The sequence below is a fragment of the Sus scrofa genome, chromosome 9 (genome assembly GCF_054392235.1).
Source record: "Sus scrofa isolate SSC_HxYL_T2T_F1_AM1 chromosome 9, Sscrofa_HxYL_maternal_Yorkshire_Landrace_v2.0, whole genome shotgun sequence".
NCBI lineage: Eukaryota > Metazoa > Chordata > Mammalia > Artiodactyla > Suidae > Sus > Sus scrofa.
The window spans coordinates 2,930,063-3,492,858 of record NC_139391.1 but is presented as its reverse complement, the minus strand read 5'-3'; the positions used below and the strand labels follow the sequence as shown (position 1 = coordinate 3,492,858).

General features: G+C 49.4%; 19 protein-coding genes, 4 long non-coding RNA genes, 1 other non-coding gene and 3 pseudogenes across 52 annotated transcripts; 10 read left to right on the top strand and 17 right to left on the bottom strand.

Moving 5' to 3' along the window:
* Positions 1 to 26,280: 26,280 nt before the first annotated feature.
* Positions 26,281 to 27,911, bottom strand: CAVIN3 (caveolae associated protein 3). Its single transcript, XM_003357139.5, has 2 exons — positions 27,473 to 27,911; positions 26,281 to 26,912 (listed from the first exon to the last, which is right to left on the bottom strand). The coding sequence occupies exons 1-2, from the start codon at positions 27,854 to 27,856 to the stop codon at positions 26,508 to 26,510; spliced, it is 789 nt and encodes a 262-aa protein (XP_003357187.1). The 5' UTR covers positions 27,857 to 27,911; the 3' UTR covers positions 26,281 to 26,507.
* A 35,132-nt stretch (positions 27,912 to 63,043) lies between these two features.
* On the bottom strand, positions 63,044 to 64,839 carry LOC146399662 (uncharacterized). The gene is made up of 3 exons (XR_014814516.1): positions 64,567 to 64,839; positions 63,638 to 63,831; positions 63,044 to 63,540 (listed from the first exon to the last, which is right to left on the bottom strand). It is a non-coding gene; the product is annotated as an uncharacterized LOC146399662 (long non-coding RNA).
* Positions 64,840 to 79,528: 14,689 nt separating this feature from the next.
* On the top strand, positions 79,529 to 83,833 carry SMPD1 (sphingomyelin phosphodiesterase 1). The gene is made up of 6 exons (XM_021062347.2): positions 79,529 to 79,893; positions 80,824 to 81,596; positions 82,113 to 82,284; positions 82,535 to 82,611; positions 82,788 to 82,933; positions 83,079 to 83,833. Exons 1-6 carry the CDS (start codon positions 79,594 to 79,596, stop codon positions 83,486 to 83,488), a joined length of 1,878 nt encoding a protein of 625 aa, XP_020918006.2. The 5' UTR covers positions 79,529 to 79,593; the 3' UTR covers positions 83,489 to 83,833.
* A 272-nt stretch (positions 83,834 to 84,105) lies between these two features.
* On the bottom strand, positions 84,106 to 105,362 carry APBB1 (amyloid beta precursor protein binding family B member 1). 7 transcript variants are annotated; one of them, XM_021062342.2, is made up of 15 exons: positions 104,868 to 105,037; positions 97,275 to 97,396; positions 96,206 to 96,937; positions 90,527 to 90,708; positions 90,373 to 90,429; positions 90,205 to 90,290; positions 90,026 to 90,089; positions 89,449 to 89,598; positions 89,004 to 89,131; positions 88,495 to 88,609; positions 88,270 to 88,354; positions 87,493 to 87,576; positions 85,051 to 85,166; positions 84,754 to 84,930; positions 84,106 to 84,673 (listed from the first exon to the last, which is right to left on the bottom strand). In XM_021062342.2, the coding sequence occupies exons 2-15, from the start codon at positions 97,309 to 97,311 to the stop codon at positions 84,506 to 84,508; spliced, it is 2,181 nt and encodes a 726-aa protein (XP_020918001.1). In that variant the 5' UTR covers positions 97,312 to 97,396; positions 104,868 to 105,037; the 3' UTR covers positions 84,106 to 84,505. The 7 variants fall into 7 exon arrangements, 4 of the variants coding, with proteins under 4 accessions (XP_020918001.1, XP_084830999.1, XP_020918004.1 ...); XR_014814451.1 differs by lacking the exon at positions 97,275 to 97,396 and having other exon boundaries at positions 88,495 to 88,901; XR_014814450.1 differs by lacking the exons at positions 97,275 to 97,396; positions 104,868 to 105,037 and adding an exon at positions 104,492 to 104,588 and having other exon boundaries at positions 88,495 to 88,901.
* On the top strand, positions 103,958 to 122,988 carry LOC146399661 (uncharacterized). 3 transcript variants are annotated; one of them, XM_084974942.1, is made up of 2 exons: positions 103,958 to 105,227; positions 122,190 to 122,988. In XM_084974942.1, the coding sequence occupies exons 1-2, from the start codon at positions 104,112 to 104,114 to the stop codon at positions 122,202 to 122,204; spliced, it is 1,131 nt and encodes a 376-aa protein (XP_084831068.1). In that variant the 5' UTR covers positions 103,958 to 104,111; the 3' UTR covers positions 122,205 to 122,988. The 3 variants fall into 3 exon arrangements, with proteins under 3 accessions (XP_084831068.1, XP_084831069.1, XP_084831067.1); XM_084974943.1 differs by lacking the exon at positions 122,190 to 122,988 and adding an exon at positions 110,701 to 111,378; XM_084974941.1 differs by lacking the exon at positions 122,190 to 122,988 and adding an exon at positions 108,382 to 109,601.
* On the bottom strand, positions 110,993 to 119,783 carry HPX (hemopexin). The gene is given in 10 exon segments (NM_213953.2): positions 110,993 to 111,382; positions 111,502 to 111,664; positions 111,741 to 111,871; positions 115,927 to 116,034; positions 116,281 to 116,493; positions 117,071 to 117,221; positions 118,742 to 118,863; positions 119,301 to 119,372; positions 119,459 to 119,523; positions 119,674 to 119,783. Coding segments are annotated over 10 exon segments (1,380 nt in total). The 5' UTR covers positions 119,757 to 119,783; the 3' UTR covers positions 110,993 to 111,110.
* A 3,233-nt stretch (positions 122,989 to 126,221) lies between the features above and the next one.
* Positions 126,222 to 151,120, bottom strand: TRIM3 (tripartite motif containing 3). 2 transcript variants are annotated; one of them, XM_021062339.2, is made up of 12 exons: positions 151,030 to 151,120; positions 142,424 to 142,588; positions 135,451 to 135,682; positions 135,102 to 135,253; positions 134,738 to 134,918; positions 133,710 to 134,442; positions 133,487 to 133,590; positions 128,620 to 128,787; positions 128,264 to 128,432; positions 127,945 to 128,015; positions 126,880 to 127,020; positions 126,222 to 126,787 (listed from the first exon to the last, which is right to left on the bottom strand). In XM_021062339.2, the coding sequence occupies exons 2-12, from the start codon at positions 142,552 to 142,554 to the stop codon at positions 126,635 to 126,637; spliced, it is 2,235 nt and encodes a 744-aa protein (XP_020917998.2). In that variant the 5' UTR covers positions 142,555 to 142,588; positions 151,030 to 151,120; the 3' UTR covers positions 126,222 to 126,634. The 2 variants fall into 2 exon arrangements, with proteins under 2 accessions (XP_020917998.2, XP_084830997.1); XM_084974871.1 differs by having other exon boundaries at positions 135,456 to 135,682.
* A 2,050-nt stretch (positions 151,121 to 153,170) lies between these two features.
* ARFIP2 (ARF interacting protein 2) lies at positions 153,171 to 158,046 on the bottom strand. 3 transcript variants are annotated; one of them, XR_014814469.1, is made up of 9 exons: positions 157,926 to 158,046; positions 156,996 to 157,136; positions 156,644 to 156,740; positions 155,806 to 155,924; positions 155,401 to 155,622; positions 155,234 to 155,307; positions 154,704 to 154,861; positions 154,398 to 154,572; positions 153,171 to 153,934 (listed from the first exon to the last, which is right to left on the bottom strand). XR_014814469.1 is itself a non-coding variant. In XM_003357136.5 (8 exons), exons 2-8 carry the CDS (start codon positions 157,092 to 157,094, stop codon positions 153,779 to 153,781), a joined length of 1,026 nt encoding a protein of 341 aa, XP_003357184.3. In that variant the 5' UTR covers positions 157,095 to 157,136; positions 157,926 to 158,046; the 3' UTR covers positions 153,171 to 153,778. The 3 variants fall into 3 exon arrangements, 1 of the variants encoding a protein (XP_003357184.3); XR_014814468.1 differs by having other exon boundaries at positions 155,234 to 155,622; XM_003357136.5 differs by lacking the exon at positions 155,234 to 155,307.
* Positions 158,047 to 158,201: 155 nt separating this feature from the next.
* Positions 158,202 to 162,693, top strand: TIMM10B (translocase of inner mitochondrial membrane 10B). The gene is made up of 3 exons (XM_003357135.5): positions 158,202 to 158,261; positions 158,463 to 158,558; positions 158,755 to 162,693. Exons 1-3 carry the CDS (start codon positions 158,223 to 158,225, stop codon positions 158,929 to 158,931), a joined length of 312 nt encoding a protein of 103 aa, XP_003357183.1. The 5' UTR covers positions 158,202 to 158,222; the 3' UTR covers positions 158,932 to 162,693.
* Positions 162,694 to 168,329: 5,636 nt separating this feature from the next.
* On the top strand, positions 168,330 to 234,470 carry DNHD1 (dynein heavy chain domain 1). Its single transcript, XM_084974816.1, has 45 exons — positions 168,330 to 168,578; positions 168,963 to 169,017; positions 169,148 to 169,224; positions 169,472 to 170,285; positions 172,837 to 173,010; positions 177,366 to 177,569; positions 177,650 to 177,760; positions 179,136 to 179,292; positions 185,052 to 185,306; positions 185,396 to 185,533; positions 185,664 to 185,715; positions 187,716 to 187,981; positions 188,072 to 188,315; positions 192,912 to 193,069; positions 193,438 to 193,563; positions 193,651 to 193,927; positions 197,489 to 197,616; positions 197,709 to 197,907; positions 198,260 to 198,354; positions 198,868 to 199,072; positions 200,329 to 200,454; positions 200,753 to 200,850; positions 200,939 to 203,825; positions 203,981 to 204,158; positions 204,319 to 204,511; positions 204,739 to 205,024; positions 215,528 to 217,133; positions 217,335 to 217,543; positions 217,737 to 217,941; positions 218,020 to 218,122; positions 221,167 to 221,316; positions 221,499 to 221,681; positions 221,790 to 222,221; positions 222,398 to 222,851; positions 225,132 to 225,422; positions 225,543 to 225,698; positions 225,854 to 226,032; positions 226,170 to 227,132; positions 227,330 to 227,516; positions 227,694 to 227,816; positions 227,906 to 228,107; positions 228,804 to 228,895; positions 229,052 to 229,171; positions 229,370 to 230,145; positions 230,292 to 234,470. The coding sequence occupies exons 1-45, from the start codon at positions 168,467 to 168,469 to the stop codon at positions 230,640 to 230,642; spliced, it is 14,397 nt and encodes a 4,798-aa protein (XP_084830942.1). The 5' UTR covers positions 168,330 to 168,466; the 3' UTR covers positions 230,643 to 234,470.
* Positions 234,471 to 237,410: 2,940 nt separating this feature from the next.
* LOC146399660 (uncharacterized) lies at positions 237,411 to 243,846 on the top strand. The gene is made up of 2 exons (XR_014814510.1): positions 237,411 to 237,514; positions 238,320 to 243,846. It is a non-coding gene; the product is annotated as an uncharacterized LOC146399660 (long non-coding RNA).
* A 3,167-nt stretch (positions 243,847 to 247,013) lies between these two features.
* On the bottom strand, positions 247,014 to 255,951 carry RRP8 (ribosomal RNA processing 8). The gene is made up of 7 exons (XM_003357134.5): positions 255,747 to 255,951; positions 253,573 to 253,939; positions 252,643 to 253,102; positions 252,428 to 252,557; positions 252,194 to 252,300; positions 252,017 to 252,113; positions 247,014 to 251,793 (listed from the first exon to the last, which is right to left on the bottom strand). The coding sequence occupies exons 1-7, from the start codon at positions 255,843 to 255,845 to the stop codon at positions 251,674 to 251,676; spliced, it is 1,380 nt and encodes a 459-aa protein (XP_003357182.3). The 5' UTR covers positions 255,846 to 255,951; the 3' UTR covers positions 247,014 to 251,673.
* A 141-nt stretch (positions 255,952 to 256,092) lies between these two features.
* ILK (integrin linked kinase) lies at positions 256,093 to 262,504 on the top strand. Of its 3 annotated transcripts, none has more exons than XM_003357131.5 (13): positions 256,093 to 256,156; positions 256,615 to 256,714; positions 259,716 to 259,881; positions 260,060 to 260,155; positions 260,336 to 260,432; positions 260,531 to 260,614; positions 260,714 to 260,799; positions 260,920 to 261,029; positions 261,138 to 261,265; positions 261,356 to 261,477; positions 261,580 to 261,679; positions 261,787 to 261,917; positions 262,099 to 262,504. In XM_003357131.5, exons 2-13 carry the CDS (start codon positions 256,626 to 256,628, stop codon positions 262,246 to 262,248), a joined length of 1,359 nt encoding a protein of 452 aa, XP_003357179.1. In that variant the 5' UTR covers positions 256,093 to 256,156; positions 256,615 to 256,625; the 3' UTR covers positions 262,249 to 262,504. The 3 variants fall into 3 exon arrangements, with proteins under 3 accessions (XP_003357179.1, XP_005656653.1, XP_005656654.1); XM_005656596.4 differs by having other exon boundaries at positions 256,493 to 256,714; XM_005656597.4 differs by having other exon boundaries at positions 256,490 to 256,714.
* On the bottom strand, positions 262,475 to 263,904 carry TAF10 (TATA-box binding protein associated factor 10). The gene is made up of 5 exons (XM_021062337.2): positions 263,646 to 263,904; positions 263,350 to 263,504; positions 263,043 to 263,107; positions 262,832 to 262,946; positions 262,475 to 262,645 (listed from the first exon to the last, which is right to left on the bottom strand). The coding sequence occupies exons 1-5, from the start codon at positions 263,875 to 263,877 to the stop codon at positions 262,556 to 262,558; spliced, it is 657 nt and encodes a 218-aa protein (XP_020917996.2). The 5' UTR covers positions 263,878 to 263,904; the 3' UTR covers positions 262,475 to 262,555.
* An 840-nt stretch (positions 263,905 to 264,744) lies between these two features.
* Positions 264,745 to 272,514, bottom strand: TPP1 (tripeptidyl peptidase 1). 2 transcript variants are annotated; one of them, XM_003357132.5, is made up of 13 exons: positions 272,469 to 272,514; positions 272,301 to 272,372; positions 271,905 to 272,044; positions 270,506 to 270,656; positions 270,207 to 270,334; positions 269,589 to 269,767; positions 269,222 to 269,420; positions 268,899 to 269,087; positions 268,591 to 268,660; positions 267,783 to 267,903; positions 267,541 to 267,699; positions 267,244 to 267,369; positions 264,745 to 267,112 (listed from the first exon to the last, which is right to left on the bottom strand). In XM_003357132.5, exons 1-13 carry the CDS (start codon positions 272,510 to 272,512, stop codon positions 266,972 to 266,974), a joined length of 1,719 nt encoding a protein of 572 aa, XP_003357180.1. In that variant the 5' UTR covers positions 272,513 to 272,514; the 3' UTR covers positions 264,745 to 266,971. The 2 variants fall into 2 exon arrangements, with proteins under 2 accessions (XP_003357180.1, XP_013844908.1); XM_013989454.3 differs by lacking the exon at positions 271,905 to 272,044.
* Positions 272,515 to 273,332: 818 nt separating this feature from the next.
* On the bottom strand, positions 273,333 to 309,546 carry DCHS1 (dachsous cadherin-related 1). Of its 4 annotated transcripts, none has more exons than XM_084974819.1 (21): positions 309,388 to 309,546; positions 292,928 to 294,838; positions 286,459 to 286,647; positions 286,134 to 286,365; positions 285,778 to 286,014; positions 284,429 to 285,454; positions 284,017 to 284,210; positions 283,705 to 283,801; positions 283,448 to 283,605; positions 282,396 to 283,260; positions 282,059 to 282,298; positions 281,844 to 281,969; positions 281,053 to 281,262; positions 278,653 to 279,531; positions 278,417 to 278,530; positions 278,032 to 278,243; positions 277,789 to 277,943; positions 277,556 to 277,686; positions 277,156 to 277,439; positions 276,719 to 276,857; positions 273,333 to 276,404 (listed from the first exon to the last, which is right to left on the bottom strand). In XM_084974819.1, exons 2-21 carry the CDS (start codon positions 294,716 to 294,718, stop codon positions 273,793 to 273,795), a joined length of 9,891 nt encoding a protein of 3,296 aa, XP_084830945.1. In that variant the 5' UTR covers positions 294,719 to 294,838; positions 309,388 to 309,546; the 3' UTR covers positions 273,333 to 273,792. The 4 variants fall into 4 exon arrangements, with proteins under 4 accessions (XP_084830945.1, XP_020917992.2, XP_084830943.1 ...); XM_021062333.2 differs by lacking the exon at positions 309,388 to 309,546 and adding an exon at positions 308,393 to 308,671; XM_084974817.1 differs by lacking the exon at positions 309,388 to 309,546 and adding an exon at positions 297,738 to 297,873.
* Positions 308,845 to 327,987, top strand: LOC106507820 (uncharacterized). Of its 3 annotated transcripts, none has more exons than XR_014814505.1 (4): positions 308,845 to 309,560; positions 311,161 to 311,322; positions 318,604 to 318,738; positions 325,233 to 327,987. It is a non-coding gene; the product is annotated as an uncharacterized LOC106507820 (long non-coding RNA). The 3 variants fall into 3 exon arrangements; XR_014814507.1 differs by having other exon boundaries at positions 309,527 to 309,860; XR_014814506.1 differs by lacking the exon at positions 318,604 to 318,738.
* Positions 327,988 to 330,582: 2,595 nt separating this feature from the next.
* Positions 330,583 to 332,460, bottom strand: MRPL17 (mitochondrial ribosomal protein L17). The gene is made up of 3 exons (NM_001244380.1): positions 332,257 to 332,460; positions 331,907 to 331,975; positions 330,583 to 331,125 (listed from the first exon to the last, which is right to left on the bottom strand). The coding sequence occupies exons 1-3, from the start codon at positions 332,428 to 332,430 to the stop codon at positions 330,859 to 330,861; spliced, it is 510 nt and encodes a 169-aa protein (NP_001231309.1). The 5' UTR covers positions 332,431 to 332,460; the 3' UTR covers positions 330,583 to 330,858.
* Positions 332,461 to 332,570: 110 nt separating this feature from the next.
* LOC146399656 (uncharacterized) lies at positions 332,571 to 518,651 on the top strand. Of its 2 annotated transcripts, none has more exons than XR_014814503.1 (3): positions 332,571 to 332,746; positions 468,688 to 468,788; positions 517,541 to 518,651. It is a non-coding gene; the product is annotated as an uncharacterized LOC146399656 (long non-coding RNA). The 2 variants fall into 2 exon arrangements; XR_014814504.1 differs by lacking the exon at positions 517,541 to 518,651 and adding an exon at positions 470,964 to 471,669 and having other exon boundaries at positions 468,688 to 470,672.
* On the bottom strand, positions 338,222 to 389,735 carry LOC110255361 (interferon-induced very large GTPase 1). Of its 6 annotated transcripts, none has more exons than XM_021062330.2 (4): positions 389,430 to 389,735; positions 372,091 to 372,147; positions 359,408 to 359,639; positions 338,222 to 347,303 (listed from the first exon to the last, which is right to left on the bottom strand). In XM_021062330.2, the coding sequence occupies exon 4, from the start codon at positions 346,851 to 346,853 to the stop codon at positions 342,033 to 342,035; it is 4,821 nt and encodes a 1,606-aa protein (XP_020917989.2). In that variant the 5' UTR covers positions 346,854 to 347,303; positions 359,408 to 359,639; positions 372,091 to 372,147; positions 389,430 to 389,735; the 3' UTR covers positions 338,222 to 342,032. The 6 variants fall into 6 exon arrangements, with proteins under 6 accessions (XP_020917989.2, XP_084830946.1, XP_020917986.2 ...); XM_084974820.1 differs by having other exon boundaries at positions 359,413 to 359,639; positions 389,430 to 389,724; XM_021062327.2 differs by lacking the exon at positions 359,408 to 359,639 and having other exon boundaries at positions 389,430 to 389,724.
* Positions 362,689 to 363,497, bottom strand: LOC110255362 (cellular tumor antigen p53 pseudogene; annotated as a pseudogene).
* LOC110255360 (interferon-induced very large GTPase 1) lies at positions 427,226 to 476,979 on the bottom strand. Of its 4 annotated transcripts, none has more exons than XM_021062326.2 (3): positions 476,829 to 476,979; positions 468,694 to 468,781; positions 427,226 to 436,323 (listed from the first exon to the last, which is right to left on the bottom strand). In XM_021062326.2, the coding sequence occupies exon 3, from the start codon at positions 436,319 to 436,321 to the stop codon at positions 429,032 to 429,034; it is 7,290 nt and encodes a 2,429-aa protein (XP_020917985.2). In that variant the 5' UTR covers positions 436,322 to 436,323; positions 468,694 to 468,781; positions 476,829 to 476,979; the 3' UTR covers positions 427,226 to 429,031. The 4 variants fall into 4 exon arrangements, with proteins under 4 accessions (XP_020917985.2, XP_020917984.2, XP_020917982.2 ...); XM_021062325.2 differs by having other exon boundaries at positions 468,709 to 468,781; XM_021062323.2 differs by having other exon boundaries at positions 468,694 to 468,778.
* On the bottom strand, positions 499,463 to 499,569 carry LOC146399659 (U6 spliceosomal RNA). The gene has a single exon (XR_014816925.1). It is a non-coding gene; the product is annotated as a U6 spliceosomal RNA (small nuclear RNA).
* On the bottom strand, positions 503,793 to 506,087 carry LOC146399658 (interferon-induced very large GTPase 1-like; annotated as a pseudogene).
* LOC146399657 (interferon-induced very large GTPase 1-like) lies at positions 506,341 to 516,808 on the bottom strand (annotated as a pseudogene).
* A 15,351-nt stretch (positions 518,652 to 534,002) lies between the features above and the next one.
* LOC100738683 (olfactory receptor 2D3-like) lies at positions 534,003 to 543,201 on the top strand. Its single transcript, XM_021062322.2, has 2 exons — positions 534,003 to 534,420; positions 538,495 to 543,201. The coding sequence occupies exon 2, from the start codon at positions 539,506 to 539,508 to the stop codon at positions 540,427 to 540,429; it is 924 nt and encodes a 307-aa protein (XP_020917981.1). The 5' UTR covers positions 534,003 to 534,420; positions 538,495 to 539,505; the 3' UTR covers positions 540,430 to 543,201.
* An 11,181-nt stretch (positions 543,202 to 554,382) lies between these two features.
* Positions 554,383 to 556,459, top strand: LOC100738640 (olfactory receptor 2AG2-like). The gene has a single exon (XM_084978177.1). It carries the CDS (start codon positions 554,600 to 554,602, stop codon positions 555,542 to 555,544), a length of 945 nt encoding a protein of 314 aa, XP_084834303.1. The 5' UTR covers positions 554,383 to 554,599; the 3' UTR covers positions 555,545 to 556,459.
* The last annotated feature ends 6,337 nt before the right edge of the window (positions 556,460 to 562,796 follow it).

Sequence of the window (562,796 nt, the reverse complement as noted above, 5' to 3'; positions counted from 1 at the left end):
GATTGAAATCGGCCAAAGATTCAATCAATCTTGTCTACGTAATGAAGCCTCCATAAAATCCCAAAAGGAGAAGTTCCTGCTGTGGTTCAGTGGAGACGAACCCAACTACGATCCATGAGGATGCAGGTTCAGGGATCCCTGACCTCTCTCAGTGAGTTAAGGATCCAGAGCTGCCATGAACCGTTGGTGTAGGTTGCAGACAAGGCTCGGATCCCATGTTGCTGTGGCTCTGGTGTGGGCCAGTGGCTACAACTCCAATTGGACCTGTAGCCCGGGAACCGCCGTATGCCAAGGGTGTGGCCCTAAAAAATAAAAAAGACAAAAAAAAAAAAAAAGGGCAGGGATTGAGGAGTTTCCAGGTTGGTGACCACATGAATATCTGGGGAGAGTGGCTCACGCAGAGAGGGCATAAAAGCTCTGTGCCCCTTCCCGCATACCTTGCCCTCTGCATCTCTTCCATCGAGCAGGTGGGAGGGAAGGAAGGCCAGCGGAAAAGGCAGGGACGACAACAGCCCCCCATCTGAGGGCAAAGTTTCGTTGCTGGGATAGAACGCCTGGAGGCAGCGCCATCCTGGCAAAGGCAGTCCTTGGCACAGGTCTAAACCATGGTTTCCCGGCTGCTCCCAATTCTCTCAACCTCGCTCACTCTCCCTCAATCTCAGGGGGCACTTGCTCAGCCAGGTGCTAACACCAGGCACAAAGCTTAGCACCTCAGCCCCGAAAGGTAGCCTCATCTTGAGAAAGGAAATGGTTAACCCATGAGGCCCCTCATCTTAGGCACTTTGTCTAAACCCAACTGGCACATTGTCCTAATCAAATGAAGGGCTTGTCTTATCAAATTAAGTTCTTGTCTTAATCAAACAGTTTCCGGCTCCAGAACATTCACTTGACAGATAAGCAGTGAGAGATAAGATATGCACGGGCTCTTGAGGAATGTACGTTTATCTGAACAATAAGGCTGGTGAGAGTGCATTTTCCAGGGCAAAACAAATGGGCTTTGAGCAACAGGGACAGCCGGAACACAAGACACTCAGCCAGAATGCGAGATCCATCTGTGTGTCAAGGAGCCAGGCCGTGACACTGCATGTGGACTCAGAAAGGCAGCTGGAGAGGGCCCACCTTTGCAGACAGGAGCAGAGCCTTCCAGGGGGAACTCAGTTTGTGGGCAGGGGAAAAAAAATCCCTCTCTTGCCTCAAACCAGAGGTAACCCCAGATCCTTTTTGACCAATAAAATAAGAATATAATTTTTGTTATTGTGATACCCAGGCTCCAAGGGGACCCCCGATGATACTCGTCTCCTGTATTCATGACCCTATGTGGGCACGTCCCGCTTTAAGTAGGGGCTGACGTGTGTGAGCCACAAAACACCACAACGTTTAAAGACGGCGGGATCCCACCCTGCACTCCCCCAGCTTCGCCTTGCTCGCCTTACCTTAATCCCAGCCCTGCGGAGGTCTGTCTTTAACATCCTGACGCTTTTGTTAATCACAGACTTTTTTGCAATAATTTTAATTGTTTTAATATTGCGCTAAAATGCTTTTTTTATCTTGATCACTAAATTTTTTTGGCCGCACTTGCGGCACACAGAAGTTGCCAGGCCAGGGATCCAACCCAAGCCACAGTAGTGACCTGAGCCACCGCGGTGACAACGCGGAATCCTTAACGTGCTAAGCCATCAAGGAACTTCAACCACTAAATTCTGTGATGCTCCTTTAAATTTTGCCCCCAAAACAAGAAAGCACCTCACTTTACCTTGGCCCTAACATACCCTAAAAGCTTTCTGAGAAAGAATGCATGGAAAGTAAATTTTTGATAACTTTAAGTCTGTATATGTCTAAAGCTACCCTTATACTAGAACCGGAAATTTTTTTACCAATGTTTAAAGTTGTGTGTGTGTGTTTGTTTTTTTGCTGTGGGGGTTTTTGTTTGGGGGATTTTTTTTTTTTTTTTTTTTTTTTTGCTGCACCTGTAACATACAGAAGTTCCCAGGCCAGGAACTGAACCAGAGCCACAGCAATAACGACGCCGCAGCTTTAACCCACTGCGCCACAAGAGAACTCCGAAGGTATCCCTTGAACACCAAAGTCAGTTTACTTCTGATCCTTTGTTTTATGCGGTGGCTGCCAGTTTTGGAATTTTGTTGGTTGTCCGGGTCGATCCTATTTGCAGTAAGACAGGATTCAGTTTAACAGTGGAGGACTAACAGCTGACTGGAAAATCTTTTTTTTTTTTTTTTGCTTTTTGGGGCTGCTCTCATGGCACATGGAGGTTCCCAGGCTAGGGGTGGGAGCGGAGCTACAGCTGCCAGCCACAGCCACAGCCAGATCTGAGCTTTGTCTGCAACCTACACCACAGCTCACAGCAATGCCTGATCTTTAACCCACTGAGTGAGGGAGGCCAGGAATCGAACCCACAACCTCATGGTTCCTAGTCGGATTTGTTTCCACTGCGCCATGACAGGAACTCCCTGATTGGAATTCAGAGAGTGGAGGGAGCTTGTCCGCTGGGAGCTTCAAGGTAGGGTGACCTGGTTAGGCTGTTTGCTGCCAAACTCCAGGGACAAGGACCTTGAGTTCTTTCCTTGTCGGCTGGTGAGACGTTCTAGAGAACTTCTCCAGTGTCCTAAATAGAAAATAAATAAAAGCCAGGGCCTGGCATTTGGGGAGCAAGTGGGAGAAGGCCTCGGGTGGGGAGCTGACACAGCATGCAGTGTGCACACGTGCACTTAAGCTTCCGGTTGTTTAACAGCCTCCCTGACTGTAAATTAGTCTGGAGGAGTCTCTCTTTTACCTTCTTCGGACAAATTTGCCCCCAGTGAGCAGAGTAACAGAGAGTCAGGAAAGGGACCTAGAAATCTCTTTCTCAACAGCTTCCCATCAGTCTTATTTCCCTTCCACCCTCCTTCCAGAGATAAGCCTGACCACCAGTTCCCAGGCCTTCTGAGGGTTCTTCCACCAGTTCTGAGGGTACTGCCATCCCATCATGCAGCTCCCTGCCTACCCTAAAGGGTTAGCTTTCTGCGGACGTGGGTCTGCTAAGTCAGTAGACACCTGTCCACCTATGACCCAGCTTCCAAAATTTTGTCACTGCCTCTTTCTCTCATCATCTCTAAGAATTTAAAAAGAAATCCCTTTTGGAGTTCCCATCATGGTGCAGGGGAAACAAATCCCACTAGGAACCATGAGGTTGCCTTGGGCTGTGGTATGGGTTGCAGATGCGGCTCAAATCCTGCATTGCTGTGGCTGTGGTGTAGGCCGGCAGCCATAGCCCCAATATAATCCCTAACCTGAGAACCTCCATATGCCGCAGGTGCGGCCCTAAAAAAAAAAAAAAAAGAAATCCCTTTAAACTCAGTTAAGGGATCAGGGCATTCCTCCACCTGGAGCCAGAGGGGCAAGAGAGCATAAGAGAAGGGGGCAGGTTGTACATTTTGTCCTCCCTTTCACCCATATTGCAAATAATGCTTTGGGAATCCCTTTACTGTCCTTTGAGTGGGGCTTAAAAAGAGAGCAAATTTTATGCCTGTGTTCAAAGTGTCACCTTTCCTGGAATGGAACCTAGCCTCCCCCCCCCCACTCCCCACCCCCGCTTGGTTTTTCTACTGAATTATCCAGGGTCTGATACGTTGCTTGGGGAGGAAAATTTTGGCCTGTAAGGGAGCAAATCCGGTTGGCACTTGTGGAAATACAATTTCATTACCAGCATATTCAGTGCATTCCTTGAATAATCACTTTAAGTATAACAATAATAATTTGACAATTATAAAGACAAGTCACAAATCAGTTATTTTCGAGAGAGAGCAGGCCAAGGAGGACGCGCCCGCCACCGGGTTCTGGGCCCCTGCCTTCGGTTTTGCCTTTGCCAACTTGCCTCCCAGTAAGTCGTCCCAAGGGCAGGGCCTGAAGGAGAGACGGACCCAAGCCGGTTCTGGAGGCCACCTCAACACGTGAGGTGTGCCCGAGGGGGTGGTTCAGTGCCGGGCCTGCCACGCCCACCCCGCGAAGCTCTGAGTTCCCGGTTGGGACAGACCTGAAGGTCACCTCTCTTGGGCCACCCCGGGGAAACTGGATCTGTGAGCTTCCCACGCCGCCCTCCCCAAGACCCGCCCTCACGTGGTGGAAGGGCCAGGGAGCTTCCTTGGGCTTCTTTTATAAAGGCACTGCTCCCACAATGAGGCTCTGCTTAGGTGCTCTAATCACCCCCAAAGGTCTCACCACCTAAAACCATCATCTTGGGGGTTAGGCTTCAGCAGATGAGTTTGGGGGGAACACGAACAACCAGACCAGACCAGAGCCGTAAAGGACTCCCCGCTTAGGGGTGTCAGGTTCGCTCCGGAGAAAAACCATGGCTCCTTTGTTCAGGGGGGAGGCGGGGTGACGGCCTTCTCTCTAGTCTCTAGACCGCCTTGCCTGCTCCCCTGTTGTCTTAGCCGGGGTTTACCCTTTCTTCTGGTTGGTGTGCAGGACCCATATAACGTAGGTGTGGCTTCATCTACCGATGCTGAACCCAAGGGAGGGTCCGGGGACTTTGGAATGATGAGGCGGAGCCACTACCCGACGGTCTGGGGGAGAGCCTCCCAGGCAGATGGACTAGGGAGGGAGGACTCTAGGGCAGGAACAAGCTTGGTGAGTCCAGGAGACAGAGGTGCCACGAGGCTGGGCAAAGTGGCATGAAAGGACGGTAGAGAGAAAGGCAGGGAGGGGTCCAGCCACAACTGGGGGGTGGGGCCGGGGGGGTACTTGCAGGCTAGGGGTAACATCTGAGCGGGGCTGGGCTGCCCCAAGAGACAGGAATGTTCCCTTAGAGGCCTGAATTTAATGCTGCTGAACTGCAGAGACGGTGAAACAAACCTCGGCTAACCTGGCGGAGCCTCCTGCACGAGGTGACCTGGCACACACTGGAGGAAACGCAAAGACCAATTGTTTGCAACACCGAGTGCCAGCGACCTAAAGAACTCACCAAGAGACACACCAACCTCTCGAACCCAGAAAATAAGAAGTATTTGAGAGGGTCTTTGGACCACAAACCCCATCTCCAAGCTGCAGACTATCTGAAGTGGCTTCCCTCTTAAGTGATGCCTGTGGGGCTTCCACCTCTGAGGATGGAGATGCACCTTCCCTCTGCCCTCTCTGCAGAAAAACGGGAGGGACACCCTTCGTAATGCTGATGACAGCACAAGGCAGTTTATTACTCACTAGCTCAGGGCCTGTCCTCTAAAAATGTACGGCTAAGGGCTCCCATCATGGCGCGGGGAAGCGAATCCAACTAGAAACCATGAGGTTGCGGGTTCGATCCCTGGCCTCGCTCAGTGGGTGAAGGATCCAGCGTTGCCGTGAGCTGCAGTGTAGGTCGCAGACGCAGCTCAGATCTGGCGTTGATGTGGCTCTGGTGTAGCTGGCAGCTGCAGTTCTGTTTGGACCCCTAGCCTGGAAACCTCCACATGCCACGGGTGTGGCCCTAAAAAGACAAAAAAAAAAAAAAAAGTTTAAAATGTACAGCTAAATTATATAAGGTTTTAACTGGCTGTCTGATGGTAGGTATGCTGGCAATGGAACCGTAATGGTACCACTGAAATGTGAAAAATTCTAGAGCACGACACCACCCAGTGGATTTCAGGGTCCTGTGAGCTTCTCTTCAACCCTAGCTTTACTTATCTCACTTGGGAGAACATGACGACATAAAAATCTCAAATGTTTGTTGTTTCAAGGGCTTATCTTTCAATTATTTATCCCTTCAGTCTGGGGTGTCTGTACTGTTGCCACCTGACACTAAACCGCTATCATCTTTCACTTGGCTTCTTGTGATAACGAACTAATTTATCTTGCTGCTTCCACGCTTGTGTCCTTACAAACTGTTCCTCAAACAGCCATCTGAGTCTTTGAAGCACTGAATCAGGCCTTCTTTTTCCTGGGAATGGCGGGCAAGTTTATTTGGATCAACCCTCTGGCTGAAAACAACTTGAAAGAGAAAAATTGGACAAAATCCAAGAAACAGTTTGTTAAGGTCAATGAAGAGATGATTTTAAAAAATAAAAATAAAAAGGAATAACGTGCCATCATGGGACGGGGACAATTCAAAGGAGTAAGAAGGCCTGGGAGCCACTTTTGCCCTGAAGGTCCTTGCATATTCCCCAAATGAGGATAAATTGACGGTGTCATGGATCCAGTGTACAGAAAATCAAATCCAGGGGCTGGCAAAGGAGGGAGTTTTCTAGGAAACTCTGGTGAATGGGCTCTAAGTGGTCTCCCAGCCCTGCCCCCCAAGTGTCGGGGAGGGACCTACATGACTTTAGTTTAACCAAGAGAATCTGTCAAAGTGATGGGTGTCCCTCTGAAGATGGCTGTGTTATCAGAGCCTGAGTCTTGTGAGTGGACACATGGCGAGGCAGCTTCCAGCAAGAAAGTAAAGCCACAGATTCGAGAAACCCTGTGAATCCCAGTAAACACAAAAGCATCAACACCTAGAGGCATCATAATGCAACTACAGGAAACCAAAGAAAAATGGCAGCTAATTGTTCGCTTCCTGACGGTTGATCTCAAGTCTTGTTCTCCTCCTTTCCATGCCGTGGGCCACATTCGGAACAGAGCCTTGTAGGTTGTTGCTGCATAATGTTTGGATTTATTAATATTGACCACATCAAGAGCAAAAAATAAATAAAACCAAAGACAAAGAGAAAAGCTGACACACTAGAGGAAAGAACAAGTTGTGTTTAAGAAAGGTACATGGTACATGGCAGACACAACAAATATGTGTTAAATGAATAAGCGATCACGCTTAGCAGCTCCGTGATGCGTGTCCCCTTGACCCGTGTGAAACGCAGTCTCCTAACCTGTAAAACGTAGATAAGGAAACCTGCTTTAGAGGGAAAATCATCACCATTAAGTTCACAGTGAATTATACATATGACACGACTCCTCATCTAATCAGGCTTTCCTGTCCCAGGCTGATTCTCTCCCAAATTTGGGTTTCAGTCTGTTCTTTGCAGAGTTACCCTCCAATCTAGCTCTCCAGTCCAGGCTGTCTTGCCAGTTTCAAACATCTACCATGACATGCTTCTCTATCTAATCCACATTTTTCCTTCTTTCCCCTTTAAACAGCTGGAGAAAAACAAGTCCTATTGCAGTAACACCTGTTCAACCACAGGGGAAAAAAATACGTGAATGAGCAAACACCTATCTTCGGGTGCACCTGCTAATTCCCTGACCTAAATCACACCCCATGGTTTTTTCTGAATTTCTGTCATGATAAGAATTACCAGGGACCGTTGTTAGCATTACAAGTTTTGGTTCTCTTTGCCTGAACAATGCGACAGTGTAAGGTTTCAGGTAAAATCCAGACGTCTGACTTTTTAACCAGCCCCCCTGGTGACTCTCACCCTCGTGGAATAGTGAGACTATGTCTAAGAGGTGAGGAGTACGGTTCTGGCCAAGCCACTGAGGAATGTGAGTGAACAAATGTTTGCTGCCATAAGAAAGGAGAGGGGACAGGACATACAAGAAGCTGCATCTGTGACGGTGGATGCAACGTGGCCCACGTCTGGACGCGGTCCGCCACTTTTGGAAGACAGGGGTGTCCGTAAAACACCTTTAGGCAAGCAGACGGTCCTCCATGGATGCGTGGTGGACTCTGTAAAGCTTCTGATTGCGGGGACCTGGGAAAGCTTTGTGAAGGAAGGACCTTCCTCCCCCCCTCCTCCCCCCTCCTCCTCCTCTTCCTCCCCCTCCTCCTCCTCTAACCTCCTCCCCTCCCTCCCCCTCCTCCTCGCACCTGACTCCAGCCACAGTAGCCTTTGAACGTCTCTGGCCTGGGCCCCACACCAGATGCTTCGGTCCCCTCCGTCGGAAGGGCACGGACCTGGCAGAGCCCCTTCTCGCCAGCTTTGCGGTGAGGAGGCGCCCAGCCTCCTGCAAGGGGAGGAGGCGTGAGGGAAAATGCCGCTGGGTTTCAACTGCTTTTTCCAGAGTCTCGTCTCCGATTCCTCTGCCTCAAACCGTGAGGGACGGAGGGGCGTCACAGAATTAGGAGTCACAGAATTATCTCCCACTGGCTCCTCCTTTGCAGGTCCTAAGAAGGTGGTCTCGAAACCCACTTTGAAGGAAGGGAACTTGGCCACCGACAGACGTTTCTGGTTTTGCTGTGCTTGTGGGCCTCGGCCTCGTCGAAGGCAGAGCGAGCCCAGGACAGCATCGTGTCCTGCCTCCCAGCCCCGCTCTGCTCCCACGCGGTTTCATTCTAGAGCCTTCGGGGGGGAGCATCTCCATCTTTTTATGGGAACTGTTTCAGACGTCTGAGGGGCCGACGGCCTTCTTCTTTCCTTTCTGTCCTTGTTAACAATTTCTTACGGTATATTTTTGTGCAGGTGTCTTTTTCCCCTCTTTTTAACCATTTAGAAGTGAGATTGGGCAGTTCACCCCGAATGAGTCAAAAAGCGTTTTTACGGAGAAGTAGGGGAAGCCTGTTGTTTTTCTTGTTGAGATCAGTTTAAGGCAAATGCTTTTAGATTTCTGGATGTTTTTACTTTGGAAACTCAAGTTAGGGAGGTTTTAAACGAATTAGAGTTTAAAAAAAAAAATTTTTTTTTTAATCTTTAGCTTTTCACACCAGTGTTTCAGAAACATGAGAAGCTTACTTTTTTTCCCCCACTGTGTGTGGCCGGGGTGGTGATATTGCGAGTGCTTAGGTGGGAGGGGCTGGCAGGATTGGATGAAAGGCCTGGGATGGGGAAGGGTTGTAAACATAATCCCAGAGCAGTGACGGGAGCCTGGGAGTGACTGGATTACAGGCAGGTTAAGTAGGACCGTGTCGTCCCAGCTTAGGAGTGACGTCTGCTCTCAACCTTAATGATGACCTTTGGGGAAATACATGGAGGTTCAATAACACGATGCACTGTCTAGAGTACATGCGACCCATGACCTGCCTCTGATTCTCTAGGCGCTGTCTTACGACTGAGAAGCCACAGACCGTAGCAAATGCAAAACTCTCCCTCCTGCCAAAGCCCACCCCACAAAAACTGCCTGGGCTCCACCGGCACATGCATCCGAATATTCCTAATCTGCAAATGCGTCTGTTCTTTGACTTCTCATTCATGAGTTATACAAAATCTTTGACACGTTGACGTGTGTGTTGGAATCATACTTTTTTAATTTTGCAGGTGGCCTTTTAACCGTTGGGGAGGTTCCTCCACCAAGACGCCCAGTGCGTTCCTTGGAAAGAGCCAGCTGACCTCTCGTGGGCGGCTGAAGCCTAAGCTCATCTGCCCTTGGCTCCCAGAGGCAAATGCACAGTGACAAGGCACGTGCCTCTTTTTCTAATTCTCATTTTCCTCTCTACTAATTTTGTGCTTTGGTTTTGATGTCCGCTTGGGTGCAAACAGAGCCAAACCCATCAGTGGCAGCAGTGAATTTGTTTTTTCAGGTCTGACCAGTTAGTGATCTCTGTAAATGGAACAGTGGATTATAGAGATCTATTCTCTGTTGAGTGGGAGACGATGGAGAATCTGGATTGTTAGTCCTGTGTTTGTTTGTCTATTTTGTCAGGGCTGCAGCTCCTATTCAACCCCTAGCCTGGGAACCTCCGTATGCCACAGGTGCAGCCCTAAAAAGACACACATACCATAAAAAAGATAAAAGAAAAGAAAAGATGCTCACTCCGCCTTCCCTAGGTTAAATTTGTGTAAGTAAGCTATTAATGCTGTAAATATGTTAGAACCTGAATGATTCGTGAGAAATCCCTGGAGATTTGTCCGTGTTTCTATTTATCTGCATCCCAATGATGCTTTGCTTGATGTGAAGCAACCACAGTGTAGGGTCACCAGTGACCATTTTAGCTACTATTTAAAATGTTCACTTGCCTGGAATCTTCTTTAATTTGCATCTTCTAGTTTCATGTGGAGATAAACATCAACCTTATCTATAGAATTTTATTAAAATACAAATGTTTAGGGCCTGCTTCAAATCTCTTTCCTTGATATTTTTGATACATTCTTGCTATATTCTTTTATATACATTATGTATATAAAATATATAACCTATATTATGGCTCAGAAATTGTGCATATCCCAAGAATTTTTCCTCTGTAGCAAATACGTTCATCCCTGTTTATAAATCGGATGTGATATTCAGTATCTTCTTTGAAAACAGCCTTAATCGTTACATGCACAGACATGTCGTCAAAGCTTTTATGCGTTTGTTTCTTTCTTTGGATTCGCTTCATTTTGCAGGAAACAGAAACAAGCAAATGTCCTTGTCAGTTGCATCATGTTTGATATGAACCCTCTTCCGTAAGCACTGTAGGCATTTTACGTCTCTGGCACGTGCAGATAGTTTTTGTTTGCCTTGGAAGCTCCCCAGGAGGCTCTGCAATCAGCCTCAGGCCAGATCACATCATGCAAGGTCCCCAGAGCCCAAGAAAAAGGACCGTACCAGGTCCTGCCAACTGCTGACCCTTCAACAGAGAGGCCTTGGGTATAGGCTTCTGCTGCCATCACTTAGACAGCTTTAAGGTCCTACTGTTGGGCTCAGTCAGGATTTCCAGAACTCTTTTCAGTCAAGGAGCACACGGTGCTCTGTAACCCAAGGTACGGCGGAGCAAGAATTGATGACACAGGCTGGATAAACTAATGAGAGATGATTGTAGCTATTTGTTTGGAATATTATTGTTGCTGCTTTAATGTCCTGTTTTCTGGGTATATAAGAAAGCCCTGGACTTCCCGTCGTGGCACAGTGGTTAACGAATCCCACTAGGAATGATGAGGTTGCAGGTTCAATCCCTGGCATTGCTCAGTGGGTTAAGGATCTGGCGTTGCCATGAGCTGTGGTGTAGGCCGGTGGCTACAGCTCCGATTAGACCCCTAGCCTGGGAACCTCCAGGAGCAGCCCTAGAAAAGGCAAAAAGACAAACCAAAAAAAGCCCTTTTTCTTTCATATTAACTAATATATAACCTATAACAATTTAGTGGATTCTGATTTTTAAACGGAAATGAAACTTTTTTTCCTTTTTTTTTTTTTTTTTTTTTTTTTTGCTTTTTAGGGCAGTCCCTGTGGCATACGGAAGTTCCCAGGCTAAGGGTAAAATCAGGGCTACAGCTGCTGGTCTACGCCACAGCCACAGCAACGCCAGGTCCTTAACCCAGTGATGGAGGCCGGTGATTCAACCCACACCCTCGTGGATACTACTTGGGTTTATTCCTGCTGAGTCATGTTGGGAACTCCCTGAATTGAAACATTTTTAGATAATGCTTTATTCTTCCTGCTTGCTTTGACCCTCCCTTCCAAATTTAGAAACTTTTATTAAATACCCTTACTGTGAAATGGTCATATGGTTTAGCAGCATAGTTATTTGTATAGATTCAATAAGAATACACCCTCCTTTTACTAAATAAAACTGGGAAAGATGGTTCTGTAACCTAGGCCTTGTCTGGAATGTCATATTTGAAAATGATGTGTTTTTAATTAGGTATGACCAACCACTGTGGGTTTTTTTCCCAAAAAACTGCTCTAAAATGTTATTGCCTTCAAAGGTTCACCCCCAATTACGAGCATGAAGTGGCCGTTTACACCTTGTCCTTGTCCTTCGTGAAACGGCTCTCCCTGCAGAAGATGTTTGTAGGTAACACGGCCCATGGGTTCCTCATTTCCTTTACTTCAGACACAAAATTCAGAATCAGCTGTTTCCCATCTCAGTTCTTCTGCAATGCTCCGACCCGCCTCCGTGTGGCTTACACAGGGAACAAAATACTGGCATAAAAAATGCGTTTTTGGAGTTCTCATTGTGTCTCCGTGGAAACAAACCCGACGAGTATCCCTGAAGAGGCAGGTTCCATCCCTGGCCTTGCTCAGTGGGTTAAGGATCCGGCATTGCCGTGGGCTGTGGGGTAGGTTGCAGACGCGGCTCCGATCCAGCATTGCTGTGGCTATGGTGTAGGCCGGCAGCTACAGCTCCAATTAGACCCCTAGCCTGGGAACCTCCATATGCTGCAGGTGCAGCCCTAAAAAGACCCCCCCCAAAAAATGCTTTCTTATGTTTTAATTGGTCTGTCAATTTCGAAGCATAGATGTTCGAAGCGGTGATCTTACTCTCGTCTCCTTGAATATCCTTCATTACCGACAGAGACTTTGGTCCTTTAATTGGTGCTGTTTTGCATCCAAGTGGCCGCAATGCGGTCGAACTGCTTTTCTGGTGTGACATCCTCCACCAGTTAGAAGCTGTGCGGTATGAATAAGGTCTCCCCGTAGGAAAATGTCTTCATATGAGTGGACGATACCTTTCCTAGGTCTAAATAAAAATCCCCCCCATCTCTGCACAACACATCCCAGACCGGAGAGGCCAGATCAGGAGAATGGTGATTTGTGATACCACGGGAAGACCCATTCTGTCAAATACATGTCTAGCGTGACACCAAAAGTCTCCTTGATATGAAGGAAAAGTGTAAAGAGACTGCCCCAAAGAATACGTCAAGCGTTCCAAAATATTTCGGCATCCTGCTGCAGTCTACACAGAAAAAGGCCAACAGGTATGGCTTATTCATGAGATTTCCAAAGGCAGTGAAGGCACTTGCCTCTTCCAAAATGAAAGCTGCCACAATGAAAGACATCCCTTGGACAGAACCAGCATCAGGTCTGTAACATGAAGATGCTCCCGAGATGCTGGATTATACACATGGAGCATCCCTCTGAAAGATGGAGAGATGGAAAGATACAGGATATGTCCAGCTTCATTGCAGACCAGCCTCTGGACCATCAACAGGTACACATGCTGCCTCCTAGACAATGATAGGTTTAGGAGTTCTCTGGTGGGCCAGCAGTTGAGGATCTGGACCTTGCTGTGACACAGGTTCAATCCCTGGCTGGGAACTTCTACGAGCTGCAGGCATAGCCCCCCCCCCAAAAAAAAAGGAGAGAGAGAGAATGCTGTGTTTAGAGAGGACGTATTTCACTGAAGCTCGCCCACCCCTTCGTTCCTCTGGGGACAAACACTGCCTCAAGGTAGGAAGGGACATTCGCTCTGCTTACTACAGCTGGACTCCAAGCTTTAGAAAGGGCAATCCCTGCACCTCAATTCTCCAACCTTTTTCCTGTTATGAATTATTTCCCAGTCGGGCATATTTCACTGGTCCAAATTATCATTGCATTTGCCATATTTCTTCTTAATTTTTTTTTGGTATTTTTGTCTTTTAGGGCCATATGCGAGGCATACGGAGGTTCCCAAGCTAGGGGTCCAAACAGAACTGTAGCTCATTCATATGTCACAGGTGTGGCCCTAAAAAGAGCTAAAAAAAAAGTAGTGAGCAGTACCCTGTGACTTACCCGAAAGATCTCAGCTTCTGGCAGCTTTTTGAGATGCTTAAAGAATCCAGAAAGTGGCTGATTACAGGCTCAACAGCCTCTGGCCCTAGGCCACATGTTAGCTCTCTCGCCTCCCTCCACCCTGGACCACTGAAGTCCACAGGATGTGTTTGGTTTCATTACCTGACCAGAAAAATGGATCATTTGTCCTCCGTCCACCCCCATTCTTTCTAGCAGTCCCTGCGAATGTCGGCACCACGGCTGCAGCAAGCTTTGAGCTGCTCCAGGGCATTGGAAAGTGCGCTGGGTAAGTTCCAGGTCAGCTGCCGTCCCCACCAGGAGAGCAGAGGGTTGTTGGACCTTTTTCTGACCCGCCAGAGCTGAATGTAATATGCAGCATTCATCTACTTTAGGTGTCATTTACAAATCTCTGGGGACCCCTTCGGCCATCTTCCGGGCTGCTAACCAAAAACAAAAGTCAGAAACAGTCACCGGTCTCAATATGATCCGAAAGCCTTTTCCAGTGCGTGTCGCTTCCAGAAACACACCTGCCTCCAGACATCATTCTTCGGGGTCCCGGGTCCCTCTGAGCTGAAGCCCTCTGTGTTCCCGCCCCTGGGTCCTGGCTGCACTGGACACTCTGGCACAATGGACAGTGACCTGGCTGCTGTGGCAGAGTGGCCAGGTGGCCTTGACACAGCAGCTCAGGTGGTGGATGGCATGAGTCTCAGATGGGCACTGCGTGGCCGTCTTGTCTTCCTCGTCCCCAGCGGAGATGCCTGTCTTTTCGTTCTGTCTGCTCAGCCGTGTCCCCCAGTTTGTAGATACTCTGTGCAGCCTGAGTATTGACGCCTGGCAAGCCGGTACTTGGGCTCCAAGGCATCACCGTCCACCCCCAGCAGGTCACCTCTTCATTCAGCTTGGGCTCCCGGGGAGTAACTCAGACACCTGCAGCTTTATTTTCCTCCCCGTGCTGATGAGATGAGATGAGCCTGCCTGGCTGGGAGGGAGGAGCCCTGCGTTCTTAAAGCTTGTCAGGGGAGGAAGGACTGCTGGGGACACTGGGATTCTAACCAGAGAAGACCTGTCTTCTGCCCTGTTGTGGCCTCTCAGCACAATCTGAAAGTACCCGATTTGGATGCAGGAAAAATAAATTTCCAGCCTCAAGACACCCTTCCCTATAAATCAGATGAGGCACTCTTACTAAGCCGAGTCTCAGCTCTTCTCTGAATTCTTCACCTGTCAGCGTAGACTTGGCTCAATCTCCTACCTTGACGTTATACCCATACAGCTCATTCTCATTTCTGACAGCTTTTATTTTCTCGAATCTATGTTTCACTGTCATTTAACTTTTTTAATTCACTTTTTTCTATTCACAAAAGCAGTATGTACTCATTGCAAAAATTCCTTGACTTGGAAACTAAGGAAAAAAGTATAAAGAAGCAGCTAATGTGACCTGTCCTGGTGTCACTGGCAGCATTTCAGCCTAGTCCTTTTCCTCTTATGCGCATTTTATTCTCAAACGTAGCTGGGATCATGCTGTGCAAATAGTATATTTTCTGCTATTTTTAACCACTATAATTTGAGAATTTTCTTCTATAATTAAAATTACATAATCAATTTTGATAGCTGCATGAAATTCCACAATTGTAAATGTTAGTTTTTGCATTGTGTATATATATATATATATGCTGATTGCTTAACTCTTTATGATAAAAATTTCCTGCACTATACATATACCTCTAGTCGCAAGAGAAAAAGGGGGAAAAAGCCAAAATGTATTCAAAGAAAAAAGTATATAATTCTTAATTCAAGATTTCTGCTTATACTTCTGCTATATATATATGCGTGTGTATATATATATATATACAGTTTGATTTAAAAGGATAAAATTTGGAGTTCCCATTGTGGCACAGTGCTAACAAACCCAACTAGTATCCATGAGGATGCAGGTTCTATCCCTGACCTCACTCAGTGGGTTAAGGATCTGGCATTGCCATGAGCTGTGGTGTAGGGCACAGACTTGGCTCAGATCTGGTGTGGCTATGGCTGTGGTGTAGGCTTGCAGCTGTAGCGCCAATTCGACCCCTAGCCTGGGAACTTCCATATGCCTCGGGTACAGCCCTAAAAAAGCAAAAAAAAAAAAAAAAATTAAATTAAAATTAAAATGTAAAATTTGAGATATTGTCATTGTGGTGCAGTGGATTAAGGATCCAGTTGTCACTGCAGCAGCTCAGATCATTGCTGTGGCACAGGTTCAATCCCTGGCCAGGGAAACTTTACATGCCCCAGGCATGGCCAAAAAAAAAAAAGAAAGAAATATAAAAATTTGTTTGGACAATGATTTTGTGAAGTATTTATGTATGTTTAAGAGAAAGAAATAGAGAGCTATTTAACTTGTAGCCTAAGGGCTTGGAGTCAGGTAGAGTTTTCCCTTATTAACAAAATGAATACATATTCATAAGTGTAAATAAGGAGAAGTACAGAAATTTAAATGTGCGGTGTCTCTTTCCTTCCACTGCCAACAGGCAAATCATTCCCACGGCGTATAGCTTACACCCCTGAAGCACTTCTGTTGTTTAGTGGAATTACACAACTCTTATTGTGCTACTTTTGCTAAGTTAACATTAATGACACTTTTTCCCAAATTTACATATTTGATATTTCACATAGTTTTATTTTTATTTCTTATTACGTTAAGTGGAACTTCCAGAACACGGAATAAAAGCAATCCGAGTGGACTTCTTTGTCTAGACCCTCAAAGGGCCCTTGCATTAGCGCGCTCCGTGCAGGTCACCTGTTCACTGCGTGGAAAGGAAACTGCACTGGAAGTAGGACGGGTTCTCACTCCTCCACAAATGATCTCACGCCTGTCACGGTTTTCACTATAGCCTCTGTTGAGTCCAAACCATTATCCAGAGATCGGCAAGCTCTCGGTGCCAAAAAACCTGTTCTCCCATGAGATTGCAGGTAGTGACGTGATGTTTTACGGATTTTTCCATTTGGGATTTTTTCCTTTTGCTAATGGTACCTCTGTTTTCTGACCCCTTAGCGGGACCCTAAGTACATCAACTGCCTGAGATCCATATACTATCCTGCAAGTTGTAAAGGCAAGGTCTATCAAATCAAAGAAATAATAATTCCAACTTTAAGTAAAATGTCCCTCCATGTGTCAATTTCAAATGGAGAGGACCTGAAATCATGAAGAATCTTGACTAAGCAAAGGAAGGCGAAGAAAAATCAGCGGAGGTGAAAGGGGTAACGTTGGCGACTGGAGACAAATGAGGACGTTGAAGTCGGAAACACTGAGACCCCGGCTGCTTGGAAATGGATGCTTTCAGCTCTGAATTATTCCGTTTGAAATGTGTGTGGTCGCTCTCTCTGCCCATCGAGAAGAGGAATGTCTCCCAGGAGTAGGGGCTGTGAGAGGGTGTTCCGATCTTGAAATGATGTGGCAACATTTCCAAAATATGTTCGCTTAAATAGAGGCCTTCCAAATAGTTCATTGGAAATATAAAATTTCCATTCATAAATATGAGATACTCCTTTTTGGAAGGTTTTTTTTTTGCTTTTTTAGGGCTGCACCCGAGGCATGTTGAAGTTCCCAGGCTAGGGGCCGATCTGAGCTATAGCCGCCGGCCTATGCCACAGCCGCAGCAAGGCCAGATCCAAGCTGTGTCTGTGCCCTACACTGTAGCTCACGCCAATGCTTGATCCTTCACCCGCTGAGCAAGACCGGGGATCGAACCCAAAACCTCATGGTTCTTTCCACTGTGCCACAACGGGAACTCCTTGAAAGTTATTTCTTGATCCGAATGAACGAGTGAGAAGTTAAGAAATTGTCAGTTTTACCGGTTCTGGTGAAATGTGTGATTTGTCTGTGAAAACATTTTTTTTTTTTTTTTTTTTTTTTTTTTTTACCATCAGCTTTGTGTATTCCAAAACAGCGTATGGTCCTCAAGTGTCCTGAAGCAGGATGGACTCCACTCTGGGCAAGTAAAATGCGATCACATGTTAAATCCTATCTAAAGTCAGGCCTTTTTTTTTTTTTCCCCAGAACAGTTTTTTCATGAATTTTCTCTCTCAGGGATAAGCATGATCTTTTTTTAAGTTTGTTTATTTATTTATTAATTTATTTGCTTTAACTTTTTTTTTTTAGGGCCACACCCCTCACAGCATATGGAGGTTCCCAGGCTAGGAGTCGAATTGGACCTATAGCCACTGGCCTACGCCACAGCCACAGCAATACCAGACCTGATCTGAGCTGTGTCTGTGACCATCACCACAGCTCACAGCAACACTGGATCCTTAACCCACTGAGCAAGGCCAGGGATCGAACCGGCAACCTCGTGGTTCCTAGTTGGATTCGTTTCCGCGCTGCTCCACGACGGGAACTCCAGGGATAAGTATGATCTTAATGGACCAAATCAAACAACATACCATGGAGAAAAATAAAGATACTTCAAATGAAATATACTTAATTATCGAGAAGTTTCTCCCACATATAAATTCTAGCGGGAGAGACATGGATGGATGGAGTCTTTGAGCCAGTTAAAATTTTTACCTGGAAACAGCTGCTTCAGAGCAGGAAGGAGAGAGAATGTACCACAATTCCCACTTCAGTAAAATTCCTATACTAGGTTTCTTGAATCAGGTTGTACAATTCTAAGTTTGGTAACTTTTATTCTAAAAGTTTTATTTTAAATCCAAAAGTATCCACAAATATATAAGATGTCTTATCTCTCTGCATTTGGGTGTTTCCTTATCTAATGTTGCTAATTGAAATAGAAAACTGGGAGTTCCCTTGTGGTGTATCAGGTTAAGGATCTGGCATTGTCTCTGCAGTAGCTCGGGTCACTGCTGAAGCCTGAGTTCGATCCCTGGCCCCAGAACTTCCATATGCTGCAGGTGTGGCCAAAAAGAAATGTGTTTATTGGTGAGATAAGTCATTTATGAGCCTTAATTCTTTTCTAAAAAAATATTTCTGAACACACCTGCAATATGCAGAAGTACCCAGGCCAGGGATGGAACCTGCCCAAGCCACAGATGTGACAACACCAGATCCTTAACCCACTAGGCTAGCAGGTTCTTAAATTCTTAATTCTTAAAGATGGCCGCATGTTTTATTTCTGTCGTAATCCAGAAAATTATTACAGAAAATTCATTTGGGGATATAGACAGGGCACGCAGAGGGTCACTTAGAGTAAAACTGAAATGACTGAAATTTCTTACGACTAAAAGCTAAATGTTCTTTATCTGCTTTTAGATTTAAAAATTGGAACGTCTGGCTTGCTGTTTGGAGAACTAAATGTAAACAATAACATGAGCTAAAACTGAAATGCCTTTTGTGAATTGATTTTGTGAAAATTAGCTGGACTTACATTGTGCTGCCCGAACTTGCTCATTGACGTTCTCAGAAATGTCCTTTCCTTCTCTAATGATTTTCGGGTGATTGTGTTGTGTTTTAATGTGTTATATTAATTTAGTTGTAACTTGACATTCCTAACTGGTTTCTGGCAATTAATACGTGTGTGTGTGCATGTGTGTAGTCACACATATGCAGACAGGTGTGTATATGAGTCTGTGTGTGTAGACAGAGAGAGGTCTCTGAGGCTTCCCCTAGAAACTGGAATTCAATTAAAGTAAAACTTAAAATGCTTTCAAACCTGCGTGTGTGTGAAAAAAGTAAGCGGGGATCAAGTTATGACTCTAAGGAAAAGTTAAATCTGTACTTGAATCCCCCCAACTTATAAAGCTTGGAGAATCTTAGATAAAACTTCATTAATGAGAGCTCGTCTGTCTTAGCTATGAGTTGCCATCCTCTATTAACTGGAAGAGACGCCCTATGAGGAACTAAATGGTCTGGCTTTATGAGCCCCAGTGTGCCCCAGATGCGGTTTTTTTGTTTGCTGAGTTTGGGGGGAGGGGGTTGTGCTTTTTTTTTTTTTTTTTTTTTGTCTTTTTAGGACTGCATCTGAGACATATGGAGGTTCCCAGGCTAGGGGTCCAATCCGAGCCACAGCTGCTGGCCTGCACCGCAGCCACAGCAACAAGGGATCCAAGCCATATCTGCAACTTACACTACAGCTCACAGCACCGCCGGATCCTTAACCCACCGAGCAAGGACAGGGATCGAACCTGAGTCCTCATGGATACTAGTTGGGTTTGTTAACCACGGAGCCACGACGGGAACGTTGAAGTTATATTTTACTTTAAGTTTCAGAGGCATTTGTGCTACATTCAGACGATTCTAACGCCCGTTGGGATCTGCAGTCTGAAAAATCCATTTTAAGTTTCTTAAACCATGGCCGGGGGGGAGGAAAATGATGCATATTTGTTACACGATGCCCCATGTTTGTGCTGCCTGTGTATTTTTCTTCGTATCTTCTCTTGGAAGACATCCTAAAGCAGGAAAGAGAAACATCATGCAAACCCCGCTCGTGGTGGCTGGAACCAGGAAACATCTAAAAGCCCAAACCGTAAATAGGAAATGTGCTGATACAGAAGATCAGAGCCGGGCTGATCACAGCTGTGAATCACAGAGACTCCTGCACAGAGCTGGCTGAGCAAACAGTCCGTCAGCACATCCAGCCCGGGGAAGCGCAGAAGAAACAATAATTTAATTTGTAGCGATGTGATCGGAGTCCATGGGAGGCCCGCCTAAGCTTCCCTAAAACTAGTTTGAAGCTGATGCATGGAGGACTTGCAGAGCTGACCAAGAAATCAGACCACCCTTCCAGAGTGTAAGCTTTCCTTTCAAATCCCCCTTATGGCCCCAAATTTATTAGTTATTTGCGGGAGAAGAATTCACAAGGGTCATTCATAAAGAATCTGCAGGGCTTGGTGACTCATTGGATGTAGGGATTGGAGTGGGATCACGGTCGGGCCTTTGATTATAACGCTTTCTAAGCTGATTAACAGAGGAGAATCGTGCCTTTGAGCAAAGATGAGCATAGCTGGAGTTCCCGTTGTGGCTCAGCAGGTTAAGAACCCGACTAGCACCCATGAGGACGCAGGTTCAGTCTTTGGCCTCGCTCAGTGAGTCGGGGATCCGGTGTTGCTGTGGGCTGTGGTGTAGGCCAGCAGCTATAGCTCCGATTCCACCCCTAGCCTGGGAACTTCCATATGCCGCAGGTGTGGCCCTAAAAAAAAAAAAAAAGAGAGATGAGCATAGCTGTGGATGTGTCGATTTAGTGTGCCAATCAGACACCCAAAGGACTGTATTTTTAAATTGTATACCAGGTCATTCTGAAAAGTCACTCGGCTTGAGAAACTTAGATTTACAAAGTCTACACCAGGATAGAAACTCCGTAGCAGAGGGAATCATGTTGGCCGGAAGGGGATTTCTCCTCGGGAGATTGCTGCCCCCCTTCTGGCTCAGGGACCCCCCTTCTGTGCTCCTACCCCTAGAGCACCTTGCATTTCTCTCGGCATAGCACTTATTTCAAACTTTATTCTAATTTCCAGTTTAATGTATGTTGCATGAGGACTCCCCCGTCTGTGAACCTACCCTAGCACAAGAAATATTAAGTGAACGAGTACGTGGAAAATCTTATTTTATCCTCGTGATAGACCTGTCAGAAAAAGAATTATCCTTCACCGTGATAAAGTTCCGCTCTTTGACTGCAGGGCTCATGCATTTTGCATGTATTTTGCCACCTCCCTGTTTTAAATGGATATGAATGAACGAAAACGACTCGCCAAAGAATGGCCAAGATTCAAAGGAATCTATCACAAGGAGAGGCTGAATGAAGCAGCAAACTTTGGCCCAAGGAAGAAGGGTGGAAGGATCCCACATAAGTCGGTCCGATGTGCTAGAGTAGGATGCCAGGGAGTGCCCATCACAGAAATAACGGAATTTGGGTTACAGATGTTGCCCAAGTGAGGCCGACTGCCACATACGGGAAATCATAAAGACATGGAGGATTTTTTTATATATTATTTACTCTTTCTTTTTTTTTTTTTTTTTTTTTTTGCTTTTTAGGGTCACACTCGTGGCATATGGAGGTTCCCAGGCTAGGGGTCTAATTGGAGCTGTAGCCGCCGGCCTACACCACAGCCACAGCAACCCGGGATCCAAGCCAAGTCTGCGACCTACACCACAGTTCATGGCAACACCGGATCCTTAACCCACTGAGCGAGGCCAGGGATCAAACTCACGTCCTCGACGATACTAACTGGTTCCTTACCACTGACTCCTGACAGGAACGTTTTCAAATACTTCTCTGAAGTTTATTTACAGAATATGGAGCAGAGACTGGTGCCTGGGAAGCACTACGTGCACTTGCTATTATTATTATTGCTGTTATTATTATCACCATGTTACTGGTACAGTCGTTGTTAACACCGCCTGAGCCTTTGCCTCTGCTGTTCTCTTTACTCAGAATGCCCTTCCTTCTCCCCGATAACTCCCGCTCATCGTTCAGGCTTGGCCCAGGCATTGCATAAAGACATACTGTGATCTCAGAATAAAGTTACCTCTCCATTAAAGTTGTCCAAAAATTGAGTTGCCTTGGAGTTCCCTTGTGGCTCAGCGAGTTAAGGATCCAGGGTTTTCATTGCAGTGGCTCAGGTCGCTGCTGTGGCATGGGTTCAAACCCCGGCCCAAGACCTTCCACATGCTGTGGGCGAGGCAAAAAAAAACGGGTTGCCTAGGAGGCAGTGGGCTCCTGGTCGCTGGGCTTCTTCAAGTGCAAGCCAGCTAAGGAGAGGCGGCACGACGGTACAGGAGGTTTAAGTGCTGGAAATGCAGGTGGATTCAGTGGCTTCTGAGTTCCCCTCAATGCTGAAGTTATACGCTGTTAACTCTCAATAAAGGAACTTCACTTTTTCTTTGTCTTTTTAGGGCTGCACCTGCGGCATATGGAGGTTCCCAGGCTAAGGGTTGAATCAGAGCTGTAGCTGCCAGCCTACGCCACAGCCACAGCAACGCCAGATCCTGAGCGAGGCCAGGGATTGAACCTGTGTCCTCAGGGATGCTAGTCAGATTCGTTTCCGCTGAGCCCCGCACAAGGGGAGCTCCTCAATAAAGGAAAATCTTTTGGTCTCCCGTACTTAACGGAGGAAGACGTTTGCTACCAGGAATGTAGGCAGTACGTCACTCACGTAGGAGGAGAATCACAGCGGATCCTGCGTTATCTCCATCCTGTTTCCACTCTTCTGTTTGCTTGCACTTTAACATCTAACTTTGGCTTTCTTGCAGGAGGGGAGAATGGTCTGTCTAGCTACCTGCGGTATTCTAGTTCGCTTACCAGTTAGACTTCTCAGGGAAATGAATGCATTCAGCACTCAAGTGAATCAGTGTTTTCTGAGTTTGTTAATACCAATGAATCCCTCTCAGCCTGCTCGTGCTGGAACACATGATAGATTCGCGCTTCTAGCTTTAAGGACTGAGAACAAGTCTGTGAATTTTGGTGATTCACCCATGTGCCTCCCCCCTGATTAAAGCAGCCACTTAAATGCCACCTATGCTGGATGGCAAGTGGTACCCTGTGTCCGTGTCTCCATGCCCCTTAGGTTACAGTAATATAATTAGTAATAATGTAACCATGGCGAATGTAACATCACAGAGAAATATTAAGAAAGGAAGTCACTTCTGTTTGAACTCGATTTTTATTATTTGCTGTGGGAGAGGCATCAGAAAGGAATAAAAGTAACATCCCCCCCCCCACCACCACCACCAAAGTTAGCCAAGCCTCTGGGTTTCTAGAGGTCCGAGTCCAGGGTCCCCGAGTCTTCACTCGCTTCCCAAGGAGCTATCCAGACATTGTACGTGAGAAACGTGGACTGGGGCTCTTCATTCTGTGTGTGAGATGAGAGGGATACATTGGATTTCCAAGGATTTGGAAATGGCACAAGAATTTATTTTTCTTTGGAGCTAGAAAACTGAGCCTATTCAGACCAGCCCCTTGGGGTTGGCAGAACCTTGAAAGGAGTGGCGGCTGGGAAGCTGATACAGTCCGGACACTAAGGCTTGGAAGCCTTCAGGAGGAGCCCTGAATTTCTCCAGAGGAAACAGAGCTACTGCAGAGCCGCCCTCCAGGAAAGGAATCCTGGTTGGGGCACAGACCCTAACAGGCAGCCCTCTGCCTGTGAGATGAGGCATCGAGCCGGACGCTGGTGCCCACAGCGGCCTCTCGTGGTCATAAGGAGCAATAGCAGCCAAGATATGCAGGCGGAGAGACAGGGAGACTCGGTATAGCCGCAAACATCCAAGGAAGCGGGGGCGGTGCCCTAAAGTGACTAATAACAGACTTTTTCCAGCAATCGTAGCAGGTAGGGGCTTGGCCTCTTGAAACTGAATCCACGAAGATTCTTTTAAAACATCACCGCTGACTCCAGCCCCACGTTGAATGCCGACGTCCTCATCGAAAGTATTCCTCCTCCTCCATCGCCATGTGTACCCCTACTGTTTTCTTTTCTGCAGCGCCTGTCACCAGAAAGCCCTTCTCACTTATACCTTTACTTTCATCTGGCTTATAAGTTTACTAGTTCATCGCCTGTCTCCCCCTAGGAGAACTTATCTCCCAAAGACAAGGATCTTGCCACTCTATCTCCAGCTCTTAAAATAGTGCCTGGCTGAAGCTCAGAGTTCAGTAAATATTTGTCGAAGGAGTGGACGAATGAATTATGTACCTGAAACAAACTATGTTCCAGGAACTATGCTGGGCGCTTCCATCATTTAATCCTCATATCAGCTGGGTAGGGGCTATCATTAGCCCTTTTAGTTTTTTTATTTATTATTTTTAAGGGCCGCATGCACCCATGGCATATGGAAGTTCCCAGAGCTAGCGGGGAGCTAGGGGTTGAATCGGAACTGCAGCTGCCAGCCTACACCAGAGCCACAGCAACAGCAGATCCATGCTTCATCCGCGACCTACACGGCAGCTTGTAGCAACGCCAGATCCTTAACCCACTGAGTGAAGCCAGGGATAGAACCTGCATCCTCACAGATACTAGGCAGGTTCATAACCCGCTGAGCCACAGTGGGAACTCCTAGCATTATCCCTTTCACAGCTAAGGGAACTGAGAACTCAAGCCGCTGAGCTCTAGCGCCTCTCGCCATTCCTGTCTCATCCCACTGTCTCCCTTTTCCAAGAACTTCCCTACTTTTCCTCCTTCAGTTTAGGCTCTATCCCTTCCCTCTTTTCTCTTGAAATACCCTGTGTAACCATCACTGCGCTTAGATCAGTCGTTATATGCGTGCGTCTCCCTGAGCTCTGAGGTCCTTGGTGGCCCCAAGATGAACCACAGGGCCTGGGGCACAGTAGGTACTCAAAATGATTTCATCCAATGACTGAAAGAATGGGTGGACGCCCACGCTCCCGTCCCCAGCCAACCCCCTCCCGCCTCTCCCTTCTGTGATGCTCTTGCTCCACGAGGGCCTACTGTGCCCCAGGCGTAGCATCAAGTATGGAAAAATACAGAAATGAATAAAACCGTCATTACTGCAAAGGAGCCACAGTCTCGAGGAGGTGGGGGTGGGGGCCAGGGAGTATTTACAAACAATCACCCTCAGTGCAGTCATTGCTGGAGTGTGAGAGCGGTGCTCTGGGAGCAAAGAAGAGAAGCAGCTGGCCCTAAAACAGGGGAACCTGGCAGAGTTTTGTGGGACAGTGAAGAGAGCGAGAGCACAGAGCTCATGGTGTTTCAGGAGAAGGAGGCCACGTGGCAAGAGGTAAGGCGGCAAAAACAGGCAGGTACCAGCTCACGAAGGGCCTCGAAGGGAACCTGCAAGAGCTTAGACTTTATATGAAGGTGATGGGGAGCCATCAAAAGGTCTAGATCAGGAGGGTGGTGTGATCAGATTGGCAGTTCAAATGATGGTCGGATGAAAGAAAGAGGCCGAAATAGAGCTGTGTCAATGGGTATTAAGAAAAGAGAACAGGAGTTCCCGGCATGGCGCAGTGATTAACGAATCTGACTAGGAACCATGAGGTTGCGGGTTCAGTCCCTGCCCTTGCTCAGGGGGTTAACGATCCGGCGCGTTGCCGTGAGCTGTGGTGTAGGTTGCAGACGCGGCTCGGATCCTGCGTTGCTGTGGCTCTGGCATAGGCTGGAAGCTACAGCTCCGATTCAACCCCTAGCCTGGGAACCTCCATATGCCGCGGGAGCGGCCCAAAGAAATAGCAAAAAGACAAAAAAAAAAGAAAAAGAAAAGAAAAGAGAACAGGGGTTCCCGTCGTGGCTCAGTGGTTAACAAACCCGACGAGTGTCCGTGAGGACACAGGGTCGATCTCTGCTCTCACATAGTGGGTTAAGGATCTGGCGTTGCCGTGCGCTGTGGGGTAGGTCACAGAGGAGGCTCGGATCCTGCGTCGCTGTGGCTGTGGTGTAGGCCAGATAGGATAACTGTTTCCATGTGGCAGGGGAGGAAGGGAGGAGGAGGAGCTGGTGAAGAGGCCCAGGTTTCTCTACGGATGATGGTACCATACTCCCTAGTAAAGGAGACACAGGCGGAGAGCGGTTTTGTGTGATACACGGGAAGTGCGCTCGAAATAGCTGTTGAATTGAAATTGAACTTCGTTAAAAGACAGAAGATAGGTGGCCTCCTTTGCACACATGGAGTTGGGATTCCTTTTCAAACACAGCTCAAGACAGCGGTCTAGGGTGCCTGTGGCCGACAGCAGAGCCCTGGGAGTGAATGCTAATGAAGGGATATTAGGGTAAGAAGGCTAAGAACAGAATCCCGGAACACCCAGCGTTTAAGAGGCAGTAGGGAGACTAAGAAGAAAACCACAAGTTGGCATGATTGGGCATCCAGCGAGGGACTGCATTAGATGCCAGAGAAAAAACGGCGGCTGCCTGTCCCTACAAGGAAATCGCTGAATGAGCAAGGGGCCAGGAGGGTATTTCTTTGTGCCGCTGGAGTAGAGCCCCACTCAGAGGAAACTGGGGGAATCTACAGTGATGTCTGAAGGCGAAGCCACATTCCAGGTTCCAGCATCTGTCTTATTGCCCGAATTGCCTTCCCCACCGCTTCACACGGAGTCCACGTTAGGTGACACTATTTTATTGATGGTGAAGGCAAGCAGGTGCCGGTGTGAGTGGCTGCTCTTTCAGAGGACAAGGGGGTGCCGGGCTGAAGAAGCTGGGAAGGGAGGGCTCGCCCTGGGCTGTGGGTGCAGGATTCACTCCTTATTTGGGTGAGAATGCTGCATTCTGAGAGGAGATTTATTTTGGGACTGGGCACAGGCACCGGGGGAGGAAGACAGCACCAGCCGTCAGGCCGCACTCTCTATTTGGAGCACGGCCGCCGCTTCCGCTGCCTCGGGTCTCCCGGGAGCTTCCTCGGGGTCCTGGGGAGGTTCTGGCTCCAGCTTGGACTCCAGCGCAGGCTCGGCCTGGGGCTGGCCCTCGGCGCTCCGCCCAGGACCCAGGCGAGGCGGCTTCACAGGCGTGGCTGTGGGCGCTGCAGGGCCTTTCCGGCCGGAAAGGGCCCTTCGCAGGCTCTGGACCTTCTGCAAGCCGGTGCGCCGCAGCCGCCGCGCCCTGGACTCCACGGGCTCCTCGTCCGAGCTCTCCCCCACTTCGGCCTCCAGCTGCTCCGGGCCGGGTTCGGCCTGGTCTCCCGGGCCTAAGGGCTCCGGCGCTTTCTGGAAGGCGCTGGCTGGGATTTCAGCCTCCTCCTGCAAGTGATGGACACAGCACTGGCCCGGCCGCCCCTCTCCCGCCCCGGCCTGAGCCTGGTTCCCCCATCACCGCCGGGGGACCCGCCCCACCCGTAGCCTCCGCAGCGCAGATGGGAAAGACCAGGCGGGCGTGGGAAAGGAGGGAGCAGGGCCGAGGGAGGGAGGGCGGACTGCCCACGTTTGCGGGACCTGGTTAGGGGCGTGAGACAGGACGCTGGCCGCAGGGGCCAGAGCGGGACGAGGCGGCGACCTGCCGCGGGATGCCCTTCCATCACCGTTACTCTGATGAAGGGCTGGGCTGGGACTTGGAGCAGCCTCTGCGGACGTGGCCAGCGCCACATCAGGGCGGCTGTGATTGGCCAGGCTGGCCTCAGGGGCGTGAGGGAGGCTGGGGCTGGGCCGTCAGGAGTGGGTGAGGCTCTGCAAGTGGGTTCCAACAGGCGGGGGACGGGTGGGGTCCGGAATGTGGGTGTGGCGGGCGGGCGGGAGCGGGAGCCCCAGACGGCGGCCCGCAGGCGGGAAGCGGCCCCAGATCGGGGACGCCTGCGGTCACTGACCTTGAAGAGCAGAACGTGGAGCTTCCCGCGCGCCACCAGCAGCCCGTGGTTGGCCTCCAGCCGCTGGACCTGGGCGGCGCGGCGCACGGCGCGCTCCTGGGCGGCATCGGCGTGCGAGCCCACGCGCTCGGCCTTGGCCAGCAGCTGCGCCAGCGTGTTGCTCGTCGTGTCGTGGCTGCGGCTCAGCGCGCCCAGGCCGCTCTGGATGCGGCGCACGGAGCCCGCCAGGCCGCCCTGCCTCTGCGCCAGGCCCCCCTGCCGCTCGCGAAGCGCCTCCAGCATGCTGGCCAGCTTCTCCAGCAGGGTCACCACGGTGACCGCGTGCACCGGGCCCCCCGCCGGCGCTCCGGGCACCGGCCCCGGCTCCAGCGCGCTCTCCCCCATGATCCCCGACCGCCCGGCCCGGCCCGGCTCGCCCCGAAGCCGCCGGCTGCGCTCTGGGCTGGGGCCGCCTTCCGGGCTCCTCCCCAGCTCGGGCCGTGACTCAGGCGGGCGGAGTTGGCCTTCCCCGGGGTGGCGGGAGGCGGGGACGGGACCGAGGGAGGGCGGGATGTCGGCGGGGGGGGTCCTTCGGCTGCGCCCCCCCTCCTGCCGCCCGGCCCCGGGGACCCGGGGGCGAGCAGGTTGGCTCGGACTCCGAATCCGCCCCACCCCGCCCGGCCAACTCTCTCTCTCCCTCCGAGTTCCCCTCCTCCACGCCAATTCCCTGGTGTACTTCTTTCTGGAAAGTACTCTCCCCACGGCAAAGGGCGAGCCACGGAAAGTTTTGCTGTGCGCATCAAGCGGGCAGAGAAACCAAGTTCGCAAAGCAAAGGCGTAACCAAGGGGCACCCTCCCGAGCCGCCTGCGGTCGGCCTCCCACGCTTCGAAGGGTGGTACTTGCAGCCCTAGGCTGGGCGCGTGGACGGGGAGACTCTTGGGTGTTCCGCTACAGACCTAAGGCTGTTTAGACCCGAGCCCTCCCTTAGTGACCCAGGAGGCCGCGCAGTGTGGACAGAGGAGGGGCGGAGGGGGCGGGGAGGCATCCTTTGGCATCCTTGGTATCACCAGGGTTTGGCCACAGGCCTCATTTCCTGCTTCTCTAGATCCTGCTGGTAGGTATCGTCCTCCTGTTTTCTTTCTCCTAGTTGTCTCCCCTGCCTTTCTTTGAGCCCATGAGGGCTTGGCTCCTGCACCCCAAGCCTGGAGGGCAGACAGGACCCCTCTTCCTGTGAAAGCCTTAAAAGGGGTAAATAGGCGCGGGTATGCCTTTGTTCTCCTGGAGGTTGGTTATGGCTCTCGCCTGACGATTTTTAAATTTTTCTGGAAATAGGTGAGACTACCTGCTGACCATGAGCTGTGGAGGTCACAGACGTGACTCAGATCTGGTATGGCTGTGGCTGTGGCTGTGGCTGTGGCTCTGGCAGGCAGCTCCAGCTCCAGTTTGACCCCTAGCCTGGGAACTTCCACATGCTGCACCTGCAGCCCTAATCACTCACACACACACACACACACACACACACACACACACACACACACAGGATCTGGCTTTGCTTCAGCTGTGGCACAGGCATGAGTTCAATCCCTGGCCTGGGAACTTCCATATGCTGCAAGTGCAGCCAAAAAAAAAAAAAAAATTAAGCCCACTTCTAGAACAGGTTAGGGTCAACTTCCCAGGAGCATATGTGTGTATTATGGGCATAAAGGTAGATATTTATGTAAAAAGTCTGAGTACTGTCAGGGATGGATAGGCCATCAAAAATACCTGCTACAGGACGCCTATGAAAAAATCACTTGCTTTGAAGAATGGTACTAAAGTCTGGTTGGAGTTCCCGTTGTGGCTCAGTGGTAGTGAATCCGACTAGTATCCATGGGGATGAGGGTTCCACCCCGGGCCTCGCTCTTTGGGTTAAGGATCCGGCATCACCATGAGCTGTGGTGTAGGTCGCAGACGCGGCTCAGACCTGGCGTGGCTGTGGCTGTGGTGTAGGCCGGCAGCTGCAGCTCCGATTCACCCCTAGCCTGGGACCTTCCATATGCTTCAGGTGAGACCCTAAAAAGCAGGGGTTGGAGAGAGTCCAGTGCATTTGAAACAAGTATTAGGACAGATAATTTTGTAAAGACTGCTAACCCCTCTCTGGTGGCCTAGAACAAGGAGGACCTTACAGCAAGAAAGCCGTCAATAATTCTGCAGGTCTCCCCAGACCGCCAGTGCAAAAGCCAGAGAAACTAGCTGATCCTGGAAAATAGAAGCCCATGCGGTGCATAAGAATAACTTGGGGCAACCCAGAGGAATGCTTGGAGCCAACCAAGCCCAGACCGACGGAGATTATAGTAGTGTGACCTTGATCACAGAGCGTCCAAGAAAGAGCTGTGTTGCAGGTTCCAGTAAGGATACGAAGAAAGAGGGGTACACCCTGCTCTCGTTTAAGGAATGGATCAGGGCTCTGTTCCTTCAAACACCTTGGTGTGGGTCTGAAAAAAATGGAAATCAATTACCGGGGGGGTTTGTGTCCCCTTAAAAATACAGATTCAAATCCTAACCTTTATTACCTGTGCCTCTGTTCTTACATGGAAACAGGGTCTTTGCAGATGTGATCAAGTTGAAGTGCAAGAGTAGGGGGGCCCTTAAACCAGCACGATTGGTATCCTTATAAGACGAGGACAACAATGACGCAGGGTCACCACCATGTGACAGTGGGGGCAGGAATGGAGTTATGCTGCCAAAAGCCCTGGAATGTCTGAGGTGACCAGGAGCTGAAAGAGGCCAAGAAGCCTTGGAGGGAGACTGGCCCTACCAACACCTTGAGTTCAGCTTCTAGTCTCTAGAACTATGAGGGAATAGAATTCTGTTGTTTCAAGCCACCGTTTGTGGTCATTTGTTTTGATAAACCTGGGAAATGAAAATACCCATTAATTAATCAGTATCACAGAGTCCCCTTACCCAGGCAGGCACCCCATAAATGGCCTCTCCAGGGAATTCTCTGGAAGCATGAAATTCTCTGTAGGAAAAGTTAATAGACATTGGGGGCTCCTTATAGAACATAGACCAGTGGTAGTTGCACAGATATGATGGGTCTTGCAAAAATTAGGGGACTGCTAGGGTGTTTGAGCTAACAAAGGCTTTTAAAAAATTGAGACACAGGTGGAGTTCCCTGGTGGCTCAGCAGGTTAAGGATACAGCACTTGTCACTGCTGTGGTGTGGGTTCCATCCCTGGCCTGGGAACTTCCATGTGCCACGAGTGTGGTGGAAAAAAATTAAGACAAAGGTCTTGTCCACTCTGCTTCTCCAGGGTTCCTTTTATACATTGGCTTGTCTCCTTCCTATAACAAAGCATACTATGAGGAAGGGTTGGGTTTATTTAAAAAAAAAAAAAAAAAAAAAAAGGGCACCATTACATCTCTCATAAGGGCTGCACCTGCCTGGAGTGTATCTTTGTAACAAAGATTGACCCAGAGGTGGCCCCTGCCTCTGCCTGGATCAGAGACAGTTGGGCGCTCCCTTTAAGTGAGAGGAGGGCCAAGGATATTTCTGAAGGATCAGGTTACAGCGCCTTCAATGGTCTCCTGCTGAAACCCTGTTTTCTTTCTTCCCTCGGTGGGTGGCCCCGGTGCCCCAGTAGATGATGCTGCAAAGCTGCCCTGAAGCAGAAGAGGCAGCGGCACTGCAGACCTTAACATTGGACCTTAAATCAGACGTAAGGGAGGCGGTCGGGGGCCCGGGGGATCCAGCAGACAGGAGTATCCTGGAGAAGTCATACTTAAGCCCCAGACAAATAGTGAATCGTGTGATTCCTCCCATGGCCACGAAGAACAGCTAATGGGGTGGGGGGGGGAGATTTAGAGTCCACGCATGCTCCACCTTGGAACTCTGAGACACTCTGTATCATGGCTCATCCAAGAGGCCAGGTACCCTGGGTAGGGTTCAGAGGCACCTCCGTGGCTGACCCTGGCCCAGTTTCAAGTCAGCTCTACCCTTGGGCCCTGCAAGAAAGACGAGACTTGAGATGGCTGTGATTTCTGTCTCTCCCACCAAGATGATTTAGGGAGCGGTGGCGAGATGGCAGGTCCTCCAAGGAAAAATGCTGCAGAAGCACTTAGGATTCTCAGCTAAGGCCGTGCTGTCAGCAGCTGAGAATTATTCTGCTTCCGAAAGAGAATTGCTGGCTTGTGAGCAGATGCTAGTGGGAGAGCCACCAGCGATGGCTAGATTGTTTCGTTCATTGGAACTCAGCTCACATGGCAATGCAGCTAACAGACTTTGATTATGCCATGGGAGGGGAAAAAAAAAAAACTAAGAAAGGATGAGCGAAGGCTGTGTGAGTTAATTGCGCAAGAAGCACACTGGATCCTGAGCCGCATTTCCAGCTGCCAGACAAACAGGGCCATCTTCCAGGGACGTCACCTTTGAATCAAAAGGAACAACGTGCATAGCGGTTTGTATCTCAGAGGCAACAGGAACTACCGTGCAGAACAGGGAACTATATTCAATATCTTATAATAACTTATCATGGAAAATCACCTGAAAAAATATATATAACTGAATCACTTTGCTGTACACCTAAAACTAACACAGTGTTGTAAATCAACTAGACTTCAATTTTTTAAAAAAAGGAACAACGTGCGTACAGGCAGAGCCACCACTGGACAGGGCGCCAGCCTTAGTGGACAGTCAGCGCCTTCCACCCTTTGTCACAGGCATCCTATGTACGGAAGGGGTCAGGCCACTGCACACAATGTAGGAGCTCGGTGCCGAGGGCACTGGGACGAGCTGTGAGTTGGAGCAACAGGAAATGAGACTCTGAACTGACTCCAGAAATCAAAATAACCACATGGATGGAAGATGCTCGTTATGCTCTGGTGTGTTGTGGCCAAGAGGTTTGGGGATGGCTTTTACGACAAGAAGCAGGCATAGCACTCCCTCAAACCACTATTTTTTATGTCTCGTATTTTAATGGCTTGAATGGTGTCCCCAAAAAAGATAGGTCCCAGTCCTAACCCCCAGTACCTGTGAATGTGAACTTGTTTGAAAATAGGGTCTTTTCAGGTATAATTAAGGATATTGAGATGAGATCAACCTAGATTTAGGGCAGATCTTAAATCCAGTGACTGGTACCCTTATAAGAAGAGGAGAAAGAAGCAGTTCCCATTGTGGCGCAGTGGTTACCGAATCCGACTAGGAACCATGAGGTTGCAGGTTCCATCCCTGCCCTTGCTCAGTGGGTTAACAATCCGGCGTTGCCGTGAGCTGTGGTGTAGGTCGCAGACTCAGCTCAGATCCCCCGTTGCTGTGGCTCTGGCGTAGGCTGGCAGCTGCAGCTCCAATTAGACCCCTAGCCTGGGAACCTCCATATGCCACGGGAGCAGCCCAAGAAATGACAAAAAAAAAAAAAAAAAAAAAAAAAAAAAAAGAGAGAGAGGGGAGTTCCTGTCATGGCGCAGTGGTTAATGAATACGAATAGGAACCATGAGGTTGTGGGTTTGATCCCTGGCCTTGCTCAGTGGGTTAAGGATCCGACATTGCCGTGAGCTGTGGTGTAGGCCAGCAGCTACATCTCTGATTCGACCCCTAGCCTGGGAACTTCCTTATGCCACAGGCGCGGCCATTATAAAAAAAAAAAAGAAAGAAAGAAAAAGAAGGAGGAGGAGGGGTTCCCACTGCAGCACAGTGAGTTAAGAATCCAACTGCAGTGGCTCAGGTTGCCACTGCAGGACAAACAGAGAACAAACAGAGAACAGCCCTGAACCCGGGAACATGAAAGCCTGCAGCAGCCACCAGAGGCGGAAGAGGCCTCAAGTGGTTTTCACTTTCCAGAACATTGATGGAGCACATTTCCGTTGTTCTGAGCCACTAAATGTGTGATAGTTTGTTAGCGGCACCCCTCGGCCCTAGGAAGTCATTACACCCGTGAACACCTGCCAGAAAGACTCGGAGCACGAAAACCCAGCTCCCTCAACCACGTAGACCAAACAAGAGGCCGTGGATGGACTCAGAGCCTCCTGCAGCTGAGACAAGGTCACGGAGCCCAGGACGGTGGAGCAGGTCCTTGCGGCCGGAGCCGAGGGCCGGGATGGGGGAGTTGAGCTCCTGCAAAAATGTCCTGGGACATTCGAAAGGCAAGACGCCTGGCAGTGACTGAATAGGCTCTATTGAGCCTCCTTCTGTGATGTGAGGGATTCCCTGGGCTCTGACGGAGGCGGTGGCTTCCCTGGATTTGAGCTTGCTTTCCTTGGCAAAGGACCCCGAAGCCACCATCAAAGCTGCTGCAGACCTGGGCTCTGAGCTCATGTGGAATCTCAGTGACAACCTCCAATCCAGGAACTTGCTTTACCTCCCACGTGACAAAGGCCAGGGCGCATCACAGGGACTGGCTGCCCTCCCTCTCACAGGCAGCCCTGAAGGCTGAGAGCTAGAACGGGGCACTGAGGACAGGCTTGGCCAGCGTGCCACCGGCCGCAATGCCAGCCTGCGGGTGACTTACAGGAATTGCGTATAATTGGACTCCCACAGCTCTGCCTCTAGGTCTGGGTCCAAGGAAGGAGGAGTCCGTAGGAGCCACCCAGTATCTGCCACAACCAACAAAAAATTCGACTCCTAAAACTTAGCACTGAATTAGTTGGATGGTGTTTACCTATGAGGTTTTGTCTTGTTTTGTTTTGTTTTTTGTCTTTTTAGGTCCACACCCACAGCATATGGAGGTTCCCAGGCTAGGGGTTGGATGGGAGCGACAGCTGCCTACACCACAGCCACAGCAACACCAAATCCGAGCTGAGTCTGTGACCTACACCACAGCTCACGGCAATGCCGGCTCCTTAACCCACAGAGCAGAGCCAGGGATCAAACCTGCGTCCTCATGGATACTAATCAGATTCCTTTCCCCTGAGCCATGACTGGAACTCCCAACTTATGAGATTTTGTCCGAAGAATAACTATCATTTGTTTGGTGTCAAAAGAAAAGAGAGTAAGGAGTTCCCTGGTGGCCTAGGAGGTTAAGGATCCAGTATTTTCACTGCTGTGGCTCTGATCAGTGCTGTGACACAGGTTCAATCCCGGGCCCGGGAACTTCTGCATGCCATGGTCACAGCCGGAAAAAAAAAAAAAGAGAGAGAGAGAGAAAGAGTTGCTAATCAATTCAGCTAGGGAAGGGGAAGAAGCGAGCCTACCCTGGGCAGAGGATAGTACTGGCTCATCGGTCCAACCCCACTTTAAGGCAAATGGCATGTTTAGCCATATTGCACAACACAAAGGACCCTTTGAATATTTCTTATCCTATGTAGAGTCAGTAGATCTTAGATGCAGAAGACAAAGCTCTCAGAACCAGATCACATGTATCATAATTCCTTCTCGAAGCCAGTCTGGTGTGAGGGGATAATTAAGAGGCTTTGAAAAGGGAAAAGAATGCTTTATTAGATCTGCAAGCTTACCCACTTCATCCCACAGTGAGAATGACCCTGAGACTGGGACCCCAGCTTTTTGGCCTGAGACCCCATCCAGTTGGGTGTGACAGTATCACCGTGATCCCACAGCGTTCCCTGGAGGTAACAGACTGTGGGAGAGCAACCTACCACCCTCTCCTCAACTTGCTGGCTTGAGGGAACTGCAGCCTAACCACGACTTCTCCTTCTCGCAGGGAGCTGGATGGAGGAACGCTGAACTGGCCAGGCAGAGCATACGCCTTCGATATTTGTTCTGTCACCAGGTTGCGTCTAAACCACACAGTGAATGGGCCAGAGAGTGATGAGCAAGGCACTCCTGCCCCATAAGAGGAGAGGAGCGCTCCGGATCTGCCCTAGGAGAGGAAACCAGGCAGCAGGCATAGGTGGTGGCGTCCAGCCCCCAGCTAAGCCGATTCAGGGAAAGGGCAGTTTGCTCAGGAGAGGGCAGTTTGCTCAGGAAGCTAATGTAGGAGCAGAGCATGTAGCAGGGGCTGGGGCTGGCCTGCTGATGTGGGCTAAAGATCTATATCAGTGGAGTTCTCATCGTGGCTCAGGGGTTAATGAATCTGCCTAGGAACAATGAGGTTGTGGGTTCGATCCCTGGCCTTGCTCCGTGGGTTAAAAGATCCGGCATTGCCGTGAGCTGTGGTGTAGGAATGGGACCCCAGCTTTTTGGCCTGAAACACCATCTAGTTAGGTGTGGCAGTATCTGGCGTTGCTGTGGCTGTGGGGTAGGCCGGCAGCTGCAGCTCTGATTGGACCCCTAGCCTGGGAACCTCCGTATGCCGAGAGTTTGGCCCTAAAAAAAAGAAAGAGAGAGCGAGAGAGAGAGAGAGAGAGACAGAGAGAAAGAAAAAAGAGAGAGAATAAATCAGAAAGAGAATAAAGATAGATATTTACCTATTTATCCCCGCAGCTGGCAAATGTATACAGGACACTAAGGAGACCACGTAGTTACATGGTTGCAATGGGAATGGAAAATCTATGAGGACAGAAAAAAATGCAAATGCTGCACTTATGAAGGCTGTAAAATTCCAATGCGAATCCTCACAGGAAGAATGGAAATTGCTCTTCGCATTGGCGTGAGGCGCTGGAGTAGCCTCAGGAAATCAGATTAGGCACCACGTGGAAAAGCCGGGTAGAAGCAGTGCGACCCAAACCCGCTCTCCTAAACGTGTTCTGGATTCCTCTAGCTCCGCACCGTCCAATATAATAGCCGCTAGCCACATGCGCCTGTTCAAAATTTGCATGCTTAATTAAAAATGAAGTAAATGAGCTCCCGTTGTGGCTCAGCAGGTTAAGAGCCTGACATAGTATCTGTGAGGACGCGAATTCAATCCCTGGCCCCACCCAGTGGGTTAAGGATCCAGCATTGCTGTGAGCTGTGGTGTACGTCGAACGTGAGGCTTGCATCTGGCGTTGCTGTGGCTGTGGCGTACATCAGCGGCTACAACTCCAGTTCACCCCCTGGCCTGGGAACCTCCATATGCTGCAGCTGTGGCCCTAAAAAAAAAAAAAAAAAAAAAGATAGATAAGGATACAAAAGAATTGTTTCTGAAATGGTCCATCCACCAGGACCAGGACCAGCACTCTCAGACATATACACCTTGCAACGTGGTTTACCTTGATTATGGGAATTATTGTGATTGATTTCATCCTTTGGGGGAAGGATGACAAAAGCTGTGTCTGCCGAAGCAACAAGATGCCCTTCCGGCCGCATGGTGAAGACAGTCAGGCTGCTCCCTATGAGCTTTGTCCTGGGAAGAGGATGGGAGGGCTGGGAGAAAGATGACTGTGTTTAGTTTGCAGCAAAAAATGGAAACATAGAGCTCCCTTGCGGCGCCGTGGGCGAAGGATCCAGCGTTGCCACTGCAGTGGTTTGGGTCGCTGCTGTGGCGTGGCTTTAATCCCTGACCAGGAACTTCCACATGCTGCAGGTGCAGCCAAAAAAAAAAAAGAGGGGGTGGAAAGTACAGCTGGTCTTTAGTTTGTTTGTCCTCTAGACACATCTCATGTTACCTGAGCTTTTTCAACCAGTAAAACACGGCAGGTTTTACCAGGTAAATGAACCCAAACCTTCCAGCCAGAAGAGTTTGAACCCCTAATGAATTCGCTAGAATGGCACCGTCGTTTTCATGAGCCTTTCTCACCAGGCGTGGCAGAATGAGAAGTCATGATGGGTCCCTCACACTCTACCCACATTCCTCCAGCCTCGATTAGAGTGGATTCCACTCCAGCATCTTTTTTTTGCCACCAACAGAAGCCCACTCAAGCTGGCTAACCCTCATCACCAAACTCCTCGTCCCAGGATGAGGCAGTCTTCACCGCGAGGCACCAGGCAGGGGTGCTGGGAGCAGCACCCGCATTGGCTTGAGGGTCTACGGCTGGCAAACCTACCTGGCAGAATCCATTTCTTGTCCAGACAAGGATCGGTTGGTGGCAAGGAACAGAGACTACCTCGGTTCACTTGAATGAGGGTAGGTTTATTGGAAAAGAATTTGCAGTTCCTCCAGCCCCCAAAGCAGGTTGTTGAGACAATTTATTGAGTCTGGAGCCCTTCCTGAATTAACAAAAGGGAGGAGCCATTAAAGGATAATATCGCTTATTTATTATTTCAATAGCTTCTCAGGCAGAACAGGAAAGAAACCAGACCTCTTCCCTGGGCACAGTAATGGGGCCCACTAACTCTGGCAGAAAAGCGAGACGCCTTCTAATTGAGCAAATGCATCATGTTTCAATGTGGATTTAGACTGTACGCTCTAAAAATTAATGTCTGTTCCTGGGAGTGGTGGATGAGCTAGAATAACAATTCTATTAATCAAATGAGCTGATGTGATTCCCACTCACACATAGGAGAAAATTGAAAAGGAAATCCAGCCGGGAGCTTCTAAATTCACAGCTAACAGAGACCCGGAGGCTCTTTGTCTTCCTCCACCCACCCCCCTCCCTGCTCCTATACACACAATTCCGCAAGACGCGGTGACCACAGGCATCATTTTGAACAGGCTCACATTCTGGGGACCTGCTTCAAATTGGCACACTCAGGCTTGAGACTTTGGGACAGGATAAGAGTGGTGAACTTGGGGCGTTCTGCTGTGGCACTCTGAGTGAGGATCTGGCATTGTCACTGCCGTGGCTGCAGTTACAGCTGTGGCGCAGGTTCATTCTGTCCCTGGCCCTGGACCGGCCACATGCCGGGGGCGTGGCCAGAAAAGAAAAAAAAAAAGTGGTGAACTTGGAAAGATAGAGGGACAGGCTGGGACCTGGGACCCGGGACCCTTCGTTGCAGTGCTTGTACCTGGACAAACAAACGCCTCCTCCAGCCACAGAGAAACTGTAAGGGACTAAAAATTGCTGCATGCACCTGTGCATGGGGGCAGATTATGAAAAGACAATACAAAAAGGCCACCGCTCAACTCAAGTGCCACCTCTGAGGTGCCGGGAGCAGAAGCAGGGCCCTTCCAGGATCCCTGCACATGGCACCACCAAGGGGATGAGCGGACCACCTAAGACCCCCCTCCCACCTGACCCACCCATCCACCCGACCCCCAACCCCATTTAAAGAACCACCCCCCCACCCCCAGGGAGTGAGCAAGGGCACCCGTTTCTTGTTCTCACTCCTTCCTGCTGCAGAGGAGCCCCAGTAAAGCCTTGCCTGAAATCCTTGTCTGGCCTCTTACTGTATCTCTTGATTAAAGACTCCAAGGACCTGAGTCGGCGACCCAAGAAGTGAGAGTCGCGCCCTCACCGGTGTTAGGTGCGGAAGGCGGTGATTTTGAGGGGAGCAAATTTAAAAAGAGTCTCGGGGAGTCGGAAAGGTTTACATCCAACAGCCCAGGAGCTCACGAGGCTCTGGATCTGCAAGGGCCCCTCCCCCTGGAGAAGCAAAGAGCAGGTCCTGGTTAAGGGTGTTTCATCCTTCCCTCGGTGACATCCTTCTCCCTTCTGAACCCGCTTCAACTCCTCCGTGACGAAACCTGCAGGTCCCCTTAGGCTGTCGGTAACTCGGGGGAGGGGGCGGTAAGGGAAAGAGTGACCCACCAACCTTTGATTTGTGGGGGGAGACCTTGAGTGGGCTGTAACGTGGAGGTCCCGGGGGCGACAGGCCAAGCCGACAGCAGCGAGAAAATATCCATGATGACAGGGGAGCACTGCGGAGGGGACAGATCTGAGGGCCCGTAAGGCTGCAGCTTTGGGACCCTCGTATAGAAGCCGAGGATGCTGCCCTGTGAGAGGAGGGGAGACGGGGCTGGGCGTTCAGCGCGTCCAGAACTCACCTGGTTACCATTCGTTCCAAACCCCCGTTTCAAGTCCAAAGTTGTAAACACTCGCCCCTCAGGGCTCCCACACCCCCTCTGGCTGCCTCGATGCTTTCCCGTGAACCTGGGTGCCAAGCACAGCCCCTTCCTTCATCCGGTTTCACTAAGAAAACCTGGGGTCTCCGGCAGTTAAGGATCCAGCATTGTCACTGAAGTGGCTTGGGGACCTGCTGTGATGCGGGTTTGATCCCTGGGTTGGGAACTCCCACATGCCCCAGGTGTGGCCAAAAAGCAAACAAACAAAAACCACAACTTCTGGCACACAAAAAAGGTGAATTACAACTTTCTCTCTCTCTCTCTCTCTCTCTCTTTTTTTTTTTTTTTTTTTTGGCTGCACCCATGGTGATGGGTAGTTCCTGGGCCAAGGATCAAACCCTCACTACAGCTGTAACCAGAGCCACAGCAGTGACAACACCAGATCCTTAACCCTCTGAGCTAGAGGGGAACTCCTGGTACCCCCTTTCAGAGCAGTTCGAGCTGGCTGCATCTCCTTTCTTCTTTGTGTTTGTCTGTTTCAGTCTTTCCAGCAGGAGAGGAGGTTAGCACCTCCACGGCTCCCTTTCTTGGATAAAGCCCTTTCAAAACAACCTGACTTTGGATCATATTTGGGGCAGCCTGTCTACGCTGGTGACTAATACAACAGATACCTAACTCTTCTGCACTCCCTGTGTCTAGAAGGCTCACACACAGGGTCTCTTTTCTCTGTGGTTGAAGGCTTGCTACGTACGGCTGCTCCTGTTTGCCAAGGCACTGCGACCCGCCAGCATCTCCGTGGCCCCCACATGGCCCGATGTCGGGAGCCATAAGGCTGCTCCAGTAAGGAAAGCAAAGCCACAGTCGGCACCTGCGTGAGGCTTGTCTGGTTAGCAGAGCTACAGACAAGCTGAAGAAAGAAGAAGGATTGCAGAGCAATCCCTTGAAAGACATCGGCTCCAGGAAAATAAAAATGATATCCCCTAAAAAATATGTTAATCTATTTTTCTGTGTTTATCCTTCTTTTTCTATCTCCTATTCACAGCTTTCGTAATTACAGCTAAAGATTTTCCCTGGGTACGTAAAACACTTGAACCAAAACAGAGTGAAGTTATTTAAACAATGTAATGGGAAAAGCCTTTGTTTTGGAGTAACAATTTATGGCACCTATTTTGTGAGAGTACACAGGGGAAACTTATGATTTCAATCCCTCTACTTAAAAAGAAGTTTGGGGCTGGGAAAAATGTTGTTTGGCTTATAAATTGCTATTTTCTATAATAGATATATTTTTTATCAAATAACAGTGTCACCTGTAACTTTCATCCCTTGTGGGGGCATTTGTTAATTTTTGGGCATAATACTCCTTTCTATTGAAATTGGTGGTTTGGAACTTACGTAAATCAGCACAATAGGTTAAATGCTTAGCTTGCTGGGGCCAAATAAATCGTAGTTTTAAGGATGTCATGAGCCCAAGGCTTTCATGCGTTTTTGTTAACTACATACGCCTTTAGTTAAAGAATGTTAGGTATCATAGTTTATTACTTATCAAAGCTTTGTTCTTAATATAGAATAGAATAGCTACTGTTGTTGACCTTTTGAGAAAAATACAGTGTGAAACTTTAAGTTTGTAATCTTGAAGGAAAATCTGAAGTTGAAAGGAACATGTTTTAACTAACCTTTTTTTTTTTGTATCTCAGGTGGAGGGAACAGAAAGGGCTTTAAATCAAATGTTAATGTCAAATCTTACACGAAACCTGATTGTGATAGGGTATAAAAACTGATGCTTTTCATTTAATAAATTGGGTCATCTGCAGCAGGCAGCTGAGGAGTTGGCTCCAATTCTTTCCGTGCCGTTTGTGGCCCGTCCTCTCCTTCGGCACTCCCTGGCTGCTGGGGCTGGACCTCGGCAGCCCGAGCACATAGGTTAAGTCTAATACCCGAGTAGTTCAAGGATGAGCTGCAGCGCAGTCCACCCAAGGCTTTCACTGTTGCCGCGGCTGCGCCTTTTCGGAGGGCAGTGTGGCCGCAGCCCACACGTGCTCCATCCTGTGCAGCGGGCATCTGCTGAGGCCAGTGGCAGCTGCGTCACTGCCCCCCACACCAACTGCTGCCCTGAGGAAGCGAATTGAGGCTGGGACCTGAAGGATGAGAAGGAGCAGCTCAGCCTGCAGGGTGGGAGGGAGGAGCCGATGCCGCAGCTGGGCCGGTGTGTGAGGCTCTCTGGGTGGGGTCCAGAGGAGCCATTTGCCACGTGACACGGGCACAGAGGCAGGAAAAGGATGCCTTGGGGGGGCTGCACGCAGCCCTGCCCCCTGGATCTCAAGAACAGGGTAGGGCCAGGCTGAGGGCAGCAGGACGGCATGGCCAAGAACGTGGGGCCCGGCTGTGAAGTGCACAGGCCTTGGTTTCACTTATTCACAGTCAGGGGCAGGATTTTCTGAAGCTCAGACTGGTGGCCGTGGGGAGGGTGATCTGGGAGAGATAAAGCTGAGGACTGGATCCAGGGAGGAAAGAGAACTTGCTGTGTGGGCTTTGGCCGGTCGCATAGCCTCCCTCAGCTCCAATTTCTTCGTCTGTTGTGAGGAGGGAGATAAACTTTCATCAGTGTTAATGCTTAGTAAATGTTACCATTTCTCATTTTCCTAAATTCTTCAGTTCACATCTACTTTGTAAAAAAAAAAAAAAAAGAAAGAAAGAAAGAAAAAATCCTACTTCTCCTCCTTCCTACATACAAATCTGTTTCTCCCGCCTCTCTCCCTTTTTTGCTTCACTGCCATAAATTCTACTTCAGCTGCCTGACTGGGTTCTTGCGTGCAGTCTGTGCCTCCTCAGATCCAGTCTGCATCTTGGCTACCAGAGTAATTCAACAGAAACCTGAATGCTTCGTCTGCCTGCTTGAAGACCCTGCCGATTCTCCATCCACGAGAGGACCGTGCACTGATCCCTGAATATGGGTCACGGGTTCCCAACCATCTTCCCCACATGCACCTGGCACGGCTTCCCCGCCCTGCGCCCTACTCCCTAGATGTCGGGGGCTGCAGGAAGCCCCTCGGACTTGGCCTCTTCCACTCACCCTCCGTCTTTACTCAAGCTTTGCCTCCCTCCCAGACACCCTTCTTCATTTGGGCCACACAAACAAAATCCCAGGGCACGCTTTCAGACTCAGTTTTGGCGTCACCTCTTCTTCCCCCGGGGCCACAGCCTCCCCCAAACTCTTTGCATTCCTTCCCCGACTGGCACGGCACTACGTACACCCCTGAGTTGCAGCTCTCGTCACACTTAGATTAAGTTTTTTTTCTAGGGCTGCACCCGCCACATATGGACGTTCCCCAGCGAGGGGTCAAACTGGAACTGCACCTGCCAGCCCACACCACAGCCACAGCAGCACCAGACGCAAGCTGCGTCTGCAAACCACACCACAGCTCACAGCCACACCGGATCCTTCACCCACGGAGCGAGGCCAGGGATTGAACCCGCATCCTCATAGTCCCGATCCTAGTCAGGTTCTTAACCCACTGAGCCCCAACAGGAACTCCAGACATATTAATTTAATGTTTATGTTCACTTTTCAACTCCAAGCCTGGGGGTGGGGGACTTCTCAACAACAGTGGACTTTGTTTAATCACCCTTGTACCCTCAGTGCCTGGCACAAATTTTGTAAGTGCTGGACTTAACACTTGCTGAGCAAATGAATGTATGAATGCATCAAACATAAAAAGTCGCTCTGCATTTGGAACCTGCTGACAGGATTCAGCGTCTAGGTGGCCTGTGTTTAGGGGCTCTCCTTTGGCCATCAGAGCCTGGTTTCTCCTCGCCTCCAGGGAGTCTTGAGGGCCGAGAAACCAACTAATTTCTTCTCTCTCTCAGGTGTCACCTGCTGCACCTGGACCCCACCTTGGGACCCAAACCAGAAGACCCTCCTGGTGCGAGGCTGCAGTGCCATCTACTGGTGACTAGAAGACCTGCAGGTCAGGCCGAAGGAGGAAGGGAAAGACGGAATTAAGGCCACTAAATCTGGCCATGGAACCACAGCTATTGGACCCACTCTGGGCAGCTTTCCCACCCATGTGAGCCCCGACTCGGGGGAGGGAGCCTCTTATGTCGACTTCCCATTGACCAAAACCCTCAGGCACGTCTCATTGGTCAGAGCCCTGCCTTCAAACCTCAAAGGTGGGGCCCCTACGCCAAGTTCCCTCAGAAGCTAGTGAGCCTAATGCTGGAAACCAACCCCCTGCTGGGTCCTCTCAGGGAGGAGAGCCTCTCACTGAGGACCCGTTGACCACACTCCAGAGTGTGTGACAAGGAGTTCCCTCTGTGGCTCAGCAGTAATGAGCCTGACCAGTATCCATGAGGATGCGGATTCGATCCCTGGCTCTGCTCAGTGGGTCAGGGATCCGGCATTGTCTGTGGGTTGTGGTGTAGGTCACAGATGTGGCTCAGATCCCAAGTTGCTGTGGCTGTGGCTGGGGTGTAGGCCGGCAGCTACTGCTCCAATTAGACCCCTAACCTGGGATTAGCAATGAGATCCTGCTGTGTAGCACTGGGAGCTCTGTCTAGTCACTTATGATGGAGCATGATAATGAGAGAAAAAAGAATGCATACATGTAAGTGTAACTGGGTCATCATGCTGTACAGTAGAAAAAAATTGTATTGAGAAATAACAATTAAAAAGAATTTTTTAAAAGTATCTAATTGTAAAAAGAACCCTAACCTGGGAACTTCCAGGTGCTCCGGGTGTGGCCCTAAAAAAGAATGTGACCAGAGCCTCTCCTGCAGGCTTTGGTGACCAGATGCCTCAGCCAGGCCCCTCAGTAAGCAGGCCAGTGACTCAGATGCCTCAGGTCCTCGGTGACCAGAGCCCACCCTCAGCCCCACCAGTGACAGGGACCCTCGCGGAGGTCCCCCAGTCATCAGAGCTTAGCAGCGGGGGCCCCCCTCGCGTCTCTCCATTTCTCACTCAGCTCTCACCCGGCCCCTCCCTCAGACCCCTTGTTGGGGACAGAGTCCTCAACAGGCCGAGAAGAAAGAGCTTAGGGCATGACTAAAGCAGAAAGGCCACCAGAAAGTGAAAAAAGTTTCTTTTAAAGCATTCAGTATTTGAGGGAAAGCATCAATGTGCCCATCAGGGGTGCATGTGAACGGAGTCGGCCTTCTTGGCACTTATTTTACGGTTTAACTCTTTTTCCTTTGAATCACGAGAGACCAGCCATCACCTTCAGCATGTTTAGACCGCTGGCGTGCTTGATCCAGCCCCATTCCCGCAGGGGCACGGGGCCACCCCTCGGGCCCTGTGACCGAAGGGCCTGATTAAGGTCTAGTGAGCGTAACAAGAGCTCAGCGGGTCCCTTTGGATCCCCGTCTGCCTCCTGCTTCCCTCTGGTCCCTGGAGAAGCGGCCGGAGCCTCTTGCGTCCAGGGCTTCTGCCTCCTGGCTTGTCCTCTGGGCCCCTTGCCCAGACAGGGCCCAGCTGTGCCCCGTCTCGCGAGGAGGCGTGGGCCGCTGGGCTGATTGGCACCGTCCCAGGGATTGTCCCCCCAAAGGCCAGCTCTGGCCACCCCCGCCCCAGCCCTGGGAACCATTAGTGAGACTCCTCTTTGAAATGTTGCTGCTGTGCATTAATCCACACGGACAGGGCGACAAACAAACCAATTTCCACTTGACCATTGCCCTCCTCTGAGACCATAGCGCCGCGTCCCCAGTAAACTCTGCGGGAAATTGGGCCAAAGGCAGGACATGGTGATTCCGATTCTCAGCCCGTGCCCGGGGCTCCCAGCGCCACGGGTGTCTCCATTTGGGCCCAATAGGCTCCCTTGGCCTGGGCCGCCCTGCCTCCGGGGCCTTATCAGCATAACCACCTGCTCGTGGCCTCCAGCTGCCCCCAGGCCTGTTTTTCCCTTTCACAGTGAGAACTTGCAGCCTTTGAGGCTTTCTTTCAGAAAAACAAAACCAGGCCCTGCTTTTCAAAGCCGTCACGGGTCTGTCCCCCGCTTCCTCTTTTCCTTCATTCGCTCATGCCACACCTCTTTATGGAGCTCTGCGAAGTGTTGGGCCCTGAGCCGGATGTGGAGGATGCAGCAGTGAACAAAACAGACTCTCTGGGAGCTCCCGTGGCTCAGTGGTTAACGAATCCGACTAGGAACCATGAGGTTGCGGGTTCGATCCCTGGCCTCACTCAGTGGGTTAAGGATCCGGCGTTGCCGAGAGCTGTGGTGTAGGTTGCAGACGCGGCTCGGATCCCGCGTTGCTGTGGCTCTGGCTTAGGCCGGCGGCTACACCTCTGATTCGACCCCTAACCTGGGAACCTCCATATGCCGCAGAAGCGGCCCTAGAAATGGCAAAAAGACAAAAATAAAAAAAATAATAAAACAGACTCTCTGACCTTGTGGAATTTACCTCCGAACAGCAGATACAGATGTTAGACAAACGATGTGTTCACTTATTTCATAAAAATTGCCGCCCATGCTGCAAAGGAGATGAGCCTTCCATGTATCTAGGCCTGTGCTACATACTTTGGGTGAAATAATAGGAGAAAAGGCATCAGTATACTGTCAAAAACTCAGAACCTAAGTGGCAAGCCAACTTAGAATTCCAGCTGGAAACAAACAACAAAACAAAACAAAACGAAACAACCTCCTGAGGGGAGGGGAAGAGAAGAAAAGTGGGAAGAGAAAGTTGGAGAAATCTTTTTTTTTTTCTTTCTCAAGACCTCGGCATGTGGAAGGTCCCAGGCCAGGGATCAAATCTGGGTCACTTCGACTCAGCCTCTGTGGTGACAATGCTGAATCCTTAACCCACTGAGCCTCGTGAGAACGCCAAGAGAAATCTCTCATGCTAAATAAAGTTCTTGAGGAGTTCCCGCTATGGCTGAGTGGGTTAAGAACCCAACTAGTATCCACGAGGATGCGGGTTCGATACCCAGCCTCAGTCAGTGGGTTAAGGATCCAGCGCTGCCATGAGGTGTGGGGGTAGGTCATGGATGTGGCTCGGATCTGGCGTTGCTGTGGCTGTGGCGGAGGCCGGCAGCTGCAGCTCCAAGTCAACCCCTAGCCCGGGAACTTCCATGTGCCGAGGGTGCTGCTTAAAAAGCAAAAAATAAAATAAAAATTAAAAAATAAGGATAAATAAAGTTCTTGAGAATATCTCAAAGATTCCTGATGACTTGAAAAGATGAAGCCTGGGTAAAGAGCCTAGGACACACAGCCAAGATGTCAGGACTCAGATGAAAGATTAGCACAAAAGGCCAGACAAGGAAGCACACTCAGCTTAGAAAATATAGAAAATATAGCAGCCAAGGGCTGCCTGTGGGCGCCGGCAGGAGAAACGGGAATTAAAGGAGGGCAGGATTTCTTAGCATCAGAGCAAGAGGCAGACAGGTTTTGCAGCAAAATGGGTTCATTCACACATTTATTCAGTCATCGTCCACCGATCAGTGTCCGGCGCTCTGCTGGACACAAGGGGTGTGGCAGCTAACACGATCACTTAACTGGGAGAATACACATACGACAAAACACATGCCACAGTTGCTCTAAAAATACAGGCACAAGATGCTCCTGCTGTGATGCAGTGTGTTAAGAATCCAACTACAGGAGTTCCCGTCGTGGCGCAGTGAAAACGAATCTGACTAGGAACCATGAGGTTGCGGGTTCCATCCCTGCCCTTGCTCCGTGAGTTAAGGATCCAGCGTTGCCCTGAGCTGTGGTGTAGGTCGAAGACGCGTCTCGGATCCCGCATTGCTGTGGCTCTGGCGTAGGCTGGCAGCTACAGCTCCGATTCGATCCCTAGCCTGGGAACCTCCATATGCCATGGGAGCGGCCCAAGAAATGGCAAAAAAAAAAAAAAAAAAAAAGACAAAAGAATCCAACTACAGGAGTTCCCGTTGTGGCACAGTAAAAACGAATCTGACTAGGAACCATGAGGTTGCAGGTTTGATTCCTGGCCTCGCTCAGCAGGTTAAAGATCTGGCCTTGCCGTGAGCTGTGGTGTAGGTCGCAGACAAGTCTCAGATCTGGCATTGCTGTGGCTCTGGCTTAGGCTGCCGGCTACAGCTCCAGTTGGACCCCTAGCCTGGGAACCTCCATATGCCGCAGGTACAGTCCTTAAAAGATTAAAAAAAAAAAAAAAATAGAATCCAGCTGAAGTGGCCCAGGTTGTTGCAGAGGCGCGGGTTCCGTCCCTGGCCCAGTGTCACGGCTGCAGCTTGGATTCAATTCCTGGCCCAGGGACTTCTGTATGTCAAAGGTTCAGCCATAAGAAAATAATGATGACAATAAAAAATAAAAATACAAGCCTGGGACTTAGTGGCAACCCATTGCTAAGGTTATCCCTATAAAAATGTCGCCCTCACTAAATTGGGAGAGGACCAAGTGGCATCATAGCCGGTACCCAGGCATGGCTTCTCCAAAGCCTCTGCTACGTGCACAGCAGACAAGAGTGGGCGCCTCTCGCTAACACACCCACAGCCGTGCCAATTTTAAGTCATCATCTCGCATTGAGATGTAATGTTTATTTTTACTATTGCCTTTCATTTCCTGCAAAAATCCTTCCCGGGTTTAGATAAAATTGGCTTTAACCTTTGAGTGCGTATGAATATGGATGCTCTCCACGGCGTGGGAGGTGGAAGAAAGATTGAGAATGGCTGTTGTCGCAGCCGAAGATGAGTCACGTTTCTTTAGACCAGAAAAGGGGCTGAGCGGGAGCCCAAGGGGAGAAGCTGCAAGGATGAGCCTGAGCTTCCGCCTGGACGCAACAATGGTGCCAGGAGACCTGTCCCCTGGGCAGGTAATGGACATACCCAGGTCTGGTCAGATCTGGAACTTGGAGAGGAAGCCAGTCCACACGCCCGGAAAGCCTAGCCGGGGGGCGGGCTCTCCTTACCGAGGAATCTGTAAGCTGTGCTTGGAAATTTGACTATTGGTGAACGATTTATAGTTTCTAGTTTTTCTTCCTCTCAGTTCTTTGGAAAAACTTTCAGAAAGGCCAGCTACAGGGATACTTTCTCTGATGGTTATGTATTGCTTAATTTTTTTTAATATGTATTAAAAGTCATAGAAGAGGAGTTCCCACTGTGGTGCAGTGGGTTAAGAATCCAACTGCAGCAACACAGGTCGCTGTGGAGGTTCAGGTTTAATCCCCAGCCCGGCACAGTGGGTTGAAGGATGCAGCACTGACGCAGTTGTGCAGGCCAGCAGCTGAGGCTCGGATTCAGCCCCGGGCCCAGGAACCTCCATATGCTGCAGGCATGGTCATAAAATCAAAAAAAAAAGTCATAGAAAAAGACTCAAAACTGAAAACGGCAGCTTGAATCGTGTTCAGAGGAATTCAAGAAAGTTTCATTCACATTCTCAGGAGAATTATAAAAACGCAGTAGCTGAACCTCAGTTAGGTACTGGGGGCAAAAGGGGGCAGGCGGCTGGTTTCGAAGTCAGAAACCTCCAAAGTTGCTGGCATGGGGAAAGCTCCCGAAGCCCACCACCCCGGATTTCTCCTTGCATGACCTCCCTCTGCTAGGCCTCCCTGAGGTCCAGGGCAGTTTGTTCCCTGAGTGAGGTCCTTTCTGTTACAGATGAATGGTGGTGGCCAGACAGACACTAAGAAGGGTGTCCAGCTCTAGGGGACACCAGTCAGAGGGCAGCCAGGAGAAACTGGTGAGCAGGATGTGGCATCTCTTCCCTCTGCCTCTGTAAAGTTGGCATTATCTTTATTTTATTTGTTTGTCTTTTTAGGGCCGCATCCGCAGCCTATGGAGTTTCCCAGGCTTGGGTCAGACCAGAGCTGCAGCTGCCGGCCCACACCACAGCCACAGCAGCACCAGATCCAAGCAGTGTCTGCGACTTACACCACAGCTCACCGCAACGCCAGATCCTTAACCCACTGAGCAGGGCCTGGGATCGAACCCGCATCCTCCTGGATACTAGTCAGTTTCATTACCGCTGAGACACCGCAGGACCTCCGAGTTATCTTTACTTAGTAAGATTAAGCACCATCCCCTGTCTTTCCTATTTTGAAACCATCTGGTCAAATACTCAACTACTTATTCACTGAGACTTCTGTGTATTCTTTTAAAATCAATTTAAGGGAGTTCCCGTCATGGTGCAGTGGAAATGAATAAATGAATCCGACCAGGAATCATGACGTTGCAGGTTCAATCCCTGGCCTCGCTCAGTGGGTTAAGGATCCAGCGTTGCTGTGAACTGTGGTGTAGGTCACAGACACAGCTCGGATCTGGTGTTGCTGTGGCTGTGGTGTAGACCAGCAGCTGTAGCTCCGATTGACCCCTAGCCTGGGAACCTCCATGTGCTGCAGGTGTGGCCCTAAAAAGAAAAGTAAATAATTTAAATAATAATAATAAATAAAATCAATTTATGAAAGTTCTTGCTGCGGTTGATTGTGAATATGTCCCTAATTTGTCTGCCTTTTTATTTGGATTACTTTGTTTTAACATGCAAAAGTAAAATATTTCTGCGGTCCAGTCAGTTAACCTTTCCCTTTGTGTCCACTTCTACTGCTTCTGAGGTGGAAAATTCCTTCCTTCCAGAGATGTGATAAATAGGTTACTGTTTCCGAGGGTTTTAAAGCTCTTTAGTCCATCTGGAAAGTTCTTGCTCTGCAGTGTGAGGAAGAGATGTAGCTTGTTTTTCTCGGGTGCGAGCCAGTTTGCCCAGATCACGTCTGAAATAAATTTCTTCCATTACCAATGACTTCTGATTCCACTTTCATGGTATATTGGAGTCATATCTCTCAGAGCCACCTTTTTCCAGGCAACCTATTCAGTTCCAAGCAATGATTTTTTTTTTTTTCTTTTCTTTTCTTTTTTTTTTTTTTTTTGTCTTTTCTAGGTCCGCTCCTGCGGTACATGGAGGTTCCCAGGCTAGGGGTTGAATCGGAGGCGTAATCCCCGGCCTACACCAGAGCTACAGCAACATGGGATCCGAGCCACGTCTGCAACCTACTCCCCAGCTCACAGCTACACGGGATCCTTAACCCACTGAGCGAGGCCAGGGATCGAACCCACAACCTCATGGTTCCTAGTCGGATTCGTTAACCACTGAGCCAGGATGGGAACTCCCAAGCAATGATTATTTTGACACTTGCCTGTACATTCCGTATGACTCTCGGCTAACTATACTTGAAATTGTTTAAAGGAAGAAATTACATATTTTCCCCCCAATTATTCATTCAAGAAATATTTATAAATGTCAACTAGGGACCAGGCACTTGGTGGTGCTAGAAATAGAGTGGAGAATAAGACAGGCTCAATTTCCTGCCCTTCCTTAGGATCAAATAAGCCTTGACCACCGAGAGCGGGAGGTGGTGAGCGGCGACCTGCGCATCCTGGAAGGGACGGAGGGAGGGTCCCGCCTGACTGACGGAGGAGCGGGTGCAGGTGCAAAGAGGAGCAGCCTGGAGACTCTGGATGCGGCGGGACTGGGCCGTCGGGCCACCCCTGCTGGAACCTTGAGGCCAGCTTCCTAGAGGAAAAGAAAGAGGTGAAGGTGGGGGCCTGGTGATTCCCGCCGGCAGGGCTGTCCTGAGCCGGAGAGGGAGCTCCCGCTCTGGGCCGGGAGTCAGGACAACGCTTCCATAGGATTCTCCTTTCATTCCCAGGATCCTCCTTGAGGTTGTGCCACAAGGCACGAGTGGGTTTACCCCACGGCCTGTACCCGGGGCAGGGGGCAAGGTCTGGAGCGCCTACACCCCCCACCTGTGGGGTCCTGAGTCCCAACCCGGGCAAATGAAGGGAGGCCCTGGAGCTCGGGTTGCCCTCTCCTTCCTCGGGGGCAGTCCCACCGTCCCTGAAGCTTGTGCGTCCTGGGGTCCTCTCCCGCGACCCTAGTCCTGAGTCTTCCTAGGACTCTGCCAACTCGCCAGAGTCCTCAGACTGCCAAGGGCCCGGGGCAGGCCTTGGAATCTCCCAGCTCACGCTCTCCATTGTCTTTCAAAGCCCCAAATCTACCACCCAGGCATCCGTGTAGCCCAACCAGCTCATCAGTGGTCAGCAGGACCTGCGGCTTGTGCCGACATCCCCTCAGAAGTCCAGCGCGGTGCTCACCAACACAGCATCACGGCTTTACTGCAGTGTTTGGGGGTTTCTTTCCCAAAGCTTCCCACTCCCATTTTGTCCCACTCGGGTCACGCCCAAGGCCCGCCCGTCCGGCTACCCCCTTTCCTGCCCCCGTACCTGCGTTCTAGTCGTTCAAGCCACCTGCCTCCGCCCTTCTCACCCCCTGGCGCATCACAATAAATAGGGCAACTATTCCTTATTCCAGTGCCAGTTGCCAGGCCACAGACTGTTACCGGTCCACGATGAGACAAATTCAGAGATTAAGAGTTAAGTGCTGGAGGTCCCTTTGTGGCACAGAGGAAACAAATCCGACTAGGAACCACAAGTTTGCGGGTGTGATCCCTGGCCTCGCTCAGTGGGTTAAGGATCCGGCCTTACAGTGAGGTGTGGTGTAGGCTGCAGATGCAGCTTGGATCCTGCATTGCTGTGGCTGTGGTGTAGGCCGGCAGCTGTAGCTATGATTTGATTCCTAGCCTGGGAAGCTCCATATGCTGAGGGTGCAGCCCTAAAAAGCAAATAAATAAATAAATAAATATAAACTTTAAAAATTAAAGCAAGAGTTCCATCGTGGCTCAGTGGTTAACGAATCCGCCTAGGAACCATGAGGTTGCAGGTTCTATCCCTGGCCTCGCTCAGTGGGTTAAGGATCCGGCATTGCCCTGAGCTGTGGTGCAGGTTGAAGATGTGACTCGGATCCCGTGTTGCTGTGGCTCTGGCGTAGGCCAGCGGCTACAGCTCTGATTAGACCCCTAGCCTGGGAACCTCCATATGCCGCGGGTGCAGCCCTAGAAAAGACAAAAAGACACATAATAATAATAATAATTTTAAAAGTAGCAATTCTCACTTAAAATAAAACATTTTTTTAAAAAAGAGTTAAGTTCTTGGAAATTTCCACAGCATGTGGAAGGTCCCAGGCCAGGGATTGAAGCAGAGCCACAGCAGCAACTAGAGCCTCTGCAGTGACAACACCAGACCCTTAACCTCCTGCACCACAAGGGGACTCCCATAAACGTTGACATCAGTTTGACAGAATAATTATATGTCATCTGAACCTAATAATAAAAAGTGCACTCAATTCAGGAGCTCCCTGGCGGTCAAGTGGTTGGGACTCAGTGCTTTCACCACTGCAGCCCAGGTTCAATCCTGGCCTGAGACTGAGATCCCACATCAAGCTGCTCCGCACCGTGGCCAACAAGAACAGCAACAAGAGAGCCCTCAGTTCTGTGTGGTACCCTGAGCTGGATCCTGAAACAGAAAGAGAACATTGGCGGGAAAATTGCAAAACTCCAGAGTCCAAAGTCTGGTCAATGGTACAACGCTAACCTGTTAGTTTTGACAAATACCCGGCGAGGCCTATCCCACGACTCCCTCTACTCTCTTCGCCACTTCTCCGTAAATCTACCATTATTCCAAAATAAAACTTCCATTTTGTTTAAACATGGGCTTGCATGGTGAATGGCTTTTTTTAGTTTCATTTTTCTAGCACTTTAATAGCACTTTACAAAAGTGTTAGTCGGCAGGGGATCCAGAAGGGAAATTTTAAACAAGGAAACGGGGAGTTCCCTTGCCACACAGCGGGTGAAGGATGGCGTCACTGCAGCGGCCCGGGTCGTGGTTGTGGCGCAGGCCCCATCCTTGGCCTGGGCCCGTCCACATTCTGTGGGTGTGGCCGAAAAACCCGAAACTGGTCTTTCGCCACAGAGAGCTGGCGACACCCTGCCTTATACACTGCCCTCCGCAGCACTCGTCACCAGGATGGATACGGATGCTGATGGTGAATTCCTGTTGATGACGGCCAAAGTCACAGAAGCAGGTTTTGAGACCAGTCCCTGCACCCCGCAAAAAGTCACAGCCCAGGGCCCTGTCATTACACACATCCGGGCACATTTCAGGGTTTGGTCATGCATCCAGCACGTCACAGCCTCGCTGTCACATCACAGATACTCTCACAGCTCAGGGCCAAGCGTGGGTGTGACAAGGCCCTGGAAGTGCCCACATATAAACTCTGACAGTTCAGGCCCTGGGTTGTTCTGTGTACAAAAGGGTGACAGGTTCCTGGGATGTGCCGTTAGCTGTGACATGGCAGAGCCCCACTCTGTGGCATATCTGGGATATGACAAGGTCCTGGAAAGTGAGTACACGGCTCTCACCACGACAAGGTACAGACCCTAACTCTGTCTGGGCTTCAGGACACCCCTGGGAAACTGGCTCTCTCATTCCCAGTGCATCCGGGTTTATCCTGGCTCTGTGGATCCAGGGCAGCTGAACCAATCCAGAGGGGCAGGTGCCTCTGGGTATATGAAGCCAGACTGGGAGCGGAGTTTGTTCCGAGCTCCAGAACTATTTTTTTCCCCCCACATCAGTACCCATGGCACATGGAGGTCCCCAGGCTAGGGATGGAATCGGAGCTACCGCTGCCAGCCTGTGCCACAGACACAGCAACGTGAGATTGGAGCCTCATCTGTGACCCTACACCACAGCTCACAGCAGTGCGGGATCCTTAACCCACGGATCGAGGCCAGGGATCAAACCCGTGTCCTTACAGGCACTATGCCAGGTTCATTACCTGCTGGGCCACAGCAGGAACTCCCGAGCCCCAGAACTATCCATCAAAGTCCATCCTGGCTCCTGGGCTATGAAACGGACCCAGGACTCCTAACCCACAGCACAGATTTCTCTGCTTCCAAGCGTCGTGCCTGGGGCCATCACCCCAGGGAGTTTGGTCGGAACTCATCTAGCTCCCCTGTCCCCTGTCTTGCAGGTCCCAAAGTCTGAGCAGGGAGTCTGAGCAGGTCTCAGCCGAGATCTTCCACCCCAGGGACTGCCTGCCTCTGGCCGCACCCCCACCTGAGCCAAGGCCACTTGCGAAGCCACAGTGCCATCTGCTGGCCATTATGAGCCATGCCGCTCAGGCCTGAAACGTGCTGGACAGATGAGGGCAAGAGAGCCCTCCCCTCCGCTTAGGCTTCATAGCGTAGCCTCCCCTGGAGCCCCAGTGGTCAGGGCCCCCCACTCAGACTGCAGTGATCAGAAGCCCCTCGTGTAAGTCTTTAGTAGCCGTAGTCCCCGGGGTAGGTCCCCAGGGATCAGGCCTCTCACTCAGCAGCCCCATCCCATCCTGCAGGGACCAGAGCCTCTTTCTCAGGCCCCGTGATGACCAGAAACCTTCACTTTGGCTTCAATGGCCAGAACCCCTCACCCAAGCCCCACGGGGACGAGGGCCTCCCCCTCAGGCCACTCAGTGACCAGAACTCATGACTCCCAGGGACCAGGGCTCTTCCAGGGTAACCTGGGTCGCCTCATTCAGGACCCTCTGCCCCTCATAACTAGAGACCCTCATTCAGAGCTCCGTGGGCCTAGGGAGGGGCATGGGGTGGGGGTGGGGGCTTGGCCTCCCAAGAGCCGAGTGGTCCCATCTGGCTCCCCATCCAGCTTCCCCTCCCCCAGTCTCCAGAGAGGCCTCCGGTCACCAGGGCTTCCCATCTTGTTTGCCTTTGCTCCCGGCTCCCTGCTTCAGACATGGCCACAGCTGTGCCTGGGTCTCACGAGGAGAGTGGGCTCTGCTGAGGGAACTGATCCCGTCCCAGCAGCCCTGGCCCCAGAAGACCAGATTCCAGCCACAGCAGGGCAGCCCACCCACCACCCCCAGGGCTCAGACCCCCTGGCCCTCCAACACCCCAACTGTCACTTCACCCCTCTTCCCCTCTGTCCCATCACCGTCCTGTCACACAAAGCCCTTCAGACTCACTATCCCACGAGGCCTGACCCCACCCCAGGCCTACTTCCCGGGCCCTTTTCAGATTCTTGAACAGCAAAGCCATAGAAATGAATAGGGCTTCCATTAGGCTTTTAGGCAAACAAAGCTTTTGTTAAAGAGACAGCTTGCGGAGTTCCCATTGTGGCTCAGTGGGTTAGGAACCTGACTAGTATCCATGAGGACACAGGTTTGGTCCCCGGCCTCACTCAGTGGGTTGAGAATCCGGCACTGCCGTGACCTGAGGCGTAGGTCGCAGACTCGACTCAGATCTGGGGTAGCTGCAGCGGTGGTGTAGGCCGGCACCTGCAGCTCCAACCCTTAGTCTGGGAACCTCCACATGCTGTAGGTGCGGCCCTAAAAGGGGAAAAAAGAGAGCGAGAAAGAGAGAACTTAGCTCCCCAGGTAGAAGAGGCAGGTTGCTTTTACAAAAGGGAGGGTTTATCACTGATAATTTCCAGAAGTCAGCAAACTTCTTTGATGGGCAGCAAGTGGCTCCACAGTGGCTGTCAGGGTTAGGGCGAGCTTCTGCAAGGGGGAAGACATGTAAGAGACTGTCCTGCAAGAAAGCACAGGCCCAGATAAGGTTCAAATGGACAGCTGAGCTTCTGGTCTTGAGGCATCTAGGTACATGCAGATAAGGCGAGCCTGGGTTTTGTCCCTGGGACTCAGGCCCCTTTGATCTTTTGCTTGAAAGGCCTGTTTTCCCCCAAGCTGTTCCCCACCCCCACCCGCATCTGTGCTCCTGACTGCCCTTCTCGCCAGGGCAGACTCCACCCCCCTCCCTTCCTTGCAGATCCCAGCTCATTTCAGGCCCTTCCCCCCTCTGTCCTCGAGCCACTTCTATTTATCCAAATAAGCATTAGATGAGTTTCTACATAGAATCGCGTAAAGGCAGGGGGGGTCGGGGGGCTGAGATCTGAAGATGTTTTCCAAAGGGCCCAAGCATAGGAAGGGATTTGAAGAAGGAACTGCATGACACCGGGCGGGGGAGGGGGCGCCTGAGAACTTGGCACCCTTGCAGCCAAGCTCTAAGGGAGGAGGGAGACTTGGAGGGAGTGGCTGTGGGAAACCGACCTCCTCGAGGGTGGGGGCAGGAGCGGAAGGAGACACCAGTTAGGATAACATGAAGCCATCGAAGCAAAAGATGATCGTGGCTTCTGCTAAGAGTGGCGGCAGAGGTACCGAGGATAGATTTTGGAGCAGATAGAGACGTGACTCGGCGATGAATAAAATTTTGAGATAAACAGAGTTGCAGAGCCAGAAATGACTCAAATTTCTGTGCCAATCATGTAGGTTGAGCCACCTCCTCCCCAGACTGGAAGGCCTGGAGCCCTGCCAAATTCAGGAAGAAAATTAGAGGTTCCATTTGGGGCAGAGTTAAGCTAGAGATGCCTGAGCCAGGGCTGGAAGCTGGAGATAGGAATCTGAAATCATCAGCATAGAAGCTGTGGGCTGGGCTGAGCTCAGGGGCCCTCAGAGGGTGCAGGGGTGCTTGGTTCCCACCCAGCCAACCCAAAAAGGTCCCAAAATAGGCAGCAGATCTTCCTGATTGCTTTGTGGACAGCTGGATTCCCCTTATCTCTCTTTTTTTTTTTTCTTAATCAAGTGTGAATCTCCTCATTCGACTACATCCCTTAAACTTTTATAATCAAGACCCTCGTCCCAACACCACGATCGAGCCCGAGCCACAGCCGCGACAGCGCCCCCTGGGGGATCCCTGCTTTGGAGTGCCTTCTGCAAAGTTTGGGGTCTCCCCTGGTGCCTGGGACCGGCCAGGGCCAGCCGTGCTGCCCCGACGGGTCACCCCAAATCTGTGTTGGGATCGGTGGGTGCCACAGTCCCTATTTTCTCCCTTCAGAAGAAAGAAAGCACAGGATTTTTCTAAAATGAATCTTGGAGATGGGAAGACATTTCTAGGAATGTCACAAAACATAGACCCCATAAAAGAAAATAACAAAATAATCAACCACGTAAAAGAGAAATTCTGTATCGCTGAATCCACCATAAGCAAAAGAGAAAAGGCCAAAAATCCAACTGGAAAAAAACTCAAAAAAAACCTCTTACTAGTGACAAAGGCTTCATTTCTCCACCTAGAAGAAAATCCTAGGAATTAATAATAATACTAACGGAATAGTAGTAACAATCCAACAGAAAAACGGGCAAAGGAAAGTGTTCAGATAAAAGAATATAGGGACGTGGAGTTCCCGTCGTGGTGCGGCAGAAACGAATGCGACCAGAAACCACGAGGTTGCCAGTTCGATCCCTGGCCTCGCTCAACAGGTTAAGGATCCAGCACTACTGTGAGCTGTGCTGTAGGTGGCAGACGCAGCTCAGATCTGGCGTTGCCGTGGCTGTGGTGCAGGCCAGCAGCTGCAGCTCCAATTCAACCCCTAGCCTGGGAACCTCCATATGCCGCGGGTGTGGCCTTAAAAAAAAAACAACAAATAAAACCCACTTCCAAGCCTGGAAACTTGGCATGATCCCTTCCCCCACCCCTGCCACCTCTCTGCTCTGCCCCCTTGTGAGGTCTGGATTTCAGCATCCAGGGCAACTTCAGGGGTCCCGCGTTGACTAGGACGGAAGCTTTATCTGCCTGGGTTCCCCTCACCTCTCTCAGCACAGACGCGAGCCCACAGTAAACCTGTATCTTGCTAAGTGGCTGATATTTTGAGATTGTTTCTTAAAGCAGCCAGTGTTACCCATCATGTACAAGAATGGAAACAGAGTGATAAAAGTCCCTCATTACTAAGCATGGCTTCTGGGCTGTCCACAGCACTATTTTTACCTTTACTCAAATCTCCGCCTTCCCATCCACCGGATCTTCATTTTTTTTTTTTTTTTTCTTTTGATGGCCACGCTGCGGTATGGGGAAGTGCTCGGGCTAGGGGAGGAATCAGAGCTTCAGCTGCTGGCCTGCACCACAGCCACAGCCACTCCAAATCCAAGCCGCATCTGGGACCTACGCTGCGGCTTGTGGCAACGCCAGATCTTTCACCCGCTGAGCAGGGGGCCAGGGATCCAACCCGCGTCCTCATGGATACTCGTCAGGTTCTTAAGCTGCCGAGCCGCAGCGGGACCTCCACACTCTCCATTTACGTCTTCCTACTGCAGTGACAGAAATCCGCCTGCCCGGGCACAGAAAGCCAAAGTGCCATCCTTAAGCTAAGGCATCCTCAGCCTGTGTGCACATTTCCAGCTGTCTTCTTCCCCAGGCAAGGAGCAGACAAAAGACCTTTTTGGTTGGTTGCTGTAAAGTTAGTCCCAACGTTATAGGTAGGCTCCTAGTGTCACAGGCGTTCCCCACCTCTGCCATGTTGTCGTGTCCCCGAGGCACGCTATCTGAGAGGGTCCCGGGGCATCCTGATACCTTCGGCCACTTCCTAAATTGGAAGAGATCTGAACACCTCACAGCCTGTGTGGCTGGCCGGATTTTCACCATGGAATGCAGACAGAGGCAAGGCAATGCTGAGTGCGGCCAGGGTTTGGACAACCTGGAAGCAAGTCCCAAGCCTTGATTCCACTGCTCACTGGCTGTGTGTCTCTGGTCACGTCATTAATATCGCTAAGTCTGTTTCCTGAGAACTCGGGATACTAACAGGCCCTGTCTCAGGGTCATGCCGAGATACTTTGATTACAATTTCTGGTTCTGAAAGAACCCTGAAAGGGTTCCTTCCCCCATTCTCAGCTGCTAAGATACTAGAGCCCAGCTGAATTTGTAAAATCTGATTCTGGAACCCTCTCGACTGCAGAGGTTAAATCTCCGACTGCAGCAAATGAAAATTAGAACTCCACCATTTTGCCGCTAAAGAAATGGTGAGAGGGACAAACTGGATTTCAACAGAAAGAATACCACAGGCCTGGCTAGTTCTGGAAGGTCACCTGCTCTGTCCACACGGCACAGCTGCCCGGAGCTGGGAAAGCCGCCAGCTCACGGGTCAGGTGGGACCTACAGGCCATTGGCCACAGCGCCCCCCAAGTATCTTGGAGCGACTCATGTGTTAAAGTGTCTGCTTTAACACAAGAGAGCTAAGACAGAAAGCCTGCGTTTGGCTGAGCTCTGCAGGCAGGGAAAAAGCAAAAGAAAGTCCATTACGGGCTACTGAGACCTCTCAAAGTCACAAGGAGGAAGAGATGAGAGCTATTTTTTTTAAAGAAAGAACTAAAAAGGAAGGGAACTTGCAGAGAAGAATATACCACCTTCTTGGCTTAGCTTCAAGAAGGGTGAGAAAGATAAGGGAAATACCAAGACGCAGAGGTGGGAGCCAGGCAGGCAGAAGCCCCTGTGGCGGGGCGTGTGGTTCTGTGAGTTTGTGGATTTTCTTGTACTTTTAGGTGATGGGGGCTGAAATCAGCTGACTTGCTCAAGAGGAAGTGCCCGCCCCACCCCCGCGAGGCAAAACGCAAGTGTATTTACTGCGCTGCTTTTGTTAGAGTTGTGTGGTCTCGGGGGAAATAGCATCAAGCCAGGGAAGCCCTCCTAAAGGAGGGCAAGTCAGGGGACTGGGCATCCAAATAAGATCCAGAGGTCTGGGTTCTACTCGAAGCTGGGGGCAGAACCAGGATCTTGTCTTTCCGCCCAGGCGATGTTCTTGCACCTTGAAGCCTCTGCTGGGCTTGCAAGCAGCTCGTACAACCCAAGTCTTCCTGTTACTGGGCAAAGTTTGTGTGCCCAACACACAGTGAGGCAAGTAAAAGTTGATTTTTGAGTCTGGGGCAGAGAAAGTTGACTGCAGGACCAAGCGAGGAGAACGGGTGGCCCTTGTTCAAAACTTTCAGTTTCCTGATGGTTTGGGGGAAAAGGCAAAATTTGGGATGAGAGCTAGCTGCGGGGCGTGTGTCTTCCTTCTGAGTGGTTGGGGGTGGGGGGACAGGGCAGTGCTCCAGGAATCTTGTGCTCAGTTTCAAGTAGCCCTTCTCCACCTGAGAGGAAGCCTTAATTCTACAAAAGAGGTCAAAGGCACTGTCATGTGTATCCCTTGAAGAGGAACCAGGACCCTGCCCAAGGCTGCGCTGCTGTCTCTTGGCAGCTCCTCCTGCGTCTCTGTGTCTCCTTTTTCCCTGATCAGCCACCCTCTGAATCTCAGGGAAGATCGAAGAGGCGGATGCCAGTGAGAAACAGGGGACGTGGAAAGGATGTGTCCCCAGAAGCCCCACAGGGTCCTGCTGCACCTCCACGCCTCCGGTAAAGTCAGGGACCAGGTGGCGGTCACACATCCCCTTGTATTTATAGCACTTCCTGCCCAGCCTGGCTTCCGGTGCCCTTCCAGGAAAGCAGAGTTGTGAGGCATCGGGGCGCCGTGAGTGAAGGATCAGACAAAGGGGGAAAGGACAAAAGCCAAAACGGAGAGGACAGAGAAGCAGAGAGAAGAGAGTGCTTCGAGACAGAGGAGGAGCCAAAGCGTCCAATTCGGCCAGCCGATCCCGGGGAGAAAGCCTGTAACGAGAGCCAGAGCAGGGACAAGGCCAGATCCTTAACCCACTGAGCCACGTGGGAACTCCAAACCCACTGTTTACAATTAAAATCATACACCTGCTCTCAGGACGGACTGCCGTTCCGGCTCTTTATGTCTCCGTGCAGAAGGAATTCAGCAAGAGGCAAAGGGGTAGGAAAGAAGCAGATTTATTGAGAGAGCCGGACAACGTGTGAGCCGTGGCAAAAGGCGAGAGGGCAGGCCTGGGAGAGTGTGGGCTACTTCAGACGGGGAGAGGCTCCAAAATACGGGGTGGTGAGTTTTTACGGGTGGGGTAATTTCCTAGGCTAATGAGTGGGAAGATTATTCCAATTATTGTGGAGAAGGAGTGGGGACTTCCAGGAATGGGACCATCACCCAATTTTGGCCTTTTATGGCCAACCTCGGAACTGTGATGGCACCTGGGGGTGTGTCACCTACGTACTAATGTGTCACTCTGAGCGTGGAATAGGATTCAAGGTCCACTGGGAGACAAGCCTTCCGCCGTCTTGGGCCTGATTAAGTTCTAACCGGTTTTTGTCCTATCCTCAACAGCTTCTATGTCACTCTTTTTTTTTTTTTTTTTTTTTTTTTTTCCTTTTTAGGGCCACACTCATATGGAGGTTCCCAGGCTAGGGGTCGAATCAGAGCTGCAGCGGCCAGCCTACACCACAGCCACCGCAGCAGCAGATCTGAGCCATGTCTGCCACCTACACCACAGCTCACCGCAACGCCAGCTCCCGTCGACGAAAAACATACAGCCCGAGAGCGGAGAGTTAAGTTTTATTTGGGGAGGAATGAGGACTTCAACCCAGAAGACAGCATCTCAGAGAAGCCTGAGAGAGAAATTGCTCCGAGGCCCGGAAACTAGGATGTAGGAATTTTTGCAACCAAAGGGAGGTGGTAGGAACAAAAGAGGTACAGATAACTGGTTTACAGAAGAAGATTTGCAGAAAACTAGTTTCTGTGAGACGAGGTACAGGTCTGGGCTTTCTGGAATCTCTGCTTTGATAGGCAGCGCAGCTGGGGGCCGTGGCTTTGTTTCCGTCCTGAGCGCCCTCAGGGCTCCCTGGCCCACCCTTGGGAGTGGCTGTTCTCCCAGGTGAATCCACTTAACAGCCTAGGGGGCAGTGTCCATCTGAAATACTGCCCCAAAGAGGAAAGGGAGGAATATCAGGATATAAGTCATAGAGGGGGAGGGGGAGGGGCCCGCAGCCAGGCACACGGTTTTTCTAGAAGTTTCCTGCTGGTCTCGTGAAGGCTACCCCTAGTCCGAGACATCAGTCATCACTGAAGGGTTTTAGCGTTTTTCTAGATATGAGGAGATGCCAGAAGTGGGCTCCTAAAATCTCCTAAAAATACCTGACTATCTGAAGACCTGTTCTTCCAGTTTCCCCAGAGCACCGAGGCCTCCCTGCTGGTCCCCACCCTGAGCTCTGCCCACAGGGTGCTGCGGGTGGGCAGCCGCCGTGGCTCGTGCTCTTTGCCTGGCAAAGCAATAAAGCTATTGTTTTCTCCCTTACCCATAACTCTCGTCTCTGCAGTTCAGTTTGGCACCGGCAGACAGAGGCTGAATTCCAGCAACAGCACTCGCCATCGGCCTCTGCGTGGAGTAGAACACGAGCCCCTGTGGCAGCCGACCCACAGCACCCCCACCCCCACCCCCACCCCAGTGGCGCTCAGGGTGGGGACCAGGAGGGAGGCCGTCTGTGCTCTGGGGAAACTGGGAGAACAGGTCTTGGGATAGTCAGATATTTTGGGGAGATTTTATGAGTCCACTTCTTGCATCTCCTCATATCTAGAAAAACACTAAAATCATCCCATAGAAACTGGTTTTCTGCAAATCTTTTTCTGTACATCTGGTTCTCCGGACAGCTTTTGTTCCTACTACTTTTCTTTGGTTGCAAGACTCATATATCCTAGCACCCCCACCTCTCCGCCTCCTCAGAGCGGTTTCTCAGGGGTACCTGAGATGCTGTCTCCCAGGCCTAAATCCTAATTTCCTCTCGTCTTTCGGGTGATGCATTTCTTCAGTCGACAGGGGGAAGGGGAGATTGCCGGCTGTGGGGGAACTAGTTCATCCTGGCGCACTGACTGCCAGAGAACCCAGCAGCAGGCGCTGCCCTGCTGGCCCCTTCAGCTAAGTGCCTTGGGGCGGGGGGCAGAGGTCTTCCCTTTGTTAAAACTTCAAAGCGGAGACTTTCAGATCTAAAGATCAAAACAACCAGTGGCTGGGAAGCAGGGTTAGGATCCAAGATTAAAAGGGGAGAGCAGTCAGGTCAGTGGCTGTAGGTGATGCAGGGTTGTCGGCAGGAGATATACAGAGAGCAAGCAAACAGCCACCTTGCTGGTGACCCGATTACACAGTCCGAGATCAAGTTCTGTCCGGAGAGGAGACTGTGCTTTGTCTTGTCTCGGTTTGCATCATTTTAATTTTTTTAGGCATCATTTTAACTTTAATTTTTTTTTTTTTTTTTTGGCCTCACCCACAGCATGTGGAAGTTCCCAGGCCAAGGATCGAACCTGAGTCACAGCAGTGACAATGGCAGATCCTTAACTGCTGGACCACCAGGGAACTCCACAACACTTTAATTTTTTTCTTTTTTTTTTTTTTTAATTTTAGGGCTGCACCTGTGGCATATAGAAGTTCCTAGGCTAGGAGTCAAATCCAGAGCCAAGCTGCTGGCCCGGCCTCTGCCACAGCCAGAGCAACTCACTGAGCAAGGCCAGGGATTGAACCCGCATCCTCACAGAGACTGTGTCGGGTTCTTAACCCACTGAGCCACAGTGGGAACTCCAACATCATTTTAATTTTCGAAGATGGAGTGTCAGTTGGGTTTGGGGGTGGAGAAGAGGGTGAAGAGGTCCGAGAGAGAAGACAGTGGCTGAGCTGTCACTGTCCTCCAGCAGTTCCTCTCGCCTCTTCTGTGGGAGTCGCATCTGTGAGTGGAGGAGAGGGAGAGCAATAAAACCAAAGTCCTGGCCTTTGGTGGAAGGAGAGACACTTCCTCTGTTCAGAACCAGGCTCTGCCCCTTGTCTGCTGGGTGATCTTAGGCAAGTTCCTTCACCTCTGCAACTGAGTTTCATCATCTGCAAAGCAGCAGAAGAGGAGATGCACATAGCACGGTGCTGAATATATATGTGCTGTGGGAGTTCCCGCTGTGGTTCAGTGGGTTAAGATACCCACCTCATCTCCATGAGGACACACCTCCATCCCTGGCCTGGCTCACTGGGTTAAGGATCCAGCATCGCTGCGAGCTGCTGCAGCAGAGGTTGCAGATGTGGCTTGGATCTGTGTTGCTGTGGCTGTGGCGCAGGCCAGCAGCTATAGCTCCGATTCAACTCCTAGCCTGGGAACCTCTATATGCTGCAGGTACGGCCCTAAAAAGACAAAAAACAAAAAACCCGAAGTCAGTGGAGTCCAGGGGTGTCTCAGCTTTTTTTCCAACCACAGCTTCACACATGCTGCAGTAAATGCCCCTTTCCCACCCCTCGTCTCATGATGTCTCAAGCAGATCTCGCAGCTTTCTGGTGACTTTCCCATGGACAGTCTCACATTGGTAATTAGCACGAAATTCACTTCGATGTATTAAGGTGATTCCGTGTTGCCTACATCAAAATTTTAACCACGTCCAATTCAGAATGTCCCCCATTAACCTTGCACCTCCAGCTCAGGCCAGTTCTGTGGCCGCTTGGAGTGATGAAAGCAGACAAGAAAGATAGCTCTTTTGTTCTCCAAACACGTCCTTTATCTCCCCCAACTGGCTCCTCCGGTGTCCCCACGGCATGTCTGGACACGCGAAAGCATGGGAGCAGCACCAGCCTGTTGGAACTGGGCTCTTTCCCGCCTCTGCAGAGCTGTCGGAACCTGGCGCTCTCCTGGGGACATTTGTGGATTTCAGAGGCCCCGGAGCGCTGCTCACCTGCAGGGTTCTCTGACCTGGGGGTGGGGGGGAAGTGGGCGGGAAGCTATGCTCCTCCCAGATGATCCCCTGAGACCTCCTCCCTCAGGCGTCTTCACCTCCTACAGTCCCTTCTCTTTTTTCTTCAACAGCTGCACCCTGGCGTATGGAAGTTCCCATCTCAGCCACAACTGCGGCAATGTGGATCCTTTACCCCACTGCGCCCCGGCAGGAACTCCCTCTACCGTCTTTCAACGCCAGTAGCAAGCAGCCACTGGGACAAGGCGCCTTCCCACGTGGTTGTCTTCCTCAGCATCCACCTGTCGTTGCCGCCTCGAGCACGAGCACGCAGCCTACCCTCTGCTGTCTTCTCTCCTTGCTCTTAATGTCAGGGGCGGCCCTGGCCAGCAGCCCATTCGAAAATTACAAGGCAGAAAGAAGGGAGCAGACTCTAGGTCACAAAACAAGCTCTTCCAAGAACTCCCTGACCATGCTTGGCTCTGGCAGCTCCCCGGGGACTGCGCTGGGTGTGTGTTTCTGCATCTCGCCCAAGCCTTTCTCCCCAGGAACCTTCCCAGGTTCCCAATCACTCTGAGCGGTTTTCTTGGAAGACGAGCCCCAACCCCAACCCAGTACACACATGTACACAAACAACACTTAGAAATACTTAAAAACCCATGGGGCTTGACCCTGATGCTTTAACTTTCATAGAACTTTAGATTGATTTTATAAAGACTGAAGGGAGATGTTAGGGTGAGGGACAAAGGGTCTGTTCAGCCAAAGTTTAAATAATCTTTTGGGTATGAGGGCTGTCTTAGAGATGTTGCCAAAATATTGAAATATCAGAAGTCCCATGCAGCTTTCTGTTGTACACACACACACACACACACACACACACAATTACGGCAGAAACATTCTACAAACACACACACAGTCAGAGAGCCATGGTTCTCTCCAGAGAAAGACTCAGGAGTTTGGGGCAGGAAATAAGTTTTTCTATTTAAAATATACTCCTGAAAGTGCTTGAAAACTTTTCTTTTTTTTTTTTTTTTTTTTTTTTTTTTTTTTTTTTTTGGCCATGCCTGTGGCACATGGAAGTTCTCAGGCCAAGGATCAAACTTGCACCATAGCTGTAACCACAGGAACAGCAATAGCAATGCTGGATCCTTCACCCACTGAGCCATTAATCTTGTTAAAATCGACTTGTCTGAGACGTTGCTTCAACAAAACCATTGCTTGGCTTAGTGTGAGTGACTCCACTCACTTTTTGGTTCCATCAGTGTGGGGAGCACACCCCAGCAGGGTGTTTCAGACACGTCTTGGAAGCGGGAGAGGGAATAAGCAAGATCTCGACGGTTTTAAAGGTCAGTTTCCTTAACATTGAGATGGTAACAGACACACATGTTAAAACAAAAACAGAGAGGGTTAAATTCTAACTTTCTAGAAGGGGCTGTTATTCAGATCGATCTGATGAAGCATCAAAAGTCTTTTCCATATAGTCTATCCAGGTCGTTCGACTTTCTTATCGGTGCAACAGTGTAAGATTTCCTCTTTTCTCAGGGTTTGTTTTGTTTTGTTTTGTTTGTCTTTCTGCCTTTTCTAGGGCCGCACGCGAGGCATATGGAGGTTCCCAGGCTAGGGGTCGAATCGGAGCTGTAGCCACTGGCCTATGCCAAAGCCACAGCAACTCGGGATCCGAGCTGCGCCTGCAACCTACACCACAGCTCACGGCAACGCCGGATCATTAACCCACTGAGCAAGGCCAGGGATCAAACCCGCAACCTCGTGGTTCTTAGTCGGATTCGTTAACCCCTGTGCCATGATGGGAACTCCCTTTTCTCAGGTTTTAGATCAATTTTTTTTCTGTTTCTAACTCCTGGATTCCTAGTCTTTCTTTTTCAGTTTGTTTGTTTGTTTTTAGGGTGATAAGTGAAAGTTCCCAGGCTAGGGGTTAAGCTGCATCTGCGACCTGCACCACAGCTCATGGCAACGTCAGATCCATAACCCACTGGGTGAGGCCGGGGACTGAACCTGCATCCTCCTGGATACTAGACAGGTTTGTTTCTGCTGAGCCATGACAGGAGCTCCTCTTTTTCAGTTTTACTGAGATACAGCTGGCATATATCACTGTGTAATTTAAGGTAGACACAGCACCACGACTTGACTCACATACGCTGTAAAACAATCACCACAGTACGTTTAGTTAACACCCATCATCTCGTATAGACACCAAAAAAGAAAACAAATAGGTTTTTCCGCCTGCAGTGAGAGCTCTTAGGATGGCCCCCTAACACCTCCCAAGTGCACCACGCAGCGGCGGGCACTGGAGTCAGGGTCTTGCCCAGGAGAGCCCGGGACCTGCCCCCCTTCTGACCGCCGTCTGTCCCTTGGGCCCTGGACCCCCAGTCTTATGGGTCAATAGCCCGCTTGTATTTCCTTATAACCTGTGTCGTTCCTCCAGTCTCTCTCCAGTCAACACCCTCCTCCCGACCCCGCCTCAGGGCCCCTCCTTTCTGAGAAATATATCCACAGTGGCCAGGAAGTGGGACAAAGTGTGAAACAGAGGTCCTCCCCCGCCCCCCGCCTTTGTTCTAGCAGCGCAGACATCCGGTAACGGGGGACTTGTCTCGGGTGGGGTCCCTGAGGGGTGTGTTGTGGGCAGAGTGGGGGGGGGGGTACCTGGGGGGGGATCCTGAGCGGAGGCGCGAAGGATCAAATGATACCCGACCAGGAAGGGGGCAGCGCAGACCGGGGCCTTCTTTCCCACCCGACGGAGGGCAGGGACTCAGAAACCGCTTCACTCTCCCTCCTCCTCCTACGCCACCCGCAACCTCCGAGGAAGCTCCGTCTCTTTCCTCCGTCCAGGCCCGCGCTTCCGCGTGGGCTCCGTCGGCCTGTCTCCCCAGCCAGAGGCCCTGGGGCTTTACGCTGAGGGTATTCACTTTCCCCTTCTTGCTTTCCTTATGGATCCGAGGTGGCCTCCGGGAAGGCCTCAGAAGCCCTCTCCCCACGATTCCCACTCGGTTCCTTAGAGGCTGCTTTCCCAATAGCTCTTCTGGAGTTCCCTCTGCGGAGCGCCCCACGTGAACCCCACTTTTCAAAAGTCACCATCTCTAACCTCACCCATCACAATTCTTTCTTTTTTTGTTCTTTTCCTTTGTTTTTGTTTTTGGCTTTTTAGGGCTGCACCTGTGGCAAATGGAAGTTCCCAGGCAAGGGGTCAAATCGGAGGTGCCGCTGCCAGCCTACACCACAGCCACAGCCACGGCCACACGGGATCTGAGCTGCCTCTGAGGCCTACACCACAGCTCATTGCAACCCAGGATCCTTAACCCACTGAGCAGGGCCAGGGATGGAACCCTCATCCTCATGGGTTCTGGTTGGATTCTTAACCCGCCGAGCCACAGCGGAAGTCTGACCCATCACCGTTCTTTACCAGATGGTCCCCCGGCTCTTCCTCTCTGCAGCTCCATACTCCAATCGAAAAATCCTTTGGAGCTCCCTGGTGGCTCAGCTGGTTAAGGATCTGGCATTGTCAGTGCAGAGGCTTGGGTTGCTGCTGTGGCACCGGTTAAATCCCTGGCCCAGAAGCTTCTACATGCCATGGGCGTGGCCAAAAAAAAAAAAAAAAAATTATGACTCAGTTGTCCAGATGGTAAGTAAGCTCTTCAAGATCTGATCCGTACCCCCAACCCTCACTAGCCTCTCCTCTCAAAACTACCCTTCCTCTAAACTTTAGAAAATTTCCCTTTACTGCAGAGTATTTCATACCTTTGGACCTCTTTTCTTTTCTTTTTTTCTTTTGCTTTTTGCTGCTGAACTGGCAGCAGATGGAGGTTCCCAGGCTCAGGGTCAAATTGGATCTGTAGCTGGCAGCCTACACCACAGCCACAGTAAGGCAGGATCCAAGCCGCATCCGCAACCTACACTACAGCTCGCGGCAACATCAGATCCTTAACCCTCTGAGTGAGGCCAGGGATCCAACCCACAACATCATGGCTCCTAGTCAGATTCGTTTCCGTTGCGCCACCATGGCAACTCCCTGGACCTTTTGTTATACTCTCATTTCTAAGTTATTTAACCATTCTTGGAAGTTCCCTTGCGGCAAAGCAGGTTAAGGATCCCGGCGTTGCCACAACGACGGCAACCTCTGTGGAGGTTTAACCCCTGGCCCAGGAACTTTCACCTGCCACAGAGGCAGCCAAAAACAAAAAGAAAAGCAATATATATATATATATTCTTATAGAGACATTTCCAGGCACTGGTGAGTACTGGAGAAAAAACAGGAGAGTCAAAGCAGACATGGTCTGTCCTCGTGAAGTTTCCCGTGTCCTGCAGAAGGCAGACGTGCATCAAACAAGCACAGAAATCAGGGCGGAAGTACAAGATCCATGAGGGAAGAGGAAGAAGACGAAAAGAAAGAGGGGGAGAGAGAAGGAAAAGAGAAAAAATACAGGGGCCAGCAAAAGCACCCCCTGGGAAACCACGATGGAGCTAAAGAGCGAATCGAAGTTAATTAGGGGGGGCGGAAAGCTGCCTTTAGTCGGAGGACCAGCAGGTGCAGAGGACTCTGGGAGCATCCGAATGGGCACTGAAAGAAGGGCAGTGCGTCCCCAGCACTGAGAAGAAAGGAACAGCCACCTCCTGATTCTGTTCTCTGGGTAAAGACTAATTCATTTTTCTTCCTTTCTCTTTTCTTTGTTCTTTTTACAGCTGCATCTGTGGCATATGGGAGTTCCCGGACCAGGGGTTGAATCAGAGTTGCAGCTGCAGCCTGTGCCACAGCTTGGCTCAATGCCAGATCCTTAACCCACAGAGAGAGGCCAGAGATCAAACCCGCGGCCTCATGGAGGCAAGTCAGGTTCTTCACACTCTGAGCCACAACAGGAACTCCGCTCAGTCATATTTCAAGAGTGGCCTCCTCTGGAAATAAAACATGTCTTATCCTCATCAACCCTAACGCCTAATCAGCAGGAATCCACCCCGCCTTCCTTTGACTCTGCAGGACCAACGAGCAGCATCCAAAGACCCTTAGTGCAGGTCTGTGCTGTCTTGCCCCTTTCTTCCCAGGCCCCAGAGTGGTCTGGGGGACGTGCTGGTGTCCTAGTCGTCTGTTTGTCTCATGGTCCCTGGCACAACACGGGGCACACAGCAGATTTCCGAGAGTGCTTGTCACCTGCATTGCCAGGTGGCTGGAATAATGAAGGAATAAAATTTATAGCAAGTACCCCATTCCCGTGAGGATTCAAACTAAACTCTTCAGCGTGATCCTCCCAGTGGCGCTGGTGCCAGCCTCTCCAGCCTCAGCTCTGGGCACTCTCCAACCCCAGACCCCTCTCGGGGCTCCTCTAAGCTTTGTTCCGGAACCTGCCCCCGCTCCCCACCTGAGCTTTCCTGTGCCGGGGCCTCTGTCCTCCTAGACCCAGGCACACACATCGCCTCCTCTGGACGCCTCCACCAGGGCCGTCCGCTTCAGTGGCCCTCCTCCTCTCCGACTCCTCACACTCGGAAGCTCTCATCGGACTGATTAGAGTTGCTCCGTTGCCAGCACAGACTGGCCCTCCGTATCCGCCAATCTGGCATTTCCGAATTCAACCTGCTGAGGTGGTTGGTTAATCCACAGATGTCAAACCCGCAGACGCAGAGGGCTGACTGCCTCACTGTAGGATGCATTTTATATCAGGGACGTGGACATCCCTGGATTTTGGCATCCACCAGGCTCCTGGAAGCAATCCCCACAGATCCCAGCAGATCACTGTATAACGACATATAGAAATCTCTAGTTACATTTCTTTAGGCGCAGAATTTCTCCCTCTCCTTTCACAAGAGAATTTGTTTGTATTGAATGACTCCTTTGATAAGAAGTTGAGGGCTGGGAAGACTGAGGCCCCAAAGGCTGCCTGAATAACAATAGATGACTAAACAGTAGGGCTTTTTCTAGGGAGGCTGAATTCAAAGAGGGTTTTGTTTTGACAAATCAGAGTGCGTGTGTGTGTGTGTGTGTGTGTGTGTGTGTGTGTGTGTGTGTTCTGAGTGAATGAATGTATGATTGCCTGGCAATAAAAGGAGCTAAGTTACTGTATGTTACATAAACCCTCCCTACATCTGGCATCTGGGCGGGGCCGGGGGGGTCAGATTTTTCAAAGTTTCCCATATTCTTTCCCTTGGCTTCACTTCACTGCAGCCAGAGGCAGACACTCTGTATTGGTCTGTGTCCTTTTTTTTTTTTTTTTTTTGAAGGTTATATGGAAGTATGCAATGCAGCGCTCATTTCTGCTGTATAGCCAAGTAATTGCTATACAGGTGCACACATCCATTCTTTTCCAGATTCTTTTCCCTTGTAGGTTATCATAGAATACCGAGTCGAGTTCCCTGTGACACGGCAGGTCCCCGTTGACCGGCCCTTCTGCATATAACAGTGGGCGTATGCCCGTCCCAACCCCCCAAGCCGCTCCCCTCCCCACATACTCTTGATCTCACTGAATCGTCACCGCAACCTTGTATCATGAGCCCACGTCACACAGGACGAAACTGAAGTTGGGAAAGTGACACGCTTTTCAGGGTCACACAAGCAGCGAGTGGCAGAGCCAGGATTCTGACCCGGGATCCTGATTCGAAAGCCCACCCCTCAGCCCTTGCCTGGCCATGGAAGGTTCTGTACACACTGTGTTCGAACTGCTGGTCGGAAGACGCGCTCGCTTCGGGTCTCTGCCCTTAAACTCGTGGATTTCTAGCTCCTGGAACTCCCGACAAATTCCACAAGAGGGAGACCATTCCCCGTCCCTTCTTGGCTGCTGACTGAATCACAGATTTAATTTGCAGTTTCACAGGCAGCCCAAGGGTGGACGGGTTACCTGTGTAGAATTTGAACAGGTTTCCTGACACAGTAGAGCACAGGGGTCCCACATGGGGTCAAATGAGCCCAAATTAAGTAGGAAGCTCACGGTCCCCACCAGGCAGCCCACCCCCTCTGCCAATCAACGCGCCGAGAGTCTGGAACCCAATCTGTGATGGTGGCGGGGCCTGTGTGAGCCTTGGATCCTTAAACATGGAGCTTCCTTTCCCGTCTTCAAGTTCGCCTCCTTGTCCAGGAGCCTGGGAGCCTCCACCATAGGCTGCAGAGGCTCTAGAACCTAGAGAAGATCATGGATAAAGTCGTCCTTACCACTCCCTCTGCCAGCCCTGCAGGGCCCGCTCACAGTGGCTCTCAGGCCACAGGCGATCCCTGATGTATCTGTGTCTTTTCCCAAGACAGATGGGAAAAAGAGTGCAGTGGACGGAGTTCCTGTTGCGGCTCAAAGGTTAAGAACCAAACTGATATCCATGAGGTTGCAGGCTCGATCCCTGGTCTCTCTCAACGGGTTAAGGGTCCAGCATTGCTGTGAGCTGTGATGTAGGTTGCAGATGGGGCTCAGATCTGGCGCTGCTGTGGCTGTGGTGTAGGTCGGCAGCTGCAGCTCTGATTCAACCCCTAACCTGGGAACCTCCATATGCCACAGGTACAGCCCCAAGGAGAACAAAAACATGAAGGCAGTGGATGCCGTGATGTAGCGCCCAGGCTCCCGTTCAGGAATGAAGACTCATTCCTCCAGCAGCTGGAACGTGCCCTGGAGGAGGAGCTCCCAGAGGACCCCCCACCTAGGACAGCCACCTCGCTGTCTGGAGCAGCCCTCAGCCTACAACTGATCTGCTTTGGAGACGGAAAGAGGCCCAGCCCCCTTGCCTCAGCTTGGAACCATTCCATGGAGGAGGCATCTAGGCTCACCCTCTGCCCAACCCCACTTTCTTCTTTCTGCCACAAGTGGTGATCCTGGGACCACTCCTCATACACCTGCTCCAAGCTCATCTCCATCTTAGGGCCTGCTTCTTGGGTGACCCAACCCCTAACACTTGGTACCAGGAGTCTGAGAAAACAGGTGCTGGGATGAGATTCGGGAGCTCAGAAGGTGGGCACTGAGAGTGGATACATGAGGCTGGAAAACCCACCAACTAACTCTGTTCCTTGGGGCAGCCCAGAGGAGACACAATTTAGCAAAGCAGCAAGGCATGCACGGTGAGAAGGCCACCTGCCTCACACAGAAGCTCCACGATGGCTCTCTGATACAAGCCGAGAAATGCCATGCCCGAGCTGGGCACACGGATAGCAATGGAAATAACAGCACGTCCCCCCAACACCCAAATAGAGACTGGGTGACAGCATTTCACCATCAGTGGCCCAGGAGCACCGGCTCCCCTTTACGAAGGCTGGCCCGGCTTTTGCCGCTGTAGACCACAAAGTGCTATAGCAGTCAAAGCCAAGGTGGCATTCCCAGTAAGGTGCCCTTCCTGAGGTGCCCAGCCAGGCTTCTGGTGGTGAGTTGACTGCACTGGGCTGACTCCACTCTAGTAGAAGGTGAAGCAGTCTGCTTTAGCAGGAATAAATTCACATCTCAGGTATGGGTTTGCCTTTTTGCCCCCTGGGGCTCAGTCCTCACCCCTCTCCAAAGGGTGACAACTGGCATGGGATCCAGTCGCATCAGACCAAAGACTGGCTCTTTGACAAAGATGAACAGTGGACAGTGACTGCAGAGTCTGTCGATTACACTGTGTATATCACATTACCCAGAAATGCCAGCCCAACACAGAAACAGAACGAGCTGCTGGAGGCACAGTGGGAGCATAAACTTGGAATTGATGCCTGCAGAGGGAGGACAGAAGGCTGACTTCCAGCACGCAGTGTCCGCTTTAAAATAGCCACCTGGAGTCCCTGTTGTGGCTCAGTGGTTAACGAATCTGAGTAGGAACCACGAGGTTGCGGGTTCGATTCCTGGCCTCGCTCAGTGGGTTAAGTATCCAATATTGCTGTGAGCTGTGGTGTAGGTCACAGATGGGTCTCAAATCTTTCGTGGCTGTGGCTGTGGTGTAGGCCGGCAGTTGTAGCTGTGATTCAACCCCTAGCCTTGGAACCTCCATATGCCGCAGGTGTGGCCCTAAAAAGACAAAAAAAAAAAAAAAAAAAAAAAAAAAAAGCCACCTTCGGGAATTCCCGTTGTGGCTCAGCGGTAATGAATTCGGCTAGTATCCATGAGAACTGGGTTCGATCCCTGGCCTCGTTCAGTGGGCCAAGGATCTGGCATTACGTGAGCTGTGGTGTAGGTTGCAGACACAGCTTGGATCCCTTGTTGCTGTGGCTGTGGGGTAGGCTGGCAGCTGTAGCTCGGATTCGACCCCTAGCCTGGGAACCTCCATACGCCACAGGTGTGGCCCTTAAAAGAAAAAAGCAAGAAACAAAACACCTTCACATGGCACCACAGAGCGTGCACGTCAGTCTAGAAACGGTGCCGCCCTGCTCACCATCACGCCCGTGATCCACTTGGGGAATTTGCTTTTTGATTTTTTTTTTTTTTTTTTTTTTTTTGCTTTTTGCTTTTCAAGGCTGCACCTGCAGCACATGGAAGTTCCCAGGAAGGGCTCAAATTGGAGCTACAGCTGCCAGCCTACACCACAGCCACAGCAACACGGATCCTGAACCCACTGAGCGAGGCCAGGGATCAAACCCATCTTCATGGATAGTAGTCAGGTTTGTTAGCGCTGAGCCACGACGGGAACTCCCACACTTGGGGAATTGGTACTTCCCGCCCCTACAACTCCGGGCTCTGCGTGTTCAGAGGTCCTGGTTCCCAAACAGAAAATGTGTCCAACAGGGCAAAGAATATGGCTGCTGCCCAGGACTTGGGGCTCCTCGAGCGAAGGGACCAGGAGGCAAGGGGAGGCCTGGCATCTGGACCACAGCATAAAACCCGACCCCAGTGAGGGCAGGCAGGATGGCTGGTACACAAACGAGACACAGGGGAAGGGGTCTGGCCCCATCTGGTCCACGCGGGAGCCTCTTGATACCCCCCTGCTCTGCTCTATGTTGTTGGGGATGCCAAGCGCAGCAGCTGTGACTTAAGCCCAGCAGGTACCAGGGCTGAGAGCCCTGAAGCGAAAAGTCTGATCACACCAACAGGGAAGATACTGAACTCAGCAGAGGCGCTAAAGGGGAAGGAAATCCAGACCGCAGAGGAGAGGAAAGGGATGAGTCGTCAGTTGCTGTCCTAAGATTAGCTGCTGGGATTCCCCAAATGAACCGAGTCCCTCGCCCTATTTCAGGACAAGTCTGAAACGTCACCTCAGCTTCAAAACTCCCACAGGACCCCCTGAGGTCTCTACAGAGACGGCACGGCCACGGCACAGCTCAACTTGTCCCTCTGCTCAGTCCCGCTATCTTCCCTTTCCTTCCACAGCTGCAGATTCCAAGAGCACCTCCTAGTCAATCTCTTGCACGCTAATCTCTTTTTCGGAACCTGATTCGTGGACAACAATGTCTTCCAGCTATCCACGAGGATAAGTCATGGAGCCACCCAGAGCCACGCTGACGTGAAAAGATGACTGGACAAACCCCTAAAAAGGAGGGGCGGGATCAAGAATGATGCTACTGGAGTTCACCGGTAGCTCAGCGGGTTAAGGATCCAGCATTGTCATTGCTGTGGCTCTCATTACGGCTGTGGCATGGGTTCGAGCCCTGGCCCAGGAACTTCTGCTATCCATGGGCAAGGACAAAAAAAAAATGATATTAAGGATATAAGTGAAGGATGAGGCTGTTGCCTGGAGTCTGTGAGTTAAGTTTAACTGGGGACCTTACTGAGGACCATAGCCCAGGACACAGGCTCTCGGAGAGATCTGGGGAACTGTGAAGAGTCGGGGGGTGGGAGCTGGACATATAGATGAGGTTTCTGCTGGGAAAACAAACAAACAAACATACAGTCGCTAGTCAAACGATTACTGCTAATCACAAAGAACAGGTGGCTCCAGTTGTCTTAGTGCTTCCATGTACGGAGAGATGCAAGTCTGGGCTTGCTGAAGTCATCCTTCTGTTACCTGTCTTAACTACCTAGGCAGCTGCAAGGCCTGACCCTTGTAGATTTGGAATCATAGGCAACATTTTTGTTTACAAGACCTTGGAAGATAAAGTTTTGGAGAACAGAGAGAACATGGCTCTTGATGGTTACCGGTGTCCTACCTAAGGCAGGACAGGGACCCAGAGCGGTAACTGTTAAGGAGAAATGAGGCTACTTGAAATCCCTTTCTTGGTAACCACCCAAAGAATTTCCACCCTGTTGAGGAGAACCCCTTGATGCTCCCATCCGTGTCTCCTCCTTCTCTTGTTAAGACAATGTTTTTTTTTTTAAGAACATCTGTAAGACCCATAAGGGGAAGACCACAAATTCAATAAGACTTCTTGGACTGGTGCTTGATTGTGAAGCAGTACAGTTACATGGGGTGTCAGTGCAAAGATGGCGCCCCTGCCAAAGAAGCCCGTTTCACCATGGCATGTATCACGTCCTGGGTAACGGGCAGAGTCAGTGGGCAACCATTCAGGTCATCACAAAGCCGGTTCCGCATGACTTCAATACAGAATGGATACGCCGCTTCATGTGAGGTGTTCCACTTGACTTTATGGGGGCTGCCGCATAGGTACCCTTATCAGGGTAAACAGACCGTGCAATGCTTTTATCCAATCCAACAGGCTGGCCGCTTTCTCAGGAAGAGCCTGTATGTGCCTGGATCATGTACAACCATCTATCATTGTTCCATGGTAAGCGAGGGGTCCCATACCAACCCAAACATGCTCTTCCATCCTGTAGCATTTAAAAACAAAGATACCCGGGAGTTCCCGTCGTGGCGCAGTGGTTAACGAATCCGACTAGGAACCATGAGGTTGCGGGTTCGGTCCCTGCCCTTGCTCAATGGGTTGACGATCCGGCGTTGCCGTGAGCTGTGGTGTAGGTTGCAGACGCGGCTCGGATCCCGCGTTGCTGTGGCTCTGGCGTAGGCCAGTGGCTACAGCTCCGATTCAACCCCTAGCCCGAACCTCCATATGCCGAGGGAGCGGCCCAAGAAATAGCAACAACAACAACAACAACAAAAGACAAAAAACAAACAAACAAACAAAAAAAAAAAAAACAAAGATACCGGAGTCCTCAGTGTGGCCCAGTGGGTTAAGAACCCGACAGAGTCTCCATGAGGATGTGGGCTCCATCCCCGGCCTCACTCAGTGGGTTAAGGATCTGGCGTTGCTGTGGCTGGGGTGTAGGCCAGCAGCTGCAGCTCTGATTCGACCCCTAGCCTGGGAATTTCCATGCGCTGCAGGTGTGGCCTTAAAAAAGAAAAGAAAAGAAAAAAGAAAAAGCCACTACCCCCCAAATTAGTCACTCACAATCCATTTCAGTAAAGAGTATTTATAGGCAGCTGATGATTCTAATCTACGAAATAAAACAACTCCTTCACGTTATATCTCTGGTCCTAGAACTTTCTTGGCTTTGTTTCCCCCTCACCCTGGGCCACCCTCTTGGTGACCAGAGGCTTAGAGGTACCTTCTATTGCCCCAAATAATTTTTTCCCTTTAGGGGTGGCTTTGAGGCTAATGGCCAAGTCTCAGACCATTCACAGTCCAAGTCCAGACCATTCGCTTTTACTTTCATTTTAGCTACTCCAGAGAACAATAGCCAAGATAGTTTGCTTTCTTATTAATTTCCACTTCCTCAAGCCTCTCGTCAACCGATGCCCCAGGCGTTGGGGATCTACCTCTAAATTCCTCTAGTAAAATTTACCTTTGTAATTGATGACAGCGCAGCTGCTCTTTCATACCGTGGGTGATTGTGTGGCCACCCAGGAATCTTCATTCTTCGCCCTTTTATTCTATTTCTTCCCAAACCACGTTTCCGTGAGCTAGGGCCAATCTAGCAAATCCTACATCTGATGCCAATTCTGGGGGTGTTTGCTCCGACACCAGTCAATCCTTAACACCGACTGATATTATGACACATGAGTTCAGTTCGGATACTGTCTTCACGGAGTGAGCACCAGAGCCCACACACGAAAAGTCTCAGTGCCACAAGACCGTCCCCACTCCAGAGGCCCGTCACGAGCGTACCCGAAAGCTGGATTCCCCTTTTGGTTGGTAGCAGGTCAAACCAACCCAGAGATTGGAAGGAAGGACTTATGGCCTCCAGCAAGTAAGGAGAACACGGAGACCCTCTCCCGAAGCAGTGTCTCCCCAGCAGAACTGGCTAAAAGTGTGAAGTTGCTACACGAAAGGGCCTGAGCCGAATTCTGCATTTCGTTGGGGCGGCAGAGTCCAAGCTGGAGCTGACTGAAGTCAGCCAAGGTCAACATCAGCATCCCTTAAGGTGCCGCGTGAGCGGGAGGGGCACGTTTCTGAAAAACTGCTCAGGAAAGTGCTTCGGGCCAGGCTTTACCACCAAATCCGCACCAGGAGTCTTCACAAAAGATTTATCCTCTTGGCCATGGTGACTTCTCTTGCCTTTAACAGTCTTTTTTTTTTTTTTCTTTTTTTTTTTCCCATTAATACCTTTATTTCTGAGACCCACTCAAGGGCAAGCATCGTGCCAGACTTAGATCTCCAAATGCCTTAGGCCGAAATTGGCTTCTTTTATATCAACAAGCTCTATCAGGTTCTTTTCCTCCGAAACTCCCTGCTTTGTCTACATACAAAATGCCCCAAGCTGGAGTTCCCACTGTGGGGCACGGAAATGAATCTGACTAGGAACCATGAGGTTGCAGATTTGATCCCTGGCCTCGATCAGTGGGTTAAGGATCCAGCGTTGCCGTGAACTGTGCCATAGTTTGCAGACGTGGCCAGAATCTTGCATTGCTGTGGCTGTGGCGTAGGCGGGCACCTGTAGCTCTGAAGAGGCCCTTAGCCTGGGAACCTCCATATGCCGTGGGTGTGGCCCAACAAAGACAAACACAAAACAAAACAAAACAAGCCCCAGGTTGCCACCCATACTTAAGCTCTAGGGCTGTGATCCTCTACTCGGGTTTGATAATTTGCTAGAAAAGCTCCCAGAACTCAGGAAAACACCTTTCACTTACACATCCTGGATGGTGCAAAAGGTATAGCCCAGGAATGAAACCAAGGGCAGGGCCCTGGGGGCTCCTGGGCACCAAAGCCTTCCTGGGCCCCTCATTTCTTATTTGTAGGAAAGAGGCCTCATGCAGCCTCCAGGGCTGCTCACGAGTTCTTTCCCGGTGACCAGCCCCATCCTGAGGTCTTTAGGGGCCCCCACCCTAAGTTACCTTATTAGCATAAATTCAGGTGTGATTGGAAGCGCTCTCTATAACCAGACACTGCTCTCACTCAGGAAATCCAAAGGGTTTTAGGAGTCCTGTGCCAGGAACTGGCGACCAAACCAAATGCCTTTCCTATGATACCCTGGTACTCCATCTGAAACGATGCCCACACAACGGAGGGGGAAGAGTCACTTGGAAAAAAAATTCTCAACGAAAAGAACCGACAGGACCGGAGAATGGAGGTGAGAATGGTATTACACACGTCTTAGTATTGTTAGAACGGAGGATTCATAATTATAAAATGCCTGTTCCCGAGCCTGTCACCTCCTGCAGAGCTCGGGAAATAATAGCTTTTACCGGCATGGCTGCGGGAGGGTGGGAGGCCCAAGTTGTAATCCTCGTCCTTGCTGGCTGCAGGGTCCACACCTCTTCTTGGCCACTTCATCTCCTCTGGGCCTCAGCTTTCTCATCCACACAATGAGGGGTAGGGGTGCCCCCCTGCGAATAAAGGGTCCTTTCTAACTGGAGGCTCTGAGTCAGTAAGATCATCAGTCAGGGTGCGGGTACCAGTGGCAGAACTAGAGAAATTGAGGGCTGGTGGTGCCCGCCAGGACAGAGGGCCGACAAGGTGTGAGAGTCCCTGCCCGCGGTGCCCCCGCCACCCAGCCCCTCCCCCGCCTCCATCCCCCACCCATCTCCCTCCCAAAGTTTAAAGCCGGGTGGGCCTGGCAGTCAGCTATCAGAGGGATCCGAAGAACGCAGCTCTGGAGAAGCGAGGCGCCTAGGGGCCTTGGAGGGGCCTCTCGCCGGCCAGGCTGGGCTCCAGCCAGGGCTGGGCACCTGCCGGGGCCTGGCACAGCTGGACCGCCCGGGGTCAGGGCGAGGGCGGGAGCGGGACCGCGGGCGGGGTCCGGGCGGGTCGGGCGCGGCCGGCCCACTTCGCCTCCACCTCCGCCTCCCCGACACCGCGATCAGCTGCTGCGGACGGAGGAAGAGGAAGGGGCGGAGCGGCGTTGTGGCTCAGCTCCGAGCAGTCAGCCGACCGCGCCGCCTGGGATCCGGAGAGCCAACCAGGGCCCGCACCGGCCGGGGCCGGGCTGGTTCGTCGGGTCTAGGAAGCCCGGCAATGCCCCGCCACCGAGGGCCTCCCGGCCAGGGCCGCCCCAGGTGGGGCTGGGAGCAGAGACTGGACAGCTTCTTGCGGGTCCCCAGCCTAAGGCTCCTGAGTATGGGCTTGGCACTGACCCTGGCCCTGTCTGACCCCCTGGTTTTCTGGGCTCCTGCTGGGGCTCATCCTCTTCCCGCCCAAGGCCACCCCGCCAAGTTCAGTCGCATAGCGCCCCAGCTCCGGAAAGCCTTTGGCTGGTGGAACCTCAGCTGTCCCGTCTGCAAAGGCCTGTTCACTGCCCTCGACCTCGGGCTAAAGGTAAGCGCTCTGGGGGCTGCCGGCAGGGGAGGGGGGCGCGGGGCGGGGCGCCGGATGGAGGGGCGCGCTGGAGCGGGGGCTGGGCTAAGACCTAGCCTAAGAGCAACCGCGATGGAGAGGCTGTGGTCCGCAAACCTTTACCTAATCTGCCCTCCTCTGGGGACACCCGTGGCTGCAAGCCACCACTGCCACCTCCTCTGTGACCTTGTGAAGTGAGGAAAGAGTTCAGGCTGGGCACGGTGCTAGCCCTTTTATGGAGGTTAAATCAAGCCTGCAGGCTGGTTTCCTTACCATTCTTCACCCCATTTCACAAATGAATAGAGGTCCTGAGCTGAAGTCACTTGCTGGAGGAAGGACCAGGAGGAGGGCCAGCAGCTGGTGAGGGGTAGGGCCAGGGCTCTGACCCTGGTGTGCCTGACCCAGTGCCCTCCACCTTAGCTTTAGCACCTGCAGCCCTAAGCAAGGTGCCTGGGACTAAGGTGCCACCAAGACCCTCCGACTCAAAAAGGACTTGAATTAAGGACGATCCAGAGGTGTGGGACCTGATGGGGCTGGGCTGCCTTGACCCTGATGGGGCTGTGATGAGCGCTGGTTGGTAGGTCAGCTTTCTGGGGCTCCTCAGGGAGACAAGGCCCTGTCCCTGTGTGTGTCCCCAAGCTCTGGACAGTCGTCATCCTGCCCACCCCAAATTTCATGGCACTTGAGACAGGGACTGAGAAAGCCAGCGGGCAGGAAAAGACCTGAAATGCCACCGAGCTAAAATGCCACTGGCCTGGTGATGCCCGAGTCACAGGGCAAGGTCTGCTTCACCATGGTGATACCGAATCCATCCTAGCCCCAGTTTGGAGGAGGGGGCCCCAGGGTGGAATCGAGGGGCGGCCAGGTCCCCGGGCTGTCTCTGACCGCTCACCCCCGGTTCTTCCCTCCCAGGAAGAGGTCAGTGTGGCCTGGGTGGGCTCCGTAGCCATCAAGGTGTGCAAGCTGCTGAAAATCGCGCCGCCCGCCGTGTGCCAGTCCGTCGTCCGGCTCTTTGAGGACGACGTGGTGGACGTGTGGACGCGCTCCGTGCTGCGCCCATCTGAGGCCTGCGGGCTGCTCGTGGGCTCCTCCTGTGGGCACTGGGACATCTTTGAATCTTGGAACATCTCCCTGCCGCCCGTGCCAAAGCCGCCCCCGCAGCCGCCCAGGCCCCCGGCCCCAGGCTCCCCCGTCAGCCGCGTCCTCTTCCTCACGGACCTGCACTGGGACCACGACTACCTGGAGGGCACAGACCCTAACTGCGAGAACCCGCTGTGTTGCCGCCAGGATTCTGGTCCACCGCCTGCCTCCCGGCCCGGTGCCGGATACTGGGGCGAGTACAGCAAGTGCGACCTGCCCCTGCGGACCCTGGAGAGCCTGTTGGGCGGGCTGGGCCCTGCCGGCCCTTTTGAAATGGTGTACTGGACCGGCGACATCCCTGCCCACAATGTCTGGCACCAGTCTCGCCAAGACCAGCTGCGCGCCCTGACCACGGTCACGGCCCTGGTGAAAAAGTTCCTGGGGCCGGTGCCTGTGTACCCGGCCGTCGGCAACCACGAGAGCACGCCTGTCAACAGCTTCCCGCCCCCCTTCATAGAGGGCAACCAGTCTTCCCGCTGGCTCTACGATGCCATGGCCGAGGCCTGGGAGCCCTGGCTGCCTGCTGAAGCCCTTCGCACCCTCAGGTATCTGAAGCACGTGGGAACCCAGGCGGGGAGGAGAAAGGTCGATGGAAGCTGAGAGGGCAGGGACCTGGCATCATCTGTCCTCGTCGCTCGAGTGCAAGTCCTCGAGTCTGCGGCTCTCCTGGCCGGCGCTCCCAGCCTGAGCCCAGGTTCCCGCTGCATCCTACCTCCTGCCCCCCTCCTTCCCAGGGCCGGCAGCACTCCCCCTCTGTTGCCAGTCTGCCCGCTAAAGGGCCCTGCCCTCTGTGACATTCCCAGCGGCTCCCGGCTTCCCCAGATGCAGGTCCCCTTCCCTCGGGATGGCCTTGGCTTTCTATTAAGCTTGCTTTCACTTCTCCCCCAGCCGCTCTCCTCGGTCACACAGGCGCTAGCGTCAGCGCTGTCCCAACGTGGGCTTGAGGTCAGGGAGGATGTCCTGTGTGCCTCTGGCCGCCACCCGGACGCCGTGCACAGGACCAGGCTCGCGGGACCAGGGTTACGCTTGCGCGCTGAGCCCTCGTGTTCGCTTCGTTTCAGAATCGGGGGGTTCTATGCCCTTTCCCCACGCCCCGGCCTCCGCCTCATCTCTCTCAATATGAATTTTTGTTCCCGTGAGAACTTCTGGCTCTTGATCAACGCCACCGATCCCGCTGGACAGCTCCAGTGGCTGGTGGGGGAGCTCCAGGCTGCTGAGGACCGAGGAGACAAAGTGAGGGGAGCGGTGGGGAGCTGGGGGAGCAGGGCCCAGGGTGGGGGGCGAAGCAGGCCCTTCAGGAGCAGCGCCCCACCTGAGCTGTGAGTGGAGAAGCTTGATGTTTCTGGCGCTCCCCACAACCGTTGCTCCTCGGGCGTCCGGCTCACGGTCACCTTGGAAAGCCCTTTGGTCTCCTCCCTGCCTCTCCGGCCAGGGCTGCCAGGGCCACTGGTGCCCTGATCACCCCCCTTAACTCGCCCCACAGGTGCATATCATCGGCCATATTCCCCCAGGGCACTGCCTGAAGAGCTGGAGCTGGAATTATTACCGAATCGTGAACAGGTAGGGAGGAGTGCTGGGGGCAGGGGAGCATCCCGTCACCCCTGCTGCCCCACGGGGGTGGAGAGGCTACTTTCTGGAGCAGGCTGGAGAGAGACAGCATTCCCGCCCCTCGCCGCCTCCGATCCCCTCCGCCCCCTTGCTCCAGCTTCTGAACGGCACCGGTGTTTTCTGGCCAGGTACGAGAACACCGTGGCGGCGCAGTTCTTCGGCCACACGCACGTGGATGAGTTCGAGGTGTTCTACGACGAGGAGACCCTGAGCCGGCCGCTCTCTGTCGCCTTCCTGGCGCCCAGCGCCACCACCTACATCAGCCTGAATCCCGGTGAGTGAGGCGGGAGCCAGTCGGGAGATGGCTGGAGCCGAAGCAGCAGGGGCGGAGTCCGAGCCCAGGCCACCGGGGCAGGCCGTGCCTCCCCCCGGAGGTGTCTGTGCCCCTTCCTCGCTCCAGCCAGCCCTCCCCCTTGCAGGTTACCGGGTCTACCAAATAGACGGCAACTACTCGGGGAGCTCCCACGTGGTCCTGGACCACGAGACCTACATCCTGAACCTGACGCAGGCGAATGAGCCCGGGGCCACCCCGCACTGGCAGCTCCTCTACAGGGCGCTGGAAACCTATGGGCTGCCCAACGCGCTGCCCGCCGCCTGGCACGACCTGGTGTACCGCATGCGGAGCGACACACGGCTTTTCCAGACCTTCTGGTTTCTCTACCACAAGGGCCACCCACCCTCGGAGCCCTGTGGCACGCCCTGCCGCCTCGCCACACTGTGCGCCCAGCTCTCCGCCCGCTCAGACAACCCTGCCCTGTGTCGCCACCTGGTGCCAGAGGCAGGCCCCTCTGATGCCCAGAGCCTGCGGCCAAGGCCCCCGTTCTGCTAGCATCCTTCCCCAGAGCCGGGGAAGTGCATGTCTGAGGAAGGAGTGAAAACTCCAGAGGGCCACACAGTGGGAAGAAGGCCTGGTGGAAGCGCCTGTCGCTGCGCAAGCACGCCTCGGAAACAGGACCTCCTTCCCCGGAGCTGGTTTAGCCAAACGTGGGAGGGGGGCCGGCTGCTCTGAGGCCGCTGCCCTTTCACAGCCACGCAGCAGAGGTCTAAGTTATTAGCTGCCCCGGGCAGACCCAACAAGCTGTCACCCCAGGCCTGTGCTCACCACCCAGGAGCCCTGTACTGTTGCTGCTGCCTGGTTGCCAGGCTGTTAAAATAAAAAGAGACTTGGACTCCAGACCCAGCCGTGACTGTCTCAGGGTTTTTGGTTTTTTTTTTTTTTTTTTTTTTTTTGGCCACACCCACAGCATGCAGAAGTTCCCAGGCCAGGGCTTAAACCCCCAACCTGAGTGCCACAGCAGTGACAACGCCAGATCCTTAACCGTTAGGCTGCAAGGGAACTCCAGTCCCAATTTCTCTCGAGGCAGGTAAGGCACTGGGAACGAGACCCTAACTGAGGGATCGGGGTACCCGGAGTGACGGATGTGCGGACGCCGGGAGGCACACAGCTCAGCAGGGCAGACAGACTTTATTAGTGATATCAGTACAGCAGAAGTGCCGTGGAGCAGAGGGGAGGGGACCCATGCCTGGACCAGTCCCCTCCTGCCCCCGCAGGACCCTAGGAAGGTGGGGCATGGCCTAGACCAGGTCCTCCTGCACCCCCAGAAACGTGGGACTAGAGGGCCTGGGGCTGGCCTTGCTTCCTGCGCCTCTTCTCATTAATCCATGTGGCCACTTCCTCGCCTGACGGATCTCCCTCCCCAGCCCCTAGGCAGGGAACCCCAGCTACTGGGGAAGGGGCAGCTCTGGGGGGCCCGAGGTCTAGGTATGGCCGGCAGAGCCCCTCCCTGCCCCGTACCCTGAGTTCCCCAGGACCCAACGCAAGCAGGTGTAGGGAGGACCGGGGGCTTCAGGGGGTGTGGGACCCCAGCCGCTTGGGCTTGAGGGAGCCCCACAGCGACTGGACGCCCCTGCGCACGGTCCACCCTACGCGCCGGGCAACAGACTCAGCGGGGGGTGCCGGGAGGCAGGAGGTGGAGGCCTGGGAGCGGGCATCCAGACACTTCTGGTAGCGGAGCTGCAGAGAGGCGGGGGGCAGTCACGCTGCAGCCTGCCCTGTGGGCTGGGCACCGCCGCGGCACCACTCCCCGCACTTACCATGCACGCAGCCTGCACGGCCTCGGAGAGGCTGGCGGCGTTGGGTTCGCACCAGAACATGTGGCAGCAGAAGGAGGCCGGGCCAGCAGCCATGATGAACGCAAAGGTGTGGACATCCCTGCCCACGGCCAGGAAGGACAGGAAGCGCACGCGGCACTCCCCCAGCACGGCCTCGGTCTGCAGGGACGGCAGCCGACCTCTGCCTCTGGGCACATCAGCCTCCCCCACCCCTGGTCTCCCCGCTTCCACAAGGCCCAGCCGTGCCCCCCACCCCCACCCCGCCACCCAGGCCTTTACCTGCTGGTGCAAGATGGTGAGCGTGGCAGGGGCCACGCTGACGTGACTCGGTGTCCACTGCTCACGGCTACTGGAGGACAGGACCGACTCCAGGGCCCCGTTGATCACATCCACCCCTGCAAGACAAGGGATGAAGCGCGGATAGCGAGGACACGACCCCCCAGCCCTGCGCTGGACCTCTGCTGCCTCGTCCCCGCTGCCCTCGCCCGTGGCCCTGGACGATGCTGTGCAGGTGTCCCTTGCTTGGTGCTCTCCCCCTTGGCTCCAGTAACCGGGCACTTTTCTAGCCTTTTCCATCTTGAATCCTAAGCTTTGTTTTTGTCACTGACGCTGCCTCTTCCTCCAGCCTCCTAAGCGGACCGACCCCCTGGAGCTGTGCCCTATCTCGCTCTCCCACGTTCAGACATCCGGGGGCCTCGCACCACAGTGACTCTTACTCCCAAGTCGGTCTCAGTGAGCCCACCGGCCAGTCCTCGCCCGTCCTCGAGAGGCAGCCTCTGTTTTTGCTTCTGGTTTTTAGGGCTTCCCCTCGAGGAATGTTTGCTCTCGTGTCATACTGAGTCACGTCATCACAGTGCATTGTGTCCTTACGGTCTCACGGCAGAGCCTTTATCACCCCGCTGCAGGCAGGAAACGCAGCTTGGAGGACCAGGTAATAAACCTTAGGGCGCACTGAGGAACGAGGACCTGAAGGCAGGCAGTCGATTCTGGAGCCTGGGTTCTTGGCCAGGCCCTTCCCTGCCCCTTCTCGAGATTCCCAGTTTCGGAACCGGAAAGGCTGTCACATCTTAGGTGTGCTCAGTCCTTTCCAGGAGGGGCTCAGCGGCCAAGGGACTGAGGCGCCAGGCTTTTAGACCAGTCAGCTTCCCCTGCGACATGAATCCTCTAGACCGCTGTGCAGCATTTCCGCCCAGGCCACCCCACTTCTGCGCGTACTCAGTTGACAACCGAGGCAAGAGCTCGCAGAGTGCTGGGGCGTGGGTTCCGGTCCCTGCACTGCTCGTGAGCTGGCCGTGCCATCCTCTGTGTACCCTCATAGCCAAGAGATGAGGGGGAACCACGCCAACGCAAAGGACCGCACCTCTGCGGCCCACGCTCGGGCCCTTTCGCCCCTTTTGGTGCCTCTGGCCACCCACGAGGAGCAGACCGCAGGGGCCCTTTGTGGACGGAGGGTCTCCCTCGCAAGTCCTCCCGCATCGTGGCCTTGCTTGTCTTACTCTCTGGCCGGATCAAAGCCACCCTCCTGTCCTGAGCATGAAAACTGGCCTCCTGTGACCTGTCGAGCATCACACTGGACTGCTCCCTGAGCCTCCAGTGGCGCGGGCAGCACTTAAGATCCAGTCTCGGCAAATGCGCAGCCCGGCAGAAGGGGCCTCCAGAGTGAGAGAAGGGGATGCCTGTCCACGGGCCGTCCCCTCCACACTGTCTGAGAAACTCCCAACCCTCCTTCAAGGTGCACCCAGGCCCCGCTTCAGAGGCCTTATCTGTTCGGGGCACGGAGGGTGCAGCTGCGACAACGCTTATCACAGGGGGAACCCTTTCTCCACACTGGGCTGGAGCCATCTCAAGGAAAGGAACCAGGCTCCCTCCGGTCGGTGTCCCCACCCCAGCACAGGGCTTACTTATCTACTGAAGGAGCCCCAGATGCATGAGCAAGTCACCCCCAGGGCCACAGGGCCAGAGGCATCCCAACTAGTGTAAGAGACCCAGGAGCCACAGAGGGGTGGTGACCAGGCAGGAACAGGGGGGCCAGCGCAGATGGCACACGGCCCAGATGTTAAGGACAACGATGCCAGCCAACAGAAGAGCTCAGAGGTCGTGAGTGTGGGCCCGGCGGCAAAGCCACGCTGCCTAACGAGCAGACGGGGCGGCACCTGCCCCGGATTGGGGCGCATCAGCACGGAGGCAGGGCAAGCTGGGCCTCTGCCGCCTGGAGGAAGCTCAGACGCCACGTTCTCAAGTCCCTTCTGACTCCCGGGTCTAAAGGAAGCTCCTCTGTGACGCAGCTCAGGGCACCTCGATACTTTCTTCCAGTGAATGGCTCCACTTGTCACTGCACGGTTATTGTGTGATTACTGACTTTCTATTTTTTCCCACTGTCATCTCCTGTAACCTCCACGAGAGTAGGACTGCGGTCATTGTTTTCCCAGGACTTGGCACCTGAGAGGCAGGCTTCTTAGGTATTTGCTAAGCGAAGGAGCGAGTAAGCGACTGGAGCTGGGAAAGCCCTGGAAATGCCAGAGGGAACCTGGCGGTCCCTGCCCTTGGGCTCCTCGTGGCCCTGGTTCCCTGGCTCACACTCAGTGAAGGCGGACAGGGGCTGCGGGGGGAGGGGGGGCAGAGGGACGGGAGGCGGAAGGAAGGCCTGGTGAGAGGCGCTGGGAGGCGGAGGGCGGGATCGAGGTGGCCGTCCCGGCCCTGGGTGAGAAAGGACACACGTACCAACGGGTTTAGCAACAGGCACATTCCCCAGGTAATAGACTTGGAACTTTTGTACCAGCTCGTTCTTGGGTGCCGGGAATTCCACTGCGGGGAGAAGAGGAGGGTCAGTCCCACAGGCGCAGCCCCTGCTCAGTCGCAGCCCCACCGCCAACCCCCGCCTCCCCGCTCCCTTCACCAAACTCCCTCCACTTGTCCGACCAAAGAACTGAGGCTCCATTTCTTCTTTTGGGGGGTGGGGCCATGCCCAAGGCATGTGGAAACTCCGGGGCCAGGCACTGAACTCGTGCCACAGCAGTGACCTGAGCCGCTGCAGTGACACCACCAGATCCTTAACCTGCTGTGCCACAAGGGAACTCCAACGCTCCATTTTTTTTTTTCTTTTTTGTCTTTTGATCTGTTGTTGTTGTTGTTGTTGTTGTTGTTGTTGTTGTTATTTCTTGGGCCGCTCCCGCGGCATATGGAGGTTCCCAGGCTAGGGGTTGAATCAGAGCTGTAGCCACCAGCCTACGCCAGAGGCACAGCAACGCGGGATCCGAGCCGCGTCTGCAACCTACACCACAGCTCACGGCAACGCCGGATCGTTAACCCACTGAGCAAGGGCAGGGACCAAACCCGCAACCTCATGGTTCCTAGTCGGATTGGTTAACCACTGCACCACGACGGGAACTCCCCAACGCTCCATTTTTATCATTCTGGCCACCGGCTTGTGTCCCTTCTTGGGTCCCCCTACCTTTGCCAACAGAGCTGGGACGGATCTGGCACAGAGGTGACACTGACCTTGGAAAGGGACGTCCACCAGTTTCGAGTGGTCCAGGGAGAGTCCGTTTACTAGGCAGCGGGCATTGCGCCGTTCGGCCATGATCTGAGGCAGGGAGACGAGGAGCGGAAGGGCGAGGGAGGGCCCGTTAGGGCTCTGTCGCCCTGGAGCCCCCAGCCCCCTGGTGACCCCACCCACGTCCTGTAGAGCAAAGGTGGCAGCTAGTCCAGGTGCGGGGGCCGTGCCTTAGAGCAGATCTCATGCAGGCTGGTGGCGATGTTCTTGGCGGGTGCCTCACAGCGAAACACGTGGCACTTGAGCATCTGGGTCAGCTTATCGCGAGCTACGTAGGCAAAGTCCCTGTTGGGGGAGGGGCGCCTCAGTGTCTCCCAGGGCCATCGGGTGCTAAGCCTGGTCCCCCCCGTCCCCCCACCCCCGTCCATCGCAGCTCCTCTAGGGCTTCTGCCCTGGGGGTGGCGTCCAGTAGGTGCTGCCTTCTGGCCAGAGGGTAGACAGGCGAGCATGCCAGGGGGAGGGTGGGTGAGCAGAGCGGCCAGGAGGGGGCAGGGCACGACAAGGGAACTTGGGGGCTGCGCGGCGTCTGCTCCGGGGCTGGGCAGAGGAACGGTCCGGATGAGCATACTACCTCTCTCTGGGTCCGGCAGCACAAGAGAGGCAAAGAAGAGGGTGAGGGAGGAGGCCCGCTCTGACTGCTGGCTGAGCCCCGCCCCGGGACCCCGGGCCGCGCCCCCACCTTCCGCTGTCCCGCCCGACGCCCCACACGCGGATGCTGACGATGGGCTGGGCGTGCAGCAGCGCCTGGCTGTGCGGCTCCACCAGCTTCAGCGTCTCGTCCTCCAGCTGGAGCAGCAGGTCCTTTCCCTGCAGAGACCCGGGAGGCAGACGCTCAGCGCTGCCCCGCTGGCATCGGGGCTGATCTCCGCCACCTGCAGCTTGGGGACATGTGCTTTGGTGCCGGACTAGCCACTCCGCAGGCCTCGCTCTGGCAGAGGTCACACCTGTCATCTCTCAGGCGACTTATCATCCTCATCGCTGTCAGACGGCCGTCTCCCGAGACCCCATCCATCTCGCAGCTGCCCCTCGGCGGGTCCACGCCTCCCTCCCCAGCCCACGCGGGGGGCAGCTGGGCTCTCCCAGTGCCTTTCCCTTGGCTGCCGCCCTGCTGCTCAGGCCCTCACCTCCCCCCAGCCCCCAGACATGGGGTCGTGCAGGTTGTTTTTGTGGTAGGAGAGCTGACGGATGCAGTTGTTGACGGCCACGCTGCTGCGGCCAGGGGCCAGCTCCTCCTCCGTCATCTCCACCCAGCCCAGGGAGCGCACGGCGAAACACTGCCAGACACAAGAGAGAGGTGGGAGGTAGAGGGTCTGGGCTAAAGCTGGAAGAGCCCCCAGCCCGGGACACAGGGAGGTTTGCTGAGACCAGGGGAGTTCTTGACACAGAGCACAGCGGGCAGGGGTGCGGAAGGCCGAGAGGCGCTACAGGCAGGGTATGGGTGTGGGAGGGGAGATAACCTCAGGGGAGACCCCTGCCAGTCAAGGAAGCATCCCCCAGGAAGGGCCTCCTGCCAGGCCACCGAGCTGCCTGGCTCCGAAGCTGAAGGGCCTCCCATTCAGACACGGGGCGGGGTCTGTGCTGAGACTGCAGGGCTCAGGCCCTGGGCGGCTCTCCTGAGCAGAGAGGCTCCCAGAACACGACCCCAGGGGCTCTCCTGCACCCAGGGGCCAGCCTGGGGACAGGCACTGGTCTCGAACACACCTTGGCCCCGGGGTTGGCATTCCGTGCAGGCAGCTTCTCCTCCTCTTGGGGCAACGGCTCTGGGCTGGAGACAGAAGGTGACACTGGGTACAGGCCCTCGAACGGGGAGCTGTCCCAAGGCCGATTCTGGGTGGACCCTCCCTCCCGAGGGCAGCCCAGAGTCGTGCCCTCACACTCACCTGAGGCTCTGAGCTGGGAAGGGCAACACCCTCTCCTCGGGCTCCTTCAGCCCCAAATCCATCGGGGCCTCCTCGCTGGGCTCATCCTCGGGAAGGGGAGCGAGGAATCAGGACCAGATGAGGCCCCTTCTCCAGCTCCCCCATCGTGAAGGCACTTCCCTCACTCACCTTCCAAAACTCTCCATCATCGAAGCCTTCTCCGTGGGCGAAGCCGGTCCAGGTGAGCTGGGACGGGGACGGGAGCAGAGAGCGGCCGTGGTGCGTCTCCTCCAGCAGCGCCACCCCCCTCCCCTGGTCCAAAGCATCAGGCCTGGAGCCTCACCTGGGACTCCTCTCGGGGGCTGCTCCCCTGTGACTGCGATGGGGAGGCCCGGCCCGGGGGCTCCCACTGGGTGGTCCCCGTCGGGATGTGCCAGTAGTAGGTCCCTGAGGTGTCCTGGACCCTCATCCATCCAGCCGGCAGGTCGGAATCCGTCTCGAAGGCGTTGCGGTTCCAAAAGGAATCTGCCAGGTGCGGAGCTTGGTGAGGGCGTGCCCACCCATCAGGCAGACCCTGGCTACTCTGCCCAGTCCCCTCCCCCGTGGGGCAGAAGGGGTGGGGGAAGGGCTCCAGCACAAGGTTCCCGCTTCCTCCTGGAGCCCGAGGTCTGGAGTCACAGCATGGGGGCCACCAGCAGGGGACATGGCTCAGGTCTCCTCCTGCGCCCTGCTCCCGGCTGCTGCGGCTACACGGAGGGAAGGAGGGAGGCAGAGAGAAGGGAGGGAGGCTGGGTGACCCCGAACCACCTCCTGTCATACATATTTCAGATGGGCACACTCACCAACTCCTGCACACACCCGTGCACACCCGCAACATATACCACACATACCACACAGTTGTGAAGCCACCGCAAACCCAGGAAATACCGCACAAATGGCAGGTATCACATACAGGGGCACACGCACGTGCAAAGGCAAAAACTCACACCGACTGCAGCCATCCACAGATGCAGACACCATGCACAGAGGTGTGCACACACATGAATATACATGTTCCAGCGCCTGCCACACAAGTGTGCAGAGACCACACCCCCAGCGACCCTCAACCCATGTGTGAGCACCACACAGTGAATGCACATCAGACACACAACACACCTTCACCTCTGCCCCATGTGTGCAGATGCCAGACACACCCACCCTGACCTTGCCACACACAGATGCCAGCAAACATGTCGTGCACATGCACCTGTCCTACGCCACGCACCTGTGACACACCGCCTCCTCCCCTGGCAGAGCCACACCACTCCAGCCCTGCAGCCTGGCTCGTGCCCCCTCCACTTCCGCGCTCCCTGCCAGCCCCGCCCCCGTCATGCCCAGCGCCGTGCCGCCCCTCACCTGGGCTACCGTCCTGCAGGATGATGGCCAGGAAAAAGTCCTGGGAGAACATGGCGCTCGTTCCCAGCCCCTCCTGCCTCCCCCCTCCCTCCTCACAGCCCCTCCAGCCCAGCCAGCTGGGCTCACAGCCTGGTGCTGGGCTGCAGAGAAAGCTCATCCCGCCCCCTTCTCACCAGGACAGAGCGCCTGCCAGGCAAGATCCACCCCCGCCCGGAGCTCGCCAGGGAGGGGCCGGGACCACCACGGAAGGGGACCTCCTCGGGGTACAGATGAGGGGGGATCCTGAGACCCCAGCCCTCCCTGCCCCACATCTCTTCTTTCTGATCCTGACTCCCCTCCCCCAATCCTGATTCTCCATCCCACCCCACAGTGGTCACCCCAGTGCCACAGGCAAGCCCCGACTTAGGGACACCAGGAGGCTCAGCCCCTTGGGAATACACCAACCACCTGGGACCCCGCCAAGCCTAGAGCTCTCAGCACAAACAGGGTGTGGCTTTGAGGCTCCCAGGGACATGCCCTGCCCAGAGCCGGCCCAGCAGTTGGAGCTGAGAGTGGGCTTCAGGGGCTGGGCCCCCATAAGCGTGGGGCTGGGTTTGGGGCTTCCCAGCCACCCCCCCCCTCACCTGCCAGGGCCCAGCTAGGCTGCAGCGTCTCCTCGGCAACCGCAGCACCAGGACCAGCTGGGAGCGCCCAGACTGCTGACGTGCTTCCCGTTACCACGGAAACCAGGAATCCTGACTGGTCCAAGAGGCAGCACTGAGGGACAGGCAGTCCCCAGACCCAGGCTGCTGGGCAACCAGGCACAGGGCTGGGAGGGGGCGCGGCTTACACCAAGGTGGCCGCATACCTGAGGGGCGCGTCATGGGGGCAAAAGATGCCTCAGCCCTCGGCCTCCACACCAGGTGAGCCCACAGGGGAGGGGCTCTTTTCGTCCCTCCGGCCTTCCAGGTACCTCCTGCTGCCTCTCCCCGCCTCCTGCTCCTCCCTCCGGTGCTAGGGAATAAGAAGGCCCGCTTTTCCCCAGAGACTTTCAGAGCTCTCTCTCTCTCTCCACACCTTCCAGGAACACCACACCCAGGGCAGCCGTGCCCCCCGGAGCCACCCCGGAAGGGACCCGCTCACCACATTCAGATGGAGTCACACACACCAATCCACCTGCCCTCCCTGTCAGCCGGCGCCTTCCTGTGTCACAGAGCTTCGTCCTTCCGCTCTGGGCTGGAGGGCAGCTCTCCCCGCTGACCATCTGGGAGGCCCTTCTGGAGCTTGGCTCGTCTCCCTCCGAGCACAGCCCCACCGGGCCTTTGCTTCCACGAGCCGGCTCCTGCTCGGGAACCGACGCGTTCCCTCCGGCCTCCGTTCTCAGGCGCAGTCCCGCGCACACAGAGGCTCGTGCAGCCTTCATTCATCCACGCGTGCCTTCCTGGCGAAGGCCAGAGGCCGGCCTTTGCTCCGGAGTCAGTGATGCTCTCTCCTTCCCCGCACGCACGGCACTGCAGTGGTCCAGACGCCCAGGGTTTTCGCCTGGATCCCTGCGACAGCCTCACCAGGGGTCTCCCTCTTCTTGCTAGGCTCGTCCAATCTGGGCTGCACACCACAGCCCGGACGGGCATTCCAAAATACTCACTTCTCCCCAGTGGAACACTTCATCTCTCCTTGTCCTCAAGACAGAACCCGGTTCCTCAAGACAGATGGCTCGTGTGCCACCATGAGCCCTAATGGCCTACCTCTCAGCTGACCTTTGACCACCCCACACTCCGGGTCTCTGTCCCCACCTGGGATGTGCCCCTCATCTCTCTGAGCCCGGGCTCCTCCCCCGGCTCTTCTCCTGGCATTACCCCTCCTCCTTCAAGCATCAGTGTAAAGGCTGCTTCTTCCTCTTTTTTTTTTTTTTTTTTTTTTTTTATGCTTTTTAGAGCCACACCTGCGGCACGTGGAGGTTCCCAGGCTAGGGGTCTAATCGGAGCTACAGCTGCTGGTCACAGCCACAGCCACAGCCATAGCCATTCAGGGTCTGAGCTGCGTCTAAAACCTACACCACAGCTCACGGCAATGCCAGATCCTTGACCCACTCACTGAGCGAGGCCAGGGATCAAACCTGCAACCTCATGGTTCCTAGTCAAATTCGTTTCCACTGTGCAACCACTGCTTCTCAAAACCGACCCACCCCTCCCCCACCGTGCACACGCGCCTCTCCTGCACCTCCCCCATCCTGGGGCTCAAACTACCTGCTTATTTCTGTCTCCGCACTGGACTGTGAGTGCCAGGAGGCACGGTCACCTGTAGGATGCATTCCTAGCATTCAGGACAAGGCCTGGCACCGACGATGAGCCCAACACAGGTAGGAAAGCTCATACGTTCATCATCCATCCATTCATTCATACAAACACGTACGCATTCACTCAATAATGCTGGGGTGGGAAGGAGGAAATAATGTTTGCTCAATTCTACCACATTCCTCAGAGCCCAGACCTCCTCTGTGGCCTTCCCGGTCGTAACAAGCCAGTCACAAGGCAGGAGGCAGTGACGCAGCCCCTCCGGTAAGCTGGCCCCACGCCACCCCCCAACTTCCAGGGCCTCCAGCAGAGCGAGATCCTCGCCCGTCCTCTCGCCCCCCCAGCGCCCTTGCTGAGGCCGCTGCCCGTGCCCCGAACACCCTCCCCAGCTCCTCAGCGCTTCCGTCCCTCTACTCCCAGAGGGCTCACGGGCGCAGCCACCAGGGGCACCGTCCAGGAGCACTTGAGCAACCAGGCCCTCCATTATCTGGCCTCGGACTCGCACCCACTGGGGCAGGAGGAGCAAAGGAGCAAGCTGCAGGCTGATGCCAGCCTCCGAGATTGTGTGTGGCCCGTGTGGAACTTTTCAAAAAGAGACCCGCGTGCTGGGATTTAGAAACAGCAATGTCTCAGGTTGACACCTAGTGTTCCGCTTCCCTGAAAGTTACACAAACGGGCTCCAGCGAGACCACCTTTCCCTCCACCTAACCCGTACAAAACCAGCTGGGGCGGGCAGAGCTGCTCCCTTTAAAGGGGGTCCAGGCAGTAGCCGCTGGCGGCCCTGACATCCCCCAGAGAGAGGCGATCAGACTTTGTCCCACAAAACCGCTCGATACCACCTATGACGCGTTCTTACAAAAACAAAACGCAAAACACCCCTTGAATCTGAATCTGCTCAAGACTCTAGAATTCACTGCCTCCGTCTGGGAAATCCAAGGGAAGGGGCACCCGTTCGAAGCCACCCCAAGGAACAGAGCAAGGAAAACCCAGGCCAAGTGAGCCTGTGGCTTCAATTAAACCGTAAGAAAGCTGCAAGCAAAAATAAAGAGATACGAGGGATAATGTACAGATCCAGAGAAACCTTGAGACATAGCAATCATCAAAATGTTTGCTCCTATTTGGGTGCTGATACGAAGAATTAAAAACAAATTTTGGGGGTCGCACCCTCGGCATGTGGAAGTTCCTGAGCCAGGGACGGAACCCGAGCCACAGCAGTGACCCGTGCCGCTGTAGCGACAATGCTGGATCCTTAATCCACTGTGCCACCAGAGAACCCCCAACGAATCAAAACTTTAAAAAAAAAAACAGGGCAGAGGAGACATTTACTAAACGTAAACATTAACCGGATGTTCGATAACACTAAGGAATTACTGTTAAATTGTTGTAGGCGTGGAAAGGGGTTGTGGATTTTTAGCAGGAGTTTTATCTTTTAGAAACGCACGCATGAACATTTACAAATATATTTGCTTCAGAACAACCCAGCCCCGGGCCCAGGAGGAGGTGGGGGGTGTAGATATAAGAGCATGTTATGGCCAGGCTGGGGGATGAAGCGGAGCTGTCAGTACCGGCCTACACCACAGCCACAGCCACAGCAGCACAGCACCCGGGCCGAGTCTGCGACCCACACCACAGCTCACGGTGACGCCGGATCCTTAATCCGCTGAGCAAGGTGAGGAATCGAACCCAAGTCCTCACAGACACTAGTTGGGTTCTTCCCCCCCGAGCCACAACGGGAGCGCCGTGTTTCCTAACTTTTAGTCAATATCCTATTCCTGTCAAAACAGCAACCCCCTCGTGGTGCTCTGCACACCTGCCACCCCCGGGGGGGGTGCAGACAGAGCTCGGAGAGGAGGCGCTGCTGGTTAAAAACCGCGGAGAGCGCCTGGGTCGCTGTGCTGTGTGCATCAGTGACGGCACCAGACAGGGCCCAGAGCTCGGGTCTGGACGTGGCCCTGGTTTAGATGGCAGTTCTACTGCAATCCCAGACTGTGGCCTTGGGAAAGGTCCAGCCATCCCCAGGTGTCCCCTTGGTCACCTGCAGTAAGGGCATAATCACAGCATCTTCCTCACGTTCTACTGAGGAATAAACACGATGATGCTGGGCACAGGGCCAGGACCCAGGATGTGCCCCCGACACAGGCCGGGTCCACTGGCCATCAGGAGCGTGACGCACCGGGAGCTTGGGCAGCCTGCTCAAGCACTCTGGCCATAAGGAAAACCTGGGCATGGCCTGCCCAGGGCAGGGGACAGGGGCTCTGTGACTCCCACCCAGGCTCACCCTGGCCTCGGCTCAGAGGGACCTACCCTCTGCCTCCCTCCCGCCCGCCATCCCCACGTCAAGCTCTGCAAGGTACCTGCGTCCTCCGGGGAGCCGTAGGAGGGGCTGCCCTGGGATAAGGTGGCCCAGCTCGAGTCCTCGTCGCTGGCTGCGCTGTTCCGCATGCCGAACAGGAGGCTGGCGCTCTTGCTGTGCTCTCGGGGGCCGTCTGCAAGGGCCTGGGGCCCGGCGGGCACCTCCACACTCTCCAGGGGCTCCGGCAGCCCTGGAGGAGAAGACAAGTCCTCTTCCTCCTCCTCCTCCTCTTCCTCGTCGTCCTCCTCCGCCTCCCCTGCCGCCTTCTCCTCTCCCTCGTCCGGGCCCTGCTCTTGGGCGCTGATGATCAGGCCGGGTCCTCGGAGGCCCCTGTTGGCCGCATTATGGGCGGAGAGCTCCAGCTCAGAGTACAGGTGCATCAGGCCTTTGGGGCCCAGGGGTGCCGTCTCAGGCTCCTGGCTGGCCTCCTCGGCCAGGGTCAAGGTCACGTTTCGGTTTTGGTCACGGTGGGCCGTGGCGGCCCGCCGGAGCTGGTTCTGGCCCTCCTTTAGCCACTTGGCGTTGGCGGGGCCCGGCTCGGGCCCACCACCCTCCCCCATGGCGCTGCGCAGGTCCTTGGGTCCCACGGCCGTGGCCTGCAGCTTGGCGTTGAGCAGCTGGTTGTGGGCGGCGTGCAGGGGCAGGGGCAGGCTCAGTGCGGGGCCTCCGTGGCTGTTGGCATTGATGGCCGACTGGCTCAGGGAGGACGGAACAGACATGGCCTTGGCAGATCCTGCAGGTGGGGGGAGGAGACCGTGCTGAGCGTCCAGGTCAGGACAGCGGCAGCCCCGCTTCCGCCCCAGGCCTGGCCCTGCCCCACTCGTCTCCTCACACGCAGCCCACCCTGCGTGGCCCTTGAGCTGTTTTCCCAGGAGAAGAGCCGGGTGCGCCCTCTGTCGGCCATCGCCACCACCACCTGCGCTGACCAGGCCGGGCGATGTCCACCCGCGGCGCTGACCTCCTGGGACGGCACAGCCAGCCCCGCTTCGCCCTCTCTCCCGACGGCAGCGACTGCACACAATGGCTCTCTCTGTGCAGCCCCACCCCCAGCCCGGCCGACTGGGGCTTACCGTGCCAGGGGCACAGGCTGGTGTGGGGCTGGCTCATGTGCTCTGGACACCGGACACTGCCTGCTCCTTCCTCCTGCCACACCTTGCTCCTCGGCCCACCACTGTGAGCTCCGGCTGTGCTGCTATCAGCAAAAATCACCGCGCCGCGTCAGCCCCCGAGCCCACGCGGTACCAGGGACCATGAGGACAAGGGTGGCTGAGCTGTGGGTCCAGTCTTCAAGGGCATGGCCTTGGGAAGGCAGCTCACGAAGGAAGGGCCTTCAGCTCCAATTCGTGGCTCCTTTGGCCAAGAGAAGCTACATTTGGGGAACTGTTTCTAAAAAGTATCTCACCTTGGATCCCAGTTCCTCGAACAGATCCTGTAATGTCCCATGTCTGGGTCACTGCAGGAGCCTTTGGTCTGGACCCTGCAGCGCTTTGGGTTTTGTGAAGCCTTCCCTGAGCCCCCTTTGTAAGACTGCGGCCACCCTGCCCCTCTCAGAAACCCCCAAACTCTCCCCAGCACCTAGACCATCTGATGAGCTAATTTATCATTTACTTTGGAGGAATTTGGGGGGTTTTGTTTTTTGGTTTTTTTTGTTTTTGCTTTTTTGGGCCACACACAAAGCATATAGATGTTCCCAGGCTGGGGGCTGAATCAGAGCTACAGCTGCCGGGCTGCACCACTGTCACAGTGAAGGCAGATCCAAGCCATATCTGCGACCTACACCACAGCTCACAGCAATGCCGGATCCTTAACCCACTGAGTGAGGCCAGGAATCGAACCCGTGTCCTCATGGGTACTAGTCGGGTTCACTGACCGCTAAGCCATGACGGGCACTCCTTTCCTCCGCTCTCCCCCAGGCCCCTCTATCATCTCCTCTGCCAGTGTCAACACACTCTGGTGGTGGGACTGCGTCTCGACCCTCACTCACAGTGCCCCAACCAAAGTCCAGCTGCCCTTCAGGTGAGGGGCTCTCCTGTCCCCTAGACTGTCCTCCATCCTCAGAAGCCCTCCGTGGGTCACTTCTCCACCTATCGGCCTGCAGCCCCATGGCCCTGATGACCCATCCAGCTTCAAAGTCCCACAGCCTCCCTACCTGTGACCTCCCGCTGCTGAGCTTCTGGCCTCCCGACCCCCCCATCACCCATGATACGCTTGCTCCCTGGAGTCTCCCTCCATCCTCACCCTCCGTCTCCCAGCTTTTCCTCCCTGACCCACCACCGTCCAGCCCATCCAGCCCCCTCTTTGTGACCCCCTAGGACTGCCGCTACCACGCTACGGTCCCTCCCTGACACCCTGGCTCAGTCCTCTCTTCCCACCTGAGCTTCCCCACAACACGGGGCTCCCCTCACTAACCGCCCCCCCCCACGCACCTGTGCCCAGACCCCACTGCGCTGCTCCCTCCTCAGGCCTCACCTGGGAGCCCCCCACGTCTCCGCCCCCCCCCCCCAGGTTCCTTTTCCCCTTGAGCCGCCGGCCCCGTTCCCTCAGCCTCCTCGGTGCAGCTCTCGGCACTGAGCACAGACTGCAGGGAGGTGTCCAGACAGCTTGGCCAGGCTGTGCCACCCCTCGGGTGTGGTGCAGGGTCCAGGGGCAGCAGCCGCAGCTGGCCTCCCCGTCTCCTCTAGCTCCTAGGGCCCCAGCGCGATGCTCCACGCGCATCTGGGACACGAACGAGCAAAGGTTCCTGCCCGTGTGTCTGCCTCAAGCGTCTCTGCTGCTCTGCTCGGTCCAGCCCCACCGGGGCAATGAGCCATCTCATGGCCACTGGCAGAAATGAGAAGAAACGGCTCTGCCTCTCCCCAGACCCACAGGGACCGTCCAGAAACAGGAACCAGACTGTGTCACTCTCCAGCTCAAAAATGAGACGGCTCCCGCTGCCTTTGGGACAATGTCTGGGCAGGTTAGCAGATCACCAAGAGCCCCCTTGAGCCAGGCCCTGTGACCCTCGGACCTGCTCCCCGTCCTGCCTCCTTCCCGCCTCACCCTCCAGCCACATCGAGGATGGTGGATTCCAGAACACATCACACCTGCACAGCCCTGGCTCCTCGTCTACACTGCTCCCTTGGCTTAGAATTCTGTCTCCTCTCAGGAGGGCCTCTGCTTGCCTTTCAGAACTTGGCTCAGCAGCCACAGCTCCTAAGCAGTCGGTCCTTCCTGGCCAGTCCCTCTTCCCCGTCCTCAGGGGCCCAGTCCCTCCACGTCTCACAGTACCTAGCCCTGCGCCACACTCTACCAGCGCACCTAAGACCTCGTCTTACTCGACGTCGCGCTCCCGTTACCACAGAGAGTGGGCTGCGCGCCCACCCACGTGAGCCCCGGCTTAGGATGGAGGCGGGAGAGGAACCAGGAAGCTTGGAACTACCTGGGAACAGGCAGAGACAGGCTCGCGTGGCCCTGCGGGCGGGGGGGGGGCGAGTGTCATGGAGGGAGCTGCAGAATGATGAAGGCTCCCTGAGAGGGGAGGGGGGGCCCTCGACAGGTGAGGGCTGAGATCTGGGGGGAAGGGGGGGAAGACAGCAAAGAAACAAAAAAAGGGAAAAAGACAAGAATAAAAAAGAGAGATGGGGTGGCTTAAACCGACATCCTGGCTTAAAAGCCTTCCTTCCCTCCCTCCCTCCTTCCTTCCTTTCTTTTTAGGGCCACACACGTAGCATGTGGAAACTCCCAGGCTAGAAATCGAATCCGAGCTGCAGCGGCCAGCCTACACCACAGTCGGGATCTTAACCTGCTGAGCCACAACGGGAACTCCTGAAAGCTGCTCCTCTGAGTGGAATCTCTCTGAGTTTCAGGAGGTGGAAGACCCCGTGGGCTCTGCCAAGCTCAGAGCATCATAGGAAGCAGGGGTGCACGGAGCCAGGTTTTTCAGAGCTCAGGCCAGGACCAACCTCCTGCGCACTTGGAGGTGTGGTCTGGGAAGCGCATGTGCGCTGAAGCTGGGGTGATGAAGAGCCAGGGGACTTGGGGGCAGCCCTGCCCATCTGGTCGCTGGGGCAGAAAGCCCTGAGGGGGCAGGGGGAAGGGGGTAAGTACCGAAGCCTGACAGAGTAAAAGTGTGGTCACTGTCAGCTCACTTTTCAAGGACACAGGATGACCAGCTGCTTGATGGAATCAAGAAGGGGCACCACCCAGCTTCTCCCTCTCATGAGCGCTGCCCAAACCTCAGGTCTCTCAAAGGATGGAAAGAGCCACATGGATTCGGGCTCAAAGCAGGGAGCTGGGCGGAGTTCTCAGCAAAGGAACTAAAAGAGGGGCCACGAAGCCCGAAGAAGCTGATGTGAGACCATGGGGTCGGGGGCAGTTCCACTCAAGGTCAACAGTCTTCTGACCTGACCACCCACCATATGCCAGGTGCTGGGCTGGGCTCGGGGGAGGGTGGCCAGGGGGAGAGTGATGAGTAATAAAGAAAGGTTTCCTCCCCGCGGAGCTCACGGTCGTGAACCACCTGGTACGATGCAGTGCACCGCCAGGACCAGAAGAGTACCTGGCACCTCTAGGCGCTCCCTCTTTGTGGCATAAATGCCTGAGCATCATCACAGGGAAGAACAAGGCACTACGGGGGCCCGAGGCTCACTTTAGCCAAGACCTGCCTGGGCAAGGGCACAGCCCTCCTCGGCCACCCTCTCCGGGAACCCTCCCGGGGGGGGGGGCCCCCCCCCAATTCTCAGAGGAGACTGGAGCCCGGCCAGAGAATGCTCAAATGCACAAACTTACCGACTCGGCCCCTGTCCTTTTCTCCCCTTCTTCCTGAAACCAAGGCGGCAGCAGCAGCCAGGCGACATAGACCTGGTGAGCATTTCCCTTTTCTTTTTCTTTTTTTTGTCTCTTCTAGGGCCGCACCCACGGCATATGGAGGTTCCCAGGCCAGGGGTCTAATCGGAGCTGTAGCCACCAGCCTGCACCACAGCCACGGCAACTCGGGATCTGAGCCGCGTCTGCGACCCACACCACAGCTCACGGCAACGCCGGGTCCTTAACTCACTGAGCGAGACCAGGGATCAAACCTGCAACCTCATGGTTCCCACTGGGATCTGTTTCCACTGGGCCACGACGGGAACTCCTGTTCCGCCCTTGATCCATTTTCCCTTCCACCTAATGAACCGAGGCTCGGGGGACCCGCCACCTGCCACCTCCCAGATGAAACACCGAGCTCTCCTGACCCGCACTCCCCCAGCGCCACGTGCTGCTCTGGCTCTTTTCCTCCCGACCCGACCCGCGCAGGCTTCCTGACAGCTGTCTATGCTGCCGGCTGCCCTTTCCGCCCCCCCTTCCAGTCCTGCTTCCACTCCCAGCATGCCTCAGTGACAGCTCCTACCAAGGTCACCAGGACCCCAGGGTCACATCACCCTCCAGACCCGAGTCCTCATCTTGGGTGGACTCTCAGCAGCATCGGCCACCACCGGCCGCCCATCAGCTCCCATCCACGGCCTCCACGCACTGCGTCTCCGCTCTTCCTCCCACGCGCCCCCCACTGTCTGCTGGTTTCGTCCCCGCCTTGGCGGGCTCGCCTTCCGCTGCGCATCGCTGCACCCTCCCGGCCCGTCTCTCTGCTTCCACTCTCAGCACAGGTAGGTATTCCCTCACGCCCACAGCTTCAGTGGCCCTCTACACACGATGATTTCCAAGAGCTCAGCTCCGTTCCGGGCCCCTCCCTGAGCTCCAGATACACTCAGTCGGCGGCCTACTCACCACCCCACCTGGAGGTCTCAGAGGCCTCTCAAACCCACACACCCGTTCCTGTTTCTCTCTGCCATCCCCTAACTGGTCCCCGTTCAGGACGCCGGCTCAGGGAATGACAGGACCAACCATCCTGCTGCCTATACCAGAAGGAGGGGACCATTCCAGACGCGACCGTCCCCTCGCGCTGCATATACTCAATCCATCCCCAGGTCCTGACAATTTCTCTCCAAGAGAAAACTCTGGACTTGATCCACTGTCCACATCCACTACCGACAACTGTCCACCCCAAGGACAAGGACCTTAAGATTAAAATTCTCAACATGGCTTCAACTGTCCAGCTCAGTCTGGCCTCTGCCTTCCTCTCCAGCTCTGGCACTCTGCTGTCCAGCCGCGCTGGCCTTCTTTTGATTCCTCGAAGACACTGTGCCCTCTCCCTCCAGAAGGTGTCTGCGTGCGATTCCCCTTCTCCCGGGAACGTCCTACCCTCCCAGCCTGGCTCCTAGTAACCGTCCTCTACCTCTTAGTTCCAGCAGCATGTTCTCAGCGAAGCCTTCCTTCCCTCCCTCCTCCCCCAGATCAGTGTAGCCTGTGCTCGCTGGTGCTCTCAAGGCAACACCCCCCCCCCGTGGTATTTGTTAAATTTGCAATCTTATTCTTATCTGATTCCCCCTGGACTGTCAGCTGCGGGGTATCAGATAAAGGCGGACACAGACGCAGTCCATTGTGCTCGAAATTATACCATCAGTGCCTAACAGTACCTGGTATGTATTACGTGTCCAAAACGTATCTGCTGCGTGAATAAATGATTAGATAGACCCCTTTTTTCCTTTTAGGGCTGCAGATGCGGCATACGGAAGTTCCCAGGCTAGGGGTTGAATTGGAGCTGCAGCTGCCAGCCTACACCACAGCCACAGCAATGCTGGATCCTTAACCCACTGAGCATGGCCAGGGATCGCACCTGCATGCTCGTGGATATCAGTCAGGTTCAACGGAACTCCTTATTTTATTTTGTTTTTTTAAGGAAAACACTATATTAGAGTATTAAGGGGAGGGAGGCAGCAGGGTATAGGCTCTCAGAGCGATCAAGGGAAAGAGGAGGCGGGGGTTATGGCCTAGGTTAAGCTTGGTGGCAGTGGGTGAGATGGAGTGAAATGAATGCATTTGAAAATCACTTGGGTAGTGGATGTGACAGAATTTGATGACACGAGACGTAGCGAATGAGAGAGAGAGAGGTTCATCTAGACTGTAGCCCAGGATTCCAGTTTGGTAACTGATTGGGAAGTAGCCATTTCTGAGAGTTGAAGGAGGAGTCGATTCAGAAGAACAGCAGAAAGGGAACACGGGGAGGACAATACAGCTTGGGATCTGTAAGTCTGGAATTCCTGTTGGACTTTCAAGGGGATGTCAGGAGGCCAGGTGGAGGCTGAGTCTGGAGTTCAGGAAAGAGATCTGGGCAAGATAGATAAGGCTGGGAATTATATTTATATATATAAGTGGAATATATATAAGTGGAATATATATATATATAAATGGAATATATATATATATAAATGGAATATATATATATATATAAATGGAATTGGAGGCCTTGAGAGTGAACGAAATACCTGAAGAAAAGGTGCCGAATGAAAGAAGATAGCCCAGGAAAGAAGCAAGAATCTCACCACCATCGAAAGGGAGGGAAGGAGGGAGCAAATGAGATGGAGAAGGAGCAGACAATGCTGCAGGGGAGACCAGGAAAATGTTTCAAGGAGAGTTGACGTCCCCCACGAGTGCTCGGAAACGTGAGGGGATAGCAGGAAAGCATCCACTGGGGTTGGCCACATGGAAGTCTCCAGTGACCTTGGCTAGAGCAGTTTCCGCGGGTTCCAGAGGCAGAGGATGGAGTGAAGTGGCTTTAGGAATGAATGGGAAATGAGGAAATAAACACAGCAAGCGCAGAGGAGGAACCCGCTGTAAGGACGGGAGGGAGCTGGACTCTGCGGAGGGGCTGGGAATGCAAGCAGCAGCACGGGCAGATGCAAAACTGGTTCGAATACCCTCCGCATTGGCAGTGGGAAAGCGGCTCCTAGGGAGCGCTCCTGCCAGCGCTAGGCCTCCCCGAGCCCTGGGGACACAGCCGGCGCCAGGGCACACCCCTCGGTCGCTGAGGGCAACAGAATGCGGCTTGACAGATGCCAGGCCTGGGACCCTGCAGGAATCCCTGCGGCCTGTCTGCCTGCCTCACCCCGCGTCCCCCTCCCCGTCCTAGACCTCCCCTCCCCCACCCCCCACCGCCCCCCTCTTCCCGTTCCCCCTTCTCGCTTCCTATTCATCCCGGAGAGGCAGGAGGTAAAGGTCGGGGAGGGGACGGGGTGAGGACCGAAGTGGGGTCGGACCTGGTAAGGGAGGAAGAGGTTGGGGGGGTTGGAATAGGCGGCGGGAGGGCCGCCTGCCCGGACCGGGCCTGGCCGGGGGACAAGGGGCGCCACAGGGCTCCGGCTGCGGGGTCCGCCGGCCGCCGGGGACCGGGATCCGAGCGTCCGGGCTGGGCCTCGGCAGGGGCAGCTCCTACCTGCGCGGGGAGGCCCCAGGCCCAGGTGGCGGAGGTGGCTCAGGCTGCGGGGCTCGGGCTCCGCGGCGGCTTCTCCATCACAACATCCCCCGCCCAGGAGCGCGCGGGCCGCGGGGCCGCGCCCGGAGCGGCGGGGGCGCGCGCCGGGCCGGGCTGGGGGAGGGGCGCCATCTTGGGCCGGGCGCGGGCGCGAGCGCGGGCGCGGGCGCGAGCCCCCCGCGGGCCCCTCCCCACGCGGCCTTGGGGCCTCGGGGAGCCGCGCCGCCCCGGCGCCCTCGCCCGCCGCCGTCCCCGCGCCCGGGCCCCCGGGTCCCCGGGCGCTGCCCCGGCCTCGGCCGCCCCCCGCCCGCCCTCCGCCGCGAGGCCCCGGACTCACCGTGCGCGCCCGTCCGGGCCTCGGCCCCGCACCCCGGCGGGGCGACGCGCCACGGGGATGGAGCGGGAGCGGCGGGGCCGGGGCGGGCGCGCGGGCAGCGGCGCGGAGGAGGCAGCCTGCGGGGCCCCGGCGGCAGCCCTCCCTGGCGTGCTGGTGGAGCGGCGAGGCGCACGCGGCGTGGGCGGTAATAATAGTAGCCGGTGTTTCTCGACCGCTCACACCGTGCCAGGCGCGGCGGTGAACCCTTCCCACGCGCTCGTCCTCACAGCGGCCCTGTGCAGTCGCCGCGGCGACCGTCCTCAGTTTTCCTGGGCAGGTGCTCAGGTTCAGGAAGGTAAAGCGACTTGCCCGCGGTCACAGGTAAGCGGGGACCTCACGCTGGAACCCAGGTGTTCCCTCACCCCCACCCTGTCGTCGAACACGATCGCGTGACACCAGGGCCTTGCAGACGTGGCAGATGAATTGCTCTCCAGTGGAAGCTCCCGGGAGGGAGGGAAGAAGGCAGAACGTGGACGACAGGCGTAAGCAGGGAATGGGGCGGCCCAGTGTTGCACAGCGGCCCGGATGGTGGGCTAGTTCCCAGCGGGCAGGTCAGTGGCCCAGAGGCCATCGAGGCTGGTGAGGGGGGAGATTACCAGCCAGAAACCCTCTTCTGGCTCCTTCCTCCAAGACAGGTTTTCATTTCTTATACCTACGGAATATTGAGCAAGCGACTCAAGATGTCCTCAAAGTGCCGAAAACTAAAAATGCCAAATCTAAATTCATTGTCTCATCTCCTTCTTTACTGACCTTCTAAGAAGTTTCACTGGAGTGAAACAGAACCCTCCCAGTGCATGTGAGCTCAACCACACACACACACACACCCATGACTGGATGCAGCTATAGCTCATCCATCCCAGCGTCTACCGCTTGCCAGAGTCAGAGGCCTTAAGACTGTCTTGACTACACTTTCACTTGACTTGAAATAAATATAAATTTTTAACTTTATCATGAAATTTTTCATATATATATATATATATACACATACACAGAAGTACAGAGAACAATATAAGGAACCCTCATATACCCATCCATGTAGCTTCAAAAATTACCAACTCTTAGCCAAGAATTTATTAGGATTTGAATAATTTTTGTGCTGTGTGAACCATGTACCAAGTCCCAAGCTAGGATCTAGGGATCTAAAGATGAATCAGATTTGACTATAATGCAACCTGGAAAATATAACACATGACTTTGGTCCCTGAAAGACGAGTAAGAGTTGACCAGAAGAAGAAAGATGTTTTCATTCATGCAGTCATTCTCTCTCCAGAAATAATTATTACATGGGAGGCACTGTCCTTGGTGCTAGGAGCTCATTGGGTCCCTGCCCTCAGGAAGCTTGCATCGCAGAAGAAGGAGATGTTGAACGAGTGATGGGAAGTGTGATGACTGCTTGGAAGGAGGGGCACAGGATGCTCTGGAGTGGACCAACTTTGGCCTGGGGAGGTTTGGGGAGGCTTTCATGAGCAAGTGGCACTTATGTGAGAGGAAAGAGCGAAGGAGACAGAGGTCACCCAGGAGAAGAGAGGGTGATTCCAAGTCAGAGGGGAAGTACAAGAAGGCCAGATGAGTGTGGCAGCGGAGAGGAACGCAGAAGGCGAGGTGGGCAGGTGGACAGGTGCCAGATCAAGGAGGGCTTTGTATGGTAGGCTTAGCGTTTGGAACTTTATTTTAAGGGCAATGGGAAAGTCAGCAGAGGGTTTGGGGGCGGGAGGGGCATGTTCACCCTGCATTTTAGGTCAATTCTGGCTGCTAAGTGGAGAATAGACAGGAGTGGCAGGGTGGGGACCGATCAGAAAGCAGCAAATGCAGTCTAGGTAGATGACTGTAGCTGGGGGGAGTAAGGATGGAGAAAATTGTGTAGGTTTAATAACTATTCAGGAAGTAGAATTCACAAAAATTAGTGCTCAGTTGATTGAATGGCTGCGGTAAGGAAAGGATGGCTTCCAGATTTTTGCTTGAGCAAAAACAAAACAAAACAAAAATCCAGAAATATCACCCCTTTACAAACAGCCCACCAAAATGCTTGTCCTGCCAGTCCCTTTGAGCAGAGGGGCTATCATATCCAGGGAGGTCTCTTTAGGTAACCAGAAGCTCACAGATAGAATGGTGATGGTAGGGAGAAGAATCTAATTAGCTAAGATGCAAAAAGTAAAACGTTTGACCCACACAGTCTTTCTGAGTCTGAGTCCCTGATCTCCTAGGTCTGCAAATCCTCCTGTCGATGGTGAGTCAGCCTGTGCCCTTCACTCATCCTTTCTCTGTTGCAGCTCATCCCTCTTCTAATGCTTTCCATGGCCTAGGAGCCACCAATGGCCTAGGAGCCACCTCAGATGCTATGTGTGGTTTTGGTCAATGTGGGTCCCTCTGAGGCAGCAGTCTTAAAATTATTACCTTGGACCCATCAGGAAAAACTTGAATTAGAAGCAAATCCCGAGTTCCTGTCATGGCACAGTGAAAACGAATCTGACTAGGAACCATGAGGTTGCAGGTTCCATCCCTGGCCTTGCTCAGTGGGTTGAGGATCTGGGGTTGCCGTGAGCTGTAGTGTAGGTTGCAGATGCGGCTTGGATCTGGCGTTGCTGTGGCTCTGGTGTAGGCCAGCGGCTGTAGCTCCGTTTAGACCCCTAGCCTGGGAACCTCCACATGCCGTGGGTGTGGCCCTAGAGAGACAAAACGACGAAAAGAAAAAAAGGAAGAAGAAGCAAATCCATGCAGAATCATTGACCAAGAGTACTGGCTTTATGCGATTTGGCATGGCAGATCAGCCTGGCAGACGTCTGCGTTACCAGGCAGGTGATAGCCAAGTCACCTACAGGGAGGCATAGAGCTTTCAACTTTACTAGCATCGAAGACACTAATGGGGCAAAGGCAGCCTTTTCTACCGCTCTATTAAGTATTGCTTCGATATGGTAATTGTTCTTTTTTTAATGTAGTGGATTTACAGTCTTGCGTCAATTTCTGCTGCTCAGCATAGTGACCCGGTCACACAAATTTGTACATTCGTTTACTCCTACTGTCCGCCGTCATGTCCTCCCCCGGGAGCCCGGATGTGGTCCCCTGTGCTGTTGGGTAGGACCGCATTGCGTATCCATTCTAAGTATAAATAGTTTGCATTTGTCCATCCCACTGCCCCGCCACCCCCTCGGCAACCACACGTCCGTTCTCCACGTCCGTGAGTCTGTTTCTGTTTTGTAAATAGGGTCTGTTGTGCCATATTTTAGATTCCACGTGTAGGTGATACATGGTATTTGTCTTTCTCTTTCTGACTTACTTCACTTAGTATGAGAGTCTCTAGTCGCATGATACTGTAATTTCTCTCGTGATGGATCCAATGAACCTATTTTCTTCAGGGTGGTTGGTATCATTTGGGAACTCTCTAAGTAGTAAATTCTTCTCACATATTCTGTGCAACTGAATTCATAAGTCGGATGATAGGCCTGGCAAAGCCTCCCTCAATACCCTGCTTTAACAGGACTCTTCTAGTATGTTCCCAGGAAGACCATACCGGGTGAGAGGAGGAAGGGACGGAGGCCTGAACCCCGGGAACAGCAGCATTTGGTAAGCCATATGGGAAAAGAAGGCTGAAGAAAGCTGAGACGAAGCAGAGAGCAGAAGGGTCAGGAGCGCGTCGTGTCGGGGAAGAGCGCCAAGGGAGGGGAGCCGATCAAGGGAGAAGACGCGGTCGACAGCCGCAAGCGCAGCCAAGATTTCCCACAAGGTCAAGGTGAAAAAATATCCTTTGAATTTGGCAGCGTGGAGGTCATGGATTCCCCATGATTGATAAGATGGGGATCAGCAGAAGATGTAGGCAGAAGCCACAGTGCCGTGAACTGAGCAAGTGAAGATGAGAAAATAGGATAAGCAGGTGCAGAGCCCCCTTTTGGGAAAGTGGGCAGGGAGAATAGACAGTGGCTGAAACGTGATACAATACTAAACCTTCTGATTTTGTCTTTTTTTTTTTTTTAAGATGGTAGAGACTTGAACTTGGGTGTCCACTACAAAAAGGTACCAGTAGAGAAGCTGAATTTGAAAGTCGAGGAAAACAGGGAGAGATGGAGTGAGACCCTGGAGGTGATGAGGGCAGGTTGGGTCAAGGGCTCCTGCAGAACTGGGCCCTGACCTCCATGGGCTGAGGGCGAGGATGGGGGGGGTAAGGCAACAAGGTGCCAGCAGGCAAGCGGCTGAGGTAGTCGTGCCCAGGGATCACCGCCTTTTCCGTCTTGAGCTGAGGAAGGGACGGAGGCTTGGGTGAAGAACAAGGAAAACCTCGCCAGAGAAGAATCATCCTGCCGTGAACTTGTTGCTGTTGCCTTTGCTCTTGTGATCAGTGCAGCACCGTTTCCCTCTCTCGTTGGTAACCGCACATCAGTTTTCCTTGAAGAGGGAATTCCCTCCATGGCGCAGTGGGTTAAGGATCCAACTGCAGGAGTTCCCGTCGTGGCGCAGTGGTTAACGAATCCGACTAGGAACCATGAGGTTGCAGGTTTGATCCCTGGCCTTGCTCAGTGGGTTAAGGATCTGGCGTTGCCGTGAGCTGTGGTGTAGGTCAAAGACTCGGCTCGGATCCCACGTTGCTGTGGCTCTGGTGTAGGCCGGCAGCTACAGCTCCAATTTGACCCCTAGCCTGGGAACCTCCACATGCCGCAGGAATGGCCAAAGAAATGGCAAAAAAGAAAAAAAAAAGAAAAAGAATCCAACTGCAGCAGCTCCCATCCCTCCAGAGTTCGGGTTTGATCCCCGGAGAAAAGGATCTGGCATTGCCGCAGCTGCAGCTAAGGTCGCAGCTGTGGCTCGGATACAGTCCCTGGCAGGGGAACTTCCATATCCTATGGGTGGAGCCATAAAATTAAAAAAAAAAAAAAAAAAAGAAGAAGAAGTTAAAGGGGACAGAGAAATAAAACCAATAGTAAGAAAGTTGTTCAGACGATCAACCTTGGTGTTCAGTGTGCATAAAAAAAAAACGGCCTTTAGGGAATGGGGGCGGGGCGATAATAAAGGGATCAAACGCTGTTATCAGTGAAAGCGCAGGAGGGTGAGAATGGAGCGGGGGAGGAGGCAGAAGGGTAAGGGTGAGAGTCTGTGGTTGCCAGTGGGCCGCTGGAGTTTAAGGAATGCCTTCGTGGGCGGAGCAGTTGTGAATGGGGCCGGGGTCTGCGTTTGGCCAGGCCGATTGGGTGACTGAAGTGAGGACCCCAGCCGTGAGGACCCAGGAGGTCCGTCGACGGTGGCCACCTGGCAACGGTGGCCAGGTGGCCGTGAGAGTGCTGTGGCTCACTGGCCTGGCGCCGAAGGGGGAGGAGTCCCACCTGCACACAAAGAGGGAGAGGAATGGCATAGGTTGTGGGGAGCCAGTGCTGAGGGGCCTCCCGTGCCCGGGGGCAGCTGCAGGGACAGGCAGAGGCGCCCTGGGGCAGAGCCTGTCCCAGTCGAGGCTGAAGATGGAGAGACAGAGAAGGGAACCATGGAGCCTGTAAAGAATCTAGAGAAGCTTCTTGAGCACTCGAGAGGGCACACCCACAGCCACCCCAGCCCTGTTCTCCTGACGTCCTGGTGTCAGTGTGCCCAGGCTGGGGCAGAGTCTGTGCTCTGCCTCTTACTAGCCGTGCCAACACCGCAGGTCCTTTTACTGCCTTGGGCCTCTGCTCCCCTCCTGTCGGTAGGCTGGAAGAAGCCAGTTGTTGACCAGGATTCAGGGGCCACCTGTGCAGAAATGAGGTTTGCCCCTCAGCCCACCCCTCCCTTGTCTCCTGCAATATCTCTCTTTTTTTTTTTTTTCTTTTTTTCTTTTTAGGGCCCCACCTAAAAAAGTGGAAGTTCCTGGACTAGGGGTGAACCAGACCTGCAGCCACCGGCCACAGCCACGGCCACCATCTGTGCCGCAGCTTGCAGCAAGCCTGGATTCTTAACCCACTGAACGAGGTCAGGGATTGAACACGAATCCTCGTGGACACTAGCCGGGCTCTTAACCCTCTGAGCCACAACGGGAGCTCCCCACAACCTCCTTAAAAGCCTCAGATCAGACATCATGAGCTCCTCAGCTCAAACCGTGGACTGTGATTTTTCCCCAACCAGGGCCTGTTGTTGTCGTTATCGTTCATTTTTTATTAGACCATATGGTTGATTTACAGCTTTGATCAAGCCAGGAAGCCCTCTGGCTTCATTGCAAGGAAAGCCAGGAGGAGGAGCTGGGCCAGGCTCGCATCAGGAGCCCCGAGACCGATGGCAGCCCAGCAGGCTGTTTACGCTCTGGGGCTGGGGCAGCGCCTTGGCCGAGACCAGTTTCTCCACGTCTTTGTAGCAGTAGACATGGGGGCCGTGGACGATGTACAGGCCGAGGCCGCTGGCGGAACACGAGTTGGGGCCGAGAGACTTTTCCGTGCACAGGGCTGCATCGACCTTCTCATGCGGCCAGGGAAGCTCGGTCCACGGGCCTTGAGCGCCTAAACTCAGGTCCAGCCACCACAGCTTCCGTCCTGGGAAGAAACACCCGACACAGCACGGCCTCCACATCATGAGGCCGCCCACCTGCTCACGCCCCGAGGGGACCTGGGCCGTGGAGGACAAGCCACTCAGAGCACCCGACGCCCCTCACCTGCCATGACGTGGAGCCGAGACGTCCCAGGACAGACAAAGGTCGCATCCACAGCGTCAAGGCTGATGCCGTGAGGGCTCCCGAGCTCCTTCTCCAGCTGCTTTGGGTAATTGTCTACCAGGGTGTAGCCCGCCTTTGTCAGGAAGATATAGACCTGGGTGCCCTGGGGACAGGGGACATCGGTCAGCGTGGAGCTGGAGCTTCTCGGTCTCCTCTCCAGCATCGCTCCCGGCACGTACCTGGATCAGATAGAGCTTGTCATCCCAGGAAAAGGCAGCATCCACGGCCGAAGGACCGTGGGACCACTGATGGTCAATGGGCCAGCTGTGCCACCCGTCCCGGCTGGTGTCCAGACGCCAGTAGTGGGTCCCTGTGGGGTGGCAGAAGCATCTCTAGTGCGGGTGGGAAAAGGCCAGGCAGTGAGGAGGCAAGTGACAGAGGCAGAGATGCCCCCTGAGAGGGAGGAGGGGATGTCTCCGGAAGCCACCTCCCCAGGGGACGGAGCAGAGAGGCCACCTCCCCACCTCCCTGGGGGAAGGAGCAGAGCAGGACCCAGTCGGCGAAGCGGGGCATCGTGCCCTGACTGGAACTGGAGTCTGTGGGGCCTGCCGGAAGGGCGGGCTTGGGGACCAGTGGCCACATTGCCGGGTGAGGGGTCTGGGGGGGCTCGCTGTGCATCTCAGATGTCTATGTACAGAGAGGCTCCAATGAGATGGTGGCCAGAGGTTTAAAGGGAAGCAGCACAGCACGCTTCCCTGGGGTGTTCGCACCCTGGCTGTGTCTCCATCCCCTGGGACGGCAGGAGACGGAGGGAGTGGCCAGGCCAGCACCTCGTTTTCCTCACTTTTCATAGCACCACGTGAGAGGAGCTGTCTGGCTCTCTTCCTCAACCCACTGCGCTTAGAGTCCTGTCTCCTCCTCCACTGAAACGTCTCTCTCCAAGGTCGCCAGTTCCTCCAACTTGCCAGATCTAAGGTTTTCACCTTACTCTACCTCTCAGCGGCATTTGACTGCTCGCAGCTCCACCCCCCCTTCTTGTCTTTTTAGGGCCGCACCTGCAGCGCATGTAAGTTCCCAGGCCAGGGGTCGAATCAGAGCTGCAGCTGCCAGCCTACACCACATCTGCGACCTACACCACAGCTCATGGCAGCGCCGAATCCTTAACTCAGTGAGCAGGGCTGGGGATCGAACCCGCATCCTCAAGGATCCTAGTTCTGTTCTGAACCCGCCGAGCCACAACGGGAGCTCCACGCAGCTCCCTTCTTAAATATCTTTTTTTGGATCCCAGCGCCTGTGATTCCAGATTCTTCCAAGTGGTCCTCTTATCTCTCTCCTCCGCCTCAGCCTGACATTGAATATCGAACTCTCCTAGTTGGGGCCTCTGCGCTACCTCCTCTCTTGGCGATTTCATCGCGTCCAGGGCTTTAAATACCATCTACATGCTGAGGCCTTTCCATCTCCTCTTCAGCTCTGATGGCCTCTCCTTCAAGCATCAGGTTCAAACTCAGCTGCCTCCCTGACATGTCCATTTGGGGTCAAGAAGACCAAAACCCTAACATGTCAAGTTATTTCTGCCCCCACCAAACACGCATGTGCGCGTGCATGGACACACACACACACACACACACACACACACACACACACCCTCACCCTCCTTCCCTAGTCTTTCCCAATTTTAGAAAAAGGCACCGCCAGTCACCTCATTGCCCATGCCCCAAAGCTAAGTCACTCTTGCCACCTCTCTTGTCCCTCCCCTGCTCCAATCAGCATCCAATGCATGGGTTTGTGTGGGGGGCCCAGCTGCCACAGCACGTCCTCTGCTGCCGTTATCCCAGGGCAAGCCATCTTTACCTCCGATCCAGACAGCTGCGAGAACGCCTAGCTGGGTCCCTGCTTACAGTTGGGCCTCTGGGACCTGTAGCCCACAAGAAACCAGGGCGAGGAGTTCCTGTCGTGGCGCAGTGGTTAACGAGTCTGACGAGGAACCGTGAGGTTAGGGGTTCGATCCCTCGCCTTGCTCAGTGGGTTAAGGATCCGGCATTGCTGTGAGCTGTGGTGTAGGTGGCAGACGCGGCTTGGATCCCAAGTTGCTGTGGCTGTGGTGTAGGCTGGCAGCTGCAGCTCCGATTCGACCCCTAGCCTGGGAACCTCCATATGCCGCGGATATGGCCTTAGAAAAGACAAAGCCAAAAAAAAAGAGAGAGAGAATGCTCACCAGGTCTATGTTCCCAGCCGTTCCTCCCCAGCACTTCAGTCCCACTGGCCTTGCTTCTTGACCCCCCAAGAGCGCTTGCTGTCCCCCCTCCCCCAGTGCTCCTCCTCGGGGCTTTATGCGGCTAATTCCTTTTATCACTGAAATCTCAGCTTGAAAATCCTCTCTTTAGAGAAGGGGCCCGTCCTTCTCCTCACATCCCATGATCCTGTCTTGTCGTCTTCACAGCTTTCGGGGACACCTAACATGTTTTATTTTCCATTTTAAAACATCAACACCTCCTGAATCCATCTGTGCGAGCGTCCAGCGTATTTGAGAATAAGAAACATCTCTGACCTTCCCAGAACCCTTCACGGCCGTTGACGCTGCCTGAGAGACGTCTTCTCTTTCATTTTCCTCTTTTTTGGTGTCCTCTCTCCCTCCAGCAGGCTCTGTGAGGGCAGGTGTCTTGTCTGCCCTGTTGACGACTGTGTCCCCACGTCTAGAAAAATGCCCAGTGCCTGGCAGGTGCTTGATGTTTGGTGCTGGGAAAATAGCTGGGGTTCCCACTGTGGCCGCTTCTCTTTGTGGCATTGACTGGGCAGGGGTCCACGTGTCTCCCTTCCCCCGCTGCTTGTGGCCCCTCTTGGGAGCATCAGAGCTATTGCTGCGCCTTGTGCACAGCAAGGAAGGGCTGAGCCCCCAGCCAGGGCCACCCGAATGGGCTCTGGAATAAAACTCTGGGCTCTCTCTGGAAATCCACATGGGCAAAAGAGCAACCAAGGCTGTTGGCAGTGGGTCTGAGGCCAAAAGGTCCTGACGAGAGAAAAAGCAGGGGGGACACGGTGGACCTGGTGGGGAGCCGAAGTTGTGACGAAGCAGGAAGAATGGCTTAGAAGCGCTGAGGTAGAGACAAGGGGTGTCAGTCAGAGAGGAGAGGAGCAGGCCTGGGCTGAGTGGCAGGTCACACTGCAGTTGTCCCCGAGACAGCGAGTTCCCGCCTCGCCTGGGTGTTTTTAGCGTAACGGTGTCTGCTCAGCAGCTAGGGAACGTCTCTCTTTCTCCGGCTGTAGGAGCTCAGCTGCATTCTGCTTTGTGGACACACGGCCTGGAGGGTCCAGGGCCTCTCCGTGGCTGGGTGTTCTCTCCACATCTCTGCGTGGTCCCTGGGGCCCTGTTTTCTCCGTGCGTTTTCTCCCTGTCTCCCTGTCTACCTCCATCCAGCTCCCTCTCTGTCGTACGAGGCGTGTCCCCGGTGGTGGACGGCACCACGCTCTCACCGGGCTGCCTGTTCTCCTGCTCTGTGTGTGTTCTCGCCTGGCATGTGGTCGCACTACAGGTCTCCGCCTTTTCACTGCAGCTGTGTGTCTCATCACTGACGCGTGTTCTCAGTGCCGCTCGCCTTCCTGTTGCGGGGTCAGGCTCTCCTTGTGCCTGTGTCTTTCCCATCATAGCTGGGTCGCCAGAGCTGGTCAGATGTGCTCCGGACTTAGGAGCAAGAAAGGATTTTCAGTCTTCGGTGTCTCACCACTCTTGTACATTTGTGTCTGATCGTACAGATGCCTGAGGCTGAGCCTAATGTGGTAGGTCGCTCCTTCTCTTGGGGCTGTCCCCTAAGTCTGGGTTAAGACTCGTCACAGCCTGTCTGACAACCCTAGAGCATGCTTAGGTACCAGGAGATGGGTTTTACTGCGTAATGCCGCAGGTCTAGGGAGAGTCGTCCTCCTGGTCGCTCAGAGGAGAAATCTCCCAGGGCTGGCGAACCTGTTGCCCAGAGGTCTAAAGGGCGGAACACTTGCTGGCTGGTTCTCAGCAATGGGAACATCTCATCCCCAGGTGACATGAGCTCAGAGGTCTGGACATAGGAACCAGACACCTGGGAAGAGATGGAGCTCCTGGGGATGAGCTCGGGGGCGAGGGGCGCAGAGGACCCACAAGACATGCTAAAGCAAAGGGAACATGAGGAGTCATAAGGACCCAGAGGTCCAGGGAGGGCATAGACCTGGGAGTGGGTGGTACTGGGAGGCTGACAGGCGGATGAAGTTAGAGGCCTTGGCAGTGAGAGACGGGCTGAACGATCTGCACCCGAGGAGATGAGGGGTGAAAGGGGCATGCGAGGATGTAAGGATGGGGGCCAGTGATGAAGATGCAGGACATGGACCCGGGCTGGAGACACACCGGAAAGAGATGGGAGGTATGCGGGCAGAGCGGGGGCCCTGGAGGGCATCTCTTACCACGGAAGGCATAGGTGGCACCGTGGTTGTCAGACAGCAGTGCAGTCAAGACCAGGTCTGGGCTACAGCGGTCATCCCCACGGTGGGTTGCGTTCCTGTGTGCATGGCCTGGGGCAGGAATAGGTGAGGGGGACACAGAGAGAGGAAGAGGTCAGCGTGGGGTCCGAGGGGGCAGAGACGGCCGGCTTTCTAGGGGGCAGGCTTTCCCCATGGAGGACACCTGCGATGAGCGGGGATGAAGGTGGGGCTGGGGCGGGGCCCAGGCGTCATTCCACGGGGTGAACGCAGACTGGGGCAGGAGGGCCGCCACCCCGGGGAGGCCGACAGATCCCACCCCGGCTGGGGCCCTCTCACCTCTGTCCGGGCAGGACATGAAGTAGTCGCGGACATCCCGAGGGTATTTGGGATCCACATGTCCCGTGACAGGGTCAAAGCGCAGGAACTGGTTACCCCGGAAGCAGTAGTAGCGGCTGATCCATCGCATGGCGGAGGAGCAGTTGCCCACGGCCGGCCAGAGGCGCTCCTTTGTGGTTTTTGTCTTGGAGTCCCAGAACCAGGTGTGGGTGCCTGTGTCCAGCCAGCCAAGAAGCCTTTGGTGAGGTCCGGCTGCACCTGCCTTGTGCTGGTGCCGGGCCCCAGGATGGACCGGATGCGGCCCGGGTCCCATGGAGCTCACAGCCCAGCAGGCCGACAGTTGAGAAGAGTAGTCATACCGTCAAGTTTAGCACCAAAGGACACGCGATCAGCTCAGCAAGGGCACTGGGAAGAGCCAGGGGGGACTTCCTGGGGAAGGCGATCCCTAAAGTAAAATCTGAAGCAGGAGTGAGAGAGCAGACAAGAGCGGGAGAGGGAAGCCTAAAGCATGAAGCAACTCGGGTGCACAGGGAACAGCAGAGTTTCTGGAGGTTCATATTCAAGGTGAGGGTTCCGTTGGCGTCGAGGCTGGAAGGTCAAGAAGGACGTGGTCGTGGAGAACCTTGTACGTCAGACGGAGGAACAAGATGTGTCCCTTACGGTGAGGGACTCTCAGCAGAGTGACACCCGGGTAACTTCCCCTGGACGACTTCCTCTCCATCCTTGGGAAACCACCACCATGCTTCCCACCACCGCCAGCCCGCCGTCTCTCATCCCCGCCCGGACTGACCTTGGAAGAAGAGGACGCCCTCATCTTGGCATTCTCCACGGTGACATTCCACTGCAGCATCCAGTGGGGATGGGACTCCAGGAAACTCCTCTTGGAGCGACCTTGGATTTTCTTTCTCCTTCTCTGGAGGGTAGACCCAGACCTTGTCCCCCTGCATACAAAAGCATGCTGTCTTTAACACGCACCCCAGATGCTGCCGTCCTGCCGTCCAAGCCCACATCCTGGATCTGTCGCTTTGCGTTAATCTCCTTCTGCGGCCCCACGCGTTGTCAGTCCACCTGCGGACCACAGTGTGCTGTCCCCTTGCACAAATACACACCCTCAGTTTGTGCAAATCCCAAGCCTATTACTGTACAACCAGATTAGTTTGGGCAAACGCATCCACAAATATTCATCCTGCAATCACCCATCTGTTCGTGTGTCCGTGTGTTCATTCATTCTCTCAAGAAGCAGTTGCTGAATGACTTTTGTGAAAGGCACCGAGGATAAAGCGACGATAAGGTTCTGTCTCTGCCTCCGAGGAGTTCACTGTACAAAAGCAGAAGGGACCCTAAAATCCTATAGCCATGTGAGCCCCAAGGCGGAGGCGCGTGCAGCGCGTTGAGGCTAAAGGCGTGCCGGGGGCATCCTAGAGAAGTCCTGGAAGGCTGCGCAGAGGAGGAGGCACTGGGGCCAAGAGTTAAAAACTGAGCAGAAACTTTCCAGGTGGACAAGCGTGGAAAGGGCATTGCCAGCAGAGGGAAGAGCATGTACACACAATGCCCAGAGAACTCTGCATGGTCTCGGGTGCCTGGTCCACGGTGCGGGAGGAGATAAGCCCGAAAAGATAACCAAGGACCAGATCTTAGGACTCTTGCAGGAACCAGCACGTGGTGGTGCCATTTGCTGAAACCGGGAACTTGGGAGGAGGGCGGGTTTGTAAGGAGGTACTGAACTCCATGAGGGGATGTTGCATTTGAGGTGCCTGCGGAACGTCTAAGTTGAAAATGTCAGCCAGGAAGTTGGAACGAGGTGTCTGGAGCCCCGGGGAGAGACCCAGACCTGGTGTCCACAGTGTGGGGAGGCCTCCGAGCCACGGCAGTGGTTGAGATCCCCCGGGAAGTGTGTACGAAGGGCTGGGATGGAGCCCCAGGGGACACTCCGGGACTGGCCCAGGATGAGAGGCCTGAGAAGAGCAGAGAAGAGGCAGGAGGGAAAACAAAGCCAGCAGTGAGGGCGCCCCAACCTCCAGCATCTTTGTGCCAGTCGGGAGGAGGTGCCAGGAGGTAGACACAGCTGGGCCGGGGCGCGAGACCTGGTGAGCACAGTAGGCCAGATTTCATCTCCACCTGTCCCTCGGCCAGGTGCCATCGTGTTGCGAACCACCTGGCTGCCCAGGATGAGACCTGATGTGGAGTCATGGAAGCAAAGGAAGAAAGTCCCAGGAGGGTGAGGACGGTCACCAGCATGAGGAGAGGCAGAGAGGCGTGGCCGAAGGTCAGGGCTGACGAGCAGCCACTGGGGGCTGTGCTGCCCACGTGCACACACGTGCCCTTAGTCTGAGCTTTTCCAGGAAAGGCAGGCACAGGGGGAGGAACCCTGGAACCTCTCGGGGAGGGCCCCATGCCAGGGCCACCCGGGGGAGGGTCCGGAGTGTGGACTCTGAGCTTCCTGACCTTGGCCCGGTCATACCTGGATGAGAAAGACTCTGTCGTGACCACGGCGGAAGGCGGCGTCCACGGAGCTGGGGGCGTTTTTCCACCTCTCTGAGATTAACCCCCGGGTCCAGTTTTGACCCGCCCACACAGACGGCCCTGCAAAACACGCCTGCTGAGGGACCCAGAACAAGCTTTTGGCCCCTGAGATGGTGACAACGAGGCCGTGGGCGATGCCCTCAGGGGATCCCTAGGGTCTCGCACAGAGGGACGCACCCTCAGTGAAGGGGCCAAGTCTGAGTCCCAAATGCCACCCCCAGCCCCTCCTGTCTTTCTTTTCTTTTTAGGGCCACACCCGTGGCATATGGAGGGTCCCAGACTAAGGGTCTAATCGGAGCTGTGCCAGAACCAAGCTGTGTCTGCGATCTACACCACAGCTCACGGCAACACCGGATCCCTAATCCGCTGAGCGAGGCCAGGGATCGAAGCTGCCCGTCCTCATGGATGCTCATCAGATTCATTTCTGCGGCACCGCAAAGGGAACTCCCCAGTCGCGTTCTTGACACACTGAGCCAGGCCAGGACCTCCCCTCCTACCTTTAAAAAACAGCATAGCCCCGTGCTCATCCAGGGTGCTGGCGTCGAAGCCCCAGCCATCCGAGCAGCGTTCTGAGGAGGTGGAGAGACAGCGAGTCAAAGGCCAGTCAGGTGATCAGACACAGCCGGACAGATAGACGCAGGGAGCCGGGCCTCACCGGTCACGTCTGGGTCCGGCTTGGACTCATTCCTGCCTTCAGCTCCGTGCTTAGGGCCAGCAGTCCTAGGGAGAAGACACACAGGTTGGGGGGTCCACAGGGCCCCATCCCTCTCTCTTAGCTCCTGACCCCAAAGTGACCCTGGCCCTAAAATCTGTCCCTGTCCCACTGGAGCCTGGGCCCCAGTCCTCCTTCACTGCCCCAGCCTCACTCACAGAGAAAGAGGGTGGGCGATGGCCAGAGAGCAGCAGAGCCCCAACAGCCACGGTGCCCCCACTGTTCCCAGCGCCCGAGCCATGATGAGCTGGGGGGGCCACAGGTCAGCGCTGGGCCCCGGCTGAACGCCCTATATAGAGGTGGCGGCAGCACCGCCCCCGCCCATGCCTGCTGGGGGGGACCTCCCGGGACTGTGCCAATGTTGGCTGATTACGTCAGTGCAAATAAGGTCAGGGTCCGGACAGGAATCCGAGCCCAAGACTGGCTCTTCCCGGTAGGAGACCCCATCCCCCTCCGGTGACTTTTGAGCGGGGACCAGCCCAGCCGTTAATGTCCAACCATGACCCTCACCACCATGGCGCTGGGTCCTGGTGGCAGGAAGGTCAGGTCAGGGAAGGGGGAAGATGGACTGATTAACGTTTTCTGAGGTTACCTCGATGGTGCCGGAGAGCCGAGGAAACTCAAATGTTTGAGTGTCTGCGAGCCTTGAGACACTCGTACATACATGAACTTAAAAACCACACGCACAGACACACATGTGAGAAATGCTCAGAGAACTGGGGGGGTTTTGGTCTTTTTAGGGCTGCACCACAGCCACAGCAATGTGGGATCCAAGCTGCATCTGTGACCTACAACACGGCTCACGGCAACGCCAGATCTGTAACCCACTGAGCGAGGCCAGGGATCGAACCTGCACCCTCGTGGATACTAGTCAGATTCGTTTACACTGAACCACCACGGGAACTCCGAGAACAGCCTTTTCCAAGCTCCACCAAGGGCCTTTCTGGGGCGCCCCCACGCCTCTTCAGCTTTTCCTTGGGCGATCAGGAATACTGCACTGCTGTCGAATGCCCACGTCTCACCCTCGCCCCCAGCCCCACTGGCAGAGAGCTTTGCAAAGATCACCTGGGAGGGAAGGGCTGACAGTGGTGGGGCAGGAAGAGGGGTCCCTCTTCCAGAGAGACCCGCGGCCAAGGAGACCTTCATAGCTGCCACCCCAAGGGAACAGTGCTTTGTGTACCCATCACAGAGTCAACAGAACGGTGCTGGGGTTTCACAATGTTGACAGCTGCTGACTCCTGCTTACACCTGCTCTTGTCGCCAAAGCCTTTCTTGGCCCCTCCCTCAGCCAGCTCAGGCGCTCCTCGGCTCCTTTGCGTTACCTCAGAAAACGTGAAATCATTTCATCTGTCTGCTTAGGCTTTTGCCTATGCTTCCTCATGCTTTTTTCCTTTGTCTGTCTTTTGGTTTTTTCTTTTTTTGGCCCCACCCATGGCCTATGGAAGCTCCCCAGCCAGGGACTGAATCTGAGCCACAGCTGCAGCCACCTCGGATCCCCAACCCAGTGCACTGGGCCAGGGCTTGAACCCTTACCACCACAGATCCAACGCTGCAGTGGGAACTCCTCTTTAAAAAAAAAAAATTCACTGATTTTTTTCCATTAGAGCTGGTTTATAGTGTTCTGTCAGTTTTCTACTGTGCAGCAAAGTGACCCAGTCACACATACATATATACATTCTTTTTCTCACATTATCACGCTCCATCATAAGTGACTAGATAGAGTTCCCAGTGCTATACGGCAGGAGCTCATTGCTTATCCACTCCAAAGGCAATAGTTTGCATTTCCTAACCCCAGATTCCCAGTCCGCCCACTTCCTCCCCCCTCGGCAACCTCAAGTCCCCTATTCTCCAAGTCAGTGAGTTTCTTTCCTGTGGAAAGGTTCATTTGTGCTGTTTATTAGATTCCAGATATAGGGAATTCCTCTTTGTCTGTTTTGATTTGCCTGTCTGGTGTCTCGTCTTGACCTAAATGAGTATCTGGCATAGAGAGGCAGACGTCGAAGCTGTTGTGGGTTTGATTACAGACCCTTGCAATGAAGAGAATGTCGCAATAAAATGAGTCACAAACGTTTTGATTTCCCAGTGCATGTAACAGTTATGTAGTCAAAATTAAGTATGTAACAGCATTCGGTCTAAAGATTGTATGTACCTGAATTTAAAAATACTTTATTGCTAAAAATGCTAACCATCATCTGAGCCTTCCGGGAGCTGGAATCTTTCTGCAACAGTAATACCACTGATGACCATAACAGACGTAATGATAATGAAACAGGTTGAAACATTTCGAGAATTACCAAAATGTGACATAGCGACACAAACCGAGCAAATGCTGGTGGAAAAAAAGTGCCAACTGACTTGCTCAGTACAGGATTGCCAAAAACCTCCAGTCTGTAAAGCAAACAAACAAAAAAAAACTCAGTTTCTGTGAAGTGCAGTAAAGCATAGTAAACAAGGAATGCCTGTGATACACGCTCAATAAATATCTTTTGGATGAAAAAAAATGCAAGTACTGACTAGTATTACTAATGTTGCAGCAAAATTTCTGACACCGTTCCTCCTCCTGGGGTGAGGAGAAAGCCAGGACGGGGGTGTGTGCTGAGGGGGCATCTCGGGACCTAGGTCACGGGTCTCCTTGGCACTGACCTTCACCTTACAGGCTTGTTTCTCTCTCCAGGGGTCCAGCAGCTAGCTCCCCTCCTCCGCCGGCCCTGGGATCTCACCTGCTCGCTCTCTGCAGCACCTGCTATCTTCAGCCCTCACGGGGGCCGCTCCCAAAGGCTGCCCCGTTGCCATCGGAGACCTGGATGTTAAGTTAGGAGACAATTACAGGCAGAGTCAGCTCTGGGCCAGGCTGAGGTTCCAGGATCCCTGTTCCCCAGTTCAGCTGGGAGAGGCCCTGGTCCCTCTCAGATGCCCTTGACACCCCCGTATAACCTTAGCAAGGGCCTCAGATCCCTCATCTACGCTGCAGAGGCTCCTCCTAACAGAAAGATGGAGATTTCTGGGCCCTCGGGAACAGCATGTCACCAGACTGCCAGCAGGCTCAGCATCCTCTCCTGACTTGCAGTGAAGACGTGCCTTGTCAACACCTCCTCCACACAGGCTAGTGGGCAAGGCTGGGCTCCCTGAGCTCTGGGCAGCACCACGGCTCCCATGGCACATGCCTGACACGCCCCCCTTCCGCCGCAGGGCATCCCTGGTTTGGCCTGCTCCCTCCCAGGGCCAGCACCAGCCACCGGGGGCTGCTCACCCCAAACCCCTCTCACCCTTTCTTCACTCAGCCTCTTTTTTTTTTTTTTCGGTGGTTCCTCTTGCAACATGTGGAAGTTCCCAGAGCAGGGATCAAACCAATGCCAGAGCAGTAATCCACGCCACAGCAGTGACACGCTGGATCCTTAACCTGTGAGCCACAAGGGAAATCCTTTCTCAGCCTCTAAAATCTTTTTTTTTTTTGGCTTTTTAGGGCCACACCTGCAGCATATGGAAGTTCCCAGGCTAGGGGTCGAATCAGAGCTGTAGCCACTGGCCTACACCACAGCCACAGCAATGCCAGATCCGAGCCGCATCTGCAACCTACACCACAGCTCATAGCAACACTGGATCGTTAACCCACGGAGCAAGGTCAGGGATCAAACCTGCATCCTCATGGATCCTAGTCGGGTTTGTTAACCACTGAGCCACGAAGGGAACTCCCCAGCCTCTAAAACTTGGCATGACCTTCCTGGAAGTCTCCCTCCTGAGGACCCAGTGACCTTGGATCAGCAACGTCCTCAACAGCTCCAGAACTGTGTCCGCACGTCCTACGGATTCACTGAGGCTGCCTGGGGAGGTGGAAGCGTTCACAGTGAGTCACGAACCACCCCCCCCCGCCCCCGCCCCCGGAAAACCCGCTGTGTGACTCCATGGTCGTACTGGCTGGCAGGGCTGTGCCCAGACCTGCTGGTCCCCAAGCAGCCTCCCCTCTGGCCTAGCCCGGCTCTTTGAGAGCAGACAGCACATACTTCCGAGTTGCCGCGCAGCTCGGGTCCCCTTCATAGCACCCCTGGATCTACCTCTCGCACGAGTGGCTGGTGGCACTTTTCCACTCCTGTTTCCTAATTGGCTTGTCTGCCCTAAGGTGGCTTAGGCACCATCCTGGAAACCCGCCCCTTTCCTGTCCCCCCACCCCCCACCCCTCAGGGGCTGGGCTGGCTGAGCGTTCTGCAGGGCGGGCAGCTTAGGTCCAAGCTCTGGCTCTGCGCAGGGGCTAGAAGGCAGAGGACAGCGACCGGCTGAGAACCCAGGCTGCGGATGTGAGCTTGTCCAGACTTGCGCCTGAGCGCCCCCTGGAGGCCATGGGGGTCAGTGCACCCTCATCCGGCCACCAGAGGCCACCATCCCCTTTCCTCCCTGAAACTGACTCTCCACAGCCATCCTCCCCGACCCTCTCAGCCTGGCTGTGGGGCCCTCAGGCCACGTCCCCTCCTCGGCAAAGCCCTGCTGCCCAGAACAGGTTTGGGGGCCTGGCTCTTGCTTGATTTCTTGGGTAATTCAAGTCCAGAAATATCCAACCACCCCCTTTTCCAGGCAGCCTTCCTAACCAGCAGCTTTCCGGCTGGGCCCTACGGGAGTCTGCATGTGGGCTGCAAACACCTGCAGGGACAGAGCCTCCTCCTGCAGCGCCAGGGGCCCCATTTCAGCTGGACACGGATGCACAGGGCACGGGTGTCTCTTGGAATGGCAGCCTGCCCCCACCTCGGTTACTTCTCCTGGTGCCCTCTGAGTGCTGGGTGTGCTGCCTGTGGCCGTGGCCGTGTGCTCCCGGGAGCAGAGACTGGATTCTCCCTTGCCTGCGCTTAGAAAAATGGGGGAGTTCCATCGTGGCTCAGAGGAAACAAATCCGACTAGTATCCATGAGGATGCAGGTTCGATCCCTGGCCTCACTCAGTGGGCTATGGATCCAGCGTTGCTCTGAGCTGTGGTGTAGGTCGAAGACGTGGCTCGGATCTGGCATTGCTGTGGCTATGGTGTAGGCCGATGGCTACAGCTCCAATTCAGCCCCTAGCCTGGGAACCTCCATATGCCTCTGGTGAGGCCCCCCCCCCAAAAAAAAAAGAAAAGAAACACGGGGGTGCAGCTCCAGGGAGCAAAAAGGGCTCACTGCCCCCAACCATCTCCTCCAAGATTTCCTCTTGCTCTGTCTGTAATGGGCCCTCCTGCATGATCCGTTCTCGTTTCCTGTGAGTAAATAATTACAATTTGCTCATGTCAACGAGAACCTACTGTATAGCATAGAAAAACCTACTCCATAGTTTGTAATCACCAAATGGGAGGAAAGAATGGATATACTTTTATGTAACTGACTCCCTTTGCTGTACACCTGAAATGAATACAACACTGTAAGGCAACTACACTCCAGTAAAATTAAATTCAAAAAATAATAATTTGTTCCTATCTGTTGGGCACAGGTATGTTTTTGGCACTGTGCTAAACACTTAATGTATAAAATATATACTGTGCTATTAGTCCCATTTTACAAATGAGGAAGCCGACATTAGGCATCTTAGACAAATCCCGCTGATACCCCGTGGTAGAGCCATGCTCAAGCTCTGGCTGCCTGATCCTTCAGGGGGGCTCCTTACCCTATAAAGGGGTGTCCTTACCCTGTAAAGGGGTGCGCTGGTACAGCTTGGCAGCCAGCTTTCCAGGAGGGAAAAAGCCTCATTTGTAGCATTTATTAGTTTCTGAGGTGTATTTTATTTATATATTTTGGCTGCACCTGCAGCATGCAGAAGTTCCTGGGGATCGAACCGGTTCCACGGCCGTAACCGAAGGCACAGCCGTGACAACACCAGATCTTTAACCCGCTGAGCCACGAGGGAACGCCTCTATAGAGTATACACTCCTACCACGGCCACCTTCAACCCACCAAGACACCACCCTGGAGCTCGGCACGGCCCTCGTGGTCCTCCGGGGCCCGCAGGCAGGCCTTCCCACTCTCGCCTCGGGAACCGTGCGACACAGGATGGTCTTGGGCCTCCCCGTGACCCTCACAACCGACCTTCCCCAACCTTCCCTCCCTCGTCCTGGGGGCTTCTCTCCGAGTACCACGCCAGGTGCACCGGGCCTCAGGGGGTACCCGGTAGGAGTCTGACAGCTACAGGCTCAGGTCTGGAGCAGCCTCGGCCTTTTGTGGGGAGGGAGCAGTCGTAGTTCCCAGTGCTGGTGATTGGTGGTTATCTCTGGAATTGCAGAACAGAGCTCAGGAGGGGTGCCAGGCCCCTGGTTCCACTCCAGGGAAACGGCAGCAGTCTGGGGATGCGTGGCAGGAGGAGGCAGCAGAGCTCCCGTTCTGCAGTCGGCCATGGGGTCTTCACGCCCTGCTTTCACCTGGGCTCGCCTCAGGTCCCTAAGCCAGGCCTGCGCTTCAGGGATGGGCTGTCATCCTGGCCACGGGGCTCCCTGCAGCTGCTGCTGTGCTCGGGGCCAGGGGCATTCTTCCAGGCTCCTCCCTGCCCTGGCCTCATTATTTCTGCAGGGGGTGGGCCTGGGGACAGGCATTTAGAGATGCCCGAGCCCCAGAGCGCCCCTTCTCTTGCTCTCCTCTCCTGAAGCTTCTAAATCATCAGGGCACCTTTGGGAATCTGGGTCCCCTACCTGGCCGCCTGCCCATCCTCACATGGAGAGCGGGCCACCCCCCCTCCAGCCCACAAGAAAGCCACAAAACTGTGGTGGTGGAGACGTTTATTTAATATGGGGGTGGGGTATTGCTGTCTCTGTCAGTGTGTACGGGGTGCTAGGGAGACAACCCGAGGACATCTGCCCAGGACTGGGAGGCTGTTCCGGCCCCAGGCTGGGGGCGGCGGGCAGACTGAGGGACGGGAGGTGTGTACGGGGAGGAGGGCGAAGCTCTGCACACATCCTGGGACCGCGGTCGGGGCCCACCCAGTCACCAAAGCAAGAACCGAATAAATAAAGTGCAACCGTGGGGTCGGGAGGGGGGAGGGGGGGGCCCGGGCGCGCCCCCGCCCGCAGCCCACATTCAGTGCTGCCAGGTGCGGCCCGCCTCCCGGCCAGGCCATCCTGTCCAGTCATCCCCGATGTCCGTCCCTCCGCGAGCCAGGCAGGGCCCCGGGGCAGCTACTGGAGGTAGCGATAGGCCTTGAAGCAGTGGTTGCCAGCGTCGGCCACCACCACGTGGCCGTCCGAGGTCAGTGCCAGGCCCTGTGGGCCATACAGTGGCTCTGCAGACGTGTTGATATAGGACAGGAAGGAGCCGGAGCTGTCGAACACCTGGGGATCGGAGGAGAGGTGGGATCAGGCGGGTGAGCGGCGCCTGGGGGCGGCCTGGGGGCCCGCCTCGTGCCAGCCCCGGGCTTCCTCACCTGGATGCGGCTGTTGCCCCAGTCGGCCACGATGATGTTCCCGTTGGAGTCCACGGCCACCCCCGTGGGGGCGTTGAACTGCCCGTTGCCCTCGCCGTGCGAGCCGAACTTGAAGAGGAACTCTCCGTCCGCGCTGTACACCTGGCAGGGGACAGGGCTGGGGACTGGGGACCCGGCCTCAGGCAGAGGGCGAGGCCTTGGAGGAGGCGGGGGAGAAGCCCCGGGGCTGAGGACCCCCGATCTGCTGCTCTACACCAGGTCCATGCCGCCCACTGCCGAGGGGACAGCTCCAGCTGAGGTCGCCTGGGCCCTGAGGTCTAAGAGCTCCTCCCCAGGGAAAGCCGTTCTGGGGGGTTTTCTGTCTCTGCTCCATGGCCAGCGAATGCGCACACCCTGGGGACGCGCTCTCAGCTCCCCGCCCTGCGCCTACCCTGCCGCATCCAGGGTCCTCAGCTGGATTATTGCAAAAGCCTCGTCTTGGGCCTCTGTGTCCCAGAGACAGAGCGGCCTTCCCGAGACACCCAGGAGTGCACCACCCTCCGCCCGCAGTCCTCCGGTGACTCCCCCTGGCTCCCAGGAAGAAAGGAAAGTGCCTTCAGGGAACAAGCCTCGCTGTCCCCTGGCACCACTTCCCTGTGCAAATCCAGGCTGAACCACTCGTGGTTTCCTGACTGCACAGCAAGGGCCCACCTCCGCTTCCTGGCTCCTCCCGTCCCCCTTTCTTCTGGTTCATTCCCTCTTGAGCTTTAGGCCGTTCTCAGCCTCACCTGATTCAAGGGCTCCTGCTAGGCACCCCCCTGCCCAGGTCCCCAGCACAGGATCGACCACGTCCTCCCGTGACCTCCCAGGTCCTCCCTCTCCCCGTGAGACCCAGGAAGAGGGGGGACGTGTGTGCCGTGTTCAGCGCTGTGTCCCCAGCCTCCGCACCGTGCCTGGCATGACAGCCACGTGGTAAAGGTTTCCGGCTCTCGGGAACAAGCTCGATGGGGAGGAGGTGAGGGAGCGAGGAGCCTGTGGAAGAGGAAGGGCTGGGGACGCGCGCACGGAAGGAGGGTGGCCACTGACCTTCACCGAATGGTTGTGGAAATCCGTCACCACAATCTCGTTCTTGTTGTTCACGGCCACGAAATGGGGCCCTGAAAATACAAAGGGGGCCTCTGGCAGTGAGCGGGGACATGGAGTGGGGCGGGGAAGAGCGCCCGGGGTGACAAAGGGGGGGCGTCAGAGGAGGGGTGGGGCCTCTGAGACGATGGTGCGAGGGTACAGAGAAGGGGGAGCCCCTGGGGCCCAAATACAGGAGGAGGGGTCTTTAGAGCTGGGGCACCCCAGGGAGCGCTCTGGGCCTGGGGTATCAGAACAGGATCTCCCAATTCTCCCCCAGTACCTGCGAAGTGGCGATCAGTGGCCCCACGGCCCCCAAAACGGCCAACCAGCTTGCCATTGGGCTGGAAGGTGAAGACGCAGCAGGACTTGTTGTCCACCACGATGATGTGTCCGTTCCGGTCCACGGCCACTCCCTTGGGGCCCATGAGGCGGCCAGCCCCAATCTTGGTCTAGAGGAAAGGAAGGCCCATCAGGGCCCGGATCCTGCCCAGTGAGGAGGGCAGTCCCAGGCTGGAGCCCAGCGGAACCTTGGGCTGGGGATGGACCAAGCAGCCCGGGCCCTGACCCCCAGGAGGCCCTAACCAGTCCCCTCTGCTGGCCACCGCGGGTGCAGAGAAGCATGGCAGGAGGTCTCACCTTGAACTTGCCCTCGGGGGAGAAGATGCTGACCCAGCGGTTGTCGTAGTCTGCCACGATGATGTCTCCATTGGTGTCCACGGCCACACCTGTGGGGCGCTGCAGCTGCCCGGGGGAGCGCCCTCGGACCCCAAAACGGAACTTGAACTGGCCTTCATTGGAGAAAACCTGAGCAAGGAACAAAGGAGGGAGCGGGCAGGAGGGGAGAGACTGTGGGCACAGAGGGAAGGGGGCAGGGTCCTGAGGGAGGGGACCCATTCATTCATCATTCAGCAAGCGCTTACCAGCACCCGCTGTGGGCACAGTGGCTGGGGCAGCGCTTGGGGGACGTGCAGCAAGGGTGCGAAGGCGATTGTGAGAACATGAAAGGGCGGGAAGAGGTCAGAAAAGGCAAGAGCGGGGGCTACCTGAGCTGCTAGAGAGGCCAGGCGATGGACTGAGCCCGGCTGGCAAAGGCAGGAGAAAGGGGTTCAGGCAGAGTAACCAGTATGTAAAAGGCAGTGTCTGCAGAGACGCTGCCAGAGGCCAGGATGGGCAGTGCTGTCCAGTGTGGCTGGAGCGCAGGGAGTGCTCCCATAAAGAACAGGAGACGTGAGGCTTTATTCTGGGTGGGAGGAGTCACTAAAATTTGTGTGCATGGAGTTCTCTTGTGGTTCAGGGGGTTAAGGAGCCGGTGTGGTCACTGCGGCAGCTTGGGTCACGGCTGTGGCGTGGGTTTGATCCCTGGCCTGGGAACTTGCACACGTCACGAGCGTGGGAAAAAAAAAAGAGTTCTGGGCTGGAGCGTGACAAGGTGAGATTTGATTTGCGGTAAAATGAGAAACAGATTTGGTTTTTGTCCCCGGTGCCTGGCACAGAGCTCCTCCAACCCTTAGAACTTCCTGATCAACAGGCGTGTCTGTCCCGCTCCCAAAGAGCCCCTGATGGGTTTGTGCTAATGAGGGGACGTAGGGAGGGGCCTCTAGACAGCTTCCGGACGGGGCTGGTCCCCAGAAAGACCACCTGATGAAGAGGTCAGAACTTTCAGCCCCACCCACTAACCTCTGGGGAGGAGAAGCGGCGGGGAGCACAGACGAAGCTCTGTAAAAACTCAACAGGACGATTCCATAAGCCTCTGGGAGGGCGCCCCAAGGGCGTGGGCCCCAGTTCCACGGGGACCGAAGCGCCTACCCTGGGGACGCTTCCAGACCTCGGCCTACGTGCCTCTTACCTGGTTATTCACCTGCATCCTTTATGATATCCTTTCTAGTCAATAGTAAACAGGAATGTTTCTCTGAGTCCTGCGAGCTGCTCTAGCTGACTGGCCGGGCCCAAGGAGTGGCCTGTGGGAACCTCCACTTTATAGCTGGCTGGTCAGCAGTTCTACTGACTAATCGAACTTTGATTCGCTTTAGAGATAGGGCCAGTCTTTCGGGACCGAGCCCTTAACCTGTGGGAGGTGAGGCCATCTCCACGTGGACAGGGTCGGAAGTGAGTTCAGTTTGCAGGCCCCCTTTGCCGGTGTCCACTGAGACCTGGGGACCTGCCTGGTGGTGGTGGAAAAAGCACGGGGAGCATTTCAGAACCAGCACTCTGGCGGTAGGAAGGAGCTGAGACTGGCAGCTGGCCAACCCGTCGGAGGGGCTACAGTGGTCCAGGGGAGAACTGAGGGTGGCTCGGACCAGGGCACGCGCTGGAGGGAAGTGGATAGATTTGAGAGACATCCAGGAGGAAGATGCAGCAAGACTTAGCAGCAGTCAAGGAGTGGGTGGGTGAGGGTGGGGGGATGGCCAAGGATTAGCTCATCCTGGCTGTGAAGCCGCCAAGGTCATCTTCCTCCTGCCGAGTAAACCCTTCCAGCCTCCTACATGCTCCACCTTAGCTGCCCAGCATGCTCAGGTCTCCCCATTCTTTTTTTTTTTTTTCTTGGTCTTTTTGTCTTTTCTAGGGCTGCTCCTGAAGCATATGGAGGTTCCCAGGCTAGGGGTCGAATTGGAGCTGTAGCTGCCAGCCTACACCACAGCCACAGCAACTCGGGATCCAAGCCACATCTGCAACCTACACCACAGCTCACAGCAACGCCAGATCCTTAACCCACTGAGCAAGGCCAGGGATCGAACCCGCAACCTCATGGTTCCTAGTCAGATTCATTAACCACTGCACCACGATGGGAACTCCAGGTCTCCCCATTCTAAAAGCACCTGCTCTTGAATGATGCTTTCCTCTACAGCTAAGCCTATCGCTTCTCCTTCACAACCAAAACGTCACTCACCGCATAAGCTCCACATACGGCTTTGTGAACATGCTAGGGACACAAAATAAATCAGAGCCCTAGGAGTAGCCTTGACGAACTCAAGCTGTGGTCTTGCTCTTTGCTCCAGAAGTGCTCCCTTGCTAGTGGACCAGGCCCCCTGCCCCTGCCCCATCCCCACTTCTTAGGCCTGTGGAGCTATTTGAACTTGTCCCACCGATGGACGTCACTCCTCCTGATGTGGCCTTCCATCGTGCCCTCCCTTGGCTGATCAGAACAGCCTTTGGCTTCTGTCCTGGTCCCTGGAGCTGGACAGCGCTCGCCGGCATGAGAAGGTGGGCAGCCCAGGCTGAGGAGCTGCTGTGAGAGGGACTGAAAGGTACCACCAGGTGGGCAGGGGGCCCACGTGTCTGCCTCCAGCCTGAGCTGCTTCATTTCTAGCTCGACGCGGAGGCCTTGGTGGGGGGGCTCCCCTTCCAACCTCTCCTATTCCACCCCTTCTTCACAGCCAATGCCTACTCCCCCTTTGAGTTCCAGAATGTACAGGCCACTCCTTCAGAGAAGGGTTTGGTTTGGTTTTTCACCTTTTTTTTTTTTTTTGGCCTCGGCCTGCAGTGGCTTGAGGTGTGATTGCAGCTCCCAGACCAGGGACTGAATCTGAGCCCCAGCAGTGAAAGCACCAAGTCCTAGGCACTATGTCACCAGGGAACTCCCTAAATCAATATACACACATCAAGGGAGGCCTCCACGATACACGCTTTTGAGCTCTGTCCATAACAGCGTCTGTAACTAAACAACTGGTCCACCCCCTTGCCCCCTCTAAGGATGCGAGCCCCAGATGGGCAGGGGCTGCGTCTGTCTCATTCGCTGCTGCACTTGCAGCGCTGGTATAGGAACTGGCACCCCGCAGACACTCAACAAATGAATGAATTCCTCAGCTCCATCTCAGGCCAGAACTGGACATCTCCACGTGGAGGAGGCTGCAGAGCCATCTCAGACTCACCACCTACCAAGTGAACACATCAACTCATTCCCGGGCCGGCTCCTGAGTGGCAGCACCACGTACCCAGGGCACCAAGCCCCGCGATTCCTGATTCATGTCTCTCCCTTGCCATCTGACGGCGCATCAAAACCTGCTGAATTTGCTTCCTTATCGCTACAACCTACCGGTGCCCTAATTTGGTCCTTAACCAGATCTCTCTCCTGTGCCAGGGCAGCAGCTGGCGACTCCAGGATCTGAGTCTCATTGAGGGAGAGAGACTACAACAAAACAAGCCAAGCGGTGATCCCGGTAAGGTCTGAAAAGGGCTGCGGCAAAGGCTGAGGGCGCGAGGAGGAGAACGTGACTCACATTCCCCCGAAGGAAAGGAGGGCGTTTTCACAGAAGAGCTGATAGAACTTCTAGACCGAGACCACCACACAGGATGTCATAGCTCCAGATCAAATTCTTCATTCAAATTCACAAAACACGCGGGAGAAAATCAAAATTCCACCGCTTCCGCCCCCGAACCATTTACGGTGTGACCTCAGCTACCCATCTGCTGAGAGTGACCTCCCTCCAGCCCCTGGGGGACCTTCCAGGTCCCTGAACAAGCCCTTCCAGCACCTTCCCAGCTCCTGGCTTTTGTTTGCAGCCCCACCTGGGCAATGATATGTTCCACAGCTCACACTGGAAAGCTCACTGGTGTCAGGCACGGCGCGTCACATCACTCAGGCGCCCAGCCGCCCTCTGCGGTATCCTTTTCCTAATTTTACACTTGAGTTAAGCGGCGCTCAGAGAGGTCATGTGACCTGTCAGTAGGCGGCAGGGCTAGGATTCAAGCCCAGGTGTCTGGTTTCAGAGGCTGAACCTTGAACTGCTCTGCTGCGCTGACCACACGGGGGCTGCCAGTAGGCTCTGCCTGCTGCTAGGCTCTGCCCACTGCTAAGCTCTGTGCGCTGCTAGGCTCGCTACAAGGAAGAGACAGAGAAAGCCACATTTTCGGGCCTTACCGAGCTCCAAGTGCAGCAGAGGCCATGTCCGTTTGAGTGGCAGGTGCTTCACTCGGGTGTGTGAGGGAGTGGGAAGGCCAGGGGCAGGACCACCTGTGACACCACTACCGTCGAGCCACTGGAAGGGACCCCTTTTCCCAAGTTACCCCCATTTGACTGTCTAGTCAACGGGATGTTTGCAGAGAATGGCACAGACAGCACACATCCTGGAGTCACAGGCATGCTGGAAGGTAGTGGGGGAGCCGCCGAGCCTGCACCCTGACCACGGGGGTGGTGGAAAGGGGAGAAAGTCAGCCAGACAGGTGGAGGCTCCGGGGGGGGGGGGGGGAGGGCAGAGGGGAAGGAAGCATGAGCCGGATCTTTGCGGTCCAGGAGCAGGTCTGGCCTGAGCCACATCTCCAGAGGCAGAAGCAGCCAGCGCAGTGAACCCTGGTGTTTAATGGTGAAGGGGCTGGTTCCTGCTGCCACGGTGACAAAGGGGTGGCAAGGGCGCAGGTGGCGACTGGTGCATTAGACACAATACTGTCTGGAGGGTTTCATCTTTCAGGAGGGGACCCGTAAAGTCTGATGCGTGTGTGTGGTTTTCTTGCTGCTTTTAGCGGACCATAGCGAGCGAGAACCTCTTTCGGTTGGAGGAGCGCTTACCTGGATGCATTGGTTGTTGCTGTCTGCCACCACTATGCGGCCGCTGCTGGCTGCCGACACACCCTGTAAATTGGTGAATTCGCCCTTCTCCCTTCCACGACTGCCTATGAGGACGAGATGTGATGGAAGTCAAAAAAATTCACCCTGAGGTCGCTTTGAGCCTTCCCCCCGCTACTGCCCACGCGGGGGGGCCCCGTCTGGCTCTGCCCTCAGCCCTCCATACCAACGCGGAAGACAAGCTCGTCCTCGATGGGGTTGTCCTTCCGTTTGCCGCCGGTGCTGTACATGGAGCTGGGCCTACGCACCGCCTTCTGGCGCACGTGGCTGCCCGGGCCTCCGGGGGACTTGACGCGGCGCTTGACGTCGTCCGGAGACGGTGGCAGGTCCCCGGGACGCAGGGCACGCACGCGGAAGGGGCTGCCGCGCACTGGCTGGCCGTAGAGCAGCACCGAGAGGAGCAGCTCGCCCTCGGTGCGCGCCGTGTACACCAGCTCGTATGTGCCGTTCTTGTGGTCCACCACGGGCACGGGCAGCCGCGCGCCGTCAGGGCCCGTGATCTCTGCGCGCAGCTCCGCACTGCCGGTGCGCACCAGCCGCCCATCCTTGTCTTTGGTAGTGACGGTGAGCGAGGCGGGCTGGCCCACCAGGGCCTGGCGGAGGCCCTCGCCCGTGGCCACCGTCTCGTGTGCCGTGGCGCTCGTCGTGAGCAGCGCGCCCAGGTTGAGCACCGATCGCCGCAGCCCGTCAACCTCAAGGACCAGTTCCAGCTGAGCGTTCTCGTGGGGCCGCTCCGGGAAGGCCTGCGCCGCCAAGGCCGCCAGCCTTTCCCGCATGTGCTTGCGCACAAGCAGCACCTCCGGGGCCGAGCCCAGGCGCAGGGCCTGCTCCGCGAAGCTGCAGCTACTGCCGATGTGCTCCTGACCCTGGCGCAGTGTGTCTAGCTGGGTCTGCAACACCTGAGGAGGCGTCGGGGAGGGCTGGGTGAGCAGGCAGGTGGGGACGGGCTGGGGTGGCCAGGCGCGCGCGCGCGCGCGCGCGGGGGGGGGTGTCTGTGACTCCTGGGGAACTTGTACTATGGCATGAAGGAGATGCAGGAGGGTGAGTGTGGACAAGGGGTGCAGATGCCGCAGCACCTATGGGCGGCGTCAGGAGGCGGAAAGTAGAGCCTGGGGGAGGGGAGTGCGGGTGTGGAGCGCGGGGCAGTGCAGCTGTCTCCTGACGGGCGCGGGGAAGAGAGGGGGCCTGACGCACCTTCTGCTTGGCCCCACAGATGGCCTCCAGGTCGCTGACCAGAGCCTGCTTGCGCTGCTGCAGCGCTTGCTCCAGGTCCTCGAAGGCTGCGCTGATCTGCGCCAGGGCCTCGGCCTTGCGCTCCTGCAGCTGCTGGCTGATGCCCCCGACTAAGGCAATGGCTGCGGACAGCTGTGGCAGGCTGCGGAGGGGGCTGTCTCAGACCCAACCGCTCCCGCCCCCTGGGGACCCCACTGCTGCCCGGGACGATGGCTCCCCCCGGAGACCTCCCTGCTCTCCCTCCGCAGGGTCGCCGCCCCCGCCCGGGATGAAACGCCACCCCAGGTGGCCGCCCCACCAGCCCAGGTGCCCGCCAGGCGCCTACCGGCCGCGCACCGCCTCGAGCTGGCGCTGCAGGGCCGCCTTGTGCTGCTCCACCACGTCGCGCAGCAGCACCGTGCCGTGCTCCCGGTGCTCCCCCGCGCGACACTCGCCGCACATGGCCGTCTCACAGGCCTCACAGTAAAACTCCATCGTCTGGCGGGCCGCATAAGGACGCTGGTCAGGCCACGGCTCGACACCGCACGTCTTTGTCCCCTCCCCTCCCCCCACCTGCACCCCTTACCTGGACCTTCTCCAGGGAAGCCCCCTCTCCCCCGCGGCCCCTCGGCCCCTCCCCCAGCCTCTCCCCCTCCACCCCAAGTCCTGGCCTCACTGGGCCTGCTTGGGCCCACCTTGCCTTCATGGTTGGGGCAGGAGAGGGGACGGCCAGCCACTGCGCTGAGGGGGTGGGGGCCCTCGGGGTCGTGGGCCCCATCGGGCGCCTGCTGCATGGCCTCCATGAGGCTGCTGATGAAGAAGTTGTTCTGCAGCGCGGAGACGCCCTGCTCCGGGAGGATGGACGTCTGCCGACACACCGGACAGGACAGCGTCAGGCTCTGGGCAGGGATGTAGTTCTGGAGGCACCTGGCCGGGGAGGAGGCGGAGTCAAAGGCGTGGGGGGCGGGGCCGGGGCCGTGCGCCCCGCCGCACCCCTGCCGCAGGGGCCAGTCCCTCCCTCACGCGTGGGCCCTTCCACTCCGCGTCGAAGGCTCGCTGGTTGGCACACGTCTGGTGCTACCGGCAGATGTAAAGGGCCTCGCCTCTCACGGCTGAGGGGAAGCTCATCCCTGAGGTGCCTCGGAGGAGCAGACTTAGCCGCATTCCTCCCGGGTCACAAGCACAGGCTCACCTTCCACAGGTGTTTACACACCCTTGGCACAGAAAATATGCACCTAGTCGCCGTGCCCCGCCCCAGTAAGTCGCTACACATTGACTGACTGCCTGCTCTTGCCAAATGTGTGCCAGGCTCTGGGGACACGCAGATCAAGCACAGTGCCTACCTCTAAAATACTCCCACTGTGCAGAGAAAAAAAAAGGAACACAGGCAGAGTTTACGGAAGCAAACTGCGTGACGACCAAAAGGCCCGGGTCCTGGAGCTGGGCTGCCTGGGTTCAATTCCTAGGTCAGTCACCTGTTACACTGTGTGACCGCTGACAAGCTAATTAACTTTTATGAGCCGGGGATCCTCCCTCTGTAAGCTGGAGAAAGTTCAGGCTTCTCAAGGTGTGGAGAATTGAATGTCAAGTGCTGACATGCCTGACTCACAGAAAGCACTGGATACTGTGGGCTACTAGTGTCACCTGTGGTTAATATAAGACATAGAGAAGATGCAGCGACGAGGAAATGCACAGAAGGGGCATCTGGCCCACGGTGGGCACAGAGGGTAGCCTGGAAAGGCTTCAGAGGAGGTGATGTAAGCACAGCCTTCATGGACAAACCGCCGTTGGTCTGACCCAAGGAAGGTGCAGGGAGAGGAGGACTGGGGGCGGGGGGTTGTCCCAGATGCAGAAGGTGCCAGAAGCAGCACAGTCCGGGCAGGGGATCATAAGCAGTGCGTGGGGGCTGGAGACTGAGGGCAACGAAGGTCTGGTGAGGGGCGTCTCTGGAGAGAGAGAGGCAGGGGCCGGCTCAGGGAGGGCTCCTGGGCCACCGGAAGGAGCGTGGAAGTTAAGCTCCCAACGGTGCGAGGGGTTGCAGGAGCTTAGCGCAGCCAGGTGTACATTCGACCCAGCCCGTCTTCACTGCCCCTGTGTGCAGGGTGAGCATGAACGGGAAGAGGCGGCGGACCAGGGCGGAAGCATCCTCCTCCGCCTCAGCCTCCGGCTACCGTTTAGTAAGTGCAGGGTGCCCGGCGCTGTGCTTTGCACCTTCTGGTTGTCAGCGGACTCAGAGCCGGCCAGCGGTCCAAAGGGAAGAAAGCCAATGAGCACAAGAGCCAGACCCAAGGCAAAGCAGGTGCTGAACCAGGAAACTCTTACAATAGTCTCGGCAAAAGTGAGGACAGCCTGGATTTAGGCAACAGCCAAGCCGACTAAGGCGGAACAAATCCAAGACACTAAGAAGGGCCGCCGGTGGAGGTGTTGTCTTATTGGACACGGGGAGCGAGTGATGAGTCTTGGTTGATGCCCAGATTCCTTGTCCAGATGACTGAGTGGATGATGGGGACACTCACCACGGTGACAAACACACAAAGAGGAGGGTGTGTCGGACAGTCCAGCCTTGCCTTGGTTGGGGGACATCTGGGCGGAGGGGACCAGTAGACAGTGGGAAAGAAGGCAGGTGAGAAATGGGGAGGCCGTGGACGTTTCGACGGCCCCTGTAGCCAGGGGAGAGCATGTGATGGCCAGGAAGAGGGGGACCCAGCGCCAAGAGCGGGAGGGGCACCCGTGAACACTGACTGAGGGGGGCGGAGAGGAAGAGGAGAGACGGCATCAGAGCAGCCGAGGGCCGTGTCATTCCAGAAGGCGGGAGGGAGGAGTCCTCAGTGGAATCAGGGACGGTAGGGACTGCAAAATGCCCACTGAATCTGGCAACTGGGAGCGCCTTCCTCCGTAAGGAGAACAGCTAGTGGGGGGGAGGGGCGATGGTGCGGCCACTGCGGGCAGAGGAGTGATGAAGAGGGTGGAAGTGAGAGGGAGGGTGTCGGACTGGGTGGCAGCTGGGGGGACAAAGGGACAAAGCAGAGGTCTAATCTGCTTGTGTGTGGGGGGGGCGCGTCTTGAGCCTGTGTATAGAATAAGAGGCGAAGAGAAGAGAAGATGCAGGACAAGGTCTGGGCTGGGGGAGGGGCTGGACCCCCCCTCGGGGGGTGGGGCAGGGAGGGACCAGAGGCCCGGAGGCCCCTGAGCGCAGAGGGCGAAGATGGAAGGCGAAGGAGGGGGACCCAGGCGAGCGGCGGGGAGGCTGCTGGAGGGAGGAGAGGGCTCGGGCCAGAAAGGGACCCGCCAGCGGGTGGTGGAGGCCCCACGTCTTCGGAGGGACACTGCACGGTGCGACCTCTCCCATCTCCTCTGTCTCTCAGTGGGTGTTCTTGGCAGCCCGGGATCTGCATTAATTAATTTTTATTTATCTAACAGACACTAGGCGCCAGGCACAGTTCTAAGGGCTGCACAGATATGAACACATCTGTGACCTGGGTTCCCCTTCAGCCTTCGCCAGTGGAGATGGGTTTTTGCCTCATGCTCCACATTCCTCGGGGTCAAGGGAACGTTTCTAAGTTCTTGGTCAGCTCCGCGGAGGCCCAGGCCCTCTGTCTGCGGCATCCTTGACACTGACTCCGCTGCCTGCAGGGTGGCTCCCCCACTCCCTGGCGTCTTCTTCTGGGCTCCGTCTCTCCATCATCCCCACCCCGACACACACCCCCCTGCATCACTTGTCGGCGGCCCTGACAGACACAGGGTGACCCGCCCCCACCAAGATTTCTCAGCTCCTGGAGTTCCCACTGTGGCTCAGTGGGAACAAACCCGACTCGTATCCATGAAGACAAGGGTTCAGGCCCTGGCCTCGATTAGTGGGTTAAGGATTCAGGGTGGCTGTAAGCTGTGGTGTAAGTCACAGACATAGCTCGGATCCTGCGTTGCTGTGGCTGTTGTGTAGGCCGGCGGTCACAGCTCTTATTCGACCCCTAGTCTGGGAATCTCCATATGCTGCGGGTGCGGCCCTAAAAAGACAGAAAAAAAACAAAAAAGATATCTTAGCTCCTAAGCCTCCTTACCCCTCACAGCCCCCAATCCTTTTCTCCCCTTCACCTCAGCTGTCCACTCCCCTGCTCCTGAAAGCACTCATGTCTCGTCACCCATCAGGGCGTCAACTCTGAAATCTGCATTTCAGCCATGCGGCTCAGCTCCCCCGTAGCTCTCTTCCCAGTTTGCTGAATCTGCGGTTCCTCCTGCAACATAGCTTTGAACTCATCAAGAGCCCCACTTTTTTTTTTTTGCTTTTTAGGGCCGCACCCATGGCATATGGAAGTTCCCAGGCCAGGGGTTTAATTGGAGCTACAGCTGCCGGCCTACACCACAGCCACAGCAACATGGGATCCGAGCTACATCTTCAACCTACACCACAGCTCACAGCAACGCCAGAACCCAGACCTACTGAGTGAGGCTGGGGATCGAACCTGCATCCTCACGGATACTAGTTAGATTCATTGCTACTGCGCCACCAGGGGAACTCCCCTGTTTCCACTCCTGCTTCCCTAGAATCCACTCTCCACACAAGCAGCCAGAGTGAGCTTTAAAAAAAGTCTAATTTATAACAACAACAACAAAATCTAATTCATGTCACATTACTTCCCTGCTACAGAAACTCCTCCAGTGGTTTCCCACTGCGTTCAAAACAAAATCCACACTCTGCTAAAACTGCCAAGGTTCCCCGTGGACTGCTCTGTTACTTTCGGGCCTCGCTTCAGCCCCGTTTCCTCTTCATCCGTCACACTGGCTTCTCCTCTGGTGGCTCACATGCCCCCCTCACTTCTTCCTTGAGGCCTTTGCATCCAACACTGCAAAGGTGTCCCTGGTGCCTGGAACAATCCACACATGGCCCTTTCCTTCTTGTCGTCAGGTCTCAGGTCAAATGTCACCTCCTCGGGGAAGCCCTCCCTGATGACTCTGTGCAGACCAGCCCCTGGCCCAACCACCCTCACTTTCTCCTTGGTGGTTTCCTACGAAACACTTCGCCCAAGCTGGTCTCTCCCGTTTGATTAGCTGATTGCCGAGCGTCCCTCACGCCGCATGAGCCGAAGTCCTTGAGAGCAGGGAACGCGGGTGAGTGAATTCGTAATAGTTAGGAGAGAAGGTTCTGCAGTCAAGCCTAGCTTCAGACCTCAACTGTGCACTTGCTGTGGAGCCTCGAGTATTTCTTTTTTGTTTTTCTTTTTTTTTGTCTTTTTGCTATTTCTTGGGCCACTCCCGCTGCTCTATGGAGGTTCCCAGGCTAGGGGTCGAATCGGAACTGTAGCCACCGGCCTATGCCAGAGCCACAGCAACGCGGGATCCGAGCCGCATCTGCAACCTACACCACAGCTCACAGCAACACCAGATCCTTAACCCACTGAGCAAGGGCAGGGACCGAACCCGCAACCTCATGGTTCCTAGTCGGATTCGCTAACCACTGCGCCACGACAGGAACGCCTCAAGTATTTCTTAATTACTCAATAACTCTGAACCCGAGCTTTCTCCTCTCTAAGATGGGGATAATGAGGTAGCTGTTGTGAGGATTAAGACATGTAAGTCACTGAGCTGGTCCACGGCAAATAGCAAAGCCATCGATACACGGCAGCTCTTGCTATAATTTCTCAGGCAGGGACTTTCTCCAGGACGGCTCAGTGATCGGTGTGGGAGAAGGTGCGGAGACGCCCACGTACAGCCCTCACCGGGTTAGAGAGGACAGGTGCAGGGCAGCTGTGGTTGCCCAGGACCCACCCTGGGATCCAGGATGGGCAGGAAAGAAAGGGAGGCTGGGGAGCTGGTGGCTGGGAGGAGAGGGAGCAGTTGAGGGCGCGGGATGCCATGTCCCGTCAAAGCTGGTATCGCGGCAATGGGGGGATAACGTCCCCGGGAGAGAGGCTGGCTGGGGGGGCGTGGAGGGCGTCCCTGCAGACACAGTCAGGACTGAGAGGCACAAGTGGAGTGAAGTCACTGGGGTGATGAAAGCACTTGGAGTCCGCGGGGAGGCTGAGGCTGTTTCCAGGTGACGAAGGGGACTGAGCAGTCGTGCGGGGCCCTAAAAGCCCAGGGCTGGAGGGGAAGAGCGTCCCTGGGCAGAGCCAGGCTCAGGGCAGGCAGGAGGGTTTGGGTGGAGACGATGGTGAGAAGCAGCCCAGGGACCAGGCAGAGCGATGAGGGGTGAGGCTGGAGGGAGGCTGCCCTCCGCCAATAGATGCCATCAGGTGTGAAGCCCTGCAGCGGCTTCCTGCAGCTCTCAGGGTCAGAGCAGGGCACCAACCGGGCTGCAAAGCCTCTCGTGGTCCGGCCTCCACCCAGCTCTCTGGCTCCACCCAGGCCTCGCTCCACCACTCCCGCCTCTCCGGGCTTCCTCTAGGCTGTCCTACCTGCTGGCACTCAGGCCACGCGGCTCTCCCCTTCTTCTGCCGGGAAGGCTCGGACCACTGCCCTCACTCAGGTAACTCTCATCCAGCCTCTGGGTGCCACCTCGGGGAAGCCCTCCCTGTTTCAACTATAACAATCCCATCTAAGATCTCTCAGCTTAGCACTTCATTTGTGGCACTCATTTTTTTTGTTGGTTTTTTTTGTTTTTTGTTTTTTGTTTTTTTTTTTTTTGTCTTTTTAGGGCTGCACCTGCGGCATATGGAAGTTCCCAGGTTAGGGGTCAAATTGGAGCTACAGCTGCTGGCCTACGATGCCACAGCCACAGCCACGCCAGATCTGTGTCGCATCTGTGACCTATGCCTCAGCTTGTGGCAACGCCAGATCCTTAACCCACTGAGTGAGGCCAAGGATCAAACCCACATCCTCCCAGACACTATGTTGCGTTCTGGGTTCTTTTCTGTTGTTTGTTTGTTTGGGGCTGTACCTGTGGCATATGGAGGTTCTCAAGCTAGGGGTTGAATCGGAGCTGTAGCTGCCAGCCTATGCCAAAGACACAGCAACACAGGATCCGCGTCTCATCCGTGACCTGCACCACAGCTCACAGCAATGCCAGATCCTTAACCCACTGAACAGGGCCAGGAACCAAACCAGCATCCTCATGGATACTAGTCAGGTTCGTTACTGCTGAGCCACAATGGGAACTCCTATGTTGGGTTCTTAACCTGCTGAGCCACAACGGGAACTCCTCGTGGCTCATTACCGGTGCACAATTACATTCATCTGTGGTCTGGCTGCATGATGATTTGATCACTATCTTTCTTGTCTAGACTGTAAGCTCTTTAAGAGCAAGGATCATACCTGTTTCTGCTTATCTCTTCTTGCCCAGCACCTGGAACAGGTCTGGAGCAGAAGTTGCTCGATAAATAACTATTTGTTGAATGACTAAGAGCTAGAAACCCAGCGGCTGGGAGGGGCTGCTTTTCACTTAGTGCCTTGGGATGACAATGACCACAGGCACAGAGGACAGACTCAGCTTCGAACATCCTTGCGCTGGTCAGAAAGTTCTGGGTGCCAGAGCTGGCCGGGCTGCTCGGCCCTGCCTGATTTCTCTGGTGATGTTCAAGATTGCCCAGGCCACCCTCGGGCCTGGGAAGGGGCAGAGAAGGCCCTGCGCTGAGCAGAGAGCATGGCCCCGGGGCCGGGGACCTCTGGTCCTCTCACCGGTTCGTGCCTCATCTCCTGTGCGTGCTCACCCCTCCCCAGCACACGCACCCTCACCTCTCACAGAAGGTGTGCAGGCAAGGCAGAACCTTGGGGCACCGGTACCGGTCCAGGCAGATGCTGCACACCAGGAACTGCTTGTCCATCGGCGGGACCTCTGAGCTGGGGCTGTCCTCCCTCTTGGCCATGGTGCCCACGACGGCTCCTGCCACGCACACCAGCCTGTGGACGGACAGATGGTCAGCACCCGGAAAGCCAGCCCTGCCCTCTGCACCTGCTCCGCAGCACCGCTCGGAACCCCTGCAGAGCAGTGGCTGGGGCGGAGCAGGGAAGGATCTGGGCGAGGGAGGGGGACTGGGTGCCCCCCGCCCCGCCCCGAGCACGCTGCGCTGGTTCCAAGCACAGGCTTCGGGGGGCAGGCTGGATTTCAAATGCAGTTCAGCCTCTTGCCAGCTTTGTGACGTTGGAGAAGTCACATACCCTCTCTGAGCCTCAGTTTCCTAACCTGCAGTTATGGGAGTAATAACGCCCACCTCACACCTGCAAGAGCGCAGGTCTGGGGCGGGGTCTGGGGATGCCAGTTTCACCGATGCACCCGCCCTTCATCTCCTCTGCCCCCCAGCCCTCCCAGGAGACCTTCCTGACGGGGTGCCTCACCTCTGACCCCCTGCGGCCCTTCTATCTCTGCTTCCACCCGCCCCACAGAACGACTGCCTGGGATCACATTCTTTCCCACATCCAATCCGTATCCGGGTCTCCTAATACCTTATCCCCTTTTCTCCACCTGCACAGAATCTGCCCCCCGTTGAGGCTGCTGCCAACTCTCTCCAGCGCTGTGGCCGCAGGCTCCTAACTGGTGTCCTCATCTCCTCACCTGTGTCTTCCCATCCATCCCCCTCGCAGCCAGAAGGAGGCTTAGAAAACACAGATTCCCTTTAAATTCTTTCAGTGGTTCTCCATTGTCCAGAGGACAAAGTCCAAACTCCTTAAATTGGCCAACAAGGCTTAGCTTTGTCTGGCCCCTACCTCCCTCTGCAACCTCGTGTCTCATGATTCTGTGAGCAGTCACACTGGTTTCTCTGCACTTCCTGGAAAAATCCTTGTTCTCTGGCTTCTGGGCAGTCCCTCATTCTGTTCCCTCTGCCGGAGAGCCTCTTCCAAACCGCCCCCCGCCACTGTGGCTGGCTGGCTCCTGCTTCTCTTTCAGGTCTGTTCATAAATTTCACTTCCCCGACTTCCCCAAGTCCGGGATAGCTGCTCCACTTTCATATCCCTCTGCGCCCTGTATTTCCTGCATCCTCGCCCTTATACGTGGTCCTGTGATTTCCTTATTACTTCTCTGCTTCCTCCACTCTATGCACAGGTATATATATATATGAATTAATATAATTATAAATATATATATTTTATTCCTAGCACTGAGCACAGAGCCCGACATAAAGATCAGTCTATGTTTATTGAATTAATTCGTAATTCGGTGAATATTTACTAAGTGCTGACTTTGCACAGGCGCTGGGGACAGAGTGATGGAAAAAACAGATTTGGTCCTTGTGGTGAGGACATGGTGACAGATTTTTAAAAGTAAATAAACAATGGATACTTTCAAGCTGGGGGAGGAGATGCTATATAGAAGAAAAAAAGGATGCTATGAGAAAGAGCACTTTTTGGAAAAAATTGGGTAATTGGGGAAGATGTTTCCGAGCAGGTAACTCATTTGCTTTTTTGGCCATGGTGTGCAGCAGCTCGATGTGGGATCTCAGTTCCCAGACCAGGGATCAAAACCAGGCTGCAAGGGTGAAAGCACTAAGTCCTAAATGTTAGACCACCAGGGAACTCCCAAGCAGCTAAATTTTATTTTATTTATTTATTTTTCTAGGGCCACACCGCAGCATATGGAGGTTCCCAGGCTAGGGGTCAAATCAGAGCTGTAGCCGTCAGCCTACACCACAGCCACAGCAACGCAGGATCCAAGCCGCATCTGCGACCTACACCACAGCTCACGGCAACGCCAGATCCTTAACCTACTGAGTGAGGCCAGGGATGGAACCCACAACCTCATGGTTCCTGGTTGGGTTTGTTAAGCATTGAGCCATGATAGGAACTCCCCAAGCAGCTAAGTTTTAAGCAGGGCTTTGAGGGCTGGGAGGAGAGCAGCAGGGAGAAGGTGGGGCTCAGAGAGAGAGGCAGGGAAACCACCCCAGGCTGAAGGAAGAGCAAGAGGGACAGGCCTCTGCAAGGACCCCGTGGCCAGAGCAAAGGGAGTAAAAGGCCAGAGCTGAGTCTGGGGAGGTGGCTGGAATGAGAGCATAAAGGACCTGGATGTCAAGAATCTGAGTTTTACCCCAAATTGGGAGGGAAATGATGCAATTTACCACTACTACTGCTACTACTATTAATAATAATTTAAAAAGCTACTCTGGGAGTTCCCATAGTGGCTCAGCGGAAATGAATCCGACTAGCATCCATGAGAACGCAGGTTCGATCCCTGGCCTTGCTCTGTGGGTTAAGCATCCGGCGTTGCCGTGAGGTGTGGTGTAGGTGGCAGACGCAGCTCAGATCCCACATTGTGTGGCTGTGGTGTAGGCTGGTGGCTACAGCTCTGATGAGACCCCTCGCCTGGAAACCTCCACATGCTGTGGGTGTGGCCCTAACCCCCCCCCCCAAAAAAAGGAAGCTACCCTGGCAGCTGTGAGGACGGAGGAGGAGCCAGGGCGGGAAGCAGGGCGCTCACGTGGGAGGCGACCTCAGTTCTTCAGGTAAGATGCTGTTGGGTGTTAGCAGAGCTAGAGGCAAAAAGGTGGGTCCATGTGAGAAGTAAGCACGAGCTGGAGTCAAAAGGACATCGTGCTGCCTGGACGTGGAGGGGGAGCGGTGTCCACGAGGAGCCCCAGTGGGTTGTGCCCAGGAATGGCGAAGGCTGAGGGGGTGATCTGGGCCATGTCGTTTCAGCCACGCGGTATTTAAGGTGCCCGTGTGACACGCAGGAGAGATGTCGAGAAAGGAACAGAATACGGGAGCTCAAGAGAGAGGCCTGGGCTGGTTACCACTTAAGGAGCCCGGGCATATGAATGGCACGTAAGGCGATGACAATAGATGGGACCGTGACCCTGAGAGCGTGCGACCAAGGAGGGCGGGGGGAGAGAGTGGCCGAGGAGAGAAGGCGCAGCGACGTAAGAAGAAGACCGGAGCGCAGCCACCAGCTCTGGTGGTGGTGGGTGCAGGGGCAGAAGCCAGGTCAGAGGGGGAAGGACGGATGGAGATGCGAACGAACCCAGTGGATGGAGACACTTCAGGAGAGACATCTGGCCATGGAAGGAGACAGAAAGGTAGGTGGGCTACTTCAAACCAGGCCGTGACGAACCTCGGGCCACCACTCTCTGGGCCCAGCTGGCCACCGCGGGCCTCTCTAAAGACCGGGAGTGAATGAAGGAGTGGGGCCAGTCCTGAGGCTTCTCCAGGTTTGGGGAAGGGCAGAGAGGGGCTGGGCTGCAGGTGCCCTATGGTGACGGGCGGGTGGGCATGAGAGGGCTTCCTGAGTTCATCCTCTCCCGAGGTGGGCCCCGGGATGCCGAGCTTCCTTCTCCAGATGTGGCGGGCGCTGAATCTGGAGACTTAACTACAAGGACAGCAACGCAGCAGGAGGAGGACAGCACCAAGGTTGGCGGAAGGAACAGGAGGCCAGGGCCAAGCTGAAGCTTCTGTTCCCTGAAGGGGAGGGCTGGGAGGAAGAGTAGGAGGGGTCTAGGGGCGCTGCTGGGGCAGCTGGATGCCAGGCTCCGCCTCCCTCGGAGCCCAAGGGGTTCTCCCAGCCTGGCGCACAGGGGCGGGGACTGGGCCCCATCCCAGCAGGACAGCTCCTCCCTCCCTTCCCCTTCCTGCTTCAGTTCCCCACCCAGACGTGCTGGGCACGCAGCCGCTGAGGTCATACCCCCGCCTAAATCACTAAGATTCCTTTCCTCTCCTCGGCTTCTGCTCCCATCTCTCCCACCCCACTGCTCCTCAGAGATCTGCCCCACGGTCCTATAGGCCATGAGTAAAATGGACTGCGTATCACAGCAGACACTTGGAAGGTCTTGAACTCAGAGCTGAGATTTTGCTCTCCTTCCTCAGGCTGCCCACAGCCATCTCGGTAGGCTTCAGCCCTGCAATCTATTCCATGAGGTTCTAAAGGCACCTAATTTCCCCTTTCAGCATTCATTCAACACCTCTGCTAGGCCTGGGAGTACAAAGATAAACAGGTGCGGCTCGGCCTCCCTGGATTCCACAATCGAATAACGAGATTACTGCGGTGCACCGTGGTAGGGGGCATGCGGGGAGGCAGAGACGGCTCCGGGAGCACAGTCTCCCAACCTAGATCCACGCTGGAGCAAGGGCGTCCTGGAGCTTGGAGAGCGAGAGAGTTCTCCTGAAGGGAGGCCCCGTCAAGCCCAGAGCTCCAGGATGGGTGAGGTACAGAGAGCGCAGTGCCGTCTGCATCAGGGGATGAATGGAGCACAGAGAGGAGAGGCTAAGACGCGTGGTAGGCAGGCGCTCCATCGCGCAATCTTTGCTGCCCTTATTAAGGAGTTTAGACTTTCCCCTCTCCCCTAGGGGATTAAGGCTTCATCCAAAGAGCAAAGGAAACCTTTGGAGGGTGGGGGTGGGGTGCGGCGGCGGAGGGGGTTTAAGTAGAAAGCGACAGAGCGGCGACAAGAGTAAATTTTTGAACACAGTGTGGCAAACAGTTGAGGGCGTCACAGACAGACAGTTACCCTACGCTGCCATGGTCTAGAGGAGGGTGGTGTGGCCTTGGCTGGGGGGCAGCAGAGGGGAGGCTGAGAGAAGTGGATTTCATTGGGAGGAGTCAGCAGACCTTGGCGACTGGTTGGTTAGATGTGAAGAATGGAAGGAGAAGAAAGAATTAGACGTGATTCCTCGTTTATGGGCTTGGAAGCTGAAAGACGAGCAGTTTGGACAGAGAGGGCTAAGTTCCGTGTTCAGTAAGAGGATCCGAGGTGCCTAGGGGATATGCAAGTGGGACAGGTCATCCTGGCAGCTGGGAAGACAGCCTGGAGCCCAGCAAAGAGGTCTGGCCTCGAGATAAGGATTTGGGAGTCGCCAGTGCAGAGATGGCGCCCGAGGCCATGGAAGCAGGTGACAGCACCCAGACAGGGTCAGAGAGGAGAGTCTGTGACGGGGCCCTAAGGAACCTCAGCATTGAAGGGACAGGCCAGGAGGCAAAGCCTGCAAACACACGGAAAAGGGAATCAGGCAGAGAAACCAGGAGCGGCAGGGAGAAGAGAGCATCGCGGACGAGAGACCAGTCTCCACCGTGAAATGCCGCAGAGGGGCCATGCTTCAGGCCCCAGAGAAGCCGTCAGGAACTTCAGGGAGTGTGGTTTCCACAGCCTGGAGGGAAGGAAGCTAGACCCAGGGGCTAAAGAGGAAGCTGCCTGTGAGCAGATGAGGACAGCCAGAGCTGATTCCCTCAGAGCCTGGACATCTGCAAAGGATGTGTTTCAAGGCTTTTCAGTTTCTCCAAAGTCTCAAACAGCATCTAATTTCCTCCGCCGACTTCCTCCTACAAGCTCAGGAGACACGATTTGCACAGCTGTGAGCGGAGGCAGGCGACCAAAGCACTGTTAACAAGTGGATGCAAGAGGCCAGGGAGGCTCGCTGGCTTCTGCAAGTGACTCGCCTCGCTGTTCCCCAGCCTCCACGTGTATTTGATCATTTGAGGGCTCAGCGAAATGACAAATGACTACAGGTTACAGGCCTGGGGTTTCTCTGGAACAGATGAAGCCTGAGGGGTCAAGTCCTCAAAGCCAAGGAGTCCTTTCGGTAAGCCTGGCAGGGACCACCTCTGAGGGCCAGACTGAGTAGGTGACTGAACCATTCCATGAGCTGATCAACCCATCAGACCATCCAACTTCCCAGCTCTCCAGATAAGGCCCTTCAGGTGGTCACTAGAGACACACCGCTGAAGTGGACACGCTCCCGGTCCATCACAAGGCCTCAGGCAAGGGTGGGAAACAGACACGGAAATACATGACGACAAAGTGATAGGCAGCGTGGTATCAACGCATTCAAACTGCTACGATGGCGAAGAGAAGGAAGCGCCTCACTCTGAAGGTGGTGGAGGAGGATAAAGAAGGCTTGCAGAGGAGTTCCCGCTGCAGTGCAGTGCACGAGCATCCGACAGGGGTGGCTCAGGCAGCTGCAGAGGCGCAGGTTGGATCTCCCACCTGGTGCAGTGGGTTAAAGGATCCAGTGTCACTGCAGCTGCCGCACAGGTAGCACATGTGGCTAGGTTCAATCCCTGGCCCCAGACCTTTCACATGTCTCGGGTGTGGTGAGCAAGAAAGAAGGAAGGAAGGGAGGGAGGGAGAGAGAAGGAAGGAAGGAAGGAAGGAAGGAAGGAAGGAAGGGAAAAAAGAAGGCTTGCAGAAGAAGGAATATATGATCTGGCTCTTGGGGTACAAATAGGAATGTCTTAGGTACCTTGGGAAGAGTGAGTAAGGAACAGAAGCATGAAAACTTAAGACACATGGACCAGCTGGGCAAGAGCGCAGGACTCAAAAGAGCAGAGGCTGTACGTGATGCTATCACAACCCACTCGAGGCAAGTTTCTCACTGACCTCTCTGGCTGCCCCTTCCCCGGCCGCTCCTTATGTGTCTGGTTCCTCGGGGCTTCGATCTAGGGCCTCCTGCCCCCTCACTTCCATACACCGCCTGGGAAATCTCGCCTCTCCCTGGTTTCGGTTACCGTCCACTCGCTCATGACCCCCACAGCCTTATCTCCTGTGCAGAAAACTTTCTTGAACCCAGGCCTGTATAGCCAGCTGTACCTTGGACAGGGGTTCTGCTAGAGACTAGCCTAAAATGGAATTCACTTTCCCCTGAGCTACTCTTCCGGCTGTAGCTCTCATTTCAACAAAAGGCAACACTATCCACCGAGTCACACCAGCCGGAACCCCGTGCATCTTCTCATTTCCTCCTCTTCCTCCATCTTTCAGGTTCGAGCTCTGACTCTGTCTGGCCCTAACAGGTGTCTAGGTAAAAAGCTCAGGAGATCCGGGAGCTAGTCCTGACTCTTGCTACTTTTCATGAACGTAAGGGAGGACTCCGGGCAAGACCCTCCTCCAGCCCCTCGCTTTGTAAACTGGGGGGAGGGCACGTTTTCATCCCCAAACCTGAGATTCCCAAGGTTCTCTCTGTCCAGGTGAAGATTAAATCCAGTCTTGTACCACCTTGGGTATTTGATTGCTGGTTTCCAAGGAAAGGCTAGGTGTGTTAGGGAGCGGCTGCAGTTGTTTCCTGCCCCCCTTGCAAGATAAACGTTTGCTGGGTTTAGGGCACCCATGCCACTCCCTCAGGCACATTCTGCCCTAGCCATATGGTTTGGCTCTGTTATTCTGAACACAGGCTGTACTCTCCCAACGACGGGCCTTTGCTCAAGCTCTTCTCTCAGCAAGAATACCATTGTCCCCTAAGCGGCTGAGGCAGCACCTGGCACACAGAGGGTGCTCAGTATATGCTGGTGACAGGAGAGCCATGTTTAAATCACTGCAGTTCCTTCTCACCAGACAGAGAGGCAAAATCAAAGGCAGTAACAAGACAAGGGAACAAAGTTCCAAGGAAAAAGCCCTCCACTTCACACAAAGAAGCTTTCCCGTAGCAGAAGGTGGTAAGTGCTCTGTCACTGGAGGCATGCAAGCCAAGAGAGGCAGGGCACCTGTCAGGCCTGCAGCTCTCATTCCAGTTCTGCAGCAAATCAGAGCCCTGCTTCAGGGGATGAATGGGCACTGATGAGCTGGACGGACAGGCGAGGAGAGACCTGTGCAAAAGACCTCTGCACCTGTTCCAACCTCCCAGATCTCATCTTGCTACCAGGGCCAGCCCTGGGTTTGCTTTCCACATCAGAGACCCCCACGCCAGGAGCGAGCCCAGAGCCGGCCTTCAGCGGACTGACCTCCCTGGGATGCAGCCTGCCCCTCCGACCTGCAACCATCTGTCCCTGCAGGTTTGCAGCCCATGAGCTGGAGCCAAGTCCAGAAGGGAGGAGGCCAGGACCAGGGAGGGGCCTGGGGTCCTCCAGGCGGGCCCAGGCTGCAGGGGAAACAGAAGGGTCCTTTCCTGCAAGAAACAGCCTCCGGAGGAGGCTTCCTGTCCAGGGGCCAGTGCGAGAGGAGAAAAGGGTGTCCCCTAGAGCCCCCGGGGGGCCGCTAGGTACCTGAGGAGGATGGAGGGGGTGGCAAGGGCTGGAAGAGTCTGCACCAGCGAGAAAGGAGCCCGCGGACGAGCTGGGCCACAAGACTCCAGAGTCCCACTCCGCAACCCCACCCGCGCCCCCACCCCCCGCCCATCCTCGACCGCAGCACTCGACCCCCTCCGCCAACATACACACGCTCCCAAACCCCGAGCTGCTCCAAGGATCCATCACCCATCCACCCGCGCCTCCCCCCCAAACATGGACCTCACGTGAGCAGCCACAGCCCGAAGAATCCCCCCACTGCTCTCACAGACAGGGACACGCCTCACGTGGACAGAGGCAGGCACAGCTCTGGGAAAGCATCTGTGCCCCCACCCACAGACACTCGGACAGACCCCGCCGCTCGCACCCGGACCGGGGCCGGGCAGATGGGGATACCAACGCCCCCCGGGGGGCCGCCCGTCGCACTCACCGCGGCCAGGCAGGATGGGAGGGCCGAGGCCCGGACTGCGGCCACTCCGAGGGGCCCGCGGCGCTGCCCCTGCTGCCAGCGCCCGTCCGCCCGGCCCTGCCCGCGGCGCCGCCCCACGTCCCGCGCCTCCGCCTGTCCCCGCGCCGGCGCCGCCGCCGGACCAGCCGCACAGGCCGGAGGGAGGGGCCGGGGCGGGGCTGCGGACCAGCCGGGGGAGGGGGCGGCGGGGACCCACGCCCCGCCCACGCCCCGCCCACCGCCGCGGAGGCCCCGCCCGCCCCGCTCCCCGACCCCGGCGGAGACTCCCGCAGATGTTGCCTCCGCGATCCGGCTGGGGAGCCCGTGAGGCGGCGCGCGGAGCCCGGATCCTCGATCCCCGCTCCCCGCTCCCCGCCAGCCGCTTCGTGCTCCCGACAGTTCCAGGGACGGGCGGCAGCGCAGGTCTCAGGGGCTCCGTCCAGAAAAGGCAGCTGGGCAGGGGGGGTTTCGGACGCTGGGAGCCGGTAAGGGCTGCCTCGGGGAGGGGCCCTTCCAGGCTTCCCCGGCGGGCTCCTGCGGACTATGCTGGCGTGGTCTCTGCTGGGCGGAGGACCCGGGCGTCTGTGCCTCGGCCCAGACCTCGGGGCGGCGGAAGGGCCCCAAGGTGGAAGGGCAGCACCCAGAGCTCTGGGAGAAGCGGCCGACGGGTACACAGGTGCGGGGCTCTGCCTCCAGAGCCTCCTCCTGAGGAAATTATGGTTCAGGCCCTCCAGCGACTGCCTCCCACCCTCCAAAGACCAGAGCAATTCTCAGAATCGTCGCACTGTGGAAAAGCAGCCCCGGTGGAAAATAATCAAAAAGTACAATAACAGTTAACAGCGCCTGAGTGCTTATTGTGTGCCAGACACATAACGAATCACTTTGCATATATTACCCTTCATACTCTTCATCTTAATAGGTGGCTTCTTTTATTAGCTGGGTTTTGCAACGGAAAGAACTGAGGGCCCGTGGCTCCCCAGACATTAACCCTGATCAGCCAGCTAGAAAGTGCTGGAACCAGGCCTTGAGCTCTGCCTGAGGGCCTGCCTCCAGTCAGGCCGGGCTTCAGCACCTTTCAGGCTGAAAAATCTCCAGCGGCCTTAAAGTGGAGGGGCTTGTGTATGGACCAGCCCCCTGACTAAGCCACCGCCAGAGGCCTGCAGCCTCCAGAGGGAGAGGAGGGTGCTGCCAGGTTCTGGAGTTACCTGGACCCCGACTAAATCGGTGCTGTCAGGAGCTTTCCTTGCCTCACACAAGGGTCAGGTTTGGGCTCAACAGCGGGATGGCAGTGGCTCTGGAAGCTGCCTTGACCTCTCACCCGCCTTAGTGCCGGGCCCAGCACGGGTGCTCTGGTGCTTGCGAATGAGCCTCAGACGGAGTTCATGTTTGCTGTAGAAGTGGGGGCCAGGGCTACACAACATGAGGGGACCCGAGACTTCTCCCGATAAGGCTTCACAGCCTGAAAAGGCCTGGCACGACCTACTACCTCTGTAGTCATCCCCTGGCCACTCCCCTTCACTTCCCATTCCAAGCTGAATTCCTTCCAGTTCCTACTCCGAGCCTTCACCTGGGTTGGTCTCTGCCTAGAATGCTCTTCCCCATACCCTTCACCTGGCTGCCAGGTCTCCGCTTTCAGGCGGACACCCCCAAGGCCCCCGTCTAGACCAGACACCCTCCTCTGAGCTTCAGGACCTGGCAGCTCTCACTGTGTCTTAGTTGCCTGGTTACATGCCTCTATCCCCCACTAGGCCATAAGCACTGTGGGCAGGGACTGTGTTTTATTCCCTGATGTTTCCCCAGGGTCTAGCGCAGTGCCTGGCAAATAAAAGCACTCAGTGAGTATTTGCCGTATGAATGGATGGATGATGGAGGTCAGGGGGCCCAACTCCTCGGGGCCCGGTGTTTTAAGATCCATTGCTGTCTCGGTGCTAGCCTAACGGGCAAATAAAGCCTCCTACTGGGACTCGGGAGGGAGCGGGCCCTCGGACTCTTTCTGATGCTCGTGACTTGAGCTGTCTGGCCCCAGCTCCCCTGAATTGACGGGACTGGGCCACCGTTAGACTGAGCGCTTCTCCACCCAGACCACCCGCCTAGAGTCCCCCACAAACTGGCTGCACTGGGCCTGCTTTTATGAAAGGTTTATTCCTAGTGCTAGGTCCCCATCTTCCAGGGCTCTAAGCACAATTAAACTGGGTGGGGAGGTGAGGGGAGACCCATTCAGATACAGGGCCGGAAAGAGGGCTCCCCCATCCCCACCCCTTTGGTCCCAGTCCCCTTCTCTGCAATGGGCACGCATCGAGGAGGGACAAAGGGTACTGGAGGCAACATCATTGGCCCAGGGGAGCCTGAGAAGAGCTGCCATTGGCTGACAGGGCCTTTTGAGGCCCTGCCATTGGTCAGGGGGCACCCCCCAGGAGCTGGGGATCGGCCTGAGGAGTGATGCCGTTGGCCAGGGAGTGGTTTTGTCACAGCCTTTGGCTGTGGAGTGGAAGGAAAAGATCTGGGAATGAAGCCCAGGGGCCAGGAAGTACAGAACAGGGTAGCAGCCGCTGGGCCTGCAAGCCCCTCCCTACCCACAGCAGTGTGGGTAAAACTGGCGTCAGGCCCCAGCCAGGGAAAGGGAACCCAAGCCAGAGGGCAGGTGGCAAGGGATGTCCCAGGTCCAAATCTCCCCCACCCTGGGCCTGCCCCCTCAATGTCCTTCTTGATGGCCAGGCTGGGCTGGAGCGGCTCACTGCTCCTCTAGCCAGGAGGGCTTCTCAGCGCCCGGAGGCCGCAGCTTGATGTTGAACTGCTGCAGGGTCTGCTCCAGCTGTTTCTGGTTCCCCGCAAAGTAGGCCGACACAGCGTTGTGGAAGAGCAGCAGCTGCTTGTGCATCACCTTGATCTGGGGGCCCAGTAAGGTCACCGAGACTGGGCTCACCCGCCCCCAAGGGGCTGTAAGCCTGAGCCTGGACCGGGGCGGCGGGGGGGGGCGGGGAACGTGGACTCCGCGCCCAGGGTGCTTTAGGAGTGGGGGCCGAGCTTCGACAAGGGACTCAAAGAGTAAGAGCCACTCTGCTAGGAGAAACCTGGCTTGACTGGCCGGGCCTGGGGGGCTCTGGCATCCCAGCTCCAGGGCTGATTTTTTTCCCAATTTTGTTCCTGGACTGGCAGCCACATCGTCCACTAGAAAAGGGCTGGGGATCAGGGGGAGGGTGCTAGGAGGGGTCCAGGGGTTGAGTGGGCTGGGGGAAGACCCCACTCCTTAGCCAGGTTACACTTTCATTCAACGATGGGCCGGTCTTTGGGGGGAGGGGGGCTGGGTCAAAGAGGGAGGGGGGGCTGGGTCAAAGGAGTGGGGTTAGCACCTTGTTTTCTTCCAGGAACTTGAGCTTGATGGCCACATCTCCCCGCAGCTTCTCGTATTTGTCCCGATGGGCCTGGAAAGTGGCCTGGGCACTCTCGAGTCGACCACGCGTCCCTGCATCGCGGGGGCCTAGGCTCAGCTCCTCTAGGTCTGTCCGGTAGGCATCGTATTCCAGCCTGAGGAGGGGGTGAGAGAGGCTGGTCTCCACCATCCATCCTTTCCCTTCTCCGTGCTCGTGCCCCTAAAGCTCAGACTTCCACTCATGCCGGCCACCTCCCCAACCCCTGGGCCCTGCCAGTGCCCACACCTGGCAGCCTCATACTGTTTGACAGTCATGAGCGTGTCTTCCATGGTCTTGGTCACCAACGTGTTGATGCTGGAGACAAAGAAGTTCACGGCCCCCAGCAGTGTCTCCCCGTTTTTGCACAGCAGCTTCTGCGTCTCGGCGTTGTAGCCAAATTCCTCCTGAGGGCAGAAGGCAGGGACCGGCCTTGAGCAACGGCCTCCACCTGACCAGAGCTGCGGGGCCCTTCCTGCCCTCCTTCCCCCGGAGGAAACAGCCACTGAACTGGAGCCACCCAGGGCGGCCTCCAGCAAGGCTCTCTTAGCCAGAAGGGTCGTGGGCCCCCCCTGGGGATGCCTAGGGCAGGAACGTGGGAGCGGGGCTCTCGGAGTTCACGGGACTGGAAGAGGGCAAGCCAGTGCAGCAGGCAAGGGAGCGGCTCCGATGAGGCTGGGCACCGAAGGCATTCTCGCCGAGGCCGAGAAGGGCTATTTGCGAGGCACCTAGTGTGCCGCCTCCCCCACCCCCTCCGACTTCTGGACCTCCGTACAAACCCTTAGGCTGCCTCCACTGGTGAGTGCTGCTGGGGGCGGGGCTGGGCCCACCCTGGAGGGGTTCTCCCTCTGGGCTGCAGGAGGGAGGGAGGAGGGAGGCTGAGGGGTGACTGCCTGGGAGGGCCCCGGGCCCAGGCCCCCCTCCCCCTCTGGCCTGCCCAAGGCACCTGAAGCTCTGGGGACTTCTGGCTGAGGTCAGCAAAGGCATCCCCCAGTGCATGCTGGGTCTGCAGCAGGCTGTAGAGGTGGGCTGTCAGGGCCCGGCCCAGCTGCAGGACACTCTCATACTTGCGCTTCGTCTCACGCAGCAGCTCAATTTGCAGCTCTAGCTCCAGGTCCACAGTCCGGGAGCCTCGGCCAAACCGCTCTGATAACAGCTGCTTTGTGCACTGAGTGGGAAGTGGGGGAACAGGTCAGAGACCCTGGCGCCCGGCCCTGCCCCGCAGCAAGTGTCTACCCCGGCGTCCCCAGACTCCAAGTCTCAGCCCGAGATGATGGGACAGGAGGATCCGCAAGATGGGGAAGAGGTACCCGGGGGAGCTCAGGGGGCGGAGGAGGTGCGTGAATCCCACCTTATATGTGTTGATGCCCCATTTCTTGACGATGTCGAACTTCTCTCCAGCGATGCCCCGGGCCACCTCATCCCCGGGGCCAGCAGGAGGGGCGCTGTGAGATGGATGGCGGCCAGACCCTAAAGGACCAAGTTCTCTGACACCAGCCTCTCTCAGACACAATCCGACGCCTCTGTGGTTCCACCCACACTTCCCTCCCAGCACATGAAAATGACGCCCCGGAAGGAGCAGGGCTGGAGACTCACTAGGAGGAATTCATGCCTTGGACCCTGAGACCCAATCCCAACATACACCTGGCCTCCTTTTGACGTGGAGGTGAGGACTGGAAAGGGAGGTGGGAGGGGTTGCTCGTGTGCAGGGGCAGAGGAAACAGCGGAGACTAGGCTGAGAATGGGGTCGCTGACCATGGCTGGGCGCCCCTCGAACCGAACACCTGGCTGACATTCCCATGTGGATCCCAGTCACTGCGAGATTCAGGGCTGCTTGTTCCTCTAAATAGCAGAGTCTAACGTAAGACTCTGATAAGCCTCTCAAAGCTCCAAATCAGATTCAAGCTCCAGAGCAGGGGAGGCCTGGTGAACAGAGTTCTCTGCCTGACTCAGGTAGTGACGGCAGAGAAGGGACAAGTGGGCATATCTGAGGGACGAAGTGGCAAGTGGAGGCAGATGGACACCCCTGGGAACGGGCCTTGGGCTGAGATGCCCGCGGGTTCATCCTGGCAGAGGTTCCCACGAGCTCCAGACATGATTCACGCCTTCTTAGACGTATCCTATGCCCCCTGGAGCCAGTCCTCTTCCCCTCTCCACTCAATGCCCTATCCTGCTCTGATCATTCATACCTGTGGGGATGAGTCCATCACCAGAGCCCCCATAGCCACCAGACACAATGCTGGTTTCATTGAGGTTGGGTCCTGACACCATCACCTGCTGGAGGTCCTATAGGCCAGAGAAGAGGGGGGCTTCAGGAACATATGGGCAGCTGAAGCATTTTGGGGGTGAAAACAAGCTTGGATTGAAGCATCATAGAGAGAGCACACAAGGGAAGTCTGCACAGAATCAGAACAAAGATTGGTAAAAAGACTGAAGGAAATCAGGTGAGTTGGGGGAAGGCTACTGGAAGAAGGAGAGAGCTCAGGGTTTAAGAGTTGGGATTCCTCAACTGAAACAATGTGAAGAATCAAACAGAAGCACCTGCTCCAGCCCATCATCCTCAGGAAGCTGCCCCGCGTCACCATTCCCGTGGATGGGGATCTCCATTGTGGCTGCCTTCCCTAGGATCCCGTCCGTCATGGCGAGCGAAGGGACTGGAGTCAAAGTCTCCACCCCAGCGCCCTGCAAAGCCCAACACAGACAGTTCTGGAAACGGGCCAGTTCTCCGAAGAGGAAGGTCTCCCCTGCCCTTGCAGAGGCCGTCCCGGGGCTTCAGTGTGGTGGGGTCCGCCCACCACTCTTCCCTCGGGGCTTTGTCTTTCTCCCTTCCAAGGTGCAAAGTTTTACACACAGGCACCCAGGCCTCAGGTGTGCCTGACCAGAGGTCATGTTCTCATGACCCCCCCACCCCCACCCCCCCAGCAGTCCAGGGATCATTCATGCATTCAGTCCTTCCACAGACATTTAATGAGTGCCTACTACATGCCACGCACTATTTGAGGCAATGGAGAGAAAGCCTGTGCTCTCAAGCAGCTTATCCCCACGCAGGTATTCCTCCTCATCAGGAGACAATCCCTTTCCCAGCGCTCAGGTGCCTATCCCCGTTCAGGTATGTTCGCCATTGTTTGGCCTTTCACACTCCTCTAATGTCTCCTCCTCTTTCCTGCAGGTGGTCTCCCCCTCCTCCATCCCATGCACCCCCTCTTCCTGCCCCCACCCCCGCCCCAGGCCTTAGTTGAATCAGTTGGTGTAAGTTCCCGACCCCGGGGAAAAGTCCCTTTGCCCCAGGACATAGGGAGGTGATCCCTTCCAAAGTCAGTTAGGTCTCCCCAGGTGTGTGAGTCTCCGCCCTCCCCCCCATACACCTGGGCGTCAGGTGTGTCCTCATCCTTTCCCAGGGCTCAGAAGCATCTTGCCCTCAGGTCAGGTTCGTGCGTTCACCTTGCCCTCGCCCATGCACGTCCCTCTCACCTCGGGCCGGGCCGCTCTTCCCCTCAGGGCGCCAGGCCCGGGCCGCGCGGGGATCTCGGGATCCAGTTCCCGTCGCGATCCTAGCAGCAGGTCAGGGACTCGGCGGAAGTGACGTCCTCTCCCGGGCAGAAGAAGCCGGCCACGTAGCCGATTATGAGGGCGGAAGTGACGTCGCGGGGAGGTGGGCGGGCACTCCTTGAGCCAACCCCTCTGCCCCTGGGGAGCCATTGAGGTCACTTCCGGGGCGTTCCCTAGAAGCTGTAACGGAAGTGACGTAGGTTGTGCGCCGGCGGCGTGATGGAACAGCAACAGCAGCAGCAGCAGCAGCTGAGAAACGTGAGTGGGAGCTAAGTCGCTTAAGGGCCCTGCATCCAGCTAGCATCCCTGTTCGCATGGCGGAAACCCCAGAGAGCCAGGCATCCAAGGGCTGGGAACCACGGGCCGTGGTACACGGTCCTGGGAAAGCGCCGGCAGCGCGGCCTTGAGTTGAGACGTGGCCCCCTCTTCGCTGAGTTCCTTGTCCCCCTTCCTCCCCAGTTGCGGGACTTCCTGTTGGTCTACAATCGGATGACGGAACTCTGCTTCCAGCGCTGCGTGCCCAGCCTGCATCACCGAGCTCTGGATGCCGAGGAGGTTAGGTGGGGGAACTGAGTAGGGAAGTGCTCCTCGAGCCTCAGAGCTAACCGTGCACTGCTTCCCTCTCCCGTCAATTCCCCTACGTCCGGCCCTGGCTTCCCACGACCTCCGCCCTGAGGCTGGGGATGGGAAGGAGGGAAACGGACCTGACTGGACACCTTTGGCTTCTACTTCCACCCTGTCTTCCTTCCAGGAGGCCTGTCTGCACAGCTGTGCCGGGAAGCTGATCCATTCCAACCACCGCCTCATGGCCGCTTACGTGCAGCTCATGCCTGCCCTGGTACAGCGCCGCATCGCTGACTACGAGGCTGCCTCAGCTGTGCCAGGTGTTGCTGCTGAACAGCCAGAAGCCTCGCCATCTGGCAGCTAGCTGTCCTCAACGCTGAGAAGGGAGGCACTGGATGGACCCTCACGTTGAAGGAGCAGTGGACCTTGGGCAAGATGGAGCCTGTATGTAGAGAATGAGGAGTTGCCTGAGAGCTAGGTACTGTTGCTCCTTTTCCTGGAGCTAATAAACCTGCTGTAATCTGTGCGGTTGATATTCTGGGCAGGGAGAAGTTGCCTTCTGTGTGTGGAAGGAAAACCTCAGCATTCCCAGGCACCTGGTTAAAGGAAGGTCTGTGGGTACAGCTTTAAAATTGGCAACAAGACGCTGGTTCGTGCCCAGACGGCAGAGAAAATGGGAACTCTGTCCTTAAATCTGTCTGACTTAAATGGTTCGCTTAGAGATATCTAAGGACCATGGATTAAGAAACCACAGGGCTTTTAGGCACTACCTCTTCGAAAGTCAGTAGCCCCAGACAGATGAAACCTATAGGACTTCTGGGTGTTCTAGAACGTTAACCACTCCCCCAAGTTGTTACTTTCTTAATACTCCCAGAAATTGAGCAGTAAATCCTTTAAACCGAGGAGGTCTGTGTGCTCGTCTTCAGGAGCAGTCAGGGGAAAACTTGGGGAGCCATGTTCTGCACTATAGTCAGACTCAAGGGAGAGAAAACCACAGAAGTAGAGGGTGGTGGCTAAGGGGACAAAAAAAAAAAAAAAAAAAAAAAAAAAAACAGAAGAAAGGAAAAGCTTTTGGATGTTACGCTCTTGTCTCACTGCTCGCCTGTGATCTCCTAATTCCAGCCCTGCCCCCTACTCTGCATTGTCCCAGCTGTGCCTATCCCATGGTTTCTAATTCCAGCCTCTCCATTCTTTCCTCATTATTGCCTCCCTTGTGGAGTTTACCTCTGTATTCAGCAGTCTCAGTGGCATGTCACTCCATCCCTGAATTTTTTTGCTGCCCTTGTGTCCTTTTTGTATCATTCCACCTGTTTTACTTATTATTATTTATTTTTTGGCCATGCCATGGCATGCAGAAGTTCCCAGGCCAGGGATCAAACTGAAGCCACAGCAGTGACAATGCCGAGTTCTTAACTGCTCGGCCACCAGGGAACTCCCAGTCCAGCTGTTTTAACTTTTCTGGTCCTCCATTCACACAGCTAGAGGAAAACACAGCTGTGTAGTGAATGCCACTAAATATTCCCAGTCCCAGCTGCAACCAAGCTCTACCAACAAATAGCATTTGGAGGGTTCCTGGTCTGTTTGCTCTTCTCATCACCATGGCAGCTGTTTACACCTTCACTGCTCTCCCTAACCCCCCACCTCACCCTCAGCTATTCCCCCTTCGGTGATCATGCTTCGTTTTTATAATGGAAATGGGAGCTTTTAGACAAAAGCTTGGTTGGTTTCCACAGTAGTACTTTTTCAAAAAACTTGAAACCACCCACAAAACAGTTGTTTTCTCCCCCATACAGGTCAGGATATTGAATTCTTCTGGTAGCAGACTCTCAAAAGGCAGATCTGACTTTACGATATACTTAAAGTATATCTCTTTAAGGGAACTATGCTAGCCTGGTGTCGTTCTCTTTGCTATACCAGGCTGCTTCTCAAAATCGTCTCTTGAGCACCCACTTTGTATAGGTTCTGGTTTCGATATTATCCCCACTTGAGAGATGAGGAGGTAAGAATTCAGTATGTATCAGAAGCCACTGAAATCTCCTTCAGGTCTTCCCGTGAAGTGTCCCATGGACATAATGAGAGCAGTGTGACATTCGAAGCACAACTCGAGGATGAGCTTTGACAAAACTTTATCCTTTTATCACACAAATTATTACACAAGTTTCACTGGAGCAGTCAGGCCATTGCTTCCACTTTTTCTCCATTAACACCTTCCTGTCATTAGATTCCTGTCAAGCTTAAATTCTAGCCATTTGCTTGGAATAGGCTAGATGTCCTTGCTTCTCTTTGTTGGACTTGGATAAGATGAACCATCTGTGCATGCATTTAGGCTTATAAGGGAGTCAGTGTAGGGAGGATTTATATCACCGTGAATCCGTGGTTATCAACTTCAAATGGAGCCTCAGCCCCTGTAATCCCACTAGATTTTTCAAGTCAGCTTTCCTGTTCCCTGCAGTGACTATTTCAAACCAGGATTCTACCTGCACCGTCTCCTCGCTTTTTGCTGGTAGCCTTGTTTTTACCTCGTTAGCAAATGTCGGAGCTGTCAGTGGGGAGCTCCCGCAACTTCTCACAACCCCAAACCCACCTACACCTGCGTCATTCTCTCCTCTCCCTCCTGTCGAAACAGGACCGGCGTCCCTCTTAAGGCCAGTGCCTGTTGCTGCGCCTCCATCCCAGTCCTCCCTCCTGTGGAGAGTGCTGACGTTTCCCCACCTGATTCTTCTCAGCAGCGTCTTAATGAGCTAAAGAGCCCGGTGCAGCAAACAAGCCACTGCCGCCCGGGCACCATCCAGTTTGTTTCTGCTTTTACAGCTCTGACTTCTCTGCATTTCCGTTCCACCCAGTCTGTTTGGACTTCTGCAGCCTTTACTCTGTTGGAAGAGTTCTTCCCGAGGTCACCCCAGCTCACCAAGGGACCTTCACCTGCTTGGAGCCAGTGGTGGTTTCCCCAGCTTCCTTCACTTCTCAGGGGCGTCTGGTGCTGTTGCCGAGTCCCTCATCTCGCTCTCATTAGTGTCTGTGATTCCACTTGTGGTCTCACTGCTGCCACCTCTGGCCACAGCTTCTTAGCCTCCTTTGTAGGACTTGTCTCCTCCAGCCATTAAATCCAAATGTTTCTTTCTGAGTATAATCTCTCTGGAAATGTTTTATCTCCACTCCAAGCTTTAGTTACTGTGACTCAGATCTGACCCCTGAGCCATCTGATTGATATTTCTACTGAGGTGTTTCAAGAATATCCCAACCTGGCAGCTCCGAGGTAGTCCTGTGGTTGGAGTTGCGTGCTTGTACCGCTGCGGCCAGGGTTCAGTCTCTAGTCTGGAAAGAGATCCCACCTCAAGCTACTGCACACTGTGGAGCCAGGGGCGGGGATCCCAACTCAGTATGTTTCTCGCTGGGCCTGGTGCTCCACCGGCTGCAGAAGCTAGAAACCTCACTCATCCCTTCACTCAGTTGCTAGATGATCAGATTACGTTTCTAAAAATCCCTGGATTCCATCTGCTTTTCTTCATCTTCACAGTCTCCCACCAGGATTCTTGCAGTTCCTGCCCCCCCCCCCACGTCTACTTCTGCACCCTCCAGTCTATTCCGCATTCACTGGCCAGAAGATACAGACTGATGCTTAAAACCTTGCAGCAGCTTCCCATTCTTAGGATAAAAACTGACATTCTTGACCAACAAGGCCCTGTGTGATCCAGCCCCTGCCTGCCTTGATCTCGTGACTGTCAAACCCTGGACAGTTAATACTGCTTGTTGACCTGAACGGGGCCGCACCTCACTCACTCACTCACTGGCTTTGTGCTCTAACCCCCTGGGCCTTTCAGTTCCCACAACCTGTCTCACCTCTGTCGTCTCAGGGCCTTTGCACCTGCTGTTTCCTGGCTTGCAATGCTTTCCCCTGACCCTACCTACTTCTACTCATTCTTACATACTTAGTTTAAATACTCTTTCCTCAAATGACTCTTCCTGGGCTCCAGCTTCCGTAATCCCTCCTGTTTTGGGCCTGTAGCCTTGTACACTTGGTAATTATAAACCTCAGGAGGTCAGAGTCCTTGTCCTTATTGCTCACCATTGAATCCTTATCAGTGCCGGGCATGTAAAAGGGCTTAATAAATATTTGTTGAATGAACATCTTTCCGTCTCCTCCCGGCTCAGTCAAGTCATATTTACATAATAAAGGCTTTTTGTCAGAAGGGACGAGAGAACCTGCATTTAAGGCCTTCTGCCAGTGATGTAGAGGTGTTTTTCATTCAGAATTCCACTTTTTGGTATCTTTTGCCTTTCATATTCACAGATCAGTCAACACCGGAAAGGCTCCTGGTGCAGCAGATGAGCAGGTCTTGTTACGGGGGAGGTTGGGAGGTGTCGTCTTTGTCCCTGCAGTCATTTACCCAGTTAAAGGGGTTCAAAGACGAGAACGGGCTGCTGGAGCACACCTGCCCGTCCCTTTCCCTACTAACCAAGAGCGATTCTTGAATCCTCTTAACCGTCGTGGTCGGCTCCCGAAAGCCTCGCGAAGCCTTCTAACTCCTCAGCCTCGCCTCTGAGGCTTTCTCTGGTCAGGACCCAGATGACTGCTCGGGCCTCATCTTCAACCCTGTTTCCTCGGTGTTTGATTCTCTTAGCCTTGGTTATAAAAGAATCAATCTGTTTGTGGTGTTCAGACACATCCTCTAATTCCAGGCTCTTTTTTTCCCGTGTCTGGGTATGCCCCACATGCCTCCATATATTTACACGCTTCATAAATACTTGGGTGGCTGCTTTGACCAACACCGTTAAGCTCCACAGGTCAGAGGTGAACGGGGAAGAGGCCGTCCTTGTTCTCTCGGAGCTGGACGTGGATGCGGTGAAGGTCGGTAGAGAACAGCTGGGATGAAGGCCACGGAGGAGGAGTAAGCGCTGTCCCGGGATTCAGACGCGACTGCTGACTTCCCTGTGAGCCGTGAAGCACAGCCTCCCTGAGGGAGTGATTCTGCAGCTGCGATCTGACGGAGGAATTAGAATTAACCAGGCCAGCGGTCAGATGACGGGCTGCCCTGCGTGCTGTCGTGTCTGCTTGGATGCCGCCTCCCGTGAAGGCGTGCTCGGATCGCACGTTTAAACTGCACCCGTCCTCCCGCCAGACAGTCCCGACCCCCTTTTTCTCCGTAGCCCTTTGGCTTCTCAAGTACTGGTCGGTTTCCTCATTTTGTGTGCATCCCTCCATTAGAATGCCAGCTCCATAAACGAGGCATTTTTGTCACTGTTCTTGTTTTGTACACTGATGTGACCAAACAACTGAATTAGTGCCCAACACAGTTCAGGCTCAACAAATATTTGTTGATAAATGAAGGCAAGAGAGAATATTTCCAGAGCAGAGATCTAGAGCTTGGCTTTTAGAGACAGGTCATCCTTTTGTGGTAACTGGAAGGGGGAGTGGCTGAGATTAGATCTAAGTTTTTTGACTCGTTTTGGAAGATTAAGGGTTCCTTTTAAATAGCTTCTGTAACAGTTTGATGTGTCAATTTGGCTAGTTACAATACCCAATTACTTCATCAAGTATTAACCATCAAGGTGGTACTTGGGATGGTATTTTATAGGTACGGTTGGGATGGTATTTTATAGGTGTGGTTAGGATGGTATTTTATAGGTGTGGTTGGGATGGTATTTTATAGGTACGGTTGCATCTACAATTAGTTGACTTCCTTTTTGTCTTTTTTTTTTTTAAGAGCTCCACCAGCAGCATATGGAAGTTCCAAGGCTAGGGGTCAAATCAGAGCAGTAGCTGCCAGCCTACACCCCAGCCACAGCAGTGTGGGATCCGAGCTGCATCTGCGACCTACACCACAGCTCACAGCAACGCCGGATCCTTAACCCATTGAGCGAGGCCAGGGATCGAACCCTCATCCTTATGGATCCTAGTTGGGTTCATTACCACTGAGCCACATCAGGAACTCCTACAATTAGTTGATTTTAAGTAAAAGAAACAACCCTCACTAGTGTGGGTGGGCTTTATCTAATCAGTTGAAGGCCTTGAGAGCAAAATCTGAAATTTCTCAGAAAAGAAATTCCGCCTCAAGACTGAAACATTGGAGTTCCTGTTGTGGCTCAGCGGAAATGACTCTGACTAGTATCCGTGAGGATAAAGGTTCAGTCCTTGGCCTCGCTCGGTGGGTTAAGGATCTGGAGTTGCCATGAGCTGTGCTGTAGGACACAGAGGTGGCTCAGATCCCACGTTGCTGTGGCTATTGTAGGCTGGCAGCTATAGCTCCGATTTGATCCTTAGCCTGGAAACTTGCATATGCTGTGGGCGTGGCCCTAAAAAGACCCAAAAAAGACTGCAGTATTAACCTCTGCCTGAATTTCTAGCATGCTGACCTGCCTTACGGATTTTGGACTTGCCAGCCCCACAGTCATGTGAGCCAATGCCTTAAAATCAGTCTCCTTAGATGGATAGATAAATAGGGACATTTATATTTCTCTATATCTTTGTATACCTATTTAGATATAGCTATGTAGATATCTTTCTGTGGAGAACGCTGATTGATACAGCATCTTTTTTTTTTTGTCTTTTTAGGGCCATACCCCTGGCATATGGAGGTTCCCAGGCTAGGGGTCAAATCAGAGGTGCGGCCGCTGGCCTACGCCACAGCCACAGGAATGTCGGATTCGAGTCCAGTCTGTGACCTACACCACAGCTCACGGCAACGCTGGGTCCTTAACCCACTGGGTGAGGCCAGGGATCGAACCTGCATCCTCGTGGATGCTAGTCAGCTTTGTTAATGCTGAGCCACAACGGGAACTGCTTTTTTAACTAGCACGTGACTATCATCAGAGAGTAAAAGCAGAAGAAAGTGGAAGATGAGAGAGTGCAGCAGAAGGCTTAAACTGGTCTTTGCCCAGAATGAGAGAGTGAGCTGACAGGAGGAACATAATGGATTATTCTGTAGCATTGGGGGCTCAGAAGGGCTTGCTGAACAGAATTCCCTTTGGCCTGGTCTGTCTGAGAAGCGTTCTCACATTGAAGAATCATCGGCGTGTACATTGTCATGTCAGTTTCGGTGTGCGGCACAGGGAGCTGACCTGTCCGTACATTCTGAGATGATCACGGCAGTGAGTCTAGTTACCACCCACCACCATTTAAAGTTGTTGCAATATCACGGGCTGTATTCCTGGTTCTGTGTATCATATCCCCGTAACTTATTTATTTTATAACTGGGAAAACCCTGCTCCTTAAAGGCCTTCCACTTTAAGGCCTGATGTGACAGGGACCCTTCCCTGCCCTTCCCACGAAGGCTCCTTATCTGCACCCTTGCTGGACCCTTTTTCACCGTTATGTCCACAGCACTTGGTAGACACACAGCTCACACAAAGCAGTTCTGTCACATGCTTTTTAGCTACCAGGCTCTGTCTACGCATCTTTTATACACTAACTCATGTAATTCTCACAGCGGCCCTGTAAGGTAGGTCCTATTCTTGTTTTCAGTTAAAACCCACACACCTGCAGTAAAGTATCCCACCACTGCCAAGTGATGGAGTCAGGGTTGCAGTCCGGGCAGTCTGACTTTCAGGGTCTGTCCTCTTTCTCACTAGTGAAGATTGCTGTACCTTCATGCTTTTGTTCCACGAGTATCTTCTGATTATCTGCTGGTGGTGCCTAGCACTAGGATGGAGCAGAGAACAGTCGGAATCTGCCCGTGGAGCTTACACTTGCCGTCGGGGGAAACCACCCATGAGAAGTGAAGTAAGCACTGCTATGGGATGGTACTGAGTGCTGTGGAGAAAACTAAGACAGCGTAAGAAGGCAGGCGGTTGCTTTTTTATGCCAACTTGTTGGAGAAGGTCTTACCAATGAGGTGTCTTAAGCAGAGACTTGAAATGAGGGCATGAGCCTCGTGGACGTCAGGAGAAAGAGTGCACTGTGGTGTCAGCCTCCAGTTGTTCCCCAGGATCCCCTGTGCCCTTCTTGCTTTGCTGGCAGAACCCCTGGCTTTCACCTGGGCAGACGGTCACTGAAGGTAAAGATCAGATTTCTCAGCTTTCCTTGCAGCCAAGTGTGTCCGCGAGTTGAGCGATGTGGACGTTGCCAAGCTGTGCCCTTCAGGGTAAAGGTGTGCCTTCTCCTGCCCTTTCCCCATCTCACCGCTTGGGATGGGGCCCAGCGCACATGGAGGTGAGCGAAGCTCCTGGACCGCGAAGACAAGGATCACTTCTTGGAGAAGGCAAAACAGCTCAGAGGCGGCCGTGTTAGCCCGGAGTACTTAGTAACGTGGGAGAAAAAATAAGCTGCTCACATGTTTAAGCTCTGGTATTTGGGGGTCTTTTTGTTACTATAGCATGTGGGTAGTAGAATCTTAACATGGGGCCCAAGATTTCTTGTCCCCGGGGTACACACCTGTATAATCCTAGGACTGTGACTAGGACAGATTTTACTTGTGATTAGGTGGCATTATGCAGCATAAGAAGAGATTATCGGGGTGCCTGGCCACATGAACTTTTTTTTTTAACTTTTTATATAATGATTTTTTTTTTTCCATTATAGCTGGTTTACGGTGTTCTGTCGATTTTCTACTGTGCAGCGGGGTGGCCCCGTTACACACCTGTGTATACATTCTTTTTCTCACATCATTCTCCATCATAAGTGACCATACATAGTTGCCACACGTGAACTTTTTAAAAGCCGAGCATTTTCTCTGATTGCAGAGAATGTCAGAAAGATTTGAAGCGTGGGAAGGGTTTGAGGCACTGTTGCTGGTTTGAAGGTGAAGGGCCACATGGCAAGGAAAAGCGGTGGCCTCCTGGACCTGAGAGTGGCCCCTGACGGATGTCCAGGAGGAAACAGGGACCTCAATCCCACACCTGCAAGAAATTGAATCCTGCCAACGGCAAGAAGGCGCTTTTCCCAGAGCCGCCAGCTAAGAACTCAGCCCGGCCCATACCTTGATCTCAGGTTTATGGTACCCTGAGCAGAGACCCAGTCAGGCCACGCTGGGCGTTGCTCTACAGGACTAAATGGGTGTTTTTTGTAAGCTGCTCTGTTTGTGGCAAATGGCTAAACAGCCGCAGGAAGCTTGTCTGTCTCCTAAATGATCCCTAAGCAGAGACAAGCTGTGTGTAGGCTCCGAGGTGGGAGCAGGCTCAGTGTGATCCAGGCAGGCACAGGGGTGTGAGCAGGGGTGGACGGGGGCCGAGTTCACAGAGGTAGCAGCTGGCTGATCAGATAGCAGCCTGTGGGCCTTGTGGAACTTCGGCTTTGCCGAGGGCATGAGATGATAAGGCATCAGCGAGTTTGGAGCAGAGGAGTGCTAGGATCTGCCTGCATTTGAAAAGGGTCACTGGCTGCTCTGAAAAGCAGAGCAAGGGTAGAAACAGACCGGTTAGAAGGCTATGGAATAATTCAGGTGAGAGGTGATGCTTTAGACCAGGGTTTAGCTCTTGGGTGGTGACAATAGTTGGATTTTGGATTCATTTGGAAGTTGTCGCCTAACAGAATTTACTAAAGGATGAGACATGCAATGTTGGGGGGCGGCAGAGTCAAAGGTGAGTCTCATTTGTGAACCAAGCAACTGGAAAAATGGATTTGCAGTTTATTGAGATTGGAAAGATGGTGAAAGGAACAGATTTCGGGGGGGGGGTGTGCAGATTTGAGTCTGGTTTTGGAGATTTTTAAGTTTGGGGTTCTCATCGGATATCCAAGGCAGAGGTGGGACTCTACCCTCTGCTGGGTTTCTATTTTTAAATCGTTTAGCTCCGCCCCTTACCCCATTTTGAGCTCCCTTTGGTCAAGGATTTTATCTTGTCTTAAATGGGTTTTTCGAGGGTGTGCATCGGCCGACGTGAATGCGCTGCGGTGTATGTTGGCTGGGGGAGTGTCCCCCAAACAGAGTTTGTTGGTGCCGGGCTCTAGCTTGCTGGCTCAGTGAATGGATAAACCCGCGCATGGATTTACACCTGCCCGCGACACCCTCGGGACCCCTACCGCCCTAGGTCAACCTGGAAGACCCCTATTCCCAAGTCCCAGAGGGCAGCAGGCAGGTGAGGCCGGGGCCGCTCTCCCCGCCCCCCTCCCCCTTCCTGGGGTGCCCTACGCGGAGGAGGCGCGGGCCCCAGGCCAGCCTGCAACGGTTCCAACAGCGGGCCGGGCGGCGACCGCCCTGAGCCCGCCGCCGGCTGCCGGATCGGCATCGCTTGGCTTCCGCCCGCCCTCCCCGCCGCCCCCAGGAATGTCCCACTCGGCTAAGGAGCCAACCCCGTACCCCCAGCCTGTCCTCTCCGCTGTCCCCCGCGCTCCCCGCCTTCCTGCCAAGTAGTTCTCGGTACCCACCCTCCGCTCGCGGTCCGCACACCCGCCCAGCCCATGGGCGGATCGCACTGGGCTTTGCTGCCTCTGAGGGACCCTGACCTGTTCCTCCCCTTCAGGGCATCGCCAGGCTCCAGTCCCAGCGGCAGCTCTTGCTGTTCGGAGGGCCTCTGGGTGAGCCCTTTTGGTGTGCGTGTCAGTTCGCCTCTACAGGGGATGGCGTTGGGGGGGTGGGTCTCTGAGTTGGGCGGCTGTGAGCAGAGCCTGTGCCTGAACCCAAGGCTAAGGTTGTGCGTGTCTCCAGCAGGCACTTCCCCATGAAACCTCGGCCGCGGATCCATCTCTTGTCCTTTCCCCCGCCTCCCGCGGCCCTTAGGCCAGGTGAGGGAACAGTGTCCCGGCTCTGGCGGTGGGAGGGGACTTTTGTGCCGGGAGGCCCTAGCTCTGTCCGGGTCTCTGGGGAAGCTGTGGGGGCTGGGGGCTCAGGAAGGGCCCTCTGCTGGTCGCGCTGTGCCCTGCAGGTGCAAGCGTTTCCCTGGGCCCCGTTCCTCCCTTCCGCTCTCTCCCTGTCCTTTTGACCCTGCCCAAGCCCCCTGCCCTCACCCCTGTCTCGGGCTGGGCCACACAGGTGAGATCCAGCAGGTGGGAGCCTGGAACTGGCAGGCGGATCCTGAGCAGTGGGCAAGGTCACTTCGACAGCAGTTGAATGCCGGACTCCTCTTGGTCCCAGATGGAGAGGCGTCATCAGAAGCCCCTGAGTCCTGGCACCCCGTGGGTGTCCGAGACAACGCAGAGCAGCCCTGGGCCGGGCAGGGAAGACAGAGGCCGTTCCTGAAGGCGGTGACCCGGTCAGGGCGGCCTGCAGTGCTGGAGCTCCTGCTAGCTGAGCTCCAAGCTCTGTTCTCAGCAGTGCTGCAGGATGGCAGCCCCGCAGCTTGGCACTACCTGCATGCAGTGCTGGGGCTGCTGCCTCCGTATCGTGCGCTGTTTGTCGGGCACCTCGATTTGCTGCCTTTCCTGGAGCAGCTGTGCCTCTGGGCACCCTGGATCCAGTCCCAGCTCCAGCTGGACCTGCTGGGTGCCATAGACCAGGCCTTTCCTCGGGATGCCTCTTTGTTAGAGGGCAGTGCCCATGTTGACTGCTGGCCTCGGAAGCAGAGGTTCCATGACAGGCCTCCACACCCAGCCTGCCCCTTTGTGCAGGCCCGAGGGGGAGGGCGGCAGGGGGAAGAGGAGTTGGCCACGTGGCTGCGACCACTGACACTGCCCGAGCTACAGCAGGGCCTGGGCATTGTTGGTGCTGAGGTGGCCCTGGACGAGACCCAGTGGCAAGATGGCCTCAGCCTCCTGCCCTTGGCACTGGCCACGGACATCCCTGTACAGTACAAGAGCAGTGACAGTGACAGCACAGAGGAGGGGCCTGGTGCAAGAAGAGAGACCAGGTGAGTGAGGGGCCGACCTGGGGCTGTGAGCAGAGGAGAGAAAGAAGCCTCTTCCTTTTTATCTGCAGAAATAACCGCAGTGGTCTCAGGGGTGACCCCCACAGGGAAATGCAAAAGTTCGTGAAAATCCGAAGTCAACTACGAGGAAGCCAAGGCTTCAGAAAACAGCTTGAGTTTCTGGCATTTCTCGACTTCTTTTTCAGATGGTGCTTTTTATTTTGCTCATCCTTGAATCCTTGAGTCTTGCCTCTGGGCCTTCCTAGTGCCAGGTGCTGGATGCTGGGTCCAGATCCTTCCCCTGGGCGCTCCTGGGCGACAGAGGGCCTGTCTGAGGGCCCTTCCCGCTGGTGTCTCTGTGAGCGAAGCCAGCTAAGCCAAGGCACCGTGGGGTTGCCGGGCCTGCCGGGGGGACTTTGATTCTGACCCTTACTGAGTCTTCCTCCTGCCCTGCAGGTGAGGGAATCCTGGCTCCTTGAGCAACCATGCTTTCTTTTCCCCTCAGTCTGGCCGTCACCGCCCCCTGCAGGGCTTCCAAACATCTGCAGAGACCTCCATCTTCTGAGCGTCCCCTCACTCTGATCTTGGAGTCTTGTCCTGTCTCTGGGCAGCTTGACTGGGGCATATTCACTGTCTGGGAAGAAGGGTAGTTTTACCTTTAATGCAGCTTGGCTTCCTCGGGTTTTGCTCTGTACTTATGGCTGGGTCAGGTTTTTTCCTGAAGCCTTAGAGCCTGTGGACAGATAGGGGCCAGGGGCAGCACTGTGTGCCTTCGTTACCTCCGGCAGACGCCCCTCTTCTCAAAGATCTGCCCTGTGCCTTGAATGTAACGCTTTCCCGGGGGGCCTGCTTGAGGGAGAATGGGCAGAAAAGCCGGCAAGAAGTCCAGTTCTTGGTCCTCTCTTGGAAGCTGGTGGCAAACCTCCAAGGCCCAGCTAGCGGCATCGTCTGCACCATGTCCTCCAGGACTGGCCTCCAGGCATTCATTGATTCAAGAAGCATTACTGCACATCTAGCAGGTATCAGGAACTGCTAGCTGAGGATGCAGAGGTGACAGCCTCAGGCTTTTCCCTGGGGTTAACAGTTTAGTCAAAGCAGACAGATGTTAAGTAAGTCGATTTAAGTAAAACATTACAATTTGTGCTACGTGCTATAAAATCAAAAAAGAGGGCTGCCTTTCCTCTGGCTGCTGCTCTGGGTGTGTGGGTGGTGGTGGGGTGGTGGTGTCTGCGCACGCGTGTATCAGAGTTAGGGAAAAGCCCATCAGAGGAGTTTGGGTTTAGATTAGGGTTTACAAAATATCTGGCAGGTTTGAAGGTGAAATGAAAGTTTCAAGGAGGAGATGTTAAATACTGCTGAGGCAAGGAAGAAAAATTTACAAATATTCACTGGATCTAGCAGCAAGGAAGAGGTTGGTGGGAGCAGTGTCGGTAGAGTTTTGTGGGGAGAAAAGCAGACTCTAACCTGCGTTTAAGAGTTAATGACCGGTGAAGAGGCGGAAATCCCATTTTATTTTCCTTTATGAAGCTAGGCTTGAAAGGGAAAGAGAGAGGTTAGGACAGCAGATTGAAAGAATAGTGGTGTCTGAGCAGGACCAAAGAAATGGAGAGATGTTTATAGCCCCGAGGTGGCGCTTGAGAAGCAGGTGCTCAGGACATATCCGTGGAGCAGATGGGTCAGTCCAGGCTAGCGGTGAGGAAGAGACTGCACGTACATCAGCAAGAGGGGCCAAGGCCGTGCGAGCGCAAACGGAGGAATGAGCCTTGAGAGGAGAGGGCGCTCCTTCCTCTCAAGTTCAGGGACAAGTTTCGGGTGGGAATATGTACAGATACATGCGCGGGGAGGCAGTGGTGCTTGGAATTAGCTGACGGCCGAGAGCCTGGGTTTCCTGGGCAGGTGTGGAGGAATAGAGGGGCAGGGATGAGGCCCAGGGTGGCGGCGGAGGAGGGTACAAGGGGGAGCGGCCAGAACTTGTGCTGAGACGTGGAGCAGTGGCGTCCACAAGTGAGACGAAGCCCGCCCGGGGCCCACGAGGAGCTGATGTTCCTGGTTCCAAGGGCTTCCGCCTACTTAGATCCCGCGGGGCTGTAATTATTGAAGGAATGATCCTTTCATAGCAGTTACACCGATGAGGCGTCCGGATCCAGCCTCAGGGTCGTGAACCCGCGTGTTGATGGGAACAACAGCCCTGGAGTGGGGTCCCACCGTACCCCTGGGGCGCCTTGTTCTGTCAATCACTAATATACTTTGACTGATGAAGTCTGAGTTTGGTTATTCGTAGGGTTTTTGGTTTGTTTATTTTGGGGCTCTGAGTTCACGCTAACCAAGAGGATTAGTCCAGGTAGTCAATCGCTGCTTCTTCATCTGAAAGGGAGGGTTGTTCCCACGCTCAGGTCTGCATGAAAGTAGGGGCCGCATGGACTGTGTTCAGTATGTGAACGCTTTGGGTAGAGACGGTGGACGGGCGCCTGATGTAGCTCCTTCAGTCGCTGGCCAGCAGCGGCCACCTGATCGCGCGGCTCCGCCTCTCGTCTCCCCATCTCTTGTCGCGCAGGTCTCAGCTTGACTCGGACGTTCCTGGGGAGAGGGCCTCGCGGAAGAGGAGCCCTGGCTGCTTCCCGCGCACCTCCCTCCTGGGGGGCCCGAAGGTGGCCGTTAGGAAGACAGAGAGCCACCCGGAGAGGATCCACTTCCTCTACCTCAACGTGGCTCCCGGCCGCTACTTTAGGTGAGAGCCTGAGCCCGGCCCCCCGAGTGGCTCCTCCGTCCGCTCCTCTCCCGCCTGCCCGCTCCTGCCCCTCACGTTCTCCTCTGCCTCCTGCTTCCCTTCCTCCTTGCTCCCTTGGCCCTCCTAGTCTTTTGGTCTTTGTCATTCCTTTCTCCTCCTTGCTCTGTCTTCTGTCGTCTGTCCTAGAATGATAGCAGCCTCTGGTCATCGCCTGAGCAGGGAGCAGAATGGTGATCCCTCCTAACTCCGTGCAAGAATCAGGTGTTCGTTTACATCTTCGATAGTGTCAGGGGAGCTTTGTGGTTTTGCAAGGCGTCCTGCTCCTTAGACTGCTTTCTTTTCAGTTCTGCCTTTTGGTTCTGGTTTTATCTCTGTGCTGTAAAAACAAGTCTCCTCCTTCCGCTGACTCCAGCGGCTTTCGTTCACTTTCTTCCATTAGATCCAAATCTTTTTTTTTGGCAGCGCCCATGGCCTATACAGAAGTTCCTGGGCCAGGGATCAAACCTGAGCCACAACAGTGACAGCAACGAGTCCTGAATCACTAGGCCACCAGAGGACTCCTAGATCCAAATCTCAGTATTTTGAAAAGCTCTATTTAAGTCCCTTTGTCCCTTCTCTTCCCAGAAATGATAATACTATTAATGAAGCTTTTCTATATGCATGTGTCATTTAACCCACCTACCAAGTAGGGGCTCTTATTGACTCCTTGTATGAGATGAGTAGACTGATGCACAGAGAGGTTAAGGAAATTGTCCGAGAGCACATGGCACGTGTGGAAAGAGGACCTAAACCTAGGACTGTCGGCGCTCCAGTCCACACGTTTTTGATACGCACTCCCTGGGGGCCTTTCCTCCTGCCTGCGCTGCCCTCGCTCCGGAGCTTAGGCGCCACTAGTGATCTGGACCATCCATTGATTTACGGATCAATCCACGTAACAAAGCTTAGCGAGAACAGTGTGTCCGTTATTAAGCAGTTGTCTCTTGGCTTTCTTTCGTCTCTCCTCCCCCTGCTTTTTAATCCTCGGGCTGGGCCTCTGCAAACTTAATTTCCCCTATTTCAGCTAGCTGCCTCTTAGGTTTGATGAGCAGGGGGTGCTAGAAGGAGACTGGACGGCAGGGTGAGAGAAGGGACTTTGTCCTTCCTTTGCTCGCTTTTCGTGCCCGAGAAATGATCTCTCATCCTGTCGGCCTCTTCGTGATCCCGAGACCAAGGCCGGCTGGGTAGCACCTTCCCTCAGAGCTCTGAGTCACAGCTCTGCAGGGCCCTCCTTCAAACCGCTTAGATCCTAGTCGCAGCCAGGCAGCCTCTCCTAGAAATCCAAGTCCCCGAGCTGCAAGCCCCTCCGCCCAGCCGCGGCTGCTAAGGAGGCCACCTCTCCCCTTCGTTCCTGGCTGGCATTCTGCCACCTGCCATGTTGCCTCTGTGCTACCTTGGTGTCCCTTTCTGCTGTTCAGATGTCCCCTGACACCTTTTCTTTTTTCTTTTTATTTATGTTTGCTTTTGAGGGCCACACCCACACCATATGGTGGTTCCCAGGCTAGGGGTCGAATCGGAGCTAGAGCCGCTGGTCTGTACCACAGTCACAGCAACGCCCGAGCTGAGCCTTGTCTGTGACCTGCACCACAGTGCACGGCAACGCCGGATCCTCAAGCCACTGAGCGAGGCCAGGGATGAAACCTGCGTCCTCGTGGATCCTGGTCAGGTTTGTGACCACTGAGCCACGACGGCAACGCCTCTGACACCTTCTCTAAAACCTTCTCCAACCTTCTCCAACCTTCTCTAAAACACATGTTCTCTAGTAAATTGACTCCGTTGAAATGCCTAGTGCGGTTGCTCTTTTCCTGACTCTGCTCTGATACGGTGCTTGGTACAATGTATGGTCCCAGATACGGGATTCTGACACTGGTGCGGTAACGTCCTTGGCCTTGGACAGGCCTGGGCTCCTTGCTCGTGGGAAATAGTGACCTGTAGCGGCATTAAACTGTCACCGTGGTTGAGGGTGATGAACTGCCTACTGACGCCTGGCGGCTGCTGCACTTGACCACCTGGCCGTCCTGACAGCGAGATGGGCTGCGTGCCTGTTGACATGGGGAGAGCTCACGGAAAGAAAATCACCGTTGTAGCCAGAGAAGCAGCACAATCAGAGTAAATAGGCACAGAGAGAGGCTGGAAACCGTGAGCTAGAGAACTAAAAAGGCAGTGAATAATGACCGGGCCAAGAGCAGCCAAAGGAAGAACCCTGGGAGGTGCTTTTGTCCCAGACAGAAGTGCCTTTTGACTCCGGTAGAGGCAGTGGTGTGTCACTTTTACTCTGTGCCCCTCAAGACAGAGAAGAAGAGCCGAGCTTCCCAAAGACTCAGCTTGGGGCCCATGTACCGAGGAGGGAGGTGTTTGCTGGTTCAACCTGTGTCGTTACCAGGGTCCCAGCTGGAAGTCCAGGGCACATCATTTGTGAGTTCTATAATGATTTTCACTTTTTATCCAGGTACTTTGCCCAGTTGTCCTAGTTGTTCTCAAGTGGAAGTATTGGCCCAAATTTCTAGTGCACCATCAGCAAAAATAGAAACCTGGCATTTTTTGTTTCGCTTTGTTTGCCATGTAGCAGGTTTTTTTGTTTGTTTGTTTTTGTTTTTGTTTTTTTTTTAAATCTTCCCAGGGCCGCACCTGTGGCATATGGAGGTTCCCAGGCTAGGGGTCTAATTGGAGCTGTAGCTGCTGGCCTACACCACAGCCTCAGCAACACCAGATCTGAGCTGAGTCTGCGACCTGCTATAGCTCACAGCAGCACCAGATCCTTAACCCACTGAGCGAGGCCGGGGATCGAACCCGCAACCTCATGGTTCCTAGTCGGATTCGTTAACCACTGAGCCACGACGGGAACTCCAGTGCTGGCGTAATAAACATTTCTGGAATGAGTGACTGTCCCCCCAAAAGCAGTGGCCACTGGGAGCGCAGAGAGCACTCCCTGCCTCCCAGCCCCGGGCAGGGAGAGGAGCCTCCGTTAAGAAGGTCGCAGGCAAAGGAGTGTCCCCGTGGACGAGCCCGAGGGCTCCGTTAGGACAGGAAGCTGTCCTGCAGGAAGACAAGTGACCCAGCGGTTAGGAGAAGGGGGCTCGAGTCAGGTAGATTTCGTTTTAAATCCTATATTCTGCCCTTAACTGCCTTGTGCAAAGTTCTGACTTCTCTTTGTACAGTTTTCTCATTGTAATTTGGGGAGAAGATTTAGTCACGTTGTCAGGAATGAAGTAAAGTTTCTGTATGACTTGACTTAGCTCGTCCTGGTCTCCATCTAAAGGTTCATGAGTCACTTGCTTAATAATCTAGGAGGCTGAGAGCGAGGAGAGAAGGCGACGGCAATTTTATCTTGTAGCCGTTAGAGGCCTGGGACCCGGGACCCACAGCTTTGGCCCCTTTCTGGCCACGCTCATGACACGTGGACGTTCTCCGGCCAGGGATCTAACCTGTGCCACTGCAGTGACAGCGCCGGATCTTTAACTCACTGAGCAACTGGGGAACGCCCACACACACCACTTTAAAGGGCTTAAAAATATATTTGGTGCTTTAAAATATGACTGACTCCAAGTTAGGAAAAGAAAACTGCAAAATAAAAATAAATGCTTTACTAAATATGCCCAACCATAGCATTAGGGCAATGAGTTTACTGCAACTAGATACAACTATTATATAGTTACCTATAAATTGTATTTAATGTGGGATGTAGGTGCATTTCCCTGAAGGAAGAAACTTAGCGGGATTTCACGCTGGCTCTGGAGGCTCTTGTCTGGTTCACTAGGTGGCAGTTTTCCTCTTGCTGGCCTGTGTCTGGTCTTCTCGTCACCCTTGCCTTCCCCGCTTCTCGGTTACTCCAAACAGCACGCCCTGATTATCTCTGCAAATGCTATTTCAGCATCTAGGGAAGTACATATTTTATCATTTCTAAGATGCCCATTTTTTTCCACACGTCAACATTCTGAAATGGTGATGCATCCTACACATTGATAGCATATCATGTTGGCAGCATTTTTTATTTTAGGGTTTCATAAAAAAAATACTGCAGCCTACAATTGATGGCATCTTAGATTTGATGGGATATAAGCTGTCTGGGGCTGGAGTTAGGAACTTCTTGGAGCTGGTTAGGGCCCTTTTTCTCTCCTCCCATCTATTTTTGGTTTCTGTTTTGTCTTAATCCTTATCCCATCTTTCTGGTTTGAGGCTCACTCTGCTCTCCTTCCCCTCATCCCTCTCTCTTCTTCCTTCCTCCTGCCGCCTCGTTTCCCCCTTCCTGTCCCCCTCTCGTCCCCTCCTGGAGTCTGCACAAGTTCCCAGGGCTCCTGCTGACCGGTACTCTTTTTAAGGCCCTACAGCCTGGTGGTGGTCCCCGCCGACCAGGTGAATCCCGAGCACTACATCTTCTCTCCCTTTGGGATCCTGCACGTCCACCCCACGGAGGGCACGGAGGCCATGGCGCTGGGCACCTGGCACCGCCACTCTGTCCTCTGGCAACAGCTCCAGTTCATTCCATTCTTCAAGTATTGCCTCTTACGCAAGGCCTTGGCATGGTAGGTGGTGACGGGTGTGGGGTTTGGGAAGAAGCGTCCCAAAGAGCAACAGCACGTGGTCCCTGCCCTCTGATCTGTAGCTGGAAGAAGGGCGTGAAGGTGCAGAAGCTGCACCGGCACCAGGCTTTCCTGGGGACGCATCTGCTCCTTGCTGTGCCGCACTTCGGAGTCGGGCTGCTCCACATTAGCAGGTGAGGTCTTCAGATGACGGCTCCACTGAGCGTCTGACACTTCCTTTACAGAAGTCATGGTGCCTTCATTGTAGAGAATCTGGCAGATAGAAGAAAGCCCGAGGGAAAAATCTTTAACCTCACTGTGTGCAGATGACTGTGGCAAGCACTGCGGTGCGGATCCTTGTCGTTTTTCTGTCACACGCAGACGCGGTTGTACTTCGCATATTGTTAAGTAACCAGTTTTTCCTCTGGATTGTATATTCTGGACCTAGCTCTATACAATTACGCATTTGTACATCAGCTTGCCCCCGATCATACACTTGTTAGGTATCAAGTTTGCAAATCTGGGGATGTAATGCAGGTATTTGAATCCAAACTCTACTCTTTCCGTGGTATTGCTTATATTGTTTTTATTTTTTAACACCTTTCTTTTTTTTTCTTCTGTCTTCTGTCTTTTTAGGACCACACCCGTGGCATATAGAGGTTCCCAGGCTAGGGGTTGAATTGGAGCCGTAGCCCCCGGCCTACGCCAGAGCCACAGCAACGCGGGATCCGAGTGGCGTCTGTGACCTACACCACAGCTCATGGCAACACCGAATCCTTAACCCCCTGAGCGAGGCCAGGGATCGAACCCGCAACCTCATGGTTCCTAGTTGGGTTCGTTTCTGCTGCATCACGACAGGAACTCCCTCCCTCCCTCCCTTTCTTTCTTTTCTTTTCCTTTTTTTTTTTTTTTTTTTTTTTGGCTGTACCTGCAGCATATGGAAGTTCCTGGGCTAGGAGCTGAACTGCAGCCACATCTGCAACCTACACCGCAACTTGCGGCAACACTGGATCTTTAACCCACTGAGCGAGGCCAGGGATCAAACCTGCATCCCCATGGATACTTGTCAGGTTCGTTTCCTCTGAGCCATAATGGGAACTCCCTTCATTTTTTCTAAGGCTGTTTAGAGATGTGGATTTTTCAGGACGGTGGTAGGGGAATGATAACAAGTGGGTTTCCTCGGGGATGGGCAGCCCACAGGGCAGTTGGAGGTCCCTCCCCTTTGATTCTGAAAGCTGCCTGTCCCCGCAGGCTGTTAGGGCCATTCCAGGGAGGCAGCCTCTGCCGTCTCTCCTTCTAGTCAGACCTTGGGATCTCTTTGACCCCCCTCCTGCAAGAAAGGTTACTCAGTGTCCGCATTTGCACAGACCCCAAGCCTTCCCCAGAGAATCCCCAGCCGGCAACTTCTGGCTTTGAACTCTCCCAAAGAGCTCCAAGAGGGGCTGTCACTGTCCGTTACGGGGAATAAAAGAGTCTCTAACCTGCGCGCGCTCCGAGGTGAGCTGGGCCTGGAAGACGTCGAGGGGGAGGGGCCGGCCCTGGCTCTGACAGCCGAGCCCTCGATTCCAGGCTTCTGCAGGAGCTGCGCTCTGTGTCCTGGTTCCCCCGTGAGGCAGATCAGTGCTTCGAGCTGCTGGACCTGCAGCGGGCTCTAGCCAGGGAGAACCACAGGGCCCTGCGGCTGCTCCATCGCTGCCTGCACCTCTGCACAGCCGTCCTGCGTCTGGTAAGAGGCTCCAGTTTATCGCCTTCTCTGCTTCCGCGCTCACCTCCCCAGCGCTTCAGCCCCCTCTTGGCTGAGGCGCCCGCAGAGTTGTGGACTCTGCACTAGTCCTGTCCGGCAGCAGCAGCTTGTGCCCTGCGGGGATGGGGTGGGAACAGGCGGGCAGAGATGTGGACTCAGCCTTTGCCTAAGGCCTTGAGCAGAGAGGAGAAGGAACATAATGGTGGCTGTTTTTCCAGTTTGTACAGCTGGGAACTTGAGAGTTTCACGCTGCCAGCCTTAAATCTGAGCCTGTGTGAGCCTTGGGCAGGCCGCTGTGGCTGGTAGATGCATCTAGTCTCAGAGGCCTGACTTCATACACCTGCTTTGCCTCTGTGGTACATGCCCCTGCCCAGGGCTCTGGAAGGCCCTGCCGTCTATTTGTCCCTTTTTCTTGGCTCATCCGCCTCCTCTGTTGTTGGTCAGGAGGGTGAAAACTTAAATTGGCTGAAACCTTAAAGTTTCCATAATAAGCATTTTAAATACTACAGTAAAAATGTTCCCATGATTTTAAATAGTCCGATTCTTTCCCTCTCCCAGAATTCCCTGTCCTCCTATCCTACTCTTTGTGGTCCTTTTCCTGTGTTTCTTGTCGCCTTTTAACATGCCGCCTACTTGAGCTAAGTCCCCATGGTAGAGTGTGAGCTCCGCAGGAGCAGAGGTCTTGGTTTTGCTCCTGATGTGTCCCGAGAGGCTAGAAAGCTCTGTGTACAAAGATGCTCATAACAGCTCCACGTATTTGAGAATTTGGACTGAGCAGAGCGTCTGTATGTTTTATGAGTTTTATGGATCGGACCCTTCAGGGATATTCTTTGGTTGTTTTAGAAGGTCTGGCTAAAGAGGAAATTCACAGCCTTGTTCAGGAGGGTTAGGAGAGGGGCCAGGGGCCCTGGGAGTGTCAGCGTCCTAGAGCCATGGGCGGGAGCAGAGGAGGCGGCGGCCTTTAGCATCCAGACAGCAAAGCCTGGACCTGCCCCTGCACCGAGCTCAGTGGGGCTGGAGGTAAGTGCCTACTGCTGTGCGCTTTCTCTCCTCTCAGGTCCTAAGGAGCCAGGGATCAAACCCACTGCCACACAGTGACAATGATGGGTCCTTAACCCAATACTCCGCCAGGGAACTCCCTCAACTTTGTTTTAATGTGACAGAAATACTAATCATGACTTCCCTGTGGTCAGTAGTTAAGTGACTTTTAAAATTATGGATGACTTTGTATGCGGTAAGGAAAACAAATTTTAAGTGTACGGTTGGTTGAAATTTTTGCCCATGTATGAACCCGTGTAACCGGCAGCCCATCAAGATGTGAACTATGAACAGCCCTGCAGCAGCCATGCTAGTACCTCACTCGTCAGCACCCCCGCAAAAGGAACCTCCGTCACCATCGATTAACTTTGACTTTGAATTTCGTGTAAATGGAGTCAGACGGCATATGTTCGTTCTTATCTGGCTTTTTCACTCCACATTATGTTAGTGAGATGTACCCATAACGTTGTAGGTAGAAATGGGTCGTTCTTTTGTTTGTTTTATAGTGTTTTACTGCACAGATATACCACAGTTTATTGGTTAATTCTCCTATTGATGGACATTTGTGTTCATTCCAGATTTTTACTATTGTGAATAATTGTTATGAACATTTTTATGCGTCTTGGCGGACATAAGCATTCATTCCTTGGGGGTGTATATTCCAGGAGTGAAATTGCTGGACTTAGGGTTTATGTTTTGCAGTGCCAAACAGTTTTCTAGAGTGTCTGGACCAGTTTATATTCCCATCAGACTTCGAGTTGTCCTGTAATCTCATCAGCACTTGGTATTGTCAAGGTTTTTAGTTTTAGCCAAATTGGTGAGGATGTAGTGGTATCTCATTGTGGTTTAACTTGCGTTTCTGTGACCACCAGTGTGCTGAGCATCCTTTCATATGTTTATTGGCCATTTTGGTGTGAAGCATCTCACTCTTGCTCATTTTTGATTGGGTCGTCTGTTTTTTTTTTTCCTTTATTGATATGTAGGAGTTATTCATATATTCTGAATATTAGTCCTGTATCAAATATATATATGTGTATATATACTTGTATGTGTGTGTGTATGACATTTTTATCCCAGTCTATGGCTTACTTTGTTACTATTTTACTGGTGTCTTTTGATGAACAGAAGTTCTTAATTTTCTTAAGGTTCATTTAATTACTTTTTTTTTTTTTTTTTTGGTCTTTTTGTCTTTTCCAGGGCTGCTCCCGCGGCATATGGAGGGGTCCAATCGGAGCTGTAGCTGCTGGCCTACACCACAGCCACAGCAACTCGAGATCTGAGCCGCATCTGCAACCTACACCACAGCTCACTGCAACGCCGGATCCTTAACCCACGGAGCGAGGCCAGGGATCCAACCTTCCACCTCATGGTTCCCAGTCGGATTCGCTAACCACTGAACCACAACGGGAACTCCTAATCTTTTGTGGTTAGTGTCCTTTGAGTCTTGGTTTAAGAAATCTTTGCCTACTCCATATTCTCCTGTGTTTTTTCCCTAGGAATTGTATTACCTTATCTTTTACATTTAGGTGTGTAATCCATTTCAAATTAGTTTTTATGTGTGGTGTGAAGTAAGAGTCAAGTTTTATTTTTCTCATTTACTGAAAAGACTGTCCTTTCCCCACTGAGTTAAAGTTGTGTCTTTTTCTTAAATCAGTTGATTATACATGTGGGGGTCTGTTTCTGGACTCTGTTCTGCTCCGTTAGCTTATCTGTTAGTGGTATCACACGATCTTAATGATTGTAGCTTTATCACATGTCGATGTCTGTCACTCATGCTGGAGAATAATGTGAGAAAAAGAATGTGGGTGACTGGGTCACTTTGCGGAAGAGTAGAAAATTGACAGAACACTGTAAACCAACTATAATGGAAAAATAAAAATCTTAAAAAAAAAAATAAGTCAATATCGGGTACTGTAAGTCCTACAGCTTTTTTTTTCTTTTTTGCTTTTTAGGGCCGCACCCACGGCATACAGAAGCCCAGGCTAGAGGTCAAATTGGAGCTGCAGCTACCGACCTACGCCACAGCTACAGCAACACCAGATCGGAGCCTTGTCTGCGATCTACACCACAGCTTATGGCAACACGGGATCCTTAACCCACTGAGCAAGGTCAGGGATCAGACCCATAACCTCATGGATACTAGTTGGGTTCTTAAAGCCACTGAGCCACAATAGGAATTCCAGTCCTACAGCTTTTTGTGATTCAAGATTTCCCTAGCTATTCTAGGTTCTTTGAATTTCCATATAAATTTTAGGATCAGCTTGGTAATTTCCACAAAATAATTGACTGGAATTTTTTTTTTAGCTTGCTTTGAATCTATAGATTAGATTTGATATCCTGACAACATTTAGTTTCCTAATCCATGAATATGGATCTCTTGATTTATTTGGATTTCTTTAATTACTCTTAATAAGGTTTTCTAGGTCTCCTGGAGAGGTTTTGAATTATTTCTTTATTTAGATTTATTATAGCTGTTTGATATTTTTTGTGGCCACTATAAATATTTTAAAACATTATTATTTTCTAATAGCTCCTATACGATATACAAAAATGAATTCACAGCAGAGAAAAGACATCGTGAAGAAAAAAAATCCAAAAAGCTTTCAGAAGATAGTATGGGATAATATTTTTATCATCTCAGGGTTTCTTAAAATATAAAAATTATGAATCATAAAAAACAATAGATACGACTATATTAAAATTGATTTTTTAAAAAGCATCGTAAAGAGAGTGCAAAGATGAGTGCGTGCAGCAGCTGGAGCTTCTGTCTGTGCTGCCGTGTGGAGTGGAGCGGGTCCCTGCTGGCAGCCACCCCAGGTGGGGGCGGGAGGGGTGGGCACTAGCAGCTGGCAGCTGAATTCCTACAGGACCCCCTGAATAGAAGCATGCCCCCGCCCACTAAAATGCAGCTCTCCTGAGCAACTCAAATAGATTAGAAATAAATAAATGGCAATATTTTCAACATGAGTCTTTGGTAGACACTTATTAACTTTTAAGGCGTTCCCATCAATTCCTAGTTTACTAAGAGGTTTTTTTTTTCATAAATGAGTGTTGAATTTTATCCAGTGATTTTTTTTTTCTTCTCCAATTTAGATAATCGTGGGATTTTTCTCCCTTAGCCTGTTAATGTGGTGAATTGTCCATGTTTGCCATCTTTGCATTACTGGGATAAACCTATTTCCTCCCCCCCCCACTTCCTTCCTTCCTTGTGTAACTTTTTTTTTTTTTTCCCGTCTTTTTTGTCTTTTCTGGGGCCACTCCTGCAGCATATGGAGGTTCCCAGGCTAGGGGTCTAATCGGAGCTGTAGCTGCCGGCCTACACCACAGCCACAGCAACACGGGATCTGAGCCATGTCTGCGACCTACACTGCCACTCACGGCAACGCCAGATCCTTAACCCACTGAGCAAGGCCAGGGATCAAACCTGCAATCTCATGGTTTCTAGTCGGATTTGTTAACCACTGAGCCATGACAGGAACTCCTCTTGTGTAACTTTTAACTTTGATATAAATTTCAGACTTATTAGGAGAGTTGCAAGGATAGTGTGATAAACACTCATATACCTTTAACCCAGATTATTTTTGTCCCTTTTGTGTTATCATTTATGCTCTTTTTCTTTCTCTGTGTCTATATGCATTGTTTTCCTGAGCTGTTTGAGAGTGAGTTGCAGTCACCAAGTGTGGTGATACATTCTTGCTAGAAATATTTCCTATGGAACTGACCGTGCCAGGCACTAAGCAGTAGACGTGAAATAAGGTGTCCTCCTTGCAAGGTGACAGGGTGGTGGACAAGTCACGTGAGTGACTAGGTCATGGTGCCCTGGACTCAGAACTGTGCCATGGGAGCACTGGGACTGGAGGGTATTGCCAGAGCGCAGAAGAGGGCACCTCGCGAAGCCCGAGGCCTGTTGGTCTGGCATGCTGCTTGCTTGGGTCCCCTGCCTTATGTCTGGGTCTCAGACGATTGGCATCTGAGCTTAGGGTGAGCAGAATACAATTCACCAACACCTCGTAGTTCTAACCACAAGCCCCCTTGAGCAGCAGAGAGAACAGGAGAGCAGCAAGGACCGCAGGTCCATCTGGCCAAGCGAATTTTTCCATGCTTCCCCTCTGCCCCTCAGCAGGACAGGCCCAGAGGGGAGGCAACTATCAGCGGCCTTTGCAGGCTGAGGCACTTCCCAGATAGGCCAAGAACCCCCAGAGAGGCTCCCAACTTTTATCCGACACCCCCATCCCCCAGTAGAAAGTCTGTCTGTGGCCGGAGAGAGCCCCCGTTGGCACGTGCGGCGGAGGGATGCTGGTCAGCAGAGGCCGCATCGCCGGGCCTAGTGCCTGGACTCCGTATCCCGCAATAACTGCTGAGCCTCGCTCAGCTCTTTGTCTGTGTCTAATCTGTGTGCTGTGAACCTCTCTTTACACATGCGTGACTTTCCCGTTGGAGCCCCACCCCGGGGGCTTTTAGCAGACAGGCCTGGCCTGTCACGTCGGCTCACTGTAGCGTCTCAGTACAAGTTCCCCGTGGCACATCTTCTGTGGCCACTGAAAGATTTCCGGGGCCAATCTCCGCTGAAAAGCAGCCCTTTACATGCATGTCTAGGTTCTAGGCTCGAGGCTCCAAGCCCTGAGAGTCTGACGCAGACCAGGGGGCGGCCACGTTGCTCCCGTCCCCCTTGCTCCAGCGAGCTTTCCTCTCTGTGCTGCCAGATTCACGAGGATACGTACCGCATGCAACAGGGCTTGCAGGAGCGAGTGAAAAACTGCAGGAGGACAAGGACAGGCCAGGGCTCCGTGTACCTTCAGCGGGTACAGTGCCAGCAGCTGGAGCGGAAGCTGAGGCGGGCAGAGGCCTGGCTGCTGCAGATGGGGAAGCTGGCCCGCCTGGTAGACTTCATGATTTGCCAGACCCTCGTGTCCATCGTAGAGGAGGAGGTTACCTCTTTTGTGGCCAACATCCTGCAGGCGAGGCGGAGGGTGGCACGTGTGGAGGCGGGCGGGCCATCCAGGCCGGAGGGGGCCAGACTCTCACCTCTCCTGCCCCTTCTCTGCAGGCCCCAAGGTGGAAGCCCTTTCTCTCTGCCCAGCTGGTCTTCGACAGTTGTGGCCAGCTGGCTCACGAGCCCTGCCTTGAAAATATGATCCAGATTATGACTGGGGCCCTGAGGTCCATCGTGGCCTCTGCCCTGAAGGTATTCTGGAGGGGGCAGGGGCTGCCTGCAGGATTTCCCACTTGGCAGCCTCTGCCTAAAATCGCAAGCTGTCAGCCTGGTCCAAACACTCACTGCTCTTTCTGCCCCTTCTCTGAACCTTGGCCTGAAGGTGATGCAGTCGCCGGACCCGAATACGCCCTGGGATTTCCTGTGTTCTGAGGGTATGGAGGCGCCCTGGGCGGTGGGAGGAAGGCGGGAGAGGGAGAGTCGGGCACCGGGTGTGGTTGGAGCACCTGCAACCTGGCTCTGCGCACGCGCAGGGGTAGCAGGGAGGGGGCATGTTTTTGCTCACTTGTGTGTGGGCCTGTGTGCGTGTGTGTACACACCTGAGCGTGGTGAGGAGTGTACGAAGGCGTGTGACTGCTTCGTCCTAACTCCAGGAGGCTCTAGTCCAGGATTTCACGTGCCGTTGGGGTGCTTGCTGAGTTAACGTGTACGGGTTTGAAGACCCCTGCCTGTTCAGTGTTGGCTTTATTTCCTGCTGCCTTGCACGGCCTCTGGTGTAGTTGGTTCGCGTTACTGAGCAGTTTCACGGGTCCGGTCGTTGTTGGTTGTCATCCTCTCGCTCGATCATCACCAGGAGGGGGAGACACACCTTCCCGTGTCCTTCACTTGGTGTAACGCTGTCGCCAGGACAACCGTTCACCGCTTTCACTCACATCGTTCACTACCGATGGAGGCGTAGGTGCTCTTCCAGTTCCGTTCCACCCGCATGTTTTCCTTAGGACGACGAAAAGACACGGCGTTACCTTTGGGAAACAGGGACGAGGAAGGAAGGAAAAAGAAAGGTCATTGAAAGGAGCTGGTGTCTTTTACAAATCACACCAGCTGGGGCACATTTTTTTCTCAGATGGATGAATCTAGGTTAATTGACAAGGACTATTGGTATTTGTTGTACATGGTACATGGAAAAAGGAAGGGCTCTGAAATCAGACGTGTTAGTTTACTAATCTATAAAATGGGCATAACTTTCCTGGTGATTTCTTTTTTTTTTTTTTTTTTTTTTTTTTTAGGGCTGCACCTGTGGCATATGGAGGTTCCCAAGCTAGGAGTCCAGTCGGAGCTATAGCCACCAGCCTGCACCAGGGCCACAGCAACACCGGATCCTTAACCCACTAAGCGAGGCCAGGGATTGAACCTGTGTCCTTTCGGATGCTAGCAGGGTTCGTTAATCACTGAGCCACAAAGGGAGCTCCTGGGCATAACATTCCACCAGCAACAACGCATTCAATCTCAACAGCAGTCCTTGTGTTGATGTCTCTGTTAGTAATTGTGCTTGTCTGCAGTTCATCCTCTGTGCGGATTCCTCAGGAAGGGCTTGTGGGAGCGAAATTCTCAAGTTCTTCTGTGTGGACCATAGTTTGTACCCTTTGAGAGGCAGTGTTACGAGATACAAAATCATTGCCTCACGTAGTCTTCTTTGCCGTGTCTAAACGATCTTACTCCGTTTTCTCTGGCATTAAAAGTTGTTATAGGGACTTCTTGTTGTGGCTCAGTGGTTGGGAACCTGACTAGTAACCAACAGAGGCCCTTCTGTGCAGAGATTTAACAAGGTACTGAAAGTGGCAGGTGACCCGTTTCTAGGCAGTGAAGGGGGAGGTCAGGTTCAAGGACGCTCTTTAGGGCAGATGCTGAGGGCTGGTCTGCTCTGCTGCCTTCGCTCCTCCTCTGTTCTGCGGAGGAGGAGGGACTGAGCTCCGTAGGTGCCTTCAGTTCAGAGCCGAGGTAAGGAGGGGAGCGCGGCAGGGAGGACGCCGTCCGTCCGTCCTGCTGGCAGGGTCATGGTCCTTTAGAGCCAGCTGCTCAGGTAGCTGGCGGCAGGGCTGTGACCTCCCCGTTTGCCAAGCAGAGCAGAGGCCTGGACACTTGGCCTGGAGTGTTTTTGCTTTTCGGCTCTCACAGTTATTCACCAGCCACGCAATATTCTTTAGTAATAATCCCCTCCCTGCTTAGACCGCTGGAGGAAATTCTGTTCGGTCCCCAGACCCTAACTGATCCGTTGCCTTGGTGGGTCTGGTACTGTGTTTCTGATATGATGTATGTGTAAACTCACGAGCAGAGGTGGTGTGTGTGTGCGATGTGTGTACACACTCAGGGTAGAGAGCGGTTGTGTGTGGCCCCCGGGGGCACTTGTGGACAGTTACGGCCTGTGCCCCGCCAGAAGACGACGACGAGGAGGACTCAGACGCGGAGTTCGTGATGCCCAGGTTCCAGGGCCAGCCCAGGGAGGCTGTGGACATGTTTTGCGGCCCGAATATAGGATCCGTGTGGCCCTGGAAGTCCCGCACCGTTACCGAAGCCCTGGAGGTCTGCGGGCACCGGCTGCGGGGCCAGTACCTGCCCCCCGATTATAAACAGCTGCAAGAGGACCTGGACAACAACCCTCGGATCCAGCAGGCACTGGCTACACAGCAGGCCCTGCTGGAGGTGAGGACAGAGGCTTAGAGGGTGGGGTGGTGCCCGCCTGTTCCCATCATAGCTGCCGGGCTCTGCCCCAAGCACCTCGTCTGCCCCCAGGGCATGCTGCAGGAGGTGCAGGACTTCTGCAGGGACCACCACTGGATGGCAGGCATTTACGAATTCCTGCGAGCCTGGGGGCCTCAGAAGCTGGAGTCCATGCGGGGCTGTCCCATCAAGAACTACGTGATGCTGGTGAGCCGCCTGAGTGACTGGCAGACCCGCGTGGCCAGTGTGCCCACGGAGGTGATCACCAAAGGCAGGTTGCTGCTGCTGAGCTGCCACGAAGTACGGGGCGAGATGGGTGAGTGCTGCCTGTCCCGCTCCCTCCCTCCCTCTCCTCTGCTCTCCTTGGGCCCGCACTGTCCTCCCGGGACCTTGGTGCAGGCCGCTCGTTGGACCTGCAGAGCCTCCCAAAGCCCCCGGTCTCAGCCCCTTCCCTTTGCACGGAAGGTGTGATGGCTTCAGAGGCCAGCGCCTCTGTCATGGCTCTGCTCCTTCCCCACGCTCCTCAGGACTAATGTCCCTGTCACCTGACACTTTCTAGTCTTTTTCTTTCTTTTTCTTTAGGGCCGCAGGTGCAGCATATGAAGTTCCCAGGCTAGGGGTCTAATTGGAGCTACAACCGCCGGCCAACACCACAGCCACAGCAACGCAGGATCCTCAACGCACTGAGCTAGGCCAGGGATCAAACTTGCATCCTCATGGATACTAGTCAGGCTCGTAACCCACTGAGCCATGATACAAACTCCTGAGGACTCGGTTTCTGTACAGAGACTCCCAGGCATCACGGGGGCCCTTCCCCACATGTTGCAGTCAAAACCAACACGACATTACATGTAAAAAGTAGCTCTCGTTACCTGATCTTGGATTACTCTGTAGCCCCAAATTCTGCTGATGGTAGAAGAACGTACAGCTGGCCCTCCATAGCTGCCTGTTCTGCATCTGCAGATAAAATTCCAGAAAATTCAAAAAAGCAAAACTTGAACTGACAGCTGTTCAGACAGCACTTACATTGTACTTAGAATTATTTACGTAGTACTTACATCATATCAGGCATTACAAGTAAACTAGAGATTTAAAGTATATAAGAGATGGGAGTTCCCATCATGGCTCAGCAGAAACAAATCTGACTAGTATCCATGAGGACGCAGGTTCAATTCCCAGCCTCTCTTAGTGGATTAAGGATCCAGCATTGCTGTGAGCTGTGGTGTAGGTCGCAGACGCAGCTCACTCAGATCCTGCATTGCTGTGGCTATGGGACCTCCATATGCCGCAGATTTGGCCCTAAAAAGACAAAAAATAATAAAAAAAAATAATAAAGTGTATGAGATGGAGTTGCCTGGTGGCCCAGCCGGTTAGGATACAGCTTTGTCACTGCTGTGGCATGGGTTGGATCCCTGGCCCAGGAAATTCTGCATGCTGCAGGTGTGGCCAAAATAAAAAAGACTATGAAAGGATGTATATAAGTTATAAGTAAATGCTACGCCATTTTATATTAGGGAGCTGAGCACGTGTGGACTTTGGTACCCGCAGGGGTCCCAGGGCCAGTCCCCCGAGGGACAGCTGTAGCCCAGCCGAAAGTGAAAGCCTTTTCCATCTAAAGCAGCGCTGGTCATCTAATTCCGTCCATTCTGGGTAGCTGGTCAGTCCAGCATTCATACGATCGTCCAGGTTGTTTTTATTCTCAAGTGTCCTCTGCTCCTTTTCCTCCCACGCTGGTACCCGGCGTTGGAGAGGCCTCTTCACTGGCGGCCGGCGCCTCCCTGAGGCAGCGCCCCTCCTGGTGTCCGTCCTGCTCTGGCCTCGCTGCTCCCGGTGCAGCCGAACCTGGCCTGTGTTCTCTTGCTGGTAGGAGCCCAGAGGGGCTGCTGCCTTTGCTGACGCAGCCCGGCCTTGGCTCCGGCGGACACCACACAGCCTGGGGGCCTTAGGGACCCTTTATCCGAGGTGTCTGAGGCTGGCCCTTGCCCCTCCACACAGGCCCCCCATCCGGGCCCACTGGCTCTCAGCTCTCCTGCCCTCTGTACCCCATCTGGGAGCTGTGGGGGACTTGGGACATTACATGTGGCCCTCCTCCTGCCACAACACATGGCACCAGGATTTCGGCTCTGCTGTGACCATCTCATTCACCTGAGCGTACAGGCAGCCTGTGGGGGTGGAGGGGGGGTGGAGGTAGCTTCCCAAGGCTATGGAGAGGGAGCTCAGGTCCACTCTGCTGTCTCCCCCCCCCCCCCCAGCTCATCTCAGTTGCCCTCTGACAGGTCTGCCTATAGCCCCACCAGGCCAAGGCCCAGCTGTTGGTCTCCCTGGTTCAAAACGGTCTTGTGCCTCCTTTCCTCCCTGCCCACGGGAAGGTGGTCTCATGCTACCGTTCTTTTTTATTCTTATTTTGTCTTTTTCGGCCGCACCTGCATCCTCCGGAGGTTCCCAGGCCAGGGATGGAATATGAACTGCAGCTGTGACCTGCGCCATAGCTGTGGCAACACTGAATCCTTAACCCACTGCGCTGGGCTGGGGATGAAATCTGCACTGCCACAGAGATGACGCCAGATCCTTAACCCGCTGCGCCACAGCGGGTACTCCCTCATGCTACTGTTTACGAGCTACGTGCCTCCACTGAGATGGCGCTGCAGATGCACGGTGGGTGGAGTAGATTGGGAAGCCGGCGGTTTGTCCTTCTAGGAGACAGGGAGGTTGTTCTGTTTGGTCACTAACACGCAAGGAAGACAGTGGCCAGTCGTGTTTGCTTCCTGCAGAGACGGGATGCTCTCAGACCTGCGGCCCCCGGGCCTGCTTCCTTTATGATGGTGGGAGGCCTTGGAGCTGGACAGGAAAGAGTCTGCCGGAACGACCTTGCCTTCTGCCCCTGCCCTTCCACCGATAAAAGCGCATGCCTTCTTCAGTACCTTCTGGGCCACAGAACTCCCCACTCCATCCCCCACCCTCCCTCCCGAACCCCCGGGGCGCAGGCTAGCAAGGCCGGAGCAGGAGGGCCTGTCCGTGGCCACTGTCTTTCTGACCCTGCTTCGGGCAGGCTTAGCTCCACTGCGGCTCAGGAAGTCTGTGTCCTTTCTAGGCTGTTGGCCTCTTGGCCCCTCGTCCAGGGTTAACCGGCCTCTTCAAGATGGACAGATGGGGAGAGAGAAGCCGAGTTCAGAGTCACGGCTGTTTGTTTACTGGTTTGGGTGGCTTCGGTTTCTCTGTTTGTAGCACGAGCACGTGGTCGCTCGGGTTGTGGAGAGGAGGATCACATGAGCTGTCACTTGCAGTATTCCTGTCACCGAGTATGGCATACAGGAGGTGCCTGAGTTTCTTCAGTTCATCTCATCCCCTTCCTCTGTACTCATCCTTCTTGTTGATCTAATTTTATCTTCTTATCCGCTTCCTTGAATCGCACATGACTGATTACCCTCTTTTGTGAATCGATCTCATCAGAAACTTGAGTTCATCCTTTACTCTTCCCTCTCCCTGATGCCACCACATCCAGCCTGTCACCAGATCTTCTGCCTCCTGAATCCCTCTCAAATCCACCTCCGAAGGCCACGCCCGGGAGCCCTGGCCTCTTCTCAGTCTGCTGCTCCTTTACGCCACACGGTGGCACCGTCGAGCTCCTGGCTGGCTTCACCTGCCCGGGCCGCTGGTCTGACAGCCGCACTGTTGGCGGCGGCCCAGCTCCTGTCATAGGCCAGTGGGGTCGTCTGTAAAAGGGTCAGTTCGTATCTTTGTGTTCTGCCAAACCTTGGGTATCCCTCGAAGACCCCCTAAGCCTTGCTTTTCTCAGTCTCAGCTCTTGGTGCTGAGTCCTATTGGTGACTCTCTCCAGAGCTCCAAAAGGCCCGTCCTCAGTTTGTCTCAGTTACCTGCCGCTGGAACCCACTGTCCCACTTCCCGGTTGCAGAGATGCTCGGAGAGGTCAGTCAACTTGCTTTTCACCCTCAGAGCAAAACATATAACAGAGTGGAGCCGGGTTTGAATCCTCGCTCTGCCTTTGTGTGATGCTGGTAAAGTTAGTTAACCTCTGAGCTTCCCTTTGCTTATATTTAAATAGGAACAAAGGGTTCTGCGGGGATAGCCTGGGTTAATCCTGGCAGAGTAGTTACACTGTGTCTGGCTTGTAGTGGGCACTCCGTACGCTGTTATTTAGTGCTATACTCTGCGTGCCCTGTTTTCTATATCTTGCTGCCCTGTGCAGACGTTAGCATCTCTGAACTTGAGAGGTGCCGTATAAGAGATGGCATGGCATCATCGTGTTTTTCGTGGTGTGGGTACAGTGATGGTGCTTCCCACGATCAGTGGCATCACACTGGTGGTATTCCTGCCCTCGGTGACAGTGGACTTGTTCCTGTTGACAAAGGCAGCTTCCAAGATTATTTTCTAGGCCCACCTGACAGCTTCTTTCCTTTAATCCTTAAAACAAAAGGCAGATTCTACACGCATCTTTTCTCCTAGAGCAGAGGCAGTGAGACCCCCCAGACAGAAGACGCTTCTCTGGGGTGGCCTTCTGCACCCGCGGACATGGCTTCCCGTGCCTTTGCAGGTGCTCTCATCTGCTTGGCGGGCCCCTGGGAGCCGTGACCACTCAGCACGTCCCGCTGCAAGGTCCCCTTCCCCACGCCAGGCGGAGGGTTCCTCGAGGAGCATTTATCACATTGGCATGTCTCTGCTGCCTTATCGTGGGAACCCTGCGGGCCCCACTCCTTGTGCTTGTCTGCTGGGGCCCAGCACAGGCCCTGGGGCCCTGCAGCTGCCTGGACATGGGGCAGGCAGGGGTCCAAGAGGTGTTCAGTGACTGCAGGAGCACATTCAGGGTCTGGCCTCCCCTCCCACCTGCCCCCCACCCTGGACCGGCGAGCCCGGGCACTGCGCCCCCTAGTGGCTGCCTCTCTCCCGCCTGCAGAGTCCCAGCTGGCGAGCATCCGGAAGGACATTCTTGAACAGGTGCAGAGCGAGTGCCGGAGAGGCAGTCAGCAGCTGATAGCAGAGCTCACGGATTTCCTGAAGGCCTTCCAATCCATCAGCTCAGACATCCACGCCATCGCATGGTGCTCCCAGAAGGTGAGCTGGCAGGCCCTTCCTTCCCAGCTCATCCAGGGCCCAGCGCCCCGCTCTCAGCACCTTCTTCAGGATTCAGCTGAGCTCCCCATGCGGCTTGATGCTCTTAAACGGCTCTCATGCTCTCTGTCCTGGCTCCCAGGGATCCAGGGCCCTGTCATCAGGGTGATGACTTGGTGCGGGAGGAACTGGGCCGTCTCCCGGGAGACCCGGGTCAGATGGGGGAGTCTGATCCCCGAGGGCCCTCATCTCGTTGGTTGAAAGGTGGCTGCCCGGGCCTGGCACCTCTAGCAGTTGGCACCCAGAGAGCTGCCCGGGGCTGGTGAGGGGCGGGGATGGGGGGTGCTGGTCCCATGCTGTGGTCCCTGCAGCTGAACGAGGCCAACCAGCGGTACGCGGAGCTGGAGGAGCGAATGGGATACACGCGGTCGCTCTCTGAACTGGTCCGCGACCACTTCGGTCTCTTCAACGCCGAGAACGAGGCGCTGGACGTCTCGGTGAGAAGGCGGCGCGCGTCCCCCCCGGGGCCCCGCCCCTGCTCCTCCCCCCCCACAGCCACTCGACTCCCCCCCCCACCACCGCAGCTTCTGGACGCGTGGGAATCATTCCAGTTCGAGAAGAGCCAGGCCACCGAGTTCCTGCTCAGCAAGGGACATGCCATCGTGCCCAAGCTGCAGCAGCTGATGGTGGCGGCGCTGGCAGAGCTGGAGGGCCTGGTCGAGAAGGCGCTGTCCGGCCCCTTCATGGACCCTGAGCAGGAGCAGAGGAGCACCGAGCGCCAGCTCATCTCCCTGGAGCGTCAGTTCCAGAGCACAGCCAGCTACCTCGGCGAACTGCACCACGCCTATGCCACCTTCACTGGTACCGGGGCGCCCCTCCGCCCGGGATGGGCCCTCGGCTGAGATCAGGGCTGGGACCAAGGGATGGTCCCAGGTGGCCCTGAGCATGTCTCGGGAGTCGCATACCTTCGTCTCAGTCCCTTTTACTTATTTACTTATTTCTTTAGGGCTGCACCCTCAGCATACGGAAGTTCCCAGGCTAGAGGTCTGACTGGAGTTTTAGCTGCCAGCCTACACCACAGCCACAGCAATGCCAGATCCTTACCCCACTGATGGAGGCCAGGGATCGAACTTGCATCCTCATGGGGGCTATGTCGGGTTCTTAAGAGTAAGAATGATTTTGTAATGTTGGTATATCACAGCTTGGCTAAATAGTGAATTCTTTTTTTTTTTTTTTTTTTTGGTCTCTATCCTTTTAGGGCCACACCTGCAGCATATGGAGGTTCCCATGCTAAGGGTCCAATCGGAGCTGTAGTTTCTGGCCTACGCCACAGCCACAGCAACACAGGATCAGAGCCGTGTCTGCAACCTACACCACAGCTCATGGCAACACCAGATCCTTAACCCACTGAGCGAGGCCAGGGATTGAATTCGCAACCTCATGGTTCCTAATCGGATTCATTTCTGCTGTGCCATGACAGAAACTCCCTAAGTAGTTAATTCTAAAGTCACAAATTGTTTTTCTCCAAACCGAGATACTGTGTTGCTGTCTTCTGATGTTTATTACTTGTGGGCAAATTTGATATCAATCTGATTTGCTTCCTTTGTAGGCAGTTTGTTTTTCCCTTATTTGGTGATGGCTGCTATAATTGCTCCAATCTCCTTGCAGAATTCCTATTTGTATGTTGGGTTTTCTGGCTCTCTCCATTTCTTTTCTTCGTCATCACTTGTTCCTTTATTTATTTTTCATTTCTTTTAGTTCTGGGGAAATGGGAGCTCGTCTTATGAGCGTCCGTTTTCTGTGGTGTCTACTCTGTAGTTTCCATTGCATTTTGAAGCACACACATGTTGTTTTGTGTGATTCGGTGCACATGTGTACGTGTATACGTGTGCATACATGTGTATTTCCTGCCTCTGTCAACTGAAGAGGCCAAGAAGCAAAGACGCCCGATAGCAAGGAGCCACCTTGTGCCCAGCTCTCAGTTTCTGGTACCATTTGCCACTAACAGGACTCAGGGCTCCTCAGAGAGTGCGTGATTCCCAGGCCGTGGCAGGGTAGGTGCAAGAGGAGCATGGGATGTCTTTTTAAGCCAGAAAGTAAGGAAGTGTTAACTTCTTTTCAAAAGTGACGGGATGTGTCCCAAGGCCATGGAACACACCAACCGGTCAAATCTGGGATCATCCGAGCCCCAAAGTAAAGTACAAAGTTAACTCCCACCAAAACAGGCGTGTTGATCCGTCGTGAGTAGACAAGTCAGCGAGGGGGAGATGGGACCTCGTGCTGGCGGTAGGATGGACTGGTCAGTGTGGCCGGAGGGCCGGAGAGGGAGAACCATGGTCTTGTAACCTTCACGGTAAATAGCGGATGGAGTCAGGCTCATCCGTCGACACCGACTGCGGGGGCAGATTTGATGAGGAGCGGACTGTTTGCACCAGCTTAGAGAGTTGCCCTCAGTGATGACTGCTTAGTTGCAAAGGAGAATAAAAGAACAGCAACAATTTGTTGTAGAAACAGGGCAGCCAATCACAGGGGATCCCACTGAACCTCCCCGGGGAGGGCGGGTGAGAGGCCGCTGGACGCGATGCTCCCGCAGTCGTGGCGCTCAGGGGACCCACAGGCATGAACAGCCTCCACCGTGAAAAGGATCCCCCACACACAGTTTCTATTAACAAAAAAAGGGAGAAAGGGGACCGTATGCTCCAAAAATGTCTGTGTTACAAGTGGAAGAGACGTGACGAGCCCACGTGCTGCTTGACTGAGCGGGGTGCTGCTCTGCTTGAGGGAAGAGAGGCTCTGGAGCGTTTGCGAGGTCAGCTGACAAAATTGGAGGATGGACAGGAGATCAGATAAAGGTGTTCTACCAGCGTCGTGTGTGAAGCTGGTAATTGTGCTCAAGTTAAGGAAGAGGACATCCCTTTTCATGGGAAGTACGCACTTGAGTGTTTGGGGGCCAAGGGACATGATATATATACGTTAGCTTTTAATAGTTCAGAAACAAACTGTGTGTGTGTGTGTGTGTATGCACACCTGCCCAGACACACACACAGCATGTAAACACAAATGGTAAAGAAAAATGGGCAAAATGTTAACAAAAGGTGATCTTTTCTTTGTTGGATCTTTGCCTTTTCTAGGGCCACACCCGCAGCACATGGAGGTTCCCAGGCTGGGGGTCCAGTTGGAGCCATAGCCACCGGCCTACACCACAGCCACAGCAACGTGGAATCCGAGCCGCGTCTGTGACCTACACCACAGCACGTGGCAACGCCGGGACCTTAACCCACTGAGCCAGGCCAGGGATCGAACCCGCAACCTCTTGGTTCCTGGTCGGATTCGTTAACCACTGCGCCACAACGGGAACTCCCAAAAGGTGATCTTGATCAAAGATATACAGGAACTCTTTTTACTATGTTTTCTTGCAACTTAAAGAATTTGATAGCATTTCCAGAGAAAACAGTTTAAAAATGCAGTGGAATTTAGTGAGTAGATCATCCTCAAGTTTGTCTTCATTGGCTCGTGTGTCTGGAGACGTTACGTGTGCTCCTTCTCACGGAGAAAGTTCTTCACTGGCGCAGGGTTTAATGTCGAGACAGCTGCTCTCGGGGATTGTACGGGTCTCTAGCAGGATCTTTTGCGTTCAGACAAAGGAAGATTTAAAGAGTTTTCATTGACTTTTTTGTTTGTGTGTGATGTGGGGGTTGGTTTGTTTTCTTTGGGTTTTTGGCCAGGTCAGAGCTCTGATAGCCTGGTGATTCTCAGTCTTTAAACGCTCTGACCTCCATGACAGACGATGCTGGCACATGTATGGTGCATGGCTCTCAGCATCTGGCTGCAGCGTTTTCACTTTTTTCTCATTCAAGAAGATGCACCTGGGAGTTCCCTGGTAGCTTCGTGGGTTAAGAACCTGGCACTGGACTTCCTGTCGTGGTGCAGCAGAAACGAATCTGACTAGTAGCCATGAGGACACCCAGTTTCAATCTCTGGCCTCGCTCAGTGGGTTAAAGATCCGGTGTTGCCCTGAGCTCTAGCGTAGGTCGCAGACACAGCTCAGACCTGGCGTGGCTGTGGCTGTGGTGTAGGCCAGCGCTGCAGCTCCGATTTGACCCCTAGCCTGGGAACCTCCACATGCCGCGGGTGTGGCCCCCCACAAAACTGAAAGGATAGAGCGTAGTGTGGCTGGAGTGGTTAAGTGAGATGGAGACCAGCAGAAGCGGGTCCATCTTTGTGTCACTGTCACATTTTCCTAGATGCTCTCTCCCGGAACCAACTCTCCCTTGGACGGTTGTACTGAGCAGCTCTGGACAACCTCACCCCCCCCACGCCCCCACCAGCACTTTCATTAGGGGCTCTTGACTGTCCCACCCCGGTCATGCCCCCCCCCTCCGACCCACACATGGCCGGGCCTCAGCCAGCCCTCTCCCACAGGGGACGAGGGGCCCGTGCCCTTGCCAGTCTGCGGGACCCGTCCGATCGTTCAGCAGCAGCGCATCTGGCACCTGTACCGAGTCGTCTCTGAAAACATCAGCGAGTGGAAGTGCACGGCTTTGGCCAAGGTGACGCTTTCCTGAGCTGCATCTGGGAGTGGAGAGTCTGCGGGGGCAGGGGGCGGGCGGGGAGGGTCTCCAGCGAGCCTTTCTCCCTGCAGTTCAACCTGGCCATGGCCCAGGAGAGGACAGACGGCTGGCTCACAGAGGCGGCCGGGATGGGCACAGCCCTCGGGCTGCATAGCCCGGTGCTGCAGCGCTGCATGCACGTGCTGGAGGAGTTCCGCAGTCTCCTGCCGCTGCTCAGCAAGCTGGGCAGCCTCCAGCTGCAGAACCTCGACTTCCAAGCCCTCCTGCGAGGTAGGTGTGGGCAGAGTCAGAGCCGAAGCTGAGGGAGAGACGTGAGGCTGAGCAGTGCAACAGCTCGGTCCCAGTTCCGGTTCCGGTTGCTCCACCGCTCCTCCCGGCTGGCCCGGCCATCCCCCCGGGGCCAGAACCCCCTTCCCCACAGGGACAGACACTTTTAACCTTCCGCACTGCCGCGTGGGCCCTCTCTGCCAACCTGGGCTGGACGCAGGCTGGAGCCTTAGCTCTGGACGCTGAGCTGCGCTCTGGACCTTGGCTGCCTCTGTGCTGCTTTGAGACCCACTGGACTGGCCTGGGCTGGGCTCTGCCAATAGCAGGTGCTGCCTGCCTGTCCCTCTCTCCGCAGCCTTAGGACTAGGCCCTCTCCACAACACAGAGCTCCTGACACTGGGCCAGCTGCTCACTTGTCCACTGCTGGAGTTTACAGACCGAATCAATAAGGTGGGCCCCCCACCCCCACCCCATAGGAAGGGTGATGCAAGCCCACGACCTGTGTGTTAAGCTCCCATGGAGCCAGTTAGGGCCCCTAGCCCCTTGAGACAAGGGGATAGTGGGCACTGGCTTGGGGTGGAGGTGGGCGGGGGGTGAGATCGCCAGCCTGCCTGGACGCTATGGGGATCTTAAGGGGGGGGGTTCCAGACTCTGAGAGTATGTCCCCCGCACCCGGCCCCAAAGCTCTGGGTACACAAGATGGCAGCTCTCCACCAACACTCACCCTGTCCCCATAGAGCACGAGCTGCCTGAGGTATTGCCTGCTCAGCTGGAGCCTGCGAAAGAGGGGGTTCAGGTGGCAGCCTTAGGTCACAGGAGGTCCTGGGGGCCTGTCTTTGCCACCTGCTGGCTGGCTCTCTGTCTGAGACCTCCACTCCCCTGAGCCCTGGCTCCCGAGTCCCAGCTCCAGGCTAGCCCTGTGCCACCAGCCAGTCCTGGTTCCTGAGACCCAGCCGTTTCCAGATCTGGCAGTCTGCAAACCAACGGGTTCGTGCCCAAGAGGCCCTGGTGCGGCTGCAGCGGGCCTGGGAAGCGCGGCAGCTGCGGCTGCTCAACTTCATCCTGCACGTGCCCCCCGAGCCCCCGGCCTCCGAGCGCTCCAGGAAAGCACTCCGCAGCCCCCAGAGCGAGGTGGTGGCCAAGGACAGTGGCACCTTCATCCTTTCAGGTGAGACCAGCCCTGGCGGCCCAGTGAAAGCCCGGGGCAGCCCCCGCACAGCCTGAGCCCTCAGCCGGCCTGTTCTGAGAGCGTAGCCTCCATGCTGCTCTCATCGTCCTAATATCCTCGGGCTCCCCTGCCCCTCCCTCCCACCCAGGCCCTGGCCCTTCAACGGAGGCCCTCTCTTCCCTTTCTGGGCGCCTCTGGAATCCCTCACAGTCCTGGCTCTCCGTCGGCCGATGCCCCGTCCTCTGGGTGGCGCCCGCTCACTCCTTCCGGTCCTGCCTCCTCTGAGCCTGACACAGGAGACGGGCTTTCAGAGCCAAGTCCTAGCCCTCGCGAGCCCCAGGCGGGTGCAGGGAGAGAGGGACGGCCGGGTGCTGGAGCGCCCGACTGAGGGCCGTAGGGTCCCAGAAAGAAGCCCAACCACAGGGGCTAAGGGGGTCGGAGAAACCTTCCCTCCCCTTAAGGCAAAGGCCGCACATGCTTCCAAAGGCGCAGGCCTTTGCCAGATGGGCACGGGGGATGGGCTTGCCAGGCAGAGGGAACAGCCCCAAAGAGGGTGTCATTAGGAAACTGCCAGGACGGGAAATTCTCACCCAGCCCAATCAAAACCCAACTGGCGAGTTCAAAAGAGTACGTTAAATAAGGAAAAGTCATAAAATACGGATCCAGGGCTTGCGATTTTTATTTTGGCTTAAATCGTAGACTGTGCATGTATTTACCTCCCTTTTAACCTAAGGGCAGGAGCTTTTGTCTGACTCGCGGTCAGTGGGAGACGTTCCTCGCGTTCCTACATTGTCTGCTCTTTCCCCGTTCGGTTCCTGTAAAGTTGAGCAGTAACATGAGGACGCTCCAGAAGTTACCTGAGTCCAGAACTTTTCTAGATTTTTCTTATAATTTCAGAAATTTTAAAAACGGACTTGCCTACCTGAGTTTATCGTCCCGTGTTTATGGGTCCTTCTTTAGCGAAGGTGCCGCAGTGTCCACAGCACATCTTTTCCCAGCCATGGTTCATGGTAAACAATCTTAAATTCTGTAGTGCAAATTAGAACTCACGTCAACACTTTTGCAAACACACCCTGACTCTTGGTGGGCATATGGTTCAACAAGTGGAAGAAAATAGTGTCTTCTGGAGAACAGTTTGGGGTCTGTGAGCGGCAGTGCCTTTGGGGTGTCCGTTCCCCCTGCCCCCCCACCCCCCGTCCTTGCCCTTCCTGACGGGCAGCTCAGCTCAGCTCAGCACTGGAGCCCCGCCCCCTTAGATTACAGCAGCCTGCAGGACTCCATCCAGGAAAGTCTTCAGGTGTTGGTCAAGATCCTGGCCATTCAGAAGTCGGGAGACTTAAACCGAAGGGCCTTGGAGTGGGTGACCATCATGCGTGGCCTGGGTGCGTGCTGCCCTCTAGCGTGGCCTTCGGGTGGGTGGGACCTGAGGGCGCAGGAGGGGTGGGGGCTGGGCCAGGGCGGCGTGGGGTCTGCCTTCCTTCAGGCCACGTCTGGGGCTGAAGTGGCCCGGCCTTCATTGATGGCGCAGGTTTTCTCTCCTTCGAGTAAGTTCCCTGGGTGCTGCTAAGCCCAGAGTTTTGTGGGGCGGGGCACCCCAAGAGGGCAGGAGTGGTCTGGACCCCCTTGCAGAAGCTGGAACCCAAGTCTCCCCCACCTAGTGTCCCCTGGCTGCTCCCACAGACGCGCTGCTGCAGGTGTGGGTGGCTTTCCAGCAGAAGTGGATCTTTCTGAACAGAGTTCTGCATGAGATGAAGACCCCGTTCCCTGGCTCCGACCTGGTAGGGCAGGGGCTGTGGCGGCGGGCCAGCACCAGATCGGGGCCCCGGTGGGGGCCCTGCCCTCACTCGCATCGTCTGCCTCCCGCAGCGCTCCCGTTTCGAGGCTGTGGATGAGCAGTACCGGGCCCTGATGCAGGTGTCTGTGGCCGACCCCTTGGTTCTGTCACTCATCGTGCCCAGTGCCCGGCGGAGCCCTCATTTCCAAGGGCAGCAGCTGCAGCGAGCGCTGCAGGCCGGCTCCGTGGAGCTGGAAGGCATCATCGCGGCGCTGGAGAGCGTGCTGTACGGCGTGCGCGCTCGCTGCCCCCGCCTCTTCTTCCTCAGCGACAGCGAACTGGTGGCCCTGCTGTCCGCTCCGCTGGAGCCCTGTGAGGCCCAGCTGTGGGCGCGCCGCTGCTTCCCTCCTGTGCAGGCCATGAGCTTCAGGTCCCACGAAACGGCCAAACACACAGGTGCCCAGCAGGCAAGCTCCAGCACGCGGATTCAGGTGGAGGCCCTGGCGGTGCTGGGGGCCGGTGGGGAGGCGGTGGCGCTGCGGGGGCCCCTCCCTCTGCACCCAGACCTCCCCAAGTGGCTGGCCTCGCTGGAGCGGTGTCTGCGGCTGGCACTGGTGCACACGCTGCAGGACTGTGTGGCTGCCCGCTTGGCTCTGGGCCCGGCCCTGGACAAGGCCTTCAAGCAGCTGCCCCCGCAGAGCCAGCTGCCCCCGCAGCTGTATGTCCAGCACTGGCTGGACCTGGCACAGGCCTTCCCGTGGCAGTGCGTGCTGGTGGCAGAGGAGGTGGTGTGGCGGGTCGGCACGGAGGAGGCCCTGCTGGAAGGGAAGGCCCAGGCCCTGGTCCCCTGGCACGTGCGCAAGCTCGAGGTCCTGGTGCATTTCGTGCGGGCCCAGAGGGCCTCTCAGGGTGAGCAGCCCCCACCCTCTGTCCGCCAGAGCAGCCTGCTCAGGGCCCTGCTGGTTGTGGCAGTGGCTCACCGGGACATCGCACAGCTGCTGCAGGAGCACCAGGTCAGCGACCTGGCCGACTTCCACTGGGCCCGCCAACTCAAGTACCACCTGGGTTCGCCTCACACCACCTGCCAAAACCTCCTGCAGGATCCCACGTCTAGCGCACCTACGAGGACTTCTCTGTCACCAGCTGCGTGCTGGATAGACGTGCTGGGCCGGTCTGTCTTCTACAACTATGAGTACCTGGGTCCCAGGCTGGGGCTGCTGCCCAGCCTGCTCCCTGAGCGGCCAGCCCTGGTGCTGCTGCTGGCCCTGGAGGAGGTGGCCTGCGGGGCTCTGCTGGGCCCTGCCGGTGTGGGCAAGGCAGCCACAGTGAAGAGCCTGGCACAGGCCCTGGGCCGCCAGCTAGTGGTGCTGCCCTGCTTTCCTCAGATAGAGGCCCGAAGCCTGAGCTGCTGTCTGCACGGCGCCCTGCAGGGCGGCGCCTGGCTGCTCCTGAGAGCGGCTCAGCACTTGCCCCTCGGCTTGCTCTCTGCCCTGGGCCAGCGCTTGGCTGAACTGCGTCACCTCTACGCCCCACTGTACCAAGAAGCTTCCCGAAACACCAGCACTGTGGACCCCACCCACCCCCAGGTCCTCGGCCGTGGCTTCTTTGAGAAACGCCAGGTGGACCTGCGCCTTGGCTTCGGCTGCCTCCTGACGATGCGAGCGCTGAGCCCCGCCCTGCCTGCCAACCTGCGCCTGCTGCTGCGCCCTGTGGCCTTGGCACTGCCCGACCTGCAGCAAGTGGCAGAGCTGACCCTGCTGGGTGCGGGCATCCGGGACGCCTCCCGCCTGGCCACCCGCCTATCCAGATTCTTCTCCCTAGAGCGGGAGCTGGCGTCTGGGCCCCTGCCCTGCCGCTTGCCACTCCTCAAGCAGGTTCTGGAAGACATGATCCAGGCTCTCAGCGCGACGGAGGAGGACCCCGAGTCCGAGCAGGTCCGCAGCCCAGCCGCCGTCGAGGAGGCCACCCTGCTGCAGGCCCTGCAACGCTCCCCACTGTTCAGCGTCCTGGGTGGGGTCCGCCTGCACGACCTCCAAAAGCTGCTCAGTGGGCTCTTCCCCACCGCCAGCCAGGTGCCGGAAGAGCCTCGGAGCCCCAGGCTGAGGAGGTCACTGGTGGTGGAGGAGCTGCGGCAAGGAGGCCTGCACCCCAGCCCTGACATTCTGGGGTCCCTCGAGCAGCTGGGCCAGGCCCTGGGCCAGGCTGCAGGCGTTCTGCTCCTGGGCCCTGCAGGCAGCGGCAAGACCGCTTGCTGGCACAGCTTATATAAGATCCAGAACAGGCTGGTGGCCATGGAAGACGCCGCAGCCCAGAGCTGCCGGCCTGTGCAGATCGCACACCTGTATCCCAGTGTGCTCAGCCCCCAGGAGTTCCTGGGGTGGCTGGAGGGCCCCTGCTGGCACCACGGCGTCTTCCCACGTCTGCTCGGGGAAGCCAGTCGCTACAGGACCGCGGGCCCAGAGGGGCAGGTGCAGGAGTCAGCAGGGATTCAGCGCTGGATCGTGTGTGACGGGGCTCCCAGTGCTGCCTGGCTGGACTGCGTCACTTGCCTCCTGGGTGACCCCCCCCAGCTCAGCCTCCCCAGCGGTGAGCGGATAGCACGGCCCCCGGGTACTTTCCTCTTGATGGAGGTGGGAGATGCCACAGGCATGTCCCCCACGGCGGTGGGCCGCTGTGCCCTCGTCTGGTGTGGCGGGGAGCAGACGTGGCAGGGCAGGCTGGGCGTCCTGATGGCAGCTCTGCCCCGTGAGTACCGACTGCAGCTCCAGACCATCACGGAGCTCAACCACCTGGCTGACGTGCTGGTACCTGCCACATTCCGATTCCTCACCTGCCAGGGTGCCAGTTCTGTGCTGCAGGTACACGGGCGGCAGGCCATTTCCCCAGGGGTGGCGGAAGTCGCCAGCCTGGCCCGCATCTTGCGTTGTCTGCTTGACCCACACCTGCGCGGAGACGAGGAGGCCAAGGCACATGTCCCAGGTGAAGGGAAGGGTCCGTCGGAGAGCTCCGTGGCCTTGAGAGCGGGGGCAGAGCGGGGGCCTGAGAGCGGGGCGTCACAGCCAGCCCCTCCTCTCTTCCCCACCCCTCCCCTTCTTGCTACGGGGCTGCGGTTCTGGCCATGGCGACCTTTGCAGAGGACCTCAGCTGTAGTGATCCTGTGGCCCGAAGCTTCAGGTCCTCCAAGAGCGTCTTTCTGACCCGGAGCCAGGCCGACAGCGAAGCTGTGACGAACAAGCGCAGGGAGCACCTTCTGGCCGTCAGCAGCTTCCTCTTTGCTTTGATCTGGGGCTTTGGAGCCCACCTTCCCTGCAGGTGTCTACGGGGGTGGGGAGGGGGCAGCAGAGGGCTGAGATGGAATCGCCCACGGGGGCAGCACCGGGCGACAGACGTCGTCAGGGGAGGGTGGAGCGTGTGAGGGCCCTGAAGATGGAACTGCCGTAGCTGACGCTTTGGCCTTTGTCCGCCTGCACAGGCTCTGGCCCCGCTTTGATGCCTTCATGAGAGATTCCATCAGCTGCCTGTCCAACTACCCGGAGCCACCACCCTCAGCCTCGGTGTTTGACCTCCATGTGTGCCCTGAGGATGGGACGCTAGTCCCCTTCACCGGCCAGTACCTGGGCAGCCACATCAAGGGAGCTCCGGGCACCTTCCATCCTTCTCCCCAGGTGTGAGGACAGCGGGGACTTGGCAGGGCTGGGGGTCCAAGAGCTCCCCTGGGGTGGTTCGTGTCCTAGGCCCAGCCGAGGCCAACCTGCTCCCGTTCTTTGGTGTGTTTTCATAACCACAAGAACGCATGAAGGGGTCTGCAAACAGCTTGAGTACAGGGCTCCTAGGCTCTGCCCTTCAGCTCGCTCCCTGTGCTGCCGCAGCAAGCCCTGCTCCTGTCCTGCAGACCGAACGGCTCTTGTACGTGGTGGACCTGCTCCTGTCAGAGGGGCAGCCGGTGCTGCTGGCTGGAGAGGCAGCAACAGGGAAGTCGGCCTTTGTGGAGGCGCTAGTGGCGCCACAGCACCCGTACACGTGCAGCCCCATCCACCCGGCCGTCAGGACCACCCACCTCCGCTTCCTGCTGAGCCAAGGGGTCCAGGGCCCACCGCAGGCCAGCCCATGGCCTGCGCAGCAGGATTCTAAGGGCTGCATCCTCTTCCTGCTGGAAGATCTGCACCTGGCTGCTTCCGGTGAGGAGCTGGGAGGAGGGAAGAGGTCACTGTCACCTCTTGAGACGGTGAAAGCCCTGGCGGTATTCACAGACTCCTACAGGCTGAATCTCAGTGCTCCATTCTCAACATCTCCATCTGCCTGTGCTCCCTCAGTAGCCTTATCTCTTGCAGGGCCTCATCTACCATCTCTGTGCTTTGACTGCTAAATCTTCACCGCCAAGATTCTCTTCTAAGCACCAGACCTATTTATCCAACAGTTTCTGGTCCCTTCAGCATCTCAGATCCAACCCTGAACTCATTATCTTGCCCCCAAACCCTGCTCCGTATGCCCTCTTAGTAATGGCACCCCCCTCCGCTGGTACCGTCTCGTCAGTTTAGCCAGAACCCCTGTGGACGTGGCTCCTCCTCTCACCATGTCCAGTCACCGCGTGTCCTAGTTTTGCCCCTTGAGTACGTCTCAAACCTCTCCACCTATTTCCACTCATCTTCCCTGGTTCAGACAGTCATGGCCTAGAGCTTCGGAAGATGCTCGGGCAAAGCTTTCTTGTGGTGAGTCTTCCTTCTCTAGACTTTTGTGCTCTGCGTTCTAACTGGACTCAACTATGCAGCACAAGCATCCAGTAAGTCAGGCTGCCTCTGGGCTCTGGGCTCGCCATCCTCTCTGCCGTTTCTCCTCCGTTTATCTGGCTAAATCCTACTTATTCTTTACAAGTAATCTCAGGCAGTGTCACCTCCAGGTTTGCATCAACACTCACTCCTGTGCCCTATCCAAAAATCCGTGACAACCCTGGTTTTCTGACGCTATGTTCACTTCCGTCCCACTCTGAGCTTCATGAGAGCAGAGAGGTGTCTCAGTCATTTTGACGACCTGGCAGGAAGTAAATGCTCAGTAAGAGTAAAGGAAAGGGGCAAAATCCTGATGAAAGTCTGGGTTACTGAAGTTAGATGTTTCTAAAGTCATCTGCCTCCCTAAGACGATGACAGGTTCGGAGAATGTGGGCATGGGCATGGGCAAAAATGAAGCCCGGGTACAGGGTATTGAAGTTGAGGGTGTCCATGCGCTAAAGCTTTAGGTGGATTGTCCGGTTAGACACTGAAGTCCCTGGAGCAGTGCGGAAAAGCTGAGCCAAGTGGAATCGTTTATTGAATACTACATTCTCCATAAAGCCTAATGAGATGGAGGTTTGTTATGATGATTTTGAAGACCAAGAAACTGAAAGATTTTATAATTTGACCGAGACACTCTAGCCGGAAAGCATTAGATCACAGTGAATATTCACGTCTGCTTGGCTCCAAACCAGTAATTTTTTCCAACTACATTATTTGGCCTTCTCAGTGAATTTGCACAAGGAATCGGGATGTTGCTGGATAACAGAAAGGGTAAAAGGAGGTACCGCCAGACCTGTGACTGGCAGCCGAGAAGAGATTTCAGCAGGAACGTTGAAAACATGGCAAGCAACTGTATAGAGTGACGTACACACAGCTGGCAGTGTAAAAGCTCTCCTGGGGTGGCAGCCACCGAAACGCCATACAGAGCAGAAGACCGAGAGCCACACAACAAGAAGAAAACTTTGTCGGAGGTCCTGACTGGCAAAGCGGTTAACGAATCCAATGAGGAACCATGAGGTTGCAGGTTCGGTCCCTGCCCTTGCTCAGTGGGTTAAGGATCCGGCATTGCCGTGAGCTGTGGTGGAGGTCACAGAGGTGGCTCAGATCCTGCGTTGCTGTGGCTCTGGCGTAGGCCAGCGGCTCCAGCTCTGATTCGACCCCTAGCCTGGGAACCTCCATCTGCTGCATGAGCAGCCCTAGAAAAGGCAAAAAAGGAAAAAAAAAAAAAAAAAAGGAAAACTGTGTCAAGAGAAAACAGTTGATAAAAGCTGATCCTGAGATGGTCTAGACGTCGAGTTTGACAAATACTTTATAGCAGCTACTATAAAAGCTGTCAGGTGCTGAAAGGGAGATAGGAGCTTAATGAGTGAACACAGAGGTAATCTCAGCAAAGAAATAAAAACTACCAAAAATAACTAAATGGAAATTATAGAAGTGGAGATTATAACTGAAATGAAGAAATTCACTGGGTGGCTTAATAGTACATTGGAAATGGCAAAAGAGCCAGTGAACCCCAAAGACCAAAAAAGTTGAACATGAAAAGAGCTTTAATCTAATGTGTATATAACGAGAGTTTCCGAAGGAACAAAGAGTGAGACTAGGGCAAGAAATACCTTTGAGGAAATGATGGCCTACATTTTTCCAAATTTCTTTAAAAGCATTGACTTTCAGGTATAGAAATCTCGGTTCTCCTTTAAGGAGGATCATAAAAAGAAACACATCTAGGAATATCATGGTCAAACTGCCAAAAAGCCAGAGAGAGAGGAACTTTGAAAGTGGTCAGAGGAAAAATAAAAAGACACATTATATATACATGAACCACATTAAGAATGACAGTTAACCTCTCTCATCCAAAACAACAGAGTCCTGAGTTTCCCCTGGTGGCTCAGCGGAAACGAATCCGACTAGCATCCATGAGGACACGAGTTTGATCCCTGGCCTTGCTCAGTGGGGTAAGGATCCGGCATTGCCGTGAGCTCTGGTGTGGGTCGCAGACGTGGCTCGGATCCCGCGTTGCTGTGGCTGTGGTGTAGGCTGGCAGCTGAGCCTAGCCTGGGAACCTCCATATGCCGTGGGTGTGGCCCTAAAAAGACAAAAAAGAAAGGAAGAGAAAAGAAAAACAACAGAGCCCTGAGGGTGGTAGAACAACAGCTTTAAAGTGCTAAAAGGGGAAAAAAAAAAACCCCACCCTGTCACCCTAGAATTTTCTATCCAGTAAAGAAACGATTATAAGTGAAGATGAAATAAAAATATTCCCGACCCATGAAATATGAGCAAATTCACTGCTGCTAGCACTGTGCTGCCAGAAATGCCAAAAGCTGGTTTTTGGGTCTAGAGGAAAGAACACTGCATGGAAGCCCGGATCTGCAGGAAAGAATGAAGAGCACCGGAGACGGCAAACGTGCGGGCGCCTGTAAATACTGTTTTGTCTCTTAATTTCTTCCCAACATAGCTGCTCGTTTAAAATCCCGTGGATGCAGTTCCCATTGTGGCTCAGGGGAAACGAATCTGACTAGTATACACGAGGACCCAGGTTCAATCCCTGGCCTCGCTCCCTAGGTTAAGGATCCGGCGTTGCCGTGACCTGGGGTGTAGGTTGCAGGTGCGCCTCTGCTCCCGCATGGCTCTGGCTGTGGCTGTGGCGTAGGCCAGCGGCTACAACTCTGATTCGGCCCCTAGCCTGGGAATTTCCATGTGCCGGAGGTATGGCCCTAAAAAGACAAAAAATAAAATAACATGGAGTTGTCGGTGTAGGTAGGTGTGGAAAAAGTTGGAAGGATAGTAAAAGGGTAGGGTAGGGAAGAGCGCGTAAGCTGAATTACGCACGTGCAGGTTCTTACGGTGACATGGGAGGAGGGAGGAGTAAATACGAGTGCGAAGTGGAAGAGCGTCACAGCTAAATATGGACGCACTAAGGAGGCCTGTTGTTCGCCATGGAGAAGTCACTAAGTACTAACACCAAAGAGAAGGACTAAAGCCAATGAAGGAAATCCAGCGGGATATAAACCTATGTCAGTTATATGAAAGAAAGCAAGAAATGGGCAACAGCAGAATGAAAACAGACAAATAGAAGACAACAATACAGTGGATTTTAAACCAGCCATATCAGTGACTGCTCTAAATGTCTTTTTGTCTTCTTTTTTTGTCTCTTTAGGGCCACGCCTGCAGCATATGGAGGTTCCCAGGCCAGGGGTCCAATCGGAGCTGTAGCTGTCGGCCTGCACCACAGCCACAGCAACGTGGGATCCGAGCTGCATCTGTGACCTACACCACAGCTCATGGCAACGCCAGATCCTTAACCCACTGAGCGAGGCCAGGGATCGAACCCATGTCCTCTTTGTTGCTAGTCAGGTTCACTAACCGCTGAGCCATGGCGGGAACTCCAATGATTCTTCTAAATGTAAATGGACTAACACACCAAATAAAAGGCCAGCCTTATCAGACTAGATGAAAAAGTGAGAAGTAGCTCTAAGCTCTCTAAGAGATGTACTTTAGTATGTTTTGTTGTCGTTGTTTTTGCAGCAGCATGATATGGATCCGTTTCCAGACCGGGAATTGAACAGCCTCAGCAGTGCAAATGCAGGGTCCTAACCACTAGACCACCAGGGAACTCCTTAAGAGAGAGACACCGATTTTATTTTTTGTCTTTTTAGGGCCGCACCTGTGGCATATGGAAGTTCCCAGGCTAGGTATCCAGTTCATGCTGTAGTTGCTGGCCTATGCTACAGCCACAGCAATGTGGGATCCAAGCCACATCTGTGACCTACACCACAGCTCACGGCAATGCCAGATCCTTAACCCACTGAGCAAGGCCAGGGATTGAGCCTGCGTCCTCACGGATACTAGTCAGATTCGTTTCCACTGAGCCATCATGGGAACTCCAAAACACAGATTTTATTAAAGGCAAAAGAGTTATCATACAAATGGTATGCATAAGAAAGTTATGTGGGGAGTTCCTGACGTGGTGCATCGGAAATGAATCCGACTAATATCCACAAGGTTGCAGGTTCAATCCCTGGCTTCGCTCAGTGGGTTAAGGATCCAGTGTTGCCATGAGCTGAGGTGTAGGCCACAGATGCGGCTCGTCTCTGACGATGCTGTGGCCATAGTGTTGGCTGGTAGCTGCAGCTCCCATTGGACCCCTAGCCTGGGAACTTCCATATGCCACAGGTATGTGGCCTTAAAAGGAAAAAAAAGAAAGAAAGTTATGTGGCTGTATTAATACCAAAGCCCTTCAGGACAAGCGGTATTGTAAAGAACTGGAGCTCTCACGATCTCTAATGAGGGAGAAATAAATGCCCTGAACGTGTCCCTACCTGACCAGAGCTTCAAAATATGTGAAGAGAAAAATGGAGAGTCACGAGAGAGAAAGAGCAAATCTAAAATCACAGTAGGAGGTCTGATGCCCCTCTCAACAACTGTCAGAACAAGGATAGAGGACATAAGCGTGTAGCTCTGACACGGTTCACCACGCCGACTCTTAGAGATATATGCCCACCGACGGCCAAGTGCACACGGAACCCCCGCCAACAGAGACCGTAGGCACAAAACAAGGCTCAACAAATTTCAAAGGATTAAATTTCACAGAGTATTTTCTCTGTAACATTAAAAACCAGTAACAATAAGATACCTAGAAAATCCCCAACTATTTGAAGTTAGCACACTTCTAAGCAACTCATGCATCAAAGAGACTCCAGGGGAAATTAGAAAATATTTTGGACTGAATAGTAATAAAAAACAAAACACATCAAAATGTGTGGGATGTAGCTTAAGCAGTGCTTGGAGAGTCTATAAGCTTTAAAGTCCTTGATTAGAAAAGGAGTTCCCGCTGTGGCACAGGGGGTTAAGAACCCTACTGCAGCGGCTTGGATTGCTGCAGAGGTGTGGTTAGATCCCTGGCCCAGCGCAGTGGGTTAAAGGATCCAGAGTAGGTTGTAGCTGTGGCTCGGATTCAATCCCTGGTGTGGGAACTCAATAAATAAAGAAGAAAAACTTGGAATCAGTGATCTATATTCTCAGCTTAAGAATCTAGAAAAAGAGGAGCAAGTTCAACCCAAAGTAATTAAAAGGAGATAAATCCCAAAGATCAAAGCAGTAATTGATGAAACAGAAAAAAGTGCAAACAATAGAAAATATCAACAAAGCCAAAATTTGGTTCTTTGAAAAAGATGAATGCATCAAGTAACACACATCAAGAAATAAAAAGAGAAAATATAAATGATCAATATCAGGAATGAGAGAAGTTTTATCTTAAAAGACATTAAAAAGGATTACCAGGGAATATTGTGAAAAACTTTATATACTAACTAGCAATTTAGATGAAATGGACAGATGCTTTGAAAAACACAACTTATCAAAATCTCAAGAGGAAAAAGAATATATTAATTTTTTTTTTTTGTCTTTTTGCTATTTCTTTGGGCTGCTCCTGCAGCATATGGAGGTTCCCAGGCTAGGGGTCTAATCAGAGCTGTAGCCGCCAGCCTACGCCAGAGCCACAGCAACGCAGGATCCAAGCCGCGTCTGCAACCTACACCACAGCTCACGGCAACGCCGGATCATTAACCCACTGAGCAAGGGCAGGGACCGAACCCGCAACCTCATGGTTCCTAGTCGGATTCGTTAACCACTGTGCCACGACAGGAACTCCTATTAAATTTTTAAATTCATAAAAATATTCCCAGTTAGCTGGGTACATAAATTATACACAATATTAAGAAAAAAGTGGAAACTTAGGCACGCTTTTTCAGAAAATGAGTAGATAACTTTTCAAATCATTTTAAAATGATACCATAACCCTCATACCAAGTTCTGAAAAGATACTTCAAGAAAAGAAATTATAGACCATGAACTTCCACAAATAAAAATTTTTAAAAGTCCTTAATGATATTAAGTACGATTCAGCAGCATATGAAAACAAGAACACATGATCAAGTGGCGAGTATCCCAAGAATGCAAAGTTGATTCAGCATTCAAAAATCAGTCAGTGCAATGCATGATATTAACAGAACGAAGGAAAAAAGTGTAAGATCATCTCATCAATAGAAAAAGCACTTGATACAACGCAACACTTTGTAACTCTCAGCAAGCTAGCCATAGAAAGGAATTTTCTCAGTTGATGAAGGGCGTCTATTAAAATTTACAGCTAATCACATGCTTAACTGTGAAGTATTGAGCACTTTCTCCATAAGATCAGGCACAAGACAAGAATGTCCACTCTCACTGCTTCTATTCGCATTGCACCAGAAATCCCTATCAGTGCAATAAGAAAGAGAAATAGGAGTTCCTGTCGTGGCACAGTGGAAACGAACTGACTGGCAGCCATGAGGATGCCAGTTCGATCTCTGGCATCACTCAGTGGGTTAAGGATCTGGCGTTGCCATCAGCTGTGGTGTAGGTTTGCAGACACAGCTTAGATCCTGTGTGGCTGTGGCTGTGGTGTAGGCTGGCAGCTACAGCTCCAATTCGACCCCTAGCCTGGGAACTTGCATGTGCTGACGGTGCGGGCCCTAAAAAGACCAAAAAAAAAAAATTATTTTAAAATGGGAAAGGACATAATACTGTCTCTAGGGGGGATATAACATGATTTTCTACACAGAGTCCGGAGGAATCTATATAAGAAAACAAACTATAAACCTATTAGATTAAATAAGTGAATTTAGCAGTGTCACAGCATACAACCTATTGAAGTCATTATTTATATCTTAAAAACAACTGGAAATCAAACATTTTAAATATCATCCAGAAGCTTAAAAGATTTAGGAATAAAACTCAGTGAATGCTATACACGGAAAATTACTAAATACTGCTGAGCTAAAGGAGACGTGGGCAAATGAAGAGATACTCCATGTCCATAAACCAGAAGAGTCTATAGTACTGAGGTGCCCATCTCTCCCAAACTGAGCCATAGACTCAACACAATCCCAACAATCTCAATCTCATCAGGCTGTTTTCTTAGACACCGGCAGACTCCTGCTGAGACTTAGATGGAAACATGCAAGAGACCTAGAAGAGCCAAAACAGCTTTGAAAAAGAACGGAGTTGAATGTAAACTGGTACGGCCACTATGGAGAACAGTCTGGAGATACCTTAGAAATCTATCCATAGAACTTCCATATGACCCCGCAATCCCACTCTTGGGCATAGATCCGGACAAAACTCTACTTAAAAGAGACACATGCACCCGCATGTTCATTGCAGCACTGTTCACAATAGCTAGGACACGGAAACAACCCAAATGTCCATCGACAGATGATTGGATTCGGAAGATGTGGTACATATACACAATGGAATACTCCTCAGCCATAGAAAAGAACAACATAATGCCATTTGCAGCAACATGGATGGAACTAGAGAATCTCATACTGAGTGAAATAAGTCAGAAAGACAAAAACAAATACCATATGATATCACTTATAACTGGATTCTAATATCCAGCACAAATGAACATCTCCACAGAAAAGAAAATCATGGACTTGGAGAAAAGACTTGTGGCTGCCTGATGGAAGGGGGAGGGAGTGGGAGGGATCGGGAGCTTGGGGTTATCGGATACAACTTGGAATGGATTTACAATGAGATCCTGCTGAGTAGCATTGAGAGCTATGTCTAGATACTTAAATTGCAGCAGAACAAAGGGTGGAAAAAAAATGTATACATGTAAGTGTAACTTGGCCCCCATGCTGTACAGCGGAAAAATTAAAGAAAAAGAAAAAGAACAGAAATAAATTAATTTAAAAAAAAGGAAAAGAACAGGACTTACCTTTTGATTTCGACACCTACTGTGTCCACTTACAGTGAGGTATTGGTGTAAGGACGTGGGTGTGACCTAAAGGAACAGACCAGTGACTCCAATATACAGGGGTTACCATTTGGTTTTCACCAAGTGTGCCGAGAAAATTCAATGGGGAGAGGGCAGTGGAGGAGCTGGAGCAACTTCATGTCTGTGGGGGAAAATGAGCCTTGAATCCTACCTCACGACATCCATAGAAATCAATTATAAATGGATTATAGGCCAAACTATAAAAGATAAAACTATAAAACTTAAAAAAATTGGAGAAAAGTCTGTGTGAACTTGGTTAGAGGCAAAGATTTCTTAAGATACAAAAATTGGGAGTTCCCGTCGTGGCGCAGTGGTTAACGAATCCGACTAGGAACCATGAGATTGCATGTTCGGTCCCTGCCCTTGCTCAGTGGGTTAATGATCCGGCGTTGCCGTGAGCTGTGGTGTAGGTTGCAGACGTGGCTCGGATCCTGCGTTGCTGTGGCTGTGGTGTAGGCCAGTGGCTACAGCTCCGATTCGACCCCTAGCCTGGGAACCTCCACATGCCGTGGGAGCGGCCCAAAGAAATAGCAAAAAAAAAATACAAAAAAAAAAAAATACAAAAATTGTATTTTACCAAAATTAAAAACTGTCCCTTATGCTGGCAGTTCCCACTGTGATGCAGTGGAAGGGAACCTGACGAGTGTCCATGAGGACGCGGGTTCAATCCCTGGCCCCGCCCAGGGTTAAGGATCCGGTGTTGCCCTGAGCTGTGGTGTAGGTGGAAGACACAGCTCGGACCTGGTATTGCTGTGGCTGTGGTGTAGGCTGGCGGCTACAGCTCCAATTTGATCCCTAGACTGGAAACTTCCATATGGCCCTAAAGAAGCAAAAAAAGTAAAAAATTTAAAAATAAAAGACACTGTTAAGAAAATGACAAAAATAAACCATAGACAGAAAAATCTTCATGATACATGTATCTGACAAAGGACTCACACCTAAACACATAAAAAGCTCTTACAACTCAGGAAGAAAAGCTCCATACTTAAAAAACAGCTAAAAGACTTGAGCAGACACGTCACAAGAAAAATGTATGCTTGCTAATAGCCCATGGAAAGGCGCTTGACAGTATGAGGCATCCGTGAACTGCAAATTAAAACCACATGCAATAACACTCAGCACCTACCAGGGAGATTATAATTAGAAAGACTGATAAGAAACAGTGTTTGCAACACGTAGAGCAACAGAAACCCTCACACTTTGCTGATAGGAGTGTCAACTGATACAACAGACTGAATGTATAAGACCCAGGAGTTCTGCTCACAGGTAACTCCCCAAGTGAAATGAAAGCACGGACTGCTCTCAGACTGACGCGTGAGTGTCCATAGCAGCGTTAGTCTGAGTTGTCAAAACCTGGAAACAATTGAAAAAACCATCAGTGTCGGTGGATCTACAAACGTGACCTTTTCATGATGGGACATCACTCAGCAAGGAGGCAGAACCACCCACCTACCGACGCACACCAAACAGGGAAGACTCTCCAATCATGCGGAGTGAAAGAAGCCAGACCTGGTAACTGTACGCTGTGTATGACGTTCTAGAACAGGCAAAGCTAATCCGCAGTGATCGACCACCGCAGACCAGACTGAAATTCCTGGGACAGTGCGTTAGAGGGGTTGACAGCCACAGGGTGTGGGGGGATGAAAATGCAGCTCTCTACATCTGTCAGAACTTGGGGAGCTCCTGAAAAGGGGTACATTTTCTTCTACGGCAATACTGTCTTAATAAAGTTGACCTGACAAAAGTGCGCACATGCTGTAACTCCAGCGTCTCTGCGATGGTGGCACTTTTCTGTCTGCCGTGGTCAGATCAGGCCTCCATCAGCCACAGTTTCCAAACCCTCCTACTCGCTGTCTGCCCACAAATCTGTCCTTGGTCCTAGAGGCGGGATTTGGGGAGAAGCGGGACGACACCCCTCACTCAGAGGGAGAGACCACAGCTTATTCAGACGTGACCAGGTCCCCACACGCCAGATGCATACAACCCCCTGGGACGCCGTGTGCCGGGAGCAGGCCCGGGGAGGCCGGGGAGGGGGGCGGGTGATGCGCTCGAGCGGACTCACGCCTGGTCTCCCCGCTGTTCTTCGCCCCCCTCAGACCCGGAGCAGAGCTGTCAGCCGGTGCTGGAGACCCTGCGCCAGGCCATGGCCGGCACGGTGTACGCCCACGACACCTTGGAGCTGCAGACGCTGCAGCCCGGGGTCAACTTCCTCGCCACGGCCACGGTGCCAGGCTTCTGCGAGCGCCCGCTGTGCCCGCGCCTCTCTCGACTCTTCACGGTGCTGGCCCTGGGCAGCATGACCCAGGCCACACTGCTGGGCAGGCACGCGCCCGGCATCCAGGCCTGGCTTGAGCGCTTCTCCTCCGTGGAGCGGCAGGGCCTTCTAGCGAAAGCCCTGGTCCAGGCCTCGGTGGGCGCCTGGGAGGCCGTGGGCCGCTGCTTCCTGCCCTCACCCCTCCGCCCGCACTACCGCTTCTCTCCGCACTCCGTGGGCCAGCTGCTGGGCAGCCTGCAGCTGCTGCCCAGCAGGGCAGGCTCCCGGGGTCCGGTGGACTGTCCCAGCCACCAGGAGCACTTGCGCCGGGTGTCCGGCCTCCGGGGCACCCGCCTGGCGATCGCCATGGCCACACGCAATATTGTGCGCCTTTGGTTGCACGAGGCCCAGAGGACCTTCTGCGACCGGCTGGACAGCCCCGGGGAACGCTCCTTCTGTGCCAACCTGCTCCTAGAGGTCGCGCAGAGCGTCTTCTGCGGTGGGCCGGCGCCCCAGAGCCTGGACCAGGGCTGCGAGGAGGAGGAGGAGGAGGAGGAGGAGGAGAAGGTGCCCGAAGTGGAATCTGAAGGGGAGCTGGCCCCGTGGGAGGACCTGAGCAGCAGCGGCAGTGAGACGGAGGGGGACGACGACCCGAGGGGCCTCGAAGTCCCCGCAGACCCGCCGCCCAGTGCCGCGGCACCACCCGCAGCGCCGGGAAAGAAGGAGCCCACGGACAGCCTCCATCAGGAGCCAGGCCGGGAGGAAGGCAGTGGGGCCTCCAGCCGCAGACTCCAGCCGAATAAATCCAAGAGCTGGTGGCAGAAGGCCACTCAGATAGACCTGATCTCACCCCTGTTGCTACCAGTGCTCCTACTCCGTCCCCAGGAAAAGCCCTCAGACCTGGTCTTCAGTCGGGAGCTGATGGTGGGGTCCGACTCGGAGAGCTCCAGCTTGTACCTGGAGCGCCCCTGGGAGAGCCTGGAGGAGCAGCTGGCCACCTCGGCCTCTCGGCTGCAGCTGAGCCCCCACCTCACCCGGTGCCGCTCGATGGCCCAGCACGTGGCCCGCCTGGTCCGGGTGCTGGCCAGGCCCCGGCAGCATGGCCTCCTGCTCTCGGGGGCTCAGAGCACTGGGCGCCGTGCTGCCGTCACTCTGGCTGCTGGTATTTGCCAGGCCCGCCTCTTCCACCTGCCATCTGGGCCAGAGGGGGCCGTGCTCCAGTGTCTGCAGGACGCCAGCTGGCATGCAGGCATGTTCGGCCAGCCGGTGGCCCTGCTGGTGCCCGAGGATGTGGCTCCGACCAGCCTTCATCGTCTGCTGGCCCTGGCCACCTCGGGCTCATTCCCTGACCAGTACACGGAGGCGGACCTGGACCGCATGGAAGAGCATCTCCCCGGAGAGAACCTCGGTGCCAAGCAGAACAGCAGGAAGGAAGGGCTCTTGCAGAGGTGAGGCCAGGAAGCTCCCCCAGGGGCCGCTCTGCTCCTGCTCCATCCTGGCCACAAAGGCCCAAACCCAACCGAACCAAAGCTAAGGGCTACGCTGAGGGCTCAGAAGGTCAGCACTAAGGGGTCAGGGTTGTGACGGGGGGACCTGGGCGGGCAAGAGGGGATCCAGGGGAGGCCGGTATCCAAGCTCCTGCCTCGCAGGTTCTACCAGCAAGTGTGCAGCCACCTGCACCTGTTCATCCTGTTGGGCGATGCCCAGGCCCAGAGACAGCTGCCCTCCACCCTTTTCCTGAGGCTCCTGCAGCTAGCCGTGGCCAGCACGGACCGCTATGAACCCTGGGACCAAGATTCCCTGGTCAGCGTGGCCCGGCACCGCCTGGAGGGTGCCCAGAGCCCACGCTTTGAGGACGGTGAGCCCTCTAGCTGCCCTCGCCGCTCGTCTCGGCCAGTTCTAAAGAGGATCCGTACTCAAGCCTCTCTCTCTAGAACCTCGCTGAGCCCCCTTCTCCCTTTCTGCCCACCTTCCTGCGCCGGGAGAGGGCCCCTTTTCTTTCTTATTCCCCAAGAGCTCACACGTCCAGGCTAAAGCCATGCCCGTTACAGACTCCTTGAAGCACCCGGACCTCCAGGCCTCAATTCCCAGCGTGGCCAAAGCCATGGCTCTCATCCACCTCTCGGCCGCCAGCTACCAGGGGCACCTGTGTCCTGACCTGGCACTCGTCACCCCCAAGACTTTCCTGGACTTCCTGGACACCTTCGTGCTGCTGCAGCGACAGATGGCCCTGCGGCTAGAAGACAAGGCCCAGCGGTGAGTGGCCCCCACCCCCGAGCCTCCCTCGGCTCCCTCGGCTCCCTCGGTGCACTCACTGGCACCCTGTGTCTCCAGGATCCAGAACGCCCTGGAGAACCTTTGGGTGCTGACAGAACAGCACAGCGCCCAGGCCGACCTGATCTGCAGCTTGAAGCAGCAGCTGAAGGGCTCCCGCAAGGTGAGGCCTGCTCAGCAGGGTCAGAGTGGGGGCCCAAAGGGGACCTCAGGGGACCAGCCCTCCAGAAGCTCAGTTGAGGCTCCTGAGAGCCCCCCTGCCCAGGGGTCGCTCATCCCTGCTGCCGCTTGTCTGCCGCTCAGGCTCAGAGGTCTCAGGGCTCGACTGAAAGTGGGCAGATTCTTCCAGACGCAGGGGACTCAAGCGTCCACTTCTGGTTGTCCCTCGTACCCTGGCCGCTCCTGACAGAGTCCCCTGCGGGCGGGGCAGGGTTACCTGCTCGAGGCTACCTCGCCCTCGAGTCCTCCTCTCGCTTCTCCACCGCTGCTGCCGGCTCGCCCTTGGAAGTCGTCCCCTCCCCGCTGTGTCCCTGCACCACGTACTTCCCCCAAAGCAGCGCAGAGACCAAGAGACACGCACCGTGGGCTGCAGCGGGGGGCGCAGGTGGTCAGGGCTGGGAATGGATTGCAGTGGCCCACTAGACCTCAGTGACCTGAATGTCCCTGTCACCCTCCTCAGGACACTCCCAGCGACAGGCTTTTCTCCTCCCCTCTCCCCAGTACGGTTCCACAATGGTTTTCAGCCTTTTTTTTTTTTTTTTTTTGGTCTTTTTAGGGCCGCACCCGTGGCATATGGCAGTCCCCAGGCTAGGGGTCAAGTCAGAGCTGCAGCTCCGGGCCTGCACCACCGTTCACAGCATAGCCGGATCCTTAACCCAGTAAGCGAGGCTAAGGATCAAACCCATGTCCTCATGGATGCTAGTGGATACTAGCCAGGTTCGTTACCACTGCACCACGACGGGAATTCCTCCTGTTGCTTTCTTATACAGAGCATTTTCTGATCTGAATAAAACAAACTATTCATATCTAGCTAAAACTGGTGGCAGTGGGGTCATTACACCTTCTGTAGATGAACACTCTTAGTTAAAAGTGTTTTCCCAGGAGTTCCCAGTGTGGTGCAGTGGGTTAAGGATCTGACTGCAGCAGCTTGGGTTGCTGCAAAGGCACAGGTTCTAGCCCTGGCCTGAGCAGTGGGTTAAAGATCCGGTGTTGCTCAGCTGCTCAGTCCCCAGCCTGGGAACGTCCATATGCCACAGGTGAGGCCATAAAAAGTCATTTTAAAAAGTTATCACAAAATATAGAGAAGTTTGGGGAGTCCCCGTTGTGGCTCAGTGAGTTATAAACCCAACTAGTATCCATGAGGATACAGGTTCGATCCCTGGCTTTGCTCAGTGGGTTAAGGATCCGGCGTTGCCGTGAGCTGTGGTGTAGGTGGCAGAGGCGGCTTGGATCTGGCGTGGCTGTGGCTGTGGCGTAGGCTGGCAGCTGTAGCTCTGATTCGACCCCTAGTCTGGAAACTTCCATATGCCGCAGGTGGGTCCTAAAAAAATAAAAGAAAGAGAAGTTTTTCCTTCGTTTTCAATTAAGAATTCTAAAATCGCGTTTTTTCCCATTCCTCGTACACAAGCCCTTGACGAAGGCGCAGGGATAAGTACAGTGAGGTGGACGGTGAGCAGCTCAGGAGCAGAGCATCTGACTGCCTTTCCGGTGGGCTCTAGGGTGTCTGCCTACACGGTTTTCACTGTGCTCGGTGTAGACGGTGCTCTCGGCGGTCCTCACAGCACAGGTGCCTCCTGCCTCCCACCGCGGAGGATCACCGGCTTAGACTGAAGCCCCAGAGCCACTGCGACCCAGAAGAGTGAAGCCGTTCGTAGATGGACAGGGTTCTCTTTCTCATGGTTTCCAAATTCCGGTTTCTCGTCTTGGACCCTACGCTCCCCTGATGATTAATCCCAGGAATTGCTGCTCTGGTTTAGAGGTGCTATTGCTCTTTGATCCCTGGGTCAGTTACAACACGAGAGCACAGCATAAGAAGCTCAGAGCCTGGATAAGAGGGTTCATGGTCTCAGGGGCACTTCCTCAACAGCCACTAAAGTGTGTACTTCTTTCAGCATCGCCCCCCGCCCCCCCCCGCCCCGGAAGCGGCACCACCGTCCACTCAGTCACCTCAGCCACGTCCCAGGGGTCCGTTTGGATCCCTCTCCATCCCCTTCCCTCTCATATCCAGTCGGCTCATTCATTCATTTCCTCTCTGTGTGCAACAAAAGTCCGTGGAACCCTGTATTTGCTGTCCAGACGCTCGTTAATATCCTTGTCTGTGTCTGCATGTAGGTTTCATGTCTGGGTAGACAGATGAAATTCTCACCTCAGCTTTCCCAAGGAGGCCACTGTTTCTTCCATTTTGCGGATGAGAAAACGCAGAGGGAGGTTATAGGACGAGAATTAAATGAGATCTCACATGTCAAGTATTTCAAAGTGCTGGCACATAGCAAGAGCCTAAAAATGTTGGCATCTGTTAGTATTAGGCTAGATGGCCTCCTTATAATAAAAAAGGTAAGGCACTGCTCTGGCATCCACGGAGCCTGGTTTACTAGAAGACAGAAGCTCATGCGGGCAATTACAAAACAGTCTGTAAGGACAGGCTGAGTCCAGGGGCTCTGAAGCATCAAGAAAGACTAGAGGAGTTCCTGTCATGGCTCAACGGTAACGAACCCAACTAGCATCCATGAGGACGTGGGTTCAATCCCTGGCCTTGCTCAGTGGGCTAAGGATCTGGCATTGCCATGAGCTGTGGTGTAGGTCACAGACGAAGCTCCCACGTTTCTGTGGCTGTGGTGTAGGCTGGCAGCTGCAGCTCCAATTCAACCCCGGCCCAGGAACTTCCATATGCTGCAGGTGCGGCCCTAAAATAAGCCAAAAAAAAAAAATGTATGTAGCCCAAGGGTTAAGCATGCGGACTTTGGATCAGCCTGCCCAGGCCGGTAGTAGGTCAGAAGCATCCACTCGGGGCTGCGTGACTGGGTGTGTGACACACAGACCCGTAAGGGATGCTTTCGGGGCTCAGCATGGATCTGCGGCCTATCTGGAGCTCAGCTTGGTCACCCTGACCACCAAGGCTGGAGCTCATCTGAGTCCGAGCCCCCGAGGTCCTCCCTGGGCCCCGCCTGTCCAGGAGCTGGAGCGGCAGAGCCTGCACTCTGTTGGCAGAGCCTGGGCGAAGTGCAGCATCAGCTGGAGCAGAGCAAGCTGCTGTACAAGCGGCAGCTGGCGGAGTGTCGGCAGCAGGAGCACTTCCTTGGCAACCTGACCAAGCAGCACGATGCCCTGCGGACTCAGCACGAGGCCTTCCTGGAGCAGGTGGGCTCTGCTGCCACCCGCCCCGCTCTTGGCAGGGGACACCCCCTCTCGGATGCCCAGGGAGAGGATGGGTTGACTTGTCAGGGAGGAGGCGGTGGCTTGCTGTGTGGCCCCTCAGGAGACCCCGGGGAAAGATGATCCTTCCGGGAAGAACCCCGAAGAGGCCGTCTCTCCTCCTCTAGATGGGCAAGGCGTTTCTGGGGCCCCTGAGCCAGCTGCAGGTGACTGACTTTGAGGAGATTCGGAGCTACCGAGCACCCCCGGGGGCTGTGGTCCAGGTGACCGATGCTCTGTGTGACCTGTTCCACCGCGAAACGGGCTGGGCCAGTGCCAAGCAGCTGTTGGGCACTCAGGATTTCTATCAGGTGGGGTTCAGTGGAGGAGCCAATGGAGCCCTAACAGGGAGCCTTCGGGTAGGGGGGCGGTTAGAGCCTCTGTGGCTTCCCCGCCCCTCTTACCACACACTCTCCCAGGAGCTGGTGTTCTTTCCCAAAGAGAAGATGACCGACTCGGAGATGGTAAAGCTAAGCCGAGCTCTGAAGGCTCCAGGTATGAGCGACGCAGCCTTGGGGGCGGTGAGCGTACCTGCTGCTCGCCTGGCAGCCTGGCTCTGGGCGGTTCTGTGCTACGGGCTGGCACAGCGCCGAGGACTGGCCACGGGCCTGCTGCTGCGGCAGGTGGAGGCCACCCTGGCTCGGGAGCAGGCCCGCCTGGGCCACTACCAGTTCCAGGCCCAGGAGATGCTAGAGCACAGTTTGGCCCTGACCAAGAAGCTGGAGGAGGCCCAGGCTGCCTACAGGCACGTGGGAGAGATGCTCAGTCGGACGCAGAGCGGCCGTGGTTGCAAGTGGTCCATCAAGGCCGCACTCTTCACACCCATGCATTCCTGGACCACAGAGCTCCAGGTAACCAGCCCCCCAGGTCTGCCTCCCCCAGTTCAATTCGCCCCGCTGCCCCCTTGGCCGCCCCACTCCCTGCCCCCCTTGCCAGGCTCCACACCATGCCTGGCTCCCTCGCCATGGCCCCTCGGCCTGTACCCCCCCCCCCGCCTACCCACCCCCCGGTCTTCCCTCCACCCCAGAAGCTGAAGAGACACCTCACAACCGTGCTTGGCGATGCCCTCCTGTGTTCTGCTGCCATCAGCTACCTGGGTCCCTTCCCAGTGGCGCGGCGACAGGAGCTGCTGGACAAGTGGCTGGCTCTCTGCAGGGGCTGTCCGGAGCCCCTGGGCCCTGATGACGTGGCCCAGGCGCTGAAGCACGTGCAGAAACCGGTCACTAAGCCGCCCAGGAACCCCCTGCTGTCCACACGCTCTCCCTTCAGCCTCCTGTCCTCACTGAGCTCGGAATCGGAACAGTTCCAGTGGGACCGAGCGCTGAAGCCCCAGGCAAAGTCAGCCCGCCTGGCAGCGCTGCTCCTGCGAAGCCGCACGCACTACTCCAGCTGTCGCTGGCCCCTGCTGCTGGACCCCAGCCACCAGGCCCCCATCTGGCTGAACCCGCTGCCTCCAGAAGAGGCTGGATGCTTGGCCCCAGGTACCCGTGGGGGCAGAGGTGAAGCCGGGCCCAGTAAATACAAGGCTGCAAAGCTGCCCACCCTCTGACCACACACCATCGTCCCCTTGGTGGAGCCACTGAGTCCCTGTGGCCAGGGTGTCCCAGATGTCATCAGCCAGGTCCCAGTTGCTTTGGGGACCCATAGGGCAATGATTCTGGGTCGACCTGGCTGCCCCCGATCGTCCACCTCCCTGGTCTTGCTCAGCGCTGCAAGGAACTTGGACTTCAGGTTTATCCCACGCTGGGGAATTCTGGGGAAATATTTCTATTGGTTGTGCTTGGGTCAGGGCCCCATCAGGGCAGAGCCCAGGGCAACGAGGACAGTGTTTATTTCCCAGAAGGAGGAGCTGGGGGCTGCACTGGTGAGAATAATACAATCTACGAACGGAAGGTGTAGGGTCTGTGACATGCGCTCCGCAGCAGACTCTCGGGTCCGGTATCTGTCCTGTGCCGTGTGACCGAAGGCGACGTATTTACTCTCTCTAAGCCTGCACTCATGTGCCGATAAAATGGGGGCCTTGGTGATACCCGTCTCATAAAGTGCTGTGTTAAGGTAATTCATCCAAAGGCGGCCACGGTGCCTAACACATAATTCTCAGAAATGTTAGTCCTTATCGCCGTCAGTGCCTGCCTGCTGGCATTACTAAGTCCGTCCCCTCGACTGTCCAGCGCCCCTTCCTGCTGTGCCCACACAGAGCATCATAAAAACACCCATTAGGCAACTCTCATGCGCGTAACTATGCATTAGTTTACCGCCTCTCCGCTGAGAGACACCCCCAAGTAACATGGAGCTGCTGCCCCCAGTTCCGAGTCCAGAAACGCTGAATGATGTTCGCTGCTCTCGATCAGCTCTGGATGCGGCTCTTTGCGAGTCTGTGACCTAAGCTAGATCCCACGCCAGATCGCACCATACCGATACCCCGGAGTGAAGCAAAATCAAACCCAGATAACAGTCATCGGTTCGGCTGCCCTGAGTGCTGATGGAGAGCGTCCTTCTCCGGGCCAAAGGTCCCCAGAGCCACCCCTGAAAGAAGGTTGGGCACGAGTCCCATTTTGTTCTCCCATCAGTGTCCATTCCCTGTTGGAATGGGTATGGGGGCTTAGGATTTGCCTTAAAATTAAGCACACACAGATCTCTTGTTACCAGACGGGGGGTTTTCCGGCGAATCCCCTAGACCCTCTCATCGTGTTCCCTGCAGATTTCATGTATACGGACCCTACGAGTGAGTAACCGGAGCCGGAGATCTCGATACATTCTCATTCTTGCATTTAAACCCCGCCTTCCAGCCTCTGTCTCTTAACATTGGTTCTGGGGCTCCACCAATGCCGTTAAGCCTCGGAGTAACGGTCACGCATCTAAACCTCAGCCCTCACCTCACAGCTGTGGTGAGAACACCGTCTGAGGGCGAGCTCAGGCTCTTTGGCCGTGGAGCGAACCAGGCTGTGTCTAAAGCCATCGGGGAGAGAGACGAGGTTCTCTGTCAAGCCGGGAATGCGCGGAGATATGCTTGGGATGAACCTGGAGCATCGGGCCTCCCTGATTCTCCAGATCCCTCCAACAGCCCGCAATTTCCTATTCCGTGAGCCACGAGGTACAGAGTCATTTTTATAAAGTCAACAAGGTGCACACTTCTGTGCTCTGAGGTTGCTGTCAGAAGAGAGGAATTTCCTTAAAGCTTTTTTCTGTTTCTCACATCTAAGTAGCTAAGTCGCCAGCGTGTTCCAGGAGCTTCTACTAAATCCATGAGAGTTCACTGAGTACACGGTCCAAGCCCCACCCAGAAAGCTACCTTCTTACTCGCCCTACAGGCTGGCCACCTTCCCAGTAAAGAAAAGAAAAAGCGAATCCTCTTTGCCCCCCCCGCCGCCCCCGACTCGCGACATCCCTAGGCATGTTCTCATGACCAGTAAGTGGAATCCAGCTCGTCACGGTTTAAATGAAGGGGATGTACCCACCTCACATTTATAGGAAGGCCTGCCATAAGCAGGTGCAGGGCTTCCATGCTGCCTTCAGGCACCCAGATTCTTCTGTCTTTCTGACCTACGATCCTTCGTATGTTGGTGTATCACATTGCAGTGGGTTGAATGGTGGCCACCCCAAAAGACAGATGCGCATCCTAACCTCTGGATCCTATAAATGTGACCCTGTTCGGAACGAGAGGCGTTGCAGATGTAATTAAGCTACGGACCTTGCAAGGAGCCCAGCTAGATTTGCTGGGACGGCCCCGGCAAGAGCGTCTCTTTGTCTTTCTGCCACAGGGAAGGGCTTCCAGAAAGATCAGGCAGAGGAAGCCCAAGAGGAGGCCCTGGAGGAGGAAGGTGATAGCAGCACTGAGTGTGCTGAGACGCAAGAGCCGAAGGCGGAGGAGAGCGAGACCCAGGAGGAGGGGGACGAGGAGGAGCAGCAGCAGCAGCAGGAGCAGGAGCAGGAGGATGGGGAGGAGGCGGGGAGGCAGGAGGCTGAGCCCCTGTCGCCTCCCCGCCTCCTCCTCGTCATCTCAGGAGCTGACCCGGAGCTGGGGCCTCGGCTCCAGGAGGCCGCTGCTGGTGGTGAGAACTGGTCCTCCCGCTCAGCCAGGGAGGGGCCGCTCAGAGCCAGGTTTTGTGCGTGGCGTGGGGGAGGGCCCAGGGGCTGGCACAGGGGAGACAGTGCCCTTGGCCCCCTCACAGGCCTGCCCGTGCTGCTGACCAATGTGGAGCTGGGCCTGGGGTGCCCAGAGCTGCAGTGGCTGCTGCGGCGGCGGGAAGAGCTGAGCCCGCCCGACGTGCAGCCCGGCTTCTGTCTCTATTTGAGCACCAGCCTCCCTCTTGGAGCCCTGGGAAAAGGTGAGGCCCAGGGGGTGCACTGCCACACAGCTCTGGGGCCCCAGCTTCACTCAGGCTGGCCCAGGACGGCACGCAGCAGGGAGCCTCACTCCCTGTGCCCCCCACCCTGGCTCTGCCCAAGAGAAGGGGTTAAGCATCTCCCATGTGACTCCAAGCACTAGGCTGTGAACGGCTGAAGGGGCTGAATGTGCTGGACCTGGGCACGAACATGGAAATCCTAGAAGAACAGATGCTGCATGAAATCTTGTGCATAGAGCGTCCTGAGCTGCAGAGCTACTGGCAGGACCTGCAGATCCGATTCCTGGACGCCTGGGAAGCTCTGGAGGCTGCTGAGGTGCTTGGGGGTCCAGTCTGTGGGTTGGATCCACTTTGGAGGGGCTGATCCCAGGTACGGGGGTGGAGGTGAGTGACGCTGCCTGGGGGCTGTGTGGGAGAGGAGGACAGATCCCTGCAACAAGTGACTCTCTGTAGCAGCGGCTGCTGACGATGCTGCTGCTCCAGAGCCCAGCGCATCAGAGACCAGCCAGGTTCCTGCGGCACATGGTGAGAGCCCAGGCGCGGCTGTGTCAGCTGCGTGCCCATTTTGAGGAGCTGGAAGAGCAGAGGCTGCAGGCTGTGGCAGTGTGGGCACCATATCGGCACGTGGCCCGGCATGGCATGGCCATTGTCAAGGTCCTCAGCCCACTGCAGAACCTGCTACCGCTCTTCCGGATGAGCCCCGAGGACTGCCTGGCAGCCACCAGGCGGGCTCTGAACAGCGTGAAGGGTGAGATTCATGAGCAGGAGGAACTACGCTGCCACCTGCTGCAGCTGAAAAGACAGCTGACCCACCAGCTACTGGGCAGCACTGTCGCTACCCTGGGCCGGACCCAAGTGCCCTTGGTGGGCGCCTTGGGTGCCTTGGCTCTGCTTCAGGCGTCAAGGAAGGCACCAGAGCTCGAGAGGCTGGCGTTCTGGCCTGGCTTGGCAGCCTCTCCCAGCACAGGCTACGGAAAGTCAGTCTCAGGTGTGGCTCGACCAGCCTGGCTGGGGCTGCGGGCCTGGCACCAGTGTAAGGTCTTGGAGCTGCTGCCCCCATTTGCAGGGCTGTGTGCATCCTTGGCCAACCACGCCAGCACCTGGCAGGCTTACCTGTCGCTGTCATCCACAGTGCTGGGTCCTGCACCCGGGCCCGGGACAGACCCACTCAGCCTCCTCCAGAAGCTGATCCTGTGGCGTGTGCTGCGACCTGAGCGCCTGGCCAGTGCCCTGGCAGCCTGCACCACCAGCCTGCTGGGCCGGCCCCTGGATGAAAACCTGGGTGCCCCCACCATACCCTTTACACGTAGTCAGGCCACGCAGCCCGTGCTGATCTTGTTGCCACCAGCTGGTCACCCCACCGCCGCCCTGCATCCCCTGACTGCCCTCCAGGAACTGGCTGCCAAAGAGGAGCAGGTTTGAGCCTATCGCGTCTCGGCCGCAGGGCGACTGGGCTCCCGGGAGCCGGGATGGGTGTGGGGCCCCGCTCTCGGCATCTCGTGGATCTTTCTGGATTACTCAGGGACTTTGGGGTCATCTGTGGCCCTACGCTGGGTCTCTTGGGTCACCCTAGGACCCTCTGAGCTACTCTGTCCTCTTGATGTTGTCCCCAGGGGCAGAGGCATCTGGAGGTGATCGCTCTGGGCTCTGAGGCCTGGGACCCCATCTCGGCCGTGGTCAGCAGTCTCTGCCAGGCTATGCACAAGGGGCACTGGCTGGTGCTAGAGAACTGCCACCTGATGCCACACTGGCCCAAAGAGCTGCTACAGCCCTTGCTGGGGCTGTTGGACGGAGCCAAGGGTGGGTTTGCTGCCTGGAGATGGCTTCTGGGACCCGATCCTCCACTTGGGCCTGAGCTTGAACCAGATCTCGTGGCCGATCCCCGATCCCCTTGTACCTGACTCCCGACTCCTCCAGCCTCAAGTCTGATCCTAGGCTTGTGCAGCCGCTGATCTCAGCCCCATGTCTGACTCCTAGTGGTTTCGGGCCTGGAGTTAGAATTGCTTTTAGCTCAACAAGCAAGCAGGAGTGTGACCGCTGTCCACAGAGACTTCCGTCTCTGGCTTATTGTGCCTGCAGAGGCTACCACTTCCTTGCCAGGTGAGGAGCTCCCCCCACCCCACCCCAGGCGCTCAGACTGGAGCCGGAGGGCAGCCGTACTGTGCTGACTCAGCATCTCCTTCCTCTAGCCGTGCTGACTCAGCACTCCATGCCTGTTTTCTGGGACCAGTCCCTGGAGCTGGGCCACGTCTTGGTCGACAGCGTGGAGCTAGCCCAGCAAGGACCCTGGGTGCAGCCCCCAACCAGAGCACTGCCTCTGCTCCTCCTGCACGGCCTCCTGCTGCACAGGCAGCTCTACGGGGTGAAGCTGCAGGCCCACAGGGGGCGCTGGTGAGAGCCCCCGCCCGTCCGCTCTGTCCTCACTCCGCAAACTGAGTATTTTTCACATGCCGGGACTCCCCTCTGTGGAGCTCCCAAGTGGGAGGGCCAGGGAACACCTAGGAGAGCTTCCCCAAGGACTTTGGGGTCTCGCTCTGGACTGAGTCTGGACAGCAGAGACGGCCCCATTGCGAGCGGAGGGAGCGAGGGTTCAGCAGGAGGGAGGAGACGCCCGCATGGCCGAGGGGACAGGCAGTGGGCTGGCGGGGGGGGGGGTGCTTATGGCAAAGGGCCTTTGAGACCATGACAAGCGGCCTAACTGGATCCCGAGGGCGGTGGGAAGCCACTAAGGGTTTTGAGGAGGAGAAGAAACAGGATCCGATTTGCTTGTTGGAAAGATCACTCTGGCTACAGCGTGGAGAACAGACCAGACAGGGCCGGGCTGGAGGCCAGCAGAAGTTGTGGGAGGAACAAGGCCACGGCACGGGGGCAGGGCCAAGGAGAGGAAAGGTGGGCGTCAAGGATGGCGCCCCAAGTTCTGCCCTGTACTGCTGGGTGGCTGCTGGGGGTGGGGGGATGATTTCAGCTGAAAGCAGTTATAGTTGAGGTGCTGAGAAAGCCCTCGTGGGGCTGGAGCTCCCGAGAAAGGTGTGAAGAGCCCTCAGCATCGGGATGGCTGGGACCCTGCTTCCTGCTCTCTGCTCCCAGGAGTCAAGAGACCCTGACCCAGGTCCTTCAGACCCAGAGCCAGCTGGCGGCCAGCCTTCGCAACCCCAGCGCTGCCATGCGGGAGCTGGCCGGTGAGATGCCTCCTGCCCCAGTGTGCTCGCCAGCCCAGGGGAGCCTGGAAAGGGGTAGGGGTGGGAGCACTGAGATGGGACATAACCACAGCTCTGGTGTGGGACGGGCTGCAAAGTAGAGGGGCTGGAACCGAGGGGCTCTGACCTCATCCTCAGCTTCGGTTTTCTATGGGGGTCCCGTGGGAGATGACAAGGACAGGGAGGCCCTGATTAGCCTCACGCAAGCCTGCCTGAGCCCCAGCAGCGGGAATTGGGCCACTCTGATGCCCAGCCCAGGTAAGCGCCAGTCGGGTATCTGTGTCGGGCTGGGAAACAGCGGTGAAATGGCACCTTCCTCAGGGGAATAGCACGAGAAATTCCAGTAAGGGGGGCGGGGGAGGCAGCAGTGTGCACAGCTACGGGACCACGGCTTAAGCGTCCCAGGAAGGCCTCCTCTCTTGGGTCTGGCCTCTCACGCCCCACTCCACCCCCAAGAACTAGGGGAGCTGGACGCTCTGGAAGAGTGCAAGGCCCAGATGCGCCTCCTGCCCACCCCTGCCGACCCTGGGCCCTGCGGACTGAGTGCTGGCCCCCACAGCTGGCTCTTGCGACGCCAGAGTCGCGCTCTCCTGCGCGCGCTGCAGCGAACCTCGTCCGCCTGGGTTCCCGCGGCCCGCGGGGGCTCCGGGCGCCCCGAGAGGCGGCTGCGGCAACGCCTGGTGCACGCCAGGCGGAGGCTGGAGTCGCTGCAGGCCCTGCTGGGCGCCGCCGCGCGCCCAGAGGAGGGCGGCGGGGGGTGGCTGAGCGCGCCGCGGCCGCTGGACGGCTTCCTGCGGGCCGAGGCGCTGGAGCTGGGCCGGCTGGCGGGCGCGCTGCAGAGGGACCTCGACTGCCTGCAGCAGCAGCTGCAGGGCGCGCCGCCGTGCGCCTCCCCACGCTGCGCGGCCGTGGCCTGCGCCCTCTGGACCGGCCGCCTGCCCCCGCCCTGGCGACCACACGCACCTGCCGGGCCCCAGCCGCCCTGGCTCTGGCTGCGACAGCTGTCGCGCCGCGGGCAGCTGTTGGCTCGCTACCTGCGGGTGGGAACCCAAGCACCGGAGTGCGTCTTTCACCTGTCAGCCTTCTGCCACCCGCGCCGCCTGCTGCTGTCACTGCGATGGGAGGCTGCCTTTTCCGTGGTCGCCCTGGCGCGTCAACCTGGCTGCCCCGGCCCGGGCGCCTTTCAGCCCCCCGATAAGCGTCAGGAGCTGAACACCGCGCTGCACCTCCAGGTATCTTCGTGCGGTCCCTCCAATGCCCGATGCCACCTCGCAGCTACCCCACCCTGCCGCTTCCCGCCTTTGCCCCACTGCTTCTCGGATCCGCCCGCCAGGCCCTCGGCCGCGAGCCTTGCCTGACCGGTTTCTGGCGCCCCCAGGTGGTGAGCGGCCCGAATCCCAGGGCACCAGAGATGGGGGTGCTCCTGATTGGGCTACAGCTCCGGAACGCAGAGTGGGACCCGCTAGCAGGGGCCTTGCAGGACAGTCCCTCCGGCCAGCCCAGCCCTCTGCCTCCGGTCAGCGTCAGCGCCCTGGCCCCGGGGGCTAATGAGCTGCGACACCCAGCCGGCCTGGCTGTGTATTCCTGTCCTGTGTACATGGAAGGGCCCCTGGGCACCACTAGGCTGCACAGCAGCAAGATCCTGATGCACCTGCCGCTGCCCACCAAGCTCAGCCCCGCCACCTGCGCGCAGCGGAGGGTCCATGTGTGCAGTCCGCCCCTGCCCTGAGCCCTCCGCCCAAATAAAGGTGGAGGGAGCCGATGAAAGGTGTCTGAGGCTCAGGAGGAATGGAAGGTGCCTGCACACCAAGAACAGGACACGCTGAGGGGGAAGGCAGCAGAGAGGCCTGCTGACAATGAAGGCAGAAGAGGGTGTGTGCTGGGGCGGGGTAACACCCAGGACCTCGCCTGTGCTCTCAGCACTTGTGCTAGACCCACAAGGAATATTTAAAGAGACTTTGGAATGCGATGACTTCTTCAGGCACTTAGCAGTATCACTGGGAATGCCTCGGTCCTGCCCGGCCAGGCATCCCCTCCCCCAGGATGGATTCTCTGAGTGGGTCCCACACACAAAAACAAAAGCAAAATAAGGCACAAGGTCCTACGTTCATTCGACGAAGATTTACGAGCAGTCCTCCCAACCAGGTGCTCTTCCAGGCCCCGCTGAGGTTGCCCTAATGCCGGGAGACAGACGATAAAAGGCCAACATATAATGAGTTAAATCTGATGTTTCTAAGATCCCTATAAAGAAAAAGCAGGCGGGTGTGTCAGAGTCACCAGAGGAGAGCAGTTCCTCGCGTGTGGTGGTCAGGGAAGGCTCGGTGAGTATTCGAAAGGGAGCTACTTGAAGATCTAGGAGGGTTTCAGGTAAAGCCTCAGGAGGTACAAAGGTCTGAGGCAGGAAGAACCTTGGGGTGTTCAAGGGACAGGACAGGTGGCTGGAGCACTGAGTGAGGGGCAGAGGGGGCCCAAAGGGTGGAAAGGTCTGGAGCCTTTTCATGACAGGAGCTTGTACTTTATAAAAGCACGAGGCGGACTCTACTGGAGAGTATTCAACGGGAAATGATCTCTTTCCAAGTTCACACTGGCTTTTCAATGGTAGGATGGATGGATGGAAGGAAATCCAGAGAAACAGGGACGAAGATGCGTTGGGAGGCTACTGAAGCAGTTCGGTAGAGGTGGAGTTTGGACCAGGGTCCTACGCTGGCGATGGAGAAGGGGTGGATTTAGGAAGTACTCCGGAGGCGGAGCCAGCAGAACGGGCGGATGCACTGAAGGGGAAGCGTGAGGAAAGAGGGCAAATCTAGGACGACTCCTGGATTTTAAGCCGGAGCAGCTGCACGGATCACGGTGTCCCTGAGTGAGGGGGGATCGGGAGCTCTGCTTCCACGTGTTCAGTTACTGTTCATCGCGTGGCTGCAGCTACCACAGGGCAAACCTCTCTGAGAAAAGCCGGTTAGAAGACAGCAGCGCAAAAAGCCAACTCTACTGGCTCCTGTCGTTGCCGCCCAAACGTACGGGGTACAAGTCCCTTCCCTCGCTGTGCGCTTAGGTCCGGGCTACGCGGTGGGAGGAGATGCAGACAACGGGGTGGGCTGAGCATCCGTTGCAGCCTCGTCACAGTTGCTCCCTGGCCCGTGAACGGCGACTGACGGCCTTTAGCAACAGCAGAGAGACCGAAGCGTCCCCTTTCCTCGGGAACCCTCCTCTTTCTTTTCCACTGTCAACCAAGCGCCAGGCTGCTCCTCGCGGGGGGCTTAGTGCGGGGTCAGGACGGCCTTTGGGATAGACGAGCCCTCTGTCCACGTTCCCATCACGACTCTCTCCCCCGTGGGAACAGGGAACAGAAGTGAGTTGCAAGTAAAGCCGTCTGAAATTGGTTAATACCCAATATTTTCGACGCACACACATCATTCTCTAGACTGAATTTTTTTTCTTTTCTACCTAGCACATTTTTAAGTTTTTAAATGTCTGCTTCATTGAGGCATGCGTGACTGAAACTCCTTCTTGAATTATGCCCAACAAATGCTGCTATCCGTCAGTCAGAGATGATAAAATCAGGGCCGTATGGCAGCAGAGCTGGAATACAATGCCCGCAGGGAACACGCGCCAGGTTTGACAGTTTCGCTCTTGAAATTATCTGCCAGATACATTAAAATCCCCTTGGGAAAGTCAAGTCTCAAACAATGAAAGGAAGGAAGGAGTAGACACAGGACAAAGGGGAGAACTAAGTCCCATCCTGTCCTGATGGGTGGGGGGATGAAGGAGTGGAGGCCCGGCACGGGGTCGGGGGGCATGATAACATCGGCCTGGTCCGGGACTTCGGGCTGGAGCAGGAAACTGAGGTACTGAAGGCAAAGAGGCTTTTGCCCTTTTGCGGTTGGGACTTTAGACGGGAACTGCTTCGCAGCACGGACCTACTGTGACCCCCAGGGCCCAAGAAGGCAGAGTGGCACGGACAGGGAGGTGCGTCGCCTGACCCCCACATGGTGTGGAAACGGAACTGGCTGTTAGGCTGGATGGAGTACAAAGCAGAGAGCAACTGGGGTCTGTAGCTCCAGACAGGGTTGTTTGGGGGAGGCCAGACTGGAGGGAGGGGCGTGGGCCCTGACAGCTGAAAAAGACGGGACCACGCACTCACAGGCCTTAGAAGCACATGCTGGCAGGACGCCCAGGTGCGGAACTGGGCCAGGCAGACCCAGAGCAGTCCAGCCCGTGCACACCCCGGAACCAGTACTAGGCTGGGGACCCCTTCCTCTGATATTACCGAAGCCCTTCTCCCTCCATCCAGATGCCACTTTGGAGGGAAGCAAAGGTCGAATGTGGAATTCTGGGCATGTATTTCGGAAAGAAACAGGAAACCTAAAGAGACTGGACCAAATTCCTCTCTTCCTATCCAGTGCCGGGGGTGGGGGATAGGAGGGAGACTGGTGAGGAGAATCAGATCAGGAATTGAAAAGGAGCCAAATTGCATCTTCATCCCCAGAGTTGTGCGGACAGCTGCGTCCCGCTCCGTACACCCCCTGCGCTAACAGTCCAAAGATGAGAGAGCTCACTGACCGGTGCTCTCTCGCTCACCTGAAACGCGTATGTGCTCAGCTACTCAGTCTAATTTGAAAGCTACATGCAGAAATAGGATATATAGGGGGAATGTCTGAAATAGAAAAAAAAAATGCCAGTTTCGCCCACTAATGCCCAAGAAGCTCTGGTTGCTCTCATATAGGTGTGATTATTATTATTCTCTTTTATGGATCGAGAAGCAGATGCAGATTCCCAGGTCACAAAGTCAGAGCCAGTTTTTTTTTTTTTTAACTTTATAGTATATATTTCTTTCTTTAAAGAAATTTAGTGTGTAGTTCTTACAACCAAGTAATACCTGGTTCTTGTTCTAGGCAGCGTACACTGTTATTCGGGCTTCAAGCTCTCACTTCACTTGACATGCTTTTCACATTCTTTTCTCACTTTGTGGGAGGAAACTGGACCCATTTTAGGCCATATGACTGTGAGCCCGAGCTCGAGGGCCATGGAAGGAAAGGCATTTCGAATTAGAGAACTTTTAAAAACTTCAGGATGACAAATCCTCTTGGATGGTGCCTAAGACAGCACTTCACACGGAGCTTTTACCCGCACGGAATAATCTAGTCAGCACTGGGCACCGTCGTCACCAGCCCTGAGGATCTAAGCCATGGTTTAGAAGGAAGGTTCTGGCACCTGCTACCGAAGAGAGCTTTCTCTAGGGGTACGGGAGCAGGTGGAGGAGGCCCCTCTTGTTTCTGGATGGACAATGACCACATCCCTGGGCAGAATCAGGTGCTGGAAGACAGGTTGGTGCCAGCCCTGGAGGGAGTGACATGGGCCTTTTGAGGGAACAGATTAACCCATTTGGGGAGCAGATCCCGCCTGCCACACACCAGGCAGTCGAATAGTCACTTTCAAACCATCGTCCTAACAATCCTGCGAGTCTCGTCAACGCCCCCTGCTCCCCCAGCCCTGCTTTTTTTGCACTTTTAAAATTGAAATACAGTTGATGTGCCATATAAATGTTATATGTGAACAAGAGAGTGATACACAATATTTATTTGGTTACTATTTGTTTGTTTTTGGCTGTGCCCAAGGCGTGCAAAATCTCCCAGGCCAGGGATTGAACGCGAGCTACAGCAGTGACAACACTGACTCCTTAACTGCTAAGCCACCAGGGAACTCCCAGTGATTCACAATTTTTAATGGTTATACTCCATTTGCAATTAATAAACATTTAGAGCCAGTTTTGAATGCAGGCGTTTGTCTCCAGAACCCATTCTACCTGCCGCATTCTACTGCCTCTAACGTAACAGATGCTGGGTGGACAGTGGAAAGCAAGACTCCTCCTGCTCTGCTGGTGGACAAGTGAAATGGTTTATTCTGGGGAGCAAACTGGCACTTAGTGAAACTGGTGAAATACACCATGTCCTAGCCATGCTGCTCCCCGGTTTATTTCCCAGAGAGTCACACAAAAATGAGCTGGGAAGGGGTCTATCCTACTCCGCTTTCTAAGAGTTTTGTGTCAGACTGGTATTATTTACATGGTTGATAAAATTCCCCAATAAAGGGAGTTCCCATCATGGCTCAGCGGTAACAAACCCAACTAGTAACCATGAGCATGCGGGTTCGATCCCTGGCCTCGCTCAGTGAGTTAAGGGAGCCGGCGTTGCCTCGAGTTGTGGTGTGGGTCACCGATGTGGCTCGGATCTGGCATTCCATGTGGCTGTGGCATAGGCTGGCAGCTGCAGCTCCTTCAACCACTAGCCTGGGTACTTCCATATGCTGCAGGAGTGGCCCTAAAAGCGTAAATAGTAACAATATTCCAATAAAGCCCTCTGGGCCCAGGGTTTTTTATTTTTCTGAGGAAGTTTTTAATTACAAATCAGTTTCTTTAGTAGATAAAAGGGTAACAGGCTTTTTACTCTTGAGTCTTCAGGGTTATTTATATATATATTATTTATATATTCTGGATACTAACCCTTTGTCAGATATGTAGTTTGCAAATATTTTCCCTTCAGTCTGCAGCTTCCTATCTTAATAGGGTCTCTCTCAGAGCAAAAGTTTAAAATTTTTAACACAGTCCCAGTTGATCAACGTTTTCTTTTATGAATCATGCTTTTGATGTCAAGTTTAAAACTTTTACCTCTCCTTAGATATCAAAGATTTGCTCCTGTGTTTCTTTTCTCAAGGTTTGGTTATTTTATATTTTACATTTAAGTCCGTGATCCACACTGAGGTTGTTTTGGTTCAGGTGTGAGACTAGGTCAACAGGAAGATTTAGGTACGTGCGTGTGTGTATGTTTTTGCCTCTGGCTGTCCAAGCTCTTCAGCTCCGTTTGTTGGAAAGGCTGTCTTCCCCCCATTGACCTGTTTTTGCATCTTTGTCCAAAATCAGTTGGGCATAACCATGGGTTTCTGGGTTCTCTACCCCGTTCCCTATAGTTTCCATAATTTCTGTTGAGAACTCTGCTCTCATTGACGATTGTTTTTGCCCTTTTTCTTTGGCTCTCCACTAAAGTTTCTTTCTCTTAGTTTTCCAGAGTCTAATTATGGCATGTTTTAAATGGACTTATTCATGTTTATTCTTTTTGGAGTTCACTTGTTTCTTGACTCCATATGGATTTCTTACCAAATTTGGGGCGTTTGCAGCTATTTTTCATCAAGTGCTTTCTCAGCTGCATCCCTTTTCTCATCTTCCTCTGGGATGTCAGCGATATTGTGTTAGCTCTTTGGTGACAGGCCCACAAGCTCCATCCGTTTCTTTCAGTCCTGTTGTTCAAACTGAACAATTTGTGTTGCATTTTTTGTTCTCCTTTTAGTTATTTATACTTTTCAGTTTTTTGAATTTCCATTTAGTTCTTGTAGTGTCTGTTTCTCTGGCAAGATTCCCTAATCTGTGTATTCATTGAGGCTGTATGTTCCTTGAATTTCTTTCTTTTTATGGACACACCGGTGGACATTCCCAAGCCAGGGGTCAAATCAGAACTGCAACTGTAAGCCTACACCACAGCCATGGCAACACCAGATCCAAGTTGCATCTGCGGCCTACACTGCAGCTTGCAGCAACACCAGATCCTTAACCCACTGAGAGAGACCAGGGATCGAACCTGCATCCTCATGTATGCTACATCTGGTTCTTAACCCACTGAACCACAATGGGAACTCCCCTTGAGTTTCTTATATCTATTTTTCCTTTCATTATTTGGACACATTGTAAATTACTACTTATAATTTCATATTTTTATAACAGGGCCATTATTCCTATTTATTGGCATGTCTGGTAATTTGGGTTGAAAACTGGGTATTGTTGATACTGTCGATACTGTACTAAATTTTTGTTGTTATGTTCTGAAGATTTGTTGGGGTTGTTGTAGAAGGCGTTTTGGGGTGGGGATGGGCTCAAATGCAAATTTTGTATTTCCTGTGTTATGCATTCAACAGCTGCTCTGTCTGCTTAGCTCTTTCGGCTTCCAGCAGCTGCTTTTCCCGCCCAGCCTTGGCGCACCTCGCCTGCAATGACCTAGTTTAGTCACTGGCCAACAATTTGGGCAGATCTGGGGGCTCGCCTCTTCTACAGCTTTGCTTTGGGGATTTTCCTTTTAAATTTCCTGCGACTTTCCACTGGCAGACCCTGTCCTCGGACACTTCAGCCACCACCCACGCTGGACATCCATTTGCAATGCACTCGGGCAAGAAAGCAGCAAATGTTCATGCCTTAGCCAGGGCATTTCTATCATTCAAGGATAGACTCCTCGCCGTGTTCTGCCAGCTTTTTTTGCTAGGTCCCTTTAAGTAACCCTGGGCAAGTGTAATTCAGTGGTCGTCCACGATGTGGACAGAGCTTATGCCCACACCTTGGTTTCATTCCATAGACCACTCTCTCTCTCTCCAAATTTCTGCTCTTAAATTTCCAGTGGCTTTACTAGCCCTGAACTCTGTCCCCTGCTATTTTGAGCCACTGAGGGTGTGGTTTTCTGCCTCTGGAACTGGGGATAGGGTTGGGCTGGGGAAGGAGAGCTTTCAGACAGAAAGACCACAGAAATCACAGCTCTTACCCACTGCAGCTGCAGGCCTTCAAAGGTAAATTCTCCTCGGCTTTCTGCTTGCTTTTGTTCACTTTCCAGGGCCCTCAAATCACTGTGTTTTTGTTTGTATTTTGTTCAGATTTTACAGTTGTTAACTATGGGAAACCTGGCCTGACTAATTAACTTGAAATGTGGAACCAAGAATCATATATACCTTTTTAAGAGACCATTTATAAGAAAACTCTTCTCCCATTATTTTGTGGTCAGAAGGATTTGGATTGATTATTTACTTATTTATCCATCTCTCTTTTTAGGGCCGTACCTGCAGCATATGGAAGTTCCCAGGCTAGGGGTCGAATTGGAACTGCAGCTCCCAGCCTACACCACAGCCACAGCCATGATAGATCCAGAGCCATGTCTGTGACCTGCATCCCAGCAAACAGCAATGGTGGATCCTTAACCCACTGAGCCAGGCCAGGGATCCACCTTGCATCTTCATGGGTACTAGTTGGGTTCTCAACCAGCCGAGCCACAACGGGAACTCAGATTTGGATGATTTAAATGTCCTTAACTAGAGGCCTGGCTATGTTAAATGTTCTAAATAGAAACACACCTGGAACACTAAACAGATGCCAGCTACAAGTATGTACTAGATTCCAGGGGCACAGTAACAGGCAAGCCCCTGCCCCCTTGGCATTTATATTCTAGTGCGGGAAAAGACATAATAATTATATAAACACATGAGCATGCTATTTAAAAGGTGCTGATAAGTTATTTAAAGAAACACAAAGCATAGTAAGGCCACAGCAAAGAAAAGCATTGGCTAGAGAGCAACTCTCTGATACGCTGGCATTTTACAGACACCTGCAGTAAGCGTGGATGTCAGCCGCAAAAACATCTATGGAAACACTCTTCCAGGTACGTGAAATAATAGTGCGACGCCCTGAGGCGGAGGCGTGCCTGGAGTAGTGAGTAAACAGCCCGACGGGCCGCGTGGCCGGGAAGGTGTGAGCGAAGGTGGGGCGGGTGAGACCCACGACTGGGACCCAGATACTACGGGGCCTTTCCGGCTGTGGCCAGAGCTCTGGGCTGTACCGGGGGAGACGGGACACCGCCAGAGCTCCGGAGAAGAGGGAGACGAGTTACAGGGACACGCAGCACCATGGAGAGAACCTGAACGCATTGTTTTGAGTGGGGAAAGAAAGATTTATAGGAAAATATCATTTATGTTCACTCACAAGCAGATAAAAAAAAGTCCTATACAAAATATTATCAAACTGCTTTCATCAACACATAAAAGGACATCATCAACTAAGCTGATTTTATTCCAAAGATTCAAGGTCGATTTTACAGAGGGAAATAAATCTTTTGCCTGCTATGCTGACAGAATTTTTTAAAAGCTGTGATCGTTTCAATTAAGAAGCTGCATTTGACAACATTCAAAATCTAAATCATGATACAAATAATACCAAATAGAGCACATTATTAATCTGACAGCTGTGAATCAGAATCTCACTTCAGACAACACACTCAGTGATGAAACAGTGAAAGCTTTTCCTTCAAGTCTGTGAATGGTTCAAAGACTTCCACCCAAACCACTTTCCTTGCACAGGGTGGTGGATGTCCTGGCCAGTGAAGATGAAAGAAATAAATGATATAAAACTGGAAAGGATGAAATAAAACTGATAGGATATTCAGAGATGATATATCTGTATTATTTTACAAAATAAAAGAATACAGATAAATTATTACAGTCAGTGAGGTTATTTAACAAGGATGATGCTCCACAGTCCACATACAAAAATCTATTTTTAGCGCCACACCTGTTCCCAGGCTGGGGGTCCAATGGGAGCTGTAGCCGCCAGCCTACACCACAGCAACGCAGGATCTGAGCCACGTCTGCGGTCTACACCCCCAGCTCACAGCAATGCCGGATCCTTAACCCACTGAGCGAGGCCAGGGATCGAACCTGCAACCTCAAGGTTCCTAGTTGGATTTGTTTCCTCTATACCACGACGGGAACACCCGGTTGTACCTCTATACACAAGCAAGCAGAAAATGAAACTTCTGAAGATCCCATTTGCAAGACATTTGAAAAAGAAACAGTAAATGTCAGGAATAAATCTAACAAAAGATGTGCGAGAAGAACTTAGCACGTAAATCTATAAAACATTACGGACAGCAATTAATTCAGTGGAGCACAAAGACCAAGGAATTAGAAGCCCCAGTATTATAAATATTCCAGTCTGATCTATAGCACAAGAAAATCCCAGCAGGGTCTTTGGGGAGCTTGACAACCATGGAAACGCCAAGGGCCAGCAACAGTCTTTTGAGAGAAGAAGAATGTGTGGGACTTGCTGTATCACATACTAAGACGCATGAGAAGCTACTGCAGTTTAAAAAGCGAGGTACTGGTGTGAAGACGGACATAAACACCGAGGAATGGCTCAGGATGCCCAGAAACAACCTCACACATATGTAGAAAAAAGAGAGAGAGGTGGACAGCAACAGGAAAAAATTTTTTCAATGAACTCTTTGAGATTAACTAGATATCTAGATGGAATTAAACTTGGCTCCTATTCTAACCACACGGGAAAATCAGCTGCATATGGGTTGCAGCATAATGAAAAGCCAATACTAACACTTGCAGAATATAATTTAGTAAGATAACGTCATCATTTTGGAGTAGAAACGATGTTTTTTCTTTTGAGGGCCACCCCTGCAGCATGTGGAAGTCCCAGACTAGGGGTGGAATCAGAGCTGCAGCTGCTGGCCTACGCCACAGTCACAGCCACGCCAGATCCAGGCCAAATGTGCAGCCTAGGCTGCAGCTCGCAGCAACACCAGATCCTTGACCCACCGAGCAAGGCCAGGGAGCGAACCCGCATCCTCATGGATACTAGCTGGGTTCTTAACCCACTGAAGCACAACAGGAACTCCCACAAATGACTCTTTAAACAGGCACACACAGCACTAACCGTAAACAATGGATAAACTAGGCTACATTAAAATCAAAACCTTCGGTTCGTCAGCAGACACCCATTAAGGGAGTGAAAAGGCAAACCACAGAAGAGGAGACGATTGAACAGCACATACAAGCAAAGGGGACCGTGGCCTGTGTGTGTGTGTGTGTGTGTGTGTGTGTGTGTAGAACTTCTCCAAAAATCAACAAGGAAAAGACAATCCAATAGGAAAAAAGGGCAAGAGGCTTGAACGAGCACTCGACAGAAGAGGGTTTTCAAACACAGAGGGGGACCCATAGGTCAGTCCCATTAGGAATCGGGTAAATGCAAAGTTAAACCACATAACCTAACACTGTACGCCGGAACTGGGGGGGATCCCACGAGAGAGCAGACAGACGCATTGAGTGACCTCTCACGTCGCTGGCGGAGACGGTATGTAGCTGAACACTCTGTGAACAGTCTGCGTTTTCTATTAAAAGCTGAGGACACACACAGCTCACGACCAGTCTTCCTCGCAGCCACATTCCCAACAGAAACACGCGCACTCCAGAGGCACCTGCGGCCCCTTCAGAGCAGTGCTATTCGTGGAAACCGCCCATCAGTGAGGACGCGGCTCATGCTCTGCTTCTCTTCCTTCCGGGGCCGGCAAGAGCCCACGTCCTGACCATCTAGGGAGCTTTATGGGGCGGTGGGTCCTGTTTCGGTCAATTAAATGGGCAAAAAGGATGTGGCACATCTGGGCTGACGCTTTTGCGCAGGGGGTGGTCTAGTCTCACTGCCCCCCAGTGATTATGGAAGCGGGTCCTGCAGCGGGGTTTCATTAGTTTAGGTACCTGAGTCCCTGCCAATGTGCGGCACTAGTCAAAAATCATCCTTTGTGGGGTTAAGCCATTACTATTCAGGGTTTTTATCTCCTGCAGCATGACCCAGCCCATTTAACCCAAATGTACACCAGCAGTTGACTCAATCAATAAACTGGTTTCTTCACAGAATGGGATATTGTTACAGAAATAAAAATGAATGAGGGAGTTCCCACTGTGGCACGGTGGATAAAGAATCCTACTGCAGTGGCTCAGATTGCTTCAGAGGTGCAGGTCTGATCCCCAGCCCAGCGCAGTGGGTTAAAGGATCCCGCATTGCCACAGCTGTGGCACAGGTTGCAGCTGCGGCTCGGATTCAGTCCCTGACCTGGGAACTTCCATATGCCATAGGTGAGGCTACACCAAAAAAAAAAAAAAAAAAAAAAGGAGTGTAATTCAGCTGCACTCAACTCACAGACGAATCCCATAAACCTAGTGCTGAGTGAAAGAGGTCAGGCACATGGAAACACACCCCAGGTAGGTAGGATTTCGGTAGGGATGCTTAACTAGTAAGACTGCAGGGAAAGCGAGGACACGGATGTCGTAATAGCCAGGATGGTGGTAACTTGGCGAAGTCAAGAGAATAGAGTTGCTGAGGTTCGGGAAGGGACTTAACAGAGAGGCTCTGGGTGTTGACAATGTTCTGTTTCTTAGTTTGGGTGGTGGTTCCATGGGTGTTGCCTTGTGATAAACCACCAGGCTTCACATTTGCTTACTTTTCTGGATGGGCGTTATTATTATTTTTACTTTTCTGACCTGTTCAATTAAAAGGGATTTTAAGAAAAGTTACTAGTCGCTGTAGCAACAAACCAAGAATATAGTGCCCCCAAAGATACACATTTATTTCTCACTCACACGAAGGCCAAAGCAGAGGTTCCTGAGGTGGGTGGCTCTGCTCCAAGTGATGCTCAGACTCCTCCGGGCTTTTGGCTTCATCATCTCCAACGGGTAGCTTGTGAGGTCAAATGCGCCAAGGCATCAAGTTGGCCAAAATGGAAAAGACATGGGGGACTGTGCCCAGGAAAACGTGGGACCACGTCAGAGAAGCAGCACACCCCAGCTCCACTGCTCTCCCACGGGCTAGACTCAGTCTCATGGCCACACTGGAGAACAAGGGAAGCTGGGAGGGTCCTGCTGATCCCCAGCAAGAAGCAAGTGGGGTACGGAACAGCCGGCAAGGCCAGTCTCTGTCGCAACATCCAGGTACCAAAACCACCATCTGGTTTGCCAAAGACACCCAGGCATCCACACAGCCAACACACGGCGGCAGAGGAACAGACGTGCCGAATAAAGGAAACAGTGTCACAAAGAGCAGGAGAGCGGCCCTGCCCGAGCCGATCCTAACACAGCACCATCGACTCCGAGGAGGAGTAACGCGACTCTCAGCCTCAGTCTGCGGACCAACAAGCGTGAGAGCAGAGTCAGGCAGCAGTGGTGCCAGCAGTGCCAGCCTTTCCTGCCCGACTCCGAAGGGCGGCCTCCATCTCTGCACTCGTTCGTCCTCCTGTGGCTCCTGTCTGTTCTCTAAGCCTCACTCCCTGGACTTGCCAGTGCTTCCGAGTAACTTAACCTCCAGGAATTTTCTTAACTACTTTATCACAGCCAGACTTGTAACAGAGTAGATTTATCTTACCTGCTGAACCTCCAGTCCCACGTTGAACTTCAGCCGCCCAGGAGGCGTCCTTCTTTGGGGCTTGGCTGTGGCGGGAATGCTGCTGCGGAAAGCCCGACCCCTAAACGCGCCTCCAGCAAAGAGCCACGCAGCGGGAAGACAACCCTCACTTCCCAGATCTCCAAGGAGCGCACCCACCTGGGGGAACTTACTTTGTCCTTGGAACCCCAGCTGCAAGGATTTTAACCTCTCAAGACGGCAACCAGGGGGGCGGGTGCATTTCCTGTGGCAGATGCTCTCAACAGGCTACTTCCCAGCTGAGAGGCAGGCATCTGGATGCATGAGCAGCTGCACGGGTGATGCTCGTTACTCACCCATCTCCTTCTGGCTCCTACACGCTTCTGTCTCCCGGGGCAACACACCTCCCTCTCGACTCCCACCCACACACACTGGCTCTGCAAATCCTATTTCCCAGAACCCAAGGCCAGGTGGTTCTGTTAGGTACCGCCACAGGGGTGCCGCAAAGGGGAACGGAGAGTGAAAGAAGGAGGGGGGGTGGTATTCACACCTCCTTTCCAGGTGCCGTCAAGTTCCCCCAGCTGCAGACACCTGGCTCCAACTACCAGCTTCTCCTCCACTCTGCAGCAGCTTTGCCACACTTCTCAGTGGTACTGGCAGATCTGCCCCCGCTTGGCCGTCAGCACCCTTGAGGTCATGCCGTTCCTCAGACGTTCAAGGAGCTTCCCCCACAAAGGTCTGAGTACTGACCAGCCAGCAAGGGCCCCTTCTCTGAGCTGCTGGTTTGATAATCATGTGCTTCTTCCCTTTGTCTTCCCAGGTTACCTGAATTCTCCAGCTACTACTTTTTAATGACATCAGCGTCGTCTTCTGACGCGTTCGGCTTTCTATCACTTGTAATCAATTCTCTGCATTAAATGCCCTCTATGTGAAATACTTACTGTGGTTTCTAGCTTCCTGACTGGGCCCTGATTGATACACGGCTGAGTATTAAAAACAGTTGAATAAAAGGAAAAAAAATAAGAAATAAGGTTTGTTGATAATACTCCATAAAAAGCCTGCAGGTGCACACAGGAACTATTCATATTTTAAAAGAATCCTTGCACAAGAGGATGTTAAGTACAGGTGGTCGATAAATCCACGTAGGATTTCCTCTAGGATAATAACGCCGACACGGAGACCACCAACCTTCTTCTTGTACGTGAGGTTAGAAATGCAGGAGTTCCCACTGTGGCTCAGCAGATTAAGAACCCGACTATTGGAGTTCCTGTTGTGACCCAGTGGTTAACAAACTCGACTAGTATCCATGAGGACACAGGTTCGATCCCTGGCCTCGCTCAGTGGGTTAAGGATCTGGCGTTGCCACCAGCTGCAGTGTAGGTCGCAGACACAGCTCAGAGTCAGTGTGGCTGTGGCTGTGGTGTAGGCTGCCGGTTGTAGCTCCAATTCCACCCCCAGCCTGGGAAGTTCCATATGCCTCAGGTGCGGCCCTAAAAAGACCAAAAAAGAAGAAAGAAATGGAAGCTTTAGTGATGGGAATTTTTTGGAATAAAGAGAACTTCTCCCTGAATGGCAAAGCAGTGGTGCTGTTCCCTCCCTCCTAAGCCAAGGGAGAAAGACTCCAGCAGAAGCCGAAAGCCATTTCATGTTCCCATGAGAGGGACAGACCTTGCAGCCACTCAGCCTTACGTTCTCCAGCGAGAGGCCGGCTACACTCGGGACCTTACAGACCCAGCTCCATGCGGCCCCTGGGGGATCCTGCAGCAGACGCTTCCTGGGAGGAAGTAACCTGAATCCCTTCTGAATGGGGTTTGGACCCAGAGACCTGGCAAGCTCAGAGGCGGCTGGGTAGAGGGAGAGGAGTCAGCTGCTGGCGAGGCTGCATGTGGCTGTTCGGCAGCCCAGGCACACACGCGGTCTGTGGGCTCCCAGAAAAGCAACCAGGCTTAAGGAGGGCAGCTTGCCAGGGTGAGGGGCTTGGGCCCTGGCAGGATAGGTACACGGACAGGGTCTGAAGCTGAGGAGCCGACGGGGAGTGAGAGCGGAGCGTGGCCAGGAAGGAACCAAAGCCAGCAAGTGCACCCGTCCCCACAGGGGGCTCCAAAGAACCCCAACACCCCACACCCCGAGCCAACGCTGAAACACACGGATGGAGCCCAACTACGCTAGTCTTTCTGCCTCCAATATGCCCTCGCCCATCCCAGTGCTGGAAGTGACCCAGGAGGGAAAACTGAGTGGAGGGCAGGCTTCCCCACCCCCACCGGGCTGGGGGAGAACAGCCCTGACCAGAGGAGTGGCCAAGTGATCAGAAGGCAGGGGGACAAATAGGCTCACAGATGGGCCTGGCCACATAGTGGAACATATTTACACCACAACACTAACGATGCAGAGGAACCCTTGAGGTAAAGCCCCAAAGGCAGGGCTGTGGCAACCGCAGGCTTCTGGGAAGGGTAGCAGTGGGCAAGGCCTCTGCGCAATCAAAAGCCACTAGCTTGTGACCATGAGAACCGAGGGGCCAGGGCATCACCCACCCGACTGCTAGCCCCCTCCAACTGCTGAGCCGGTGCCAATAACCAGCATCCATCAGGCTTCCGGTTTCAGGAGAAGAAAAATCTGATCGTGTTTTAAGACAGTCTTCAGTGGGATTTTTTTTTCTTTTTCTTTGGCCACCATGAAGATGTAACGGATAAAATCAGTACCTCAGCTTCCTCATGTGAGCGTTTTTCCCCCCAACTAGGACTCCAGTTCTTAGAACGGGGAAGCGTTGACTGGCATCTGGCGAGACAACTAAACAGCTGAAGCCCCTTGAAGGAAACGAGGGGGGCTGTGTGATCGACAGTAGGGGGCACAGGTCTGTGCAGGGAAGACTTAGCAGCGCGGCTGCTCTGCGTCACTCCCCAGACGACCAGTGCCAGGGAGGTTACCCCTGTTCAAAGCCAGTGTGGATTTCCTGGTCCAGCCACTCTCCTCTAAGCAGGGATTCGAACATCCCGGCGTCTCCATCGTCAAAACACGCGTGTCGAGGCCGCCCCGGAAGGCAGAGGCAGGGGTGCCGGTGTGGAGGCGGCGCATCTCCGCTGCCCCTGCCCTGGTCTGGAAGCGAAACCTCACCCCTTCTCACGTGCCACGGGCCGGGCCCCATCTCCATGCAAGGAGCCGGGAAACATCGGACACTGTGTCCGGGAAAAGGACATTTCGGTGAGCAGCCAGCCCGGTTTTTTCCACAGAAGGTGCTGCTGCTGTGAGGCTCAGGAGGAGGCAAATGAACTGGCCAGGAAAGGAGCATCTTGGGAGGACGGCGCAACAAGTGACAATCCAGGAGGAAACATCACACAAGTGCAACAATGCAGAAGGAGCCACAGCTCTCAGCTCCTAAGGCTTAAAGAATGAAATGCTGGCCCACGTGGCGAGAGTTTCCTAGAGTTTCGAGTTTCCTGCAAAAGGAGTTGGCGAAGATGCAGCTGAATAAGGGAGGCCTGAGCAAGACCACACAGGGCCTGGGAAGGGGCCGTCTTTTGTTCTCAAAGCAATGAAATCCATTGATTTTTTTGTTTTTGTTTTCCACATGTTAGGGCCGTGGAAAACAATGCTGTGGCATAAGGAGGTTCCCAGGCTAGGGGTCCAATCAGAGCTACAGCTGCCAGCCTACACCACAGCCACAGCCACATAGGATCCGAGCCACATCTGCGACCTATACCACAGCTCATGGCAATGCCAGATCCTGAGCGAGGCCAGGGATCGAACCCGCAACCTCATGGTTCCTGGTCGGATTCGTTTCTGCTGCACCACGACGGGGACTCCCCATTGAAGAATTTTTTGTTGTTGTTGTTGTTGCTATTTCTTGGGCCGCTCCCGCGGCATATGGAGGTTCCCAGGCTAGGGGTTGAATCGGAGCTGTAGCCACCGGCCTACACCAGAGCCACAGCAACGCGGGATCCGAGCCGCGTCTGCAACCTACACCACAGCTCACGGCAACGCTGGATCGTTAACCCACTGAGCAAGGGCAGGGACCGAACCCGCAACCTCATGGTTCCTAGTCGGATTCGTTAACCACTGTGCCACGACGGGAACTCCCCCATTGAAGAATTTTAAGCAGAGAAGCGAGGTATCCGATGCCCATTTTAAACCGCTCACTTGGCTCTGGGGACAGAAGTGGGAGCAACAGGACCAGTAAGGTGACTTCTGCGGGAGGGAGTTGACTCTGCTGCCAGGTGGCCAGCCTGGGAGGGCGCAGGGACAGAGGGCGACCTGAGCAGAGGTCGCTGTGAAAACCCACAAAGGGCCTGTGCAGTCCCCTAAGCGCTGGAGTTACTGGAGCTGAGCGGCGGCTCCGCCAGAGCACGCGGCCTCCTTGGGACCCGAGTACCTCAGGGCCGTGTGACAGGGACGAAAGCGGAGCCCGCCCCGACGGCAGAGGCCCTGAACCTCTAAAGGGACATACGCCGAGGGAGCCGCGCACAGACCGCTCCCAAACCTGGCCCGCTCCTGTCTCTCACCCCCTCCTGGCCGTTTGTGGGGACGCGTCTCCTGCTGTGGAGAAAAGCAGCAGCAAGGCCAAGACTTCAGCGCCTTCTCAGTTCACGGATGTCTTATGATCAGTTTAAGATACAAACCCAAAGTCAAGTGAGCACAATGTCTAAACCGGCGCCTCCTGTGCCTTTAACTACTTCTGCCTCCCAGCTCCGCTCCACTTCAGTCAAGGAGCCTGCGCTGGGGAGGGAGGGACCCTCTGGGCGCCCCCCAAGAGCTGCTGACTGCTCTGCACCCAGCTGCGAAGCAGGAGGGGAGAGGGTTCCTGCTTGACTGGCGTTTCTGTGCCCCAGGCCAGGGCTCTTGGGCCCTCTTCTGCAGCCCCCTTGGCCCCGGCGCCTGTAGCTTTATTCTGGGTGGTCTGCCCCTCCCTCCCGAGCCCACGAGGCGCACCCCTGGCTTCTCTGCGCTGACGTCGCCACCTTCCAGACCCTGAGCGGGCCTCTGTTCGCCGCTGCACTTCCAAGGCAGGAGTCGGGCTCCAGATTCCCCGTCCCTGGGCTTTGGGGATAAATACCTCGAGCTTCCTGAATGGTCCCAGTGGAGTCTCCAGTTGGACCCCTTCCCACTCCCGTGTACCGCGTACTAGGACTCTGGCCTCCCGCTCGCAAACTGTTCCTTAAACTGGCCTCACCGCGGCTTACACAGCGGCGTGCTGTGACTTCTTCAGGAAACACACCGTCCTCTCTTCGGTCTAGACTCCCAGCGTCAGACACCCAAGCCCAGGCAAGAACCTGAACGGGAGCTTGTCCTGAGGCTGATGATGGAGCGGGGAGGACCCGACTCAGGAGAGCCCTGCTTGCAGAATCCGCGACGGATGGAGACACTCGTGGCGGCTGGGCTGAGCGAGGGGGAGCCGGGGGCCCGCGTCAGACCCAGAAAGATATTTACTCAGGTGGCTCGAGCCAGGACAGGCAGAGAGAGAATCCAAATCACAAGTAAGGGAGGCGGCGGAGCCCAGCGGTCCTGCTGAGCACGGTGAGAGACCAGGGGAAGCGAATCAAGGCCTAGGGGGATAAATGGCACCGGGAAACAGAGACACCGTAAAAGGAGCCGTGTGTCTTACAGCGAGGGGCCCGGCTCCTCCAAAACAGGCCTGGGATGGACGGCTTGAGCCTCCTGCCCCGTGGAGCTGCCGTCACAGCCGTCTCCCCAGGGGATCCCGACCAGCTGGAGAGGACGCTCAGGGTATTGGATCTGGGCTGCCCAGCAGCCAGCCCCACTCACCAGCCTCACATCCCCCCCGACCGGAAGCCTCTCCAGTGGGCTGTGCGATCCTTCTGACATCCGTGCCATCCAGCCTCTCCCACCCTTTGTCTGCACATCTCCTGGTCCCGCCCCCTTCTTCAAGGGGTTGGCACCTGCTACGAGCCAACCGCAACCATCACCCTGGAGAACTGCCAAGTCCATGCAGATGCCCTCCCAGGCCCTGAGCCCTGCGCGCCTTCACCAGTCTCCCTGGAGCCTCCCTCGCACACTTCCCGGGTCCTCTCCCCATAACTACACTCTGGACACTGCCATCGCCTGGCGCTGCTCTGCTTCCCTATGGGAACTATTCTGAGTTCCAATTTCTGAGCCCAGCCTCCCAGGCTCCCAGACTCCTGGTCCAATTACTGCCAATGCAAGAGCCGGCTCCCGTCTGCACTCACACATCTGTTCTATAAAATTCCGTGGTCCGGCACTGCCATCGCTGACTTGCGAACGGTCTGAGCCTCCTCTGCTCGATTTCACTTCAACGGGGCGGCAAGGTTCCCATCCCGGGTGATCCCTCAGTGCTCACTCTTTCCACTGCTACACCTACATTCCTGGGCAGGCCGAGCTCCCCCACTGGGCTGGCTGGGGTCACTGATTCATGAACGCCGCCCTGTAAGTTCCAACAGGCCCTCGACATTGCACTGCAGTCCTCTCCTGCTGCGATCTGGCTTCTCGCTCAACTTTACGGACCTTTCAACAGCATCTGACAGCCTCCCCATCCCTTCCGTGTGAAGTCCACTCCCCTGGTTTCACTTCTGCATCTGTGGCCAAACCTTCTCAGCTTGTCACCTTCACTGGTTTATTCTTCTCTTCCCAGACTTCACATGCTCCTGAGAGCTCAGAGCCCTTTTCCCTTCTCCTCAATCACACTCTGGCCATCTTGCCTGTCCCTATGACCGAAGCACCTCCTCCAGGCTGCTGAGTTTACGTCCCATTTCCAAAGGACAGTCAGGTACCGAAAGGCCACCACCCTGAACGGCATCACTAGCCAACCAGCTGCCCGAGCCAGACGCCCAAGCCGTGCTTCAGACCTTCTCTCTCTAAGCCTCCGTGTCCCTCAGTTCTACCTGCAGAGGTTCTCCTGCCTGCCTGCCTCCTCCATCGTCTGAAGGCATCGTCAGGTGCCCTCATCATGGGCCTGAACCTGGGTTCCTGCGACACCCCTGCTTTTCATCAGTCCCACTCAGCTGGTCCCTGTCACCTCCTTAGAAGAATCTCAAGGGACCAGCTCTGGGAACACAAGGATAAAGACGAGCGAGAAGCAGCCGATGGCACAAAGCAATCACCGCACAACATTTAAATCCTGAAGCCGCACTTTGCACACAGCGCTAAGAGTGCAGGTGCACACGCCAGCCCTGCTTCGGGAGTCCTGGAGAAGGAAACCACTGGCCCGTCTGGAAGGAGGAGTAAGACGCTGCCAGTCAGATGAGCATTTGGCAGAGAAGCCCACGCCGAGGTATTGAGCTACTCTATCTGCTAAACGCTTCCCAGTCCAGCCTCCAAACACGCTCTCTGGTCTACACAGACTGCCCCTAAGCATCCCCCCCTTACCGGAGGCACCTAACTGGCTCAGAGCCCTGGAACCTGCGTCCCAGTGGTCACCTGCAGGTCTTGCTCTTTGAATCAGGTAAAACAGGCTGTGTTTTATGCTTGGGCCCACGGCACAGGCCTTCCACAAGAGGCCAAGGACTCTCAGGCAGGTCATGACCCAGCACTGGCTGTCCTTGGACAAGCTGGTCTGGCCGCCTCCCGGGCAGAAACAGACACACCCCCTGCCAGCGAGGAGCCTGATGCCCACCCCGAGTGGCACCAATCAGCTGTGATGAAGAGACCCAGACCCTACCCCACCCCTTCCAGCAACAACTCAGAACCCATCAGGAATCTTTAAGTACCCTATACAATTAAGAATGTTGAAAGGCCTATCTTGAGTTCCCCAAGTCTTTCTCAGTCAACAGATGCATTCTTTACCCTTCAATCCCTAACCATGCCTGGCGAAGATCCTTAGAAAACAGTCTGGCTTATAACACACAACAGTCACAGCTACAGTTTATCGAGCACCTCCTGTGTACCCAGCCCTGGCAACATGTTTCCTCGTTAATCCACACAACAACCTCATGAGACAGGAATCCTAGCATTTTCCAAATGAGGAACGTGACTTTCAAGATTCAAAGACTCCTGGGGGAGTTCCCTGGTGGCTCAGTGGGCTAAGGATCCAGCATGGTCACAGCTGTGGTGGTGAGTTCGATCCTTGGCTCAGGGACTTGTGCATGCCACAGGCGTGATCAGAAAAAAAAAAAAAAAACCCTCACCAACCAACCTAAGGGTAAAAGACTCTCGGCAATAAGCGGCAGTCCTACCTGATTCCAAAATCTATGCTCTCAGCCTGACACACATCAGAGCCCCAGGACTACTCCCCTACCAGGAGTAGTTCGGGCCATGAGGCTCCAAAGATGGAGATGAGAATTAGGTATTCAGTACAGGGGCAACCTGGAAGCCCAGCCACAAGGGTGGTGGCACCAGTGCCCCAGAGCCAAGAAGCGCTGCCTTAAAGACCTGGACAGGATCAAGCTGTAGGAGGAGCTGGGGTGAGCTCGTCCGCAGGTGGGAAAATGAGAAGAGAGGAAAGGAAAGTGCTAGGACAGGAAGCCCATGGGCTCCTGAGAGACGGAAAGAGGAGCCTAACCCAGAGATGCCTAGAACCCCAAACCACGCAGCTTTCACGACTCCGAGGGGCCCTGTAATTCCAGATACCGCCGTGTTCTCACGATACGCTCCTTGTTCTTCAGCTGCAGCCCAAACGACCTTACACTTCCTGGAACCAAGAAGCCTTCATTAAAGCAAGACTGAGCCAGGGCGCACATTACATTTTGCTTGTGGGACGGAGGAAGGGTGACCACGTCCTGGGTCACAGCCTGGCCGGGAACAGTCTGAGCCTGGGGTTCAAGATTTGGCTCCCTTTCCAAGGGGGGTCCAGAGGTCACCTGCGCTTGTAGAGACAGGGCTGAAGCTTCAGGCCTGCGAGTTGAGCCTTGGGCCCTACCCGAGGGGGCCCAGTCTTTTGAAAGTCGAACAGGAAGAAATGGCTGTTGGTCAGGTCCTGGGGGCAGAAAAGACCCAATGAGCTCTAAACCCTCACCCCGGCTCCTCAAAACACATCCATCCATGTCCCGCCCCTGCTCGGAAAGCTGCCCAGGGCTCTTGAGTGAACTGTGCTCTCCGTGAGCTGAGGCCTGTGTCTGGCTCCGACCTCCTTCCTGAAGCCCGTCGCCCAAGGGCCACCCGTGAGACAAGAGCAGGGACAGACCTCTTTGGGCCCTCACCTTGGAGATGACCTTGAAGCCCAGTTTGGCGACAGCCCCCAGGAAGGTCCGAACATCTTCGAAGCGGCTGCTGACCTCAGCCACTTTCAGGAGACCCCTGAGAAGGACGGAAAGTTCCAGTGAATGCACCGACACACACATGCACGTACACCTGCTCCTGCGGCCTGCGGCTCCTACCCTGGCTTCAGTACACGATTGGCCTCCTCTAGGAAGTCTCGGATGTTGGTTCCCATCAGTGAAAGGCAGAACACGGCCACGTCCACAGACGCATCCTCCAGAGGCACCTGCGGAGAGCGGGAGTGTGGCATAAAGCACGTGACCCAGGGAGGAGAAAGCACGTGACCCAGGGCTAGGGTGGGGGCAGGGAGGGCGTGTTGAGATCAGCACACGGGGTTGATCTCAAGGGACTACCTGGGCCATGTCACACACGGTGACCCTGGGGTCCAGGGAGGCCAAGTCAAAGCAGTGCACAGGATTCCGGATGCTCGAGGCCAGGCGGCAATCCCCACAGCCAAAGTCGGCCACCACCAGAGACGCAGGCCTGGGAGTGGGAGGCAGGGATGGCTCGCGGGCGGGGTCCCAGCCGGGACCGAGCCGCCTCACGCCTCACGTGCCCCACCCCTCACCGCTGGCGAAGATCCCTGGCGATGCGGTCCACGGGCTGCAGCGGCCACTTCCTGACCTGGCTCTGGAACCCACGGTGGTAAAGGAGGAAGGCCTCGGGGTCTTCCTGGAAGAGGCGCTGCGCGGCATGGCTGGGCTGCGAGTACAGCTGTTCGTTGAGGTAGCGGAAGCGGGCGCCGTCCAGCCGCTGGGCCATGCGGGCCCTTAGGGCCTGGGCCCGGGCCCCGGGGCCATCTGGCCCGGCGGCAGGAGGCACCTCTGTCTCCTGGGTGGGGGCAGGGGCCGGCTCCGGAGGCTGGCCCGGGGGCTGAGGGGGGCGAAACTTGTTCTTCTGTCTTCGCTTATTCTTCTGCCGGTTCCGCCACTGCTTGCGACTCAAGGTGCGGGGGGGTTCAGAGGAAGGGGTCTCAGGGCTTGGCTTGGTGGGGTCATTTGCAGCACTAGAATTCCAAGCTTTAGGACCTGCAGGGAGGGAGACAGGAAGGCACATCTGAGGCAAGATCCCCTGAATCGGCACGTCATCCTGGTCACACCCCTGTGCCTGAGACAGACTGTGGATGAAAGGGCTGCTGCTGCTTCTTTTTTTTCTTTCTTTTTCAGGGCCGCACCCGCAACATAAGGAGGTTCCCAGGCTAGGGATGGACTCAGAGCTACAGCTGCCAGCCTACACCACGGCCACAGCAACGTGGGATTCGAGCTGCATCTGCGACCTACGCCACAGCTCACAGCAGTGCCGGATCCTTAACCCACAGAGCAGGGCCAGGGATCGAACCCGCATCCCCATGGATACCAGTCGGATTCTTAACCTGCTAAACCACGACAGGAACGCCTGCAAGTACTTCTTATTCCCTAAGCCCAAACTCTCTGGTGGCAGCCCAGCTCTGTCCTACATAGGATCGGCCGACCCCTGCCCTGTCCACACACACTAATACCTGTTTGGGCAACACTGCCCAAGTGCTGGACAGGATCTGCAGGGGCCCGTTTCTGGTGTTTCCTCTTTCCTGTCTCTTTGTTAGCAGAGTCTCTGCCACGAAGAGCCCCTTCGTGGCACCTATTCCTTGCCGCTTCCTCTACCTCAGAGTCACTGCCAGGCGGGCCCCGATTTTGACATTTCTTCTTTCTTTTCTTCTCTCCTTCGGGAGAAGCACTGGCACATAAGGCCTTTTTCGGGTGTTTCCTCTTCCTCTCCACCACTTCCTCCTCCTCAGAGTCACTACCGGGCAGGCTGGGGGGCTGCCGGGGCAGAGCTGCTGCCTCCAGGACCCTTAATGTCGCCAAGAGCCGGCGGCGCTTGGATCCCTGGGGGAGACAAGAGTGAGAGTGGGACAGGGAGAACGGCTGGGGCCTGCGGATCAGAGAGGGGACCCGACTCAGACGCCGGGTGGAGGCATCTGGATTATTCCCAGGCAACCTAACTAGCCTGTCACCATCCCCACCTTTGGGAGGCTGGAGGTCAGAGAAATCACCCACCCCACGAGCTTCACTGTGATGAGGCACTAGAGTTCTCCAGAGACGTGTGATAAGGCCACGAGCAACAGGACCAAGGCCAGCGACCAGGAGTTCCAACTCTTCAGCTCAGGCTTTTCCCTCTAGCTGGTACCTTTCTTTTGCTTTTGGCTGTGCCTGCAGAATGTGGAAGTTCCTGGACCAGGGATCAAACCCGTGCCACAGCAGCAACCCAGGCCACTTCAGTGACACCACCATATCCTTCATTCGCTGTGCCATAAGGGAACTCCTAGCTGGTACCTTTCGAGAGGTAAGGAAGCTTCTGAACACAGGAGTGACAGAATCACACTCGTGTGTATTAAAGAAGTGTAGAGAACAGGAGTTCCCGTCGTGGGGCAGTGGAAACGAATCTGACTAGGAACCATGAGGTTGCAGGTTCGATCCCTGGCCTTGCCCTGTGGGTTAAGGATCCGGCGTTGCCACGAGCTGCAGTGTAGGTCAGACGTGGCTCAGATCTGGCATTGCTGTGGTTGTGGTGTAGGCCAGCAGAGTGTAGCTCTGATTGGACCCCTAGCCTGGGAACCTCCATATGCTACAGGTGCGGCCCTACAAAGCAAAAAAAAAAAAAAAAAAAAAGAAGAAGAAGAAGAAGAAGAAATATAGAGATCAACCTGAAAGGGGAAGGAGTTCCCGATGCTCAGGGAGTTAAGAATCTGACAGAATGTCGATGAGATTGTGGGCTCGATCCCTGGCCTCACTCAGTGGGATCCAGTGCTGCTGCAAGCGAAGGCATAGGTCGAAGATGTGGCTCAGATCTGGTGTTGCCTTAACTGTGGCTGTGGCGGAGACCAGCAGCTGCAGCTCCTATTGGACCCCTAGCCTGGGAACTTCCATATGTCGGGGGTGTGGCCCTAAAAAGAAAAGAAAAGCGGGGGAGGAGAGAAGCTGTAGCAGAGCCCAGGGGTTGGGTTACAGCGCTGGGCTGAGAGGGTGCAGAGAAGGGAGTAAAGCAGGTAGAGGCCGTGCCGAGGCGGACTGGAGGGTAGGAAGAGCCTGAGAGTGGGGCAGAGGCTTGAAGAAGAAGGGCTACTGCCTGGGGCCGTTCCGGGCTCAAGTCCTGCGGGGCCCTCCTAGGCCGGCACTTGCCTTGGAGGCCCTAGGGACCCTGGGCACCACCTCCCTTTGAAAGGAGGTACTGACAACCCCCAGGGCTCAATGACAGCCCCTCACTCGCTCCTCCTCTTTCCAATCACAGCAAGAACCAACGACCTCAACACGGAAGTCCGAAGAAATCATCCCCAGCTAAAATCCTCCCTCGGCTTCTTTCTACCCTTCCTTATACGCGGAATTTCTAATCCAGCTCTCCAACTTCTGGGGCATCGCCTCTCACTCTCGGTGTTCCCACCGCCCGGATTATTTCCTGGGCGCGATCCTAGCAGGACAGGCTCTCCTGCGCCAGGGTGCTCCGCACGTGCTTCTCGCGTCCAAGAAACCCGCTCGGCTTCACCTCCCGCCCGCCAGCCCCCTCAGTTCCCACGGCATTTTCCTTCGGAAGCCCGGGCCCTTCCACCTGCCGCGGGGCTGCCGCCGCCCTCCCCCAGCCCGCCCGCCGCGCCCCTCCGCTCCGGGGTCTGCCCGCCCTGCCCGAGGGGCCGCTCACCTTGGTGTGCGAGGCTGCCGGGGGCCGCGGCCGTAAGGGCACCGGCCGGGGGTCCGGGACGGCCGGGGCCTCCTCGGCCCACGCGGGCTCCTCAAACATGCGGCCGGGAGGCGAGCTCGGGGGCCCGCGCGCCTCTCCACGTGCGCAGCGCGTCCCGGGGCTCCCGGCGCGCAAGCCGCCCGAGCGCCGCCGGGAACCACCGAGTGCCGGCGGCGGCTAGACAAGCCGGCGCGGCGCCGGGGACCATCGAGTTCACACACCGGCGGCTAGAAGGGCCAGGAAGGCGGGCGGGGGCGGGGGCAAGGCGGCCGCGCGGGCCCGAGCGGGCCGGGCCCGGCCGGGGCGGGGCCGGGCGGCGGGCGCGGCCGGACGGGAGTTCCCCGGAGCAGGCTCCTCCAGCCCGAGGCCCGGTGAGTGTGCGAGCAGCCGGGCCCCCTCCCCACGGCTCGATCCCCGCCGGGCCGTCACCCCTCCCCACGCCCGCTCCGTTCCGAGCGGGGAACGGGGGCCGCCGCCGGGAAGGACCTACGGTCGCCTCCCGCAGCGTCTAGGGCGCCCGAACTCCCCCTCCCCCCAGCCGGGTTCGCAGGTGGGGACGCGGGGCTGGCTCTCGACATCCCTGTGGGAGGTGCTGCCTCCCAGGCACCTCCTGCCTCTCCCGACCCGCCCTGCCCTCGCGCCCGGGGGCACAGACACAGTCTGGGATCACCTTGCTGCCCCCCTAATTCCGTCCACACTTCCAGCAGCCCAGGACGCAGCGCCTAGACCGCCACCCCGACAAAAAGACTTCTCTCCAGTAGGGGACAGAGCTTGGGGTCCACCCCCCTTGCCTGGATCCTTCTGCAGTCCCCACGCTTCCCCAATCTAGGGGACGCAGCTATGGACGACATCTTCGCTCAGTGCCGGGAGGGCAACGCGGTGGCCGTCCGCCTGTGGCTGGACAACACGGAGAACGACCTCAACCAGGGGTGAGCTGAGGTGGCTGGTGGGGGAGAGGAAGGGCAAAGACCTGGTCCTCGCCGGATGTGCGGTGCTCCGCTCCGGGGCTGGCGGTGGACTTTCCTCTCGGTCGGATGAGTGCTAAGCACAGCCTGTCGGGGGCAGGGGGGGTCTCCACTCAGGAAGCTGTTGTTTGAGCTGAAACTTGAGTGCTCCGTAAGAATTTCTCAGGCAGAGGCTTCAGAGAACCTTTCCAGCTTGGCCGAACTGCTTGGGCAAAAGCTAGGGGGCATGACACAGAAGAGGGTGTGCGGGAAATTGTCCAGAGTTCCGTATGACTCTGGCCCCAGAACAGAAGACCCAGGTGGGCTGCTGTGGGCTGCAGCATTGGGTACAAGTGGAGAATGACAGGAGATAGGATTGCAAAGGTCTGCAAGAATATGTAGCCTTTAGTCAAGTATTTATTCTAATAAAGCCATGCGATGATATGAGGACTTGCTGGATCTTGGATGCTTTGTGAAGAGCAGATGGCAGAGAGGCAGCGGCCTGATGCATCCCAGAAGTGGAGATGGCTTGGACTAGAACGGGGTGGGTGAAAGAGAAAGAAGTGATCAGAACCCTGAAAGCTGCAGGAGAAAGAGTTAATGAGACTTGGTGAGGGCAGCGAGAAAGGTCAGAAATGATGGCCAGGCCCTCGGGTACATGGAGGTCCTTTCACTGAGAGGGCCAAGACCGAAGGGGGTGGCGGTCCACTCTGGACACGTTAAAGCGGCGACGTGGTGGAGTGGAGCTGCTGCGTGGGCTGCTGGGTGTGCAGACCTGGATTTCGGGAGAGCCCTCGCCTTGAGGCACAGCTTTGGGAGATAATTAGCACGGAGGTGGCACCTGAAGAGGTGGGTCTGAACCCACGGGGATGAGAAACCTGTCAGACCCCAAAGGAGCACCTGGAGGTTGGAGAAACAGGAGGCTGTGGTCATAGGGCTTAGAGCAGCGAAGGCCTCAAGGAAGGGGAGTGGTCAGCAGTGGTACAGGCTGCCAAAAGGGCAAAGACCGTAGGCCCTTGGAAGGAACTACTGAATTCACACAATTAATGACATATTCGATCACCTCTCTGAGGGCTGTTTCCGAGGAAAACGGGAAGAAACCAGACAACACATGGCTCCTTCATTTAAGGATCTACACTGACCACGTCCTGTGCTGGTGCTAGGGGTCCAGGCTCAGCCGTCATGCTCGCCCTCAAGGCCGCGGCCTTGCAGCGGGTTGAACAGGCGGTGAGGACGTAGAGAAAGCAAAGGCAGACAGGTTCTGTAAGGCTGGCTGAGACAGGAAGGCAAGAAAAGCAGTAGTGAAGGTTGATTGAGGATGGCCGCTTTTCTTTATTTAAAATGTTTCTTCTTAAGGTTGGGAGAATGGAGGTCTTGGGTGTGAGCGGCGAGGACCCTGTCATCTTCATCCGGGCGTCTGGGTCCCGGTCAGCTCTACTCTGTTTCTCCAGGGCTTGCAGCCACTTGTGCCATTTTCCATGTCGTTCTTCAAAGGGTGCTTTGACAAAGACAGCAAGCAGTTCCCATTTTGTTGCTAGGGTTATAAAGACTTGGGTGACAAGGTCCAGCGAACCTGAACCTGGCATCTAGGAAAACTGCCGCCAGAAGGTGAAGTGGAGCTGTGTTACTGGAACTGGCGCTGGTTTGCGGGCCCAGCTGGCTACATGCCGGATGTGAAGTGGGGGTGAATTTCCCACAGGCCTCTTGGGAGTTCAAGTGCAGGTTCTGAGGTGACCTGCAGCCTGGCAGTGGGCAGAGCCCTGTGCCCATGCTTTTGCCCACAGCCTCCTGCCTGCTCTGGAGCTAGACTGCCAAAGGCTGATAAGCTGGGGCACAAATTTAAGAGCTGGGATGCACAACTGACTGATAAGCAGGGGGTGGTGACTGCTGAGTGAGAGGGCGGGAACACCGGCCTCCCAGGAAAGCTTCGGGCCCGACTTTGTGAGCAGAGGGGCAGCTGTGGAGGGAAATCGAGCTTAAGGCCACGCCCACCACCCACACTGGCTGTGGGGGCATCCGGACCCCAGATCGGCTCCCGGCCGGCCTGGAGCCCCCCCCACGGGAAGTGACTGCAGCACTAAGGCATCCGGAGGCTGCTGGCCCGGGCCGGGGACCGCCCCTGGCCCCGCCCCCGGGATCCGCTGCGGGACTGGAGGGAGTTGCCTTTTATGGCCCCGGGCTGTCAGGCAAGCCCGACACCCACCCTGTGGTGTTTCCTTGTTGTTTGTACCCTTTTTTACTTTATAAGACACAAGTGTGAGGAAAAGGGAAAGTCAGGTACAACTTTCTCTCTCAAGAAGCCATTCTCATCCTCTGTTTTCTGTGCCCAGGACTGTTTGAGTAGAGGCTCCTGTCTTACGCGGTGGTGTTCGGCTCATCGCTAAGGACTCATCAGAAGCATTTCTCCTTTTCGTCTTAAACCTTTCCAAAACAGGATCTTAATTCCATTCCCTCTTTAGATCTTCATTTCAGCACGCCTGCTCCCTCTCCCACGAGTAGTGGCTTTCCTCTCGCAGCTGCCCTCCTCCCGCTTAGCACGCCTCAACCGCTGCTGTCAAAGCTTCCTCACAGGAAGCTGACAGTCTAATAGACCAGACTTTTACAGTCCTACAAGTCTGACAAGCATTGTGGTAGGGGATGTGCAAGATGCAGAGGAAACTGAAAGGACCCACAGATGATGCAGAGGGCGCAGAGGAAGCCAGACGAAGAAGGCTGCCCCAACCAGATAGGGCAGGCCAGGAAAGAAAGGCTGGTGGGAGAGAGTGATGGAGACAAGACAGTGAAGCCTATGGATGTGTCGGGATGTCGGGGTGGGGGGGGGGAGGTCTGAACCGCCCGCTTTGGGGAGTGCTGGCGGGAATGAGAGTCGCAGTCTTAAGAGAGGTGACGTCTCCCAGGGAGCATGCAGTGCTATCAGTTTGTCGTGCATCAAAGCCTCTGCCCCCATCCCACCTCCAGATCAGTGACCATTGCCCCTTCCTCAAAGGGACGATCACGGCTTCTCCCCCTTGCACTGGGCCTGCCGAGAAGGCCGCTCTGCTGTGGTTGAGATGCTGATCATGCGAGGGGCACGAATCAATGTCATGAACCGTGGGGATGACACGCCCCTGCACCTGGCAGCCAGTCACGGACACCGTGATATCGTACAGAAGGTACGTGCGAACCCCTGCCTCTGTCACCTGCTTGATGTACACGGCTGGAGTCGGGGCAGGCACTATAAATCGGTAGGAGGTATGAGGTCCCCTCTCCCTCCCTGCGGGCCACCACGCTCCTCTCTCATCTGAGACTGACCGAGCCTTCTGCCCCTGTCTGTCTGGCTGTGGGGACCAGCTCCTGCAGTACAAAGCTGACATCAACGCAGTGAATGAGCATGGGAACGTGCCGCTGCACTACGCCTGCTTCTGGGGTCAAGACCAGGTGGCAGAGGTGAGTGCTCGGGCCCTGAGCTCGGGGATGGGTAGGGAGCAAAGTCAGAGCTCGAGGGAGAGGTTCCAGACCTTCAGCCCAGCCTGTGAGAGGGGCTGGGGAGACACGCGCGGGGCCTCTGCTGTGTCTGCATTTACGATCGCTTGGGACTGCCCTCACCACAGCCACCTTTGACCGCAGGACCTGGTGGCTAACGGGGCCCTCGTCAGCATCTGTAACAAGTACGGAGAGATGCCTGTGGACAAAGCCAAGGCACCCCTGAGAGAGCTGCTCCGAGGTCTGTCCCCGCCCCCTGCCCGCACCCTCTTGCCGTGTCCCTGCCCGGCCCCTCCCACCGCGCCAGAGCTGAGACCGAGACACGGCTCTCTTCTCTAGAGCGGGCAGAGAAGATGGGCCAGAACCTGAACCGAATTCCATACAAGGACACATTCTGGAAGGGGACCACCCGCACTCGACCCAGTGAGTCGGCGGCGAGGGGAGGGCGTCACAGGGGCTGGGCCTGGGCTCCCGGGCCTGGGCCGGGGGGCAGCTGGGGACCTGACCGGCCCGCACCCTCAGGGAACGGGACTCTGAACAAGCACTCCGGCATTGACTTCAAGCAGCTCAACTTCTTGACGAAGCTCAACGAGAACCACTCTGGAGAGGTGACCCCCGCCCCTCCTGCCCCCCTGCCCCCCCCCACGGCCCTTGCTCTGCACCCTTGTCAGTGTCTCCTCCGGTCAGTGGCCTCCGATCCAGCCTCCTGACCCTCACCTGTCCCTCAGCTGTGGAAGGGCCGCTGGCAGGGCAATGACATCGTCGTGAAGATGCTGAAGGTTCGCGACTGGAGCACCAGGAAAAGCAGGGACTTCAACGAGGAGTGTCCCCGGCTCAGGTGGGGCAGGGCCTGAACCGAAGCCCTGGTGGCAAGGAAGCCTGTCCAGCACTCAGAGGGGGGCCATTTATACTGATCTCAGCCAGGGACACGCTCTCCTCCTTCCAGGATCTTCTCCCATCCGAACGTGCTCCCGGTGCTGGGTGCCTGTCAGTCGCCACCTGCTCCTCACCCGACCCTCATCACACACTGGATGCCATACGGATCCCTGTACAACGTGCTACACGAGGGCACCAGTGAGTCGGGGAGGCCAGCCCTCGCCGAGGGAGCGGGAGGGGAGGCGTGTGCGCCTCGCCAGACGGTCTGACTCTTGGCTCCCCTCTCAGATTTTGTCGTGGACCAGAGCCAGGCCGTGAAGTTTGCACTGGACATGGCAAGAGGCATGGCCTTCCTACACACGCTAGAGCCCCTGATCCCAAGACATGCACTCAACAGTCGCAGTGTCATGGTGAGGTCGCAGCTGCCGTCCTGGCCCGGGCCCCCAGAAGTCCCGTCCCTGACGAGAGCAGGACTTACCTCTCTCCTCTCACATCGATCTCCTCTTCCGCAGATTGACGAGGACATGACTGCCCGCATCAGCATGGCCGACGTCAAGTTCTCCTTCCAGTGCCCTGGGCGCATGTATGCCCCTGCCTGGGTGGCCCCTGAAGGTGAGTGAGGGCTCTACGCCGGGAGGCAGAGAAGGGGCAACTCAGTAGGGGCGGGAGGGAGCAGAGGCAGGGCAGGCAGCGGGAACAGTTAGCTCCTGTCCCTCCAGCCCTGCAGAAGAAGCCTGAAGACACCAACAGACGCTCAGCAGACATGTGGAGTTTTGCAGTGCTTCTCTGGGAACTGGTGACGCGGGAGGTCCCCTTTGCTGACCTCTCCAACATGGAAATTGGAATGAAGGTGAGCCCACAGCTGGAGACACTTGAGCTGGGGGACTGGTGGTGGTAGGGACCAGAGCTGCAGTGGGGGTAGGCTCTTTCCACATCTGTTCAACGGTACAGAATCCTGCCTGGAGGGCTAGGGGCCTCTCCCCATGAGACTCAAGTTCGGAGACCCACCTTGTTCTTCCCTGTGTCTGCAGGTGGCACTGGAAGGCCTGCGGCCCACCATCCCACCAGGCATCTCCCCCCACGTGTGTAAGCTGATGAAGATCTGCATGAATGAAGACCCTGCGAAGCGGCCCAAGTTCGACATGATCGTTCCCATCCTGGAGAAGATGCAGGACAAGTAGGGCTGGCAAGTCCTGGCCTGAACTCCAGAGGTGTCAGGACACGTTGTGGGGGGGCAGCTCCCCAGAGCAGCAGGCCTCGGGCTGCCGCCCCTGCCTCCAGTCACGGTACTACCCAGCCGGGGGCCCTCCCCTGCCCCCAGCCCTGCCACTGTGGCCCCGCAAGGGAATGGGCTCAAAGCTTTGTCACTTGCCACACGGTGTCTCCCAGCACGGGAGGGATCAGCCCTGCCTGTCACAATAAAGTTTATTATGAAAACAGGCTGGTGTGGGGACAAGGGGACAGACAAGGACATTTAGACCGGGTGGCTCAGGTGAAGTAGTGCGGCTTCTTCACATTGATGCCATACTCGCTGAGGGCAGGGGTCAAGTCCTCCATGGTCAGAGTGTACTTGCGGTCCTGAGGGAAGAGGGAAGGGCACCAGCTGAACACGGCCATTCCAGGTTTCAGTCCCGGGTGGGTGGCCCTGAGCAGGGCTTCCACCTCCCCTAGGGCTCAGTTTCCTTCCCTCAAAGGGGTCTCAGGATAGCTTAAGCCTCTGCTGCCGCAGGAGGAACTACTGACTCAGGGAGCCTCCCCTCACACCTTGCTCTTGCTTCGGGAGCTGCCAGAGGCCGTGCCCTTCATTTTGCAGTGCTGTAGGGCATCATTGGCAATATCTGAGATGAATTTCTGGGCAGCTAGGGAGATGAGCCGAATTCTAGAGAGAGAAAAAAATGGTGTGAGAAGGCGAAGGAAAACAAACGCCACACACAAGCAGCCAAGGCTCTAGCCTGCCCAGAGGCTGGTTACTCACATGCGTGGGTCCGAGGCCTCAAAACCAGCGCGGTTCAGGTAGTAACCAGTCACTGCATCAGGGATCTGAGAAACCAATTAGACGACCGTCAGTTAATCCTGTGCATTCCTGGGCTGGGCGGGCGGGTGAGGGAGTGGAAGCCAGCCCCGGTTATCAGGAAGCTGCCAGTTTGTGTGGACAGAAGGGATCAATCACGAGAGCTAGCGGGGCAGTAAATACAGGAGGAGGAGGACGCTGCCGATGCAGGTGGTGTGGCCCAAGTTGGCGTGACAGCGGGCAAACAGCCTGGCTCGGGCGGGAAGCCCACCGTAGGCGTGTAATCCTCCAGCTGCATCAGGAAGTCCACCAAAGGCGTGCTGGACACCACCGGCTTCACGTCTCCGTTGGCCGCGCTTGGCAGCACGTACACCCCGTTAGACATGGCCCCCTCCGGGGGCGCCGCGCCGCCCGCCGACACCGGAGCTGGAGGAGAACCAGCCAAGTGAGACACGGAGGTGGGAGCGCGGGGGCCCAGCGGGGTCTCTGCCTTGCACCCTCCGCCCGCACCCGCCGCTGGGCCCAGCCCGAGGCGCTGCCCTCGCCCTCACCCGGCCCGGCCCTCACCCGCCCCGCGCCGCTCGGCCGGCTCCCCGGCCCGCGCCGCCACGGGCCCCGTGCCCCCGGCCGCAGCTCCGGCCCCAGGCCCCCCAGCTGTCCCCGCGGGGCTGGCCTTATTCTCCGCAGCGGTGCCGGCGGGCAGCGCGGCGGGGGCCGAGACCGCGGGCGCCGGGCCCGGGGCCGAGGCGGCGGAGGCCGGCGCCGCCTCGGGGTCCGCGCCGGAGCCGCTGCAGCTCATCGGGCCGGTGGGAGAGGCGGCGAACAGAGCCGCTTCCGCTTCCGCTCACGTTACGCACCAGCAGGGGTGACGTCACGCGCCTCGAGCCCCGCCCCGCCCCCGCCCCTGCCGCGCTCGCTCCTCCCTTTGGCCTCCCGCCTCTTCTCGCTGCCTCTCCGCTCGCTGCTGCTGGACAAAGGCCGGAGGGCGGAGACCGGGCGCGGACATTTCGGCTCCCGTCCCCCGTCCTTCTAGCCTGTTCCGCTGGAATGGGAGTCCTCGAATGTCGCGAACTCGCTTCTGCGGGTCTCAGGCCTCCTCACCCAGCCCTGCGCCTTGCTTTGGGGCTCATCGTCCCAACAGCTCTGGACCACCGGTCGCCTGCCAGTTGACATCCTTTCTGATCTCCTTATTCAACCATTTAAGGGTTTGCTGTGGAGTTGAAAGCCAGCCGCCCAGAAGTGAGGGCAGCAGTATAGCTCATAGTGCTGCTGCAGATGGGGAGGGAGGTACTGTCCGCCCTCCGTATAGGTGGGGAGGGCTGGACAGGATGGGTTCCTGGATTTCCCCCCCCCCACCGCCCCGCCATCACCATGGATGCCGAGATCCGTGGATGCTCAAGTCCCTTATATAAAATGGCAGAGTATTTGTTCACTTTTAAGTTATCTCTGGATTACTTAAGAGCACCTAATACAATGTAAATGCTCTGTAAGTAGTTGCATGGTCAGTCCCACTTTTGTTTTTTATAACTTTCTGGAATTTCCCCCCCTCCCCGGAATATCTTCAATTCGTGGTTGAATTCATGGATGCAGAACCGGAGGGTACAGAGGGCTGACTGTCTTTCAGCCTGAATAAACAACATGTGCAAAATCACAGCCAGTGAAAAAGTAGTGTTTCCAAGGCAGCAAATTTATTTAATTCCTATTTGCCAGTCCTGAGCTAGGGCCTGCTTATACAGAGTTAAGTAAGACAAGATTCTAGTCTTCTAGGCACCAGTGGTCTTGGAAAGGGAGGCAAACAGGTAAACTGGCAATTTCGGCACGATGGGGTGTTTCCAATACTGGAGGCAGACACGGCACGCGGGGCCAGGGATGGGAACTACCAGCTGCTGCCTACTTCTTTGTGTCCAGGGCCTTCTATCAACTTTATTCTATTTTCTGATTCCCTGAATACTATGAAAGGTAGGTATCAATATCCTCACTTAACAGATGAGGGAAAAGGCTCAAAGAGATGAATTTACTTGCCCAAGGCTCTTTCCTAGTCTGTAGCAGAACCAAGAATCAAACAGGTTTGGTGTTAAAAATCTGGGATTTTTTTGCCATACCAAAATCAACTAGCTTCAGGGAGCCAACAGTTTCATAAGAGAAGGGGACTTCCGAGCTGAGTCTTGAAAGAAGTGTGGAATCAAGCAGGCAGAGGGGACCAGGGCAGTGTTAAAATGGTACGGACGACCTTGAGCAAAAGTGAATGTGTGTATGGGGAGAGCGGGGAAGAATAAATTTGTTACCCAGGAACAAACAGCAAGGAAAGGATTAGGTTTGTGAGTCGTGATAAAAAGCCTGAACTCTATCCAGTCGTCTTCAAAAGGTCTTAATTAATTAAATGACCTCATGGGAATTGGATCTTAGTCTGGTAGATGGATTTTGGGGGGTCATGACCATAGCATGCAGTAGCTCCTGCACCAGGGATCACACCCGAGCCACAACCGGGAGCACAGCCGCAGGAGTGACCACATCAGATCCTTAACCATTAGGCCACCAGAGAATGCCCTGCTGGATGGCTTTAAGGAAGGACGGGAAGTAAGGACACTTCTTACAAAAGGGCCTCTGCAATTCAGAGAAGAGAGTATGGCTCAAAGCTAATGTAGTAGCAGCAGAGATAGATAGATGAGTTCTAGATATTCTTTTTTTTTTTTTTTTTTTTTTTTTTTTTTTGTCTTTTTGCCTTTTTCTAGGGCTGCATCAGTGGCATATGGAGGTTCCCAGGCTAGGGGTTGAATCGGAGCTGTGGCCACCAGCCTACACCACAGCCACAGCAATGTGGGATCTGAGCCACATCTGCAACTTACACCACAGCTCACGGCAACGCTGGATCCTTACCCCACTGAGAAAGGTCAGGGATCGAACTCACAATCTCATGGTTCCTAGTCGGATTCGTTAACCACTGAGCCACGATGGGAACTCCCAAATTCTAGATATTCTTAGGAGGTATAATTGGCAGGACTTGGGGACTGATAAAGATATATTTAAGAGGTAAAGTCAGCAGGACTTGTCGATTGAAGGTGGTGATGCGGGGAGCTGAAGGAAATGAGACTCTAGGCTGACGCTGTAGGTTTCTGGCTTGGTTGGATGAAATTGTCATTTACAAAGCAGAAACACGACAGTCTGGGATTTGGAGGAAGAGCGATGAAGGACTGAGTGTCACACAGCTTTTGCACTTGAGGCATCAATCCCTGCTGGAGAGGCAGTCTGATTTAATGAGATGGTGATGGCTGGGGATGCCAGCGGTTGATTTGTTTGCGGAGACGATGAGAAGAGCAGAAGGGTAAGGCTGGAGCCGTGAAGGACACCAGCATTCAGTGAGGAAGCAGAGAAAGAGGAAAGAGAGGATGAAAGAGGAAGAGGGGGTGGTCAGAGACCCCGAAAGCCAGGGCAGGAGAGGGGGCAGGCACCGGTGACAGAGCTCGTAAAGCCAAGACTGGCACGTGTGCGCCGGACCAGGGAGGAGTGAGAAAGTGAGAGAGCAGAGGCCTCAAGGCAATGAATTGAGGAGTGAAGCTGAGGGGAAGCAGGGTATACAGATAGTGCCGGCAACCCCGTGGAAAAGCCTTGCTGAAAAGCCCAAGAAGACATGGGGGCAGGGGGGGAGGGGGTGGTTCGGGGAGGCTCCCGGACAGTGCATCAGTAGAGGGGCCTGGGACAGGTGAAGGGGGCCCTGAGTGTGATGGCGCAGGTGGGCTTAGCAGTCAAGTGCACAGCCTTTCCGGGCTGGGGAGAGCAGCTGTGTGCAGCGATCAGCAGTTGAGGGTTCATCAGGGCTTCTGGCAGTGCAGAATAAGGGACGGAGCCACCAGCTGTGGGGCAGCGGACAGGCCCCCTTTTCTAGCAGCACAGGGTCAAGGGTCGATTAGTGTCTTCAGCAGAGCTGGGAAGTTGGGTGTCCCCCAGCCTGTCACAGGATCCCAGCCAGGGCCCGAGCAGAAACCTTGGCCCTCCACCTCCTCATTCAGACAGGACTCGTGGCAGCCATGGGTCACCTAAGGGGGAGGGGCATCAGAGCTGGCCCGCTGGTGCCAGGACGCTCCCACCCCATCAGAATCGCCCTTGAGTTCATCTCAGCACTCGCCATACTCATGAAAATGTCTACACCCCTTCCTGCCACACTCACATCAAAGAGCCCTGCTCCATGCTGCTTGTAGAGCCTTGGGTTGAGAAAGCCAAGAGGTGGGTGGCCTCTGAGGATTCTGTGCTCATTTATCAGGGACAGGAATCCCCCGAACACGGGAGTGGAGGCCTGCAAGGGTGAGGGCGCAAGTACAGGTTAGAGGTCGGAGTGACTGGACGCTGGGGGGTGGGGGTCGGGAAGGATCGGGGCTCTGAGGAGCCAGGGGCTCTGTGAGCAAGGTCTTGGGGCAGAGGAGAAGGGCAGTTCCTGGGCAGGGGCTGGAGCCAGGCTGATTCTCACCGAGGTGCCAGACACCCACGGAATGGGCACGTGGTTGCTGACCACCCAGTAGCCATCGGAGAGGGCAGCCACGTCTGGGTAGGCACGGCCGCTTGCATTGAAGTAGCTGGATGGTGGCAGGTGTGGGCTAGAGGTCAGGTACGAGGTGACAGCTTCCTCCTGAAAGGTATCCTCGAGTGAGTATTGTCTGCCCAACTGAGGACCCCCCACCCCCGCGTCCGTCCACACAAACGGGACCGTACCTGGTATGAAGGCCGGGGGAACACGTTGCTGAAGCCGCCACCGCTGATATAGTCAACGACCTCATTTGTGATTCGGAAAGGATTCTGGAAGGATGTGCCTCCCACCGTGGTGACGTAGGGGCTGAGGGCAGAAGCAGCACTCAGATTGGACGGGTCCTGAGGGCAGCTCTGGGATGCGTGGGGTGGGCGACTTTGGCCTGGGTCTTGCTGGAGGGGCTGGACTCTGGGGAGGCATGTCCGTGGGGACGACTGAGGGGTCTTGAGCCCTCAAGGCTGGCCTGAGGTGACTCTGTACACTTTTGCCTACAGAACGCCCGCCAAATCCTCCACTAAGATGCCTGGGGACTGAGGAAGCAGAACACCAGGAGCTGTGTCCTGCTCAAGAGACTTGGGGCTTAGGCGTTCCCATTGTGGCTCAGTGGTTAATAAAATCGACTAGCATCCATGAGGACGCAGGTTCGATCCCTGGCCTCGCTCGGTGGGTTAAGGATCCAGCATTGCCGTGAGCACTGGAGTACGTCACCTATGTGGCCTGGATCCCAAGCTGCTGTGGCTGTGGTGTAGCCCGGCAGCTACACCTTTTATGGGACCCCTAGCCTGGGACACTCCGTGTGCCACGGTGCGGACAAAAGACGAAAATATAAGAGAGACTTGAGGCTTGGGACCTACAGGAAGAAGAGGGGGTGCCGGAAGCAGAGTTGAGCTGAGGGCGGAGCCACAGGAGCCCCTGGTGGGTCGCTCGGTTCCAGATCACGAGGTCACAGGAGAAAGGCTGGTGGTCACAGGTGAGTGGTTTCGGGGTGCTTACCTGGAGGCAGGGAAGCTGGGACGGAACTGGTGTCTTCCAGAGACTGACCAACACCCAGCCCCACTGTCACCTGGGAGAGAGACCCAAGTTTAGCACTCAGATTACTTGGTCAGAGCTTGGAATGTGGGTTCAGTTGCGAGGGAGGAAACTCAAGGGTCAGTCATTACTGCCGGAGGTCAGAGTTTAGCGGTCAGGCCAGTGGTCCCTGCTGAGTTCAGACTGTGATCGGAGATCAGGTCCAGGAGTCGCTATGGGGTCAAGGCTCTCCTGGGGGGGGGGGGGCGTCTAGGTTCAGAGTAGGAGGTCACCTGAGGCAAAGAGCAGGGTGAGCCCCCGAGCAGCAGCCTTCATGAGCTCGACGTTGACGCGCTGGATGTAGGCGCTGCTGAGGGAGTCCTCGTCATCCCCGTAGCTCACGGTGTGCACGTGTGGCAGGGCCGACTCGTTACTGAGCAGCAGGAGCCACTGCAGGAAGGGCTCCTGTGACTCGTGCCGGCCTGGATTGTTTGGGGGGGAAGGCAGAAGGGCCGTCATGTGGGGTGGTTGTCAGGACCTCCCTCCAGCTCGTGCGGTTCCCTCGGGGGAGCAGAGAAAACCGCCCCACCCCCGCCGGCCGGTCCCCTGGCTGTACCCGGGCTGCTGTAGACCCAGGTGGAGATGTTGGCGCCGGCGCTCATCAGGTACTCCACGTCTAGGCTGGCCTCGATCCCGGCCCGGCCCCGGCCCTGCTGCCCCACCACGCGGGCTACGGCTGCCTGGTGCACAAAGCTCCCACCGAAGAGGCGCATGAACTCGGCCAGGTCGGAGGCGTGGAAATACTGCTCCAGGAACTAGGAGGGCGTCAGAGCAGAGGCCGGGGGTCAGAGGCCGCAGCCCTGGGGGTCAGGTCGGGGATGCCGTCCCAGATGGCAGGACTGGGCATGAGCGCCAGGGGCTGGAGTCGGAGAGCCAGTCCCCTGGGGAGGCTGCAAGGACCTGGGGCTCTCTGCACGGCTCACCTGGGCACAGGCTTGGCTGTTGTTGGTGGCGCCAGAGCCCACATCTTGTGCCGTCAAGTTGTACCGCTTGCGGATCACGGACGGGGTCACCCCCAGGTGCAGGCCCAGGGTCCCCGTCACCTGTGGCTCAGGGCGCTGCCTCAGGGTTGATGTGGGGGGAAAGCGGTGCAGCCCCCCCACTGTGGGGGAGGGGTCAGGATTGAGGAGGAGATCTTTTAGACCCCAGCCCCCACTTTACCACTAACCCCTCTCCAGCCACCCCCCACGGCATCTTGTTTTCTGTTTTTGTTTTTTTTGTCCTTTTAGCGGCATTTGGAGGTTCCCAGGCCAGGGGTGCCATCAGAGCTGTAGCTGCAGGCCTATACCACAGCCACGGCAACACGGGATCCGAGCCACGCCTGCCGTCTACACCACAGCCACAGCATCGCAGGATCCTTAACCCACTGAGCGAGGCCAGGGATCGAACCCGCATCCTCATGGATACTAGCTGGGTTCGTTTTAACCACTGAGCCATGACGGGAACTCCTCCCCCACGGCATCTAAATTCCAGAAGATGCCTTCTTCTCTAGGTTCCAGGCTCTGCCTGTCCCAACCCTCGCCAACCCCACTGGGTGTTACCAAAGTCCACGTGGGAGGCCAAGGCCTTCGGGAGTCTGTAGGGATGCGGGGACCTTACAGCATGGGTCTCTGCAGGTCCCCCCACATAGCGATGGAACTCAGCCCCAGAGAGCAGCAGCTCCGCCTGTCTGGAGGTCAGAGATCAGAGGACAGAGGTCAGAAAGCACAGAGTGAAGCAGAGGCTGCCTGAGCATCCCTGGGCAGTTAGTGGTATTTTTCAACCACAGCCCCTGGCAAGCTCTCAGCTCCCTCCCGCCGGAGTGACTAATCTCCTTATTGGGAGATTATTTCCCTCTCACCGGACACTCAGCCAGCAAGTCAGAAAGTCCTGTGTGGTCACCGAGTGACAGTTCCGGGCTCCAGCCGCCAAAAGCCATTTTTGGACCATGTGGAGTGTCAGTTGCGATGGCCGGACCAGGTCAGCCACATCCTCTAGGGCCAGGTACTTTCCTGCAGAGAGTCCAGAGAGGCTCTTGCCTTCATTCATTGCTTTTCCAAGTTGCTCTTTTTGGACCTCACTCGGGACTTCCCAGGGAAACTGGAGCAGGGTCTTGAGGGGTGCATGGGGACCATCTAGTAAAAAGGCAAAGCTGTGCAGGTGCAGGCTGATGGAGGAAAAATGGATTTCTCCTAAAGGCCAGGAAGTTGCAAATGCTGGCCAGAGCAAGCATTGTCATGATTGCGAAAAACCAGTGAGATTAATAGGTTACAATTGTTCATTTTACATTTACTTCCAAAAAAAGTTTTCAAGATTTTCCGAGCCAATGGTGACCTCTGATTTAGCTCACATCTTCATACTCATTAATTTTTAGCCTAACTTGATGGTGAGTCACTGCTGTCCTGCCTGGAGCCACGCACACACCTGCTGGGTGAGTCTGAGACTGCCCCGCGCACACACACGCCCCTTCCCCCACCACGAAGGGCTTGCAACAGGGGAGGCACACGATCCAGCTTGACCACTGGAGCAAATTACGGATCGTCAAGGAATGGTGAGAAGTGGGAGTTTCGGAGTTGGAGCCGCAGCCTTGGGGTCGGATGGAGGAGTGAATGGGAGTGAGTGTGAGGAGCAGGGAGGGGAATTTGAGGTCATGAGGCTCCCGTCTGTACCGGATGCTACTTGGCCATTTGTCGGGCAGCTGTTATATAGCAGAATCAGAATTTGAAACCAGATCTGATGACCAAGCCTGTACTCTTAACCACATTCATTTTCCGTTTTTTGTTTATTTGCCTTTTTTTTTTTTTTTGTCTTTTTTTTTTTTTCTTTTTAGGGCCACACCTGCGGCCTATGGAGGTTCCCAGGCTAGGGGGCGAATCAGAGCTGTAGCCGCCGGCCTACACCACAGCCACAGCAATGCCAGATCCGAGCCTCGTCTGCGACCTACACCACAGCTCACGGCAACACCGGATCCTTAACCCACTGAGCGAGGCCAGGGATCAAACCTGCATCCTCATAGATCCCAGTCAGATTTGTTTCCACTGAGTCATGACAGGAACTCCCTCCAATTCACTTTTCTATTTGGAACCTCTTCAGTGATGGCCACTGCCATTCGTCTGCCCTGTATCAGCCCCTCAGACAGGCACCGAGAGCATGTCTGTGACCCGACCTGTACCATCCATGCTCAGCCCAGCCCAGACCCTCCACTGGCATCCCACATGGCTCCCTCCTGCCCCCACCCCCCGCCCCGTCCTGACAGGCACCGTAGCGAGGAGAGCCAGGGTCCGACACAGCCTGCACCAGCTCAGACAGTCTGTCCACGTTCTGCTGTCTCAGGGCAAAGGTGAGACTCAGCTCTTCCTCAGGGTCCGCACGGCCCAGGGACACCCAGCCTGGGGGCAGCCTGCAGGGTCAGGGGCCTTTGTTAGGGCGGGGATGGCAAAGATTTGTTGTGAAGGGTTCGGCATTGGGTCTAGCCCTTGGGGAGGGTTCCAGAAGCAGCTTCGGATCACAGCAGGTGGGTGACCAGGAACTGAGGCTGGGAACCTGGGCTGAGGAGCGGGTACCAGGGGCGGGGAAGGGGTGAGGGAGGCTGGAACCAGGACAGTGGGTGCAGGACAGGCCACGGGGAGGGGGCGGTCGGCGCTAAGTCAACTCACGTCCGCTGCTGGTCAGGCTCCGGGCTGTAACTGCACTGGCCGGCGACAGAGAGGGCGAGGAGCCCAAGGAGGCTGCAGGGGCGGCACGTGGGTTTCAGCAGGAGCCGTGCCACCATGGCAGTCCCACCCCCAACGTGGTTCCCTTCTCCGGGGCCCCCAGTTTCTCACCAGGCTCGGGGTCCCATCCGGCCTTTCTGCAGATCTGCTGTCATATGACAGATCACGTGAGGCCTGTCCCGCCTCCACCACCACCACCTCCCTCTCTGCCTAGAAACTAGTGACGGTGCTGGCTCCTCCCTCGAATGGGCGGTGCTGAATGCTGGGGACACAGCCACTCGGATGCTCCCTTGTGGTCTGTCAATCGCTGTAAACTCGGGCTCCCCCCCCCACCTGCTGCCACAATCCAGGACTCCCCGCAGGCCAGGGAGCTCTGCAGGGCAGAGCCCCTGGAGGCTGGTGGAACTGCAGACCCGGGGTCTCATGGCCACGTGGCATCAGGAGAGTCACCTCTAGGAGCCCAGGTCTCTTTGGGTAGAACATGGAGCCGATTAGGTTAAAGGGGCTCTGCCTAGAAGGCTGCAGTGCCAACGGGCAGAGAGAAAGCAGAGAGCCTCCCCTGGCAAAGGCTCCACAAATGTGAGCTCTTATCACACGTGCCCGTTTGTGGCCCCAAGAAAAACGGATCCACCACTTGGCTGCTCTTGTATCCATGCCCCACCTCCTTAAAGACCCTCAGGCCGAGAGTGGTCATCTCCAAAACCTCTCCCCACCCAGCCAGTCCCTCTCTAGGTCACTGCCACAAGCAAGCTCCTCCGTCCGCCCTCTCTGGGCCTCCTGCCCACCTTAGAGGGGAAGGTCAGTGCACAGAGAAGTGCCAGTCAGCCTTGGGCTAAGCCCGGGCTCCCTGTGGCGCCCCCCCCCCCCCTCGCCCAACACCTCTGTGTCCCACCCTCCGTGCCTCCTGAGGCGTCCCCCATGTGCCAGGGTGCCTTCCTGTCCCTAAGCTCCCAAAGAACAGAGCTGGACACGGGATACAAACTGCAGTTTATTAAGGCTCCAGAGTGAGAATTGGCACTTGGTTCTGGGCAGGGGCAGGGGTGTCAGCGGAACCCAAAGGAGCTGGGCCCCAAAGGTTGGAGGGACCGCCCCCATCCCCCCTACCCCCCAATAAATAAAGTCTCGGCTCCATCTCAGGGTGCTGACACAGGGCAAGAAGCCCTCGGTGAGGAGAAACCGAGCCTGCCGCCTCTTCATCTTTCTCCCCACGCTGGACCTGGCCACAGGGCAGTGCCCGGCAGGGCCTCGTGGTACTGGTGCTCTGCCAGGGCTGTGGTGAGATGGGAGACCTGCCCCAGTGGAGGACTCAGGGACGGGGGCAGGCCCCCCGCCCCCGTGGCCAATCGTGGTCCGAGGCTGCCCGGGGCAGGCTCAGACGGGGCCTGCGTTGGGGACGCAGTGAGCATCCCAGGTCGGGGCCCAGCCCGGGCCACAGCTAGATGTGCAGCTCCGTGTCGTCGGGTGGCTCCAGGCCGGACTCTGCACTGAGTGCTGAGGCTGAGGGGCCCTGGGCCACCCCAAACGGTGAGACCACGGGTGAGCGAGCAGCCAGAGGAGACAGGGAAGGTGAGAAGCTGGGGGACATGGCAGCTGAGGACAGGGAACCTTCATGGCTGATGGGGGAGCGGTGAGAGGCTGGAGGGAAGATGGCCCGGGCTGCAGCCGTGCTGGCTGGCTTGGGGGGCACAGACTTGGCTCCCGGGTGGGCCACGGCAGTGATGAGGGGCGGTGGGTCAATTCGGGGAGCCGGGGGACATGGCCGAGCCTCATCCTTGAGCCGGGCGATCTCTGTGAAAACACTGGCCAGCGGCTGGAACTGAGGGCACCAGCTCAGCAGGTAGTCCCAGTTATAGCTGCCACGGAGCTCCTCCTCACCGGCCACGATGGCCGTCAGCGCACCTGCCACGCATGGCTTGCCATCTGCTGGAAAGCCGTAGTCCCCGGCAGGGGCGGGGCTCAGGCCACAGCCCCCCAGGAAGGCTGTGGCCGTGGCCGGGGGGCCCTCTTCTCGGTACAGCGTGGCTCCCGCGCCGGGCAGCAGCAGCCCTGCCTTGCGGCCCTTATACCAGGTGTCAGGGGCAGGTGGCTCGCAGGACGTGTCACTCAGCCCGTCTGCATCCTGCTGGATGCCGGAGTCAGGGCCACGGGCAGCCAGGGAGGAGGCCACGCTGGCCACTCGGGGGAACTCGTTGATCATGCGGATCTCGTCGTCCTCTGCGGCCTCTGCTGAGCCCCGGCCGCTCGAGTGCGAGGGGTCCAGGGAGCCACCGCGGGGGTAGGGGCCTCCAGCTCCTGGCCCACCGTAGCTGGGGAGAGTCTGGTGATACAGGTGCTCTGAGGGGGGTGGGCTGGGTGGCTCTCGGCCCAGCTTCTGCAGGGAGCCGCTGGCCAGCGGCGCTGCCTGCGACATGGGGCCAGGCGCCGCCTCAGCCTTGCGGCTACGCGCCCGCACCAGCCCTAGGACCAAGGCTGCCAGCGCGAGCACCACCACGACGCCCAGGGAGGCGGCCACCGCCCCCACCAAGAGCAGGTTGAGGTCGGGCGCCAGGCCCAGCGCAGTGTGGGTGATGTCCACAGTCACGGGTACCGTGGCACTCCGGGAACCTGGCAGAGGCCCCCGTGCCACCACCTCCAGCCTCAGCTCCCGCGGTGCCTCACGCCGGGTCCGGCCACCACCCGCAGAGGTGCCTGTTCCACTGCCTGGTGCCCGACTGTCCACCCGCAGGTACAGGGCACCTGTAGTCTGGTTGATGCCGAAATAGGGGGAAGGGGTGGCCAGGAAATAGAGCACCAGGCCGTCGGCACCTCCATCCTCATCTGTGGCCTGCACGTGACCCAGGCTGTGGCCACGCCGGGCACCTTCTGGCACCTGGAAGTGGAAAGCTGGGGCCAGGAACACGGGGTCATATTCATCCTCGCCTGTCACCAGCACTGACACCGTGACCGAAGCTGACAGATTCCCAGCATCAGTCGCCCCCACCAGCAACTGGAAGCTTCCTGTGTGCTCGTAGTCAAAGGCCACGCGTGCCCGCAACTCCCCCGTGGAGCTGTTCAGCGCAAATGCTTCGCGGCCCTCGGGCCCTGGCCCGGCCTCCAGCAGGCTGTAGTGGAGCCTCCCGAAGGCCCCGGCGTCGCCGTCGACCGCGTGCAGAGTGGTCACGAGGGTGCCCGGAGGCTGGTTCTCCGCCAGGCTGGTGCTGAGCAGGCTCAGGGGGAAGGCCGGGCCGTGGTCATTCACATCCTGGACCTCGATGGTCACCGGTGCCAAAGCGAAGTGTGCGCCCGCGGGGTCGGCGGCCTGCACGACCAGCTGATGTCGAGTCTGGGTCTCGCAGTCCAAGGGGCGGGCCAGTCGCAAGTCGCCCGAGCTCTCGTCCAGCTCGAAGAGCCCTAAAGGGTCGCCTGAGCTGAGGGTGAAGCGTATGAGGCCGTGAGGGCCTGGGTCAGCGTCGGAGGCCTCCACCTGCAGCAGCTCAGCTCCAACAGGCGTGTCCTCGGGCACCGCCACGCGGTAGGACGCCCGGGTGAAGACAGGTGGGTTGTCATTGACATCCAGCACGGTGACAGTGACTGGCACGGCTGAGCTGCGAGGTGGCTGTCCCCGGTCAGCTGCAGCCACAGTTAGATTGTACTGGGTTAGGCTCTCGAAGTCTAGCGGCTCGAGCAGCACGAGGCAGCCCAGCGCCCGGGGGCCCAGTCCACCACTCTCCCCAGCCTCAGCCAGCCGGGGTTCCAGGTGGAAGACTCGGCCCCGGTTGCCACTGACGATGCTGTAGTCCACGGTGGCGTGGCTGCGGCTTCCGTCAGCATCTGTGGCCTCCAGGGTGAGCAGGGTGGAACCGGGGGGCAGATCCTCGCTCACTGCCACGCGGTAGTGCGGCAACGTGAAGCTCGGGGCATGGTCGTTCTGGTCCTGCAGCTGCACGTGCACTGTGGCTCGTGCCACCCGGCCGGGGGTCCCATGATCGCGTGCTTCCAGCACCACATCCACCACTCCTGGCCCTTCATGGCCCCAGGCCGCCGTTCCCGCTGTGGTGAACAAGGTGCCTGGGACGAGAAGGGAAGGGTGGGGCATGGGGTCAGCAGAGGCTGTGGGGAACAGTGACCCTTTGGGGACTGGCCTATGGCCTGGGAAGTCCGACTCTAGGGAGTAGCCTGTGCCGGGAGATAGGGAGTGGCCCCCCCCCCAGGTTCAGAGAACAGCTTCTGGACATGCAGTGAGGACAGTGCTTAAAACAGACGTGGTGGGGGCAGGCAGGGTGGTTGTCTTCCTTGGATCAGAGACCTGGGAGGTAAGAGTTCAGGCAAGATATAGGGCCCAACATGGACGGGGATGAGAAGTAGGTCCCCGAAGGATGTACCGTTGTTGGGGTCAACACTGAAGCCCTCTGCGGGGGAAGCCAAGTGGTAGGAGATGTGACCATTGGCACCCGAGTCCCGGTCGGTGGCAGAGACGGACAGAATGGCACTGCCTGGGGGTGCGTGTTCAAGCAGCATCGCCTGAGGGGTGAGGACGAGGACTTACACGCCGCCCTGCTGCCCACTCAGCCCGTGTGCTGGGGCTTGGTCCAGGAGCGGGGCTGGGCATCCAGTCCCGCTTGGACAATCTGAATTGCCCACCTTCCCCCGTTTCTGGGCACTGGCTGAAGAACCTGGACACAGCTCCAGCACTGGGAAGGCTGGTTTGAGATGCACCCCTTGCAGCCCCGTTCCCAGGACAGTCCCAACATCTAGGGCTCCCCGGACACTTGCAGCCTCGTTCCTTCCCCTCGACGTGAGCGGCACCGGGCATCAGTACCTGGTAGAGGCTCTGGGAGAAGGTGGGTGCGTTGTCGTTGACATCCTCCACGAGCACAGTGAGATTGGCATGGCCCTGGTGCGGCCCGTCGTGGGCCAGCAGCTGCAGGTGGTAGCGGTCCCGCTGCTCGTAATCCAGGGGGCCCGTGAGGGAGAGGCGGCCTCCGTAGCGGCCTACGCTGAAGGGGCCCCGCTGCCCAGAGGGGCTCAGCACGTACCACAGCGCCGGCCCCGAGTCCACGTCGTTCCCCGTGACCTGTGCGATCTCTGAGCCCAAGAGCGCGTCTGTAACACACGGCATGGCGTGTCTGGCATGGTCCCGGATGCCCCCGGAGTCCCGGGCTGGGGGGCTCGGGGCCACCCTGCCGCCCTCGGTACCGCTCACTTTAGCCAGCCCTCACCTTCCGACACGCGGAGCTCCCAGGGTTGGGGGATGGTGGGGCGGTTGTCATTGGTGTCGACGACCAGCACCGTGAGGGTGGCGGAGCCCACCAGCGCCGGGCTGCCCTTGTCTGTGGCCATCAGCACCAGCCTGGACACAGAGCACCATCAGGGGTGGGGCCTGAGGAGGAGGGAATCGAGGGCCCTGAAGGCCCCGGAAGGGAGCCTCAGGGTCTACAGAGCCAAGCCTCACCGAGTTTCAGCCCAGATCTCACGGTCCAGGATCGCTGTGGTGGTGATGGTGCCCGTGGCCGGGTCTACGTGGAACAAGCCCCGGGCCGGCTGGGATGCAGCCAGACTGTAGGAGACCTGTCCGCTGGGGCCTTGATCCGGGTCATCGGCCTCCACCTGGTGGGGCAGGAGGCTGCTGGCACCAGGCCGGCCACAGACACAGTCTGCCCAGCCCTGCCCCCCATCTTCCCATCCCTCCCCACACCTGCAGCAGGGGGCCCTCCAAGGGCCTGGACTCGGGCAGGAAGGCCACGTAGTGGGGCTGCAGGAAGCGGGGCGCATTGTCATTGGCGTCTTGCAGGGTCAGGGTCAGCACCGAGAAGGCAAAGGCTCCCCCACTCTCCGCCTGCAGCACGAGTCGCAGTCGCGGGCTGGCCTCAAAGTCCAGCCCCTCGGCCGAGCGAACTGTGATGGCTCCTGGCGGGAGGCAGGGTGCGTCAGTGCCAGGCTCCTTGCTCGCCCTGGAGCCTCCCTCCCTGAGGCCCTTTACTCAAGGGCCGCCCCTCCCCAACCAGAGGCTCCTGAGGCCCGGACGGGGTTCCCCCAGGAGGCTGCCCCTCACGGAGCCCCCTGCTCCGGCCCTTCCCTACCTGTACTGGGCTGGATGGAGAACGTCCCTCGCTCGTTCCCGCTGAGGATGCTGTAGGTGATGGGTCCACTCGAGCCCCCCGCGTGGAGAGCCTTGGGGGAGACAACGGGAGTTCCTGCAGAGAGGACAGTACCAGCTGGACCGTAAGCTCAGGACTGAGGGCGCTGGGGACCCTTTTCAGCGCGTAACCCCAGCCCACCCAGGGCTGCCAAACTGAGAGATGTGTCTGGGACGCACCTGGGGGTGCGTTCTCACGAAGCACAGCTTCACTACTAGCCCGGGGGAAGCGGGGTCCACGCTCAGGCTCTCCTTGCAGCCCCACAATGACCACACCAGTGGCAGAGCGAGCTGGACGGCCAAGGTCAGTGGCCACGATGAAGAGGACACGATCCCGGGGACCCAGAGTGACAGGGGAGCGGGCCACCCGGATTTCACCGGTGTAAGAGTCCACCGTGGTGCCAGGCGGTGGGGTGCCAGCCAGGCGGTACAGGATGGAGGCGTTGGCACCCGCGTCACGGTCTTCGGCTCGCAGAGTGGCCAGAGGCAGGGTCGGGGTGCTGAGACTCGGCCCAGGGCGGGGCAGGCGCAGCCTCAGGGGACTGGTGGGGAAGGTGGGTGCGTGGTCGTTGACATCACGCACCGTCACGGTGACAGGCACTGTGGTGCTTAGGGGCCCAGCAGCTGCAGCATCCACCGCGTTCACAGTAAAGGCATAGCTGGGACACTGCTCCCTGTCCAGGGCTGTGGCCGTGCGCAGTTCCCCAGAGCTGGGCTCCAGCAGGAAGGCTCCGGCTGCACCTGCACCCAGGTAGTAGGTCACGTGGCCATTGGCCCCGGCATCAGGGTCATGAGCCTGTAGCTGCAGCAGCAGGGTCCCCGCAGGCGCGTCCTCAGGCACCTCCACGGAGTAGGCAGGCTCAGGGAAGGTGGGGGCGTGGTCATTGGCGTCCAGCACTGTCACTGTCACAAGCAAGGTGGCACTGAGAGCTGGCTGGCCTCCATCTCGGGCTTCTATCTTCAGCTGGAATGCTGGCTCCACCTCTCGGTCTAGCGGCCTCATGGTGCCAAATTCCCCAGAAGCTAGGTCTAGGACGAAGGCTCCTGCCGGGTCCCCATCTGTGGAGGAGGGCACACATACAAATATGTGTATCAGCCCAGGGGGTGGGGGTGATTTACAGGCAGCAGCAAAGAGAGGGAGAGAGAGGAGTTCCCATCATGGCTCAGCGGAAACAAATCTGACTAGTATCCACGAGGATGCAGGTTCGATCCCCGGCCTCGCTCTGTGGGTTAAGGATGTTGCCATGAGCTGTGGAGGTAGGTCTCAGATGAAGCTCGGATCCTGCGTTGCTGTGGCTCTGGTGTAAGCCAGCGGCTACAGCTCCAATTTGACCCCTAGCCTGGGAACTTCCATATGCGGCGGGTGCGGCCCTAAAAAGAAAAAAAAAAAAAAAAAAAAGGAAAGAGAGAGGGAGAGAAGGGCAGAGAAAGAGGAACACAGAAAGTAAAGAAAGATACTATAAAGCCGATTTTCTCATAGTGTGGACTGGGGACCCCAGGGATTTCCGAGATACTTTCAGAGAGTACCTAAGATCAAAACTATTTTCAGAGCAATACTAAGACAATATATGACTTCTTCTTCTTTTTTTTTTTTGGTTTTTTTTTAGGGCCGCAGCCACAGCATATGGAGGTTCCCAGGCTAGGGATCGAATCGGAGCTGTAGCCACCAGCCTACGCCAGAGCCACAGCAACGTGGGATCCGAGCCACGTCTGCACCCTACACCATAGCTCACAGCAACGCCGGATCCTTAACCCACTGAGCAAGGCCAGGGATCAAACCTGAAATCTCATGGTCCCTAGTCGGACTCATTAACCACTGAGCCATGACGGGAACTCCGACTTTTTCATTCTTAACTCACAAACGGACAGTGGAGCCCAGAGGCTACATGGCGTGTGATGACATCATCACTTGGATGCATAATAGAAAGTGTGCTGATACAGCCTTGTGTTTTCTAGCATGTTCTAGGTAGACCATGCAGAGCATAAATATGCATTGTTTTCAGAGATTCATTAGGTCTTTGCTGGCCTGCCTTCAATGACACCTGCTATCATCTCTGCAACCCCGTTACTGTCCAACAAATTGTTAGTTGAAACCCATCATTTCCTTGGGCCTGTGCAGAAACATGGGAAGCACTTCACTTCACTGGCTTATTTAGCAATGATATTTAAAAATCTTTCTTAGTTTTACAAACCAATACAGTAAATACTGACATGCTTTTCTAATATATATAATATACGTCTCACTTTATTATGTCATGTTTTATTATATCAATAAATACTGATGTCACATAAGCCAAAACTCTTTACAGTTCTCCAAAATTAAGAATGTCAAGGGTTTCTGAGACCAAAGAAGTCTGAGAATAACTGCTCTACAGAGGGAGATGGGCGAGAAAAAGAAAGAAACAGAAAGACAAAAACAGAGACAAAGAGAGAGCAAGAACTGGAGGTGCAAAGAGACAGATACACATACGCATGAAAGAAAGAGAGCAAAACAGAGAGAAGGAAGAGACCAGACGCACTGGGTGGGACACAGGCCAGTGTGAGGAGCAGACAGACTGAGGCAAGTGGGGAGGCTCTCACCCAGGATGCGGTACTGCAGCTGCCCGTTGGCGCCGGCATCTGGGTCAGAGGCCCGAAGTGTGGCGAGGGTCTGAGGGTCTTGGCCCTCAGGCACCTCCAGGGAGAGATGGGCACTCCCAAAGGCGGGGGCGTGGTCATTCTCATCGTCCACCGCCACGCGCACTGTGACGTGGGCCAAGAGCGGCGGTGAGCCCCCGTCCCGGGCATACACTGTCGGGAAGCAAAATCAGTGAGCTGCACCTGCTCCCGTCCTGCGAGGAGCCCACCACGTGGTGCTCATGGCTGTTTGCCGGGTGCGCGCAAAAGCCCGATGTTCCTCTCCCCACACCCCACAGGTGCCTACGAATGTACAGGCACACGCACACAGTCGTGTGTCAGAAGAGGCACGTCTGATGTATCTTGGATTAGTGGTAGTGTGACAGAAGAAGTGCTAAGTCACGTAACAAAAGATCTGGGTTCAAGTCTCAGCTCTACCCCTTCCAAGCTGGGTCAGCTTGAGCAAGTCACTTAATCTCGCCATAGCCAACATCCATGTGCTCCGTGCTCCTCTGTTAAATGACTGCAGTATCATCTGAGGGAACCCTAGAGGGCTAGTGTGACCACAGTGGTGACAGCCTGCGAGTCAGTTCACAGTGCACCCTGTCACACTCTCCAGCTTCAGAAGGATCCAAAAATGTAACAGAAGCTGTGCTGTCAGAGGTGCCAGCTTCTAGAAGGTACTCTGGGGGTCCTGCCCTTGCAACACTGGTGGCCACAACGCCTCAGGCTTGCAGGGGCCTGTCACCGGGTACCTGTCAGGTTGATCTTCTCCTGCTCCTCCCGGTCCAGGGCCCGGAGAGTTGTAAGAACGCCAGTGTCTGGGTCCAGGGAGAAGCTTTCGCCAGAGACGCCTCCATAAGTCACGTGCCCGTTGGCCCCTGAGGAGGAGCCACAAGGAAGACCAGAGGGTGAATGTGCCCTTTCTTGCCCCAGCCCTCCTGCTCTCAACTCAGCCCCCGAATCTTACCCAGGTCAGGGTCGGTGGCCCTTAGAGTGAGCAGAGAGACGCCAGGTGGGCTGTTCTCACGCAAGAGGACGCTGTACTCCTGCTGTTGGAAAGTGGGTGCCTCGTCGTTGACATCCGCGACACTGATGGTCAGAAGCTGCGTGGCTGAGCGCGGCGGCGAGCCGTGGTCCGAGGCCACGACGGTCAGCAGGTACTCAGCTCTCTGCTCGCGGTCCAGGGGCCGCACCACGGACAGCGCTCCTAGGTGGGCGGTCGGGCAGGTGGGAGGGAAACCTCAACACCCTCTCCCGCTCCGCAGCCTCCTCGCCGCCCCCCCTCTGCCCCCCGCTCCACTCACCGGTGCTGGGGTGGAGCCGGAAGCAGCCGTCCCCGCCGGCGGCCAGGCGATAGGACACGCGTGCGGCCTCACCCAGGTCCGGGTCCCGGGCTACCACGTGCAGCGCCGCGGGCCCGGGAGGCTGATCCTCGGGAAGGCGCACACGTGAGGGCGAGGCAAAGACCGGGGCGTTGTCATTCTCGTCCGTGACGAAGACGCGCGCGGAAACGCGGGCTGCGCGGCGGCGGCTGGCGTTGGCCGGCCGGTCAGCGGCCTCCACGAGGAGCAGCAGAGCGGGGGTGGCCTCGCGGTCCAGGCCCCGGGGAGCGCTGAGCGCCCCGGTGCGCGCGTCCAGGCGAAGCGCGGGCGCGGGCGGCTCCTGGCGCAGCAGGCGGTAGCGCACGTCGCTGTTGGGGCCCGGGCCGTCGGCGTCCGACGCGCGGAAGGTGTACAGCGCCGCGCCCGGCTCGGGGTTCTCGGGCAGCGCCAGCGCCAGCGGGTCGCGCGCGAAAGCCGGCGTGTGCTCGTTCTCGTCCTGCACGCGCACCTGCACGCGCAGCAGCCGCGCGCCCGCGCCTCCCGGGCCCTCGGCGCGCACGGTCAGCGCGCGCCACGCTGGGCCCGCCTCAAAGTCCAGGGGCCGCGCCAAGTACAAGCGCCCCGAGGCCGCGTCCAGCGCGAAGGTGCCCTCCGGGTCGGCGCCGCCCACCAGCGTGTAGGTGAGGCCGCCCACCGCCGCCGGCTCTGGAGGCGCCACCGAGCCCAGCAGGGAGCCGGGCGGAAGCCCCTCGGCCACTGTCACGTTCAGCACGACAGGCAGCGGCGCCGTGGGGTCCGGCTCAGAGGGTTCGGGCGGCGACTCGGCCGAGCGAGCTGAGGGAAGCACCTGTGCGTGGGGACCCAGGAGGGAGCACGGAATTAGGGGGACCCGTGTAAAAGGGCGTCTGGGCTGGCCAGCTGGGTGGCCAGAAGGGTGGGCAGCGCAGCGTGCCTAGATGGGCTCCGGGAGGGGGGTACCCACACCTGTCTGTGGTCACGGAGGGGCGGCCATAAGGGAGTAAGCGCAGCCATACCTGCACGAGCAGCTGGAGGCTCGAGCTCCGAGGCGGGCTGCCTTGATCGTGAGCGCTGAGCGTCAGCACATAGTGAGGCCGCTCGGCTCGGATCAGGGGGGCTGCCGTGAGCAGCTCCCCCGAGTGAGGGTGCAGAGAGAAGAGCTCTGAGCCAGGACCTGGGGACAGGCGGAGGAAGGATGAGCGCTGGGGTTCCAGAGCTGGGCATGTCCGGGGGCCTGCCGTCCCCCACCAGCTCCTTTTGCTCCAGCCCCTACCGGTCAGCGTGTAGAGGATGGTTCCGTTCTCCCCCGCATCTGGATCCTTGGCCTGCAGGGTCGTCACCAGTGTTCCCGGAGGCACACCATCCGGCACCTGTGGGAACACACAACCCGCCTGGAGTGGTCGCCTTCCTCTTCTTGCCACAGCTCGGGATGAGTGCCCCAGTCTCTGTGCTTGCAGAGCCCTTTTTTTTTTCCGGCTCTCAGGCTTATTCCAAGATGTAGTTTCTCTTACCTACACCTACAGCTCTCTATGGAGACCCAGGTACCCTCTTCCTTCCCAGGGCAGGGTCCTGCAGCGTCACGTACCTGCACGGGAAGCCCCCCACCGGCAGCCCCCGAGGCCTGCAGGAACGTGGGACTGTTGTCATTGAGGTCCAGCACTGTGATGTGTACGGTGCCTGTGGTGCTTCGGGGCGGGCTGCCCCCATCCTGCACCTGCACCAGGAGCTGGTAGCTGCTCTGTCGCTCACGGTCCAGAGTTTGCAGCGTGGTCACCTCTCCTGGAGGGCAGGGTGGAGAGAGGTCACGTGTGGGTGAGCAGGCATGCGGAGCCTGAGGTCTGGGAGAGCCCGGGGCCCGGGTCGTGGGGAGGGAGGGCCAGGGTAAGCCTTGGGGCTCAGATCTGGTCCTTGTGGCTGGGCTCTGGGGATCCCGTGCGGGCGCTCTCTAGTCTGCAGACAGGGTTATGGGGTCTCAGATTTTGGGTCCCAGTGCTCACCAGTCTGGGGGTGGATGCGGAAGACCTTGCTGTCCTCTGACAGCTGTCGCAGGCTGTAGGTCAGACGTCCATTGGGCCCTGAGTCTCGGTCAGTTGCAAAGACCCGGCCCACACTGGTCCCTGGGAGCTGGTTCTCAGCCACAGCCAGGAAAGTGGGCTCCTCAGACAGGCGAGGGCTGTGGTCGTTCTGGCTGAGGATGCTGACCCTTACGGTGGCTGTGGCTGTCTGCTGCCCCAACTCGGCTTTGGAGCCAGACACTGCCATTACCCTCAGCGTGTACAGCTCCTGGGCCTCCCGGTCCAGGGCGGCTCGCACCCACAGCCACCCACTCTGGGGTTCCAGGCCAAAGGGGCTACTTGGCCCATCTGCTGCCAAGTGGTAGGTGACAGGGCCCCCGTCTGGTGCTCGAGCCTGCACTTGCAGGACCCGAGTTCCAGGGCTGGTGCCAGAGGGCAGGTCTACACGGTAAGTAGGGCTGTCGAAGTGGGGAGCCAGCCCACGGCTCCCCAGGTCCTGTACCACCACCCGCAGTCGAAAGTGGCTGGTGCGGGGTGGGGAGCCCCCATCCCGGGCCTCCAGCTCCAGTTCGTGGGCTGGCCCCCCCAAGGGCCCCAGAGGTCCCATGAGCCGTATGTGGCCTGTGGTGGGGTCCACGGTGAAGGCCCCACCACCCCCTGCAAGGAGGGTAAAGGTGACTCGACCGTTAGCGCCCGAGTCGGGGTCCAGAGCCCGCAGCGTGTAGATGGGGGTCCCTGGGGCAGTGCCCGGTGGCAGGAACACCGTGTCTTCTGGTGCAGGGAAGGCAGGGGAGTTGTCGTTCACATCATCCAGCAGCACACGCACCCGAGCCAGGGCGAACACGGGGGGCGCTCCACTGCCTGCCCGCACCTCCAGCTCCAGCACTGGTCCCAACAGCTCCCGGTCCAGGGGGCGAAGCGTCTCTAACAGCCCCGTGGCCCCATCTAGGGAGAAGAGTCCTCGGGGATCCCCGCCTGATAGGGCGAGGGTCACAGGCCCCAGGCGACCTAGGGAAAAGGAGAGAAGGGTTGGGAAAGAGATGGGAGGCACCTATTGAGCTGAGGCTCAGATCGGATCCCGAAAGGGTGCGGCGGGGCCCGCAGCTGTGCCTCTCAAAGTTTCAGCGGGAGAGGCAGGTGTTGGCCAAGAAGCTGGTGGCACTGGCGAGATACCCGGGACGACGAAGCGGAGTGCTGCCCCAGGCCCGAGGAGGTGGTGGGGGCTGGGACCAGCATGTGTTTGGCGCTGGGCTGTCCCTATGGTGTGGTACTCAAGGGTTGCCTTGGGGTGTCTGGGCGTGGCCCCGAGGGGAGAGCATGCTAAGCGGTACCTGGTGGGTTGTGCGCCTGGACTACGCCCACACTGGTCCCGGGCGCCACATCCTCTGGCACAGAAAAGACGTACTGTAGCTGTTCAAACACGGGCGGGCTGGGCGTTCCAGGCACAATGCTGACGTTGACTCGGGCACGGGGCTCTGCCTGGAGGCCGCCTCCATCCTGCGCGCCGATCTCCAGCTGCACCACAGAGTTGGCCCGTCTGGCCAGGGGCCAGGCTACTGTCAACAGCCCTGGGAGGAGGGACAGGAGTGAAAGGGGATAAGGAAGCCGAGCAGGGCCAGGAGCGCTGGGGCGGGAGGCAGGCAGGCGGGTGGGCGGAGAGGCAAGCCCTGGGGCAGGAGGGCCTCACCTGAGTGCTCGTCCAAGGCAAAGAGTGGGGGGCTGTTGCCAGCCAGGATGTGGTAGGAGAGTCGCCCATGGGGCCCCTGGTCAGGGTCGTGGGCTCGCACCCTCAGCACAGCTGTGCCTGGTGTGCTCTGGGCGCTCAGACTGGCCGCGTACTCCCGTGGATAAAACCGCGGGGGGTTGTCGTTCTCGTCCGACACAAACACCTTCACGTACACCATGGACTTGAGGCCTCCCTGGGGAGACAAGCGGCCATCTGTCCAGCGGGCCCTGACGGGCCCGGCAAACACCCCGCCCCCCCCCAACCTGCCCAGGGTCTGTCCACTCACCCCATCCACCGCTGTCACAGTGAAGTCGAAGCTGGAGGGCCCCTGATCCCGGTCCAGGGTCCGGGTCGTGCACACGTCGCCACTGTGGGCATCGATGCGGAACGGGGGAGACCCGGAGGCCCCAAGTCCGGCACCCAAGGAATAGGAGAGGAGGCCAAACGGGCCACTGTCTGCATCTGTGGCTGTCACCTGGGGAGAGGCCGGGTGAGTCATGCCCCATTTTTTGGCCAGAAAAGCCATAGCCAGGTGGCAATTAGAAGGAGCAGGCCCTGGTCCAGTTGGTGGCCAGAGTCTGGACGGTGGACACACAGAAGGGACTTGTAGGACACTGAATCCAAATCCAGCCCAGACCTCACCATTTGCCCTCAGTTCCTGTGAGCCTCTGATCACATTTTTGTCAACTGGTCAACATGCAACCTTGTCTTTGTGTGTTTCTGTTTAAAGGCACCTTACTTAACATATGTTGTTGGTTCATTAACATGAGCTCATGGCCAATGGCAGAGCTCTTATCTAAAAGAAGCTTATCCAACACACCTATTTCCTCTGGAAGGCGGGGCACAGGCTTCCTGTGCTTTAGAAACACAGTGCTCCGCTTGGGGACCATTTGAAACAGCAAAATCGCCAAACAGAAAGCACAAAAATGCAAAAAACGTGGCACTAATTAGACCGTGCAAAGACCCTTGTTTACAGTGGAAGAGCTGAAACATGAAGGCAGGGCGCTGCCTGGGCCCACCTCCGCTGGGAACGCGCTCCCTGAGAGGCTTGAATTTTCCATCCTTCTGCGCATGTCAGGGAAGGGCTGCGGAAGCCCCACGGGCACTGATTCAGGGGCTGCCAATCGATTTTAGAGAGTTGCTGAATTCACAGATACAAGCAAACAATGAGAATCAACTGTACCCAAAAGGAGGGGACTGAGAGCTGTGACTGCAAAGTCCAGGGGCGTCGCAGGGAGTTAAAATCATCGCCCAGTCCTCAACCACTGCGAGCAGAGACCTGGCTGATGAACAGAGGTACTGAGGCTCCTGCTATGGAACTGCTCTTTATTGAGTTTGGCCATAAAGTGCGATTTGACTGATACTCGGATCTGATTGCTCAGGGGAGCGGGGGCTGCCCTATGGACTTGTGGGTGTGCTGCATGCACGTTCAGCATGCTTTCCTCTCGCAAGCCCACCTCACTGGAAATGAGAGAGGCGGAACTGCAGGTCTATCGGACAATACTGAGGTCGTTAAGCCCTGGGGGCTCCCCAAAACTAAGAAGGAGGAGAAAGCTTTCCTGGTGACTTCACAGACAATTCCCGGACTGGCTCAGGAAGCGCTGAATATTTGGGACCATATCTAAATGAAGCTTACCTAACACACTTAAGAGTCTCTGAACATTGAAAAGCCGGATGAGCAAGCGACACCATTCTGAAAGCTCCTGAGCCAGGACAGAGCCGGGCACCCAGTAGGTGTACTCTCTCTGTATCTGTTCATGGAGGAAAAAGGCACTCGGATGGCTCTGCCTTACAACAAAAACTTCTTCCAAACGAAGGTTTATAAACTGGGTGCCCGTTAGGCCCTCAGGAGTGGGTGAGCTGGTGCAGACTGCTGTAGTCTGTGACAAAGGACTCTTTGTCGCTACAAGGGCCTCAGGGTCACAATATGCTGCAAAAGGAAGCAGGAGAGTTCCCCTTTCTTAGCCAGAAAATGCTGCTCAGAGAGACGCCTGGCCAAGGACTTCTGATTGCTGCCCAGGCCCTTGACAGATGTGATTTGTGCCACTGTTTACCCTCTGGAGAGACACAAAGGCCCTGCCATGCCGAACCCTGGAAGCGGCTCCTGCTCCAACTCTTTACTGCGGCCTTGGGCCCGGATATCCCAGGAGACCAACCTGCCCCTGCCTCCATCTGGCAGGCTGCAGCCCAGCTGCAGCACCATCTCCAGAAGCTGTTACAGCCTCTGCCCTTTGACTTGCTGAGGGAAGAAAGCAATAACCAGTGGTCAAGGGAAGTGGTCAGGAAGTGACCCCCAAAGGCGCCCGGGCCACTGACTGGAAATGACCAGGGGAGAAGTGAATGTTCCGGCCCGTGCCGCCCGGGTCAGCGACTCCATGGCAAACGCACAGCATCCCTGTTCAGGAGGCTGCTCTGCCGTCCAACCTTGGTCAGCTCCATCTCCAACTCCGCCCCGAAGCTCTGACAAACCCATCTCCCGGCCTTGTTCGCCCCCCCACCCCCGCAGCGCTCATCAGATGCACTGCTGCAAAGAGTGAATAGAGACCCTGGGCTCTGCCCTCTCTGGCGGTCCCACCAGACCACGGAGTGACTGCGTCTGGCCCGCCCTGACCTCCGTCTTCTTCGGTGTCTCTCCTGCTCCGACGTTTTGCTCTTGCTTCTCCCCCCACTCCCACTGCTTCCGGCGCCCAGCACCCCCCCCACCTCCCCTGCGCTGCCTGTCCTGCGTTGCTGTTCCCTGGAATCTTTCCTTGGCCTCTGCTCCCTCCCCACACCCTCTCAGGCCCTTCTCGTCCACTGCGGTGGCCTTGACCCTTGACCAACGTCTGTGCTCGGACTGTCCCTCCGTGCTCCGAACGTGTACATCCAGATGCCTCTCAACCTCCCCACTCAGCTGTCCCAAAGGCACCTTAAATCCAGCCTCTCCGAAGCTAAGCTCGTGATCATAATGAATCTTCCATCCACGCGGGTGCGGCAGCCAGAAATCTGTTCTTCCCTTTTCCTCTCCCGGTCTATCAATCCACCAGGGACTAAGTGAATCTTCATCATCCCTCCTGTTCGTCTATTCCTCTCCGTCACCACTGTTCTGACGTGGGCCTGAGCTGGCGCCCCCCACAAACGACCGTAATTCCCTTCTCGGGGTGTCTGCCTCCAGTCTGTCCTCTACACCAGGGCTTCTCAACCTCAGAATGCTGACATTTCAGACCAGATCATTCTTGGCCATGGTGCTGTCGTGTGCATTAGAGAATATTTGGAAGCATCTCTGGCCTCTTATCCACAAGACACGACTAGATCCCACCAGTTGTGACAACCAGAACATGTCTCTAAATATCCCCAAACGTCCCCTCCGGGTTAGGGTTCGGGTTAGGGGTCGGGGTCAGGGTTGGGGTCGGGTTGGGGTCAGGGTTAGGGGTTAGGGTTAGGGTTAGGGGTTAGGGTTAGGGTTAGGGTTCGGGTTAGGTTAGGGTTCGGGTTCGGGTTCGGGCTAGGGCGATTGCTGCACAATCACCAGCAGTGTGAACCACTGACTACCAGAAGCCTCTTTTCAGAAAACAAATGTGATCATATATATTTTTTTTTTTTTGGTCTTTTTTGGGCCACACCTGCGGCATATGGAGGTTCCCAAGCTAAAAGTCAAATTGGAGCTGCAGCCGCTGGCCTATGCCACAGCCACAGTAACACCAGATCCCAGCCGCATCTGCAACCTACACCCACAGCTCATGCAGCGCTGGATCCTTAACCCACTGAGCGAGGCCAGGGATCGAACCTGCCTCCTCATGGATGCCAGTCAGATTCGTTAACCGCTGAGCCACGACAGGAACTCTGATCATATTACTGTTTTACTTAAAAATCTTCAACGTTCCCTGAAGAAAAATGCTCAAACTCCTTTGCTTGGCTTGACTCCTCAGTATCGGCCTCCTGCAGTCTCATCTCCCACTCCTCCATCTCCGACCTTCAACCCCAGAGATGCTGAGCCACTTGTTGGCCCCTGAACAGGTCAGACAGGTCAGGCTCCTCCACTTCTCTCTGTGCATCACCTCTGCTTGGAACCCTTCCCTCGTCTGGTCCCTCATAAGCTCCTGTTCATCCTTTAAGTCTCAGCTCAAAGGTACTTTCCTTTGGGAAAACGTTCCTGCTCACCTGCACCTCATGCGCATCCCTTTGTGGAAGTTTTTTTTTTTTTTTTTAAATCACAATAAAACTAGTTCTTTGCATTTGAATCTCCCCTCTAGACTGTTAACTCCACGAAGCAGGTGGGGGCCCTCCTTCATTATCCCATTCTGGGTTCCTCCTGCAGGGACTGGCAGGTGGCAGGTGCTGGATAAATGCACAAGGAATGAATCCAGTCTTAAGACTTCTTTTTTTTTTTTTTTTTTGTCTTTTTGCTATTTCTTTGGGCCGCTCCCGCGGCATATGGAGGTTCCCAGGCTAGGGGTCCAATCGGAGCTGTAGCCACTGGCCTACGCCAGAGCCACAGCAATGCGGGATCCGAGCTGCGTCTGCAACCTACACCACAGCTCACGGCAACGCCAGATCGTTAACCCACTGAGCAAGGGCAGGGACCGAACCCGCAACCTCATGGTTCCTAGTCGGATTCGTTAACCACTGCGCCACGACGGGAACTCCTTAAGACTTCTTTAACGATTATCAGCACTCAGAGGTCAGAGGTCACGTGTACCTCTGCTTCCCTGTGATTTTTACCACCTGGAGAGACACCCTCCTGCTTCCAGCCCTGGTGAGGAGGGAAGCCGTTTGGAAGCCGAGGTCCTGGGCTTGGCCCTGGGCCAAGAGGGAGAGCGGACTCGTGGGAGAGTGGGTGGGAGCTGGACCGCAGTAGGTGGGCGGGAACCCAGAGTCTGGCCAGACACAGGGTCAGCCAGGCCCAGACACTGGCCTGAAGGTCAAGGGCCAACAGGCGGCTCCCAGATGGACTTTTCTTTTCTTTTTTGGCCGCACCCACGGCCTGCAGACGTTCCTAGACCAGGAACTAAAAAGCCACAGCAGTGACCACACCGGATTCCTAAGCGCTAGGCCACCAGGGACTTCCCAGGGTGGGCTTCTGAGACATGAAGCCTTCGAGCACGAGTCTCCTAAAACCCTCCCTGTGTTCAGGCTCCTCTCCTGTATCCACACTCCAGCCAAAGCCATCTTTGCAGAAGACAGATCAGATTCACCAAGAGCCCCTTGCTGGCTCTGTACGATTTTAAGATAAAGTCAAAGCTTGCAATCTGGTCCCTGTCTACTCTCCTGTCCCGTCTCCCCGCAACTCTTGCTCATTAGCACAGTTGAGGCCAACCTGAGTGATGCGGCCCCACAAAGCACATCAAGAGGTTCTGCAGCTCTTCCTGTTGGCCTGGAGTCCCCGTCCACACCCCCCACATCATCCACATGGCAAAGTCTCACTGCCTCTGCAAAGGCCCTGCTCTGGCTTCCACAGCATCTCATGTACCGCCTGATGCATCACTAGTTACTGGTGTCTCCTTGCCTAGACTGGGACCTGCCTGGCAGCAAGACTGTCGCCTTTCCTTGTTCCCCAGGCCCAGCACAGCACCAGGCTCACAGGAAGTTAATTTTTGAATGTATCACTCACCACCGACCTAATCTATCTTTCACCGTTAGAGCAAGCGGACTTCCTAAAAAAAAAAAAGATCTGTGGTGAGAAGGGAGTGATGAATAGGTCGAGTACAGAGAATTTTTAGGGCAATTAAACTGCTCTAATATTGTACCGTATGTCCATTAGACGTATACATCACACTTCTGTCCAAACCCATAGAAAGACCACCACCAGGAGTGAAGCCCACTGTACACGCTGGACTTGGGTGTGATAATGAGGCGTCTGTGTGTGTCATCAGCTGCTGTAACAAGTGGATCCCCGCGTGGGACACAGACCCAGTGCAAGGCCATGCAGGAGTGGGGGCAGGGGTGTATGGGAAATCTGTACCTTCCACTCAATTTGGCTGTGAATCTTGGATTGTCCCCCAAACATAAAGTCTTAAAAACAAAAGCAAAACAATCGGATCCTGCCCTTTCTGGGTCAAAGAAGTTGAGGGTGCTCCTTTGCCTTCCAGGGAAAGACCAGAGCCCTCCCCACCTGCTGTTGAAGGACTTCTGAAGTCTGGCCTCCGCCTGCCTCTCCAGGTTCCTGTTCCCTCCGTCTCCTCCAGGCCTGGCTGACAGGAAGTCTGTGGCTCCCACAGCCAGTCCAGGGCTCCTGCCTCTTCCTCTGACAGGTTTCCTGCTCTGGGTCTTGGGATCCCCCTGGATATTTCTCGCTGTCTCTCATGCTCGTGCCTAAACCCAAGTGTCCCATCAGGGCTCAGTGCCAAGGGCAGGGATGCAGGTGCCATCCAGCCCAGCCCAGCGCTGGACTAGGCTCGGAGGGCTCTGGAAATGCTGGAATCTCCCTTGGGAACAGGAGCCACGTGGGTGGGCAGAATCTCCACCTATGTCCTTCGGAATGGCTTAAAGACTCTCTCTCACTTCCTGACGTGAGACACGGTTTCTCTAAATCTAATCTTAATTCTTTCAACTGCCCAGCTTGCCTGGCCCAGCTCTTGCGCCCTGCTTTCTCATCTTCTCATTAACCCTCACCCTCTGCACAGAGTGGGGAGCTCACAGGAGAGGACCACGCCCACTGGCATATTTCACCGTGGACAGATGCATCCGGAAGGCTTGGTTCCCACTCTGAGGTCCCCTGGGAACCTCTGATCCTCTCCTGCCACAGCAGCATCCTGCCGTGTGCGGGGCTTACCTACCTGCAGGAAGCAGGTTCCGGGCTGGGTGCCCTCGGGCAGGGAGGCGTTGTAGAAGGTCCTCTGGAACTGCGGCTCGTTGTCGTTCACGTCCTGCAAGGCCACACTCACCGTGGCAGAGGAGGCAAGAGGGGGCAAGCCTCCGTCCGTGGCCACCACAATTAGCTGTGGCTGAGGTTCCAACTCGTAGTCCAGCGAGGCAGCCGTGGTGATGATGCCCGAGGAGGGGTCGATGGAGAACCAGTGGGCGTGGGCACCTGGGGCCAGGCTATAGGTGACCTGACCGTTGGTGCCCTGGTCAGGATCCTGGGCCGTCACCCGCACCACGAAACTGCCAGGCAGTGCAACCTCAGGCAGGGGCTCCGGCCGGTAGAGCTGGCGGTCAAAGGTGGGGGCATTGTCGTTGACATCGGTGACGTGCAGCACGAAGGCAGCCTCGGCCCGCAGCGGGGGCGAGCCCGAGTCTGTGGCCGTAACTCGCAGGTTATAGGCATCCCGTTCCTCCCGGTCCAGCCGGCGAGCCACGCACACCAGGTAGATGACGCTGTCCTGGGTGCTGAGCGCGAAGTGGCCCTCGCCACCCTCCAGGGACACGTTGACGTGGGCGAAGTCACCATCATCGGGGTCCGACACAGAGATGCGGGCAACAAGCTGGCCGGGGGGGGCAGCCTCGGACACCCGGGGGGAGCCGTCCGCGCTCAGGAAGATGACGGTCATGGAGGGCTGATTGTCGTTGGCATCGCGCACGTGCACGGTCACGAAGGCCGAGCCCAGCTCAGGGTGAGCCCCGCCGTCCCGCGCCTGCACCACCAGTTCATGGACCCGCCGTTGCTCAAAGTCCAGCGGCCGCTCCAGCCGCAGCAGCCCCGTGTGTGCGTCGATGGAGAAGGGGCCGTCACCCTCACTCTGCCTCCGGTTGATCTCGTAAGTCACAGCCCCGTTGGCACCGGCGTCGGCGTCCGAGGCGTACACCTGCAACACAGGACTGCCGGGGGCCAGGCTCTCAGACACCGTGGCGTGGTAGCGGCTCTGATTGAAAGCCGGGGCATGGTCATTGATGTCCAGCAGTGTCACATCCAGCAGGGCCTGGGCCCTCCGGGGCGGGGAGCCACCGTCGTAGGCTTCCAGTTGCAGCATGTAGTGTGAGCGGTTCTCCCGGTCCAGCTCCCCAGTAACTACCAGCTCAGGCACGGGGGCCCCATCGGGACCCGGGCGTGTCTCCAGCCGGAAGGTCTCTCCAGCCCCATCACCAGACAGCGAGTAGCCCTGGGTCCCCAGGCGGCCAGCGTCTGCATCACGAGCAGGCTCCAGGGGGTAGCGGGTGCCAAGAGCTGTGTGCTCAGGTACCTGCAGGACGGCCCGAGCCTGAGGGAAGGCTGGGGCGTGGTCATTGATGTCAGCCACTCGCACGGTAACTTCCACGGTGGCGCCGTCAGGAGTGACTGCCGTGAAGCGGTAGCGATCCCGCCGCTCCCGGTCCAAGACTCGGGCTGTACGGACCACCCCGCTGTGTTCGTCGATGGCCAGGTCTGTGCCCACGCCGCTGCCCTCCTGGGCGGAGATGAAGTACATGGGAGGCGCTGCCATGCCTGCAGGAAGCCCTGCACTTATGTCCCCAATCAGGGTGCCCGCTGGCTGCTCCTCATCAATCTGCAGGTCCAAGCTCCCGGCCTGACCCCAGGCTCCCGGCACTCCGGTGCCCAGCAGCAGCCACAGCAGCAGGGATAGTAGGGGGAGAGGCCTGGGGCTCTGCCTGCCCGGGCAGGAAGGCGCAGCGCCCCCCTCCTTCTGCATGGCAGGGGCAGTCCAGCTGTGGCTTGGGCTCCAGCTCTAGGCCAGGCTGTGGGCCAGGCTTGATCTCAAGCTTTGGATCAGGTCCAATTTAGACCCTGGTTCCAGCTCAGGCTCCCGGACCTGGGAAAACAAGCAGAAGCAAAGAGAGGATAATGCAGGAGGCGTCAGTAGTCCAGGGGCCTGGGGTCTGGGCCACCCCCGGATTCAAGCGTGCTCAGCCCCCAGCAGGGCCCTCGGTTCCTGCCCTCAGGCCCCTCCCTCCACCTCCAGGCTTCAACACGTGGCCGCTCCGTTCTCATTTTTCTTCTCATGCAGGACGAACACTCACTTCAATATTGGTAACCTCACCTGAATCTCAGCCTTTTCCTTTCTGCTGGAGACTTGTATCAGCATTGAACTGTGCTGAAGATGCTTTTATTCTATATGTACTTATGTATTTTCTCTTAGCCCTACTGCCCTCTCCATTCAACATGAGATTGAGCACCTACTATGAGGAGCCAGTGGGGACATTTTGGTGAATAAAGGACATGGTCCAAGAATGGGCAGGTGATGGAAGGACCAGGATGGAACAGGCTGCAAGGGAGAAGGACGTGGAGCCGGCAGGACATTTACGTATAAGGGGCATATGAGGGCGCAAGAGAAGGTCTTCCCGCCATCAGGGAGTCAGGAGAGCTTCCTCCAAGTGGGCATCGACCTAATGCAGGTGTCAGCTGGACAGCGGTGGGCAGAGAACAAGCGAAGAACATTCGGAAGAGGGAAGAGGATGCGGAAGGGCTTGGCGCCTACAGTCAAGAGAGGCGGAGAGTCTGGGTGGGGAGAGGACGGCGCGTGCCGGGGGCAGCTCGGAGGCCACGCTGATCATCCTGACTTAAGGCTGAGGCCCAGTGGGAGCCCTGAACGCATCTGAAGAGCTGGTGCTGCGTGGGGACACACATTTTGGGAGGATGGCTGCCTCTGCCCCGTGGTACACGAGGATCGTGCAGGTGGGAGAGTTATCTTAGGACGGCCTCACAACACCCTGCTGGGGTCCAGGTGAGGCCGCGGCTTTGACGGTGACCTGGGTGAGTGACAGCAGTGAAAGGGGTGGGCAGAAGCGAGAGCTCCGTGGGAGGGTGGGCAGGGCTGGATGGTGGTCGGAGGCAGGGGTGAGGGGTGGGAGGATGCGAGCGCCAGGGGCACATTTCTGGCCCAAACCATCAGCTGGATAAAGAAGTCTTTAACCGGCCAGAAAGAGAAACAGAAAGAGATCCAGGGACGGGCAGCGCTTCTGAGGCCAAGGGAGCCGGGCTTCAAATGCTGCTGGTGTTCAAGGCGGCAGCGGCCTGGGGCCCCAGGAGGCTCAGTGACCGAGCGACAGCGAGTTGGAGGGACGCTCCCGTCTTTAGGGCTGGTTCGCACCCCGTTTCTCCCTGCTCACGCCCTCCTCCATCTACGCAGAGGCTCCCTCCCCGGCGACACGGTCTCCCTAGGACTCCAATCATCCCGATGCTCGACAGCCAAGGGACACTTTTTAGTCTTCCCGCGGGACCTTTCTGGGCCTCAGAAGCATCAGTCACCCGCTTCTGGAAGCCTGTCCCTTTGGGCTTCTCTTGGTGACACCCCACCTCTCGCTGCCACTAGACCCTTCTCCGTCTGCTCCTCGGACTCCTGGGCGCGTTCTTCCTCCGCCCTTAACAACCGGTGCCCCTCAGGGCTCGGGCCTGGGCTGCACGCTCTCCCACTGTCCACACGGCCCGGTGACCCTCTCCGCTCCTGTGCCTCCAATTCAATGCCTCAGTCGTAGTTTAGGTACCGTCCATTGGCTGACGGCTTCACCCTCTCCATCTCCAGCTCTAAAGGGCCCTGCAGACACGTGCCAGCCACACGCTGGCCGTCCTGCCAGGGCCCCCACCCTCCGCGGCAAGCTGGTGGTCTTCCTCCATCCCTCCCGTGGGAGCAGCGCCCCCGCACAGGAGCTCGCCTTCCTTCCTTGCTTTTCGTCAGTCCTGATTTCCAGCGTGTCTTCCAAACTGGACCATCTCAACCAGACGCGTCTCGAGTCTGCCCTTCCCTCTGTTTTCGCACTGCTGCCTGTCCCAACCCTGCTTTTTGGTTCCTGCTCCAGCCCTGTCCTGGTCCCCGTGCCCCCTGGATTGGACCCTCTGATCCATCTCTACGCAACGCGCTGCCCTCACAACTCTCACCGAACCGCTCGTGATGAAAGACTTCCGCTGGTTCGGCATTACTGATGCCAGGAAACTGTTACCCTACAGACAGAAAGTGCAGACGCGCACACGCCTAGACTGTGTCCGCAGTCTGAGGGGTTCATGGGCACCGGCTACAGAACTCTTAGTCCAAGACAAAGCCCAGCCTGGTTCACACGTTCTCCTGACCAGAACCTTCCAACCCCTCCACCGGGCACCCCCTCCACAGCCCGCATCCCACCCTAACCCATCACCCCGTTCCTTCCTGACTCCTTGCCTGTGTGCAGAACTCTCTCGGCCTGGGAGATCCTCTAAAAGTCCTGTCCAAGAGAGAAGGGAACAATGGGTCCTGAAAGGCGGGGGGTCCCGGGCCGGGGTCACTGAAGCCTCAGGCTCCCCAGGGGGCTGGGTGGTGGCGGGCAAGTTGGCTATGCTTATAAGAAAGATCGTCTCCCTTCCACAGTGCCAAACGACTGCAGAACTTTCCTAAAAGGATGCTCCACCCAACCAGAAAAAGCCACATGCAGACACGGGTCTAAAGAGCAACTGCACTCAGGCTGCCGGTCCCCCTCAGCAGCTGCGGGGAACCATCAGCACCTCTTCCCGCCAAGACCCAGCCCTGCCTCATAATCCTGCTCCACAGACCTGTGGAAACCATTCCCCATTGGTCCAAGCTGGCAAGTGAGGGTATGGACAAACCAATGGCTTAAGCTAGACTTTGGCCAACTGCAACCTAGGGGCCCCATCCAGTCCCTTGGCTATTCTGGGATGGCCTGAAGGTTAACATGGCTTTGCAGGTAACCATTTGTGATTGATTTCATCATAGGGCACACTGCCTTTGAACCTCGATTATGTGGAACGTTGTGTCATCCAAGAATCCACGTTGTTCATTAGCTGCAGACCTGAAACACTGTACTCAATTACCGTTATTACAGCTCGAACTTCATGAAAAGATTTGTGGGGGGAAAAAAAGTCCCGTCCACGTGGCCATCTCCTACTCAAACTTTAAGACCCCTTCAATCGCCCCGTCTTCTGTGGAATCTTCTGCACGCCTCTGCACCACCACACCCACACCCGACACAGGGAGAAGCAAGCCTGGACACGCCCGCTCAGACAACACACACGAACTCATGGGAGCCTGTGTTCAGGAGTCTGGCCACGGAGGTGGCTACGGAGCGTGTCCTGTGATCTTTCTACGTTTGCTCTGCTCTCGGGCTGCCTGTCCTCCGAAGCGATGAGCGTTTCTGACCCCGCACTGGGACTTCCAGCCCCCGTTTCTCCGACCTGTGCGAGGCAAGGACAAAGGCTGGGACTCTGGAGTCAGAGCTGGCGGGGAGTCCAGTCTGAGTGTTATTGTGCTAATCTACATGCTAATGTCCACGTGGTGGGGTTTTGTGAGAATTACACGCGATGGGACCAAGGGGCCCAGAGCTGGGCTCTTGGCAGAAGCTCTCTCCTTGGTTCCCAATGCCATGCCCTTCACAGTTCTAGGTTCACCAAGCCCCTGCTCCCCAAGGCTCAGGCCGTGGAGCCTGAGGAGCTGCCACATGGAAGAACAGCTCAGAGGAATTCAAAGCAAGGTCAGGGCACGCACAGGCTTGATCCAAAGGGGAGAGAGGCCGGGCATACGGGGCACAGGCCAGGGATGCAGGCCTAGAGGCCGGGTGAGGGCTGAGAACTGTTCACGTAGCGGTCGGTGCAGAGAGAGCCGAGTGGGGAGAGACGGCAATGAGTGGTGAGGTCGGGGTGCTTCTTAGACTCCGTATCAGAATTCGGCCTCCCCACCCAGAGACGGGTGGCAGCTGTCTGAGGGTGTGTCCTGCTCACCCCCGTGCAGCACGGGATGTGGCACGCAGCACACGATCAATGCATTTTTCTGAACGAAAGGATACACGAGTGGAATGAGAATAAACTCAGATGAGCAGCCTTGAAAAGGAGGGACTCAGGCCCAGGGAGATGCCCCTTCTCCCAACCCGGGCAGACCCTGGTCCCCGGCCAAGCAAACTCCCCAGGACACCCTCACGGCGGATACACAGCGCACACTCACCAAGTCACAGCCCCACACACAGCCAGGCACACTCAGCACACGTTCCCACTCACGTGGACGTGGGTTACTGACATATACACAGACAGCCCTCCTCACGGGGTCAGAGGAGCATGCGGGCACTCACATGGGTGGGCGTGTTCGTTCACCTGGACCCCCCCCCCCCAGGCAGGCAGGTGTGTGCACACGCACGCACACACACAGAGGCAGGCAGGCACACATGGACACACACACACAGGCACACACCCACACACACAGGCAAGCACACACACACACACATACACACAGGCAGGCACACACACACATACATGCACACAGGCACACACACGCACAGGCACACACCCTCTCATGGACATAGACAGACCACTCTAACCCCTGCACAGACTCTTGCACGCAGGCCAGTGCACACTCGCAGACCCACCCACACTCAGGCACGCTCTCACACGCGCTGCCGGGGCACTGGTGGTCAGCTCTGTGGTTGCAGCTGTGACCTCCAGGTCCCTGGGGCCTCTGTCTGGACCGCGCCTCATCACTTCCTGCTCCGGGGCTTCCAGTTCCAAACTGAACTCCAGACTCTCTCCCGAGACCGTCTCATCCTCTCTCCAGCTCTCTTCTCGGCCCCGTCTCCCCATCTGTCCAGTGTTTCTCACCACTTCTTCCCCAGACTCGCTCCTCCTCCCCGTCCCGCCCCTCCCCCTCCCGGCCCCGACCGCCCCTCCCCCAGATCTGGCCTCAAACATCCATCTCGTCGTTCCCTCAGCCTGTCCTGCCTCCTGCCCAGACCTGGCTTCCGTCACCCACCCCCCCACCCCCGCCCCCAGGACGGTGGCGTCTCTTGCCCGCCCGCCCGGGTCTGCGCTGCTTGCTCGTGCCCTCACCCCGTCCCGGCCCGTTGCTCTGTCCCGGGCTCCATCCTGCTCTCCCCCTCCAGCCCCACATCTGGGCCTCTGGAGCCGCAGCTGGTTCTCGTTAGGAGGGGGAGGGGAAAGCTGTTCATTGGGGCCATGTGATGTCAGTCCCGCCGCAGCCCTTGCCTGCGTCTCCAGGACCTGGGAGCGGGGAAACGGGGGAAACGGGGGAGAGGAGCGAGGGGGGGGCGGAGGGGGAGGGGGCCGTGAGGGGGAAAGGTGCTCCAGGAGCAAGAGAGGAGCAGTTCCGGGGGGAAGAGGCTGGGGCGCTGGCACCTGGCAGGCCTCCTCCCTCTCCTTCCTGTCCCAGGGCCGGGGAGTGGCAGGGGCCAGAAAGTCCACGGGGTGGGGAGGGGGCTGCAAAGGCAGATTGGCAGAGACCTGAAGGAAGAAGAGGGTAGCCTCTGGGATCGAAGGGTGGGCGGTGGGGACCCAGGGCCCCGCCTAAAGGAGGGAAGAGGAGGGAAGAGTTCGGGTGGGGGTGGGGAATGGGGGCGCGCACCAGCCAGGAGAGGAGTGTGTGTCAGCAGAGGGAGAGTGAGTGAGTTCATTCGCGAGGCAAGGCGGGGTGGGTAAGTCAGAGGCGGAACAGCTGGGCTGGAGAGGTGGGGGTGCCGATAAAGGCAGAGCCAGAGGTGGGGAGCCGTGGTTGGGGGAGGAGGAGAGCAGGCGTGAGGCAGGGAGGAAGGCCGAGAAAGCTGACAAGCTGGCTCCCCTGGACGTCCCGGGGCAACTCCTTGGATGGGCGTCTCTGTCCCTCCCGAGGACTGGCTGCCCCCAGCACCTCAGAGAGAGGCTGCAGAGAAGGCAGCGGGCAAGTCCCCTGCGTGTGCTGTTGGGGTGCTGGCCATTCCCAGACGGCGCCTGATTCAATCATCATGACCACCAAGCGAGGAAGGGGTCCCACCTTCCACGGAGGGCCTGGGAGGGACACCACTTTCCTGAGCCGGCACCACCCCGATTCGATCCCAGGACTGTCTGGGATTCGGGGAGGGTGGGAAAGATGGAGAGAGGAAGGGATGACAGCGGAGCTGTGGGGAGAGACCTAGCAAGACAGCGGGGGCCCTCGGAAGAGAAGTTACGGGAAAGGAATGCCCTGGCCAGGGTGTCCAGAAGAGCGCAGGTCAGGAGCAGTGGGACTGAGGGGACACAGAGAAGAAAGATGGGAGGATGAGAAGTTGACAAGACTCGGCCACTGCCCCTTCAGGAAGGGCGACGGCATGGAATAGCTCTAGGCTGATGCCCAGGGCCCTGGCCTGGTTACGGAGGGGTCCCTCCAGCCATCTGGGGGTGCCTGTTAGGATGGCCCCGTGGAGATGTCCCAGGTACAGCTGGAGGTGCAGGTGTGGAGCTTGGGAGGGCGGTCTGGGCTGGGACGTGCATCTGGACCACTCCGGGGGTAACAGAGCCATGGGTGTGGAGACCCATCAGCTGGGATGGGCACGCAGAGCAAGAGAGGGCCTAGGACACAAGCCTGGGGGAAGGCACAGCGGAGCGGCAGGCTCTGGAGGAGAAGGAGAAGGAGGCCCGCTCTCAGGAGTAGAGGAGGGAGCATTTCAACAGGGAGGGCGGGCTCCACAGCGGCTGCTGCTGCTGAGAGGTCAAGTAAGGTGAAGGCTGGGAAGCAGCCGTCGGTTTAGGCCGTGAGGAGGCACAGAGACCTTGGGGAGAACTGTTTCAGGGGATCCTAAGGCAGGGAGCCCCCTGCAACCGGGAAAGGGCAGAGGCGGAATCCACCAGCAACAAGCCGTAGACCCGCTGTGGGCAGATCCACTCAGCAGCACACGCTCGCTGCGCTCCCAGAAAAGGGAGGCCGTGTGCGTGTGCCGCGTGAGGCAGGACAGGACAGTGGTGGAGATGCGGACGCGGGGCCACATCAACTGGATTCTTGCCCAGCCTCACACTTGTTAGCTGTGCAGCCCCGGGCAAGACACTGACGTGTCCGGTGCCCCCACCTCACTTACGAGACAGGGACCCTAAGAGCACTTACTACAGGGGGTCTGCAGCCAGAACAGGGGGCACACGCACGGTGTCTTCACGCGCAAGCGGGAACTGTTATGCCAGCGCTTCGGAAGATGGGCTCGGCCGTCTGACTCTGCCACTCACAGCGTGACCCTGGGGAAACGTTCATCTTTCTAGGCCTGAGTTTCTTCTTCTGGAAAACGGGGATTACAGACATAGGCCGACTTAATGCGGCTGATACGAGCGTTAAATGAAAGAATGCTATAAAAGACACTCAGCACAGAAACGGCTCAGGAAATGTCCGCTGCTCTCGAGTGCCCGACCCTCAGGGTAACCCTGGCCTAAGTGTCACTGCTCGGAAGAGGAGGCTGAGGCTTGGAGCAGGCAGTGAGCGGAGGGACACGGGAACCCAGCGCTAATGGACCTCAAAGCTGGTGCCTTCTGTTCCACGAGATCGCCTCTCTGCTGGAGGGCTGATGGCTGATAAAGGGTCCTGTCAGCGGCCAGGCAGCAGGGCAGGGACAGAGCCCGGGCAGAGCTCTGTGTCGGGGGTCACTCCGGCGGGTGCGCACAAGGCGGGTTAGAGGAGGAGGTGATGGATGACGAGGCAGCTGAGAGTCCAGGGAGGGGCTCAGGCGGGCATGGGGTCTGGGGGGTAAGAGGGGAAATGACCAGAGGATGCCAGGAGGATCCAGGAGACGCAGGGAAAAACAGGACAGGCAGGCCCAGGGCGTGCTTATGAAACGGTTCATGGGTAGCTTTACTCCCTAACTATCCACTGAACACCTACCATGTGCCAAACAGCAAACCAGGCATCAGAGACCTAGCAGTGACCCGGCCAGATCGAGTCCCTGCCTCCATGGTGTTCACAGGGTGAGGGAGCTGGGTGTGGGGGGATGAGCAGCAGGGCCGGGTCTGACAAGGGGAGCCCAGGCTGCAGAAGAGGCCGATGAGGCTGCAGTGAGCAGAGAAGCTGGAGATGTAGAGGGAAGAAGAAGCCTGGGGAGCCGGGAGGTGGAGGAGGCGAGAGTACTAGAGGGCTGAGATCTTGGAAACAAATCTAACTAAGTTAACCGTTGAGCACGAGACAGTTGTTCCCCTTCGGAACCCTCAAAGCAGCCCTCCTCCCATCACGTCCATAGTCGGCCAGGAAAGGGAAGCTCAGAGACGCTCAGGTGATAGACGGTGTGGCGGGAAGGCTCCCTTTCCTCCTTCCTCACCAAGCGTGACAGCGGATCTGAGGCCCGAGGGGAATCCGCTCCCAGGGCGCAGCTTAGACAGAGAACACAAAGCATAGGACACCCTGCTGTGCTCAGCGAACACAGAGGGGCAGCAGGTTCGGGCCTTCCAGGTGGACTGCTGGGTGGAGGCGCCCTCTCACCAGGGGACACATGGACTGGGGTGCCCCTCCGAAGGGGCAGAGGGTGAAATGCCTGGGAGCCAGAGGGCTACCCTGGAACACAGATGGTGGAGCCGAAGGACGGCAGGCACGGGCAGGAAACCAGGACAAAGCTGGGATCCAGCAACATAAACTCCCGGCAAAGGCTTTTGCTTTTGGGTCCCTGGGCACCCGAGAATCCAGTCTTGCTTCTGTTACTACCAACAGGCAGAAGGAAGAGGAAGAGGGCACAAGCATCCGGGAGGAGCGGGGCCTTGGGTGCCAGGAGATGATTGGTGTATGTGAACGGGCCGCTGGAGGAAGGAGCACCTCTGGCACCTCCAGGGAAGGGGGCCTGGCGGAGCAGAGCAGATGGCAAGGCGTGTGGTCTTATGACCTGATGGCATGTCACAGCTTCCTCGTCTCCTGCTCCCTCCAGGAACCCAGTAGGCCCGTGGCCCAACAGACTGGGATCTACAAATTTGGGGTGTGTGTTAAATATTTGCGAGCTGCATGCGGGGAAAAGAGTACAGAGAGACCGAGGAAGAGGATTCAGGAAGAAAGCAGCCCAGGTGAGGCGGGTATGGAGAGGGCATCGGGGGAGGAGGAACAACCTAGGGGGGACAGGAGTGGAAACGTCAGATCTCGGGTCGGGGGGCAAGGGGGCAAGCGTGGAAAGGTCTTGACTGTGTGGGCAGCTGAGACCCGGGGTCAGTCTTGCCAGGAGTGCATGAGGGGGCGGGAGGTGCTGTGAGCGCCTCATTCGTTCCTTCACTTGTTCTTTGCCAAGTGTCTAAGAGGGGCCTGGGGACAGGAAGAGGAATACCGTGCCCTCCTGCCCTGAAGGATGTCCCCGCCCAGGCAGAGAGACAGAAGAGGAAGAGGCAACGACAGCAGCAACACAGAGGACCCCAGGCTTGCCTGGTGGTCAAAGAGGCAGGGTTTGAGATGAGACCTGAGGATGCGAGGCGGTTTGCCAGGAGATGAGGGGCGTCAAGGGCTTTTCAGGCAGAGAACAGCACGTGCAAAGGGCCGGAAGCATGGAAGAATGCCGTGTCTTTGGGGAACTCCAAGGAATTCAAGACGGCTGGAACCCGCTGCGGAAACGGGCCAGGTGACCAGGCTGGGCAGGCTGCAGGGAGTCAGCAGGACAGATCTCCTAAGCCCTCTTAACACAGATTTCTCCCCCGAGATCCTGGGTGTAGCACCCTGGGTAGCAGGGATACTGAGGAATGCTGAGCAGAGGTGCCACGGCTGATCTGCACTTGAGGGAGATCCCTCTTGTCGCCACAAGAAGATTGGACTCCTGGATTGCAAGAGGGAAGAGCAGGTGTCTAGGGAGACGAGTTAGGAGGCTCCTGCAGCAAATCGTGTGCAAAGATGCTGAGGTGAAGGCAGGAGCTGAGGCCAGGGGGAAAAGGGGGGGTACCGGAGTCAGCTGGAAAGGAGGTAGAACCCACAGGCCCCCATGCCTTCCACATCCCAGGGCATGTGGAGAGGGGAGTGGCTCCAGTTAGTTTCTGGGTTTGTAGCGTGATAACTGAGTAGGGATGGTGGTTTGGGGAGGAAAGAATGATAAGTCAGGTCTGGAAATGGTCAGGGGATTATGAGCTAAACAGGAAAGATCGAGCAGGATCAGATGTGCAGGACTGGGGGTCAGAAGAGAGGTCTGGAAGAGCTAGATTTGGGGCGTCCCCCGCCTCTACAGGTGACAGTCAAAGCCCTGGAAGTGAGTGAGGCAGACCGCCCAGAGAGGCGTGTTCGGTGGAACGACAAGAAGGTCCAAGCCAGAATCTTAACACGCAGCAATATCTGGGGACCACCAAAGGAGCCCCCCAGGCGGACTGAGAAGGAACAGCCAGGAGGAGCTCTGAGGGACAGCTGCACGGAAGCCACGCCATCGTGTCGTGTGTTTCTATGCCTGCCTCCCTCGCCGAGGGGAGGACTGTGTCTCCCACCAGAGTGGCTGGCACCTGCGGGCTCATTCTATTCTATTCTATGTCAAGAGACTAAAACGATGGCTCGGAAGCCACAAGACGAGAATGATTCAGAGAGAGAAAACGGTCAACGTGAGACGCTGCCAAGAGGACTTCTGCAACGAGCCCCTGGATTTGGCAGGTGAGAGGTCATGCTCTCTTAGGGAGGGCAGTGACCTTGAAGGGGCAGGAGCAGACAAGAGGAGAGGAAGAGAAAACAGCTCTGTGCGGAGGCCCTTGCACAGAGTGGGCAGTGACGCAAAGCGAGAGCCTCTTAGCCCGTCGGGCTCTGCAGGGCTGAGGCTGGAGGCTCCTCGTGTGCCCACGGGGGAGTGGGTCGAGAGGGAGAATAGACACACGGCTAAGATGCGTCCTGCGAGGTCCTCTGGGAGGCGGGAGGGGTGGGATCCACAACAGTCAAGACAATGCACACTGACTGGCCTCGGTTTGCTGAGTGAGCAACAGACCAGGGGGTCTGGCCCTCGCTCCTCCCTCTTCTTGGGCCTCCGCCTCCCTTTCGGCCACCGGGCCCTTCCGACCCCACTGCCTAAAGAGCTCCTGAAACCACCTCCTTCCTGGCCCGCCACCACCTCTCCCCCGGCGCAGACCCGCGCGCTCCCTCCCGGTTCCCGCAACAGCCGCCATCCCTTCTTTTCAGACTCTTCCTCCAGGCACCACGCTGCTATGCTGGTATTTCTAACCCAGATCTGATCCTCTCCCGCCCCGGCTTCAGGTGACTTGCTGACTTTCCATTATTCTGGGGATCCGCAAGCTCTCACCTGACCTCCCGGAAATGTGCGGCCTAACTAACCCTCTGCTGCGTCCCCCGGAGTCACTGACCTGCCCTCGCCGGTGAGGGGTGAGGGCCAGGCTCACCGAGCCGCTCTTCCCTCAGATGCGATGCTTTCTGGCGTATGGGCTTTCCACCGCTGCCCCCTTGGCCTCGAGTATTCTCTACCCGGCCCACGTCACCTCCGCCTTTTGCTTGGTTGACGACCTATTTTTCTATGAAGCTGAAGTTTAAATGTCACTTCCTTCCAGAAGCCTCTTCTGCTCTCCCTACAGGGGCTTAGGTGTCCCTGCTATGTGCTGCCATGTTTCAGCACCCACCCCAGAGCCTGTAGGGGCAAGGACCGTATCCACTCTGTTCACCCTCGTAATGCTGGCACCTATTGCTCTGCCTTGGCACACAGTAGGTGCTTAATAGGTGTCTGCAGCACGAAGGAACCAGCAGGTTGACTACTTAATCTGCTGAAAACAATGAGGGATGTGAAAAAATAGAAAACATTTCATCTATTTATTTATTTATGGAGGGCCCAGTTGAGGGGGCAATTTATAGAAGCATGAATTTATAGCAGCATCCCTTGGTGTGGTTGGGAAGCCATTCCAGCTAGGGTAGAGGCTCTGTGGTGGTCTCGAGGACAAGGACGACAGAACAGAGAGTGGCCACCGCTCGGTGGAAGCGATGGCCTTGGGCATATAAACTGGAAGGAGAGTACCAGGCCACGGAGGGGCAGAGGAGAGAAAAGCCAAGAGGTCAAGAACAAGGGGTCATGGTGAGGTCGACGAGTCAGCGGAATGGGGGCATGGGCACGGGGGAGCCAGAACACAGGAGACTGGGCAGAGTGGAATGCAGGAGTGCAGAATTTGAAAGATGGGCCAGTTCTCCAGAGTGGTCCTGGGAGGGGAGAAGAAGGTAACTGGAGCTAAAGAGTTCCAGAAACTGTGAGGCTACACCTGGAGGGACACTTAGAATCACGACAAGATACAGGGTGAAAGGAAGACTGATCCGGGTTCCCAAGTTTTCAGGGAACCAGAGGGTGAGCCTGGGAGGTCTTGGGGTGAGCATCAGAAGTTAATGAGAGTGGAAGAAGCCATGGCGTGGGCATCATGAGTTACTGGGAGTTCCTCAGCAGTCGGGACAGCTCCGTCTCTGTGTGTGCACGGCACCTAACGTGTTTCCTACGGGATGGACAAGCCAGTGTTGGTAAGGGCGACTGCGGCACAGCCTCCTGCTCGTGTCGGGTCTCTGAGACACCTGCTATGTACAGGCAGCCCTGATGAGGTTGACCCGAGATGCGGTGGCTGTGACAGGGTTGCCAGTGGATGTGTATTGCTGTGGCAGTTGATGTCTCTGGAAAGGTGCTGGCAGTAATGTGCCTCCCAGGGTAGGTGTCGGCCTTGCCAACGATCCTGAGAGTATGTGTTGACGGCACCATTTCTGCCGTGGACGTGTGATGTTCTGAGAGCACCTTCTGTACTGTGTGTTTCCTGGGGGGGTGTGGTGATGGCTGGGAAGGCATCTCTGTGGATGTGTGCTGTCTGGGGCTCCGTCCCCTGTGGCTTGAGTCGGGCTGTGACTGTGTCCCCTGTGGGTATTTGAGGAGTTGACATAAGCACCAATATTTTTCTGGCCTGTGACCCTGTGGCTGCGGGCCCAGCCCACGCCACACTGAGTTCATTGTGCTCTTAGACCTCGCCGTCCCCACCCCCTCCACGTGGGACCAGGCCTGCCCTGACCTCCCTCCACCTCCTGCTGGGGATTCTGATCCAGGCATCCCGGTCACAACCGCTACCCCAGGCTGGGGGACAGACCTCCAATTGGGCTTCTCCTGCCTCTCCTCTGTTTCTCTTTATTTCTCCCCCCGCAGCTTCTTTGTCTCTGTCTCCGTTGGTCTGTCACACACCCATCCTCCACATTCTGACACATGGCTCCCACAGAGGCGGGCAACACACACACACACACACACACACACACACGCACACACACACTCCCTCCCTCCCCGAGGCGGGCGCACCAAGACACACGCTCACTCGGACCCACACGCCCTTGGAGTGACACGCACGTATACACACGGCCAGACACACACGGACACACAACTTCCCAGTGACACGCACTGACTCACTCTCTGCCCGTGCACTCGCACTCGCACTCCCACTCGGAGGCGCACACACACGCACCCTGCCCACCCCCCGGGCCCACTCCCGCCGCCGCGCACCCCCCTCGAGGACACTCGCACACAAAGACCCCCGGGCCCTGCCCCCACGCTCACTTCACGCTCGCCTGGGTCCCGCAGGCCCAGACCCCCCCCTCCCCCATTGTCTCCGGCTCAGAACAAAGCCCCCGGCTCCGCCGCCGCCGCCGCCGCCGCCGCCGCCGCCCGGAGAGCCGGGCGGGCCGGGCGGGCGCGGCCGGACGGGCCGGGCGGCCGCGGGCACTGACCTCCGCGCGGCGCGGGCTCCCTCGCCCGGTCCTGGGGCGCCGTCCGGCGCGGTCAGCCCCCCGGGCAGCGCCCGCCCGCGCGGGGCCTGGGGCCGCGCATCGTCCGCCGTCGCTGTCTCCCGGCCCGCCAGCAGCAGCTCCGGGCGGCCGGCCGGCCGTCGGTCCGTCCGCGCGCCCCCGCCCGTCGGTCGGTCCGTCCGCCGCCGCCGCCGGGGCGCCGCCTCCTCCACAGTCGCCCCGCGGAGGATGCGAGCTCGGCCGCCGCGGCCCCGCGCCCCCTCCCCGCCTCCCCGCCTCCCCCGCCCTCCGCGCGGTAACCCGAGCCCCCGCCCCTCCGCCCGCGAGCCCCCGCCCCCGCCCCCCCCCCGCGCTCCGCGCTCCGCTCCGGGGCGCCCCCAGCGCCCGCCAGGCCTCCCTCCGCCCCTCGACTTCCCGGCCCCAGTCCCCGGCCGGATCCGGCCCCAGCGCGGCGCCGGCCCCGCGTCCCCGCTCTCCTCCCTTCGCCGGTCCGGGCGCCCCGACCCCCTTCCCAGCCCGGTCTCCGCCTCCTCTCTTGCCGTCCCCTTCTCCTTCTCGCCCTGCTCCTCCGTCGTCTTTCCCACCCGCTCTCCCCCGTCGTCCCCTCTCCTCCCGCCCTGCCCCTCCTGTTCTCCGTCCCGCTCAAGCCTTTTCTCTCCATCCCCACTCCCTTCCTCGGCCCCATCTCCCGGCCTTTCCTGCCTGCCGCCGTGCCTCGTCCTCCTCAGGGACCCTCCTTCGAAACTCAGCCTGTTTTCCCCACCAGATTTTCCCCATGTCCTCTGCCTGCCCTTCGCCCTTCCCGGTGCCCCCCCTCCCTTTTCACCTCTTTCTCTCCAGCCCTTCTCCCCGTCCCGTTCTCCCTGTCTCCTCCCCATCACCCCGTCCTTCCCCGGAAACCTTCTGTCATCCCTCTTTCCCCATCCTCTTCTTCCATCTTAACATCTGCATCCCTCCTCCCAGTCCCGTCTCTTTACCCCCTGCTCTTCATTCCTTTTCCCTTCTTCATCGTCTCCTTCTCCTTCCCTCACTTCCTTTTTCATCCCAAAGTTGAGGCTCCAGATGGCGGCTTATTGGAATGAAGAGATTTGGGGACGGTGGCCTGACTCGGGGTCTACTCCCCAGAAACGGAAAATGAGATGGGAACTGGGTAGGGATGTGGGAAGGGGCTTGAGGGGCCAACTGGAAGAGCAAATGGGAAGAGGCGAAATCAGGAAGAAGCAGTCTTCGAGAACTCCAGGAAGAGTTGCGACCCCTCCCCTTCTGTCCTTCCTTGTGACTGAGTCTAGGCTGGGAATCCACAGGTGTTTCTGGACCTGAGATGGGTGCCAATGGTACAAAGAAACCAGGAGCTTCTGGGGAGAGAGAACACAGTTTCAGTTAAAGCAGAGGGAGCCGTGATTGTGGATGAGAGGAGTGGAGAGGAGGGCAGAATCCTGGAAACATCCAGGTGTCTGGCTTGGGCAGCTGGGTGGATGGTGGTTTTCCCTAGGTTGGACAAAAGGAGCAGGAGTAGCTTGCAGGAGGCGGGTCTGCAAAGATGATGACTTTCAATTTGGGCTGCTGACTTTGAAGTGCCTTTGGGAAGTAGTCTGCAGCTTAGGAGAGCGGTCTGGGATGGACATAAATATTTGGGAGTCATCTGCAAATACCGTATAAGCTTGAATATAGGGTGAGGCTTTTGCTATTTTGTTTTTCCAAAATCATCCTTCAGGAAAGAGGGAGTAACCTTATATTTGAGTCCTTACAAAGTCTCTCATATTACAGGGTTTGCTCTCATTTATTTTGAACAGCAAACCACTGGCTAGGGCAGTATGGTATGGTGACTAAGCTTGTGGACTCCGGAGCCAGACTGCCTGGCTTGGGGTCCAGACCCTGCCATTTACCAGCTGTGTGGCTTTTAGAAAGTTACTTAACCTGTCTGTGCCTCAGTTTTCTCTTCTACAGAGTAGGGCTAAGTGTTAAATTAATTATTAATATTTGTAAAGTACTTTGTACCTGGCCCATGCTAAGGGCTCCGTAAATGCTAACTATTTTTAAAGACTGGGAAAGACTCATTAACCTGAAATATTCTCAACATGCTATTTCGGATGCCGTTATGGGTCACTTGCTACAGAATCCATTAATAAAGAAAGCTGCCATTGCTTTGATAACTGCTCCTGGTAATATAGCCTTGCAGCTGCGTGTTTTGGATGTTCTAAATATGCTTTCTAAAGAGAGCTTTAAAGAATAACACAGTAGGAGTTCCCGTTGTGGCGCAGTGGTTAACGAATCCGACTAGGAACCATGAGGTTGCGGGTTCGGTCCCTGCCCTTGCTCAGTGGGTTAACGATCCGGCGCTGCCGTGAGCTGTGGTGTAGGTTGCAGACGCGGCTCGGATCCCGCGTTGCTGTGGCTCTGGTGTAGGCCAGTGGCTACAGCTCTGATTCGACCCCTAGCCTGGGAACCTCCATATGCCGCGGGAGCAGCCCAAAGAAATAGCAAAAAGACAAAAAAAAAAAAAAAAAAAAAAAGAATAACACAGTAGTACCTGGGAGGGGCTTCTAGGCTGCAGAAAATATTCGATTTCTTGACCTGAGTGATGTCATGTGGATGTTTTACTTTGTGATAATTCATTGAGCCAGATACCTAATGACTTGAGCCCTTTGCTGCATGATATTCTACGTCAGTAAAAAATTAACAATTAGAAAGTCATTTTTAAAAGGCAAAGCATTAAGTGATTTTTAGAGGTCACGAATATACTCTTGCAGGCTGCTTGCCAAACACCAACTGCCTTCCCGTGATGCAAGTGGGACCTGTGACTTGGGATAAAGTTTCCGATGACTGCATCACACGTGGATTCACATTGTGCTGTGTCCTCTCGCAGATTCTTCACTTAGACTCAAGAGAAGGTCATCTGTTCTGGAAAATAGGTAAGGTGGCTGCAGAAGTGACCCCAGTAATGAGAAAGGCACTGTTTGGAGGATTTATGTTGAAAATATGCCTTAAATTGTTTACTGAATTATCAGCATGGGAAGAAAGCGATATTTATAAATCAGTATCATATTTAAAATGTTTTTACTTCATGATGGCACAACAATTTAAAGGAGCTCCCATCGTGGCTCAACATCTAACGAACCTGACTAGCGTCCACGAGGATGAGGGTTCAATCCCTGGCCTCACTCAGTGGGTTAAAGATCCGGCATTGCCGTGAACTATGGTGCAGGTCACAGACGCAGCTCGGATCCCGCATTGCTGTGGCTGCGGTGTAGGTTGGTGGCTACACCTCCGATTGCACCCCTAGCCTGGGAACCTCCATATGCTGCAGATGCGGTCCTTAAAAAAAAAAATTAAATATATGTATAATAAAGTCCATTCACTGATAGAAGTAGATGTTTGGTTTTTCTTTTCCTCCTCCTGGAAGATATAAACTTTTAGGTTGGTCAAAAAGAGTTTTGGATTTTTTTCTCATTGGGAAAATGAGGAATCACCTTAGGTTTGGGCTGGCTTATATGAGAAAAGTGGCAAGTGGTAAATGAAGCTACGGGACAGCCTATACACTGGAAGAGAAGGGGGGCTAGGACAGACCCTAAAAAGCTCTAGCGCTTAAAGGTTAAGGGAGGAGGCACAGCTTTCCAAGGAGAGAGCGAAGCAGTGACTGGAGAGGGACAAGAAGGAGATGGAGGAGGCAGGGCCAGTGAAGCCAAGGAAAGGCCCCCAGAGCAGTCAGGTGCGGGGAGTGTTCATCGTGTGGAGAGACACATGGGAGGCCAGTGAGGCGAGGACTGAAAAGTGTCCTTTGGATCTGGCAACAGGGAGGCCACTAGGGACCTGGGGGACGATGGACTAGGTGGAGAGGTAGGAGTGGGAACTAGTCAGCCCTCAGTGAAGCAGTTGGGTCAGGAATTAGGAACTGAAGCCGTGGAGAAGAGCCTGTTTTTTTTGTTGTTGTTGTTTTGTTTTGTTTTTTGTCGTTTTGTTTGTTTTTTTCCTTTTCTAGGGCTGCACCCACAGCGTATGAAGGTTCCCAGGCTAGGGGTCGAATCAGAGCTGTAGCTGCCGGCCTACACCACAGCCACAGCAACATCAGATCCGAGCCGAGTCTTCAACCTGCACCACAGCTGAGGGCAATGCCGGATCCTTAATCCACTGAGCCAGACCAGGGATGGAACCTGCAACCTCATGGTTCCTAGTCGGATTCGTTAACCACTGCGCCACGATGTGAACGGCAGAGCAGAGCCAGTTCTTTAAAGAGGCTTGACTCCAGGCAGGGAGAGGGATCTATAGCAGGAGGAGGGGACACGTGTTTTATGGGGCCAGACAGTTTTCAAATAGGTGAACCTGAATTTTCTTACTTCCTTCTATTTATTGAAAATATATGTAAGTGCCACTGGGTGCCAGCTTATGCTTAACGTCGACAGTTGAGTTATGACTCAAGATAGGACTTCAGGAGCTCACAGTGAGCTGTGAACACAGATGTGCACATTGGCACGAGTGGTGTGATGCTGAAGGAAACGTGGGGCTGTGGGCACAGAGGGGATTCCTAGTCCAGCCCAGGGTTGGAACGTCAGCACCTGGTGTCACAAAGGTGACGCTGAACTAGATCTTGAAGGATGAGTGGAAGCCTTGCAGAGGGAGAAGCTGGAGAAAGGACATTCAGGCAGAATACACAGCACCATGTTCAAAATTACAAAGGCGTGAAGGAAAATAGCTTTAGGCCATGGAGACTGGTGTACAGGTGGTAAGTGCTGGTGGTTCCTGAGTACATTGACTTGGCTGGAGCACAAAGCATGTGGCCTAGTGTCAAAGGAGACAGTAAGACAGGTAAATGGGTCAGATCACGGTGGACGTCAGAGATCGTGCACATGCTTCCGGCTCTCGGGAGTCAGTGTAAGGTTTATTCAGTGAGGGAAGTAAAATGATCACATTATCTGAATCACTGTCGTTCGGCTGCAAATACCAAATGAGGATCAAAGGAGAATAGAAAGAGTCAGTTTCTTTCTTTTTTTTTCTTTTTTGTCCTTTTAGGGCCGCACCTGCAGCAAGGTTCCCAGGCTAGGGGGTCTAATCAGAGCTGTAGACGCCGGCCTTCACCACAGCCAGAGCAGTGCCAGATCTGAGCCGAGTCTTTGACCTACACCACAGCTCATAGCAACGCCGGATCCTTAACCCACTGATCGAAGCCAGCGATTGAACCGGCAACCTCGTGGTTCCTAGTCAGATTCGCCTCTGCTGCGTCACGACGGGAACTCCGCTGAGAGTCAGTTTCGATTTCCCAGCTTCTAATGAGGATCTAAACTCAGTTAGTGATAACAGGGTTAGAAAAGAAGAGTGACATATTAGAGAAGTTAACAGAGACAATACCTGGCGGCTGACGAGCAGTAGGAGTGGTGGCGTAAGGCAGAGGGTAAGATGCCTTCCACCTTCCTGGGTCGTGGATTAGGGATGTTACTCATGATGCTGGGAAAGAAGACGATGAGCAGGTTTGAGAAGAGAGAGAGATGATTATGAATTTGGTTTTGGACATGGTGACTTTAAGATGGATGTGAGACTCCAAGTGAAGATGTCTAGTAGATGGTCGAGTATAAAATGTGGAACTCAGGTGAGCTGAGGATCGATATCTTGGAGACATCAGTCTGTCAGTCTACAGTCAGGTGGAACCATGAGAACAGACATGGTCACCCACAGAGCAGAGAGTCTGGAAAGTCTGGGCAGCCTTTAAGGGTGGATAACAAAAGCGCCATAGAGGAGACTGGAAAAAAGCAACCAACAAGGTAGCAGTTGAACAAGAGAGTGGTGTCCAGTGTGTCATCATGGAAGCCAGGGAAGGAAACAACTGCTAGAGTGAGAGTTGTCAACAGCATAAAAACATCACAGTAAGATGAGGTCTAATAGATCTCCATTAGATTTTCAAATTAGGATGTAGGTGATGATCTTAATGATTCAAATATAGGAGGAAAAGAAGAACAAAACTGGAGGGAGTTCCCTCTGTGGTGCAGTGGAAACAAATCCAACTAGAATCTATGAGGATACAGGTTCCATCTTTGGCCTCGTGCAGTGGGTTGGAGATCTGGCGTTGCCATGAGCTGTGGTGTAGGTTGCAGACATGGCTCAGATCCCATAGTTGCAGTGGCTGTGGTGTAGGCCAGCAGCTGCAGCTCCGATTCAACTCTTAACCTAGGAGCTTCCATATGCCTTGGGTGTGGCCCTAAAAAAAAAAGAAGAAGAAGAAGAACAAAGCTGGAGGCATCACACTTCCTGATTTCAAACTATATTACAAAGCTATAGTAATCAAAACAGTATGATATCAGCATAAAAACAGAAACATAGATCAGTGGAACAGAATAGTGAACCCAGAAATAAACCTATGTATATATGGTTAATTAATTTTTATTTTTATTTATTTTTATTTTATTTTTTTGTCTTTCTGTCTTCTCTAGGGCCGCTCCTGTGGCATATGGAGGTTCCCAGGCTAGGGGTCAAATCGGAGCTGCAGCCGCTGGGCCGACGCCAGAGCCACAGCAATGTAGGATCCAAGCCGCACCTGTGACCTACACCATAGCTCATGGCAACGCTGGATCCTTAACCCATTGAGCAAGGCCAGGGATGGAACCCACAACCTCATGGTTCCTAGTCGGATTCGTTAACCACCGCACCATGATGGGAACTCCCCATCCAGAAATAAACCTTTGCATATACGGTTAACTAATTTTTAACAGTGGTGCCAAGAATACACAATGGGGAAAGGGTAGTGCCTTTAGTAAATGATGTTGGGAAAACTGGATATCCATGGGCCATAGAATGAAACCAGACCTTTATCTGACACCATACTTGAAAATCTACTCAAAGTGGATTAAAGATTTTGAGCAGTAGGACCTGGAAACCTAAAATTCCTAGATGCACTTCAACATAGAGAGAAAGCTGCTTGACATTGGTCTTGGCACTGACTTTTTTCTTTTGACATTAAAAGCAAACAGAACAAAAACAAAAATTAACGGGTGGGAACATATCAAACTTAGAATCCTCTACACATCAAAGGAGACCATCAACAAAATGAAAAGGCAAGCTATGGAAAAGGAGAAAATATTTGCAAACCATGTATCTGCTAAGGATATACATCCAAAATATACAAGGAACTCATACAACTCAGAAGCAAAAAACAAAGTAACCCAACATAAAAATGGGTGAAAAAAAATTTTTTTTTTTTTAGGGCTGCACATATGGAAGTTCCCAGGCTAGGGGTCAGATTGGAGCTGCAGCTGCCAGCCTATACCACAGCCACAGCAGCTTGGGAACTGAGCTGCATCTGTGACCACAGCTCATGGCAACGCCGGATCCTTAACCCATTGAGCAAGGCCAGGGATCGAACCTGTATCCTCATGGATGCTTGAGGGGTTCATTACTGCTGAGCCACAATGGGGACTCCTGGGAAAAAGATCTTAATAGACATTTTTTTCCAACAAAGATATACCAGTGGCCAACAGGTGCATGAAAAGGCACTCAATATCACTAACCATCAGGGAACTGCAAGTCGAAACCGTGGTGACTTATCACCTCACATCCATTAGGATGGCTGTCATCAGAAAAACCAAGACATAACAAAATGCTGGCAAAGATGTGGAGAAAGGTGAAATCTTGTACACTGCTGGTGGGCGTGTAAACTGGTACGAACCGTATGAAAAACATTATGGAGCTTCCTCAAGAAATTAAAAGTAGAGCTACCACATGATCTAGCAATTACACTTCTGGGTATGTCCTTGAATGAATGAAGAAAGAAAGTGAATTAAAAGTATATACATAGGATAAACTAATAATATTAGGGTATTATTCAGCCCTAAAAATAAAGGATATTCAACTTTTGTGATGGCATGATTGAACCTGGAGAGCATTATGCTACCTGAAATAAGCTAGACAGGGAAGGATACGTACTGCACCATATTACTTACATATGGAATCTAAAAAGTTAAACTCAGAGAAACAGCCAGCAGAAGGGCGATTGCCATGGGGGACATGAAGAGAGGTTGGTAAAAGGGTACAAACTTTCAGTTATAAGATCAATAAGGTTCGAGGATCCAATGTATAACTTGATGCCTATAGTTGGTAATAGTGTATTGTATGAATAAAGTTTATTTATTTTTAGGGCTGCACCCTCGGTATACAGAGGTTCCCAGGCTAGGGGTTGAATTGCAGCTGTAAAAAAAGGCCTACACCACAGTCACAGCAACGGGGGATCTGAGCCTTGTCTGCAACCTACACCACAGCTCATGGCAATGTCAGATCCTTAACCCATTGAGCAAGGCCAGGGATTGAACCTGTGTCTTCATGGATGCTAGTCAGATTCATTCCTGCTGAGCCACAATGGGAACTCCATATGAATGAAATTTATGAAGAGATAGAGAGAGGAGGGAAGAGAATCCAGGGCACAGTGAGATAAGGAGGAGGAAAGAGAGATAAAACAGTAGGGACAGTGTGTAAGAGAGAAAGAAGCCCAACTGAATTAGCTTTTAGGAAAGAAGAGTAGATTGATCAACCCAGTTCCCAAATCTGGGAGACGACTGGCAAGTGGAACCAGACACTCAAGACTTGGTGTCTCTCGTTTCCGTTTCTTTTTATTTAATTTTGCTTAATTCTTTCCCTATGAATTTTTAAATTTTTATTTTTGCGTGACTTCCGGTTTATAGAAAAGTTGCAAAGGTAGCACTGCGAGTTCCCATCTACCTGTTATCAGTTTCCTCTGATGATAACGTCATAAATCATGACGATACCTTTGTCAAAAATAAAAAGTTAACGTTGGCACATCGCTACTAACCGAACTGCAGACTTTGCTCAGATCTCAGCAGCCTTTTGAGTGATGTCCTTTTTCTGGTCCAGGATTCAGTGCAGGAGCCACGTGGCATATGCTGTTTTCTGAGCTCATTAGTTTCTTTAGTCTCTTCTGGTCTATGGCAGTTTTTCTCTTTCCTTGTTTTTTCATGAGCTTGACAATTTTGAAGAGTCCTGGCCAAGCACGTTGTGGAATGTCCCTGTGTTTGGGTTTCTCCGATGTTGCCCTGATGATTAGACTGGGAAGGAGAGCCACAGAAGTGAGCGCTGGCTCGTCTCATCAAACAGGTGTATGTTATCAACATGAATCATCACTCGTGGTGTTAATTTTGATCACTTGGTTAAAGTTGTGCCTGCTACTTTCCACTGTAAAGCTCTTTTTCTTTTTTTTTCTTTTTCTGTATATTCTGGTTTTGGGACATGAGTTACTAAGTCTCATTCTCAGGGAGGGGGAGGTTAAGCTCTTTCTCCTGGAGGGAGATACATATGATATTATAATATCATATGTAGTATATTTAGAATTTTTCTGTTTGGGCGAACTTCTATCCTCTCTCCTGATGTTTTAAACTAACCTAAAAACCCAGGAGTTTCTGTTGTGGCACAGCAGAAACAAATCCAACTAGGAACCATGAGGTTGCGGGTTTGATCCCTGACCTCGCTCAGTGGGTTAAGGATCCGGCATTGTCATGAGCTGTGCTGTAGATCGCCGATGCAGCTTGGATCTGGCATTGCTGTGGCTGTGGTGTAGGCTGGCAGCTGTAGCTCTGATTCGACCCCTGGCCTGAGAACTTTGTGCTGCCAGTGCCGCCCAAAAAAAAAAAAAAAAAAAAAAAAAAAAAAGCCAAAAAAAAAAAATCCATATTATCTATGGACTTCAACAAATAGTCCAAAAAAAGAGGTAGATAGGCTTTATCACAACACTAGCAATTTCAGAAATCTTGAGCTCCGGGTGGCCTGGGCTGACCATGTGTCCATGGGAACAATCTTGGGAACAGAGGGCAAGATCCCTTAAGAAGATGGCAACTCCCCCTCAGACTGATTGTTAAAAGTACTTTGGCATAGGGAGTTCACATAGTAATGAGCGGTAACGAACCTGACGAGTAGCCATGAAGTTGCAGGTTCAGTTGCTCCATTAATTGACCTCTCATTTAACCGTCAGTGCTCAAGTGAAGCATCACTTCATCACGGACATTTGCCCTGACTTCTCTAGGTCCGACTTGCCTTGTTTTATTTCGTTCCTTGTTTCCTAGTTTGACCCGACTAGGTCAGATCACCATATGATGGGTTCTCCTAGTGCCTGGTATTTCTCCTTTGTGGCCAGTATCACAGTTGCAAGGTCCTGGTGGGTAAATACTTGATTACACGTCTGTATACTCCTGGTGTGTTCACAGGTGATGTTCCCTTAGTATTTGCTACGTGAGCCACTGAGGGAGGAGGTTGCTCTTCCGGAATAAAGAGAGAAGGGCAGTGAGACAGCAGGAAAAAGGACCACGACCCAATGAGCGAAGCAAGAAAAGAGAGAAGGGGTAGGTAAGAGGCTAAGAGGAGGGGCGGGGAAGGGAAGGCTTGAGGGACAGTTGCTGGGAAGAAAGCAGCAGGAAAGGAGCTGATGGGGAGGCGGGGGCTGGGGAGCCAGACCCCAGAAGAGAGAGGAGGGTGGAGGGATTAGCCATGGCTACAGGAAGGAACGGAGTTCTCACCTAGAGAGGGACCTCCTCCTTCAAGAGTGAACAGAAAGACGGGTGAGGATGCGGATAGGTGTGTGGGCGCGGGGGTATGATGGCAGGAGGCAGGTGGACAGGGCAGGAATATGAGGCTGTCATACCTGGTGCCCCCCTTCTCTCTGGAGAGAACTTGATTTTGTGCAAAAAATGGGGCATGAGGGAAGCCAGGTGTTAGGGATGTTGAGGAAAGTGTTGGAGGAGTGGAGACCCTGTTAAGAGGAATGATGGCTGGCGGCCTTAGAGGCCAAAGGACCATGGAGTTAAGGATGCTGGGGAGAGAACAAATGATGGAAGCGCAGCTATGCTAACGTCCTTGAAGAAGAGGAAGGGTCATTTTGTGACAACACTAGAGAGGGTAGAGGCTTGAGGAACGTGGTGGAGTGGTCCTCAAAGATTTGGGAGAGATGTGGAGAAGCACTTGTGCGCGCCTGGGCCTTTAAGGAGCCCCGAGAGCAGAGGCTACTTCCCTCTCCTCCCCAGACGTGGAAGAAAGGGAGAGATGATGTACTTAAAGCCAGCGCTCTAAGAGGAAGTGGAGGCTCAGAGGGCTCTAAAGGGGCTGGGAATTTAGGGGTTTGTCACTGTGAAATGGAGGTTTCAGAACAGGAAGGACCCAGAGGAGGGTCTCTGGTGGGAAGGGCTAAAAGTCAGGGAAGCAGGAAAGGACGGATGGTGTGGGGGTGGCCCGTGGGCAAGGAGAGGTGACCCCAAAGTCTTGCCTTGTGAACAGTGGTCAGGAATGACAGGGTGGGCAGCTGACAATTCTCCTTGGCCCTGTTACTCATTTGTTCCTTCTTGGTGCCGGCCGAGGTAGTGGGTGGCATCAGTGCCTGGCTTCAGACTGCTCCAGGACTTAGACCCCAGTGCAATGAGAGGCCACAGTCATCAGAGCTCCCTAGGGGAGTCTAGCCCTGGAGAAAGTGAGCAGGAGTATTTAAAAATGGCCAGGGTCCAGCACTGTTTGAGTTGGAATCTTCCAAGAGCAAGTGTGTTTTCCAGGCTCTGAAGGATTTCAGTTCCCTGTAGAGACTCTAGGAAAGAAAAAAGGAGACTTTTGATTCTCTCTCATGGAGCAGAAGCCAGAGAAGGCAGAGCCGGATGGGATCTAGAACCCAGGTGGGGGGATTAAACGTGGAAAAGAGGAAGGACTCGTGTCCTCTGGGATGAGAAGGAAGGAGAGCTGGTCTCCCAATTTCAAGTCCCAGAGTGATCAATGTGCTGAAATTCACTAATCTGTCAACTTACCAACATTTTGTTTCATTCGATTGTGTGTAACATTTATAATAATTTGCACGATTGTCTGTATTCCAACTACTTTTGAAGATTTCTACAAAGTTCAGTTGACTATTTTGAAGTGTAGTTTAGCTCAATTTTAGCTGTAATTTATTTGCTGCTGTTTCACTGAAGTCATTTTGCCATGGCTGGCCCAAGTTCAATGTAGTCTAAGTTTTTCCTTACTTTGACTCTGTGACTTTTGAGAATGAGAATTTCTTGTGTGTTTTGTTCTACAAGTGTTGTGCCGTGACTCAAATGTCAGATCTTTTATAAACAATCATGGAGTGGGCTCTCTATTCCAAAACATTTTCAGTCCAATCATTTGCCTTTTAAAAAACACATTTTGGTGTGCATTTATAAGTGTAATAGGTATGTAGACATGGGCTGAAATATGGCCAAACTGTATTTCTATACTGGTTGGTAAATGATATGAATAGTTATTACAGTAAGTGATGAAATCAATGTAGACATTCTATTATAAACTCATTAGTTCAAGATAATTGTTCTAAGATATTATGACGACCGTTGATAAAGGAGCCTCCTGCCATAGTGACATTAAGGGGACATTTGTAGAATTTCTGCCCGTCCCATTCTTATTACAATAGGAAGACCGTACTTTAGGAAGAGCTCTGCTTTTCCTTAGCCTTGACTGTGTAGTTGTTACCACTTCTAAATAAAGTTTCTACTTAGATTTTATTTAACGAACAGTTTTATTGAGATATAATGTGTATACCACAAAGTTCATCCTTTTAAAGTGTACAGTTCACAGTGGTTTTAGTATAGTCACAGAGTTGTGTACCTGTCGCTGACATCACATTCCAGACTATTTTCCCTGTTCCAGAAGAAACCCCATAGCTACTCCCCATTCGCTCCTCCCTTCAGCCCCTGGCAACTAACTGCTTTCTGCTTTAGTAATCTGCTTTCTGTTGCTGTGGATTTGCCTATTTTGCTGTTTTATGTAAATGGACTCATACTCGATGCAGCCTTTGCGTTGCCTCCTTTTACTTAGCTATTGTTGAGGTTCATTTATGCTGCATGTGTGGCATACATCAGTATTTCATTCTTCTTTTTCTTTTTCCCAGCTATGCCTTGTGACATGTGGAAGTTCCTTAGCCCAGGATCAAACCCAGGCCACAGCAGGAATCCAAGCCACTATAGTGACACTCTGAATCCTTAACCCCTGTGCCACGAGAGAACACCCTCATTCTTTTTTTAATGGTGGAATAATATTCCATTCTAGGGATTTATCACATTCTTTTTTTTTTCATTCATCAGTTGATGGACATTTACTTTAGTTAGTTTTTTTTTTTTTTTTTGCCCTTTTAGACTATTATGAATAATGCTGCTGTGATCATTTGCATGTCAGTTTTTGTGTGGACACACCTTTTCAATTCCCTTGGGTATATACCTAGAAGTAGAATTACAGTGCATATTGTAACTATGTATTGTAAACTGTGTTTACCATTTTGAAGAAATATTTGAGGAAATGTTGCCAAACTTTTCTGTAGCAGATTCACCACTTTCCCTTTCTACCTGGAGTGTATGATGTTTCCAATTTCTCTATATTCTTGTTGATACTTGTTATGGTTCATCTTTTTTATTATAGTATCTTAGTGGGTATGAAGTTGTATCTCACTGTAGTTATGATCTGCATTTCTCTAATGACCAATGATGTTCAGTTTCTTTTTATATGTGTATTGGCCATTGTATATTTTCTTCTCTGGCTTCCTTCAATATTTTCTCTGTCTTTGATTTTCTGTGGGTTGAATATTTTCTGCAGTTTGAATATTCTGCAGTTTTCTACATCAAGGTATAGATTTTTTTGGTATATATTTTGATGTCCTCCGAGTTTTCTGCATCTGTGGTTTGGTCTACCATTAATTTCAGAAAATTCTCAGCAATTATTACTTCAAATACTTCTTCCGTTTCATTCTCTTTCTTCTTCTCTGGTATTTCCATTATATGCTGTTTTGTTACTGCCCCACAGTTCTTGGATATTCTGTTCCTTAAAAAATGATCTGATTTTCCTTTTCCTATAGACAAAAAATTCTTTAAATTCTATAGTGCTTCACAATTTTCAGAAGTTTCACAGACGTGTTTTCATATAATCCCATAATAACCCCTTTTCCCTAGCCCTATACTGTCTCTCCACCTTCTTATTTTCCTTTTGTTGCTTGTGCTTTTGGCACCATATCTAAGAGTGGTCTCATCCAAAGTCAAGATTTATTGCTATTTTTTAATCATTTTATAGTTTTAGCTCTTACATTTAGGTCTATGATCATTTGAGTTAATTTTTGTATGTGGTGTGAGGTAGGGGTCCAACTTCCATTTTTTTTTTTTTTTACATGTGGATAGCTAGTCCTAGCATTATTTGTTGAAAAGACTTGCCTTATTTAATTTTCTTGTCACCCTTGTTTAAACAACAAAAACAACAATTGACCATAAATGTAAGGATTTCTTTTTTTCTTTCTTTTTTCTTCTTTTTCAGCTGCTCTTGCAGCATATGGAGGTTTCAGATGGAATCTGAGCTGGAGCTGTGATCTACACCACAGCTGCAGCAATGCCAGATCCTTAATCCACTGCACTGGGCTGGGGATCAAACTGATGCTTCCAGAGACAAGCTGGATCATTAACCCACGGTGCCACAGCAGGAGCCCTTGTAAGGGATTATTTCTGGCCTCTCAGTTCTCTTCCATTAATCTACATGTCTATCCTTATGCCAGTACCGCACAGTCTTGATTCCTTTGTAGAAGTTTTAAAATGAGGAAGTGCGAGTCCACCTCTTTTCTTTTAAAAGACAAAGATTTGGGGGATGTGTGGAGAAGTACTTGGGTGTGTTTAAGGAGCTCCGAGAGTGAGGCTCTTTTATAACAACAGTAATCCCAGGAGTTCCCATCCTGGCTCAGTGGTTAATGAATCCAACTAGGAACCATGATGGTGTGGGTTCAATCCCTAGCCTTGCTCAGTGGGTTAAGGATCCAGTGTTGCCATGAGCTGTGGTGGAGGTTGCAGACATGACTCAGATCCCACATTGCTGTGGCTCTGGTGTAGGCTGGTGGCTACGGCTCCGATCAGACCCCTAGCCTGGGAATCTCCATATGCCATGGGAGCGGCCCAAGAAATGGCAAAAAAGACAAAAAAAAAAAAAAAAAAAAGAACAGTAATCCCATTCATGAGGCTTCCACCCTTGTGACTGAAGCACCTCTGAAAGGCGCCACCTCCCAGTTACTACCAAGTTGGGCATTAGGATTTCAGAATAGGAGCTGAGACGGATGAGGGGGACCCAAACACTCAGACCATGGCAAAAGGGGATACAGCAGTCTTCAGAATTCCCTTTTAAAATCTGCTTTCCTCTCAAGTTGCTTCCTTATCTCTGCCCTAGCCTCCCTTTTTATTGTCATCAAAATTTTCTAGTTGTCTTTATGGTGTCTTTTTTTTTTTTTTTTTTTTTTTTGCTTTTAGGGCTGTACCCATGGCATATGGAAGTTTCCCAGGCTAGGGGTCGAATCGGAGCTGTGGCTGCCGGCCTACACCACAGCCGTAGCAATGCAGGATCTGAGCCACGTCTGTGACCTACACCATAGCTCGCAACAACACCTGATCCTTAATCCCTGAGCAAGGCCAGGGATCAAACCTGCATCCCCATGGATGCTAGTCAGATTCGTTAACTTCGGAGCCACGACGGGAACTCCTCTGGTGTCTGCTTTTGCCCCTCTCAGGAGACGGCTCCATCAGAGGTCAACAGTGAACATCCTAATTTTCAAGTTCAATGGTCAGATATACTCATTAAACCACTATTCTGGGGCCTGGCCAACATGAGGTTCTGAGAATACAACCTTCATCTAGTGTCTGCCCCCTGGAACTTAGACTCTATGGGGGGAGACAGACACGAATAGATGGTTTTGACCCCACTTCTCTGGTCACCAGCGTTCTAGTTGTAATCCTTCCTTTCACCCCCCTCAGAGGGCTTTTCTTTTTCTGTCTAGTCTTTGAACGTTGGCTCTGTCCTAGGCCTTCTTCTTCTCTTACGCTATATGTTTTTTGTCCGGGAAAGCTCATCCAGTCCAATGGCTTCAATCTCCATGTGTGTGCACTCACATCTGTCTCGCTAGCTGACACGCCTCCGAGCTCCAGAACGACTGTTCGAGAGACAGCTCCGTAACGTCAGCGTGTTTGCAGCAAAGCTCCTCACAGAATCTCAGATCTGCTTCTCCTTCCTGTCCTTGTTCTCTGTGAACAGAATGGCTCCATCCAGCTCCCCAGGCAGAAGCTTGGTACCATGCTTGACCCTTAACGTCTTCCTCTGCTTCACGTCATCACACACACTGTCTGCCCTGTTCCGTCTCCTCTATACCTGACCCGTCTGTCAGCCTCTCTCCATCCCCTCTGCTTCTGGCCTCGTTGACTATTCCCTCAACTCCCCTTGGATTCCGTAACTAGCCCTCTGTTTGGGTTCCTTGCTTCTAGTCTTGCCCCTAGTCCATCTTCTGGTCTGAGGCAAGAATGAACTTTCCGAATTGTAAATATTATTCCTTTTCTCTCCATTAAAAAAATCCTTTGGTGGTTTCCCCTGTTCTGCAGGATAAAGTCTAAGCACTTTTTTTTTTTGGTCTTTTTAGGGCCAAACCCATAGTATATGGAAGTTCCCAGGCTAGGGGGTGACTCAAAGCTGCAGCTGCTGGCCTGCACCACAGCTCCAGCAATGTCAGATCCCAGCCCTGTCTGTGACCTACACCACAGCTCATGGCCTTGCCGGATCCTTAACCCACTGAGCGAGGCCTGGGATCGAACCCCCATCCTCATGTACACTAGTTGGGTTCGTAACTCAGAGCCGTGAGGGGAAGTCCCCAAGCACTTTATCCTGTCTTACAGGCCCTTTGTAACCTGATCTCGCCTGGCTTTCCTGCTTCATTTCCTCCACTTCTTCCTCAAATGCTAAATCCCAGCTGTACCAAATTACTTACTTGGACTTTCTCGACCACTCCATCCTGCTTCCTAATTTAGTGCACGTCTCCTTGCAGGTCTTTCTGCTGGAAGGCCCTCCCAGAGGACCTCTCTACCCCACACCTGATGAAAGTCTGCTCCTTCTTCAAGATTCAGCGTGAGCGTTGTTTCCTCTGAAAAGTTCCTTGCTGACCTCCTCCTCCGTCCCCCTGTGTGCCTGGGGCGTGCCACTTTCTCAGCTCGGTCTCACTCACTCTATGTTCCTGATCTGTCCCTCTAACTGGCCTCTTGGGTCCTGGAGGAATCATCCCTGTATTCTCTGAACCAGCAAAGCGCTTTGAATGAAGAAGGGCTATGCTTGCTAAATTCATTTGATAATTATTTTTTTGAGTGTCATAAGGAAGACACTGTACTGGGAACTCTGATGGATTTTGCAGGTTCTCTTTCCTCTTGGAAAGGCAATTTCTCAGTCTCCTTCATAGATTCTGTATCCTGTCTGTCCCCTAACGTCTGACCTCAGCCTTCTTTCTCTCTACACATACACTCTGAGTCACCCCCTCCACTTCCTTAGCTTTAATTGCCAAGAACTCCCAAATCTCTTTTCCCAGTGAAGAACTCTTTCCTAAACGCCACATGTTCCCAGGCATCTCAAAAACAGCACATATAAAACTGAACTATTTTTCCTTTCTTTTGTTCCTTCTGAGATAAAAGGAAAAGATAATTGTAGGAAAGCTTCTGAGACCATGTTAAGGAAAAGCAGTGAGAAATCAAGTCAGGACAATGGTTTTGAGCTTTCAGTGCCATCCTAGGTACAGCTTTTGTGTTTTTACCTCCTTGGAGTGAGTAGCAGTAAAACTTTAATGCTGTGCTTCCTATGCGGGGCTGCATGATGGCGCCACAGTGTATGTGAGGCCGTGGTGGAAGGCCCATCTTTCTGGAGCATCATCCATTTGGATAGAAGTCTGTGTCTATGCACAGTGTACAGTATTTAAATATTTAATATTTTAGTTCACTTTAATGTGATATATTGTGGATACTTGTGGAATAGAATGCAAAATGTCAGAAAAAGTGAAAATCTTTTTCTCGAAATACAAACACACAGACCATTCTAATTATTAGTGCATTGCAAGTTTAGCTACCAAATCCCTGTGCCTGAATCAGAGAGCTGCAGTCCAGCATTTCAGGGCATGGAGCGACGGCCTCAAAGACTACAGATATTACCCTACCCAGTAGTGAACAATGGGGAATCGGTGTTGCAGGAAGTGCATTTTCAGATGAAGTAAGAGGAAACTGGGGAAGGGCGGAGTTGGTAAACCTAAAATGCAGAGCTAGGCAGAAGAACTTAGTACAATGCACTGATTCAGTTTAGACATTTATAGATGCCTATCATGTCCCATGTTCTCTGCTGGGGGGCCAAGAGTTGATTAACTGTGTCCCCTTCCCCCAAGGATGTCACCAGCTAGTGACAGGTGTGGAACTGTGTGGTGGTACCATTGCTATTCGGAAGGATGTGCTGGGTGAAACTGGGCCACTGGAAAATTCCTGACTCCGTTTGCAGAGTCAGTGAATGCTTCACAGAAGAGCCATCAGATCAGCTTTTAGCTATGTCTTGGAAAACGTACAGGTATTTTCTGTCTGTAGGTTGGTTAGAAATAATTCAGGAAATTGAAATACGAAATCTGTGGGAAATGAGCTAGATATGTGCTTACATTGTTGACCATCTTTTTTTTTTTTTTTTTTGTCTTTTTAGGGCCACACCCATGGCATATGGAAGTTCCCAGGCTAGGGGTCGAATTGGAGCTGTAGCTGTCGGCCTACATCACAGCCACAGCAACCCCAGATCCGAGCTGCACGTGACCTACACTACAGCTCTCGGCAATGCCGGATCCTTAACCCACTGAGCAAGACCATGGATCGAACCTGCATCCTCATGGATACTGGTCAGATTCGTTTCCGCTGAGCATCATGGGAACTCCTTGACCATCATGATTAACACCTAAGTCCCTGGAGAGGAAGGAGCCCACTTCTTCAGCCTTGACATACTCAGCAGTGTAGCTCAGCACTGTCCCTGCACAGTCCCGCATCTATGGTTTCATAAAGCTAAGCCAGAGAGTTGACTGTCACAGACAACATATATCTTACTCCTCATTTAATGAACAAATATTGAGCATATGTTGAATCAGGTTCCATGGTAAGAATAGAATTACCCAGAAAAATGGGTCCCAGTTCTTGGCTTTGGGAGCTCAGGGAGGGAAGGTGTCCGTCAAGCAGACAAGCAATGTAGTAGACTGTGATGGATGCTTTGATGGGCGTATGCTCTGAGGACTATAACTGCACCCAGGGAGGGACCTGGCTCCATTTGGAGGGTGATAAGGAGTTTGGAGAAGGCCTCAAAAGTGACTTTGAGTAGAGATTTGAATGACATGTTGGAGGTAACTTGAAAGAGGGCAAGAGCCACAACAGAGACCCCATCGTGTGCAAAGGTGTGATACACTCAGAGACTAACAAGTAGCTTCCCATGAAGGGTTGTAGCTGCTGATGATAGGAGAGGAGGCTGAGAGGTGGCTGAGACCAGGCCATAGAAGGCCTTTGTGCCGTGAGATAAGCCTGGATTTTATTCAGTAAAGGCGAGGGCGAATCACTGTAATGCTGGTGGAGGTGGGTGTTTCTCGGAGCAGGTTGTAAACATAAGCTGCAAAATTAACTAAGTGAATTGGGACATATTTTTAAAAAGTGAACTAGAAAATAGTAGACAATTATTAGTGCATATATTTGTAAAAGTAAAAAATGTTTTGTGATGATTTTGCTTCAAATACATACATGTCAATATCATGTTCTGATGTAAAATATTTTTTAACTTAAATTTCACTGGGATGGGGGGGAGTTCCTGTTGCGGCACAGCGGAGATGAATCTGACTGGGAACCACGAGGTTGCAGGTTTGATCCCTGGCCTTCGCTCAGTGGGTTAAGGATCCAGCGTTGCCGTGAACTTTGGTATAGGTCACAGACACAGCTCAGATCCCAAGTCGCTGTGGCTGTGGGGTAGGTTGGCAGCCTTAGCTCTGATCAGACCCCTAGCCTGGGAACCTCCATATGCTACCAGTGCAGCCCTAAAAAGCAACCCCCCCCCAAAAAAAAACCAAAAAATAAATTTCCCTGGGGTATACTTGATTTACATTATGTTAGTTTCAGGTGTACAGCAAAGTGAATCAGTTATACATACATACATAGCTATTCTTTTTGGGATTCTCTTCCCATTTAGGTTATCACAGAACATTGAACAGAATTCCCTGTGCCAAAATCTCATTACTATATTGTATCTTTTAGTTCTGAGCTGTCCCCCTCAATGTCATTCAGCCTAAAGCCAGGTCCCTGTGGTTGTCAGAATAACATGCACTCTTACTCTTATCCAGCAGAGTAGAGCCTGGGTTCTCATTGCCTCTGATTAGTTAAGGCCTGTGCATCCCTGACCCCAACAACAGCAATGAGATAGAGGTACCCTGACTGCCCTAGACTAATCTGGGGTGGATGTTTGGGAATCAGCCCGCTGCAGGGAATTATAATGTAAATCCAGTATGTGGAAATATTATCATGTCACCTAGGATCACAAGTAATAATACACTTAGGTGTGGAGATGGTCGGAGAAGTCACCCAGGAGATGCCAAAGGTTTGTGTACAAGGCAGGAAGGTAAAAGGGGGAGGGTTCTCTAGGTTGTAAAAAGGTGGTAAGGGGAGCTGTGCATATGGAAATAATAAGCCCCCCCCCCCAAGCTTCCAGAGCATAAAGTTAGAGCAAGGGAAGAAGCTGGAGCAATGAGCATACTCCTGCTCAGTGAGGGGAGTCCTGGTGGAATCTGGATCCTTTCCCCATAGAAAAGGCAGACTCACTGGAGGTCATCAAGCCGAGTTTAGACAGTAGATTCCGGAGTTCCTGTCGTGGCTCAGTGGTTAACGAATCCCACTAGGAACCATGAGGTTGCGGGTTCGATCCCTGGCCTCACTCAGCAGGTTAAGGATCTGGTGTTGCCGTGAGCTGCAGTGTAGGCTGCAGACACAGCTCGGATCCTGTGTTGCTATGGCTGTGGTGTAGGCTGGCGGCTACAGCTCCGATTGCACCCTTAGCCTGGGAACCTCCATGTGCTGCGGTTGCAGCCCTAGAAAAGAGGCCCCCCCCCCCCAAAAAAACCCACAGCAGATTCCTATCACCTTGGCTGCAGTATGGAGGGAGGGCAGTTAGAGGCTGTTGTGATAATCCAGGGTACTGGATTTCAGACTCGGGAGAGGGGACTACAGATGTGAGAAACATTATGGAAATAAAAAACATGACCTGCTGATTTGACTCTAGTTGAGGGCGAGGCAACTGCCCCTGGCTTTTGTAGGTGTGTCTTCTGTGGATGCTGTCATCGAGCTGTTGAGGCTGGAATTAAGTTTATCTTTTGAGGGGCATGGATGTCCCTGTGACCCGTGTAGTAGAGAACCGGAGTTCAAGACAACCTTTGAAAGTAGTCAGTGTATCTGGGCCCTCTTCTTGGGAGTGAAGAATTTATTAAGGAGGTGCTTAGATGGACCTGAGGACATATTCCACCAATTGAGGTGAAAAGTTACCATTTATAGGCCAGATTAGTAAAACTGCTGCATTGTTTCCCTTGTGTTATCCGAGCCTTTGGTGAATGTTCTAGGATTCATGTTCTCTTATATATGCCAAAATATTAGAATCTCTTTAGAGATGAGACCTATCAAGTGTTCAGTCAGGGTTCATACTCCGTCTTCTCAGGACTACCACCCTCGTCAAGCCTGAGAGGGAGGGACGGGCAGCCTGGCGGGGCTGGCTTCGTAGTAATTAGTGCACAAAAAGGGGCTTCCTACTTCTCATGACCTGACCATCCTGAAGCCGGATTTCCCTTTTCTGAATTCCCAGAGAGGCTCGGATTTGACAACAATGAAAACGTCCAGGAAATTCCCACAGGTTTAACTTGCTAATCTTCCTCCCGCTTCACCCCTCTCCTTCACCCCTCCACTCCCACCCCAAGAGGAAGGAGCTTATCCTGGATCAGCACCCTCTATTGAATGCTTCCACTTACTTGGCCAGGGTGGTGGCACATCTGGGTTCTTGAGTCGTCTCCTGAGGCCCGTTCAGAGACTGAAGGGAGACATAAGCGTACGTGCTCCTGCCTAGAAACCGAGGAATGGCTAGAGTGTTCCCTGAAGGTTCCTAGGGTACCAGATTATTTTGGAAAGTTTGCTTCTAGGTGTTCACTCTCCCACCCGTGAGGAAGTCATCTTTCTCTAAGAATTCGCAGGGGCTCAGTGTCTATGTGTTAGATATTAAAACTCAAATCACCTTTGGGGGCCAGCCTGGAGTTACAGGATACACATCCCACATAATCTGGCATTAAGAAAAAGAAAACGGTGCCAACTCAACCCAGATTTAAGAGCCAGAAACAAGCACCATGAATTTACTGTCTCACAGAGACCGAGCGTGTTCTGGTTCTCCAGAAATCCCGAGGGGAGAAAAAAATCAGTTTACATATACTCATACAAGGAACTTGATCTATTTTGCAAAGATTATCTGGCTCCCAGAAGGTTCTGGGCTCCAATAAGATGGTCTGTTTTACAAGGCTAGCTCCAGTTCTTAGCGATTAAAAGGGCTCCCAAGCCCTGGGATCCTGGGCACTGATGAGGGCTGCACACTCTTGGCTCCAGTTAAACTGCTGGTGTTTGAGCTGTGTGGCTGCTTGCTTCCTGGTCCTGCCGCAGTCCCTGGAGTAGTTGGTTTAGGAGTGTAAGGTTGCTGTCCCTGCGAGGCAGGGGCAAAGGTGGCAGACAGTTCCCTTTATACTCGATCACTGCCATCTTGGCCCGATCCTGCTCATTCCGATTTGGGATCTGCAGCATTCTCGTGTAGCCCCCATTCTGACCTTGGAACCGAGGGGCCAGTACTTGAAACAGCTTTGGGATCAAGTCTTTCTCCTAGAGGGGGAGTTATCCAGGAGAGAGCAGAGAGTCAGGCACACACTGTAGAGAAATTTCACTTTCAGCATTCTCAAAGGTGGGGTCCAAACACCAACACCCTGCCAGAAACTTCCTCACGGAGAACTTCTGTGTGTTGTCAAAAACTACAGAGGGTACTGTATAGCGCAGCGAACTATACCCAGTCTCTTAGGGTAAACCACGATGGAAGAAAATATAGGAGAGGAGTTCCCGTCGTGGCGCAGTGGTTAACGAATCCGACTAGGAACCATGAGGTTGCGGGTTCGGTCCCTGGCCTTGCTCAGTGGGTTAAGGATCTGGTGTTGCTGTGACTGTGGTGTAGGCCGGCGGCTACAGCTCCGAATGGACCCCTAGCTTGGGAACCTCCTTATGCCGCGGGAGCGGCCCTAGAAAAGGCAAAAAGACAAAAAAAAAAAAAAGAAAATATAAGAAGGAGGATATATATATATATATCTTCCCACATATACATGAGACTGGGTCACTTTGCTAAACAGCGGAAATTGGCACAACACTGTAAATCAACTCTAGTAAAATTTTTTTTTAAAAGAGGCAAGAAAAACACAGAGGGGATTAGTTACAGGCAGTTGTGTAGATTCAGATTCCCATTGAATTCAATGATCTCAGGACACACATCTCTAGTTTACATCTGTCCTTAAGGGCATGGCATGACTAAGCTTATTTCTGCCCGGTTCCCTCTCCTCTAACAACCCCTCCGACGTAAGGAGCCAAGGAAGACATGTGGGAGACAGGATGCGCTCACCGTGAGCCAGAAGTCAGCCATGCGCATGGCTCGTTCGTTGGTGTCTCCCAGCTTCCCATAGTCGATGAGCTGCGAGGACACAAGAACTTACTCAACCCGAGCAAGAAAAGGGGGCCCATCTTACCTCCCGAATGCCAGACTGCAACGCATCATGCTACGAGCAAAGCGTCTGGATAAGGCGGGCCTCATCGGCCTTCCACGTGCGGGTCAGAGGGGTGGACTCGGCTCGCGGTACTCGCGGACTGAGACCTCGCGCAGGGCTTACGAGGCGTCTCAATTCTTCCCCAGCTCCCGCCGGACCCGCCCCCGGAGGCCCGACCTGACCGGAGCAAGAGGGTCCCTCCGCTCACCTTCTCCGCGTAGCCCCTCAGCTCGTCCACGCGTGCCCATGACGCCTCGATGCGTTCGTGTCGCACCAGTCCCGTAAGCAAGTTCTGCAACAGGTGGATGCGGGACTCGGGACCAAGGCCCAGGCGGCGGAAGACGCGGCCGTGGGAGATGGCGGCGGCCACCGACAGCCGCATCGTCCCGACTTCTCCCCGCCCCCGGGAGGCCGGAACCGGAAGCTCCGCGAGGTGCGCGGAGAGGCGGAGCCGAGAGGACGCATGCGCCGTAGGCAGGTGCGTGGCGGACGTGTTTGCGCATGTGTAGCGGAGCCTGCCTCGTTGGCAGCCTGGGGGAGGGCGGGGAAGGGGCGTCGACCTCTCCCTGAGGAGGCGGGCGGCGCGGCTCCGGCCCGGGAGCGCCGCCTGGTGTGAGGGAGCCGGCCTCGGGTTTCTCGCGTGCTGCGCCCGTCGTCCTGCAGGGCGCTGGAAGCTCCGCCTGCAGCCGGCTCGGAAAGTGAGTACCTGAGGGGAAGGCGCCGGGCGGGTCGCGGTCTCTCGGGCTGGCGCCCTGCCCGCCCCCGGCCGCGGCGAGGTCTGACCCCCTGAGCGGTCCCTTGTTAAAGAAACTTGTTTTCCGTGGTCGTGGTGCCGTGAGTGGAATAACACTGAGAGGAAAGAGACCCAGACGGCGAAACTTTTCTTTGAAGGCGTGCCGTCATCCCAGTTCCAGAAGAATTTCAGCACCGCTGCGGCTCTGCCGATTGGCGGTGCCTTCGTCACAGCTGCTTCTTGTGGATTCCCTCGTCCCCTCCGCAAAGGGGGTGCCGGGTCCTACCCCGTCCCACACCTCCTGCCCCGCCCTCTGGGCCTCAGGAGATGCCCTTTTAAAAGTGAAATAGAGCCCTGGCGTTCCCTTCGTGTCCTCGATGGTCAACGAATCCGACGAGGAACCGTGAGGTTGCGGGTTCCATCCCCGGCCTCGCTCAGTGGGTTAAGGATCCGGCGTTGCCGTGAGCTGTGGCGTAGGTCGCAGATGTGGCTTGGATCCCCTGTTGCTGTGGCTGTGGTGTGGGCCGGTGGCAACATCTCTGATTCGACCCCTAGCCTGGGAACCTCCATGTGCTGCAGGGGTGGCCCTAAAAAGACCAAAGACAAACAAAACAAAACAAAAACCCAAAAAACAAAACAAAACAAAAAAACACGAAAAATAATAGAGCCCTGCAGATCAGATGTAATTAGTTAAGATCAAGTCTTACTGGGCTGGGGTGGGGGCCTAATCCCAAATGCCTGATGTCTCAGAAAAAGAATCTATAAGGAGAGACAGTGACCCACAGGGGGGATACCATGTGGCGGAGAAGGCAGAGAGCAGAGCTGTCCAGTTGTAAGTCGAGGGTTTTCTGGCAAACCTCAGAAACTAAGAGCATGGTTTGGAACAGATTGTTCCCTGGATCCTTCAGAGAATGCAGCCAGTGGACAGGTTCATTTACATATTTTTTTGATAACGCATATTTAGATTTGTTGTTCTGTCTTTCTCTTAGGTTAGCAGAGAAGGCTTGTTAATTTTAATTTTGAAGTTTCTTTTGTTGGAAGTAACACACATACAAATACAAAAAGTCTTAAACATATGGATATGTTGGTAGAGATTTATACACACCGCACTTCACAATAAGCCCCAGAAATTACAGTGTTGTCTGTGCCTTGTTCCTTTGGGATCAATTACTTTTTTTGTCTTTTTTTTTTTTTTTTTTTTTTTTAAGGGCCACACCTGTTGCATATGGAGGTTCTCAGGCTAGGGGTTGAGTTGGAGCTATAGCTGCCAGCCTACACCACAGCTACAGCAATGCTGGATCCAAGCTGCGACCTACACCACAGTTCATGATCCTTAACCCACTGAGCAAGGCCAGGGATTGAACCTGGGTCCTCATGGATACTAGTCGGGTTCATTAACCACTGAGCCACGACGGGAGCTCCATTTTTGGGATCAATTTTTACAGCTTTCAGTTATCTTCACATTCCACTGTTAATATCATCATCTGAAAATTCATCATAAATTTCTATTCATAAAGACTTGGGAAAATTTTGTTCTTCTCAGAAGTCAGAGCAAATGAAAATTGACCCTGGTGTTATTTGATCCATTGCTTTAAAAGGCATGTCCTTGTGGTGAAAACATACAGAACAGTGTCAGACTTTGTCCTTATTTTTTTGGTTATGTGAGACCATCATCTCTTGTCTGTTCTCCTGGCAGTATTCAAACTTTGATTCTTTTTTTTCTATGTCAGTTTCCTTACATTTTGTTGTTGCATAATTAATGGCTTTCTCTACAGTTTTTGTGGGTTGACGTTCAAGGAATTTTAAACCGTAGTGTCTTATTGTATATTGTTTCAGGCACATTCTGGCTGTTTGCAGTTATTTTTGTGTCTGATTTACCTCGTCTGAAACTTTACCTTTATGTAAAAAAAATTCAAGAAAGAGAAAAATCTTATACAAATAGGATTTTTTATTATTTTTTAATTTTTTATTATTTTTTTATTTTTTACTTTTATTTTTTTTTTGTCTTTTTGCCATTTCTTGGGCCGCTTCTGCGGCATATGGAGATTCCCAGGCTAGGGGTTCAATCGGAGCTGCAGCCACTGGCCTACACCAGAGCCACAGCAACGCAGGATCGGAGCCGCATCTGCGACCTACACCACAGCTCACGGCAACGCCGGATCGTTAACCCACTGAGCAAGGGCAGGGACCGAACCTGCAACCTTATGGTTCCTAGTCGGATTCGTTAACCACTGTGCCACGACGGGAACTCCAGGATTGTTTCTTTTAAATTTATAGTTTTGGGAGCAGGGTTATGTTCTACCACAAGGGTCGGAGGCACAAAATGTGCCTAAAGTGAGCTTGAAAGATCACAAATTGTTATGAATTTACTATAAAAAGTGATATTATGCAGCTGAATCTGTGTAACTGATAGTTTTTCAGATTAGCATTCATGAAGAATAAAATATGTTTTAGTGGATTAGTTTTAAAAAGTGGTAGTTTGAAGCCTGCATATATTTTATTATAATGCAACAGTAACCATATTGGCTGTTTATAATTTAGACCAATAAAAGGCTTTTGTTTGAGGGTTATTGTATCACTAACACTATTTAGTAGATGTGATACAAGTCAGATTGACTTATAGTTAGTTTTATTACTGTTTTAAAGTTCTTTACAGACAATTCACCTTCTTATGCTTGCATTGGGGCAGGCTACTTACACCTCCCAACCCTTGGTACCCACTGGCTTTGGGAAATTTTGAGAGTAGGAGAATTGCTTGCATGTCAGAAGTGTTGTAAGTAGATAAACAGGCTTTTTCCTTTGCTCTGACTGCATCCCATCCTGCTGATGTCTTCATGAAGTGATGCCCTGGGAGCCAGTACAGGGAGCTCAGTAAGTGTTCAATCAGGGATTTAGTGATGATGGTGAGAAACGGTTGTTGATTGGACCCCAAGCCAACTTTTGTTTCTATCCCTAGAATCCTGAATGTCTGGAAGTACAGGGACTATCTCCTTCTGGATTTTTTTCCCTCCTCAGGTCAGGGTCTAAACACCTCTTTGGATCCAGTGTTCTAGGAAAAATTGAACAAAGACAGAACCTGTCTCTGGTATTAGATGGAACTGTGATTATATTAGGCTCAGTTAAAATGGGTTTCCCACACTTGAATCACTAGAATATTGAAGATAACAATTTTTTTATTACTCAATGAATTTATTACATTTATAGTTGTACAATGATCATCACAATCCAATTTTATAAGATTTCCATTCCACACCCCTGGTGCATCCCCCCACCCCCCAAACTGACTCCTTTGGAAGCCGTAAGTTTTTCAAAGTCTGTGAGTCAGCATCCGTTCTGCAAAGAAGTTCAGTCTGTCCTTTTTTCAGATTCCACATATATTTATGTTGGTGTCTCATTGTCTGACTGACTTCACTTAGCATGATAATTCCTAGGTCCATCCATGTTGCTAAAAACGCTGGTATTTCGTTCCTTTTAATGGCTGAGTAATATTCCATTGTGTATATGCACCACATCTTCTTGATCCACTCCTCTGTCAGTGGATATTTAGGTTGTTTCTATGTCTTGGCTATCGCAAATAGTGCTGCAATGAACATTGGAGAACATGTGTCTTTGCGAGTCGTGGTTTTCTCTGGATAGATGCCCAGGAGTGGGATTGCTGGATCAAATGGCAGTTCTATGTTTAGTTTTCTGAGGAATCTCCATATTGCTTTCCACAGTGGTTGCACCAATTTACAATCCCACCAACAGTGTACTAGGGTTCCTTTTTCTCCACACCCTCTCCAGCACTTATTGTTGGTAGACTTTTGGATGATGGCCATTCTGGCTGGTGTAAGGTGGTACCTCATAGTGGTTTTGATTTTCGTTTCTCTAATCATGAGTGATGTTGAACATCTTTTCATGTGTTTTTTGGCCATCTGTATGTCTTCTTTGGAGAATTGTCTGTTTAGATTTTCTGCCCATTTTTTGATGGGTTGTTTGCTTTTTTGTGTGTGGAGCTGCAGAAGGTGTTTATAAATTTATTACTGTGTTTATATATTGTTTTCCCTAATTCAGTTAGCATTTTTATTGCTAATGCTTTCACCTCTTTATCTGGTAAATTATTTATTCCATTTCACTAGTTGTTTTCTTCAGGGGTTTTCTTTTTCCTTTTTTTTTTTTTTTTTTTAGTTGAAACAAATTCTCTGTCTTCTTATTTTGCTTTCTGTCTCTATGATTTTGGTGAAACAGTTATCTGTCATGGTCCTAAAGTTTTCCCTTGTGTGGTAGTGTCCCTATTCAGTCTACCTCTGCCCAGTGGGTTTGGTAGGAGAGCTGGATGTGATATGAGCATGAGTTATGTCTTTCCCCAGGTTGTGTGTTCAGGCAGCTGTCCGCTTGTAAGTAGGTGGGGCTGGAGATGGAGGGGTTGGGGTGGAGCCAGGTGTGAGCTGGGGCTTCTCCTCTGTGCACTGGCCAGCACTACCATATTGGGGGCAGGGCCATGTTCCAAATTTTTGGAGCAGAAACCCTAAGGGATGGGTCCAAGCTGGCTCCATTCCCTTCAAGAGTGTGCTCTCTCCCATCCCACCACCAGCACCCTTCTCCCAGATGGTGGCAGTACTGGAGCAAGAGGAGCTGGGGCAAGCTTTCACTGTGGATCTGTAACACCTGTCCTCTTATAAGTGTTCTCCCAGGGCCGAAGTCCTGACCTGATTCCTTCTCTTCCCTTCCTGCCTGATTGCATGTGGATCTTTCTTATAGCCTTGGTTGTGCAAGAGTCTTTCTGCCAGTCTCCAGTAAGTTTTCGATGAGAATTTTGCCATATGTAGATGCATTTTTGAGGTGTCTGTGGGGAGATGTGAGTTCTGTATCCATTGATTGCACCCCCAGTGCCTCCTATTCCTGATGATCATATGATTCTCATCCCTCCTGACTCCATTCCACCCACTCCACTGCTCCTGAGATCTCCCTCAGTGACTCCAGCCCATTTACCCTGTATTCCCTTAATCTTTTTTTTTTTTTTTTGGTCTTTTTGCCATTTCTTGGGCCGCTCCCACGGCATATGGAGGTTCCCAGGCTAGGGGTCGAATTGGAGCTGTAGCCGCCGGCCTGCGCCACAGCCACAGAAACCCGGGATCCGAGCCATGTCTGCAACCTGCACCACAGGTCATGGCAATGCTAGATCCTTAACCCACTGAGCAAGGCCAGGGATGGAATCCGCAACCTCATGGTTCCTAGTCGGATTCGTTAACCACTGAGCCACGACGGGAACTCCTGTATTCCCTTAATCTTGACCCTATGTTGATGGCAACGTTACTCTCTCCACTGCTATCACAGAAAATACCGTTCCTACATAGCCATCTTCTCTCCATCCCAACTTATTTCTTGCCAGTTTTTTGGGAGGAGGAGGATTCTTGACCATAGCCTCTGAATTTCATTTAATAATCACTTGCTTAAAGACTTGAGGGATTTATCCAAAATGTTTTTATTTATATACCACAATTTTGGCTTGAAAATAAAAGGTTACATATAATGTGTACTATTCTTAGTTAAGAGTTTTTATGGATTCATTAAACAAATATGAAAGGCATTTAAGAAATGTTAACTTTGGAGTTTTTCAAGGATGCAGTGATGTCAGAGATAGATGCTGTGTTATGATGAGTTCTATTTAAATCACTATTTAAATTTTATCCTATCAGAAGGTGCTTCCAACTCTCACTGAGACTATTTTTTATAGACCAAAAGGAAAACCCTACTTTTCAAGAACATCTATGTCCCTTATAATTTTTCTGTTTCAGGATTTTTTTTTTTTCTTCTGGAGACATGGTCATTTGACTTGAAAATGAGAAAAGGCTTGAAGTTCTTGAGGGCACAAAGACAACAGAGCCGACACACCTATCTTCCAGCTCTGAAGATTCAAGTCCATTGACTGCTGTTCCTTGGACTGTCTTGTTTTCACTGGCTAAGGAGGGATAGAGACTGTGGCCTTATATGAAAGCCAATGAATGTCCTTATGTTAGGCATGAAGAAATTTCCTTTACATCAAGATTCTTTGGATCATCAGCTTTGAGAATATAGCATAAGTCATTGTTTCAGAAGGTATAGGTTTGCAGAATGGTGATTTCTTTCTCCTCTCAGGCACTTGGTTGGCTTCAGAATGTTTTTCATTTTAACTTCTGCTCATGACCCTATGGCTCAAATAGTATGAAAAGCCACGTTTGCCTAATTTGGAGATAAGCATTTGCTTACATTGCAATATATAAAAAACATTTCTTATTGAAATATCATCATGTAAAAACTATATATTCTTTTATATTTTAATCTTGAGGAGATAGTTTTTAAAAAATTAATCATTTAATCACATTTGACCTTGTCCACAGCCTTGATTAAAATGTCCTTTTTACCTGGTCCCAAGTCTTATTCCAAAGCCAGTCCTTTCCAGACTTGTACATAGCCTTAGGCTTTTAAGACCTAAGCTTTGGTGAATTTTTCTTTTATTTTTCCTGCTTTCCTTTTCTTCTCCTTTTTTTTTTAAAATGAGGAAACTGCCAAGGTACCAGGGAAGAAGAGGGTTATGGTTAGATGAGAAAACCTGTTATTTGATTTCTTTTTTCTATATTTGCTTGATAATATTTCCTGAATTTATGCAGACTCTTTGCTGATCCAGTTTCAGCTTTTTTCCCCCTAGAACAGAATATGCCAAAACGTCACAATATGTGGGAATCATGAACTTTCCAGGAATATTTTTGCATTAAAGCATTAATAACTTTTACTCACAAATACAAAGGGCAAAAAAATATACTTAGAAATGAAGACAATTTGTAGCTTCCAGTCAAGAACTGGATATTTGTTGAAATAGTCATATAGTTATTCTATAGAATTTGTAGCAGTCTGCAGTGCTTTTAATGTCCCTCTATGAAAATGAATCATTTGACATTTCATATAACGTTATACATTAAAAATAAAAAACATTCTCATAATAGTTTAAAATATGAAGTAGGTATTTTAAGTGGATTGTATTTGATATTATCATGTGTTCATATATTTTAGTAACATGTTTTTAAACCAGAAGGAATTGAGAGAAAGGAAATGAAATCCTTTCAGAGCAAATCTTCAACTTCTTCTTGTTAATTGATTTAGCTTCAAATGTTTCATTTGAAAAATAGGTACAATGAAGGTTTTCATGATGAGGAGGTGGTATTTTCGCCTTGGTCAGTTAAGGTGCCTCTTTTATTCAGATCCCGGGGCTCTCTTTGGAGTGTTGAGTATTAGTTTTATTTCAAGTCATCAAGCACATTCTGTTTTGTGATTTTTTTCCCATTCATCGGGAATTTTACCTTTACCTATAAATCTCTTTTGATATTTTTCTTCAAGTTTTGATCTGAAGTGGCAGACAAACCATTTCCAGTATGGCTGGGCGGATGTGTCTGGGGTGATGCTCCACGTGGCGTAGTCCCCTCCTGCCTGTCGATAGTTCTTGTATGGGATGTGCCTATCATTGTCCAAAACCAAGAAACAATCACTTGCCACCAAACTAGTGCAGTAATCAAGGACAAAGTTGTTTGTTTTGTACCAGGAAATTCCATTGACAGCCTGCGGACGATGGAAGGGAACACTGTGGTCTCCGTCATGGGTAGGGATTGTGTTTGTACAAATTGCTCTACAGCAGGGACACTGCTTCCAGCAGCCAGAGAGGTGCTCAGAGAGCATTTTCTGGATTTCAGGAACCATTTCTTCTACAGGCACATCCAGACAGTTCTGTTCTACTCTCTTCATTTCAGGATCCAAAGCTTTACACATGGCTTCTTTGAGAAACTCCATATCTTTTATCTCCTGGTGCTTTTCGTGGAAAGATCAAGTCACTCCTCAGTTTATCACAGAACAAATCCAACCACCCAGATGTGGTGCTCCTTTTATCTTTAGCTATTTCTGTGGCTTCGTGAATAGCTGAGAGGATGTCATTCTTGATGGCATCTAAACTCATTTTTAAAAAAGTCTTCATTTTTTTCACTCCCTTTGTCAGAACAGTAGCTTTTAATCTGGTTTTCGATGTAATTTTTTACAAATGATTGAGGATTATGGAGGTACTGCCAGTAGTTATTAAAATTTTCCTCTTGTGCCAGAGAGATGAGAATGTGTTTCTCCAGGTTAGACCTGTTTCCACTGAATGCTGGGCAGGTGGCTCGCATGTCCCCAGCAATTTGGGGGGCCATTTTTTTCCTTATGGTGTTGGAGACAGCAGGGGTGAGTTTGTTCCACAGGAAATCGACAAATGTTTTGATTGAGGTTGCTCCTTGACAGGAGATCTTAAAACTCATGAAGAAATCATCTTTCTTGCTTTCCAGATAGTTGGCAGGATCATTTGCTCTCTTGAATGCCTTGTGCATCTCCTTAAACTTCACCGATGCTCTTTGGAATAAACACAATGACAAATCTATTTCATAGTTTCTTGTAAATGTGTATCTTTCCTGAGTGGGTGCAGATTTCACCTCCTCATCTATTATTCTCAGGATTTCATGGAAATAGCTTGGATCGTAATCATGCTTTTGCCTACAGATATTGTTAATCGTCTCATTAAATTTTGAAAGAATGCAGTCAGTAGTCATATGTATGGACGCTTCATCCTGGGCCTCTAATGTTATTGTAATCAAACCGAAATATGTCTTGTTCATCTTTACATGTTCAGCAAACTTGGTATGAAAATTTCCTCCAGATTTTTTCTTCAGTCTGTTTGCTATATCTTTGTCCTTTTTGAAATAATCCAAAAGGATGTTTTCAGCATCCACTTCAATCCCAGGCTCTATGACTGGAGGGAGAGTCGAGGACACATCATAGACCCATTTTTTCCAAAGTGGGTTGAATTTCTTACGTAGCTCTTCCTCACTGCATTCTAAGCCTTTTATAAATAAAGCCAAATTTCGGCTTTTTTCCAATAATTCCTTTTCATAACCTGATTTTTTGTTGTCCAGGTTTTCTTGATTTTTTTTTTAAAGCAAATAAATTCTTTGGCTTTTCTTTGGCTGTCTGAAATTAGTGACTCTTTAAGGATCATTAGCTTATTTTCAAAATTTCCCTTCCATTGAACCAGCACTTCACTATCTGGATCTTCATTGAAATATTTTTCAAGTTCTTGCTTGATGGCCTCATACTTGTCTGTAACGGGAGCCGCAAGTGTGTGTGCTTCAAGTGTCTGGATTTTTCCATTCTGAATCTGGTTGATCAGCTGGTCCTGCAGGCTCAGCACATGACTCCTCAGCTCCCACGTCCATTTGTTATACATGGTTTCCAGTTTGCTCATAGCTGTAACCTCTCGAAACCTTTCGGGTATTCCTGAAGCTGAAAACAAAGTTCTCATTCAGCAGGGCTTTCCACAGATCCTGAACTCGGAATTTGACATCTGATATCTTCATGATGCTTCCCCTTGCCTCCTGTTTGGCAGTTGCAAGGATCCTGCTTTTCAGTTCCTGGGCATTGTGGCTGTAGCGCGGATTGGGAGGGGCCATGGGGGGGTTGCCATCCCAGAGGTGAGCGAAGTAGTAGACGTGAGTATTGACATCAAACTTAATGACGTCACTGAAGCGGTCGACATCAGAGCACTGTTCCTCCTCAGCTGCTGTGGCTGCCATTTCATCCAGTCTCTGCTCTAGCCGCCTCCGTCCTTCCATGGTTTGGTCTTTAGCTGTAACTTCGCCCACATTCTGATGGACAAAGAGGCAGCTGGGAGAGATTTTTACTTGTTTCATCCTCAGGAAGGCTTGGACAGCTATTTGTAGAATATCTTGCATTTCCGATGGATTTTCCCCAAAAATATTGATCACAGTTAAGTTGCCAAGGCCGATGACAAAAGTTGCCAACTCATTGTCGTGATTCTGGGACTTGTTGCTGAGTTCAGGTGCCCGAAGGCCTTCCGTGTCCACAACAAGAAGAAAGTCAAAGCCAAGTTCGTCTGTGAACGTCTCCTCCACCTTCAGGAGCTGCATGTAAGCCCCCCGGGTACACCTCCCAGCACTGACAGTGAACTGCAGCCCAAACATTGCATTCAGTAGGGTGGACTTCCCTGAGCTCTGCAGACCAAGGATAGAGAGAACAAAGAGCCGTTTGTCTCCAAGTTTCTCAGAGACCTTGTCAAAAACAGCTGCCACCCACCTCAGGGGCACATATGAAGCATCGCCATCCATCAGCTCAATGGGAACACCAGATAGCATCAGATCTGCGGCCATGTGGGGAAGGGAGAGAAACGAGATATCTTTTGTGGAGGAACCTTCTTCAAGAACTTCGTAGATCTGGCCAAGTTCTCTGAGAATCTGCTCAACTCCCAAGGTACAGTCACTAATCTTTCTGGAGATAGCTTCCAACTCATTTTGCAGGCCTTTCAGGGAGCTGCTCTTTTGTGCCTCTCGCTTTTTTTGGACCCGTGACCACAGTTGCTCTTTCTTCTCATTTAGTTTCTCCAAGTGTCCTGCAGTCAGGTTGTCTAAAAACACACTCAGCCATTGCAAGAAGTAGAGTTTGGTGTGAGTTTCGGAATGTTTTTGGAGAATTCCGAGGACAGAATGCATTAAGTCATTGAGAGGAAAGGCTTTTCTCAACTGTCGAAGTCGTATCATTTGTTTGTCTGTCTCGATGTCACTCTTGTGCTGTTCAATGCTCCGATTCCCCTTTTCTCTCAGGTGATAGAGTTCTTTGTCTTTTTTGCACCAAAGTTGCCACAGTTCTCCCTGAAGGGGCAGTAGGTTTTCCTTCATCTGAGCTATTTCCATGTCTTCCAGCAGGGCCATTAGAGCCTCTGCCTTGGTTTTGGCTTCCTTGCAGTCTTCCTGGTCTTCATCAATAAGCATTCCTTGCTTGCGAGCAACTTGAGCACAGTTTTCCAAGCTGAGAGCAGTGTCAGAGGGTTTTAGCAACCCTCTGATTGTAGTTGCGAGCTCCTCTATGAATTCTGCCTCATTTCTGTTCCTGATCCCAATTCTCACTCTCGGGCCAGAGGTATTGGACATGGCTTTTTCCTTATCGTCAAGCAAACAGATTAAAGGTTTTGGTGACTGACACAGCGCCCGGACAACTTTTCGGCTTTCTTGGTTGTCATCAGACGTTGACATGAGGACCACAATGAGAGAGGAGACCTCCTGCAAAAAGGTGAGTTGCTGTTTGTGTTCCTTCGCATCTCCACGGAGATTGGTGAAGGTCAAGCAGTTGTCAAACCTGTCCTCATCTCCCGCCCCAGGACAGAACCAGGTGACTTCCACCACACCTGCCATCGAGAGACAGTCCCTGCTGCTCCCTTTGCAGTGTCGGTGAAAAAAGACATCGTGTTTCCGTTGACTGAGCAGAGAGTTCATGATCTGAGATTTGGAGGCAGAGAAGCCCTTTCCGACTCTGATAAAGGACACAATGGGGGTAGAGACTCGACACATCTGCTGATTCTTGTAATTATCCTTCTCCTGTTCTGTTGGTTTCCCTGCTTGCTGCCAGCTCCTCCTAATTTGACGGAGGGACCAGAGAGAGAATTGTATTTGAGCATTGCAGGGGTGAGGTATGAGGAGGGGGAGGGCAAACTGACAAATGGCAAGTTTGGCCAAAATGTACTGTCTGGCAAAGTCGTCTGCACAGTGAAGGATCGCCATCTGAATGTCCATAGGGTGAACATGGGGCTTGACAGCAGTGGCTGAAGGACGAGTGGGACCGTCCTTGTCTTCCACAAGGTCTTCGTACGGATCAAAATCTGCATTTTCTTGACCTGTGTTGCTTGAGCACACCTGCTCCTCTGTGTACTCCTCATCTCTGATGACCAGGTATCTCAGGCCGTAGTCCAGCATCATCAGCTTCTGTAGGAAGTAGAAAGGAAGCTCTCTTTCAGAGCAGGGCTGGGTGTTGTACACGGAAGTCTTATGGATCAGGTGGAAGTTAGATCTGCTCATCTTTTTTGGGTAGTAATGTTCTAGGCCGAGACGCTGGAGTAATTCTAGGAAGGCTCCGTTCTCCATGACCTCCGGTCTGTTGTTTTCATCATCATGTAGTTCACGGGGCTCTTTGTCTTCATGGAGGAGACTTTGCAGTTGTTTTCTCACCTCCTCCATTTGCAGTGAAGAGACAGTGGCTTCATAATCTCCATCAATGAGCAATTTCAAGTCTTTTTCTAGGATTTCCCAATTAGGACCTGTTCCCACTTTGGTGAGAACGTGAATGACTTCTTTAGAGAACGATTGTCCCATGTGATGTCGTATTAATGCCAAGCGTTGTTTTTTCTCCTCTGGAGAAACGGCTTTGATGCCAGCTGTAGCTGTCAGACCTGTGAGCACCAGGAAAGCCTGAGCCCTATAATCGCAAATAGTTTTGAGCTCTTGATATTTATCTTGGGCAGTTTGCATTGTGTGCAGTAGGAAGTCTATGTCATCGTAGCCCAGAAGGCACTGAAATGTATTGTTTACCACGTGATATCCTGCCCCAGCTGCAATGGAGAGTAGCAGGATGTATGTGTCTGCCTGCCCCATTTCTTGGAGGTGATTGAAGAAGCAGCCGAGAGACATGCTGACCTCGTATGTTGCCTTTCTTTGAGCTTCCTCCACGGATTCTGTGGACTCCGATGTGGCCTTCACTTCCAGTAGGTCATCCTGGGTTTTTTTAAAGGTTTCAATTAATTCAGAGAATTGGGTGATGGTGACATGTTCTTGCTTTGGTTCTGGCTGATATATCCACTGCATAATGGAGTGAACCTGCGGAAAGTTTGACCCTGTGTAGACGTGAGGATCCAAGAGGCTGCGCAACTGAGATTTAATAAATTTCGTCTCAGAAATGGAAGACGTTTTGCAAAAGTTGACAGTGTTCACCAGAAAATTCTGCAGACCCGAATCTGTGAGGCATATATTAGTCCAAGTGTCATGACTTTTGGTTTTGTGGCTCAAGGTTTGCCTGAAATTTCTTAGCTTTTTAAGCTGCTCTTCAGGATCAGATACCTCCCAGGATCTCACATCCTCTAGGAAAACCCTGGCCTCCTCCTGAGCACTCAGTAGTTCTTCTCCCTCCTGGATCTGGGCAGTCAGCCCAGTCAGCGCGGCGTAGCTGTCTTTCAGGCAGTTGGCCACCTGAAGAGGATCCTTAAAGTCGCTTCTGTGGTTAAAGAGGATCATGTCCCAAATGGGCACCAGCTGAAGTCCCCGGTCAATGACATACCAGGTTTGGTTACTGGCGACCAGGCCAGCTTTCCACTCCAGCAGACCGTTTGCTTCAGGTGGGCCACCTGTGTGGGCCACAGATAATTGGACTTTGGTTTGAAGATTTTGGACATTTGTTCTCTGAGAGCCTGGTTTTGAATGAGAGTCTGACACATCCACACCTGCAGCAACATTCACCCCAAAGCCATTGTAGCTGTCCATTACATAAGCATCCAGGGCCTCTGCTGACTGCTGCTTCACTTCTTCCAGCTGCTCTCTTTGGAAACCCTCTGAAACTGCTTTCCACCAGTAGATTCCTCCCAGGTGCAGAGGGCCCTGGTCAGCATGAGAGCCAAACCTGCGGAAGAAGTCTTCAGTCCTGCGCCTCAGCAAGGGGAGTCTGTCTGGGTCCTTGGGCTGACCCAGAAGATCCTCAATGCATTTCAGTTCCTGGAGCGCAGCCTTGGAGAAGTGGAGCTGATCAATGGGAAAGTGGTAGGAGGCCAGTGGGATGTAGCTGAACTTGGTTGAGCAGAAGTAAGAGAGCTCAGCATGTGAGTGTTGGGTTTCCTTGGATTCTGAATGTTTTCTGTGATCTGTACTAGATTCCAGGCTCCATCCCCAAGCTCCACCCTTTGCTGAGGCAGTTACACTGAAGCCCAGCTTCTCCATAGTCTCTGTGAACATGGATTCTGCTTGAGAAGACGTAAATTGTTTTGTTTCCATCCGTGTACCCTGCTGGGGTCCACAGAGGGAGAACTCCTTAGGGACACTGAGTAGCTCCTCCCTTTTCTCTATCAGGGCCTTTTGGTCACTGGTTTTGTAAATTCCTTGCAGGGCTAGTCCTCCAGATGCCCATCTCAGCAGTTCTCTATCTGAGAGTATTTTCCTGGGAGACAGTCTCTTCTGCATGAGGTCGAGTTGTCTCTGCATGTTTTCCATGACTTCTCTTAGGGAATTTTCAGGTGGTGGCCAGAACTCTTTGGGGATCTCCACTGCCTGCCTCAGCTCTGCCTCCTTTCTCCTCACTGCCTATTCATTTCGCTGCCTCCCTTCTGACAGCAAGTCTCTTTCTCCTCTAGTTCCTGTTCTGCCTGCTTTTGCTTTTATTTATTGTTTCTACCCTAGATTCTTGTAACTCTGAATGATTGAGTGTGACAGGTTAAGAAGCAGCTTGTCCAGGGCCCTTTTCTCCAGGGATGTTGTGCCTAGTATTTCAGCCTTCGGAAGTCTTTCTCGTTAGGCTTTGGTACAGGTCAAACCCAGGTGATCCTGCAGCTTCAGCAACCCGTGCTAACTTCCAGTCCTGCTTTTCTCTGCATGTCTTGGAGTTTTTCCTCTTGTTGCCTCTGAGCAGGGGCTCATTAGGGGTGGACTCTGCTGTGTCTATGGCTGTGGAAAGAAAAGACACTCAGTTTGTGTTATGATGTGAAGAAGTGTTAACCACTCACAGAATAGTGAGTGTACTAAAGTACAAGTCTCCATGTCCTCATCATCCCCTCCTTTAATTGTTCCAACAAATATATTTCGTGAACACTGTTTTCAGGTTTTTATTGTGTGTTTGCAAGATGTCACATTAGTGGTCTCATCACGGATTGTCTTTTTGTTTTGAGTTTTGGCACTTCTTATTACATAGAACCACTTATATGAGTAGCATTAAGCTGAGGATTAGAGTTTGAAAATATGCTCGATTTTGATAGCTAGATGCTTATTTCTTAAAAAGACTGTACCACCAATTATCTTTTCTCCATTAGTTTCTGTCAAACCAGTGTTAAATGGTTCTCACCCAAAACTTCTTCTCTGTCAGTTCTTCTTAGTCCTTTTAATTAATTACTCTCGCATACTTTAAAACACACTGGTTAAAAATCCTCAAAAAGTACTATCAAACTGAATCCAACTGCAGAGTAAGAATTATACACCGTGGAGTTCCCATCGTGGTGTAGTGGAAGCAAATCTGACTTGGAACCATCAGCTTTTGAGTTTGACCCCTAGCCTCGCTCAGTGAGTTAAGGATCTGGTGTTGCCGTGAGCTGTGTTGGTTGCAGACATGGCTCGGATCCTGTGTTGTGTGGCTGTGGTGTAGGCTGGCAGGTGTAGCTCTGATTTGACCCTTAGCCTGGGAACCTCCATATGCCGTGGGTGCAGCCCTAAAAAGCAAAAAAAAAAAAAAAAGGAAAAAGAAAAGAAAAAAAAGGCAAAAGTTATACACTTTGACAAATTGGGTCACTTGGGATTTATCCCAGGAATGCAGGGATTCTTCAGTTTTTGCAAATCATTCAGTGTTTTATATCACGTTAACAAAGTGAAGCATAAAAATCATATGATTATCTCAATAGGTGCAGAAAAAGCTTTTGACAAAATTCAGTGCCCATTTGGGAACCTACCTCAACATAATAAAGGCCATATATTAGAAAACCCACAGCTAACATAATACTCAATGGTGAAAAGCTGAAAGCATTTCCTCTAAAATCAGAACAAGACTTTTATTCAATATAATTTTGAAAGTCCTAGCTGTGGCAATCAGAGAAGTAAAAGAAAGGAATCCAAATTGGAAAAAAAGTAAAACTGTCACTATTTGCAGATGACATGATACTACACATATAAAATCCTAAAGATGCTACCAGCAAACTGCTAGAGTTCACCAGTGAATCTGGTGAAGTTCCAGGATACAAAATTGATACACAGAAATCTATTTCCTTTCTACACACTAACATTACAAGATCAGAAAGAGAAACTAAGGAAAAAAATCCCATTTACCATCACAAGAAAAAGAGTAAAATACCTAGGAATAAACCTACCTAAAGAGTCAAAAGGCCTGTACTCTGAAAACTGAGATGCTGATAAAGGAAATTGAAGATGATACATACAGATGAAAAGATAATATCATGTTCTTGGATTGGAAGAATCAGTATCTTCAAAATGACTATACTACCCAAGGCAATCTATAGATTTAGTGTAATCCTTATTAAACTACCAATGGCATTTTCAGAGAACTAGAACCAAAAGTTTTTTAATTTTTATGGAAACACGAAAGACACTGTATAGCCAAAGCAATTCTGAAAAAGAGAAATTGAGCTAGAAGAACCAGGCTCTCTGACTTCAGATTATAATATAAAGCTACAGTCATCAAAACAGTATGGTACTGGCACAAAAATAGAAATATTGATCTATGCAACAGGATAGAAAGGCCAGAAATAAACCCACACACCTATGGTTTATTCTATGACAAAGTAGGCAAAAATATACAATGGAGAAAAGACAGTTTCTTCAGTAGTTGTGCTGGGAAAACTGGACAGCTGCATGTAAAAGAATGAAATTACAACATTCTCTAACACCATTCACAAAAATAAACTCAAATTGATTAGAGAAATCAATATAAGACCAGATACTATAAAACTCTTAGAGGAAAACATGGGCAGAACACTCTTCAACATAAATTATAGCAGTATCTTTTCAGATCCACCTTCTAGAGTAATGAAATACAAACAGAAACAATTGCGTCATCTCAACGTGGATTTCCTTTTTGATTCACGGTGTGAGCTGCAACTTTAATAACCTGGCTTTTGGCACTCTTATCATGTAGAACCAGTTGTATGAAGGACATTAAGCTGAGGGTTGGAGTTCAACAACATTTATGATTTTGATAACTAGATTTTTTTTTTAAGGACTGGTACTTCCATCTATTTTTCCTCCATTAGTTTCTGTCAAATATGTGTTGAATGATTCCCTTCCTGTCTGTCACTTCTTAGTCTGTTTATTTACACTCCTGTCCTTTAAAGCACACTTATAAATGTCAATGTCATGGTAACAGAAGATGTTCTTCCTTGGAGTTCCCATTGTGGCTCAGTGGTAATGAACCATACTAGTATCCATGAGTTTGTGGGTTTGATCCCTAGCTTCACTTGGTGGGTTAAGTGTCTAGCATTGCCGTGAACTGTGGTGTAGCGCGCAGACATGGCTTGGATCTGGCATTGCTATGTCTGTGGTGTAGGTTGGCAGCTCTGATTTGACACTTAGCCTGGGAATTTCCATGTGCTACAGGTGCAGCCCTTAGAAAAAAAAAAGTTGTTCTTCCTTTTTGTCCCCCCTTTAAAACAACAAATTTGACATCCATTCATGAACAAAAATGCCTCTTTGGGTGTTGTGGGCTCTAGACTACATGCCAAGGGATGCAGGAGGAGTCTTGCCCACCTGTGCATCTGGTATAGGCTGTAGAAAGAAGGGAGTCAGTGAACCTTCCCCAGAGCCAACTTCACAGATGGGAAAAACCTACAGAGTGCTTTCCCAGGCATATATCCACAAATAAGAAAGAATTAGGAGAAGTCCATTCTTCCCAAGGGGAGATTCCAGCACAAGCTTGGTGACATTGCATGAAGCTAAACTATCTGGTAACAGTGACCACTCCAGGGGGAAAAAGGAGAATCATTATTGAATGCTCAGCTATCCGAGTTATTTGGGACCTGGCAGGTGAAACCCATTTCTCTCCAGCAGCACCCCGAGTACTGAGGCAGGACTTCTGTGACTGCCAGGACGGGAGAGATAGGAAATATCAGAGACAGGAATATCAAAGGGTGTTTAAGGGATGCAGTTCCTGCTGATTTTTCTCAGGACTTCATCAGGAAGTCTCCCCATGAATATTTGAGAGAACTTTACTTGATTGCCCTCTAGGGGTGTGGGCACCCCTAATCTCCAGAGTGGTAAACCTGCAACTCCTCCAACTCTGTGGCCAGATACTTGTGTGCACTCCTGAGTTTATCAGCAAGGGCTAGTCTGAGAAATAGAGTGCTATCAGAAAATAGGCTGGGATTTTTGGGGAAGAGAGAAACCACATACTTGAGGTATATTGCCACCTTCTAGAAAACAGAAGTTTCTAGTAGTCAGCCTGGTGAGTTGTAAGAACCAGAGAAGATATAAAAGTTAAGGGGGGGCTGGCAAGATGGCGGAAGAGTAAGAGGACATGCTCACCCTCTTCCACAAACACATTAAAAAAACCCCAAACACATCTGTATGTAAAATGATTCACACAGAACATCAGCTGAATGCTGGCAGAAGAACTTAAGCCTCCAAAAAGGCAAGAAACTCTCAACAGAATTGCATAGAATAGAAGAATAAAGAAAGAAAAGGAATCAGGATGTGTCTAACACTCCAGTGAGGGAGTTGTGAAGCAGAAAGGGAACCTACACCCTGGGAAGCCACCTAACCAATGGAGAGATCAGCTGAGTTGGAGGGAACTCCACAAAGCCGAGAAAAGCACAGCAGCAGGTCTGATATCCAAAAAGCAGAGAGAGAGATGCACAGACCATCTGACACTGGCACAGACACCACAGACTGAGATGCTCGGTGGGGGCTGGGCACTGAGACTTAGGCTCCAGAGGTCAGTCCTGGGGAGCGGGCTGGGGTTGGTGGTATGGAGACAGCCTAAGGGACTAGGAAGTGGTGTGCTGCTGGTGGGGGCAGTGGTACGCTAAGGGCTGGGGAGTTGAAAGCCATGGCAGAGGGAACCCAGGAGTAGGTCCAGACCTGCAGGAGAGGCAAGCCACCACTGTTGGGAAGGGGAGAGGAGGAGGGGCAGGCTGCCATAGAAAACTCCTTGGGCCCCAGTGTGCACACTTGCCCACTGGATCGCAGAGAGCTGAGCACTCCTTCCTGGTGCTTGCACCCTGCCTGTGCAGATCCTGCCCTGCCGGCACACTTGTGCGTTCCTGGTGCCTGTGCCCGGCCCATGTGGATCCAGCCTGCCAGCACCTTCGCGTACTCCCAGTGCCCACGCCCCACCCTCATGGAGCCGGCCCCGCCAGCCCATCCTGGACTGTGCCAAACTACAGTTTGGCTTCCCCAAATTCGCAGAAAAAGAAAAACAAGCATGGTGAAGAAACTCAGAAACTATTCCCAGTTAAGGCAACAGGAGAATTCACCTAAAGCAGTCATCAATGAAATAGACCTCTGCAGTCTGACAGACTTTGAGTTCAAAAAGAGAGATACTGAAAATGCTAAAAAAATTAAGAGAGGATATGAATAGTAATGCAGATTCCCTCAGAAAGGAGCTAGAAAATATAAGGAGAAGCCAAGATAAACTAGAAAATTCATTTGCAGAGATTCACACCGAGCTAAAGGCAATAAAGACCAGAGTGAGTAATGCAGAGGAACAAACAAGTGATGTGGAAGATAGAAAATGGAAGTCACCCAAACAGGACAGCAGACGGAAAACCAAGTGAAAAAACATGAAAGCAATATAAAAGACCTATGGGATAATATAAAGCAGGCCAATCTATGCGTAATAGGAATTCCAGAAGGAGAAGAAAAAGAAAAGGGGGTTGAAAATATATTTGAAGAAATTATGGCTGAAAACCTTCCAAATCTAAAGGATACTGATATCAAGATACAGGAAGCACATGGGCCCCAAACAAATTGAACCCAAACAGGCCCACACTAAGACATATTATAATAAAAGTGGTAAAAGTTAAAGAGAGGATTCTAAAGGCAGCAAGATAAAGGCAAAGTGTTAATTATAAGGGAACCACAATAAGGCTATCAGCTGATTTCTCTACACAAACACTATAGGCCAGAAGGTAGTGGCAAGATATATTTAAAGCACTGAAAGGAAAAAAATATGCAACCTAGAATACTCTATCAAGCAAGAATGTCAGTTAAAATAGAAGGGGAAATAAAGAATTTCACCAGCAAACAAAAGCTGAAAGAGTATATAGCAATACGAAGCCCATTCTAAAAGAAATACTGAGAGGACTTCCCTAAAAAAAAAAAAAAAAAAGAAAAGAAAAGAAAAAGAAGAACTAGGGTGGATGAAACCACAACTGGAAAGCAGTAACTTAAATAAGCCAGCATACAGATCCAAACATGAAGATGTTAATAAAAAAAAGATCAAAATCATGCAATGCAAGAGAAGTAAGAACAAATATATATATATTTTTTTATCTTAATGATGTGTTTGAGCCTATATGATTATCAGGCCAAAGTAAGCAGATATAGGAAGGTGTTAACATACTTAAAAATCAGGGCAACCACAAATCAAAGCCAAACATTACATTCACAAAAACTGAAAAGAAAAATACTCAAGTATAAAATAAATGGAAACCATCCAACCAAAAAAAGAAAAGAAGAAAAGAGAAACATAGAGTCAACTGGAAAACAAGGCTTAAAATGGCGATAAATAAATATCTATCAATAATCACCTTAAATGTGAATGGACTGAATGCTCCAATCAAAAGACAGAGAGTGGCAGATTGGATAAAAAAGCAAAAACCTTCAATCTGCTGCCTAGCAGAAACTCACCTTAGGGCAAAGGATACAGACTGGAGGATATAGACTGAAAGTGAGGGGATGTTAAAAGATACTTCATGCCGGAGTTCCCGTCGTGGTGCAGTGGTTAATCAGTCTGACTAGGAACCATGAGGGTGCCGGTTCAATCCCTGCCCTTGCTCAGTGGGTTAACGATTCGGTGTTGCCGTGAGCTGTGGTGTAGGTTGCAGACGCGGCTCGGATCTTGCGTTTCTGTGGCTCTGGCGTAGGCCGGTGGCTACGGCTCTGATTCGACCCCTAGCCTGGGAACCTCCATAGGCCACTGGAGCGGCCCCAGAAAAGGCAAAAAGACAAAAAAAAAAAAAAAAAAAGATATTTCATGCCAATGGACAAGACAGGAAAGCAGGAGTTGACTCATATCAGACAAAATAGACTTTAAAATGAAGGCCATAAAAAAAGACAAAGAAGGACACTATTTTAATGGTCAAAGGATCCATTCAAGAAGAGGATATTACAATCATCATTATATATGCCCCTAATATAGGAGCACCCAGATACCTACAACAAATACTAACAGACATAAAAGGAGAAATTGATGGGAATACAATCTTAGTAGGAGACTTTAACACCCCACTCACATCAATGGACAGTTCCTCTAGACAGAAAATCAACAAAGCAACAGAGGTCCTAAAGGAAACAATAGAAAAGTTAGACCTAATAGATATTTTCAGGACATTACACCCAAAAAAATCAGAATACACATTCTTCTCAAGTGCACATGGAACATTCTCAAGAATTGATCACATACTGGGGCACAAAGCTAACCTCAACAAATTTAAGAGTATAGGAATTATTTCAAGTATCTTCTCTGATCACAATGGCATGAAACTAGAAATCAACAACAGGGAAAGAAATGGGAAAAAACCTACTACATGGAGACTAAACAACATGCTACTAAAAAACCAATGGGTCAATGAGGAAATCAAGATGGAAATTAGAAAATACCTTGAGACAAACGATAATGAAGACACAACCACTCAAAATCTATGGGATGCCACAAAAGCAGTGCTCAGAGGGAAGTTCATAGCAATACAGGCCTTCCTCAAACAAGAAGAAAAATCTCAAATTGGCAACTTAACCCACCACCTGAATGAATTAGAAAAAGAAGAACAAGAAAAACCTAAAGTCAGCAGAAGGAAGGAAATCATAAAGATCAAAGAGGAAATCAATAAAATAGAGATTTAGAAAGCAATAGACAAAATCAGTCAAACCAAGAGCTGTTTTTTTTTTTTGGGGGGACATCTTTTTGCCATTTCTTGGGCTGCTCCCGTGGCATATGGAAGTTCCCAGGCTAGGAGTCGAATCGGAGTCATAGTCACCAGCTTATGCCAGAGCCACAGCAATGTGGGATCCGAGCCACATATGCAACCTACACCACAGCTCATGGCAATGCTGGATCCTTAACCCACTGAGCAAGGGCAGGAATCGAACCCGCAACCTCATGGTTCCTAGTCAGATTTGTTAACCACTGAGCCACAATGGGAACTCTTAAGAGCTGATTCTTTGAAAAGGTTAACAAAATTGACAAACCTCTGGCTAGATTCACCAAGAAGAGGAGAGATAAAACCCAAATAAACAAAATCAGAAATGAAAAAGGAGAAATCAAAATGGATACTACAGAAATACAAAAAACCGTACGAGAATACTATAAGCAATTATATGCCAACAAATTTGACAACCTAGAAGAAACAAACAACTTTCTAGAGACTTACAACCTGCCAAAACTGAATCAAGAATAAATAGATCAGTTGAACAGACCTATCACTAGAAGTGAAATTGAATACGTCATAAAAACACTCCCTGCTAATAAAAGTCCAAGACCAGATTGCTTCACAGGTGAATTCTACCAATCATTCAAAGAGGAAATTATACCCATCCTCCTTAAACTTTTTCAAAAGGTTGAAGATGAAGAAACACTCCCAAAAACATTCTATGACATCAGCATCACCCTAATTCCAAAATCAAAGATACCACCAAAAAAGAAAACTATCAACCAATATCTTTGATGAATATAGACGCAAAAATTCTCAACAAAATTTTAGCTAACCGAATGCAACAACATATCAAAAAGATCATACACCACAACCAGGTGGGATTCATCGCAGGTACACAAGGATGGTTCAACATACGGAAATCAGTCAACATCATACACCAGGTGGGATTCATCCCAGGTTCACAAGGATGGTTCAACATACGCAAATCAATCAAGATCATTATCCACACATTAACAAAAGAAAAGTCAAAAACCATGTGATCATCTCAATAGATGCAGAGAAAGCGTTTGACAAAGTCCAACATCCCTTCATGATCAAAACTCTCACCAAAGTGGGTATAGAGGGAACATTCCTTGACATAATTAAAACCATTTATGACAAACCCACGGCAAATAAATACTCAATGGAGAAAAGCTGGAAGCCTTCCCACTAAAATCTGGAACAAGACAAGGATGCCCAATCTCACCACTGTTATTCAACATAGCATTGGAAGTCCTAGCCACAGCAATCAGACAAACAAAAGAAATAAAAGGCATCCATATAGGAAGAGAAGAGGTAAAACTGTCACTGTATGCAGATGATATGATGCTATATGTAGAAAACCCTAAGGACTCAACCCAAAAACTACTTGAACTGATCAACAAATTCAGCAAAGTAGCAGGATATAAGATTAACATTCAGAAATCAGTCACATTTCTGCATACCAACAGTGAAATATTAGAAAAGGAATACAAAAATACAATACCTCTTAAAATTGCACCCCCAAAAATCAGATACCTGGGAATACATCTGACCAAGGAGGTAAAGGACTTATATGCCGAGAACTAGAAAACATTCATCAAGGAAATTAAAGAAGATGTAAAGAAATGGAAAGGTATTCCATGCTCCTGGATTGGAAAAATTAATATTGTAAAAATGGCCATACTACCCAAAGCAATCTACAGATTCAATGCAATCCCTATCAAATTACCCATCATGTTTTTCACAGAACTAGAACAAACAATCCAAAAATTTATATGGAAGCACAAAAGACCCAGAATTGCCAAAGCAATTCTGAGGAACAAAAACCAAGCAGGAGGCGTAACTCTTCCAGACTTCAGGCAATATGACAAAGCCACAGTCATCAAGACAGTGTGGTACTGGTACCAAAACAGACAGACAGACCAATGGAACAGAATAGAGAACCCAGAAATAAACCCAGACACATATGGTCAATCAACCTTTGACAAAGGAGGCAAGAACATAAAATGGGAAAAAGAAAGTCTATTCAGCAAGCATTGCTGGGAAACCTGAATAGCTGCATGCAAATCAATGAAACTAGAACACACCCTCACACCATGCACCAAAATAAACTCAAAATGGCTTAAAGAATTAAATATAAGACAAGACACCATCAAACTCCTGGAAGAGAACATAGGCAAAACCTTCTCTGACATCAACCTTCAAATGTTTCCTCAGGTCAGTCTCCCAAAGCAACAGAAATAAAAGAAAAATAAACCAGTGGGACCTAATCAAACTGACACGCTTTTGCATAGCTAAAAAAACCAAAAAGAGGGAGTTCCCGTCGTGGCGCAGTGGTTAACAAATCCGACTAGGAACCATGAGGTTGCGGGTTCGGTCCCTGCCCTTGCTCAGTGGGTTAACGATCCGGCGTTGCCGTGAGCGGTGTAGGTTGCAGATGCAGCTCGGATCCCGCGTTGCTGTGGCTCTGGCGTAGGCCGGTGGCTACAGCTCCGATTCAACCCCTAGCCTGGGAACCTCCATATGCCGTGGGAGCGGCCCAAGAAATAGCAACAACAACAACAAAAAAGACAAAAGACAAAAAAAAAAAAAAAAAAAGAAAACCAAAAAGAAAACAGAAAGACAGCTTACAGAATGGGAGGAGATAGTTTCAAATGATGCAACTGACAAGGGCTTAATCTCTAGAATATACTAGTAACTTATACAACTCAACAGCAAAAAAAGCCAATAATCCAATTGAAAAATGGGCAAAAGACCTGAATAGACATTTTTCCAAGGAAGATGTACAGATGGTCAACAAGCACATGAAAAAATGCTCAACATCCCTGATTATTAGAGAAATGCAAATCAAAACTACCATGAGATACCACCTCACACCAGTCAGAATGGCCATCATTAATAAGTCCACAAATAACGAATGCTGGAGGGGGTGTGGAGAAAAGGGAACCCTCCTGCACTGTTGGTGGGAATGTAAATTGGTACAACCACTATGGAGAACAGTATGGAGGTACCTTAGAAATCTATATATAGAACTACCATATGACCCTGCAATCCCACTCTTGGGCATCTATCCGGACAAAACTCTGCTTAAAAGAGACACATGCACCCGCATGTTCATTGCAGCACTATTCGCCATAGCCAAGACATGGAAACAACCCAAATGTCCATTGACAGATGAATGGATTAAGAAGATGTGGTATATATACAGAATGGAATACTACTCAGCCATAAAGAAGAACGAAATAATGCCATTTGCAGCAACATGGATGGAAATAGAAACTCTCATACTGAGTGAAGTAAGTCAGAAAGAGAAAGAGAAATGCCATATGATATCACTTATATCTGGAATGTAATACATGGCACAAATGAAACTTTCCACAGAAAAGAAACTCATGGACTTGGAGAATATACTTGTTGCCAAGGGGGAAGGGGAGGGAGTGGGGTGGATTTGGAGCTTGGAGTCAATGGATGCAAACTATTGCCTTTGGAAAGGATTAGCAGTGAGATCCTGCTGTGTAGCACTGGGAACTATGTCTAGTCACTTATGACGGAGCATGATAATGTGCAAAAATAGAATGTGTACATGTATGTGTAACTGGGTCACCATGCTGTACAGTAGAAAAAAATTGTATTGGGGAAATAATTAAAAAATTTTTTTTAAAAGATGTAAAAGTTAAGAATTCTGCCATAGAATACAGAAAGAAGAGTGGAGTAGGTGTACTCACACAAAGGCAACAGAATTACTCCACATGAAGGCTTATGGTAAAGATTTAAGGATATGTCTGCTACTTCAAAAACTAAAACAACAATGCAGGACTACAAGGACATGAAAAATCAAGGAAACAGTTCACATTGAAAAATAATAATTCTCCAATAACCTAGCTCAAAGGCACAAAATTTAGTGACTTAGATGATCAGTAATTCAAAGTAGTTCTTTTGAGGTAACTCTGTGAGGTACAGAAAACTCAGAAAGAAAATGATGAAATAAAGTGAAGTAGACAAATAAGTGGAAAGATATCCTATGTTCATGAATTGCAAGGACTAATATTGTTAAAATGTACATACCATGCAAAGCCATCTATAGATTCAACATAATCTTTATTATAATTCACATGGCATTTTTTTTTCCCCACTGAAGTGATGAAAAATAGCTGTAAAATATGTTTGGAATTACTAAAGATCCCATACAGGCAAAGTAGTCCTGATAAAGAAGAACAAAGACAGAGGCATCACAATTCCTGATTTCCACCTATATTACAAAGCTGTAGTAATTAAAACAGTATAGCACTGGTATAAAAATAGACAAATAGACTAATGAAACAGAGAGCACAGAAAGAAATCCTTTTATATATGATCAATGGTATTTGACAAGGGAGCTAAGAACACTCAGTGAGGAATGGATTTTTCTCCAGGAAATGATGCTGGAAAAGCTAGATAACCTCATGCAGAAAAGAGAAATTAGGACTCTATCTTTATTCTCAAAAAATTAACTTGAAATTGATTAAAGACTTAAACAGAAGGCCTGATAATGTAAAACTCATAAAAGTAAACATGGGAAAGATATTCCTTGACATTTTTCTTTGCAATGATTTTTTTTGGGGGGGATATGACACCAAAATATGAGCAACAAAAGCCAAAATGAGCATATAGGACTACATCAAGCTAATTTTTTTTTGTACAGTAAAAGGAAAAAGTGAAAAGGTAATCTTCAGAATGGGAGAAAATATATGCCATCCAAATATTGATTAAAGACTTCATAATAAAACATGTAGAAACTCATAAAACTGAATAGCAAAACCCTAAAAAAGTCAATGAAAAATGAGTAGAGAAACTAAGTAGACATTTTTCCAAAGAGGACATTCAGATGGGCAGCAGGTATATGAAATTATGCCAAACACCAGTAATCATCAGAGAAATACAATCAGAACCACAGTGAGACATTACCTTACTTTCATTAGAATGTTTCTTATCGGGAGTTCTTGTTGTGGCTCAGTGGGTTAAAAACCTGAGTGGTATCCATGAGGATGCAAATTTGATTCCTTGCCTTGCTCAGTGGGTTAAAGATCTGGCACTGCTGCGAGCTGCAGCATAGGTTGCGGATGTGACTTGGATCTAGTGTTGCTGTGGCTATGGAGTAGGCTGGCAGCTACAGCTTCCATGTGCTGTGGGTGCGGCCCTAAAAGAAAAAAAGAATGGTTATCATCAAGAAGATGAGAAAACACATGCTGGTGAGAATGTGGAGGAAAGAGAATCCTGCTGTTGGTGTGAGTGTAAATTGATTCAGCCTCTATAAAAAAGAGTTTCCTCAAAAATTAAACGTAGAGGAGTTCCCGTCGTGGCGCAGTGGTTAACGAATCCGACTAGGAACCATGAGGTTGCGGGTTTGGTCCCTGCCCTTGCTCAGTGGGTTAACGATCTGGCGTTGCCGAGAGCTGTGGTGTAGGTTGCAGACGCGGCTTGGATCCCGCGTTGCTGTGGCTCTGGCGTAGGCCGGTGGCTACAGCTCTGATTAGACCCCTAGCCTGGGAACCTCCATATGCCGCGGAAGTGGCCCAAGAGATAGCAACAACAACAACAACGACAAAAGACAAAAAAAAAAAAAAATTAAACGTAGAACTATAATATTATCAAGCAACTCCATTTGTGGGTATATGTCTAACGTAAGTGAAAATAGGATTTTTAAAAATATGATTTTAATTTTTCCATTAAAGTTGATTTACAGTGTTCTGTCAATTTCTACTGTACAGCAAAGTGACCCAGTCATACATACATACATATATATATATATATATATATATGTTCTTTTTCTCACATTATCCATCATGTTCCATCACAAGTGACTAGATATAGTTCCTTGTGCTCTACAACAGGATCTCATTGCTTATCCACTCCAAATGCAACAGTTTTCATTAATTAACCCCAACATCCAAGTCCATCCCACTCCCCCCCCTCCCCCTTGGCAACCACAAGTCTATTCTCCAAGTCCATGAGTTTCTTTTCTGTGGAAAGGTTCATTTGTGCTGTATATTAGACTCCAGATATAAGTGATATCATATGGTATTGTCTTTCTCTTTCTGACTTACTTCACTTAGCATGAGAGTCTCTATTTCCATCCATGTTGCTGCAAATGGCATTATTTTGTTCTTTTTATGGCTGAGTAGCATTCCATTGTGTATATATACCACATCTTCTTAATCCATTCATCTGTCAATGGACATTTGGGTTGTTTCCATGTCTTGGCTATTGTGAATAGTGCTGCACTGAACATACAGGTGCATATAACTTTTTCATTGAATGTTTTGTACGGATATATGCCCAAGAGTGGCATTGCTGGGTCATGTGGTAGTTCTATATTTAGTTTTCTGAGGAACCCCAATACTTTTTTCCACAGTGGTTGTACCAATTTACATTCCCACCAACAGTGTAGAAGGGTTCCCTTTTCTCCACACCCTCTCCAGCATTTGTTACTTGTGGACCTGTTAATAATGGCCATTCTGACTGATATGAGGTGGTACCTCATAGTAGTTTTGATTTGCATTTCTCTAATAATCAGTGATGTTGAGCATTTTTTCATGTGCTTGTTGGCCATTTGTATATCTTCTTTGAAGAAATGTCTATTTAGGTCTTCTGTGCATTCTTCCATTGGATTGTTAGTTTTTTTGCTGTTGAGTTGTACAAGTTGTTTGTATACTTTAGAAGTTGAGGCATTGTCAGTTGCATTGTTTGAAATTATTTTCTCCCATTGCATAGGTTGGTTGTCTTTTTTTTTTAGTGGTTTCCTTTGTTGTGTAAGCTTGTAAGTTTTATTAGGTCCCAGTGGTTTATTTTTGTTTTTATTAATATTGCCTTGGGAGACTGACTGAAGAAAACATTTGTACAGTTGATGTCAGAGAATGTTTTGCCTATGTTCTCTTCTAGGAATTTTATGGTGTCTTGTCTTATGTTTAAGTCTTTAAGCCATTTTGAGTTTATTTTGTGCACAGTGTGATGAGGGTGTATTCCAGGTTCACTGATTTACACGTGGTTGTCCAGTTTTCCCAGTACCACTTGCTGGAGAGACTGTTTTTTTCCCATTTTATGTTCTTGCCTCCTTTGTTGAAGATTAATTGACTGTAGGTGTCTGGGTTTATTTCTGGGTTCTCTCTTCTGTTCCATTTGTCTGTCTGTCTGTTTTGGTACCAGTACCACACTGTCTTGATGACTGTGGCTTTGTCATATTGTCTGAAGTCTAGGAGAATTCTGCTGCCTGCTTGGTTTTTGTTCCTCAGAATTGCTTTGGCAATTCTTGGTCTCTTATGGTTCCATATAAATTTTTGGATTGTTGGTTCTAGTTCTGTGAAAAATGTCATTTGATAGGAATAGCACTAAATCTGTAGATTTCTTTGGTTAGTATGGACATTTTTATGATGTTATTTCTTCCAACCCAGGAGCATGGAATATCTTTCCATTTCTTTGAATCCTCTTTAATTTCCTTGATTAATATTTTATACTTCTCAGCATATAAGTCTTTCACCTCCTTGGTCAGGTTTATTCCCAGGTATTTAATTTTTGGGGGTGTGATTTGAAAAGGTGTTGTTTTTTTTTTTTTTTTTTTTTTTTTTTTTTTTTTGGTCTTTTGTCTTTTGTCTTTTTGTCGTTGTTGCTATTTCTTGGGCCGCTCCTGCAGCATATGGAGGTTCCCAGGCTAGGGGTTGAATCGGAGCTGTAGCCACCGGCCTATGCCAGAGCCACAGCAACGCGGGATCCGAGCCGCATCTGCAACCTACACCACAGCTCACGGCAACGCCGGATCGTTAACCCACTGAGCAAGGGCAGGGACCGAACCCGCAACCTCATGGTTCCTAGTCGGATTCGTTAACCACTGCGCCACGGCGGGAACTCCTGAAAAGGTATTGTATTTTTATATTCCTTTTCTAATATTTCATGGTTGGTTTACAGAAATGCAACTGATATCTGAATGTTAATCTTGTATCCTGCTACTGTGCTGAATTCGTTGATCAGTTCTAGTAGTTTTTGTGTGGCGTTCTTAGGGTTTTCTGTATACATTATCATGTCACATACATAGAGTGAAAATTTTACCTCTTGTCTTCCATTTTGGATATCTTTTATTTCTTTTGTTTGTCTGATTGCTGTGGCTAGGACTTCCAACAGTATGTTGAATAAGAGTGGTGAGAGTGGGATTCCTTGTCTTAGCAGGAAGGGTTTCAGCTTTTCTCCATTGAGTATTATATTTGCTATGGGTTTGTCATAAATGGCTTTTATTATTTTAAGGTATGTTCCTTCTATACCCACTTAGGGTGGTACCCTTCCACCTGGATAGGATGCTGGGGAGGGGCCAGACCATCGCTATAGTCAGAGCTGTGCTCATGGTGGGGACAGCACCTCTATGCCTCCGTCATGTACTCTGACTTCTTATAGATGGCCATGGCGTGGACATGGGTGCTGGGCGGGGTTGGCAAGCTGACCCACAGCTGCACTGGGGAGGTCTTGGCCAGCTTATTGAGGACAGGGGAATGCATGCATGTTATAGACTTGGCTGTTCCAGAATGCAGGAACCCTAGACAGAAATCACAGCTGCCAGGTAGGTCTTCCGGGAAGGGACAAAGGACGACGGGCCAGGAGGTGGGGGCTGTTGCTGCAAGAGGCACTGGCATTCTGGAGGCTTCATCTGGATTTTCATGCAGCCAGTTTGTGACTGAGGACAGCAGCAGAGCATTCACTGCTGCCAGGGAGAGCTCAGAGGACAGAAGGTTGTTTTCAGGAAGTAGTTTCCATAAGTCTGAAAATGTCTCCTGACTCAGAGGTGGCTCCACGCATGGTTTGGATTGTGACCTCTCCATTGCAGCTCCCTGGAGGGCACTGTGGCTACTGTGGGGAGAAATGCCAGGATCCAGCATGAGCACACCCAAGCACGGGTCACCCAGCCCTGAGGCAGGAGGGACCCCCTCTGCCCACACCACCCCAGGGTGGTGGGGATCTTTGAAATAATTTCTGTACTCTTAAATTTGTTGAGGTTATTTTTGTGCCCCAGTATATGGCCCATCCTTGAGAATGTTCCATGTGCACTTGAAAATAGTGTATATTCTGATTTTTTTTGGATATAATGTCCTTAAAATGTCAATGAAGTCTAACTTTTCTATTGTGTCATTTAGGATCTCTGTTGCTTTATTGATTTTCTGTCTAGAGGATCTGTCTGTTGACGTGAGGAGGGTGTTAAAGTTTCCTACTGTTATTGTAGTCCCATCAATTTCTCCTTTTATGTTTGTTAGTATTTGTTGTATGTATTTGGTTGCTCCTATATTAGGGTCATACATATTGATGATTATAATATCGTTTTCTTGAATGGATCCTTTTATCATTAAATAGTGTCCTTCTTTGTCTTTTTTTATGGCCTTTGTTTTAAAGTTTATTTTGTCTGATGTGAGTATTGCAACTCCTGCCTTCCTGTCTTGTCCATTGGCATGAAATATATTTTCCCATCCCCTTACTTTTTTTTTTTAATTTTTAAAAATTTAATTTTTAATATATTTTATTTTTTACTTTTTATTTTTATTAATTTTTTAGTTTTTATTTTATTTTTTAAAATTAAAAAAATTTGTTTAAATTAAAAAAAAATTTTTAACCCTCATTTCAATTTATGTGTCCTTTGCCCTAAGATGAGTCTCTTGTAGATAGCATATTGTAGGCTCTTGATTTTTCATCCAGTCTGCCACTCAATGTCTTTTGATTGGAGCCTTCAGTCCATTGACATTTAAGGTAATTATTGATAAATACGTATTTATTGCCATTTTAAACGTTGTTTTCCAGTTGATTCTGTTTCTCCTTTGTTCCTTTCTTTTTCTGGTTGGATGATTTCCTTTTATCTTATGCTTGTGTCCTTTTCCTTTTAGTTTTTTGTGAATGTAATGTTTGGTTTATGATTTGTGGTTGCCCTGTTTTTCAAGTATGTTAACCCCTTCCTATGTCTTTTTGCTTTAGCCTGATAGTCATAGAGACTCAAACATATTCTAAAAAAGAGAATCTAGATTTTCTTACTTTCCTTCCCCACACTTTATGATTTTGAAGTCCTTTTTTTTTTTTTTTTAACATCTTCACGTTGCTCCTTTTGATGTTCCTTGTGTTTATCATCACTTTTACAATAGGTTCTTTTTTTTTTCCTTTTAGGTCTGAATACTGGCTTAAGTGATTGCTTTACAATTGTGATTTCCTCCATCCTATTCTTTTTTTTTAATTTGGAGAAGCCCTTTCAGTATTTATTTTAGAATGGTTTTAGTACTGCAGTACTCTTTCAGTTTTTGTTTGTTGGAGAAATTCTTTATTTCTTCTTCTATTTTAAATGATATTCTTGCTGAGTAGAGTATTCTAGGCTGCAGATTTTTCCCTTTTAGACGTTTGAATATATCTTGCCATTCTCTTCTGGCCTGTAGTGTTTCTGTAGAGAAATCAGCTGATAGCCTTCAGGAGGGTTCCCTTATAATTGACGCTCTGTTTTTCTTTTGCTGCCTTTAGAATCCTTTCTTTAACTTTTGCCATTTTCATTATAATATGTCTTGGTGTGGGCCTGTTTGTGTTCAACTTGGGGCCTTCTGTGCTTTCTGTATCTTGATATCTGTTTTCCTTTAGATTTGGAAAGTTTTCAGACATAATTTCCTATATATTGAAATATATTTTCAATTCCCTTTTCTTTTTCTTCTCCTTCTGGAATCCCTATTATGCATAGATTGGCCTGCTTTCTGTTATCCCATAGATCTCCTATATTGCTTTTCATGTTTTCATGTTTTTTTTTCATTTGGTTTTCTGTCCGCTGTCCTGATTGGGTGATTTCCATTATTCTATCTTCCAAGTCACTGATTTGTTCCTCTGCATTATTCATTCTGCTCTTTGGTGCCTCTAATTCAGTTTGCATCTCTGCAAATGAATTTTCTAATTTTTCTTGGCTCCTCCTTATATTTTCTAGTTCCTTTCTAAAGTAATCTGCATTACTATTTATATCTGATCTTAATTCCTTAATATTCACCCTTAATTCCCTCAGTATTTTCACTATCTCCTTTTTTTTTTGGCTTTTTGCCATTTCTGGGGCCGCTCCCGCGGCATGTGGAGGTTACCAGGCTAGGGGTCGAATCAGAACTGTAGCTGCTGGCCCATGCCAGAGCCACAGCAACGCGGGATCTGAGCCATGTCTGCGACCTATACCACAGCTCATGGCAACGCTGGATCCTTAACCCACTGAGCAAGGCCAGGGATTGAATCTGCAACCTCATGGTTCCTAGTTGGATTCGTTAACCACTGAGCCACAACGGGAACTCCACTATCTCCTTTTTGAACTCAGTGTCTGTTAGACTGCAGAAATCTGTTTCATTGTTGGCTGCTTCAGGTGAATTGTCCTGTTCCTTTAACTGGGAATGGTTCCTGAACTTCTTCACTTTGCTTATATTTTTTGTTTTCTGTGAGTTTATGGAAACCAACTTTGTAGTCTTGGAGGGATGTTTCTATGCAGGAGATCTCTTTTGTATTTTGTGGGGGGGGGTTACTATTTATTTTTGGCATGAGAGTTTGGATATTTGCCATCTCTTTCCTCGGTGTGAGCAGGCTGTTATCCCCTTTATAGGGTGCTGAGCGTGTTTCCAAGGAGAAGGAGGCAATTGGCATGGTAGTAGTCAGTGCCTTGTTGCTGGGCTCTTGACAGTAGCAAGGACCTGCAGGAAGGTGATGCAGGCTACTCCTAGTTGCAGGGCCCTGGGAAGTGGTAATGAGCCTCAGACAGATTTAGGTGGTGCCTGGAGCATTTAGCAGTGGCAGCAGCAGCGTGTGTGAGTTCCCAGGGGAGTGAGGGCAACAATGGGTGGTGTTTGACCACAATGCTCTTCTCTGTGGTGCCCTCTGAGGTGACTGGGGACTTAAGTGGTGCCTGTTCATGGACCCCTGGTGGTGGTGGGCCACACCCACCTCTGGACTTGGAGATAATTGCAGTGGTTTGCCCCTGCCACCTGCAGACCACACAAGAAACACCCCATCCCACTTAGCCCATGCAGGAGGTGTTGCACAGGTTCCTCCTAGTTGCAGGGTCCTGGGAAGTGACAGTGATCAGGTATGTGTGGGCACTGCTCAGAGCATTTGTCAGTGGCAGCAGCAGGGCAGGTGTGTTCCCAGGGGTGTGAGAGCAACAATGGATGGTGCTCAGTTGCAGTGCCCTCATTTTTGCCGACCTCTGAGGTGACTGGGGTGCAGATGGAGCCTGTTCATAGATCCCTGGAGGCGGGAGGCCACACCCTCCTCTGGTGTCTGAGATGACTGCTGTGGTTTGTCCCTGCCACCTGTAGAATATGCAAGAGGTGCCGTGTCCAGCTTAGCCCCCTGCTGCCCTTGGCTCAAACAAGAGGTGCCTGGCCACCCATAGCTTGCCCAAGAGGCAGCCAGTCTCCTGTAGTCTGAGTAGTGGCCTCTCGCCACCTGTAGCCTGCACCAGTGGTGCCCTGCTCTCTGAGAGTCCACATGTGTGCAGGGAAAGAGATTCCCGGGGTGGTCTGCCCCTCCTCCTCTCGCCATCCCCAACAATGGCACCTTGCTTCTCCTGTGGGCCCAGACCTCCTCCCAGGTTTCCTCGGCTGTGGCGTTCCGCTCCCCATCCCATGGCGCACTGCTCTCTAGGCCCTCAGGCTGTCTCCACATAGCCAGCCCTAGTCCTCTCCCTGGAACTGACCTCTGGAGCCGGAGTCTCAGTGCCCAGCCCCTGCCCGAGTGTCTCAGGCTGTGGCATGTAGGGTAGTAGTACAGATGATCTGTGCGGCTCTCACTCTGTTTTGGCCTCCTCAGCCCAGCTGCTGTGCTTTTCCTGGTGACTTTGAGGTCCCTCTGTCTCGGCTTATCTCCCCATCAATAAGGTGGCTTCTCAGGGTGTGGGTTCCTTTTCTCTTTAACAGCTTCCTCTCAGGAGTGCCAGTCCCTTCCTGATTCCTTTTCTCTCTCTCTCTCTTTTTTTCTTTTATTTTACTCAGTTATGTAGAGGGTTTCGTGCCCTTTTTGGAGGTGTATGTTCTTCTGCCAGCCTGCAGCAGTTGTTCTGTGTGAATTGTTCTACATGTAGTTGAGGTTTTTTTGTGTGTGTTTGTGGGAGAAGGTGAGTGTGACCTCTTACTCCTCCGCCATCTTGATCCTTCTCCTGAAAATAGGATTTTGAAGAGATACATGCACTTCCATGTTTATGACGGCATTACTCACAACAGCCAAGATGTAGAAATAGCCTAAGTGTCAGTCAAGTGCCAAATGGATAGTGAAGAGATATATAGTCTCCATGAGAAAGAATGAAATCCTGCCATTTTTTATGATATGGATGAGGGCATTGCACTAAGGGAGACGTCGGCAGAGAAAGACTCTTACTATGCAATGTCACTTATATGTAGAACCCAATAAAGCCAAACTTGTAAAAATTTAGAGTAGAATGATGGTTACCGGGGGTTGGCGAGTGTGGGAATTGTGGAGATGTTTTTAAGGGTTCACACTTACAGTCAGCAGATAAATAAATTCTGGATATCTAATGCTTATGATATTGTCAACAACAATACTGTATATAAACTTCAGTGTTGCCAAGAGACTAGATCAAAATGGTTTCGATTACAGTAATGAAATTATAACATTGTGATATGATAGATGTTTTACTATCTACCCTGGTAATCATATTGTAATATATAAATATATCAAATAATCACATCATATACTTTATATTTACACAAAAAAAACTTGAATAGCTACAACAGTCTTGAGCACAAAGAATAGAGCTGAAGGAATCAGAGTCCCTGACTTCAGACTATACATACTACAGAGCTACAGTAATCAAAGTGTGTAGTACTGGTACAAAAGCAGACACATAGCTCTGTGGAAAAGAACAGAGAGCTCGAAAATAAACCCACACGCTTTTGGTCAATTAATCTTTAACAGAGGGGGAAGAATATACAGTGGAGCAAAGACAATCTCTTCAGTAAGTGGTGCTGGGAGAACTGGAAAGCTACATGTAAAATAATGAACTGGAAATTTTACTCACACCATGTAGAAAATTAGGCTCAAAAGGATTAAAGATCTAAATGCAAGTCCAGAAACCATAAAACTCCTAGAGGAAAACATAGAACAGTCTTTTACATGATAATAGCATTTTAAAAATTTGTCTCCTAAACTAATGAAACCTTATTAAACTTAAAAGTTGGAGTTCCCGTCATGGCCCAGTGGTTAATGACCCTGACTAGTAACTATGACGTAGAGGGTTTGATCCCTGGCCTCGCTCAGTGGGTCAGGGATCCACCATTGTTGTGAACTGTGGCGTGAACTGTGTAGGTCACAGACGCGGCTCAGATCCTCTGTTGCTGTGGCTGTGGCGTAGGCCGGCAGCTGTAGCTCCAATTGGACCCCTAGCTTGGGAACCTCCACATGCTGCGGGTGCAGCTCTAAAAAGCCAAAAAAAAAAAAAAAAAAAAAAAGAATGGTAGGGGAATGTTGTATCATTTTTACTTGCCTTTGGGCCACCTCCTCCCCTGCTTGACCAAGGTCTTGAAGATATCAGTGCATATCTTCAGTGTGAGACCGTGGTCCCTGCTTCCAAAAGGAGAGCTGACCTTGTTCTCAAAGAATTGTGTTTGTGTGTTTTGAGCTCTCTGGGGACTAACCAAAGGACTGATAAAAGGCAGCCCCTCCGCTCCCTGCCCCAGCACAGAGCTTCTTTAGGCAGAAAAGCAGCCAAGCGGAGGGCACATTTCTTGCTAACAAGAAAGGCGAATGAATAATCCCTGCTGTCTGGGGGAAGATACTAAGGTTCAGACAAATAATAGACATGCTGCAAATTTAGGAGGAAAGACTGGGGAGAGAGATTATGTGTGGAAGTAGAACATTAGATAACTACCTCTATATGGCAATTTAGAAAGTCATGTGCAAAGTCTGGGTAGAATATATGCTCCGAAAATCCCAGACAGACCAAAGCTTTTATTTCTAACTAATTCTTAGGCTCAGGGTAGACAGAAAGGGTAATGCAGAGTCCTAAAGGGCTTGTCTAGGCATTGAAAGAATGTTAAAGAGTGAACCAGTATGTGAAGATTTTTTTCCTCCATGTATTTAGGAAAATCTCTATCATAAACTCATGACCTGCACCTAAGCTAAAGGAGGGCACCTCATAGATGACACACCACAAATACAGTCCTTGTAGAAAAAAGTGGGAAACCACTGAAGAAGTAAAACTCAGAGAAACCGATGAAAACAATCTCTGATCATGAAGAATATGATTCCCAGAGTTACCACCTTATAATATTTAGTGTCCATTTTCCACAGAAAAATCTAAAAGCATATGAAGAAACAAGAAAGAGGGCCCATGTATAGAAAAATTAACAGAAACCGTCTATGAGAAATCAAGTCAGAGGATTTAATTGTCCCGGCCTCTGCTCACTTGTATGATTCCAAAGCTGTTCCTTGCTTTTAGGTAGTATAATCTAAAAACCAGGTTCACCTCTTGATTGGCTTTGAGCCACATGAGACAACCAAGCCAAAGTATGGGAGAAGGAAGGGTTTATTACTTCCAGCAAGTAAGGAGAATACTGGGGATCTTTCCCAAAGCAGTGTCTCCCTGAATGGCAAAATTGGAGAAGTTTTAAGCTAAGGGTACATGGATATTCATAAAGGGGATTGGGAGGCTGATAGAGTCCAAGCTTTAGATGATTGAAGTCCTGAGAGTCAGAAAAGATCAGCGTTATCATCCTTCAGGTTCCAGCTGATCTAGTGATTAAACTCTTGAGGCTAACTTTTACTGTTGAAAGAGAACTGGGAGTTTTGCTAATTTGCTATTGTTATTTTTCTTGCCGGATAACAGCCGTTCATTTCTGCATTCTTTTGTTCTCTTAAGACCATTAATTACTGACACCATCCAAGGGCAGGCATTGTGGTCAGGCTTAGATCACAAAATGGCTTAGGCCAAAAATGGCTTCTCTTTGGTCAAGAAAGCCACGCCTGTTCTCTTTCTCCAGGGACCCCCCTACTCTATCGGCTTACAATACCACTTCTAGCTACTAAAATCTGTGTTATTTTTAATTGTTTACAATAGATCACCACAAATTTAGTATCTTAAAACAACATGCATGTTCTATCACAGTTTCTGGAGTCATGACTTAGCTGGGTCCTCTGCCCAAGGTATCACAAGGCAACAACCTAGGTGTTGACTGAACTGTATTCTCATCTAGAATTTCAGCTGGAGAAAAGCTGCTTTTAAGCCTATACATGTTGGCAGAATTTATTTCCTGGTGGTTATAGAGTCAAGGTCCCATTTTCTTGCTGACTCTCATTGGGGCTACTCTTAGCTCTTAAAGACTACACAGTTTCTTGCCATGTGGCCGTCTCCATAGGCCTCTCTCAGAATGGCAGCATACTTTTCAAGCCAACAGGAGGGAAAATTACCTGACCTAAAGAGAGTTCCAATCCTCCTTTAAAGGCTTTCACCTGATAAAATCAAGCCACTCAGGGTAATCCTCTGGTTAACACAAAATAGCCTGATGTGGGACCTTATTGCATCTAAAAAATTCTGTCAACTTTGCCATAATCTCTTGGCTAGAAGCAAGTGGAGGGCATCATGGAGCTATTCTCATCTGTGTGCCAAGTGACAAAATATATAGAGTGCTCAGGCCAGTGTCTGACCTACACTAAGGGTTCAGTAAATGTTAACTCCTCCTGTCTTTTAATTTTCCTGAAGCCCCTGTTAGAACCATTATCTCAGTGCCTAGGGGACCTGGGATTCACTGAGGGGGAGGAGGTCGCCACACCAAACCAAGGGGGAATCTGCTTCTCCTGGTGACAACAGCGTGCCTCAGAGTTTCGGAAAATCGGAGAGAGGAGCCGTTTTCGGGAACTTGAAGAGCTAAACCAGAGAACTTAGAAGGAATATGTATGCAGATTAGGCTCCAGGGAATTTTTCAGTGCAAAGAGGTGGTGTGCAGAAAGGATTAAGAGAATGAAGAGAGAAGCATAGCCCTAAGGTGTGTATCCCATTGAAACAAGTAGGATGGTTGTTATCTGGAGATACATATAACCTTCAACACATCTTTTATCATTCCTAATCTGATGTTTAGTTGGCAGGATGGACTTGGGGTTTAAATGGCTCTGGAACTGTAGCTGGGTTATTCTGTACATGGAATTCATTTGGTGCTTACACCTCTTCCAAGTGATAAAGGCAAATTTTCAGAGATGCTTTCTGGCTGAGATTATCCTAGGATCAAAAGTAACCAGATAACTGGCAAGTGTAGCAGGAAAGAAAAACCAGCAACATTATGAAATGACAAGGGCTGCTCGAATTGGATAAATGAGGCCAGAGGACCAGAGGATCCTGTAGGGCTGAGAAGGGAATTGTAGGAAAAAGAGAAGATCCCAAGATAGAGGAGCATTCTCCAGTCTCCAGGAGATCCTGAAGAGTGAAATTAGAATGGCAGCTCAGCCACTCCAGGGAGCACACATATAGGATTTTTATGACAATTATGTCAAGCTACTGTAAAAATTGAAAAGCTTATCTTGTGGAATGAAAGCAATGATTAAGCCAGAAAGGCCTAAATTAAGTCTATGCTCCTCCCCCTCCCTTCTCCCTCCAGCTTTAACTTGAAACCACATACCATAGTGGCTGTCAGGGCCGCTGACTTTTGGAGTTAGTTTCCCATCTTCTGGTGCTTCTGCCATGAGATAATAGGAAATATTAGCCATGGAAATTGCTGCAACATAGACAATAACTTTTATCATTTTGGTATGGCCTGAAAGTTAAGGGAGATGCTGTGTCTCTTTTCTGCTAATCTTAGCAAGTCCTGTTATTTTCTTGTCTCAGAATGGGGAGATGCTCTCCTCTAGGACATTTGAGAGATTGTGACCCAAGAAGGCATCTTAAGCCTTTGAAATCTCATAGCCATTTCCCCAGATTGGTTAGAGAGGAATCAAAAAGGTAGGATAGAAGCTGCAGCTGCTTTTTCTTCCCAAGACCTAGGACTCAGCCGACTGACCTAGAATTCTCATAGCTGTCAATTCAATGGCACAGACAAAGGCACACAGGGAGGAGGCAGGCTTCTCAAGAGTGATTGTGTCCACCAGATTCTCTGGTTCAGATCTGGCACTGGAAGATGGAGAGTCAGTATGTGTCCTGTTTCACTGTCAGGCTCCTCTCACTCTTGAGTCTGCATGAGTAAGCTCTGCTGGGTGTTGTGCAGGAGTTGAATGTGTCAGAAGATATTCTGTAGGACGACCTTCCCTGCCGGGCGCTGGCAGACTGTTGATTGGTCTGCACATTAGGGGATGATCTACCAGTGATTTGGGAGTGTTGATTTATACCCTAATGGAACCAAACTTTGATCACCAAGCAGAATGCTACAAGTAAGTTTCTTTCTTTTTTTTTGAGGGCCACACCCATGGCACATGGAAGTTCCCAGGCTAGGGGTCGAATCGGAGCTACACCAGAGCCACAGCAATGCACGATCCAAGCCATGTCTGTGACCTGCACCACAGCTCATGGCACGATCCAAGCTGTGTCTGTGACCTGCACCACAGCTCATGACAACGCTGGAGCCTTAACCCACTGAGTGAGGCCAGGGATTGAACCTATATCCTCATGGATGGTAGTTGGGTTCGTAACCTGCTAAGCCACAATGGGAACTCCCTCCCCTTTAAAAAGACTTTTGATTAAGGAAATTATAATATGGAAATCATTGTATATATTTAGTCTATGCTAAAGATCTAGTCCCTGGTGTTTACAGAGCCTAATAAGATGATTTCTGTGAAGAATAATGCAAAGCCCTTTATTAGGTGTAGGTAGGTCCAGAACATACTAGTGTTTTCCTCAGGAAGAAGTCATCTTTACACTTAAGGAGTATATCAGAATCCCTCCTTCCTACTCCCAACTAGAGTGTCTGGGAAGAAATACTTTGAAGTCACATAGAAAGTCAACTTTGTGGAGTTCCCGTTGTGGCTCAGTGGGTTAAGAACCTGTCCAATATCCATGAGGATGCGGGTTCAGTCCCTGGCCCTGCTCAGTGGGTTCAGGGATCTGCCATGAACTGTGGTGTAGGTTGCAGAGGCTGGGATCTGGCATTGCTGTGGCTGTGGCTTAGGCTGTGAGCTGCAGCTTGGATTCAACCCCTAGCCTGGGAACTTGCATATACCACACACGCGGCTCCAAAAAAAAAAAAAAAAAGTCCACTTTGTCAGTTCCAGCAAGGATCTATTAACAGTCACACAATTACATCCATGTTCAAGATCATGTTTTGTCTTTTCTCTGACTTATTCTCTAGAAAAATACGTATAAAATAGTGTGTATATCTGAGCACTGTGTATAAGGTGCTTGTTCTGATAGTTTCCAAAGTCAACAAGCTGTTCTTTGTAGCTTTGTGTGCCTCAGAGCTGATGCTGGGGTTGTGTAAATGAAAAAGTAGAGACAGGTGGTAGGAAGAAGGATGAGAAGCAAAAAAATGTTCCTTAGTTTTTGTCAACTTTACTATTGCCTACAGAGAAGGACTTGTGTGCGGGTGGTAAGATTTTTTGCCCATGCTTTGCAGTGCTGAAAGATTTTGGTAATGGTTTCTGTTCAGTGCTTATTATACCCTTTGGTCTCTCTGTGAAGTGATGGGGAGAGGTCTAAGATGGCAGAGTAGCAGGACATGAGGCTCACCTATTCCCACAGACACACTGAGAATGCAACTACACATGGAACTATTTGCACAGAAAATGTGCCAAAAACTGACAAAGGATCTCAGGATTATGACAGAGCAAGAAAACCTTTACAAAACCGGGTAGAATGAAAGAAGAAAAACAATTGAAAAAGAATGGGAAGGAACTGAGGCCTGCTCTTCCAGGAGGGAGCTGGAAAGAGGAATAGCTCCTGCACCCCAGGAAATTCCCCCACCAGTGAGGAGATCAGTGAGAAACAGAGGAGGAACTCTAGACAACAGTGTACAGCAATTAAAAAGGAGACAATCCTCCACAAATGGTCAGCGCTGTGGGCAGCACGCAGCCATAGGCAAGTGCCAGCAGGTGCTGGCAACTAAAACTCTGGTGTTAGAGATCAGGCCCAAAGAGGAAGCTGGGGCTGGCCATGTGGGAAAAGACCAGGGCTGGCCACGCGGAAACACCCTGGAGGGACTAGAGTAGAGGGTGACCACAGTGGAGCGCATCTAAGTGGAGGCAGCCCAGTTGGGCTTAGAGACTAGACACCATCATTTGGGGTGCTGGAAGGAAGAGGTGGGATCCAGCACTACAGCCTTGTTCCCTGCGTGTGCTTTCTCAAGCTGCAGGACACTGCCTGCTTCAGCTTGGGGAGCCACTTGGCCCTAGTGGCTGCCTAGCAACAGCTGGGAAGCAGTCCCACCCTAAGGGCTACAGACTCCTTGGAGCAGGTGGAGTAACTCTCTGGGGGAATGACAAAAGTTCCTGGTTCCTGCCCATAGCTCCCTCACTAGTGGAGCCCAGCCTGTGCCACAAGAGCTGCCGGTGGTGGCACCCATCCCCCATGTAATCTGCTTGAGCAGGGAAAACACAGGCGTCCTGGCTCCAGCCTGAGGCTGTGCAGAGGCTTGTGCCAGAGGTGCCTGATCAGCACCAGAAGAGCTGCTGGTGGCAGTGTCCATTCCTGCAAGAGGGCCACTGGTGCCTGCTCCCTGCTGGAGCTGTGGGCTGCCTGACTGGAGAAAAGCACAAGATACAGGGCCTCCACCAGTGGTCCCGCAAAGGCGCACATCTGTGGCACTTGTTCCACACCAAGGAAGCCAGGTGAGGCCCATTAACCCATGTTCTGATCCACAGCAGCTACAGAGAGCACTCCTACCAGCAGCAAGGTGGGGGGAGGGACCACCAGGAACACATGTCATGCAACTACAGAGAGAGCCTTTTAGCAACAATTAAGGAGAAGCCCCCCCACCCTTGGGGCTTTAGAGAGAGATCCCTAGAGTGGCCAAGCAAGGGGAGTGATGGCAGAACAGCGGTACCTGTCTTTACAGCTACAGAGAGCAGTCCCTAGAGTCTTGCAGCAAAGGGAGGGGCGGCAGGAGAAACTGCTGACATTGAAAGGCACAGAAAATAGCCCTGAAAGCTACCTGCTAGCAGGAGGGACTGCAAGAGATGCTGCTACCCCTGTGAACTACAAAAGCAGTCCCGTAAATGGTGAATCACTGCCACCTGCCTCACAGATCTTATCCCTAGTGGCCACCCAGCTCCAGGAGAAGTGTGAACTGCTGCTCCCAACACGTGCTCTGGGTACATGTGAACCACTACCACCCCCGAGAACTCTAGGACTGGGCACCTGCTGCTTCACCTATGTAATTACTCTCAAGGGGATGATAAACAGAAATGTGAGACAAAAAATAAGCAGCTTTCAGGCAAAAGGAACAAGACAAAAATACACAAAACACTAAATGATGAGGAGGTAGGCAATTTACCCGAAAAAGAATTCAGTGATGATAATAAAGATGATCCATGATCTTGGAAAAAGAATGGAGACAGATTGAGAACTTAAAATAAATGTTTAACAAGGAGCTAGAGGATTTAAAGAGCAAGATGAATAGCACAACAACTGAAATGAAAAATAATCTAGGGGAGATGGGATTAAGATGGCGGAATAGAAGGACTGGAGCTCAACTTCTCTCCTAAAAACAGAGTTTACAACCAAATGCTGAGCAATCTTCAACCAAATGGGCTGGAAGCGTTCAAAAAGATATCCTACTCCAGAAGATAAAGAGGAGGACACATCAAGAGGTAGGAGGGGCGATTATGAAATATAAGCAACTCCATACCTCCTGGGTGGGAAGCCCCACAGACTGGAAACTAACTGGTTCACAGAGACTCACCTACAGGAGTGAGAGTTCTGAGCCCCACATCAAAATCCCATGTATGGGGATCTGGCACTGGGAGAAAGAGCCCCCAGAGCACCTGGTATTGAAGGCCAGTGGGGCTTGTGTACAGGAGCTCCACAGGAGTTGGGGAAACGGAGACCCCATTCTTAAAAGGCGCACACAGACTTTCACGTGCACTGGGTCCCAGGGCAAAGCAAAGTCTCTGTAGGAATCTGGGTCAAACCTGCCTGCAGTTCTTGGAGGACCTCCTGGGAAAATGGGTGAATGTGGCTTGTTGTGAGGGAAGGACATTGGAGGCAAAGCTCTTGGGAATATTCAGCAGCGTGGGTTTCTCTGGAGGTGACCATTTCGGGAAAATCTGGTGCCACCCATCAGTGCTGAGAAGTCCCAGGTCAAACAACAATCCAGGTAGGATCACAGCCCTCCCCATCAGTAAACAGGCTACCTAAAGAACCCACATGCACACAGCTGTCTCTAATATCACCCAGAGACAAAGCCCAACCAAGCAGAGGGATAGGAATCAGCTTCACCTACCAGTGGGCAAATATCAGTCCCTCCCATCAGGAGGCCTAGAGCAGCCCCTATACCAACTTCAGCCACACGGGGGCAGACATCAGAAGTAAGAGAGGCTACAACCCTATTATCTGTAAAAAGGCCACCACACCAAAAACCTATAAAAATGAAAAGGCAGAGAACTATAACTCAGATGAGGGAGAAAGAAAAAAACTCCAGAAAACCAGCTAAGTGATCAGGAGATTCTCAGCCTCCAGGAAAAAGCCTTTAGACTGATGATGATGAAGATGAAGATGCTGCTGCTGCTGATGATGATGATGAAGATGATGCAAGACACTGGAGGCAAAGATGGATAATTTACAGGAAACACTGAGCAAAGAGATACAAGATATAAAACTTAAGAACAGATGCAAAATAGAATAACTGAAATAAAAAATTCATTAGAAACAGCCAAGAGCAGAACAGGAAGCAGAAGAATGAATAAGCGAGGTGGAGGAAAGATGAGTGGAAATCACTGATGAGGAACAGAAAAGAGAAAAAAGATTGAAAAGAAATGAAGAGGGTCTGAGAGAATTCTAGGACAACGTTAAACACATCAACATCTGTATTATAGGGGTGCCAGGAGGAGAAGAGAGAGAAAAAGAGACAGAAAAAATATTCCAAGAGATAATAGCCAAAAACTTCGCTAACATGGGAAAGGAACCACTCACTCAAATCCAGGAAGCACAACAAGTACCATATAACATAAACCCAAGGAGAAACACCCCAAGACACATATTAATCAAACTGACCAAAATTAAAGACAGAGAAAACCTTGAAAGCAGCTAGGGAAAAGAAACAAACAACATACAAGGAAATTCCGATAAGGTTATCGGCAGATATTTCAGCAGAAACTCTGCAGGCCAGAAGGGAGTGGCATGATATACTTAATGTGATGAAAGGGAAAATCCTCCAACCAAGATTACTTTACTCAGCAAGGCTGTCATTCAGATGTGAAGGAGAAATCAGAACCTTCACAGATAAGCAAAAGTTGAGAGAATTCAGCAACACTAAACCAGCCTTACAACAAATACTAAAGGAACTTCTCTAGACAGAAAAGAAAAGGCCACAACCAGAAACAAAAATACCACAAATGACGAGGTTCACCAGTAAAGCTACAAAATTATTCATGCACAATCATGCCACCAAAATCAGAATCATGAGAAGAGGAGAGTACCAATGCAGGACACTGGAGATGCACTTACAGTTAAGAGACCAATAACTTAAAACAATTTCATATATATATAGAGAGAGACTCATATCAAAACTTCAGAGTAACTGCAAATCAAAAATCCACAATTGATACACAAACCAAGAAGAAAAATCAGCTGAAATACAACACTAAAGATAGTCATCAAACCACAAGAGGAGAGAACAAGAGGAGAAGGAAAGAAAAAAGAACAACAAAAATAAATCTAAAGCAATTAATAAAATGGCAACAAGAACGTACATATCAACGATTGCCTTAAATGTTAATGGACCTAACGCCCCAACCAAAAGACACAGACCGGCTGAATGGATAAAAAAACAAGACCCATATATAAGCTGTCTTCAGGAGACCCACTTCACTTGTAGGGACACATATACATTGAAAGTGAGAGGATGGAAGAAAATACTCCATGCAAAATGGTAATCAAAAGAAAGCTGGAGTAGCAATACTCATTACAGACAAAATAGAATTTAAAATGAAGAATATTTTAAGAGACAAGGAAGGTCACTACCTAATGATCTAAGGATCAATCCAAGAAGAAGATATTATAACAATTTTAAATATCTACACACCCAACATAGAATCACCACAATGTATAAGGCAACTGCTAACAACCTTAAATGGACAAATCGACAGTAACACAGTCATCGTGGGGGACTTTAACACCCCACTCCCAGCAAAGGACAGATCATCCAGACAGAAAATCAATAAGGAAACACAGGCCCTGAATGAAGCATTAGAGCAGGTGGACGTAATAGATATTTATAGGACATTCCATCCAAAAGCATCAGAATACACATTCTTCTCAAGTGCACATGGAACATTCTATAAGATCAATCACATCCTGGGCTACAAATCCAACCTCAGTAACTTTAAGACCATTGCTATCCTATCAAACATCTCTTCTGACAATGCTATATGACTGGAAATCAACAACAAGAAAAAAACTGCAAAAAACACAAACACGTGGAGACTAAACAACATGCTACTAAACAAGCAATGGATCACTGAAGAAATCAAAGAGGAAATTTAAAAATACCTACATGCTAATGATAACAAAGACACAACTCTCCAAAACCTATGGGATGCAGCAAAAGCTGTTCTAAGAGGAAAGATTATAGCAATACAAGCCCACCTCAGGAAATAAGAAAAAGCTCAAATAAGCAAGATAACCTTACATCTAAAGCAGTTAGAGAGAGAAGAACAGACAAGACCTAAAGTTAGTAGAAGGAAAGACATCATAAAGATCAGAGCAGAAATCAATGAAATAGAAACAAAGAAAACCATAGAAAAGATCAATGAAACGAAAAGCTGGTTCTTTGAAAAGATCAAGAAAATTGATGATAAACCCTTAGCCAGACTTATCAAGAAAATAAGAGAGAGGACTCAAATCAATAAAATTAGAAATGAAAAAGCAGAAGTAACAATGATCATCACAGAAATTCAAAAGAGCATAAGAAACCACTATATGCACCTAAACGCCAATAAAACAGAAAACCTAGAAGAAAAGGACACATTTGTAGAAAAGTACAATCTTCCAAGACTAAAGCAAGATGAAATAGAAAAGATGAACAGACCAATCACAAGTACTGAAATTGAAACTGTGATTGAAAAACTTCCAACAAACAAAAGTCCAGGACCAGATGGCTTCACAGGCAAATTCTATGAAACATTTAGAGAAGAGCTAACACCTATCCTTCTGAAACTATTCCAAAAAATGCAGAGAAAGGGACACACCCAAACTCATTCTATGAGGCCACCATCACCCTGATACCAAAACCAAAGATACCACAAAAAAAGAAAATTATAGGCCAATTTCACTGATGAACATAGATGCAAAAATTCTCAGCAAAATACTAGCAAACCGCATCCAACAATACATTAAAAGGATTATACATCATGATCAAGTGGGATTTATCCCTGGGATGCAAGGATTCTTCAATATCCACAAATCCATCAGTGTGATATACCACATTAACAAACAAGAATAAAAACCATATGATCCTCTCAATAGACACGGAAAAAGCCTTTGACAAAATCCAACACCCATTTCTGATAAAAATCCTTTAGAAAGTAGGCATAGCAGGAACCTACCTCAACATGATAAAGGCCATATATGACAAACCTGCACCTGACATCATTCTTAATGGTGAAAAGCTGAAAGAATTCCTGCTGAGATCAAGAACAAGGCAAGGATGTCCACCCTCGCCACTGCTATTCAACATAGTTTTGGAAGTCCTAGCCACAGCAATCAGAGAAGTAGAAGAAATAAAAAGAATCCAAGTTGGAAAGGAAGAAGTAAAACCATCACTATTTGCGGATGATGTGATACTCTACTTAGAGAATCCTAAAGACTCTACCAGAAAACTGTTAGAGCTCATCCATGAATTTGGCAAAGTTGCAGGATACAAAATTAACACACAGAAATTGATTGCATTTCTATATACTAACAATGAAAGAGCAGAAAGAGAAATTAGGGAACCAATCCTGTTTACCATCGCATCCAAAAGAATAAAATACCTAGGAGTAAACCTACCTAAAGAGACAAAAGACCTGTACTCTGAAAACTATAAGACACTGATGAAAGAAATCAAAGACGACACAAATAGATGGAAAGATATACCATGCTCTTGGATTGGAAGAGTCAATATTATCAAAATGACTACACTTCCCAAGGCCATCTACAGATTCAATGTGATCCCTATCAAATTACTAGGGACATTTTTCACAGAACTTGAAGAACATATTTTAAAGTTTGTTTGGAAGCACAAAAGACACAGACTAGCCAAAGACATCCTGAGAAAGAAAATTGGAGCTGGAGGAATCAGGCTCCCTGACTTCAGACTATACTACAAAGCAACAGTCATCAAAACTGTATGGTACTGGCACAAAGACAGATACATAGATCAGTGGAACTGGATAGAAAGCCCAGAATTAAACCTGCGCACCTACAGTCAACGAATCTATGACAACGGAGGCAAGAATACACAATGGAGAAAAGACAGCCTGTTCAATAAGGGGTGCTGGGAAAACTGGACAGCCACATGGAAAAGAAGGAAATTAGAACACTCCCTAACACCATACACAAAAATAAACTCAAAATGGGTTAAAGACCTAGATATGAGACCAGATACTATAAAACGCTTAGAGGAAAACATAGGCCAACCACTCTTAGACATAAACCACAGCAACGTCTTCTCAGATCCATCCACCTCTTAGAGTAATGACAGTAAAAACAAAAATAAATAAATGGGACTTAATTAAACTGAAAAGTTTCTGCACAGCAAAGGAAACCCTAAACAAAACGCAAAGACAGACCACAGAGTGGGAGAAAATCTTTGCAAATGAATCGACTGACAAGGGATTCTTCTCCAAAATTTATAAACACCTTCTGCAGCTCCACACCAAAAATACAAACAACCCCATCAAAAAATGGGCAGAATGAAAAAAAAATACACTCAAGCAGATAATAACAGGAGACCATCCAACCAAAAAAAAAAAAAAAAAAAAGGAAGAATGGAGAACCATAGAATCAACTGGAACATGAGGTTCAAATGGCAATAAATAATCATCTATCAATTATCACCTTAAATGTCAATGTACTGAACGCCCCAATCAGAAGACGCAGAGTGGCTGAGTGGATAAAAAGGCAAAAACCTTCAATATGCTGCCTACAAGGAACTCACCTTACGACAAAAGATACATATAGATTGAAAGTGAAAGCGTGGGGAAAAATATTTCACGCCAATAGACATGACAGAAAAGCTGGAGTCGCAATGCTCATATCAGACAAAATAGACTTTAAAACAAAAGACATAAAGAAAGACAAAGAAGGACACTACTTAATGATTAAGGGATCCATCCAAGGAGAAGATGTTACTATCATCAACATATATGCCCCAAATATAGGAGCACCCAGATACATACAACAAATATTAACAGACATAAAGGGAGATATTGATGAGAATACAATCATAGTAGGAGACCTTAATACCCCCCTCACATCAATGGACAGATCCTCTAGACAGAAAACCAATAAAGTAACAGAGATTCTAAAGGAAACAATAGAAAAGTTAGACTTAGTTGATATCTTCAGGACACTACATCCAAAAAAATCAGAATACACATTCTTCTCAAATGCTCATGGAACATTCTCAAGAATCGACCACATATTGGGACACAAAGCGAATCTCAATAAATTTAGGAGCATAGAAATTATCTCAAGTATCTTCTCTGACCACAATGCCATGAAATTAGAAACCAACCATGGGAAAAGGAAAGAGAAAAAACCTACTACATGGAGACTAAACAACATGCGACTAGAAAACCAGTGGGTCAGTGAGGAAATCAAGAAGGAAATTAAAAACTACCTTGAAACAAATGATAATGAAGACACAACCTCTCAAAATCTATGGGATGCTGCGAAAGCAGTGCTCAGAGGGAAATTTATAGCAATCCAGGCCTTTCTCAAAAAAGAAGAAAGATCCCAAATGGACAACTTAACCCTCCACCTAAATGAATTAGAAAAAGAAGAACAAAAAAGGCTTAAAGTCAGCAGAAGGAAGGAAATTATAAAGATCAAAGAAGAAATCAATAAAATAGAGACTCAAAAAACAATAGAGAAAATTAATAAAACCAAGAGCTGGTTCTTTGAAAAGGTGAACAAAATTGACAAACCCCTGGCCAGACTCACTAAAAAGAGGAGAGAAAGAACCCAAATCACCAAAATTAGAAGTGAAAAAGGAGAAATCACAACGGATACAGCAGTAATACAAAAAACCATAAGAGAATACTATGAACAACTATACGGCACCAAGTTTGACAATCTGGAAGAAATGGACAATTTTCTAGAATCTTACAGCCTGCCAAAACTGAATCAAGCAGAAACAGACCAACTGAACAGACCGATCACTAGAAATGAAATTGAAGAGGTCATAAAATCACTCCCTACAAATAAAAGTCCAGGACCAGATGGCTTCACAGGTGAATTTTATCAAACATATAAAGAGGAATTGGTGCTCATCCTCCTTAAACTCTTTCAAAAGGTTGAAGAAGAAGGAATGCTCCCAAAGACATTCTGTGATGCCACCATCACCCTCATTCCAAAACCAGACAGAGATACCACCAAAAAAGAAAACTATCGGCCAATATCTTTGATGAATATAGATGCAAAAATTCTCAACAAAATCTTAGCCAACCGAGTCCAACAACATACCAAAAAAATTATACACCATGACCAGGTTGGGTTCATCCCAGGTTCACAAGGATGGTTCAACATACGCAAATCAATCAGCATCATACACCACATTAACAAAAAAAAAAAGTCAAAAATCATATGATCATCTCAATAGACGCAGAAAAAGCATTTGACAAAGTTCAACATCCATTCATGATCAAGACCCTCGCCAAAGTGGGTATAGAGGGAACATTCCTGAATATCATCAAAGCCATTTATGGTAAACCCACAGCAAATATAATCCTCAATGGGGAAAAACTGAAAGCCTTCTCACTCAAATCTGGAACAAGACAGGGATGCCCACTCTCACCACTGCTCTTCAACATAGTTTTGGAAGTCCTAGCCACAGCAATTAGACAAACAAAAGAAATAAAAGGCATCCATATAGGAAGAGAAGAGATCAAACTGTCACTGTATGCAGATGACATGATACTATACATAGAAAACCCTAAGGACTCAACCCCAAAACTACTTGAACTGATTAATAAATTCAGCAAAGTAGCAGGATATAAGATTAACATTCAGAAGTCAGTCGCATTTCTGTATACCAGCAATGAAACATTAGAAAAGGAATACAAAAATACGATACCTTTTAAAATTGTACCTCACAAAATCAAATACCTCGGAATACACCTGACCAAGGAGGTAAAGAACCTGTATGCCGAGAACTATAAAACTTTAATCAAAGAAATCAAAGAAGATGTAAAGAAATGGAAAGATATTCCATGTTCCTGGATTGGGAAAATCAATATTGTAAAAATGGCCATCCTACCCAAAGCAATCTACAGATTCAATGCAATCCCTATCAAATTACCCATGACATTTTTCACAGAACTAGAACAAACAATCCAAACATTTATATGGAACCACAAAAGACCCAGAATCATCAAAGCAATCCTGAGAAATAAAAACCAAGCAGGAGGCATAACTCTCCCAGACTTCAAGAAATACTACAAAGCCACAGTCATCAAAACAGTGTGGTATTGGTACCAAAACAGACAGACAGACCAATGGAACAGAATAGAGAATCCGGAAATAAACCCTGACATCTATGATCAATTAATCTTTGACAAGGGAGGCAAGAACATAAAATGGGAAAAAGGAAGTCTATTCAGCAAGCATTGCTGGGAAACCTGGACAGCTGCATGCAAAGCAATGAAACTAGAACACACCCTCACACCATGCACAAAAATAAACTCCAAATGGCTGAAAGACTTAAATATACGACAGGACACCATCAAACTCCTAGAAGAAAACATAGGCAAAACACTCTCTGACATCAACATCATGAATATTTTCTCAGGTCAGTCTCCCAAAGCAACAGAAATTAGAGCAAAAATAAACCCATGGGACCTCATCAAACTGAAAAGCTTTGGCACAGCAAAGGAAACCCAAAAGAAAACAAAAAGGCAACTTACAGAATGGGAGAAAATGGTTTCAAATGATGCAACTGACAAGGGCTTAATCTCTAGAATATATAAACAACTTATACAACCCAACAGCAAAAAAACCAATCAATCAATGGAAAAATGGGCAAAAGACCTGAATAGACATTTCTCCAAAGAAGATATACAGATGGCCAACAAACACATGAAAAATTGCTCAACATCGCTGATTCTAAGAGAAATGCAAATCAAAACTACCATGAGATACCACCTCACACCAGTCAGAATGGCCATCATTAATAAATCCACAAATAACAAGTGCTGGAGGGGCTGTGGAGAAAAGGGAACCCTCCTGCACTGCTGGTGGGAATGTAAACTGGTACAGCCACTATGGAGAACAGTTTGGAGATACCTTAGAAGTCTATACATAGAACTTCCATATGACCCCGCAATCCCACTCTTGGGCATCTATCCGGACAAAACTCTACTTAAAAGAGACACATGCACCCGCATGTTCATTGCAGCCCTATTCACAATAGCCAGGACATGGAAACAACCCAAATGTCCATCGACAGATGATTGGATTCGGAAGAGGTGGTATATATACACGATGGAATACTCCTCAGCCATAAAAAAGAATGGCATAATGCCATTTGCAGCAACATGGATGAAACTAGAGAATCTCATACTGAGTGAAATGAGCCAGAAAGACAAAGACAAATACCATATGAGACCACTTATAACTGGAATCTAATATCCAGCACAAATGAACATCTCCTCAGAAAAGAAAATCATGGACTTGGAGAAGAGACTTGTGGCTGCCTGATGGGAGGGGGAGGGAGTGGGAGGGATCGGGAGCTTGGGCTTATCAGACACAACTTAGAATAGATTTACAAGGAGATCCTGCTGAATAGCATTGAGAACTATGTCTAGATACTCATGTTGCAACAGAAGAAAGGGTGGGGGAAAAATGTAATTGTAATGTATACATGTAAGGATAACCTGACCCCCTTGCTGTACAGTGGGAAAAAAAAAATACAAACATTGAAACTTTAAAAATAAATAAATAAATGAATAAATAAAACCCTTAAAAAAATGGGCAGAAGATCTTAACAGACAATTCTCCGAAGAAGACATATGGATGACCAAAAAACACATGAAAAGATGTTCACCATCACTCATGATTAGAGACATGCAAATCAAAACCATGATGAGGTACCACCTTACACCAGCCAGAATGGCCATCATCAAAGTCTGCAAACAAGAAGTGCTGGAGAGGGTGTGGAGAAAAAGGAACCCTAGTACACTGTTTGTGGGATTGTAAATTGGTGCAGCCACTGTGGAGAACAGGATGGAGATTCCTCAGAAAACTAAACATAGAACTACCATTTGACCCAGCAGTCCCACTCGTGGGCATCTATCCAGAGAAAACCATCACTCAAAGGCAATTATGTGCTCCAATGTTCATTGCAACACTATTTTCAATAGCCAAGACCTGGAAACAACCTAAATGTCCATTGACAGAGGAGTGGATCAAGAAGATGTGGAACATATACACAATGGAATATTACTCAGCCATTAAAAGGAACGAAATACCAGCATTTTTAGCAACATGGATGGAACTAGAAATTATCATGCTAAGTGAAATCAGTCAAACAATGAGACACCAACATCAATTGCTATCACTTACATGTGGACTCTGAAAAAAAGGACACAGTGAACTTCTTTACAGTACATACTGACTCACAGACTGTGAAAAACTTATGGTTTCCAAAGGAGAGAGTTTGGGGGGTGGGAGGATGCGCTGGGTTTGTGGGATGGAAATCCCATAAAATTGCATTATGATGATTATTGTAAAAGTATAAATGTAATAAATTCATTGAATAATAAAGAAAAAGTGGTACATATATACAATGGAATACTCCTCAGCCATTAAAAAAGAACAAGACAATGCCATTTGCAGCAACATGTTTGGAAATAGAGAGTCTGAAGTCATAAGCAGAAAGACAGACATCATATGGTATTACTTATATGTGGAGTCTAAAATATGGCACAAATGATCCATCTACAAAACAGAAGAAGATCATGTACTTTTTCTGAGGAAAGACTTGCGTTTGCTGTTGGGGGAGAGGGAGGTAGTGGGATGGACTGGGAGTTTGAGGTTAGTAGATGCAAACTATTACATTTGAAGTGGGTAAATAATGAGATCTTGCTGTATAGCACAGGGAACTATATCCAATCACTTGTGATGGAAGAGGATGGAGGATAATGTGAGAAATAGAATGTATACACATGTATAATTGGGTCTATATAGCAGAAACTGGCCGAACCTTGTGTATCAACTATAATAAAAATAAAAAAATAAGTAATAAACTGCTTGCCCTTTAAAAAAATTATGGGGATAGATTTAAAGGTCAGGGATCTATGTCAACAGAGGTGAAAATTGCAGCAAATAATGGATGTGTTAAAGATTGAAATGTGTTCACTCCTCTGACTGATTGAACTGGACTTGGCTTTAAACCACTTTAGAGTTTATAATACGGGTTCATATTCCAAAGTGGTTATTCTCAATCTTTATTTTGAGTAATGGACATATTAAAACTCAAGGGCATATTAAAAATGTGGATTCCCAGCCCCACTTACAGAGAATCTGACATTGGATATCTAGTTTTTTGCACAGGAACTATAATTCTTTTTTTGCTTTTTTATTATATGGCCACACCTGTGACATAAGGAAGTTGCTGGGATATGGGTCAAATCAGAGCTGCTGCTGCCAGCCTATAGCACAGCCACAGCCCCACGGGATAGGAGCCATTTTGTGACCTACACCACAGCTTATGTCAACACTCGCCCCTGACCAATGCCAGGGATCAATACCACATCTTCATGGATCCTAGCTGGTTTTATAACCTGCTGAACCACAATCGGAACTATAGTTTTTGTAAACAATCCAACTTTCCTTTTATTAATGCTGCTAAGTTTCAATCACATTTCAAAAAAACACTATTCTTTTTTTTGCTTTTTTGGGCCGCACCTGTGGTATAAGGAGTTTCCCAGGCTAGGGGTCTAATCGGTCAAGTCAGAGCCACAGCAACATGGGATCTGAGCCGCGTCTGCAACCTATACCATGGCTTACCGCAACGCTGGATCCTTAACCCACTGAGCAAGGCCAGGGCTCGAACCTGCAACCTCATGGTTCCTAGTCAGATTTGTTTCCACTGTGCCATGAGAGGAGCTCCGAAAAAAACACTATTCTAAGGAGACATTTTCAGTGGAGAAAAAGTGAGAGTGTAAAAAATTAATTTGCTTCTCCTGTTGGCCTAAACTTTAAGATAATTGACTTGAGACTTTTTGCTTCCTAGTTTCCGACTGAAGCATTCTTTCTTTCTCAATGTTTGAATGAATACATCTGAAGGTTCATCCACTATGCTTGAATGTTCAACTGAGGGTTTTTTCAGGATTTAGTTTCAAAGTATAAAGAAATAGAAAGGGCTATAAAATGCCAGAAAGGTCTTTCAGGAAACATGTAGGCTAAATACAGAAGTGCTGTAGTTCTATTTTTAGTGTCTTAAGGACCTCCATACTGTGCTCCACAGTGGCTGTACCAGTTTGCATTCCCACCAACAGTGTAGGGGGGGTTTCTTTTTTTCTCTATCCTCTAGTGGGCAGGGCCATCTAGGGGCACCTCTAGCGGCAGCTGTGTGCTCAGGTCGTCTTTAAGCAGCCTCTTTGCTGATAGGTGGGGTTTTCTTCCTGTGTGGTTGTTTGTTTGGCCTGAGACATTCCCACTACTGGAACCTACAGGCTCTTGGGTGGGCCTCAGTCTTTGGTGCCAAAATGTTGGCATCCAGGAGAGCTCACACAACTGACTACTACCAACACCTCCATCACCAGGGTCCTTGTCCCCAGAGTGAGCCACTGCTTCCCCCTGCCTCTGAAGGAGCCCCTCCAAGACCAGGAGGTGGGCCTGGCCCAGGCTCCTGTGAAGTCACTGCTTTTGCCCTGGGTCCCAGTGTGCATGAACCCTTGCGTATACCCTGCAAGAGCAGAGTCTCTGTTTCTCCCAGTCCTGTGGAGCTCCAGCAATCAAGCCCCCTGGTCTGCAAAGCCAAATGCTCTGGGGGCTCCTCCTCCTGCTGCCAGACCCCCCAGGCTGGGGAGCCTGATGTGGGAATTCCTGATCAATTGAAAACTCCTGGAAACGAAGCATTAGTTCAACTTCTTTCCTTTCTGCAGTCTCTTGAACTTGGACACACCCTCCTCCTGATCCGGCGCAGCACGCAGCCCTTCGCAAGAGTAAAACATTCCCTGAGTATCCCGCTCCCTCTACCTTCTTCCTCTGTTGCCTCTTTCCCATTAAAAGAAAATTCCTTTCTGTCTGGCCTTTCAGATGCTTACAGCTCTATGTTTGTACTATTTTCTCCATTACGATAGTCTCTTTTTCCTCATTGCAATAATCCTTTCAAAGAAAGTCTCTTTTAACCTGAGTCTAGATTTATTTTTATTTGATAATGGGAATTTCCAAATTGTTTAATTGTTTCAATAGTGTCCTCCCTTTCCCCCAGATTTGGAGCCGTTTGTTGGAGCAACGAGAATGCCGGATTTATATTTGTGTTCTTAGCATGCCTTAATCTGCCTCTCTCGCTAACTGTGCCTATTTTCATCATTTTCTGTTTCTGTTTTACTCTCTGAGCATGTTGTTCTCTCTCTGTCTGCCCCATCTTCCTCCTTTTTCTTCACGTACCTGTCTCCTTGAGGCCAGCCTCCTGTCTTTAGTTTGCTCCAGAGAAGAGAAAGTAGACTAGGTTCTTCCCCCGAGTCTGCTAGTTTGCCGACTGAAATCTTCAGCCTAGAACTTCAGCTCCAACTGTGGTAAAAGGGTCTGATTTTATCTTCCAAGCAGGAACTGATAAACTGGTTTCACTTTTCTATTTCGTTTTGTTTTGTTTTTTCCTTTTTGGGTGGCACCTGGGGCATGTGGAAGTTGCCCTATTAGGGGTGGAAGCAGAGCTGCAGCTGCTGGCCTAGACCACAGCAACAGCTACACTGTATCCGAGTTGCATCTACAACCTACCCACAGCTTGTGGCAACACAGGACCCTTAACCCATTGAGCGAGGTCAGGGATCAAGCCACAACGAGAATTGTTGTTTTAGTTTTTATCCTTAAAAAAATTCAGCTGATTTAAAGGAATACTGCTTGCTTCTTTATTTCTTTATTAAATTTATTCGTATTGTGTTTCCTGGGTGTTGAAACTATGCAGATAGAAGACTAATGATGCGTGTGTCTCTCAGAGATGGAATGGGGTGAGCAACAGGTAGTGAACATAGCAGAACAGGAAAGGGAAAAAATTGGGAAGGAAATATTGGCACATTAGAGTTTTTCCTCAGAGAAATTGTTTGAACTGCTTTATTGTTTTTATTCCTAATTCACCCAAAGACAAATAGAGAAGTATGCTCCCACTACTAATTAAACGTTTTATTTTTCATTTCCCATAAAATATCTTTTTCTCCCTTGAGTTAGGTATGGTCACTAAAAAACCATACACACACACACACAACTTAAAAATTGACAGTTATGTTTTATTTGGTGAAAAAACTAAAACCTAAGCCCAGAACACCGCCTCTCAGATAACTCTAAGAGATTGCTCTGAAGAGGTAAGGGAGGAAGCAGGAGATATAGGAGTTTTTGCAACAAACACCAGGTAGTCGGAACATCAACAGATTATTATGTTTTGGGGGAGGGGAGGTTATTCATTCATCTCTTGCACAACTGCTATGGCCAGACACTTTTCGGTAAGATAAACAGCTCTTTCAGTGTTCCATCCAATAGGAGACTTGTGAATTTAACTTGTATCTGACCTGCTTAAAATCCTTCAATGGCTTAGCTCTGTGTATTGCTTTACAACAAATTGGGTCAAAATTATGCCAAAATTTTCTAGCTTAAAACAACAGTTATGTTATATCTCAAGATATTGCTGGTCAGGAAGTCAGGCAGGGCTGGGCCGAGTGGTTCCTCTACTGCAAGTAAGTTGTATCAACCAAGGTTATTCAGTGGTGCTCATCGGATGGATAGACATTGTACCGCGTGAAGTGGCTTCATTCATGTATTTGGTGCCATAGACGGATATTTGGAGGATTGCTATCTGCTCAGGAATGAGGAAGAGGAGTTGTCCTGTGGTGCAGTGGGTTAAGGATCCGGTGTTGTTACTCTTGTGGCTTCGGTTGCTGCTGAAGCTTGGGTCGGATCCCTGGCCTGGGAACTCCCACGTGCCGTGAGTGCAGCCAGAAAATTAACAAAACGGGGAGGAAGAAGGTGGTCTTTCCCTTCTGCCTGCTTTCCCTCTGATTATGAAACTGTAGCCCACTTAGGTCTCAGGGCAGTGCTCGCTTGCTTGCCTGCCAGTGTCTCTCACGAGGGTCCCACACCAATGAACTTTCTCCTTACCTATTTCTCTGCCTCTCACTGGATGCTTTTTGCACAGAAACAGTAGAACCTATCTTTTCCTGAGTCCCAAAATGTGATGTGTAGCCTCAGTTTGAGTCTAGGATCCAGTCATTTCTAGCCATATTTACTTAAGTCTTGGGTGTGTGTGTGTGGGGGGGGGGGGGTTGGGGGCAACTGAGCAAGAAAAGGCAGCCGAGTGATGGAATGCATTTCTGCCATAGCACTAGGTACCTCACCTAACATTAATAAGGATAAAATGAGATAGGTTAATCTCTTCCAGTGCTTGGCCTGAGGCAGGGCTTCGAATATAAATTCTTTCCTTCCCTGTACATAATGGTTTGAAGATGGAATCTGTTAGAACAAGAGGCATCAAGTGGAGCGTCTGCAGCTGCTGTGTTCCCCCCAGTGTTTCCCTGGGACCTGAGTATAGTTTCTTCTGCATTCGTATGCTGGGCCTTGTATCAGCACCTCTGTCTTCTCTGTTGCTGTGCTCTGGGTCTAGAGATGACAGTCTGTGTCTGAGCCATCTCGGGTTCTCCCACAGCGTCAGCAGTTTTCCGTGTGTGGCAAGGTTTCAGTAACTGCGTGAATGAAGGGGAGAAAACAATCCTATAGACTTAAAGTCAGATTCACAAACAGGTTCCTTTCACCACACAGCTGCCTCCTCTTACTCAGGTCAACTCTCAGAACCGAGAACAGACTTTTGGTTTCATTTCTCAGTCATATCACTTCCCAGAAATGTTTGTTTTTAACACAATGTTTAGTGATTAGCAAATGCCTTTTGTAAATTTTTTTCTCTTTGCTTTCCTGTTCCCTTTTCTTTTTTCTTTCTTCTTTTTTTTTTTTCTGTCAGTTTCCCAACCCAAGTTCTTTTTCTTCTGTTTTGTTTTCTTTTTGTTTTTTAGGGCTACACCCAAGGCATGCGGAGGTTCCCAGGCTAGGGGTCCATTCAGAGCTGTAGCCACTGACCTGCGCCACAGCCACAGCAACATGGGACCGAGCCACGTCTGTGACCTACCCCACAGCTCACGGCAACGCTGGATCCTTAACCCATTGAGCAAGACCAGGGATCAAACCCGCATCCTCATGGATACTAGTTGGGTTTGTTAACTGCTGAGCACAATGGGAACTCCCCGGACCTAAGTTCTTTTTGAAAAAGTCTAACCTTTTTCTGAATAAACCGAGGGAAAAGGAATTCACCCAGACCTTTCCAGTCAGATGCAAGTTTTCTAGATATGAGGAGATGCAAGAAGTGGGCTCATAAAATCTTCTCCTAAAAAATATCTGACTCTCTGAAGGCCTGTTCTTCCAGTTTTCCCAGAGCACAGAGGGCCTCCCTCCTGGTCTCCACCCTGAGCTCCACTCAGCGGGAGCTGCGTGTGGGCAGCTACAGTGGCTCATGTTTCACTCCGTGAAGAGGCTGATGGCGAGTGCCAAACTTCATTTCACAAACTTAAATGATATGAGGCAGATTACCAGGAGAAAATAAAATTTAATACATACATATAGGGAATAAACATAAGCATGAAGAATTCCAAAGACAGTGAGGCAAGATGAGGTCTATTTATATGTCATCTTGGATTCACGAGCAGGGAGGAGGGTCTGGAACTTCACAGAGAAGCAAGATAGTTCACAAGAAGAGGAAGAATTGATTTTTGTTAGACAAATGTTTGCTGTGGAGTTCCCGTCATGGCTCAGTAGAAAAGAATCCAACGAGGAACTGTGAGGTTGCAGGTTTGATTCCTGGCTTAGCTCAGTGGGTTCAGGATCTGGTGTTGCTGTGAGCTGTGATGTAGGTCACAGACGTGGCTCGGATCTGGCGTTGCTGTGGCTGTGGTGTAGGCCGGTAGCTACGCTCCGATTAGACCCCTAGCCTGGGAACCTCCATATGCCAAGGAAAGTGGCCCTAAAAAGACAAAATAAATAAATAAATAAATAAAATAAATAAATGTTTGCTGAGACATTTAGGGACACTGGGACATGGAGAGGACTTTGATCAAACCTGCCTTGCCAAGTTCCTCCCTGTCTGCCACAGCTGGTTCATAGGAGGCTGTAGTTACCTTCCATCTTAAATTCTTCTAGGCAGTTAGGGTTCAAAGGTTTTTCCTGTTTTCAGGCCTTGCTTGTTTTCATTTTAAAATAATTCTTATGCCAGAGTGGCATATCTTGGGGCAGCCTTCCCTGAACCCTTCAAAAAGAGAGAGGGAATAAGAAAAATCAGATAACCCAGATGTTTGAGTCCAAATCCAGTTTTCCTTTTTTTTTCCAACACCAGATGCGTGGGGGTCTTCCCCACACCAAGCAATTGTGAAGCACCAACCGGGTAGCCTACATTGTAACTCAAGTCTGACATGATGTCTACCTGGATATGGTGCCACATCCCGCAGGGTGAGGTCTTAGTTCCATGAGACTCCCCCAAGATTCAAGAGGTAATGGTGCTAATTGCAAGAGGTAGTGGTGCCGGAAAGATGTTACTGGAATCTACATCCTTTTCATGCAGCGGAAGAATGAACTTGGCGAACACACACAGGCAGCAAGCAAGCAAAGTCTTTATTACAGGAAAGCAAATAGCTCCCAGGACAGCTGGGAGGGGGAGGAAGAGCCCCCTCTCTCTATTGTCTTACAGGGTTTTTTATCCCTTAAAGATTGGGGGGGGGGGTACCAACATGGGGTCCAGAAAGATGTGTTTTTCTCCCGTTGGCCTTGCCCAGTTACCTACACCAGTCCTTGTCCAATAGGAGTCTTGGGGCGGAAATGTCCATAAGTCTCATGGTTTCTTTGCCCTTTGCTTCCCATAAACTGAGTCGCAGGGGATTAGGGATTAATGTCCATGTGGGCGTAGGTACACTCCCTATAGTAAACAAGTCCTGTGGGGATGTTACTCCCTGGAGCCCTTAAGCCGCAAATGGTCATCAATAGCCATATCAAAGAACGCCTGGAAGCCCATGCTCCTCCACTGCCCCCTTGAGGTAGTATTCTGCCTCAGTAGTTTTCCAGGTTACCCTCAACTTCCAACTTGGCTACAAATTGGAAGGCCCGCAGCCCCACCCCACCTGATTTCAGAGAGGCAGCAGTGGGTGATGGCTTGAAGCAAAACCTAATTCTCTGCTCAGGAATTGAACCTGGGCAGCTCAGACGAAAACCAGGAATCCTAGCCACTAGACCAGCTAGAGGCTAGGAGGAGAATTGCCCTGATTCTTGCCCCTGTTGAAAGCAGGAATGTTTCAAGGAGGCAAAGACTGTAGAAACAGGTAGAAAGTGTATAGTTAGAAACACAGTACAACATGTGGGAGAGCACAGGACCCCAGAGTATCAGCCTCTTTGAGGCAGAAGTAACGCAGTCACGCACACTCAAAGTGAGGGTGCGGGTGTCCCCTTGAATGAGGAGTGTGCCAGAGAGGTGATTTAAATTACTTATAGGAGTTCCCATCGTGGCTCAGTGGTTAATGAACACGACTGATATCCATAAGAACTCAGGTTCGATCCCTGGCCTTGCTCAGAGGGCTAAGGATCTGGCGTTGCCATGAGCTGTGGTGTAGGTGGAAGACGTAGCTCGGATTTGGCATTGCTGTGGCTGTGGTGTAGGCTGGCAGCTATAGCCTAGGAACCCCTAGCCTAGGAACTTCCTTATGCCACAGGTGTGGCCCTAACAAGACAAAAGACAAAACAAAATAAAAATGTTACTTATATAACATAGTTCTTCCAGGTCTTTGACTTCCTTTGGCTGATGAACTTGTTTTATCTTTCACACCTGGCAAGATCTAGGGCCCTCCCCTGATGTGCATGTGCATCTTTTGGCCAAGATAGATTCCAAAGCAGAGCATGGTAGGAAAGTTATCCAGATTTATTATGGCCTGGCACCCCCTCCCTTTCTGACCCAGAGGGGTCTCTCTGCGCATGTGTAGTTGGGGTCTCCCTGACCTCGAGGATGGGGAGGACGTGACCTCTTTGTTCTGCCCCAGCAGGGCGCAGCCCCCTCCTCTGATCCTGTCATCACCATTGTTTAAAGTTCACAGGAGACAAGCGCCAGTTATTGGCCTTGTGCCTGTTGTTATTTCTGTCTTGTAGTGTAGACAGGTGGCTGGTTGTAAATGCATATCCTAGAGTCCACCTGTCTCCTGCCTCCGCAAGTGTATGTTCGAGGCTAGTTGCAGTTGTTTATCCCGGAGCCCATCTATTTCCTGCCTCGCAACCTTGGGCTTAAACTCAGGGAACGCTCACTAATGTTTACCAATTGGCACAACATTGTAAATCAACTATGCTTTAAAAAAAATAAATATATTTCAAAAAAAGTAAAATGGCAATAAGGAGAATTCTAAAGGCAGTAAGAGAATAACACAGGAATCTCCTGTAAGGCTATCAGCAGATTTCTCTGCAGAAACTTCATAGGCCAGAAGGGAGTGGTGTGATATATTCAAGCTGCTATAAGGGAAAAACCTGAAACCCAGGATACTCTACCCAGTAAGACTGTCATTTAGAATAGAAGGAGAGATAAAGACAAAAACAGTGCAATATTAGACCTACCCCAAAAGAAATGTAGAAGGGTCTTCTCTAAATGGAAAAGAAGCGAGCGTCTGTAGAAAAGCGGAAGATCAGTAGGAAAGACAGCTATAAAGAATTGAGATCACTTAAGCCAGTATGTAGAATTTTTTCCTTTTTTCTTTTTAGCTCAGCATCTGCAGCATATGGAAGTTCCCAGGCTAGGGCCAAATTGCAGTTGCAGCTGTTGGCCTCTGCCACAGCCACAGCACCATGGGATCTGAGCTGAGTCTGTGATCCACACCACAGCCCACGAGCAATGCAGGATACCTACTTCACTGAGCAAGGCCAGGGATCGAACCCACATCCTCTTGTATTTTTTTGGGTCTTTTCAGGCCCACCCCCATGGCATATGGAAGTTCCCAGGATGGGGGTGGAATCAGAGCTGTAGCTCCCGGCCTACACCACAGCTACAAAAACACCAGATCCTTAACCCACTGAGCGAGGCCAGGGAACGACCTGAGTCTTCATGGATACTCGTTGAGTTCCTTAATCACTGAGCCATGAAGGGAACTCCTTGATATTAGTTCTTAACCCACACAGCTACAATGGGAACTCCTTAAACCAGTATGTAGATTAAACAAACAGACAAAAATTTAAAGTAGCTATAACCACAAGAAACAGTAAGAGGATAAGCATGAAGGTGGAAGATAGGACATCAAAAAAAAAAAAAAAAATGACAGGGGAGTAAAACATGTAGATCTTCTAGAACATACTTGAACCTGAGTGACTATCAGTTTAAAATGGATATAATTTTTGGTCAAGAAAGAAAATAAAAAGCAGTCCTGTGTAAAAATCACATCAAAAAATAAAATACACAGGAATAAGCTTAATGAAGGGGGCAAAATACCTATACTCTGAAAACATAAAACATTGATGGAGGAAATTTAAGGTGATACAAAGAAATGGAAAGATATTTCATGCTCTTGAATTGAAAGAATTAGTATTGTTAAATACATGTTACCACTCAGAGGCCTTTTGCTTTTTGCTTTTTACTTCAAAAGGGAACTCCTTCAATCTCAATAGTTTTCAAAGGGCAATCTCTGCTTCCTTTGTGATACAACTGAGGGCTCCTTCATGGGCATATGCATTTGCGATCACATTTTCTTTGCCACCAATACAAATACCTGTGCTATGACATGGGGAGACAAAAGTATTTGTTCTTTGCTTTAGTATGTGCATCTTGTAGACCCAGAGAGTAGTAAGCATCTTTTACCAGGGACATTGGGAACTGTCTCTTGTAAACAACTACCTGATACATTTTCTCTTCCCGAATGGATGAGATAACTTTTCTGCCAAAAAGTTTCATGTTGGAGTTCCCATCATGGCTCAGTGGTTTAAGAACCCAACTAGTATCCAAGAGGATGTGGGTTTGATCCCTGGCCTTGCTCAGTGGGTTAAGGATCTGGCATCCATAGGTCACAGAAGCAGCTCAGATCCGCATGGCTGCGGCTGTGGTGTAGCCCGGCAGCTTCAGCTCTGATTCATCCCCTGGGCTGGCAACTTCCATATGCTGCAGGTGTGGCCCTGAAAAGAAAAACAAAAAACTTCCATATAATTGCCAGGATGGGACAGTTATTTCCCCCAACTTTGAAGAGCCTAGTGAGACATATTTACCTTGTGGTAGATGTCCCTGCTGTTAGCTGTCTGCTAAGTGGACCGGATCTTGCTATCTAGGTAGTCAAATTATTCCTTGTCAAATCTTTAAGCAGACGGTCTTCTTTTCTCATCTGAACTACTATGTTACCTCTGATTTAAGTTTTCTAGACACTGGATGATCCAAAAGGTCCATGAAGACATGTTGCAGCTATAAATCTAGGTGCAGAAGCCCAGCTGCAGAGGAGGCCATGACATTTGGTTCTCACCAAGTTCTTAGGAAGCCTTAGAACAAATGGTTCAAAGATTGGGAATACATTGAAAAGATGACTACTTCAGTGGAACATGTGTGGGCAGCCTTTTTGCTAGAGCTGCTGCTGTGGGGGCCACGCAGGAAGTTTTCCAAAACACCTTCATTTTTCATGTTGTGCTCTGGGAAGTAACCAAGACTGTGAACAGTCTTACCAAAAACACCAGCTTCGTCACTAGAGAATTATGGAAACTCCAGAAAGTGGTCCTCTGCGGTCGTCTGGCATTGGCCGTGATTCTGGCTTTATGAGGGGGAACGTGCACGGCAGTCGGAAGAGACATCTTGTTCGTATGTTCCCTGAAATCTTTGTGATGTCTGTGCCATCACCAAAATGATCAGACTCTAAACCAGGAAATTTGTCAGATGAAGACTGCTGTTCTCATTCCATCACCTAAGGATGCTTTGGGCCCGATGTCCTGGAGTAGGTTCTACTGGCTCCTTCCTAAACTCAAGTCTTGGGTTTATTCCCTTAGTCCAGCTCTAATAACTATTCTTTTTTATTATTTTCTTAGGTATACTTCTCATTAAATGCATAATCTCCAATACCTTCCAACAAATGTCAGACAACACACTGAGCAGATGATAAAGCAAGTCCATTTGGGTTTATAAGAACACAAAGGTCACCCAGTCCCTAAGAACTACTGGGACCAGTCTCAACCTCGCATGGCTCTGTTTCCAACCCTCATCATGTCAAAGGACAGGACTTCACCTATTTTAAACAGCAGGGGGTGTTCGCACTCACCCATTTACCCACTTATCCACTTTTTACCCTCTGCTTTGTCTTGACCAAACTTTAGTTTGGGCTCCTGTCTTTTTCCCAGGACGCCCGAGCCTGCTCACCTCCAAGCCAGAGCAATCACAGGAGAGAGTGGAACTTGTCTTCTTTAATAGCTTTTCCTGGGACTCAGCTGCCCACAGCAAGACCCTTTTCCTGTTGGCCCTCACCGATCATTGCTTATTCCTTGTTCAGTTCCCAGGCCTTCCTAAGAGTCTCCTGTCTCTGGTTGCCTCCTCTTTACCTTATGCAAAAAACTCTTCCTTTTATTCTATTTACTTTTGATGCTTGCCAATTTCCGAGATAGAGACATTCTACCATTTTAATTAAAGTATTTCCTTGTCTAAAGTCTAGATGTTTTTTGGAGTTCCCGTTGTGGCGCAGTGGGTAATGAATCCGACTAGGAACCATGAGGTTGCGGGTTCGATCCCTGGCCTTGCTCAGTGGATTAAAGATTCAGCGTGGCCGTGAGCTGTGGTGTAGGTTGCAGATGTGGCTTGGATCCCGCGTTGCTGTGGCTCTGGTGTAGGCTGGTGGCTACAGCTCCAGTTGGACCCCTAGCCTGGGAACCTCCATATGCCGTGGGAGCGGCCCAAGAAATGGCAAAAAGACAAAAGTCTGGATGTTTTTATATTTAACATCTCTTTGTGGTTATCATTGTCTCTGATACAGAGAGCAGTCTCTGTCTTTGTTTCTAGCATCTTAATTCCTTCTCTCCTTCAGACTTGCTGTTTCTGTATTGCTGATTGATTGCTTTACTCTGTTACTGTTCATGCATCTTTTTCTCTCTGCCCTTTTTCGATTTCTTTCTCTCCATAACTCCCACAGTTCACCCCCCTTTTTCCTCTCATCACCTATCTATCTGTCTCTAGGGATAAACTCCAGGCTGCGGGGCTGCTCCACTCTAGAAACAGAAGTGGAGAAACAGTCTCCTCCCAGGCACAGCCCTTTAGTTCCTATAAACCCCAGGCTCCACCCAGTTTATAACGGTTTTCCTCTGACCACAGGTGGGGCCTGGTTTTATCTACAGGTTAGGAAATGAGACTGATTTTGTTCATCAAGGATTCCTAGACTCCTGTACATCCTGCCTGGAGTATTTATACCTGACATGGGGCAGAGAACAGAAGAAGAGAGTAAGGAAACATGAGAAATGGCTGTCTGTGGTGCAGGTACAGGGAGTCCTGTTAGTTCTGGGAGTCAGGGGACATCGCAGGAGGAGGTGTTGTGCGTTTTTTCCACTCATTGCTCCAGGATCCACAGCAGACTTGATCTGTGGAAACACGAATGTGTTTTTGTTTTATTTTGCTTTCCATTCATTCTTGCACCTATTGATACTGACAGTATAGTTTAAAATGCTGATGCATTTCTTCTCTGAACTATGTTTTAGGCAACAGTTCTTCATTCTTTCATTCTGTATTTCTAATATCTAATTTATTGGATTATAGAAAACATCTTTTTACTAAATGAATAATTTCACACATTTGTTAATTATTAATGTCTCTCAATGAATTGTGTGGCATGATGGCAAAATGAGTTTTACGAAGTCACTTCTTTGGCCCAAATAATGTGTCTGGCTTTGTTCTAAAGAACAAGTATAATCTGTCAAATCAAAACCTGAGAATTCTTCAAACAGTATGATGCTTACTGGTTATCTGTTGTGGCCAACATGTATCTTCATCAAGGCATCCATGGGGAAAAAATATATATAAAATAATTGTTTAGGGAATATGAATAACGTTTTAGGAAACTCTCCAATATTAACTGGATGCATGAAGTGCCTCTTGTAAACTGACTTATTAACTTGCTCTATGGTCTGAATGTTACAGTGTTTTCCTAATTTATTTATTTATTTATTTTATTTTATTTTTTGTCTTTTTAGGGCTGTACCCACGGCATATGGAAGTTCCCAGGCTAGGGGTTGAATCAGAGCTGCAGCTGCCTGCCTACACCACAGCTACGGCAATGCCAGACCCAAGCTGCATCTGCAAACTACACCACAGCTCACAGCAACGCTAGATCCTTAACCTACTTAGTGAGGCCAGGGATTGGACCCTCAACCTCACGGTTACTAGTCGGATTCATTTCCTCTGAGCCACAACGGGAACTCCCCTTATTTTTAAAGTGTGTCCTAAAGTAGTATTCATGGTATGATTCTATTTTTTGTTTCCTTCTTTCTGTTTTCATTATTTGTATGTGTATTTTCCATACATATTTGAAATGTAAAATATTTTAAGTTGTTTTCCATATTCTCTCATTTATTTCTTCAGTTATTTAATATGCTTTTGTTATTTATTTATTTATTCATTTACTTATTTTTAGGGTCACACCTCTGGCATATGGAAGTTCTCTGCTAGGGGTTGAATCTGAGCTGCAGCTGCCAGCCTACACCACAGCCACAGCAACGCCAGATCTGAGCCGCATCTGTGACCTATGCCACAGCTTGCGGCAATGCCAGATCCTTAATCTGCTGATGCAGGGGTGGAATCTGCATCCTCATGGCCACTGTCTGAGGTTCTTAACATGCTGAGCCACAAGGGGGAACTCCTGCTTTTGTTATTTTACATACCGCTTGGTGGCTGATGAGTTCCAAATCTTTATTTACAGATTCTGTAATCAGTTCCTTGATATTATTTCCCAAGTCCTTCAAATATGTAGAATTTTTTTCACCTACTCCTGAAAACATTGCCTTCTTTACTCTGGTGCAGAAATGTCATGGTACTCAAAACATAACAAAGACTTAAAATATCTTTCTTGAAGGGATGCTTAAATCATGAAGTGGATTGAATTACAAAGCAAACAAATGAAAAAATAGAATTGCTACCAGAGCCAGAGATGAGAGTACTCAGTTTCATTCTGTGATGATCAGCCAGATTTTGGAGTGTTTCATTTAGTTCTAATCTCTCCATTTTAATGGATCCAAATACATGGAAATTTTCTAGGCAGAGTGAATAGTATAGATAAGGAATTAAAAATCACTTCCCATGAAAAATAGTTGAAGGAACTGGGGTTTCCGCAATACAGTAATTAAGACTGGGAGTTTGCACAGGTATTTTTGAAGAATCATAGGGATTTTCCCATTAATGTATATTTCCATGATTTAGATAGGTTTTATTTATGATGATGATGAAGAAAGTATAGTTGATTTATAATTTTACACTAATCTCACATGTACAGAATATTTATATGCAGTATTTTTATGATTATACTCCATGTAAAGTTTTCATAAAATAATAGCATATTCACTGTGTTGTTCAATATATCCTTGTTTCTCATTTATTTTATATGTAGTAGTTTGTATTTCTTAATTCCCTGCTACTGTCTTCCTTCTCTCCCCTTCACTGTTGCCACTGGTAACCACTAGTTTTGTTCTCTATATCTGAGCATCTGTTTCTGTTTTTTAATATTAATTTTTTGTCTTATTTTTTAGATTCTACATATAAATTATAATATACAGTATTTATAATTTCCTGTCTGGCTTATTTCTCTAAGCAGAATACCCTCCAGGTCCACTCATGTTGCAGCAAATGATAAAATTTTATTCTTTTTTAATGGCTAAGTAATATTACTTATGTAGTATGTAATGTATGTAGTATATAATGTCTCTACATTGTTTCATACTTATTCCTTACTTCTCTCTATTTAATGTTTCCAAATTTTCTAAAGAACATTACTTGAATAAACATTTTCAATTAAAGAACTGAAAATTTTGAATAACTTTCTTAAGTGTCTCTAATTACATTGTTCAGTGGTAAATGTTGATCTCACAGTAATTCAGTGTTTTTACTTGGTTGTGTCCCAGTGTGTGTGGGGGAGGTAGGCAGGGGGGGCATATGAAGGGATATCCAGCAATAGTAGCATTTGTTGCTTCTCCTGTTATAAAGCTCTTGGCTTTTGTTACAAATTTTTTTCTGACTTTTCACTCTTCTCCATCATTTTGCACCTTTGCTGCATCTCATATTTCTAAAATGTCTGCCTCTCTTCTGGATGATATTCATTTCCTGTCTGTATATACAGCCTTCCTTTTTGCCTTCTTTTACTTATTACCTCGGGAAATATTTATAGAACGTCTTGGTACCTCATTCATGTACCAGGGGTGACCAGGGTGGAGAGGAAGATGAGCCCAGTCTCCGTTCTCATGGGGTTCAGAAGTGAGGGAGAGAGACGGTAAACTAGCAACTGAAATACAAAACCACAAGTGCTGTAAGGGTGCCGGGGTCCAGCCCCAGCAACCAGGAGATGACGAACAGGAGGAGGGGCTATAAACAGGCGCGAAAGAATTGGAGCCAACTCCCTCAGCCAGTGCTGCAGATGACCCGTTTATTGAAAGGAGAGCATCAGCTTTTATACATTTTACTCTTGTGCATGATTATACAAAACAACAATGTATGTTAATTTATTACTCCAAACTATTCTTTTAGTTTTAAATTTTAAATAAAGATTACGTACAAACTGTACTTTCATTCTTAGAAAATAAGTAAATAGCAAGCAGAATAATAGGTATCTAATTTTTACTTTAACAATGATTTGGCATAAGGTGATAGATATTCTTGCCTCAAGCTACCTATTGTGCTCCTCTAGCAGGCATGAACAGCCATTGATGGGGAGTGGGGTATTCACATGTGGCTTGCTTTCGAGGTCAGGCTGACCTCAGACCATTAGCAGGTTGTGGGAACATAAACTGTCTTAAATAAACCTTATCTATTATAAAAATCTTTATTAATTATAAAATCTATATATCAAAAGAATCTTGCCAGTTATAATAATAATTTCCACCTGCTGGGTCCCAACAGGTAGCGTTTATTGTAGAAAAAAAAAATATCTTGCCTTATGATATTCACAATTGTTGGGCCATGGGCAACACCCAAACCACCCCCTAATCTGTCTCCATGGGGACGGACCAAAGTCCTACGAAGATCTCCAGGCTTACGTGGCAGTTCTGCGTAATATTTACTATTACTCCTCTGAAGGGAAACTTCCCATTCTTAGGAAAGTTCTTTATGCATGGTTCAATTGTTTTCAACCTATTTGACAAGGGCTTAGGTTTATAAGTAGGTAATGGCCCATACTTGGGTGGAAGCTCAGGAATTTGAGAAGGTTCCCATATTATGAGCCAAGAATGACTCACAACACACATAAGCATCAGACAGAAAAGAAACGCAAGAATAGAAGAGGAAATCATATTTCAGGAATTTTTACTAAACAGGATCAGCTGGGGGATTCTTCGAAACCACTTTGCAGCTTCAGTTTCTTCAGCCTCTGCTGTAGCTTTGCTTACAGTTAGGGCTCACGCAGGACTATTCTTCTTAGCCACTTTGTGGCTCCCAGCATAAGGGAACAGTACTAGATCCTTCTTGAGAAAACTTGAGAGGAGGGCTTTACTCTGGCATGAGATTTTAAGGAAGGTTTCCTGCAAGATGGACTGAAATCTGAAAAATAAAAGGAGCTCTTTCAATGAAAGGAAAAGGAAAAAAAAAAAGCTCAACAGAAATAATTTTATTTGTAAAGTTACACTCATTTGATGAGCTGCATTCACTATTGCTTGAACTTGATATGGAAAGTGAATATAAATGAAGTTTAGGGGGAGAGATTTATGTGTAATAAATAAGCCCTGGCAATCTAATGCACAGTACAAACAATGTTATTTATGCTATAATTAACAAACCTGCTAATAGACTAGAACTTAATTATTCTAACCACAAAAAATGTAATTATGTAATGTGTTAGAAGTACTAATTATCACTACAATAGCAATCATATTACAATATACAAATGTAATATATTAACATGCTGTACTACCTTAAATTTGCACAATGTGATATATCAAATACACTTCAGTAAAAAAAGAAAATTTACTAACCTCGAAAACAAAAAGAGGAAGCAAAGTTAGAGTAGGAGATGGGGTAGATCGTGTGTTATCTTCTAGCTGTGCTACGTGGAACTTGGACCTTATTATCTGGATAATGGGAATCCACTGGAGCACTTTCAGCAAGGAATGACATGATTTCTATTTAGTGGAATATTGTTGAGTAGTGCCTGTCTAGCCAGTTGCCTTTTATTTTTAATTTTAATTTAAAAATTAAAAAAATTAGTTAATTCATTTTTATTTTTATTTTATTTTTTGTCTTTTTGCTATTTCTTGGGCTGCTCTCTCAACATATGGAGGTTCCCAGGCTAGGGGTCTAATTGGAGCCATAGCCACCCTACGCCAGAGCCACAGCAACGCGGGATCCGAGCCGCGTCTGCAACCTACACCACAGCTCACGGCAACACCGGATCCTTAACCCACTGAGCAAGGCCAGGGATGGAACCTGCAACCTCATGGTTCTTGGTCGGATTCGTTAACCACTGCGTCACAACGGGAACTCCAGTTAGTTCATTTTTAAATTGAAGTATAGTTGAAGTACAATATTATATGTTTCAGGTGTGCAACATAGTGGTTCACAGTTTTGAAAGGTCATAATTCACCTGTAGTTATAAAATACTGGATATTGTCCCTGTGTTGTACTGCATATCCTTGTAGTTTATTGATCTTATTTTATTTTTTATTTAAAAAAATTTTTATTGAAATGTAGTTGACTTAAAATGTGTTCATTTCAGATATACAGAAAAGTGATTCAATTATATATATACATAAATATAGATATATTCTTTTTCATTCTTTTCCATTATAGATTATTATAAGATATTGGGTATAATTCCCTGTGCTATATGGTAAAACCCTTGTCATTAATCTAGTTTATGTATCGTTGTGCATATCTGTTAATCCTAGACTTCTCATTTATACCTCTCCCTCCCCTTTCCCCTTTGGTAACCACAAATTTATTTTCTACATCTCTTAGTCTGTTTCTGTTTTATAAATAAATTGATTTGTATTATTTTTTTTAGATTCCACATATGAGTGATGTTGTATAATATGTCTTTCTTTGACTTACTTAGTATGGTAATCTCTCAGTCTATCCATATTGCTACAGATAGTAATGTTTCATTCATTTTTATAGCTGAGTAATATTTCATTGTGAATATATACCGCATCTTATTTATCCATTCATCTGCTGATGGACATTTTCGTTGTTTCCATATCCTGGATATTCACTATTGTGAATAGTGCTGCTATAGACATTGGTGTGCATGTATCTTTTTGAATTAGTGTCTTCATCTTTTCTGGATATATGCCGGGGAGTAGGATGGCTGGATCATATGGTAACTCTACTTTTGGTTTTTTAAGGAACGTCCAGATTGTTTTCCATAGAGGTTTCATCAGTTTATATTCTCACCAAACAGAGGATTCCCTTTTCTCTCCAGAATTTATTGTTTGTAGACTTTGTTGATAGCCACTCTGACCAGTGTGACATGATACCTTGTAGTTTTGATTCGCATTTCTATAATAATTGATACTGAGAATCTTTTCATGTGTTTTTTGGCTATCTGTATGTCTTCTTTGGACAAATGTCTATTTAGATCTTCCCATTGGTTGGGTTGTGGTTTTTTTTTTTTGATATTAAGCCGTTTGGACTGTTTGTATATTTTGGAAATTGATCCCTTGTCAAGTGCATTGTTTGCAAATATTTTCTCCCATTCTGTAGATTATCTTTTTCCTTAAGGTTTCTTTGCTGTGCATGGGTTTGATGAGGTTCCATTTGTTCATTTTTGCTTTTATGTATTTTGCCTTGGGAGCCTGGACTAAGAAAATATTGCTACAATTTGTTTGAGAATGTTTTGCCTGTGTTTTCTTCTAGGAGTTTTATGATATTATGTCTTATATTTCAGTTTTAAACCATTTTAAAGTTTACTTTTGTATGTGGTGTGAGAGAGTGTTTTAACTTCAGTGATTTACATGAGGGCGAATGAGAAAGAAATTTTAAGGAAGCCTGGGAAATAAGAACAGTAACTCACAAAGGAATTCCTCCCTACCCCCGAATGGTCATCATCAGAGTTCTCAGCAGAAACACTACAGGCCAGGAGAGATAGGAATGACATACTCAAAATATTGAAAGATAAAAACTGTCAGCCAACAGTACTCTAATCCAGCGAAGTTATCATTCAAATATGAAGACAAAATAAAGGCTTTGCCAGACAAATAAAAATTGAGGGAATTCATCATAACTAGTCCTGCTTTACAAGAAATGTTGAAAAGCTCTTCTATCAGAATCAAGAAGGAAGATTACGTAAAACTTTCAGTAAGGCAATAACAAGACAAACTGAATCAGAACATTGTAACTATAGCTATATAACTATGTATATAGTTATATATATATAAAACTATCAGAATAGGTTGTTAAATAATTATAAAATTCAAAGGAAAAAGAGAAGTAGCAATAACTATAACCATTTAATTTTGGTAACAAATCACAGCATAAAAAGGGGTAATTTGAGACAATAAAAACAAAGTGGGAAAGGACAGGACAGAAATAGGATAAGAAAATGAAGATAAGCTTCTACCAGCATAAAAATGACAATTTTATCCATGAGATGTTCTATTCAAACATCTGGGTAACCACAAAACTCAAATCTAGAGTATACACAAGAAACATTTAAAAAGAAGAAACTGAAAAAAAAATTATAGAATACCACCAACTGAAATTGCAGACAAACACACAAGGAAAAATAAACAATGGAGCTATAGAAAGCAAACAGAAAGCAAAAGATAAAATGGCAATACTAAGTCCTCTTTGACCAGTAATCACCCTAAATGTAAATAGATTGAATGCACCAATCAAAAGACACAGGCTGGATGGATTAAAAACCAAGACCCAATTATATGCTGCTTCCAGGAGACTCACTTCTGCTCTAAAGACAAACAGATTCAAATGAAAGGATGGAGGTTGATACTCTAAGCAAATGACAACAGAAAAAAAGTTTGTTTAGCTGTAGTCATATTAGATAAAATAGACTTCAAGGCAAAAACATTGTAACAGAGAACAAAGATTGACAGTACTTAGTGATATGAGGGACAATTCATCAAGAATACATGATAGTCATTAATGTATGTGAACCTAATGTAGGAACACCAAACTACATAAAGCAATTAAAACAGACCTAAAGGGAGAAATTGATAGCAACACAATAATTTTCGAAAACTTTAAAACCTCACTTAGATCAGTGGATAAATCATTCAGACAGAATGTCAACAAGGAAACAGTGGCCTTAATGGAACATTAAACCAGATGGACATAATACATTCCTGAAGAATATTCCATCCAAATGCAGAATACACTTTTCAAATGCACATGGACACATGGAGCATTCTCAAGGATGAACTGTATATTGATACACAAAGCAAGTCTCAATAAATTTAAGAATGTTGGAACCATATGACCACAGTGGTATGAAATTAGAAATCAGCTATGAGAAAAATGTTGGACAATCACAAATATGTGTGGACTAAAAAACATGCTCATAAGTTTGATTAGGTTGCATTTGTTTATTTTTGCATTTATTTATTTTTTTTGCCATGGGAGACTGAACAGGAAATATTACTGTGATTTATGTCTGAGAATTTTTTTCCTATGTTCTCATCTAGGAGTTTTAAGGTGTCCTGTATTGTATTTAAGGCTTTAAGCCATTTTGAGCTTACTATTTATTTTGGTGTGATTATAAGTGAGATTGTTTCCTTAATTTATTTTTCTGACAGATCATTGTTAGTGCATAGAAATGAAACAGATTCCTGTGTGTGTTAGTTTTGTGTTCTGGAACTTAACCAAATTCATTGATGAGCTCTAGTAGTTTTTTGGTAGTATCTTTAGGATTTTTTTATGTATAGTATCATGTCGTCTGCAAACAGTGGCAGTTTGTTTTCTTCCCTATTTGGATTCCTTTCATTTCTTTTTCTTGTCTGATTGCTTTGAAGAGGACTTCCAATGCTATGTTGAATAAAATTGGTAATAGTGGGAATTCTTGTCTTTTTCCTCATCTTAGAGGAAATGCTTTCAGGTTTCCACCTTTGAGCATGATGTTGGCTGTGGGCTTGTCATAGGTGGCCTTTATGATGTTTATATGTCTTATGTGGCCTCTATGCCAACTTTTTAGAGAGGTTTTGTCATAAATGGATGTTGAATTTATCATCAGCTTTTCTACATTTATGGAGATGGTCATATGGTTTTTATTCTTCAGTGTGTAAAGGTGGTGTATATCACACTGATTTGCAGATATTGAGGAACCCTTGCATCTGTTGGATAAATCTCACTTGATTGTAGTGTACGATCATTTTGATGTATTGTTAGATTCAGTTTGTTAACATTTTGTTGAGGATATTTGCATCTAGGCTCATCAGAGATATTAGCCTGTAATTTTCTTTTTTGTATGTGATATCTTTGTCTGGTTATGCTCTCAGGGTGATGCTGGCCTTGTAGAAAGTGTATTCTGGGATTTTGGATGGAATGTTCTGTACATATCTATTAAGTCCATTTGGTATAATGTGTCATTTAAAGCCAATATTCCTTTAATTCATTTTCCATCTGAATGGTCTATCTATTAAGTAAGCAGATGTTGAGGAACCCTCCTGTTACTGTGTTACTGTCAGTTTCTACTTTATATCTGTTAATTTGTGTTTTATATATTTAGATGCTTCTATGTTAGGTGCATATATATGTACAATTGTTACATCTTCTTGGATTGATCCTTTGATCATTATATAATGTGCTTCTTTGTCTATTATTTTCAGACTTTATTGTAAAGTCTATTTTGTCTGATGTAAGTATTGCTGTCCTGGCTTTATTTTGATTTCCATTTTCATGGAATATCTTTTTCCATCTCCAAACTTTTAGTCTGTTTGTGTCTTTACATTTAAAATGAGCATCTTGGAGTTCCTGTTGTGGCTCGGCGGTTAACGAATCTGACTAGTATCCATGGGGATGCATGTTCAATCCCTGGCCTCGCTCAGTGGGTTAAGGATCTGGTGTTGCCATGAGCTGTGGTGCAGGTCACAGATGCGGCTTGGATCCTGCATTGCTGTGGCTGTGGCATAGGCCAGTGGCTATAACTGTGATTCAACCCCTAGCCTGGGAATCTGCATATGCTCTGGGTGTGGTCCTAAAAAGCCAAAAAATAAAATAAAATAAAATAAAATAAAATAAAATGAGTTTCTGGTAGGCAGCATATATATGTCTTGTTTTTATATCTTTAGCCACTCTGTGTTTTGATTGGAGCCTTTTGTCCATCTACATTTAATGTAATTATTGATATGTATGTTCTTATAACCATTTTGTTAATTGTTTTGGGGTTGTTTTTATAGGTCTTTTTCTGTCTTCCTTTTTTGTTCTCTTCCCTGGTGATTTGATGACTCATCTTTAGTATTGCATTTGGATTCTTTTTTTCTTCTTTGTGTGTGTATCTATCATAGATTTTTGGTTTGTGGTTTCCATGAAGTTTTATACAGAAATCTCTCTTTATGTACATTATTGTTTTAAGTTGCTGATCTCTTAATTTTAAATCCGTTTTAACACTCCTGTATTTGTACTCTCCTCCCCTCATGATGACTGGTTTTAACATTATATTTCCCACTTTTTTTTTTTTTGGCAGCACCTGCAGCATATGGAAGCTCCTAGGCCAAGATCAGATCCAATCCACAGCATCATGCTGTGGTAATGCCAGATCCTTAACCCACTGTGCCAGGCTGAGGATCAAACCTGTCCCTCTGCAGCAACCGGAGCCACTGCAGTTGGTTATCCTTAACACACGGTGCCGGTGCCGTAGCAGGAACTCTCTCCACTGAACTGTTTTGTGTATCCCTTAACTACTTAATGTGGATATAGATGGCTTTACTCCTTTGCCTTTTAAGCTTCCTACTAGGTTTATGCATTGATGGTTTCCTTCTTTTTCTTTATATTTGCCTTTACTAGTGGCCTCTTTCATTATTTTTATTTTCTCATTGTGACCTTCTCTTTTGGCTTAGAAGACCCTTTAACATTTCTTGTAAAGCTGATTTGGTGGTACTGAACTCTGTTAGCTTTTCCTTGTTTGTGAGGCTGTTTATCTCTCCACCAAATCTAAATAAGAGCCTAACTGGGTAGAGTATTCTTGGTTGAATGTTTTTCGCTTTCTTCACTTTGAACATAATGTGCCAGTCTCTTCTGGCCTTCAGAGTTTCTGCTGAAATGTTGACTGATGGCCTTAATGGGAGTTTCCTTGTATGTAATGTGTTTCTTTTTCCTTGATGCTTGCTTGCTTGCTTGCTTGCTTGATTGTTGAATGATCTTTAATTTTTCCTTCGTATAAGAATACTGAAAAATATAGAAAAATAAGGCATCAGTTCAAAGTTCATCAGAATCCTTTTAAAGATACATTGTCTACTAAAGTGAATTACACAAAAGCCCTCCCCCCCACTAAATTTTAAAAAGATATACCTGGGGAGTGGATTGGATGTTTAACATTTATAGAACTGATATTTTCATTTTAGATGCAGGAGACTGTGCTTTGTGTGTAATTTATAGTCTACTGGAATATCTTCTAAAAGCTGTGTACATTATTTATCTGCACCTATTTTATGGGACTTGGCAAGCAAATGCTTCCAGTGGTGTTTTTGCTTTTTATAGTTGTACTTTGGGCTTAGCTTTGGTTGACTTGCTATAGGAACAAACATAACGGCAATATAAAACTCCATTCAACCCTGTCTTTTATGGTAGTTCTTTTATAGTTAGAGAATGGGGCCAAAGTCAGGAAAAGGTTACCTTCTGAAATTAAAACCAGTAAACTGTTAATACATAAAAACTAAGACTATTCATTTCTAGTAGCACTCAGTTATAAGAGATGCTATAATATGACTATAGTTTAAAACAGAAATAGATTATGTGAAATACTTATGAGGTAATTATACATATTGTTATAACAGAAGGAGTAATCTGCATTGAATATTAAGGATATCCAGAGAATGGGAATTTTCCAGTGTTTATACAGCACTGTGTGAACCAGATTCTGTTTATCATGATAAAAGGACTTTACTGATTTGGTTTTTTAGCCACTTCAATATGAAGTGTAGGGTTCCATAGATAATATCCACTCAGCTAGTTTGTGTTTTCTGGCTGGAGCATTTTATCCTTTTACATTGAAGATAATTGTTAATATGTATGATCTTATTGCCATTTTGTTAATTGTTTTGGATTTGTTTTTGTGGGTCATTTTTCTTCCTTTCCTCTTTTGTTCTCTTCTCTTGTGATTTGATGATTGTCTTTAGTGTTGCGTTTGGATTCCTTTTTCTTTTTTGTCTGTCTGTCTGTCTATCTATCTATCTATCTATCTATCTATCTATCTATCTATGTATACCACGTGGCTTGCAAGATCTCAGTTCTCCTATCAGGGATTGAACCCAAGGCATGGAAATGAGAGTACCAGGTCCTAACCACTGGACCACCAGGGAGCTCCCTTGTGTGTATATATTTCTGATTTACAGCAATCATGAGGTTTTGATATAGAAACATATATGTACATGATTAAGTTTCTGATCTCTTAAATTCAAGTGCATTTCAAATGTCCTGCCTTTATATTCTCCTTCTCTCATGATGAGTGATTTTGATATCATGTGTGTGTAGGTAGTTTCCTTCTTTTTTTTTTTTAGTGGACACACCTATGGAAGTTCCCAGGCTAATGCTTGAATTGGAGCTGCAGCTACAGGCCTCCTCCACAGCCACAGCAACACAGGATCCAAGCTGTATCTGCTACCTACACTGCAGCTTGCAGCAATGCCGGATCCTTAACCCACTGAGTGAGGTCAGGAATTGAACCCACATCCTCATAGAGACAGTGTTGTTTCTTATCCCACTGAGCCACAAATGGGAACTTGTCATTTCATAATTTTCTTGTTTCTAGTTATGGCCTCTTCTTTTATACCTAGAGAAGTTCCTTTAGCATTTTTTTGTAAGCTGGTTTGATGATGCTTAATTCTTTTAGCTTTTCCTTGTCTGTAAAACTTTTGATTTCTCTGTTAAATCTGAACGAGATCCTCGTTGTCTAGAGTATTCTTGGTTACAACCAACAAATTACTGTTTTTTTCCCTTTCAACACTATTGATTTATAGAGCCACTCCTTCCTGGCCTGCAGTGTTTCTGCTGAAAAATCAGCTGATTTTGGAGCTGATTTATGGAGATTACCTTGTATGTTATTTGTTGCTTTTCCCTGTTGCTCTTCCTATTTGCTCTTTGTCTTTAATTTTTGTCAGTTTGATTAATATGTGTCTCAGCACGTTCTTCCTTGAGTTTGTCCAGTATGGGACTCTGCACTTCCTGAATGTGTATGGGTATTTCCTTTCCCATGTTAGGGAAGTTTTTGGCTGTTATCTCTTCAGGTATTTTCTACAGCCCTTTCTCTCTCTCCTCTTTTGGCACCCCTGTATTGTGCATGTTGTTGCATTAATATTGTCCCAAGGGTCTCTTAGGCTATGCTCATTTCTTTTTATTCTTTTTTACGTATTCTGTTCTGCAGTAGTGATTTCTACCAGTATGTGTTCCAGTTCACTTATTCATTTTCTGCTTCATGTATTCTGCTGTTGCTTCCTTCGAGTGTCTTCTTCATTTCGGTTATTGTGTTGTTCATGTCCGAGGTCTTGGGTCATCTTTGCTATTACTACTCTGAATTCTTTACTTCACTTAGTCTTCTGGAGTGTTTTCTTGCTCCTTTGTCTGGACCGTATTTCTCTGCTCTCTCATGTTGTTTATTTTCTGTGTTTGTGGTCTCTGACCTGCAGGCTTTAGCACTGTGGTTACTCTTGCTTCTGGTGTCTGTCTCCTGGTTGGTGAGGTTGGTCCAAGGGCTTGTGCAGTCTTCATGGTGGAGGGACTGGTGCCTGCCCATTGATGGGTAGAACTGGGTCTTTTTCCTCTGGTGGGCAGTGTCATATCAAGGGGTATGTTTTAGAAATGGTTGTGGGCTCAGGAGGACTTGAGGCAGCCTGTCTGCTGATGGGTGGGGCTGAGTGCCCATCCTGTTGATTGTTTGGCCTGAGGCCTCCCAGCACTGGAGCCTTCAGGCTCCTGGGTGGGGCCATGTCTTAGTGCCAAAATGGTGACCTCTGGGAGAGCTCACACTGACGAATATTCCCTGGGGCCTCCACCATCGTGTCCTTGTCCACACAGTGAGCCACATCTGATCCTTGCCTCTCCAGGAGACCTCTAAGACCAGCAGATAGGTCTGCCCAGGCTCCTGTGGAGTCACTGCTTTGCCCTGGGGCCCAGTGCATGTGAGAACTTGTGTGCCCTCGAAGAGTGGCGTCTCTGTTGTCCCTAGTCCTTTGGATCTCCTGCAGTCAAGCCCAACTGAACTTCAAAGCCAGGTACTCCAGGGGCTCCTCTTCTCAATGCCAGACTCCCAGGCGTGTGGCCTGATGTGGGTCCAGTCTTTTTTGTTGATGGATATTCAGCAGTTAGCAGTGATTTTGGTGTTTCTGCGAGAGGAGGTGAGCCTCCTACCCTGCCGTCTTGTCTTCTCAATCTATTGAACTTATGTTTATTTTTAGGGCTGACTTGAGTCTTCTAGAGTCATTATAGTTGGGTCCTGGTTTTTAAATCATTGGGCTGCTCTGTGTCTTTTGATTGATGAGTTAGTCCATTTATACTTAGAGTGATTATTAAAGTACTGCCTTAGGACTAAGTCCTACTTAGGACTTTGTTTTCTGGTTGTTCTATATCAGTTCTTTATTGCCATGCTGCTTTAAAAATTTTCTTTGTCATTGACTTTTGACAGTTTTATTATGATATACCTTGTAGTAGAAGGTATATTTTATTTACATTGAAATAATCAGGTGTTCTCTTAGCTTCATGGACACACACATCCAGTTCCTTCCTCAGATTTGAGAACGTCTCGGTTATATTTCTTTAAATACAGTCTCTGATCCCTTTTCCCTCTCTTTTCCTGTGGGATAACACTATCCTTGTGCTGCCTTTCCTAGTAGAGTTAGAGAGTTCTCATATAATTTCTCTATTTTTCAAATTTTAGTTCTCTTTCCTTTTCTACCTGTGTAATTTCTGGATTTGTATCTTTGAGCTTGCTAATTTTCTCTTCAGTATTGTCTACTCTATATTTCTAGTGTTTCTGTGTTCTTCGTCTCATTTATTGACTTCTTTAGTATCAGGATTTCTGCTTTGTTGTTTTGCAGAGTTTAATCTCTTCGATCAATTATTTCTTCTGTTAATTAATTTTATTCCTGAACTCATTGAACTGTCTTTCTGAGTTTTCTTGTAGCTCATTAAGTCTCATTATGAGAGTTATTTTGAGTTCTTTGTCAGTTAGATGACCTTAATTTGGGTATTTATGTTTGGTTTCTGGAGAATGTTCATGTTCTTTTTGTGACACTGTGACCACGGTTTTTCATGGTGCTTGATGAGTTGTTTCTTTGCCGGTGCATTTGAAGTAGTGAATACCTTTCTTCTTTATGTAGACCTTTTTTTCACTTGATGCTAATAATTTGACAGTTTAGTAATTAGAGCCTTTCCTTTTGTTGTTCATCAGGTTTCACTATTGAAAATGTTTCTGGTTTCTCTCTCTTTCTCTCTCTTTTTTTTTTTTTTTTTTTTTGGTCTTTTTGTCTCTTTAGGGCCACACCTGTGGCATATGGAGGTTCCCACACTAGGGTTGAACTGGAGCTGCAGCTGCCAGCTTACGCCACAGCCACAGCAACATGGGATCTGAGCCACGTCTGTGACCTACATCACAGCTCACAGCAACACTGAATCCTTATCCCACTGAGCAAGGCCAGGGATTGAACCTGTGTCCCCATGGATCTTAGTTGGGTTCGTTAACTGCTGATCCACGAAGGGAACTCTGCAGATATCTCTGGTTTCTCTTAATTGAACTACCTCTGGTTATATATGAGCATCTGCACTTTCCACCTTCCACCTTGTATAGGTTTTGCCCTGTGTCCTCGTTGTTGTTGTTTGTGTCTCTAGGGTGGCTGATGATTTTCTGCTACCAGTGTTGGTGTTGTCACTGGTGTTGCCACCTGGGAGACCTGGATTGGAGTTACCTCTGTTCTGTCTTGATTCGGTTCACTCATGGGCTCTGTCATAGTAAGGAAAGGCAGGAGGAACCTGGGGTTGTGGGTGCCACTGCCATGTTTGGGGTTGTCAGGTTTGTTGGCGCTACCACTGTAGGTGGCAGGGCAAGAGTCATGGACACCTCTGCTTCTGGAGATATAGGGTCTCAGGCTTTGCTGATATTGCTGCCCAGTTATTCAGGGCTGTGGCAGTGTCATACCTGGGAGGCTGGATTCATGTGTGCTGCGTCCCTCCTGCTATTGGGTTTTCTGGGGCTATGGGCTTAGTCGCTGTAGCTGGGGGTCCAAGATTGCAGGCACTACCTCCATGGTTAATCTGGTCAGCCTTCTCTATGTGTTCCAGTCTACCCACCTTTAGACGTACAGGTGTGTGGAACTCTTTGGCACCCTAATGTGTTGGGCAGAGGAAACTTTGTTGAGTCATAGATATTTTACTGGCCATACATTGAGGGGAAAAGACAAAGTGAGTATCTCATGCCGCCACAATGCTCACATCCCCTGCCTCTTTAGCTGTTTTAGTGGTTTTCAGTTGGATCGACTGGTACTGATGGATGGAATGAATTTCCCCGGTGAATGTGAAAATTATGCTTCTCCTGATAGCAGTTGCAGAGGCTAATTATGAGAAGGCAAGTGTCTCATCAGGTGCTCTCCTGGCTACCCAGGTACTTAGGTTCTCTGTGTGAGAACTGCCATCCATTGCCAAGGGCGGAGGTTATTTAAGAGCGTCGATCTGTTTCTGTTTTAGTCCTGATGCTGCCTTTGGAATTTTTCATATAGCTCTCTCACTCTCTCCAGTGAGAGACTTTTTCTTGTAGCTTTATCCTAGACTCAGATGCCATATCTCGGATCCCTTGTACTGGTTCAGTTGTTCCATAGCTCTTTAATTCCTACCCTGAGCATGTCATGCGCATGCCTGTTCCTTGATCCAGGTGTCTCTGATCCTCAGGATCTTTCAGTGTATTGTAGGGAAAATTTACTTAAAAACAAACTTCCTCTTCCACATCTGCTGAGTTTCACATGTCTTTATCCATATCTCTCTGTGTAATCTATCTATTATCTGCATCTCTACATATATGTGTATTAGATTACATGTGTAAGTATATATATTTTTGTCAGTTAGAGGCCATATAATTTACATTGCCTAGAAATTTCTCAGCCTCTTTAGTCCACTGGAAAGTTTTGTTTGCAATGTACAATTTGTTCAAGGTATATACATGAAAGGAATAGAAAACCTAAATAAAACATTGTCATGAAAGTAATTGAGAAAGTTGTCAAGCATTGCCTCTGTCTTTCTCTCTTTCCTTACAATGGAATGGAATTAAATAAAATGAATCAGCCCCAGATGTTAAACAAGGAATTGTATTAGACTTCAGAGAAAAGTAATGTCAAGATATGAAAACAATTTCCAAGTTTAAAGAGCAAAGGAAATCCTCTGAATAATTTTTACAAATGCTGTTGTTGTTAAGAGTGACGGCTTTGGAGTTTTCTTGTGCAGTGGGTTAAGGATCTGGTACTGGCTTGTGTCACTGCTGTGGCGCAGGTTCAGTCCTGGCCTGGAACGTCCGCATGCTGTGGGTGTGGCCAAAAAAAAAAAAAAAAGTGAGGGCTTTGAAATCAGGCCACTTGGATTCAAATTCTGGCCTCATCATTTACTAGCAATAGGATGTTAGACAATTACTGAACCTCGCTGTGCATCAGTTTCTCCCAGGTAAAAAGGGGATAATAACAGTGCTTACAGTGTTGTTGTTGTAGGATGTGAGTTAACAACACCTAAAACTCTTTGAAAGTTTGGTATAGAATAAGTATGTGAGAGGAGTTCCCATTGTGGCTCAGTGGTTAAGGAATACAACTAGGAACCTCGAAGTTGCAGGTTCGATTCCTGGCCTTGCTCTGTGGCTTAAGGATTGGGCATTGCCGTAAGCTGTGGTGTAGGTTGCAGACGCAGATTGGATCCTGCATTGCTGTGGCTGTGGTGTAGGCCGGTGGCTACAGCTCTGATTGGACCCCTACCCTGGGATCCTCCATATGCTGCAGGAGCAGCCCTAGAAATGGCAAAAAGACAAAGAAAAAAAAAAAAGAATAAGAGTGTGAGAGACATCTACTGTTGTTGTTGTGGCACCTATTATTACTATTGCTACTGCTACTACTACTTCAAACAGACAAAAATATTAAAAGTAAATGTACATATTAATCTCACTTATAAAAAATTGGGTCAAGATTCTAATTCCAGTTAGCAAATAGAATCCAGAAATATTGCAAAATAAAATACACAAGTGTCAAGAATACCTTGTTCACTACTAGGAAATATTATCTTCTTCATGGATACAGAAAATTCCTTTAATAAAAATATATGTCCATTTATGACTAAATTTTTTAATAAACTAGGTATAGATAGATACTTTTATATATATATATATATATATATATATATATATATATATATATATATATATATATATATATATTTATTTTCCCACTGTACAGCAAGGGGGTCAGGTTATCCTTACATGTATACGTTACAATTACATTTTTTCCCCCACCCTTTCTTCTGTTGCAACATGAGTATCTAGACAAAGTTCTCAATGCTATTCAGCAGGATCTCCTTGTAAATCTATTCTAAGTTGTGTCTGATAAGCCCAAGCTCCCGATCCCTCCCACTCCCTCCCCCTCCCATCAGGCAGCCACAAGTCTCTTCTCCAAGTCCATGATTTTCTTTTCTGAGGAGATGTTCATTTGTGCTGGATATTAGATTCCAGTTATAAGTGGTCTCATATGGTATTTGTCTTTGTCTTTCTGGCTGATTTCACTCAGGATGAGATTCTCTAATTTCATCCATGTTGCTGCAAATGGCATTATGTCATTCTTTTTTATGGCTGAGGAGTATTCCATCGTGTATATATACCACCTCTTCCGAATCCAATCATCTGTCGATGGACATTTGGGTTGTTTCCATGTCCTGGCTATTGTGAATAGTGCTGCAATGAACATGCGGGTGCACGTGTCTCTTTTAAGTAGAGTTTTGTCCGGATAGATGCCCAAGAGTGGGATTGCGGGGTCATATGGAAGTTCTATGTATAGACTTCTAAGGTATCTCCAAACTGTTCTCCATAGTGGCTGTACCAGTTTACATTCCCACCAGCAGTGCAGGAGGGTTCCCTTTTCTCCACAGCCCCTCCAGCACTTGTTATTTGTGGATTTATTAATGATGGCCATTCTGACTGGTGTGAGGTGGTATCTCATGGTAGTTTTGATTTGCATTTCTCTTAGAATCAGCGATGTTGAGCAATTTTTCATGTGTTTGTTGGCCATCTGTATATCTTCTTTGGAGAAATGTCTATTCAGGTCTTTTGCCCATTTTTCCATTGATTGATTGGCTTTTTTGCTGTTGGGTTGTATAAGTTGTTTATATATTCTAGAGATTAAGCCCTTGTCCGTTGCATCATTTGAAACTATTTTCTCCCATTCTGTAAGTTGCCTTTTTGTTTTCTTTTGGGTTTCCTTTGCTGTGCCAAAGCTTTTCAGTTTGATGAGGTCCCATGGGTTTATTTTTGCTCTAATTTCTGTTGCTTTGGGAGACTGACCTGAGAAAATATTCATGATGTTGATGTCAGAGAGTGTTTTGCCTATGTTTTCTTCTAGGAGTTTGATGGTGTCCTGTCGTATATTTAAGTCTTTCAGCCATTTGGAGTTTATTTTTGTGCATGGTGTGAGGGTGTGTTCTAGTTTCATTGCTTTGCATGCAGCTGTCCAGGTTTCCCAGCAATGCTTGCTGAATAGACTTCCTTTTCCCATTTTATGTTCTTGCCTCCCTTGTCAAAGATTAATTGACCATAGATGTCAGGGTTTATTTCCGGATTCTCTATTCTGTTCCATTGGTCTGTCTGTCTGTTTTGGTACCAATACCACACTGTTTTGATGACTGTGGCTTTGTAGTATTTCTTGAAGTCTGGGAGAGTTATGCCTCCTGCTTGGTTTTTGTTTCTCAGAATTGCTTTGGCGATTCTGGGTCTTTTGTAGTTCCATATAAATGTTTGGATTGTTTGTTGTAGTTCTGTGAAAAATGTCATGGGTAATTTGATAGGGATTGCATTGAATCTGTAGATTGCTTTGGGTAGGATGGCCATTTTTACAATATTGATTTTCCCAATCCAGGAACATGGAATATCTTTCCATTTCTTTACATCTTCTTTGATTTCTTTGATTAAAGTTTTATAGTTCTCGGCATATAGGTCCTTTACCTCCTTGGTCAGGTGTATTCCGAGGTATTTGATTTTGTGAGGTACAATTTTAAAAGGTATCGTATTTTTGTATTCCTTTTCTTTTTTTTTTTTGTCTTTTGTCTTTTTGTTGTTGTTGTTTGTTGTTGTTGTTGTTGTTGCTATTTCTTGGGCCGCTCCCGCGGCATATGGAGGTTCCCAGGCTAGGGGTTGAATCGGAGCTGTAGCCGCCGGCCTACACCACAGCCACAGCAACTCGAGATCCGAGCCGCGTCTGCAACCTACACCACAGGTCACGGCAACGCCGGATCGTTAACCCACTGAGCAAGGGCAGGGACCGAACCCGCGACCTCATGGTTCCTAGTCGGATTCGTTAACCACTGCGCCACGACGGGAACTCCTGTATTCCTTTTCTAATGTTTCATTGCTGGTATACAGAAATGCGACTGACTTCTGAATGTTAATCTTATATCCTGCTACTTTGCTGAATTTATTAATCAGTTCAAGTAGTTTTGGGGTTGAGTCCTTAGGGTTTTCTAGGTATAGTATCATGTCATCTGCATACAGTGACAGTTTGATCTCTTCTCTTCCTATATGGATGCCTTTTATTTCTTTTGTTTGTCTAATTGCTGTGGCTAGGACTTCCAAAACTATGTTGAAGAGCAGTGGTGAGAGTGGGCATCCCTGTCTTGTTCCAGATTTGAGGGAGAAGGCTTTCAGTTTTTCCCCATTGAGGATTATATTTGCTGTGGGTTTACCATAAATGGCTTTGATGATATTCAGGAATGTTCCCTCTATACCCACTTTGGCGAGGGTCTTGATCATGAATGGATGTTGAACTTTGTCAAATGCTTTTTCTGCGTCTATTGAGATGATCATATGATTTTTGACTTTTTTTTTGTTAATGTGGTGTATGATGCTGATTGATTTGCGTATGTTGAACCATCAGATACTTCTATAGTGTGGTAAAAACATTTCTCAAATAAGAAACCCATGTCATCATTAGTGATGAAAATCCAAAAATATTTTTAGTAAAGCTAAGAAAACAGAAATACGCATGACTTTGCTATGATACTACATCTGCTTTACTTAACATTTTTATGTCTGCAAATTAATGAGGTATGATAAGAAAAATTGAGTAACACAAATAGAGAATGTGGGTGCTTGCTTGTTTGCAAATGATAAAATATCCAACCTGGCAACCCAGTGTAATCAATTGAGAACCAGAGAATAAGTAAAATTATTCCCTTATTTGGTTATAAGATTTAATATTAAAAAATCATTTTTAAAAAAGTTATCAATACTAATGATTGATATCAGTTATCTATGATTTTTTTAATATGTGAAAACAATATGTGGCCAGTATATATAGTAGAAAAGATAATTTCTTCTGCAATGGCAACTAAAGAGAGAAAACAAGCTAGACCAGATTTAATGACAAATGTATATTGTTAATCTGAAGGAATCTCTAGAGCCTTTGTGTGGGACATTAAAGACTGGAATAAACAAAAAGATGCTTTTTTTTCCTAAGGAAGCTTACTCTAAGGAAATATATTGTTCTTAAATTTAAGCATACATTTAAGTCTGTCTCAAAAAATAAGTTTTTGTTTGGAAGGAGTCAAGCTGATATGTTCAGAAAAATACATGTGTGACTAATGAAGAAAATTACAAAATAGAAGATAGGAGCCTACTGTTCTTGGAAGATATTTGCAAACAAAGGAAACTTCATATTTTAAAAAATTAGGTACTGGTTATTAATAGGAACATTAAAAGTCCATGAATGGAGTCCTCTTGACTCTATGGTTAAAATGTTATTGAAAATCAGTGGCAAAAATGGATTATTCAAAAACTACATGGCCATAAGAAAATAAAATTAACTCTCTCCTTATTTTACTGGAATAATTTGCAGAAGGGTAAAATTTCAAAAAAGTCAAAAAATTGATAAACGTACTAGAAGAAAAGGAAATGTATCATTGTTATTCTTGTGAGTGGTGTTCTTATTACTGATGTGGAGAATGCCATTCTGAGCAAGAGACGATTCCATGTCAGAGAGGAAAAGATCCGTGCGTGTGACTGTAAAACTCATTTCTGTAAGCTAAGAGATGCTTTGCACAAAGTCAGAAGAAAAGTATTAACTGTAAAATAAATACTTTCAACCCCTGTGTGAGGTAGAGTACCAATTTACTTAACATATGAAAAGTCTTGCAAATGAATAATCAAAAATCCCACCAGCTCAATATAAAAGCAAATGACAACAGCAGACAGTAGGAAGAATATAAGCATCTTGTAAATAAGTGAAAAGATCCTAGCAGTACTAACAAATAACAGCAAAACTTAAAAAGTGAGATATTGTTTTGAAAACCTGTGATCATTCACAGGGGTTGATGAGGGTGTGAAAATGGATGAAGCCGAAGGATGTGTTAGAAACCGTAATATCTATGAAAATCAAAAATCGCTCACCGTGTGATTCAACAATTTTACCTAAAAAACGAAAACCGTTCTTCAGATAAATTCACCATTGCAGCACTTGAAATGTTATTGCAGTCGCATTAGGAGATACATCTAGATGACCTCATCAGCACCCGGTTAAATAAAATACTGTGTGTCAGTGAAGCCAGGGAATGGAATGAAGCAGCTCATCATGTGTTGCTAATGCAAGATCTCCAAAATAGTTTAAGTGAATAAAAATGGGAGGGGTTGTATGTCAGTTTGGTCCTTCAAGGAGCAGATGCCAAGATGAGATTAGACAGGTAAGCGATTTGTTGCAGGAAATGCCTGTGAGGAGTATAGGGGAGAAAGCAGTAACAGGCAAGGAGATCCTTGAGACACGGGGCTGGTCTGACATCCGAGGAAGCCGAGAGGAAGGAAGGATGGGGTAAAAAGAGGCTTCAGCCACAGCGAGTTGAAGGGAGTTCCTGGGGAGGTCTCTAGGGAATCCTGAGCAAGGATTGCTAGTTGAGGGAACGCCGTGATGGGCAGGATGGGGCCTTTTGGTGCTGAGTCCTTGACTGAGGCCAGACTGGGGGAGGTGTGGCCTCAGCGTGAACAGTCTGTAGATGCAAACAGGTGGCAGGTGGCGACTCTCGGTCAGCTCTCATTTGAGGAGGTTTTCTGGAAGAGCTAAGTGGCGCATCTCCACAACCAGCACTGTCTCCTTCTCAGGCCATGTGGATTTACTTTTCCAGACATCTTTGGGGGCAGTTCTTCCTTGATGCTCGGGGTCTTCTCTTCCTGAGAAGGAACTCAGGAGAGGAGGGTTAGACGTGGCCTCTAGCCGACACTACCTCAGCTGGTCCTTGGGATGTGACCTGAGGCAATCTCTCCCTTTTCTATCATGAATTCTAGATTTCCCTTACCATAGCTATGGATCGGGCGTTTTGCAGTTCTCTAGAGGGTGGTGCTGATCAAGGCTCTGCAAGCAGGAAAAGCAAACACACACTTAGAACAGGTATCAGTTCCCATGTTGATGAAGAGTTGGACCTTGCGGGATGGAGAGAGTAAAATGCAGTTGACTTGCTGACATGTATTCATTTGACCTTTCTGAGGAATGGTGCCGTATTGGTGGCTCCCCATAGGTCTTTTTTTCTTAGAAGTTGAACATGCAGCAGCCACAGTAGCTACACTAGCTTTGCTAAGTGGGAGTTCCTGTTATTGGGTCCATGCATAGCCTACATATCTCCTGTTGTAACTGTTCATTTATGTGCCTGGCGTGTCAGGTCCTGGGGGGCTGATGAGGAAGAACAGATAACATGAACTGGTCTAGTCGTTTCTCCAGCCCGATTGTGCGAGGTCTCTTCAGTGATGGGTGCTTTCTGGTGGACACGTGTGCCATAAAGATCTTCGCTGTTTGTGCCCACTGCTGTATATCCATGCACATGCTCTCCCCAAAGCCTTCTTATTTCTGATCTATTTCTTTTTAAGCCATGGACTTGCCAACAAAATTACTGGCGCCTGCCCAGGAATCTACACAAATTCTCGCCTCCTGCTACTGCCCTGCATACAAAGCCAAGGGCTAAGAACAACATTTGGATTTTTCTAAAGGGAAGATTTTCCTTTCTCTACTGCTTTTCAAGGCTATTTACAAATGTGGCTTTAATGAAACTGCCTTCAACTCTCTGGTTGTACCAAGATCAAGCTGACTTGCCACCAATGAAGCTTGAGCTTTTTATTCTTGTTTTAGCTGTTTGTATGTGACCCCCATAAAGCGACAGATGTGATTTGGGACAGTGGTCCTGATGCAGCCATTGTCGGTGACGTGGGTTCAGGCTCCCCACCCATGATTACTAGTGTCCTCTGTTCCTGAACAAATTTGATCTTGGATATACCAGTTGCATCTTTCCATGGATTGCTGCTGGGTCTTTCTGACGGTATGCCTTGATGGGCCCAACATGGCCCAGCTCATGTGGCAGTTTCAGTCATATGATCTCTTTGTGCCTCATGGTCAAGCGTGCCGTAACTACCAGGGACCAGTGGCAGAGGGGAGCTGTTCCTCAGAACGCATGTCATTCTCTGGTGCAGATGACACAGCCTTACTCCAGAACTACTGCACCATGACTCTCCTGTTGGGGCTTACCATAAATGGAGCATGAACAAAACTTTTCTAAGATGAGCCATACGAAATGTTTGAGACTTAGTCAACCATACATTCTTTTTCTTTCAACTACTTAACCCTGCTTTTGTGGTGTGAAAACATCTCTATACAGTATTCAGATGAATGAGCATGGCTGTAGATTTATACGTCTTTTTTAAAAAAATGATGGCATATCAGTTCAGCCCATGGGCCATGGTTTTCTCATCCCTGCCATGAACTCCACAGTGGATCTTCCATCAAAATTGAAGCCCCGTAGGTTCTGCCGACTCCTGTAGCTCAGCAGTTGGTCGACTTGCATCACAGCCTGAACAAGTTGGAGACTCCTTTCCTCCCCTGGACCTGTTCACAGATGTCAGACTTCCTTGTCATCCGACATATGGGTCAGCAGAGTATTCCTTGATGTGGAATGTGTTGCTTCCAGAACTTAAGGAGGCTTACCAGGTGCTGTGCTTTATTTTTTATTGTAGGGAATCCACGATGCAGTTATTTGTCTTTTACTTTGGAGGAGAGAGTAGCAAAATGATGCTGGTAGGTCATGTGGATGACTAAGAATGAAAGGTTGGATTTAGCCTAGAGGCCATTGGTGACCTTTACTGAGTTGATGTCAGCTGCATTATCCCGGTTTGCAATACCAGCATCATCTTTGATTTCTCTCTTTTCCTTTGAAAGGTCTCCACCTCCAACTCCAATATCTAGTAAGCTTGTCCTTAATCGTATTTAAGAGCAGTGATTCATCACCTGTATTGGGGTAAACATCATTCTAGATGATGAACATATGGACATGAACAAGACATGAATCCTCTTCAAGAACAGCCAGTTGAGAATGGGTTGCAGGCATAACCACATTTCTTTATAATGGCAATGATAATTTTAATAGCTAGAGTAATTTCTTCTGTTAACAAGACTTGTTCTGCTTTTTCTGCTGCTGCTGCTGCTGTTGTTACTGCTAATACTGTTCTTACTGCAAGCATCCAGCATTATTGGAAGATATCCTCTGTGTCTCGCATATCTCAAGTAACCTTTACAACTCTGTAAGGTGGCCCCATTTTATGGATGAAAATGAAGCAGAGACAGGTGAGGAAACTCTTTAAAAATCACATGGCTACTAAATGTTGGATGTCCTATTCAAAATAGAACCACCTAATTTTGAAGTTAGTGTTTGTCATAACTAGAACTACCTCTCAAAACCTGCGTCCCTACTAATTTATTCCCTCACTTGAAGTGACCTTCTCCCTGTTGCTTCCCCTTGTGCCTTCCTACTGGGAAAGCTTTTCTAAGAAATCACTTGCATGTGAAGTCATGTCTCGGGCCATTGGAGGAACCTAAGACATATTATCTTCCATGCTGCTAAAGAATCGCGAAGGTGCCTTGAGTACGTGTCTGACTGATTGATGAGAGTTTGAAATAGTTGTGCCGACAGATAAAGTGTGGCAGGACATGGATATATTGAGACGCATTTTCAGCTATGTATTACCATCATGTTTATTGAGAACATACCATGTTCTCCGTTGTGACTTCCTAAGGGGCCATGTCAGTGAATCTCAGATGAGCCTGCCTCAACTCATCACTGCAGTCCTAATGAAATGTTACTCCAGTGCAAAGTAATAGGGATCTTGGGCGTGATGGTGTAACATGATAATAGCTTCTGCTTATAAACTCCTGAGATATGCTTCTGTCTCAAATGCTTTTTTATGGGAAATCTTCCCCAGAGCAGAATGAGCAATGCACTCTTACAGACAGAGCAGGTGAACACGGAGAAGTAAAACTACCTGCCTGAGATGTCTCAGGCACTCAGGCACCACTACTGCAGAGATGCCAGGATTAGGAGTTGTCATGGTACCATTAATGGTAGTGCTCAGACTTTCCTTCCCTGTCTTGTCCACCCGTGTGTCATGGCACCACTGCGATGGGAAGGACTGCATGGCCTTTTTAGACTTTACTGAAGGGTCAGAATGATGCAGGGAGTGATGAAAGAGATGTACAACTTTGATGGAAGGGGATAGAATGAATAGTTGTGTGTCTCCTATGTCTTTTCCACAGTCTAAGGGAAAAGCATCCCACATCTTAATGGGGAGGGGATTTTTTCAACACACCCAATCTCAGCTTGAGCTGCCATAACAAAGTCCCATAGACGGGGTGTCTTAGACCATGGAAATTTATGTCTTATGGTTGTGGAGCCTCTGAGCTCAAGGTGATTTGGTTCCTGATGAGATCTCGTCCAGGCTTGCGCTATTGCAGTGGGCTCACAAGAGTGTTCCTTGATTCGTGCTGGTGGAGGGCGAGGGATATCTCCCTGGTGACTCTTCTTCCAAGGACAGTAGTCCTATCATGAGGACCTTCCCTCATGAAGTCCTCTCACCTAATTATCTCCCAAGCTCCTCTCTGAAGTCCCGTTGGGAATTAGAGCTTCCACCTGTGAATTTAGGGATAACACAGATATTTAGTCCATGTCACACCTCATTCAGTTGACTTTCCCGTATTTATGTCCTCTGTCTCTGAGAGAGACCTAACTGAAAACTTCTTAGTGCAAATTTCCCTCTTCATTTAAGCAACTCACAACTGATTTGTGTAGTTTGAACTTATTTTACAATCCATCACCCTCCTGGCCCATCCCTCTAGGCCTTGGGCTCTCTTGCTTAACTTATTTTGGAGATCCCTTGACCCTATTGATGTGGTGACCCCCAATTCCTGTGTCTCTGTGATCCCCACTTCCAGCGACTTGAGAGGCCCATCCAATGACCACATGAACCTTACCTCTACTGACCTACAGCCCTGGCCATCTCTAGTCCTGTGACCCACAGTGGGCCCAGAGTCCCTCGATTTTGCTGACCAAGTGAATCTCATTCCTACTGGCTCCATTCACCCTACTCCACTGTTCCTATACTCTCTCCTGTGTGACCCCATCCCACTGACCCTTTCACCCTGCCCTCATCTTGATGGCACTACACTCTCCACTACTATCAAGAAAGCCACATTCACACATAGGCATGGTCTGTCAGTCCCAACTTGTTTCTTGCCATTTGAGGTGGGGGAGTTCTGGATACAACGTCTGAATTTCATTTAATAATCATTCTGCTCAAATGCCTGAGGAATTTATCAAAGTTTTTTATTGATACTCAAGTTTTGCTGGAAATTCAAAGTTAATATATGATGTACAATACGTCTTAGTTAAAAGTTTTAATAGATCCATTAAAGAAATATGAAAGGCATTCAGCAAATGTCAGCTTTGCACAGTTATCAAGGATGCAGTGATATCAGGAAAGGTGCTGTATTATGCATGGGTTCTGTTTTTACCCCCATTACAACTTCGTCCTATTAGTGGGTCCTTCCAACTCTCACTGAGACTATTTGTCAGGGAACAAAAGGCAAACTCTACGTTCAAGAACATCTAATTCCCTTCTAAGTTGTCTGTTCAGGATTTCTTTTCCAATCATGGTCATTTGGCCTGAAACTGAGAGTATGTTAGAGACCCTTGGAGCACAAAGATAGCAGAGTCAGCACTCCTAATTGTCAGCTCTGAGGATCCAAGTCCTTTGACTGCTGTTCTTTGGACTCTCTGCTTTCCACTGGCTATAGAGGGGTAGAGAATGTGCCCTTACATGGGAGCCAATGGATGACCTTATGTCAGACATGAAGAAATTATTTTCTTTGCATCAGGATTCCTTCAGATCATCAGCTTTGAGGACCTAGCCTAAGTCGTTGTTTCAATAGGTAAAGTTTTGCAGAATGGAGATTTCTTTCCCCTCTCAGGTCCTTGGTTGGCTTCAGCATGTTCTTCATTTTTACTTCTGGTCATGACTCTAAAGCTCAAAGGGTGAAAAGTCACAAGGGTGCCTGACTTGGAGATAAGCATTTTCTTACATTTTAATACATACAAAGAATTTCTTACTGAAATATTAATACAAAAACTGTAATTTTTGATATTTTAATCTTCAAGTAATCATTTTTTAAAAAATCGCTAATGATTCAACGATCATGGCTTACTCAAATTTTACCTTGTCCATAGGCTTAATTAAAAGAGCCCTTTTGTTCTTGGTCATAAATCTTGTTCTGTAAACCAGTCCTTCTTAGACCTGTACATAGATAGCTCCAGGCTTTGAATACATAAGGTCTTGTGAATTTTTTCTTTTCCTTTAAAAAAAGAACTTGTGCAGGTAAACGCCAAGGCACCAAGGAAGATAGTTGAGTAAGAAAAAGTTTTGTAACTTCTATTTTCCAGTTTTTTGGATAATGTTATCTGGAATGATGCAAGCTGTATCCTTGTGAAGTTTCTGGGGTTTTCTTCAATCCCTATAACAGAGTATCCCTAAATAGCACTATATTTGGGGATTGAGAATTTTAAACTTTCTGTGAATATTTTTGCATTCAAGCACTAATAACTCTTCTTCACAATTTCAGAGGGCAAAAAAAAAAATGCATTTAGAAATGAAGACAGTTTCTAGCTTTCAGTAAGACCTGGATAATGGTTGAAATATTCCTATACTTATTCTATCGAATTTGTAGTAGTCTGTAATGATTTAAACTTCCCTCTATAAAAATGACTTGCCTGAGACTTTATATAGCAGTATATTTTAAAAATAGAAAACAGCATTCAGAATAATAGTTTAAATGATTAAGTAGCTATTCGGAAAAGGATTTTATTTGATTTTATCATATGCTCATATATATTAGCAACATGTTTTTAAACCAGAAGGAATTGAGACAAAGGAAATGAAATCCTTTCAGAGCAAATCTTCAACTTCTTCTTGTTAATTGATTTAGTTTCAGATGTTTCATTTGAAAAATAGGTACAATGAAGGTTTTCATGATGAGGAGGTGGTATTTTCGCCTTGGTCAGTTAAGGTGCCTCTTTTATTCAGATCCCGGGGCTCTCTTTTGGGTGTTGAGTATTAGTTTTATTTCAAGTCATCAAGCACATTCTGTTTTGTGATTTTTTCCCATGCATCAGGAATTTTACCTTTATCTATAAATCTCTTTTGATATTTTTCTTCAAGTTTTGATCTGAAGTGGCAGACAAACCATTTCCAGTATGGCTGGGCGGATGTGTCTGGGGTGATGCTCCACTTGGCGTAGTCCCCTCCCGCCTGTCGATAGTTCTTATATGGGATCTGCCTACCATCGTCAAACACCAAGAAACAATCACTTGCCACCAAACTAGTGCAGTAATCAAGAACTAAGTTGTTTGTTTTGTACCAGGAAATTCCATTGACAGCCTGCGGACGATGGAAGGGAACACTGTGGTCTCCGTCATGGGTAGGGATTGTGTTTGTACAAATTGCTCTACAGCAGGGACACTGCTTCCAGCAGCCAGAGAGATGCTCAGAGAGCATTTTCTGGATTTCAGGAACCATTTCTTCTACAGGCATATACAGACAGTTCTGTTCTACTCTGTTCATTTCAGGATCCAAAGCTTTACACATGGCTTCTTTGAGAAACTCCATATCTTTTATCTCCTGGTGCTCAATGCTTATCAGGTCTTTTCGTGGAAAGATCAAGTCACTCCTCAGTTTATCACAGAACAAATCCAACCACCCAGACGCAGTGCTCCTTTTATCTTTAGCTATTTCTGTGGCTTCGTGAATAGCTGAGAGGATGTCATTCTTGATGGCATCTAAACTCATTTTTAAAAAAGTCTTCATTTTTTCACTCCCTTTGTCAGAACAGTAGCTTTTAATCTGGTTTTCAATGTAATTTTTTACAAATGATTGAGGATTATGGAGGTACTGCCAGTAGTTATTAAAATTTTCCTCTTGTGCCAGAGAGATGAGAATGTGTTTCTCCAGGTTAGACCTGTTTCCACTGAATGCTGGGCAGGTGGCTCGCATGTCCCCAGCAATTTGGGGGGCCATTTTTTTCCTTATGGTGTTGGAGACAGCAGGGGTGAGTTTGTTCCACAGGAAATCGACAAATGTTTTGATTGAGGTTGCTCCTTGACAGGAGATCTTAAAACTCATGAAGAAATCATCTTTCTTGCTTTCCAGATAGTTGACAGGATCATTTGCTCTCTTGAATGCCTTGTGCATCTCCTTAAACTTCACCGATGCTCTTTGGAATAAACACAATGACAAATCTATTTCATAGTTTCTTGTAAATGTGTATCTTTCCTGAGTGGGTGCAGATTTCACCTCCTCATCTATTATTTTCAGGATTTCATGGAAATAGATTGGATCGTAATCATGCTTTTGCCTACAGATGTTGTTAATCATCTCATTAAATTTTGAAAGAATGCAGTCAGTAGTCATATGTATGGACGCTTCATCCTGGGCCTCTAATGTCTTTTTTAAAAAGTTCCAATATTTTGTTTTCATTTGGACATGTTTATCATATTTAATCATAAACTCTTTTCCCCAGTCTTTCTTCAGTTTATCCACCATCTTTCTCTCCTTTTTGAAATAATCCAAAAGGATGTTTTCAGCATCCACTTCAATCGCAGGCTCTGTGACTGGAGGGAGAGTCGAGGACACATTATAGACCCATTTTTTCCAAAGTGGGTTGAATTTCTTACGTAGCTCTTCCTCACTCCATTCTGTGCCTTTTACAGTTAAAGCCAAATTTCGGCTTTTTTCCAATAATTCCTTTTCATAACCTGATTTTTTGTTATCCAGTTTTTCTTGATTTTTTTTGAAACGAAGAAGTTCTTTGGCTTTTCTTTGGCTGTCTGAAATTAGTGACTCTTTAAGGATCATTAGCTTATTTTCAAAATTTCCCTTCCATTGAACCAGCACTTCACTATCTGGATCTTCACTGAAATATTTTTCAAGTTCTTGCTTGATGGCCTCATACTTGTCTGTAACGGGAGCCGCAAGTGTGTGTGCTTCAAGTGTGTGGATTTTTCCATTCTGAATCTGGTTGATCAGCTGGTCCTGCAGGCTCAGCACATGACTCCTCAGCTCCCACGTCCATTTGTTATACATGGTTTCCAGTTTGCTCATAGCCGTAACCTCTCGGGTATTCCTGAAGTTGAAAACAAAGTTCTCATTCAGCAGGGCTTTCCACAGATCCTGAACTCGGAATTTGACATCTGATATCTTCATGATGCTTCCCCTTGCCTCCTGTTTGGCAGTTGCAAGGATCCTGCTTTTCAGTTCCTGGGCATTGTGGCTGTAGCGCGGATTGGGAGGGGCCATTGGGGGGTTGCCATCCCAGAGGTGAGCGAAGTAGTAGACGTGAGTATTGACATCAAACTTAATGACGTCACTGAAGCGGTCGACATCAGAGCACTGTTCCTCCTCAGCTGCTGTGGCTGCCATTTCATCCAGTCTCTGCTCTAGCCGCCTCCGTCCTTCCATGGTTTGGTCTTTAGCTGTAACTTCGCCCACATTCTGATGGACAAAGAGGCAGCTGGGAGAGATTTTTACTTGTTTCATCCTCAGGAAGGCTTGGACAGCTATTTGTAGAATATCTTGCATTTCCGATGGATTTTCCCCAAAAATATTGATCACAGTTAAGTTGCCAAGGCCGATGACAAAAGTTGCCAACTCATTGTCGTGATTCTGGGACTTGTTGCTGAGTTCAGGTGCCCGAAGGCCTTCCGTGTCCACAACAAGAAGAAAGTCAAAGCCAAGTTCGTCTGTGAACGTCTCCTCCACCTTCAGGAGCTGCATGTAAGCCCCCCGGGTACACCTCCCAGCACTGACAGTGAACTGCAGCCCAAACATTGCATTCAGTAGGGTGGACTTCCCTGAGCTCTGCAGACCAAGGATAGAGAGAACAAAGAGCCGTTTGTCTCCAAGTTTCTCAGAGACCTTGTCAAAAACAGCTGCCACCCACCTCAGGGGCACATATGAAGCATCGCCATCCATCAGCTCAATGGGAACACCAGATAGCATCAGATCTGCGGCCATGTGGGGAAGGGAGAGAAACGAGACATCTTTTGTGGAGAAACCTTCTTCAAGAGCTTCGTAGATCTGGCCAAGTTCTCTGAGAATCTGCTCAACTCCCAAGGTACAGTCACTAATCTTTCTGGAGATAGCTTCCAACTCATTTTGCAGGCCTTTCAGGGAGCTGCTCTTTTGTGCCTCTCGCTTTTCTTTTTGGACCCGTGACCACAGTTGCTTTTTCTTCTCATTTAGTTTCTCCAAATGTCCTGCAGTCAGGTTGTCTAAAAACACACTCAGCCATTGCAAGAAGTAGAGTTTGGTGTGAGTTTCGGAATGTTTTTGGAGAATTCCGAGGACAGAATGCATTAAGTCATTGAGAGGAAAGGCTTTTCTCAACTGTCGAAGTCGTATCATTTGTTTGTCTGTCTCGATGTCACTCTTGTGCTGTTCAATGCTCCGATTCCCCTTTTCTCTCAGGTGATAGAGTTCTTTGTCTTTTTTGCACCAAAGTTGCCACAGTTCTCCCTGAAGGGGCAGTAGGTTTTCCTTCATCTGAGCTATTTCCATGTCTTCCAGCAGGGCCATTAGAACCTCTGCCTTGGTTTTGGCTTCCTTGCAGTCTTCCTGGTCTTCATCAATAAGCATTCCTTGCTTGCGAGCAACTTGAGCACAGTTTTCCAAGCTGAGAGCAGTGTCAGAGGCTTTTAGCAACCCTCTGATTGTAGTTGCGAGCTCCTCTATGAATTCTGCCTCATTTCTGTTCCTGATCCCAATTCTCACTCTCGGGCCAGAGGTATTGGACATGGCTTTTTCCTTATCGTCAAGCAAACAGATTAAAGGTTTTGGCGACTGACACAGCGCCCGGACAACTTTTCGGCTTTCTTGGTTGTCATCAGACGTTGACATGAGGACCACAATGAGAGAGGAGACCTCCTGCAAAAAGGTGAGTTGCTGTTTGTGTTCCTTCGCATCTCCACGGAGATTGGTGAAGGTCAAGCAGTTGTCAAACCTGTCCTCATCTCCCGCCCCAGGACAGAACCAGGTGACTTCCACCACACCTGCCATCAAGAGACAGTCCCTGCTGCTCCCTTTGCAGTGTCGGTGAAAAAAGACATCGTGTTTCCGTTGACTGAGCAGAGAGTTCATGATCTGAGATTTGGAGGCAGAGAAGCCCTTTCCGACTCTGATAAAGGACACAATGGGGGTAGAGACTCGACACATCTGCTGATTCTTGTAATTATCCTTCTCCTGTTCTGTTGGTTTCCCTGCTTGCTGCCAGCTCCTCCTAATTTGACGGAGGGACCAGAGAGAGAATTGTATTTGAGCATTGCAGGGGTGAGGTATGAGGAGGGGGAGGGCAAACTGACAAATGGCAAGTTTGGCCAAAATATACTGTCTGGCAAAGTCATCTGCACAGTGAAGGATCGCCATCTGAATGTCCATAGGGTGAACATGGGGCTTGACAGCAGTGGCTGAAGGACGAGTGGGACCGTCCTTGTCTTCCACAAGGTCTTCGTACGGATCAAAATCTGCATTTTCTTGACCTGTGTTGCTTGAGCACACCTGCTCCTCTGTGTACTCCTCATCTCTGATGACCAAGTATCTCAGGCCGTAATCCAGCATCATCAGCTTCTGTAGGAAGTAGAAAGGAAGCTCTCTTTCAGAGCAGGGCTGGGTGTTGTACACGGAAGTCTTACAGATCAGGTGGAAGTTAGACCTGCTCATCTTTTTTGGGTAGAAATGTTCTAGGCCGAGACGCTGGAGTAATTCTAGGAAGGCTCCGTTCTCCATGACCTCCGGTCTGTTGTTTTCATCATCATGTAGTTCACGGGGCTCTTTGTCTTCATGGAGGAGACTTTGCAGTTGTTTTCTCACCTCCTCCATTTGCAGTGAAGAGACAGTGGCTTCATAATCTCCATCAACGAGCAATCTCAAGTCTTTTTCTAGGTTTTCCCAATTAGGACCTGTTCCCACTTTGGTGAGAACGTGAATGACTTCTTTAGAGAACGATTGTCCCATGTGATGTCGTATTAATGCCAAGCGTTGTTTCTTCTCCTCTGGAGAAACGGCTTTGATGCCAGCTGTAGCTGTCAGACCTGTGAGCACCAGGAAAGCCTGAGCCCTATAATCGCAAATAGTTTTGAGCTCTTGATATTTATCTTGGGCAGTTTGCATTGTGTGCAGTAGGAAGTCTATGTCATCGTAGCCCAGAAGGCACTGAAATGTATTGTTTACCACGTGATATCCTGCCCCAGCTGCAATGGAGAGTAGCAGGATGTATGTGTCTGCCTGCCCCATTTCTTGGAGGTGATTGAAGAAGCAGCCGAGAGACATGCTGACCTCGTATGTTGCCTTTCTTTGAGCTTCCTCCACGGATTCTGTGGAGTCTGACGTGGCCTTCACTTCCAGTAGGTCATCCTGGGTTTTTTTAAAGGTTTCAATTAATTCAGAGAATTGGGTGACGGTGACATGTTCTTGCTCTGGTTCTGGCTGATATATCCACTGCATAATGGAGTGAACCTGCGGAAAGTTTGACCCTGTGTAGACGTGAGGATCCAAGAGGCTGCGCAACTGAGATTTAATAAATTTCGTCTCAGAAATGGAAGACGTTTTGCAAAAGTTGACAGTATTCACCAGAAAATTCTGCAGACCCGAATCTGTGAGGCATATATTAGTCCAAGTGTCATGACTTTTGGTTTTGTGGCTCAAGGTTTGCCTGAAATTTCTTAGCTTTTTAAGCTGCTCTTCAGGATCAGATACCTCCCAGGATCTCACATCCTCTAGGAAAACCCTGGCCTCCTCCTGAGCACTCAGTAGTTCTTCTCCCTCCTGGATCTGGGCAGTCAGCCCAGTCAGCGCGGCGTAGCTGTCTTTCAGGCAGTTGGCCACCTGAAGAGGATCCTTAAAGTCGCTTCTGTGGTTAAAGAGGATCATGTCCCAAATGGGCACCAGCTGAAGTCCCCGGTCAATGACACACCAGGTTTGGTTACTGGCGACCAGGCCAGCTTTCCACTCCAGCAGACCGTTTGCTTCAGGTGGGCCACCTGTGTGTGCCACAGATAATTGGACCTTGGTTTGAAGATTTCGGACATTTGCTCTCTGAGAGCCTGTTTTTGAATGAGAGTCTGACACATCCACACCTGCAGCAACATTCACCCCAAAGCCACTGTAGCTGCCCGTTACGTAAGCATCCAGGGCCTCTGCTGACTGCTGCTTCACTTCTTCCAGCTGCTCTCTTTGGAAACCCTCTGAAACTGCTTTCCACCAGTAGATTCCTCCCAGGTGCAGAGGGCCCTGGTCAGCATGAGAGCCAAACCTGCGGAAGAAGTCTTCAGTCCTGCGCCTCAGCAGGGGGAGTCTGTCTGGGTCCTCGGGCTGACCCAGAAGATCCTCAATGCATTTCAGTTCCTGGAGCGCAGCCTTGGAGAAGTGGAGCTGATCAATGGGAAAGTGGTAGGAGGCCAGTGGGATGTAGCTGAACTTGGTTGAGCAGAAGTAAGAGAGCTCAGCATGTGAGTGTTGGGTTTCCTTGGATTCTGAATGTTTTCTGTGATCCGTACTAGATTCCAGGCTCCATCCCCAAGCTCCACCCTTTGCTGAGGCAGTTACACTGAAGCCCAGCTTCTCCATAGTCTCTGTGAACATGGATTCTGCTTGGGAAGATGTAAATTCCTTTGTTTCCATCCGTGTACCCTGCTGGGGGCCACAGAGGGAGAACTCCTTAGGGACACTGAGTAGCTCCTCCCTTTTCTCTATCAGGCCATTTTCGTCACTGGTTTTGTAAATTCCCTGCAGGGCTAGTCCTCCAGATGCATGTCTCACTAGCTCCCTCTCCGGGAGGTTTTGCCTATGAGCCAGTCTGCCCTCCACGAGGTGTAATTGTCTCTGCATGTTTTCTATGACTTCTTTGAGGGAGTTTTCAGGCGGTGGCCAGAACTCTTTGGGGATCTCCATTGCCTGCCTCAGCTCTGCCTCCTTTTTCCTCACTGCCTCTGCATTTCGCTGCCTCCCTTCTGACAGCAAGCCTCTTAGCTCCTGCAGTGCCTGTTCTGCCTGTTTCTGTCTTTTCGTTCTTGTTTCCACCTGAAACTCCCAAAACTCTGAAAGCCTATTCGAGTGTGACAGGTTAAGCAGCTTGTCCAGGGCCCTTTTCTCCCAGGGATGTTGTGCCTGGGATTTCAGCTTCTGGAGGTCTTGCTCTTCGAGGTGTTGTAAGGCCTGGGCAGAGGTCACACCCAGGTGTTCCTGTAGCTTTGGCAACCAGTACTCAACTGCCAATCCTGCTTCTCTCAGCATCTCTTGGAGACTTTTCCCCTTTTTGCCTCTGAGCATGGGCTCATCAGTTGTAGATTCTATTATGTCCATGGCTGTGGGAAGAAAAGACACCAAGTTAGCCTGTGTGTAATTAATATCTGGAAATCTGTGATAAATTGGTAGCAACTGTTTTTTTTTTTCCCCAGCAGAAAAAAAATTGGGGGGATAATCCCATTTATGCTAACATCAAAAATAATAAAATATTTCAGAATAAACTGAACTAAGAAGGTTAAAGGCCTATACGGCGAAACCTATCAACAGATGAAGGAATGTGGAAATGATACCAAGAAATGGAAAAATAATCTATGTTCCTGAATTAGAAGAAATAATGTTGTTAAAATAATACTACCCAATGTAATTTATAGATTACATGCAATCTGTATCAAAATACCCATGACATTTTCCACAGAAGTACTACCAATATTCCTACTACTTATTTGGAACCACAAAAGACCACAATTGCCAAAGCAGTCTTGAGAAAAAAAAAATGAATCTTAAGTTTTCATGTTTCCTCAGTCAGTCTATATGACCAAGCTAAACTAATCAAAATAGCATGGTACTGGCATAAAAACACACACATACATCAGTGAAACAGAATAGAGAGCCCAGAAATTAACCTGCACATATTTGGTGAAAGATACACCTAGTTGTATGAAAGAGGCAAGAACACAATAGAGAAAAGATAGTGTTTTCAATAAGTGGTGCTGGGAAATGTGAACAACTATATTGAAGCAATGATAACTAACCAAAAACTGGGCAGAAGATCTAAATAGACACTTCTCCAAAGAAGACATATAGATGGCCAACAGGCACTTGAAAAGATGTTCATCATTGCTAATTTTTAGAGAAATTCAAATCAAAACCAGAATGCAGTATCACCTCATACCAGTCAGAAAGCTGTGTCAAATATTCTACAAATAATACATGCTGGAGAGTGTGTCATGAAGAGGGAACCCTCCTTCACTGTTGGTGGAAACATAAATTGATGCAACCACTATGGAAAGCAGCAGGTAGGTTCCTTAAAAAATTGAAAGTAGAGCTATCATATGATTCAGCAGTGCCACTCCTGAGCATGTATTCAGAGAAGATGAAAAATATAATTCAAAAAGATACATGCACCCCATTGTTCATGAACTATTTACAATAGCCCTGGGAGGGGGAGGGAGTGGGAAGGACTGGGAATTTGGGGTTAATAGATGCAAACTATTGCATTTGGAGCTGATAAGCAATGAGATCCTGCTGTATAGCACAGGGAAGTATATCTAGTCACTTGTGATTGAACAGGATGGAGGATAATGTGAGAAAAAGAATCTCTATCTATCTATCTATCTATCTATCTATCTATCTATCTATCTATCTATCTATCCATCTATCTCTGTCTCTCTATCTATATGTATGTCTGGGTCACTTCACTGTATAGCAGAAATTGACAGAACATTGTAAATCAACTATAATAGAAAAAAATAAAAATCTTAAAAAATGCAAAAAAGTAGCCTAAACATGGCTATTATTTAGCCATAAAAAGAATGAAATATTACCATTTGCAGCAACATGGATAGACATAAAGTGAAGTAAATCAGGCAGAGAAACTCATCTTATATGATATCACCAATGTGTTGAATCTAAAAAATACAAATATGTATATTTATATATATAAAACAAAAACAGATGCACAGACATAGAATATAAACTTGTGTTTACCAAATGGTAAAGGGAAGGGGGAAAGGAGAAATTATGAGTATGGGATTAATAGATAGAAACTACTATACATGAAATGGAAAAGCCACAAAGATTAGCTATCTAGCACAGGAAACTATATTCAGTATCTTGTAATAATATACAATGGAAAATAATGTTAAAATACACACCTATATGTATGTATGTGTTTTTGTGTATATGTATATTTTAACATTTTTGATTGTAGATTATTATATATATATATATATATATATATATATATATGTCCTGAATCACTCTTCTGTACACATGAAACTAACACAATATTGTAAATTAGCTATGCTTCAATAAAAACAAAGCACGAGATTATTATATTTCCTTACACCATATACAAAAATAAAATCAAAACGATCTAAATGTAAGACTTGAAAACATAAAACTCATAGGAAATAACTTGGGCAGAATACTTTTTGGCCTAAGTCATAGCAAAATTTCTTGCATATGTCTTGTGAGGCAAAGGAAACTAAAGGAAAAATAAACAAATTGGACCTAAATAAACCTAAAAGCTTGTAGGCACAGCAAAAAACAAAAACAAAAACAAAAGAAACATTGACAAAAGGAAAAGACAACCTACTGGAAAATATCAGCAAATAATATATCAGCTAAGATGTTAATGTCCAAAATATATAATCAGCTCATTCAACTCAATGTCTTTTTTTTTTTCTTTTTGGCCACACCTGAGGCATATGGAAGTTCCTGGGCCAGGGATTGAATTGGGGCTGTGGCTGTGGCCTACACCACAACCATGGCAACACTGGATTCAAGTTGCATCTGCTACCTATGCTGCAGCTTATGGCAGTGTGGATCCCAGCCACATCTTCAACCTATACCACAGCTCACGGCAATGCTGGATCCTTAATCCCCTGAGCCATGCCAGGATTAAACCGGCATTCTCACAGAGACAACATTGTGTCCTTAACCCACCGAGCCACAGTAGGAACTCCTCAACTCAATATCAGAATAACAACATGATTAAGAAAGGAGCAGAAGAACTTAATAGACATTTTTCCAAAGAAGATATACAGTACATGAAAAAATGCTCAGCATTACTCATCATTAGAGAAATACAAATCGGCACTACAATAAGATATACATTTTCAAAATGGCTATTATCAAATTCCCAGAGATGACAAATGTGGAGAAAAGAGGACCCTAGTATGCTATTTCTTTTTTCTTTTTTTTTCTTTTTAGGGCCGCACCCATGGCATATGGACGTTCCCAGGCTAGGGGTTGAATTGATGCTACAGCTGCTGGCCTACACCACAGCCACGGCAATGCACAATCCAAGCCATGTTTACACCCTACACCACAGCTCATGGCAATGCTGGAACCCTGACCCACTGAACGGGGCCAGGGTTCAAACCTGCATCCCCATGGATACTGGTTGGATTCGTTTCCACTGTGCCACAGTGGGAACTTCTGTTGGTGGGACTGTAAATTGGTGCAGCCACTATGGAAAACAGTATGGAGATTCATCAGAAAACTGAAACTAGAACTATGATATGATCTAGCAATTCTACTCTTGGGTGTATATTTTTTTTAAAAGTGAAAACAATAATTTGAAAAGATGCATGCACACTAATGTTCACAGCAGTATTATTTATAATAGCCAAGCTATAGAACCAACTGAAGTGTCTATCAAAAGATTAATGGATGAAGAAGTTATACACACACACACATCTATGGAATAATATTATATTATCATAATATAAAATAAGAATAAAATAAGAATGCATTACTTTTTTTTTAAAGAATGCATTACTTTTAAAGAAATTTCTGCTAAGAACATCCTACACCTGGGGAGGAAATTGGACAGCCAAATTTACTAAGCTACGAGAGCACCCTGTTACATCAATATGAAAAGACAATTCTATGAGATATTTTATAAAGAAAAAAATCAGAATAAAGAATTTGAAAAGCAACCAGAAGAAAAGATTGTATTGTATAAAACTACCCTCATTAGGCAATCAGCAGAAACCCTAGGGGCCAGGGAGAGTGGAACAACATATTCAACGTGTTGAATGAAAAAAATTGCCTGCCAAGAATATTTTATCTGGTAAAGTTATCCTTCAGATATGAAAGAGAAGTAGAGACTTTCTCAGACAAGCAAAAGTTGAGGGAGTTTATCACCACTTAACCTGACTTGCAAGGATGCTGAAAATTCAAGGTGGTACTAAAAGATTAATTAGTGAAAGGAAAACATATGGGAGCATACAGTCTGCTATTAAAGGTAAATATTTAGAAGTATATAATTCTGTGATAGAATGGAGTGTTAACCACTTTACTATAGTATATGTTAATGGAAGAGAGTATAAAAGTAACTATAGCTACTATAATAATAAATACACAGAATGAAAATGTGTAAATTATGACATTAAATATGTAAAGGGTAGGGTGATAAAAGTATAAAGCTCTTATAGGTGAACAAAATTAAGTTGCTATTAACTTAAAATGGACTCTTGAGGAGTTCCCATTGTGGCTCAGTGAGTTAAGGACATGACATAGTGTCCTTGAGGATATGAGTTTGATCCCTGGCCTTGCTCAGCAGGCTAAGTATCTGGCATTGCTTCAAGCTGTAGCATAGGTCACAGATGTGGCTCAGATCTGGTGTTGCTGTGGCTGTGGCATAGCACTTGCAGCTCCAATTTAACCCTTACCCTGGGAGCTTCCATATGCCCCAGGTGTGGCCTTAAAAAGAAAAAAAAATAAAAACTGAACTATTTGATCTATGAGATGTTTTTATGTAAGACTTAGGATAACCACAAAGCAGAAACCTAGAGTAGATTCACAAATGATAAAGGGGAAACAGCATATCACCGAGAAAATCATCAATTTACGAAGGTATTCAGAAACAGAAGGAAAAAGAAATGATGGAAATACAAGAAAGCAAGTGATAAATTTGTCATTAACAAGTCCTTACATGTGAATAATTACTGTAAATATAAATGGATTAACCAAAAAGCACAGAGCGGCTTGAAAAATTAAAAAAAAAAAACCCTTCAGTTATATATACAATGCCTACAAAAGGTTCACTTCAGTTTCATGGAGACACACAGGCTCAAAGTGAAGGGGCGGAAAAAGATACTCTGGATGTGGAAACAAAAAGTAGGTGTGTTTATGGAGGTTATCTGTACTTATATCAGAAAAAAATGGACTTTAAGCTAAAAATGGTAATAGGAGACAAAGAATGTCAGTATATGATGATAAAGGAATCAATTCATCAAGAGATACACCAATCATAAATAATACAGATTCAACATCAAAGCACCTAAATATATTAAGCTAATACTAAGAGATCTGAAGGGAGAAATAGACAACAATAGAATAACAGTAGGACTTCAGTACTCCACTTTCACTAATGGATATAGCATCTGGACAGAAAATCCTCAAGGATATACTGGATTTGAAACATACATTAGAACAAACAGATCAAGCAGACATTTATAGAACATTTCATGCAACAGTAGCAGAGTAAACATTGCTATCAAGTATGTGCAAAATATTTTCCAGGATAGATCCCATTATAGGACACAAAACAAAACTTAGTACATATAAAGATTGACATGATACCCAGTATATTTTCTTTTTCTAATTTAGGGGTCTTTTTGTTACACCAGGATCAATTTTAAACTAAGTAATTTATTAAAGGAATAATAATAGTTATCTTCATTGGTACATAATTTTTATTATTGATCTTCCAATACAATAACATTAAAAATATGACTTTTCACTCAGAAGAAGCTAGTGGGGGGGGGGAGGGTTGGTTTATCAGTGGCCACAATTTGTGAAAGATTGTAAGACAACTCTATAATTTTTTTTCTCATAGCACAGTTCAGAATATTTAATGTTTAAATTAAATGTGAAATGTTTAAAATTCCTCTCTAAAATTTTAACAGCTTTCTCCAAATTAAGATTGTAAATGAATCACAGAGGGGAAAATCTCAGTCTATTAAAATAAGGCGTCTTATGTTCTAATAGAAAAATAAAAACTTATTTGACTCAAATCTACCTAAATCTATCTTCCTTCCTTCCTTCCTTCCTTCCTTCCTTCCTTCCTTCCTTCCTTCCTTCCTTCCTTCCTTCCTTCCTTTCTTTCTTTTTTTCTTTCTTTCTTTCTTTCTTTCTTTCTTTCTTTCTTTCTTTCTTTCTTTCTTTCTTTCTTTCTTTCTTTCTTTCTTTCTTTCTTTCTTTCTTTCTTTCTTTCTTTCTCTCCTTCCTTCCTTCCTTCTTTCCTTCCTTCCTTCCTTCCTTCCTTCCTTCCTTCCTTCCTTCCTTCCTTCCTCCCTCCCTCCCTCCCTCCCTCTCTCTCTCTCTCTCTCTCTCTCTCTCTCTCTTGTCTTTTTGCCTTTTCTAGGGCCACTCCCATGGCACATGGAGGTTCCCAGGCTAGGGGTCCAATCGGAGCTGTGGCTGCTGGCCTATACCACAGCTACAGCAATGCCAGATACGAGCCATGTCTGCAGCCTACACCACAACTGATGGCAACGCGAGATCCTCAGCCCACTGAGCAAGGTGAGGGATCAAACCCATGACCTCACGTTTCCCAGTAGGATTCGTTAACCACTGAGCCACGACGGGAACTCCTTAAATATTTCAAAATAACTGTTTATGCTTCCCTGAATTAACTAGCTCTAAGTTTTGTTTTCTTTTAATCTTATTGAAGAAGAGTTGATTTACAATGTTGTGTTAATTTCTGCTGCACGGAAAAGTGACTCAGGTATACATATATAGTCTTTTTCAAAACTAGTTCCCAGTTTTAAGTACTACTTTTTGACTCTGCATCAGAGGCATGGTTGAGGCAGGTCAGAGAGGCCAACTCATAGCTCTTCTGATAAAAAATCAATAACAAATAACAACTAATATGTACTATTACTATTGGTAGGAGATATTTTGATGCTTTCTCTATATTAACTCATTTAATCTGCACAAGAGTCCTAGGAGATAGGACTGATATTCTCATTTCATAGATGAGGAAACTGAGGCACACAGAAATTAAATGATATATTCAAGGCACTACAACTAATGTAGATCTGGGATTTTTAACCCAGATAGTCTAATTGTTTTTCTGTGACTACCAAAATAATAAGGGTAGAGGGGAGTTATCTTTATAATTTGGCAGATATTATCATTAAAAACGATGTTCTATCCCTTGAAAGATGGAAAACAAGTAAACACATATTTAATTCATCATAAATGATGAATCAGCCAGGTTAGCATTCATTCTAGTGAGAATAGCATTCTTTTTTTTTTTTTTAATTTTCCCACTGTACAGCAAGGGGGTCAGGTTATCCTTAGATGTATACATTGCAGTTACAGTTTTTTCCCCCACCCTTTCTTCTGTTGCGACATGAGTATCTAGAGAGAATAGCATTCTAATTCAATATAAACATTTTACAAGTTGTGATTTTTTTTGTGACATTGTTGAATTCTTTCATTAGGCTGATCACTTTGATTAGTCTTAGTGGTATCTTCATAAGTTTTAGGAAATTTTTTTTTTTTTGTCTTCTTAGGGCTGCACCTGCAGCATATGGAGGTTCCCAGGCTGGGGGTCGAATCAGAGCTGTAGCTGCTCTCCTACACCACAGCCACAGCAATGACAGATCCAAGCCTCATCTGTGATCTACACCACAGCTCACAGCAATGCCAGATCCTTATCCCACTGAATGAGGCCAGAGATAGGTGGATGCTAGTCAGATTTGCTTCCGCTGAGCCACGATAGGAACTCCAAGTTTTAGGAAATTAAAAGAAAAAATCCCCTAAATCAATCAAGCTTATCTTGATCTCTTACACCTTGAGATTTCTTTCATGTTGGGTATAGAAATGCTCCTGTCAATAATCATTGATATTTCTCAACCGCTGTTTCTTGTCATTTTTCCCATGGAAATTTTTCTTTACTTTCTGTAAATCTTAATTAAGCCTGTGTAAGGATAAGCTATCTGCTTTAATACAAGTCTTGCTCATTACTATTACTGAGGCCATGGGGGATGAACTCTCCTCTTCCCTCTTGACTTGGGCCTAGTTGGCACCCCAACTTGACTCATTTCAACTCCTTATTGTGGGTGGCCTCAGAAGACTGTCAGCTCTACAGAGCAGCAAGTGGGCCACCTCATGCTCTGAGGGTCCTAATAGTTAGAGCTATGGAAAGCAAAGTGCCCAAGTCACTCAGGATCTGAGGAGTGAACACCCCTCTCCAGTCTCGGCCCTTATGTGCATTCCTCTCTAAAGCCCAGGTGCAGTCCCCCCCCAAGTACACTTTCTATCCACAATGGAATGAAACTATAAATCAACAAGAGGAAATCTAAGAAATCTACAAATGTGTGGAAAGTAAATAATGCACCCCTGAACAACCAGCTGGCCAGGGAAAAATAAAAAGATACTCCTTTTTATTTTTTCTTTTGTAGATTAAAAAAGAAAATCTCAAAACAAATGAAAATGGAAGCATAGCACACCAAAACCTATTTCAAAATAGGATATTTCAAAAGCAGTTCTGAAAATAAGGTTTTTAACAATGCATGTTTATATTGGGTAAAATCTCAAAAGAATCTAACTTATGCCTCAGTGAACTAGAAAAAGAATAAACTAAGCCCAAAGTTAGCTGAAGGAAGGAAGATCAGAGTAGAATAAATAGAGATCAGAAAAAGAGTAGAAAAATAGTCAATGAAACAGATAGCTGTTTTTTAGAGAAGATAACTAAAAATGACAGAATTTTAGTTAAACTAACAAAGTAAAAGAGAAGACAAAATTAGAAATGAAAGAGGAGATACGAAAATTCATGCTACAGAAATACAAAGATTCATGAGAGACTACTGTGAGTAACTATATGCCAATAAATTGTATACCCTAGAAGAAATGAATATATTCTTAGAAACACACAACTTACCGAGACTCAATCAGGAATCAACAGAAAATCTGAATAGACCAATAATGAGTAAGGAAATTGACTTAGTAATCAAAAATCTCTTAACACAGGAAATCCTAGGACCAAATTGCCTCATTGGAAAATTCTACTAAACCTTAAGAATTAACACCTGCCTTCCCCAACTCTTCTACAGAACTGGAGGGGATACTCCCAAAGTCATCTTGAGAAGTCAGTATCCCCTGATAACAAGGAAAGATGAGGACACAGCTAGCAAACTACCTATCAATACCCCAATTATGTAGGTGAAAAATTCTCAGTAAAATATTAGCAGACTGAATTGAAGAACACATTTAAAGGATTACATAGCAGGACCAAGTGGGATTTATTCTTTGGGATGCTAGCATGGTTCAACATACATAAATCAATAAACAGGATATATAATCTTAATAGAATGAAACATAAAAATCACATGATCATTACAATAGATGCATTTGATGAAATACATATTTTCATCATAAAAATCCTGAATAAATTGGGTAGAAAAGGAACATACCTCAACCATAATAAAGATGATATATGGCAGACCCACAGCTACTATTAATAAGGCAAGGGTCACTCTCACCACTCTCCTTTCATATGGTACTGGAAGTCCTAACTAGAGCAATTAGGCAAGACAGAGAAATAAAAGCATCCAAACTGGGAAGGAGGAAATAAAATTTCAGGTGATGCAATATTATAAATCCTAAAGACTAACCAGAAAACTGTTGGAGCCAATTAATGAATTCAATAAAATTGCAGAATATAAATAACATAACAAGGTGAATTCCCTTATGGTGCTGTGGGTTAAGGATCCAGCATTGTCACTTCAGTGGCTTGAGTCACTGCTGTTGGCATCGGTTGAGTCCCTGACCCTGGAACTTCCATAGGCTGGACGCATACAGGAATCAGTTGTGTTCATATACATTAAAAACATCTAAAAAAGAAATAAACTATTGTATTTCTGGTAGCACCAAAACAATAAAATATTTAGAAATAAATTTAACCAAGGGAAGTGAAAGACCTCTACAATGAAAACTACAAGATTTTGATGAAAAAAATTGAAAAAGGCACAAACAAATGGAAAGATACCCATGTTCATGCATCAGAATTAATATTGTTAAAATGTCCTTACCACTCAAAGCCATCTGTAGACTCAGTGCAACCTTTATCATAATCCTCATGGCATATTCCCCAGAAATGAAAAAACAATCCTAAAGACTCCAAATAGCCAGAGAAATCCTGAGAAAGCAAAACAAAGCCAGAGGCATCACACGTCCTGATTTCAAAGTATACTACAAAGCTGTATTAATTAAAACCTTGTGGTACTGGCATAAAAATAGACACAGAGACCAATGAAACAAAATAGAGATCCCAGAAATAAACTGTTGGATATAGATGGTCAACTGATACGTGACAAAGGAGCCAAGAACACTCAATGGGGAAGGTCTACTCTCTTCCCAAATGATGTTGGGAAAAGTAGATGACCACATGCAGAAAAACGAAAATGAGGCCCTATTTTACAAAAATTAACTGGAAGTTAATTTTTTGATACTGTACATCTCCTAGGAATGAATGTAGGGAAAATCACATCCAAATTGGAAAGGAAGAGGTAAAATGGTCACGATCATAGTATGAGGTGATCAACGTTACTAATCATCAGGGAAATGTAAATCAAACCAGAATGAGAACCCACTGCACACCTGTTAAAGTGGCTTTCATCAAGAGGCTAAGAGATAGTAAGTGCCAGTGAGGCTGTGGAGTAAAGGGAACTCTTGTGTACTGTTGCTGAGAATGTATATTGGTTCAGCCACTATGGAATTGCAGATGTTCCTCAAAAATTAAAAATAGGATCACTATATTATCTAGCAATTGCGCTTGTGGGTATATATCCAAAGGAAGTAAAAGGAGGAATAATGAAGAGATATATTCACTCCCTTGTTTATTGTAGCATTATTCACAATACCTAAGATATGGAAACAATGTAATCATCAGTCCATGGCTTAATGGATGAAGGAGACATGATATGCACACATGTACACATACCCACCCGCACACAGAACGGCCCCCCAAGGAAGACCAAAAATGTTGTTACGACATCAGTTCTTCCCAAATTAATGTGTAGAGACAATGCAATCTCAATCAAAACCCCAGCAAGTTACTGTGTGGATATCAACAACCTGATTCTAAAGTTTACAAGGAAGGCCAAAGACCCAGAAAAGCCAGCAATATTGGGGGAAGAACAAAGTCAGAGTACTGACACTCCCAGACTTCCAGACTTAGAATAAAGGAGTTCCTGCTGTGGCACAGTGGGTTAAGAATCCAACTGCAGTGGCTTGGGTCACTTTGGAGGCACAGGTTAGATCTCTGGCCTGGCACATGGGTCAAAGGATCCAGTGTTGCTGCAGCTGCTGCATAGGTCACAGTTTCGGCTCAGGTTCAGTCTCTGGTTTGGGAACTTCCATATGTTGCAGGTACGGATATAAAAAAAGACTAGGAGTTCCCGATGTGGTGCAGTGGGTAATGAATCCGACTAGGAACCATGAGGTTGCGGGTTCGAGCCCTGGTCTTGCTCAGTGGGTTAAGGACCCAGCGTTGCCATGTGCTGTGGTGAAGGTTGCAGACATGGCTCGGATCTTGTGTTGCTGTGGCTGTGGCGTAGGCTGGTGGCTACAGCTCCGATTAGACCCCTAGCCTGGGAACCTCCATATGTCGCGGGAGCAGCCCTAGAAAAGGCAAAAAGACAGAAAAAAAGATAATATAAAGCTATAAAAAGTAATCAAGACAGTGTGGTAATGGCAAAAGAATAGAACTGATGCACAGAGTAGAAGTTCCAGAAGTAGACCTATGCAAATATAGTCAACTGATCTTGAGAAAGGAGTCAAGGCAATCCAGTGGGGGAAAGGATAACTTTTAACAACAGATGCTGGAATAACTGGACATCTACATGCGAAAAATGAATCTAGATATAGCCCTTACACTCCTCACAAAATTGCCTCAAAACAGTACAAAACTCTAAAACTCCTGGAAGATAACAGCAGGTAGCATAGCAGGTAATGTAGGTGACCTTGGAATTGATGATGGCTCTAGATACAAAATGAAAAGCATGATGCATGAAGAAAAATTGATAAATGAACCTCATGAATTTTAAAAACTTCTGTTTTATGAAAAATTCTGTTTTAAAAAAGGCAAGATAAGCCAAAGACTAGTAGCAAGTCTGAAAAATATATATCTAATAAAAGGCTACTATCCAAAATATACAAAGAACCCTTAAAACTCAACAATAAGAAAACAAGCAACCCAATTAAAAATAGTACAACATTCCTGAACAGATATTTTACCAAAAACATGTTATATACAAATGGCAAATAACCATGTGAAAAAATGCTCACCATCTTTGTCATTAGAGAATTATAAATTAAAACAACAAGGTACTGCTACACAACAATTAAAATGGCTAAAATTCAAAACACTGACACTGCCAAATGCTGATGGGATTGCTGGTAGGAATGCAAAATGTTTTATGGCAGTCTCTTACAAGCCCCCTATACAAATATCCTATGATCAGCAACTGAGCTACTTGGTATTTACTCAAATGAGCTGAAAACTTATATCTACACAAAAACTCCCCATGATGTCTTTGACAGCTTTATTTTTTTAATTTAAACTTTCTTATAGAGTACAGGTAATTTACAATGTGCCAATTTTGCCAGTCATGTGAGTGTGTGTGTGTGTGTGTGTGTGTGTGTGTGTGTGTGTATTCCCTTTCGTATATTATCTTCCTTCATGGTCTATCCCAAGAGACTGGATATAGTTTGTGCTGTGCAGTAGGACCTCATTGCTTATCCATTCTAAATGTAATAGTTGCATCTACTACCCCAAACTTCCAGTTCATCCCACTCCCTCTTGCCTACCCCTTGGAAAGCACAAATCTGTTCTCTATGTGTGTGAGTCTGTTTCTGTTCTGTAGATAGGGTCATTTATGCCACATTTTAGATTCCAAACATAAATATCATGACGGTGTTTATCTTTCTCTTTCTGACTTAGTAGGAGAATCTCTAGTTCCTTCCATGTTGCTGCAAATGGCATCATTTTGTTCTTTTTAATGGCTGAGTAGTATTACATTGTATATATGTACCACTTCTGTTTTTTAAATTAAAAAATTTTTTTTTGTCTTTCTGTCTTTTTTTTTTAAGGGCCACACCCACGGCATATGGAGGTTCCCAGGCTAGGGACTGAATTGGAGCTGTTGCTGCCAGCCTACTCCAGAGCCACAGCAACTCGGATCCCAGCTGTTTCTGCAACCTACACCACAGATCACGGCAATGCTGGCAACTTAACCCACTTAGTCGAGGCCAGGGATCAAACCCACAACCTCATGGTTCCTAGCGGATTCGTTTCCGCTGCACCACGATGGGAACTCCGATATGTACCACTTTTTAATCCATTCATCTGTTGATGGAAATTTAGGTTGTTTTCACATCTTGGCTGTTGTGAATAGTGCTGCAATGAACATAGGGATGCATGTATATTTTACAATGACTTTTGTCGTGGTATATGCCCAAGAGTGGGATTGCTGGGTCATATGGTAGCTCTATATTTAGTTTTCTGAGGTACCTCCATACTGTTTTCCATAGTGGTTGTAGCAATTTACATTCCCACGAACAGTGCAGGAGGTTCCCTTTTCTCCACACTCTCTCCAGCATTTGTTATTTGTTGATGTTTTGATGGCCATTCTGACTGGTGTGAGGTGGTACCTCATTGTAGTTTTGATTTGCTTTTCTCTAATAATTAGTGATGTTGGAGTTCCCGTTGTGGTGCAGTGTTTAACGAATCCGATTAGGAACCAAGAGGTTGCGGGTTTGATCCCTGGCCTTGCTCAGTGGGGTGGGGATCCGGCGTTGCTGTGAGCTGTGGTGTAGGTCGAAGAGGCGGCTTAGATCCTGCATTGCTGTGGCTCTGGTGTAGGCCGGCGGCTATAGCTCCGATTGGACGCCTAGCCTGGGAACCTCCATATGCCGCGGGTGTGGCCCTAGAAATGGCAAAAAGACAAAAAAAAAAATTAGTGATGTTGAGCATTTTTTCATGTCCCTACTAGCCATCTGTATGTGTTATTTGGAGAAATGTCTATTTGGGTTTTCTACCCATTTTTTGATTGGGCTGGATTTGTTGTTGTTGATTTGTGTGAGTTGTTTGTATATTTTGGAGATTAAGCCCTTGCTAGTTGCATTATTTGCAACTATTTTCTCCCATTCTATATGTAGTCTTTTTGCTTTTGTTTTTTAAATGGTTTCCTTTGCTGTGCAAAAGCTTGCAAATTTTTAGTTCCCATCGGTTTATTTTTGTTTTTATTTCTTTTGCCTTGGGAGTTTAACCTGATAAAATGCTTGTACAGTTTATATCAGAGAATGTTTTGCTTCTGTTCTCTTCCAGGAGATTTATGGTGTCATATCTTATGTCTAAGTCTTTGAGCCATTTGGCGTTTATTTTTGTGCATGGTGTGAGTGTATATTCTAGGTTTATTGATTTACATGCCGCTGTCCAGTTTTCCCAGTACTGCCTGCTGAAGAGATGGTCTTTACCTGTTTTATATTTTTCCTCCTTTGTCAAAGATTAATTGACAGATTAATTAACCCAGTAGGTGTCTGGGTTTATTTCTGAGCTCTCTATTCTGTTACATTGATCCGTATGTCTGTTTTTGTACCAATACCACACTTTCTTGATTACAGTATCTTTATAAGATTGTCTGAAGTCTGGGAGAATTATGCCTTCTGATTTTTTTTCCCCTTAGGATTGCTTTTCTGGGTCATTTACGGTTCCCTTAAATTTTTGGATTATTTATTCTAGTTCTGTGAAAAAAACGTCAAGTGTAATTTGATAGGGATCACATTAAATCTGTAGATTGCTTTGGGTGGTATGGCCATTTTAACAATAGTAGTTCTTCAAATCCAGGAGCATGGGATATCTTTCCATCTCTTTGAATCCTCTTTAATTTTCTTGTTTAATGTTTGATAGTTCTCAGAATATAAACTTTCACCTCCTTGGTCAGGTTTCTTTGTAGGTATTTTATTTCTTTGGGTTTTGATTTTAAAAGTTGCTGTTTTTTAATATTCCCTTTCTAATATTTCATTGTTAATATGCAGAAATGCAACCAATTTCTGAATGTTAACCTTGTATCCTGCTACTTTGATGAATTCATTGATTGGATCAAGTACTTTGTGTGTGGTGTCTTTAGGGTTTTCTGTATTATAGTATCATGCCATCTGCATACAGTGAGAATTTTGCCACTCCAATTTGGATAACTTTTACTTCTTTTTTCTTTTTATCTTATTGCTGTGGCTAGGACTTCCAACACTATGTTGAATGAAAGTGGTGAGAGTGGGCATTCTTATCTTCTTTGAGATTTTAGAGGGACATTTCATGACAGCTCTTGTCTCTGCAAATGAATTTTCTAATTATTCTTAGCTCCTCCTTATAGCTCCCAGTATTTATTTATTTATTGCTTTTTTTCTTAATGAATTTTATTACATTTACAGGTATACAACAATCATCACAACCAAACCCTACAGCATGTCCATCCCAAACCCTCAGTACATCCCACCATCCCTCAGCCTGTCTCATTGGGAAACCATGAGTTTTTCAAAGTCTGTGAGTCAGTATCTGTTCTGCAGAGAAGTTCATTGTTTCCTTTTTTTAGATTCCATGTGTCAGTGATAGCATTTGATGTTAGTGTTTCATTGTCTGACTGACTTCACTTAGCATGATAATTTCTAGCTCCATCCATGTTGCTAAAAATGCTGGTATTTCGTTCCTTTTAATGGCTGAGTAATATTCCATTGTGTATATGTACCACTTCTTCTTGATCCACTCCTCTGTCAATGGACATTTAGGTTGTTTCCAGGTATGGCTATTGAAAATAGTGTTGCAATGAACATTGGAGCACATAGTTGCTTTTGAGTCATGGTTTTCTCTGGATAGATGGCCAGGAGTGGGATTGCTGGATCAAAAGGTAGTTCTATGTTTAGTTTTCTGAGGCATCACCATACTGTTTTACACAGTGGCTGCACCAATTTACAATCCCACCAGCAGTGTACTAGGGTTCCTTTTTCTCCACACCCTCTCCAGCACTTATTGTTTGCAGACTTTGATGATGGCCATTCTGGCTGGTGTAAGGTGGTACCTCATCATGGTTTTGATTTGCATGTCTCTAATCATGAGTGATGGTGAACATCTTTTTATGTGTTTTTTGGTCATCCATATGTCTTCTTTGGAGAATTGTCTGTTTAGATCTTCTGCCCATTTTTTGATGGGGTTGTTTGTTTTTGGGGTATTGAGCATTAGGAGGTGTTTATAAATTTTGAAGAATCCCTTGTCAGTCAATTCATTTGCAAAGATTTTCTCCCACTCTGTGGTCTGTCTTTGCGTTTTGTTTAGGGTTTCCTTTGCTGTGCAGAAACTTTTCAGTTTAATTAAGTCCCATTTATTTATTTTTGTTTTTACTGTCATTACTCTAAGAGGTGGATGGATCTGAGAAGATGTTGCTGTGGTTTATGTCTAAGAGTGGTTGGCCTATGTTTTCCTCTAAGCGTTTTATAGTATCTGGTCTCATATCTAGGTCTTTAACCCATTTTGAGTTATTTTTGTGTATGGTGTTAGGGAGTGTTCTAATTTCCTTCTTTTCCATGTGGCTGTCCAGTTTTCCCAGCACCCCTTATTGAACAGGCTGTCTTTTCTCCATTGTGTATTCTTGCCTCCGTTGTCATAGATTCGTTGACTGTAGGTGCGCAGGTTTAATTCTGGGCTTTCTATCCAGTTCCACTGATCTATGTATCTGTCTTTGTGCCAGTACCATACAGTTTTGATGACTGTTGCTTTGTAGTATAGTCTGAAGTCAGGGAGCCTGATTCCTCCAGCTCCAGTTTTCTTTCTCAGGATGTCTTTGGCTATTCTGGGTCTTTTGTGCTTCCAAACAAACTTTAAAATATGTTCTTCAAGTTCTGTGAAAAATGTCCCTGGTAATTTGATAGGGATCGCATTGAATCTGCAGATGGCCTTGGGTAGTGTAGTCATTTTGATAATATTGACTCTTCCAATCCAAGAGCATGGTATATCTTTCCATCTATTTGTGTCGTCTTTGATTTCTTTCATCAGTGTCTTATAGTTTTCAGAGTACAGGTCTTTTGTCTCTTTAGGTAGGTTTACTCCTAGGTATTTTATTCTTTTGGATGCGATGGTAAACAGGATTGGTTCCCTTGTTTCTCTTTCTGCTCTTTGTTAGTATATAGAAATGCAGTCAATTTCTGTGTGTTAATTTTGTATCCTGCCACTTTGCCAAATTCATGGATGAGCTCTAACAGTTTTCTGGTAGAGTCTTTAGGATTCTCTAGGTAAAGGATCATGTCATCTGCAAATAGTGAGAATTTTCTTCCTTTCCAACTTGGATTCTTTTTATTTCTTCTACTTCTCTGATTGCTGTGGCTAGGACTTCCAAAACTATGTTGAATAGCAGTGGCGAGGGTGGACATCCTTGTCTTGTTCCTGATCTCAGCAGGGATGCTTTCAGCTTTTCACCATTGGGAATGATGTTAGCTGCGGGTTTGTCATATACGGCCTTTATTATGTTGAGGTAGATTCACTCTGTGCCCACTTTCTGAAGGGTTTTTTTTTTATCAGAAATGGGTGTTGGATTTTGTCAAAGGCTTTTTTGTGTCTGTTGAGAGGATCATATGGTTTTTATTCTTCACAGTGTGTTAATGTGGTGTATCACACTGATGGATTTGCGGATATTGAAGAACCCTTGCATTCCAAGGATAAATTCCACCTGATCATGATGTACAATCCTTTTAATGTATTGTTGGATGTGGTTCATTAGTATTTTGTTAAGGATTTTTGTATGTATGTTCATCAGTGAAATTGGCCTATAATTTTCTTTTTGTTGTTGTTGTTGTGGTATCTTTGTCTGGTTTTGGTGTCAGGGTGATGGTGGCCTCATAGAATGAGTTTGGGTGTGTCCCTTTCTCTGCATTTATTTTGGGATAGTTTCAGAAGGATAGGTGTTAGCTCTTCTCTAAATGTTTGATGGAATTCGCCTGTGAAGCCATCTGGTCCTGGACTTTTGTTTGTTGGAGGTTTTTTTTTTTTTTTTTTTGTCTTTTTGTCTTTTGTTGTTGTTGTTGTTGCTATCTCTTGGGCCGCTTCCGAGGCATATGGAGGTTCCCAGGCTAGGGGTTGAATCAGAGCTGTAGCCACCGGCCTACGCCAGAGCCACAGCAACGTGGGATCCGAGCCGCATCTGCAACCTACACCACAGCTCACAGCAACGCCGGATCGTTAACCCACTAAGCAAGGGCAGGGACTGAACCCGCGACCTCATGGTTCCTAGTCGGATTCGTTAACCACTGAGCCACGACGGGAACTCCTGTTGGAGGTTTTTCAGTCATGGTTTCAATTTCAGTACTTGTGATTGGTCTGTTCATCTTTTCTATTTCATCTTGGTTTAGTCTTGGAAGATTGTACTTTTCTACAAATTTGTCCTTTTCTTCTAGGTTTTCTGTTTTATTGGCGTTTAGGTGCATATAGTGGTTTCTTATGCTCTTTTGAATTTCTGTGATGATCATTGTTACTTCTGCTTTTTCATTTCTAATTTTATTGATTTGAGTCCTCTCTCTTATTTTCTTGATAAGTCTGGCTAAGGGTTTATCATCAATTTTCTTGATCTTTTCAAAGAACCAGCTTTTCGTTTCATTGATCTTTTCTATGGTTTTCTTTGTTTCTATTTCATTGATTTCTGCTCTGATCTTTATGATGTCTTTCCTTCTACTAACTTTAGGTCTTGTCTGTTCTTCTCTCTCTAACTGCTTTAGATGTAAGGTTATCTTGCTTATTTGAGCTTTTTCTTATTTCCTGAGGTGGGCTTGTATTGCTATAATCTTTCCTCTTAGAACAGCTTTTGCTGCATCCCATAGGTTTTGGAGAGTTGTGTCTTTGTTATCATTAGCATGTAGGTATTTTTAAATTTCCTCTTTGATTTCTTCAGTGATCCATTGCTTGTTTAGTAGCATGTTGTTTAGTCTCCACGTGTTTGTGTTTTTTGCAGTTTTTTTCTTGTTGTTGATTTCCAGTCATATAGCATTGTCAGAAGAGATGTTTGATAGGATAGCAATGGTCTTAAAGTTACTGAGGCTTGATTTGTAGCCCAGGTTGTGATCAATTTTAGAGAATGTTCCATGTGCACTTGAGAAGAATGTGTATTCTGATGCTTTTGGATGGGATATTCTATAAATATCTATGACGTCTATCTAGTCTAATGCTTCATTCAGGGCCTGTGTTTCCTTATTGATTTTCTGTCTGGATGATCTGTCCTTTGCTGGGAGTGGGGTGTTACTGTCGATTTGTCCTTTTAAGGTTGTTAGCAGTTGCCTTATACATTGTGGAGATTCTATGTTGGGTGTGTAGATATTTAAAATTGTTATATATTCTTCTTGGATTGATCCTTTGATCATTAGGTAGTGACCTTCTGTGTCTCTTAACATATTCTTCATTTTAATGTCTGTTTTTTTCTGATATGAGTATTGCTACTCCAGCTTTCTTTTGATTTCCGTTTGTGTGGAGTATTTTCTTCCATCTTCTCACTTTCAATGTGTATGTGTCCCTTGAAGTGATGTGGGTCTCTTGAAGACAGCATATATATGGGTCTTCTTTTTTGTATCCATTCAGCCGGTCTGTGTCTTTTGGTTGGGGCGTTAGGTCCATTAACATTTAAGGCAATCATTGATATGTACGTTCTTATTGCCATTTTGTTAATTGCTTTGGATTTGTTTTTTTTGCTCTTTATTCTTCCTTTCTTCTCTTGTTCTCTCCTCTTGTGGTTTGATGACTATCTTTAGTGTTGTAATTGAGCTGATATTTCTTTTTGGTTTGTGTATCCATTGTGGATTTTTGATTTGCAGTTACTCTGAAGTTTTGATATGAGTCGCTCTGTATATATATACACGAGATTGTTTTAAGTTTTTGGTCTCTTAACTGCAAGTGTGTCTCCAGTGTCCTGCATTGGTACCCACCTCTTCTCAGAATTTCTGATTTTGGTGGCATAATTGTGTATGGATGATTTCATGTCTTTCCTGGTGAGCCTTGTCATTTGTGGTATTTTTGTTTCTGGTTGTGGCCTTTTCCTTTCTGTCTAGAGAAGTTCCTTTAGTATTTGTTGTAAAGCTAGTTTAGTGTTGCTGAATTCTCTTACCTTTTTCTTATCTGTGAAGGTTTTGATTTCTCCTTCACATCTGAATGAGAGCCTTGCTGGGTAAAGTAATCTTGGTTGGAGGTTTTTCCCTTTCATCATGTTAAGTATAACTTGCCACTCCCTTCTGGCCTGCAGAGTTTCTGCTGAAAAATCTGCCAATAACCTCATCAGGATTCCCTTGTATGTTGTTTGTTTCTTTTCTGTAGCTGCTTTCAAGATTTTCTCTTTGTCTTTAATTTTGGTCAGTTTGATTAATATGTGTCTTGGGGTGTTCCTCCTTGGGTTTATTTTATATGGCACTTGTGCTTCCTGGATTTGAGTGAGTGGTTCCTTTCCCATGTTAGGGAAGTTTTCAGCTATTATCGCTTGGAATATTTTTTCTGTCCCTTTCCCTCTCTCTTCTCTTTCTGGCCCCCCATAATATGGATTTTGGTGTGTTTAATGTTGTCCTAGAGTTCTCTGAGACTCTCTTCATTGTTTTCAATCTTTTTTCTCCTTTCTGTTTCTCATCATTGATTTCTACTCATCTGTCCTCCATCTTGCTTATTTGTTCTTCTGCCCCCTATATTCTGCTGTTGGCTACTTCTAATGAATTTTTTATTTCAGTTATTGTATTTTGCATCTCTGCTTGCTTAAGTTTTAATATCTTGTATTTCTTTGCTTGTGTTTCCTGTAAATTATCCATCTTTGCCTCCAGGGTATTTCCAGTGTCTTACATCATCTTCAGGATCAACAGTCTAAAGCCTTTTCCTGGAGACTGAGAATCTCCTGATCACTTAGCTGGTTTTGTGGGGTTTTTTTCTTTCTCCCACATCTGAGTTATAGGTCTCTGTCTTTTCATTTTTATAGGTTTTTGGTGTGGTGACTTTTTACAGATAAGAGGGTTGTAGCCTCTCTTACTTCTGGTGTCTGCCCCCCTTGTGGCTGGAGTCGGTAGGGGGGCTTGCTGTAGGCTTCCTGATGGGAGGGATTGATGCCTGCCCCCTGGTAGGTGGAGCTGATTCCTGTCACTCTGTGCTTGGTTGGGCTTTGTCTTTGGATGAGATTAGAGGCAGCTGTGTGCCTGTGGGTTCTTTAGGCAGCCTGTTCACTGATGGGTGGGGCTGTGATCCCACCTGGATTGTTGTTTGGCTTGGGGCTTCTCAGCACTGATGGGTGGGGCCAGATTTTCCTAAAATGGCCCCCTCCAGAGAAAGGCAAGGTTGCTGAATATTCCCGAGAGCTTTGCCTCCAGTGTCCTTCCCTCACAACAAGCCGCTGTCATCCCCTTTTCCCAGAGAGTCCTCCAAGAACTGCAGTCGGGTCTGTCCCATATTCCTATGGAGCCTTTGCTTTGCCTTTGGACCCAGTGCATGTAAAGTCCATGTGCACCTTTCAAGAATGGGGTCTCTGTTTCCCCCTGTCCTGTGGAGCTCTTGCACACAAGCCCCACTGGCCTTCAATGCCAGATGCTCCGGGGGCTCTTTCTCCCAGTGCCAGGCCCCAGGCATGGGGATTTGACGTGGGGCTCAGAACTCTCACTCCTATAGGTGAGGCTCTGTGATACCGTTATTTTCCAGTCTGTGGGGCTTCCTTATATCACATAATCTCCCCTCCTACCTCTTGATGTGGCCTCCTCTTTGTCTTCTGGAGTAGGATATCTTTTTGAACACTTCCAGTGCATTTGGTTGAAGGTTTCCCAGTATATGGTCGTAATTTTGTTGTTTTTATGAGAGAAGTTGAGCTCCAGTCCTTCTATTCCAACATTTCAATCCTGTCTCCCTATCCATACAGTGGATTATTTTTAGCAAGAAGAAGAAATGAGCTATAAATCCATGAAAAGACATAGAGGAATCTTAAATCATGTTGCTGTGTGAAAGAAACCAGTCTGATAATGCTATTTACTTTAAAATTCCAGTTATATGACATAGTGGGAGCCAAAACAATGCAGACTGTAAAAAGATTAGTGGCTCCAGGGGTTGAGGGAAGAGAAATTGGTGGCGATAGTTGTTGCCACAAGCACAGTATCTGCAAAGCACAGGAGAATGGAATATTCCTGTATACTTATTACAGTGGCCCATACCCAGATACCGGCAATACCATTGCTAGCAAGGATGAAGTGTGAAAGGAACACTTCTTTGTTGTTGCTGAGGATGCAGGTAGAATAGCTACTTTGGAAGACATCTTGGTTCATCCCTATACACCTAAATTCATTTTTCAATGTGATTAAAAGTCAGCATCCATATCTCATAAAAACTGGCACACTGTTGTGTACCGAAGCTTCTTTTTTTATAATTTCAAGAATTTGGAAGTGACCAAGATATTCCTCAGCAGGTGAATGGATGAAATATACTGTGGTATGTCTAGGCAACGAAATATTATTCAGTTGAAAAAATGAGAACAAGGAAATGAAATTAAATGAAAAGACCTGAGAAGACATGGGGAAACCTAAATGTATATTACTAAGTGTAAATAGGCAGACTAAAAAGGCGTCATACGGTATGATTCCAATTGTGTGATATTCTGGAAAAGATAAAACTATGGTGGCAGCAGAAAGATGAGTGGTTACAAGGAAAGAATTAGTAGAAGGAGCACAGAGGATTTTTAGGGCAGTGAACCTATTCTGCATATTAAAAGGTTTGTTACACTTCATTAGGTATCTTTTCAAAACCCATGGAATGTGCAAAGCAAAGGTGAATCCCAATGCAAACTCTGTACTTTGGGTGATGTTGACGTGTCAACGTGTGGGTTCATCCATGTGACAAATGTGCCACTTCTTTTGAGGATGTTGATAATGCAGGAGACCACGCATGTGTTGGGGGCAGGAGGTATATGAGAAATCTCTGTGACTTCTGCTCAATTTTGTGTAAACCTAAAGCTGCTCTAAAAAATAAGTATGTTAAAAATAAAGCAAAATGTACAGAATTACTTGGTGAGATTGATAATTCACAACTACTTTAGGAAAGGTTTAGTATGGTTTTTAGTACCTGATAAAACAAACCAACAAAAAATCAGTAAGAACTGTGTCCAATATCTTGGATTAGAACATGTTGGAAGACAGTATTAAAAAAAAGAATGTACATATATGTATGACTGGGTCACTGTGCTATACAACAGACACGGAAGGAATGTTGTAAATCAACTATACTTCAATAAAAAATTAAAAAAAAACCAAGGAGAACTTGAACAATATGATTGACAACTCAACCTAATGTCCACATGGCGAACCATGGAGAACATTGTTCACATGTTTTCACTGTGACTCTAATGGTTATAGAAAACCTTTAAGCTGGACCCAAAGGAACTGCTTATGTAGATGGGTACAGCCACGTGTTTGGGGATTGTTGGTGAATAGCTGAGGAGAGAGGAGAAGAAGTTGAATACTTGGGTGAGGACTTGAAGATATGCATTTGGAGAGTCAATCTACAGATCAGCCTAAGGCAGAGATGTGGTCTTCACCAGCCAGCACTCCTCATGAGTGTGGATTAAAACAGGACATTTGAAATTGCACTAACCCCTTGATTTCCAAACCTCTTTCTCCTTTTGTTTTCCCATCACACTCATCCTATTCTAATTTTTCTAGTGTCTCAGGCTCTAAATAGGCATCTTTGACCTTTGTCTCTTTAGCTTACTACAACCAGACATCATATTCTCAAATTGTTCCTTCCTTTCCAGACCCATGTGTATATCATAGAGCTATGTTCCAGGTAATCTGCCAGAAAATGGGGTTACAGGCATGAAGAAGACATGGTCCTAGAGGGTTCTGCATCAGTCTAGGAGGAAGGAAGATCGTGCGAGTAGCCTCGGAGGAGGGAGAAACAGAGCTTTAGTTGGAGCTCCTCTAATCCTTACTAGATGACTTCACTTCCTGATTCTCTAGAGAATACATAGGATCTATCCACCTTTTTGAGCCTTGCTCTCTTACTTCACCTTTCTTTCATACCTTGCATCTATCTTACTCCCCTAGTTGTTTCACGCCAACCTCCAAACAAGTTCCTGTATTCCCATCTTAAATAAATGCAGGCTGGAGTTTGTTTCCTCCTTAAGTCCCCAATCTCTTCATTCCCGTCAGTATAATATTTCAAAAATTAAAACTTTTGACTTAATAAACATGACCGTATGATGGCTAAATTAATTAATGAACATTCACTGTCCATTTCTTCGTCAGTTTACATTGTGCCATATGACTTCTATTTCCATCTTCTGTAAAGGGGCTTTGCACAGTCCTGTCTTTCAAGCTCTAGTCACCAAGTTAAACAGCATATTTTGGTACTCTGTCTTCATCTTACTGATCATTAACACAAATGAAACCCCTTCTTCTTTCTTATGTTTATCCAAGCTGGTCTGATATACCTAGATGCCATAGATTAGACTTAGCAAAAATAAAAGAAAGATGTCTCAACATTTATTTCACATGCTTACCAATACTGACCTTTAGCCAAGTAGTGTTCTAGGTTACTTGCTTAATAAGACAAAGATGTCCTTGCACCTCTTCAGATAATTCACACAAAAATAAACAAACCAGTAAAATAATTTGTGATTCATGCTAAGGAAGGAGTGGAAAGAGTGATGTTATGGAGAGGGAACATGGCCAGTTAAGTGGTTAGGCAGTGCCTCTTTGAGAAGATGACGTTGACGTCATGAAAGATAGTTATGGTGCTAATCATGGGACCCTTTAGAGGCATCCTCAATTGTTTCTAACTTTTACAGTTCCTCTTAGAGTTTTATTTGGTTTGGGTTGCTCACTTTCTCTCTGTTCTTTCACTTTGGACTTGGTGTTCATGTTTGATCTTATTGGATTAACTAGGAATATGTCTCACTCTAGTTAGAGACTCATTTTCAGGATACAAAGAAATGGAAAGATATTCCATGCTCCTGGATTGGAAGAATTAATATTGTAAACATGGACATAGTACCCAAAGCAATCTACACATTCAATGCAATCCCTATCAAATTACGCATGACATTTTTCACAGAACTAGAACAAACAATCCAAAAATTGATATGGAACCACAAAAGACCCAGAATTGCCAGAGCAATCCTGAGGAACAAACACCAAGCAGGAGGCATAACTCTCCCAGACTTCAGGCACTATTACAAAGCCACAGTCATAAAGACAGTGTGGTACTGGTACCAAAACAGACAGACAGACCAATGGAACAGAAGAGAGAACCCAGACACCTACAGTCAATTCATCTTCAACAAAGGAGGTAAGAACGTAAAATGGGAAAAAGACAGTCTCTTCAGCAAGTGATGTTAGGAAACCTGGACAGCTGCATGTAAATCAGTGAAACTAGAACACATCCTCACACCATGCACGAAAATAAACTCAAAATGCCTTAAAGACATAAATGTAAGACAAGACACCATCAAACTCCTAGAAGAGAACATAGGCAAAACATTCTCTGACATCAGCCTTACAAATGTTTTCTCAGATCAATATCCCAAAGCAACAGAAATGAAAGCAAACATAAACCAGTGGGACCTAATCAAACTGACAAGCTTTTGCACAGCAAAGGAATCCATAAACAAAACCAAAAAGACAGTCTATGGAATGGGAGAAAATAGTTTCAAATGATGCAACTGAGGAGGGCTTAATTGCTAAAGTATACGAACAACTTATACAACTCAACAGTAAAAAAAGCCAACAACCCAATTCAAAAATGGGCAAAAGACCTGGCCAGACATTCCTCCAAAGATATACAGATGGCCGATAAGCACATGAAAAAATCCTCAACATCATTGATTGTTAGAGAAATGCAAATCAAAACTACTATGAGATAACACCTCACCCCAGTCAGAATGGCCATCATTAATAAGTCCACAAAAAACAAATGCTGGAGAGGGTGTGGACAAAAGGGAAGCCTCCTACACTGTTGGTGATGATGTAAATTGGTACAACCACTATGGAAAATGGTATGGGGGTACCTCAGAAAACTAAATATAGAACTACCACATGAGCCAGTAATCCCCCTCTTGGGAGTATATCCAGACAAAACTTGCCTTGAAAAAGACATATGCACCCGTATGCTCATTGCAGCACTGTTCCCAATAGCCAAGACATGGAAACAACCCAAATGTCCATTGACAGATGAATGGATTGAGAAGATGTGATATATAGACACAATGGAATACTATTCAGCCATAAAAAGAGCAAAATAATGCCATTTGCAGCAACATGAATGGAATTAGAGACTCTCGTACTGAGTGAAGTAAGTCAGAAAAAGAAAGACAAATACCATATGATATCACTTATATCTAGAGTCTAATATATGGCATAAATGAACCTTTCCACAGAAAAGAAACTCATAGACTTGGAGAATAGACTTGTGGTTGTCCAGAGGGAGGGAGTGGGGTAGACTGGGGTTTGGGGGTTAGTAGAGTCTAATATATGGCATAAATGAACCTTTCCACAGAAAAGAAACTCATAGACTTGGAGAATAGACTTGTGGTTGTCCAGAGGGAGGGAGTGGGGTAGACTGGGATTTGGGGGTTAGTAGAGTCTAATATATGGCATAAATGAACCTTTCCACAGAAAAGAAACTCATAGACTTGGAGAATAGACTTGTGGTTGTCCAGAGGGAGGGAGTGGGGTAGACTGGGATTTGGGGGTTAGTAGATGCAAACTAGTGCATTTGGAGTGGATAAACAAATAGATCCTGCTGTATAGCACTGAGAACTATGTCTAGTCCCTTATGATGGAGTAGGATAATATGAGAAAAAAGAATGTATATATGTATGTGTGACTGGGTCACCTTGCTGTATAGTAGAAAATTGACAGAACACTGTAAACCAGGTATAATGGAAAAAGTCATTAAAAAAAGAGAAAGATAGCAGAGATATCCTAGGGTAAAGTACAGTGGTAAAGAGCTAAAAAATCGTGGTGTATATTGAATAAAAATGAGCAGTCGTATAAAAAAACTGTTTCTCCTTATCCGTGAAGCCTTTCATTAATCTTTAGTAACTAGCTTTCTTTTCCATAGCATCAGCAGTACCTTATATATACTATATAGATTTTCTAACCATTTCTTAATTATCTGTTTAGATCATGTACCACTCTTCTTTCCATGCTTGTAGCTATTTTGGATCAATGACCATGTCAAATTCATATTTTGTTGTTTACAAGTCTTAACAGTCTATCCTTTTGTCTCTGTTTTAGTCTTTGCTCCTTTTGACTTTTTTCATCACTGCTGCTTTTTTAATCTCTATATCAATTCTTATACCCCTTTTCTCTTCCATTTCTCTTCCTTCTCACCAACTTGTCTCTTCAAGCCAAGGTCCTGTTTTCAAATTGCTCTAGAAATATGTGGATATAGAGTGGGTTCCTTCTCCGAGTCTCTTAGAGTTATGGCTCACAGCTTTTAGTTTAGGCTTTGGCTTCCTGTGTGGCAGAAGGCCTGGTTTAAATAATAAGATAAGTAAATTAAAAAAATGGTTTTACCATGTTTTAATATTCATTATTATCTTGTTAAGGCTCAAGAACCTTGAATTATGTTTTGAATAATGACTCGTAAGTTTAAAAATCATATGGAGTCCTGCTATGGTACAGTGGGTTAATGATCCGGCTTGTCTCTGAGGAGGTGCCAGTTCGATCCCCTGCCTGGCAGAGTGGCTTAAGGATCCAGCATTGCTGCAGCTGTGGCATAGGTCATGGTTGTGGCTCAGATTCTAAATTCACTAAGAATTTCAACATCAGATTTGAGCGGGTAGAATTAAAAATCAGAGAACTTAGAGGAAAGATAGTCTCTTCAATAAATGGTGCTGGGAAAAATGTAATTTGGTACACCCGCTATGGAAGACAGTCTGGAGGTACTTCAGAAAACTAAAAACAGAACTCCCAGTAATCTCACAGAAACTATCCAGCAGTCGCACTTCTGGGCATATATCCAGACAAAACTTTCATTCTAAAGTATACATAAAGCCCTATATTCACTGCAGCACTGTTCTCAATAGTCAAGACATGGAAGCAACCTAATTGTCTATCAACAAATGAATGGATTAAGAAGAAGTGGTACATATATGCAGTGGAATACTACTCAGCCATTAAAAGAGAACGAAATAATGCCATTTGCAGCAACATGGATGGAACTAGAGATTCTCATAGTCAGTGATGTAAGTCAGAAAGAGACAGACAAATACCATATGCTATCACTTATATCTGGAATCTAAAATATGACACAAATGGTCCTATCTACAAAACAGAAACAGATCATGGACATGGAGAGGAGACTTGTGTTTGCCAGGGGCGGGGGTGAGGTGGTAAGAAGGGGATGGGCAGGGTTTTGGGGTTGGTAAATGCAAACTACTACATTTAGAATGGATAAGTAATGGTATCCTACTGTATAGCATAGGGAACTGTGTCCAGTCTCTTGGGTTAGAATATGGTGGGAGATACTATGAAAAAACATGTATATGTATGGCCAGATCACTTTATTGTACAGCAGAAATTAAAGGAACATTATAAATTAGTTTTTTTTTAAATCAGAGACCTTGAAAATAGGTCATTTGAAATTATGCAGTCTGAAGAGCGGAAAGACAAAAGAATGAACTAAAATGAGAGAGAGACTATGAGAATTGTAGGACACTATCAATCATACAACATACAGATAATGGAAGTTGCATAAGAAGGGGATGTAAAAGGGTTTTGAAGAAACTGTAGTTTAAAAAGTCATAATTTGGTATGTGTATAGGTGAATTACATTTTTGTGCAGCAGAAATGAACACAACATTGTAAATCAACTATACTTCAATAAAATTTTAAGATTTAAAACATCATAATTTGATTAAATACACGAATCCACCTATTCAAGAAGCTCCGTGAAATTTAGGAAGGAAAAACACAAGTGATCCACACTGAGACACATTGTAGTAAAAGTTTTAAAGGCCAGAGACAAAGAGAGAGTCTTGAAAGCAGCAAAAGAGAAGTGACTGTCAGGTACAAGGGAACCTCGGCAAGAAAAAGAGTAGATTTCTTAGCGGAAACCATGGAGGCCAAAAGACAGTAGGATGACGTATTTAAAGGACCTGAGGGAAGAGAAAGACTATAATCCCATATCTGCAAAGCCATGTTCAAAAATAAAGGCGAAGTTAAGACACTCCCAGGTAAGCGAATACTGAGGGAGTTCATCTCTAGTAGATATGTCGCACAGGAAATACTGAAGGGAGTCCTTCAAGTGGAAATGAAGGGGTACTAGACGGTAACTTGAAGCCTTGCGAAAAAAATAACACAGGCGAAGGAAAATACAAGTCAGTGTTTGCTGGTTCTTTTTCATGTGTGATTCCTTCTTCCTTCCCAATTTGATTGAAAAGATGAATGCATAAAATAATAATGATAAACCTATGTTAGGTGGGCACACCAAGTATACAGATGCTATTCGTGAAAAAACAACATAAAGGGGGAGGAATGGAGCAGCGCAGGATCAGAATTTTTGTACACCTATGGAAGCTAATGTGGAATTAATTCCAAATAGATTGTTATATGTTTAATAGGTTTATTGTAAGCTCCAGAACAACCAATACTAAAATGACTTAAAAATATGCATAAAATGAGAAGCGAATCAAAATGACCCACTACAGAAAAATCAAATATAAAAGAAAGAAGTTAATGGAAGTATTGAGGAACAAAAAGGTATAAAACACAAGAAAAGGACAGATAAAAATGCCAGAAATAAGTGTTTGCTTATCAGTAATTATGGTAAATGGGTTAAGCTCTCCTCTTAAAGGGTAAATATGCTCATAATGGATTAAAAAAATGCTATTAAATGCTGTCTAGAAGAGATTCATTTTCGATCCAAGACAAATAGATCAAAAGTGAAAGAATGGAAAAAGTCATTCCAGGCAAATAGTTACTAAAGGAGAACTGAGATAGCTATGCTAAGATCAGAGGAAATAAAAAATTGTTGAGAGGAGACAAGGAAGAACACTGAATATTGGTAAAAGTGTCAACCCATCAAGAAGATGTAACAGTTATACATGTGTGCGCCTAACAACAGAACTCCAAACCATATGAAGCAGAAATGGAGAAGCATGGCAGAAATACAGCGTTGTAAAATAATAGTTGAAGGTTTCAATGCCGCACTGTCAGTGGATACAACATCTGGACAGAATATCAGTAAGGAAACAGGGGATTTGAACAATACTCTAAACCAACCAGTTCTGACAGACATAAGCAGATCCTCCATCTGACAACAGCTGGCACTATTTCTGCTGAAGGAATTCTCTCAAGAACTTTGTAGATCTTCTGTAGATTTCAGTGGAGTTCACGCCTTTAGACAAAAGCCACATCCATAGGTCTTTTTCAGATAAGCCCATGAAAGTTTTGGCCTCCAGCTGAGCTGGCTAACGGACAGTGCCCTCACACTTCCCAGAGGACTTCTAGTTTGGATGATATCTGTGAGGAAGACTGTTATTCTCTTGAAAGGGCAGTTTTTTTTTTTTTTTTTTTTTTGTCTAATTACTTTACCTTTGAGCTTTCTGAGATTTTAGGAAAAGATTGTACAGTCAGCAGAGATTCAAGACAGTGAATCTCAATGTTTATGGGTTTTTGCCTTTTGCAGAGGCTGAGAAATTTCAACATTATGAAGCCTTTGTTCCCTTTTTACTTTTTTTTTCAATTTTTCTCCTCTCCCATTTTATTGTAAGTAGCAAGAAAAAAATCAGGAGGCACTTTTAACACTTTACTTGGAAGTCTTCTTAATTATATAACCAGCTTTTAAGTATTTCCTTGTAGATAACTCCAGGACATAATTTTGCTAAGCTCTGTACTGCTACATGACAAGAATCCTCTTTTTTTTTTTCCTAATAACATGTTTCTCAATTTCTTCTGAGCCCCCACTATAGCATACGAATGCCTAGATTTATACTAATAGTCTGTTGAAGGCACATAGGCATTCTCTTTTATGCTTTTCAAAATTCTTCTAGCCTGATTCCAAAGCTGCTCCCATGTTTTTCGTTTCCACTTCTAGGCACCCAAGTCTGTATTATTTTTCTATTGTATAAAAGAATCTACAAACTTAGTTTCTTAACACATACACTACATCACAGTTCTTCAGGAGTCTGGCATGGCTTAGCTGGGTCCTCTGCTCACGGTATCACAAGGCAGCAATCTAGGTGGTGACTGACCCTTATTCTCCTCTGGAGTCTCAACTGGAGGAAAGCTGCTTTCAGCTTTTACGTGTTGGCAGAATTCATTTCCTTGTGGGCTTAGGACCATCCACAGTTCTTTGCCATGTTACCCTTTCCACAGGCCCTGTCTCAATGTGGTAGCTTACTTCTTCAAGCCAGCAGCTGGGAAGAGTATCTGACCTAAGAAAAGACCGCATCATCGCTTTTCGGCCTTTTGGCTAAGATCAAGTGTAAGAAAAGACCACATCTCTCTTTAAGGGCTTTTATCTGATTGTGTCAGACCTACCTAGGGTGCTGTTCCCTGTGGTTAACGTAAAATCAGCTGACTTGAGACCTTAATTACATCTGAAAAATGCCTTTATCTATGCCACATTCTGTTGACCAGATGCAACGGGAGGGTGTTGTAGAGGCCTTGAATTATGACGTTGCCCTCGCCTGTGTGCCAAGTGACCACGCATGTGAAGTGTTCAGCCCAGTGTTTGACCTACACTAAGGGCTCAGTAAATATTAACTCCTATCTTTTAATTTTTCTAAAGTCCCGTGGGAACCATAATCTCTGTGCCCAGGGGGATGTGGGACTTGATGAGGTAAATCCCCGCGAAGGGTGTTGCTAGCACTAAGTCAAGGGACATATGATTCTCCTGGTGATAACAGCATGCCTCATAGTTTAGAAAAATCTGGAGCAAGGAACTGTTATCAGGGATTTGAAGAGCTACTCCAGAGGATTTAGAAGGAATACCTCTTCGGATTAGGTTCCAAGGAATTTTTCAGTGTGACAAGGTAGAGTGCAGAAGGAAACTGAGGAAGAAGTAGAATGGCTGTTATCTGGAGATACACGAGTAACTTTCAACAAAACCTTTTAGTTGGCCCAGAAGACTCGGAGTTTAGGTGGCTCAGGAATTGTAGCTGGGCTGTTCTGTACGTGGAATTCATTTGGTGCCTATCCCTATTCCAGGTGGTAGAGGAAACTTTTCAGAGAAGATATCCAGTTAAAATTGGCTTCCGAACTAAAATAATCTAAAATCTGTTGTATGGAAAACATCATGGAAAGGGACAAGGGCTGCTCGAATGAGATGAATAAGGCCATTGGCCCAGAGGATCTTATAGGATTGGAAAGGAAGTACAGGAGAAAGAGAAGCTCTCTGAGACAGAGGCGTCCTCTCCAGACTCTAGGAGATCAGGAAGACTGAGAGTAGACCTGCCAGGGAGCATAAATACCGGTTATGACGACAGTATGTCAAGTTCCAGTAAATATTGGGAAACTTACCTTGGGGAATGAAAGAAATGATCAAGACAGAAGGGCCTAGGTGGAAATCTTGTGAAATTGGATTGTTATGATCATTATACAACTACAGATGTGATAAATTCATTTGAGTAATTAAAAAGAAAGACAGAAGGACTTAAATTAAGGCCTTGCTTTTCTTTCTTTCTTTTTTTTTTTAGCTTTACCTTGAAACTACATACCACAGCTGCAGTCAGGAATGCCGATCCTGTAGGTTAACTCTCAGAGGTATCTTCCCGTCTCCTGGTGCTTCTGCTGTGAGGTAAGAGGAAATATTAGCCATGGAAATTGCTACAACATGGAAAATAACTTTCATCATTTCAGAACAGACTGAAAGTTAAGGGAGATGCTTTGCCTCTTTTCTGCTAATGTTTTAGCAAGTCCTGTTGTTTTCTTGTTGTCTCAAAAGAGGGAGACTTTCCTCTAGGGGATTGTGATCCCAAAGAAGGCCTCTTCAACCTTGGAAATCTCATAGCCATTGACCTCCAAATAGGTTAGGAAGGAACCAAAAAGGTAGGACAGAAGCTGCAGCTGCTTTTTCTTTCTAAGTCTAAGGACAAGCCTATTGAGCTAGAATTCTCAGAGCTGTCAATTCAAGGACACAGACAAAGGCATGTAGGGAAGAGAGTAGACTCCTCAATGATGACTGCCTCCCCTGGACAGTGTGGTTCAGGTTTGGATGAATATGCTTGTGCCTCTGGGACCTGTGGAGTCAGTGTGTGTCCTGTTACACAGTCGGGCTGTCTGCACCGTTCGTTCTAAATGAGGAAGCTCTGCAGGGCATTGTGTAGGAGTTGAATGTGTCATGAGATTTTCTTCAAGATGATCTTCCCTGAAGGGAGCTGGCAGACTCTTGATATATCCCCACATTAGGAGATGATCTACCGGTGACTTGGGAGCTTGGGTTTATACCTGAATGGACACAGATTTTAGTCATCCAGCTTAGAAGAGTACGAATAAGATTTTATATTGACTAGAGAAAGTATAATGTGAAACTCAATTCATGTATTTAGTCCTTGCTAAAAACTTAGTCTCTGGTCACCTAATAAAATGATCTCTGTTGGAGGTTAATGCAAAGGCCTTTGGTAGGTATAGATAGGGACAGAACACACTAGTATTTTCCTTAGGAAGAAATCAGCTTTTCAGTTAAGGAATGTACCAGAATCCCTCCTTCCCATCCTCAGCTAGATTGTCTGGGAAGAAGTCCTCTGAGGTCACATAGAAAGTCCACTTTGTCAGTTCCAGCCAAGATCTAATAACAGTCACACAATTACATCCTTGTTCAAGACCATAGTTTGCTTGACACAGAACATATCTGGCACAAAAAAAATAAAAAGACAAAAAAGATCACATTTTGTCTTTTCGCTGACTTATTCTCTAAGAAAAAGACATAAAAAATAATGTGCATATCCGAGCACTGTGTATAAAGCATTTGTTCTGGTAGTTTCCAAGTTCACTAACCATTCATTGTAGCTTTTTGTGTCTCAGAATTGATACTGGGCTTGTGTAAATGAAAAGAAAGTAGAGACATAGACAGTAGGGAGAGAGATGAGAAGGAAAAAGATGGCCCTTAGTTCTCGTCAGCTTTACTCTTGTCTACAGAGAAGGACTTGTGCGTGGGAGGTCGAGTATTTGCCCAAACTTTGAAGTGCTGGAAAGAGTCTGACAGTAGTTTCTACTCTTAGCTTATAATGCAGTTCAGTCTGTTTGAATGTAAAATTATGGGGATGGATTTAAAAAGGCAGAGATCTATTCCAAGAAAGGCAAAAATTGCAGCAAATTAATGAATCTGTTAAGGATTGAGATATCCTCACTCTACTGACTGATTAAACTGGCCTTGGTTTTAAACCACTTTAGAGTTAAAGGTATGGGTTAATCTTTCAAAGTGGTTGTTCTCACAGTTCATTTCTCATAATGATTGCCTGAGGACACCTTTAAAATATGGATTCCTAGCCCCACTCACAGAAATTCTGACATGAAATGTCTAGCTCATTGTTCAGGTGCTATGATTTTTATAAAAACTCTAATGTTCATTTTATAAATTACATTTGGAAAAAACCCTATTTTATTTTATTTATTTTTGCTTTTTAGGGCCACACCCGCAGCATATGGAAATTCCCAGGCTAGGGGTCCAATAGGACCTGCAGTTGCCAGCCTATACCACAGCTACAGCAACTGTAGTCTCTGAGCCGTGTCTGCAACCTACACCCCAACTCACAACAACACTGGATTCCCCCACCCACTGAGCAAGGCCAGGGATTGAACCCACATCCTCCTGGATTCTAGTCGGATTTATTTCTGCTGCTCCATGAAGGGAACTCCGAATTTTTATTTTATTTTATTTTATTTTATTTTATTTTATTATTTTTTAATCTTTTTAAGGGCTGCACCCACAGGATCTGGAGTTCCCAGCCTAAGGGTCGAATTGGAGCTGCAGCTGCCGGCCTATGCCACAGCAACATCAACACGGGATCCTTAGCCCACTGAACAAGGCCGGGATTGAACTGTCATCCTCATGGATACTGGTTGGGTTCTTAATCCACTAAGCCACAATGGGATATCCTGCAAAAAACCCTATTGTAAGGAGACGTTTTTAGTGGAGCAAAAGTGAGCGCGTAAAAATAAATTTGCTGTTCCTGTGGGCCTGAACATGAAGATAACTCACTTGAGACTTTTCGTTTCCTAGTTTCCAACTGAAGTATTCTTTCTGTCCCAGTATTTGAATGAATACACCTGAAGGTTCAGCTAGTGTGCTAGAATGTTCAAATGAGAGATGTTCTTCAAAATTTAGCTTCAAAGGAGGGAGAAATGGAAAAGGCTATAAAGAGCTCTCCACGTCTTTAAGGAGATATGCAGCCTAGATCTAGAAGTGCTGCTAACATGTTTAGAGACTGACTCTAAAACGGTTTCCAGAAGGAAAGATCAGAAAGAATGCTGGAGAAAAATCAGAAAAGAAGCAATAGGAGAATGTTTCTTAGAGCTGCAGTATGACCTGATTCTTCATAATGGAAATATACATCAGATATAAAAAACTAATACCACCGCCACTACCACCATCAACAGCAATGACTCTATTTAAATATATTCTGGAAATATTCTTATACTCTTTGAGTAAAGAGTAAAGCGTTTAAACATTAACCAAATGAACAAACTGGGTTATTTACAGCTAAGTCAAAAGCCAGCTGAGATCAGAGTTTCCAGCAGTGGAATGGTATTAGTTCATGATACCACGGTACTATTTTTAATATTCTTAAGGAATATGATTTGGAACCTAAGATTATCTGTCAACCCAATTAGCAAAGGAAAAAGTAAAGCTACTCGTGCAACTAACTATTGTTGTATAATGTGAAAAAATTGTAGTTAAAATTCAAGCTAGTTCATTATAGGAAGTGATGGTATAGGTGAGGCTATTTGGTGTGTGTGTGTTTGTTGGTGATGAAGGTGAATATGTACCAAATTGATGGAAAATTGTTTTTGAATGTTTCAGCTAAGACTGAAGGTTAGTTATGACCTAAGAAGGGGCATCACACCCTAGCTAATGTAATAATAAAGTGAAATGAAATGTCCATTCAGAGCCAAATGGGTCCATTCACACAATAAAATGTTATACCATAATGAAAACAAGTACCATGGCAACACACAACAATAGGGGTGAATCTCATAATTTTAAGTTTTGAGAGAAGCCAAATACAAAATAATACAAATAATATGATTCCACATAAAGATAGGTGAACAACAGGCAAAAATGAACTTATAACATCAGAAGTCCGAGTGGTGACCCGTGTAAACTTTTGGGAAGTAGAGACGATAATGATGAGAAGTAGACGGGGCTGTGAGAGATTGGAACATAGGCCGTGTTCTCATGCCCCACCTGGGCATGCTTGCATGGTCACTCAATTCGGGACACTTCATTAAACTGGAAGTGCTAGTAGGCTCTAGTCTAATGGTGTGATCTGCTCTGTGGTTTAAGAAGCCATCGGCAGATGGAGGAAGGATCAGAGACCAGGAGAAAAGACCAAAGCACTCTTTGTTCTGTCCCGGGGGGAGAGTCAAGTCACTCAGTGTCCTTCCCAATTAGGGTAATGTTGCAGGCACTTGTGTTTGGTCATGGGACTCAAATCTTTTGTAATCCCATAAACAGAGAGCAGAAATCTCAGACCTTATATGCAGAAGCCCCTAAGAGCCTGAATGTCATTTCTTGAGCTGTCTGCGAAGCCTGGACATGTTCAGTCTGAGAAAGATTTGAAGATACTGTTGGACAGGAGTAGAGACAAGACTTGTAGGCCTTTGGGAGAAGAGTCAGGCCACAGGAAAGCGGTGATTTTCAGAGACTGGCAGGTAAACACGGGCTTATTATTAATTGACTTACATTATCCCCTCTAAAAAGGAGCACACAATCCTTTCTTTAATTTCTTGTTTAAGAAATACACAGATATGGAGTTCCCGTCGTGGCGCCGTGGTTAACGAATCCGACTAGGAACCATGAGGTTGCGGGTTCCATCCCTGCCCTTGCTCTGTGGGTTAACAATCCTGCGTTGCTGTGACTGTGGTGTAGGTTGCAGACGCGGCTCGGATCCCGAGTTGCTGTGGCTCTGGCGTAGGCCAGTGTCTACAGCTCCGATTGGACCCCTAGCCTGGGAACCTCCATATGCTGCAGGAGCGGCCCTAGAAAAGGCAAAAAGACAAAAAAAAGAAAAAGAAAAAAAAGAAAAAAAGAAATACACAGATAAAGTAGCATGTACCCCCATGTGACAGAACATTGCATGAGCTGAGAACTTGTGTTTGGAGATCTTCTCTGACATCCCTAACTCAAAATTTCCCTTCAGGAAAAGCTTCTGGAGTCGTGTAAATAAAGAGGCACTCAAGAGTAGAGGCCTCCCGCTGGCTTCAGCAGAAATTTGTTGTAGAAGGGATATATTTGATTGCATAGATGTTACCGAAGCTTCTTTTTCTAACCCACATTTATCTCTATCATCTTAAAGTCCATGAAAACTGGTAATTCTGGCAACTGAGATTACCAGAAAAATTTAAGGAATTCATAACTCAAGGTGTTTTCTTTCAGAGAGAGTTAGGAAATGTTTCTTGATTGATTTGTTCTATATAATTGCATATGTATATGTGGTTTGGGTGTGCATTTTGTTTTGTTTTTAGTGCTGAACCCTTGGCATATGGAAGTTCCGAGGCTAGGGGTTGAATCGGAGCTGTAGACACCAGCCTACACCAGAGCCACAGCAATGTGAGATCTGAGCCGTGTCTGTGACCTACACAGCCGCTCACAGCATCGCTGGATCCTTAACCCACTGAGCAAGGCCAGGGATCGAACCTGCATCCGTATGGATGCTCGTCAGATTCGTTTCCACTGAGCCACGACGGGAACTCTGTATGTGCATTTTTTTAAAAAAAAAAGTGAAAGAAAGAGGTCATTACATTGTTTGATTTTAAGACTTACTATAAAGCTACCACGAACAAGATGGTATTTATGAAGACAGATATAAGTCAATAGAAATGAAATAGTACAGATTCTAGAAATATGCTCCTTTATATATGTTACATTGATTTGCAAAGGGAAAAGGAAATCTATTCAACAAACAGTGCTACTAGGACCTCTGGGTATCCATTAGGAGACACGTGAACATTCACCCTGCTTTACACCACTCCCAAAATAACTCCAAGTAGAACAAAGGCTTAAATGTAAAAGCTAAACTATTCTACTTCTGGAAGAAAACAGAGTGAAAAAAATTCATGGCCTTGTAGTGAGCAAAACTGTCTTTGGACACTAAAATCATGAATCAGAAAAGAAAAAATTGATCAATTAGACCTAACCAAAGTGAAGAAAATTTTGCTCTCTGAAAAGCACATTAGGAAAATTAAAAGGCTAGCTGAAGAATAGAAGAAAATATTTTCTTTTTTTTCTTTCTTTCTTTCTTTCCTTCTTCCTTTTTTTTTTTTTTTTTTTTTTTTTTGCTATTTCTTGGGCCGCTCCCACCGGCATATGGAGGTTCCCAGGCTAGGGGTCTGATCGGAGCTGTAGCCGCCGGCCTACGCCAGAGCCACAGCAACGTGGGATCCGAGCTGTGTCTGCAACCTACACCACAGCTCACGGCAACGCTGGATCCTTAACCCACTGAGCGAGGGCTGGGATCGAACCCGCAACCTCATGGTTCCTAGTCGGATTCGTTCACCACTGCGCCACGATGGGAAATCCAGAAAATATTTTCAATGCATATATCTGACAAAGGACTGGTATCTAGGTTCTGTAGATTCTTACAGTTAATAAAATGTGAGATAATGCAGAAAGAAAGGGGCAGAGTTTGAATAGACAAGGAAATGGTACACACTCATCAGAAAGGCTCAAGTGAAAAAGACTAACAATATCAAGTAGCAGGAGGGGGTACAGAGCAGCTAGAACATGCATCACTGTTGGAGGTAACCACTTTTTTTTGGGGGGGTGCACCCAGGGGATGCAGAAGTTCTTAGGGCCAGACATCAAAGGTAAGCCACAGCAGTGACAATGCTGATCCGTAACTGTTAGGCCACCAGGGAGTTCCCATTAGTAACCCCTTTAAAAACTTGTTTGGCAATTCTTAAGAAGTGAAACATGCATATACCACACAACTCAGACACCTATCTAAGAAAACCAAAAATGTATGTCCACGCAATGATTTATGTATGGATTTCACAGCAGCTTTTCTCATAACAGCCAAAAAACTGGAAGTACCCTAAATGTCCATAAAGGGCTATCACCAGAGATAACTTTTTATATCAGAGAGGTGTTTGTCTGCATGGCATGGTAAACATTTTTTACCAGTCCTGTGCTGGTCTCTCCTCTTCCTGTGAGTTGCCATCCTCCCCTTTGAAGCTTCCTTCTCCTTGGCTCAGGATGGTACGTAAGCCTCAATTGCCTGAGTGCCTTTGACCTTCCTGTTTTGGCGGGGTTCCTGTGAGCATGTAATTAAATTTGGCTTTTTCCTGTTAATGTCTTTTTTTTTTTTTTTTTTTTTGTCTTTTTGCCTTTCCTAGGGCCGCTCCCGCGGCATATGGAGGTTCCCAGGCTAGGGGTTGAATCAGAGCTGTAGCCACTGGCCTACGCCAGAGCCACAGCAATGTGGGATCCGAGCCACGTCTGCAACCTACACCACAGCTCACGGCAACGCCGGATCGTTAACCCACTGAGCAAGGGCAGGGACTGAACCCGCAACCTCATGGTTCCTAGTCGGATTCGTTAACCACTGAGCCACGACGGGAACTCCTTCCTGTTAATGTCTTATATCAGTTCAGTTGTTAGACTAGCAAAAGAAATCTAGAAGGGAATTTCTTTCCCTCCGCTATAACATATAACAGGAGTGCTTCCCAGGACCCTATACCCCTAATGCAATTCAAGTTTCTTATTTGTGAAGCCTTCCATTCATCTTCCAGATGGCGTTAATAGCCCTCTTCTCTGTGCTTACCATAGCACCTGTTCCTTACATGAATCATAGGACAGTGTGAAACTTTTCCTGAATCCTTTACTCCTGGAAAGCAGTGATGGTTAAGGAAGTCCATCCACCCTTTTGTGTTCTAAGAATTAGCTTATCGCAAAGACCCGCTGTTCCCCGTAAGACTTAGATGAGACTCACGCACGTGTCCCTTTATTTCTTATCTTGAGGCCAGACGCAGACCTTTGAAGTCCCATTCTTGGACTCAGAAAGGATTAGCTGAGCTGTTTGCCCCCCGATCAATTAAAAGGTGCTTGAAACTAAACATATGTAAAGCTTCTCTCCTTTCTCTAGTCCCCTTAATTTGACCCCCATCTCCTGACCCAGCATGCAACCTCCCCTTCGTGATTCTTCCTAAGAGTACAACAGCCCCTGATCATCTCACTACCTAGAGGTATGTTCTTTGATGCCCCTTTCCCATAGTGGGAGAAAATTCCTTCTGCCTGGCCTTTGAGATGCTTGCAGCTCTATGTTTGTTTTATTTATTGCACTGGTCTCCATCCCCGTATTGCAATAATTCTCTGAAAGTCCCTTTTTCCCTGTCTAGATTTATTTTTATTTTTAGTATGAATTACCAAATTGTTTAATTTACCAAGCTGTTAATCTGTCTTTCAATAGCGCACTCCCTTTCCGCCAGATTCGGAGCTGCTTATTGGAGTCCTGAGAATGCCAGATTCTATTTCTGATCATGCCTTAATCTGCCTGTGTTTCCTGGGTTTCTGACGGTCTCTATGCCTGTTTCCATCGAGCTCTGTTTCTGGTTTGGTCTCTGAGTATGTCGTTTTCTCTCTCTGTCTACCTCATTTCCCTCCTTCGCCGTCACCTACCTGTCTTCTTGAAGCCAAGCTCCTGTCCTCAAGGTGCTCCAAAGAGACTAGAGAGAAAGCAGAGAAGGTTCCTTCCTGGAGTCTGGGAGTTTGCAGGCTGAAATCTCCAGCCTAGACTTTCAGCTCCCTCTGTGCTGACAGAGCCTTATTTATCCTCCAAGCCAGAAGTGAAAAACTGGTTTCACTTTTGCTTTTGTCTTAAAAAAAAAAATCAGCTGATTTAAAGGAATCGGTTGCTGTTTATTTATTTATGTTATGATTCCTAGGTGTTGAAATTACTGCAAATGGAAGAGTAATGGTGTGTGTGTGTGTGTGTGTGTGTGTGTGTGTGTGTGTGTGTGTGTGTGTGTGAATGGTGGGGTGGGGTGAATTCTGCATGAAGAGCATGGCAGAAACAAGATTGGGAAAGAATTTGGGAGAAGAGATGCGGGCACATTAGGCTGTCTTCCTCAGGGAACCTGCTGTAACTCTTTTTAGTTCTCAAGCCAGTCACCGGAGGACAAACAGGGAAGCATGTGCCCAGAGCTCGTGAAACTTGTTCCTCTCTATTTCCCATAAAAGACCTTCTTGCTAGACTTAGCTGTTTTCCTTGTGGTTGATCTGAAAATTAACAAATTTCCAACAGTGTTTAAATTTGGACGATTCAGCATTAAAGGGAGCTAAACTCTTGAAGGCAGTTTGTGTGTTTATGGTGGGAAAGAGAATTTCACTCTTCCGTTTCCTATTAGAGTTTTTAGTAATGTTAAAAATCTGACTGTTTTCTCTCACACCTAAATCCTATGTAAAGCATTATGTTTCATTGACTATTAAATTTCTCCATGATCTAATTCATTATAATGTTGCTTATAGATCAGTACCTCCTGCTTCCTTGTTCTTCTATTTTAAGCTTTCCAGGTCTGACACATGTAGTCTTCCGGGTAAACCCACATTCATCTTCTCCAGTTCTCCGGGAAGTCCTACCCATATCACCCCATAATTCCCCCTCCTGCTCCCAGTACACCTGCAAAACTCCAACTGCGTGGACCGCTCCCGATCGCTTCACGGCTGTCCTCTCAGAGCATTTATCACACTCGCACAGTGCTCCTACCACATGGTGCTGTGTGGTAGCCCTCGATGGTCTCTTACATCCTCCCATCCCCCAAACCTCAAATATCCTACCTCCCTGTGCTCCAACCAGTTGGGGGGGGCGGGGTCAGTCTTATTCATCTTTATACCCCAGACATGAAATATATAGATGAACAAAATGTATGGTGATTAAGTAAGGAAATTAGCTTATCTTGCTGAGCTTGTTTCCTCAGTTATATGTGCGGATATTAATAGGTATTTTAGTGAGTTGACATGAGGCACAAAGAAGGTATAGGGGGGCTGGCATGGTGTCCTTCCAATAAGACTTATTTTTTCCTACTTTTACATTAAGAGCATAGCTGTTTTCTAATAAGCAAGAGTTTTAATGTCTGTCATTAGTTTGAGTTCAGGATCCGACAGTTACTGGTACATTTGCTTGAGTCTTGGGTGGGAGGGTGAGCTAAATAAGGGAGACGCGGCCAAGTGATGGCATGAGTGTGTACCAGGGGCACTGGCTACCACCCCTGATGTTAATGCGGATAAAACCAGTTCATCTCGCTCAGTGCTTATGTAGCCGAAAGCAGATAGTCAGATATGAATTCTTTTTTCCTGGGTGCGTAATTGGTCTGAAGGTCAAATCTATCAGAACCCGGGACGCCAAGTGGAGCATCTGCAGCTGCCGTGTTCCCCCCAGTGTTTCCCTGGGACCTGAGTGTAGTTTCTTCTTCATTCTTATGCTGGCCCTTGTATCAGCACCTCTGTCTTCTCTGTTGCTGTGCTCTGGGTCTAGAGATGACAGTCTGTGTCTGAGCCACCTTGGGTTCTCCCAGTGTCAGCAGTTTTCCGTAAATGGTAAGACTTCAGTAACTGTATAAATTAAGGAAGGCGGTAAAGCAATCCTATGGGCTCAGAATCAGCTTCACCCACAAGTTCCTGTCACCACGCAGCTCCACCCTCAATGCTCAGGTCGACCCCCAATACAGCCAGCAGACCTTCAGTTTCACTTCTTGGTTTTCTTTCACTTCTAAGAAATGCCTTTTTTTTTTTTTTTTAAATGAACGTTGGTGAAACATTGGTTAGTGAATGTTCTTTGTGAGATTTTTTTTCTGAGCTTTGGTTTCTTTTCTTACTGCCAGTTTTTAACTTGAGTTCTCCTCGAAAAGTTCTAACCCTTTTCTGAAAACTCTGAGGGAAAACGATTGACCCAGCCCTCCCCAGTGAGACTGGAGAGAGACAGTGACCCATCCAGGGGTCCTAACTGGGTCAGGCCAGAGGGGAGCCTAGGGTCCCAGGGAACTTTACAAGGAGAGTGTTTCAATTTTGCAGTCTAGGTGCTTCCTCGCCCTAACTGCAGCCCTCCTTTCAGCTTTGACTGGAAATCCCAAGGAGTTGGCCAAGCCATTTGTAATCCATTGATTCCAGAGAGGAGGGCAGTGGAGGTCCCTGGGTCTCTGGTGCCTGGCGTTTCCCCACCCTCTCCTTCCAGCTGGCTCATCTTTAGCTGAGAGAATATATCTCTCATGGGACTACAGAAACCTCTTCTGAAATCTCTGGTGATCCCGGCCAACAAAGAAGTGTGCGGACAGGAATATTGTTCCCCTTCCCTTCTTGGTTCTTTCGGCTAGTAAAATAATTTCAATGACATAAGACAGATTAAACCGTAGAACATCACTGTAATAATATATGGCATTCTTAGGAGAATTAACATGAGCATGAGAACGTGAGCTATGGCGATAGTTCCCTTGTGGAACAGGCTCTTTATGTTCAGTTCCTTTTTTTTTTTTTGTCTTTTTAGGGCCGCACCCACAGCATATGGAGGTTCCCAGGCTAGGGGTCCAATCGGAGCTATCGCTGCCAGCCTACAGCACAACCACAGCCACAGCAACACAGGATCGAAGTCACGTCTGTGACCTGCACCACAGCTCACGGCAACACGGGATCCTTTAACCCATGGGTGAGCCTAGGAATCGAACCCCCATCCTGCTGGATACTAGTTGGGTTCGTAACTGCTGAGCCATGACAGGAACTCCCTGTGTTCAGTTCTTTTCTTTTCTTTTTTATTTTAAACCATCTTTTGATTTAATTTTCTTTTTTTCTTTTTTTTTCTGTAAAATTTTTTTTTTATTTTTTTTACAAAATGAAATACATATATTTAAACACAGTTACATTCACACAGATTATTATATCATGGATCTCAAGAAACAGATTAAGTGACTCCCTCTGGAGAAGGGGAATGGAAAATATGCTGAGACAAGTAGGAAATTTATTCTATACTTTATCCCATTTTGTATGGCTTTCATCTTTACTATTTAGTATTATCTATTACATTTCAATTTTTCTTTAAAAATTGGTGTTATATTAAAATTGTGTATATTATGCAACTAAAATTTATAAAGAAGAAAGGCCTATATATACCATTAAATATTTTATATAGCATAGTGAAAAGAATGACTTAACTGGTAAGAATAACAAAAATAATACACCCTCTGAAAATAAATAAAATATAAAATGCATAAATTGGTCAAAAAACAGTGTAACTATATAAATATGTCCTCACAATTTGTTCCATTTTATTGATTCTTCAATGTAGGCATTACACCATTCTAGGTGATGTGATAAACAAGACATTATAGACCTTACATTGTACCATGGAGAGAAATGGTTATGAATAATACAGTTGCAGAACTGTATTATTTAATTGTACAGTTGCATTATTTAATTATAATTGTCATAAATTCTTTTTTTATCATAAATTCTTTGATGGCGAGGAAATCAGAATCAGATCTAAGGAGACTTCAGCATTCCCAGAATGATGTCAAATGACCCCCTTCATGGTGGATTATGTGCTTATTTACTATGAGATATACTTCTTCTTCAAAGATTCCTTGTTTGTGTATCAATTGTAGATTTTTGGTTTGTGGTTATTCTGAAGTTTTGATATAAGAGTCTATATGTATATGAGATTGTTTTAAGTTGTTCTCTTAATTGCAAGTTCATCTCCAGTGTCCTGCGTTTGTACCCACCTGTTCTCATGATTTCTGATTTTGGTGGTATAATTGTGCATGGATATATATATACAGTACATCTTTACTGTATATATATATCTTTACTGGTGGGCCTTGTCATTTGTGGTATTTTTGTTTCCTGTTGCTGTCTTTTCTTTTCTGCCTAGAGAAGTTCCTTTAGCTTATCTGTGAAGGTTTTGATTTCTCCTTCACATCTGAATGAGAGCCTTGCTGGGTAAAGTAATCTTGGTTGGAGGTTTTTTCCTTTCATCATGTTAAGTATATCATGCCACTCCCTTCTGGCCTGCAGAGTGTCTGCTGAAAAATCTGCCAATAACCTTATTGGGGTTCCCTTGTATGTTGTTTGTTTCTTTTCTGTAGCTGCTTTCAAGATTTTCTCTTTGTCTTTAATTTTGGTCAGTTTGATTAATATGTGTCTCGGTGTATTCCTCCTTGGGTTTATTTTATATGGTACTCGTTGTGCTTCCTGGGTTTGAGTGAGTGGTTCCTTTCCCATGTTAGGGAAGTTTTTAGCTATTATCGCTTGGAGTATATTTTCTGTCCCCTTCTCTCTCTCTTCTCCTCCTGGCACCCCTATAATACAGATGTTGGTGTGTATAATGTTGTCCCAGAGTTCTCTGAGACTCTCTTCATTTGTTTTCAATCTTTTTTCTCTTTTCTGTTCTGCATCCGTGGTTTCCACCCATCTGTCCTCCATCTTGCTTATTCATTGTTCTGCCTCCTGTATTCTGCTGTTGGCTGCTTCTGATGAATTTTTATTTCAGTTATTGTATTCTGCATCTCTTCTTGCTTAAGTTTTATATCTTGTATCTCTTTGGTCAGTGTGTCCTGTAAGTTATCCATCTTTGCCTCCAGTTTATTTCCAATGTCTTGCATCATCTTCAACATCAACAATCTAAAGTCTTTCTCCTAGAGGCTGAGAATCTCCTCCTCACTTAGCTTATTTTCTGGGGTTTTTTCTTTCTCCCACATCTGAGTTATAGGTCTCTGTCTTTTCATTTTTATAGGTTTTTGGTGTGGTGACTTTTTACAGATAAGAGGGTTGTAGCCTCTCTTACTTCTGGTGTCTGCCCCCCTTGTGGCTGAAGCCTGTGTGGGGGCTTGCTGTAGGCTTCCTGATGGGAGGGGCTGATGCCTGCCCCCTGGTAGGTGGAGCTGATTCCTGTCCCTCTGTGCTTGGTTGGGCTTTGTCTTTGGGTGAGATTAGAGGCAGCTGTGTGCCTGTGGGTTCTTTAGGCAGCCTGTTCACTGATGGGTGGGGCTGTGATCCCACCTGGATTGTTGTTTGGCTTGGGGCTTCTCAGCACTGATGGGTGGGGCCAGATTTTCCCAAAATGGCCACCTCCAGAGAAAGGCAAGGCTGCTGAATATTCCCGAGAGCTTTGCTTTCAATGTCCTTCCCTCACAACAAGCCGCATTCACCCCTGTTTTCCCAGGATGTCCTTCAAGAACTGCAGTCAGGTTTGACCCAGATTCCTATGGAGACCTCGCTCTGCCCTGGGACCGAGTGCACGTGAAAGTCCGTGTGCACCTTTTAAGAATGGGGTCTCCATTTCTCCCAGTCCTGTGGAGCTCCTACACACAAGCCCCACTGGCCTTCAATGCCAGATGCTCCAGGGGCTCTTTCTCCCAGTGCCAGATCCCCGCACATGAGGGTTTGATGTGGGGCTCATAACTCTCACTCCTATAGGTGAGTCTTTGTGAACCAGTTAGTTTCCAGTCTGTGGGGCTTCCTACCCAGGAGGTATGGGGTTGTTTATATCGCGAAATCGGCCCTCCTACCTCTTGATGTGGCCTCCTCTTTGTCTTCTGGAGTAGGGTATCTTTTTTAAGGTTTCTGGTCCATTTGGGTGGAGATTGCTCAGCTTTTAGTTGTGAATTTTGTTGTTTTTAGGAGAGAAGTTGAGCTCCAGTCCTTCTATCCGCCACCTTAATCCTCAATCCTGTGTTCAGTTCTTTTAAGCAGTTAGGTGGAAGTTCAAGGTTCTTTCTGGCCTTTTGGCCTTGTTTGTTCTTAGCTCGAGGCAGTCTCCATGCCAGAGTGGCTCAGCCTGGCCTGAGTGCCATCCAAAGAGAAGGAGAAGAGGAAGAAAAGTCAGATAACCCAGGTATTTGAATAAAAACCCTGTCTTCCTTGGTGAAACTGAGCAGGGCCCTGTGGGGATCCTGGGCACAAAAGCCTTTGTATCCCCCATTTCTTATTTTTAGGGAATAAACTTCAGCCGCACGACCTTCCCTGAGTTCCAAAGGGTAACTTCAAAGAGCTGCTCGTCAGAGAAGGGAGAGGACGCTGAGGCCAGGGAGGAGCCGGCACATAGTAGTGCAGCCTAGGGGCAGGGTCCTGGTTCCCCACCCACCCACCCCCCGCTCCCCAAGAGATACACTTAATAATGTCTTCAAGATCTTCTGTAGAACTGAAACCCTCAACAACTGAAAGATGTTCCCCTTGTGGCTCAGTGGGTTACAAACCCGAATAGAATCCATGAGACTTGGGTTCCATCCCTGGCCCTGCTCAGTGGGTTAGGGATCCGGTGGTGCTGTGAGCTGTGGTGTAGGTCTCAGACTTGGGACTGAGCCCTTAAACTGTGGGACCTGATGGGGGAGCTAGGATATTTAGGAGTTTTTGCAATAAAGGGCAGGTAGTAGGAACAAAAGATGACTGCTGCTAACAGAAGCCTAGCTAGCTCAAGTTAAGCCTAGCTCAAGTTAAGCCTAGCTAGCTCAAGTTTAGTGCTTTTCTGTGGGAAAGTACAAAGGTCTGAGCTCACTGAAATCCCTCCTTTGATACGCACCTCAGCTCTCCGGGGCCAGTGTCCTGTGCTTTTATGGCCGGAGTTCCCTCCGGACTCACTGTGAGGAGTGGTTGCTGTCTCGTGGCTGCTAGATGGCAGGTGTCATGCTCACGTTTTGCAGACGTTTGCTGCTGGTCTTGTTGAGGTCACCACTAGTCACAAGGAGCAGACATCACCATGAAGGATGGTGCTTTTCTAGATACGAGGAGATGCAAGAATTGGGCTCATGAAATCTTCTCCTAAAAATATCTGACCATCTGAGGACCTGTCCTGCCAGTCGTCCCAGAGCACAGAGTGTCTTCCTCCTGACCTCCGCCCTGAACTCCTTTCGGGGGGGTTGTGGGTGGGCAGCTGCAGCGGCTCATGATTCAATTCGTGCAGGGGCAGATGGCGAGTGACGGCAAGTGCCAGTTTCCAGTTCCCAAACACCTCTTTGGGTTTGTTGAATTTCTTAGAGCAGCAGCTCATAGAGCTGAGGAAATGTGTAGTTCTGTTTACCAGTTAATTAAAGAATAATAAAGGGCGTGGATGAACAGCCAAATGAGGAGGTGCGTGGGTAGGTTTGAGTGCAGGAGCTTCTGTCCCTGTGCAGTGGGGGGACATCACCCTCTTGGTATACGGACGTGCTCACTAACCTGGGAGCCCTCCACACCCTATGCTACTCAGATTTTATGGGCGCTTTCTCACATAGGATTTGTTTCTTCCAGCCCCTCTCTCCTCTCTGGAGAAGGGTGGAGTGGAGGCCTTTGAAAATACAAACCTTCTCATCATGCTTTGTCTTTAGGTGACCATCCCCCATTGGGGAGCCCACCCAGAGTTGCGTGAGTGGAGCAAAAGATGCTTCTACTGCTCTCTTAACTAAGGAATTTATGAGAGTTTGAGGAACCCTGCGTCAGGAAATGGGACTGAAAAATAAAACATTGCCTGCCGTCTTAGTAAACAAAGGATGTCACAGTCATTAGTGATTGTAGCCACCGCTGCCAGTGGGCAGAGCTGGGAGCCCTGAGGGAACTCAGGAAGGAAGCACAGAATCCCTGCCATCTAGCAGCCACCAGACCGCAGCCCCCCCAACTGTGAGTCCTCAGGATGCTGGCCTCAGATAACTGGGGTGCATATCTAAGGTCACTGAGCCCAGACCCTTGCGTCTTCCCATACACAGAAAAGTGCTAAATTCCTTAGCTTGAAAATATCTGTTTTTTTGTTTGTTTGTTTGTTTGTTTGTTTGTTTGCTTTTTAGGGCCACACCCGAGGTATGTGGAGGTTCCCAGGCTAAGGGTCTAATCGGAGCTGTAGCTGCCAGCCTACACCACAGCCACAGCAACGCCGGATCCGAGCCTCGTCTGTGACCTACACCACTGCTCACGGCAACACCGGATCCTTAACCCACCAAGTGAGGCCAGGGATCAAACCCGCAACCTCATGGTTCCTAGTCAGTTTTGTTTCCGCTGTGCCACAGCGGGAACTCCGAGATATCTGGTTTTTTTATTATTAGCAGTGATCTTTTGCTCTTACTACCTGCCCTTTGTTGCAGAAGTCCTATTTGTCTTAGCTGCCCTCTCACCTCCTGGGAGCAGTTTCCTCAGGGTTGCTTGAGGTGCTGCCTCCCAGGATTAAGTCCTCAGTCTTGTTCACCAAATAAATCTCATACCTCTCAACTTTTAGGTTGTGAATATTATTTTTTAGTCAACGAGATGAAGATGGAGTACGTATTTCTTATTATAATTCACGACATCACACCACACTAGATCCTGCCTCCAGTGGACTTCTCTCCCTACCTCTCAGGCCGTTACCCAGCTGCCAACAGGAGGGCGGTCCTCGCCAGAGGAGGCAGCAAGGAAGGGCCTCCTTTTCTTCGCTGAACCCTGAGAGTTTCCTGCTGTTACCTGAAAAGCCGAGTTTACCTTTTGGTGAATGTCGCGCCAAAGGCACAAAGCAGGAAGGAAGCGCTTATTATCCTGACCTGTTGTAGTAAGGAGAGCGCAGGGAACTTGTAAGCTGAGGGTCTGTGTATATTCATGAATGGGCTTGAGCAGAGGCGTGCGTAGCATGGGAGGGGCAAAGGCTGCCAGAGTCCAGACTTGAGTTGGTTGAAATCATGAGGGTCAGAAAAGATCCGCATCGCCTGGGATCCCAGCATTCTGGGACCTTGGCCTGCAGCCACCGTCTTCCACTTTGGTGGGGGCCGTAGTTCCCATAGGACAACCCGAAGATATGTATCAAATTGTGACGTATGTCCCTTGTGGAAGAACTAGGACGCTGCTTTATCATTGAATTACTGTTTCTTGACTGCTTTTCCTTTGCTTTCCTTTTTTCGTTCCCTGAAGATTATTAATTACTGATGCCGGATGCAAGGGCAGGCGTTGTGGCTTCGAAATCCAAAGGATTTAGGGCTGAGATGGCTTCTCTCACATGAAGAAAGCCATTCCCGACTCTCTGTCCAGGGAACCTCTGCCTTATCTGCCTACAGGATCATCCTACTTGCTAGAAAATACCTGTATGTGAGTAGACTATCAGGTGGCCTTATGCCTTGCAGATGATGGATGTGGGAATTTGGACGAGACAGCCATTGTTATTCCTTGCCTTAAAGTCATGTGTTTACGTGGAAAGTGGACTCAAACGCCATTGTCTCTACTTTCTAACTTGTGACCTTGGGCCATTCGCTTAATCTCTCAGCTCTTCTAGAACCAGGAGAGACTTTATGGGGCCTTCCTTGGACAGAATGCCCTCCCTCTGCATGTCCTCCCCCGCCTCTTGTTTCTAGAGAACCCTTAGTCTCCCAGGCCTCACCGTAGTCACAAAAGCCTGACTCAAGAATTAGCGATTGAAAGAAGGAGAGCAGGTAGAGAAAATAGCGGCTGGGCCAGGAGAACTGGTGACAATGGAAACAATAGAACAGCCATAGAGCAGAGGCACACAGTTTTCAGTTCCTCCCTGAAGTGTGTAAATAACACCTTTCTGAGTTGCTTTGTGGATACTGAAAGCCCCACCAGACGGAAGAAGCTAACTGCGTGAGGACCACGAGCACGCAGCTCCCCAGATCAGCTAGAGCCTGGAAACTGATGATGTGACACTCCCGTGACGCAGCCCTGCTACTGTCAACCAGTCAGACAACTGTCCATGAGCTGATCACCCACGCTGTGATTCTCTCCCTCTCCTTGCCTTTGAAAAAAACGCCTTTCCTGAAATCCCCAGGGGGGTTTGGGTCTCCTGAGCCTTAAGCGCCCATACTCTGGTTTGGCCCTGCAGTAAGCTCCGCCCTTTCCTTCGCCACAATGTGGTGTCATTAGACTGGCTTTACTGCACATTTCACGTCACTGGTTTTCATTGAGTTGATCAAATGAGACAATTCTAGTGCCCAACATGAAGTAGGGGCTCAAAAATTTAATTCTTTCCATTCAAGTCTTGCTTAAAGGACCCTCTAGTGTATATTCCACCCCCGTCCAGAAGTAAGCCAACTTTTACTGTCAGTGGGGATTTTGGCTAGAGCAGAAATTATTTTTCTAAGATAGGGCTTTTTCCTTCACAGCTGATAAACCCCAGAACATCTCGGAGAAGGAAACAAACTTGCAAACACTGATCCAGTGATAGTTGCCTTTCCACCAAGTTAGAGTTTGGAAAGATAAAGGTTATTGCATCTGGAAAGATGGAGATTATCTCTGTCATCTAATTTAATATGTGAAATACGGACATTGTGATCTGAGCCACCAGGTAGTGTAGTCATTTCCCATTTGTAGTTTTGATGGTGTTAGAAGACTACAGCCATGAGCTGTCTCACACGTAGGGTCCCTGGACTTTCACCTGCCTCTCTTCCTCCGTCACACCCTCCTGCATCCACTGCCAGGATTTGGGGGGCTAGAAGATTGTGTTGGGTAGGGGTTAGAATTCACATTGTGGAACTTCTGCTTCCAGGCTTTCTGAGCAGGAGGGCCCATTCTTCACTGGATGGGTTGTCCCTGAGTTTCTGACTCAGCTGATTCTCTTGTGTGTATTTGTGTGTGGGTGAATCTGCTCATCTGTGAACAATAAGATGGCTTGGGTTGTGGCTTTTGCCCTGGCTGCTCTACCCGTCATCCGTCTTCCATCCATTTTCAAAACCCCATCCCCTCACAGACTCTCTTCTGTTCTCACTGCTACAAATTTACATTAAAAAGATTTTTTTTCTTGGTTTTTTACTATCTAGTTTCGCAGGGTCTCTGAAGGGGAAGGCAACACTTACGTGAGTCCGACCTGCTATTATCTCTCCTTGGAGTCCTGTGACCATCACACGGGCCAGCATCTCTCTCCTTTTCAAAAATCCCTCATCTCCACCTCACATACCTTGACATACGGCTCTGCCTTTGTCCTCGGCGTCTCAGAAACTTGGCGAGAGCATTACTCCGCCCACTCTGTTTACCTTTCCACATCCCACTCTCTCCAGCGTGCTCCTGGTGGATATCTAGCCATGTCACTGTACTTGAACGGCCAGCAGTAGCTTCCGTATTGCTCAAAAGGCATCTTAAGTGTGTTCTGCTTACCCTTAGGAAATGCTAAAAAAGAAAATTCAACTGAGTGCATTTTAAAAATCTTCGCGGCTTTCTTCAAGGATTCGTTTATGGGTCAGAGTCAAATCTAGTAGATAGAAAGGATTGCTGCTGAGGTATACAGTGAATGAATTTTATAGACAGAGGGGAAAAGGAACAAGAAAGCTGTACCAGGCAAAGAAGAAGGCGGGTTGTTCTAAAGTTACTTTCCTGATAGGAGATGGCAAGGATTTATCTGGCAGGTAAACTAACCTGTGCTGATCAGGCAATTCCTGAGTGACTGGTATTAGACTCATTTCTAAGAATCAAAATTATAATGAGGTTTCATTTTGGTGATGTGGGGTTAGCATGAGTGACTCAGTTCTGGGCCTACTGCCTTGTTTTTAACGGACCCGACTAGGATCCGTGAGGACACGGGTTCGATCCCTGGCCTTGCTCAGTGGGTTAAGGATCCGGCGTTGCCGTGAGCAGTGGTGTAGGTCGCAGACGCGGCTCGGATCCCGAGTTGCTGTGACTGTGGTGTAGGCCGGTGGCTACAGCTCCGATTGGACCCCTAGCCTGGGAACCTCCATATGCTGTGGGTGTGGCCCTAAAAAAGACAAAATAAAATAGAATATATAAAAGCACATGTAACAGTGTTTTTCTTCTTGAAAACTCCATTGAATTTCATCACACAGCACCTTTTCTGTTCCTTTACAAATCTGGCTGCACTTCCCTTCTGTGGGCCTTGCGGGTTCATCCTACTCTACACAGGCATGCACTGCTGTAATTCACTGTGGCCTCATTGTAAACCTTCCTTATCTACTTTATTCTTTCACTCTGAATGACCCCTTGGCTTACGTGGTCAACCCTGTGGAAGTTAGTTTCTTATTTGTCTGTCAGGTGTTGTATCAGAGTTCTATCCAGGAAACAGAACTGTTACTTGGAATAATAAGGAATTGGGATCGATTATAGGGATTTGATCTCATGCAATAATATGACTGTTCTCTCTGTGATCAGTGGTGGGCCTGCAGTCATCAGGGCCGGCATGTGGGGAGGTAAGATGAATATGACGTGGGAGAGGGAGTTCCCGTTGTGGCTCAGTGGGTTATGAACTTGACTGGTATCCATGAGGATGCAGGTGTGATCTCTGGCCTCGCTCAGTTTAAGGATGTGGTGTTGCCTGAGCTGTGGTGTAGGTCACACATGTGGCTCAGACACTGTGTTGCTGTGGCTGTGGCGTGGACTGGCAGCTGCAGCTCCAACTTGACCCGTAGCCTGAGAGCTTCCATATGCTGCAGGTGCAGCCCTAAAAAAACAAAACAAAACAAACAAACAAACAAAAAGACTTGGGGAGAATAATGAGGAACTGAACCCATGAGGATGAGCTGGGGACTGCATTGGTCTCTTACTACTTCCGATCATCCAGTCACCTCACTTCGATGTTGCAGGTGAGCTGCAAAAGAAGCTGCTGATTTTTCTCACAACACTAACCTCCTGCCGAGCCCTCAAATCAGGGAGGTTGAAGGAGGGAGCTGACCGGAAACTGAAGGAGTTGTCGGCTGAACCAGTGCCCCACAGCCACCAGGGGAGTCAGCGACGACGTCTGCGAGCTGCAGTAGTGTCCCTTGTCACCTCCCTGGGCAAAGGAGACCAAGAAGAAGATAGCTGTTGCTTCACCTCTGCTTTCTAAATCCCAACGGAATGTCTTCGTGGCCTACACTAACCTTGAACTACCCAGGGAAGAAAGTTCGAGAAAATGTAGTTTCAGTTAAGCTAAGTAGACACAGGACACATCCACCTAAGGTCTTGAACTCCAGACCCATAAAGCTAGAGTGACCACATACTTTGCTTTGAAACTCAGGCACTTCAGAGAGTGAACGACGATGAAGCAGATGCTAAAATCCTCACACCAATCCAGACTATCTGTTTCAGAACGCGTACTCTAGACCTGCAGGTTATCTGCTCTAGATTGGACCTCTCAGAGTATTTCCCTTACGTGCAGTATTTGATGCTAGTCAGGCGTACTCTTATTTGCCGTAATCCTACCCTGACATTCTGCTAAGTCGTATGAAAGAGACACATTTCCATGGCAACCAAAATTTCTTCCCTGGCTTTTAAAGCCTTCTGCTATGATGGTCTCTAATAATGAGCTCTAAATATATTGTTTTCTTATTTTTCTGTTTTCCATTGACTTTTGCCTTTTTTCCCCATGGAATCCTCTCCGTTTAAATGAATTTAAGCGTCTTTGTCGATGTCTTTAAATCAGTCTGTAGATTTAGTGTACTTGTAATTTAAGTTGAGAGGGGCACCATGATTTCTGGAGTTCACGTAAACTACATCAACTTAATTTGATGATTAAAAGCCGAGTTTTTTTCAAATTCACATTTGAAAGTTTTTAATTAGCTTTTGATCTCAGAGGAGCATCCAACTCTAAGATGTTTTTCAGAACAGAGATAGGTGGTTGGAAATTCCTGAGTTCAGTGGATCTTTCCTTTGCTAAGTAAGATTGTCCTTTTTTTTTCCTTTTTGGCTACACCCATGGAATGCAGACATTCCAGGACCAGAGGTCAAACCCACACTACAGCAGCGACCTGAGCCACAGCAGTGACAGTACTGGATCCTTAGCCCACAGTGCCGCAAGGGAACTCCGAGGGTGTCCTTTCTTTCTGTCCCAAAAGTTCTTCTTTGGAATGCCCATTGTGGCTCAGCGGAAACGAATCTGATTAGCATCCATGAGGACACAGGTTCCAACCCTGGCCTTTCTCAGTGGTTTAAGGATCTGGTGATGCCATCAGTCAGCTGTGGTGTGGGTTGCAGACGCGGCTTAGATCCCACGTTGCTGTGGCGGTGGCGCCGTCCTGCAGCTATAGCTCCAATTCATCCCCTAGCCTGGGAACCTCCATATGCCGTGGGTATGGCCCTAAAAAGACAACAAAGTAAAAATAAAAAAAGTTCTCTTTGGTGAGTCTATATTCCATCATTCTCAGGAGAATAGGAGAAGTTTAAAAAGGAATTAAAGGCCAGATAGGTATGCTAGTGGCCAGAAGCTAGGAAGTTTATCTCAGATGGCTGCCTTACATTTATAGTGATCAGTTAAGGACTATGGATACCTAAAGACTTGAGGAACAATCCAAGGAAAGCAGGAAACCAGAGGAGGAACAGACCAATGTAAGACGAGCCATGTCGGAGGTGGCAAACATTGGTTGAATCTGTATTCCACGCATGGAATTAACACACATAGGAGAATTTCCAAGAAGTGACCTCTTCCTCAGTATGGTTCAGAGACACATTTGCAGAGACCAGCTCAGCAGGACGGGGCTGAAGAACGGGTGCTGTGGAACTTAAGAAAAAAGTTAACATAAAACAAGACACAGAGACCTTTATCTTAATTAAAGGTGGGAACCGGGGGACTCAAGGTCTCAGGGACCAAGAGCGCCGCCTCAAGAAACCACACTGCTTTTATTGTGCTTTTGAGGATGACGTCAAGCGAGGAGGGGGTTGTAGGTGCAGGATATGGTTTTTTTTTTTTTTTTTTTTAAAGTTCTTTTATTATTTTAAAAGTCACATAGCTGGAGTTCCCGTCGTGGTGCAGTGGTTAACAAATCCGACTAGGAACCATGAGGTTTCGGGTTCAATCCCTGGCCTTGCTCAGTGGATTAAGGATCCGGCCTTGCCGTGAGCTGTGGTGGAGGTGGCAGACACAGCTCGGATCCTGGGCTGCTGTGGCTGTGGTGTAGGCCAGCAGCTCCGGTAGACCCCTAGCCTGGGAACCTCCATATGCTGAGGGAGCGGCCCCAGAAAAGGCAAAAAGACCAAAAAAAAAAAGTCACATAGCTGGCAGCTAGTTAAGCTTTTACTCTGACCTTTAGGTATTTAACAGTCATTAGCATTTGAGGAAGCCTGGTGCCAGCTGTCTATGCAGAGCATCTAGAGAATTCCTCAGACCCACATGCCTTTCTGCAGCAACCCCGCGTGCCTAGGTTTGCACCTCATTCTCCTTGCTGATGTATATTCCGCTAACGACCGCTCATAAACCCCCTGGGGCCATGAGGCTTCTCTTTCTCTTATTTTAACAGGACCTATCATGCTGTGCAAACTGTGTTGCAATCTGCACAGGTCCGGTGTGCCTAGACCACCGCATAATGTCCTCATTCAGCTGACCCTATGAATAACTTATGCCTTTAGGTCTTTGTTCTTTTTTTTTTTTTTTTGTCTTTTTGCTATTTCTTTGGGCCGCTTCTGCGGCATATGGAGGTTCCCAGGCTAGGGGTCCAATCGGAGCTGTAGCCACCGGCCTACGCCAGAGCCACAGCACCGCGGGATCCAAGCCACGTCTGCAACCTACACCACAGCTCACGGCAACGCCGGATCGTTAACCCACTGAGCAAGGGCAGGGACCGAACCCGCAACCTCATGGTTCCTAGTTGGATTCGTTAACCACTGCGCCACGATGGGAACTCTGGTCTTTGTTCTTAAGCTTAAGTCATGGACCAGCACTGCGACTGCTTTTCAAGCAGGAAGATGGGGTCAAGTAAAGCAGGACAAGATGGAGTTTTCAGCAGAGAAAATAGAAGCAAAGAGGCTAAGAGAAGATGGTAGAGACGTGTCTCCCAACACGTATTTGGAATATGATGAAGTTGTGCGTGTCTTTAGCCCTGAGAAGTAGCTGCCTTCAACTGTCATAGACAACTGTCGTTACTAGCTTTCTTGGGAAGTATAAATTATTGAAATGATAAATCTTTCTCTATTAAAAGTATGACTTGGAGCAATCATTTTCCTGCAAACTGGAACATGGAGAGTCCCCATCTCTTCTGGGCGTGCTCAGGTTTTACCAAGTATGTGGACAAAACTTTCCATCCTCCTGACCGCCGTGCTTCCACCTGCACAAGTGAAGAGGGAGCCTCAGAGCTCTGTTGCCTGACACGGTCCCTTTGCGTCTCACAGTTTCCCAAACTCACAGCTCACACTGTACACTTTGTGCCTAAAAGGTTGACCTCAGGTAGAACTGCGTCCCATAAAAGATATGTTGATAAATCCTAACCCCCGGTTGCTCAGAATGGGACCTTATTTGGAAATAGTCGATTGCAGATGTATTTAGTGAAGATGGGGTCACACACTGGAAAAACCCACGACCTACCCTTCAGCCCGCACCTCGACGTGTTAATTCTCATACAGTTTCAACAGCCTCCTTCTGACTGTATCTCCTGCTCCTTCTTCTTCTTTTTTTTCTTTTTTGTCCTTTGTCTTTTTAGAGCCTCACCCGTGGCATACGGAGGCTCCCAAGCTAAGGGTCAAATTGGAGCCGCAGCTGCCAGCCTACACTACAGCCACAGCAATGCCAGATCCGTGCCACGTCTTTGACCTCCACCACAGCTCACGGCAACACTGGATCCTTAACCCACTGAGCGAGGTCAGGGATCGAACCCGCAACCTCATGGTTCCTAGTCGGATTCATTTCTGCTGCGCCATGAGGGGAACTCCTAAATTCCTTAGAATTTTAAATTTGCTGTGACTTTTGTTAGAAGATGCTTTCCTCAGATGACTGAATGACTTCCTCTTTCAAATGCTTGAGGTCTTGGACCCAGCATAGCTTAGGAAGATCTTTCTAATCACTTTATGTGAAGTTGCTATTCCCTTTTCTACTTCTACTTACCCTCCCTGATGTGTTTTTTAAAGTATGGTTGATTTACAATATTATATTAGTTTCCTGTGTACAACATGGTGATTTGATATTTTTATAGATGATACTCTAATCTTATTACAAAATAATGACTATATTTCCTTCTGCCGTAAAATATATCCTTTTTGCTTATTTATTTTATACTCAGTAGTTTGAATCTCTTAATCGCGTACCCTTTTTATTCCTGATGTATTTTTTACCTTAGTACTTTTCACCATCAAATGTGATTTATAACTTATTTATTTTATTTGAAAGGAAAAAACTCATTAAGATATAGTATAAAATTGATATAAACACCTAATGATAAATGGATTATTAAAGAGTGCTAACCCGAAACAAACAGACTGTTGGCTATTTCTCCAGGAAGGATGGGTCTAATCAAGATCAGCAGAGAATTGTAATTTGGGGTCTAAGAGCTTGGCAGGCCATGTGTGAGACCCCTCACAGCAGAGGAAGGAGAGTGCTTGTATAAAGGAGTAAGGAGGTTGAGAGGCCAGAGCAAACAACGAGCCCCTGGCGTTTCATGTCTGTGTCCTTGCCAGGAACAAAGAAGAACCTTCTTCCTTTTGGACTCTGCTGTTGTCCAGAATGTGAGAGCTTCCTCTCTGGTCTCCTGACTCTATTTAATTGAAGTTTCTGTTTTTTAATTTTTTACATTTTCCAGACTTTTTTTTTTTTTAGGGCCACACCCACAGCATATGGAGGTTCCCAGGCTAGGGGTCATATCAGAGCTACAGCCACCAGTCTACACCACAGCCACATCAGATCCGAGCTGAGTCTATGACCTACACCACAGCTCACGGCAACACCAGATCCTTAACCCACTGAGCGAGGCCAGGGATGGAACCTGCAACCTCATGGTTCCTAGTGGGATTTGTTTCCGCTGGGCCACAACGAGAACTCCCCAATTTCCACCCTTTTTGTCAACATCTTCCTCTGAAAGCGTTGCTGATCAGGGGTCAGGTTTTCCAATTTCAGTAGTTTTTTTGTCCATCAGTGCCAGGAAGGGCCTCTCTTGAGTTTAGTGTCACGTTGGAGAAAAAGTGCACAGATTGGAAAGCTGTTGGAGTTACATTTGAGTAACAAGGAGTGGGAGGGAGAACTCTCTGGCACTTTTTATATAGACCCCAGATGTTATCAAGAATTTAGACATCGGGGATCATATGAAGCATTATATCATCATCAACGGTTTGGTGACAAAATTCCAACAAAGCTAATCTGGGTTTCTTGAGGAAATCATCTCATTTGATGTCATCTGCTTCAGTTCTGGGAAATCTTTATTTCAGGTCCCCAGATCACATGCAGATCCAGTCAGATTTCAGTGCCTCTTTAGGCATGTCGTGTGAATTCAAGAGTCTATCTCTTCCTTGGAGCTTGGTGGGATAGGGTTGGTTAGCAGGGTCTGAGAGAGGTCTCTCCAACTAGCTTGAGCAGACCTCTTCTGGAGGCATCTTTTCCAGGAGATGAAATCTCCAGTGTGCTGGCTGCGATGCTTAAGTTCTTCATCTCTTGAGAGTGCCCTGTGAAATGACTGATGTGCCAAAACAGGGTTACTTTTGTTAGAAAGAACTAGGCCTTTGTAATGAAAGAGTATCTCTGTTTTTATCAGTTTGGGGTCAAAAGAAGCAGGAGGTGTCCACGTGCATTGGACACCCTGTGACTATCTCGAAGAGTGAGTTTATGAGTTCAGAAAGGGTGGGTCTGAGATGTAGAAGGACTCAGGGCAGTGTTGTTGGCCAAGGTAATTGGAGGCTTCTGCACATTTTGCCAGTTGAGTCTTGATCATGCCATTAGTGTGTTTGACTAACCCAGAGGGTTGAAAGTGATAAACACAGTGAAGGTGTTGTAAAGCTGGCCACAAAACACAGAGTTGCTGAAGTATCTGGGCAGTAAAATCGGGTTTCTTGATGGCTATTAAGTTTGAGAGGAATTCCTTGGGTAGGGATTATCCTTTCCCTACCAAGGACTTTGGCCGCAGAAAGAGCCTGTCTTCAAGGGAGGGCTTCAGTCCGGTGTGGATAGATCCAGCTCTTGACTAAAACACTCGTTAATTAGACAGAGAAAGTGGTTTGCAATGTATTGGCCAGAGCTCACCTGATCCGTTTGGCAGTTTGAATTGTTTAGGGACAGTTCAGATGGCTTCGTGCATTGTCCTTTGGCCAGGTGGGACGAATGAGGCAGACACGCTGGGCAGCCTTGTCAGTAATTGCCACCACTGGTAATGCTGTCGTTTTGTCAGTAGAACAACAGTGTCACCAGCAGTGGTGAGGAGCAGGACGTTTACTACTGCTAGGTACGGTTGGTGTTACCGAACCAGACTCGGGGCTGCTTGCCTGCGCCCAGTGAAGTCAGTGTCCTAACCCTGACTGGTAAAGGAAAGAGCAGCATTTATTGCGAAGCCATGCGTGGAGTATGGGTGGCTAGTGCTCAAAAGACCAGAGCTGTCCGGTGGATTTAAGGAAGGGTTTTTAAAGACAGGGTGAGTGGGAGGGTTGCAGGGTGCCAGATCAGCTTGTGAACAGGCAGACTGGTTGGTGTTCAAGTAACTGGGAGTCAACACCATCGATCTTCTGGTACCAGCTGGTCTGGGGTCTGTGCGCTGTGGTCAGCATGCAGATAACTTCTGTCGGATCAGCATGTTCATGGTATGTTCGTACAGTGAAATTCAGACACTGTGTTTTCATACAGAGAAAATGATCAAGTGAGATCTGTGTATATGAACACAGATAAATCTCAATAATGTAGTGCTGTTCCAAAAGGAAGCTGCACAAACATGGAAACAGTATGTAGATTTTGAAACATAAACACAGCACTGCACTTATTATAGACAACTGTGTACGTAGTAAAAGTATCTCAACTTAGAAAAACACATACAAACTTCCCAAGAGTGGCTAATAAGCAGACATGAAAGGAAAGGAACTCTGGGGTTATACGAAAGTATTATAAAAGTATCTGTAATGTTTAGTTCTATAAAAATCCATAAAGCAGTACAGCAAACTGTTAAATTTCTTAAATGTCTGTCGTGCGCATTTTATGATGGTACTTTTGAAAATATATGAGGTGTTGTACAGTTTCTCAATTATCTTACAATCTGGTAAGGGACGGTATGTGTCCCTGCCTCTTGTTGGCAGAAAAACTTGAGTTTCCACAGAGTTGATTTTTCCAGCCTCATTTATCTAAGCATCATGCTCCCCTTCTGATTTGTAATGCTACCTTTGTATATACAGATTTGTGTACATGCAAGGGTCTAGTCTGTTGTTCTGTGCCTTTGCTGTATTTGTCTACTCCCTGTCATTGGTAAATTATTCTAAATAGTATGAATTTTTTTTAAAAAAAGATTTGGTTATCTGATTGGGCAATTTTTCTTCTTCGAGCAGTATTGGCTATGTTTGGTTCTTTAGTTGGAAATTCATAATTCATAATTATTTAAAGATAAACTTTTAGTTTCATGGAAAGCTTGTTAGGTTTATGGCTATAATTACATCAAGTTTAAAAATTAATTTTGGGAGTTCCCGTCGTGGCGCAGTGGTTAACGAATCCGACTAGGAACCATGAAGTTGCGGGTTCAATCCCTGGCCTTGCTCAGTGGGTTAACGATCCGGCGTTGCCGTGAGCTGTGTTGTAGGTTGCAGACGCGGCTCGGATCCCGAGTTGCTGTGGCTCTGGCGTAGGCCAGTGGCTACAGCTCCGATTCGACCCCTAGCCTGGGAACCTCCATATGCCGTGGGAGCGGCCCAAAGAAATAGCAAAAAGACAAAAAAAAAAAAAAAAAAAAAAAAAAATTAGTTTTGTCTATCATACTAAGTGAAGCTAGGCAGTGAAAGACAAACATCGTATCTTATCACTTATATGTGGAATCTAAAAAAAAAAAGATACAAATGAATGTATTTGCAGAATAGAAACAGGCTCACAGGCTTTGAAGACAAACTTATGGTTTCCAAAGCAGACAGGATTGGGGGGAGGGTATGGACTGGGGTTTGGGACTGGCCTGTGCACATCGTGGTAGATGGAAGGGCCTACAGTGACCTGCTGCATAGCACCGGGAGCTCCGCCCAGTCTTCTGTGATCATGTACGTGGGAAAAGAACCTGAAACAGAATGGGTGTGTGTACCTGTGTAACCGAATCACTCGGTGTTCAGCAGGAATGATCACAACCTTGTAAATCAACTACGTTTCCATAAAACTTCTAAAAATGAAAAAAAATTAATTTGGGGGAAAACGGCCACTTTTTGTTATTGCTACTTCTCTTCCATGAATGTGGTTGTCTCCTAGTAGTTAGACGTTTCTTTGTATACGTCGATGAAGTTGCACAGTTTTCTTGAGTGAAGTTCTTATGTTGGCGGATTGATGCTTAGGTGTTTTTTGGTTAACATTAATAACACGGTTTAGGATTCCGTTTTGTGTGGTTGTGTGCATATGTATGTTTGCATACAGTTTAGTAAATTTAGCTTATGTCCAGGTGGAAAAAATAATTTAGGGACATTTAGTTATTTACTCACATGCAAATTTACTTGTATGTGGTAGACACAATTATTAGACTGTTGTCAGTGAGCAAATTCAAAAGCAGATTTATAAAAGTTTGGTATTACTTAAGTCTTGCTTTTCTTTTTATTAATAAAAAAATTAGCTTTTTAGCAAGCCAAGAGGCCCGTTGCTCCCTGGAATCATCAAAATTGACTTATGAATTTGGAGTTTCTGTCATGGAAAAGAGTCGGACTAGGAACCATGAGGTTGCGGGTTTGATCCCTGGCCTCGCTCAGTGGGTTGAGGATCCAGTGTTACCATGAGCTGTGGTGTAGGTCGCAGACGTGGCTTGGATCCTGCGTGGCTGTGGCTGTGGTGTAGGCCGGCAGCTGTAGCTCTGATTAGACCCCCTAGCCTGGGAACCTCCATATGCCGCAGGTGTGGCCCTAAAATGACAAAGACCCCCCCCCAAAAAAATTTGATTTTTCCTAAAAGCCCCTGTGAGTTTAATTATGAAATATCTGCGACATTCTCTCTCCTGGTGCCGTTTGTTAGGAGCAGCTTCTTAGGACAGCTTCGCACATTTTGCATCAGGATTTTTTCATAATAAACTTGCTGAATTTTTTTGTTAATTATAATAATTTTGTTGTAGATATTACTGGATTTTCTGGGGAAGTAATCATACTATCTAAAAATAATGGATATTTTGTTTCTCGCCTTCTAATCCTTAGTGCTAAAATTTTTATCTTATCTTACAGTGATCACCAGAGCTATAATTCATTGTGGAGCAGAATACTGATACAGGGCATATTTTAATAGTCTTGACCTTAAGGAGATTATTTTCAACTTTCATCATTAAATGCAGTGTTTGCTCTATTTGTGGTAGATGTTTGTTCCTTGTTAAACATCTCAAGGTGTTAATTTTATTATGAATCGTGTTGATTTTTTTTTTTCTGGTTAAATCATGGTTTTATTGCGTGCGTACATAGACAGATTCATGCACCAGGGAAGAGGCTGTGGATGACTGGTATTTTCAGTTGAGGGAAAGGACTTGTTTGGTTTTATATGGAGTCGACTTGTGAATATGACTCTCGATCAGAAGCAGAAAAACATGGAATGCTTCATGAATTTGTGTTCAGTCCTTGCACAGAGTCTGTGCTAATTGTCTCTGTGTGGTCCCAATTTAAGTATAAATTTAGTATTTTTGGAAGCACTGGGTTGAATTTTTGCCACTTGGTTTTCTGCATAAAATCTTACGTCTTGGTTTCTACTGAGTGGGTCAGATTTTCCTTATATCCCCTTTTATCTCTACTAACTTGAAATTACAAACTCTGTTCGTTCTTTTAATATCCATGCTTGTGTTTTTAAATATAGCTGTTTGTTTCAGTAAAGTCTAAAATTAATTAATATTTCCATTCTATTCTTTAATGACACAAGTCCTTAAAAATTTTAAGTGCAGTTTCTCTCTCAGCCCAAATAGAGTATAAATTTCTATATTGATCTCTGTCTTATCTCAGTTCTTTAAAAACACTATTCATTGTCTTCAGCCCTCTGTTTTCCTAAGGAGAAGTCTGCCTTCAGCCTAATTTTCCTTACTTTGGAGAGAACTGCTCTTTTCTTTTTGTACGTAAAGATTTTCTTTGTCTTCAATATGTTGCAATTTATTTCCTAGGCAACTGTACTTTCTGAGGTTGGATAAATGGCTTAAACTATCTGTGCCCCAGTTTCTTCACCTGTAAATGGAGATAATAGTGGCCTTACTTCTTACGTTGTTGCCAGTATGTAATCAGTCAGATGTATACAGAACTTGGAGGGATACCTGGCTTAGACCAAATGCTTTAAAATATTAGGTAGTAATACTAGGATTATTACTATCGCTCCCACTATACTAAAATATTTCTGAATTATATCACTTTTATTTTTATAACTTACCCCCAGTGTGCTTTTTGAAAATGAGAAATTCTGGTTTGTTTGTTTGTTTTAATTTTGGAAAATTCTCGGCAGTGATCACTTCGCACATTGGCTAGTTTTCATGCTATCTCCTGCCCCATTGATTCGTTAGTAATGTTTTTCACTTTATTCTTTTTTGGTCCTTTTTAAGATCATTTTGCTTTAATACCCCCTTCTTTATTCATTATTGTTAACATTTTCATCTTTACATGTTAGTCATTTTAAACCTGTGTATCTATGATTATTTTGGATTTTTCTTTTATTTCTAGTATGTATGTTTCGCCTTTTCATTGTGTATGGTAATTATACATTCATGGTGGTTAATTTAAATATGTAGTTCCAAATTACATTTTTCAGTTTGTGCTCATCTTCAGCTGTGGTTACTTTATTTATTTATTTATTTATTTATTTATTTATCTTTTTAGGGTCACACCCGCAGCATATGGAATTTCCCAGGCTAGCTGGTGGCTGAATCAGAGCTACAGCTGCTGGCCTACGCCACAGCGACAGCAATGTGGGATCCAAGCTGCATCTTTGACCTACACCACAGTTCATAGCAATGCTGGATCTTTAACCCACTGAGCAAGGCCAGGGATCAAACCTGCATCCTCATGATACTAGTCAGATTCGTTTCCACTGAGCCACAACGGGAACTCCGATATTTGTAGATTTTAATTGTGAGGGTTTTGAGAGTCATAGATTGTAACTGTCGTATAGGGTGATTTTATGTTTTGCATCGGCTAGGTTCTAGTGGCCTTATAAAACAAATTTGGTTGGAATGGGTGATGTAAGCATCATGATGTGGTGAGGCACTCCTTTTGTCTCTCCTCTTCAACCTACAACCAGTAAAACATCCCTAACTAAACAGAGGTGCCTCTGTCCAACATCCAGGGATGCTGGAGAGCCCCACATATCCCTGCATCTAAAGGTGGGTGGGCTGAAGTCACAGGAGCAGAACTGAGCGCACGCAGAGGCAGTGCCCGCAGTCCTGGTAGCCGTTTCCTCTGGCTGTGGCAGCTAAGGAAACAGCCGAAGCCCAGAAACCCTGGCAGTAGCAGGGAGAGCAAACACACAACTCTAGCCTCTGGGCCGTAGCAGTGCCCATGGTCGCAAGTCACTGGGAGGCAGCAGCAGCAGCGATAGGGCCTGTGATCCCATCCCTCAGCCCGTGACTCCAGCCCCCAAGCCCTGCCCACCGAGGCAGAGCCCACAAACCCAACAACTCTGGACATGGCAGAAGCATCCATGACCCTGGCCCCCATCCCCTGTTTGCGGCCCACCACAGTGCTTCAGGGTGAAAACACCCACCAACCCCCTGTGTGATGCCAGTGACATCAGCAAAACAAAACACAGATGATGCTCCCAGCGACAATAACAAGGGTGCTGGGCAGCAGCCCTGGTAGAGGCGGTGAGCGATGGAGGGTGCAAACCACTTACTCTCGACTATAACCAGAGGCAGCCCAGGTAAACTTGGGCTGTGGTGTCACCTACCAAAGAGCAAAAGAATCCCGCTATTTCTAACCTAATGAATTGTTAGAGTCAAGTAAAAAAAATTTTTTTTACAGTTTTTGCTAAAGAAGAAAAGTGTTCACTACTTTAAATGCATAGACAGAGGAACAACTCATCAAGCGCCACGAAGAACCATGGTAACACTGTAACACACACACACACACACACACACGCACAGCTCTATAGAAACCAAATCTAATGTCACAGAATATTGCAGTCTAACTGATAGAGAATTAAAAATGACTGACATGAGGAAACTGAATGAGCCACCAGAAAACTCAGTCAATTCAGTGAGCTCAGGAATCCACAACAGATCATTATTATTATTTATTTCCTCTGATGCCAGAAGAACATTCTCCTCCTCCTCCCCCTCCTTCTTTTTGGCTGCAACATACCGTGGCTTGATGTGGGCACTCAGTTCCCAGACCAGGCATTGAACCTGGGCCACAAGCGGTGAGAGCACCAAACCCTAACCACTAGACCACCAGGGAACTCCTGGAAAATTATTCTTAATTTTGCCCATTGAGCAGATTTTTCTCTTCCCTTTTCAGCCGAAGTAAAATCATCAACCACCTGCAATGTAGAACCTTTCTAGGTTGGAGGTCTGGCTTTCCAACACTGAGCTACCATTTGCTAACTACACTTCTTATTTGCAGTTGTCTGAAGAAAATCATAGAGAGTGACCTATTCCGTTGAGGGTAGGCAGTCCTTAGGGGATGCAACGCAGGGGCCACCGTCAAGGAAGCCCCTGTTCAAGTACACGTGGGTCTTCCCCGTCAACTCCGCGGCTAGAGTTCTTGGATATACCATTCCCATTTAATGACAGAAATCTTTCATGCGTTTCATTCCTTGTTGGAATGATGATCGTCATAACCTAGGACTTAATGTCTATTTCATATCTCAAAATATTTTACATTTTTTCACAACAGGAGAGGTTTCAGTTAAAGCGTAATAACAGGCCAGCAGGCCTTGCAAGTGAGCCAGTAGGTAGCTTTCTATTCCAAACTCCCTGTTGTTGCCGCTAGATGGCAGTCGTGGGCTTTTGCCAAAGGCACCTTGTCTGGTGGCTCTAGACACATTCAGAATTGGAGCATGAAACTTGTGATGTTGCAAAGGACCCACTTGTGCCATGGCTCTTGGAAGCTCTCAGAGAGACTGTTGAGGCCCCAAACTTTACTCGGAGTCAGCTTATTTCCTGGATATTATGTGAATAGGAGCGAATGAAATTTCCAGATTTGGGGGTCAATTTTGCACAGTTTTGCAAAGCAGGCAGTCATTAAATGACTAAAACTATGCATATTGGGGCTATAATAACAACTGACTGTGTAAAATTTTGAGTGTGGCACCGGTGGATTTTGAGCTAATGGGTCTCAGGCTGCCATGAAGAAATAAACAACCTGTAAGAGCCAGTATAAAGAGGTTATCGTTTGCTCATTATATAACTGCCAGAGGCCATGTCTTCTATTGCTCGTATCTCTAGCATTTGGCAGAGTGCCTGGATCATAGCAGGGACTCAGTTGATAATTAAGAAAATGAAAATGAAAGAAGGAATATATCAAGAAAGGAAGGGAGGAAAGAAAGAAGGGAGGAAAGAAGGAAGGAGGGAAAAAAGTCCATTATGTTCTCAGTTCTTAAATTTTCCTTTTTATTTTCCTTTGCTCCATGATTCTGTTACTTGAGATGTTGGTTAATCGAAAAAGTTAATTACATATTTTATGTTATTTCTAACAAATATTTAAGTTTTTGGCAAAACACTACTTTGGAGATTTGTTTACAGAACCATGTATTAATTGTAAAACTCCCAGAGAAGATGCAAACTATAGTGTTTACTTGGATGGGTTTGAGTATCTGTGTTACAAAAGTGCTCTTCACAGAAAGCAATGCAATAGAGGAAGAGAAAAGCTAGGTGAGGAACAAACTCCTTGGCTGTTTATCCCAATTCATAAAGTAGCAGAAACTCCTTACACCAAAGGAAGTCAGTAAATATGTTGGCAGCTTTTGTAGGTCAACTTAAAATTAGTAAAAAATTCTTCTCTTTTGCTTTCTAAATACAGAACAGGGTTGTTTGCTCTCTTGAATGCAATGTGCATCTTTTTAAAATGATATGCTGCCTCTTGCAGTAGCTCTTGGGCAAGATCTAGTTTATATCTGTTTGTCAGCCTAAATCTGACTCCTTGAGAGGCAGCCTCAGCCTCAGTCTGGATCACTTGCAGAATTTCATATGAGTAACTACAACTGCAACCCTCATTCTCTTCCATGTGTGATATCTTTAACCAACTTCCTAATCTGAGCTGTTGTCTTCTCTATGATATCCTCTTCAAACTCTTCCACAGAGGGTCAGTACACTTGGAACTTTTGACAGGGGATGGCATGTTTGGGATAATTGATAGAAGATGGCTTCTTTGTACTGGCGATACTGTATTTTGTTCACAGTATTGGGATGCTGTTTAAAATGCTCCAGGAGAATGTTCTCTAGCTCAGTATCAGTATCAGGACCGTCGTCAGATGGGAGTGTGGGAGGCAACAGAATGGACACGTTCTTCTCCCAGATCGTGTTGAACGTGTCTCTCAGCTCCTTATCATGGAATTCATTCCTGTTGGGGGACACAGCCGTCCCTCTGACTTTTTCCACTAACCTATGTTCCAGTTTTACTTTTTGCTCCTTCAAAAGGTCTTGTGTTTTCTTTCTGTTAATGAAATCCTCACATTTTTCATAGTTTCTACTATAAGATCCTCTTTAAGATTCTTCAAATCAACGTCAAATACTCCTTTCCACTGAGCCGAGATATCTCATTTTCTGTCTTCTCGAAAATACCGTTTAAATTCTTGCTTAATGACTCCATGTTTTTCCACAACTCGAATCTCAACTGAGCGTCTCTTGATCTCTTTGACTTCTCTGTTCTGAATCTGGTTGGTCAGCTGATTCTGCAAGTCTAGCACTTGGCTTCTCAGGTCCCAGGTCCAGCTGGTGTACTTGATCTCCAGTTTATTCATGGCCGTGACCTCTTGAGTGTTCTTGAACCTGAAAATGAAGTTCTCATTCACTAAAGCCATCTGTAAATCCTGAACCCTGACTTTAAGTTCTGATATCTTCAAAATACTTCCTTTGGATTCTTCTTTGGCATTCCTAAGAATCCTGCTTTTTCAGCTCCTGAACATTAGGAGATGCCCTTGGGGGAGAACCTTCCCAGAGGTGAGCAAAGTAATGGGTGTGGGTCTTGACATCAAACGTAATGACATCTCTGAAGTGGCACACCTCTGAGCACTGTTCACATGTGGCTGCTGCAATTGTCATTTCATCTAGTATCTCTTGCAGCCACCTCTCCCTTTCCATACTTTGATTTGTATCTATAGTTTCTTCTATGTTCTGATGAACAAATAAGCACCTTGGTGAGATACTGTTGTTCATCCTGAGAAAGGCATGGACAGCTATTTGTGGAATATCCTTTATTTCTGATAAATCCTTCCCAAAAATATTGATTACAGTTAGGTTTCCAAGTCCAATGACAAGAGTTGCCAACTCATTTTCCTCATTCTGTGCTTTGTTTATGAGCTCCAAAGGCTGAAGTCTTTCTGTGTCCACAATGAGCATAAAATCAAAGCCCAGCTGTTCTCTGAGTGCCTCATCCATCTTCAGAAGCTGCATGTAGGCACCCCAAGTACACCTCCCAGCCCTGCGGCTCAGCTGCAGCCCAAACATGGCATTCAGCAGAGTGGACTTTCCTGAGCTCTGCAGGCCAAGGACAGAGAGAACAAACACCTTTTTGTCTCCAAGTTTCTCAGAGACCTTGTCATAAGCAGCTACCACCCACCTCAGGGGCACATATGAAGCATCGCCATCCATCAGCTCAATGGGAACACCATATATCATCAGATCTGCAGTCGTGTGGGAAAGGGAGAGAAACAAGGTATCTTTTGTGGAGGAACCTTCTTCAAGAGCTTCATAGATCTGACCCACCTCTCAAGCGATGTTCAATTCCTAGGGCAAAGTCCCTGATCTCTTTGGAGACAGCTTCTAGCTCAGCCTCCCAGCATCTGAGGAAGTCTCTCCTTGACGCTTCTGCTTCTCTGTTCGCACCTGAGCCAACAGGGAACTGTGTCTCTGGTGGAGCTTCTCTGGCTCTGATGTGGTTAGTTGGTCCATTAACATACCCAGCCCTGCAGAAAGGAGACTGAAGACTTTCAAGCAGGGACTTCATCAGGTCATTAGGGTTAATAACTTTGAGATACTGTTCACGGTGCATTTTCAGCTTTTCCTCCTCAGTCTCTTTTTTTTCTTTCTTTTTTTTTTTTTTTTTTTTAGTCTTTTTGCTATTTCTTTGGGCCGCTCCCGGGGCATATGGAGGTTCCCAGGCTAGGGGTCTAATCGGAGCTGTAGCCACTGGCCTACGCCAGAGCCACAGCAATGCGGGATCCGAGCCACCTCTGCCACCTACACCACAGCTCACGGCAACGCCGGATCCTTAACCCACTGAGCAAGGGCAGGGACCGAACCCGCAACCTCATGGTTCCTAGTCTGATTCGTTAACCACTGCGCCAAAACGGGAACTCCTTCAGTCTCATTCTGGTACTCCTGTTTCCGTTTTTCCTCAGCTGATGACGTTCCGCATCCTTCTTACACCAATCATGCCATAGACTTCTCCGAAGAGATATTAACTTCTACTTTATCTCAGATAATTTTACTTTTCTCAAGATGTCCATAAGGATGTCAGCTTCTTTTCCTGCTTCTTGGCCATCTCTTTGGTCCTCATCAGTAATAAGCTCATACTTCCAAGCAATATTGTCGCAGTCAATATTGGGAGATCCAGATTTTTTCAGCAACTGGGTTAAGGCAGCTGCAATTTTATCAGCTAATTCTATTTTATTTAGATTCTTGATTCCAGTTCTCCCTTTGTGAGCAGGATTCTCATCTATAAAATTTTCTACATTTTCAAACAAACAGATGAGAGGTTTGGGTGAATTCCAAAATTCAAGTAGAAGGGAGCTTATTCGTTTCGTCAAAATCGGAAGTTGCTAGGGGAATAACCATGACCGAGGAGACCTCCTGCAGGAACTGAACCTGCCTCTCATGTATTTCAGCATTTCCATGGAGGCTGGTGAAGGCACCGTAGTTTTCAGATCTGTCCTCAGCTCTCCCACCTGGGCAGAACCAGCAGTTTCCACCACACCTTCTATCAACAGACATCTATTATTGTCTTCCCTAGAGTGATGGAGGAAAAAACGGTCATGTTTGCCTTTACTTGGGAGTGAATCCAAAATCTGTGATTTGGAAGTAGAGACAGAATTTCCAGTTCTTATGAAAGGTACAGTGTGTGTAGGTGGCCAACTGATCAGCTGGTTATTAAAACTCCTGATTTTTTTCTGTCATCCTTTTTTTTCCACCTCTCCCCAGCTTCTCCTGATTTGCCTGAGAGACCAAAGAGGGAATTCAGTTTGGAAGTTGCAAGGATTTGGCACCAAAACTGGGAGAGCAAATTTACAAATGGAAAGTTTGTTTAAAATATATGTCTTGTAAAGTCATCTGTGCAGTGAAGAACTGCCATCTGTATGTCCATTGGGTAGATGCAAGTTGATACTGTAGTTGACTGTATTTCCTTGGCAATGAAAAAGTCCTCAAGCGTTTTTCCTAGTTCTGTGGCTCTTAGTGTCTGGGAAACTGTAGGTAGTCTGTCTATATTACCTCTGTAAACTAGATACCACAAATGGTAATCTAATACCAAACGTTTGTCTAGAAAACAAAATAGTAGCTCCTCCTCACCTCTTGGTTGAGTGCCATGGAGGGAGGTCTTATTTATCAAAAGAGAATTGACTTGGGTCATCTTCTTGGGATAACAACTCTCCAGATTAAGCCACTTGATCAAGTCAGAAAAGTGTTGATTTTTGCTTATTTCTTCCTTTTTATTGCTCAGTTGAGGATCCCTGGGATAAGAAGAGGCTTCTTCGGGTGTTTTCTTTGAGTTAGGTAGAAAGATGTTTCTAAGTTTCTGGAAGGAAAAAGAGATAATGATAATGACTTTCTTCTCTCTATAGCAAGGCGATTTCATTGTTTATCATTTATGAATAGGCATGGATATATTTATCAGTTTCCCCCAAATAAATTGAGTCCTTTTATGTGGGAGGCCATGAGATGACCAAGCAATGGGGTACAATACCGGGCCCACCTTAGAGAGATGAGTAAGTAGCCAGTTATACTGCCCTGTGATACGAGTCTGAAGTTATATAAATGGTAGCAAGTTCAAGATGTATTGGCCAGACATTTGAAGAAGTTGATAGACCTTCTTGGGATGCAAAATGAGGAAAAGCATTACCAAACTGATAACACATGTATCATGAAAGGGAGCTAGGAGGCAAAGAGAATTTGAAAAGAGATAGAAAGGAAATTACCACAAGGTGGATATTGTGTTGACTGCTTTGTACATACTATATTTTTGAATCAATAGAATTTTATCAGGCAAAGGAGTAGGTAGATGGGTGCATTCTAGAAAAAGAGAACAGAAAAGCCAAGGCAAAGGAGTGTGAAAGTCGGGTGTATATAGGAAACAGAAAGTAATCTAGTATATATGAGCAGAGCAGAGAATGAGGACAGTGAGGGGAAGTAAAAAGAAAATGAATTTTTTTTTTTATTGCATGATCATTACTTTTCACAATGCCCCTATTATTATGGTTATTATTCCCATTTTGGAGAAGAATTGCTCATAAAAATCAAGCCACTGCCCGTGGTCACACAGAAGTGAGCAACAGAGACAGGAGTCCTGGCCAGATCCCTCTGGGATCCTTCTCTTCTCCAAAGCACCTTGGAGGCATCTTGGTGCTAATGTGGAAAGACCATGCTGTGACATGGGCTAGGAAGCCAGTGAACCTCCGAGATTCTGAGCAGCCTGTGATCTGGACACTCCACTCTATTCCAAGCCAAAAATACCTTCCCCAGGGCAGATTACAAACCTTCGACAGTGTTAGTTGTGGTGTATCCTCTTTTGGTCTTGCTTCATTCTCCTGCTTCCTCTTTATTTGTCTTTTCTGCACCTTTTTCAGTGGAAGATCCAGCTTTGGAGGGAAAATAATGTTCCTTATTCTCATCATTAGTAAAGCATGAAGTCAGAATTGTAGTGTTGCTGAAGCTTAGCCTCTTTCCCACTTGCAGCCGCTAGTTTGGTGCCAGCAGCATCACATCAGTAGGCTCCACATTAGTGTGACCCAAGAAAAGATAGGGCTATTTTGCTAGGGGAATGAGCAGGAAATAGGGAAAACTACCTCATGGACTGAGAAGTCTGGGGTGTAAAATGACACAAAGAGAATAGTGATTAAAGGGCATGAGTCAAGGTAACTCTTAAGAGTATTGCTGATGCATAGAGCGCCGGCAGTCGTAGCACACTGACTGACCTGGGGGTAAGTGAGAGTTAGATAGGGGTGTGATGGCTTTTAATAATTAGGTTCTTTTCATCTCCATACTTCTAAATTTACTGAGAAGGGAGGTCTAAGTAAAGCTGTCAGAGAGACTCCCGTCTGGATGAAGATACACATACATATATATTTGTTGTAGTTGTTGTTGCTAAAAACGGTGATTTAAAGTGGTCAGACGTTTCTCCCACACCACTCCCCAATCTTGAGCATCCTCTGTATCAGCACCTCATATTTCTAGGCTGCTCACAGATTCTCCCAGAGTCTCCTGGATCAGGATGGGCCATGTGATCATCAGTCCTTGGGAAAAAATGAGAGTCAGGCTGATACGGATTAAGATTTGGTTGAGAATAAGGTTAACACCCAGCTAATGATTGAGATTGGAGGAAGCAAGAGGTGGCATGACTGAGCAGCAGGCTTACCTGATTAATGGCAGCATGTCAATGGATAATATTGATAATGATAAAGTAATGGCACTAACAGACCTAATATTATAAAGCTATCACGAGTGGTAAAAGCTGCTATTCAGAGAGACGGCAGTCATCCCCAAAGAAAAGTTGAATTGAAAGGATTTATTTTGTGAGAGAAAGGTCAAGGTAATGTTCTGTATGCTTCGAATTTAACTGCATTCATGAATTATTTTACCAAGCAAATTGAAAAAATATATTTTAAAAATATTTTAGGAGTTTCCTGGTGGCCTAGCAGTTAAGGAGCCAGCATTATCGCTGCTGTGGAGTGGGTTTGCTCTCTGGCCTAGGAGCTTCTGCATGCCATGGGCACAACCAAAAAAAATTTGAGTATTAACACTCTCCTTTACAAATTAAGATTTAAAAATTTCTATGCTTCATGCTGTTGAGCATGCAATAAGAGGGCCATGCTCATATACTGTATATAACTAAGTTAGCATAGTATTTCTAGAAAATTACTTGGTAATGTGTGTGTGTGTATATATATATATATATATATATATATATATATGTATATATATATTCACATATGAATATTAATGAATATATTCATACCCTTTGACTTGTTTCAAGTTTAGAAATTTAAGAGAATGAAATAAAACGAGCATCAAGGAGTTCCCGTCGTGGTGCAGTGGTTAACGAATCCGACTAGGAACCATGAGGTTGCGAGTTCGATCCCTGCCCTTGCTCAGTGGGTTAACGATCCGGCGTTGCCGTGAGCTGTGGTGTAGGTCGAAGACGCGGCTTGGATCCCGCGTTGCTGTGGCTCTGGCATAGGCTGGCAGCTACAGCTCCGATTAGACCCCTAGCCTGGGAACCTCCATATGCCGCGGGAGCGGCCCAAGAAATGGCAAAAAGACAAAAAAAAAAACAAAAAAAAAACAAAACAAAAAACGAGCATCAAGATCAACATGAAGATGATTTTTCTCAACATTATTCATAATGTTTATATTTTGGAAACAACAAAACATCTTTTTTTTTTTTTTTTGTCTTTTCTAGGGCTGCACCCTTGGCATATGGAGGTTCCCAGGGTAGGGGTCTAATCAGAGCTGTAGCTGCTGGCCTTCGCCACAGCCACAGCCATGTGGGATCCGAGCCACGTCTGCAACCTACACCTCACAGCAACGCCGGATCCCTAACCCACTGAGCGAGGCCAGGGATTGAACCTGAAACCTCATTGTTCCTGGTGGGATTCTATAGCCACTGAGCCATGACGGGAACTCCAACAAAATGTCTTAATGGCATTCTGGCAAAATTATTTACAGAGCACCAACAGAATGCGATAATAAAAGAGTTTAAAGTAGAACTTAAGAATTTTTGTTTAATACTATGGGAAAAGCTTATTATGTGTTTTAAGCCCCCCAATCGCTAATGATATAAAATTATATAGAAAGTATAATCTAGGTGAAAAAATAATCTAGATAAAGATAACGTGTGCTACATTGTTTGTTGTGTGAGTCTCTTGGTGGGGACATGACTGGTTTTTTTTTTTTTTTCAAATTGTTCTCAATGTTTATTGAACACATTATTTTTACAGTTAAAAAACCACATGGTCAATAAGAGCTAAAGAGAAAAGCACACAGTGAGTTTAGGTGAAAAGGCTAGTACTTTCAGTCAAGGTAGAAACGGGAATGGCTTCCTGAGGTAGCTTTTCAGTTGGGGCTTGAATAATGGGCAGAAATGAAGACTGTAGAGATCACAGCCAAGTGGCACAGGCTCGTTGAAGACTGAGCCCTAATCACTGGACTTAGAATACGAACTTCTCCTCCCCAGTGGCACAGGCTCGCTGAAGACTGAGCCCTAATCAATCACTGGACTTAGAATACGAACTTCTCCTCCCCAGTGGCACAGGCTCGCTGAAGACTGAGCCCTAATCAATCACTGGACTTAGAATATGAACTTCTCCTCCCCAGTGGCACAGGCTCGCTGAAGACTGAGCCCTAGTCACTGGACTTAGAATACAAACTTCTCCTCCCCAGTGGCACAGGCTCGCTGAAGACTGAGCCCTAATCAATCACTGGACTTAGAATATGAACTTCTCCTCCCCGGTGGCACAGGCTCGCTGAAGACTGAGCCCTAATCACTGGACTTAGAATATGAGCTTCTCCTCCCCAGTGGCACAGGCTCGCTGAAGACTGAGCCCTAATCACTGGACTTAGAATATGAGCTTCTCCTCCCCAGTGGCACAGGCTCGCTGAAGACTGAGCCCTAATCACTGGACTTAGAATATGAGCTTCTCCTCCCCAGTGGCACAGGCTCGCTGAAGACTGAGCCCTAATCACTGGACTTAGAATATGAGCTTCTCCTCCCCAGTGGCACAGGCTCGCTGAAGACTGAGCCCTAATCACTGGACTTAGAATATGAGCTTCTCCTCCCCAGTGGCACAGGCTCGCTGAAGACTGAGCCCTAATCACTGGACTGTAGAATATATACTTCTCCTCCCTGCCTTCCCACCACGTCAGTAAATTTCCTGTGGCATAATAGGGGAACACACCTGAAAAGACTATATATCTCAGACCTTACCTAAGAAAATTCCAGGGAGACCCAAAGACAACAGGAGACAAAAACAAAGTCACTAGAGGCAGTTTTAGTCTCTGACACAAACAGCAAGCAGTAAGCACAGCCTGACTCCTAGCTAGATAAATGTAAAACCTCACTCTAAAGGCCTGTCCACCTCAGTTTCTTTTACCCAGTACATTATGGCTGTCTTTCAACAAAAAATTACAAGGCATGCTAAAGAAACAAACAAACAGCAAACAAAGAAAAAACCCCACAGTTTGAAGAGGCAGTGCAAACATCAGACTCAAACTCAGGTATGGCTAAGATGTTGGGGTTAAATTGGAATTATAGATATGAATTTTATCTCAAAATAATTTTTACAAGCACCGTGACACACAACTCCTTTTATCCTTTATGCTCTCAATGTCTGTATTGAATTAATTCAGAGGAAGATTTCAGGGAAAGTCTTGAGTCATGTCCAGAAAAGAGAGGGGTAGGTTAGGTCTAGACTAACATTCTTCTGTTGCCTGATGGAGCTTCTCTGCAAGGCTGCTGGTTTCTAGCTTTCGGGACCTCCTGAGTCGCCGTCTTGGCGTATTCCTCCCTGTAATCCTGGATCAGTGGGCCAGCGAGTCTCACTGGGGTTGCATGCTGGATGGTGCTCCGAGGCAGATGGTCGTATCCCTCAGCAAGAGCTATGTTTGTGAGTTGGAACTTGAACTTTATCAACTCCTCCTCTAAAAGATCCTCAGGGATGTGAAGCAGATGTGCCCTCCATGTGCTTTTCATTCTGTGCAGCTGGGAAACCGATGACCTGCAGTGATTGAGCTGGAATGGAGAGAGGAATATGGATAATCACAGGAAAATGATGGAAAAACATGTGTAAGGTAGACAGTGTAAGAGAAGCGAGAGAAAGAAGAGGAGGTGAGAGCAGAGACTGTCCTGCTGGACCACCCCCCCTCTCGCCCCCGGGCCCCCCCGGTGTGTGCAGGTGATACATTATTGCCTGCACACAGGATGCTCCTCAAAGCACTCCTTCTCCACCTCTGGAGCTCCCAAGATTCTCTGTTCTGTTTGAAGGTGTGGGAAGGAGTAATACAGAGGTGTGCGTTATGCTGAAAAAAGGAAGGAGAAAGGTAGACGTTGTTTTCCAGTAGGTAGGAAAAAAGAGGGGATTATAGGCAGTTACAGTGAAATAAAGTTTGAAAGAGGACTGAATACTTCATTGTGTGTTTTAGGTGGATTAGAGATATTTTGAAAGATTTTAATTCACTCATGCAAATTAGTGCAAATGATAGGGATATGAAAAATCACTGTTCTAATTCTTTTGTAACCATCAGGTCCTCAACCTTTATCTCTGCCTCTTATTTCTTTCAGTCACTTTTTTGCATTATCCTGCAAAATAACGTTTCTAGGTAAGCAAGTATCTGAGGCTAATGCCATTATTACCGTCACCATCTAGGGGATCAGCAAAATCTCTGTCCTCTCCAGTATATCTCATCCCTCTCCACGAAAAGCCGGGCTGTTCCTGAAGTTACTCCTGGACGTCATTTCCTTTCCAACAGCTGTTTGGATTTTCCTCAAAAACTGTGCTGCTTCTCTGGGGCTCAGGGCAAAATATGTCACAATGATGAATTAATTGTTATTTTAAGTTAAGGTTACTTAAGAAAGAGCCAGTACAAGAGGGACGCTCTGTCCCTCCCTCCACCCCTGTTGAAAGCAGAGAATAAACCCCTCTTGAGGAAGGTTCACTCCCTGTATCTGGGGTAGAAGAACAACCTTATTGCCAGAGAAGGGGAACTGGGGCCAAGAAGCCTGTATAAACGAACCTTGTAACTTCTTTAATTTACGACCTGAAGCCACAAGTCTGTTTAGATTCTTTAGAAATTGACCACCCTAAACCTAATTTTCTTTGTCTTGTCAATTCCTTACAAGTTTATTCTTTCTTTGTATAGAAACTACCTGCTTTGGCCACTTTTTAGGTCCCATTTCCATGAGACCTTCATTAACACAAATTAGCATTTGTTTCTTTTTCTCCTGTTAATCTGTCTTATGTAGATCTTATTATCAGTCCAGCCACAAGAATGCAGGAGGGATAGAGGGTGATATTTCCTCCTCCCCAACACTACCTAACGTCTTCAACTCTCACAATTCTTATTACACTTCTATTTTGTCTTGTTATTATCGTTTTCTATGTACTTCAATTATTTTCCTCTGTTAGATTGAGAACACTGTTAATTAAATGGACAGCGGACCTATATTGAGCATCATTTTTTTTTAAGGGCCACAGGCACAGCATATGGAAGTTCCCAGGCTAGGGGTCAAATCAGAGCTGCAGCTGCCGGCTTACGCCACAGCGACAGCAATGCCAGATCCCAGCCACATGTGTGACCAACATCGCAGCTCACAGCAATGCTGCATCCGACCCACTGAGCGGGGCCAGGGATTGAACCACATCCTCATGGATACTCCTCAGGTTCACTTCTGCTGAGCCATTATGGGAACTCCTAGACTGAGCATCGTTGGCATTATGAGCACTCTGGCAGGTCCTTTGCACAGCTTTTCTCATTCATTTTTAACAAAAAATGAGGTGTTCTCTCATGGTATAGGTAACAAAACCAAGAGTGAGACAGAATAAGATTTCCAAGTTTCCGTAGTTGGTCTGTGGAAGAATGAAAACGCAAACTGAAGTTTTCCAATTCTAAAACCATGGTTTCCCCACATTTCCAATGGATATTGTATTACTTCTCATTGTGCATGCTTCAGTTCATAGCAGAATGCTTTTTAAAAATAGTCATAATTGTCAAAAGATTTAACTTTTGTTTATTCCCAAACATTTCCGAAAAATATCATTTAAAGCTCATTTATTTCTTTCTTATTTTCAGCACCAAAAAGTATATCAAATAATTGTGTAGTACCTACCACTCACCATGCTGTAATCCATGTACTGGATATTCAGTTGTGAACAAGAGAGTCAGAATCCCTTTCTACAAAGAACTGTCATTCCAGGACAAGCTGGGGTACTGGGCTGTGTGGGAAGGACAATATCTCCCAAATAAAAATATTCAAATGACTTTTCTTCTATGACGATGATGGAATATGGTGTTTTGGTCATACATTAGTCAGGGCTGGGGGTTAGGGAATGTTTAGGTTACTCTGGAAAAGCAATAGTTAAGTTAAATCCTGAAATAAAATAATACTTAAAAGACCATTAGGGAGTCCTGTTGACTCTATGGTTAAAATGTTATTTAAAATTGGTATATTGAAAAAATATTTAAATGGCTTATTCAAAAAACTACATGGCCATAAGAAAATAATATTGACTATCTACCTTCTTATTTTGCAGACAGCTAACATTTCAAACAAAAGTCAAAAAATTGATAAACGTACTAGAAGAAAAAGAAATGTATCATTGTTATTCTTGTGAGTGGTGTTCTTATTACTGATGTGGAGAATGCCATTCTGAGCAAGAGACGACTCCATGTCAGAGAGGAAAAGATCCGTGCGTGTGACTGTAAAACTCATTTCTGTAAGCTAAGAGATGCTTTGCACAAAGTCAGAAGAAAAGTATTAACTGTAAAATAAATACTTTCAACCCCTGTGTGAGGTAGACTACCAATTTACTTAACATATGAAAAGTCTTGCAAATGAATAATCAAAAATCCCACCAGCTCAATATAAAAGCAAATGACAACAGCAGACAGTAGGAAGAATATAAGCATCTTGTAAATAAGTGAAAAGATCCTAGCAGTACTAACAAATAACAGCAAAACTTACAAAGTGAGATATTGTTTTGAAAACCTGTGATCATTCACAGGGGTTGATGAGGGTGTGAAAATGGATGAAGCCGAAGGATGTGTTAGAAACCGTAATATCTATGAAAATCAAAAATCGCTCACCGTGTGATTCAACAGTTTTACCTAAAAAACGAAAACCGTTCTTCAGATAAATTCACCATTGCAGCACTTGAAATGTTATTGCAGTCGCATTAGGAGATACATCTAGATGACCTCATCAGCACCCGGTTAAATAAAATACTGTGTGTCAGTGAAGCCAGGGAATGGAATGAAGCAGCTCATCATGTGTTGCTAATGCAAGATCTCCAAAACAGTTTAAGTGAATAAAAATGGGAGGGGCTGTATGTCAGTTTGGTCCTTCAAGGAGCAGATGCCAAGATGAGATTAGACAGGTAAGCGATTTGTTGCAGGAAATGCCTGTGAGGAGTATAGGGGAGAAAGCAGTAACAGGCAAGGAGATCCTTGAGACACGGGGCTGGTCTGACATCCGAGGAAGCCGAGAGGAAGGAAGGATGGGGTAAAAAGAGGCTTCAGCCACAGCGAGTTGAAGGGAGTTCCTGGGGAGGTCTCTAGGGAATCCTGAGCAAGGATTGCTAGTTGAGGGAACGCCGTGATGGGCAGGATGGGGCCTTTCGGTGCTGAGTCCTTGACTGAGGCCAGACTGGGGGAGGTGTGGCCTCAGCGTGAACAGTCTGTAGATGCAAACAGGTGGCAGGTGGCGACTCTCGGTCAGCTCTCATTTGAGGAGGTTTTCTGGAAGAGCTAAGTGGCGCATCTCCACAACCAGCACCGTCTCCTTCTCAGGCCATGTGGATTTACTTTTCCAGACATCGTTGGGGGCAGTTCTTCCTTGATGCTCGGGGTCTTCTCTTCCTGAGAAGGAACTCAGGAGAGGAGGGTTAGATGTGACCTCTAGCCGACACTACTTCAGCTGCTCCTTGGGATGTGACCTGAGGCAATCTCTCCCTTTTCTATCATGAATTCTAGATTTCCCTTGCCATAGCTATGGATCGGGCATTTTGCAATTCTCTAGAGGGTGGTGCTGATCAAGGCTCTGCAAGCAGGAAAAGCAAACACACACTTAGAATAGGTATCAGTTCCCATGTTGATGAAGTGTTGGACCTTGCAGGATGGAGAGAGTAAAATGCAGTTGACTTGCTGACATGTATTCATTTGACCTTTCTGAGGAATAGTGCCCTGTTGGTGGCTCCCCATAGGTCTTTTTTTCTTAGAAGTTGAACATGCAGCAGCCACAGTAGCTACACTAGCGTTGCTAAGTGGAAGTTCCTGTTATTGGGTCCATGCATAGCCTACATATCTCCTGTTGTAACTGTTCATTTATGTGCCTGGCGTGTCAGGTCCTGGGGGGCTGATGAGGAAGAACAGATAACATGAACTGGTCTAGTCGTTTTTCCAACCCGATTGTGCGAGGTCTCTTCAGTGATGGGTGCTTTCTGGTGGACACGTGTGCCATAAAGATCTTCGCTGTTTGTGCCCACTGTTGTATATCCATGCACATGCTCTCCCCAAAGCCTTCTTATTTCTGATCTATTTCTTTTTAAGCCATGGACTTGCCAACAAAATTACTGGCGCCTGCCCAGGAATCTACACAAATCCTCGCCTCCTGCTACTGCCCTGCATACAAAGCCAAGGACTAAGAACAACATTTGGATTTTTCTAAAGGGAAGATTTTCCTTTCTCTACTGCTTTTCAAGGCTACTTACAAATGTGGCTTTAATGCAACTGCCTTCAACTCTCTGGTTGTACCAAGATCAAGCTGACTTGCCACCAATGAAGCTTGAGCTTTTTATTCTTGTTTTAGCTGTTTGTATGTGACCCCCATAAAGCGACAGATGTGATTTGGGACAGTGGTCCTGATGCAGCCATTGTCGGTGACGTGGGTTCAGGCTCCCCACCCATGATTACTAGTGTCCTCTGTTCCTGAACAAATTTGATCTTGGATATACCAGTTGCATCTTTCCATGGATTGCTGCTGGGTCTTTCTGACGGTATGCCTTGATGGGCCCAACATGGCCCAGCTCATGTGGCAGTTTCAGTCATATGATCTCTTTGTGCCTCATGGTCAAGCGTGCCGTAACTACCAGGGACCAGTGGCAGAGGGGAGCTGTTCCTCAGAACGCATGTCATTCTCTGGTGCAGATGACACAGCCTTACTCCAGAACTACTGCACCATGACTCTCCTGTTGGGGCTTACCATAAACGGAGCATGAACAAAACTTTTCTAAGATGAGCCATACGAAATGTTTGAGACTTAGTCAACCATACATTCTTTTTCTTTCAACTACTTAACCCTGCTTTTGTGGTGTGAAAACATCTCTATACAGTATTCAGATGAATGAGCATGGCTGTAGATTTATACGTCTTTTTAAAAAAAATGATGGCATATCAGTTCAGCCCATGGGCCATGGTTTTCTCATCCCTGCCATGAATTCCACAGTGGATCTTCCATCAAAATTGAAGCCCCTTAGGTTCTGCCGACTCCTGTAGCTCAGCAGTTGGTGGACTTGAATCGCAGCCTGAGCAAGTTGGAGACTCCTTTCCTCCCCTGGACCTGTTCACAGATGTCAGACTTCCTTGTCATCCGACATATGGGTCAGCAGAGTATTCCTTGATGTGGAATGTGTTGCTTCCAGAACTTAAGGAGCCCTACCAGGTGCTGTGCTTTATTTTTTACTGTAGTTAAAATGCAAGATGCAGTTCTTTGTCTTTTACTTTGGAGGGGCTAGTGTGACCATTGGAAACCTAAAATCTTTTGTTATGGCAAGTCCCTGAACTTGTGTAGGTGTGTCTCCTACTCTCTGAAGCGTGTGTCTTAAGAAGGCCACCAGCTTCTATCCGCCTCTTGCATTTCCTAGTCAGTTGACATGATGTCCTCAGGTAACTGATCCGTGTGATGTTCTGTGGGGTGGTCCCCTTTCTTTAGGATCATCATCATCATCAACATCATTATTTTTAGGAATACACCCGCGGCATATGGAGACTCCCAGGCTAGGGGTCGAATCTGAGCTACAGCTGCCAGCCTACACCACAGCCGTAGTAATGCCAGACCTGAGCCGCTTCTGCAACCTCCACCGCAGCTCATGGCAACGCGGGATCCTTAACCCCCTGAGCGAGGCCAGGGGTCAAACCCGCAACCTCGTGGTTCCCAGTCGGATTCATTTCTGCTGCGCCACAACAGGAACTCCCTTAGGTTTATTTTTTAAAAAAGGAAGAGAAAGCGCTGCTGTCCAAAACGGTAAATAAATTTCTTTGTCCATGAATGGGAAGTGTTTCTAGTAGTCTCTCACCACGACGTGGAAGCGAATGCATTTGTCTAGTCAGTGGCAAGTATGTTGTGCCTTAGTTCTTAGCGCTAGCGGTATTACCTGGCCAGTACTGAACCTGCAGTAGGGGTACCATTGGTTGAACGTGCAGCCACTTACAAGAATTTTTTAGGATCCACCTGTTACTCCAGAAGCCAGACTGGTGAATTAAATGGAGATGTGATGGGGACGACCATCGGTTTAGGTCTTTAATGTTGGTATTCGTCTTTACCACCCCCTGCACTGAGATTTTTTCAAAAAAAGATTTATGAAGGAGTTCCCACGGTGGCTCAGTGGTTAACGAATTCGACTAGGAAGCATGAAGTTGTGGGTTCCATCCCTGCCCTTGCTCAGTGGGTTAAGGATCCGGTGTTGCCGTGAGCTGTGGTGTAGGTTGAGGACGCGGCTCGGATCCGGCGTTGCTGTGGCTCTGGTGTATGCCGGTGGCTCTAGCTCCGATTGGACCACTAGCCTGGGAACTCCCTATGCTGCAGGAGTGGCCCTAGAAAAGGCAAAAAGACAGAGAAAAAAACATATTAAAATGTCAGGGTGGAGGGCAAATTTGCGGGCTTCTGTTTAGTTTTTCTCATTATTATAGCACTTACCACACAGGACAGGGACTCCATGTAGTGTTTAGTCTAATTGCCAAGTTTGTCATTCCTTGATTATACATTCTGGGAATGGGGACAGACCACTCTGCTGACTGAATGTGTGCCTGGCTTAGCTAGGACCCCGGTTATTACCTAGCCCCCAATTATGAAAAATGATACTTTGTTTCTCTAGGTGTCAATATCAACTGAGAACTCTGTTTCAAAGTACTTCCGAAAATGTCTGGGACCTCTCCTTCCCCCAGTGTATGTTTATCTGAATTAGTATCTCTAGGTCCCTTAGGGACAGTTAAAGTGTGTATTTGGTGCAGTGCTGAGGCATCCTTAAACCTTGGGACTCAAGTTGTCTTCTTAGTCAGTGGTTTTGAGAATGGCTGTAGTGAGTTACCGAGGAGGGTAGAAGTAGACTGGAATGGTAATAGAGAGCCATATCACATCACGTTACGACCCATCACATTGAGCCTTGATGACTCTTGTGCTGACTTTGACCTTCACGCTGGATGAAAAATGGAGCTCATTCAGTGTTTCAAACAAAGCATTGAAATGCTCTAGCCGAAAACATTTTGAAAAAGCTTTCTGACAGCCCTTTGGGGTGTGGTGTGTTGATCCGTAGGAAGGCTACTCTCAGCACCCGCAGTCGAGTGGTGGTAAATGGTTGGATTTTGGATATATTTTGACAGTACATTCCACAGGATTTCCCAATGAGTGAGTGAGGGAGAAGAACTATGGGTGATTTAGAGTGCTTTTTTATTATTTTTGTCCAGGGGATTGAAGTAATGGATTTACCTTTAACTGAGAAGAGGGAGGCTATAGGTCAGAGCAGGGTTTGGGTGAGAGAATAATTAGAATTCAGTTTGGGGCATGTTAAGCTTGAGGTGTCTTTAAGACATGTGAGTGGAGATGATGAGTAGGCAGGTGTTTGGTACTTGGTGAGAGGTGTGGTGTGACAAATGTATTGGGAATCCTTGATAGGTAGGTGGGTATTTAATGTAGTGTGAGGGTGACCTTGAGAGAAAGAGAGAGAGAGAGAGACAGAGACAGAGACAGAGAGACAGAGACAGACAGAGAGACAGACAGAGAGAGAGAGAGAGAGAGAGAGAGAGAGAGAGAGAGAGAGAGAGAGAGATGGAGAGAGGGACTTAATATAGAGGGAAGCCCAAAGATTAAGTCCTTGGGGTATATTACCCTTGAGAGACTGATAGAAGAGGAAAAGTCAGCAAAGGAGCATGGCCTAGGAAGACAGAGGCAAGTGGGCAGTATTCTCAAATCCAAGTAAAGGAAGCGTTTCAGGGAGGAGAGAGAGACAAAATGATGCTGGTAGGTCATGTAGATAACTAAGAATGAAAGGTTGGATTTAGCCTAGAGGCCATTGGTGACCTTTACTGAGTTGATGTCGGCTGCATTATCCTGGTTTGCGATACCAGCATCAACTTTGATTTCTCTCTTTTCCTCTGAAAGGTCTCCTCCTCCAACTCAATATCTAGTAAGCTTGTCCTTAATCGTATTTAAGAGCAGTGATTCATCACCTGTATTGGGGTAAACACCATTCTAGATGATGAACATATGGACATGACAAGGCATGAATTCTCTTCGAGAACAGCCAGTTGAGAATGGGTTGCAGGCATAACCACATTTCTTTATAATGGCAATGATAATTTTAATGACTAGAGTAATTTCTTCTGTTAACAAGACTTGTTCTGCTTTTTCTGCTGCTGCTGCTGCTGTTGTTACTGCTAATACTGTTATTACTGTAAGCATCCAGCATTACTGGAAGATATCCTCTGTGTCTGGCATATCTCAAGTAACCTTTACAACTCTGTAAGGTGGTCCCATTTTATGGATGAAAATGAAGCAGAGACAGATGAGGAAACTCTTTAAAAATCACATGGGAGTTCCCGTCGTGGTGCAGTGGTTAACGAATCCGACTAGGAACTATGAGGTTGCGGGTTCGATCTCTGCCCTTGCTCAGTGGGTTAACGATCCGTCGTTGCCGTGAGCTGTGGTGTAGGTTGCAGACACGGCTCAGATCCCGCGTTGCTGTGGCTCTGGTGTAGGCCGGTGGCTACAGCTCCGATTGGACCCCTAGCCTGGGAATCTCCATATGCCGTGGGAGTGGCCCAAGATCAAGAAATAGCAAAAGGACCAAAAAAAAAAAAAAAAAAAAATCACATGGCTACTAAATGTTGGACGTCCTATTCAAAATAGAACCACCTAATTTTGAAGTTAGTGTTTGTCATAACTAAAACTACCTCTCAAAACCTGCATCCCTACTAATTTATTCCCTCACTTGAAGTGACCTTCTCCCTGTTGCTTCCCCTTGTGCCTTCCTACTGGGAAAGCTTTTCTAAGAAATCACTTGCATGTGAAGTCATGTCTCGGGCCATTGGAGGAACCTAAGACATATTATCTTCCATGCTGCTAAAGAATCACAAAGGTGCCTTGCGTACGTGTCTGACTGATTGATGAGTGTTTGAAATAGTTGTGCCGACAGATAAAGTGTGGCAGGACATGGATATACTGAGACGCATTTTCAGCTATGTGTTACCATCATGTTTATTGAGAACATACCATGTTCTCAGTTGTGACTTCCTAAGGGGCCATGTCAGTGAATCTCAGATGAGCCTGCCTCAACTCATCCCTGCAGTCCTAATGAAATGTTACTCCAGTGCAAAGTAATAGGGAACTTGGGCGTGATGGTGTAACATGATAATAGCTTCTGCTTATAAACTCCTGAGATATGCTTCTGTCTTAAATGCTTTTGTATGGGAAATCTTCCCCAGAGCAGAATGAGAAATGCACTCTTTTACAGACAGAGCAGGTGAACACGGAGAAGTAAAACTACCTGCCTGAGATGTCTCAGGCACTCAGGCACCACTACTGCAGAGATGCCAGGATTAGGAGTTGTCATGGTACCATTAATGGTAGTGCTCAGACTTTCCTTCCCTGTCTTGTTCAGCCGTGTGTCATGGCACCACTGCGATGGGAAGGACTGCATGGCCTTTTTAGACCTTACTGAAGGGTCAGAATGATGCAGGGGAGTGATTGAAGAGATGTACAACTTTGATGGAAGGGGATAGAATGAATAGTTGTGTGTCTCCTATGTCTTTTCCACAGTCTAAGGGAAAAGCATCCCACATCTTAATGGGGAGGGGATTTTTTCAACACACCCAATCTCAGCTTGAGCTGCCATAACAAAGTCCCATAGACGGGGTGTCTTAGACCATGGAAATTTATGTCTTATGGTTGTGGAGCCTCTGAGCTCAAGGTGATTTGGTTCCTGATGAGATCTCGTCCAGGCTTGCGCTATTGCAGTGTGCTCACAAGAGTGTTCCTTGATTCGTGCTGGTGGAGGGCGAGGGATAGCTCCCTGGTGACTCTTCTTCCAAGGACAGTACTCCTATCATGAGGACCTTCCCTCATGAAGTCCTCTCACCTAATTATCTCCCAAGCTCCTCTCTGAAATCCCGTTGGGAATTAGAGCTTCCACCTGTGAATTTAGGGATAACACAGATATTTAGTCCATGTCACACCTCATTCAGTTGACTTTCCCATATTTATGTCCTCTGTCTCTGAGAGAGAGAGTGAGATCTAATTGAAAACTTCTTAGTGCAAATTTAAATTTTTAAAAAAATTGTATTTATTGTTAAAATTGTTAAAAAAATTGAAAAAATTTTTTATTGTTATGTCCCCAACACAATTTGTTTTTTCCACTGTACAGCATGCGGACCCAGTACACATACACGTGTACATACTTTTCTCCCATTGTCGTGCTCCTTTGTATGTATCTAGACATAGTTCTCAGTGCTACACTGCAGTATCTCATTGCTGATCCATTCCAAAAGCAATAGTTTGCATCCGTTAACACCCAAGCCCCGAATCCATCCCACTCCCTCGGACTCCCCCTGGGCAACAACAAGTCTATTCTCCAAGTCCATGATGTTCTTTTCTGTGGAAAGGTTCCTTTGTGCTGTATATTAGATACCAGATATGAGTGACGTCATATGGTATTTGTCTTTCTCTTTCTGACTTACTTCACTCAGGATGAGAGTCTCTAGTTCCATCCATGTTGCTGCAAATGGCATCATTTCGTTCTTTTTTATGGCTGAGTTTTGTATATACACCACATCTTCCTAATCCAATCATCTGTGGATGGACATCTGGGTTGTTTCCATGTCTTGGCTGTTGTGGATAGTGCTGCAGTGAACATGCAGATGCATGTGTCTTTTTTAAGGAACGTTTTGTCTGGATATATGCCCAAGAGTGGGACTGCTGGATCATATGGTAGTTCTATGTATAGATTTCTAAGGAACCCCCATAGTGTTCTCCGTAGTGATTGTACCAGCTTACATTCCCACCAACAATGGAGGAGGGTTCCCTTTTCTCCACACCCCCTCCAGCACTTGTTATTTGTGGACTAATCAAACCGAGAAACCTTTGCACAGCAAAGGAAACCCGAAAGAAAACAAAAAGCCAACGTACAGAATGGGAGAAAATCGTTTGAAATGATGCAACTGACAAGGGCTTAATCTCTAAAATATACAAACCACTTACACAACTCAACAGCAAATAATCCAATGACTCAATGGAGAAATGGACAAAACACCCAAATAGACATTTCTCCAAGGAAGATGTACAGACGGCCAACAAGCACATGAAAAAATGCTCAACATCCCTGATAATTAGAGAAATGCAAATCAAAACTACTATGAGATACCACCTCACACCTGTCAGAATGGCCATCATTAATACGTCTGTCTTCATTTAATCAACTCACATTTGATTCACATGGTTTGAACTTATTTTACAATCCATCACCCTCCTGGCCCATCCCTCTAGGCCTTGGGCTCTCTTGCTTAACTTATTTTGGAGATCCCTTGACTCTATTGATGTGGTGACCCCCAATTCCTGTGTCTCTGTGATCCCCACTTCCAGCGACTTGAGAGGCCCATCCAATGACCACATGAACCTTACCTCTACTGACCTACAGCCCTGGCCATGTCTAGTCCTGTGACCCACAGTGGGCCCAGAGTCCCTCGATTTTGCTGTCCAAGTGATTCTCATTCCTACTGGCTCCATTCACCCTACTCCACTGTTCCTATACTCTCTCCTGTGTGACCCCATCCCACTGACCCTTTCACCCTGCCCTCATCTTGATGGCACTACACTCTCCACTACTATCAAGAAAGCCACATTCACACATAGGCATGGTCTGTCAGTCCCAACTTGTTTCTTGCCATTTGAGGTGGGGGAGTTCTGGATACAACGTCTGAATTTCATTTAATAATCATTCTGCTCAAATGCCTGAGGAATTTATCAAAGATTTTTACTGATACACAAGTTTTGCTGGAAATTCAAAGTTAATATATGATGTACAATACGTCTTAGTTAAAAGTTTTAATAGATCCATTAAAGAAATATGAAAGGCATTCAGCAAATGTCAGCTTTGCACACTTATCAAGGATGCAGTGATATCAGAGACAGGTGCTGTATTATGCGTGGGTTCTGTTTTTACCCCCATTACAACTTCTTCCTATTAGTGGGTCCTTCCAACTCTCACTGAGACTATTTGTCAGGGAACAAAAGGCAAACTCTACGTTCAAGAACATCTAATTCCCTTCTAAGTTGTCTGTTCAGGATTTCTTTGGCCATCATGGCCATTTGACCTGAAACAGAGAGTATATGAGAAGCCCTTGGAGCACAAAGATAGCAGAGTCAGCACTCCTAATTGTCAGCTCTGAGGATCCAAGTCCTTTGGCTGTGTTCTTTGGACTGTGTGTTTTTGCTGATGGTAGAGGGGTAGAGCGTGTACCCTTGAATGAGAGCCAGTGGATGCCCTTATGTCGGGCATGGAGACATTTTCTTCTTTGCATCAGGATTCCTTCACCAGCATTGAGACCCTAGCATAAGTCACGGTTTCAGAAGCTATAGGTTTGCTGAATGGAGGTTTCTTTCCCCTCTCAGGTGCTTGGTTGTCTTCAGTAGGTTCTTCCTTTTTATTTCTGATCATGACGCTAAAGCTCAAAGAGTGAAAAGTCACAAGGGTGCCTGACTTGGCGATAAGCATTTTATTATATTTTATGACATAAAAAAGCATTTCTTACTGACATATAACCGCACAAAACTATATATTTTTTGATATTTTAATCTCTAATGAATAGTTTTATGTTATTTTTTTAATTTTTAAAATGATTTTTATTTTTTCCATTATACTTGGTTTACATACAGTGTTCTGTCTATTTCTACCATATGGCAGAGTGACCCAGTTTCTCTCTCACACACATACAGACATATATACATATATATATATATGCATTCTTTTTCTCACATTATCCTCCATCATGTTCCATCATTACTGTCAAGATATAGTTGCTTGTCCTATACAGTGGGATCTCATTCTTTATCCACTCCAAATGCAACAGTTTACATCTATTAACCCACAGACTCCCTGTCCATCCCATGCCCTACCCCAACCCTTTGGAAACCACAAGTCTGTTCTCCAAGTCTATGAGTTTCTTTTCTGTGGAAAGGTTTATTTGTGCCATATATTCTATTCCAGATATAAGTGATATCATATGGTTTTTTTCTTTCTCTTCTGACTTACTTCACTTAGTATGAGAGTCTCTAATTCCATCCACGGTGCTGCAAATGTCATTATTTTGTTCTTTTTATGGCTGAGTAGCATTCCATTGTGTATATGTACCACATCCTCTTAATGCATTCATACGGCATGGACATTTAGGTTGTTTCCCTGTCTTGGCTGTTGTTAATACTGGTGCAGTGAACACATGGATGCATGTGTCTTTTTCAAGGATAAGTTTTGTCCAGATATATGCCCAAGAGTGGGATTGATGGGTCATTTGGTAGTTCTATATTTAGCTTTTGAGGTACCTTCCTACTGTTTTCCATAGTGGTTGTACCAATTTACATTCCCACCAATAGCATAGGAGGGATCCCCTTTCTCCATACCCTCTCCATCATTTGTTATTTGTGGACTTGTTAATGATGTCCCTTCTGACAGGTGTGAGGTGGTATCTCATGGTAGTTTTGATTTGCATTTCTCTAATAATCAGTGATGTTGAGCATTTTTTCATGTTCTTGTTGGCCATCTGTACATCTTCCTTGGAGAAATGTCTATTTGGGTGTTTTGCCTTTGACAAGATTAAGCCCTTATCAGTTACATGATTTGAAATTATTTTCTTCCATTCCATATGTTGTCTTTTTTTATGGTTTCCTTCGCTGTTCAAAAGCTTGTCAGTTTAATTAGGTCCCATTGGTTTATGTTTACTTTTATTTCTGTTTATTTGGGAGACTGACCTGAGAAAACATTTCCGTGGTTGATGTCAGAGAATGTTTTGCCTATGTTATCTTTTAGGAGTGTTATGGTGTCTTGTCTTGTGTTTAAGCCTTTAAGCCATTTCAATTTTGTTTTTGTATGTGGTATGGGCATGTGTTCAAGTTTCATTGATTTACATGCAGCTGTCCAGGTTTCCCAGCAATGCTTGCTGAAAAGACTGTCTTTTTCCCATTTTATGTTCTTGCCTCCTTTGTCAAAAATTAATTGACTGTGGGTTCTGGGTTTATTTCTGGGTTCTCTATTCTGTGCCATGGGTCTATATGTCTGTTTTGGTACCAGTACCACACTCCCTTAATGACTGTGGCTTTGTAATATTGCCTGAATTCTGGGAGAGTTATGCCTCCTGCTTGGTTTTTGTTCCTCAGGATTGCTTTGGCAATTCTGGGTCTTTTGTGGTTCCATATAGATGTTTGGATTGTTTGTTCTAGTTCTGTGAAAAATGTCATGGGTAATTTGATAGGGATTGCATTGAATCTGTAGATTGCTTTGGGTAGTATGGCCATTTTTATAATATTAATTTTTCCAATCCAGAAGTATGGAATATCTTTCCATTTCTTTATATCTTCTTTAATTTCCTTGATGAATGTTTTCTAGTTCTCGGCATATAAGTCCTTTACCTCCTTGGTCAGGTGTATTCCCAGATATTTGATTTTTGGGGGTGCAATTTTAAAGGGTATTGTATTTTTGTATTCCTTTTCTACTATTTCATTGTTAGTATACAGTGTTAGTATATGACTGATTTCTGAATCTTAATCTTATATCCTGCACTTTGCTGAATTTGTTGATCAGTTCAAGTAGGTCTTAGGTCGAGTCCTTAGGGTCTTCTATGTTTAGTATCATGTCATCTGCATACAGTGACAGTTTTACCTCTTCTCCTCCTATTTGGATGCCTTTTATTTCTTTTGTTTGTCTGATTGCTATAGCTAGGACTTCTAGTACTATGTTGAATAACAGTGGTGAGAGTGGACATCCTTGTCTTGTTCCAGATTTTAGTGGGAAGGCTTTCAGCTTTTCTCCATTGAGTATTATATTTGCTGTGGGTTTGTCATAAATGGCTTTGATTATGTTAAGGGATGCTCCCTCTGTGCCCACTTAGGTAATAGATTTGATCATGAGAGGATGTTGTAGTTTATCAAATGCTTTTTCTGCATCTATTGAGATGATTATGTGGTTTTTGACTTTTCTTTTGTTACTATGGTGTGTGACGTTGATTGATCTGCATATATTGAACCATCCTTGTGCACCTGGGATGAATCCCACTTGGTTGTGATGTATGATCTTTTTTATATGTTGTTGGATTCGGTTGGCTAAAATATTGTTGAGAATTTTTGTGTCTATATTCATCAAATATACTGGCCTATAGTTTTCTTTTTTGGTAATATCTTTGATCTTGGTATTAGGGTGATGGTGTCATTGCTAGAATGACTATGGGAGTGTTCCATTTTCTTCAACCTTTTGGAAAAGTTTAAGAAAGAGGGGTGTAAGTTCTTCTTCATATAGTTGTTAGAATTCCCCTATAGAGACATCTGGTCCTGGACTTTTGTTTGTAGGGAGTGTTTTTTATTACATATTGAATTTCATTTCTAGTGGTTGGTCTGTTCAGTTGGTCTGTTTCCTTTTGATCCAGCTTTGGTGGGTTGTATGTCTCTAGAAATTTGTCCAGTTCTTCTAGGTTGTCCAATTTGTTGGCATATAGTTGTCGATAGTATTCTCTCATGGTTTTTTGTATTTCTGCTGTATCCATTGAGATTTCTCCTTTTTCACTTGTTATTATGTTTATTTGGGCTTTTTCTTTCCTCTTCTTGGTGAAGGTTTGTCAATTTTGTTTACCTTTTTAAAGAACCAGCTCTTGGTTTTATTGATTTTTTATATTGTTTTTTGAATCTCTATTTTATTGATTTTTCTGATCTTTATGATTTTTCGTCCTTTTGCTGACTTTAGGTTTTGTTTGTTCTTCTTTTTCTAGTTTATTCAGGTGGTCAGTTAAGTTGTCGATTTGAGATTTTTCTTCTTTTGAGGAAGGGCTCTGTCACTATGAATTTCCCTCTAAGTTCTGCTTTTCCAGCATCCCACAGATTTTGAATGGTTGTGTGTCATTATTGTTTGTCTTGAGGTATTTTAAAATTTCCTTTTTGATTTCCTCTTTGACCCATTGGTTTTTTAGTAGCATGTTGTATAGTCTCCATGTAGTAAGGTTTTTCTCCTTTCTTTTCCTGTGTTTGATTTTTAGTTTTATGCCTTTGTGATCAAAGATATTTGAAATAATTTCTATATTCTTAAATTTGTTGAAGTTAGTTTTGTGCCCCAGTATGTCGTCTATCCTTGAGAATGTTCCATGTGCACCTGAAAAGAATGTATATTCTGATTTTTTTTTTTTTTGGATGTAATGCCCTGAAAATGTCAACTAAGTCTAACTTTTCTATTATGTCCTTTAGGATCTCTGTTGCCTTATTGATTTTCTGTCTAGAGGACCTGTCTGTTGATGTGAGTGGGGTGTTAAAGTCTCCTACTATTATTGTATTCCCATCAATTTCTCCTTTTATGTCTGTTAGTGTTTGTTGTATGTATTTGGTTGCTCCTATATTAGGGACATGTATATTGACAATTTAATATCCTTTTTTTAATGGACCCTTTTAATGGGCTTTGTTTTAAAGTCTATTTTGTCTGATATGAGTATTGCAACTCCTGCTTTCCTGTCTTGTCCATTGGCATGAAATATCTTTTCCTATCCCCTCGCTTTTGATTTATATGTCCTTTGCTTTAAGGTGCCCTCTTGTAGACAGCATATTTTAGGCTCTTGCTTTTTTATCCAATCTGCCACTCTGTGTCCTTTGATTGGAACATTCTTTGCATTGACATTTAAGGTAATTATAGATAAATATATATTTATTGCCATTTTAAACCTTGTTTTCCAGATGATTCTATGTTTCTCTTTTGTTTTTTTCTTTCTTTGGTCAGCTGATTTACTCTTATTTTATGCTTCTGTCATTTTCTTTTTGTTTTTGTGAATGTAATGTTTTATTTTGATTTGTGGTTGCCCTGTTTTTCAAGTGTGTTAACCTCTTGCTACATCTGCTTGCTTTAGCCTGATAGTCATATAATCTCAAGCACTAAAAAAAAAAGTTTAGATTTTTTTATTTTCCTTCCCCATATTTTATGATTTTGAAGTTCTTTTTAAAATCTTGATGTTTGTCCTTTTGCTGTTCCGTATGTTTATCATCATTTTTAGTAAGTTTTTCTTTTTTTCACTTTTAGATTTGTATACTGGCTTATTTTAGTAATTGGGTTCCAGTTGTGATTACCTCCATCCTATCTCTTCTTCTTCTTTTTTTTTTTAATTTGGAGAAACCCTTTTAGTATTTCTTTTAGAATAGGTTTAGTATTGCAATACTCTTTCAGTTTTTGTTTGTTGGAGAAATTCTTCATTTCTTCTTCTATTTTAAATGATATTCTTGCTGAGAAGAGTATTCTAGGCTGCAGATTTTTCCCTTTTAGGACTTTGAATATATCTTGCCATTCTCTTTTGGCCTGTAGTGTTTCTGTAGAGAAATCAGCTGATAGTCTTGGGTGGGGGGTTCCCTAATAATTGATGCTCTGTTTTCCTTTTGCTGCCTTTAGAATCCTCTCTTTATCTTTAACTTTTGCCACTTTCATTATAATATGTCTTGGTGTGAGCCTGTTTGGGTTCAACTTGTTTGGGGCCTTTGTACTTTCTGTATCTTGATATCTGTTTTCCTTTAAATTTGGAAAGTTTTCAGACATAATTTCTTATATATTGAAATGTGTAATATATATTTATTATTGAAATATATTTTCAATTCCCTTTTCTTTTTCTTCTCCTTTTGGAATCCTATTATGCATAGATTGGCTCGCTTTTTGTTATCCCATAGATTTCTTATATTGCTTTCATGTTTTCTTCATTTGGTTTTCTGTCTGCTGTCCTGATTGGGTGATTTCCATTATTCTATCTTCCAAGTCACTGATTTGTTCCTCTGCATTATTCATTCTGCACTTTGGTGACTTTAATTCAGTTTGCATCTCTGCAAATGAATTTTCTAATTTTTCTTGGCTCCTCATATTTTCTAGTTCCTTTCTAAAGTAATTTGCATTACTGTTTATATCAGCTCTTAATTCCTTCATATTAACCCTTTATTTCTTCAGTATTTTCACTGTCTCTCTTTTGAGCTCCGTGTCTATTAGACTGCAGAGGTATGTTTCATTGTTTGCTGCTTCAGGTGAATTGTCCTATTCTTTAAACTGAGAGTGGTTTCTGAACTTCTGCATTTCATTTATATTTTTCTCTTTCTGTAAGTTTAGGGAAACCAACTTCTATAGTCTTGAGGACTATTTTTATGCAAGAGTGCCCATTTGTATTTTGTGGGGGGTTACTATTTATTTTTGGCATGGGAGTTTGGATATTTGCTGTCTCTTTCTTCAGACAGTATATCCCCTTATAGGGTGCTGAGTGTGTTTCTGGGGAGAAGGAGGCAATTGGCAGGGCTAGTAATGAGCACCTGGTTGCTGGGCTCTTGACAGTAGCAAGGACTTTCAGGAAGGTAGTTCAGGCTAGTCCTAGTTGCAGGGCTCTGGGAAGTGGTAATGAGCCTCAGACAGATTTAGGTGGTGCCTGGAGCATTTGGCAGAGGCAGCAGCAGGGTGTGTGTGTTCCCAGGGGAGTGAGAGCAACAACAGTGGTGTTTGGCCACAATGCCCTCCTCTGTGGTGCCCTCTGAGGTGATTGAGGCTGCAAGTTATGCCTGTTCATGGACCCCTATGGTGGTGAGCCACATCCGCCTCTGGAGTCAGAGATGAATGTGGTGGTTTGTCCCCACCACCTTTAGGCCACACGAGAAGCACCCTTTCCTGCTTAACCAACACAGTAGTTGCTGCACAGGTTACTCCTAGCTGCAGAGTCCTCCAGAGCCTGCGTCTCAGAACCCAGCCCCTGTCCAAGCATCTCAGGCTGTGGTGTCTTGGGAAGTGGTGCAGATGATCTGTACAGCTCTGACTATGCTTTGTCCTCCTCAGTCCAGCTGCTGTGCTTTTCTTGGAGATTTTGAGGGTTCTCCATCTCGGCTGATCTCCCCATCAGTTAGGTCACTTCCCAGGGTGTGGGTTCCTTTTCTCTTTAATAGCTCCCTCTCAGCAGTGCTAGTCCCTTCCTAATTCCTTTTCTCTCTCTCTCTCTCTCTTTTTCTTTAGTTCTACCCAGTTATGTGGAGGGTTTCTTGACCTTTTTTGAAGGCTTAAGTTATTCTGCCAGTGTTCAGTAGATGTTTTGTGTGAATCGTTCTACATGTAGTTTTTTTGTTTGTTTGTTTGTTTGTTTTTATGTGTTTGTGGGAGAAGACGTCTTACTCCTCTGCCATCTTGATCCTTCTCCTGGTCTCCTTTTAATAGAGTTTGAAATCAAGGGAGACACAAAGATTCCAATCTGTGTGTACAAGCATAATACAAATGGCTTCAGAGTATTTTACAAAGTCAGAATCATGGGAATGCATTGTTTACTTCAGCTTTCAGGACCTTAGTTTTTAATAATTTCCTCTTAGGAAAGAAAATGCTCTGGTCCTTAGAGAGTTTAGGTCTTTGAGACTAATGGTTGGCAAACATTTCAGATGGGAAAATTTTCTGCTTGTTTAGAAATAAAAATCCAGTGAGAAATGCCAAGTGGGATTTGGATTTCCTCATTGCAGATTTCACTGTCCTGTATTCATTCCTTGACCCACTTGCCAGCCACTCCACTGCTCTGTCCTTAGCTCAGCTCAGCCAGCAGGTGAGAGTGGGAGTTGTGTCAAGGAGGCTGCATCCCTTTAGGAGCTTCTCCAGGGCTTATAAAGAACTTCCTTTTCCTTTTCAGCATTTCTTTCCTTGTTTCTGTTTTTCTTCCTTTGTTTTTTTCTTCCTCCCTCCCTCTCTCCCTCCCTTTCTTCCTTCCTCCCTCTCTGCCTGTCACTCTTTCTTCTTTTTGCATAGGGCTTATCTTTAACTCTCCTTATGTAAAACTCAATATAGAAATCCTGCTTCAAGATGCTTGCAGTTATCAGATTCTATACAGTAGGAAAAAGTAGGATTTTTTACTCTAAAATCTCTAGGATGATAATCTCCCACATTGGCCTTATCATCCAACAATTGGACTCTGCCAGATAACCTCTGCCCTTTGCTGACTGTGTTCTCATCCCTTTATACTTTGTACTTTCCCCATTACCACAGGCATAAAGCTACAGAAAATCTTTTTTTTTTTTTAATTTTGAAGTCCCTGTGTCTGGAAAGTGGGATTAATATGACATCTTTTTGAGGACTTTTATTACTCTAAGACCCAATGCCTTGCTCTATCATCTTTGTCACAGCTCATATGGAAGATAAAGGGTTTGTCCAATTTATAATCTTTGCTTCTTTTTGAACTGAAGATAGGAAGAAAAAAAAACCTATTGTTTTTGCAACTTTACCTACTCCCAACCTCAAATGAGCATGCCTCAATTTTTCTTGCTAGTCATTTCTGTGGGTACCAATACTAATACATACTGTGTCTTTTGTACTTAATTCACACTTTGTTTTTCCTGGTTGTAAAGTGTTCATGTTTGGGTATATGAGTGAAAATATGTATATATTTGTATATGTGACAGTATGTACATAGGATATATATTTATTGATTTGTCCAACAGATATTTGTTAATTCAAGTAATGGGGAAAAATGATGATATTTATCTTCAAAGAATTTGTAAACTAGAAAAAACCAGAATGACTTAAAGTAAGTATATATTGTATGATAGAAAAGATATATTAATAGCTGTAGGGCTGAAAGCTTGGGTGAAGACATTAGGGGAGAATACTGGAGGATGACTCAGTTTATCTGGTCGATAAAAAGCAGGAAGCAAAGTTCTGCAGAGGAAAGCGTACAGGCAAAGGCACAGGTTCACGTATCTTTAGGTGTAGGGCCTCTAGGGTTAAGAGTTGGGAGTGTGGAGTGTAAGCAATGATCTTGCACATGTCTGTAGTCAGGCAGAGACTCTAGGATCTGGTTATGCATTGGATTTAAGTCCATAAACAGGGGAGGTCACTTAATTGCTTCAATGGGGAGTTGAAAATGACACAGTGCTTTCTAAAGGTTATTATTTGAAGGAGCAATATAACAGGCAGAGAGCTCATAGATTATAAGAAGTAGAAACTATAGCATCAGAAAATAGGTTGGCAATCCCAGAGACAGAGAGGAAGAGAGAGATTTGAGATCTCTTGAGATTAAATACAGTAACTATTTAAATTGTCCAGGTGATGGAAAGGAAAAGAAAGAAGAGAAAATGGCTCACATTTTCAGTCTGAGAGACTGTCTTAGTAGTTCTATCAATGTAAGGCAAAGAGGAGTATTTCTGTGGAAAATAAGTTATGAGAAAAAAGCAGAGAAGTATAATAGTTTCAAGTATGGTTGTCTTAAATTGGAAGTTAATTAAGAAAATGTATGTGAAATGTTTGGTCCATATATGTGCATTTAGTAATACATATTTATTATTATTCTAGATAATTAAAATATAATTTACCAAATAACTATTTTGAAAAATTATTTCATTTAATCCCTGTAGTAAAGGAGGAAAATAGATACTAATATTGCAGATACAGAAACTAAAGCTTATGTGGCTTAAATGACTTGCTCAAGATGATCTATTTATTATTTCATAGAGCTCAGATTCAAACCAAGTGCTCTGTCCACAGGACTTATTCCCTCACTGTCAACATCATCATTATTATCATTTTATCATTATCATTTTTTTATTACATGTAAAACAGAAATGTCAGTGAGGTCCAGTAGGAAGCTTGATATGTGAATCAGAACTTTGAAAAAAAAAAAAAAGCCTCAGTTGCCTACAGGGATTTAGGAGCCATCAATAGTTAAAAGATAGTTGAAGTCAGAGGAATAGGTGAGGTAATGCGGAGAGAGTGTGTAGGCTCAAAAAGTGAAGAAAAGAGGGAAATACCAATATTAAATCATGGGCCAAAGGGTCGCTAAAGGGAAAGACAAGGAGATGTCAGGGTTCCCGTCATGGCTTAGTGGTTAACGAATCCGACTAGAAACCATGAGGTTGTGGGTTCAATCCCTGGCCTTGCTCAGTAGGTTGAGGATCTGGCATTGCCGTGAGCTGTGGTGTAGGTTGCAGACGTGGCTTGGATCTGGCATTGCTGTGTCTCTGGTGTAGGCTGGTGACTACAGCTCCAATTAGAACCCTAGCCTGGGAACCTCCATATGCCATGGGTGCAGCCCTAGCAAAGACAAAAAGACAAAAAAAAAAAAAAAAAAAGGAAGAAAAGAAAAGAAAAGGAGATGTCTACAGGAGAAAAAAGGTCTAGGAGCAGGCAAGGAGAATACAGCATAAAGAGTATCTTAGTTGTAAATATGACTAAGTGATCAAACAGGATAACCAAAAGCAAAATCAATATAGTTGGCTTGAAAAGTCACTTTGAATTGTACAAAACAGTTTTGTTGGAGAGATTAAAAACTTTTTTTTCCCCAAGAAGCTTAGAAGAGTAAGAGGATAAATATATTTATTCCTTTGTTAGAAGGAAAAAGCACAGGAGATAGGGAAGGTAAAAGAAAAAAAAAAAGGTTATATAACCATTGGAAATATAGCCAGAGAAGAAATACTTGAAGTTAAAGGCACAAGGGAATACCCTTACTATAGCTAAGAAAACTCTTCCCCGAGAGGAAAGGATGTATTCTTACAGGTTTGTAGGGATGTGTGTCTGGAGTGGGGAGAAGCTGGATCAATTTATGCTGAGGTCCTTAATTTCTCTGTGATACAATAAGAAAGAAAATCCTGAGTGATGAGGTTGAACTGAGTTGGATTAGGGCAGGGGAACTTGAGAAGAATAATATTCCCTTAGCTACAGTGGGAGCATTGGAAGGACACAAGAAAAAAGTAAAGAAAAGAGACTGAGATTTGTAGAAGCACCAGCTGTAGTAAGAAACTTTGGTATTTTTTTGTGCTTTTCCTCCAACTTAACCTAATGGCTGCAGTATATATGCGATAAAATCAAACTAATAAATGACTTCAGGTTGAATAAATTATATTTAGATTTAACAGAACCAAACGGAGAAGAGTGTCAAGGAGGAAGAGTGCCAAATAGTGCCCAAAACAAACAAGAATGCACCTGAAACAGGGTCATATTAGATGAGTAGCAAATTATGGGAGATTTTGTAATGGTAGTTTCAGTAGAGTCATAGGAGTAGGAGGTATACGGAAAATGATTAAAACAGAAAAAATATATGGGAACTCTTAGTCAAGAATATGTTTGGCAATGAAAGAAAAGAGTGATTGGAACGTTTGGCAGCAAAATGAAAAAACAACAACAACTAGGCAGTGGCTAGAAAGGATAGTGGGACCAAGGAAAGACTGGTGTGTGTGTGTGTGTGTGTGTGTGTGTGTGTGTGTGTGTGTGTGTGAATATAAAGGATATTTTAACACATTTGGGTATAATAAATGAAGTCAAAAACAAAATCAAACATAAAAGAAATTTACCTTGTACTGACATCTCCAAAAAAAACCAAAAAGACAAAAAGAAGCTTCCTGCCTTTGTTATCAATTCTTTCAAAGTGATGCTGATTTCCTGAAGAATTTGATTTTAGAATATGACACTTGGTGATTACCTGTTGAATAAATAAAGCATCAGATATGTAGTCAGATGCCTATTTTCTTCATGGCTAATGGATTTGGTGTGATAATTAGTTTTTTCTTGTCCCAAGACCAAAAAAGAATTCTTTGTACTTTCTCTTATGTTATTTTTGTCACTGTGTGTATTCTCTTTATCAGATTTTTGCATAAGGTATTGTAAATTCCATGAAAATATATAGCTTAGTTGGATATTTGTTGGTTATCTTTCAACATCTCTTTTTCTTTTTCTTTTTTTTTTTTTTTTTGTCTTTTTGCCATTTCTTGGGCCGCTCCTGCAGCATATGGAGGTTCCCAGACTAGGGGTCTAATCGGAGCTGTAGCCATCACCCTATGCCAGAGCCCCAGCAACGTGGGATCTGAGCCACGTCTGCAACCTACACCACAGCTCACGGCAACGCCGGATCCTTAACCCACTGAGCAGGGCCAGGGACTGAACCCGCAACCTTACGACGGTTTCTAGTCGGATTCGTTAACCACTGCGCCACGACGGGAACTCCAACATCTCTTTTTCTTTGCACAGAATTTCCTGGATTTTTTTTTTTTTTTTGTGGATTCATATTTCTGTGGGGAATATGACTCTGTTCCACATCACTTGTTACCTCAATACCTTTGGTGAGAATGCTGTTGCAGAGAAACTTTATTATGATGGTTCAACGAGAGCAGGAAATTTTACAGCTCTGGTTGCTAGGATGAGGTTGACAATGAAGGCTCTATGGAAGGCTAAAAAGAAACATCTTGAATGTTTGGATTGAACCTCACCTGAAGCCTGCCTTACTATGGATTTTAGGTAATTTAGATCTATAAATTGCCATTGTTTTATAATCATTAGTGCAGTGTTAGCAGTAGCATGCTCTACCATCCAGCATAAAAGGTCCTCAATGCAGTGGCTGGGCTTCTGTGTCTCTCAGAAAGTCTTCTGCGTTGCAAATCCAATCCAGGAATCTGAACGTTAAAGCTAAATCATGGTAACTGAAGAGTCACCAGGGGCACCAGACTCAAACTGACCTTTGATGTACGTTGGCCCTCCTGGCACTCAATTAGTGTGTTAATTATGATCAACAGATACAGCTGTGACTTCCTGGCCAAAGAAGGCAGCTTAGCCATATTGCCTATCTCAGGTCCCATACCTCTTCTCTTAGTTTAGGTCTCTGAAAGCAGAGCCTAAGAAAAGAGCTGGGGTGCAGGTTGTTTATTTAAAAAGCGATTCCAGGAAATGCAGAAAGGAAGCAGTAACAGTGAGACAGGAAACAGTTAAATACAAATAAACAGTAAATTATTGAAGTTGTTTCTTTCAACCATGCATTCTCAGTGGGGGCCATATAGACCTCAAGGTTCTTGGAAAAAGAAAGAAATCTTAGATATTGCCATGGTTTGTGGCCCTTTAAAGGGAAGTACATAAATAAATATACAGTTTATCTATGCTATTAAACTTTCATGAGGGATGGTGATGAGGAAAAACCCTGCAAAGGCTCTTTAGCAGAAATAATAAGAGTAGCAGTGGTGGTGATAGTCCTAGCAGATAAACATGACCTGGACGATGGGGGCCTCAGTCCACAGCTCAAGGCCTAAGAAGCATGCAGACTGCCTCCCAGAAATGTCTGGTGCCTGTATTCACTAACCCTCATTGCCCATTAGTTAAAGGTTGCCTCTGGGACATTAATTTACCCAGAATGCAGAAAGACAGACAGCGAGTCTTTGAGGTCGAATGTCTGTGGGGCAGGAGGAGTCAGAACTGTCCAACACAGCTGAAGCGGAAGTCAGAGCAGAGGGAGATTGTGTGATGGGGCTGTGGAATCCGATAAATATCCAATTCAGAAATTCAAGTTCTTGCTTGGCCCTGGCTCCTTTCATTGGAACAAGGCCCTGGGCACTAAAATCGCATTCTATTACATTTCTGAATTTCACATCTTTTATCAAACTACTTTTCCTCTTTGTCATGTGAAATATTTGTAGGAGGATTGGGATTAAAGACATAACTTTCTTTTTCTTCCTTTACCCAATTTGGATTGCTACTTAAGAAGCCTCTTTATAAAAACACGGTGGAAAAAAGAAAGAACAATTTCTCAGCTTGATCTTCCAAACCGTATTTGAACCTCTTACTCTATTATGGTCAAATTTGACATTGACCTCTATTTTTTCTTTTGAAATATGAAAGCAAAAGTGGTTTTTACTGATTAAACAAGTTCACCTCATTATTAGACTTCTGATCCATATCAGTACAAAATGTTTCTTGAGAAGGGAAAATGAAATTGAACCAAAGATAATTCCCCTAATATATCTTCATAGTAATTTAGCAATATGTAAGTTATGTTGACATTAGAATTAATCAAGACGCTGTATGGACTGTGATATTCAGCCTACCAAGTGGATCCAGCAAGGAAAACGTGTGTTAAAACTTGTATAAATTGGTGGAAACAAAAGTCTGCATCCTAGTACTAATTGGTACCTGGTAGGAAGCAGTTGAAAGCAAACAGTCCAAAAGGTGCACTCATTGGCATTGCGCTTATTTAGAAAGCTTGTGAAAGCAAACACTGGGGATGCATCGACTCTCTTTCTGATGACAGGCAAACAGGAGTAAACATCAATGGGAGAAGGAAACCAGACTTTTGTGGCTGAATTTGTCTTGCTGGGACTTTCACAGGATCCAGAGATCCAGATTTTGCTCTTCTGTGTTTTCCTGATCATTTACCTTCTCTCTGTTTTTGGAAATCTGCTCATAATAATCCTTATCCAAACTGACTCTCGACTTCACACTCCCATGTACTTTTTCCTCACAAACTTGTCCTTTGCTGACCTTTGTTTCTCTACAAGCATCGTGCCCCAGATGTTGGTCCACTTCCTTGTGAAAAAGAAGACCATTTCCTTTGCTGGCTGCTCCCTGCAGATAGTTGTCTTCCTCCTAGCAGGGTGTTCCGAGTGTGCGCTGCTGGCGGTCATGTCCTATGACCGCTACGTGGCCGTCTGCAAGCCCCTGCACTACGCCACCGTCATGACCCAGAGGGTTTGTGTCCAGCTGGCCGTAGTGTCCTGGATGAGCGGGGCATTTGCATGTTCAGTGGACAGTGCATTTACACTCTGTCTCCCCTACCAGGGACAGAATGTGATTAATCATTATTTTTGTGAACCTCCTGCACTTCTGAAGCTGGCCTCAGCAGACACCTACAGTGCCGAGATGGCTCTCTTTTCAATGGGTGTGGTTATTCTCCTAGCACCTGTCTCCCTCATCCTGGTCTCTTACTGGCATATTGTCTCCACTGTGGTTCGGATGCAGTCAGGGGAGGGGAGGCTCAAGGTCTTCTCCACCTGTGGCTCCCATCTCACTGTTGTGGTTCTCTACTATGGCTCTGGGATATTTGCCTACATGAGACCCAATTCCAGGGCCATGAATGAAAAGGACAAGGTCATCTCTGTGTTCTATTCAGTTATGACTTCCGTGTTGAACCCCATAATTTACAGCCTGAGGAATAAGGATGTGAAAGGGGCTCTGAGAAAGCTGGCTGGAAGATAGTCCACTCTCGCAGGCTGTCGCTTCTGACATTTTTAGGGAGTCCTGGGAGCAGCATGATTAACCACAGGGCTCTACGGGCCTCGTCCTTTCCTTTCCTGCTCTCTTTGCCCGAGCCGATTCTCTGCTCTACCAGTAAACATTAAATGCCCACTCTGTGCACACCCTACGCCCAGAACCTCACAATTTGAGGAAAACTTAGTGTCTTTCTTTAAAAAAACCTTGAAATCTTTAAGATAACACAAATACAGAGAGAACTCTTTAAAAAGTTAAATAAAGAAGGACTTTTTAATATAAAAGAAAAATACTGAGGGCATCAAAAGTGAGGGCAATAGCTTATTTGAAGATCAGGAACATTTTATGAAAGTCACTCTACTGAAATGAGATCGATTTATTGATAGGCTGTATGATTTAAGCAGGCAGCAATGGGGCAGAAAAAATGCCTAAAGAAGACTATTTCAGCAACAAGAGCATAGAGAAACAAACTCATGCACGCTCTTGTCCCAAGACTAACTACTCGTACCATATTTTACAGGGTCTTATATGCCAGGTTAACGTAATGGGCAGGATTGAGAATGACCTGATCATGCCCTCCCTTTAGGAACTTCCTTCTGAAAGATGGTGATTGAATGGAAAATTAATCTTGGTAAATTGATATGAGCACAGGACCACAATTCTTCAAATAATTTATTTACTAGATATTCTGAGAAGCTGTCAGATATATGATATTTCGTATCTGTAGAGAATTTTTCGTCTTGTATTTTAATTTCAAGCTTGAAGAAATCTTATGGATCATATTATCTAACTAATGCTTTAACCTTCTCTGTAATTTTCTTTATTAACTCACACTTACTGAGCCTTTGTATTAAAAATGTCTCAGAGGCCTACGGTCATTATATTCCAGCAACAGTGACTTTCTTCCTCTTCCCCAAAAATGTAAAGCACATTCAACATCCAGTCATTAGCATTTGCTGTTCCCCTTATCTGAAGGGTTCTGCTAATCGGCCTTGGTGCATTTGACTCATTCTCAACACTGACAACTCATTCTCAACAAAATCTATAGCTCTTCTACAGCTTTCCCCAAACATCAATCCAAGACAATACCCTTTCAGTCACAATCTCCATTATTGTTTTTAAGTTGTGTTTATAGGACTTCTGTGTCTGAAATGATCTTGTTTATTCACTTGAAAACATCCTGATTAAAACCAACTTGAGAGCTGCAGTTAAGATGGAGTGATCAAATTAATAAAGAATTAGCCAAGATCTATCATGGTAACCTGGCCATAAAGGTGTGTTTTAATTCGAAGAAAGAGAAAGATTTCAGCAGTAAGGAGCACTTAGTAGTGACAAGTGCAAAAGGGTAGTCAAGGAGGATGAGAACTGAAAGTGTAGACTGCTTGTCAAAGAAAGAGACCAGATAGGTGCCTCGAGACAATGATTTGTTATTGATTTTCTTAACCATGATCTAGTCACTTCTTATTGGGAATAAAAATTCTCATTTATAAAATCAATATGGGATTGAATTATATGAAGTTTCAATTCCTTTCCAGTTCTAATATGATATGATTATTTAAGCCCCGAATGGTTCTTTAATAATTCAGAAACTTAAATAAGTCCTATTGAATTATCATTCAATCATTCATTTAGCAGGTGAGTCTGGTGAAAAGCTTTTCACTTGAGATAGAGTAGGGGATGGAGATGACCCTGGTTTTAATAAGCTAAAAAATGAGCGAATCTTCAGTAACCGGTTTTCATCACCTCTGGGAGGAGAGAGAGTATGCTCTGTCCCAAAGGGAGGTAGCACTCTCCTGTTATCTTATGGTCTCTTTCTGCAGTTCTTCCCGAGGGAAATGCTTCCTTAGCAGAGTAAAATTGCCCTTGAAATGATGGCCCAAGAAAAAAAAATTTCATTGATTTCCTAAACATACTTCTAAGCATCCTTTACCTAGTAAATTATCTGTAAAGCCCAAGCCGTCATACAGTCATCTGTGGGCTTGCTCACGTTCTGTTTCCACATTCCTGACTAAATTGACAGCAACTGGCCAGCATCTTGTCCAGTTACAAGAGTCTTATGGGATCTAAGTAATGCTACCTCCAGTGGCCCTATTTCCGGTGTATGGTGACTGAGCAGTGTTTCTGTAACTTTCAGGCCCTCCCTGCAATGAATCTAACTGTATTGCTTCATGATCCTCCCTAAGGCATTCTTTTCTTCTCTCTCCTTTCTCCTTTCACTTCCCTTAATTTTTTTTTTTTTGGTGGATGTTTTTATAATGTGCGCAAATGTGATAGAGTATGTAAGTATGCACAATTATCTGTGTATATAAGTGTGTCTGTTGTCTGTGACAGGTAAAGCTTATCTGTGTAAAATTCTCTGCCAATGGTTCTAAATCTGATTCCTTCACCACTGGATTAAATGCTACTTTATCTCAGGCCAGTCTTGCTGTCACCTGATTGTCTTCCATCCCCTCCTCATCCTCTGTCTGCAGTCTCTCATTCCACCAATCAAATGTAGATGTGCTTTCAAACTTATTATTCCTGGGGTTTTTTTTTTTTTTTGGTCTGTTTTTTAGGGTTGCACTCACAGCATATGGAGGTTCCCAGGCTAGGGGTTGAATTGGAGCTGTAACCACTGGCCTACACTACAGCCACAGCAACGCCTGGGGGTATTTTGGAGGGAGAGGGAAGGTGAGATCAATACTGTGAAAGTAAATTAAATATTTCCTTTTCTGATTATAAAAGAAATTATGTTCAAAATATTCAAAAATACAAAGAAAATCACATATAATCCCTCCTGCAAAAATAAGTCCTACCAACATTTCAAATTTTGTCTTGTCAGAATTCTCTCTATCTCTGTCTCTTTTTTAAATTTTTTCATGAGAGAGCCTGCAGCAATGGTGCGTTAATAAGAATTAAAATTGTTCCATGTACACAAAGACCTAGAATAAGGCTCATTGTTTTGAAGATGGCTTTGAATAGGGCTTCTTTTTCCATACATATTCCACCAAACTCCCCGTGAAAGGAATGAGTAAAATTGCTATCAAACTATTTCCTAGTTATATATATGTATATATAAATATGATAACCTGTCAGCCCAAGAAGGTTGAGGGAAAATAGCATAGCAATTAGACCAAATGTAGAAACTTTTAGGCTTGATGACAGGGACAGGAGCTCCCTGTCATCAAACCATAAAATTCCATTATAAGATTTGATACTGAAAGTGACAGGTGTAAACAACCACCAAAAATATTTGGGGGCAGGAAAAAATAATCGCTAAATTGGAGTGAGGTGGGACTCTTCTATTGAGAAGAGGGAGGACACCAGTTAGACTGGGTTAAGGTCTCCATAATGGCCTCATTTTAACTCTAAGTTTGGTTTCTGAAGTATTGTCGTTTTCTTTTTGTGGTACTGTATTACTATGGTTCTTCTTTTTTTCCAATGATTTTTATTTTTTTCATTGTAGTTGTTTTACACTGTTCTGTCAATTTTCTACTATACAGCAAAATGACCCAGTCACTCATTCACTCTCACACACACACACACACACACACACATTCTTTTTCTCACATTATCATGCTCCATCACAAGTGACTAGATACGGTTCCCAGTGCTATACAGCAGGATCTCGTTGCTTATTCATTCCATAGGCAATAGTTTGCATCTATTAGCCCCAAATTCCCAGTCCATTCCACTCCATTCCCCTCCCCTTTGGCAACCTCAAGTCTATTCTCCAAGTGCATGAGTTTCTTGTCTGTGGAAAGTTTCATTTTGTGGTATATTAGATTCCAGATATGTGATATCATATGGTATTTGTCTTTCTCTTTTACTAACTTACTTCACTCAGTATGAGAGTCTTTAGTTCCATCCATGTTACTGCAAATGGCATTATTCTTTTTATGGCTGAGTAGTATTCCATTGTGTAGATATACCACATCTTCTTGATCCATTCATCTGTCGATAGACATTTAGGTTGTTTCCATGTCTTGGCTATTGTGAATAGTGCTGCAGTGAACATGAGGGTGTGCATGTGTCTTTTTCAAGGAAAGTTTTGTCAGATATATGCCCAAGAGTGGAATTGCTGGGTCATTGGTAGTTCTTTATTTAGTTTTCTGAGGTACCTCCATACCGTTTTCTATAGTGGTTGTACCAATTTACATTCCCACCAACAGTGCAGGAGGGATAGCTTTTTTCCACACCCTCTCCAACATTTGTTATTTGTGGACTTGTTAAGAATGGCCATTCTGTGTGGTGTGAGGTGGTATCTCATAGTAGTTTTGATTTTCATTTCTCTAATAATCAGTGATGTTGAGCAATTTTTCATGTGTTTGTTGGCCATCTGTATATCTTCCTTGGAGAAATATCTATTCAGGTCTTTTGCCCATTTTTCAGTTAGGTTGTTGGTTTTTTTGCTGTTGAATTATGTTAAGTTGTTTGTATATTTTAGAGATTAAGCCCTTGTCAGTTGCATCATCTGAAACAATTTTCTCCCATTACCTAGGTTGTCTTTTTTTTTTTAATATACATAATTTCCTTTGCTGTGCAAAAGCTTTTCAGTTTGATTAGGTCCCATTGGTTTATTTTTATTTCTGTTGCCTTGGGAGACTGACCTAAGAAAACATTTGTACAGTTGATGTCAGAGAATGTTTTGCCTCTGTTCTCTTCTAGGAGCTTTATGGTGTCTTGTCTTATGTTTAAGTCTTTAAGCCATTTTGAGTTTGTTTTTGTGCATCATGAGAGGGCATATTCCAGTTTCATTGATTTACATGTGGCTCTCCAGTTTTCCCATCACAACTTGCTGAAAAGACTATCTTTTTCCCTTTTTATATTCTTGCCTCTTTTGTTGAAGATTAATTGACTGTAGGTGTCTGGATCTATTTCTCGGTTCTCTATTCTGTTCCATTGGTCTGAATGTCTGTTTGGGTTTGGTTTCTCTTACCTGAGCTGCCTGTGAATCAGTTCCACCATGTGACCTCTTGCTGCTGCTTGTGCCTTCAGGGTCACCAGTGACTTGCTGCTGGTGTTGCTCCTGTCCCTGGCATGGCTGCCTGGGACACCAGGATGTTGGGCACCTTTACCATGTTTGGGGTCATGTGGATTGTGGGCTCTGCTATTGTTGGGTTGAAGCAAGGGTCATGGATGCCTCTGTCATGTTCCAGGATTGTCAGGTTCACAGGTGCCTTTGCTGCATCTGGGGTCACCTAAGTCACGGAATCTGCAACAGCAGAAGGGCCAGAATTATGGGCACCTAATGGCTGAAGGACACTGCTGCTGCTGTCTCCTTCCCTGTTGCCATGGATGCTCTGCGTCCCGGAGGCTGGGGTCGTGGGCACTGCCTTCCCTGATGGTACCACATTCTTTGGGGTAGCAGGCTTAGCTGCGGCAGCTGAGGGTTTGGGATTGCAGGCACTCTCTGCACTGTTCTCCTGTTCTGCCTACTCCATGTATCCCAGTCCACCCACCTTTAGATGTACAGATGTGTGGATTTCTCTGACATCCTGGTGTGTTGGGCAGAGGCACCTTTATTGAGTTACGGATGTTTTACTAGTTGTGGACTGAAGGAGAGGGACAAAAGGAGTCTCGTGCCACCATGATGCTGACCTCACTCTGATCACAAACATTTCTGTCTTACAATGGCGCAGGTGAGGGTGATGCCCTGCACGTATCCCTTTGACCCTTATCATTTCAGGGCGTGCTGACTCCCAGCACTGACGTCTGTGCCATTTGCTTGGGACTTTCTTTGGGTGCCATTTCTGCTCTGCCTACATGCCCGGGCCAGAAGGGCCCAGGGAGTTAATGTCTTTTGCAGTAGCCAGGCCCTCATTGATTGTGGATGAGAGTGGGTGTGTAAATACCCCAGATGCCTCATACCTCAGCTGTGATATGCTTATGAGATACATGTTCTGCTTGGCTTCTCAGAGTTCCTCACGAGGTTTAAGATACAGTTGCCCACAATAACTTACTTGCTTGATTTTTTTCTTTTTCTAACCCCCTCTTCATCCTACCTTTTAAAGAATCACCTCCCACATAAACTATTTGCACTAAAATCCTTGCTCAGGGCCAACATCTGAGGGACCTCAAACTAAGACACGCTCACTGTTGATGATTATTTTTCTCTTGCTGCAGATTGTCTCGGAATGCAAGGTACCTCTGCTTAATCACTTGTGTTCATTGAAAACTGGGCTCTCTGGGAGTCGAAGTGGAGGAGGTAGAGGAGGAGGGAAGACGTGGGAAAGGCTCTGAACTGGCCCAGCTCCCGCATCATTAGGTTGTAGTTCTTCTTTTTCTGCTTTGAGGAGCCCCTTAATTCTGGAATTAGTCACAAATAAAACTTGGCCTAAATTCTCTGGATACAAATCTTTAAATACTTCCAAATTTGAAGTAAAAATTATGTTTTTTTAATATATCCTTTTTCAAAACTAGAGAGTCGGTGGATATTTCTTCTAAACTTTTCCCTATAATAGTTCCTTATCCCTACTTTACTGGCCCAAAGTTAGTTTTTAAAAATACTTACATCTTCACGTGGACTTTAGTTGGAATTTGAGAGGGGCTGTGATAGTTTCATTCATTCATTGATTAATTCAGCAAACATTTATTAAATACCAGCCCTGTGCCAGTTACCACGCTAGAAGTTGGAGATGTGACTGGGGGGAAACCAGGCCTAGTGCCTGCCCAAGATCTCTTTCCTTCAGGCCACTTAGAAAGGAGATGACTCAAGTCAACCTGGGCAGCACGTATGGGAGATATTGGCTCCTCCAGATGGAAAAAGCCTGTCCCTGACGCATCCCTTAGAGAATAGTAAAGGACATCTCTCAGACCCAGAAATCGGCACCAAACTGTCACATGAGTGAGAGAGACAGTTTATTAGATTTTGCCGCTGTGGTTTCTGGGCCGTCTGAAATAGCAAGCAGGTAACAATTATGTGTGTTACTTTCATGTATAATAGTGAACAATTAGGAGTAGTCTCCCTCATTATAAATGCTTTTTCAAGAAATCTATTGCAAAAAATGGAGTGATTTAAAGAAATGATCTAAAGGAAAGGAAAAACAAAGCAGGGAAATCTTGATCATGTTTGGAAGCTAAATCAGAGGATTAAGAGAGAATTTATGATACAAGAATGTGCAAGGGCATAGAGCATGCAGTGAAGACGAGAAAGATAGACTATCAGGTTTAACTGGAGGAGTCGACTCTAATGTGGAGAAGGCATACTTATTCCTCTGAAATAAAAGGACAAGGAGTGAAGATAATTCCTACACAATGCGGACAAAGAATGTCACCTTCTATATATGTAAACAAAGGATATTGCACCATCAAAGCAGGAGCCACTGCAACCACCCCCAACTGTGCTCCCTGAGGGGATTCGGGATGGAGAAAAGCAAGATACTGCCCCTAAATTGCTAAGGTGCCTCTCAAAGGAATGATTTTAATGAGCCCAGACTCATGCATCTTCTCATACACAAAAAAGCGCTAAATTCACTAACTTGAGATGTCTGGCTTTCTTTAGTTAACAGAAATCTTTTGAATTTCAACTACTTGATTTTTGTTGCAAAACTCCTCTATATCCTGGCTTCTCCCTAACCTCTTTGGAGCAGTCCCTCAGAGCATCTGAGCAGCTGCCTCCTGGGCTTGAGTCCTCAGGAAGTCAGCAAAATAAAACATAATCCTCAGCTTTAGATGGTGCCCTTATTTTCGGTCAACATACGATAATGAAGCGGTGAAAGAATGTTTGTATCTGAGGGAGATAATCACTTGTGATCTTTATTTTACCCATGATGTAGGCAGCAAGATTGAAAGTCAGGTTGTTACTGAGCCAAATTTGGGTCTACTCACCTGCCCTGGGTAAAGTCAATCGACTGACACCGGTTGTGGTGCAGCGTTCACTGCAGGACCTCAAGCAAGGAGGCCAGGACTGCTAGGGCGCAAAATGCCTGAACTTCCCGATAGGTGTCAGCAGAGCATTTTTAAAGGCAAGATGAGGGAAGGGTGTCTTGGGGTTCATGATCAGCTGGCGTACAGTACTCTGATTGATTGTTGTGAGGTGACAGGGCTGTGTCACAAGGGTTAACATTCTCAGTCCTTACGTGCCATCGTGCTCTGGGCCATCAAGTAGTTCATTTCTTCCCTTTGGTGGGGGTTTTATCATCTGTAAAACAACTCAGGAAATGTGCAGTACCTACTGTTATCTTGGTCCTTTGGAGAGGAGCTGAAGCGGAGGATGTGGGGGAGGGGTCTGTCCAGGGAAGGTGCCTAGGGACAGAATTCATCATTACCATAAACTCACCACACAGAACAAAAGCTAAAATCTTGATAAGATTCTTCACCCAGCCATTAGGTTATTACCTGTCCTTCTCTCTGCCTCCTTTCAATGTAGAACTATTACTGCAAATCTTTATGTCCATTATTCTCTTGTGCTCTATTTTATAGTTTTACTGAATCCACATGTATTCCTCTAAAAAGATTTTTTGAGTTTTTACTTCTATAAAAAGAGCATCATGGAGTTCCCGTCGTGGCGCAGTGGTTAACGAATCTGACTAGGAACCATGAGGTTGCGGGTTCGGTCCCTGCCCTTGCTCAGTGGGTTAAGGATCCGGTGTTGCCGTGAGCTGTGGTGTAGGTTGCAGACGCGGCTCGGATCCCGCGTTGCTGTGGCTCTGGCGTAGGCCGGTGGCTACAGCTCCGATTCAACCCCTAGCCTGGGAACCTCCATATGCCGCGGGAACGGCCCAAGAAATAGCAACAACAACAACAACAAAAGACAAAATACAAAAAAAAAAAAAAAAAAAGAGCATCATGATACATTATCTTTAGGACTCTTTTTTTTTTCACTTAATATGAGATTGCTGAGTTACTTATTTTGCTGTATGTCCTTCTGTGCGGGGAAGGGGGACCCCTTCCGGGGCCTGAGAATGGGCTCTTGTCTAACACTAGAAAATGAATTGTCCGAGGAGATACAAGTGCTGACAGAGCAAAAGACTTTATTGGGAAGGGGCGCCCAGGCAGAGAGCAGCAGGGTAGTTGAACCCAGGAGAACTGCTCTGCCACATGGTTGCAGCCTCAGGTTTTATGGGAATGGGGTTAGTGTAGCTGAAATGTGGCCTCTGTACACTGGCACCAATTAAGTCTCGAAGACAGAGTTTTGAGTGAAGCAGAAAGAAGAGCTTTATTGCTTTATTGCTTTGCCAGGCGAAGGAGGCCAGGATGATGCCTCAAAACTGTGTCCTGTCTTGAGAGGGGCTAGCGAGGGGTTTTATAGGTTTAGCTTGGAAGACAGGGTTCTGGATTATGGTGTCTCTATTATTTTCCCTCCAGAGATCATTTCAGAGTCATCAAGTCGACCATCGGTTGCTCCCGTGATGGTTTCCGGTTGTCTCTGGGGTTATCGTTCCTTTCTCTGGGGAGAAGCTTGCTTACCGGGGGAGAGGTGTCAGGGAGTGTTTCAATTACCAAAGAAAAAGCGAGGTGCCATATAGCTCTAACTAGAAAGTAACCATTAGTAAAAGGAAGCAATTAAGTAAGGAAGAGGTCACATGTGAAAAGCCGGTTAGAGTAAGTTAGTGGGCCAAGGCTGGACATAACATAATGGAGACTCTTTTAACTAGTTTTTAGCTGTAACAGGATTTCCTAATCGTTAACCCCTGAGTCAGCGTTTGAGACAGAGGGCAGGCCTGGGAGGCAAAAGGCAAAGGCTTTTGCTTCAAAACGCAAGGAGTCGGGGGCTTGTACACGGTTTCATGAGCTTCTGGGTTGCCTCTGGGCAGCCGTCTTGGTCAGCCCGTACTTGGTCTGTTCAGGGTCCTTCTTGGTGTCTCGCACCTCTCAGCCACGATGGATTCCAACACTAGCGATTCTGGAGGTTTCGTCTCCTCCCTCCTACGGGCCCCTCCCAAATGCTCCTGGTGAGGCTTCAGGGCGGCCCCCTGTTCCTTCTCAGGGCATCCTGTTGTGAGACACCGCTAGCAAGCGGCTGTTGTCGCCCCTGGCCAAGATTGGCAGCTTCAGTCAGCCAACCCCCCGACACTTCTGGTTCCTTTGTTGTGATTGCTGCATAGCATCCCTCTGCCGATGGACATAAGGACTGTTTTCAGATTTTGTTCTATTGTGAATAGTGCTGCTCTTACATTTTGTGAGTGTAAAGCCTTCTTTGGGGTACTTTTTATGATAAAAAAATTGCAAGATCTTGTATTTTATTTATTTTGTCGAACTTATGCAATAATTTTCTTGAGGTTTTTTTAATATTCAGAAAATGAAAACATTTTTAATTTTCTTAAAGTTGAAAGAAAAAAGATATAACTTCAGCAGGAGTTTTAGAATTTTCTGGGAAAATAAGGGATTAAAGAGAGACTAAAGAATGAGGAGGACTTGGCAAAAAACCAAATGAGTGAGAGTGTCCCGAATTAAAGCAGTGATGGGTAGAGGCAGGTGCTATGTCATGATCCCAGGGCTCTAAGCAGCTGAGCCTGCTGGATACTGGGAACGGGACGTGTGCACATCCGTACACACATGTGTGCTCGTGCATTAGCAGGAGAAACAACTTGTAAGTACAGAAAGGTTCAATAAATCAATGCTTTGATGCTAATTAAAGGTTAAGGAAAGAGGGCTTGCTATGAACAGGAACACTGAGAATTCATCTCCCTCTAGCTGGTAGTGGTCCAGGCTACAGGTGCAAGTTGGGAGATGGGGAGTGGCAGCACTTAGCAAATGCAAAAGACATGCTTTGTAATATGGACAGAGAGCTAGCCAGAGGCCCGTGCTTCTTAAGTCACGGACGCTGTTTATTTAGTCAGGGCTTTGGAAACAGCCTCAATAAATCCACATGGGATGGGAAAAAACAACCCCCAGGCTTCAGAGCTCCTTTAGTGTGTAAAGTTTCCAGGAGTCAGAGGCCAGGTGACAAGCCTGAGAGATTCATGAAAATCTTGTTTCCTGAAGCAGCATTTTCAGGGGAGGTCATGTCAGCTGAGGGGATGAGACTGTGATGCCTCCCCCAGGACTGAGCTCAGCTCAGTGTTGCTCCAGGGACAGTGAGGCTGGTGTAATGTCTCCTTTGGGCGGGTCCTCTCATACCTTTCTATCCAGATTCCTGCTCTGCTCATCCTTTATCAAGGATTCTCGCAAGAGAGAAACACATGAAACTCTAAGTACCTGGACTCAAGAATTCAGTTGGAATGAGGCCAAGGCTGTGAAGACTTTCTCACAAGGAGAATGGACAGGAGATGTTAGCAGAGACTTGCCTCCTTGCTTCCCCAGAATCCTGCCCTGGTTCTCAGCCGTCTGCCTACCTCCGTTTCCATCCCCCCGAGGACGAGCAAAGGAAGTGATGGGAGGGATCTTGGACCTCAGGTCTCAGATGCAGCCAAACACCTACCAGAAGAACCACCTCCTCTTTCTTCATCTTGGTTTTCATCCCTCAAATGAATCACAGGGCAGCAGGTGTACTCAGGCAGCTGAGTCCCTCCCCATCTAGGTAAGGGCTCTGTCTCTGTTTCAAGGAAAGGGCCCTGTGTCTGATTCAAGGAAATTGAGTGGAGTCTGGGAGTCTTGAGAAACAGGATCAAGACCTCATTGCTCTGCTTCTCAGATTCTTTAGTCCTACAGGCTTTAAAATGCACCCTTACATATAGGTATACCATAATAGATCTGTTCCACTGGCCAGATCTGGGTTCCTGTGCTTCCTGATGCTAGCGTCCTGCCGAAAGTCTCAGTGTTACCTCTGGGTCTTGAATATCCTGGCCTCTAAGAGTCTGATGTGTGTCCCTAAAATATTGGTACCTCAAAAGAGGGTCATTTGAAGTGCCTTCTCCCTATATGCCTACTTTTGACACTAAAATCCAAAGCCACAGAAAAAGCTAATTGAAGTCAATGACTTTTAAAAAATATACTAGCAATGATAGAGAGAATTCTTATAAAGATGTGCTTCCAAATTTTCAACTCCATCTTGTTCATTGGCTTTGTCTGACCGTTTCTTGTGAAGTGTAACAGTGCCCCTCTATTAATCTCAGTCTCTGCTGTCTTCTCTTGGTGAGGTCTTCACCCACCAGCAGCAGTTTTCTGGAAAAGCAGCTCAGCCTCTGCAGGTCCAGTGTGTGCCCCCTAGAACTTGTCTCCAGATGGCTCTGGAGGAGAGAAGCTGGAGGGTGGCAGCAGGACAGCAGAACTCTGAATCAGCAGGAAGACAGGCAGAAAGGAGCCTGAGTCCTAAGAATCAACATTTAACTTCAGCTGTGCTTCTGTGCTCTTTGAAATCCTGTCCAAATTCCTGGTGCAGAAATCCAGATAAATGTCACCAGCTAATTATTTCCTTCCCTTTCTTATTTTATCCATTCATCTTTTTAATTCAACAAAAGTAAAGTATTTCAAGTCACATATTTACTAGAAACAGTGCTAAGAGTTGTCTTTGAATTTGTCTTTTTGTTGCTGTCAACAGGCAAAGAAGTTCTTCCCGTCAGTATTTCTTAGTTAAAACCGACAGTTCTGGTTTTGTGAGCTGAAGGAAAGAGCTCAGACCCTAAGGGACAGTAAGACAGTTTGACAAGATTTTTCTGGTTGGCTTCCTGCCTAGACTTGAGTGTGGCAGAAGTGCAGGGAGGATATTCTTATATAGTTTCAGTGTCCTGGCCCTTATAATGCTATTCCCTCTCCGTTATCACCCTGACTTTTTTTTTTCTTTTCCTTAGCCACCTTATGTTGTTCCTCAGCTTACAGCTTGTATAAATGACATGAAAGTGATTTTATAAAGTTTTCTTCCTGAAAACTCACTCATATGGACTGAATATGCTACACTTTCATTCACATATTAATGCTTGCCAGCAGATGTATGTAGGTGTTTGTGTAATGAACTTTTCACATCTATCTAATTCCTTAGTATCAAATATAGCACCTGATACCTGGCAGGTCCATAGTAAATATTTCCTGAATGAATGAAGGAGCTAGGTCAGGTGAGCCTTCCAATTTCAGGATTTTATCATCCAGCTGCTTAAAGGTCCCAACAACCCTAAGTTGAGAAGCATGGTGACATCAACAGAAGACAGGAGTAGAAGCAGATGATACGAGGAAAGATTAAATATTTGCTCAAGAATTATTTCCTCTTCCAGAGTTCCTCCTCAGTCCTCCATGCAACTGTGAAGGGCCTGTGTTCACGTAGCGGAAGCGAAGTGAAGACTGTTCCATCGCCCCACACACTCTGCTTCCCCTCCTCAAACCCGCCCACCAGTCCTTTCACAGAGAGTCAGGGTGCAGCGGGACCAGCATCCATCCTCATAGTGCTAGCACTGTGAGATTCAGGACTTTCCTATTTTGTTGTTGTTCTCCATCTTGCTTTGACTCTCAAGTGATGGGAAGGCTGTGAACCGTTTCTATAAGGTCCCCTCTTTTATAGCTCACCTCTTCCACTACATGCCCTAAACACAAACACCTTGCCATACCTCTTCGAATCTCATCTCTTGCCTTTGTTTCTATCCTGAGTCCTCCTGAGCAGATGTCTTATGATTACCTGCAAATAGGCAAACACCTTTGGTACTTGTTCCTGAAGGTTTATCTCAAAAATCTATACTATCCAGACCATTCAGTTTCAGCCCAGAATTCCCTCTCCCTCCAGTGGAATGTGGACTGCCCATCAAGGACAGGAGGACAGTTTAAGAACACAAGAGGCCAAGTGGTCCAAGAGCCAAGAGGTTCCCTGTTGAGAAAAGTATCAAGAACAAGACTGGAAAGTGAAGGGAGAGGTCACCTGTAGGGGAGTAGACAAAATAGAACTTTATTATATTAAAAAAAAAAACCTTTAAAAACTGAATTGGAATCCCAGGTATATTTTAAGCAGAAAAACAACTGAATTTGAAGCCAACATTCAGTATATTTCTTTGTTAGAAAGACAGGTATGTCTTCATCTATAAACAGACATGTTTTCTTGGGCTCATTTGGTTGGATTTCTTATATAAAGATGATATGCTACTACTGACCATTCTTGCTTCCAGTTTATAGGATGTTTCATAATAATTTCAATGAAAAGATTCAGAAATCCAGAAGACAGAGGCAAACTTAGCTACCAAGAGGAAAAAGATATCATCTAATAGGATTCGGATTGGTGACCCAGTAGTGATAGGAGATAATAGAAAACTAGGGTGAACTCCCTTAGGCTTTCCTCAAGATCACCTGGTCCTAGGCGTCTAAGGGACAGCCGAGAATGGAGCACTGGAACTCCACCCTGGGAAGTGGCTTCATCTTGGTGGGGATTCTCACTGCCAGTGGGTCTCCTGGGCTCCTCTGCACCACAATCGCAGTCCTGTACATGCTGGCCCTGACCAGCAATGGCCTGCTGCTCCTGGTCATCACAGTGGATGCCCGGCTCCACGCGCCCATGTACCTGCTGCTCGGGCAGCTGTCCCTCATGGACCTCCTGTTCACGTCTGTCGTCACTCCCAAGGCCCTCGTGGATTTTCTGCTGGGGGAGAGCACCATCTCCTTTGGGGGCTGTGCCCTTCAGATGTTCCTGGCACTGGCACTGGGTGGCGCCGAGGACCTCCTCCTGGCCTTCATGGCCTATGACAGGTATGTGGCCATCTGCCATCCTCTGAGCTACATGGTCCTCATGAGACCGGGGGTCTGCTGGCTCCTGGTGGCCACATCCTGGGTCCTGGCATCCCTGAGTGCTCTAGGGCACACCCTGTATACCATGCACTATCCTTTCTGTAGGTCCCGAAAAATCAGCCACCTGCTCTGTGAGATCCCACCTCTGCTGAAGTTGGCCTGTGCCGATACCTCCAGATACGAGCTCATGGTGTATGTGACGGGTGTGACTTTCCTCTTGCTACCTCTTTCGGTCATTGTTGCCTCCTATGCACTGATCCTGCTTACTGTGCTCCACATGCCCTCGAGCGAGGGGAGGCGGAAAGCCCTGGTCACATGCTCTTCCCACCTGACTGTGGTGGGGATGTTCTATGGAGCCGCCACGGTCATGTACGTCCTGCCCAGCTCCCTGCACAGCCCCGGGCAGGACCGCATCACCTCTGTCTTCTACACCGTGGTCACCCCAGCCCTGAACCCCCTCATCTACAGCCTGAGGAACAAGGAGGTGCTGGGGGCCTGGAGGAGGGTCCTGGGAAGATACTTGCTTATAGTTACTAAGTAGACGTGGTTGAAGCCTAAGATTCAAGCAACATCATGTAGCAGCGAGCAACAGCAGTAAGTTGAGGTTGAGCCTTTAACATAAGCGGAGGACTGCCCTCACCGGCAGTGGATTCTCAGGCATTTCGGGGAGAAGTGACTTCCGAAGATATACCGGGCTTCTTGTTTATCAGGGAGGTGGTTGTTCAGGCAGGTAGTTGGAATGAATAATCAACTGCGACCGCATTTGTGCTCTGACTTGAGGAGCGACTTGCACTGATTACATAAATAACGACGGACGCCTACGTTGAGATTGTGGGAAAAGCTGAGCATTTTTATACTGCCTGAGATGAAAATTACAAAGTAGAAACCAATAAAATAGAATGTAGAAGCGCCCAGATTTCAAGTGAGGATTAGAGGGACAGTAACAGTGAGAGACATGTGTTGTGAATATTTCTCGTATTTTTTAAAAATGTGATTTACATTGAAACAGACCTTTTTTGAAACATGGAGACAATTGGCAGTTGAGTATATGTATACGTCTGTGTCCACAGGAAGGGAAGGATACAATGTACAGCTTTCTACACAGCTTAAAATATGTTTTATTTTTATCATTTGATTTATCAGTGTGGGAAGATTTATAACAAAAATGGGAACTTAAATCTATCCAGTTAAGAAGTTCCAAAACACCCTGACTCACATAGTTGGATTTTTTTTTTCTAGTGAGATAGCTGCTTTTTAGTTATTGAAGACAGTGTAAAATGATATACTTCTTATACAGAAAACTTTGGAAATATATCAGGCCATGAAAATGTATATACTCTTTGACCCAGTCAATCCCACTGCTGGGAATTTATACAAAGAAAATAAAAAACAGAAGAAATGTGTACACAAATATGTTGCAGTAATAAGCATCAAATTGGAAACAAATTAAATGTCTGATTAGGGGAATGGATGAGTCAATTGTAAAACTACAGAGAATAAAGGTTTTTAAGTTGAGAATTAAAAGCAGACTTTAACAGAATTTTTATTTATTTATTTATTTATTTTATTTTGTTTTTTAGTGCCGTACCTGTGGCATATGGAGGTTCCCAGGCTAGGGGTCTAGTCAGAGCTGCAGCTGCCGGCCTACACCGCAGTTCACAGCAATGCTAGATCCTTAACCCACTAAGCAAGGCCAGGGATCGAACCCACAACCTCATGGTTCCTAGTTGGATTCGTTTCCTCTGTGCCATGACAGGAACTCCAGAATTTTTCTTTTAAAAGGCAAATTAGGAGTTCCTGTCATAGCTCAGTGGTTAACGAACCTGATTAGTAACCATGAGGTTGCAGGTTCAATCCCTGGCCTCGCTCAGTGGGTTAAGGACCTGGCATTGTGAGCTGTAGTGTAGGTTGCAGATGGCACTCAGATCCCACGTTCCTGTTGCTGTGGTGTAGGCCAGCAGCTGTAGTTCCAATTCAACCCCTAGCCTGGGAACCTCCATATGCCTCGATGTGGCCCTAAAAGACCAAAGACAAATAAATAAATAAATAAATAAAGGCAAGTTACTGCATTATATTTCTGTAATTAGAAATTTACGGAAATGATGCATCTGGATAAAGATGAAGTGGATATATAGTTGTTCATAGTGGCAAAATTAGAGACATTTTTGAGGATAGTGCTTTGTGAAAACTCAGAAATACTTTCTTTACATAAACTATCTTTTTTCTTTTTTTGAGCTACACCGCAGCTCACAGCAACGCTGGATCTTTAACCCACTGAGTGAGGCCAGGGATTGAACCCGCAACCTCATGGATACTAGTCGGATTCGTTTCCACTGCGTCAGGATGGAAACTCCCGACATAAACTATCTTAAATCACCTAATCTATTAAAATCAACTGTAATATAAAAGCTAAAGCTAATCTACGGAACCAATCCGAGTTCATTATAAAAACAGAAAATTCAGATAGAAGCAAAAATTACCTACAAAGTTTTCATTTTTTTGGTTATCCATGTATGTATTTTACAGAATAGTTATGTACATGTTGGTCAAAATCCTGCCTTTTTGTCATTTAAAATTTAATGAACTTCCTTTCTTGTGAAGAAGGGACATTTTAGTGCTTTGGGATAGAGATGGGGGGGCAGGGAGGGAGGAGGCCATAGAAGGCTGAGTATAATCTCTGCTCCCCCTTTATCATCTGCACATCTCTGAGCACTGAATTGAAATATTATTTGCTCAACTGAAATGTGGTGATAATAGGACTCAGGATGATCTCATGATGTTTGGGGGAAAATGGAGTAGGATGATTAGGCACTTAGACCAGAACCTGGAAACCATTGCTTAACCTATGCTAGCTCTCACCTGAATAATGTGTAATTAGTTCTTTAAAAAGTTCAATTTAAATGACTACATAATATCCTCATTTGAGCTCTCTGTAATGTCGTTAGGGATTTGTTGGCATTTCATTTTCTTCCCCCAAACTTTCTTACATGAGGATATGATTTTATGTCACATTTCTAGACATGGAATTTTGGGAATATAAGCAAAGAAACTATTTTAAATTCTTATTATAAAGAGCAAGATTGGGAGTTCCTGTTGTGGCCCAGTGGTTAACGAATCTGACTAGGAACCATGAGGTTGTGGGTTCGGTCCCTGGCCTTGCTCAGTGGGTAAAGGATCTGGCGTTGCCGTGAGCTGCAGTGTAGGTCACAGACATGGCTCGGATCTGGTGTTGCTGTGGCTGTGGCGTAGACCGGCAGCTCCGATTCGACCCCTAGCCTGGGAACCTCCATATGCCGCAGGAGTGGCCCTAGAAAAGGCAAAAAGACAAAAAAAAAAAAAAAAAAAGAGCAAGATTGCATATCAGAAAGTGAGAAACCTTTTGTATTTTGTCTAGCATTACGTGGGAATGCCTGCCTCACCAAGCTCTTTCTAGGGCTGTCTTATGCGAATTCGCTTTGCGACTTTATTAAACATAGCAATGAAAATGTTTCAGGTGTTTTCATTTGTATTACTTATTTGGATCTACCCTAAGGATTTTTGTAGCTCTTTATAGAAACTTACAATTCCAATTCTTAGTTCAGAAAATATTTTCAAATTTCTTTTAGATTTGCTTAATTTCATAAGTTACATTGAAATTTTCATTGTCTGTAATTTATCCATGTCTGTGATGGATGGTGAGGCTTTAAGTTAAATGTGTTTCCAAATAGCTTATTTTCCTTTTAATATTCTTAATAATGCTTCCACATTATGCAGTTATTGTTATTATTATTACTATTACTATTATTATTATTTACAACTGCTTGACTATTTACTGTCTTATAAGTATAGCCGTCGGAAATATTTCTGCTCCTGTTCTCTAGTTCAGCGATCAGTAAAAATCTCTGCACCTATTTTTCCTCACCATTTTTTAAAGCTTTATCATTGATTTATTCTTCCATATGAACTTTTTTTTTTTTTTTTTTTTTTTGTCTTTTTGCCTTTTCTGGGGCCGCTCCTGTGGCATATGGAGATTCCCAGGCCAGGGGTTGAATCAGAGCTGTAGCCACCAGCCTACACCACAGCCACAGCAACGCAGGATCTGAGCCGCGTCTGCGACCTACACCACAGCTCACGGCAACACCGGATCCTTAACCCACTGAGCAAGGCCAGGGATCAAACCCGCCACCTCATGGTTCCTCGTCGGATTCGTTACCCACTGCACCACGACAGGAACTCCATTCCAGATGAACTTTTGAATCAATTGCTAAATGTTCCCCCAAAATCCCGTTGTTACATTACTGTAATTGTATTTTACTCATATATTGATTTGGAAGAGATGTCTTTTTGCAATTCTCAGTCTTAACTTTCAGGAACATAGTATTCGATTGCACCATCCTAATATAATGTTTGTTACTCTCCAAAAACACCTTTACACCTTGACTCCCAGCTTATGATTTTGCATCATACCTCACGGGGAAAAGAGACGGTGTCACATAGGACGCCCTCATCATCCACTACCAAATTTACCAGCACTCTGAACATAGATTTTTGTCTTTTAAAATTAAGAGCCCCTTATATTCTTTAGGTCAGACCATGTTGCTGTGAATGGCAGAATTTCATTCTTTTTCATGGCTGAGTTATTTTCCATTGCTTAAATTAAAAAAGCACCCATGAGGCCAAACACACCACTGTGTTCTTGAAGCAGGCTCTCTCACTACTCAAAGAAATTGGTCTTGGCTTCTCCTCTGTACCATCTCCCTCTCTACAGGAGGGTTTGCTACAAGTTACACACATGCGCCAGTAGCTCCCATCTTAAAGAGCTCTTCCCTGAAGCTGCCCTCAGCTCCAGTTACCACTCCGTTTCTCAGAGTAGTCTTCGTACCAGAAACGCCAGGTGCAGGACTTGGCTGTACCAATGGCTTCTCATCCTCTCTACCTGCCTGTCTCATGCCACTGTCATCAGACTCCGTTTTACACCACACCCAGGGCATTGCAGTTGTGCTCATCGACAAAGACAAGTGTATGATTCCTCTATCTGGCAAGGAAATGAGACTTCGTACATCTTGTAAAATAGTAAATGTGAATTTTAATATACAAATTTTTTTTGCCTGCGCCCATGTGGTCTGGAAGGTCCCCAGCCAGGGATCTAATCTGTGCCACAGCAGTAACCGAAGCCACAGCAGTGACAGTATACCACAAGAGAACATCATGAATTTCAGGTTTTACTTGGGATTATCCATAAGCCTAACAGAAATTAGTGATTAAAAGCTATATTCCAAGGACATAAAATAAACATTTCTAATCCAGCATAATATGTTTGAGAGTCACCCAAAGTCTGCTGGCGGTTAGAAGTCTGCTCCACTTACTGCTGAATGATGGCCAATGTTTATTTTAAAAATTTTAAACAATTTGTAGGAAAATTCCAACATTTATAAATATGGATTCAGTTGTCATAGTGTTTTCAGCCTTAAACTATAAGAGTTTGTGTGTAGGTGTGTGTAGATATGTGGTATGTGTATATGTGGTGTGTGTGTGTATGTGTCTATGTGTATGTGTCTGTGTCTGTGTGTGTGTCCCTCATGACTTTTTGTCTTGAATTGCACCTCCTTCTTTACTTGAAAAAATAATCCTGCTCATCTCCCCATTTTTTTTTCTTTAAATACTTATTGGAAAGATGTGAAGTTTAAGGACTCAGGCATGGTGAATTACGTGGTGAATTATAATTTAAAGAGCCTATACTTTATAGCCTAATAGAATGTGTCTTTTTTCCAGGGCCACACCTGCGGCATATGGAGGTTCCCAGGCTATGTGTCTAATCAGAGCTGTAGCTGCTGGCCTACGCCACAGCCACAGCAACACCAGATCCTTAACCTGCTGAGCGAGGCCAGGGATCGAACCCGAAACCTCATGGTTCCTAGTCGGATTCATTAACCACTGAGCCATGACGGGAACTCCAGAAGGTGAAATGAGAATAAAATTGGGAGTGAAAATGGTTCAGTCACTATGAGAAAACAATGGAAAACAGTTCCTTAAAAATGCACTTACCATACAACTGAGCACCTTCACCACAAGGTATTTACCCAGGGGAATGACAACTTACGTGCAGTGACAAACCTGTACCTGAATGGTTATAGTGGCCTTTTCTCCAGAAACAACACAAATGCCCTCTAACTGGGGCATGGATAAACAAGTTAGGACACAGGCATAGAGTTGGCCATCACTCAGCAGTAAGTGGAGCAGACTTCTAACCGCCAGCAGACTTTGGGTGACTCTCAAACATATTATGCTGGGTGAGAGGACCTAGACTCAAAATGTCTGATGCTGTTCCTAGGACAGGCTGAAACGGCAAAAATAATAGCAACAGTAGACAGATGAGACAGTTGGCAGGGGTTGGGGTGAGGATGGCATGTGATTACCAAAGGGCCCCAGAGAATTGGGGGGGTACACTTAACTTCTGTATCTTGGTATGGGTGGTGGTTATATATATACATACACATTTGTCAAAATTGCAGAGCCGTGCATTAAAAGGTGAATTTTACTGTGTGGAAATTGAACCTTAATAAAAGTAGAAAAATGTTGAAAATGATAATTTAAATAGATGAATATGAAGCTTTTAATATTTTGCCTCTAAGCCCTTCTTAAGTGCAAATAGAAAATTTCCGGAGTTCTTGTTGTGGCAGAGGAGAAACGTATCTGACTAGTATCCATGAGGATGCGAGTTCGATCCCTGGCCTCGCTCAGTGGTGGATCCAGTGGTGCCCTAAACAACTGTGGTGTAGGTTGCAGACGCAGCTCAGATCCTGTGTTGCTTTGGCTGTGGTGTAGGCTGGTGGCTACAGCTCCAATTTGACCTCTAGCCTGGGAACCTCCATATGTTCCAGATGTGGCCCTAAAAAGAAAAAAAAAAAAGAGAGAGAGAAAAGAAAGGAAAAGAAAAATTCCCTTCCATCTTATTATTTTTGTCAAGGTTTTAGCTTTAGTGCTTTTATTTATTTTTTTAATAGTTATTTACCCAATACATTTTTTTCTACTGTACAGCATGGTAACCCAGTTACACATACATGTACACATTCTATTTTTTCACATTATCATGCTTCATCATAAGTGACTAGACATAGTTCCCAGAGCTACACAGCAGGATCTCATCGCTAATCCATTCCAAAGGCAATAGTTTGTATCTGTTAACCCCAAGCTCCCCAACCAACCCACTCCCTCCCCAACCAACCCACTCCCTCCTCCTCCCCCTTGGCAACCACAAGTCTATTCTCCAAGTCCATGATTTTCTTTTCTGTGGAAAGTTTCATTTGTGTCTTATATTAGACTCCAGATATAAGTGGTATCATATTTTTTTGTCTTTCTCTTTCTTTTTTTTTTTTTTTAAGAGCATAAGTCACTTTATTTTCTTGAATCTCAGTTTCCATATCTATAAGAAAAGCACAGGATTCTGTGAAGTGTCTTGGTCTCCACAAAATGACAAAATTTGAGACATTTACTCTGGAAGTTTAAGGATGGCAGTTAATTCATAATTCCTAGTTGTGATCATTTCTTCAGCGTTCAGTTTTCTATTTGCATTTATTTATTTATTTATTTTTAATTTTATTTTTTTATAATTTTTTTATTTTCCCACTGTACAGCAAGGGGATCAAGTTATCCTTACATGTATACATTACATTTTTCCCCCACCCTTTGTTCTGTTGCAACATGAGTATCTAGACAAAGTTCTCAATGCTACTCAGCAGGATCTCCTTGTAAATCTATTCTAAGTTGTGTCTGATAAGCCCAAGCTCCCGATCCCTCCCACTCCCTCCCCCTCC

Coding starts and splice junctions, on each gene's coding strand:
- TAF10 (XM_021062337.2), bottom strand. CDS start 263,877: ATGAGCTGCAGCGGCTCCGGCGCGGACCCCGAGGCGGCGCCGGCCTCC. Junction 263,108..263,349: donor TGGAGGATTACACGCCTACG/GTGGGCTTCCCG, acceptor TTGGTTTCTCAG/ATCCCTGATGCAGTGACTGG. Junction 262,947..263,042: donor GAGGCCTCGGACCCACGCAT/GTGAGTAACCAG, acceptor TTCTCTCTCTAG/AATTCGGCTCATCTCCCTAG.
- LOC110255361 (XM_021062330.2), bottom strand. CDS start 346,853: ATGGAAAACATGCAGAGACAACTCGACCTCATGCAGAAGAGACTGTCT.
- LOC100738640 (XM_084978177.1), top strand. CDS start 554,600: ATGGAGCACTGGAACTCCACCCTGGGAAGTGGCTTCATCTTGGTGGGG.
- RRP8 (XM_003357134.5), bottom strand. CDS start 255,845: ATGTTTGAGGAGCCCGCGTGGGCCGAGGAGGCCCCGGCCGTCCCGGAC. Junction 253,103..253,572: donor GGGCAGTGTTGCCCAAACAG/GTATTAGTGTGT, acceptor CCCTCCCTGCAG/GTCCTAAAGCTTGGAATTCT. Junction 251,794..252,016: donor GCTTCAAGGTCATCTCCAAG/GTGAGGGCCCAA, acceptor TTCTGCCCCCAG/GACCTGACCAACAGCCATTT.
- SMPD1 (XM_021062347.2), top strand. CDS start 79,594: ATGCCCCGCCACCGAGGGCCTCCCGGCCAGGGCCGCCCCAGGTGGGGC. Junction 82,285..82,534: donor CTGAGGACCGAGGAGACAAA/GTGAGGGGAGCG, acceptor CTCGCCCCACAG/GTGCATATCATCGGCCATAT. Junction 82,612..82,787: donor TATTACCGAATCGTGAACAG/GTAGGGAGGAGT, acceptor TTTTCTGGCCAG/GTACGAGAACACCGTGGCGG.
- ARFIP2 (XM_003357136.5), bottom strand. CDS start 157,094: ATGACGGACGGGATCCTAGGGAAGGCAGCCACAATGGAGATCCCCATC. Junction 154,862..155,400: donor AGAAGTCCCCAGAGCTTCAG/GTGCCTTGGGCA, acceptor TTCTGCCCTCAG/GAGGAATTTGGCTACAACGC. Junction 153,935..154,397: donor AGTTCCTGGAAGAAAACAAG/GTGCTAACCCCA, acceptor CTGGGCCCCCAG/ATCAAGGTGATGCACAAGCA.
- MRPL17 (NM_001244380.1), bottom strand. CDS start 332,430: ATGCGGCTGTCGGTGGCCGCCGCCATCTCCCACGGCCGCGTCTTCCGC. Junction 331,976..332,256: donor TGAGGGGCTACGCGGAGAAG/GTGAGCGGAGGG, acceptor GTGTCCTCGCAG/CTCATCGACTATGGGAAGCT. Junction 331,126..331,906: donor TGGCTGACTTCTGGCTCACG/GTGAGCGCATCC, acceptor CTCCCCCTCTAG/GAGAAAGACTTGATCCCAAA.
- DNHD1 (XM_084974816.1), top strand. CDS start 168,467: ATGGATAAACCCGCGCATGGATTTACACCTGCCCGCGACACCCTCGGG. Junction 169,225..169,471: donor TCCCGCGGCCCTTAGGCCAG/GTGAGGGAACAG, acceptor TGGGCCACACAG/GTGAGATCCAGCAGGTGGGA. Junction 199,073..200,328: donor TGGCACCTTCATCCTTTCAG/GTGAGACCAGCC, acceptor CCGCCCCCTTAG/ATTACAGCAGCCTGCAGGAC.
- APBB1 (XM_021062342.2), bottom strand. CDS start 97,311: ATGAGCCAGCCCCACACCAGCCTGTGCCCCTGGCACG. Junction 96,938..97,274: donor CAGCCTGTGCCCCTGGCACG/GTAAGCCCCAGT, acceptor CCCCACCTGCAG/GATCTGCCAAGGCCATGTCT. Junction 85,167..87,492: donor GCCTGTTGCTAAACCCGTTG/GTACGTGTGTCC, acceptor CTTGTCTTGCAG/GGGTGGATGTGATCAACGGG.
- TRIM3 (XM_021062339.2), bottom strand. CDS start 142,554: ATGGCCAAGAGGGAGGACAGCCCCAGCTCAGAGGTCCCGCCGATGGAC. Junction 133,591..133,709: donor CGAGCTTGTCTTCCGCGTTG/GTATGGAGGGCT, acceptor TCGTCCTCATAG/GCAGTCGTGGAAGGGAGAAG. Junction 128,788..133,486: donor GCAACAACCAATGCATCCAG/GTAAGCGCTCCT, acceptor TTCCTTGCTCAG/GTTTTCTCCAATGAAGGCCA.
- TPP1 (XM_003357132.5), bottom strand. CDS start 272,512: ATGACAGCAGATCTGCAGAAAGGCCGGATGGGACCCCGAGCCTG. Junction 272,373..272,468: donor CGGATGGGACCCCGAGCCTG/GTGAGAAACTGG, acceptor CCGCCCCTGCAG/CCTCCTTGGGCTCCTCGCCC. Junction 269,421..269,588: donor ACAGCCAAGCCTGTGCCCAG/GTGAGCCGTGCA, acceptor ACGCCCTCCTAG/TTCCTGGAGCAGTATTTCCA.
- DCHS1 (XM_084974819.1), bottom strand. CDS start 294,718: ATGCAGAAGGAGGGGGGCGCTGCGCCTTCCTGCCCGGGCAGGCAGAGC. Junction 286,648..292,927: donor CCGGAACCTGCTTCCTGCAG/GTAGGTAAGCCC, acceptor GCCTCTCCCCAG/GTGACAGCCACAGATGCAGA. Junction 278,244..278,416: donor CTCCATCCAGCCCAGTACAG/GTAGGGAAGGGC, acceptor GCCTCCCGCCAG/GAGCCATCACAGTTCGCTCG.
- TIMM10B (XM_003357135.5), top strand. CDS start 158,223: ATGGAACAGCAACAGCAGCAGCAGCAGCAGCTGAGAAAC. Junction 158,262..158,462: donor AGCAGCAGCAGCTGAGAAAC/GTGAGTGGGAGC, acceptor CTTCCTCCCCAG/TTGCGGGACTTCCTGTTGGT. Junction 158,559..158,754: donor GAGCTCTGGATGCCGAGGAG/GTTAGGTGGGGG, acceptor TCTTCCTTCCAG/GAGGCCTGTCTGCACAGCTG.
- CAVIN3 (XM_003357139.5), bottom strand. CDS start 27,856: ATGGGGGAGAGCGCGCTGGAGCCGGGGCCGGTGCCCGGAGCGCCGGCG. Junction 26,913..27,472: donor TCCACGTTCTGCTCTTCAAG/GTCAGTGACCGC, acceptor CATCACTTGCAG/GAGGAGGCTGAAATCCCAGC.
- ILK (XM_003357131.5), top strand. CDS start 256,626: ATGGACGACATCTTCGCTCAGTGCCGGGAGGGCAACGCGGTGGCCGTC. Junction 256,715..259,715: donor GAGAACGACCTCAACCAGGG/GTGAGCTGAGGT, acceptor CCTTCCTCAAAG/GGACGATCACGGCTTCTCCC. Junction 261,478..261,579: donor TCAACAGTCGCAGTGTCATG/GTGAGGTCGCAG, acceptor CCTCTTCCGCAG/ATTGACGAGGACATGACTGC.
- LOC146399661 (XM_084974941.1), top strand. CDS start 104,112: ATGCCAGGCCTGGGACCCTGCAGGAATCCCTGCGGCCTGTCTGCCTGC. Junction 105,228..108,381: donor CGACTTGCCCGCGGTCACAG/GTAAGCGGGGAC, acceptor CTGCTTTAACAG/GACTCTTCTAGTATGTTCCC.
- LOC100738683 (XM_021062322.2), top strand. CDS start 539,506: ATGGGAGAAGGAAACCAGACTTTTGTGGCTGAATTTGTCTTGCTGGGA.
- LOC110255360 (XM_021062326.2), bottom strand. CDS start 436,321: ATGGACATAATAGAATCTACAACTGATGAGCCCATGCTCAGAGGCAAA.